This window comes from Mugil cephalus, chromosome 15 (genome assembly GCF_022458985.1).
Source record: "Mugil cephalus isolate CIBA_MC_2020 chromosome 15, CIBA_Mcephalus_1.1, whole genome shotgun sequence".
NCBI lineage: Eukaryota > Metazoa > Chordata > Actinopteri > Mugiliformes > Mugilidae > Mugil > Mugil cephalus.
Window position 1 is genome coordinate 7,266,219 of NC_061784.1, and position 576,716 is coordinate 7,842,934.

General features: G+C 44.2%; 13 protein-coding genes across 35 annotated transcripts in view; 5 read left to right on the forward strand and 8 right to left on the reverse strand.

Moving 5' to 3' along the window:
• Nucleotides 1–102,350: 102,350 nt before the first annotated feature.
• auts2a (activator of transcription and developmental regulator AUTS2 a) lies at nt 102,351–399,578 on the forward strand. 16 transcript variants are annotated; one of them, XM_047606279.1, is made up of 20 exons: nt 102,351–102,570; nt 103,216–103,413; nt 104,636–105,332; nt 173,877–174,089; nt 234,309–234,410; nt 300,561–300,590; nt 368,434–368,482; nt 386,305–386,884; nt 388,172–388,467; nt 390,071–390,309; nt 391,300–391,344; nt 392,640–392,735; nt 392,837–392,908; nt 393,245–393,274; nt 394,328–394,399; nt 394,936–395,074; nt 396,063–396,143; nt 396,241–396,324; nt 396,513–396,753; nt 396,901–399,578. In XM_047606279.1, the coding sequence occupies exons 3-20, from the start codon at nt 105,045–105,047 to the stop codon at nt 398,144–398,146; spliced, it is 3,903 nt and encodes a 1,300-aa protein (XP_047462235.1). In that variant the 5' UTR covers nt 102,351–102,570; nt 103,216–103,413; nt 104,636–105,044; the 3' UTR covers nt 398,147–399,578. The 16 variants fall into 16 exon arrangements, with proteins under 16 accessions (XP_047462235.1, XP_047462237.1, XP_047462233.1 ...); XM_047606281.1 differs by having other exon boundaries at nt 386,308–386,884; nt 388,175–388,467; XM_047606277.1 differs by having other exon boundaries at nt 102,352–102,570; nt 394,933–395,074.
• Nucleotides 399,579–409,615: 10,037 nt separating this feature from the next.
• Nucleotides 409,616–443,837, reverse strand: cxadr (CXADR Ig-like cell adhesion molecule). The gene is made up of 7 exons (XM_047607325.1): nt 443,667–443,837; nt 422,307–422,473; nt 418,467–418,671; nt 414,714–414,869; nt 414,463–414,585; nt 413,240–413,378; nt 409,616–412,325 (listed from the first exon to the last, which is right to left on the reverse strand). Exons 1-7 carry the CDS (start codon nt 443,716–443,718, stop codon nt 412,043–412,045), a joined length of 1,125 nt encoding a protein of 374 aa, XP_047463281.1. The 5' UTR covers nt 443,719–443,837; the 3' UTR covers nt 409,616–412,042.
• A 2,293-nt stretch (nt 443,838–446,130) lies between these two features.
• Nucleotides 446,131–449,439, reverse strand: btg3 (B-cell translocation gene 3). Its single transcript, XM_047607066.1, has 5 exons — nt 449,286–449,439; nt 448,334–448,540; nt 448,077–448,214; nt 446,857–447,049; nt 446,131–446,707 (listed from the first exon to the last, which is right to left on the reverse strand). Exons 2-5 carry the CDS (start codon nt 448,504–448,506, stop codon nt 446,504–446,506), a joined length of 708 nt encoding a protein of 235 aa, XP_047463022.1. The 5' UTR covers nt 448,507–448,540; nt 449,286–449,439; the 3' UTR covers nt 446,131–446,503.
• Nucleotides 449,440–450,320: 881 nt separating this feature from the next.
• c15h21orf91 (chromosome 15 C21orf91 homolog) lies at nt 450,321–463,870 on the reverse strand. Of its 2 annotated transcripts, none has more exons than XM_047607065.1 (5): nt 463,519–463,870; nt 461,937–462,067; nt 454,895–455,398; nt 454,210–454,272; nt 450,321–452,777 (listed from the first exon to the last, which is right to left on the reverse strand). In XM_047607065.1, exons 2-5 carry the CDS (start codon nt 462,061–462,063, stop codon nt 452,605–452,607), a joined length of 867 nt encoding a protein of 288 aa, XP_047463021.1. In that variant the 5' UTR covers nt 462,064–462,067; nt 463,519–463,870; the 3' UTR covers nt 450,321–452,604. The 2 variants fall into 2 exon arrangements, with proteins under 2 accessions (XP_047463021.1, XP_047463020.1); XM_047607064.1 differs by having other exon boundaries at nt 461,937–462,070; nt 463,519–463,863.
• Nucleotides 463,871–468,649: 4,779 nt separating this feature from the next.
• Nucleotides 468,650–477,449, reverse strand: ripk4 (receptor-interacting serine-threonine kinase 4). Its single transcript, XM_047607973.1, has 8 exons — nt 477,120–477,449; nt 474,742–475,033; nt 473,913–474,061; nt 473,560–473,609; nt 471,755–471,913; nt 471,411–471,523; nt 470,513–470,753; nt 468,650–470,385 (listed from the first exon to the last, which is right to left on the reverse strand). The coding sequence occupies exons 1-8, from the start codon at nt 477,305–477,307 to the stop codon at nt 469,172–469,174; spliced, it is 2,406 nt and encodes an 801-aa protein (XP_047463929.1). The 5' UTR covers nt 477,308–477,449; the 3' UTR covers nt 468,650–469,171.
• Nucleotides 477,450–481,849: 4,400 nt separating this feature from the next.
• On the reverse strand, nt 481,850–494,313 carry prdm15 (PR domain containing 15). 3 transcript variants are annotated; one of them, XM_047608063.1, is made up of 24 exons: nt 494,189–494,278; nt 493,585–493,624; nt 493,401–493,494; nt 492,998–493,151; nt 492,739–492,891; nt 492,550–492,658; nt 492,365–492,448; nt 491,960–492,193; nt 490,521–490,733; nt 490,347–490,441; nt 490,175–490,262; nt 489,911–490,078; nt 489,139–489,233; nt 488,861–488,992; nt 487,864–488,004; nt 487,507–487,670; nt 487,268–487,347; nt 486,420–486,539; nt 486,194–486,325; nt 485,985–486,068; nt 484,457–484,632; nt 483,822–483,902; nt 483,273–483,494; nt 481,850–482,971 (listed from the first exon to the last, which is right to left on the reverse strand). In XM_047608063.1, exons 2-24 carry the CDS (start codon nt 493,613–493,615, stop codon nt 482,432–482,434), a joined length of 3,390 nt encoding a protein of 1,129 aa, XP_047464019.1. In that variant the 5' UTR covers nt 493,616–493,624; nt 494,189–494,278; the 3' UTR covers nt 481,850–482,431. The 3 variants fall into 3 exon arrangements, with proteins under 3 accessions (XP_047464019.1, XP_047464018.1, XP_047464017.1); XM_047608062.1 differs by having other exon boundaries at nt 489,911–490,262; nt 493,888–494,313; XM_047608061.1 differs by having other exon boundaries at nt 489,911–490,262; nt 494,189–494,279.
• Nucleotides 494,314–495,213: 900 nt separating this feature from the next.
• On the reverse strand, nt 495,214–510,298 carry LOC125021076 (C2 domain-containing protein 2). 2 transcript variants are annotated; one of them, XM_047606909.1, is made up of 14 exons: nt 509,452–510,298; nt 508,959–509,054; nt 507,500–507,619; nt 505,298–505,396; nt 505,074–505,190; nt 503,790–503,898; nt 500,983–501,091; nt 500,762–500,826; nt 500,518–500,633; nt 500,269–500,431; nt 498,897–499,138; nt 498,376–498,643; nt 498,118–498,154; nt 497,088–497,321 (listed from the first exon to the last, which is right to left on the reverse strand). In XM_047606909.1, the coding sequence occupies exons 1-14, from the start codon at nt 509,731–509,733 to the stop codon at nt 497,237–497,239; spliced, it is 1,908 nt and encodes a 635-aa protein (XP_047462865.1). In that variant the 5' UTR covers nt 509,734–510,298; the 3' UTR covers nt 497,088–497,236. The 2 variants fall into 2 exon arrangements, with proteins under 2 accessions (XP_047462864.1, XP_047462865.1); XM_047606908.1 differs by lacking the exon at nt 498,118–498,154 and having other exon boundaries at nt 495,214–497,321; nt 509,452–510,295.
• A 298-nt stretch (nt 510,299–510,596) lies between these two features.
• On the forward strand, nt 510,597–512,015 carry atg101 (autophagy related 101). The gene is made up of 2 exons (XM_047606910.1): nt 510,597–511,123; nt 511,218–512,015. Exons 1-2 carry the CDS (start codon nt 510,872–510,874, stop codon nt 511,620–511,622), a joined length of 657 nt encoding a protein of 218 aa, XP_047462866.1. The 5' UTR covers nt 510,597–510,871; the 3' UTR covers nt 511,623–512,015.
• Nucleotides 512,016–512,672: 657 nt separating this feature from the next.
• Nucleotides 512,673–521,291, reverse strand: zbtb21 (zinc finger and BTB domain containing 21). 2 transcript variants are annotated; one of them, XM_047607393.1, is made up of 2 exons: nt 521,163–521,291; nt 512,673–518,829 (listed from the first exon to the last, which is right to left on the reverse strand). In XM_047607393.1, exon 2 carries the CDS (start codon nt 518,825–518,827, stop codon nt 515,762–515,764), a length of 3,066 nt encoding a protein of 1,021 aa, XP_047463349.1. In that variant the 5' UTR covers nt 518,828–518,829; nt 521,163–521,291; the 3' UTR covers nt 512,673–515,761. The 2 variants fall into 2 exon arrangements, with proteins under 2 accessions (XP_047463349.1, XP_047463350.1); XM_047607394.1 differs by having other exon boundaries at nt 520,726–521,291.
• Nucleotides 521,292–523,094: 1,803 nt separating this feature from the next.
• On the forward strand, nt 523,095–535,793 carry umodl1 (uromodulin-like 1). The gene is made up of 17 exons (XM_047606295.1): nt 523,095–523,377; nt 523,735–523,977; nt 524,234–524,392; nt 525,003–525,127; nt 525,481–525,664; nt 526,443–526,583; nt 527,570–527,815; nt 529,055–529,312; nt 529,734–529,846; nt 529,951–530,170; nt 531,538–531,675; nt 531,773–532,803; nt 532,960–533,114; nt 533,681–533,917; nt 534,192–534,348; nt 534,461–534,545; nt 534,951–535,793. Exons 1-17 carry the CDS (start codon nt 523,302–523,304, stop codon nt 535,136–535,138), a joined length of 3,756 nt encoding a protein of 1,251 aa, XP_047462251.1. The 5' UTR covers nt 523,095–523,301; the 3' UTR covers nt 535,139–535,793.
• A 3,797-nt stretch (nt 535,794–539,590) lies between these two features.
• map6a (microtubule-associated protein 6a) lies at nt 539,591–557,319 on the reverse strand. 3 transcript variants are annotated; one of them, XM_047606874.1, is made up of 5 exons: nt 556,280–557,319; nt 545,185–545,398; nt 544,561–544,775; nt 541,707–541,817; nt 539,591–540,102 (listed from the first exon to the last, which is right to left on the reverse strand). In XM_047606874.1, the coding sequence occupies exons 1-5, from the start codon at nt 556,963–556,965 to the stop codon at nt 539,955–539,957; spliced, it is 1,374 nt and encodes a 457-aa protein (XP_047462830.1). In that variant the 5' UTR covers nt 556,966–557,319; the 3' UTR covers nt 539,591–539,954. The 3 variants fall into 3 exon arrangements, with proteins under 3 accessions (XP_047462830.1, XP_047462831.1, XP_047462832.1); XM_047606875.1 differs by lacking the exon at nt 541,707–541,817 and having other exon boundaries at nt 556,280–557,318; XM_047606876.1 differs by lacking the exons at nt 539,591–540,102; nt 541,707–541,817 and adding an exon at nt 541,972–544,360 and having other exon boundaries at nt 556,280–557,317.
• Nucleotides 557,320–558,707: 1,388 nt separating this feature from the next.
• On the forward strand, nt 558,708–567,379 carry mogat2 (monoacylglycerol O-acyltransferase 2). Its single transcript, XM_047606878.1, has 6 exons — nt 558,708–559,136; nt 560,134–560,312; nt 565,277–565,481; nt 565,604–565,778; nt 566,090–566,289; nt 566,614–567,379. Exons 1-6 carry the CDS (start codon nt 559,043–559,045, stop codon nt 566,766–566,768), a joined length of 1,008 nt encoding a protein of 335 aa, XP_047462834.1. The 5' UTR covers nt 558,708–559,042; the 3' UTR covers nt 566,769–567,379.
• Nucleotides 567,380–571,670: 4,291 nt separating this feature from the next.
• Nucleotides 571,671–576,716, forward strand: part of dgat2 (diacylglycerol O-acyltransferase 2) — a 10,492-nt gene continuing 5,446 nt past the window's right edge. The window contains exons 1-4 of the mRNA XM_047607476.1: nt 571,671–572,053; nt 573,601–573,729; nt 573,926–574,033; nt 575,105–575,175. Coding sequence (XP_047463432.1) covers nt 572,014–572,053; nt 573,601–573,729; nt 573,926–574,033; nt 575,105–575,175 — 348 coding nt within the window. The 5' untranslated portion in view covers nt 571,671–572,013. The remainder of the gene's footprint in view (nt 572,054–573,600; nt 573,730–573,925; nt 574,034–575,104; nt 575,176–576,716) is intronic.

Below are 576,716 nucleotides of genomic sequence, written 5' to 3' on the forward strand. Positions count from 1 at the left end.
CCGCAGCACACCCAGAGCTCGAGCCTGACGGATGTCATGTCTAATTAGAGTCACTCTGCTCAAATAAACGCCATAAATTAAACTTCTTTACCTCATTACACAGTGATTTGCAAAAGTATTACATCTTTCCACACTGATTTTTATCTTTCAGTATCAACGGGTTGATTTACTTTCATTACGTTGATGTATGATGAGCAAACACATGGTGGCGGCCAGAAAAATGAATGTTTCCACAGTGTCGGGGAAAAAATCCAATTAGATTATATGTAGGTCCCGGTGATAGACGTATTCGGACGTGTTAATAATCTCCAGGTCATCATCTGTATTTAATTGCCACGTTCTGTTTAGCGTTGCTGGATGTAGCAGATCCACAAGTCAAATGACCAGATGCTCCATTTAGTAAAAAGAGAATAATAAAATGGACAGTCGTGGCACAGGAGTATTGAGATTTTCTGTCGTGCGATCAGTTTCATTTCTGTTACATTTCTAACAAGAGCTCAAAGCCTTTCTAGGCTAGATGCTAATGACTAGCACAACAAGCCTTCTTTCGATTGTACAAGTTGTTTCAGGGCATTTTACAATCCTATAAGACTACAAGCATTTCCATTAACCTCACACTCTCAGTGTGTTTGCAAAGTGTTGCAGGTGAATAATCTGCAAAATAGCTCCATCAGCAACAACTATCAAACTTAAGTCATACCTAACACTATCTATGCTAATTAATGACACAATATAGTAAACAACATCTTTAGTAATTAAGGCTATTGTGCATAAAACCTTTGTAATGAATAGTGTGTTTAGGTAAACGTTAAAGATTGAAATGGTTCCTTAGTGTTCCCATAGATTTCCATTCAAAATAGCTCTTTAGACGTTTAATAGAAGTTTTGCTTATTTAGTGGTAAGCTCAGCAAACGTTTAATTCACAACTTGAAGTAATTAGTAGATGTCTTTGAAACTAATTTCACTAATTATTAATTGAATAATCAATAGGTTGAATAACTAGGGAGAAAATAAACAATATTATCCTAATCCTTTTTAATCAAAGATTAGTCTGTTTAACATGTGATGAATATATGAATACATTCCCTTTTTTGTACTTTCACAGTTTTACAAAGTGCTAAGAAGTGTCATCATGCACAGCATTTGCACTTAAAAACGTAGTCTTACTTGCCCCATGCAGACGCATGCGCACACGCTCACAGCTTGCTTCTGTGAATCAGCCTCGGGCGTGAATCTGGGTGAGCAGGTCACACCAGCACTTGATCCCGCTGTTAACGTTTCAGCAGCACAAATGATCACGGCAACCTAGTGTTTACCGCTCTTCACACGGTGGTGTAAAAACCAAAACCAAATAACGCAATTACAGAGTACAGCTGACACAATTTAGCTGATTATTTTACAGTCAACACATATTTATTTACACAAATTATACAAAATGCAAGCAAAAACGTGGAAAATGGGTAATTATGCAGATGATGTTTTCCTTCTCGTCTGACAATAAAGTAAACAGATTAGAAATATTAATGGGTGTTTCCTATAAAGTTTCCTTTACTTTGTGACTTTGTTGTCGTATAGCTATTTAAATCATTGAAATATAATCAGATTAACATGAACTACAGGGTTATCCAGAGAACAATATACAGTATTCAAAGGAATCTTTTCTTTTTATATCAAAGGAATGTCTGACAACGTATTTTCCACTTTCATGGCAGTAAATTTATTCAGTGAATATAGCTCTTTCTGATTTTAGTCTAGTCCTCTTCTCCAAATATGCGTTACACAGTGCAGGTTTAATTAGCCCCTTACTGAATTCATGTTGAGCGTGTGTGCTGGATTTCTCAGACTGTGTTTCCGGGAGAGAGGACGCCGCTGACAATCGGCGCCCTTCATTTGCACCCCTTCACTCGCTCGCTGCTTGGGGTCAAAGGTCAAACGACTTATATATCGAGATGATGAGCGCCACCATCTGCCCGTTCATTAGCGCCGACCTTTCGCCGGTTCTGCGGGGTCGCCGCGGAGCAGCGAAAGAGCAGTGTCTGTTCCTAGGATGTAAACACGCGACGACACGGCGGCTTGCGATGAAGAGCTAATCTGTTAACATTCTCTCGCGTCGCCGGTTCCGTCCAGTTGCGGACGCCTGAAGTCCCGTTCTGTGATTAAAACGGCATTGGAGCCATCCTGGTGGCCTGTGTTTCAAACAGCAGGAGTAAACATTTCCAATCTCTCCACCTTAATCTCGTCCAGAGGCGGCCGGATAAGGAATCTTAATGATCATTTGTTGTTTCATCTTTGATAACTCCGTCTGCAACAACAACACACTTGCTTTCATGCTTCCACCCAGCCTGCCTGGTGCAGCACGGCTCCAGATGTCTGTGCGACTGTATGGGCTTACGGTATGTTCAGTCCTTCATATGCACCCACATGCAGACGGGGAAACCACAGCTCTCCTTCAATTCTAGTGCATTCAGTTCATAGCGCTGCCTGTCTACTGTCAATCCTCCAATGCCCACAATGTTGCAACACACACACGTATACACACTATCAGTAGCAGCGCACAGAAAAGCTGGAAACCTAGGGAGAGGTGAGGATTTGGCTGACAACAGTTTACCGCTGCTGATACAGAAACGGGAGGGAGAGGGGGCAGTTTGAGAAGTTGGCCGGGTGTAATGGCCTTCACCCAACCACCTGGCCTGATTTTACAGAGTCACGCGGAGGTGAGAGAGCCCGCTCGCTCGAGAGAAAGTGATATTTCCCCCGGCCGGCCAGACATGAGTGATAGGAGATGAAGATAGCGCTGATAGAGGGTAATGATTGTGATCTCTCTTTCTCTCTGTCTCAGTGCGTTTGTGTCTGGGTTAATGGAAGTTGGGTCAGGGAGGTCTGGGGCTCCGGCGTGATGGTCATCTGGTTATCTAGTCTGACTCATCGCGGAACGGATGGATTCTGATAGTCTGGTCACCGGCGTCGGTCTCTGAGGTGCGCGTGTCTGGCGAGGTGAATGGTGGGGGATGCAGAAAAAGCACACAGCGGGCGTAAGGTGGGGAGAGGTGTTGCAATGGCATTAAAAAGCGATACGATCCAGTCATCGGTAATAGAGTGAAGATACAGGAAACAAGACTAATGCTGTGCTCACGCTAGAGGAGGAGTTTTTGGCCGATTCACCTGGAGAAATCCCTTAACCTTCTGGTTTGTCACAGACTCATTGGGGTTGTCCAAATTTAGGATTTAGGTCATTTCACTACAACCAGTTAGATTAAAAAAATCATCTGACTGCGTTGTCAAACAGTAAACATCCTAGCCCTCGAGACTCGAGTAAGCTAGCTTACTATTGCTGATTAGTTCTAGCTTTCAGTTACCTCCCCTCTAGTTCTGACTGAAGAATCTGCATACTGGGTATTACAAAATGTCACATGAATTGTTGTTGTTCTTTTGGATTCATTTGCCAGCCAGCTTGCAGGTGCGTTGCTAGCACCTGTCACACTGAAGTGTGGATCGGTGCTCTGTGGGATCTCTGTGAGATCATGTGAGGTGGTGCATTCAGTGCTCCCTGATCTGTCACAGTCATCTACACTGTATACACCATGTAAACTGTATTGGTTGTGTAGTGTGTGCAGGTTTGAGGTTAGATAAAATAATCTGAGACGTTCCTCCTTAAGTGTGTATGATGCAGCAGATATTTCAAGACGGGTTAGGATTTCGAAGCTCCTCTAAAGCTCGTCTGTGTCCAGCTCTTGGTGTCCACCTCATGATTAGCTGGTGGTCACGCTCGTAGTTTAGATCTGTTGTGTTCGCATGCAAAAAAAGTTCTTCTTTCCATTCCGCACAAAGTACGATTTCAGCGATCGTGTATATAAATAATTCCTTGAACAAACTGAAACTCTGACCAGATGAAAGAGTTTTAGGAAAAGTTGAGGGATTACTAAAGCTACTGCAGTGTTGCTGCTCTGGGTGCCGTTGATGTCCTGCCAAGTTTCATACATGTCTATCCAGCAGAGACACTTTACTTAAAACTAAAACCTTATCGTGGCACCAGAGGAAAAGTCAGAGGATTAGCAAAGTCACAAGGCTTCAATGGAATATTTTAGTTTTTACCAAAGAAAAGTTGGACTTTCTTTCCTAAACCCGTGCAAAACATCAACTTGTGTTATTTGTGTACAGTATGTTGAAAAAAATCATGAACAGCCAGTGAATTGAAAGTGCGTAGTCTAAGAAAATCTTTTAAATTGTGAGATAGATGAGCTTTATATTTACCAACTAACCCCCCGATATAAACTGTCTCAGCAGTCCTGTCAAATCACCGCAGTTCAGAGGGATCTCTTCATCATTTGTGGATCTTGTGGTGAATCAGGTACCACGGATGCCAATATCCCCCTGAGACCGAGTCATTAAAAGATAACATTTTCCCCAACGTCACCTAAGCCTCTAAAACGCAAGTCTTCAACAGGGGGTCCGCGACCCCTAGCGGGTCCACAGAGGTACTGCAGAGGGGTCGCAAAATCTTTGGTTGATTAGACATTTTCTATATACATTTTTTTTTTTTATTATTTATTTCCCCCCACAAATTTAAATGTCTTTAAGTACACATTAATACACATATTTAAGGAAAGGGATAAGGGACACCTTATTACTGAATGCAAAATGATAATAATCATGTATTTTTATAATTTGTACTAGGCCAAGTTTTATATAAAACACATATAGTAGGTTGGGGGTCCCTACTTAATCTCTAAATCAGTTTGTCCTGAAAAACGTTGAACACTCCTGCTCTAAAAGATGATATTATATTGATGAAAGATGAAGATGGATGCGTGACCGTGTTGCTCCTGGTTATTTGATCTGCAGGGTTCAGCGAGGAGGCAAGGAGAATGAATCAACCTAGCTTTCATCCACTTTACGTAAAGATTTAGTTGCCTACAATTGAATTTAATACAATAACACAAAGTACAGTTTCCACATCCTCTGCAGCAGACTGGTGAATATTTCTCTTTAATTGCATTGTCAGAAAGTGTCTCCATAGGCTGAGGTAACAAAGGTGGAAATGTCGTTTGCTCCTGGTTACACTGGTGCCCAACCAGAAAATCAGCTCTTATTCTCACTGTACTGTACAACTCCCACGCACACAGGCTATGTGCCACTTCTACATTTTCTCCACAGTAACATATTGAGGATGCTTCCCCTGTCTTTTGCCATTAAGAAAACAATTACTCTGCTTCCCATCCTTCATCTGGGCCCACTGGCAGCAGCCATAGCAACCATATGGCACCACTGAATCCCGTATATCAGCAGCACGTTAGCTTTCAGGAATGTTATTGTGCACATTCTTCCTAGTTATGTTCTCTCATTGTAGAACAAGATATGTGTCCCTGTATGAACTAGGGATGGCTTTGTGCATTTCTTGTCATGCCATGACACTGAAATCATAAGAAAACCCTGTATCATATAATAGCTGTACACAGAATGTTTCTTGACCTAATTAACTACATAGTTAAACCCTGATATAAATATTTTGCTGTTTGCTCTTCTAGGTTTTCAAATGATAAGCAGCCAAATAATAATAATAAAAAAAGCAGTGCTGTGTCACGTTAATTCACCAAAACTATGGGCAGTTTTATGGAAATTTAAAACATTACTACAAATACCTGAAGTTTTTATTTTATAAAATTTTCCAGCTGTGAAAACTAAATGAATGTCTCAATCAAAACCATCCTCTATCCTCACCTTCTCAAAAACTTCTTTCAGTGTGACAATCACAAACAAAACTCTTTATTTTAAGTTTCATTTGAAGGATCGACCCCTCCAGTCCCACAGGAAAATGCGCACGAATCATTTCGCGTTTCCGTTTTGTAAATCCCATTAAATGCCTTTAGCCTTCAGCCTAGCCTAGCTTGCAACTTTATCTTAAATAGTGAGTTAAGGGCTGTTGACTCTCAAAGGCGTGTCGCGTCAAACTGAATCAGATCAGCCGCTGCAGAGATGGAGAACGCTACCGACTGCCAGTGGCATCAAGAATCTCGCTCCCATTACTGTCACTAAAATCTCCATCCGTGGTGAAAAACTAAATGGATTATGAGGACACCAAGTTTTACTTGTGTCATGTTACTGAGCTCTGGATATTTATTCAGTTGATTTTTTGTTCCGTTAGTTCCGCTCTTATTAGTTTCATCCGGGTGACTCCTGTCCTGATTTGTTCTTTGTGTGTGTTTTGTATTTCAGCATTTACCAGTTCATCTGTTTTTCTGTTTTTTTTTCCACCGATGCTTGACTCCTGTTTCGCTTAAATCCTCGTGTTTTTGATCCTTTTCATTTGTGGAATTTTGGATTTCTTTTCTTGGCCTTGTACGTCTGAAGCACTTGCCCTTGGATAAGTATGTCTAGTTGCCGATGGGCATCTTGAATACATCAGACATTTTTTTTTTTTTTCTGGCCACATTCACAGCACATTCTGGAAAAGGGGTCACAAAGCCACTGTGTTTAATATCACAAAGAGCAATAACCTCCTCCTTCAGCTCCGTGGATGCCATGGAAAAATGCAGAAAATGTCTTTCGCCTCTTCCTGACTCGGAAAGGTCTCATCTTATTAAAACCTGCCGCTCACACATTCAGATCCTATCCTGTGTAGTTGTCTGCACTTTATGAGGCAGAATCTAATGTGTGACTTTGATTTCTGCCTTCGCATCTCACTGTTAGACCTGATTTGTGCCCTGCTGCGCTTTCATGCCGGCAGTTTAGTTTAGTTTTTAGATCCGAGCAATATCTGTCAAATTGTGGGACCCCGACCATTCTTCCAGCTTATTTTTGGTTTGTTGCCACACTTGTTTGACAATGGTGACATTTGAAAGACTGACTGCATCTCTTCAGCTTGCCGCCTCTCTGCCAAGCCTCTTGATCAGCTGCTCTTCATTGAAGTGAAGTTTCTTTGCCTTGGCAGCTCTGCAGACTCACTCAGTGGAATGCCTTCAGGCAGCTCCAATTCTTTTTGAACACAATGGGAGAAACACACTCACAACAGTTTCAGGACAATTGTGTTTACGCATTTTTATTTTTTCTTCACGAAATATATTCAGCATGTGCCATCCACTTGGGTTTCGTACTGATGAAACAGACAAGGAAGTCCATTTAATTGTGCATAGCTGTCTTTTAAGGCAAAGCGAAAGAAGTAATTACTCCAGGTTTGAAACACATTTTTTTTCCTTCTTTTAAATAGTGTATTAGTAGTGAATGGATTCAATTCAGCCCACAACATTTGCCCTTGAGCTTTCTAGCTTAGCTTATTAGTTTGCAGCCACGAGTGACCCCATGTAAGTCCCTCAAAGCACCACCCAACATTAACCCGAGCCGAGGTCAGATGTGATTGATGGTGTGGTAGCAAGAGGCAAATGAGCGGTGAAAACGAGTACGACATAGGTGGAGTCAAACCAGGGATGTCGTAGCATTATTGTATCATGTCATTGCAACAATTACCTGCAGCTTTCTCTCTGAGACTGGTTGCTGCTGACAGTACATGTTCATGTCCAAGTCTTTGTGGAGGAGTAACCATTGTCATGTTGATGTGTCATGCTGTTGAGCAAACCTCAGCTCTCCTGTCTCTCTGTGCTGTCACTTCACCACCGTAGGGTAGGCAGTTTGTCCTCGCACGCGCCCGCTTCTCGCTTCTGTTCAGTCGTGCCTGTTTATCTAGCTATATAGTCGTCTGGCCGGTGACAGGTCGAGCTGCCTTCTTGCGGTCGCAGTTATTGCATCGGCAGCCCCCACACCGTGTACGATCTGCAGGGGTCCCTGTTGTGAATTAATACCATGCTGTAGGTTACTGCCAGCACCAGCGGCGATGGGGCATATTTTGTTACCGGTGATGAGCCTCTTTGGCAGGCTGCTTTTTCTGCCCTGCTGTTAAAGCCCTGGGTGTTAGGTGGCAGGCTGCACGCAAGTGTTTAATCTTTAATGTCACCTTTCCCTTTTAGTGTAGTTTACAGTAAACAGTGTTCGCCCGTCACCCAAAAGACTGATGTGCTGACTGGAACCCCACAGTCTTTCTGTTCAGCTCGGGGTGATAGAGGGTGGGCTTTCTACTCTGGGGTTTGACTCCAGCTAACGGAACCAATTTTGCGGCACACGTCTGAACCTCTGGACTGACAGGAAGAAATGTCAGGCGGCACTTTCTCCCTACATAACCTCTGCTGAAATCCTATTGAGCAGGACATCTGAACCTACACCGCTCTCTGAGTTTTGCATGGATCTGTCGCTCACTAAATGGAGAAGTCAAATTATGTGTAAACATGTGAGAATTCTATGAATTCCTGTGCTGCGTTGGTTGTACTCTTTTTTTGCTTTGGGAATGTGGCACAAGCTTGTGTGGTTTTTATCATACTTGGTGGTGAAATATGAACACTCATGTTTGAGTAATTAGAATTTGAAAGTGTACTCATTCTTTGGTTTATACTCAAGTGAATAATATGTAATGTAGCATATGTAGTATACAGTAGAATATAGCCTCTACAAATGCTGGGGGTGATTTGTTTGGGAGTGATCGATGGCTTACTCGTGTAAGTATCTGTGTTGGAGCTTGGTGCTTGGTGGAGCTTCTGTTTTCACAATTTCACACAAAGTCTGTTCTGTTGGCTGACACAGCAGGATGAACGGTTTAGGTCTCCAGGATCTTCTGCACCTTACGTCAGCATGGAGCAGGTCTGTATAGGTGCTGTTGGACGACCTCCATGTCCCGGAGCTCATACTAGAGTCAGATTAAAGCTATAAACTGACACTGTCAACGTGATTTACTTGAGTATCAGCTGTAAAGCATCTCCACCATACTCTTAATGTAATACTGATAGCATCACACAGTTGCGTCACATATGTTGTAAAGACACTGCTGTCTTTTTTTTCTTCAGTTTGACAGAAAATGATCACATGGTCTGTGATCCCACCAGAGCATAGTTATAGAGATCATGTGACCAGCAATCATTTAATTATTGACAGTGTTTTACGCGACGGATCTGACCTAATCTGTTATTGAGTACCATGATGCTTGTGTCTCTCATGAATAATTAGTGATGTTGATTAATGACATTACAAATCACAAATAACAAAAGGTAACCACAAAGAGAAAGTACATGAATCACCAAATCACATTAATTTAATTTAGGCACTGTATTTAGTGTACATGCACAGGACCACGAATCATCATCATAATAGATATTTCAGTGAAGGACAATTTAACTGGATGTGGATTCTGTGTCTGATGTCCGTGCAAAACTAAATGACTGAATAAATCATTTCACAAGGGTTTGTTCACATGGACACAGGTACCAAATTAAGTATTTTATTAATTATATCTGTTGTCTTTGCCCCCAGAGTTGCAGAGTTTAGCGATATAGAGATTTCCACCTTCCCTCAAGATTGATCCTCTGTACTTTCTGGACAGCAATACAGCTGGAGGGGGGTGTTGGGTAAGGTAGACATAAAACAACCCCTACATGAAAGCGCACTCAGCGAAGTATGTGGATTTTCTTGAGCAACTGAATCATGATTTCTGGAATGAGGCATTGCTGTTAGAGTGTTGCGAGCCTTATGACACACTGTTGAACGCTTAAATGCTTCACTTTTCTTGTGTGAAAAAAGGCACATTGCTGTTGAGTTTAAAAATGTTCTATTTATCCCCACATCAAGCTGAGCTCTGTCGAGTTTCATTTTATTAGAGAGAAGGAAGAAATCAGTAGAGCCAGCGTGGTGAACATTCCCCGCTAAACGTCAGCATGTTAGCGTTGTCGTTGTGATGTTAGAATATGCTGAATCAGCTGATAACATGGCTATACCCTCTTAAACCGCTTCATCTCTGGTTTAATCATAGCCAGAAATTTGTAGCTGGAGACACACACACACACACACACACACACACACACACACACACACACACAGACACACACAGACATCGACTTTTTCCATGTTTTTGTTGGATATGATAAAAATCAGTTACCGACCTTTCTGGTGGAAATAATCTTGTAATCAGTTCATCCGGTCTGAGGCATTATCTATGCCCTCATGATAGTTTGCTTTATTGTATTGATTCTTTGCTGCATCCCTGGTTATACGGCAGAGACTATGAATTGAATGGAACAGGCACAATAACAGACCTAAGACTGTTTAGACTGGGGCTGGGTGGTATGACTTAAAATGTAGCTATATCTCGGTATTTTTCAATATTCTGACGGTATCACAGTATATCAGGGGTTGAGGGAGGAATTACTGAAGTAGATTAATGAACTACTTTATTGTCACGATGAGTAAATATTGTAGAATAGTTTACAGGTTTGCAAAACGATGCTGTTTTATAGAAGAACCACTCGTGATTCGATTCAAGTTAGGAGCCAAAATGCAAAGACAACTGCAGGCAAAATATGGAACTTTTACTGTGCAAATTTCACAAAGATCTTTTAGACTTAGACTTAGACAGATTTTAATGGTCCTCAAGGGAAATTGCTGAAACGGAGCTGAATCATTCTGCTGGAGAATGAGCTCCTCTGTCCCTCTAATGTTTGGTGGAGTGGATGGTATGGATCGTCCATAATGGAGAGCAGTTTATCCAGTGTCCTCCTGTCCCTCTCCGAGACAAACGACCCCAACTACCAGTCACGTGTCCAGTGCAGGGCTCTCAAGCTTTGAACTTAGCTTGGAGTTAGAATGATGTGTGCGCATTTGCAGCTTTTGTGCTCATTTCTGCTGTCATCGGTGCGCTTTTGTGGAAGGAGTGGTTACCGTGCGGCCACTTCGCCTGGCAACGAGAAATACTAAGCAGACCGCCGTCGCCTCTTCTGTTACTGATCTCTTTTATATACAGTTTATGTTACGAATGCGCGGTGACTTTTATCACTTCAAAGTGTGAGAAATGTCGCGTGGCGTGTGAACTTATTGAAATGCATGTGTCTCATAACTTGTGAGTGTGGAGGTGTATTAAAAATTCATATCATAAGGAAAATATTCTCCAGTGTTCGGTATGAACCTGTAGGAGCTTTGAGCCCTATTTGGCAGACAATTGTTCTCGTATTAGTATGCAATCAAACATTAATTCATTCAGTTATTGGCTGAATCATAATTCCTTCTCTGACAGATTCTTTAAATATACCCAACACAAATCATTGAATAAATACCAGCTACGATGTTTGTTCTCCTTTTATTAATACCAAAATTAAGCACTCCTTGGATACTGGGGGATAGCACCTTTAAGTTTTATTCCTTGACTAGATCATTGGTAGGGATCCATCTATCAGTAGCTGGGGGATCAGACGCAGCCCACCAGTTCCCCCTGTGATGGGAGGCTTAACAGCAAAACCAGTTATCTTTGTTCCCTGGTTGGATCCTCTAGTCCCACTGGGTTTTCTCTCAAAGGGAGAGAATGAGGGCAAGACCGAATGTGGGCAAGGGAATGAAGAATAAGCAGAAGATCTTTCAGAGCCACTGTAGACTAGACCTCCTCTCATCTTGGGTTCTGGAGAAATGTTTCTGATTAGCAGAGCAGCTCTCTCTCTCTCTGGGTTGCGGCGTGCGCTCGGTATTCAGGGGAGGCTGTCAGCCCATTGAACATGTGCTTACAGATGGTTGGCCCTGAGCTCACTGGAGCCCTCTTTAACCGTGGTAGTTAATGAGCGGCCCTGTTGCCTCTGGTAATTCTCTGACCCAAGAACAAAGTTGATGGTAATTGGGTGACTCAAGTGCTTGTGTGCTCAACAGGATTTGATTCATAAATTATCCTTTTGAAATCAATTTGACATTAAGTTTGTTTACGGAATTGCACAAATTAAGCCTAATGAGCGTTCTCTTGCCCCTGAATTAAACTTATTTGCAACATAGGTCCAGGTGCAGACGGGTCATCATTAGCTGTAATAAAAGTATCCCATTGCCACTTAGCTTTTGCAGAGCTCTTAAGAAACCAATTCCCACAGCACAAATTAAATATTCAGTAATGCTTTCAACTCAATTATGGGCAGCATGCAACTGTATCCCACACGGCTCTGGTAGCGTGATACCTCGCAAACTTTAAGCCCTGCCATCAGCTCTAGTGAAGAGTGCCATCCCACCCCGTCCATGCCTCATTTTGACAGTAATGCTGTCAGCGCCCCGACCGCCTGTCATACGGGGTCAACTCCGACCACCGAGCCGAGGGGAAGGCTCTCTGTGCCAGGCTTCATGGAGAGAGAGCTTCACTCTTATCCTCCAAAGGCTCATCAGATAAGAAGTGGGTAAAGGCACCAGAGAGTCTCTCCCCAGAGGGAAAGGATTTCAGTTTCTTTGTGCACTTTCTACTCTGCTTCTCTCTCCCGTTCACATTTTTTCTCTATACATGTCTCACTCTGGCTGGCTGAGGGAGAATCCTATCCTCCCAGGGGTGTAAGATGGAAGGAAATCTCAGTAGTTCAGAGTATAAACAGTCACTGTTAACATTTGAGACTGAGGCATTTTGTGGGCTAAGGCGTTCAGTATGTACTGTATGTAAAGCAAATACTTTGACCTTAACGCGGCTGTCAGTGTTTACTGATCGAGGTTGTAATAACGTGATCCAAAATAGCTGTGAGGTGCCTCGCTGAAGGCGTCGTCGTTTTTGTGTGTGCAGAGTCCCGGCTATGAGCTGCTTTCCGTCACTGAATGCCCGGGGGATTTGCAGAGCATGTGTTAGTGTTTGTGCGTTTTGTTGCAGAAATGACAGAATTACACTGATACATCCTCTGCAAGCTTTTACAAAGTGTGAACACCAGCATTTGGTGCGTTGACAGTCCTGCTGATTGCACAGCGTTACCAAGCTAGCGAACCATGTTGAATTTTTTTTTTCCTTTTTTACGCAATAAAAAAGAGAGAGTTGCATCAGATCCGAGGAATACCGATAAATATCTTATCCTCATTTGTCCGGGGATATTTTAAAGGATGGCTGACAGCTAAGGGCGAGACCACCTGACAGTTTGGAAAGCAAGCAGGGAGTAAACGGTCATATGGGACGCCGTGGACCGACAACATCTAAGCAGATTTGACGCACCCATACAAACAGAGAGGAAGAATAGCCCTTGAGTCTGCTGTGGAAGTGCTGAAGGATGATTCACAGTGAGAACATGCTGAACCAGACATCAGCGTGGTCATGATAACAAATGGGATGAGAACAGACCAGGATAGCAGCAGAAAGATGCTCCAGGCCCTCTCATCGGGGACGGACATGTCAGCTGTAAAGGGTCTAAAAATACACCTGTTTAAATCTGCTTTTACAGAGAAATGATGAATAATAGTGGCGATTAAGCAAAGATATCAGCTGTGGTGACCGACATATATCAACAAATTAAGAAGATCAACATTGTATCAGTTTCAGCAAAGGATAAACTACACAAAAGGTAGATGAAAAGGTAGATGAAGCACATGTATTTGTAAGAATGCAGGAAATGTGAGACTGCAAACGAGTATGAAACATGTATGAAAGAAAGCAGAGCAAAGCTTTGCCAAGAACAGGAGAGGAGACAATTCAATGAAGAGTCAAGTCTTCAGACAGCAACAAAGATTAGTCTGGCATCTATAGCATGACAGAGAGCAGGGAGGATTGTATTCAACAACAGCAACACTGTTGACAGCTTGTCTCCTAGAAGATAAAAGAAAAGATCTTACTGAGTGTGGATACTGTTGCTGTCATGTCTTTGCTAGAGGCAGGTATACTGAATTGCTGGCTGCTTAGATTATAGACATATGAAACCAAATCTACTTTGTCACTCCTCAGTTCCTTTAAAAGCTTGGCTCAGACATTGCAAATGTAGTCAGTGATTAAAAAAATCAAATCAAATAAAAAATCTCTGTAGTTAACAAGACTTGAGCTTATATTTTATATTTTACACCATTTTCTGTAAACCTTTGGCTGGTCATAAAAATGCTGCAGGTTTGGCTTCGTACAAAATGATAGTAATAGCAGGGGGAAACTAAAAACAGCCGCAACAAAACAACTGCAAGGACATAACAGGAAATGAACGATAATAAATTATGCACATTATGCAAAAATTATGCATGCAAATGTTTTGTTGTTAAATAAATGAGCAAAGTTTGCTGGAAGACCGTATATATATCCACAAGGAAAAACACACACCAGGCGTAACATTATGACCACCTGCCTAATGTTATGTGTAGGAATATTTTTTCTGCTGAGGGTGTCCTGTGGTGTCTGGCAACAAGATGTTGTTAGTGGGGGCCTCTGGATCCTACGGGTTGAGGGGAGGGGCCTCTGTGGATCATCCCACAGATACTTGATCAGTTTGTGATCTAGTGAATTTGGAGGCCAGGTCAACATCTTGTGCCTGCTCCTCCACACATGTTTCTGTGTGTGCGCCTGTGCCAGGCAGCATCCTGCTGGGGTCATTACTATGGGGTGGGGGTGTCTGGTCTGGTCTAGGTGGGTGGTACATGTATAAGTAACATTCATGAATGCCAGGTCCAAAGGAATTCCAGCAGAACATGGTATTGTCACAAGATGGTTATTTACTTCTCCTGTCAGTGGTCATAATGTTGTGGCTGTTGTGTACATGCACATGCAATAAACATTGGTAAAAGGTTGATGTAAGGAGTACAGCAGGGCTTTTCAGTTACAAAATCAGTTGGACAAAATTTTAAGATCAAGACATGTTGCTGTACCAGACATTTTAGGTGCCCACCAAGCATCAGCATTTCTTCATTTTAGTTTAGTTCAGTTCAGTTCAGTTCAGTTCAATTCAGGTGGGTTAGACAACAGGTTTGGCTACTCAGGGGTTGGTCCTGGGCTGCATGTGTCCCGTGGGCCACTATTTGAAGTACAGTCTATATTTAAGGCAGAAACTGCACATAAGTAGTCGAAATTTTTTTATAAATTATGGAACAATTATATAGATTAATAAACTCACTATAGCAGAACATCAGGAGTGCTGACTTTATTGTCCGCACAGACACTAAATGTGTAAAAAGCTTCATGTTGGAGGTCCACACTGGAGCGAGTCAAGACAGATGAGTGGCCAACTAAAGCAGGCTGGGTGACTTGGTGTCAGAGCAACCTGGGAGTCTCTCCTCATCTGTTCAGATCAGTCTCATTAAGTCGAACATGCGGCCCAGTGCTCCTCCACTCAGCGCGCTCTCTCTATTTCTCATAGCCTACTGCTGTCCTGGGGCAATGATTACATGAAGTCTAACCTTGTAGAAAATCACATTAGAGAATGCAAAACTATGGTAATGGCACGGCCACACGCTCCACCGACTGTCAGTTAAGGCTGGCCCATAAGAACACAAATGCCAACGTAGGCATATAATAGGATGACTCGACAGTTTTTCACACGTAGTTTATCATTGACTGATTGTGTGTGGATGATCAGATTTTTTGAGTGTGAATCGTTGCCTACTAAGGAAAATAAACAATGTTTTTTTTCTGATTAATAAAGTCCATACTGATTTGGTCAAGGCTGCTGATGGGCTAAGAGCGCTTGAACTTAACACTAAAGTCTGGGGTTTATGTCTGTTGGTGACTAAACACAGGCAGTAAAACCCTGTTGCATATGGTGGGTTCATTAAAATATCCGTTTATTTCTTTAGGCAAACAAAGTGGAAAATTGTACTAAAATCCATACACTTGAATATTATGCTTTGAAAACAGCAACTTCTCTCATTGTCATTGCTGCAACTCACTGCATTCGGTTTTAATACTCTCCAAACACCAAGCTCTGCAAGAGCTGCTGCAATACAGAGACATGCTAAGAGAGAGGGTTCCTATCTTTTCTCATTATGATGATTTGAAAAATAAACAGCTCCACACAAAATGCAATTACAAATCAGTAATGTAATTTCTGGGAGGCATGGTTGGATGTGGTTATGAACCAGTTGAAAGATGAAGGAGAAAGGGTGAACATCTGAGCGTTGGAACAGATGTTTGATTAAAGGAAAAGTCTGGCGTCACATCGGGCTATCTGATGAGGTCAGCTGTTTTGTACTTCTTGCATACCCCCACCTCAAGGACACCACAGCAGGGTGGATGCTTGCTGAGATAAGGGACTTTCTCTCTCAGCATGTCTCCACCCCACTGCACTTTTTGTTTTGCTGGGCTTAGTGTTTGGAGAGCATTAAAACTCAATGCAGTGTGTTGCAGGAATGACAATAAGACAAGTTGCCTTTATTCACAGCAGAGGACAGGGTTGAAGGAACCGTTCTGAGCTGAGGTGTCTCCTTCATTCAGCATCTTGATGGGGGGTGAAAACGAAAGGGTGGACTGTTTCAGAATACTCAAACATAAGAAATAGGCTTGTACATCAGGGCTGAGTGCAGCTCCTCAGGGTGTGGTACAGTCAGGGATTTTTACTGGGTCTATTTTATAATATACAGTTTTACGACCACTGATGTTGTACTGTTTTATATTAGCCTCTTTATTTTTTCATCATTCCTGTTATATTTCGGTATACATTTTTGTGTTATGGTTCCATTGTGAGAGAATAACAGATGATGCAGCTACCTGTTTTTAGATTTATATAACTATATGTACTGTACTATATGTAATGTATTGACAGCATGGAATTAATATAACAGGCCGGGCGGAGACTGACTGAGCCAGTTTGGGCTTTGTACATCCTTTCAAAGACAACATCATGGGAAATTGTCACATCACATTATGGTTACCACTACCCAGAGAGAAATGGTTGGTTGAAGCATTTACAGGGTTATTAGGTCCTAATATTTGCCTGTTAAACAGTTATTATTAATAATAGTATTAATACATTTTATTTATAGGCGCCAGCAGATAAAAATGAAACTATGGGACTGAGTCAGCCCGTCTGAATAAATAAGTTTTAAGTTGGGATTTGAAGGAGGTGACAGAGTCTGAATTATTTTATGTGTTTCTGGGACAGCAGTCCTGAGGCAGGGGGCTCAGCGGCTGAAGGCTCTGGACCCCAGGGAGGTCAAGTGAGCAGGTTGGAGGATGAGTTGAAGGGATGAAGATGATCTGAGAGTATGGTTGGGAATGTTTATGTGGAGGAGGTTGGTGAGGCACTGAAGGGCGAGGTTGTTTACGCCTTGAAGGTGAGACGTAAGATTTTATTTATTTAATGTGTATTTGGTGCCCATGAGAAGAATTTCGGTTTTGTTACTGTTAAGTTTGAGGAAGTTAGTGGAGAATCAGGTTCTGATTTCCTGTAAACAGTCAGGGAGTTATGTGGGTGGATAGGTGGAATTGGGTTTGGTGGACAGGTAGAACTGGGTGTCATCCGCATAAGAGAGGAAATTAATATTGCACCTATGAAATATCTGGCCAAGGGGTAAGAGGTACTTTACTCTGCAAAAGTTTTTGGCAGGGAATCCAAAAGATTTTGAAGTCCAGTGTTACAATGGGAAAGCAGTTCATCAGAAGTGGATAAGCAGTTGATGAAGAGGAGATTGGCGAGGCCAGTGTTCAGAGCAGTTAAGTCAATGTCCTTAATGATATGGAATGATATGTATGGAAGTTTAGATTTGACGTTAAATGGTGTAAACTTACGGTCAGAGATGGGGAGATTAATTGCAGAACAGTTAAAAAGAGGAGTACCAGAACAGCAGATCAGGTCCAGAGTATGTCCTTTAGAATGGGTGGGAATAAACAATAAATAAACTACTGTAATCCAAAACTATACAGGCAGGTGAATCTTTTTGTGAGAGAATTATTCAAATTGTCAAGATGTATGTTGAAACCCCCAAGCAGAATTATGTCTGTGTGAGGATAAGTGAGTGAAGAAGGTGATAAAATCACTGATAAAACCACCCCTTTCAAACTGTTCTTTCTGATCAGTTCAGATTTCAGCGGTTGCATGAAGCACTGTCGTCATTGTTGTTGTTTCTTTTTATATACACATCTTTTATTCTAACAATAAAGGGCTTGACCTGATTCTTGATATATATATAAGAGTCATGTGTGTTTGCACAAAAGATTTACATCTGCAACATGGCAACTGAAAAACAAACAGACAAAAAAAACCCAACAACCATTACAGCCTTTCTTAAGAATTTTTCAGAATGTTTTGGCTGACTGCAAAGTAATGAAGTGCATCTGAGCTACCATAAAGGAAACCAGCCCACTCCAGCTCAACTATAGCCACATTTCTGTCCCCGGTCTGACACTATGTTCTGTGTCAAGTCTGCGGTAGAGCAATTTTCTAATCAAGGTTTAATTAGAGAGGGGAAGCTCCACATCTCCCCTCTTAATGATCGACAAAGCGGCTAAACTGTCAACCCTTTGGAGTTTCCAAAGGGAAAAGTTAGGGGAACCCTGGGTGGCATTGCAGCCAATGAACCAGCAGCATTAAATGAAGGATCATGAATCTTTACTCTGAAGCAATTAAAAACGCTGCAGAAAGGACTTTCTCTAGTCACTCGTCCTCATAAAAGCAGTGCGAACCACCTAATTGTTATTTAATTTGACTTAGTGGTACACTGTTTTGATAGGCGACTAAATCTCACTGAGGTGTGAAGTGGGATATCCAGAGAAGACAGGTTATAAATTGAGGGAAAGGACTCAGGGAATGATCTTCTTTTTTGCTCATAAAGCCACATGAAACAATTTGACAGATGTGGCTGGAGTGGGGCTAATACCCACTGAATGCCATCGCACTTTGGGTAATGCAAAGTAGCTTGACATTTAAGGAGCAGTGTGTAATGGGAACTGTGGCCTTTTGGTGCCTACTCCCCTCCCACTCTGTCAGGACAAAGCCAACAGGGCATCCCTTTGTGGAAAATACTGAGCTCGCTAAAAGAAAAACTGAGAGGCAAGGCTGAGCAAATTGGTTACATCCCCTATCTTTTCTTTTTAATGAAAACCAGAGCACAGAACAATTTACACTGACAGTTCTATTTTAAGTAAGGTAACGCAATTTAAACATCTTCTTCGTGTTAGTGGAGAATCACAGAGGTTTCGAGAGTTATAGCCAGGGCAAGAATTATAGCCAGGGCAGGCCCAGGGCAACAACTCACTCCTGAAGGTTAACCTGCTGAAGACCTCCGCCTCAAAACTTGACTTTGCTCTGTCCACTTTTACATATCGCCCCCACCCGAAACTGTAAAACATGCAATTCCAACGGCATCATAAAAAGGCAATAAACTGACATTAAATGGCAAACTCATATGTGATTGCGCTCGTAAAATTATGTAGATTAATTGACCCTCTCTCTCTGAGGAAAGGTCACGGGCCAAGAGGGGATTTACTGCCTTAATGAACAAAGTGACATGACATTGTTTGTCTGCACGCTATCATCACCCATATATCATCTCAGAAAGGATGCACCGTAGCCAAGTGACCAAATTAAGGGCAAACATTATGAACATAGTGATTATACACATTGCATTAGCCTCGGTGCTCAGGTTGGACTGTGGACTGGCAAACAATTTTTGTAGTTTTTCAATCTCATTTTTACTTATATTGTTTCCCACAAATAACCAAGTTTCAAACTTTTAATCAAACATTTTCTCATGACGTATTTTATCTAACTCTTGAATAAACATGCATAATGTTGATTTATATGACATGTGCTGAACCACAAAAACAAAATGTTGATCACAGAGCGTAACATTAATGGAAATCTTCGTCATTTAGATTTTTACATCTGTATGTGCAGCTGCTTATACCTGCAAATATGCCACAAAGCAGCGTCGCCAGGCTCGCCATTAGTATCAGCTCTTCATCACAGCCATTACAGTCAGGGTCTGATGAAATAAACCAGTTTGTATATGCCTTTTTTTTTTTTTATACTGCATTGTGGTGTTGTTTTCTGCAGGATCTCGTTTTCATTGCTCAACATCTACAGAGAACACGGTTGGGGCCTTGTACAGTATAAATAATTGAAAGTGTAAATTCAGAGCTTGCGTGGCTGTATATCAGACTCTCCTTTGAATGCACAGGAGCTGCTCTGCTTAGGGACGTTGTGTAAAGTACACAGTCGTTTCCTCCAAGTGCGCAGGGTGAGGGTTGTTAGAGTTCACGACCCTGTAACTCCCCCTCTCGCTCTCGGATCAGCTTACGCCATTACATTTTTACAAACTGCTCCAGACTCACCTTCTTCAGTTCTTCTCTATTCCCCCCTGTCTGTCAATATAAATAGAGATCTTCTGCAGTCGACCCCATTGTGGCAGTCAAAATGATATATTTGATGTATTATATCCAACGAGTGTCATATCAAGTTACCTGCAAGGAAACCGCACATACAGCATGCCAATAAAACTCTAACAGCACACTGCAACGGCTCCAAAGGGAAACTGGTAGGAGGACAGAGGAACTCTGAGGACCATAATGAGATCTTCTTTGTGTAGGCCGCTCTGTGTAGACCTCAAATTGCTACACCTCCTCACTATCAAATCAAATTGCTGGTAGCTAATAAATTAAAACAACATGGGGTCGCCCCACCGCCGCCACCAAATCAATACCACCCCCCCTTGGCTAACAGTTTAATCACCTGTCCTGGCTGACCTAACAAAATAAAGCCCCGATGTGCTGGGCAAGCACTTTTCCTCCTCTCATTCCCACTCTGACCTTCCTAAAGCCAATAAAGTCCTCCACCTCTCTCTACCACGGTGGTGTCTCATTCAGAGGACACAGACCAGAAAAAAGAAAAAAAAAGCACATGTAATTAGCATGTCTATCCTTTCTCTTGATAGGAGCGCCAAACCAAAACAGGTTTTAATAAAGAAAGGCTGCTCGACTCAGGCAGAGTAGTGATTTTGCCTGATCTAGGTATCGATACGAAATTCCGTAGAGGCTGTGTTGTCAGTTAACAACCGGGCATTCATTGTCTGCCTCTGGTATGCTGTGGCTGATAGCAAGACAGAAGTCACCCTGGTGCAAAATCAATGCAGCTGCTGTATTCTGAGAGTGAGGCTGTTTTTTTTTTTTGTTTTTTTTTTCACTTGGCTGCCTTTTTGGAAAACGCCATTCAGTCAGACTTTACTGGCTTCACAGTAAGCGTTAAGCTGATTGCTCCGTTTGTTAATGGAGCACGAGCCTCAGTATTGAAGCTGAAACCTGTAATGTTCCATCTGTAAACATGACAGAGCATAAAGGCGTCACGTCACTGTTTTCACTTTGTTGCGTCTCGTTATCAGGTAAAATGAACATAATTTAGCATATGCTATGTAGTTCACACACACACACACAACAATGCTTAAAATGTCAACCAGGGAACAGCTATATTGTGACTTGCCAGACCCTGGACCTGTTGCACGGAGCCAGATTTTTCCCACATTCTCATTCCACTCACGTTTAATCAAAAAAACATCCAGCCTCTGGTTGTTCCCATAAAACATATTGATTTATTGATTTATGATTTATTGCAAACTGGAGGATCACTGTGCAGATTTTGACAGTATACTTTGTTTTGGTGTCTCATCAGATCCTCAGTTTTTACATTTTGGTTAGAGAAATATAGAGACAGGATTCACAATACAAGCAATTTTGAATTGCTACAAAAAAAATAATCTTAAACTGAACTGCTGTAAATGGACAACCAGTCAAAAGTTTGTTAGATGGATTAAATTCACAAACCAAGGCACCATGGTTCCACCTGCAGGTCTAAGCTATAGTTAATCATGCGTGTCCAGTCCTTGTTGTAAAATGTGGTTGGAGGCTGTTACAGAGGAGAAACAGGCTTTCGTCGTGGAAGTGAATACACATTTCTTTTCATGTGGGGTTCTTCGCTGATTTAAGTGACCTCTGGATGAAAAGAGCACGTTGAGAGAAAAAAAAAAGGTTTTGTGGTGATTTATTGAATGAATGAAGTAATAAATAGAAGCAGAAGTGCTAAAAATAAAAAAAGAATGCCAAGACGCAGAGAACTGCGAGAGCAAACGTCAAGAGTGAAAAGTGGCTGTCGGCTGCGGGGTCAGCTTTTATCTCTGGAGAGGAAAGTGAGTGTGCACTCAAGGATTCTGTCGCCGTTAGTGCCGATTTTAATCCAGGGAAGTTGCACTTTGACCTTAAGGTTTAGTGGCTGGTCATGTTTTATTACTCATGCAAAAATAATAAACTTCCCTCTTCAACACAACCAAGAAAAAAAAAAAGTAAAAGAAATATGACAAGTGCAACACTGTACACACATATTATAGTGTTAATGATGAGTGAAGAAAGCTGAAGAGTCAACTAATGAGCTATAATAACTTGACTTCGTACCCAATTATAAAAGAAAAGGCACTTAGCAATTGATGAACAGATGCAGGAAATATTGCTAAAGTAGTTCTTATCTCTTTAGAGGCTGTAATAACAATTTTATCTGACACACAGTAGATTAGAAAAGATACATGCAAAGTAGTCATTAACCAAGAAAATGTATTTACTCTGTAACCCTGTAAACCATTTAAACAAGATATGATAGTAACTTAAAGGAATGTTTCTGAAGGAATATGTACCTGGTTTATAACTGGATTATTTATGGCTTCCAGTTAAAGTGAGGAAATAACGTCATCGCAGTGAAGACATTTTGTTGCCTGCTACCACGGCCTTTTAAAGAGGTCTTTTTGTTTGCCATCTCCTTCCCAGCTCTGGTCATTAAAACGCAGTCTGCCGCTCATAACTTCCCCTTGTCCTGTGGGCCCTGCGCAATCTTTACGTTAAAAAAAATCAATGACGGTCTTTAAGTGGCCCTCTCCAAATCCTCTTGTAAATTCAAGTGTCAGTTACATGGCAGTCCCAGCCAGAGGAAGACATCTCCCTGCATCTGTTTAACGTCCAGGTTGACGTTATTATATTCAAAGTGACTTTATTTCACATGATCACAAGAAATACTTTGATCAAACTGTCAGCTACACGTGTATATGACAGTCGTGCGAATGTGGATTTTAAATCTGAGCTGTGGTGTATTAGAAAACACATAGTACCAGTACATGCTAGCTAACATTTAGCTGTGTTGCTAGTGGCTCGATGCAATGATGGCTAATTTATATAACCCTGCAGTTTCTGGGAGCTGCACATGAGGCTCCCACCATCTGGATGGTGGACTATAAGTGTGAAACATCCATACGTTGTAGCATATCATGTTCATTTGCCTGTTTTTGCAAACAACTAAATGTTTTTGGAGTCAGTGTTTCATGAATATTACTCTTATTATCAGAATGCTAATGAGTGCAAATGAGAGCTCCACTGGGAGGACGGAGAATGCTTTGCAAGTGTATTAAGGAATATGTCTGTGGGTGCCCGACTGTATCATGTATCATTATGCATGATACATGATACATTATACTAGCTCTGCATACCAAGATAAATCTTCATTAAAATGATACACATTACTTATTGCACATCATTTCAGAATCTTTGAGGGATGAGGCTGAGGTTTTTCGTTTTAAATCTGTTCTCTGGACTCGCAGACGAGGGAGTCATAAGCGACTTGACGACAAAAGGACAAAGGATACGCATGTCTCCCAGTGTCTGGCCACATTTAGAGGATCTCTCGGCGTAAGCTAGTTTTCTGACCCATCGTGACATGTTCATTATCGGTATGCACGCGCACACGACCGCGTCCTTTGAAATCAGACGGTGCCGGTTGTCCCACGAGGGACTTTGAAGTGTGATGGATTAACAGGCTCGGTGAATGCAGTTGGCGCTTCCGCAGATAAAAGTGCAGCCTGATAAAAGATGTTTACTCTCCCGCGTGTGCCTCGCATTCTTTCTGCTTGTTCTGCTCCAATTAATACCCCGCTAATTCTATAAATATAACAACAGCTTTAATTAGGCCCGCCTGTAATCTCAGCACCGTGAAGCAGATTGCCACAGGTAAAGAAACACTCCAGTACAAATGGCACTACATCCTGCTAGGGGGGAGGGGTGGTGGTGGTGGGGGGGTTGGAAGTAGGAAATGAAATGGAGCGATAAAATTGAAACGTGATCCCAGCGGAAATTAGCATGCTAAAATGGGCCTGAAAATATTTATGATCCCATCACAGCTGTTTGCTTGTTTGTTTGTTTGTTTTTTTTTTTTGCTTTTTAATTACATTACTATCACTGTGTACAATATCAAATGTTGGTTAACTATATATTTACTATTGGCAAGAATCAGTTCCATTTAAATGCCAGACGGTAAAACAATTTAGATATTGTTTACAAGCCTTTTTCACAGCACATATGTTGACTAGTCATAGTAGGAGGAATATTATTTATAACATTAATAAAAGCTCTATTCCACTGTATTTGTCTAGATGTAGTACTACTGATAGAAAACATGTCAAGATGTATTCAAGGATTTTGTGCCACTGTCCATCTGCATTCTGAAGCGCTGTCCAATTATCTGCGCCTCATGTCGTTGAATGAGCGCCGCCAATGTATCTCGAAACGCCGAATTCACTTGTGCTCTCGTTCTTCCACGCCGCATTTGTCGAGCAAATGTCAGGGCACATTATCTGTGTGCTTGCATACTTGGCCAGTAAAACTGATCCCAAGTCTGATTACCGTTCAAGTCCAGTTGAGCTGGAGAATGTTAATTTTTGCTATGACTCAAATGTTTGTTGTTGGAACATTTCAGGATGTTTGTCTTCAGGGCAAAGGGCGAAATCACGGCTTTTGATTTGTCATTATTTGCTTTCTTTGTTTTGATGAAGGAATATTTATTATAATAATTAGTAGTAGTGCATCTTATAAATGGACTAACGTACCTGCGTTTATTCTGGCCTCAATGCATTTATAAGAGAAAAGACTGGTTCAATATATTGGATGGTCACATTGATAAAAGGGCGCGTAAGACTTTAGGCTTAGCGTGGAGTAGCTAGTAGTGAAATGGAGTTATGTCACAAAGTATTTGCTGATGAATTGTAGGTAAACATGGAAACATCAGCGCTTTGTCTACTGAACTACAGTACATTAAAACAGAACAAATGCAAATATTACAAAGCAAGTTTAGATCTTTTCAAGTGGACACCTCTTGCACTGGTTACGGGTTCTTTCTCTCAGTCAAGAAAACTTCCAACAGCCCGTGTTGGCTGCTTGTCCTTCAGTCTTTTGTCTAACATGTGGACCACATTGAGCTGATTATCTCAACAGGATATAGGTCATCTGATTGTGGGGCCCAGGGCATCTGATGTAGCACTCCATCACTCTGCTTATTGGTCACACAGAACAATAACCCTTCCAGAGCCCAGAGGTCTGCTTTGGCTCATTGTCCTGTTGAAGAACAGATGACGCTGCCACCAGCCTGTCACTGCAGAGTCTCAAGGTAGCTTGCGTTTCCCTGAAATATGAATAAATCTCCAACAGCATGACCTGCAAAACCCTCACACACCAGCTTTTTCTCCATGTTAGAAAGTGGGAATTATTATAATTATCACTATCTGATCAGACAAAGGCAGTCTGGGACCAACAATCTCACATTCAGACTCATCCGACCAAACTAGTTGTGTTTTTTTTTTTTTTTTGCTCACGAACCTCTCGTCTTCTTATTGGTCTTCCTCAGCAGTGGTTTCTTTGCAGCATTTCATCACAAAGTCCTGATTCACAGTCTTTTCCCAACAGTGATGTGAATGTCTGCCATCGATGTGGAACATGATGTGCTCTGACTAGTCTGTTCATGTTATTCTGTGCTGGTGACGCTATAACTTTCTCCGTACAAGCGCTTGTTCATAAGGCAGTTTTCATGAGAACCTCAACAGAAGAGTGTTTCTGCTGGTGTGGTGTCGTCTCGGACAAAAATGTCCATCTCAGTGTTTATGCTGTAAAGCAATTCTCTTTGTTAATTGTGTGGTTCCTGTAAAACACAAATCACAATATGACACAAAATACACAGATACCTCGCAATCAAAAATGTAGAAAACCCTACAGGCCGGTGAGGCAAGATAAAGTGAGCAGTACTGTGGTTGGAGAGTTTTCCACCTTTTAGATTAAACTGTGATGCAGCAAATACCCCACTGACTTTCAGACTTTTGCCTTTCAGAGTCAACTTAATTGACTCTTGTTTGGCAACTATTCAGTTGTACAAAATGCAAGCCATGTAGTCTGTAGTAGATTCCCACTGCCCAAAGATCTTCCCTTAAAGCACCAGTTGAATATTCATCAGCTGGAACTTGCCTTCATCTCGCAGGAATGTCCTCTGAACATATATATATATATATATATAAACTGCTTAATCTTGCTTTGGCTGAAAACACTAAAAGTATCATGTATGTAGCATGGTGCCCTCCCCGCTCTCTGCATCCTAATTCAGCAAGGTCACATGAAGTCTCCAGCGTGTGGTGTGTTGATCTGACAGGCCTCCAACTAGAACGGCCGTCATTATTAGGGAAAGCACAGCTCTGGCAATCAGGAACCAGGAAATTAATATTCATGAGCAGAGAGGCAAAGGAGAGCCTCCGACTGTCTACCAGCTACTGATCCTAGTTGGGTTTTATGTAAATGCCTCTGCAGATCTGTCTACATTATTGAGATCAACTGGAGAACTTAAAGGACATGTGTTTACTCGCACATGTTGCGAGGACTTAATGCAGGTGCTGCTTAAGGTCTTTGCTGTCACATTAGTTTTATCTGTATAATAAGCTCTTTAAGTCCCGTATTCTACAGCCCAGTTATATTTGTGATTTTGATTTGTCTTGACTGCCTACATAACTTTCTCTTCATCACTGTCTCTATGTTGGAGTGCGCACTGAATGATGTGTTGGGGTTAAGGTCAGACTGTTGTAATGTTCAAGTATTGTTATAAAAAAAATGCAAGTGAGATGCTGTCAGACGTGTCCCTGTCAAAAAACAAAAGAAGAAACTCGTAACAAAAGAAAAAAACAAACAGTCTCAAGGTTTCTGGATGTTTACTGCCAGTCATCAGGAGTGTGTGTGTGTGGGCACAGGCCTATTCAGATATTAACACTCCATCTGAATGGTAATCTTAATTGCATGAATTGTCTCCCAGTTTCTCTTAATAAGACACTCGTATCTGAAATGCATGCTAATGGCCTCAGGCTTGATGCTAAGACCCAGTTACCTGTTCATCTGTGATGTTTACGTGCTCTTGAATGATTCGCAGCCTCGAGCGTTTGCGTGGGGCCTTGATGGTGCTGGATATTACATCTCAGTTTACAACTGCTTAAGGTGCATATATCCACTTGTGTTTGAACCATATTGCCAGCACATTAAACTCTGGAATCATCTACTCTCTGAGCTGTTTCTTGTCTGTAAACATTCCCCAGATGGCAGAACACACAATGATGGGATCAGAGCCTGAAGCAACAATTCTGTACCTTCTGCCTCTCTCTCTCTCTGCACACTGACAAGAAGCTCATTAAGATAAGTATTGGTGTAGTGGCACCCCCGCATCAATGCATCATCCCCAGTATGAATTCACCGGGGGCCGTTTGTTGCAGGCCATCACTCACTGTCAGCTGGTCTTTAATAGGATCTGCTTTTCAGGCTCCAAACAGTCAAAAAGCAGTTTGTCACTTACACCCGCAAAATACGAGAGACTGCCGAAAACGACAGGTTCGTTCTCAGGCAATATGTATTTCCCTTTTGTTCAGATGTGCAGTTCATATTTCTGTGGCTGGAACGGAACGCACGTCCATCGTCGACTGCTGCAGATGAAAAAGTTGTGGCCAAAATGTTTTATTTACGCACGTGGCAGGAGAGAGACTAAAGGCGAGTCAAAACAAAGAAGAAACATAAATTACCTGAGTCATTACAGAATTACTTCACCAGAGCTATGCCAGAGAGTTTCTTTTACACATCTTTCTGCTTTTTGTCAGTTACCTCCTGCTCATTTCCCTGACATTGAATGGCCTGTAACAGGAGTGGATTCTGTACCATTTACATATACAGTATATAACAGCATATAATAGTATATATTAAAAGTTCAGTGGTTTGACCAGATATAGTTATATTTTTCATGAGGTGCCTATTTTTGCCTATTTAACTTACTCAGAGTGGCCAAATCTCTCAAGGAGGGCAACAGTCTCAGGTGAGCTGCTCACTGGGTAAATTAACAACACGCTAACTTCACATTCAGTGCGAGTTCCCATTATCCGATTGAGTCACTCAATCGCGTGGCTCCGGAAAAAAAACGCCCAAGAAAGCCGAACGCAGAAGAAGAAGAAGAAGAGAAACGGATCCGTCTGAGGGATAGCGCGGATCTTACCTGCATCAGAAGTAGTGCGAACATTATGTACAAGATTTAAAATGTAGTATTATCAGTCTGGTTGTTGTTTGAAATGCCGGTCCACAGCATGAACGACTCTTGTTTACGTAATAGGTCACCCAGAAATCAGGCCATATTAACGTGGTATTAACCCGCTGAAAAGACACGTATCGCCACCTAGTGTGGAAGAGGAGAACAGTTATTCGATTTTGTTGCGCTGCATGTAAACTGGGACAAGGACTGTAGTCAGAAAGTCGAATTTTGAGCATAGCTCGATTAAGCTCAGCATGTAAACGCATCGAGTGTCACATTACGTTGAACAATTGAGCTCCGGGAGCTGACGTCACCCTGCGCCCTTAATCACGACGGCGCCATAATGGCAGGAAAGCGCGCTCCTCTAATGACTTTTTGGTTGACAACTGCGAGCAACTAACTAATTAATCTGGGGCTTTCGGGCCCCGGGATGCCAGAATAGTCGGGGACAAGCGAAGTGGAAATCATTTTATGGGATCCCCAAAGATCCCTCAAGACGGCAGATTACTGCAATAAAACACCCGTTACATTATGCTGCCGTTATGACAGCGCGGCAGTGACGAAGAGACGCTGCTTTTAGCCGTCAAACTCCAGAACTGGATGTGCATCAGGAAGCCTGACTGCGTCCATTTGGACCCCCTCCGGGGTCTTGTATGCTTTCAGTGACTGCAGAGTAGAAGGAAAGATAATGAGGTAGTTCTATATATTTGGACTCTGCAGATCAGGAGCATAGTTCCTGCTGGCTGTTTTAATGCTCAAAAAAAAAACGCATCTGTGTCTGTGATATGTAATCTGCTGAGTTTGAAATCAGTGCTGGTGCCATATGGTGGCATCAGGAAAAGAAAGTCACGTGACGCCCGGAGCTCTTTGTATGCATCCTCATTGGAAGCCACACCACCAACAAGAACGGCTCCTACCCTTTAGTCGTCCCAGTTTCCTTTGTTGAAAACCTGAAGACTTAGTCAGCACTAAAACTAGTTTTCATGAACGTGAAACACATACAATCAGCGAGCGTGGGTATGGCAGAGAAAATAACCTTAAGACGTAGTTTCATAGTGAAAAGACCAGAAATATTGTGTGCCAGCCTTGGCGCAGGTTGCACTGAATATAGCAAAATTACCCTCTCATTAAAATCAGACTTGTTTCTTCTCCAAGGAAAGCATGGCCAGTGCTCCGGCCTTTTAGATGAATGCCTTGGAAGAAAACTGGTTTATATATTATAGAGTGGTTAGGGCCAGCCTTCCCAGAGGTCATTCAGATTTCATTGCAGCATCTCCCAAAGAAATAGAGGACCTTATTATACCAGTCTGTGTGTACTGTCTGAGCGATATGCAGCCATACTGAAAACCCCCTAAGGGGTGGGCCTGCAGCACCCCATGGAACATGGCTTGATGTTGATTGGGGTATATTCAGAGACATGTGGACAGACTACAACAGTGAAAGTCACTGATAGCTAGCCAAACACTGTGGTTGAATGCGGTGGAAAATAAAAATAATAACAAACCTTTCCCCCTACTTTTGCCATCATGCCACTCGGTTGCCCAACACTGCCACTGCCTCCTCACCGATCTAAATTCGTAAAATGAATTCACTGTTCTATAGGTGTCAACCATTACTCCGTGTTCAGCTGCACAAAATGCATCTTTTAAAGCTCACATTTCTGTTTCATGTAGGTTCAAGCTTTGCAGCAGCACTTTATTAATAATTGACAGCACCCTGACCCCGCTGCATTTTACTGTTACATACACTGTGTATTTTGTCCTGCATTATGTTCACAGAGTTAAAAACATGCCGCTGTCTGCTGCAGTTAAAGGTTTGACCAGGCACCGCTCACAGCACACTGTTTAGATCAGAGTCGCCCAGCCCCCTTATTAAAATGCAGGCCACAGGAACATGTCTTTGCTTGGAGCTTTAAATTCCTCATATCCCATGTATCATCTCTTTTGTCATACTCCTTTGGGTTATAAGAAACAAAATACAAAAGGATAGCGTTTGGCCTCCTCTCACAGTAACAGCCGTCCCTATTTATAAGAATTGTTTTCTTAAAGGGTTGATTTATTGTTGGTGTGTGGTTGCGTGATACACACAATAAATGCCATTTATTTATTTGCAATTGCAGTCATTCTCATCCAGGATTCAGTTTCTGATTGTTGATGCTCTGGGCAAGAGCTTATTGGTTTTCAGAGTTTCTAACAAAAACTCTTTTGTAAGAGGAAGAAACCTTTTTTTTATTATTATTATTTGACCGTCTATGTTCAACAGTACACAGAGAAGATTTCACAGTAGTTTTGGAGAATCTTATTCTCTTGCTGGCTTTGTGATATAATGACATAAGATAAGATGGGGAAATTCACAATTACAAGGCTTTTTTATAGTGTAATATATGTCATATGTTATGTATCTTTAGTTGTTTTTTGGACAGTTGTTGAATGAAAAACAGATTACCGGTATATGTGTTAAATAGAAATCCACATTCACTGTCTTTTTCTCTTCTCTCCCAACACCATCTACCACATGCAATAATTCTCTCTTCAATGTAATGAGATAGCTTTGAAGTCAAACACTGGCTCCCAGGCTGCCACAGATGAGCAGTCAGCCTGACATGTTTGGTCCATTTCAGGAATCGTCTAGCAAGGCCTTTTCACTGTGCATCGATGGTGCCAAAGTCACAGCTCATTAGTTCGGATTATGGAGCTCTGCAAGGGAACAAGTCTCCTTCTCTGATGTAATATCTCTGCAAATACAATCCTGAGAGAAATGCCACTTATTGTGAAGAATCCCCAGTCAATATGTCTTTTTTTTATCACTCAGTTATATATACATTAAATCTGTGAACATGTTAATCCATCTGATTTATGTCTTTCCCGGCGTAAACTGTATTAATACGGCCCGCGTTTAATAACACATGTTTGCTGAAATGTGCCCAGATGTTAAATTAAAAACAGGAGGACAGCCAAGAAAAAAAAAGGGCATATTGGTTATGAATTATAGAAATGAGTGTATATTTTAAGTATTACAAGCTACATTAGCCAGAACAGATGTCTCACACAAAAGCTCTGGCATTATAAAGGTTTCAATTTCAGAGTTGAGTGAACAGTTATGAGCACCAAGTAAATCCATATGCCAAGAAAATCACCCTGTGTTCTTACAGTTAAGAGGCTTCGCTGTGTGGGTTCAGTCTGTAAGAAAAACAGCGCAGTGAAAGGATAAACCTACTGTGTAATTGGGTTTCTAATTCAGAAATTGCGCACAGAGGTATAGCCTGGGTAAGGGCAAGCAGTGGAAGTATATTTAATAAAAGATGTACAGGTGCTTTTCTTGTGAGTGTAATAATACTGGGGTGCTGCAAACCATGATTTATCTATTTTTTCAACTCATTTTTGGTGGGATGGGTCTGTTGTGGACCACACCTACCCGACCTTCCATGCACCTACATGGGAAGCCTGATGGTGCCTCCCATACATGCAGTCACACAGAAGTTAGAGGCTCCTGTGTTAATGCAGACCCTGTGCAGACCTCGCTGTGTAGCTACACCCTGCAGCGAAGCATCCCCACAGTGACTGGTCCGCTTGGTTGCTGCGTATTTCCGGCTGCTTCTCCGTCTCTGCGGTTTTCAAATTGATTGTTTTGGAGCGATATAGAATCGGACGGGTTAACTGAGGAGGTCTGAAGATACAGACATTTGTATGACTAGGTGAAAATTTGGCAGAATTTTGATGACCGTTTCAGACGTCGTTATTGGAAAGTGGAGGAGGAAGTGGAAGTTGGCGGTCAATGACGTCACCAAACACTCGACAACTCTAGTAGTATCAATGCACCATGAGACAGTGAGAGCAGCAGCAGCAAAGATACCAATACTGAACAGATCAAGCATCTATGGCCAACTTCGGACCTTGCGTTATACGACCTAGGCAAGGGGTCAGATAGTGAGTTGTCAGATTGTAGTACACAACTGGCTTTAAGATGCGTCTCGAGCCAGCTCTTCAAAGATGCAATCTCAGTTCGACACCCTGCACCTGAATAACACTGACGTACAGTATTATTGCAGCGTCTCTAATGGATCTACGGCTGTTTCAGAACCATGAACAGTGCTGTTTTATTTGTGTGCGTCATGACTTGGGAACACATGTTGTTATCTCTCTATCTCCACACTGACGCCAGCTAGACCTGCACAAAACTCAAGTTAGAACTCGAACTCTGGCGGCGTCCATATTTGTAATCTGTAATCTCCGGTAATAAAGGTAAACAAATACACCGGTGATTGAGGAAATACAACACTTAACTCCACACGGCTCCTTACACATCAACATCATGATGGTGAGTGTTTGTCCGGGCAGATCTGGAGCATATCCAGTTCCAGAGAGGTTCCAGACCAACTTCCTGCCGCAAATATTTTGTGGGTAGGGAATTTGTTCTGGTTTCCTGGCTAGATTGTAATTGGAAATACAGCTGTATTATTTATCTGCAAAAGGTTTCTTCTACCCACTGAGAGCACAAATACCCTTTAATGGAAATCTATGTTTAAACAAGCCGCTTGCGATGGCCATTAGCATCTGCTCTGGGGACTCTGTTGAGTTCCTGTCTAAAACACACAACTGATGAGGACACGACGACGAGTCCCAAGAATTGCATAATGAAACAAGACCAAATACTGATACTGCTGTCTCATTGTTTCGAGGTCTGAAACCTGGCAGAGGAGCTTGTAGGTACCCTTAAAAAACAAACAAACAAAAAAAACAGGTCTCATGTGGAGTTTCCCTAAGGGTGTATCCACTGGCAGTTTCATTTTTACAAAGTATCTGCTGGCCTGTGTTTAATGTCACTCTTCTGATAAGATCAGACTTTTTCTTACAAACTGCCCATAACTGGACATTGTGCGGACAACTGGACATGCTTATATTGCGACGCATCACATCCCGTTTCCCACAAATCGACATATTCATGATGTTGTCGATAAAGGTCAAAGCATTGCTGCAGCCCTAGTTTAAAACTCTTAACATATTCACGATTGTTCCTTGTGAAAATTATTTAAAATCCATTCCCTCTCTTTTCCAAGTCAAACCTCTTTAACAAATTTCACAGTCCTCTAGCAAGTTAATTGTTTCCTTAAGTATCCATTGGCAATTATGTTTGGCTTCTTCCTTGCAGGCTGCGCTACATTCCAAAAACCAAAGACACAGTTACAACAGCACGGGAAGCAGATAGGATGTGTTTTCACGACTCATTCCCTGACACGGAGCGCTTCAACAAGTTAATGGGTGGGAACGTACTGTGAGATACAGATTGGCAGAACAGCTGGCGTGGCCCCCTTGGGTGCTGCAGCTCCACCTGGACTCTCTTTGGGCTTTCACCTGCTGTTCCCATGGAGACGCCGGAGTGTTTACACGTATCGCCTCTGTCACCGCGGCGCAAAATACCAAATTTCAGCTGCGATCTCAGAGGGCCCGACACTTAATCGCGTTCATTAGCTGTGAGACACCTGAGAGCAAATGATGTGGGAGGCTCGTCTGCTTCAACTGAAGGCGACACCGGAATATAAAGATCTTTTTAAAAGGCACGCTTCACTTCACCTCAAATTTCCCGTTGACATTTCTGTTTAAGTGTTCTGCAATAATCCAAGCCATGTTACACTTCTGAAGGCGGACCGCTGAATCACTTAGACCGTGCAGTGATACAATACGGGGGAGCGGTTGCAGTGGCACCTCAGCACCGACTTCATCATTAACGCCATGTCTCAAAATGACGGTATACAACATAGACATGCTGTTTGGCAATTTGCGCAGCGCTGGCACCGTGAGAACGGGCTTCAGAGACGCTTTAGCCAGTTTGCTCTTGTTCATTTACTGCCTAAACAGCCGTGGCAGTGAATTTCAATATTGTTACCGAGTGGTTCATTCCCTTGCTTGTGCAGACTACATAGCTCCGTGCACACCTGTAGACAGGCGCAGCAAAACCCGAGACGGGGGAGCAAAATTGAACCAATTCAGATTTTATGGAGCGGCTTTTGTTTTGTATTGTATTCCATTATCGGGGGGCTTGCTTTAGTGGCTCAGTGACCACTGATTTTCTGCCAGGGCCCATCTCTTTCAATAGGCTCCTGCTCACCCCTCCTCCCAGATAACGACACAAAGCATTTCTCGGGGCTTTTAAACACTTCTTGGAGACTTATCTATAGCCCTGATGGCCTGTCCACACTAATCCATTTCAGCCGCGCACCTCCCTTACCTTCTTATTGATAAAGTGGTACTATTTTATTAGACTTGAAGCTGGCAGAACAGCTCTTAGGGGAAATATCTTTTTTTAATGGGTTTAGAGTGTACAGAGAAGCCATTTGAATTATACGAGCTTTTATTTCATAAACTCAGCGTCCTCCCGCCTCATTTCCAAATATCAGTCAAGGCGTATAGCGTTTTAAGAGTTGCTGATAAAATTCCTGTTTAAGTTAATGCATCATTAAATTGAAATAGAACGGTTTATTCAGTGTAATTTTCTCTGTTGTGCTGAAGGAGCTCGAGCTGCTATCAGATCCTGGTTGTTTGTGTCAGGCTGGCTTTATTGACACTTAGCCAGAAAAAGAGTAATTGGAGCTCTGGAGAAAAATGAGAGAGAGGGAGACAGTTGGTGAAGGCAGGAAAGAGCGAGAGAGAGGGTCTAATCTATGGGGTGTCAGCCCAATGCCAGATGAAATCCACCACTGCTTTGATGAGGAAAGGCCTTGAGGTGCAGACCTAATAGGAGGGAATGGGAGGGGGATGGCTCCAATCTACAGGTCAATCCTGTTCTGGCTTCTCCACAACTGAAAGGACAGAACAATTATTAGAGCTAGAGGCACAGCAAAACATTTTTGGCCAGATTTTTGCCAATATCACGTAAGCGATCCACACCTACTGCATCCGAGTGAATGGATGAATGAATATAATTTTTTAAATGCGTAACACTGCAGCACTTCATTAAAAATCTGCCCTTGTTGCGAGAATTGGGCCACAGCGAGTGGAGTGATGTAAGATGAATGGAGATGGAGAACATGTCAGGGCCAGCAGTTTGGTATGTCTTTAAGGAGCTAATGCTGTTATCTCAGAGAGTGTACCTGTCACTAATCTGATTGTGGTCCTTTCATTCTCTCCATGGAAGATTGATGTTGAATAATGAAAGGTGGCGCTGCCCAGACAAAGCACAAGGCCACAGGGATTAGTTCCCATCCAGAAGACATTGATTTGGTTTTAATGCCCACATCTATTGATGGACTGCAGAGTGGAAGAGCCCAAACCTCAGAGCTGTACGTCTGTATTATCCCCTCTGGAATCTGTGGTGTCAAAAGAAGAAGGCTCACCAGCCTTTGTAGTCTCTCATAGCCAGCGCATGTCGACATTATATCTAGGCTAAAATAACAGTACATTTTTATTTTATTTGAGAATGCAGAATTCAGATTTAAACTCTGTCAGCTAGGGGTGGGAAAAAATATTGACATGGCAATCTCGTCTCATCTTCTACTACCGCTTATCCCCACTAGGGTCGCGGGGGGTTGCTGGAGCCTGTCCCAGCTGTCATTGGGCGTGAGGCGGGGTACACCCTGGACAGGTCGCCAGCCTATCGCAGGGCTGACACAGAGACAACCACTCACACTCACACACACCTAGAGTCAATTTAGAGTCACCAATCAGCCTAACGAGCATGTCTTTGGAGGTGGGAGGAAACTCACACAGACACAGGGAGAACAAGCAAACTCCACCCAGAAAGGCCCGAGCTGGGATGCATTGGTACTAATCACTAAGCTGCTGCGATATGCCAGTATATCGCAATATTTTTTCTTCTGATATAGTATTGATGTTGAATGTCTTAATATCATTTCTAAAAGAAAAAGTCATGTTTTGGGCCGATCAAGTGCAATAAATTCAAAATGGATCATTTGGATTGATAATGTTTTTTGACTCAATTTGTCCAAGGAATGATTATTGTCATCTGATGCACATATATACAATGTGTATTTTATGCTGCGTTTAAAATTCAGAGGCTCAGTGAACTATGTAGAATAGTGTCCGGCCATGTCTTTCTGACAACTCTTAGTGTGTATACTGGTGTGAGTGTGGAAGTGTGTGTGCGCCTGTGTATGCATGTGTGCGTGTGAGTGAGTGTTTTTCTTTTAATGTTTTAGTATGAAAAGTGCTGTATAAATAAAGTTTCAAGTTTGAATATTTCAATATATCGCAATATCATAATATCTTAATAATGTATCGTATCGTGACTCAAGTATCGCGATACGTATTGTATCATGAAGTCCTTGCCAATACCCACCTCTAGTGTCAGCATACAAATATAAAATTCTTATTGATGAGCTTTTCATGTGACACTGAACGTTGTCATTAACAGGCTATTTCCCTGAAGAGTAAGACACTGCTCCGTGTGGTTTCACCTGATACTCCAAAATCTGCTGTCAACATGGCGAATTTAAAGGTAGGAACCAATGTAGTGTACAGTGTAAAAAGTTAACGGATGCATCGTGTGTCAGCCAAGAATTGGTATACGACCACTTTGTGCTTTGAGATTCTCTGATCTCTTTTCACTTCCTGTGTGCATGTCCCTGTAGATCTTTACAGTCATTCTCCAAAAGGACCCAGCAGGCCTGCCTTATTACACAATCCAAGTCATCTTCAAAATCTGCCATTTTAATCATGCAGACTGCTAGATCAGAAGGTTACTTCCCGTAGCGAAGGGGATGTTGAAAACGATAACACGCAGATGGCACAGGCTTTATCTCTACATCTTTCATCTAGTGAGTCAGACTACTAGACCTGTGAATAAAAAGGGGTGTGATACAGTTCCACCCAGACAAACATCTACTGTGTGTCTAATGCTTGCTGATTGTGGGTGGCCCTGCCTGGCTCCAGAAGAGTTGGTGTGCTGCCATGTTTGCACTGTGACTGGCAGCAGAACAGGAACAGAGGGGCTCAATATCTTTGATGATCAGTGGAGTAAAAAAAAAGAGAGTGAAAAGAGAAAGGGCTGTGAAGGAATGGCTTTCATCCTTCTCCCTGTATCACTCTATCGCTATCAATCTCTCTTGTTATGATGATGCACAGCAACTAGCAACACCGAGTACACCGAATCATAGCGGAGAGCTCTGAACTCGACTCCATGCCACACAAAAGAGGTTTTGTATTCATTGAGTATGAGCGCGCTACACATCAATAGTACTCAGTCAGATCATTCATTCGCACAATCTGCCCTCAGGCCATGCCTCATTGTACTTGTTTATGCACTACCTGTGTGTGGTTCTGAGTGCGAACGAGTGTTTGTGTTTGTGTGCGATGCTGTATCTCGGCTGTGAAAATAACAGTGTGTCAGGGGAGGCCGGGCAGAATCAAATATGGGAGCAGGGCAGGTCACTCCCTGGAAAAATCTGAGGCAGCTATGTCCTTGAAACCTGGCATTCCTCTCACATCCTCCCACTCTTCCCCAGAGTCAGTTCAGCCCAGTTATCACATAATACATCCAGCCAAATCCCGTGAACAATAGGACACTGAGCAAAGAGCCATTAAACCTGTGAGGAAATTGCTCATTACCATGGACTTACCTTCCTTTCTGTCCAAACCGGTTTAATGCCCTGCTGCCCATCTATCTCCTGTGGCGTCGTCGCTCAGCCCCAGTGATGAGCTGATTGAGTTGCAGCCGTAATGTCAGACGCCTGTCAGTCTCACTGAATCTGATGGATGGGGATTAGATCCTCGTTTGACACTTGATGAATTATAAAAGTACCCCCATTTTATCAGCTAAACAAAGGAATCGGTATAACTGAAAGCGATTGCTGAGAAAGATGCCACTGCCTTGCTCAGAGCATTAATCGGAGAGTGGAAATATTCGTTTTCCTTTTCATGAACAGGGCATTTGGGTGACTTTTAGGTTGTTAATCTTTCAAAGACTGAGATTAGGCGCACCAATAAATTAAAGTGATGTTAACGTATTTTCCCCCTATTCACCCCTAGTGTTGATTGTTGGGTTGTTCCGTCACTTCTAGACTTCCGACACTTTAATTGATTCTGACAATTTGACAGAAGGCATTGGGTGAACTGGGCGGTGAATGCGACTGACTTTGGTGAACTGGTGCCATTTACAACTGTTCTACAAGTCTTTGGGGTTTTTAGATGGACTGTTGTCTACCTGCTGTTGGATATAAATGTTCATGTTCTCTCTGTCTATGAATCCTCCTTTAACGGAGCCTTTGGTCAACATTTCAGTTTTTATGCCATTTAATGGAAAAATATCTGCATTCCCCATCTGACATTCCCATCGTTCTCAGCTATACTTGGTTTAGTGTTACTTGACAAATTTTAGCATACTAGTACTAAACTAAGATTGTAAGCGTAGCAAACATCATACATGCTAAATATCAGCATGCTGCTATTGTTAGTCTAGTCATGTTAGCATGACTCTTTATTTCCGGTGTTTATTGAGCTCAAGTGTTCTATGTTTAGCCTGTATTAAAGAAGTGGACTTAGACCTAGATTCTGAGTGAAGTACCTTAAACCTGCCTTCTTTCTAATACTCAGCAGGAAGTCACTCTAGTTGGTAAAGAACGTCTGAGAGTCGACGTGATATTAATACCCTTCCTCTTATTTGGTTTGTTTTCTTCATGTGTTTATGGTCTCGGCTGCTAGAGTGTTGGTAAAAGTATGTTTCAGTGTGTGGCTACCTCGTGAAGTCATTACCATAACGTATGTGTGTGTGCAGTGTCTTGTCGAGCTTCACAAATTATTGGGCACTACTGGCTTAAAAAAAACAAACATGGTTTTGGCCAAAATGTTGAATACTGAAATCTAGGCTTCAGTATTAAAGTCCACTAACCAGTTTGTCATGCTGGCTTCATGCACTTCTTTCATACAGTCTATGGTTATATGGAGCTGGGGAACATAGAACTCTGGGACAGCACATACAATATGAATGACGGGGGAATACAAGGCCCTGGAAACATAGGAATGACTTTGTTATGGATAAATAGCAGAGCCTCTAATGGGACCCTGTGACAGTAATATTTGACTTATCCGGCTGGTCTCTCGACATCGCTGTGCTAAGGATGTCCTGAAATAATGAAAGCTTTATCTGAAATCAAGGAGAAGAAAAAGCTGTGGCGGCGCTGATGCCAAGTTTGTTTGAAGATAAAGTTTCCCCGTGGACCCGGGAACTGTAGGAACAGAAACATCCTTTCATTGTGGTTCAAAATGCTCTATGTCTTCTCCCTCTTCTGTGGCAGCCTTGTTCATTTTGTTCCTCGCAGATAAGAGGGCATTCATCCTTTGTCTTTGTAGAGTAATAAAATGATTAAGTCAATTAAAAGCCAGCCAAGTTTCTCGGTGTGGAAAAGCTTCTGTCGCATTAAATTATGAAGCCGCAGTGCTCTCTCTTGCTCTCTCTCCGGCTCCTACCAAGTAGACACTTTGTTCATTCTGCTGTGTTCATTCGTCAAGGTACAAGAGGACACCATGTCTAACACTGACTGACTGACTGATATACATGGAAACAGTTTATCAGCAGTCTGCTGTATTACTGCTGCTGATCTTGTACCAAAAGCTGCAACACAGAACTACACACGTACCCCCATTTTATTTAAAACTAAATAAGTTGTTTGAAAAAAAAAAAAAAAAAAAAAAAACTCCAGCATGCAGCACTAGGGATACAAATTGGTATGTTCCAAAAACACTGTGTCATTTTGCAAAGGTCATCATCAGCCTACAGCAACGTAAAGGTCTGCAATCCTGCTTGTGTCTGTCTGTCTGTCTGTCAGCCCCGGTTCAATGACAGAGACAGGGCTGGGAGCCATCACTCCAGATGACAACAAAAACCATCTGTCCCCCTGCTCATCATTAACCCTGCTGGCAGTGTCCCGGCCGCTGTGCTGACGCTGTTAGAGAGGAGGATCGGATGAGGCGTCCCGCTGAAATAACTGGCTAAAAAAAAAAAAACTTGACACATCCCGGCGCAGACGGACAATTCCATCATATCCTGGCACATTTTGTTAGAAGCAGCCGCAGAATGATTCTAAAAAGTTCTTCAGTGCTGCTGCATGTAGAGAATATCTGCGCTGGTGCTGATGTGAATATTTCTGTCAGGGAGGATGCCGTTTTGTCTCTCCAGCATTTGCTGCAATGCCAACTGTACGAAAGGAACTATAGGTTAATTGCTACATGCTGTGGTTGCACATTTGCCAATTGCACAGTTGTGCTTTGTCATTATCCACAATCTCCCTTCGGTCCGCTGTAAATGGATCTAAACCCTGCAGCAATTCATCGGTATGTCTTGATTAATCGTAACCTAACCACAAGTTAGCAGTTTTTGAGCCAGACACTCGGCCTGGAGTTGCTCTGTTATGAACTGATTATGTTGTGGAAAGGATCTAGTTGTTAAGGCTTTTAGGCTTTATGCAGGGATGGACAGAGGAGTAACTGTAATAGAGGTCATCTGACTAAATGACTGTGATTGGTCATGGTGGTTAAGGTGCTCAGAGCAAGAATGTGATTCTTTTTGTTTGTCAGTGAATCTTAGAGCGCTGATACTAGATATACGTGCATCGCTGGCTGTGGAAAGTCAGGAAAAAGTCATCAAAGAAATGCGAAGTGAAGCAGATATTAATTATTCACGTGCGTATTGGTATCGGGCCGGTTTAGAGATGAAGCTGCATCTCTTTTATCTGGCTCTAAAATGCTGATACATAAATATTTATGACTTTTTATTTTATTTTATTTGAGGCAGTAATGTGATATTAATGACGAAAATGTTCCCACAGAAATTTGCCTTCATCCGTCATCAGAGGACATGGTGCACAAGGCTTGTAAAAAGCTTTTAATTGACCATTTCGACTCTGTGAATATATGCTCTGATCATTCCCATTACAAATTTAACATGTAATAAGGAACCTCAGCACAGTTTTCTTTTTGTGGGAATCACGGAGTGCTTATTGTTTTTAAAGATAATGTGTCTGAAGCTAACGGAGGCACAGTATGCCCATGTCAGTCCCATGTATACTACATGAGTTCCTAGTTTTAAAGATTCCCCATCTACATGTTTGAAGTAGAGACCGACTGATGTGGATTTTTTAGGGCCGATACCTTTTTTTTTTTTTTACATCAGGATTTAGCCGATGCCCGATATGTGCTACCCATTTGTCTGAGCCGATATTTGGAGTTGATTCTGCTTTTTCTCCCTTCATTTACATGACAAAAATGACAAAAGGATAACAAATGTTACAAGTCTCAATTTAACCAAAAACATAAAGATGTATTCTGTTAGTGGGGGAGGGGCAATGTATGGGCTGCACAGGTCCGCACCCACGTATCAGCCGATACCAGTAAAAAATAAAAAAATAAAAATGCAAGTATTGCTCGATCTAGTTTGAAGAACCTATACATAAAAGACTCTTGGTTTTTCATTCTAATTTTTTTGAGATCCCTGCATCACAAATATGCGGACAAATCAAACACAACATTTCACATTCAATTTGGAACCCAAGGTTAGCTTATAGGGGCGGGAAGACAAACCATTTTTACCTCCATGAATTTAATATGAGCAACTGTGGCTTAATGACCGTAGCAGAGACATTTACAGCCCGACTATATATTGCATAGGTAGGGTCCTGAACGTGAATCTGTGTCTTACTTGGTTGTCAGAGCACAGTGATTTGCTGGCTAGCGTAATATTAGTAGAGCAGGGCTGCACAGTTCTGTGTTTCACAGTAATCTGATTGCCTGGAGACTGCATAAGGTAAAAATAGACGTCTGAGTTGGACCCCTCTGAACACTGAGTTATAATATTGCTCCAGCTTGATGCTGAGAAAATTGAAGCGACATGACTGAAGATGGATGAAATTAAGCTTTCTCGGTGTGTCTTGCTCAGGCAGAGTGAATATCCTCTGTGTTTACTTCACAAACTGTTGTTGAATCATTTGTTTATTTTATAAACTCTGATTTAATTCTTAAGGATTTCCTTCGGTTTTGGTTTGTGCTTTTTTTAACATTAAGAAACATGGAAAGTCTCATTTGTTTTCCCCCTGAAATGGAACTGGAACGTGTCACAACCTAAACTCGTTGGATGAGACGATCTGATGCACAAGACTCAGAGTCAATTATGTCAAAGTGGTTCAGATTAACTCACAGACGGCTTACAATAACCTGAAACTGATATCTGGATGTAAGTCATAATACTGAGAAAATGATAGCGACGTATATAGGACTACTGAGTGTCTGGATACTGCAGTTCTTTCCGCTGAACATATTTTATGACAAAATCTTTGGCTGAAGGTTAATAATGTATGATGGGAAAGAAATCCAACATGTTGCCACTCTCACAGATGCACGTTATGTTTAGTCTGGTGCTACAGGCAGGGTTCCTTCACCCAGTATGGGAAATAATCATCAATCATATAGTCAGCTGTCATATAGTCACATGCAGGGCATTGAAAGGTGTCTCCTCAAGTTCAGAAACTGCAGGTTGAAAGTAAGGAAAGGTGTGATGCTGAGCATAAGCAGTGTAGGGCTGTTTATATATACATATATGAACAATATAATGTTATGTATTCAATATGTGAAGGTGGATTAATTACAGTTACAATAAAATGTGCATGGATTTGGGTTTGGTGTTAATTGAATTATATGAGCTAATCATTAATTGGCAACAACCACCTTCCTTTGGAGTTGTGAGTCATCAGAGAAAGGACTTTCTGAGGGTGCTGTGGTTAGTGGGGGCCTTTGGGTCCTATGCCTTGAGGGGAGGGGCTTCTGTGGATCATCCCACAGATACTTGATCAGTTTGTGATCTAGGGAATTCAGAGGCCAGGTCAACACCTTGTCTTCATGCTTTTTGAGTTGTTCCTAAACCGTTTTTGTGTGTGTGTGTCATGATTCCGTACAGATACAATTCAATCGTGGAGCTTTGTTAGGTTGCTAAGAGCCATGCTGTTTCCATTTTACCTTTATTCATGTCTTTACGTTAAGTCAATTAAACTTAAAGTAAGCATTATGTTGCTGTAAGAGAGTCTGCCAATAATCTTCTTAGCCATCAAAAGATGAGCCGGGGAAAGTGCGTTCATTCTGTTCACCTGTTTCCTTTCACGTGTGTCTCACTGCTGCTTCTTTCCCTCTCTCTCTCTCTCTCTCTCGCCCCCACAGTCACATTTCAAGTAGGAAAACTTTACCTTGAATGATGAGTTATTGACGTGGCCCGCTCTGTCTGATCTGTACGAACGAGCAGTATCAACCGGCGCTGCCTGTCACGAGGAGTGCCCTCCACTGGCCTCCGGTGCTGTGAACAGCCAGTCAAGCATTCTCATCATGTTTGCCTCTGGACCGTATCGACAGCGGGTGGCAGGAGGTCAGGAGAAATTGACTTGGCATTAAGTGGAGTGAGGTGAAGTGTTTTTGAGTGTGTGGAAATGTGGCTAAATGGTAGGAGTCGCAAAAACTTGTTGAATTTGGTGTAATGGACACGAAAGCTTTATTTCTCCGGCTCGGAGCTTCTTTTCATCCGTGGCCCAGAGCCCACCAACCTAATTAGTATTATAAGTTATCAGTTCAATGTATACCTTTTTCTGATCGCATACAGTACTTTTAGTAAATAAACATAATTTAGGACGTGGTAGAATATTATAACAGCTTTTTCAGAACGATGAACAGCGCTGTTTTATGTGTATGTGTATTTTATGTGGTTATAACTTGGGCACATACTTTCAGTTTTTATGTATTAATCTCTGCACTAAGGTTTTAGAGACCTGCACAAAACCAAGACTACAGTTAGGTCCACAGGTATAGGTTAGGTATTTGGACACTGACACAAAGATATTAAAGATACACACACACATATATATATACTTAGAGGGTATTTCCATCCAAATTGGAGGAAGGGTAAGGAATTAATTGATATGTAGCTCTTCCATTGTGAAGAAAAACCCTTCACAACATCCACCCAAGTGAAGAACCCCCTCCAGGAAGTAGTTGTATCAGTACTAGTACTACAATAAACAGAAGACTTTGTGAGAGCAAATACAGAGGGTTCACCACAAGGTGACCTATCATGACGTTAAAAACATCACAAGACACCAGCCCAGTTGTAGGACATAGCATCGCATTCTTTGGACAGATGGAAAACAGGCAGAAAGACCCACAAACAAGCAACAACTGAAGACAGCTGCAGTAACGGCCTGGCAAAGCATCACAAAGGAGGAAGCTCTTTGGTGAAAGTCTGCTCTTCCACCGCATCTCACCACTCCGATGTGGTGGCATGCAGAGCCCAAATCAAGACGATTGATTCACTGTCCGTATATTTCTGGGCCCAACTGTATCACTCAAAACCTGGAAGTTTCAATATGCACTCAAATTATACATAAGGATGATCTCATCAATACTTAATCACATACGTTTTTTTAATGACACCTGTGTATTAATGTTAAATTCTTATTTATTATTCTTCTTTTCAGGTGATTGTTTATAAAATCCGGTCCTGTGTTTTATTTCTGTGGATGAATGAGGCAACGCTGATGCAAGAGCAACCCGCAGTAGGAGGTCTTCAATAATGTGACGTAGGACACATTGTGTGTTCACACTTCTTAAGGAATGCAGACAAATGTGACCCCGGCTGCCTCCGAATGTGGTCTGAAAACAGATCTATATCAAATGTGACCTTAGAGGGTGTGTTCACACCTGCACTACATGCCGGTCACTCGTGATCAGGTTCCCCAGGATGGATGCTAATGCGAGGACACAAGGTCTGAACAGGAACAAAGCCTCCTCCTGTTTCGGTTTCCATTGTCGCCTTAGCGCTCGCTCTGGAGGTTCCAGAGGAGGTTTCCTGCGCTACATAAATAAAATTCAATTGAAATGTTGCTTAGAAAACATTCCTCCGAGTGTAGCGTAACTGTTTAATTAGCTCAATATAAATAGAAATGCAAAACAAAAAGTTTTAATTAATACCCTGATAATTACCATCTCATTCAGTAGGAGGTGTCAAGGCTTTTACTACAAAGAAACAAAGTGTGCTAGTGTACAATGCCACGCATCCGTTTATCGTATTTAAACCATTGTCTTTAATTAGATGTTAATTATAGCATGTGCTCCAACGCCGTGGCAAAGAGGGGGAAAAAAAGGAAAGAGAGAAAAAAAATGAAAAAAAGGCAAAAATCCAGCCCGCTAGAATCATCTCCGCTCACACCATGAACGGATTTAATAACACCCACAGCAAGTTGTTAATGAATGAATGCAGCCTCTAATAGAAACAGAATGAAACGTGTGAACTTACTCAGTTTTCTCTTTTTCGGAGAGACGGATCTCTGGTCGGATGATATGGGCGCTTTCAATCACTGCTCTCGCTCTGAAAGGTGCAGTCGAGCAGTTTAAACCTGCGAGGCGCTGCGAGCGGGTGTTTGTTGGGGTTGTATAGGGCAGTAAAAGTCAGCAGAGATTGTAACCGTTGTCGGAACCTTTGAGGCAACACTTCCCTGCCCTCTGCGAGTCTCTCTGCGTGAGTCACTTGGCGCGGACCTCAACATCGAGACAGGAGAGATCAATTTGACCCAGGGGTGCATGCTGGGAGGATGGGCTCAGGCCTCTAATTCAAAAATGATGCTCATAATTCTTATAATCATTGTAATAATCATCAAGTTGTAAATCGCTCCACTGTTGGTATGAGGTTCTGTTTTAAAAGCCGTCTTAATGCAGTTGTCATGGACACTTTCAATTTAGACCGAACACTTGCATTTTTTTATTTTTTTTTTACAACAATGGCCATCATTTTGCACTGCTTTCTCATGGAACAGAAAACAAACACTCAAAATTGGCAAATATCCCTGACAAACATGAATGAGGTGAAAAGGCCACCAGAGCGTGGGCCGGGGGGGCAACAATGCAGTCTTTTATTCCACGAGCTCAGAAACTCTCAATAGAGAGATCTCCGTTGGTCAGTCTTCTTCGGCCCTTTGCTCACTGGCCCCCCCTCCGGTCCCGGCCCCCTCCCCTGGTGGAGAATATATAGACATAAACACCATGTTGTGGGAAAACACACTTTATTGCAATTTACTATTCATTTTATGACACCGTGTCACGTCGTGCGTGTGAATCGGACGTAGCCTCGGCCGCACAGAGGTGACATCATCTGCAGGCGAATCCTGCAGCTGCTCCATTGACAGTAAATAATGGGAATTTCACAAGTCGCTGTGATAGCACTGTGGAGATTTTACTGAAATACATCCACGTCTCCATGTGCGCAGCTGTGAGCCTCTCCGTGAAAGTAAAACTCATTTGGATTCGACGGGAACTCACACGAAGCCTCCGCTGTTACTCACAGATTCGCTCCAAATGAACCACCTCCACAGAGTGTCACCGTGTTACGTCTTTCCTCCGAGAGAGCTAACAGTTGTTTGTGTGTTGTGTGGATGATATTTCTAGGAGAATAAAAAAAATCGTGCAAATGGAACTATATTAACTTGTTTTTTTTTTTTTTTCTATTTTTGGCCAAACGTTTCCTTTAAGCTGCCAAGCTACCAAGAGGGAAGAGTGATTAATGGAGGCAAGAGCTGGAACACCACCATATTACATCCTGTAGTGCTCGGGGAATGTAGACCCACCGTGTGTGTCTGCGCGTTAGTTATTGGGTGGTGGGGATGTCAGAGATTTCATTCTCCATCAGTCCCACCTCAAAGTTCACGTCTGCCTCGTTCGGCTCTGTGATCGCTCAAGTAGAAATGCTCCGCACGGTGAATTCATTGCCGCGGATACAGAGTGCCGCTACGTGCACCTTAGCTTTAGTCGGTCGAAACATATAACATGTGGTGTTGGACTGGACTAATCTAAGCTATCGTCTGTGGAGGGTTTTCAATCAGATTGCTGCTATCTTTGAAAATTGATAATAATTCAATGTTATTGTAAAATTTCACCATAATAACTATCATGTATTTCATTTTAGGGGATACATAGAATTAAGACGTGTGATGTGTGTGATGACATCGCTGTTCATCACCACCGCCACAAAGCCCACACCAGATGATTTGATTGGCCCAGCAGATCTTTCTGGAGCAACTTTTCCCACGAGAATTGTGAGTGGGTAAGTATATCTGGCTTCCAGGCTACCTTAAAAATAGAACACTGTCCTTTATCTTACAATATCAATATCAGAAATGTCTTATGATCGATACATAGTGTTTATAGATACACATGCCTGGATTATCTCTCCATTATTTTACCTACAAGACACTGAATGGTTGAAACAGCACATAAAAAGCTGCAGTACCATCAAAGACGAGCAGAACAGTTCAAATAATATTCCATATTATTGGCTTAACTGGTTGTTTGTTCAGCTCATCGGGTTAATTAAAGGAACGCCGTATGCAGCCAACTTCTTGGAAGTGTTTAGTCCTTTCATTCACAGCAGAAATTTACTTTCTTTGTATAGCAATTGAGTTTGATTTGTGTGATATAGAGTCATCATTACTGTAGAGAGACAAACTCCGCTGCAGCACCGGCTCCCCGTTCTAACGCGATGATTGATGCAAATAACGCTTGTCCTCCGTCTGAACTTTCCCATGTTCACACTGGAGGGTGTCAGTCTTTCTCAGACTCTACAAATTATGAAGTGCCACAGCGTTGTTAGATAACAACTCCCAGAGAAAGAAAGAAATAAAGAAAGAAAGAAAGAAAGAAAAAGGACAAAATGCATGACTGGAACGCCTCCATAAAAGGATTGCATTATAAACACGCTCGTTTCCCTCAGCAAGAAAAATCTTATGCGGAGCCAGAATTGCATAATAAGGCAAACAGACTGCGGGCTACATATTTACACAAACAGGGGTCATAAAACCAACCCTCCTGAGTCAGTTGTGCTCAGGGCAAAGTGCTCTCAAGGAAAGATTTATTTGGCTTCATTATGTTTGCATGGAGAGGCTGCTGCAGCCATCATTTCTATTAGACACTTTTCCGGCCCATTAAACCTCATTACATATTGATCCTGCACCTCTAGATGATAATGTTCCATTTATTTCCACTGATTCCACTTTTACCTCTTTATACTGTCATTGTTCATATAGTGTCATTGGGTGCCAGTAGAGATGATGTGTTTTTTTTTTTTTTTTGTTCGATTTCAGAACAGTTCTTCCTGCCAGGTCTTGCCCTCGCTATAGAAAATGAATTACGGGATACATTTTGACCCTTTATTTATTCATGACGCATGTCATCTTCTACCACGTGAACTTACCTTGCAGCCGTTAAAAGACAGACTGCTTCTATAAAGCTGTACTAATGCTCACAGTTAGTCCTGGACTTCATCAGGTCAAGCAAACATGTGGCTACTATTTTCTGTTTTTGTTCCACACCGTCACTGATTTACTGGCATGTCTGAAGCAGAGCTGGTGCTCACATCTCCGGGACTCAAAGCAAACATCTACTAATGGGTCGTCCCTCTTTTTCCTGTGAGGTATTCAAAGCATTAGCCAGGGTCATGAACAACAATTAGCTCAATACAGAAATTAATATTAACATAACCTTTAATAGTTTTATCAGCTAAATCAGATCTATTCAACATCTTTTATTTTATGTCTTCTCAAAATGAGATAACAGTGTTTTTATGCAAGAGATGTCCCGAGATGTCTCCTCTCAACAAGAAGGTCCCAGTTCGAGTCCATCTCGGGCCTTTCTGGGTGAAGTTTGCAAGTGTCTGTGTGGGCTTTCTCCGGGCACTCTGGCTTCCTTCCACCTCCAAAGACATGCTCGTTAGGCTGATTGGTGATTCTAGATTGACCCTAGGTGTGAGTGTGTCTGTGAATGGTTGTTTGTCTCAGTGTTAGCCCTGTGATAGGCTGGTGACCTGTGCAGGGTGTACCCCGCCTCTCGCCCGATGCCAGCTGAGATAGGCTTCAGAAACCCCCGTGAACCTAGTGAGGATAAGCGGTAGTAGAAGTTGAGATGAGATGAGATGTCCCGATCAATTGTTTTCACCCCCCGATCTGATACCAATCTTTTAATATTCAGTATCGACCGCGATCCGAGTCCTGATCGGGTTATAAATGATCAAAATGACCTCCCCTGAAGATCATCCCCCAGGTGTGTTGTCTTAAATCATGTACGCACTGTACGACTGGAATAGCGCTGTCAAATCTGATGTAGCGAGGAGAGCGTAACTCCTCTTGACCTCTTTTTTTTTTTTTGTCTTTTTCAATTTTCGGCAGCTTTGCCTTGAGTAAACCGAAATGGTCGTCATCTTTTTCGTTTATTTTTGGCAGTTTTGCCGGCCAGCTTGGCTGATGCCTGATAGCGATCCGATCGTTCTTACAAATGCTTAGATTGGACAGGATACCACACTGATTGAAAACATTTATACCATGGCTTGGCTGAATTCTTGATGGTTATTATTGCAAGGTATGCCTGACTAATCAGCACTTTAAATCCCATCGAAACAGAGGTTGAAAAAACACATGGTCGCATGGTGTAGTGATAATAATCATATTGTACTGCTGTATTGATCCCAAAGGGGAGGCACCAGGGGACCAAACTGGGGGTTGGGTGCTTGTTCAAGGCACCACAGTCATGGGCATGGAGAAGAACCAGGGACCCTTTAGCCCCAAATTCTACTCCACAGATTCCTACACACGTGGCTACTGTTTGCACTGCTTCTAAAAAGTGTAATAGAGTTATAAACACAGCGTTTCAAGCTGTATTTCACAGTTGGGACCAAAGCTGTAGAACTGACCAAGAAATGTGCTTAAAGACCAAGACCAAGAAAAGCTCTGCTCAGCTTGGTTAACAGCATAGATTAGGAAAGGATGAACTGCAAGCTACCGCACCAGTTTTTTTTTCTTTCTTTTTTCTTTTTTTTTTTTCTTTTAAAGCAGTTTAACTGCTTACTGATGTACTGGCATGAGACTCGGGGCCTTTGATTGTTTCACTTGGCTTTACATTATCTGCATTACATTGCTAATGTTAGAATGCATTGAATTGTCCAGTTCTTCTCCCAACTTGTATTTAACTGAGATTAATGCAGGAATATTTATTTTATTTTTTTTTTTTTTATTGTTAACATGTCTAATTCATGTGCCTGACTAATCTTTAAACTGCATATTTTAGACCACTGAATGGCTGCTCCTTGTGAGGATTTGGATGTTTGTAAGATTTCACCGTGAGCGTAATTAGCACCTGCTAATTGCTACGTGTGGTCTCAGTAAAAAGAAGAGACCAGAAAAAAACCAAAAACAAACGAAAGCGGTGCAAGAACAAATACTGATGATAAACCTGGAATCAGCTTGATCATCGATATTCGTTCTTGCACTGTTTTATGAAACACATCTCTGCTGTCAAAGAAATAAAAGAATATTGGTCTGACATGAAGTCAGATGACAGGGGTTTTAGTAAAGGTGAGTGGCTGGATGTGAAAAGATGATAAATGCACCAAAAACAGAGAAATCAGTATTATTATTATTATATTAGCAGATATTTCCCCTAACAGCGACCTGCTTAACAACCATGTGACAGCTACGACATTTAATAAAAGAAGAACCTTTTAAAGAGTGAAAGGTAAATCATTCTATCATCCTTCTGTCTGTGCATGACTTATATCACAGCCCCGGAGCAAAGCTTCCCCGCTGCGTATATCACAAACCCTCTTAAATCACTGTGCTTCTCAAGACTGGATCTGCTCATATGAGCAGTTTTGCCACGAGGCTGTTTATCACATATTTATCGGGGGATATCCACATATTTCCTCACATATGCTGTATTGAATCTACATCTGCTGCACAGGCCCGTTACCCTGATTGTACATTGTGTCTCATTTCCATGTAAACGGTTGCTGTACATATTGTCACATTCTGTTCAGCTGGAAATGTAGATCGCACCTGATTCACATTTGCATATTTACATCTCGCACTCCGTGTACCAGTAGAACTCTCGGTGTCGGAACAGTTTTATTTATTGCGTTTGCTATTTGTGTCCCACTCTCAACTTTCGCCATCTATACCACAGTCCTTGATTTATTTATTTATTTATTTATTTTTCATTACCCTGCACTGTTGCTGCAATGGTGCAGTTGCCCTGCAGGGATCATTAAAGTTTCATCTCGTCCCATCTTACATAAACCTGTTTCGCTCCCTCCGCCCTTTTTTAACTGGCCTCGCATTGTTGTGTATCGCCAGAGATGTCACAAGTTGGGGACGGACCACCTGAAGGGTCTCAGCGTGAAGCGTATCAAACCTAATTATGCTGAAGTTCTCGACAGTTTCAACTATAAAAAGGCAGGAAAGAGCAGACGCAGGCAGACGCTGAACAGTGTAATATCCATGAATTTTCACGGTATTTGTTAAAGTGCTTTAGTGGGATGAGCCAGAGACGTTCACATTACGCCACTGTGGCTTGAGATTGAAATGATTTGAGTGTAGCCTTGCACATGCACTGATAGAAATCTAACATGTTGGGGGACTGACTCCTTTTTAATCGTTTTGGTGTCTAGCTTTCCTTTGATTTGTTGCATTTGCAACACTGATCTTATAGTTATGGCATTTGCGTAGCAGACTAGGTCGTGTTTCCCCAAAAGGTGCTTTACAAATATATATATATATTTAATAAAATAAATTCACCATAATGAATGGACACCATGTGCAGCATTTTCAGTGGCTCTGAATTTTAAATTTGCAAAATAACACGTGTACCGCATGTAAAAAGAGAAGCTGGATTTCACCACCGTTCAGTCAACGATGTCTCGTGGCTTCCCTCTAAATTTTTAAACCTCGAGCCTCTTACGGTAAAAGGGTTGCAACACGATTTTGTCAACTCTTCTCTGCCTCATTTCTGAGCAGTTCCGTTCGAGGCTGTCGGCTCCGCTTCACCCTCGACCTGGGCGAGGCCGCGTGATCGGCTGGCCCGGGAAGAAGAACGCGGTGATTCTCGTGAGCGTGGCGGGGGACGCGGACCCGGTGACAAGCTCTCTGTGGACGCTCTTGCTGTCACAGGGGTGAGGTCTCTGTCTGAGGCCACCTGGCTTCCCTCGGGGGACGTAATTTATGATGCTAATGAAATGTGAGCATGCATCGGGAGGCGAATGATGGATCTCCTGCGCTGAGCTCGCCATCCATCACCGAGGCTCCCTCCCCTGGCTTGCAGAAGCCTACAGGAAGCCCCGGCCTGTTCTTGTCTGATTAATGTTTAGAGCGATGCACCTCCAAGATTATTTCTTTTGATCGTGTCATCTCTGTGTTATTGCTGCTGCAGGCTCTCTCTGATTAGATCATGGACTCGGTGCTCTGTTTTAATACAAAGTCATGGTGAGAAATATTTGACTTTGCCTTAAGAAGAATTAAATCATCAAGCAGAATAACACATCTATAGCTGCACTGCGGGGCTGTTCTGCAAACCATATTCTGCTGCTGCCGTTCCCTTATTTAACCTCGCCTCGTTTCCGTCGCGGAAAGTTTAGTCACATGTCAATTGTGCCAGATAAGTTCTATTGTTTACATGCAGATTGGTTCCATTTATCTCCCCTCAAAGACAGAACATTTGAACAGACAGTGGGGGTTTTTGCAATTACATTTATCTGAGAATGTCTTTCTCTTTGTACACGGAAAAGTAATTTTAGTCTGCAGAGATTTGCAACAACTGCTTTAGCTGCATGTTTATTAAAGCTCAGCAGTGTTTATCTGCGCGAAAGAAGTTTTACCCTTCAGAATGGCTGCTTCTATGAAAAGGTGCTTCAAATATATGCAAATGTATACCCCTCCCCTCGTCTTTGTCCTTGTCTATCAGTCTTTGGACAAATTTAATTTTTCATGCGAGAAAGGATGTAAGCACAGATTCCAGATAGCTCAGTGATGCAAGGTTAGTTTACGCCTGCCACTGCACCCGTATTATTTACATATATATATATTTTATGACTGCAGCTAATCATTATTAGGATATGACTTTCACAGTTTTCTGCAAATGGCTTCAGCTGTGAGGCTCTAGATGCAGCAGTACGCCTCTGTTTGTTGGTCCAGCCTCATGGTCGAGACAGAGAGATTTCAACAGCTTTCGCATGGATTGATTGAATGACATTTTGTGCGTGCATTCACAATCTCCTGACATGATTAACTGATTGTCCTTAAGCACCATTGGATGATTGGATGACGTGGGGTACAGATATTGATGAGGTAATCTTCTGAGTGCACCTCCCATCACCATGTTAATTTTTCATTATGGTCTGTGACTAAATACGAGATCTTTCAATGTGAAGTTGCAGTAAAAGGTTTTCATGAGCGTAATCCACAGACCTCATCCTCTGACATCTCATAATGAAGGAAATATTTACAGTATATGCAGTTATGCAGTGATTTCATCATTGAGCAGTAGACTTGATCACTGTTGTGTTCACTCATGACCCAAACAGTCATTACTTAAGTTCAACTCTTAAAGCAACTACCAGCAGGGTTACCCCCACAATGAATTATCAAAAAAGTCTTGCTTGACTTCTATTGCACTTCTAAGTAAAAGATTCCTCTTTTCAAATCAGTAAATCGTTTTTTGTTCTTTTATGTTTTTTTTTTTTTGTTGTTTTTTGTTCAGTGGCTGGAGGGATCTCTGTGTTTTTGAACCTCACTTCCCAGAGATCCACACTGTTGCCTGTATGACATCATCATCATCATCAATCAAACACCAGTCTGCCTCCTGTCTCTCTCCTGGGTGACAGATTCCTATAAGTACCTGTGTCTTGTGATTCTCACGGATAATGATAACACGATAAATTAGGCAGATTAAAATATTTAATCGCGATAAATCGCATATTTCCCATAGTTGATCTGCATTAACACAAATCGTTCACACTTTTTCATGTATCTGTTTGTAATGTATTTGGAAGGAATAATTTATCCAGATAATCTGGATTTCTCTAATTGATATCTCTGCTCAGAAAGCTCATTGCTCAGTACACATGGGTGACTTTAAAGCTAATCTTACCATTTAAAAGACTTATTTCTTCGTCTTTCTTCTTTTTTTCTGCAAGCCGAAAATAGAGAGCTGGGATAGTCTCCAGCAACCCCCTCGACCATAGTGAGGATAAGCATTAGTATTAAAGGAAATGAATTAAGAAGAGACTTTGATCAGCCCTACTATAAATATGAGGACTTGAATGGCTGAAGTTGCAGTCATTATATCTCACTTTCAGTGTTCGTATTGTCTTAGTGAAGTGTTACTGGTAGTCGAAAGCAGTGAGGTTGTGACAGTCACCCATTATACACAGACATCACACAGAATAGTTCAGCTTGGTGACAAGAAGTGTGTTGTATCTCTTTTTTTCTCAGAAAGCCTCCTCCAAACCAATTAGAGAAGTAACATATGTACACGTGTACACGTACACGGGCGTTTCTCTCATGTCGAGACAATGTTCACGTCGAGCTCCATCCGTAATTGTTTCTCATCACAGTCGTATTCGGCTCGTTTAACAGTTTCTAATGCAGACTTTGCTGTGTACACTGACGCGAGCTGATACTGCTGCACTGCTACTGCTGAGCCACCAGTGTGACCCCTGGGTGCGTAGGATGAATTAAGATCAGTGTTTGCATAATGAGATGGGAGCGCTGAGCTGGTCGGACTAGTGTCGGAACATCCTTCCCCTCGCATCGGCGGTTACGGTCATCTGAGCAGCTCCGTTCCACTTCCCTGCAGCACACAGTGGTCTCTGTGGCGAGCCTGCATGAAGCAACCCTGCCAAGACGCACTCCTCCACCTCCACCTCCACCTCCACCTCCGCCTCTCCCCTCCCCTCCCCTCTCCGCCGCTGTCATCTCCAATAGCTTTCCACCTTGCCGTGATGGAGTGCCGGGCTCTGCCCCCGTTGCCCTCCCCCCCGTGCACGCAGACTGGTGAGCCAGCCGAGTAGAGAAAACAAGCACAGCTGGTGTGAGACACGAGGCAACACTTTCTGCACCCACTGTGGATGATGTGTTACTGGGCTTCACGGCATAAAAAGTAAACCACTTCTAAATTAATTAGCTGCAGTCAGAATGGTAATTAGTTTGAAAGTGCCAGGGATTTTCTTTGTGTGAGATAAATAGCGGCGGAAAGGAAGCGGGAGGAAAATTTCAATCAGTGGGGGGAACGTGGGGAGTTTGAAAAAGGAGAGGAGCTGACAAGTACCTCTGCTAATTCTCTCAGGAGACGCTAAAATCAGCCATCTTTTATCTCGCCCTCCCGCCTGTCCCGTGCGGATCTGCGCCACTTAGCACGTTTTTCCGGCGTTTTGAAAACCCACAAATTCTTTGTATTAGCTAACCTATGCTAATATTGGTTCTGAGGATAACACGACCTTGAGGCTGACACTAATTAAACAGAGTGAGAAGAAAATAAAACACCCTTTCTCCTGTAAACAACTTTTAATGAATTCCTGCTCAAATGAGACGTGAAGGGGGGGAAGAAAAAAAAAAACCTCATCATTAACCACTCCAGGTTTTCTTGTTCTCAGAGTATCGAGTTTGTTGATAATAAAAGCATTCATGGTGTAAATGAACAACTCTGATGCAGAGAGAGAGAGAGAATATCAGAACATGTGGTATTTGGAGATATGATGCTGCTGAAGGTGTCAAAGAGAAGATCAAGACGTGGAGCTGCTGCAACGGTTGGAGTTTTTGTTTAAACCCAGTCCTCCCTAGGATGCGCACAGCTGAATAAAAACACTAGTTCCTTGAGCTGTGTTTGACATAAGAGGGGGCCTGCACACAATATGTGTGAACTAACGAGCCATGTTGACTGGGAGACACTTCTTGGATGTGTTGTTTCTCGCTGCTGCTGCTGCCGTGGCAGCCCCGCGTTTGTCAGACAAGGCTGCCTCCCACCCTTCCACTCTAACCCCCGCTGGAAGGGCTCACGCTGTCTGTCACCGTGGCTCGCTGTTCGCGAGCGCGCATTTCTGCTGCGTGGGTGCTTACATGGAGATTTTACACACAATGGCTTGTGGCGTGACTCAATTTTACAGCAGTCAACCTCAGTCTGTCGCCTTGTAAAGGAGGGGAATTGTAAATGTGAAAGCGTGCTCCTTGCTGACACATTCATAACCACTCCAGATTTGAACAGACGTGATTTAACAGCTACTATAGAGCTTATGCAACCGGTTTTAGTCTCACCCCTGCCTTACTTGCAGTCATTACGTTCTTATGTGTAAAATGCATTTTTAGTTTGCCGCTCTGCGTAAACAATGTAGGCAAATGTGATACAAAAACAATTAACTGCAGCTCGACTGAAGTTTCATGTAGTCACAAGAGATCCATTCTTAATAACTCACTGTTTTCATCATTAGTTGAGCAGAGCTGCGTTAAATTTGCCTGATGTTGCTCTTGCGTGATTTTTAACCTTCTAACCAGAGGTCTCCAACAGGGGGTCCGCGACCCCTAAGGGGTCCATGTACGCAGGGCGGTCGGAAAATGTTTGATTGATTAGACATTTTGATAGATTTTTTCTTAATTTCCCCCCACAGATTTAAACTTCTTTAAATACACATTAAGATGAATCCAGCATTTTAGTAAAAGGACTGCAAAGTGACAATAATAACGTATATTTATAAATAGCACTATGCCAAGTTTAATATAGAAAACATATAGTATGTAGGGTCTATCATTTTTTTTTCTTCATTAAATTATTTGAACTTTTATCGTTATATTGACATTAAATCCGTGAATTATTCAATGTTAAGCCTCCATCTCCCATGTTGCCGGTGTGAAACCAGCCAGAAAACTGCCTCCATGAAGGCCACCTCAGACCTCACAGTAGCGAGGGAACACAGCAGTTAATGACATTACAACAGGACATGAATAACGTTCAGCATGTCCAAATATTATTTTTCACAGCTCATTTGAGCCCACTGCTTCTTGTCACGGTTTGTGTCCCGTGGCGTCGGGGTCAGAAAGGTCAGGGGTAATGCGAGCGGCGTAACGGAAGCAGATTTTTGTTGAGGCTTACCCCGCAAAGCTTAGGGACTGTCATCCCACATTGAGAGCACCTGTGTCTTGAAATCCACTCAAAGCAGCCAGCCCTCATGTGGTCTCTGTGATTACACTAATACGATTAGCTCCTGCTCCTCTATTCTGTCTGGATTAGCCTGATGGATAGCTAAGTAGAAAAAACATATTTCAGATCTTACTGATATAAAAGTACTAATTTCACTCTGACCAAACCCTCCTCCACACCCACACACACACAGCGACACGCATCGCTGCACAATGCATGCAGAGCAATGCACAATATAACCCCTGACGAGTGACAGGATAGAAACGTTATATCAAAGACCCTTAAAGCCTTGCTATGCTGGCTTAATTAGAGATAATCTGCACATTTGTTATAGTTTGGGAAATTGCAATTTTAGTCTACAGATGTTTCGATGCATATTATTCTTTCATGCGCTTCATAGGTGTCATAAGTCATGGAAACAAATGAGGCTGATAAGACTTATTTTTATTGATGGCCATTCTTATTTTAATTCTAACTCTACAAAAATAAAAATATCTAAAAATTACTATATATTTTCCAATACCCCAAAGTGACACCTTCAAATCAATCACATTTGGAACCATCAAATGTTTTGCGTTCTTCTTTTAAATGTGTCCGTATTTACCAAATTATCTTTTTCAGTTCACTTCTAACCAGCTAACTGTACTTGGTCTATGAGAAAATGATTCATGTCATCACAGTTTTAGAGTAGAAAAATGTATTTCTATCACAAAAACAATAATTGTACACAAAAACAGTGTTTTTTACGAGATGCTTGCCTCAGTAAACCTCATCAATCATTGCATTTGTCTATTCATTACACATTCTCCATTATACCAGTTTGTATGTTGCCTTTAGACGTGCTTTACCGTCTGACTTACCACCTGATCCTGCCTCTGGTCTTCAGCAGCGAAGTGCACTCCCTTTGCATCCCCTCTGCCTTCAACCACCTGAGCACAAACCTGTTGATTATCGACGCGGGTTGTGTTTAAGAGGACGTGACAGTGCGATGAATTCCAGACAACACGCTGAATTGTGGGGTAATGCCTATATTTGTAGCCCAGCGGGTCGAGCCATAACACTTACCATTTAATAAGCAACAGCCTGCAGGGAGCCTTGGGCTTATTCATCCTCCAGTAGCTTCCTGCTGAAAACACGGCGCTCTGCTGGGAGCGCAAGCGGACCAGTCAGCTGTGAGCTTCCCCTGGCCGAGGACACAATAACAGCGTCGGACTTGTCTGGCTAGGGCATCAGTTGTGTGGTTAAGAAAGTGTCTGTGTGTTCAGTCAAGTGTGCTGCGTGTCTACATTTGACACCTGACACAGATTCATGTTTACTACTTACTACTTCCATAAATGCACCAGTGGTTACATTTACACACACGGACTGTTGGTCAGGCTCCAGTTTGGGATATATACACGGGGTTAAAGTGTTTATTTGAATGCCTTCTGACCTCTGACCTATTGTTTGCATCAGTTAGACAACATAACAAAAAACAGACCAGCAACAGGAAAAGACAGAAAGAAATATAGAAAAAAAAATAAAAGTCTGAATTTGGCTATTGTGTTACCTGTTATATTTTAAATACAGGTGTAGGGAAAAAACAACAACAATATTACATATGTGGTCATTAAAGCTGGGCCTTAATACACTACATTCTAGGGATATTTTAGGGATATTCTTGTGTAGCTTTGGCTTAATGCTTGACTTTTTCGCTCTAGAGAAAATCTTTCAGCCCATGTGGCATGTTTCTTACAGACTGCTTCACACTGTCCTCAGATTTTTCTTGTACAGTATGTAGTTGGAAGGATTTATCTTCCTCCTTCACAAATCTTTCAGCCCGAGCTGCAGAAATTCATCCCTGCAGCATGTTGCTACCGCTGCCATGCTTCACACAGGCAATGGTGTTCCTCACCGCTTGAATTACAACAAACATGGCATTTGTATTTGTCTGAGGGCCAAAAACAGAAAATATTTGTTTTCAGACTATAACACCATCTTCGAGTTAGATCTCCCCATGTGTCCTCTGGAGCCAGAGTGGCTGTGATACATGAACCGCATGCCAAAGAGTGCTTGACACTGAACCCCCAGTCGCTCCCAGTGCTTGGCACTGGTGTGTGAATATGTCTGTGATTGTGTGAACAAACAGGTAGAAGTGTCATTGTGACTCTGATGTGATTGAATCTGTCTTGAATCTAGTAGGTGAATATCTTGAATTACTTTTGTAGAGCTTACAATAAGGTAAATAAGGCAAAAAGAGCAGGAGTCAGGAATGTTAACAGATAACACTAAAAGGTCAAACGAGTTGTCTTTTGAGTTAGCAAAATAATTCTGTGGTTTGTCTATTTGTTTACGAAGGAGCAGTTAAAAAATAACTGCTCAACCGTGGGTATGCTGAAGTACCTCAAGTAATTAGGAGGGATGATTGTGTGAGGTTGTTATAAGAACCCCCCACCCACCCTAACTATCACTGTATCGTAAAATCGGTATTTGTCACAGTTATCGATACAAAGTGTAGCAGCTGCACTCTATTTCCAACCCTACCATCACAAGATTAGATGCGTGCAACACACAGCTGGAGGAAATATAAATGACACCAAATGAAAACATTTATTTAATCTTATGTATATTTAATCACATAACATGAATGATGAGTGTTCAGTTTCATTTCTGTTTATTGAAGCACATTCTAATACTCATGAACATCAAATGTTCATATTAGAGTATGCCAAAATCAAGCTTGTGAAGTCATCAGGACTGGATGACTTAGGGCTTGAAGCTGGAGCAGGATGGTCATCCCTGGACAGTTTCTTTTCTTTCTGTCTTTGGAGGACAGAGACATTGTTGATGTTGCTGATGTTGACATCAGGGATGGTGAGGACGTCGTCTCCAGCGTGGACCATGGAATCTGCCCCTGTGTTGTGTCTGTGACCTCGGTGTTTGTTGGTAGGTGGAACTGTTGTACCGCTGGGGCTGCTTCACATGACTTTGGCAGTGACAACAGATGTGTTCTCTTGGCCACTGCTGTACAACCTCTGCACATGAAAAGCGTGGGTAATAGTAGGCTGCCTGTGGTCGTCTGTGGTGAAGGGAAGCTCTGTCATGTCTTGCATGGATCGGCCTTTGATACCTTTGATGATGCTGTAGGGCCCCACCATGAGAGTAATGTTACCCCAGTTTCTCTGACGGTGGGGACTGATTGTGTCATCCCAGTGTTGGCTTTTGTCTTGTATGCATCTGCCAATCCCCTGACAATCCCCTGCATAAGAGAATCTGCGGTAGACGGCACCTAGTTGACCAAGTTGTCCGGTTTTGATGACATCATGGAGCGGAATGCCATGGTGTCATGGCAACAACACAGCCGTGAAAACAGGAAACGTCATGTGACTTGAAATTCTGGATTAGCATTTCATTCAAAATGACAAAAATAAATGAAAAAAAAAATAAAATAACAACTGAAAAATATGCACCAATCAGGTATAACATTATGACCACTGACAGGTTAAGTGAATAACATTGAGCATCTTGTGACAATTCAGTGTTGTGCTGGGAAACCTTTGGACCTGGTATTTGCGTGGATGTCACTTAAAAATATACCACCTCAAGAAGATGTCAGTTTTAGTTAACATATGTTTTAGTTAACATATTTTTAGACCACAATTCCAGTTCAGCCAGGCCTAGTCTGTCACAGGGCACATAAGGATTATTGACATCAGTGACAAAGTGATCACAACCCAACTCTCAAAGTGCTGATTGACTGGCACTGGGGCTGTACCTAAGTCACTTCCACTGTCATTTTGCTTGTTTTATTTCATGATTCCCCACTATACTCGTATCCAACATTACCTTACATCACAACACTAACTTCATTATTCATGATAGTTGCAGAATTTCCAAGCACTTCAGTGTAGCAAAACAATAAAACCTAATAATTTCTAGTGTTTTTTTTAGCACCTGCTAAATTATCACACCTTTCTTTATGTGGAAATTACATAAGTCTTGGTATGCCACATAAAAAAAAAAAAAAAAAAATCTACAGCATTGCACTCCTTACCATATCAGCTGAACCAAATGTTAAAGTGTCCTTCTTAAATCTACTCGGAAACTGTACAAAAACCATGTTAGTAAGGAAACTCCTTTAGATTCAACACACTAACCCATGCTACAAATGTTGCTGCTACTTTTTCTTGCTGTTGAAGTCAGCATGCCTAGCTGTTCTGGGAAACACATTTCCTCATTCAAGCACTGGTTCGTTTCTTTGGTTAGTTCTCCAGGTTATTCTCAGTATTCTTCGTAGAGAGTCAACCTCAGACTCTCGTCTTTCTTCTGCAGTGATGTCTCATTCTTCTTGCTGTGGTTGCTTGATGCTCTCTGTCTCTTTCCTCCTATCGTCTGTTCTTTAGCCCCAGGCAAGGCTGAGATGTGATGGCTAGTCCTTGTGCGGAGAAGAGTGATGGAGCTCTTGTGACACAGCAGATATAGAGCAAAAGCAGCTTGTCACACTAGGTACTTTTTCCATCTCTAACAGGCGGCAGATTTACTATCATAAGCCTTTGTCTTCATAGCTGAAGGAGAGATGACTCTTGTCAAACGCCCTGGAAAGGTTACAGCATGCTATTGTCTCTTTTCTCAGATTTCATGTAATGATCTGCAACAAAATGAATGAATTGTACTGCATGCTGACAGCAGGGTTTATCATCGCTTTATCCTGTCATTTATCCTCCTACTTTCCTATTTAACGACACAGGAGGATAAATGACTCTCACTTCCATCTAAGCTAAAACTTGATGTATAAAAGCTGTTCTTTTTCACTCTCCCTAGGGCCTATATCCTCCTCTTTCCGAGGCTATTAGCAAGGATAAAAAATGACGAGGAGGGATCTTGCACCACCCTGACTTATGGGCCATAATCCTCCACTTATGCATTGACAAGGCCTCCCAAATACACAGAGCACATCCTTCTCTCTCCACACACCATCTAAAAGGGTGGAGAAAATGGGAATGAATTTCCTAATGGCTTTTACCCTCCCTCCTCTATTGGGTTCTTTTTCCCTCCACAGGCTCTGGCATGCCGTCCTGTTACATTTGTAGCTGGAATTAGATTAGCTTCTTATCAGATGAAGCGCAAGGCCCTCCGAGTTTCACCTTCCATGTAGGTGATGTCAGGGTTGAGGCAGCAAATCTTGCAGCTACCGAAACGAGCCAGAGAAACGGTCGGTCTCCATCCACAATTGGAGGTGTAGGTTAAGCCTGGGAAGTATTGATTACAGGCTTTCACCAGCTACTTTTACCTATAAGCCTGGTCTTCCTTTCATAGGTATGGCTGAGCCGTGCTCCAAATGAAACCATGTCACATAAACACTTCACTCAAGTTCGATTAAATGAGGCTGAAATATCATTCTTATGTGTTCTAACCTCAGAGGATCAGAGAGATTCTTCGTCCTTAAAGGTCTTGATGCCGTCTTTTCTAATGCACCCATGGATCAGAGCCAAAATCTGCCTGAGTTGAGAGCTGAAAGCAGATATTGTCTGGGCTGACTCTTGGTGGGGAGACACAGTGGTTGTCTGTTAGGTTCAAAGACACACTACAAATGTGAAATTCCCAGCTCTTATTATTCCGTACGGCCACATTTTGACATTGACACGGTGCTTTCCACTTCACAGCACTGTCCTCTTGACAGTAGTTACTCCTACTGTCACTGCACTTCACCAAAGGTCCGTGCTTATGCCGTACAGCCGGCTGAAATCCTATCATAGAGACACTGGCTGACATCCATAGGAAGCTTTGCTTGGATTAGATAACCACAGACCCTAACATAACCCTAGTGACATCATTGGGTTCGTTTTCACCAGCATGGTTTACTCTCAGTCCACTGGCTTAGAGACTGTCAGCATTCAGTGGCAAAAAAGATGACAACTAGATAATAGTAAAACATACTGACATACACTAAAAAAGGTCTTTTAGGTTGTTGTAAGGGTTAAACTCCTGAAACACTGGATTCTATGTCCCACAATGGCACTCAACGGCATCTACAATTAGGCCCTCCTTTATTCCAAAATGCCAACTTCTTTCTCCCCAAACTTCCTATTTCTTGACACAAGCTTAATGCACAAGCTAAGAAGAAACCTAAATACATAATTTGCTTTTTTTTTTTTATTCAAATGAAAGCTCCCCCAGAGCACCAGAATACATAAACAGTACTTGCTTTACTAGTAAGCGTCCCTGAAGAAGTAGATCTGAATAAACCTTCATTTAATACGCTGTGTTAACGCTTGCATTTTGTGCGTCTCCTGTGCAGATGCATTAATGCATCTGTTAGGATAACTGTATCAGTGGAAGCAGAGCGAGATCGTTGGGAGATGGAGCAAGGAATTTAAATCAGTAGTTATTGATATTGGCTAAGCTGAGGACCGAGGAGAGCTCATCTGTTCAGGAAATATTTCTCAGTCGTACGGTATGCATTAGCAGCAACACGCCCTTCACTAGCCTTGTTTTTCATGCAGCCGTTTTACTGCAACATTATCTGTCTGTTGGAGTCATATTTCTTGCCACCTAGTCCAACATTCACTATCTTTTTGTTCAGCTGCTGTCTCTGTTAGTCTCCACTAACCAGTGGAATATTTTATGAAAAGCCTGTCTTTTACAGGATTTTGTCTGTAACACCTGGAGTTGTTTACCTTTCTGAAGAAGGTCTGATTGATTCATTTTACCCCTTAAGCCCAACCTCTTATGTTTTCCACATATCCGTCCATACAAGGTCAGATTTGCTAATCCGCAGACACTTTTGAGCCGTCATATCTAATTTAACTCTTGTATTCAAACTGATCCGGTAATACACCACCTGAAGATGCTGTCGCTTCCATTTCACTGTTAAATTAAATCTTTAGCCAAATGATGGCAGTAATATGGCAACCCAAATGCACTCCTTCGCTAAAAAAAAAACAGCTCATGTGTTTTCGTGTCGGTGGGATCATCCTTTCTTTACTTCTAGGCTCTGAAAAGGTTTAGGGCAAAAAATATTTTTTCGATCATGCGCGACAGTAAACGATTGAGTGCCTTACAAACAGTATCAAGCTGCGCTTTGCTGGGATAGAGTGGAAAGCTTGTTTCTCAACAGCTGAGTCTGAGACGGATACACCAAAGTGTGACTGAAACGCACTGATAAAGACAGGTGAGGAACAGCCTCGCGGTAGTATTTTTTGGTGTAAAACCTTGACGGAGTGCAGGTTCAGTTTTTCTCTTTCGATACTCAGTCGTTACTTCATTCAGATAACACATCCAGACACGTACATGGAGATCATCCACTGACTGTACAGAAAAGAGATATTAAGCTGAGCTACACCCGTCGTCTGTCCCTTCCTAGCAGACAATATTCAGCTTGCAGACACACACACACACACACACACACACGCACGCCTTCAGAGGCTGATTAATAAGAGCACAGCCCAAGGCATTTACCACCACTCCATTATTCAGTTTGATTATCTGGAGGAAATGATAGAGTATTAGAGCTTTTAATGACTTTGGCATCCCCTAGTGAATTACTTGCTGATGAGGACGGTTTTAATCATTGTGCTGCTAACTTGGTCCAGAATCACAGCAGCATATTAATGCAATGTGTTACGAACTGTACGCAAACACAGGTTAACAGGCCTCATAAGCAGAAAAAGAGCATCATGGGGACACCCGCAAATTAAAATACGTGATTAATACGCCAATACTTCAGCGGAGCCGGGAATTTATTCTATTGGACCTCTGACACTGTCGGCGGTCGAACGTTACCCCGCCCGCAAAGGTAAATACGCTCACAGATGCTGACGCACAGATGCAAAGATTATTCATAGTTCCCAAGGTCTGGCAATTTGTATTATACACGCACACGAGCGTGAAAACACGACACAGCAGTTCTCGAGATGAGTCACTGAAACGGGCTGAAAGTGTTTGAGAAATGCCACAGCGTGCGTAACATACTGGCAGAGAATTCATCGCGGGAGTTCGACTCCATCCCAGGCCTCCGCTTTCACACGAGCTCCAGGCTGCTAATTCTGGAGACTAACTGTACTTGTGGATGTAACAGGTTAGCGGACGAGTCACAGCTGTGGCGACTGGTTTCATCTAAGACACATTTATAAAAACAAGGGCGACCGGCTAACATGTAGCCTGTCTGAGTATGCTATGGCTATGGCTGCTCCCTCCGACACTCATAAGATTTACAGCAGTGATAGCACATGATAATCTATAAGGTCAGCCACAAAAGACTTAAGGAAGAATGAGATAAGTTAGAAAAGTCATATTCATATTAAAAGATAAGCAAGAATTATGTACGAAAATATAACTTATCAAGAAAAAAATACACTACTTTACATATAATTGTGTATTCAATAGCCATATTTTCTATTCTACTACTACTGTCTTTATGTTCTTTGAATTTCTGCTCATATTGACTTCAATTTAGATTATGTGTTTTCCTTTTACTACTGTTTTATCTGTGATACTGATTTTGCTGTTTATACTGAGCGCAGAGCTGAAAACAAAATCTTGTTGCACTGTATGTATGTATCTAGAACCAAAAATTACAATGTTCACACACGAGTCCACAAAGCAAACAGCACAGAAATAAACATATTAACGGTCATTGGCTACAATGCTGCAAGTGTTTGACTGACACAGTCCTTTACTGGTGAACATGTTCCCTTTCTCTTTTTGACTATTTCATCTTTTCTTTCCTTCTGATTCAGATTACATACGGAAGCTTCCAGAGTTTATAAACTGAGTTTTGTGCAGTTGTCTAAAACCTGTCGAATGGGATATAAATTAATGGTAAATTATGTAAGAGACTAGAGAGAGACTTTACAGCTTGTTCCAAAATGTATGTCCTACTCCCACTCTCCATTTCATGCTGCACATGCAACACGCGACACTGTTCATGGTTCTGTCCTGCTGCTCTCCAAATGATGTGTCCACTTGTGTACAAGGTGCAAAACTGAGGCTGGGGTCACATTATGAAGAAGCACGGACGCTTGTGATCAGAATACTCAGCTAAAACCAGGTCTGAACAAGGCAAATTTCAACGTTCGCATCATGATGATGAACAGCCTGAGCTGTTAGTCAATATATTACAGTGAGACCATCTGGTGTACTTAGGGTATTATATTATTTTTCTGCGAAAGGTCAAATTAAATACTATAGTCCCATCTTTTCATTTTATGACCCACGTAGTTTTAAATGCCAAACTATCTTAATATATTGGATACAGAAGTGAATTACCCTTTTATTGCAGGACATTCAAATAGCCCAGTGTGTAATGTAAGTTATATATTATATCGGTTGGACCCTAAAAGCTATTAAAAGCTCTTCTATTTGCAGCTTCCTGTAAAACCCTGGTCAAAGGCCGGATCTGTAGCAAGAGAGTTGTCGCCAGGAGAATTACCACTAATGGGAGCAGGGTTACGAGGCCTGGTGTAAAATGAGTTGGAGGACATGTAGAATCTCCATTTAGCCCTCTGTCCTCCGGAATTAAATCCTACCATCACAATAATTTGGCTTTGGTGTGATTTAGCGTCTATTTGTTGAGTAGTTTGAAGAAGTTAGAGTATCTGCTACAGTATACAGCGTGTGAGGTCTTCATAACCACTGGCATGTGCTAAGTCTGCTTACTTTACTATTTTAAAAAAAGGGCGTGGATATATGTGCGCTAAATTTAGACCAAACAACTTGTTTTGCTCAATTACATCTTCTTTCCGCTCAGTTCTCACACAGTCACTAAAATACACATCGCTTGATATTTTATTTTCTCTAGAAACAGCTCATGGACGCGATAAAACCTTTAACCGCTCACTGGCTCCGTGGAAGAATATGACTCCGGCTCTCTTGTGGTTTTCCAGTACATAAAATGCACTCACTACCAAGGTGGCATCACCTCAGGCATGTCTGCCATCATCATAAATATATCTGAGCCGTAGCAGAATAATAATGACATCTTGTACTGTAAGCGTACACTGCGTATCGCTCAGGCTGCCTCAGGCTGTAAAAAATAAAAAACACCACCAGTATGATCTCAGACTATAACAGCGATGGAAACCTCATATCATTGACTGAAGGATTATTTGATTGCCTGAATGTGACATTCATTTACACAGCCAAAGTGATATAGAAGGTCATTTTCACTGTTCAGTCAGGTGGACGTGTTAGCGCCCTGTGAGCAGGACCATGCCAGGTTAATCCCAGGGTCTCTCACCAGGAATAATATGACGCGTAAATGACAGTGGTTTTTCCTAAAAAGCGGTGAGAATCAATTTTCAATCTGCGGTAGCCTCGTCTGACCCACACTGAGAGGCAATACCCCCCCCCCCCCCCCCCCCCCTCCCGCTCCCGGCAGAGCGTGTTAAATCCAGTCCATGCACAGGGCTTGAATAAATCTGCATTCAATTAACGGATTAGCCACTGTTTAAACATGGCTTCCTCTATTTGCCACTAATCCGCCAAGTGGGCTGTGAACGACACAACGCAGCATTTCAATAAGTTTGTATTTGAAATGGTTGAAAGGGGATTTGGGGCGAAGCATCCCGTGTGTGTGAGGGAGGGAAATGAAGACCTTCTTCTGTAAATCGATAAAAAAAAAAAAAAAAAGATGTAACGTTTCAGATATTCTGACAGGGAGGGAACGAAACCGATATGTGTGAAATTTGCAGGGTAGTAAATCATTTTGGACAGCTCGGGTGTTGTAATGCGCAAGAGCCGACAGAGAAACGGCAGCGTTTAGTGTGAATGTCAGGTTATAAATAGGGATGTCGGGGTAATTTGGGATTATTTCACATGCGTTCTCTCATTATTTCTTCACGCTGACACATTTTCTCCGTGTGTGTTTTTTTTTTTTTTTTTTTTTCTCTCTCTCTTCGCATGCACTCAAGCGATTTTTGGCTGCGCATCCACTGATCCTCTTTCGCCCTCCTGGTGTTCCTCGGGACATTAGTTCACTGTCATTAATATGTGTTCAGGGCTCATCTGTCCCATCTCGCCATCCTCACCCCTGACCTCATCTTTTCATGGTCGCACCGGTGACGAGGCCTTTCTTTCGGCTACACCTTCATCCATCACACACCCGCTTCTAATTAACTGGAAATGACACTGAGCTACGCCATCATTGATCCTATGAACAAAAAAAAAAGGTGATATTATGACACTCTGTTGGTATTTGAATTATATAAGGGCTGGGTATCACTACAGATTTCCTTGAATCTGTTCAATTCAGTTCAGTTCAATTGAAGATTCACATTAATTTCCATTTCCAAACGTTTTCACAAAACTAGTTCTGTCATTGGTTTGTGCCAGGGAAACAATGGTTTGTGGCATTTCTGCAACATTTACCTCCAGCTGACTTATCTTTCTTAGGATTTTGCTTTTGTCCCGCTCTTCTCTGTCATTACACCTTTTTTTTTCTTTAAATCCAATCAGCTTTCAGGCCCTGATGGTGGTGTCAAAGTCGGAGCTTTTGTCACGTTTCGCATCTCACTCACACTTGAACTAATCTGCGGGGTTTTTGCGAGATTTGTCACACAAAAGCAGTCTTGCGAATCCTCAGCTTGATATGTAACGAGAGAATGGAGGAAACACCTGAGCATTTTATGAATCGATGTCATTTCTCTCAAAAGATCCATTTGAGTTGGATGATCTTTTTTTGTTTGTTTGTTTAATCCAGCCCTAGCCTCTTAAACACTTACACACACTTTCTACGCAGCCACTGAAGTTTACCATGAAACGTCTCTAACGATGAGTCCTAATCACCTTGGCGACTTTTCTTACAGAGCCACAAGCAGTTAATAGTTTTAACAGTTTAGCACAGAATAAACTGTTGTGCCAACTGAGGATCAGATGAGCTGACTGAAGAGACTGTTGCACGACTCTTCAAAGGGTTATTGAAAGTCAAAATCTGCTCCCCAGAGCGCATTTACAGAAGATGTTTGTGATGGAGTGGCATGTTTGCGTGCGCTGATGATGATGATGATGATCCCTGTTAATTAGCACAAGCGACTCTTCTCCTTAATTTAAAGCGGCGCACTTAGGCTGCCCCGTTCCATCTGCCAATCCTGACAAGTAGGGCTGCGCAGTCTGACGAAGCCCTGCGTCTGCTTTGCTGTACAGCAGCGGCAGTACCAGTCTGATGTGTGGAGTAGGTTTTGGCTGACTTGTGAAAGTTCACTTTTATGGACTGGAGGCGCCTCCGGAGCGAAGATCTGACTTTCCAGTGTTGTCATCAGCTCAATATTTTAAGGTATAATATTTTAAAGTGGGAATAAATCACAAAGCTTGATTAGTGGTTCAAACTGTGGTAAATAAACCCGCCCAGGCACCACAGGTGGCTGCCCACTGCTTACTACTAATGGTGTGTACATGATCACTAGCATGGTTAGTTAGGAATTAATATGGAAATATAGAAAAGTGCAAACTATACCGATAAACCAAGTTTGAAAAAAGAAATAGTGCTCACATCGTTCCTTTGACAATCTGAACAAAATGTACACAGGCTTGAGAAAGCAGAGGGAAGAAAAAGTGAGGTCTGGAGTTTCTGGCAACAAGTGACATATGCTGACACAATCAGTGTCCCATTACCGACTCACAGCTAACAGCTGTACTTTTGTTATATAGGGTGTCAGGGAAACATAAACACAAATCAGTGATCAGTCTGCTCCACTGGCAAAAACTAGCCTGGCTTTCAGTGAACACACCTTCGGTCTTGATGCTGACCAGCTGCTGCATCTGTTGTGACACCTGTATGAGGAATGTATCACAAAGGATTGGCATCTTTTTGCACAAATGTGATCATGGATACTGTAGCCTAGATACAATGCTGTGATGTGTGTGTGTGTGTGTGTGTGTGTGTGTGTGTGTGTTTGTAAGGAAGACCGGAAAGTTAGAATCCTTTAATCGCCAAGCCATTATTAATGTAGGCCGCTGCTTCAGCCTCCTCGCTGCACTCCAGTTTTTCCAATAGCAGCTAATCATCCCAGGAAGGAGGAAAGTCTGTTGCGCTCAATTTATTTCTTCAATACGACATCTTATAGTAACGAGGGAGGAGGCGCAGAGCCTGCACGCTTAAAGCACACGGATTTGCAAGGTCAAATGTTTGCACATTTCATTTTGACAGCCTCCCTCAACCCCTGAGACATGCAGTGCAACACAGAGGCGCATGCCCGCGCACAGACCCGCACTCAGGGACCTGGGCCCGTCCTCGCGGAGGAGGCAGATCTCCTGAGCTGTAGCCGACATCATGTACTTAGCGTGTCATACAGATGTCACAGCGATGCTGCTCAGGCTGTCAGAGAGGGCAGCCAAGTATGAATGGCAGATCCTGCAATGAATTCCTCCGTCTACCACAGTCGGTGGACCGTCTCACGCCCACACAACCCCCTCCCAAAGCATTACTGAGATAAGTGGCTCTCACGGCCCTTGAATGCCTCTTTGTGTGTGTTTTGTGCGCGAGCAACTCCTCGATCTGATAAGAGGCTATATCACATAATGTGCCGATAAAAGATGTTACATCCCCCCATTGTGCACAAACATAAACAAAGACAAGGAATGCCACAAACACCACGTCCTGGTGGGGTAACCTGCTGCATGCGCCTTACACCAATCAGGCACAACATTATGACCACTGATGGGAGAATGACATTGACAGTTTTAGGTTATATTTTAATGGGAAAACCTCTGACCTGGTGGCATTTACCACCCACCTAGACCAGAGCAGGCCCCTAACCCCATTGCAATGACACTCCTCGATGGCAGCAAACATCCCCAGGCGAACACACACAAAGGCAGTTTAGGAACAACTCAAAAAACAGCACAAGGTGTTGACCTGGCCTCCAAATTCACTAGATCCCAAACTAATCAAGTATCTATGAGGACCCTCCCCTAACCTTTTAGATGCACAATGGAGACCAATACAATATAAGTTAGGTGGTCATAATGTTATGCCTGATCAGTGCATTCATTCTTGTGTGACAGAAATAATAACTGACAGAGAAAGGAAAAATGGGAAGCAGTTCACTGCTCATGAATGGCTTGAAGATCTCTTGAGTGCTTGGATTCAGCACTATAACTCCTGTGTATTCAGATGAACTCCTGGAGCCTATTCATTTATTCATGCCATAGAGCTTTCACAAGATTTACTCTCACTTCCCTGGCATTTGCAGGTGTCCTTCTTAAAGAAAAAAAGAAAAAAAAAAAGAAACAACAACACTTTTTCAGATTCTGATGAATGGCTGCCATAAGAAACAAATTCCACAATGACTCAGTGCGAAAGCGAAATAACAGCACAAATAACAAGGAGTAACGCAAATATTTCTTGGAGATAAGTGGCAGGCTGAAGGCAGGGGCGCCGCTTCTGTCCCTGCCATAGTTCTTGGCATGCAGACAAGTGCGGTGCAATGACACTGTAATAGGAGCTAATGAACCATTCATCAAGGGAGATGATGTGCTGCCTGGATGTGGTGGTAATATTGATGACAGAGGCGAAGGTAGTCACAACAACACATCCGACCACCCATCACATCCGCTGCCCCCAGAGGGAGGAAGAGACCAATTAATTACCGACTGTTAGTTCAATGGCAATTAGACTGCCTGTAATCTTGTATCCACTCCACACTCTGAGCCACTCGCTTCTGCTTCTCAGGGCCTCCATCCAAACTTCCTTCAAGGAAAATGAGCCGCACTGACTGGAAAAGTAACGCAAGCGTGTGCTGAAATTCCAGAGGTGGAAACAGAGAAACTGCATGCACTGAGAAATAGATGACACCGAGGGGGAAGAGAATGAATCTGAAATGGCCAAATAAAAGAAAGCTATTTAGTCATCCCTTGGCAGAGGAGAACAGTGCAAAGTGTTCTGTAACATTTAGATGCATCACAAAGCAATGTCTGTGGCATAAAATAATTTGACCCAACTGCTGCTGTCTTTTCTGTTTGCAATAAAAGCCGTCCCGCCTCTGTGTGAGTGCTTGTGGACTCGTTCAGGACCGGCTCCCAGAAGATTAGCCCAAGAAGAAACTCAAGCGGACGGTTTATTCTGTCTGCAGGAAGCCATGCTTGGCCCACCCGGACACATCCAGCTTCAAAATGTCAAAGAGCGCTCTGTGATGTTCAAACAGAAATATATGACTTACAGCTGGATATCCAAAGCCGTAGGTACAATCCCTGGGTGAGGGGTCTTCAACGTATTTCAGTCCATCAAAAAATGTCTAATCAACCAAGGATTTTGCGAACTCCCTAAGGGTCACGGACCCCCCTGTGGAAGACCTAAGCCCTAATGTATATCAGATCATTCATGTCAGATAGGAAAGTCAGAGATTGTATCGGTTTTACCCTACTTCCTCGCGGCTGAATGCTTCAATCAATCATTCGTTTATTTTGCGTAACCTCTTTTTTGTAGAGATTCACAGGGAGGCCGGAGCCTATCCCAGCTGTCACTGGGCGAGAGGTGGGGTACACCAGGTAACCAGTCCATCACAGGACTGCTAAATGCTTGTAGTTATTTAAAAGACATGTCAACTGGAATACAGACCGACAGAACGGCCCTCGACTAAACAGTGACTTTAAATGAAAACCTTACTGTGGATGGACATTTTCCCTAAGACACACCAAAACAATATTTTTTTGCTAAAGCTGCACAACTGGTGTCTGAGTGGATTCAGTGTGTACCCAGAGCTGTCTGACAAGATCAGCATTCAATCTGACAAAGTCCTGCCAGCTCGGAGACCAAGTCAAGATCAAGTAGCAGTAAGACGGGAAGAGTTAGAGGGAGACGTAACCAGTCCCTGTCGAATATTTCTGTATTCATTTATTCAGCATGACAATGTAGATCATGCAAGTTTAGATTTTCTCCAAATCGAATCCATAATTTTGTCACATATATATACTCTCGGGCGGGACGAGGGGAGGATAAATATTATAGGTGTTCTCAGTTTGCCCTGAAGCATGCTGCTTCGATAAAACAAAACAAGACTCCCCTCCAAACAACGTCTGAACATGTTCTAGATGAGGTGCTTTATAGGGGCAAAGGTGAAAATGTCAGGAACAGGAAATGTACAGCAGTTATGGTGTCTCCGCATACAATAGTAACACACTGAACACAATTCAGAGTGAATGTTGTTTTTCACCTCCAGGATGGATTGCGACTTTGTATTTCTGCAGATGGTGTGTAATCTGCTTCTCCTGTCATCAGAGACAGGACAGCCACGCCACAGACTCCTGTTTGAATTCTCTCCCACGGATGCTGTTTTCACTTTGAGGTTCCAGCAGCCACTTATCATCTGGTTGAGTCAGAGCATGAAGGACTTCATTAATCCTCCACAGAGAGCTCCCGTGTGTTGGTTTCTACAGGAGGAGGTGAAACGCGGGCTGTTCCTGGCACAGAGGGGCAATCTCTCGAGTCTCACAGGTGTGCAGAGAGCACAGCGCCGGAATGTAGAGTAATGATAAAAAAGAACTCCGGCATAAAGGAAACAATATTAGATTTGTTTTCGGTCAAACATCTGCTACAGAACTGCAGATAGCGCAACACAAGCCGCACATTTTCTTGAGCTCCTTTTTGAGCGAACACATAAGGAAGCTTTGAGGTAATCTTTACTAGATTCTTAGTGGCTCTTCCCAAAACAGCCAAATAACATCTGTGTATAACAAATGGACATCACAATATCAGACTCATGAAAATAAAGCTTTATTAATCACTAAATGGCATTTGTTCCAGGAGTGTGACTGCGGGTGTGTGAAGAATAAAAGGAAGTCATTATTGGTAAGCTAAGATACGACTCTGTTTCATTTCCACATACTGAACCGGAAAGAATGAGTAGTTTTTTTTTATAACGCAGAAGAACAATGACTGATAGACACTGAGAAAGAGGAAGAAAGACTATAAGAGATTCAACAAAAAGTTATCGATTGCCTGTTCGTGAACTCAGCTTTGGTTCTTTCATGTGGAATAAATGCTCAAAAAGGAAACTAACTCAAGAGAAACCGTTCCGTTGCCATCACATTCCTACATGTGGAGTTGGTTATGCAGACTTTTGGTTACCCGCTTCTATATTAAAAACAGCAGGGTGTTATTGTAGTATTCCTCTAATAATCTGATAAAAAAAAAAAGTCTCATGTAACCACCTCAATCAAAACTGATAGTCACGATCCAACCAAATTTTCTACTGAACGGTGTCAGCTGAAAACCATTTAATAGGACAATATAAGCACTTAAGAACCATGTAAATATTCCATTTGGCCCTTTTTTTTCTGTTGGGGAGGAAAGAAATAACACTGAATAAAAATAGTTTTATCCGACTACCTCTGATGCTAACAGATGCTAGTGGGCAGCACTCACAGGTGGTCCCTTTTAAACCGAAACTCCCCACCACTCAATTAAAAATGAAGAGGCTGCGTGGATGAAGAAGAATCTTCAAGAATCTTTAACAGTCCAGTTTCCCTTGTTTCATCTTGTCTTTTTGGGGTATTTGAGTTGAGCATATCTCTCTGCATATAATAAATTTATTCTTTCTGCACATATTTGCCCCGCATGTCAGGTAAAAGAAACGTGGATGTAGCAAAACGGATTGTTCAAACACGTGTTTAAAACACTGAACTAATGCCAGAATCAAAGTGGTCATCGTCTATTGAATAGATTCAAATTAAGGGGGAAACAATATTTTTATCATATTTTTTCGTCAAGATTCGAGGCACCACAGTGGGCAGAATCAAGTTGTGACTGAGGTTTTGGAGCATGTGAACAATTAAATTAGGAATGATTGTAGTCTGGTTAAAGAAATAAGTGAACGTATGTGACTCCATGTTTGCGTTCATAGTTTGTATGTGTTTTTAAAAGGTTTCAAGCTATGAGCGTGTGTGCTTTCTATGATGCGTTTGAATGACAACAGGATGTATCTGGGCTGGCCACATGTCTGAGCGGCTGAACGGGGCGTTTTCTAATCTGACAGATAATCTGTCCGGCAGACACGCTGACAAACGACCCCACCACACCCTCACCCGATTCCTTCCAAGACCGTCCCGCTCAGCCCTCAGCTTTGTGAAACTAAGGAAGAACACGTAAACTGCGCGGTCCGTGTAGACCTACTTAAACCTCCCTCCTAATAACAGCTTGATTAATGGAAGCGATGGTGGATCCGGCGCGTATGTTTGAGTTCTATTGGTCTGGTCTTTAAAAGAGAGGGAGCGTAGCCAGAGAGAGAGGAAATAATCTCTTGGGGCATTTGATGTAATCTTTAATTGGATATTTACAGGCAATACAGCTGTGATATAAAAATGAACGGCTCAACAGCAGCCCGTTTCACTTGGGGGTTTATCGGCATGTTCTCTTTCAATCCATCTTAATGAGGTCAGCTAGCAGCACAGGCTTTACTTCTGCCTTTCAACGTTTATTGAGTAACAATGATCTACCGTTGCCGGATGACTGATGATCAGGGGCCTTAAGAGAGCAAACAGCATATCCTTGCAGCACAAAGCTGATTACTGGTGAACTGTTTTGGTGGGACTCCTCGGGGAGAAAGGGAAGCTATCTCTTGTAAAGGAAATTGAACAGGGGAGCTAGTGTTTCTAAATTTACACTGCAAAGGTAAATTGCCCATGGGGCAAGCAGCACCACCACAAGTTCATTCTCCCAATTAAAAAGTGGCTCGGTTACTTTTAAGAAACTGCTAAATATTGTGCTTTTCCTGCATTGCTTGAGGGTCTTCATCACTGCTGCTAAAAAATACTGTGCTTTTCAGATTAATGACTAATGCTGGGGTGGCTGTCACAGTAATCTCTATTATGTGGACGCCCACAAATGTAATGTTGTTCAAGTCCTGTTCTCAATAATGTTGTCTTTTGCTAAATTTTACAAATCTAAGGTCTGTATGCTTATTCCACAGTTCACCTTGAAACAAAACAACACCACAAATACTGTACGGTGGCCAAGTGAGTTTTGTGGTAAGATTCATATTCATGACATAGTTTGGGGAAAGGTTATTGTTGAATTCAATTTAACACTGATAATGCCAAAGGCAGCTGCTTCAGTGATGATTTTCAAAGAACAAAAGTTAAGTTTTTGGAACCCAGAAAATCTTTCCAGGGTCAACTTCCAGAAAGTTGATGTGGAACCTCCCCGTTGGGAACTGATTATTTAAATGTGTTGGCAAAGATGTGCTGCACCAGTCGAATCGGTTGGTTTCCTGCTGTTATGGACGGAAGCGTAAGAGCGATGTAGTCATACAAGCCATCTGAGCTCCATGGACATGAAGTGTTATGTCCGTCATGTCAGTTGTAGAAGGTATAGGCAAAGAAATAATGTTGGAGGACATTACGTGGCTTAAAGTCACATACTTTGTTGCCCTGACTTGTTGTAGGTTAGACTTGTGTCCTGATTAACTGAAGCATCGCTGATCTTGAACAGCGCTGACAGAGAAACACCAAGCTTGCCAAGATGATGGCTTTTAATCTGGTATCAGTGGTGAATGTGCTGTTGTCACACCATGCTGCATGACCTCCGACGTGTAAATGTGTTTATCAACTTTGAGGAATGCAACAGGGTGTACGATTAGGACCTTTTGACTTGTGTTTACTACAGCTGGCAATGGCAGCTGGATGTTAAGAGACATAACTGGGGATGGAACAAATGAGAAAAGGTCAGGCTGCACTTAGTGACTAGCTGACATGTGTTTGGCACAGAATTGTGAAACAACAACAAAAGAAGCCGATGAAAATATAATTTAATGGGACAGAGCTGAATGTATACATGTATTATTATGAAGTCCAGAAAACACAATCTTACTGGTGACAACATCCAAGCAGAAACGGGAGGCATGCTAATGAGCTATTTCTATGCTCCAGAATAAATCAGAGCTCTTGAGCAGCAGGTGGAATGGCAGTCTGCAGTCTCTATTGTCATTTTTCTTTCTCTTGCTGCTGTGTGCGTTTTGCAGCAAAGCAGCCGCAGAGACAGCCAGGTTTAATCCGTCAGTCCGTCGGCGAAGAAGCCAAATGTGAGCCTGGTGCAGCAGCTCGGCCTCCCTCTCCCCTCATTCCTTCAGCGTTGCCCTGTAAAGGCTTCTCATTTCGGAGTGCACCTTCCACTTCTACTCTGAGTCAACACAAGAATTCGCACGAGTGAAAAATGTGACGAGTGGCTAATTTCCAACGCAGCGTTGCTGCTGGTCTGAATTAGAAGACCCCGTTATAACTAAGAGCATTCCCCACTGTTATAACCACCTCCACTCTATTGGCTCTGTAAGATTGGTTATTTTCATTTACATATATGGCGAGAATATGCAGGCAAATGAGGCAGGGAAATTGGAAGAAAGGGAAGCTAAAGTGGTTCCAGGTGGTGCTCTGTGATTTTAACAGGGGTGGAATAACTGGATGTATTATGAAGTCATAAAAGATTCATTATAGCCGCTATGCAGGAAATGGGATGAGAGTGCGGCTGTTTGTTCTGTGCGGTGAAGATGTGCAAATCAGGTGGGACAGACGGAAAGACGGGGAGCTCGGATGGAGGAGTGCCGAGTCGCTGTGCGAGGAGAGCTACGAAATTAAGGTTTCTCCCGGCCTCATCGTAACCCTGTCATTGCCGCTGTGCTTTTACCAATGCTTAACCCGATCCGACAGCATTCTTTTTACTGATGTGCAGCCAGTCATGTATTTGATGAAGCACACGAGAAAGAAATCAAAAACGATGTTTCCAGATCCGAAGAGAGTCAAAATGTCGGGAACTCCTTGTGCCAGTAGTAAGTGTTCAAAAGAGCAAGCGAGTGGAGGGAGGTGCGTGTTTGTCAGATTCATGCAGGCCTGCAGTATTTGTCTGCGTGGGGTCAGCGCTGGGGTCGACTGTATTGGGTATCTGCCTGACTCTCTTGTCAAAATCACTCAGATGGATACACAGTGGATGCCAGGTTCCTGTCTTTACTGATATACAGTATTTTGAGGAACAGGGTAAGCAGACGCTCCTCATCATCAGCGCTGGGAAATACTGTACTTTCCTGTGAAACCGAAAAAAAAAAAGGAAAAATCTGAAAAGGCCGCAGGTAACCTGTACCTCTGTGTACTGTGTGGTGTGTCAGAAAGCTCCTATGTCGTGGTTTGTTTTCTTCTAATGTTTGGTTGGGTGCCTCCCTTTAGTTTTCCACTCGGTTCACACATACGCTGAACGAGACGTGGATAATATATAAATATCTGCAGATTGTGAAGAATTTATGAAACCTAATTAAATCTTGTCGGTTTAATAGGCATGGGGTATGTTCATCATTAGGAGACTCATCACATATTAATTATCGACCTAATTGTGTGTCTTCCTTCCAGCCTTCGTCCAAAAAAAGCTTTTTATAATAAAATACTAATTTTGCGGCTTTCATCTTTACAGTTGGTCATGAAGTGTCTTTAGGTTGTTGAAACGACTGTTTAATGGCACAACCGTATCTCCAGGCACCGCGGCGCCGCAACACGCGTTTCTCGGCGGTTTAAGTGGTACACAAAGATTTTCTGTAAAATGGGAACTAGAAATTGACTAGAAGCAGCATTTCACCGTGAACTGAAACAAAGAAATGGTAATGAATAAAACCGCTGATCCCTGAAGAGGTGGGGGAGGATGCGGCATATTGTTCATGTAAAACAACTTTTAAAGTCTTGCCTCTAAGGCCAGTAAAAGCTGTACACAAAAGAGAACCACGGTCCCCCGTGGCCCATTGATTTCCCACGTTCCCTTGAGCTAGGCTGCTTTTGAAGCTGAAACATGGAGCCACAGAAAACAGCAAGAATTTTCATGTATGCATGGTTATAGGTTAAAGTCACTATGTTTAAAGTGTTTTTGAAATATACCATGTATACCACACTTAAAACTAATTTCTGCAGTGGTGATACTGAAAGTAACCACTGAGAATAGAATAGAAAAGATAGTTAATATTTTTTGTTAAGTCCTTTTCCAGGCGTTTCTTGAATTGGTTAAATCTTCTTTACGGATACAGAATGTCTTGTTTAAGCTTCAGGCTTCACCTTAATGTAGAAGTGGATTTTTGGCTTTGCTGTTATCTATTCTGACTCTAAGTATGAACTGATAAAACCAGGTTCTCATTTTCTCGGCCTTGGTGTTTGATTTAGATTTTTTTCCAGAAGGATCCTAAGACTGTATCATTTTCATTTTTCACAAAACCAAGTGGGACATTTTTTCAAACGTGAAAGCGTTTGTCTACCACGAGGAACACTCCGAGGATGTGCACCATTAACTTCAAAGAATATTACGTTGTTCTCCAGCACAATGGACAATAAATCATATGCAATATAAATACTTACAATGCACTCATGTTGCATTTGAATTTGTTGAACCTCCTCTGTCTGCAGTAATTGTGACTTGCTATGTCCTAATTGTGACAAACAGGGCAACGGAACAACTTGATTTAACGTTATAATTATGAGCTTGAGTGTCAATACGAGTTAGTTTTTCTCGAAAAAGTCGCACCAAAGGGCTTCGCTTGTGCAGACATTAGTGTAAAGTTTAACGAGAAAGAAGAAGTAAAACGTTTCCATGGATACTGCCAGTTGCACCGTAGCCAAGTTCTGAAGCGTCTCCATTTCTGCTCCATTAGTCACATCACATTATCTTATAATTGAGAACAGCAGTTTAAGTGCTTAGAGGAGTGGAACTGAGACTGAGACTGTGGGGTCACTGGTTCAAATGCCCTCTCCATCCGTGACTGAGGAGCCCTTGAGCAAAACACCTGAACCCTAAACTGCTCCCTGACTGACAAGAGACAAATTATCATCATTCCTTCTTTTTTGAATGCAACGCACTTCTGTAATTACCTGTGTCCTGAGCGCACGGCATCAGCCGGAGCGCAGATTTTGATCTGAATCGGTCTCAGTAGTTAAACAGCGTGACTGAAGAAGCTGTGAAGAGTTTTAGATGTGATTAGATTGCCACCATTATCCCACGGCGCACACATTTCAGTATTAAGAGACTACTTACCGAACACTGACGGGCATTTAATATGTGTCAGAAACAGCTGCCGTTTCCACAGATACGCGCATAAATCCTGTTCATTTAGTGGCTGTTGTCATGCTCTTGTGTATCAAAGGCAAATCCCTCCAGCACACAAACCATATAGAATTGTCGCCGTCGCACAGTGAGGGCTTTCAGTGTGTTCATTGTCTTCCCCTTCCGTGCGCCATTATCGCATGTGCCCATAGAGCAACGCATGAACCTTTAGCTTCAGCTTGACGGCGCGCTGCGTGATTTTTACCGCCCGACGTAAACAATAACTCTGATGCGGCTGGTGCCGGTATAAATAATGCATTTCATGAATGAATGCGCGGGGGATTGCGAAAGGTCAGGGAAAGTTTACACAGCAATATGTGGCAGATGGAGGGCAAAAACCAAGAGTGAATAATTTAAAAGGGAAACTGACAACGCAGTGACAGAAGGGCAATTCAGAATTAATCTAGTTTACCAGCCTCGTCTGCCAACGTATCTCACATGTCTCTTACGGACCCCAGAGCTTAACTTGATTTGATTTAACCTTCTGTCGGCTTTGCTAAACTCAGCGTAGTTCTATATATGTCAGACACACATCTGCTGATTTAGTGAACGGCTCTCCTAATGGCTGCTGCGCAAGACACAAGGCTATAAAAGCAAATGTGACATCAATAGCGGCAAATGTAATAATTGAGCCGGCCTGTCACTGGGCTGGGAAAAAAAAATAAAAAAAGTTATCAGACGAGCGCATGTTCGCAACTTGAATTCCCCATTGATTTTCCCTGACCAGCCATACATACTGTAGCGCTGAAAGGAGCCTGCTCTTAAATCTATGGCGGCTCATCGATTGTCCTCGCTCGCAGAGGGTCTGCACAAGAATATCCGACTTCCTTTCTCCTGTCACGTAAGGAAAAAAAAAATTATAAAAAAAAATCAGGGCACTACATTCAACATGCCAGTCTCCTAATGCGCTCATTTTGTCTGGCCTCGTGCCCTGTAACCCGGGGGAACAGCTTGCCTTTGTGTTCGTTACGTGTCCGCATGAGGTTGTACCCGTGTGTGTCCGCGTCTGCTTAAAGCTGTCACCGTGCGCCTGTAACTCGCTGAAGAATTCTGGACACATGTCAAGTCCTTTCATGTTTTATGAGGGTGCCAGCCGAGGGCTTGTTCACAGTGTGAGCTAAAGGCACAACAAGGGCACCTGTCACTTGATAGCACACCTATTGTGCTTTCCTTTTCTCACAGCCATGTTTCAAAGAGAAGCCCTTAAGAGATGGAAGGGTGGAGGAGAGGAGGAGGAGGGAGGGAGGCAGGCGGGGGGAGGAGGGCGAAGAAAAGACCTACAGCCTTTAATTTCTTAGCCCAGCTCACCGCTGCTTCAATAATGACCGCGGCTAATATCTGACAGTAATAGTTCTGCAAAGTAAAGGGTGCTATGATTCACATCTACATTGTCTCAATCTGCTGGAAGGGTTTTGATGGTAAATGTTAAGTTTCCATAATGAATGCCCTCTGGCGAATAATTTATAAAGTGCATAAAGAGACTCGTGGTGTAACTGCTCATTTTAAACAGAGGATAATCATTCCAAAGGTCTGAATGTTATTTTGTGGAAGAACCCCATTATCTAGGCAATGAGGAAAAAACTTCCTTACAATAATAGTCACTGATTATCTGCTCTTAATGAGCTCATTTTTATATTAGGATATCTGGCACGAATGCCAGTTTGTACCAAATTGGTGTAAAACATAATATGCGGCCACTGTTTTAAAGGTTAACGTTTCTAGCATTAGAGGATCGGCGGCGACAATAAGGAAAGCGCAGTCCCCTGCTGACGGGCGGACACGGGCGGGGGATTCACAACCGGCTTCACCTGCGAGCTGTTTGGAAGTCCTTTGGTTCATTTAGAGCGAGCGCCTATTAACTTCACACAGACGGAGCACAGGTTGCCAACACCAATAACCAAGCAGCTTGTGCGGTTGTAAAGGCTGCCTGTTTGATAAAGAGTCCGGGGTAGACACTAAATTAACCACATTTTCTGCTGTTTGAGTCTTGGGAAAACAAGACTAAACACCCTTTTAGAGGAGATTAAAGAGGGAGGTGAAGGATAAAACATTTTCTGTTTCCATCCTGCCAAACCAGCAAAAGGGAAATACCAGTGTATACCTGCCATTCCAAGATCAATGACTGTACTATTTTCTCTCTTTGTATTGGCAATCAAAAGTAGAGCCATATTATTTACATATATCTCCACATATCTAACATGTCTCCATATATCTACATAAGTCAGTTTTATGGATGGGTTAGGGTTAGACTTGGCATTCAGTAAGATTCACAAGTTTCCTTGAAGAAACATTAGTAACTGGAAGCTATTGTAGTTTGTATTCGCCCAGAAACATGCTCCAGATAGAAATAAAATCACTGTCTAGCTCAGACAAACCATGAAGACAGCAATGCTTTGAACTGATGCTAACGGCAATGTGGTTTATGCTCATTACATCAATGCCAATATGCTAATTCTATGCAGTATTTGATATTTTCACCGTCTTAGCATGTTAGCTCAGAAATACTAGCTAACTGGCATTAACATAATATAATATTGGTGAGACTGAAAAGAATTTGTTTTATGACATTGGTCATTGCCAATACATGTGAACGTGTCAGTCTGTTGGTGGGAGGTTGATCACCAAACTGTAGGCTCCATCTTCAGGGCTTCATTGATGGTTGAGTCAAACTTTATGGCAGCACCTCCAATGACTGAAGAATTTCAGTCACGGCCAAAGCAGTGGGGAAACCGACTGATCACCCGGCCGACGTCTCCATCTCTTCGGCTGTAAAGCTGGATCATGATCTAAATATTTTATCACAGCAGTGACCGAAGTTTAATTTGCAGCTGTCTGCTCCTGATAACGTCCGTCTGTGTTTCGGTCGGCCTCGGCATCCTTCACCAGACTGATAGAGCCTGTCTCGACTGTAGCGGCTTGTGTCAGTTCTTTATTGTTCATCCAAGTTGAAGAGTAATTCTGTCCAAATTCAATGAAAACTCATCCAGGCAATACCAGAAAAAAACCCCAGCTCAGTCACACCAGAAGTACAAACAGGACCCACTCACAGGCCCCGGGGCTGACCTCAGGGCGGACAAATGACATGGCGTACATCCCTTTCTGAACATCCTCGCGATGCCCGTGTAAATGAACTCCTCCGTTTCTGAAGGACAGCGAAAAGCTCCTTAGGCAAAGACAGAACACTTATTAGGAAAATAAGTAGATGACATTGATAAGACATTTTTAAAGTAGCACTCCGAGGGATGTTTAAAATCCCTTGACATGTGTTCTTGTTAGTGCATTAAACACTGAGAGGCACCGTGTTATCTGCTAGCCGGGAGAGCAACTGTGATGGTGGAGGCTCATTTCCACGCTCTCCCGACCTCACAGTATATTACAGGGCCTGAAATATAATACGTGAGTGGTGCCGCCGCCTCTTGTTTCTCTTGTGAATGCAGATCCCCTTCCAACTGTAATTTAATCCAGAGTGCTTTAAAAGCCTTTATTGCAAATCATCTGCTTACTGCTGCTATTAGGCCGTGTGGTAACTCTGGCATTTATGGTTCATAAACAGTGTTTTGCTTTCATACACTAATGATTATTATACACTGTTAAAAACCAAGTGATGGAGCAAGTCCTGGCACTGCAACGGTCTACGTTCTGATTCTTAGCTGTTAATAGGCTTGATTTCAAGGTAATGTGATTACGTTGAAGGTTTTTTTGTCTTTGATTAAAGTGCATTAGACATGAAAGTGTGCTTACATTTTAAAGATGTTTCCCTCTAAGTCTGTTTAGAATGATAATAGCGTTACCAGAGGGGTTTTCGGTGGTTGATCTGATCTGTTTTGATGTACCTTAGCGTACGGTGAGAGCGCTCTTGTCTTCATGTAGAGTTAAAGGAATCCGTTAAACACACTTCACTGGCTTAAATACCATCACTCACCCACTTCAATCTGTGCTTTTAAATCATCCTTAGCCCAGCTGTCTGTCAGTCTGGCAGGAGCGGAGTTCTAACTCAGACATGTGACAACCGTGATACTGACTCACTTTGACTCATCACGTAACGCCGAGAGTGAAATACAGCAGAGCGCATTGTTCATGGATTATTTCTCCGCACGTTCCCGACAACACACAAGCACATGGCTTTAAACTTTAATACGTAAGTTATAGAAGGCAAATAGGCTCTTGACTTTCTCTTTCAACCAGTCAAGAGGTTTTACTTTTGTCTCTCGGTCTCTCATCTTCTCTCTGCTGTTCTTGGAGGCTTGGTGCCCTGTCAGCTCGCTACTGTATTGTGGGGGAAAGCCTGGCGGCACCGGGATCCGTGCAAAGCTTCACAGGCCTCGACAGGGAGCCCTGAGTGATCTCCTCGAAGAGGATTTAAACTCTGAGCTCTTTAATGTGTTTCTGGGGAGGCAGACAGGTGGGTACACGGGCCTCATCATCTCCCCCTGGAGAAGGCGTAGATGGTGCCTGAAATGCGAATATATTAGGAGTCAGGCGCTGCGTTGCTCCAGGAGATAACCCGAGAAGGTGGTGAGAGATTCTTCTGCAAATAGTTCCCTAAGGTGGAAGCCATGTGAGCAATAACAAACTATACTGTACATCTTTGCACTTCCACGCGAGGGTTTCTGCAGTCTGAGGAGCCCGAGGAGGTGCACTGATGATTTATTTTCGTCTTCCTCGCTTTGGGCCGTTTCTCCAATCCCTTTTTTTGTCCTCCAGGTACATTACATCCATGTAGAGGAAGCCCGCCATTTAATATGCCAATACAGGGGTAGTGGAGTTAATCAAATTAAACAAAAATGCAAAGATGTTGTGAGAAAATCCTGACATATCATCCATCTACCAGAATAAAAGCCTAAATGTTTCATTAAGCGACATCCAAAATGCAAATAAACACGAGGCACTAGACCTTATCTATAATTCATGAATTGTTCCCATAAGCAATAACAAATCAATATTATCCCCCAGCCACAATCTGATCTCAGCATGCTTTTCTACAGCATGGTTAAACAACAATCTAAATTCCATTGAGCAGCTAGAATAACTGAGGGAAGCTCCCTTGCCGATGTAGCCGAACGTATCATATCTGAAAGGAAACATTACTTCAAAAAATGGACGTTTTATTGGAGCAGTGCAGGAATAAAATTGATGAATTATTTTGTAGTATAATTAGTTAAGCTCCCCAGCAGCATGTACGTAGTTAAACATTGACCCGACTTTACCAGCTGCAACATTAAAGTGTTGAAATAATGCTTTGCCAGTTGTAATACAATAACATAGCCCATATGATATGATTCAGCATAATGACTACTTTTACTTTTCTAGGATGTTTTATGTTTAGCTGTTGTTCTTCTTTCAGCATGGATTTTGGGCTACCAGATTTGAACATTGTAATTTACCAGTAGTGATATGGCGTCCAAAACACAGTAGCACATTCGTTAATCTGTAATGCAACAAGCTGGAGACACGCTCAGCTGTCATCCAGGCTTCTTCCAAGCCCCAAGCATGAAGAGCTTCCTTCTGCCCACGTCCGGCGGTTTTGTCAGATGATTAATGGCCCAACCAGTTCCAAATCATGGAGGTGCACTTCTTTTTGGTTCCAATTTTCCACCTCAGTCTCTCCACCTGGTTCAGACCTTTCTATTGGACGTTTCATGTTGTTCACGTTGGCGGCCGCGCACGTTATGAACTGTGTTACCGGCTTCACCTGCGCGGTGCCCTCGTGGGCATCGTGGCCTATACTTAACCTGTGCTTGTGAGTTCATTAGGCGCTGTAGGAAAGCAGTGCATGTTCATCACGTTAATGACGCCATTACAAAATTGTTGTCACCTTGACACCAGCAGACTACCGAGGACACTAGGTGGTGGGCTGGAAGATAATATAATACTCTCTCCCGCTGCACATCCAGGTGTATTCATCTTCCCCTGCCCTGTCACCGTACTGTAGTTATTCAGCGTCGTCATGGACATCATCACCACCGGCGTCCTCTCCTCAAAGTCAGCGGCATTGTGATGTAGATCAGGTTGCCCGGCAGTTACACGGCAGCCTAATATTAACAGGGCGATGCTGTCAGAGCCATATGCTTCAGATGCCTCACCTAGAGCCGGGCAGATGTTTTAGTATGCATGAGCTCACGGTGCAAGACTGATAGACGTCAGCTTCAGGCCTTTTAGCTTTTACTGCCGCCTCCTCCTCCTCCTCCCCTGCGTGTCCCTATCATCCCTAATGATTCACTCAGGACCTGATCTGAAAATCAAATCCCGATGGATGGTTTAGAATATGCCATTAAACAAGCAACAACACATTGTGCCCAGGGTCAGTCGAAGCCATTAGCGGAATTGCATCAGTTTTTAGGTTCATTACCTCTGTGTGGATTGGATGGCCTCATTGGAACATTTTGCTCTCCGAGCTGGTTCTGTCGAGGCCAGGCCGCACAAGTTCTCCGCAAAGTACACACTACACTACACAAATTATTTACTCAAAGCATTATAATTAATTGGATAGTGGTCTCCTGAGAGTGAGAAGCCTCGGAGGGCTTTTTCAACCACTGAGCACTTGGTAATAAATTTAGATTAATTACACAACATCATTAAAAATCTGTACATCAAGTCCGAAAGCTTAGACGGGGATAAAAGACTTTATTCATCCCGAAGGAAATTCTCGTGCTAGAGGATACTTACAGAGCAAATTTCAGAAACACAGACACAGAAACAAATCAGTAAAACAAACAGTAAAAAGTAAGAACCAGTCCCTGTTGTACATGGTTTTAGCAGTTTTGACAAGTACTAAGGTAGGTACTGCAATTATTATGAGCAAATTACAGTGGTGTTGCAGACTGGCATCGCACGTGAGATTTAAAATATATCGTTATTGTGGGGAAATAATTTCTCAACCCCAAAGGTTTGCGGTTAGTGCAGCTAACAGCAGCATCACCTGAATCCCCTGCCAAATGCCAAACCAGCATCCTTCAACTACCCAAAAAATTCACTCCGAGAATAGACGAGTAACGTATCCGTCTGCCTCTGCCATGGCCTTGCGTTTTTTTTTTTTACCACTATGACAGCCTCGGCAGTGCTTGAATGGCTGTGTTTTGGGTACGCCTCGGGCCTAGGTAGTAGTTACATCTCCATTGTTGCGGTTACTAACATTGCCACGCATCACATATAAACTGAAATTTATTCACTGTGCCGTAAAAGAAATCGATCATATAGCAGAAGTCAGCCCACGGCCGCTCACAGTGCACTACAAAACACATTTAATGATGATAAGATGGAACGGTTGTAGCTGTACCTATAAAAAAAAACAAAAAAAAAACTGTGACACTGCAAACCACACATGGGCATATTCATGCACACTCTTGCTCCCTCTGCTTGTTTCAGTCATCTTGCATCATACGTGTTATTTCGTGTACGCAATCATCTGTGCCGTGGATCTGTGCACATTTCTGCTGGGAGAAGAAGAAACTATTGAAGAACTTGTAAAGTCCTCCAAAAGTAGGAATGATTGGTCCCCAGCCCGAACAACAAAATTACATTTCAGCGCTTTGCGCCCAACACAAAATCCTGTTGTGATCCACGCTGGCTGCGTCCCAGCGCAGGTTGGATTGTGTTTTGGAAGTCATCCCAAATGACTTGTTCGTTTTCTGAAGTTTTTCTTCTAAAGCCTGAGAGCAGGAAAGATACGAGGGTGTGGCTGCGCAGGATTGTGCTCGGCTGTCACGGCAAATGTATGCAAATGCTATTCATGTGCTGCAGCTCCACTGATCCACAGAGATGCAAAGGCACTCGCAGACGCATCAGTCTGGAAATACCAGATCGACACGCTTACATGAGATGTGTATTGATTGCGCTCAAGGGTAGGATGATTACTTTCCAAAGCGTTAATTCTGTTGGACACGCCATCGGGGCTGTTCCGATGCATTCCAGGCTTATTTGGCGCTTCGACTGTGTCAGGGGATTTTCCAGCGCTCAAGTGGAAAAATACGATAATTCAGATGTATTAAAAATGAACAAAAGGAATCTCAGCCAGATTGCGACCACAGCCGAAGATTTCACAGGCAGGTTAGATTCTACAATTTAGTTCTGTTCAGTTTTTTTTTTTTTGTATCTATATGTCTTTGTGACTCAACTCATTTATAAATGACCATGCCACTTATACACAAAATCACACGTCCCGGAAAATAAATCCAACAAATGTCTAACGCTTGACCCGTCACTCTTGACATTTGGGATTTTAAGTAAAATATCTGCAGCCACTGAAGGATTTCCATGAGTTCAGACTTTTAAAATCCCAGAAGGACCCGTGTATTGCCACCCAGGTAAGCACTGGCTTCACACTTCTAAATATCAGACTGATCTCCTGAGGACGTTCTGCAGACATGATTTACATACATGGGATGACTCAGACTGTGTTTGTTATGCTCAGGAGAATACATTCATTTTCCTACAGCCATTTCGTGGTCATGATCGTGAATGGGGGGAAAATATATTTTCGCAACTCAGGCCGGGCTCAATAAAAGCAAACCGACACGCAGATCATCTGTTGCAGACAGCTTGGTTCTTAAGTCAAATACGACGCAGTCCGGGCTCATCTGTGGGAGATCACCAGAAAATGATGTCAACAACATTTTCCGCACACTTCATTTACTCCGTAAACACATTAAACTTCATTTAGGAAAGAAACCGCTTAATATTCTCAGACAGCGATGGCTTCATGAACACTGACATATTGGAATCCGGGTATTTAGTTTCAGACAAATAAATTATGAAGTAAATCGTGGCCCGCTTAAAACGCTTTGGAGCTCATTTGATGGCGGAGTAGTTTTCGCTCTTTCACTCAACACTCCTTCCATCTCTTAGCCGCTTTGTGTGGAAGAGTGATGTTACGGAGTGACATTTCCCGGTGCTCTAGCAGGAGGCTAGATCGAACAAATCAAGATAAAACTGCATAATGAGCGGTTACCGAGGGGGTGTGTGTGCCGCTGTGTGGCTTATCTTTCTGAGGACCACTTTGAGTGTTACACTACCTGAGTGAGGACATTTGTGAAAAATGTTTCACTTCTTTACAAGGCTGCTTGAGGGCTGGGACTCGACTTAAGGCTGACGGTTACTATTAGGTGAGGGTTAGGATTCGAGTAAGGGTTGGGCTCTTAGCTGAGATGGTTAGGGTTAAGGTAAGTAGCTAGGGAAGGTGTGTGTACAGATGTGTGTGTTCTTGTATAGCTATCTTAACACTTGTGTTTTTTTTGTTTAGTTTTTTTTTTTTTTTTAAATCTAGCTCACATGTTTTTAGATCTAGCTCACACGTTTGCCGGCATGCATCTGCGGTTCATCTTCGGCTGCCGCGTCCAGGGGCAACATCTTCCTCGCCTTTCCCTCGGACGCGGGCTAACACAGTTGTCAGGGTTGTCAACTCGTCAAAATAGAGGTCGCTGCACGAACCAGACAGGGGCCGCAGTCACCTTTTCATTTAGTTCCCTGCAGGTTGATGACACGGATCAGAGCGGGGTTCGGCAGCAAACAGGGACTGGCAGCACCAGACGCACGGTTGGCGTGACGCTGTCCATTTCTATTACCGCCCGGGTCTGTTTTTAAAGGTGTTTGTGAAACTTCTGACATCGGGGCTGGGTGGGCCAACACGGAACTGGACGAATGCATGGTTCTCTGTGTTAAAATATATCTTATATATATCTAATATATCTAAACGTTCTGTTCTTTTTATTCTGTGATGCAACATCTAGCGGCAATATGCATGAGTTAGTAATGCGGAGGAACCTGGCCTCCTTCCTGCCGCTCCTTTGCTTCCTCCTCTGTCACCCCTCCTACCTCCCTCTATGCTGCTGTCTTTCTCTGACATAGCTCATTACATTAGCACGGCTGCGTTGCTAACAAGCACACGCAGCGTACACACACAGACACACACACACACCTGGCTCATTGGACTATAGCTGCGGTGCTCTCACACGCGTGGGGGTGGGCGGAGGTTTGACAGGAGACAGCGGGCTGTTGCTTAACAGACAAGTGGTGGAATGCATGGCGGTGTAATTGCAATGAGGGGATAATTTGACAGCCGCCTGGTTATGATAGCTTGCAATTCTCTCATTCTCCCAGAATCCTTACCCCGACACACACACACACACACATCCACGCGGGGAGATACCCTCAGCGCATACAAACAAGGCGCACAAACTAAACCCTCAGCGGCATGTAGTTTCAGGCAAAGCCCCGGCTTGTTGTCTGTGTTACGCCGTGTCACCGTTTCTCCCTCTATTAAACTAATCTGTGTTTGTAATAAACACCGGGACACGTCAGCGAAGGCCGACTTAAGGCTTCTCCAGCGTGTTATTTCTCAGAGAAAGTCTTCAGTTCTTTTCATAGCGACTGACAGAGCAATTCATCACTTGCGGGTCTAAGCGAATGCCTTCTTTAAACAATGCCGGTGCATCATTGCTCAAGGACTAAAACGAATGAGCGCGGCGCGCCGGGCAAACATTTCATCTCGCCCTTCCCCTCTCGCTCCTCCGCGGGCAAAAATGAAGCCGTCTCCGCTGGGCCGCCGGCCGCTCGGACTCCTGCACGGCTCAAGGACGTGGGTGAGACTGAATAAAACATGACAGACGTCTTGTCATCAAAGAGGTCGGGGGCTGAGAATGGGGAGGGAAACGGGAAATCTCTCCTTTGCTTGTTTGCCAATGTGGACATGGCGGTGGGGGGTATACGTGCTCATGGAGCAGGTCTGACCCTTTATTTCAGACTATTTCATGCGGAAGCTGCAAAGCAAAAAGAGCTCACCAGCTCCTACCCTGCTATCATCAGTGGTTTCTTAAGCCTTTACATTAAAACCGCGTCTGTTGATTGCCCTTCTTCGTCAGGGATCTGTTAATAGTAATGCTCAGTTACATCGCCGTAATCTTCTTCTGATCTTAATCCAACACCGATCTTATCCCTTGCTGATCGTTCCCTTCCCTCCACTCTCAGCCCCTCTGGCTCTCTTGTCTCTTTGTTCACTCACTGTTTTTCTTCCAGGTGCATCAGACAGAAAGGCTTTCAAGTGCGCGCCGTCCTCCCGCCCTCCCCCCTCGGCTGAAGTGGCGTGATGTATGGTTTTACACCTGGCCTCGTGGCCCCCGCCGCCATCGCCGCAATCGCACGGAGCTAAAGTCATAACCTGGGGGGGGGGATGCACTTGGCGGCATTGGGAGCGTACACGTGCGGTGATGGGGTGAGTGGGTACGTGCTGGGAAAACGTTTCAGGGGTATCGTGTGATTTATATCAAAATGCATTTGGCTGAAAAGTCATCTATCCATCCATCCATCCATTATGGTTTGTTTCTTCTACGCTATTGATCACACAACTCTGTGCGCTTCTCCTTTTGACTGATGGTGACTCCTCTGTAATGTTTGGTCTGTACATTTGCAATATGAATGCAATGCTGCAAAAAAAGCATCATGCAGTTGAAATACAGATACCTAAAAATGTGTCTCCGTCAATGTACTTACGCTCGGCCGCATCCCATCCCTGCACGCCCAAACCCTTGTCCGTAGCCCACCTTGAAATTTGAAGCCTTGCAAAGAAACCAACACCTAAATCTGCCTCTTCCACAAGCTACCCTCTTTCCCCGGAAAACAGATCATCAAACACTTACCGGCGGCTCTGCTCACACTCATTAACCTGAGACATTGTTGTACAAACATTCATTGTGAGCCCAGGGGTGAATACATTACACGTTCCGGTAAGAACGACGGTGGCTTGTTATTAGTGCCAGCATGGATGCGGTGGCTGCTGACTCCGATGTTCTTCCACCTGCTGCTCCGTGTTCGTCGAAGCCGCGGAGAGTAAAGCCTTTCTCCGTAAATATTTCTTTCTTTCCGTTGCTTTTAATACCACGGACGCCGATGTAAATGATCAAATCATCCACCGTCCTGGCCGCTCGCCTCTAAAGTGTGATTTCCCGGACTCGCTCAAATCCTCCTCCAACAGCTGCGCCGCTGACCTTACGAGTGAGTTGGAGAGATCTCTTCGGCTGCAGCAATTAAAAGAACAGCGGGATATAGATTTCCGTTGGCTCCGATAAATGTGGTCGGGAGAATTATAATGTGTGTGACTAATGGTATGCTCACAGTATTTAAGCATGGTTCTCATTAATATGCTAAGCAAGCGGCGCCAGCTTTGTCTTCTGCACTCGCTCTTAGATCCATTGTTCAACGCTGGGCTCAGACAGTACACCCTCCTCTCCATTGTACATCTGGGCGGACGTACCCTTTGAGATTTCACACGGTTCAAATGACTTTTACGTTGTGTTACAGGATATCAAATGGACATAGACCGGTCTTTGAGGCTGCAGGGTATTACACAATTCCCCAGGATGATTTTCAGTCCGGTCGCAAAGGTGAGCGAGCCGGATTTGGAACTGTAGGTAAGACATTAGATGGAATCCAATCATCCCCAACATCGTTCCTCGGAGTATGAAACAGGCCATGGTTAATGACGGATGGCTTATTGGTCATATACGCGTTTTTTCTTCCACGTCGGGGCTGAGATTTGCGCTGCTCAAGACCTGAAGTGCACCTTGAGCCTGGCAGGCAAAAAACAACCAGCAGTATTTCTAGTCGTGTTGCCAGATTGGACCACTTTGCTCCCCATCTGTCACGAGCAGTCTATCAATTTGTTTTATAGCTTGCCATTCAGAGCGCGGTGCTGTTTCCAGCACTCCTGTCAAACAGTGTTCGAACGTAAGTGTCAAGACATAGTGGGCCTAGAATCAATGCTCTCGCCTTCCCCAATGTATTTATTACGCCATATGGGCACATCAAAGCCTTCAGAAGTATCCCATTACCTCTGGGGCTGTAAGGGGGATGTAATTACAAGCTGTGATCACAACCTGCATGCTCGGAGATAAAGAGCAAAAACACGTACTGTACACTTTGCATAAGATCCGAGGTAGATTGCCATGGCAACGCCTACGCGTTTTAAGGAGCCAGAAGTATTTAATAGACCTTAATTTGCCTTGGTAACCTAATATTGTAATTTGCCAGGTGCAAACTCAAGAAACCACACCGAACTCATTAGAATCATTTGTTTTTAGAGCAGGTTTTTATGGGTTTGTATGCTACACCAAGTCAGAATACGTTATTATTATTCTGGAAGAAGTAACCCAACTACATTGGCAAGCACAGAACCTGACATCATTATTTTTTAAATCAAATACAGAATCCGTTATTTTCTTAGATGTCGATTAATCCTTTGGTTAACCTACCACTTAATGGTAGTTAATGGTTTACCACTTCAGCTACAACCTCATCATGTAAACCTACCTTAACATAAATCTATAATTGAATCTTTTAGCAAAGGACAGAGTAATTAATGTAATTGTGAAGATGCTTTTGCTGTCATTGCACATTATTTGACGTTAGGAAAGTTATTGGTAGACAAGAAAGTGAGGGAAATGGATGGTCTGATGGTCTTCAGATGCACTCTGATAGACTAGGAAGACAGGTTCACTCATTGATTCATCACATCTATGTAGGTTAAGTGTGGTAAATAGACGGCATGTGGAGTGGTCTCGTTCCTTAAGTGAGTTATAATACCTTCATTCCTAGCATGCCTGACAATGAGATCCACCATCATTGGGAATTAATGTATACAATGCTAGGCATCAATTTCAATCCATGCAGATCCATCGTATTGACATAAGTGATTACATCGACGGCGTCAGTAAGTTGCCGCATCCCTTCTGTCACCACAGGAAAAGCCTTTGTATTTATTATGTTTTGCTTTAGAACCAAATTCATTAGCACATTACCCAGAGATCTCGAACACATTGCTTAAGAGGTTCACAGTGAATTATCATCTGAACACAGAACGTGTCTCCTTACACTTACAAAGTATCTTGTTTCCCTGTCGGTGTCTTAGAGAGAGAGAGCGAGCCCTCCTTAGCTGAGCTTATTAGACTGAAACAAGTGGTGGCAGACAATGTCAGACAAAGGAGAGTCTATTGATGATGAATTTTGTGCTTTCTTCAAGGTCGGTGGCAGACGGGAGCTGCGCCGTGCCTTTCTGTCACATTCCTGCTGTACTTGTACTGAATGCCTCTGCAGTTTGTTGTCTCGAGTAAAAAAAAAAAAAAAAAGAAAGAAATCTCATCGTCTCAAGGAAACAAGAATACACAAGTCGTCATCTCATAGTCTTGGAGTTAGTCATGCAGACATCGGCACTCCTTATGAGAAGAGCTGAAAGGTTTCTACCTCTGATTGAAGTCGAGGAGGAAACCACTGGAAACTGGATGCTAAATAATGAATTTCATGTTCCGCAAGTGTCTGATCTTTAGCCAGGGGCAGTCAACATGGAAACAGATCAGCATTCACATCTTGGAGATCCAACATTTACATCTACAATCGTCAATAATGTATTATTAAAGCAAATATTGATTAAAAAATAATAGCTGTTCATGTTTCCAGTTGCACCGGCAGAGTCATGCTTCGCTGTCTGTTACTCTGCGTGAGTGGGTGTCACCGACATTTTTCTCAGGCCGAGGCCATTACTATGAGAGAAGCACTTACTGTAAAGTGGGGGGTGGGGGCGTAAAGCTGGTCAAGAGTCTCGAGGAGGAGGCTGCAGCTGCAGCGTCGGCCGTTTTCAGTCCACGCGGCGCATTTCAGGAGATGACGCCGCTGTTATGAGAGTAATTTTTCATCTGATTTGAGAATTCCACGCTCGGTTCAGCGCGTTGAGGCTTTTGAAGCGTTACTGTGTCCACCTAGCCAGCAGAAACAAAACCTGTGAAGCGTGTACCAGTTTACTCAGACAGACAGCGAGGTCAAAAGAACTTGACTCCCTTACAGCACGACTTCAAGGTGCCTCGCCTCCACAATGAACTACTGCTTTCTGCCGCACAAAGGCAGGCGTATTCTTTCCACAAGCGCTCACGTAGCTTGATTCGATGCAACTTTAAACCTACAAGTATTAAATAACGTGATTGCTCTTCATCTGGTTATTAAGAATGGACTCATTGATCCGTAATTACATGCTTTCACTACTACTCTCCACACTTTGGGTGTAACAGTTTTTCTCTTGCTCAGAGACGGTTTCACTTCTCGTGAAAGATTTACGAGGATTTATGTTTCATGATGTCTTTAGCAAATTTCCAGTAATCACTTGGCAACGCATCAGTCTCGAATAGTTTGAACAAATGTTCAGGAAGTTAGAGTGGGAGAGAAGATCTGCGTGCGCGTATGTTTGAGTTTTTATAAATATCCACCATTCATCCACTGTCTGGAGAGTGTACGCTCTGCACAGACATGTCATTTTAAAATCTTTGTATTTTTTTTTTTTCCTTCGCATTTTCAGATGGTGATTAATAATTTTGTGTGGACTCACTCATAACTGTGGGCTTGAACATTTAAGCCTCAACTGACCTGCATCCCACACAACCCAAATGTAATTTGTGTTGAAAGGAGGTCGGCCAAACGACACTTTAAATTTTAAATTCCAATTAATTTGCTCTGCAGACGGCCGCAAAATCCCACAATCCCTCTCTGCCGGCCTCGCCGGGTTCGCTGCCCGGTGGCGTCCGTCCGGCACCCGGGCGGGGCTGAGGCCGTAAACGCGTCACGGAGGTTGTCATTTATCTCGATGATAAAGAAAGCGTGCCTCGAGAGCGGCCCGTCTAAACGGAGAGACGCATTCGGCAGCTGGCATATGGGCGAGATCTGGGCCGAGACGGGGCCGAGCCAGTGCAGACGGAGCTTCTCGTTGCTCACCAGCAGCTCGCGCAATCTGCGCGCGGTCTCGTGGGGACGTGAGCGGAGAGAGGCAGCATTGGCGTGCGGTAAAAGTTAGCGGAAGCAAGCAAATGTCACCCTGCGTAATCCGCTTTTAATTGCAGGGATTTGAGTTACGGTGATGGGAATGTGCGCGAGTACAACTGCGAAGATTTGGGATTTTAAATCTCTTGCTTTTAGCTTTGTTTCCTAATGACTTAAAACGAGATAGTCACTAAATCGCTCTGAAATTATACAGTGTTTAAACATTGAGAGGTGCTGTGGAACAAAAGGGGCTACACGTTTTTTTCTATGCCCATTTGCATTATCTCAACACCCCTGTTGAAGTGAGTAGATACGACTGATGCCTCACCCTCCTGGATTGGATAATATCCCTCAGATTCCATACATGATTTCTTTGTCTAACATTTGGTGTCCTTTTAATAGCGCACCATATCGTTCTGGCACCACATAAAATCCTCAGAAGATGAGTATACTGGAAAGAGATCATCCTCCTGATCCCCACATAATCTGCCCAAATCCTTGGGAACAATGCCTCTCCATTATGGAAATAGAAAACATGCACTTTACAAGTTTTATCCCCCGGGCTCCCGGCTAGTCTTCCCCACTCCTCAGTCCGCCTCCGAATCCACACGGACCGCAGTTTTCTTTGTTTGTCCGCTCTCCTGTATTGTGCGTTCGTGGGCGCCTAATGAAACGCGCGCAGTGAAAAGCACAGCGACCCCTTGAGGTTCCTTTTTTCTGGCGACGCCAGCTTCCTCCGTAATGGGCCGCTCCACCGGGCCGGGTCAGTGAATGAGCGAGTGCAAAAACGAGCCGTCTCCGGTAATGCAAGCCAGCGGCCCGTTGCAGCGGGGAGAGGGACAGGGATCTTCTCTTCCCCTCATTCTCATTTTCCCGTCATTTTACCACCTCCTCTCATCCACCGCTCCCCGTAGGAAACCTCCCGCAAAACCACCACTTCCCAGAAGGAGAAAAAAAGAAAAAAAAAAAGATGCATTTCTCGTGTCATTTTGTCTTTTACAATCAACTTCATTTGGATGCCCACAGATTGTGTCGGGCTGATCCTGTGTGCGTTGAATAGCTGCAGCAGGGAGCTGTGGAGGTACAGAGCAAGCACCTAATAATAACAAACGAGATCGACTTTACCTCCCCTGCTCTGTGAATTGGGCAGGAGAAGGGGGTTAGAGTAATTGGAAAATATACCCCTACCTCCCATTTCAGATCTCCCCTCTATATACTCTATATACACACCACCTCCTCCTCCTCCTCCTCCTCCCCGTGGTTTAACCCAACACACTCTCTCTCGCCTTTTTTTTTTTTTTTTTTGGAAACGCAAAACAACAAGATCAGTCTGATGTATTAAATGTGCCTCTGTATGTGTGTTGAGGTGGCGGGGGCGGAGGTGGGTCCTCCAAGGTTAACAAAAGGACAGGCCGGCCCGCGTCATCCAATCTTCAAAGTGGGATCGGGGGAAGAGGGAGTAAAGGGTTCAGCTGATGCTCGTAGGGAACCTACGAAAGATCAAGGGGAGCTATCGAAATAAAAAAAAACAATAAAAATAATAAAAAAAAAATGGTGAATTATTAGCTTCTCGCTGTCGGTGACGGTAATGGAAAAAATGAACACGCTCTCCATGTTTACCGAAGCAGGCCGAAACGAAGTAAAAACAGACGGCAGAGCTAGCGGCCGGCGCGCGAGGAATAATTTACGCGCCAGCCTGCACCAGAGCGAGATTCCAGCTTTTAATTCGAGGCCTTCGTTATTTATAAATTTGGCGTTATAATGGCAGAAACGCCGCAACGCATTCCCAAACTCGCGGCCCCTCTGAAGACTCTCCATGACTTCATTATGCTGGAATTGAAAACACATGCTTCTGCCGGGGTCTCAGTTACTCGAGTGAAGCGGGCCCGAAACCGTTCCCTTTTATCACGAGTGGCCGAACTCGACGTGGGCCGCGTCGTGAATTAGCGCTTGCCGTTTCTGTGACTGAGCTGTAGCTGTCGCTCGCGGGAAGAGATTATCGGGCTCTGTTTGCGGTTTGCGCACGTCCGACGACATCTGATATAGTCTGATATGTTGTTTTAGTGGGTCAGCTATTGTTTTTAATGTGCCTAGTTGTCATTCAAAGTCCTTAACGGCAGCTTTTTTTTTTTTTTTTTTAATATCGGCTCCATAGCAGCATATTGGCTTTGTGTTATTTTCTCTTTTTATATCCTTCCATGAGGTTATATTTGGAAGTGATTTTGTTTTTGTTTTTTTTTTGCACAGGTGACAGATACAGAAAATAACAGATTACAGGAGTGGGGAGGAAAAAAAAAAGAAAAGAAAAACAGCTTAAGTGGATCGACACATCCGCCGAAATAAAGAATACACGAGTAAATAATCTCTTCCGAGGAGCGAAACACACAGCGAAAGGTCACCCTCGGCATTTCAAATGAGGGGGAGTTCATAGAGAGGCCTTCGGAGCGGCGTGCACATCAAACCCTCGCTCTTATTTAATGCCGAACAATTCGGCTGGTGAGAGGGAATGCGCTCAGGGCTCCGTCGCAGTCCAACAGTCGGAACGCCGTGAGCCAGAGCTGGCACGGCACGGCGGGCTGTTTGTTTGCTCACTTCTTCAGTAGACCTTTCGCTTCCACTTGTTATATTTCATTAGCATTTTATAATTGGTCATTTAATAATAAATGAAGCGCGGTAAAGCGCACGCTTACCTCTAGAATGTTGAAAGTAGCAGAAAATGACTGTGAGGGTTACAATTCGCTCTGATGTGTCCTTGTGTAAAGCGATCTTAAAGGTTTTAGCTTTTGAAACGTTTTGGGAAGCTTTTACCACACCTGAAGTCAGTGCTCTTACATATGCACGGCGCTGGCTCACACTGTTATCCTCACCATTAATAATCCATAAATGACGTGAGATGAATGTCCCTTTCCTCCCGTTTCTCTGATGGTAAATGTGAGTCTTATCCAATGCCCAAACAGTCGACGGTGATTGATCGCGTGAGCCAGCTGAGGAACTGTGAGCTGCGCACGCTCTGACAGGCCTCATACGTTAAGACCGGAGAGGCTTTTCAGTCCGCGTCGTCATTATTACAGGTACGGGTCTCACTCACACTCATCTCGCGCGATCAATCATCCCGATTCTGCATCGGAGACGTCCACCCCGTGGCGCTTTCTTTAAGCCGACGGCGGCGGGAAAAAAAAACACGCCGGCGGCGTTCGGAATTCAGGTCGCCGCTTCGGCTGCGGGTCACGCGCCGCAATTTGGCTGCGAATGTGTCATGTGCTCGTCATGTAGAACGCGCACTTTAAGGGCGTCAGCCACTTGTAAGGCCTTCGGGGACAAGTCATTAGTGATGAATATTAAACCTCCCCCCTCACCCACACACACTGAAGCCCTCACCATAGCTTTGATGAACAGCGTCAACAAATCACAGAGCATAACAGGAGAGCAGAAAATTAAAAGGATACGTTGCACTCTATCTATCAGCCGAATATCTTAAGTAAGGCCCATTGTTCTGCACTCGCGGTGCAAGTAATAAAGGCTATTAAAGGCCTTGTAGGCACCCCTGTAATGGGAGGGAAACGAGAACACAGAGAATCTCTTTGTTGCCTTAAGTACCCGGCAATTCACCACGCATTATGCCCATAGTGTCATTACATCCCACTCGAGCCCCGTCCCTGACAGGCAGAGATAATAAGGACGAAGATACACAAATAAGATAGAAGTTAGAAGCGGGCACATGTGTATGATTCTGTTTTGCGAACCAGACTCTCTAATTGCCTCCATCTGCTGCCTGAAGAGGAGGAGGAGAGGGAACGTAAGCGTTGCATTCTGACTTGGCAATTCAATATAAAGGAGGAGAGGTGCATTTTGTAGGTAACGCGAGCGCAGGGCCGAACGGCTGCCCGTGTCCGACCGACTCCTGCCGGGGCTTTCGGTCCCGCTGCAAACTCTTTCCAGGCTCGCGTGAAACGAAAATGCCCGCGCAACTCATGTGATCTCTCAAAAAAGCCGCATTTGGGAGGCTGTCGTCTCTTTCAAGAAACGTCCCCCTTTTGTCCTTTTGTTCATTCGCCTCCAGTCGTTTCTGTTTTCCATCATTAAAAGTCCAGAGCTTGAGTTTAAGCTGATTCCAAAAAGGGGGTCAGTTATTAATAGCTGGCTGGAAACACTACATTTGGAAATGATTAGTTTTATTGACTGAGTTTCTTCTTTTTTGTTTTTTTTCCTTTCGGACTCCTTGATCAGCGATACGGTTAACGTACTCACGTATGCAGACGATCCGACAGCTGTGTCTCCATCGTCAGTGCTTAATTCAAAGGACGGTTTTAACAAATTGTGTCAGACTTTCTCCGTCATTTCCGTTTTTATTAATCTTCCCACCTCCAGCGTCGGATTCCTGCGTGTCAAGTGAACGAACCTGCGCGGGGCCCGTGGAAGTTTGCAGCGAAGGTGTAATTAAAGCTGATTATGGCGAGGCAGAGGGGAGGATAGGGGGAGCACATTGGTCTCCCCCCGCCTAATGAGCGGAGGCCGCGAGAGCTGAATTAGCTGCCTCGCTGCCACCTTCTCCTCCTCCTCCTCCTCCTCCTCCTCCTCCGCCGCCACCGCGCCACTTTGTAACGAGGACACTCCTCGTGGAAGATGAGGCGGGGGGTCAAGTGCACGTGTATCCCCTTAGCGTTATTCTCACGGGCCGGCGGGGCACGGCGGATTGAGGCGGATTGAGGCGCTGCTCAGCCTCTGCATCATTAAACCGGGCTAAAAATACACAGCCCACCCATGGCCCTCCGTTCACTCAGGACCAGTCCACTGTGAAACAATCCAACGGCTCCTGTTCGCGGGAGCAGCGGCGCCCGTCATTCGCCAGTGTTTTATTTTGATCCGCGTCGTGAGGCTGCGCCAATAGAACATATCCGGTGCGATTGCTATTAAGTGTCCTGCTATGTCACCCTCTAATTCGGATGATTATTATTGACGCCACCGCATTCACACTTGTGTTCACGCTGCTATTAATGCTCATCCCATGGGAATTAATGGGCCGAGGAATCAATATGAAACGCTGGAGTGACATGTGCTACGAGGCATTTGCTCACCGCTCATGACACGCCCCACAACATCATGAGACCTAGTCGATACTTCTATCATCAGTTAGTCTGCAAATGCCTTCCTCACTTTTTGCTTATGGCTTTCATCTATTAAAATAAAAATAAAGGAATGGCGTGAAATAGCCCCTCATCTTTGAGAAGCAAATAACATGAGTCCTACACACAGGTTTAAAGCCAGTAAAAAGTTTATTGACGTTTTTTTTTTCTTTGTCTCGATCACTTGACTTTCCTAATTAAAGCTTTCAAAAGGACGTGAGTTACCCAGGCTAGCTAAATGTTAACAACCCGAGGTTTTCAGGGTGCACAGCCTCTTTTAAGGTATGAACAGACTTATTCCCGGCAAAACAATGCGTTGGACGGATTCTGAATAACTCGCAACGTAATCACGTTTCCCTCTCAAGGGCGTCGCAGCCCCGCCACAATGCATCACAGTGAAATAATGAATCGCAGCCTTCACTTGGAGGCACTCGCTGTCTGGCAGAAGTGGCGTTCCACGTAAACATGTTGCCCAACGCAATGGGCACCGGAGGCGAGGGCGCGCTTAGCGCCACGGCCCCCACGGGCAGATGTAGGTAATTGATTGCCGGGGCTGGAATAATGACTAACGAAGCACAGAGCCAGCTGTCCAAGGTAAATGTTTTCTCCAAATGTCGAGCGAATTACGCTGAAAAACGTACCGCGCTTATTTAATGTTTTATTATCCTCCGCCGCGTTAGTCTAAGGTCACACTTCTCTGTTGCTGTTTTTTTTTTCTCTTATTCTTTTTTTTTTTATTTGGATGATGAGTTTTGTTGGCCTCGGGTGTCCCTGAAGCAGAAGCTTATAGTGGCTTTCATGAGCCAAATGATAATCTGACACCTGAGCGGAGGCTTATGTGCTGCAGATTTCAGGCCTACGCCGAACTTCGTGAATCACAGTATAGTACGGGGATAAGGTTGAAGGAGTTTCTTGCATTTAAATGTTTTTTAAAAAGTCCTTTTAGTGCATTGCAGGTCGTTCGGCAGCTTTCTAGGCGTTAAAAGCTGCTGTTCAGTTTAGTATTTATTAGTATGCTAATGAAGGTATGAACATCTTTTCCTGATAGAGATGAGGCTCAGAGTATAAGCTAACTTCATACTTACTTGTAGTTCACTTGCCACATTCATGAGACAAGAACAACAAAAAAGAAACGGCTGCTGCATTTCATTCCGACGCTTGACAAAGGGGACTCGGATGAACTGCCTCGGCGCGGTGCGAGATTCAGACGCGCCGCCGCGTTCGTCGCAGCCCCCTTTTCCCTGCTAACTCGCAGACCGGGCGTCCACAGAGACAGCACTATTTGCGCCGAGGAGGAAGCGCGCAGCCTGTAAAGCGGCACTGCGGCATCGCCGTATCACTGCGCCCCGGTCTCCCTTCTCCGGGATCCTGAAGCTCGGATCGGGGGAGAAGAGGAGGAGGAGGAGATACCCTATGGTTTCCCGTTTGCGGCATTTATTCCGCCAGCTCCGGACCTTGTCGCGCTTCATCTTTTTCTTTTATTTTCTTTGAGTGACCGAAGGCCTTCAACTTGTCCGGACGCTCCCGCTCCACTCGCAAGGGTTTGCATTTCTTGGTTTTGCATGACGTGTCTTGGAGAGAGAGAGAGAGAGGAAAAGAGAGAGAGGGAGAGAGAGGAGAGAGAGAGGCTTGCTTTTGTTGTGTGTCTTATAGTGGAAAATGAAGCTTGGAGAGCCGGAGCAGGAGGCAGTGCCAGTCCGCTGCTGCTGCTGCTGCTGCTGTGGGCTGGACTGGACTGGATTACAGAGCCTGAGATCTGTACTGACAGCACAGGCAGACAAAAAGGGACTGAGAGCGAAGACAAGGGAAAGAGTCTTTACTGAGCTAGAATCCAGGGCGAGTGCTAGGATACAGTTTTTTAAATTTTTTTTTTATTGAAATAAGCGAGCTATTTGTGCACTGTGTGTGTGTGTGTGTGTGTGTCATTAGATGAGTGTTTGCATGGGGCATCAGGTTAAAGGCATGAATAAATAAAGGTTATTTCAGTAAAGGTTGCCTTTTTTTGTTTTTAGAATATAATACATGTGCATGGAAGGATTACTGTGGCTTGAATATTGGCATGCCGGCTTGTTAGATGCGCCTTTGTTAAGTATCCTTAAGGATCATGAGCCATTCTCTCTCTCTCTCTCTCTTTTTTTTTTTTCTTGCTGTAATTGTGCATGTTCAAAACATTTGTCACTTTGCAGGGGTGTAGCAGAGCCTTTGAGGAGCACATGCGTGCTGCAGAATCCAGATGAGCCACATTGCATGACAGCTTGTGTCCAAGGAGACAATGTAAAGTTGAAGATGGTGGGTTGGCTGTGACAGATCGGTTTTGGTTTGTGCGCTGATGCGGAGACGCCGCGATTCCTCCTGTGTTTGAAATGCCCAGCAGCGTTTTGAAGGTATGATTGTGGAGAGGAAGCCTGCAGTTTGTTGATTCAGTTTTCTTCCACACACACGCAGAATGCCATTTCTGTGATGTAACGGTCCGGAATTGTTATTCTGGACACACCGAGGAGCCATATGTGTTCTGTACTACAACGCCGGAGTGACTTTCAGTGGCTTTAGGCCTAGACTGTAGGCTGTTCCTTGGGAATGATCCAGAATAAGGCTGCAAGCTGTTGAATGTTGCATCCTAATATCATAAAGCAGCCAGATGCCTTCAGTGTCAGACAGTGAAGGCATGCCCCGCCGAGCTCTGTTGTTCAGTGCAGGATTGCATTATTAAAGGATTGTGCCATTGGTCTTGATTCTCTATCAGTGTGTGGAAGTCCTCAAGGACGCCTCCCCGTTCAATTAGACTCACTCTCATTCACGGGAGCCGTGAATGCGGTAAGGTTTTTGTGCGAGGAGCGAGAGTGAGATGATTTTGAGAGAGGTAAATGGTGAACTTGGGCAGGTTGTCGTGAGGAATTTATTTCGGTCTCAATGATTTTGATGGATGTTTTCAGGCTAGGTTGGTTTTATTCAAGGAGAGCTTTCAAATGGTTGACAGGTGACCTGCTATAGAAGTCTGTTAAATGATTACACGGCAGCTTTGATGATTGGGAGACTTCTAAAATCAGAAACATTTAATATAAACTGATAAAATTAGTCAGTTGTCAGTTTTGTTCTTGTCGTCAGGTGTTGTGTTTGCATTAACGCTCGTGTGCACGTTACTTTAGCCGAAGATTAAAACAAAACAACGGCAGTAAATTATATGAAAATACTTAAGGCGCAAAGTAGCGGAGCAGTGATTCCGGTGCATAATTTATTCAAGGAATGTAATCATTAAAAAGCACAGTTTGGATTACAAGCTTGGCAAAAGCTTCGGAGACACTAGTAAAAGAGCACTTCCACGATATAATCATCTCAACTCAGGCCTTAATAACCTGACAGTGTAAGAAAACAGGGTAGTCTCTACAGATTGTACCCCCCTCCCCCCAATAAAAAAAAATAAATTCATCCTGCATTATGTAAAGTGGCAAGAAACGTCTCTATTGCATGTGGCACCTTTTGGAAAATGGCCCATTGACTAAATGCACTGTTGAACTTGCTGAGTGAACATGTTGCAAATGCATGCCCTCTCTCTCTCTCTCTCTCTTTCTCCCCCCCTCCCCCCGTCTGTCTGTCTTTATTTTACAGGAGGGTGAGTTTGCCGACCTTGGGTGAGAGAAGTCAGCTCCCGGAGAAGAAAGATGTGGCGTCACCTGGCCGACTCACCGTGGTGGGACGTGTTCACTGAGCAGACATTTGCTTTAACTTGAAAAGCCCTTCCTCTGGCGGAATTGACAGCTCGGCGATAACGTGTTTAATAGATCGTTTTACACCTCTGCCGTGGGATTTGATGGACTGCCTTTGGGGATTTTTTGGGTGAAACCTGACTTGGCTCAGTGACTCCATGCGGTTTCGCGTTTCCCGTAAAAGGCTTCACCTGTTGGATGTTACGTGATTACCCTGGATCTAACGCCTTGGTAGCACTCGCTTGGATATTGCACGGGTCCTCCTCGCTCCTGACGAGTTTGAGTCCCTGCGAGAGGGGGGGTTTATCTGGATGTTTCCCATGAAGGACATGGATGGCCCTCGATCTAGTGGCCTGCGGAAGAAGAGGAAGTCGAGGTCGGAGAGGGATCGGGAGAGGAGGCCGAACGGGTTGAGGGGCAACCACGTTAAGGGCCCCGTGTTTCGCTTCTCCTCTGACTCGGAGCGGGAGGGCGACAGGGGACCCTCCTCGTCCCGGCCCCGGCCCCCGCGGAGGAAGCGAAAGGAGTCTACTTCTGCCGAGGAGGACATCATTGATGGCTTCTCCATCACAGGCTTCGTGTCCCTGGAGGCTCTGGAGGTAAGTGCTCAACGTCAAGGGGGGTTCCTCTAACCGTCTTCGCTTGGTAACTGGGGGAGGTGCCAGCGTTTCGACTCACGCCTGCATATTTGGCCTTGGTGAGCGTTCAACAGGTGTAGCATCAACTGCAGCGCTGCAGCCAGAGCTTACTGTACTTATATGTGTCACCAAGGGACGGTTCTTGTTGTTGTTGTTGTTGTTGTGTACGCGCTGCTCTGGAGCCTCGAACCAGATGAAGGATGTTTAGCTACGGTTGTAGTGGCTGTTGTTCCTTTTGTACACTTTGGAGTGAAAAAGCAATTTGATCCATGCTACAACAGTTTATCCAGAGTGGGAGTAATTTATTATGTGCTGGCTGTCCGTGTTTCTTGGAATGCAAACCGAGCGCGGGCTCCCTTCCAGTGATATAGTTCTGAATTATGGCTTGCACAAACAAGCGTTTATATGTGCAGCACAACCCGCTACATTTTTCTTTAATGACAACTTACAGATGTGTGGCGAATTAAAGGAATCGCTTTTGGTTGAGTTGTTGTTGGGCCGCCGTAAGCCTCCAGCACAGCTTCACCGCTCCTTGCTGTAGGTTCTCAGTGTTTTTTTTGTTTTTTTTTTCGTTTTTGGAAACGTTCCCCCGCATCCATTTGGTGTTTTGATGGATTTTGGAGCGGAGGCAGCACAAACGGTCCAAAAAGAGTTGTTCATCCGGCGACGGAGGCTTTACCAGATGATTTTCAGAGCTCGTCAAAACGTTGAGTTCCACCTGCAGCTTCCTCTAAACCCGTGTTGAGAATAAAAGTCAAACGATTGACAAGACAATAAGGAGACATACAGCCATAGTCGGGTATTTGACGGGACTGAGTTTGATAAGTTAATGTAGCTTTTCTGAAAAAAAAAAAGCATTCCACGTCATTTCATTTCACATCACATTTCTCAGTAACAATACAAACAGTTCAGTTCCCTCCTGATCTTGTCTGAGGAGCACGTGGAAACAGGGTTCTCTTCACAAGGTCAGACTTCAAGTGTCTCCCACACAGTCTGCCATGCCCTTTCTAATAAATTCACTGTGATACCGATCTCATGTTCTCTGCTTTGACCCTTATCAAGGATATAGTGGCACTTGTCCTCATTGCATCCCTCTAGTTAGTCAGATCCACCGCTCCACTTACTGCCATGTTGTTGTTTCATTTTTTTTTCTCTCTCTTTATTCAGAACGAGCCTGTTGAGCAGTCATTGGCTCTTGAGCCTCTGCGCCCTCTCTCTTTCATCCCGTTCTGCTTGACCTTCTTTCCGTCGGTGTTTTTATGCATCGCTGTGTTCAAGTGTTGCCGTTAACAGCTTGACTGCCTTGTTCGATGACAACTCGCTGTGTGTGTAATGCGCATAAAGGGCAAAGCTTGAACCTTGAACTTTAATCAGCCGTGTTTCCATTGGCCTTTCAACATTTTTTTTACTTTGTTATGTATAATCTCTCTCAGGTTTACATCAGACTGCAAGATGCGTCACTTTAACTCGATTCATATAGTCTAATGCAGGATTCAGTGATTTTCAGGGCAAGGACCCTAAACTGATGGAGAGATTAAGCAGGGACCCCCTACCTACTATATTATTAGCATTTAGCATTTTGTTAAGCTATCCCTTATCCCTTTACTAAAATATGTTGGATTCATGTTATTGTGTATTTAACAAGATTTAAATGTGTGGAGGAAATGAAAAAAAAAATATACAAAAAATGGCTATTCAACCAAAGATTTTGCGACCCCGCCCCCTGCACTACCAACCCCGCCCCCTGCAGTACCGACCCCCTGTTGTAGACATATTGTCTAATGTTATCTGGACCATGTTATCACTCCTGTTACCACAACCATTCCCAGAAAACGTGTTAACGGCTGCTCACAAATTCCAACAAGTCGAAAAAAAGGTATGCAATTCCTTAACTGCGAATGGAAAAGACGCTGCTTTAGAGAGGTTACAACAGATTTATGAGTTCGTGTACATTAGCAGAGAGTATTTCAGCGTTTGATTACGCCCGCACGATATAGCTCCAACTTTTCACTGCAGTCAGCTAAGTGAAAAGCACAACAATAAATCAAAACAAATTTCTGTATCAGATTGAATTAATATCAAATGACAGTGAAAGGGAAAGCACTTTTACAAAAGCAGACTTGTCACTGGGTGGTTTACTGAGCAATAAAAACACCGAGTTCAAGTAAGAGCGAGAGAGAAAAAAAGCAATTATCCTCGTGTCCGTTTGTCTGTTTTCCAACTCATGAATTTGTGGGAATGTGACAGAACTCATTAATGCGCTATTGTCTCGCGAGGAATTGAGACGGCACGACCGAAGTGCAACACTTGTTAGGGAGTTTTGCATGCGGCGCTTGGTTGCGTTCGGGGCCCCGCGTGTGGTGACAGCGAGAACGGAAGCTGTTGGTTTCCTTCACGCGCAGCCGCTGACGGAAGGATCTGGACCGCGCCGCTCGCCCGCTCGCAGTGTGGCGCCCATCGCGCCGTCTCTTCCTCCGGTCCGAGGTGACATCTCGTACGGCGTGTGCGGCGCGGCCGTGACATTGCATCAGAAAAGCTCTCAGACAAAAAAAAAAAAAAAGGATGCGCCCGTCAGAACGGCTGGGCGAGGAATTTTAATTGACCGTTTGTGTCAGCCGTAGAGGGAGAGAGCGACTCGGATCCACTTGACTGGAAGCCCAGCTGCCGAGATGTCTGCATCAGTCTCGAGAATGTGGGCTTTGAATGAGGACCTCGGCTTTTGCTTCTGAAGTGCCACTTGACTTTCCACTTACTTTCATTATGGCTGATCACAGGCCGGTGACAGAGGACGCGTCTCGCTTGGCAGCTGGGTTTAAATTATAAGTGAGAGTGGAATCGGGGAGTTTCTGATAGAAGTGCGCCGGCTCCGCCAGGTAGCACAAAAACGGGAAGAAGGAATCATAAAAAAAGGGGCTGTCTCGTTGTTTGTCCCTTCGATGGCTCAAAGCTGTGCGTTTATTAACCGTTTACCCATCGAGCATCACTCACTTTGACGGCAGCTGTAGCACAGTCTTCAGTGGCGCGTGATGTTTAAGCGATATCTTGCTGAGTCGGTCCCATTTTGTGTCTGTCTGTTATTTTTGCTCTGCTGTTTTATCCTTATTTGCACTCCGAGCCGAGTCCCCTCCTTTTGTTTGGACCACACAGCGTTCAGAGGCTCGGCGGTGTATAAATGGAACCGGCGCACAGGCGTATTACGGCACCAGCGGCGGCTCTCTTTCTGTCTTGGTGAAGTTAAATTCTGATGAGGTCAGACCCCTGGAGGTGCACGCTAGTGCTTTTCCATCTGTCACCGCGGCGCCCGGAGCCACACTGCTCCCGGGCCCGCTCTCCGTGCGCATGCTGATATCTGAGCTTTGCATTTTTCTCGCGCGGTCTCGGGACCGAAGCCTCTCTGATGAGGCTCCGGAGACGCTCAAAGCAGCTTCTGGTGGATGTTGTGCAGCATATTGCCGTCCTGCGCCGCTTGTTGTCGTGGCGGTCGGGGCTGAACTCGCTCGCGGTGGTACTGCTGTTGACAGTTGAGAAGGCGGCCGCTGAGACCGTTTCTATTGCTTTGTCTTTGTTGTATACGTTAGGTCTAAATCAGGCTGCTCCTATTAAAAATGAATTGAAGTGGAAATATGAACGCGAGGCTTTGTTCCAGATTTACCGTCCGGCAGTTCTAAAGCTTTTGGAGTCAAGGAGCTCTGAGGCATTCCTTCATTGAGTGAGTAACACTGCACTTTCATGCCCTTGGATTTTTCTGCAAGTGCACTTGTAATTCATGTAAAGTAGATTTGTGCAATAATATGGCTGTGATGCACTTACACTTTTACAAAGTGACCAGCGCGGTGCAGTGACATCCAGAGGGTCCAGTTTTGGTTGCGCTGAGGTCACAGTATGTAGCACCAGAAGTCCTTTTAAAGGAGTTGCTTTGAAAACTGTTTTTTTTTTTTTTTTTACCAAGAGAGCAACCTATTACCGCACTTGAAGAAATGACTAAATCACTGAGCGGCTGCCCCTCTTTTCAAACCTTCGCTGTGTTCCGCCCATTTGGTTTGAAAGAGGTCCCTAACCTCGACATGCCCCGTGCTAACCAGAATTGATTTAAAGCTGTTGCCTCAGTTAACCCACTGCTCCATTATTTCCCCATAATTAGCGGTGGGTGACGTCTGCGCGCTTGCAACATGCACAGAAATTCCCCTAATCCTTCATAGCTGCGCGTATCGGAGACCGAACCGGGCTCCACGGCCCTTTTATTTCACCACTCAACATTGCACCTAAAGGCCAGGTTGTTTTTTTTTTGTTGTTGTTGTTTGTTTTTTTATCTCCGATAACAGCTCCTCATCTCCTTACTGAGAGGTTAACAGCAGTCTATTACATGTCTGGCTGCCCATGATAATATAATGAATCCCAAAATAAGCGACGCCGCGCAAATGAATCCATTTGCAGCGCCCGCTCTACTCCGCTTTTGCATTTTGAGTCCTGGAAAGACTTCTTAACTCGCGGCCCCCCGCGGAGCTCCTGCCGGCTTTGTTGTTCCTCTAAATAATCTGCCTCTCCGGCTTAATTTGCCGCACGCCATAAAAACGTTAGGACAACAGATCCACTTAATGCACGAACAGTGTACAGAGTGACGCCGGGGCACGAACACTAAGTGCACAAACACCACGTTTTTGGGCGAGACTGGGAGAGGAGCCCGGGGCTGAGATGGATGCGCGGAGATGACACAGGCGGGTTTGGCACCTGCAGTGGAGGACGATTCCTTCTATTACTTACTGAGGTTTAAAACATTCAAAGAAACTGGAGGCATTTGGCACTTGGTTTACTACTTATCTCAGGAAACCATGAAGTGAATCATTTATTTATTTTTTTCATATTTTACAAATGAAATCTTTGCGGCTTTCGACCAACACAGAGCAAGACATTTTTTTTTAAGATGGCCTTCATGAAAACCTAGATTCCTGATGATTTTGTTGGCCCCGTTCAAAATGTGGCTTTTATTTTTGGCGGTTTATTTTAACACTGTAAAACATCTTGCACCGGCATGCGCCCGAGTCTGGACTTTACGGTGATTTATTTCTGCCCGTTAGTTCTTTGTGATCCATTAGCTTCATTAGCAAGACGTAAACTCGCAGTTTCCGGAGAAGCACAGTTACCTGTAAAATTCTCTCCTTCTGCAGCCGAGACAGGGTAAAAATTATAAATCCAGGTCTGCGCTCCCCCAGTGCGTATTGCATCAGATTGCACACAAGCACTGGATTTGTCATGTCATCCCTAACTGGACCAAACAGCGGACAACTAGCGGCTCACTGGCGGAGAGCGCGGGGATAGTCAATCGATTACAAACAGCTTCAGTGCCTTTCACTGCAGGCCTCACACCACTCTGACAAAAAGTCCTGAAAGAGGGCTATGTGTAAACCACGCGCCTGCTCGAGGAGAAGCGCTTTCGCGAGAGCCGAGGAAATCTCCTGCCTCTCCTTTTCGCGGCGTTTGCCGCTTGTTCCGCCCGCCACCACCGATGTGCCACCGAGAGCTCGCTGGTTTCAATTAAATGCCAAATGTTTCCGTGGGATGCCTGCTACGCCCATCGGTTATTTAATTTTAGGCACCGGCTTCACACCCATCTGTCACACCCACACCGGCCTTGGAGATATGACACATTCAAGACGAGGCACGGCGGAGCGAGGAGGGGCGGCGGAGTTCACGGATTAAGTTGAGTCATCGCTGTGTGTGCGTGTGTGTGTGTGTGTGTGTGGGAGGAGGTGGCGTGGAGCGAGGGGTTCAACAAAATGATAATAGGTTCATCGATAAGTTGTCAGAGCTTCAGATTGCAAATAATGGCAAGCTAATTAATGGCTCTTGACATTTTAGGTAGAGCAAGAGTCAAAAGCCTCGGCGGAGAGGATCAGCCGCAATTATCGTCAACAGAGGATATTCCCCCCGTACGGCCGAATCAAGATGATGAATTTCAGCTTAACAGTCCGACATTTTCTTTCCTCGTGCGCTGTTTGTTGGATAATGCTGTCTCTGCCTGCCAGCGTTTCAAAAACAATTGATTTTCTCTGGCACAGCCCCCAGAAGTCTGCCTGGAAGAGCACTTGTAAGAGCAGGCGGAGAGGAACGCATTGATTGGTTCTTCGTCGTCAGAATGAGGCTAATGTGAAATCAAATGTATTGACAGGTTGTTTCAGAGGAGGACGTAAAAAAAAAAGAATAAAAAACACATTTTAAACAGTTAAGACGCACGAGCGTCAAACCGTGATTTCTTTGTTTGTGAGAGAATGCAGGCTGATGAACGAGAACACCTTCGGAGGAAGCCTCTCCTGTGCCAAACTGCACTGACGGATGTTTCTGCGTGGTGACTGATGCCACCTTACCAGGCCTTTAATTAATTCCCACCCTCGTTCCAGTCTCCTGGCTGGAACGCAAGATACTCGTTTAGCAGCTTTTTTGGAGCCAGAGTGATGTGTGCGGTAATGTGCTTTGACAGCCCGGTGACTGACACATTAATGAAAAAAGCTGTCATATGCGGACTGTTAAAATAAAAGAAGCGTCCAGATTGGATGATCGCTCCCTTATTTGGGTCCGCTCAACAGTTTTAACGTATTGTTGAATCCTGCGCTTTGTTTTTTTTTTTTGTTTTAAGAGGTTGAGGATGTCTTTCATTTGGACTGTGAACTGAGCCGGCGCCCTGTTTTAAAGACTCATTGATCTCTCAGCAGAGTACATTCACCGTCTAATGGACCTCTCCAGCCTGCGCCGCCTGGCCACCGCTGATCACACACATTTCTGCGCGCAGATGCAGATTTATTTGTTGAACTTAAATTATTTACCGCTTTTATCTTTGCCCGCAGATTTGTTATTTCCCCCGTCCTCGTTTGGTGCTTCGACACTAAACGCACGTGCCCATCTGTCCCCAGCACGTGCGGAGAGCGATTGGACTATAACTTGCAACAGGCCGTAAAGTCCAGGTGCGAACGTGAAGAGACTGACGTCGCGGCTCAGTCGCGTGCCCGGCGCCGACGTGCTCGTCCCGCTCTCTCCGACGGAGAAGCACGCGCGGGCGCATTCGTGTGAATTCAGGCAAAACAAATAGCTCAGCGGCAGGGGAAATGTGCGACAACAAGCGGCATCGGCGTCTGACGTACAGGCAGAGGGAATGGAGCTGTGGGATGTAGGAGCAAGGTGGAGGGATGATCAGTCTCCACACGCTGCGCTCATTTCGCTGTAGCATTCTCTACATTTGAAGTTCACAGAGGACCGTGTCAGCTGTGTCACACGTGGTGAATGTGCTGAATCGGGATTTTATTTATTTTTAGTTTTTTGCCATGTTTCACATTTGGTGTGCTTCATCGAAAGCTGGAACAAACAGGTGGCCAGGAGTGTACTGATAGTAGCGTTAGCTAAGACTAAATGTTGTTGCGGAGATTTGTGAATGCCATCGCGTACCGAGTCTTCCCTCGGCTTAGGTCTACGTAGAGAGCTAATCTTTGGTTAGCGTCACACCCAGACTGCTCGAAAAACGTTGGATTAATGGTTCCACCGCTTTAAAACCTAACTCTCCCCGACACTTAATGTAGCACACGGCTCAGAAACAAAATCACATTGTGTCCTCATCCGAGTATTATAACTATAATTGAGTTGCCCGAGTTGAGAAACATACATTTTTTTCATTTATTTATTTTTTTCCCCGTGGTCTGTGTGCCACTGGCTCGCTGAGCGCGGCCCATTTTCTCTTCACTTTCATCTCTGCTTTTATTCTGGCAGGTTCCAGGGACAGATGTGAAGGGAAAGAAGATAAATGTTTGCAGGGCCTGATTACAAAATGCCATCTCTGAAGTAGAACTGTGGCCAGAGTCACTCTTCCTTTTTGTGTGTAATGGCCCCCATCATGATGCATTGGGATAGATATTTTTCCTTATTGAGAGAGGACCTTCTCATGCTCAACTGCGCAGTGCATACTAATAGTGGTGTGGTTAGGAATGTGTTATCGTGCGTGTGTGTGTGTGTGTGTGTGTGTCCTTGCACCGCGGCGCCTGTGGACTTACGGACAGAGCCCTGTCGAGATCTCTACCTGCAGCTTTGAACCTTTGATCCCCCCCCTCTCTTCTCTGATCCTTCTTTAAAACGGAGCCAACCTACCACTGTTTCCATTTCCATCTGCTTCCATTCCTGCACACTCAGATAAGCTTTTGCTCAATAACCGCGCCGCTTCAGTTCCTTTTTTTAAAGAATTGTTTACACTAGCCTGAGTGCCAGACTCTAATCCGCAGTCACATGCTTTTTTTTTTGCAGTATTTAGAAAATTGGCATATATCTTTGAAGCCGATACCCAACAGTTTACTCCGCTCGCAGCACCTTTGTTACCCCTAGGCTCGGCTCCGCGGCTCAGGACTCCGTTCCCGTCTTTTCCAGGTCATATGATATTGAAATACTAATTAAAGGCTCCGTGGCTGTGTCTCAGTAGGACGCCGCCACCCCCCTCCTGCCTTCGCCTGTGGAACAAACTGCTCTAGATGCTCAGTATCAGGGTTTCTGTGGACTGCAGCTCCTCTCCAGGAGATTCAGATTTCCACTCTGCCATGTTATTTACTCCAGCTCAGCATCCACTGTGAAATGGTTCTGGGTCATCCACTCTGTGTTTGATCAGGCCCGCAGCAGATGGAAACGTTTGGTTTTTGGAAGTAGTCCCTGATATTTTATCCATCGCGTCCTGAAGCGTATAAGTCCAGCTAGGGGCTGTTTTACATATCCTTGTGATCGAAGCTGTCAAATAAGCGTCTCCCGACCCGACGAGGCTGTTAACTGGCAATGATCACCCAAAGCACTCGCCATTAAAGATACGCGGTACGTGCAAGAATTAGGAGGAGACTGCGTCATGGTTGATTACTCCAATAATTCACTGATATGCTACAATTTTACATTTGCATTGTAGGTTCTCTTGCAGATCCTTCATCATTGCCAGTCAATGCACGTTATTTTAAACATTATTTAACATATGTTATAAAAAGCAGCCCAACTCATCTTACAATCCAGCGCATATGATGCAAAACATTCAAAAAAATAAAGTATTGCTATCAAGGTCTGAGTGTGGGTTGTCTACCCACTATCCAAGACTGTTGGTCTTTTTTAAGAGTCTGTTCATCATCACAAACCCAACTAGTCGTTTTAGCTTTAGCCATTTTAACAATTTTGCTGATACAACATTTAGCTGCGATTTTGAACCATCTCCCATCTAAACACTGGTCAGCTGTCGCACATCTCCTTTAGCAACTCAGCACATCTCCTGGGTTGCAAATGGCCCTGGTTGAGAAGCCCGGTTCTGAACAACTTCAGGGCTCGTGGTTGAAATGGATTTCTTTTTTTTTTTTTAGTTTTTTTTAAAGTAGGTTATTTATTAAACTCAACCAGAATATTGATTAAGATGGATACGTGGAAAAGGACTATTTATGAGTCAAGGATGAGGTTAAAGGTCCCCGCCAGGAACCGGCGCGTAATGAGATGATGTAGCAGATCTGATTTGTAGTGATATCCAATGCTCCGGTGGAGACATGAATGTAAGATTTTTCTGTGGACGCTTCACTGACTTCCCGTAAAATACATTTTCTATCGCGGAGCTCGGAGGTGCAGGCTGTATCTAGTTTCAGCGTTTACATGGCTGGAATAATAAGCTTGAAAGCCTCAGCTTTAGGAGGAAGGAGTAAGGATGACGGTAATGCTGTATTTGAAAGGCGTGAATCCTGTGACAAATGCTCTTCCTGGGCATTCTTGACAAGGTTTGGTGGGATGGTGAAGGGAGGGCTGCAAGTGCATGCCTGCCTGTGGCTGTGTGCTGCTGCTCATGCTCTATGCATGAGTGTGGAATGTTTCTATCTAATGGTTTAGGCCTGTCATTTATCACCTTGTTGTTCTGCGTACAGGGTTGTTGCTATTTATGTAATCACTGAGCATGAATCCTTAAAGACTGTCAGGGTGAATAATCCATTCATGTTTTTTTCTGTTGTTGCCATGGCTATTCTTTAATTGATGCTTGGAGCTGAAATGTATCCCACACACTGCACTACATACTCGATATACTCTACCTTAGCCGTGAATAAGCTGCACTGTGTATCTTTTTGGATGCGCTACTCGTGGTGTAACTCTCACTGGCTGCGTGGAGACCATTGGTGTCGTCACCTATGGGATTCCTAAAGAGCAGTTCTGAAATTTCCCATAACTTGCCATCTAGTCCTAAATTTCCAAGCAGGTGGAACTGAGGTGGATGGTGACAGCTCGTAACCAGTGACAGCACTCATCTTTCACTCAAAATTAATTTTGTATATTTTCAATATTTTTTTAGAATCAGTATTATAACTGTAGCTTGTAATAATACCTTCTTTGCACTTTTTACTATATAATTGTGTTTTTTTGCACTGAAAATGAGAAGGTCTCCACTGTATAATGACAATTATACATCTTTTCTTATCTGTGTAGAAGTCATGAGCAGGGAAGTTAGCTACAGAGAGGGAGATGTCTACAGGGATAGACCTTTGCCTCTGCCTTTGGACTCAGCCTCAAGTGGCCGTTTGGGGAACTGCATTTTTTTTTTTTTGGCAATTTCATAACTATGTTAGTTGGCCAGTGGGAGGCTTGTAACTGTGGTAGCCCACCAACCTCATCTCTACCTCATGTCATTGTGCGATTTAAATGGTGCGTATATTGTGTATATATTGTGTTGTGTCCAGTACTTGCATGAAGTACTATCTCCACTATATTGATGGAAATCACAACTGTTGATATTTATCATCATGTTAACATATATATTATCAAAGTCCTGTAAAAATCCCCTATGGTTATGGGCAAGGTTTGACAAACTGTGGGACTCTCAGTGGTTGCTGTTGATATTTAATTAATATCACTGTGAGATCCTACGGAGTTGTCCTTGGCTTTCTTGTTCAGGTAGCTACACATAAGCTCATTCTAACATCATTAACAAAAACTACAATATCCAAATACACGGATGGATGTCGATGATTTGATGTATAATATATGCTGAAATAACTAAGCTAAAAAGAAATATGATGAAAAAAAACATGCACTATGTGTTGCATCATCCTTTCACAGCAGCAGACTATAGTTTTGTTAGTATGTTCAGCCAATAAAATAAAGTTCCTTTAAATTTACCGCACTAGCATAGCTTGGCCGTGGAGTTTTGGTTGTTAGAATACCAAATAAATAACTGTGGCACCATCCAGGCTTATGTTTGTGTGCCCAGTATACACACATGTTTATGTACAAATGTGTGGCACCATCGGTTTGTGCAAGATTATGAGAAAGAGTCTGTGGTTGACAGATGGAATGTATATATCAGAGTGTCTGTGTGTGTGTGTGTGTGTGTGTGTGTGTGTGTGTGTGTGACGGCTGGGGAGGAGGAGGGTGGGGGGGAACAAGACAGTTGTGTGAGTGTGTGTTTGTGTGGAGCGGGGACAGCTACGCTCCAGAAAGCCAGATGGATTTGCAGCTCCCTACCCCAAATGAAAACATTGGCTTGCATTGTTTTCAGTAAGTGCTAGTCGACTCATGTGCCTTCTGCTGTAGGGGAACGAGGAAAGAAATCCAGATCCCCAAGTATCGCACCCACAAGCGGCACCCGAGAACAAAGCCACTGTGGATAAGTGTTTGCCTAAGGAGGACTTTTATGATTTCATTACAACATCCACAGAATTACTTAGTGGTGTAATCTCCCACAAACAAAGACATTAACAAATTTGCATTCTGTACATTAGCCCCTTTACAATTCACCATCTGACAGCAGTGTTGTACCCGCTGCATTGCCAGCTCTCATCTTTACAGACAGTATGAGGCCCTTTCTTACTTTGACAGCACATTTTGCGGCACTGATGTTTATGCCAAGCAAATCATGGCTGCTGCGTCTCGATCTGTACTGTAAAAAGAATCACTCCCGCTGTCATGTGGGATTTTTTTGAGTAATTATTTACACACTGAAGCTGCTGTATAAACTTGAACTTGCTGTGGCTTGAATGTCTACCGAGAGCCAAAAAGCAGACAGTTTTGGATCGCAAGACATGTATTGCCTAAGATCTACCAGGCTTGTTGCATTGACATCACCTGGCACTTACTGTCTATTAACTCTCATTAACAGGTTACGAAACTGTTTCTTCAGCTCACAATTACTGTGTTTTCTCATGATCATGGAATGATTACTTTGTGCTCATGTGTAGATTATGCAACATCAGACCACATGTGTGGAGAGTGAGTAGCAAAGTGTACAGTACATTTAAAAAAAAAAAAGGAAAAAAAAGAACAGAACACACTGGGAAGTTTCTACATACAAAAATAAAAAACAGAAGTCATGGGCAAATTACGTTATAGCCTCATCAGGAAGTAGTGTGATCGTTATAATGGTAATGATGGAAATGTTCATGCTCAACTAAGGCGTAACTAGAATACAATCCAGTGAGTGTGAAAATATTTTATGAGAGCGATCATTTTCACTGTGTTTCGCAGGGACTCCTCCTGGTTATCCTGCTTTGCACGCGCTGTTAATTCCAACTAGATCCTCCTGACATTTCTCATTACAGCAGGAGCAGGTCAGGGTAGCAGCGCCATTGAGGGACTGCCTCCGTGACCCCTCAGGGCTTTGGCTCATTGCTCACCTCAACCTGCATTCACTTCTATGGCCACCTCTAGACCTCGCATTAACATCCCTCCTGGGCACCAGGACCACAAGTGACCAGTTTTAAATACAGGTGTGAACACACATAGTACCCATTGAGGACACATTTGAGTGATCTGACCTGGTGGAGGTGGTCTGGGACGCATTTCCTTCGGTAGTGTGAGCACACAGTCAGGTCGTTTACATGCACAACATAATAAAGCCATATTCGAAATTCGACTTTCTGAATTCGGTCCTTGTCCCAGTTTACATGCAACAGAGAAAATCAAACAACTGACAAGAACATGTCCTCCTCCACACTAGGTGGCAGTATGTGTCTTGTCAGTGGGTTAATATGGCCCCCTTTCCAGTTGACCTATTATGTCAAATATTAAACAACTGGAGTCGTCATGTGGCAGATCGCCATTTCAAACAACAGCGAGTTGGATAATAGTCCAGCTTTTTAATCTTGGTTCTTTGACCAACTCTGTTTACCTTCTTCCTCTGCGACCGGCTTTCTTTGATGTTTTTGTTATGGCGTCACACGCTAGCGCAATAGTTGTGGAGCATGCACTCACGTGTTGTCTAGCTATGCGATTTCCAATCGCATTAACTGGATGTCTTAGTCGGATAAGGAGAACTAATATATTTTTCGGAGTACTGTGTGTACATGCGCTTAAGTTGTCCAGTTAAAGTCGGATTAAGGCAGTAATTGTTGTTTTTTTTTACATGCATGTGAGTCCACTGAGCGAGTCCTGGGTCACAGTAAAGACAGCCTATTTATTATAGACGTGCTCTTGTGTGAGAGGAGGTTTGGACAGTTCATTCAGAAAGAAACACGACTCTGCTGTCTTGAGTGGTCACCAGAAAAGGAAAAGGCTCAGAAAAAGATACAGTGCGTGTGGAAGCTTCCACAGTTCAGTCATAAGCTCAGCTTTGCGAAGGTTTTTAAAATAGCTAGCATCGGGGCAGAGATACATAAATAAAGAGTAACTGATAGTAACGTGTGTGCCTTCAATGAAAGAGACATCAGTGTTTGTTCCAAAATAGGTATCATCTGCCCAAGTCATGACACACACACAACAACAAACAGGTGTTCTTGGTTCTGATACACTGACTGTGATCCTTAGAGACAGCAGTTTATATATAGTATTGTGCTACCCCACAAATGATGTTGATGTGGCTGGGTGCGCATGTGTAGACACATTTTAATACCAGGTGTTAAGTTAGGTACTTAAAGCTGGCCACTTGCAATCAGATTGCACAGGTAGGATGTCAACGAAAAGGTCTGCAGAGGGCCTATAGGGCCTCAGTCTACTGGTGGCGGCGGTGTTTTCATTAAGCGTGTGCCTGAGTCTTGTAAATGGGAGGCTTTCACTGAAACAAAAGGTGCTCTTATGTAAATGCCAGCAGGGTCTTTGTTGATTTAACACTTCCCAGGGTGTGCGTGAAGCATATACACACAGTCTGGCTCGCATTAACGCTCACTCTTTCCAGCAAGGCAGGGTTTTAGGATGGATTTAGTGTGGCCAGCTAATAGCAGGGTATCAGCTGTATGGTACGAGCAGTGAGTGGAAGCAGCCCGTAGGCTATCCACACGGGCCTTATCACTCAGCAAGCAGACCCCATGATAAGGTATTATGTTTTTCACAATAGTCTGCTCTGTTTTCTCCTGTTTGTGCAGTTTCCCAGTAGTGCGCGCTATAATAACCCAAGGCTGCCAATTACACAGACTGACTGTGTTAGCGATGTGTAAGCCTCTGTCATATCTGTCGGGTTTGAATGCAGGCTGGTGATTCAGTATTCTGAGTGGCAGAGAGTCACTTCCACCAGCCTGGAAGTCTAAGCCCGCACTATTTCATTTACAATATCTCCCCCCTCTGTGAATTTAAGAGCACTCTCATGCTGAACCCTCTTCACTTATCTGCTCTGCAGGATCAGACCTGCTTCAACTTCTGTCAGATGGCAGATGTCTTGGCAGCCTTATCGATTTCTCCCCGTCAGAGGTGTAAGGAGGGTTTTCGCGGGGGTTCCGAGAGAAATCTGATTATCGGAAAAAAAATGTTGACAACTTTAATTCCCGTCTTTTGTTTTCGCTTCCGTCTTATGAGTCATGCTTTGTATACAGGCTTGACAGGGAGGTCAAAATGATCCCTGCCGAGGGAAAGCGATCGTTGTGCTTGCGGTTTTAACAGAACCACGAGTACAAAGCTCTGGTGTCGGAGTCTTCTCCACGGTCAAATGTCAACATTTTGCTGGCCCGTTGTTGTTTTTTCTTTCTGTTTCAGTTTGTGCAACTGTATAATGTTGCCCTGCTTAGGTTCCGTTTTCGGCCCCTGAGATGAAACAATCAGCCGCCTGCTACTGAATATTGGCTTACAGAAATGTGCCGTTGCTGCTCTTACGCGAGGCGGGAAAACAATCAGCGGTGAAGAGACTGTCGCAAATCAGTCTGTCACAGGGGTCTTTTACATACCGTAGCCGCCTGCCTGCCTGCGTCGTGCAAATATATTCCCCAGACTTGTCACATGTGGTTGACTAATGGCATTTCTAGCATCTTTTTTTGTGCGGTTATACTGACAGAAAATTACAATATGATAATGACATTTAGGATTAACTGATGCAGTTGAGAATTTTGAAGTCATATCTCTGGGCTGGTGCTTCGCAGTCAGAGGGTGCTGCCCATTCTATTGTGGTGTAACTGTGTTTTGTGGCATCACGCACGAGAACCTTTAACATCAGATATCAGGCATGTTTAGAAAGAAAGAAAGAGAGAACCCTGCAGGAGGTCAAGTGCACCACTGTCATGCATCATCATAATGATTATTACTAATTAAGGAGTCGTTTAACATGCGCTCCCTGGCACAAGTTGCGCTTCCAATTGTAGCCAAACATCATTAGAAATGACATTAAGTTGCGGAGTGAATAATTTTATCATTACTTTTTTTTTACTTTAAGAACACTGAACAACTCCTCTCACCCAGTGTATGAGACTGTTCTGTAGCCACAGTGCATGAAGGAGCTCTTCTGGAGGTCCTTTGTCCCTAAAGTAGTCAGACACTTCAACATAAACATTTCTTAGCCATGTTGCCGTGCTGCTGCCTCCACAAATAAAAGGACACAGACGCCCTGGGCAACATATATTTATATTTCTCAGGAAATTCCCTTTTGCATCATTTCATTCTGTGCAAAAAATACATATATATATATATATATTGTTTCTTTGAAGGGCAAGACATGTCTTATATATTTTTCTTACTCATTTATTCATATTTGTTTTTTTCAAGAGCAATACATTTAATAGTAATCTTAAATAATTTCATGATTTTCGCTTAACGTACTAACTGTACTTAACTTTGGTCGGTTGTAACTGTAGTTATATCTATATATATTTTTCCACTGCTTTGCTCCTGTAACTACATGTGTTATCTCTCATCAGTATAGTTTTCTCTCATCTAATCTCACCTTAAACGATTGATGCAATGAGGAGTTTTTACAGTGTGTTTCTGGAACAGAAGTCCTTCTGTTCAGTGAATTAATATGTGGATGTGGATGTACAGAAAAGTTGACAGACGCTCACATTTGTTGTCTCTCTCAGCAGGAGTCAAAGCATCAGTCAAATGGATCAATCAGCTGTTGTGTAGTTATGAGCTGTTAATCCGGGCCCGTCTTTATCTCAGCTGTATTACCAGACAGCCGAGCGTAACATTATTTCAGTTCTTCGTCGTTTTCAAAATCTCGTGTCGAGTGGAAACTAGAAGTCTCTGGTTTGCTGCTGTTTCCAAACATCGGTTCATGTATGTCCATGATATTTTCTATTTTATTCTATTCTATTTTCTATTAATCTTTCCAGTTTTCCTGTGCATTAATGGTAGGTTTGACTTGTATTAAATATTTGACACCTTCAAACAAAATAAGAAAAATAAAACATCTGCTTGACAAGTGTCCATGTCACCTCACGTCCCCCTTCTGAGTGGAAAGTGTTTTTTTTTCTGTGCCCTACAGGCACTTGACATTAGATAAGGCAGCTGGCACAGCTCCACGTGCAGTGAAAGTGGTTTACCGCTGCCTCTGCAGCCTGTAAAAAATTCACCGTAGAGCACATATAGAGTTCAGTGTCGGCTTAAATGCGCCGTCTCTCATCATCATGTCTCCCGTGGCGTGTACGTAGAATGGCATGCAAGTTTTTTTCGCTGGAGTGCGTCTCTCTGCGGTGGCCCTTGTTCTCTGCGCTGCGTTGATGGCCTTGTAATTGCACTAGTGAAAAAAAAAAAAAAAAAACAGGGTTGGGGTTGGCTGGTGATAAGCTGGTCCTCCGTGCCTGCGGGACCGTCGTCGTCGTCCTGACTCCCCCGACAGGGCTCCAGCTTCGACTCCGGCTCCACACCGTGGACTCGCGGCGTCCGTCTGCGAGGCTGTCGATCTTGCTGCCACTCGGCCATCTCCCCGCCTCCTCCTCTGAGAGGCCTCTCGCCCAGAAGGACTCCTGTGAAATGAAGCATTGATTGCCCCTGAGCAGACGGGAGAATAATACATAATGATATTGCCCTGCTCCTCCTCTCTCTCTCTTCCAAAGGTTAGACAAACCTATATGGGCAATTTGGCTGATATTAAGCTTTTAGATTACTTTTGAAAATAACATTTAGTTTCCTTGATTAAATAGGATATTTGGTCTGTGCTTGTGCTCGAAGTTTTTCCCAGCTGGATACCAGACACTGGGTTTGATTGTGAATTGTCAAAGTAAAACAGTGGCCCTGTGATTCGCCGGTTTCACCTGCAGCGCCCCAGTTAACTAGCATGCATGAAGCTCTGGCAGAACGATATGATAATGGCGACGCTAATATCAGGTCCTGCTTGGGAGCGGCTCAGACGCTGGGTGGACTGGTCACTCCTCCTCCAAGAGCGACTGGCTCTATTGAGTCAGGTTAGCTCTGCTCTATTAGTCCCATTACTGATTAGAAATCTCCTGCTGCTGCTAATAAATTATTGAACGTCTCTGCTTCCACCCGAGGCAAGCATTGACAGATACTCAACCTGTTGGACCTTTGTGAAATGGAAACGGCCTGTCCAACAGTAACGCAGGAGACGCTGCGCGGAACGGGCTGATCAAACCGAATTTAAAGGAACTCCGTGCTGCGCTCGCGCGAGCAGCCATTATCGAGATTAATTGGACGCTCGCTGCTACTCTTTCAGTATGTAACGATCAGCGAACAGTTGTCATTTGTGTTGTTGCCACAGATCAGGGTAAGACCGGTGGATGGTGTCATCCAACAAGATAATGATCTTAATTATCGCATTCTCAACAAATTGTTATTAACAGGTTCCATTTGCTGTTCCATTCATTAGCGGTGATGAACAGTTTGCCGCGGCGCTCCGCTGAACGCCAGCCAGCAGCTCGGTTAAATGGCTCGCCTCGGAGAGGTCCGGTGAGAGGGAGCACAGCTACCCGGGACATGTTTTGAAATTTGTTAATGATATGCGCAGAGGGGAGAAACACACTTACACCTACACTTATTGCACCGACTGCAACTGCTCCGGCATGGTGCGCTGCACGGCAAGTAAACAATTTAAATATTAAAATTTAATTATAACGGAAGAAACGATGCTCCGTTTCATGTTTGCCATCCACAGCGCAGCAGGATGCAGAGAGTGTTTTGACAGTAACCCATATCGTTGTCATTTCATTTTACGCCTGCACACACGAGTTTTATTTAACACCAGCCTCTTTTTAAGAATGATAAATCATAAATCTGTTGTCTACATCTTAAATGTTTTTTTTTTTTCTTCTTTTTCCGGAGCTGGAAGCCCCAGAATAGTTTTGTCATTGTCCTACTCCGTCGGACGTCGTTGCGCACTTTCACAAAGGGAGGCCCTAAAGTGGTAATTGTTGCAACTTGGGCTGTGCTTGTGTTTAACGGCTTGAGTCATGTTCCGTGGGCGCCTTTTAAAGCTTATGGGCCTGAAAGACGAGGGCAATTTTGGGGACAATTAAACCGACCGCAAGGAGGCCGCAGACGCGACCCCTTTCCAATATTTGTCTTTTCTCCAAACGCTGGCATCGGGGAACCTTGAGCGAATGTGCGTGGCTGTAAAAAGAGGAGTGCGCCGTGTGCTTTGGGAGCTCAAGAACCGTGTAATGGCGACGGAACATTGTGGGCTTTCCAGGAGCGCTTAATTAAAACTTTCGCTGCTGTCATTATCGAGGCTGTGGGGGCGTTGCCTCCTCAGAAACACAGGCTGAAGCCGTTCCTCAGCTTCTCCATCACTCCCTTTGCTAATTACATCAATCAAAACTATATTTTGTCCTCTGCATGTAGTCATGCGTAACGGACTGTCTGGCTGCTTTTAATAGGCATGTAAAAACAGTGGATGATATATATATATATCAACACACTCCTCTTCGCGGTGGACGACAGACAATAAACAAGAAGACTTTTTTAGTGCGGGGTGCTGCGAGTGGAAACCTGGCTTTAGTCACCGCATCGACCTCATTTTCAGCAGATGGGACGAGAGGAGGAGCGGGTTCAGAGCTGTGGCGTCGGCCGTCGGGGTACAGCGGCAATGAAAGTCAGCCGCGTGTGTCCAGAGGCCGCGTAGCAGGAGGGCCCGCGATGATTTGCGGCGTCATATCGGAGCTTTATTGCTCCGACCCGCAGAAGCCGGCGCTTGACGGAGCGGCTGTTGAGCAACGTTTCCTTTCCCTCTCGAGCGCTCCGCCGCGCCCACATCACACTTTTGGTTTGTGAGTACACGAAAGTGCCGGTGGTGCGGTGTTAAAGTGTTAAGAAAACAATCTGGCGAGGCCTTGAATGTGTACACCCGTAATTGCTTTCTCGCGTCAGCCTGTTTCGCTGCCATGCGAGCGATATGTAATGATCTTTTTCGGAGGTGATGTGACGACTGAAATCCTCCCGGGGGGGGGGGAAGCGCTCGGCGGGGTTCCTTTCATCGCGAGGGACGCCCAGTATAGAAAAGGTGTCAAGATGTGTAGATTTATTCACGGCTAACTGCTGCTGCCACAAAGAAGCGCTTCAAGCCTGCGCTGATTTTGGATCGTCCCAGTGGCTCGGCGAGCGAGAGTATTTAGCTCAAATCTGCCCGTGTTTGTGTAGTTATGTGTCTGTGCTACGTTCTGACCGGCGAAGCACAAATTCCTGTGAAACACAATTTAACAAAATAACATTCTGACACCATCTGTCGTCTCCTACTCACTTTATCTCGGAGCTAAAAGGTAGACGTTATTTTGAACTGAATACCGAATTTGTGCGTCTGGCAAGTTCCATAACTATCACACTACGAGAACTTAAGCCTCTCGTCCTGCTGTTGGACTGCCGTCTACATTTGCATGCTGATGAGGACTGGGAGTGACAGAGATTGAGAGTGGTGCACAAATGTGTGTGTGTGTGTGTGTGTGTGTGTGTGTGTGTGTGTGTGTCAGTGTGCGTCAGGGGATTGCAATTGGGTGAGCGTGCTGACCAGATTGAAAGCCCCACTGAACAATTAGTTCATCTCCGAGCGGAACTGTTGGACAATCTTCATTAGCTGTCGAGGAATTCAGCCAATGAATGCGATCAAAAAGGTCGTTTTTATTTAAAGCGACAGCCGATCACGGATCAAAGCATCCGCCGTCCGGCTGGAAACACCGGCGTCGTCGACGGCAGTTTGCGAAGCCGGAAACGTCAGGGTGGGTTGTGTTGATCCGGTGCAGTCGACACGTCGGTGGCGCTGTCAAGAACGTGAAACGAGAGGTCCCGCAGCCAGCGAACGCAGTTGCGGTGCGCGTCTGTTTGAACATCTCAGTCAAAACAACGATTTCTCCAAACGTCTCCGCCCGCCGGGAGTGTGTCGGTGCCTTGGTTTGAAAGTTATTGTGTCCTAGTTTGAAGTGCATTCCATTTGAGCCACTTTGGTCAGAGGAGGCTGTTATTACTGTGATGTGGTCAACCCTAGGAAAATGTTCCACAATTACCCGTGGGTGCCTGGCTTCCCAAGCGCCCACCAAATCTGCATCCATCACAGGCTGGCGTACACACACAAAGGGAACTACAGCAGTGAAGCTGGACTCTCTCTACTCTCTGCTACAGGGGTCTTCAACGTTCTTTCAGGCCAAAGACCCCAAACTGATGGAGAGATTAAGTAGGGACCCCCTACCTACTATATCTGTTCTATATTAAACTCGACCTAGTGCTATTTATAAATAAACATTATTATTATCATTTTGCATTCAGTATTAAGCTATTCAAATATTCATTTTTTTTTAATTTTTTATTTCAAACATGTGCTACAGGGTCCATGCAACCTATGTTTATCCCGTCACTAAAACCCCTAGGGGGTTGAAGACCTGCGCTCTACTAGGTTTTGAGTCATCCTACGTCACAAATAAAAGCCAAGTGGACGGAATTTAGTGCCTGCATGTATCGGTTAAGATTTCAACAGAAAAGCAAATGAATATTTCCCAGGTTTGTAAAACAAAAAATATTCAAATGTATCAAATGTTTTTACAGAACAGAGCAAAGCGGTGATGAGTGACATGAGAAGAGTCTTTTTAATGAGTCTTATTAAGTCAGACCTCTGGAATGCCTTTTACTCTTTAGCCTAGAGACTAGTCACATCTTGTAACGTGCCAAACCAACCTGGGTGCCACTGACGGGACACGTCTCCAGATGCTGACGCCGACTAAAAAGCCTCCTCGCAGGCTGCTCGTCTAGTCGAGTCTCCTCGGCTACTCCACAGATTTCCCTGCATGTTCTACAACCCTATATGTACGCGCGCGCTTTCAGATGGCGCTGTCAAACCCCGGCGACGCCGCAGCCTGAAAGCCTGAGTTTGTTGAATGTGCTTCTTGTCATTTCGCAGTCTTTCATCTCTGCGTGTTGAGAAAGAGGTGCTTTGCAAGGGAAATGGGGTTTTTGGCAGACAGATCTGTAAAGTATAATCAGAGACAACGTGGTTGGAACTAGTTTGCTTGCCTACAGTCTGCCAGCCCACATTCTGTACGCTGTCACCGCCATAAATATTTTGTTCACCTCTCACAATATTGAAGAAGGCAATAGAAATACAGCAGCGGGGGCCGGTTGTCGTTTGTAGCGCTAAGTGCATTATTACAGTAGGGACAAATTACAGCACGTGTTTACATTTGTAGCATACTAAATAAGGAGAATGGACAGAGGTTCGCGTGAGGAACTGAATCGGTGTGAAGCAATGAACTGGGAACTGGATCCTCGAAGACTGAAAGATTCTGAGCTATTACATCTGTTAAAATCATTCCTGAAAGGATCTCAGATCTGGTTTCCTCAGTTCATCTTTAAACAATCTGCCTCAGAGAGCTAGGGTCATGATTTAGCCCGTGCTGCTGCTTCTGAGGAAGGCTAACCCAAGTTCATGCGGGTTAATGCCTTCATACCCCAAACCTCTCGAGACATCCATCCGTGTAATGATGTACCAGAGGAGTGTGGAGCCTGTGTATTAGATTAGCCTGATGGTCTCTCCAAAAGTGAAAATCCGACCATGTCTGCCTTTTATTAGTAAACCGTCTCGCGTAATTAGACGCGGGTTGAGGTTTGGTGTTATACATTTGCTGTAATCTCAGCCGGATTTAAACATAAGACTGCCAGGACAATGGCAGAAACTGAATAAATGACAAACACTAATGCCCTTGGGGACCTCGGGGACATGGCTGCCATGTGCAACAACTGGTGCACTGAAGACAATGGACTTTCACACCACGCTGGTGTTTGTGTGTCTGGCCGGATGGGAATAGTCATTTTGGCTCGGCTCAATGACAAATGATTGAGTGTTCCACATTTTCCCAGTCACAGTTGAGTGAATGTTATAGAATCAGTGCAATCTACGGTTTCTTACCATGGACACATAATGAAAGGCTGGTGCATTTTCTACAGTCCATGGCTTTAATAACCGTTTCCCCTTGAAATTGAATCATGGTTCTAAATGTTAACAAAAAGAACCCGAAAATATATGAAATTCTGGTTTTAATTCCTCTTGCTGCGACAGTATTTTGTCAAATTACTGTAACCCTGCACCGTGAAATGTGTTTTCACTTAAGTGGCATAACCTGGATGATTGTATTCACTTAGAATAATGTATATAAAATGCTGTAGTTTGATGTAGATAATTCAGAAACCTTTATTGAGGCTCCTTAGCACATTAAACACAGCCATGTGGAAGCTGTGGCCAGAGACATTATCTTTTCAAGCCTGGTGTGTCCGACTCAGAGATGATCACAAACTGATCACAATTTGGGTGTCAAAGGTCCAAGTGAGCTCATAAAAGAAAATGAAATGAAATAAAATGAAATTATAGTTTAAAAAAACTAAACCCTTTTTATTAACATCTTCACCACAAACACATATGATTTTGCTGCAACTTGAGGTGCTAACTCCAGCTGAACACTTGTGTTGAGAGGCTAATAGGATCATTTCAGCTGGTATTTGCACAGTTGAAACTATATTCCCAGTGTGTTAATTGCCACAATGTTGACAGTCGCTACATGCTAACGGTTATTTGGCTTGAATCTCACCCTTCCTCCTCGTCTCCCGGCAACACGGCCACGCAGTTCTGAAGATTACCAGATTACAAAGCCGCAACCTCATTTTGCCTCGTATGAAAACTAGCTTTGTGTTTTAGTTGGGGATGAAAGTATTTGCATTAGTGATCCCACAAAAATTTTCGGATTTTGAAGAGGATGTGATGTTTTTCAGGACTTAATCTGGAGTCACGCTTAGTAGCAGTTGAAAAGTGAAAATCTCTTTCTTTCAATATCCATTTTGGCTCGTGTCTATCCTTTGATCAGCGAGGCCGCTGGGCAGCATGTTGTTGCTTGTCTGGCTTCTCTTTTCTCACCGAAGGCACCCATTGAGGACTGTTAGTGTAATTAGATTGCTTAGACACTGAGGTTGTAAACTAAATGAATGCCTGGCAGATCTTTTCCTCCCTTTCCTAAATACATCTTTTAGCAACAGTAATTGATATTGATGCCTGCCGCAGGAAGTGCTGCTAAATCACAGCCAGACCTGGGGTATGGGTTTAGCGGTTCCAAAATAGTGTGAGTTATGTGTGAATAAGTGCCCGCCGTCTTTAATGATGTGTTGTTGCCGCGCGCTCCTGCTGGGGAGCTCTGACAGGCCTGATGGATGAAGTGGTCTCGATGTGCCCTCCTGCAATCACCTATGTGTGGTTTCAATCAATAGTCCATTAGAAATTCTGATCACCCCAGCAGTGGAGGAATTTTATTTTATTTGCCGGAGTTTGTCTTTTATGTGAATGCATTTTCGGTCGGCCACATGGACGCGTGTGTTTTATAGTTAATTGCGCCTTTTAAGTTGGCTCAAAGAGATTTATTTGGAGGACTGTCTTTTTCGGGGAGAAAAATAATCGTGTAATAAACCTCGCCGGTGTCGCAGCGTATGCTGCTTTCACTCCAAACTAGCTCATAAAGTTAATGGGTGCTTTATATTACTCACTGTGAGGCTCTTGTTGTTGAGCTGCTCCTCCACACTGTCTCCTGTAGCATGTCAGGTATGTGTTAATCAGTCCGCTCGGGGCCCGCCTCGAGCCGCACACCTCCCCCTGCCAGTCTGCCCTTCAAGTGAACGGACTGACAAATTTATGTGTGCACAAGGAATCGACTTGTTCGCTGTTTGCCTCCGTCATTAGCGGCTGCTAATTTGAGCGTCGGTTGATTGAGGAACCAGGGGTCGGGCTACTCCCACAGATCAACCTGCCAGTCAACCACTTTGGTATTGACTGAAATATGTCAAACTCTATTGGACGGACGTGGCATGCGTGTGAAGATGATGCCTTTGGTGGAACTGGGGAGATCCTCTTCTTATACAGCCCCACTATCAGGTGAAGAATTCAGTTTATCAAAGGCCTAGGTTGGATTAGCTTGAATTGGGAGGTCATGACAAATTACCTCCAAATCTAACCATTTCTGTAGTCAACAAAGGCTAGTTGGATTGCTAAGCTAACTGACTCCAGATCAACAAAATCATCTAAATTATGTTGCTCCAAAACCAGAAGTTTAAGCCAGTTAGTTTAAGATGTATCAAGCTTTATATTCAGGGCTTGACATTAACTGTTTTCCAAAGTTACTAGCCACTCAGCATTTTCACTAGCTGCAGTTGTATTTGAGAAACGATGTTCTCCACTGCAGCTCCTGCCTTTCTTCTGTTGTACCTATATGATACAGGTGCAAATGCCCCCCAAATACCTTGAAAAAATAATAATAAAAAAAAGATTTACAAACTTTTTAAATGTAAATGACCTTTGTACACACATCAACAAATGTTTAACTATGCAGGTCATTATCAAGTATTCAGCTCTATGATAAAAAGTGTGGTTTCTTGTCGCATATTAAAAGCCCGCTTAGAACACGACTCAACTAAATTATTCAATAATGTGACTCAAATTAATGATTCAAGGAGATTTCATTCATGTAAAAGTAGCTTCCTAGTTATTTTTGCCTCTCTTACCCGTCCTGCGTTCTTGTCATCTTCTTTTCTGGGGACATGTTCCTCTTCAGCCATGTACCCAGTGTTTTGTCCTCTCCAAATAAATTAAATTATTATATTCAGAAAATTCTTCCATTTTTCCTAGTTATTAAGTGAGCTAACATCGGGTGGTGTTGGTTGCCAGGGGTAACGTTGTCTGTCTTGTTGCCAGGTGCAGTGGAGGTCCGTCGAGAAATAATCACCGCGTGACGGCAAACACCGTGCACACGCAGTGCTCATGGGAACTGTAGTGTCGTGGTCTCACTTTGCATTACCTTTATTATTTCAGATGCCAGTTGAGAAAACTCCAATTAAAAAAATGTATACAAAGTTCAGCCCGCCAAAGTGGCTAGTGGGAGTGGCTGTGTTACCTGCCACTGCTGAAATTCACCTGCATTTGGCAGTTGGGAAGGTCTTAATGTCAAAATACTGCAGACTTTCAGTTTCTTGAAGAACTGACTGATTTGGGATTCCCAAACATTCATTGTTGGGACATATTTTATTATATATAACATTAACTTACATTAAGTACAATGGGAAAAATGTCATCACTTTATAGCCAGTTGCACAACAATGTCATTTATAGTTTTGTTCAATTTGATGAATTACATTAGGTCGGGATGATGGTGTTTTGCTCAGCCTTACTCACCTGTAAGTGCATCATCGGTCATGTGAGACACTACACGTATGTTTATTGTGTCTGGTTGAGTTACTGTGAAACAAAGCCAGTGTTTTCACACTAATGGGCTTAGGTTAATTAAATCACCTCTTTGTCAGCCCTCAGGTGCTAATCTGCTCTTAATTGAACGGATTGTGGTAAATCAGGGGAAACGTCCCCCTTGAGCTCCGCATTACACAATCCTCCCTAATTGTGACTTGGTTTCGGCGCAGTACTTTAACTCTCTGCTACTTGCCAGGCGCCAGCGAGTGGAGAGGGAACATCTAAGTAGGATGCGATATCCGCGGAAGCAGTGGTTTACCGTTCGCTTGTCGTCATACTTGTTTCAGTGCACTGTGGTTAAAGGAGTCTGTAGTGGTTTGTTTGACAGGATGCAGAGGGAAGGCAGGAGGTAGGCAGGAGGAGAAGGAGGAGAAGGAGGAAGGGGGGGTTGCTGTGGTATTTGCTTTGTAGAAGGAGGCTCCTGGGGACACTCAGAGAAAAGAAGAGGGAGAGACTGATGTTTGTTTTCCTAAGAGGCTCGGCACTGTGTGTGGCAGGGAAGGCCCAGCCGGCAGAGGGAAGCAGTCGGCGGCGTGGCACGCAGACAGACAGAGAGAGAGAGGTGAGCAGACAAGATAGGAAGGAAACGGAGGCAGACTGACAAGCATGCATTCAGAGAAACAAAGGCAGACAAACTAACCGACACTCCTGACAGCCAGCGGAGCCGCGCGCCCGTCTCAGCGTGCTCGGGCCCTGTTGGCGAAGACGGACAGCTCCTTCTCAGCGCTGTCCACACCGTGACAAAGCACATAAACAGCGGGGCAGAGGAGAAACACGGGCGGCTACTTCTTCATCTCATCTGTAGACAAATCAAACAAGAATTTCAGCTCAGAGTAAAATGGCAAATCAACAATATGCAGCCTGGCGCAGCAGCTACAAAAACAAAGGTCAGATGCTCTATACATCCAAGAACCAGGCTCGCTACGCTGCTCCGAGCCAGGCATGTTCCAGCTGAATGAGAAACAGCTGCTAACCACTTAAGGCTGTAGCTTTTTTTAAAAAGGGAACATTTTTGAGTTTGAGAGCACAGTCTCAGATCAAATTTAAATATCACAGATGTGAGACAAGAAGCAGCCACAGTGAGCTGTTAAATGAAGAGCTGCACACCTCTAATTTCTCAGCTAGGCATCTAATTCCCTTGTGTTTGCAGACTCACGCATGGTGTGCAACATTATATCAGACTGCTGCTTATTGCCTAAGTGCTCTTTGCCCTGCCAATCTGACAGGAAAAAAACACATTTATGCTTATATGAGTCTATTATTAAATTCATGCCCAACTAAAATAGAATATCCTTCCTCAGAATTTCACTAAACTTGATACTAATCAGAAAAAAAAATCATCTTTTCAACGTTTTAATGTGAAAACATCTCATGGTTGGAGATTGCATACTTCATAGCATACTTCTGCTAAAAAGAAAATAAAAAAAAAGTTATTGAATTAATTTCTATCTTAAGGGTGTATTGTTAATAAGAAAAAAGCAAACCTAATGTCACCTCAGCGAAGCACCAGTGTGGTTAGAGATTTGCCAGAAGGTTTTGTGTGGTCAGCAGCCATTTTTTGTATTTTTTATTTATTTTCTTCTCCTTTGCCTTTGAGCATCTGTACATGGGTTTTCTGTTTTCCACCTCCAGTGATTACATTTCTCTTCCCATTTTCATTTACCTTGTTATCAGTCTGTCATTTCGGTTTCCAATTTTCGTCTTTCAAAAACATTCAAACGGGGCCCAATTACCCCGCATGCTAAAATAAAGTAGGAGCTGATTGGGTATGATTAACTTTCGGTTTTAGCTTTTAAATTGAATTGTGGATACTCCTGGCTGAACTGTTAATTGTTAAAGCTATTACTTGCTGAAGTGCGCCGCATTGGTGTGCTCTAAATTATAAAGTGGCAGACCAGTCCGAGTCCCCAGCGAGGAGGCATGCCCGCATGATTGCACTCGCATTCACGTTACATTTGCTTTTCCAAAGACAGAGGCAGGCGCTCTGCGGTGGAGTCTTCCGTGTCATCCAAGTAATTGCGGTATTTGTTTCAGCCGAAAGGGTAGTGATTTCTGAGAGGCGCGCGTGCCCGTGTGTGCGCGTGCAGGTTGACGGCAACCCAAGCGGCGCGGCTCGCGTTACCGCCCCGGCCCCGCCGAGCGCTCTGATTAGAATTTCAGATGTGCGATTTGCCGCTTCCATCACCTGGTGTCCCAGCAGCCGTCGGAGCGAGGGCCGCTCCTCGCCCACCTCCGGCCCCCGCGACACAGCTTCTGTCATCGCGCTGAGAGGAGGAACGGAGTAAAAGGAATTGCCCTGCAAGTTGTTGGTGATAAACACTTATAATAAGCTGCACATTCTGTTGTGATTACTCAAGAATTAGTCCGCATATGGTTTTGCTGTAATGATGCCTCATAGAGTAACAGATGGTTTATAACATGCTTAATGCCAGCATATGTGTGTAGTCAGTCAGGGCCCTCCCATTTTCACTGGACAGCTTCTAGTTTTTTTTTTTTTTTTTCCCAGACCTCCACAGGGAATAAGGAAAGAATTAGCCACACATATTCCTCTGTGTAATTCTTTTTTTTTTTTTTTTTTGTATGAAAAATGGGTCAGAGAAGCTTTAGGGCCTGTTCAGACCCTGCATTAAGATCAGATCTGGGAAATCTAATCACAAGTGGCCTGTGTAAAAGCCAAGCTGTTGCACTGAGGTCGCATTTGAGAGATCCAATCTCTGACCACATTTGGAAGTGGTCTGGGTCACATGTGTCCACATTTGTCCCCTCTCGTTTCGTAGCATGTTCGTAGTGTTCATATTAAAGATAAGTCTGCACTCGACAAGGATGCTCCTGCATCAGCGGAGTTATGCCTCATTGGTAAAATATCATAGTATGTGTATTTGCATACAGACCGCAAAACTGAACTAGGATCTGGAAACACATTTAGAGTCCCATGTTTGTGCGAGGTCTGAACATGCGAACCTAAAGATGGTCTCTTGCGACCGGATTTCCTAGATGAGAAACAAGTGATCCATAGCAAGTACGTACCGGTATCTGCAGTGAGGGAGGGAGTCCTTTGAGGGAAAGATCTTAAGCTCATTCATATATGATCGCGAAGACAGTCCTTGCTTTTTTTGGCTCGTTTTACCCGTTCAGAATGATGAATCTCGCTCGACCTGCTAAAGCACTCGGCTGAGCCTTGGCAGCTAATGTCTTGCTTGAACATGCATCCATGATCTTATTTGCTTCCTCTGCTGATTCCACTAGATGGATATTTTCACTCATTTGCTAGATGATAAATGATGCCCTGACAAAACTAATAAGAGTCACCCACTTTAGATGGAGCTTTGGCAGCAGGGACTTTACTTGATTTACATAATCTGGGGTTTGGCTGGGAGAAAGCCACAGCACAGCTAACAAAACAGCACTGTCAGTCGAGCTCGAGCGCGAGTGGTTGGAAATAAGGCAGCCGAACTGTTTCGCTCTGGCATGTTTTACCTCTCATGAGTAATGGGATTAAATAGAAGAAAACCGTTTTGGGGAGATTTAGTATACAGCTGTGCTGGTCTTCTTTCTGTGAAGTGTTATTATTTCTGTGATAGTCAGCTTTTTACAGAAACTGTGTATGTTGAAAGATCAATAGAGATCTGTGTGTTCTTTTCTGCACTTGCTTTTTGGGCCTACCTTTTTTCCATGGAGCAATGGCTGAAGAAAGTGCAGAATAGCATTCCACTGTCTTATATCTTATGCTAAGGGCCATGATACGTCAATTGGATGGTGGGCCATTTGCCAGCTTCAGGCCGTTGGTGAGTGTTTGTGGCTGTCTCACATTTTTGGCAGCGAACTGATCCCCGTTGCCAGACGATTCAGCATGTTGAATCAGCGGCAGAACGAGTGGGAGAGAAGGATCTCTCTGATTGCCTGTTGACCTTAGTGAATGAGTGTACGGAAGTTACCAAACAGCAAAAAATACAACATTTTACAGCTTTTTCTAATCTGAATGCTTGGATGTTTTTACAACAACAGAGAATAAAGCGTAGACCAACAGATCATAACATGATGCTCTTCTAGCTTCCCAGCTAATAGTAGCTCTTCAGTCTTCTTCCATGCAGGTGCAGATGAATGGACTAGCTGTCCGTTGGTGCAAATGCAACTTTTGGGCCCAGACTTGTCTCCAAAGAGCATGGGGATATTTAATGCAACAAATTATCCTATGTTGCTTCCCTGTCCAGAGACTGCTTCCATTCCTCGACTTGGGTTATTTTCAGGGAAAGCTGTTGGTCAGCTGTCAAGCTGTCAGTATTATTGATAACTGACTGATTTATTGATTGAGTTTATTATTGTTTCATGGACAAATTGTGCCCCTGAACTAAACAAGACGCTTATTTTAAAAGAAGAAAGCAGTTACAGAGCAGCAAAATAGATTACAAATAAACCATCCAGGCAACAGTGATTAACATTTTTGCCAGGTCAAAAAGGCTGTTGATTCTTCAAAACCTGTTGGTTTGGCTGACAGTAATTCATTCTTATACAAGGAGTTTGATTGGCGCATTGATAACGACTGCATTTCAAGAGGAGAGGATATTGATCGACTGTCATCATTTAGTATAATACTGACTTATTTTTAGAGAGGCACCACTTGAGTCGGTGGGGAATAATCAAGTCTATTCTCTATCTGTTCTATTCTTTTGTTGTTTTGCCATACATCTCTGTACAGGCCAGTGTCAGTGTTTCTTTAAGCTTCAGAAAAAACGAATAACAAGAAAAATGTAATAAGTACATGAAAAATATACAGACAAAACTAATGTTCCTGCAGAACAGTCCATGAGGTCTTCATACTTAAGCTGTTGAGTTCAAGTTAAAGGTATAATTAATATAATTCAAATGTGGAAGTCATACTCTCATGGTCACTCAGACATTTGTACTGGAGAGTTTCTGCAAGCAGCTAGCTTTATATTCTGCAGCCATGCACAAAGTGTTGTACGTTGTGCCATAGATACAGACAGTGTAACTAGCACTGTGTTTGATTGTTGTGCTTGTAAGTCAGATAAATTAGTTTTGTCATTTAATTCAGACTGCAAAATTACCACACTCCCAGCTGGTTTAAAGCAGACACTCCCAGTCTGTAAGAGGAGCTAGTAGTAGCCCTGAGTTCATAAAGTTTATGGTGGGTGGGATGTCCCTTTTTATTCCTGATGACATTCAGTGGGATCACTGCTACCAAGGCCCTCCGCTATTTAATATAATATTCGAGCTGTTGTAGAAGTTGTCAGTAATTCACGCTGACTATTAACATGAAGTGTTTTATCCGTCAAGTGTTCTGAAGTTTCAGCTGCTTGTTTACATCTCTTGTCTGTCTAACTGGTGATAGAAATCAAGGCCTTCAGTTTGTTAATTACAGTGATTTGTCAAACCAGCTTGTAGTGCTGTAACTAGATGCTTTTTCTCTGTGATTTTATGTTGAATCTGCCGTGTAATGTTGAATATCAGGTCATATCTAAAGCCAATGGTTGTAATCAGACGTATTTAGCAACAATCAATAAGTTAAAGGTCCACTGAGTACTATTTAGTGCCACCTGGTGGTGAGACTCCAGATGACAACACTCCTTTTACAAGTGTTAAGGAGAACCAAGAAGGCTACTAAAATTCTAAAGTCCTCCCCTTTCAGCAATAGAAACTATTTATTCACTGTCCTCCATTAAATCCTCTGTAATCCTACGTGGTGGACCTTTAACGATTCTGTGCGTGGACTCTTACCCTGCACACGACATCTCACTTGGGTGTGAATTGCAGTCACACAGTTGGAGACACGCCGTCAATTAAACTGGATCGAGACGAGTGAATTTTGCAATGCCAGGTCTAATGTTATACTGTCTCTCAGCACTAATTACCGCTTGCTTCTCAAAGCTGCGGTCGCACCAGCAACAGTACACAGGTACTCAAGTCAGTGTTGCAGACATAAAACTGTCTTGTATAATCACGGCGACCTGGAGCGTTAGCACATCTGTAATTGCAGTGTGACTGTAAATGATTTTACGCCTGGATTAACAGGTCATTTCCTTTATTTTGACACCGATAATTACATACGATACGATTACACGGCTGTCAAGCAACGCGCGGGAATCTCGTCGCTCTGCAGACAAGAGCCTCCAATTGGATTATTTATGTCAGAATCAACAGTTTTTGTTTTAGCAGGATGAAGCGTATCTCTGTAGATGTAATTCGAACTGCCGCGCACATATGCTCCACAGTAATTTTGGAGAAACTTGGCCGTTACAAGCCCATTCGGATGGAAAAAAAAGGCTGACTTCTCCTCTGTTTTGGGCTGCTGTGCTCAGCCACAGGCGCACTTTTACTGCCAGCCAGCCAGCAGCTTACCATACTGCCCTTCCTCAGCAATCAGTTCACTTGCTCTCAAGGACACTGCTGCTGCCTTGCCACCAGTATTGAGCCGTCTTTCCCTTTTTCTACTTTTTCCCAATTTTTCTGCCTCTCGTCGTCTCCTTCTGTTTCTCTGCTTCCATCAGGTAATGCGGTTGCAGTGCAAACAACCCACTAAGATTATATTGCATTAACTGGCTGCGCTGTGATCATTAAGAGCTCATAATCCCTGAGTAACTGTTGCCTTTTATGACAAGCATTTGGTTTGCCTCATTACACCGCCTCTGTGTGTTCTCGGCATACTGCACGGATATGAAAGTGTGCGTAGTTGTCCAGTGGTGATTGTCAGTGGTTAATTAGTCCTGCAAGGAATGGATCACTCCATAGTGCCATTCTTAAAAGAGTTACTTGTACTGTTGCCCATTTTAATCTATCAAGATATATATATATATATCCACTGCTTCAGCTGTGCTATCATCTGTCTCCTTCACTAATGAAAAAATAATCAAGGGAATAAACGTGTGTAAATTGTTGTAGATAAAGAGAAATGTGAGATTTCTGAGGCTACAGACTTAAATTCATGTCAATAAACTGATCAGCAACAAAACCAAAACCACTGGCAGGAGAAGTATTCCTTTACTAAAATATGTTGGATTCGTTTTAATAAAAAATGTCTAATCAACCAAATATTTTGTGACCCCCTAGGGTGTCACGGACCCCCTGATGAAGACCTATGCTTTGTCGTTATATCATGAATAACTGGGTTGCCAGTGACAGCCAGGATGTGTTTGTCCTCGTCTATCTTTTAAAGTCAAATCCCTATTTTGATTACAGACCAGCAACACTCACCATCTCTTTTCCAAAAGTTTAGCCGGTTTCAGCTGAAGGTCCCAGGAGAGCAGTGAGAGTAACAGAGGGCGTTTTTGTGCTGAGTGCATTGAGTGTTGTCAGCGCTGACTTTAAAAGCCTTGGACAGAAAGTAGACGCTGCCAGCGCCGCGCACCGTCCCTCTAGCCACTGTTGCTACTCGGTTAATGTCAAGGTTTCACTGGGAAATCTGACCTTTCGTGAGGGTGACGCGGTATAGGTTTTGTAAGGGAAATGTTGCAAATCAAATCAAGGTTTTTCGCAGCTAATTCTAGTATAAATCCTTTTACACCACCCTGGAACTAGAAAACTGTTCGACTGGCAGTTGTATATTAGTGTTGCAGAGTTTTTTTTTCACGTAATGTGACAAAAACCCGTCTGTAGAGTTGCTCAATGTGCGCCTTGATATTTGCCCGTAACTCCTGAATGCTAATCAGCTGACGTGACCTTCCACCAGCAGCATCCTTAAAGCAGTGAGGTTTAATGCACCTACGGGCACTGTTTCTACACTTCCATCTGCATAGGAAGTCCTTGAACCTGTGCATTCTGTGATAAACGCTTGTGACTGTTTTTTAATAAAGCTGGCTTTAGTAGTTCACGGCAAACGTTGGAAAAACCTTGTTTCGTCCCCCCAGACCGAATCAGCCCGCGTTCTCTGTTTTTAATGACTGTTTTCGGATGGGGGCCTGCCAGCTGAAGTAGCCATCAAGCTCCCGTACCTTCCTCTTTCCTTCATGCGCCGAGTGTATTTCATACGGCAGCTGTGTTCCCTCTCAGCGGTGACAGAGGGTCATCCTGTTATGATGAAAACAGCTCAGCAGCATGACTCTCCTGTTTCTGCCTCACCCCGGGCTCTGTAACTCTTCTAAAGACACGAACAGCTCTTTTGCCTCATGGGGACATTTTAATGGCTGCAAACCACACATCCATCTCCTCCTACATGTCACCTTCAAATGGGCCAGGAGATGGCGAGGGATGGGGATGGAGGTGGGGGTGGTGGGGGTGCATGAAGTGGGGAGCTCGCTTGCTTTTTGTGCTCATGTGCGCGTGAGGGGAAAACGGGGGCAGGCTGGGTAGATTTTTCATTCCTGAGCCCTTCACCCCTGGCAGTCACAACAGAGCGTTTCATCTTCCCCTTCATTCATCTTGGATACACAGAGCCGTAAAGAGCAGGGAAGCATAAATAATGCACTTTATACCACTGGGTCCCTAGACAGTCTAACAATGCACACGGGCTATACAATTCATGCAGCTGATGATACATTGGTGCCGTTTACGGCTGACCAGTACACATACAGTAGCTGTATCATGAGGACACGAGATAAAGACCCACCGAGAGCAGTGATAACCGTGTTTTAGGAGTCCTGCTGTGTAAAAGCAGTAATGTAATGGTGCACTGCAGTGCTCTGTAAGCAAAGCAAAGGGCTATTATTTTAACGCCGGGCTTTACTGGCTGACCTGAGATCAGATTTCATCCCTTAGTATCTTTGAACGGTCTATACGCCGCGTTAACATCAAATAAAAACCCGTTTGAAATATGACATTTTTGAACGCAGCATAGCCGGAATGAATTCGACGGTGTAGGAGGAACCGCCAGATGACGACTTTTACAGAGCGTGAATCAATCAAGGTGCCAGCTGCTCAGCTGACGTCTTTATTGTGGGGAGAGAACGGCGCTTCAGATCTGCTCTGGCAGCAACGATGGAGGCGGACAGGAGCCCTTTGCCAACTCATTGTGTTTGCTTGTGGCTGCATTGTGCCTCCATGATGCAACGAGATGTTTTTTTTTTTTTTTTTTTTTTTTTTTTAATTAGCCCGCGTGTAGGCAATTGACATGAGCATGTGCACCATGTGATCACATCACGCTCTTGTTCACGTACATTCGGCAGCTTCGTCACACGGCACAGCTAATTGGTTTAATAAGAGAATTGAATATTAATCAGTGCCCTGCTAGCATCAGCTAGCTCCATTATTTAGATAACACATTTCTCACCAAGCTGTTGACGTGTTGACATTAGAAGTCACTTGATGTAGTGTGTCTGGCTTCACCGCTGCTGAATTGAGTTCCAAAGTGAAAGCTGCTGTGACATCTGTGCTCATCCATCACCGCAAACTTCATTATTTGGTCGAGCTGGGAAACATTTCTAGCTCTGATATTAGTTTCTAACAGTTTCTAAAGTGTGAAGGTTTCATGTTTTCACATAAACCTGATGGCAAATTCACATTGCAATCTGGTTATTATTATTATTATTGATAATAATTGGTCGTTCATTTCTTATGGCACTTTTCCAGGTTTCTCTTATGTCTTGTGATGCGTATTGATTAAGTTTTGTCAGTGTCTGTGTTTTAGTCAGTTCTGCTTATCGATCCAATTCCTTATTGACTTTCTCATCAATTCCTGATCAGTTTTCTGCGAGGGGTAAAAAAAAAAAAGTAGTCCTACACAGTTTTTAGCACCAAACCAGCTGTTCTATCATCTGTTGCATCTCCCACCACCTCCCTACCACATGACTTGTCCGTGCTGAACAGTAATTACTTACGCGAAACGCTGCACACTTGGAGTTTTCCACCAGGATGTGTGCAGACAGGTGTCTCGGCGTGTTGCGTGTATTGGCAGCCCTGCGGCGTGCCATGCTTGATGCGATGGAGACATACTGGATCTGGTAGCAGCGCTGGTGCCACACGCTCTCCCAGCCACGTCTAAGCCATTAGCTCACGCAAACACACGCCAGTGCCAGGCAGCGGGAGCAACTCAGGGCTCGGTGTCTTCCTCAAGGACACTTCTGCATGTCAGCACTTATCAGGGATCACAGCGCTAACCCTTTGGCTCGTGGACGACCCGCTCTACCTGCTGCTGAGACACAACTAATAAACCCCGGGAATAGTTTCACTTTCATTTTAACACTGCCACACTTATTATTTAGCATTTATAGGAATTGTAAACGTCAAAGGCACACAATGCATGTGCATCGTGGAACCGGTTCTAGATTGTAGACGCTGTCTTTAGGACCGAGAGCCCGAGGTGTTTAAATGTGAGAAGATGAGGTACAAATATAACATAGGAAGCCGAGGATTAACCCAACCCGCAGCATCTAAACGGGTTACATACAGTAAATCTACGTATTTGTGTGTTTTCTGTCTGATTGTGTGTTTTCCCAAATGCAGAGAGCGAGCACAGCCCCGCCGGCTGACACGCATTGTTCCGCGGTGGTGAGTGTTTGTGTTTACCCTGGCAGACAGCTCCATGCTGCAGGCTGACGGGACCTCACTGTCTGGATTTGCGTGGGGGGCTTCCATTTGTCTCCATCGGGGACTGAAGCCAGATAATGGGAAGGGATGCTGCAGCAGAAGTGATTAGTTGAATTGAAAGAGCAATGTTGCCTAATTGGAGAATTCACATCTGGTAATCTCGTGCCTCTGGATCGTCCAATATTTGTTTGTGAACGACGCGGCGAAACGTCCTCCGAGCTATTCAAAGCTGGGACGCGAGTGCTCTGAATATTTGGCGTGTTCTACTAATACGCTGCTTATGTTGTGGCAGAAGTTGTAGCACAAGTTTTAGCAAAAGTTCAGCAATAATTTTAACATACGTTAGACATTAAAATACAACTTCCTGGTTATCTAGAGCAGTGTGAGCGCCATCGTACTAACTGCTGCGTTTTCAGTGAGTTCACGTATCCCCACTCAGCCTTTTTGCTTTTTTAAAAAATTTAATTTAATTATTCATTCAGTCGACAAAATGATGGAACGAGAAACGCGCTGAACTCTCCCAGATCCCAGAGTGACGTCCTGAATTTTCGTTTTTACCAAACGGAAAAGTTGTGTTCTTACTAATGGATACAAAGCAGCAAATCCTCATATTTGAGCTTTAACTAACAAATGCACTCTAATTAAACAACCCATTATCAAATCTATGTCTTTTTTAAGTTGCTTGTTACTGCTTGTTTCAGCACTGTTGAAGTAAAAAATATTTAAGGAACAAAATTGACAAAGAGACGGAGGAGTCATCTCTGTGGTTTTAAAATGACCATTAACACACTTTAGATGCTTATGCGCTTCACAAACAACAACAACACTGTCAGAATCCAGGTGATTTCATCGTGGCAAGAGAAGTAAATAACACTAACCATTGTGTCCTGGCCTTCAAATTTACCAGGTCCCAAACAGATCAAGTGTCTGTGGAAAGGCCCATGTTCATACTCTGAGTGTTTTGAGGGCACAAGAGAAACCCACATAATAATGTTATGCCTGATCGGTATATAGCCAGGCTTCAGTTCGGCTGCTTGTGACTAAATCTCCTGGAAGAGTGCACACCTTCATAGGAATGCAGTTGTGTTTTCTTGAGAGCCCATCACCATAGCAGGTGTCATCATCCCTCCTCTCGGGGTCGCGGCCCCGTGTGCTGCGTGGAGCCGATAAAGAAACACCAGGCTTCCGAAAGCGGGTCCTGCTGGTCCTTCCCTCCGAGAGCCGTTCCTGCGCGAGCCGCTCCCGTTAAAATATCCTGTTTGTTTTTGGTCGGCTCTGGCGGCCGAACCCTACGCTGTTCAGATTCAAGTCATTTTACAGGCCTGGCTGGATGTAAATTGGACTCTGTCCCAAGACAAACACGGGTAATGAGCTAGATCCAACCGAAAGCAAAGACATGGTCTGTGTCACCGTTTCCACCCTCTCCCTTCGTGACTGCTCTCAGTGGCTGCCACGGTGTTCAGCTGATGGCGGGGGGAGAGTGGGGGGGGGGGGGGGGGTTCTTCCAGTTAATCCATCCTTAAGACATCGATCAGTCCATCGCAGTGAAGAGAGGGGATTCTAACAAATGGAAATGGCTTCTAGCTACACCTTTCTCTCTTTCCATTTCTTAGTAAAATCAGTGATGCATTGTTGAGCCTGCACATTCGCTGATTGATTTCTCCTCCCGCCTTCAATCTGTCTTTCAGCCAAGCTTAGCGTCGCTGCTCCCCGATCCATATACTTGCTAAATTCCCACCCTTCGCCAGCTTATAAGCCCATTTAGTGCCGATGCAGAACATACACTTTTGGCAGCGGGATATTATTTAAATGCACAGATGCTTAAGCTCTTCGGAAAGAACGGGAGCCTTTGTAAGAGTGAGCAGCGTTCACCTTCCAGGTTTCTTTTCTTTTCTCACCCTTTTCATGTAACAACTCAACATCAGTAATGCAGAAAAGGTTGAAAATCAAATGATGAAAGCCTGATTTGGACTGTAAACCCTTTTGCGGTTTCAGGTGGTTGTTTGTTTTGTACACCTCGAGGGCAGTTGTGATCCTGCAGAATAACCAGCAGCTCACAGAAGCATCTATTCTGAGCCGCCGCTTAGTTCTCACCACAAAAGGACGACCATGAACAACCTGTGTGGAGTTTACTTGTCATCGCTGCTCCCGCATTGTCTTCCTCCTGCACAGTGCGCGCAAAACCTCCTATGTATTACCCTCCATGTATTTGTGTCTAAACAATGAGCCTTGTTATCTCTCGGATGCTCATATCATCTCTGCTTTTTTTTTTTTTTTTTCCCTCCTTTACAGGAAGCCCTTTACTTCCATGAAATAAATATTGCCGTATTGAATTAAAATAACACTCGGCGCATTGTGCTTTCGTCTCCAGCTGAACTCTCGGGCTAATAGAGGAGTCTGGCTTTTGAACTGGAGCTGTTGAAATGGTAATGACCCTGCAGAGGGCTTGTCTTTGACCGGAGGGACCCTTCAGAGGAGCCAGGGAGAAAGTGAGCACCTGTACGTAAATGTAGTAACAAAGGCCTGGTAATTTGAGGCTCTATTCAGACCTAACCTCTTGGATTCTCATCCACCCACTAAAATAGCATATTTTTTGTCTTTTTTTCATAAGCGATTTGAGCACAGGGCACTGTTTAATACTTAATACTGCAGTACCTGTTAGACATTAACTTCACTGTGAGCAGTGAAGTAAAATAATTACAATAATAAATTTAGTGATTACAAATATATCGAATTATTATAGACATATTCCATGACATCAAACCTAATTTGCGATGCCATTCTGTAATAATCACTCTGTCACTATGCCTTGATGTTGTAGCCTTTTATAGGTGATTCATCACAGGACAGAGGGGAACTGCAGTTTAATTTCATTAATGTCGGCTCTGCTGTTAATTGTTTGCTCTCCTGCAGCCATGGCAGACCTGACTTAACTTACAACTCGTGAGAACTGAACATATTAACTGTAGCTGACTGAAAACGCGAGACGTGAAGATGTGACACAGCATCTTCCAGAGTCATGTCATTTGGCATGTGAAATGCGGGGCGCAAAACCTAAAGTTCTATAAACCTAGAAGAAGGTGATGTTTTTCCAGTTCCTGCTCAAAGTGAGATATTAATGCACCGGGATATGTAGCTGAATAGAGCAACTATTACTTTTCTCACACTCCGTCCAGCTACATGAATGTGAATATATCCATACCACAAGTTAGACGTTGAGTTTAGGTGTGTCTGCGCCATAGGCTCCACTGTTAGAGCTTTGAGGGCAACACTTGCAAGCGACCAACTTGACTTTTTGCCCCTTGAATTAATTCTCCAGTCCAACTAGAAATCCTGTCCTTTGTTATCTTTGCACTCTTTCCGGATCACTCTGAATTTATCATGAAGTGCGTTAACTGCATTAAGTGTTACACATGATGCAGTTTCCCATTTAAGAGCTTGCTTCGAATCGCTGCTTCATCACAGTAGATGTCCAGCAATTAGAGCACATTATGAGGCACTCAGTGAGTATGTCAAGTTGTGCACTGTTTGAATTCTCTGCTATGGGAATCCACAGAAAGTCAGGCGCTCGGCGTGTTCTGCACTCTGTGGGTCCAGTGATGTGTTGACATGTTGCTCCCCGTCTGTGGTAACACATGCATTGACTGAAAAATTGAGTATCCAGAATATTTAGCAGCCCATTCTTTACCCTGCGTCACTGTGCGGTGAACCGTCTGATAATAACTCTGGTCAAGCTGATGCCTAAAACTGCCGCAGCTATGAGGAGCAGCGATGCTGTAAAAAAAAAGAACACAACGATTTCCCAGCCTAGATCTTCATGAATCTGGGAGGTTTTGCACAACAGTTGCAATTTGATGTGTCCCCTGCAGCCTCCCACTACTAAGATGTACTGTCTTCATTAAAAAGTGAGGCTGATATTCCCTGAAACAGATGCGGCGGTTGCTGTTTTGTTGTATTTCTAGCAAAATCGCTGCTGACTGAGTGCTCCGGGACTGAAAAAGTACGAGTTCAAATAAAGCAAACTGTGATAAATAACAACCACCACCGGGCCTGTTCACTCCAAAACTCGAGATAAGAAGATGAAAACACGTAAGTAACCAGGTCATCCAGAGATAGCAGGTTTCTGCTCTGTGGTAGGACGGTTACAGTAAACACCCACACGCACCAATCAATGGCCTCGATGTTAATTTGAAAGAGTGAAGAAGTGATGTGAACCTGACAAATGACACAGTCAATGTCCAGTGGTAGAATCACACCTATTAAGGCTTCTGGAGGGAATGAATGGTGCAGTTTTTTACTTTCCAGTAACTGGACCAGTTACTGACCTCTATTGTTATGCACATGAAACCTGGTTACTGATGTACCGGGCAGGGAAAGTGCAGTTTTCCAGGAGAAGTGTACATGGGAGAATAACGTTTGCACGACGATGAGGAAATTGACTAACAAGCAAATTGTGGACTGTAATCTGGTTACTTACTAGCCTGGAATCCAGACCAGTGGAACTGAGCTGCTGGGCCAATCAGATTGTTTGGACGGGGTTCATGTGATGATGGACAGGAAAGTGACAGTGTCTGACATCATCTGAGCACCGAATATGAAGTGAGCTGTTTAGCGCCGTAAAAGATTCTGACAGTTTAACAGCGATTAAGACAGTTATGGGCAATGCAGCAATCTCTTCATGTCACTTTCTCCGTTGCTCTGATTGGTTTTATGATTGTCCAGTTGCACATAACACACTCAGGCTAGTTACTTACTGTAACTGTATGTGACACACATGCGTTGTTCGGGGCTCCCACCAGACCATGTGCAGCGCAGGAGAGACGGAATGGAAACTGGCTGCTAGGAGGGATTCATTTTTGAGGTTTCGACAAAAATGCATCAGCCTGCCGAGCCGCAGTTGGCTCAAGGACACGTTCGTGCCCGTCGTACTGTACGTTACACACCGGTCATGTGTCCTTGACCACCTGTGAGTGTGATTTGAGCAGTTGGACTGGACATTTTCTCTCTCTCTCTCTGTGTGTGTCTCCTCTGTAACTTTGGATCGCTCCCAGGCCTCCGTGGCGCTTTAGAGGAATTCACACGGCTCTGGTTTAGTGTTTGTGTGTGTGTGTGTGTGTGTGTGTGTGTGTGTGTGTGTGTGGGCGTGGGCATAGCAGACGCCTGTTTTTTGTCAGACCCATTGTTCCAGTCACCCTTGCAGCGCAGTACAGCTGCGTGCTCCCAAACATGCACAAGCGGATGGAGAACTCAATGTGGCAGGCACTGCAAAAATGCAGAGCTTTGCCTGGGACCGAGATGACAGGGTGTGTGTGTGTGTGTGTGTGTGTGCGTGTGTGTTTGTTTCCACCTACCAGCGTGCATCCTGTTATGTCTGACATACTGGGACAGTGTTTCATCTTTCTTTTTACTTTATGAAACACTTTGAGCGACTCGGCTTTCAAGTGTTTTGTGTTCCAAAAACCTCCTACAACACATTTGTCTCCTTTCCAGTGTTCTCTGCCTTCACAGCTCTTTCGCTTGCTTTGATCTTCACACGTCAGCATTATGCTGTGCTGTTTGTGCGCGCGCCGCCTGAAAGGCTCCATCATTCACTCGTCTATAGCGCGGCAGAGAATGCCTGGCTGTATGCATAGCAGTTATTGGATATTGGGCTCTCTCTCTCCGCGCTTTGTGACAAATGAGTTGTGTCATTTAAAAATTGTGTTGACAAATGCTCGCTGTCTCGTTTTCGGGTTTTCTTTCTCTCGAAAGCCCGCGCGGCTAATGGAAATGAAAATAGTTGGTCAATTAATCAGTTAGTTAATTAAGAGGAGAGAATTTATCTCGGAGGGCAATTCAACAATATCCGACGTTCACTGGCTTCACCCTCCTAATTGTGAGGATTTGCTCTTTGTCTACATGATAGTAAATCAATCAATTTTCCAATTTGGGACTGTTGAGTGGACACAACAGCCTATTTGAAGACTTCGAGTCATGTATGGTTGGGGAAATTGCTTTCACTGTTTTGACATTTTTAAGAAGCGGTTGACATAATGGGCAGTTGCAGCGTGTCGTCTCATTCAATTTACTTTCAATAATCGTGAAATACTTTTGTAATAGTTGTTATATATGTTTCTTAGTACACATTGAGGCCTTGTGAAAATTCTGGTAACTGTTGTATTGGCCGATTAAATTTTAACATTTTTCAATTGATAAATAATGTTCAGAATTCTTGTTTCAGAGACGTAACTTAAAGGGAGAACATTTTACTATTTTCAAATACTTTCATTATCAGAACTTGTGAAGAACAAGCAGCATGTGAACATTTCAAACACAAAATAAATCAAAAACATGATAAATGTTAACTCCGACCAGTGAAAAATAACACAGTCCATGCGCAGTGGAAAATAAATACAGCCCACAGCGGTTTGCACGTCGGCGGCACTTTATGCTAATTTGTTATGTATCTAGTCAGTTAGCATGAAGCTGCCTGAATGAGTGTAATATTACTTTGAAGTTACTGAGTCAGTAGCATCACACTGAACGTAACTGACTCGGTTAAAGTCTTTAGCTAGGTAATATTTAAGCTAGTTATCCTGGCGTTATCCTAACTTCTGCGATTACTGCCTCGGTTAAAGTGATTAGCTAAGTAATATTTAAGCTAGGTTACCCTAACTTTAGTTTGCTAACATATCAATCACGCATTACAGACACAAAGCATGTCATAGGAAATAGGAAACTTGTTGAGTTTAAATGGGCCGGGTGATTTGTAGGTCAGACCCGTTAGCCACACTCCACAGCAGAGACTGTCTACCAGTTACACTTTCAGATAAGGATGCCCTGAGCAAGTTATTTTTTTTTTCCCTAGGTCTTATCTTAATATTCAGTATTAGCCAGAATCGTGAACCGATCTTAAATAACCAGAAATGTCCTATGGAGATTCAAAAGGCTTTTTTTCATCCTACATGTATTCCATATATTCTATACAGCTCTGTCTAGTATAGCGCTGTCGTGCTGGTTCTCTAACATCGTAAACTCTGTAATATCTTCCACCTTGACGCTGTCTCTAGGAAACTTTTTTATTTATTTTTTTTTAACGTAGCATTCAGTGTTTGTTGATTGTTATTTTAACAATTTTGTCAAGCGATACAATAGCCTATTACTACCAGCACTCAGGTCATCTTCCACGTCTGTTGCAATAAGCATGAAAGATCACCGTGAAAGATGTTTCCAGGTTCAAAAAGCATATTTGGCAGACATTACCTTTGTCTCTGTGTTGCTTATTATCAAAATGTTCCCACACAGCTGAGGTCTTGGGCATGCGGTCGTCCTTTTAGCCACTAAGGTAAACTGATGCTGGTTGTGAGTGTGAGTGTGTGAGTGAATGTCCGAATTGCAAAACTGAAAAACAAAAACAAACAAACAGTTACAGTTAAGCTCTAAAGTAAATCATTCTTCTTAGCGGAGCCTGATTCACTTTCACTAACCAAAAATGAATAAAAAATGTTGCAGTTGAAGTAGGCCAGGCCACGTTAAGCCTCGTGTTAGAGGTTTAGCCGTAACTCAAATGGATCGGTTTCAGACGTATTTGCTGTTCCTCGCCAAGCACCGGGAAAGCGGCATATCAGCCGTATCTTGTTTTTATCTCCGCTTGTAAAGATGTCATTCACCGCGTGCTCGTTCCTCTCCCCCCGAGACCATAAGCTCGTCTCTGTCAGTGCTGCGAGCGAAGTGAGGGTTCATGTCATGCTTTCCTCCGCCATTTACTCACAAGAAAAACCTTTTCCCTCAACCTTCCCCGCTCCCCTGACCCGTTCTTTTGTTGGCGCTGACTGACTGACTGACTGACAGGAAAATATGCCACGGGAAAACTAAAAACACCAGTTTGGGTGGGAAGAAAACAGACGGGCCCGCTTGTCTGGCTGTCATGGTAACGGAGAGACGCCGTGCGCTTCCTCTGTTGCTGATCTCGTTAGTTCCTTTTGCGCAAAGAAATGTCAAGTGCCTGGATGCTGCTCAGACATATTGCCTGTCTATCTGTGGCCATTTTTGCTTCTGCCCCCTCCCCCCTCCCCGTCTACGTCCTCACTCGCCTGTTTCTTAGCATTTTCCTTCCTGCAAGGATCACTCATGCTTTGTGGAAGGACTCGAAGTGGAAAGTAACATCCGTGGTCTCCTGTGTTTCCCGCTAATGTCCTTCACTTGAGGATTTTCTCGCTCTTATCTATCCCTTTTAAAGGCCTGCTCGCCGAAACAAAAAGAGACTGCCCTTGCTTGGAACTAAGCCCTGGGTACCTTCTGTGTAATTGCGGCAGTGCAGCGATAATCACTTCCTTCTGCTTCTCGTCCTCTCCATCTTCCACTCACGCAACCTCCCAGACCTGTCTTTTAGTAATCATTATTCTCTCCTTCGTCTCGCCGCATCCTCTCCTCTCACTCGCTTCCAGGCTCATTCGGCGCGCAGTCTATCTGTGACTTCTTCTGCGTGCGATGACAGGTGACAGGTGGCACAGATTTCACCGAGACGGGGTGTCACCTGCTACGAAGCGCCGCCTCTCCCGCCCCGACGTGTCAGGGGAGCGAGCGGCCCCGGAAATCCGTTAGTTACGCTCGCGCAGGGCGCTGACATCACCGGCCGCACGCCGTTGTTTTGATAATTCGACGACCCCGGACTGTGGCGGAGGCGGGTTCATCGCCGCGTGACACATCGCAGATAGCTCTTCCAGAGGCTTCAGCCGGCGCTGAAAGCTGTCATCCGTGTTTAGCGGCAACCCGAGGGAAGCTTGACAGACAGGTGAAAGGTGGGGCAGGACGGACTGTCACCGAGGTCGCTGCCACATTTTGGTCGCGCGGGCCTTTCTTCCCGGGAGACCCCGCCAGCCACAAAGAGAGAGCGGCGCTGCGGGGCCAGCCGCCAGCGCGCGAGCGCAACAGAGTGACAGCTCCTTAAAGCGTCTCACGTTCCACTCTCCTGCAGGCGCAGAGGCATAACCCACAGGATATTGGTCGTAAAAAAGCGGCATAACCCATATTTCCTGCCAGTGTGCCGTGCGTCAGGGCTGTAGTGCATTTTTCCAGCGGTTCCTTACAAGCTGTAAAAGCTGTCATTTCCTTGGAGCCGCTCAGGCCGCTCTATCCTGCGAGCGCGCTCCCATGCACGTTAGCGTTTTGAGCTAAATCAGGCAGCCAGGCATGCATGGTAGAGCCAGGGGGAGGGTTATGGTGAGTGCATTGCAACACGAGTGTGTTTTTGGGTAGTGCCCCCAAGATAAAGAGCCGACCAATAAGAGACCGCTGGAGATAAGTGACTACACTGTGGTTTTAAAAATGTATTTGTGTTGTGTTGGATGCAGCCGTTCGGGAAGTGGATGTTTTTTTTTGTTTTTTTTTCCCCTCAGAAGCTGCTGACAGTTTGGGGCAGTTTACACACTAAGTATGATTTCCTCCACAGGATGAACTCATTGCCCTCCTGTAATGCTCTGATGGAGATGAAGTGGATTTTTTTTTGTTTAGCAGAAATATACAGAATCATTTGTTAAAATGTAGTGGAAACCTCTAGTTTTTTTTATACTGCTGATCTTATATGCCGTATAAAGCTTTACACTATATATAAATGATGACTTTCTTCTTGGATCTTTCTTCCCGGCAGGGTGCCTCTCTTTGTTCCTCTCTGTGTGTATTTCTGGATCTTCTCCCAGGCCGTGTTCACTCCGCGCAGATATAAATATATGAAACGCTCCTGACTCCGCAGAGCCTGTCAAAATAACTGATGTGGCTGATAAACGACAGTCACCGCGTAGCATCTGATAACGGACCAGGGGAGTGACGTGGAGCTATTTTCCTAATCTGCGATATTTTAGCAGCAGGCTTATTAAAAAAGAGTTCATACCTGTTGTGAATATTAATCCCCAGGCTTAAGAGCCATTCGTTTTGAACAGTTGCTCTGACTCCTGGGAGCACTGTTAGTTTAGGTTTTGTTTGAATAAATGCTGAACTGCTTGGATCAGTGGTTGAAGCAGCAATTGTTGCATATGTTGCTTGTCTCTTAAGAAAGACATGGGACGTGTCAATCTGTTCGTCAATATTCACTAGGCTCCATCTTATGTTATGATAATTGCATTCTGCTGGATTGTGATGATGAAGGGATGTGTTAAGGCTCAGCCTTAATGCAGCCCCAGAGGTCAGAAACACAATCGTTTATATGAGATAACATAATTATACAGGGTGTTAACTAATGTTCACATCTGCTGACCTTAGCAGTGCTGTTCTGATGTTCTTTTTTATTTTTATTTTTTCCTCTCACTGTCTCCTGTCAGAAGAGGTGGTCTGATAAGACATCATGATGTCGTTATGTGTGAATTTCAAAGGACTCAACGTGTGTGTTTTTTTTCTTTTAACGTTCTGAAAGGATAAAAGATTCAGTTCATCTTCTAAAGGGTCCTGTAATATTAAAGTTCAACGCATTCAGGATGTCTCGTTGCAGCAGTGTTACTGGCGGAGCTGCCATTTGAGTATGTGCTCTTTGTTTGGCCTCTAGCTGTTCGTAACAAAAGCCCCCACGGCCTGCATCATGCTCGTGTTATGTATCGTTTGTTGGGTAAGCTTCTTATCTTGCTTTTAGGCTCAGGTCGTCGTCACACGTATGCTTTCCCTAAATGAGCTGGAAAGAGGACGACCCGTCTAGTTCTGGAGCAGCACACTTAAAAGAACCTCATGTTCTGCTCCTTTTGCTCACGATGAGCTGAATTATGAAAAAAAAAAAGAGCATTTAAAATTCTCACTAATCTTTTAACTGAATCTTTTATCCACAGCGGATGTGGCCCCCGGGTCCATCTCCTGCAGAGAAAACAGAAAATGTAAATGTATTTTTTATATTGTTATTTTGGATTGATCTCGTGAACATTGGTAAATTGAGGCGTGCATATGTCAGCTTGAGTTTGGAACCTTTAAACGGCTTTTTGAGCAGTTAGGCAGTTCGTTTCGGGACAAGCTGCAGATTAAAGGATTTTGCACAGAAAGTCGTCTATGAATAAATATTTTTATCCTTCGTGGTTGTCCGTTAAAAGCCCTTTTGACCACCAACAGCCACTGAACATGCAAACATCATCATCCACGATGAGTTCAGATGAATCGTGTATCTCTGTCTCAGACGTGCAGCCAGGTGCCGTTTAGTCGGACTGTGAAAAATTTCCTGTCTGCTTTTTAATGTGTGGTTGCCAGCAGTGTATGAAACTGGACCACTGACATCCTGACAAAGGGCTGGAAACGATCCAGGGAATGAGGCAGCTCCTTTATCAGCAGGTACAACTCTCCCCGCTCTTCACGTCTATTCCTAGGATTTCGCTTTTTTATGCTTTCAAGAAATGAAGGAACCACAAAATCATCCTCACTGCCTGGTAACTCCATTGTGAACAGTGTGTCAGACTCGGTGTGAAGGTTTCTTTTGTGTGAGTTATTAACGGACTGGTCACTCTGAGCACATTAACGGCCTATAAAAGCTCAGTGTTTTGGTTTTACACAAATGTAACTAATGATGTATAACGTATGAGCCTTAGGGGTACTGGAAGATCCCAACACGGCCACAGGAGACATTAGATACTATCATCGCTTTACTGGACTGTATGTAAAATTAGTGTCAAACTAAAATAATAATTAAAAAAATAAATCAAAATGAGATAAATTAGATGAACTGTAGTATATAAGAACAGCCTGCTGCTAACAGGACAGAGTGAGTCATATGTTTCAGCAGTAATAGATGGAGGCACAGTCCCTCTGGATGCATCCTGAAGTGACTTTTATCATCATATACTGTACATGAGATTTCCACTTTCTCTTTGACGGACACTACTACAGAAAAACAATGAATCAGGGACTTAACAAACAAGAGGAAGCTATTAAGCTATTAAGTTATTAGTATTGAATGATAAAGGTTTTCACTGTAATTGTAAAGCGATGAAAAAAAAAAATCAGATTTGCATGAACAGCCTCCAATTGCCTGTAATTTCCTCTTTTTATTTTTTTACAGCACGTTTTTTGGAACTGATTTGAGGGGAGTGGGAGGAGGAGGGGAAATTGTAGGTGGTGCATCGTGAGAAGCTGGAGTGGATCAACAACAGTGTCGTTTGAGTCTCGTTCAACAAGCCGCTGAGAACAGGGGAAATTCTGTTGAACTACGACAATAAACTCGGATTAATTTAAAATTTGTGTGTAAGTGCTGAGGGCCAGGCCAGTGTTTGTAATGTTTTAAGAGGGCTGCAGTTGTGGTGACTGAGATATATCTTCTTTTCACTGTGGCATCTTTCTAGTAATGAAGAGTCGTTTCAGACCCTTTACAGAAATTTCTCCACAATGGTATTGCTTTATTATTATTATTTATCCCCTTCTTCTTCTTTTTCTAATGTGATTGAAAATTAGCCAAATGTAGTTTAATATAGCAATTAGGCCTGTCACCATAATCATTTAATCGTGCCGTAAATGGAAAGGAACTCGATAATTTTGCCGACCTCGATGTGTCGCCATGTGCATGTGTGTTTGTTGTCCTCGTTTCTCTCTACCAAAGAGGCTGGATGACAGGAGGGTTCACTTTCTGCATCGGTCTCAAGACCTGAGTGCATTGCTTCCATAGGAATGAATAGAGTGAACCCTCCTGTCGGTCATCACTCTCTTTGACTCAGTGGGGTGGGGGCGGGGCCTCTAACAGCAGGTGATCCTCGTGAGGAGTCGAGAGCAAGGTAACACTAGTAGAAATGTGTAGGAATAAAAGGGATGTTTTAAAAGCCGAATGCCACGGCCCCAGTGTGAGAACATTTCAGATTTAAACCGAATGAGCAGGTGAGCTCATTAACACAGATGAGCCAGTATGTCGTACTGGTTTGAAAGTAGAGCCAATTCAACCAACTTGCACACGAACCTGAAACACAACCACCAGATGCAGAGGAGCCTTCCTCCTAACAGTCCACAGTCACTGAGACGTTTGGTCGACAAAGTAAATGTACAAAATGCAACGCTTTACTGACAGTCCACTATATTTTTATTAGTTTTTTGGTTTGTTTGTTTTATTTAGGATATTTAAAAGTTCTTGACATTCCAATTACAACGTCATATACTGTTGAGAAAAACATTTATTTTTATCAGTTTATTGCTTTTGAAAAGGTGTACTTAGATTATTATACCATATTATCATTACATTAGAGAAAAAAGGGGTCTCAAAATAATATTATCGTCGATAATTTCTGGGACAATATATCGTCCAGCAAAATTTCTTATTGTCACAGAACTAATAGTGATAATAGCTTTAGTACATCAGTGCTTATTTTTTTATTGAATAGTCATCTCACAACTGCTAGGGATACAGAATGTCTCGTCTACTGCTTTTTTCAAATACAGCTGAAATGCTTGGATATTTTAAGACGCCTTCTCTGTTGCACTCACAAAGGTATTCTCAGAAGTATTTAACTGAAGCAAAAGTGGGCACACCAGTGAGATAACTTGCACGTTGTCATGTTTGTCCTATTTGCTGTCACACCAAAGATACACGAAAAGCCCTGACACATACAAACCTGCTGAAACAGCCTTTGTCGTTTACTGTGATGAGTGACCTCAGCTGTTAAAATCTGTGAAATTAGAAGAGGAAAGGCCCAAGTACTTTCCTTAGTACTTAGTGCTTCACATGAACAATTCATTAACTGTTTTAAGTTTAAATTTCAGCCTAACATTAGAGGTCCGTGTATTTTTTGGTGTTTCGAAGTTGGTTTTAGAATAAATGAGATTTGGGGAGTTTATCTTGTGGTAGTTTTACACTTCATGACACAACGTATATCATCTGAATGTATTTCTGAATATGGGGAAGCACCAGGTTTTTCCACAAGAAACATCTGAGAATGATGTGCTAAACATGCCCCTGGCTGCTGTGATGATACGCGCCTGTGAGAGCAGCGTACGACGCACGTGTTGATTGATACAAATTCCAGATGTAGACTGCTTCTGGGTTCACTGAAGGAGAATATGGTTATTCTCTGTGTTTTTCACTTGTTTCACATGCTACTATTAGGAATTATAGGTGCAGAGCTTGTTTTTTTTTTGTTTTTTTCCTGAGCAGGATTTCAGCTTTAGGACTTTCCAGACTTAAACGAATCAAACAGACGAGCTTTCTCAACATAACAATAATAATACATTCCGTCTGGCCTTTCTGCTCTTCTGCTGTACCTGCTTTGGGAGTGGCTGATCAGCGGATAGCCTTCCTCGTCTTTCAGACGTCTCGGGCTGTGTGAAGAAGGTGTGAGAGCAGACAGATGGTCTGTGTGAGTGCTGTAAACTTCAGTCAGATCTATCATACGGAGAGGGAGACAGTCGAAGGTTGAAAGTGATGCTGTTAGCCCACAGAAGAGCCTCCCTCCATTTCCGTTCCTCTGCTGCTATCTAATTAGTTCTCAGTGGCCTGAAATGGATTTTCACGCTATTCACTTTGACTGGCACACACAGCCCTGCTGTTTATTTATTCCTCGCTGCCGCAGCTTGAAGACGCACTGGCAGAGAAGTCACAGTCCAGACCACTTCAGTGTGGCCTTCAGCTATCATTGAGAAGAATATCAGACGGCAGATGCAACCTCGGTCTGCAGAGGTGAGCGGCAGACATGCTGATGTCTCTTTGCGGTCCATGTTCGTGGCCTTGCAGTACTTTAAAACCAGATAGTTTTACTCTTTCCATTACTTCTGTACACACGTGTCTAGCAGTGCACCGATAAATAGAGGATTATTATATTTTGTCTTATCTTAAACATGGATGCACTCAATAGATGAAATGATGAGAAATCCATTCGGCCTGCACCATTCTCCACTTTACACCCCAGGCTTATTCAGAAACGGGCAGCCAGGTGAAGTTTAAGTGGAGCTATTCCCGATGATTCTAACAGCCAGCCGCATTAAACTGACACTGTTTGTACACAGGGAAACTTTCATCTGCCAAAAAGTGGCGGCACGATTTTTGATGTTGTTGTTGAGCATCTCACCGAAGGCACTTTGCTAATCTGCTGGTTTGCGGAGGAAAAATAAAATACCTGGCTCACGGGTAAGTCGGACAGTGTTGCTGTCATTGTGGAGCTTTGTCTTGAAACTTAGTCATAAGTTTAAGCAAAGAGCAAAAGTACAAGAGACAAACATCCACAGTCGATGTTAATGGATTTTACCTATTGGCTATTTATTGTCCGTTGACTGCCACGTGATCGCATGGAGAGCCGGACCGGTTGATATTTGAGATTAAGAAAAGTTGGCATTGTGTAACTAACCATTCTGTTAAAAGGAGACAAAACAGTGGGTTTACACCGGGCGCGTCCCTTCACCGTAGCTCTCAGCGTGGAGCGTTCAGGGGTGAGGCAGCAACAGCGGCTTACATACATTTTTTGCAGGCCGGGCTCCTCTTCACAGATGCCTGTGCTGCTCCCAGGAGTGGGATCTATTAGAACATACCGTCACTAGCCAATAAACCCAGCTTTTCCTGCGTTACTGTTGGACAAACACTCCGTTATGCGCTCATAAATTCAGGAGCTTGTCAGTTAAAGTAGGAAATGGAGGCACTTCAGCCCGGCTACAAACTGACTCATGCGCGCTCTTAATGACTTGGGAGCACCATCAACACAAAGGATGAAGCGTATTATTATCAGCCTTGGATCGGCAGATGCCGGCAATAAATGTTTTAATTGCCTGTTTGTATATCCCTCAGTAGCTTCACAGCTTCAGCTGCTCCTGCTACATCTGGCTCGCAGTCAGCCAGGTGCTAAAATAAACCATTACTTTCATTACACCTTTGGTGCAAAAAATATGTCAGTGTATTATATTTTCATAGTTGGTTTAATTGATTGGATCTGGATTTTAATTAGATTGCTGTTTCTTAACTGTGCATCGTTTACGCGGTCTCCAGTGGGGGATTTGTTTGTGATTTGTTGTGGTATATAGTTAATAGAGTTGATAAAGAAATCATGAGGCGTAATGAGGCGTAGCAGACTGGGAAAAAAAAAAAAAAAAAATCCCAAACACTTGAATGCAGCTACTTCAGAGTAGCATCTAATCAAAGCTAGTGTGTACGGTTAACTGAAGGAATCTGTTTGAAAGCCGCACTTCTCTCTGCATGTGTGTTTAAAGTGTAGCGGCTGATTGCTGGACACTTCGCACGTAGTGTTAACAAGTAAATGCTATGATCAATGTTTAATCTCACCGCCTGACGTTGGAGGACTGTCACACGTAATCAACGAAACGGTGCAACCGGGCAAACGTAAACTAATGAGAGGAGATGTGCAGGTTTTCACTCTGCCTCTAGGCAGCAAATCAGCGCGTTTATTTTACTGCTGGCATAAAAATTCTGTGCAATCAACTGACCTCCTGCTCACTGTGCGCTGCTTTCAAGCCAGCATCGTGCATCTTAACCGAATTCATCCGAGAAACTAGTTTTCTCATTACTAGGAACATTCTTGAACGCTTCATACTGGATTGTTAGTTATGTGCTTATGTTGTTTCTTTTATTATTTTTTTTGTCTATCTAATAGAAAAAATAATTAACAATTTCTGAATTTCCACATAGCCACAGATTACTAAAGGAATGGATCCATCTACGCTGCTTTTAAAAAACGCATCTTGTCTTAATTTGCATCGCGCCATCCACTGCAACCTCACAGCCTTAATTCTGCTCCGCTGTGAGCTGTGGAAAACGGTAGAGTTTATTATAAATGGCTCACATGTGGCTTACTGTAAGTGCAACAATGGGCCGCATTAGACAGTCGAATCGCTGCACAGAAACAGTAATCGTTACATGAGCTCGGCAGCGGCATGGCAACGGCTCTAAATCCAAAGAAAGTGCCTGGATTCCACTTCACTAATCCTGGTACGGCCGAGGGGGAAGATCTGCAGAGGGAAACTAGCTGAAGAGGTCTGGAAGTGCATCTGGGCTCATCCCCGCTCCGTGTTTCCTGGCGCTGCCCGGCTCTCCATTGTGGAGATGGTGAGCCTTTGCCGGGTTTCTAATTACCAGTGGAGGGCCAAGTGTGCAGTCTCTTGTTAGACTGTTAGCTTTAATGTCCGCGGGCTATAAATAGTGCAGGTGTCGGCTCTCTGGGTGAGCCGCAGCCTCTCCTCAGTCTTCTTAGAGGCAGGAAATGGAGCTGTGCATTCTCAGCCTCCGTGTGCCTCGTTGGTTTAGCTTAATCATAGCTGGGGTGAGGTGGGCTCTTTGTGCGGTGCCGTTTCTTTATAAAAAAAGAGCTAGACGGCACAGTGAAGAGAGAGTTTCTCCTGAAATTACCTCAAGACTGAGGTGTATAGTAGAGTGTATTTATTTTGTATCCTGACAGTCTGACAGCCTCATGTATCATTTGGGGATTATCAGGTTTATTGATTAATTGACTGAGTTGTCATACTTTCTTCCTGAGGTCTGAGTAGTATGAGAACAACAATGACTAGTCAAATAAACACATGAAAATGACTCTTTCTGGGCAAGAGTGGTCAGTCCATACCCACGCCCTCTCGTAGCGCCTCGTCTCCTCAGCCGGTCATTTACTCGCACGTGAAATAACCGCCTCATAACGCGCCTCGTTTCGAGGCGTCTCGGTTCATCCGAGGAGAGATTCCTGTTTCGCCGTGGGTTGGGGCAACAAGTTCTCTCCTCGGATACACACAACGGAGGACTGAGTGAGCATCAGTGCAATTTAATGATCTCCTTTCTGTGCCCAGTTGCTAAGCAACGTGCACCGTTCTGTCTGAAGCCACGGCGTCCCGAAAGGAACGTCGCGTCGTCGGTCTGGAGAGCTGAGGAATGATCGGGGTGTTATGTAGTTTGTCCGCGCGTCGACTCGAGGCGTCCAAAGGCCACGTCCTCGGTGCGCGTGAGCGGCTGGATGTAAGCAGAGGTGGAGGGAAGGAAGTGTGAAGAGGGTTAAGGGTGGCCTTAGCACGGAAACTGAACCTACTGCGTAATCCTGAGGGGCTAATCGCATATACAACCGGTGGCTGGAGAGTTTACGCGAGGGGTTTTCTTCAGTTGTGATGCCATTAACCGAACCTCGGCGTGGTTTCGGGATGAGAACCAATCAATCACCGTGAGCTCCTCTGTCTGAAATGTGCCGTTTTCGGCGGCTGGCAGCGGTCTTGGTTGGCAATGAGTAGGAGAGAAGCGCACTCAGGACAGGAAGGCTTCAACATCACCCACTATTGACTCCCTCCCCGAGTCAATTTTCTGCTGTGAATCACAGAGGTGGTGGGTGGGAGAGGTGGGGGGGAGAGAAACAGAAATTAGAGGGAGTGAGAGCTGTTGCCACAAAGACACAGCTTGAGTGAAATCAAGCATTTCTGTTTCCCTTCTCCCCAAATCCCGGGAGACGGCTGTTTCTCCTTCTGCGGTTGTTGTTCTGGCTCCAGCACGCACAAAAACACGATTTGAGACAACAATGCCCAGCAAATGGGCTTGGTAAACGTCTGAGAGGACACTAGTAAGAAGAGTGCTTTTTAGCCACTCCACAAGAGGAAGCTGATACTGTTTGTCAATGCGTGTTTGAGTATTAGATTATTTATTAAACCATTGTTAATGTGGTTCTGATTCTACATTCTGTCCCATTTTGTGTGACCCTACATTGACTCAGAACTCTGAATTTAACCTGACAATTAATTAAACCCCACACACGTCCTTACATCATGTCTCTACATGCTGCGATAAGCCCAACATGAACTCTGAGCATGTTCATCTCGCTGAATTTCTGAATTTCTCCTCGTCTGAAAACGAACGCTTAAGACAAGCGATCAGAAATGCTCTGTTAAACCGCGCAATTAATGCATTAACTCTCTCTCTCCCACATGTGCAAAATAATGGCGAGGTGCCTATTTCAGCAAGAGTGCATCCGCAACATCCGCGAACCTCCGGTGTGGATGAAGTGCAGGCAGTGTGTGGCTTGACAGGAAAAATCCAGACCAAAAAAAATAAATAAATAAATAAATAAATGTGTGTGAAGCACTTGTTTCCACCTCTAGATTGCTCCAAACTCAAAACAAAAATAGGATTTTGTAAAGTGAGGTTAACACTTCCTGTCTCTCATCCCACTGGTGATACAAACCTTTTTCCTTTTTTTTTTTTTTTAAACCAAACCATTAAATAAAGAAAACATGTCTTTCATTTAAAAATGTAGCTATTTAAAGCGTGCTGCAGTCCAGGTAATAATCCTCTCATCATGCCACGATACAGATGACATTATATTCTCCTATTGCTCAAGAATAACACCAGGGCTTGACATTAACACCTGCCAACCCGCCAAATGTGGGTGAATTTCAGCAGTGGCGGGTCCCACTAGCCACTTTGTCGGCCTGAATTTCACATACATTTTTTAATTGTAGTTTTCTCACACCGCATCTGAAATAATAAACAAAATGCAAAGTGAGACCACGACACTACCACTCCCACGAGCACTGTGTGCAGTGTTTGCTCATTGGTCCATTCGTGACCGACGTCACTGTACTAAGGCGTTCTCTTCACAACCGCGGCCAAGTGGTAACGCGGAGGCCATATTTATATTGATGGTGGGAGGGGACAAAGAAAAGAAAAGCTGAAGATGGAACGCAGGACGGGGAGACAAAGAAATAAAAAGCTGTTTGACGAAAATAAGAACACAGCTCTCTTGAACGCTCGATTCTGAGTGGCAAATCGCCATTATTCAACGTTGATAATTTCTCGATGGCGCAGCCGTTGCCCCCGGCAACCAACAACACCCAACTTTAACTCACTTAATAAATAGTATTTTCCGAATATAACATTTCATTTATTTGGAGAGGACAAAACACTGGATACGTGGCTGAAGAGGAACATGTCCCCGGAAAGAAAAGAAAAGAAAAGAAAAGAAAAAAAGAGCTCAGAACGGGTCACAGAGGCGAAAATTAAGTTCATTTTATACAAATAAAATCTCCTTGAATCATTAATTTAATTTGGGCTTTTAGTATGTGAAAATAAACCACACTTTTTATTACTATAGACTGCATATTTTCATATAAAAGGAGATGTAGGCCTACGCAGGACGTTATGGGAGCAGGATACTTGATAATGACCTGCAGTGTCAAGCATTTCTCCATATGTGTGTACAAACGTCATTTACATTTAAAAAGATTGTCATTTTTTCCGCACCTGTATTAGATAGGGACAACTGAAGAAAGACAGGAATCAAAGCCACGCTGCAATGAGGACTACAATTTCCCCACAAGTAGCTATTAACATGAGTGGCTAGTAACTTTGGAAAACAAGCAGCCACAGCGGCTCGTGAACAAAAAAAAGTTAATGTCAAGCCCTGAATACCACCCATTTCCTGCGAGCACCGCTCCATCATGTTCCTTCCAACACACTCAATCCCCCTGGCTTTCCTTTCAAAAGCTTCAACTGGAGTTTTCAAGCGCTTCCTCAGCCTCACTACTCCCAAGTTGTGTTTTTTTTGTTATTTTTCTTTTTTTTTGCGCAGATTCTCTGTCTCCATGGGGCAAGCTTGTCAGTTTATATTTATATAGGCACTGCCTGCGTCTTCTTCATGCGTGCGCCGATGCCAGTGCTCCTGACTGTGCGCTAAATCTGGTTGCAAACTTGGCACAGCACGCGTGTTTCTCGAACACGTTCGAGTGCAGTTGGAATTTTTTTTCCCGCGTTGGATTTATTACGCTCTTACGCACGCTTGTGTTTTGCGGAGACATTTGCTTTCATGCCGTTGCCAGCAGATCTACGTGTGTCTGAGTGAATTAGTGAAAGAGAAATCACTACAGGTGGCTGATGAAGCTTCCAAATCATTTGATGTTATTTCGGTTAAACTGATTCCTGTTCTGGTGGAACGACGCTAGCGGGTTGTCAGCTGTCGCCTCACGGACGAGAACGACGCTCGTTGAGTAGGTGATGAAATGTAACGCAGGTGACGTATGTTAGTGATCCAGACTAGTTTCCCCCTGTGATACGCAGCAGAGTTTTCGCACAGGTTCATTCAGGACTCGGTGTGTTTTCGAAGCCTAGTCCTCAAATAAAAAATGGCTTTTCAAGCATTCAAAGAGAGCTGTAGCTTTAGGCACATTTAGCAGTGCAGAGCTTTTTCCTGGTATCAAGATACTCCAGAGGTATCAATGGCTTCTCTTCCTGCCTTCAGCTTCAAGGCACAGTGACATGAACTCCACAGTCTTCACCGTGTAGCTTCATTTGATCAGTTTTTACTGAGATATTTTGAATATTTCATAATGGACTGAGAGCTAAATAAATTGAACCAAATCAAATTCATTTGATTCAATGTAGTGTCAATAACTATTGTAATTGCCAAGAACCAAGAGCTTTAAAACACCTTAAATGTGGCATAATAAGTACAAATGCTACCACACAGTAGGATGTGTTATAATCACAAACCGCCGTGTGATTATTGTAACATGATTATTACCCACTAAACGCCACAGCTGCCTTAAGAACTGTTCTTAAACATGTTTGATTTGCATCACCTCTTCAGAAATCTCGCCGCAGAGACCAGAGGCGCAAGAATCCAAAGCATGCTAGTGGCTCCAGCTCTGAGAACGCTGACCTGAAGGCTGATGTGTGACAGCCTTGTGGGTTCAAAAAATAAAAATACGATGAGGTGGAGAGATGTGAGAGCAGAGGTGTGGAAATACCACAGATCTCTGGAACCGACGAAAGTACTAGTTTTGTAAAAAGCAAAGTAAAGTAAAATAGTCTAGTTAGAGGATCGTCCTATTATTTATTTATTGTTTCTTTTGCGGATGATTGCAGATTCACAGATTGATTACACATACGTTTGTCTTGGCAGTTTTTCTTTTTCAGACACACCCGTCAATTCCGATGTCCCCTCAGCATTTGAGTTGATTAAATGCTCTTATGTTTATATAGATTGCACATAGTGTTTCATTACCTACTGGTGCTCACAGTCACAGCTACACATTTAGCCATTCATTCTAACGAGCTCAACACACTGGTGCCATGAACCAGGAGCAACTTGGGGTTCAGTGTCGTGCTGAAGAACACGATCTCCAACTTGATCTCCACCTCCTGATCTTCGAGGGTGTGTTCTTCTGTGATCTTTCCAAGTTCGGAATTGGCCTGAAAAGCTGAAGCAAAAGGAAATCTGACGTGTTATGTGTCATTATGCAAATTTGGACTCACATATTTGCTTTTGCTTTTTGTCCAATTGCTGCTCTCAGCTCAACTAAACCCGTAAACTAAAGTAAACCATCTGCAACCCCACACATATCGCCCCCTAGGTAGGAAGAGGAGGACGTGTTCCCGTCGGTTATTAGATTGTCTCCGTTGCCATGTAAACTGGGACAAGGGCCGCATTCAGAAAGTCGAATTTTGAACATAGCTCGATTAAGCTCTGCATGTAAATGCACTGAGTGAAGCAAAACTAGATGTTAAAAAATATGTAATTTCACCCACTATACTGTTAAAGAAAAATCTTACACAGCTTAGGAAGGTGGAAGTAGCATATGTGAGTTGTTGATGGGGGTGGCTGGGATACCAGGAGGACAGTGCTTTACAAAAAGCAAAAGAATAGGAATTAACTGATACATTCAGTACATTATCTATTAGCTTGAATCATTACCATGTCATTATATAGCTTACGTTTTAAATGTTCCTAACAATGAAGACGTTTCTTTTTACTTCAGGTTCCATTTCCCTGTGTGAGCGCTGTTTCTGTTTGAGATCGTGGCTGTTTCTCGGCATGCCCAGCCATGAGAGGATTTAATTTAACAATGAGTGACAGCGAAACCAACTGGCTCATTTTTTGGAAAACGTGAGTTTTAGTTCCTAATAGTGACTGGCAGAATTCAATAAAAGCTGTGACCCGGTGCCGTTGCTGCGAGCAGTCCCCGTGCCTGTTTAAGTGAATGCTTCATTTGCTTTTACATCTGTCAGCAATTAGGTGTAATTATTTAAGCCAACGAGGGCAGCTTCAAAGGGTGAAATCCATCCCACGGTGCCGCTCAGCCTGGGATTGTTTTCAGCACAACACTATTTTCTTCCTGGTTGTTTGTTCTCATTTGATCTCGTTTCACAGTGTGCTTTGCTTATTCAGGTTGTCAGTGCATGGCTCGCTTTTTTTTTTTTGTTCCCTTTACACTATAATCATTTTATTCACATTCATCTAAACACAATATAAGCCCCGTCAGCCAAAGTCAATGTCTGGAATATTCGTCTGTAGGATTTCACACAGACACACACACACACACACACACACACAAAAAAAACTCTGCAATGCAAACACTGTTGGTTTCCATCTTCCTGCAGCCATTAAAGGGCCACTCTGCCTGCTCTGCTTACTCAGTGATTAACATGAAAAAAGCTGGGCTGCCAGGCTGTATCTGCTCCTCATGTTTATTTAATCAGGGTAAATGTTGTGGGTTCTTATGGCTCGTACTGAATATGTTTGTTTTTCATTAAGTCCCGCGCTCTACTGGCGTCCCCGCAAAAGGCCTGTTAAAATTCATACTGGAAACACATGTATGCACACGAGTACGCCGACATATGCCGCGCCATAAACACACATGGATCCGTATCTGTTGACTTTGGTGCTTAGCGAGACCTCCTGTTGCCAATGCCGTCCAACCTCATCTCGATCGGGCCGCTGCTACGCTCACGTCTCGTTTTTGGGGCCTGATTATTAGCCCACGCCCGCGATCTCCTCTCGCCCTCGCGCCCTTAGAAAGAAAGGCGATCTGTATTTGTTCAACAGCCAGACACAACCGGGAAATCAGATCTCTGTTCTCAGTATATCTCCCTGTCTTTTTTTAATTTATTTATTTATTTTTCGCACACCCCTCTGACTCAAATGGAAATAAAACCTCTGCCGTGATGAGATTAGTGCCAGGAAATTGGCTAGGTGTCTTTGTGTGTATGTGGGAGATGAGTGCATTTTTTTTTGCCCTTTTTTCTTTTTTGTTAGAGTGCTATCAGGAGAAAGACAACAATATAGTCTTTTAGATGGTTATATCCGTCAGAGGAATCATTTACTGCTTACCTGAAGAGCTCTGCAATTCGCGATCCTCACTTTATTGTTTCCCAGAGACGGAGCAGTGGCCTAGTGAGAACTCTTTTCTATCTGTTATTATTATGGTATACGATAAATTAGTGGGTGTGGAGAGACGTGCGAGGTGCGTAAGGAATGCTGGAGTATGAAGTGGTCGGACATGGATGTTCTGTAAGTGTTTTTCTTCGTGTTTGTGCAGAACAGGTGAAGATGCTATTCTTTTGAGATTAATATGAATTACACCTAGTTTCAGTGACGCTTTGTGTTTGGAAAATTGTTCCAGCTAGCCCAGCCGAAGAATAAATACGACTAACCTGTCACACTCCAGAATTTCCATATTTACAATAGCATCAATCAAGCTGATTTCCATGCACAGATATTCTGCTTCAAGCTTTTTCCAAAGGACCACACACCCTTTTGTAACTAAATAATAAATAGCTATTGATTGTCCTCAGAGGATTTTAAAGTGTATATGGCTATATAAACCTATCTGTCTACCTAAATAACAAAATAAAGAAGCTTCTTTTTTTTTAATTTTTTTTCTGTATTCAGGCCAGCTTGCTAGATGGAGGACCTTGCTCCTTCACTGCAACTCTTGCCACTCTTTTCTCATTCTTGTAACAGTTCTGCTTGAACAGCTCAGAGTTTCTCAGCTTGCTCAACTGTTCAAGAAGCGAAAAGTTTGCTGTAGACATGTTTGGCAGTCTGTAGACGTCGCCCTGTGATCAGAATCTCCAGCTGCAGGTCCGTGGCTCTGAAGGCCATTGCTGCTTGGCCATCTCCAATTCAAAGAGACTTTTTTAGGTTATCCTTCCAGTTTGCCACAACAACTGACTTGGAGGTTTAAAGCACTGATCCACCTATAGACCCCTTCGCAGTTTGTAAATGGTGTGATGTTTTTTGAGGGCTGGAGGCAAAAGATCTTAAACACTAAAATTCAATGGATTATTTTGTCGAGAATGGACGAGGAAAACACATATTTTAGAGAATATACTAGTATGTTGACTGACTGAAGGGACTATATTCACCGACCCCTACACTCTCACTTATTGGATGGACAATTTGACCAAAAGAGAGGGCCTGTCTTTATCAAGTGAAGCCTTTCCCACAAAGACGATTACAAATAGTAAGTGGAACCACTGTTGAGGGTAACGTTGTAAATGAAATATCAGCTTGGACACCACTGAAACATACCATTAACATTGCTCAACACAATTGCGTAACCTAGCGATTAGCATTAGCATTAATGTGACAAGAATCCCCCTAATAATGATTAATGTAATATCAGTCACGATTTAGTCTAACCCATAATGTTAACTAATCTGAAACTGATGATGTGTTACATATTTATCTGACCTGATATGAGTGTGCTTCTTGTAAATAGTCTCACTCCAGTTCTATCTTTTAATCGCCAATGACAAACCAAAGTTAGTGTTTTTGATTTATTGGTTTTGGCTCCAAAAATACAGCAAGATGATGTTTTTCACGGTTGCCTCAAGCTTCCCTCTGTTTTGCCTCCAGCTAATGCCGGGACGTAACAGTGGCTCAGGCCATGAAGGGGTTTATTAAATCTATCTACCTAAATAACAAACCACCTTTGCAAATGATCATTAATTCTAAGTCCATTAACTCGCTGACTTAGTTACCTCTGAGTTAAGGTTTAGTCAGTGTCGACCTCATAGATCCATATGGCCTATGTCACAGTGGTTAGCTGGAGGCAAAAACCACAGAGGCTAGTCCTGAAAGGAAACTTTCTTACATACCTGCTGCCACTCAGAGTCAAAAAGACAGAAGAAACATCCCTAAACATGACAATAAATTAAGTATTATCTGAGATCTCCTAACACATCTGAGGCCAAATGTGCAGGTTGTTGCATAACTCCAGTCAGTCAAGTAGCCTTCGAATTTATATCGACTAAAGGAGTCGGACCAAGTAAGAAACCATAAATGTACTAAATTGTGTTGTGTCATAAGGGTTCATCCAGCTGTAAAAGTAGTTCATAAGCTGTGTGGCCACCCCTGCTGTGGAGAGTTGTGTTGGACTGGAGCCTGTCACAGCTGGCACTGAGCACGAAGCAGGGCACACCCAAGGTCATCAGTCTGTCACAGGGCACACACACACATTCACATTGGCCACTTATCCTCTAACACGCATGTCTTTGAACTTATGAGAGGAGGCAAGAGGACCTGGATTCAAACCCATGTAGGCACCGGGAGAGAACGCAAACTGGACACACAAAGGCCTTCAACAGAACACTACACCACCATGTTTCTGGGCTTACAACAAATAGGAAAAAAAAGGACCTGAATAAATTAGGCTATGGTTTCCTATCTCTGACCTCAGCTCTAACTTCACGTGTTTAATCTAAGAAAAAAAGAAAAAACAAAATAGTAGAGTCATCTGGCACATGAAGCTGATTTTTGAAACTGTATTTTTGTTGTTGTTGGTTTGTTCCATCATAACAAAAGAATTAGATTAACCAAGCCCCACTTTCCATTCGTTCCTGGCACATCACTGTGAGACTAACTTGTGCATAGTTAATTGGAGCCACAACCTCCACAAGGGAAAGAAAAAGCAATTAACAATGAAATATTGATTTTTGTTGCACAGCTCTAGTTAAACTTGTCCTCTCAGTGACATTTAGAGAAATGTTTCATTGTAAATTGCCTCACTGAACTAACAAACCTAACTGTATTTTTTTTTATTCCAAATGAGTGTATATTAAAAAAAGAGAGAGAAAAAAAGATGTTTTTCTTAGAACTTTCAACAGAAGTAGTACTACATATACAGGAGGGAGGACAAGGCACACAGGGTGAGGTGGATGTAAAGGGAATTCAAACCAGACAGCCTAAGGCCTCGACTCCACTTCCCTAATCGCTAGAGCCTCCCATTGTAATGTAAAATAATGTATCTGTGCTTCCGTATTTTCTGTGCGTCCTCATACGGCCTCTTCGATTAGAGGCTGGCTCATTTTTGCAGGCTTGCCGTCAGATGCTGAGCCTGTGATACTGTGTATCCTGCTCCTGGAGTTAGAACCATTAAATCACCAGTGAAGTAGTTCAGCTGCTCTAATCACACCTGTAATTGGTAACGTCACCGGAAACGGCAGCAGCGAATGATCCAGCAATTTGTTACACTCTGCACCTCTCGCTTAATGCTGTTTCACACCCACTTTAAATGTGATCAGGTCAAGGGCTCCCTAAAGATTGAGAGACAGTCCACTGCTCATCTTAACTAGGTAACTCAAGTTAATATGCACTGCCGTCCCAGACCACCCCACAAGGAGCGATTGTACTTATCAGTCTTTATTAGCATTCATTAGATCTCAATTATTGTTTACTTTGTTGCTGTGTGGAGATCAGGAAGTGTGTTTCTGCGTGTGTGTGTGTGTGTGCAGATGTGCTTGAATGCAGCACGATAACGGGAAGTCAGATTCATTAAGCCGCCTGTGTGTTTTTTTTTCTTCCTCTCTTACCATCTCTGTCTGTTCCCCGTCCTGCCCCGTCTCTCTTTTCCTGTGCGCTTGGAGCCCAGCTTTGGTAAACTAATTAAACCGTCTCCGTGAGACAGGTTGATCAGACACTTTGATCAAGCTCTCGCGGGCCGGTCGATTCGGTGGCTAAAGTGCTGACGGACGGACTGAGAGAGGCCAGAGAGGGTTTGTTTTGTTAAATTTACTGCAGTGAACGTTGCGTTCACAGTGAGGCCTCACGTAGATGGAGAGTAAAGAGTAAAATGAAACCCTTTCCATTGTGTAAAAAGGAGATAAATTAGTGAATGGGTCTTTTAATGACTTCTAACGTAGGATCAAATAGAACCAAGTGGCAAATGTGAAGTATATTGTATAGTGCAATGGACGCATGGTAATTATAGTAACAATTTACCTTCTGGAAGATAGCAGCTGTTTGAACAGCTTGATGAACACGGACGGCGTTTTAATTAATCTGTATGCAAGCGCTGGAGTGAAATCTTTGGATAAGGCAGAGACGTACCTTTACTGATTCTCATAGGGGGCATTTGAGTTGATGAGGCAGCAGCAGCAGCAGCAGCAGCACAGGGTAATAACATCAAGCAAGGATTCATGCGACAGTATCTGTTTAAGTTCCAGGCACACCGTGCCTTCGATTCATCATCTTTATACGCGGACTCATTTGCGTTTATTATTTCAAACCACATTTATCCTTGTGACAAGTGGAGCTTTCATTGTTTGATTTAATCACTCTAGGAAAGTGAAGCATACAGTTGTTATAAATTTATTCCAGACAAATCAGAGTGGATGCTCTGGAGGAGCCTCTTCATCGTCGCGCTGTATAAGATGAGACCCTGGAATATTCATGAGGAAGCTGCATGGAAGACGTTATATTTATCTAACGCAGGCAGCCTCTGATCTTACATTCTTTACGGCGTTGAGAGCAGTCAGCATATCTGATGACATATTAATGAGATGTCTAATGACATATAAATACGCGCTGCCTTGAATATTTAACGCCGACATGAAACATTTGACGACTCCCTTCATGTTTAACTATGCTGCAGCTCGATGTCAAACGTTTAACTACTATAAATGAAACGTCAGTGAACATGAGAAGAGATTTCAAGTCCTCACGCTGCACCTAGTGGTCTGTATCCTGACATCCAGACCAACATCCCGCTTACAAATCAGCGTAATTATGGCGGAAAGCTGGTCTGAAACAGATCTGAAGGCCCAATCAAAATCATCACACTAGTCTTCTGAGATAGTGGATTTAAGTAATGATGGAGAAATGGGTTGTTTGAAAGGATTTTTCCTCCCCCCTCTGTACCAGTTTCATCATGCCAAAGGTAGACTCGTATTCTGATATAAATTGAGTGTGGCTGCACCACTCTGACTGGACTGTACTTCTTAACCTCCTCTCACATCATGAATGCACAAAATCCTCCTCGGTGATCACAGAGAATCTTTCCTCAGCAGAGTTCCAACATGTGTTTATCTACTCTGTCTAAATATATAATATTAATAACACTTCTCTGGTGGAGTGCGTGAGATAAACTGTGCAGAGTTTCAAACAAACTCGAAAGTTAATTCAAACATAGGTCTGTAAACTGTCGCGAGGATACCTGCAGACGGGGATTGTGAAGAAATGCCACATTTTAATTACTTTGTACACTGATGGACAGTCGGGGTAATGGAAGCCGGTGCGGAGTGAGCCGCATTGAGAAATTACTTTCCCTTTCAGCGTCATCATAAGGCCGGGAAATAAGGAATTTGTCTCGCTATTGTTCGGCGAACAGACAAGACATATTGTGCGTGATTTAGTCCAGGCAATCAGTTAGTTTGGAAGCATGCAGAAGACTGGCACAATGGAAGCTCTCTCAGCCCCTTCGCAACTTTGTCACTTATTCTGCGCGCTGACAATGCTTGTCATGTTGCATTATTTGCCTCGGATGAGTGTGGGCGGAAAAGGCAAACGCGATTAGTTGATGCATGCGCTTGTTTCTCGGCGAGTGAATCGAGGCCTTTAGAAATGGTTTTGGTGACTCGGCGCCAGCAGCGGCACCCGTCAAACTCATCTTTCTGACAGCAGTGCGTATCTGTAACGCTGGTGTAAGTAATTCTCCACAGGCACGCTACGCCTGCTTCGAGGTGGTCCATCCATTGAGGAAGTGCAGCTGCTTTAGATGTGGTGGATTGCTTTTCTTCTCACGAGAGCTTCGCGGAGAATCTGCCTCCATGTCATTTCTCAGATGTAGTGTACAACAAGTCATTGTGGTTTCTGCGGCCGGCGGGATAAATCTTAGACTGACGCAGCCTTTTGGTTCAGCGTTGCGTCGTCCAGTTTTAGTCGAGAGATGTTTACGGACGGAGAGGTTTCTTGTGCTTCAAATAAAGCGAGTGGAGAGATGTGCATGTAAGCAATGCAATACGATATTTGGATTTGCAATGGATTGGATGTTTAATTGAGTTAAAGTGAAATGGAACTAGTCAAGTGAAGTGTCAAAATAACGTAGTTGAACTTTCATTTATGTGCGTGTGGTCCTGCAGGAGTAAACCAAATACATCTTTTGTTGTGATTAAGAACTGTTTACGTGGGTCGTGTTTCTTGACTTTTTCATGTCCTCATAAATCAGTGGCGTAAATACATTCCTGTTAATGTTGCCGAGGTCTGACGTGTCATTAGCACAGCTGTGGTAGCTTTGCGCTTCCCTACCGATGGTCCGCGAAGGGTCAGGACAGGTCACCCATCCAAATAACAGAGCCGATTCGTCCAGTAACTTTTGCGCCGGGCAGCTATGATGCATTACACAGCTCTGTACAGCAGGCGCGTGGTTGGATTGATCGGCCCTGTCAAACTGTATAACCGCATCTGTTTGGATGTACCCTGCTCTGTCTGAGCTGTAGCTTATTGTATCGGTCCGTTTGGACTGCAACTAAAGATATGGTTTTTATTTAACTTATACACGCACACACTGGTGTTATTTGGCCTCGGCCTGATGTAATTTTGGATATCAAGAAGTGGTCAAAGCAGCAGTAACAGGATGGAAAGCAAGCAAAAAAAAGAAGAAAATGAGCAGAAATGGATTTAGAAATAGATTTTTTGAGTGGAATTTTTTGAAGATTTTAAAATGACAGCTCTAATTCAGACAGATCCACATAGTAACATTTTTTTTTACTCAATTAAATTTTTGCGAATTTGAGCACATAATATGTATACTCATCTACAAAAGGCTGCTTACACCAATGTTAATGGCAATCAACATGGTTTATAGATCTTTATGTGCATCAATAACTTGTAACTTGCAAATGCACTGGAATGTGTCTTTGCAATATAAGCAATTAGCTTGTGTCTGCTGTATTTATTAAGTTCTCGGCTGAAACACAGATTAAGTCACTACTTAACCCTGAGGCAATGGCCACCATCCAACAATCAGACGACAAGATCACACGTCTGAATGCCTACGCTGCTGTCTCGTCGTTTTAAATCCTTTTGAGTTGCGCTGCTGGACGAGGCGATTTCACCTTCACAAAGTGCGCAGGGCACCATTTCATTAGGTCTCTGTGTTGAGAATTTCCGCACATTCGATGATCAGGTATTGGCTTTTGGGGAGAAAGTCTCATTTTCAGCATGCCTGGCAGCAGAAGCCGCTGTTATTGGGGATGATTGTAAAAAGCGCAACTGGCGCGTTTAGCGGTCGACCTAATGGATCTCATGGTCGTGATCTGCAGACACAACACAGGGAGCAACAGGAATAAATCAAATCCATATTGGATACAGTAGAACATAAAATACATGCACACATTTTCCAACAATATTCATTTTGAGAATCACAGTTACTTTGCCTTAGTGTCTTAATATTTGATATATCTGATCACTTTTGGTGTTTTAGAGCTCTATCTTACATCTGACAACACACAGTGCGAGGGCGATGGGGCATTAGCTCCTAAGGTATTTCATGTCAAAGTGCTGACAGAGAATTCGAGCTGATGGCAGCTGCACAGCTACAGTTAAAAGATCCCTGAAGTCATTACAGTCCATCCTGTAAGGACCATACATATTATACACCACATTTCATTATAGGCTTTTTAAAAAGTGCTGAGATTTCGCTCTAAGGTGAAAAGTCTTTTCACCAAAGCCATTACAGTTCCTCCACTGGATGTCAGAATTGGAGAGTTTATGGCCATTGGATGAGTTCGGCTAAAACAAGAATCATACATCAGTGCTTAACCCACATCACCAAGCTGGAGCGTCGCCTGTTTGAGTCCCGCTGACATGTCTTTCTTCATTATACCTGTTGGCTTTCATGGTCAGAGGGAGGGAGAATGAATGACATTTTATTCTGCTGTTCTTTGTGGAAGAAAATATTGTGATACTGCACTATATCTGAAGCTTTTCTGCACAGTCTCCCTTCAATGGAGGGACAATCTCTGCCACCACTTACTGTAGAGTGGAGATTTACTATCTGTCAAAATGTTATTTTACGAGTGGGTTTTCCTTCAAGCTCTCAAGTGTGCTAATGAGCGGCTTTTTTCTGCGGCGTCAAAGTCTAACGAAAGATTGATTTGACCGCTGATGGGCCGTATGATTGCCGAGTCGTACGGCCGACGCGAAACACGCGAGAGGGCGAAATGCTCGAATCGGTCCTAATGTCGGCTTCCGCTTGTGCTGTTTTCTCTGCAGAAGAACATGACGCTGAAGCCTCAGGAAAGCAGAGACAACCAGGCGGGGCCCCTGTACAAGAAGAAGCCCACCAGAGTCCCCAACGGCCTGAGCCTGGAGCCCTGCAGGAACAGTTACCACCACCACCAGCCGTCGGACCAGGAGAACAACCCCCGCCTGGCGCACGCGCACGGCAAGAAGAAGAAGAAGCACCCGAACAAGAGGCACGCCACGGTGAGTTGGAGCTGCTTTCTTTACTCTGGCACAGCATCGGGACTGTGATCGCGGCACATGTGGAATAAATCGTTTCGAGCTGTGATGGACGGCTCTATGACATCCTGTCATAACAGAGTAGTCGGGTAGATGTTATACCTCGTCCCAGAAGTGCGGTTTGAGTTTGGTTACCACTTACTTTCCCATGATGCTGAAATAACTTATTTGAAAAAGAGACTTCAGGTATTTTTATGCTAATGCTGGAAGCTGTCAAATCTATAGTCAGGGCGAATATGTAGTTTAAGTCAAGCCTCAGCAGGAGGGTTTGTTCAGTTGATTGTTTAGTCGACAGGCTCTGGATGTGAGATGGCAGGATTTGTTTTGTCATAAAATCGCAGTTCCTACTTTTTTTGTTGAATTTGCACGCTGGTATTGAAGGTTTTTCGTTTGCCTTATGATGTTTTTGTCAAAGATAGTTCAGAGCCTGGCTTAGACTCTGTTTAATAGTGAGTTAATACTGTGCTGAAGCTATAGTTGGTCTGTTTTTACACAGCATCGATCAACTGGATTTAAAAAATGTCTGGATCATTTTTTTTTTTTTTAACTCCCTGCGTCCTGTCATTAGAAATCTCACTGCAGACTCCTGGTTTTGCATGGTTAATCCTATGAGACGTACAAGGAATTTACACCACAATGCGATTGATGTCCCAACCGTGACTGAAACCCAGAGTCTGAGAGCAGTGTCACATGTGAAAGCTGATTGGAATTAGCGCGACCACAGACAAGAGCTGAAAGCAAAGCCATGTGCAAGACGTGTCAACAATACCTTTGTGAAAACCTCTTTCATAACTACGCACAACTGATTTGTAACTGAAATGCAGTTGAATTGGTGCTGAACGTCCGTAAAGAGGACACAGACTTGCTTAGAGCTTTTCCAGCCGTCAGAAGAGAAGAGTGACGTTGCTGCGATCTCCCAGCGCAGGTGCGAGTGATCATGTCACTGGTGTTGACAGCTGTGGTTTAGTATCAGCTGCTGCGCGCGCTGTCGGCATTTGAAAGTGAGTCAGAGAAACGACTCTGAGATATTCTCTCAAGGTCTGCTGCATAGTCACAGTCCTCGTAGATCACAAAGAGGCCAGTGTAAAAATCAAAGAGACCATCGTCTCAGTTTGTGTTTTGTCATTCAAGTATGTGACTGCGCAAGAAACGCTCGGTGGTGCATTCTTTTAATGTGCTGCCTGAATGGATGAAGTCAAAGCAGTCTGCTGGCGTGAGCGTACATCAGCGCGCGTCTCAGCGTAGCTCTGGGTGCAGCAAAGTTGACAAGGTCGCTAATGAATATTTATGGCCCGATGCGGTGGCGCTTCTCTGCCAGCGTCCTTTAGCGGCGCTACCTGCTGTTGCAAAGCGCCCGCTCGGTCGCAGCAGAGACTCGGAGGTCACGCTCTGCCGTTCCCGTGGATGAGGGTCAGATCGTCTTGAGCTGCTTATTCAAGGACGTGTTTGCGTGGGTCACTGCAAGACGAGCAGACCCACGGGACAACGGAGATGCTTAAAAAAAGATGCGTGGCTGACTGCGCGCTGGTGTTATGTTCCACGTGCGCTGGCGTTTCTCGTTTCACCTTTGACCCTACGGTCACAGATTTGTAGCTTGTGTTGGGTGCAGAAAGCGCCGTGATCAGACAACTTTGTTGTGGTCTGCTGCGAGAATTCATTTGCATGATTTCCGATGACCCAAATACCTGCTTGAGGATTCTGATTAGAATGTTTTTTTTTTTTTATTATTATTATTATTTTTAGATTTGTTCCCTTCAAGTTCCCATCTCTTCCGCCTCATGTCTCCTCTGTTTTTCTGTCTCTACCTGCCTGTCATCAAGCAGATGGGTCCTTCCATATGAGCTGGCTTCGGCTCAACGTTTCTCCCTGTTAAAGGAAGGTTTTTATTGCCGCTGCCTCTTTAGCGCTGAGCGTTTCGAGCTCCGAAAGGAATCCTGGGACAATTTGTATTGTTACTGGCTCCATGTAAATAAACTGAATTCAATTCAGTTCAAATTTTAGCAAACACTAAAACCACCTTCCAGCGGCCGGGGGATACATTATCCAGCGCTGTGTAAAAAGCAGACTTTTTGCGGTGAGGGGATTACGGTGACCGTGCGTCGTGCCGGCGAATGGACAGATGGTGCCGTTTCCAAGGTTATCTTCTACCGGAGTGACGGCTGCAGCGCAGAAGTGACCACATGGGCCCATGTCTGTGGGCCGTGGATAAACAAACCATTTACCTGAAACTTATTTCAATTGTGAGCTGGAGCACACGCGTGTTTCTGCTACACACAAACACACGGAAGCATTCACACTCACACAGGCCGGCCACGCGCAAATGCACCCACCGCTTTCTCACCCACACTTTCTCACCTCCCTCACCTGCTCAGCCCCATATGCGCTGACACACGAGCGAGCATTAACTCGGCATGTGTCACCGTAGCCCTCGACGCGCTCCCCAGGTGGTCCTGATCTCGATCGCAACAACACCGCCGGGTTAAATTCCCTTTAATCTTGATAAATACTTCAAAACACTTCATTAGTAATGTGTTCCAGGTGGTCTTGACAACGTACAGCTGAACAACGCGCTGTCAGACGGTTGTTTGACTGATGTATTTTTTTATTTTTTTTCCCGTCGTCGTCAAGATGCAGATGGGCCCATCAACCTTGATGCTCACCAACAAAGTAATCTGTCACACTTTATGACACACGCGTAATTGAAGGGAGCGTCGCCTGCGCCTCACACCACCCCCTTTTGTCCTCTCGACGAGACGAGCCGCAGACACAGATAGAGCCCAACTATTATCTTTCCCTTCGGCTCCGCTAGAAATAAATGTTAAGGCATTGTCCTCGCACAAGGTTACATTTGAAATGTCAGAGGTCCGCCTCAAGGTTTAATTCTCCATTTAGACATGCCGGAGTCTGGAGAGAGCGTGCCCATTTTCAGCGTTTTTTTTTTTTTTGTCAGCTCTGACTTTAAGCAGAGTAATGAAGGAGGAGAATATGAGAGAGACACGGAGTAAAGCGAGAGGTGCCTTCTCTCTCCCTCTCCCTCTCTCTCTCTCTCTTCCTTTTTGTTCTTTTTCCTGCCGAGTTCGCAGATCGCGGCAAATGTTTTCGATCCCTGGCTATGAGATAGTGTGCGCTCAAGGGGAGAAATAGAGAAATGTTTATAAGCGCCTCTGACATATCGCTTCCCGACAAGAAAAAAAAAAAAAAAAGAGAAAAAGAAAAAAAGAAAAGAGCCCAGATAGAGGAATTTTCAGTGGAGACAGATGAGAGTGCGGCGGCGAACCACAAATTACGCGGCTCTCAGAGTCTTCTGTTCTTTAAAATTTATTGGAGGGACCTCTGTTCCCACTGGAGTGTTTTTGTTTAATTGCCACTTGCACCATGTCGGTGACTCAGATCACGGCAGTAGGTCTGAGGTACATGTCCGAGTGGAGGCTGAGGCTGTTTACAAGCACACAAGCAAACATGAAAACAGGACTTTCTCATGGAAGCTGATGTTTGCCGTCGGTGATGTGGAGTAGGGGCTTTCCTGCACTGGTGTATGTATGTATGTATGAGTGGTGGTGGTGGTGATGGAGGTGTTTTCTCCCGATAAAGGCTCTGCTCTGCTTACTGATGTTGGACTGGTGGCCTGTGGCGCGTGCTGCTTTGTACAGTAGCTCTGCTGAACAGAGGGGCGTGCTGTGAGGCCCATCTGCTCCGTGGTGACGGGGGAGGGCGGGGACAAGGAGGGCTCAGGTTGGACTCTCCCCTCTGATCCCCACATCTCAGTCGAAACCACCTGCCCGTCTGTCTGCTGCTCCGTCCGTCTGTCCGTCTGTCTGTGTTTGTTTACAGTAGTTTCCGCTCCAAGGTCCGCACGCGTTTTATCTGATTATGTGGTTTTTTAAAGAAAGTTTAATCCATACACTGTCTTTTAGAGCAGAATTGTGAGTCACATTAAGATTCTAATCTCACTTTATGTCTTTCATCAATCTCATTGGCCGTGTTTGTTTTTACACAAAACCATGAAAGGTAAAGTGTGGTGAAAAATATGAAATGTCTGAACAATGAACTCCATACTGTGAGTAGGAACAGATAAATAATATCACATATGCAGAGCATACTCTCTTACCATAGGTACATGTGTAGCACATGATAGATCACAATTAATTGTTTCTCGTTCCTGCATGGCAACAGTAGCAGGGAGATCCGCTGCATTAAACCAAGCGCTCCTTTTTTTTTTTCGTTTGAGCCGTTTCCAGGCACAAAGAGACGGGAGAGATTTGGAAATAAATTGAACGTGGATGTGTCGCTCTAATACAAACAGCTAATTGAGTCCGACAGATACACTGTACGCAACTAATAAACACTTTGTCACTCATGCGTTTTTTTATTTTTTTGTTCATACGTCAGTGAGCGCCACGCTAAGTGTAGCCTGGGGATAGATAGATATCCCTTCATTCCTCAAAACGTCCGTGTGTTTGACAGCTAACTACTGAAGTTTCCTGAGCTGGAAAGGTTTTGCTCAACAGTCATGAGAGAATGGAAAGAAAAAGTCATGACATAATCGCGCAGCCCTAGTGACGTGTTGTGTTGCTAAAAATAAAAGTCATACGTGCAGTTGTACATGGGGTGTGTGGTCATTACACCTTCCCCTAATCAAAGGCGTCTCTCGCTGGCATCACTTAGCTGTGTTCTAATAACAGAAGTACATGGAACAAGGAGCAGATCGAGACGCGAAACTTATTCTATTTCTTTGTGTAATTTTAATTATTCACATTTTTAAAAAGGTCCACACAGCAATACAGCAATTAGAACTGTGTAATCTTAATATTGGTGTGTATATTCAATCAAATGTGTTCCACTATCAGTTGTTTGCTGTGTTATTCTGAGGCTCATAAGGACGTGAAGTGTAAATGACTGCGGACTCTTCCTGTCATTGGACGGCCCCAGTTTTCCCTAAAGTGGACAGTTTGTGTGATCCGTAGGACCTGACATGACAGTAGTTTTTTTACATTCGTTCATTCTATTAAAAAAGTGTAAGTCTGCCACCACACCACAGACGTCTGCAGTTGTCAGTAACACCTAAAATCTGTGGAGAAAGAATTCAGCTCTTCTCTTGTCTTAGTGCTTAGCAGTTGCAGCGGAGGTCGTAGACTGGTGTCCGGACGCTCTATCCAGGCCAACCGGGCAACCATGGAGCTCTGGTGTCTGGACTCATCTCTCTCTCTGTCTGGCTGCTCTGATGGAAAAGCCCTGCCTCAGGCCTGCCAGGGGCTGTGTTATCATTCAGCATCAACCTCTTACCTAGACTCAAGTCTTATTTCGACCTCCTGGTGGCTACTTGTAATGAGATCAAGCTAAAAGCATTAATGGCACATCTCCCAGACTGGTTGTATTAGTGTGTGCGTGCGTGTGTGTGTGTGCCTGTAAGTGTGTGTGTGTGTGTAAATATTTGGACTGAAGCCCTGATTGTGTCAAGAAGGGAGCAGGCTTGCATGCTTTCAATCTGCAGTGAAAATGTAATATAATGTTCAGCTCTTTCGGCTTTGCGGGTCACCCTTAATAAGCTTATCTGCTAAGCCAATAAGAGATTTGAAGGAAAGCAGTGTCCTGATTGTCAGATAAGATGCTACATCCATTCCAGCGGGGGCCTCTGTTGTAGGGATGATAATTGTCTCTGTCACTGTGGCGGTTCATAGCACCGGATCGAATCAAATCCAATCGCGACGACTCTCTTTGTGGTCTGTGCGACGCACGTAGCCAGTGCTAAACGCTTTGCGGTAACCGAGAGCTTGACAGCACGCCGTGTGATATTTTCACTTTAATTCTGCATCGCGAGGCGACATGCGTGTTGTGGTTTACCTGCAGGCCTCTTTGTGACTCTCATAACATGTATGTGTAATGGAAAGAGCTCCAGAAACCAAGTTCCCAGATGTTATCCCGAGACATATAACCCAGCCTGCATCTCCTACTGATAACTCGTGTACTGACCGTTGACCTCTCCTCCTCTACCCCATCTGCACCAAGGGTCCCTGATGCTTTAAAAACAGTTAAACATTTCTTCACCCTCTCCCTGCCTGCCCTGCGTTGAGAAACCTATTCTTCTGAAGTGTCTCTGAGCGATGAAAGGCAGCGGTAGGATGAGTGGGCTGACTAACCGCTTGTGTGATCGTTAAACTGCTTCATTTCATTGCACTCGTACAGTAAAAACCGCGTCTCTGCCGTCGAGAGACAGGTAACATCTGCTCTCGCTAGCCAACATCCAGCCCGACGCTGGATCTCGCTCTTGACAGCCCCTCACAATCAATTTGTGAAAAAATAAGTGGCTACGCTCCTAAGTGTGTGAAACTTAAAGCCCGGACCCGTCTGAGCTGTCAGTCAGCGCCGGGCTCTAGGTGTTTGAAGAAGCTTTTATCGTGGCTGTCCAGCCTCTGTCACAGGCTGACCGCTTCAGAGCCGCAGTCAGACTTACACCTAATCCAATCTGCCACTGTTTACAAACCAGGGACTCACAGATGAACGCCCCAGATACAGTTCAACTCCATGTGGATTTGAATTATTTCTCTCCTTCACGTCAGAAGTAGCACTGTATGAATGTGTGGTGCTCGTGAAGTGTTGTATCCCCTCCTTCTGCTCCCTCTCTCCTTTTTTTTTTTTTGTGAAAAGTGTGATATTCTCTGTCGACGGTGTGGAGGCCTGAGATCATCTGTGTATGTGTGCACACACTCAACACCTCTGTCAAACTGCTAGAGCTGTGTATTACTTGGCATGTTCCTGTCGTCTCGCACAGGCGAGTTCGTTAGACGAGCAGCAAGGCTCAGGAGATGACAGTGTTGGACGGGAAGAGATCACCGGCGGAAAGACATTGCTGATGCATCCCCCTGAATTCTGTGCAGACAGCTACGGTGTCTGGACACCGCTTACTTGCCGGCCATCATTTCCTGTTGTCCTAACACTTAGCTTGCTGTCATAGAACAGCACCATTATAAGTCATAGCAACATTTAAAAGGCATTTTCTGAATACAGTCAAAGATACTATAAGATACACTTTCCAGGTCAATCCTACATTAGTTGTGCAAATTTGATTGTGATACTGATTGTTTTTTTTTTTTTTACATTAGCATTGGCCGATAGCCGATGCGTGCTGTCCATTTTTCTTAGCCGATATTTGGAACTGATGCTGCTTTTTCTCCCCCAGTAAAACTGACACAACGATAACCAATGTTACAAGTCTCATTTTAACCAGAAACATAAACATTTATTGTGGTTGATTGACAGCCTGCACTATTAGTTTGCCCGAAGAGAGAAAAACGTCAGCTAGCAAACTCCTACTTAACAAGAGTAAAAGTTAGGACTGTTACTAATGACTGTTACGCGTTGGTGCTGAGTGATAAAGTAAATAGAGCATTTTACACTTTGCAGCTGCATGTACTCTGTTGGTGGGGGAGGGGCAATAGATGGGCTGCACGGTCTGCAGCGTCTCCAGCGGCGCCTGTCTGTAAATCTTTGCTGGGGGAAAAAAAAATATATGTATCGGCCGATACTTTCAGAATCTTCTCAGCAATATGCTGCGTTTGGCTTATCACCTACCAGCCTGATAAATGCTACAGATTACACACATTTCTGAACTCTGGTGTGTGTGGATAAGTGTGTGGATATTAGATGGTTTTACATCACACAGAACATTTGATTTGAAGTGTGGGGCTCTGTCTGTGCTGGACTATGGATTAACTGCACATTTTGTGGGTGAAATATGTTAAACCATATTGCAAAAAAAAAGTTTAATATCCACACGTTGTAGTTTGTGCAAGGAGGTTGTTGAAGGAGAATTGTTTACCATAGATGTTTTTGTACTGTGAAGTGCTGTGAAGCGCTTAAAATATTCTGGATCTGTCTTGTGTACTCGCTGCTCCAGTTTTCTGTTTAGTTATCATTATTGCAGACTGTTACCTTGTTATATTTCAGGACTCACTAGTTAATAAGTCCTAATGTGAGCACGTTACATGTACATGCGCAACATAATGAAGCCCATGAGATGCGTGCGCCCGCTGAATACACACATACCGAGCCCGTCGGTGCACTAATGTGCTTTAATAAGGTGTATAATTACCTGAAACCACTTCTCCCGCTGCTCTTTGATGCGGGCTGTGTACTGCGAGGACAGTCGCTCTGTAAATTTCAATTAGGCATTTCCTGGATTTCCGGCTGAGCGCGGAAACCTGCCCTGTACGTAGTTTATCATTCGCGTATCTGTGGGGATGGTGGGTGCCCGGGAGACATCCCGTGCTCCTCCCTCATGTCTCGACTTCTCTACTCTTTGTTGCCCCCTGTAAACGAGGAGGTCAGGGAGCAGGTGCTAGCTGGGAGAGTGGAGTATTTACGAAGCACCGCAAGCTAAGTGGAGAGAAATATTCCCATGTGCGGGTACTGTGAAAGTAGCTGTAGTTTGAGAAAAGGACGTGGTGGTGGATGGTATTTACCCAGCGTGTGCCCCACAAAGCCACTTTGTTCCAGTTCAGCTTCATCCACGACCCCCTGTCGACCTGTCTCAGAGGTACACACCTACTATTTTTCAACTTTTTCTTTTTCAAATGTGCTCTCAGGGGATTTTATCTTCTTGGGAGCAGCCTATTGCAGCCTCTCTATTCAGCTTCTGATTTCATCACGATGCTTCGCAGTTTTATTTAGTTGCGTTTGTTGATTGTAGACATGTAAAGATGCTCAGCCGTCGGAACAGTCGAAATGAAAGTAAACGTCGCACCAGAGCCTCGAACTCACTCAAATCCCTGTTTAATTTGTTACCAGCGTGTAAATCTTGGATAAATCTTTAAAACGCTGTGTTCAGTTCCGTTATTTTCCTTCCCTTTCCTGCAGCCTTATTGGAATTCAGCCCATCGCACCCTGTCCCAGTTTAGTTAACCACACCTAGCTAGTGCATTTAATGACTACCTTTAAGGACACAAATTTAGCTTTTGTCTTGTGTCCATAGCTCTGGTATATTTTTTGTCCCACTACCTGGATTAGGCATTAGACTGCATAGTATGAATTGATTTGTAGTAGCCGTGGGCCAGGAAGGAGAAAAAAAAAGAACGCGCGATAGCGAAGGTAGGACAGCATGATGGGTCGATATCAGATTTTAAGAGGTGTACGCTAGAGTTTCGGCAAACAGATCTCTCCTGTGCTAATCTCCAGACTATCGCTACATGCTTCCTGCAAGGCAAGGGAAAGAATGAGGTCAGGTGTTAGGCTGATAAGTGGGATGGCAGTGTTGATGACACAGCAGTGGTGCAAACATCCCTCAGCAGGAGGAAAAAAAAAAAAAACCCACAACCTCTCATTTAGACTTTTTTTTAGAGTCCATATGATGCACACGATGCCATATGGTGCAAATTACACTGAAAAGTAACCACAAGGCACTCTTTAGTGCTGGGGTTCATCTAAATTAGGATGATGTGTACTGAACATTTACTTAGTGCTAAAAATGCTATTTGACCTCCACATTGCTGAGGTGTAATATTAAAGGAAGAGGAAGCGTTGCAACTCTATGAGTAGCTGTAATTGAATGTACAGTAATTAAGTCATGAAAGTTATAGACTCTGCATAATGTTAACCTTTCCGTCCAGGAAAGCAGTAACTTTTTTATCCTTATTAGAATGATGATAGAAGCTGATGCGCGTTCTCGTCCTCGCTCTGCTGCAGCTCCACAAAGGATCACTTCAAAATACATTTTTTTTTTCCCACCCCATTTCTTTCACCACCAACCAAAACCTCTTAAATGTCTGACAAGTCCAATTTTTGACTTGGAACGCGAGCTCATGATGAGCACTTGAAGTCAGCATAAGAAGTCCTTCATCACGCAGGAAATGAGAGCAAGGCGTTAATGACTCTGGCGAGGGATGGCTGCAGGGAGGAGGAGGAGGAGGAGGAGGAATATGTGAAAGCGCATATTGAGTATGTGTTGAGTCATTGCTGAAAAGTCCTTATCTCTTTTTTTCGCATTTCATCAGATCCACATTCCCTGACGGGGGTAAAAAGAAAATCAATTTCCCTCCATTTCCTTCTGCCTCATTTCCTTCCTTTTGATAACATGTTAGACCATATCCTCTTAGTAATTTGTCCATATTGGAGTTTCGTTATTCCCTGTGAATTGTCTCTGATTTTTTGATAATTCTCTCTCCGGTGGTGGTGTAACTCAGTGAAGCGCCATGAAATTGCGTGTGATGGTAACAGAGGACAATATTGACGGGATCTGTGGCATGCTGGGTCTGATAAGGTCAATCTTGTGACTATCGTATAATTAGCCCATGTCATCTCACAGCTAATTGTCTGTAATGTCGTCCTTAGTTACTGTACCATGTGACATGAGATCACGCACTGATGAAAAACCATAAACCAAGTACTGAGCCACAGGAAGAAGCCTGTCACTGACAAACATGCCCAGATAACCATCATACCAGTCCAAATGAATGGTTTATCCCATTGCTTCCCTGCATAAACTGGCACATTGTCTCCATAGGACACGATCTTTAGGTTGTAGGATCAAAACCTTCTGTGTGCTCTCAAGATTTAGTATCGGGTTGAGTTTCACCGGGTAGTTTGAAATGCACACACATGCACACACACCTTAAATCATAGCTTTTCAGCAGGGGGTCCGTGTCCCCTAGGATGTCCGTGGAGATATTGCAGGGCAGTCGCAAAATCTTTGGTGGATTAGACATTTTATATATATTTTTTAGTTTACCTCTACAAATTTAAATGTCTTTAAATACATATTAATGTGAACCCATCATTTTCTAGTAAAGGGATAAGAAATAGCTTAATATTGAATGCAAAATGATGATACTAATAATATATATTTATAAACAGAACTAGGCTGAGTTTGATATAGACACATATAGTAGGTAGGGGGTCCCTATTTAATCTCTCCATCAGTTTGGGGTCCTTGACCTGAAACATGTTGAAGACCCCTGACCTACTTTAAATTGACTTATAAACTGGAGTGATAGCTGGGAACAGCAAGGAGGCAGGAGGCGCTTTTGCATCAACTTTTACATAGGAAAACTGACGGCTCGTGTCAGATATGCACACATTACGCACTCAGCATTTATCCAAGTCATCCAGAATAGTTACGTACCTACGTATTTAAATTTACATTAAGAGACATAGTAACATTTACTTTCTGACTTTTAACATTATACATTTTAAATCAGCATAAAAAAATGTAGATGTAGAAAAATACAATGCACCGCAGAGAGAAGTATGCCGGAGCGACGGACACTGCTGGACTCACCTAAGATGCGTGATTTCCTCTAATGGAGTAATGGAGGACATTATTGATGATTGGGCTGGATGACCCAAGCGTTTGTCTGGCTGAAAATGTGCTGCTACTATTCTGCCACAATCAAGTCCAGATGTGAGTCAGCCCACAGAGAAAAAAATGATCAACTGTTCGCTTGGGAACACTGGAGAAGTGACTTTCACAGCTTTCACTGGGTAATAACAATTAATGACTTTTTGAATTTTGATGAAGACATAAACCCCAACCCAAGTCAAGTTTAAGTTAACATCAGTAAATGTTCAGGGTTGTGTCTACAGAAATGGAAATGTACTACCAAGCCACCTTGATTTAGTTAGATTATACTAGAGCCACCCGGCTGTAGTAATACCACATGTTCTATCTCTTCCCTGCAGATTAGATGTATTGATCCAGCCCAGATATTCAACAGAATTATTTTAGGGGCAGGACTCTGATAAAAGGTGGCTCTTTATCTGTAATCAGATGAATGTTGTATGAGTAAAATCAGTTGTTCGTTACCGTAGGTAAAGTAACAGGCGCTGCCACGTTGTAGATTTTAGATTCAAAGGTGCAAAATAGAGCATAAACATGACTTTGATAACTGTTTACGCATCTACCGTTCAAAGGAATCCCAACGTTTCGAACGGCTGCCCTGAATTTTTCCCTCTCGAGCAACGGCCATAGCACCATGGCAACAGCAGCTTAGTAAAAAGACAGACTAAAGGACCTTAACCTGCTATTTTTCTCTCCGTCTACTGTTCCAATTTCACGGTGGGACTGAACAAGCTGTTGCGGTGTGCAGAGTTAAGCCAGACATGAGAGCCCGACATCTGTCAGATAGCATCAGAACACATCCTCTCTGTTTCACCGCGTTACTTGCCCTCAAAATGCAAACATCCTGCAGCAAATTGAGATTTTGGCTTTTTCACAGTTCATCACACCTTCACCACTTGAATCCGGCCTGATCTCGAGTGGGAAGGGGAAAGGAGTGATTGCCCCCTTGACCTTTAGCTCAACCTTCAGCGCCCCCGCTGCTCTGCCGTCGCAAAATGCATCCGTCTTAAGCACATTTGGAGATTTGGAAAGCTCTCTCAACCTGCCGCATGGGAGGGGCCGAGGGAAAAAGTAGTGATATGGACATATACAGTCATAAAACATCTCACACTGTCACAAAACAGGATGCATTAGAATAAAAAAAATAAAATAAACACTGCCAATTGCAATCAATACCCGGTGAAGTTGAAGCACCTGTACCACTGGTCCATACTCCCGTACACTAGAGCATTATAGACAAGTATAAAGTATAAAAGTAAATAGTGAAATCTGTTTACTGTCAGATTGGCCCAGATGAGCAGATGGAGACGGTTTCTCGGAGGAACCCGCAGGGAAGGCCAGACTCCATCCTCTTCTTTCCTCTCCCTGTCCTCTTGACAGTGCCAGCTCTCTGCCACCGCGGGCTGAGGAGGTGGCAGTCTGAGCCTGGTTTCCTTGTCACCCCGGGGCAGGGAGAGAGAAGTAGCCATCTGTGATTCACCCAGACTCAGGGGCTCATCTGCCACAGGCAGAAGGACCTAAGATAAACGCTGAAGCTGGCCTGAACCCCGTGTGGAACAAAGCTGCGACAAATGCGTGCGACAGCCTCTGTATCGCATCATAAAAAAACTTTCACATGACTCATCCATTGAAGACACTCTTTGTTTACAAGGGGGTTTTATTGTGTTTTAGATGATGTCTCAGTATTTCTACATTTTATATCATTTTTCTTTTTTATATACTTTTGTAATTTTCTATGTGTCCTCTTTTTAACCTTTTTTAATTTAACTATTTTATCGTGTCTATATATCTTATTTCCATTACCATTCCTCTCTTCTGGGCATCGCTCTCTTTTGGCTGCCTGCTTCAATAATAAAACCACATGATAATATACCTGCTCCACACTTTTAGTGGTTCCCTGGCTGATATGAATGTGGAGGCATGTGATTATTTGATGTAATGCCACATGACCAAAAGCCCTTGCCGCTGCCCCCTTGGCTAACATACAGTATATACACGCGCTTGTACACGATTGGTTATTTCCATTTAAAATTCCATTTTTTTCCCTTCAAACATTATTTAAATCAAATTTTCTTGTTGATGAAGCCACGAGCTGAAACGCGTCCGTCTGACACAGTTGTTCCATTTATTACAAGTGCTGCTGGAGTCGTGACCTTTCACAATCACATAGAGTTCCTTCCAAATGAGAACCTCCTTGACAGTGCGTTTATATTCAGTCTCCATGTGAAACATCATTATATGGTTTCCTGGAATACACCCGGCATGTCTAGACCGTGTCGCCTCTTAGACCGGGCCTTCCGCAGCTGGCAGGGACGATGAAATAATTGAATCCTGAGCGGTTAAAGAAAAGTGAAGCTCAGTCAAGACAGTACATCAACAATAGGCTCATGCTCTCTCTCTCTCTCTCTCTTTGTCTGGTATTTTCAACTGAGTGAAGTGGACTTGAATTGTGGAATGGATGCCGGCGTGTTTTTGTGATGTGCTGGCACCCTCTGCTGCTAGCTGAGGAGAATGCTTTGAACTCCCTGAACGGAGGAATCCCATTAAAAAAAAGCGGTAGTTTCACCCCTGGAGCTGTCCTTTTTCCATCTGATGCACAGAATGTCATTGTAATTTAACACACTGTAACTGAGCAGGCTTGATTCGTGTCGTTTTCTAGTTCCACACAGCAAACACAGTGTGAAAAATTAGTCAGTCAGTCGTCATCAAAACGTAAATGGTGTATTATTAAAAGCCACATTTTCATTAGAATTAACACCTAAGTTTTACCCCACAAAATTATATGAGTTGTCCGTGTACTTCTTTTAGTCTTGGCCCAGTCGCACACACTCCGGTCTGCGATCTCTCACACATTCTTTGTCTCTCTTACTTTTTTTTTTTTTATTACAGTCTATCTCACAGCCAATGTGCTGTGATGACGCGTGATCGTGGAACCAGCTGGCAATAACGAAGCTAAAATAAGTAGAGCTTATTATACAGTGGGACATTTGAGCTACGCACGGCTCGTTCCACACAACAGTCATTTCTCAAGCGAAAATATGCCACTCTGCAGGGATTGACTTGCAGCGACACAGCCTTGTTAGTGCAGAAGGCTTAAGCGCCATGCGTGTGTGTGTGTGTGTGTGTGTGCTGCAGACGCTGTCTCTTCTGCATAAAGCAGATATCTCATGCGCCTGAATGTCACACTTCTGAGTTAACTGGGTATAATGAGCAAAAATGCTGCGACGGAAAAAAAAAATAAAAAAAATTCGTTTGATTGTCATCAGCTGCTGAAATCTTCCTGTTGCCGCATGGTGTGGTATCAACAGGTATGTACGGAGCCTTTCAGAACGTATTTATTTATTTATTTATTTATAACGTTCGGGGGGGAAAAAAAGCGATTACATTGGTTGAATTGTTTGTACTTTTGACATAATATAGTTTTGTCTGTACGCTTTGCTTGTAAAGCAGCTTTCATGTGAAATATGCAGATACTTCACTGCTTCACCAGGCTCCAGGCTTCTTTCGGTTGCTTACATCAGATAGATGTAACTGCAGGAGCTCTCAGCTAACGTTCCAGTCAGCTCTTGAGTTTGTGCGACTGGCTGACATAAGACCAGCTAGTTAGTGCAGAATATATACTAAATATAGCAGGCATTATATAGCGCTAATCAGTAAATTACTGTTTCTGTAAAATGCGACCGATAGCCCAGCAGTCTAAAACAAAAACACAGGTGGCTTTAAGATGCCACTTGTACGTACATACTATAGTACTTTAAAGTCCTTAAAAGACAAATCATATTTTTGAAAATACACACATTCATGTCATTATTTAAAACACTATTTGGAAATAAAATTGACCCCAACTTCAATATAGACCCCTTCACAGTTAGTAAACAATGTGACATTTTCTTGAGGGGCGTGGCTTAACTGGATGCAACACATCTCAAACATTGTAGCCTGTAAACAGCGGTTAGCATGTTTCAATGGACTGTTTTGGCACTAATGGATGAGGAAAACACATATTTTAGAGAATACACTAATACACTCACTCCCTGAGACTGTGAGTGTCGCCGTTAGCATTAGCATTAACACGTAACAAGAATTCCCCAAATAATGATTGACTTAACGTAGTTTCCTATCAGATTGTCCATCACTCACTGGATAGATGATTTGACAGGACTGCCCACCATGCAATGGGCAGATATTTACATGTACCTAAATGAAAATCCCAGCATCTACACGAAAGAAAAATTAAAGGCATACAAATCCTTAGACGCCTATAATGATGTCTCGAATGGATATTTGCAAGACTTGGGTCGCGGGCGTTTCTGGAGCCTATCCCAGCTGTGGGCGAGGAGCGGGGTACACCCTGGACAGGTCGTCAGCCTATCGCAGGGCTAACACATAGACAAACAACCATTCACACTCACACTCACACCTAGGGTCAATTTCGAGTCACCAATCAGCCTAACGAGCATGTCTTTGGAGGCGGGAGGAAACTGGAATACCCTGAAAAAACCCACGCAGACACAGGGAGAACATGCAAACTCCACCCAGAAATGCCCAAAGTTGTCTACGACTGGCAGTGGCTGGTATGTGATAAAACTTAAAGTTAGTGTTTTTGATTTTTTGCTTTTAGCTGCCAAAAATACAACAACATAACAGTTCCATGGTTGACAGTGACAGTGTTAGCCCCAAGCTTCCCTCCGTTCTGCCTCCAGCTAACATTGTGACGTCACAGTGACATAGGCCATGAGGGGGTCTGTAAAAAACAACTTTAATGTCTCCATTGTCATGAAATACCATTAAAATTGTTCTACCTACCTATCATTCCTTGTACATACACAGCGTTAGACTTCCTGCTCCACTTGGTGCTGGAATGCGCTACCGTGTGATGCGAGGAAATTACACATCACCCGCACACTTAAAGGGTTAAGAGCTACCGTCATTATTCTTAAAATACAGTTTTATCTTTGCGCAAAAGGTTAGGATCACACTGATCAATAATAGCACTTCTAATAGGATCTACCTTTATTCCTTTTAACTGAGCTTTAGATCACTTTGATAGCCCTCTCCCCCGAGCTGCCTTTAACCTTGTTTCAAGTGTCTTTGGCTCTGTGCTATCTCTTTGAGTTGACCCGCTAAGAGCCGGGGTGGAGATGGCTGCTTTGATGCTTTTATGCTGCATCTGCTGCTTCTCCAGCTCGCCTCCAGCTATACAGTACACGTACGCACAAGAGTGTCAGAAGAAATAGTGGAGAGAAACAAGCCGAGTGCGGGAGGGGCGCGTTTGTGTGTGTTCGTTTTGTTCTTGAAGTGAGCGATGTAAGAGCGTTCTGAGTCAGAGGCCGCGCGCGGCGTATCTCTCTCCTCCTCTCCCTGCACATCCCCATCCCCCACCTCCCATGATGCATTTCCCTTGTCGATGTTACACATGTAGTTCACAGGTTACAATCAATAATGTGCGCTCTCCACCCTTCTCAAAGAGATGTGCCCTAACCTCAACCAGTCTACAGTTACTCCTGTTGCTAAGGATCGCGGGTAATGGAATGCAGTCTATTTTTCAGGCATGTTTCAAAGTTTTTAATGGGGCCTCTCCCACATAAGAGCCCCTGTGTGGATTGTGGTAATGGGCAATGGAATGAGCAGGCATCCTCTCTGCGCTCTAAAGTCATGACGGTTATATCTCGGAGGTCGTTATCCTCTGGTCCCACGCCGACTTATGCTTCGCCATGTGGGGAAGAAAAGAAAAGAAAAGAAAGGCACAGTGGGATCCACAAAATAGTTTCACTGCCTCTACTTTCATGGCAAGTCAGCCAAAATTGGTGAGGACCAAAGAGACATTAACACTAACATTAATTTATGTTGCAGTGACATGGTTAAAGCACAGCGTGACCTTTAAAGGTTACAGATCGGTAAATGTATTCATTACACCGTTGTTAAATGTGCTTTCTGTGCTTTAATTAAGGAAGGAGAAGGTTAACCTACATGGGCGAGAAAAATTTTAATACTCAATCACACAGCTATTATAATGTTAATCATTATGTGACAAAGACAATATTTCGCCCTCGCCCCCTCTGTCTCCCTGCAATCACTCCCCTGCACAGTTTCTCTTTAAGGGCCCCTTGGTGGTCGGTGGAGGTACTGCAGGGAGGGGGTCGCAAAATCTTTGGATGATTAGACATTTTCTATGTATTTATTTTCCCCCACGAATCTAAATTTCTTTAAATACACAGTAACATAAATCCAACATATTTTTAGTAAAGGGATAAATGGAAGCAGAAATCGTTATCTATCAGTCAGCACTTCACACATTCAGCGCTACAGGTGCTGTCTCAACAGCGCGCCGTTTCACACAGAGCGCCGCACTAGCTGAGACCTGTCAGGTTCCCCGCAATTGGCCAAGAGTCTGTTCAGCCCCAGATGAAATCCACACTGCAATATTAGCACAAGAGAAGCTAACAGTGCATGGCATGTATAGGTTGTTTATGTTTATGGCAGTTGCACGGCCACCCTACTGTCGCACATATTTGAAACAAAAAAAAATAATATTTGAACGTGTGTTATTTGAATAGCTTAATATTGAATGCAAAGTGATAACAATGTATATTTATAAGCACTATGCCGAGTTTAATACAGAACACACATAGGTAGGGGGTTCCTACTTAATCTCTGCATCAGTTTGGGGGTTCTTGCTATGTTACTGGTCAGTTGGTCAGTACGTCATCTCGGACTAGAAACGCTTTGATGTATTGCCATGCAGTGGTGGTGCAAACTTCCACCTACCCACCGAGGAATGAGCCGTAAAATCCACTAGTTCTTTTTTAATGCTTTTACTATAGTGCCTGCAAAACAAAATGCTGTTCCGATTATCCGTAGATTTGCTTTGTGTTTAGTAAATAAATAAAAAGAAATTGCATGCAGACACATATTTGAACGATAAGCACAGCGTGCACAGCCACAGAGAGCATGAAGATGTTAGCATTTAAGCTAGTTCAGAGCTCTGCAGTGCTGCCTTTATAAGACATTATGGTGTCTTATGTTTATTTTATTTATTTATTGATTTATTTTTTCACTTCTTGCCTGTAACTAGTCAAAGATCACGTGACAATATCATCGCGGACGTCTCCTAGAAGACAGGTGAGGAGCCCAGTGGATCATTGCATCAAACTGGCTGCGGTTCATCAAGTGTATGGAAATACTTCACTGAACATGTAAAATAAGTCAGTACCGAAATACAACAAATGTACTACTGCAATGCACACTCATCTATAAAAGGCATCCGAAACACTGGCTGAGAAACAGTTCAAATCCCCTCAACGACAGTCAGTTCATTAAAAACTTTACCTGCAGTAACAGAGAGAAGGAGGCTGCACATCATCGATTTGTTGGTGAATTCCGTTGTCTAAAGTTATCAGACCTTTAGCTGCTATACACGGACAAGTATTCCAAATATATGGTGTTTTTATAGTTTTTTTGTAATCCCGCTACCTCATCCCATATTCAAGCTTCAATTAACTTGCGGAAAAGCCTATAGCTTCTTTTGTCTGAACCTCTACAATATATATTCAAGTCAAAGGTATAGCCAGTGTCTGTATTTTGTTGGTAAATACAGAGGCCACAGAACTCAGTGATACATAATGTAGAGCTTGTGCATATAATGTATAATATGTAACGATTTAGTGCCATGTTACTCATTACAACAATAACAACCCAATGTACAAACATCACCGTCCTGCAGAACAGAGATGGTGGTTCAATGTGAGTCCACTATAATTATGTTTCCTTTACTAATTACTTCCCTTATAGATGAAATACGCATCATTTGCAACCGGCCATTAATTCAGCAGGGCCAGCTAGAAAGGAAGATATGCACTGAGCTTATTAATAACGGTATATGAGCATGAATCCACAGTCAGCGGACCACGTTTACCATTATCTTCATTAGTGAATTAAGTAATTACAAGTTAAAAGACCTTTACGCCGTGGATATCTCAACCATAAGGACCGGTTGGACAGCAAAGTGCCGCGGGTCACAGGGAGTACAGAGAAATCTCTCCCTGGGATTGTTTGCAAGTTCATTACGTCTCCCACCCACTCATGCTTCTAATTATGTTGCCGCATTTTTATTTTCTGCTCTTTGCTCCGGTAGATTTGTTCAACAGCTCGTGCCTCGTCCTTTCGACCCGGTTTTCTGCCTCTAATTGATACAGGCGTGCACGCGAGGATTTGCAGAGGTGGCTGGTTCAAGTTAAGCGTTTCGTCGGCCGCTGAGCCGCCCGTGGCCACCGTGATATCACATTGCATCATGAGATTAAACCGCAGTTGTTGCCTCACAGCCTTCGTCTGACACACTATTTATTTTTTGACAAACTGGTCGGCTTTTTCTTAACCGGCGTTAATTAGCGTGCTGGATCGTGCGGGTATGTCTGGTAGTTAAACAATAGCTGACCCACACCGCCACACTTTCCATTTGTCCTCTCTGTTCAGCACAACAGAGCAGGCTTAACACACCATGTGGCTTTCACTGTTCCCTTTCCAGAGATTATTGTAGAAGTATCGACTTAGGAAAGAGTGTCTGTTGTTGAACGCACAATGCTGAAGGAATATCTTCGACGAGTGTGTGGAAGCTTCCACAGTTATCACATCCAGACAATAAGAGGTGCAGCCACACTTTCACAGATATTCTTTTTGTCTTTTTGATATTCGGAGGGTTCAGTCCGTACCTGCTCACCCAGAGCGTCCTTGTTCATGTCCTGGATTTTCTTGACTGTGAAAGAGCTCTACTTTACTTTTTGATTATGATTGTGTATGTAAAAGCTTTGCCAGTGGCTCATTTTTTCTCTAAATTGGGTGGAACTTTGTACGTGAATAAACAGCCTTCTGCTCTCCTGCGGCCAGCAGGTCTTTTATTCTGATTACTTGGAAAGCGCTGTTCTCTAGGCCGCACATGCAAGAAGTTGCGTGTCGTCCAGCTTTGACCCCACTTACAGGCATCTTGTTTCTGAACATTTCACCCCCTCCCCACACCCCCCACCCCGTCCCGTGTCTCCCTTGTCTGCGAACAATTAGTCTGTGTTTATCTCTGTTTCCTGCCTTCATCTGATCCGTCCGTTGACCGACGCTGGGACAGCTGGGTCTGCAGGCCGCTCGCCCCTGTGGAGGAGAGCAGGGAGTGGATGCGTGCAAAGGCGGCGAGGAGAGGAGGAGGTGAAGTGAAACATCATGGACCTGGCATTGGCTCATGCATCTGAAAGTCATTGGAACATGGAATCATTTCCCCTCCCTTTTCTCTTTACTGTTTCTCTCTGGAGCCTCGTTTTCCCCTCAGACAGACCCTCGTCCAAATCGCCTGCTGACTTGTTTGGAAATGAGTTCCAAATGAACGCAGACAGGCATTGTGTGTGTGTGTGCGCGTGTGGTTTTTGCATGCTAGTATCCACCTGTAGTTGTCTCTGCAGGCGTTTCAAGGTCGTGGTTACATGTAAACACACTACGTCATGACGCTCTTAAAGGCATTTAGTTCATGCAAAACAGCTCCTTACACCACTTTGCATCATAAAGTGAGCCTATCTGGACGTATTTACTTTTAGACATTTTTTGCAGATATCTAGACTTGTCACATGGGCGGTCAGGGGCCAATAAATAATGAGAGGGTGCAGGGCTGCAACAAACGATTGTTTTTCCAATCTAGCATTTTTTGACTAGTGGATTAATCTTTTGGTTAACCACTAAACTAAACCAAATATATTTTACTCAAACGTAGTGATCACATATTTGAACACAATATATATGAAGGAAAACCCCAGTTTGCATGCATTTATTGACATGCACTGAGTATGATTTAAAATACTGTGTAAGTCAGTGTTAGTCTTCTGCCCATCACCACATTCACCATGAAGCTCGGCCAGACTGATTTATCCAGAGAGGTTCCAGACCAACTTTCCATCATAAAAAGTATGTGGACAGGGAATTTGTTCACTGATATGACTACCTCAACATCTAGTAGATCATTGTGGCAGTAGGCCGATATTCTATTAACATATGATGATTCACTTTGTTAACTTCATTGTGATTGTAAATGAACATTTACTCCTTCGCTTTTTATCTAATTTAATGGTAATAAGTAAATTTCTCAAAATATTGTGTATAATGCAACCAGTGGCTGGGAAATAAAATTGTTCTTTCCTTGTGTTCACATTTTATTAGTGTTCATCTGGTTTCATTTCATTTTAAAGGCTTCCATCCAGTATTTTCCTTGTTAAATCTCCTCATCATAAGTCGGTTCTTTCATACAAATTCATATTAAATCATACATTTTTTATTAATTTATTTTTTAAATAATCAACATGCTGTGTTTAATCTCCTGACAGTGAGCGTGCAGCCCCCTCGGGGAAGGATATTCAAGTTATTACTACACCTCGTGGACTTTAATACAAGTTGCCTCACTGCATTACAGCAAAAGTCATTTGTGCCAAGGCAGCCTGGTGCTGTAATCCCCAGTATTAGCAGGCATAGGGGGCAGGCTAACGTGATTTCCTGCCTGTGGCTTAGATGGGACTCAGGCCCGTATTATCTGGCCATCAGGGAGACTTAGCTTCCACTCTAATATCTGTATGTGGAGAGGAGGAAAGGGCCTTTGTGTTTCTGGCCAATAGAGCCTGCGGAGAGGAAGAGAGGAAACATGCGCTGTGCCGTGCCATGCCGGGCCACTGCCTCTCGGTGCGTGCAACGCTGTTTCAGGGGGAGAGAAGAAGGGGGGTGCGCGACTAGCAGGCTGTCAGTTCCTGTAACTTCCTCTCCCCTCACTAGCTGTTCTTAGAGGTGAAGCTGGGGGATACAATGGGAATAAAGCTCTCTCTGCTCTCAGCTGCTCCTTCTCTTACCTTGCTTTTGATTATGTAAGTGTCCCACGTTGCATTTAATAGAGCAGAGCTGCTGTAACCCCCGAAGAGTTTAAAAGATTAAAGCAACAACTGAGGAAGTGTTTTGCAGGAGGGCTCTGCGTTTTCGGTTTTATACTTTTTTTTTTTTTTTTTGTGCGGCAGCAGGTTTAATGGAAAATTGGAGCAGGGCTGACACGTTGTAGCTCACGGGGGTTGAACATCTGGGCTGCCGTCGCTGCAAGAGTACTTGGGAGCGAGAGCAAATGCGCAAACACAAATTTACTGGGTTTCACGTGCCCTCCAGTGTCATGCACGAGGACACGCTTGGATGAGCATTTCTGCGCGCAGAACCGCGCCAGGTCCGCACTGAAAAAGCGCACGCTCACACTTAGGTCTGTCTCAACCCCAAGGAAAAGCCTCGCCTCCAGCGGGAAAGCGTCTGTGCAGCGAGGCAGCTCCAGGGCCTCTGCAGGCTCACCGCTAAAGCTACTGTGTTCTGTGCTCAGCAGCGTGGGAAGGAGGTGTACGACGAGGGAGAAATCTAAAGGAGACATATCATCGAGGCACAGGGGCCCTCGAGACACATCGCCGTGTTTGATACTTGTCCAAAAAAACTGGGCCATTAAAACCTATTTCTTCTTCTTCACCCTCCCCTGCCTGCTGATAAAGCCATGCGGAAACAATGCTCCTTAACCTCCCCTTATTCCACTCAGCTGCTCATGATATAAACTGTTTTGATACGATCTGTTTGCATGCTACGTCTAATTGCTTAACTAAACATCCAAAAGGATAGCGAGATAACCCCATAAGCACCTTCGATTGAGCCCCTAACATATTATCACCAGCACACAGACTTCATCTTTTCAGCTTTGTTCGAGCCTCTCTGTGTTGTGTCTAAATACACACCAGGCGGTGGAATGATACCCTGAACTACTTTCTTGTGTTCTGTTGGATTTCGTCCCTCCGAGCTCTTGGAGCTCTGTTATCCGGGCACAGCGATGGCCATGGGGGCCGTGGCCAAGCGTAGGCAATGTGTGTGTGGGAAGTGAGCAGGCAGGCAGGCTGTCACTTAGCATTACAGCACTACAGGCTCCCCGTGGGTGACATGAGGAGAGTGGAAAGTGATAAGACGAGAGGGAAAGAAGAGCAAGGAGGAGAAAAAAAAAAAAAACAGGAGTGAAGCAAACAATATACAACAGCCCACACACTAAAACACAAACACACACACACACACACACACCAGGCCCCTAGCAACCCGAGTCTGGGGAACCTGCTGTTTGTTTTTCTTTTGATTAGACCAACTGCTGAAGATAAGTCCACCTGACAAGACTTCACTGCGGGAACCGTGGTGAAACCATGCTAAGAGGTGGAGGGAAGGGTTAAAGACTCGCGGGTAGAGAAGATAAAAATAGTTAGTTTTCATCCAATGCACTAAAGATCAGTGAATAAGTATTTTCTCTCTTCTCTTTACTTTACAATGGTCGCTGTGGCCGTTCCAAAAATCTGTTACTAATTTGCTGAAGCAGTAGTTGTCCTTAATCTTTTGGTTTGTAATACATGAAGGCTATAAAGTCAGAACGCGCAGTACCTTGACAACAACTGCGGGGATATTTTGCCACGTTCATTATGAGCCACAACCACATGTGACATGATTTACTTGTCGTCCATCGCTTTGTCGCTGGCACTTGGTGGCCAGTGGACTTTCCAGGTTGTGGTTGTCTTGGCAACCCACTTGTATCCCTACCCCAACAATATGAGAGTATAAATATTGCTACTGTGGATGGAGCTTGCTCTTCTTGCCACGGCAAAAAAAAAGAAGAAGAAGAAGAAGAAATAACCACAGCTGCTCCATCTGGGTTCACCCAATGCTCGAAGATGACAATTAGAAAAGTTGTGGACAGTGATTCCCTGCAAAAAAAAATAAAATAAAAATGTTTGGCCAACTTTATTTTTTTCCCCCATCATTGCTATAAATTGATAAATTTCTCTCAGAGTCTACTGTCTCTTGCCTTCACATCGCTGCGAGACTCTTCTGTGTGTACTACTCAACTAAAACAACTTGCTGACCATTCTACATTCGGATTCACAAAACTAAATAAAAAATATTTTTTTTTACCCCTGGGGGTAATTTAAAGCCAAAGTGAGCACCATGACGTGGTAAACAAAACACTTTTAAAGACACAAAAAACTAGAACAATACACAGTATATACAAAAAATATGCTATGAATATTTGCAATGTGTCAAACTGTCCATTGAGGATTTAAACATGACTGTAGGAATAAAGTGGAGAAGTAAATAAAGTGGATAAAGTGCAGACAGGATAAGTGTAAACAGGAGTTACATGGATTACATATTTACATGTTATTACAAAGGGAGTATGGATAATAAGTTACAACAATTTAATGAAAGAACCTTGCCTTGCTCTGCAAAAGTAGACACAGTCAGATATGCATATCTGACTGTGTCTACTAAAATGAATGCGTGTAAATGCTCAACCTCCTAGTGTACATACAGAAATATCTGCCAGTCATCAACACTAATGAACAGAAACAAATATCACAACATTTACTTTTGAGACAACTCAAAACATGTTAATTATTTCACGGCACAGAACCAGTTTTCTCCAATTAACTGCAATAATTTGCAAAAACTAAATCAAAACAGCTTTCAGGTGTAGCTAACGCCACGCTATGAATGCTAAGGAAGTGCAGCACATGCCAACACCCACAAACAGCTTCTACACAGCAAGTGCAGCAGCCAAACAGCTAATATTAACATTAACAGGTTTGTTAATCTATAGCAGAAGGTATAGAAAGAAATCACCGCGGACTAGTAGGCACCATGGCCGCTAACACGCCAGCACCATGTTACAGCACACATGCAGGAGAACGTGAGCGTTATCTTGATTATTTAGACTATCCACAGCAATACCCTGAGGTAATTTAACCAACTGTTAGTTTATCCTATCATATCAGATATGTACGTTCACTATTAAATGTGCTGTGTGTGTAAAATATCCACTTTATTCATGCTAAATGATGAGGTTAAAGAACCTTTTTTCTTCACCTTGGGCGCCACGTTGAGAAGAGATGGCTGGACAGGGTTTCCTCAAACATAATGCTTGACCAGCCGTCTCCGTCCACCAAGAATTGTCAAGAATTCAAGAATTCCTTGTCTTTCTATTTTTTTCTGTATTCTTAAGTCTCCTCAGTATGTAGTGCCTCAAACTCAGTATGAACCAATGAATGGAACTCTGTCTTCTCCAAGACAGAGCCATGTTTGAAAAAAAAAAAAACACTATTTGTAACGTTATTTGGTCAGGGTTCCCTGGTCAGAATGTGTTATTCCCAGTGTGGACAGCTCCTTTCATCACCATGTGCTTTCTCACCTAGTGATTTGCATTTTAACCAGCCACAGGCATTTTATATTCAGTTGTGACATCAGTTGCTCCTTTACTGTTTATATGCATACTAATATTTTACTGTTATTCTGAGTAACTGAAAAAGGCCCTTTTCCTCTTTCCTTCATCCAATTCTTTTTTGAATTACATAACACATGAGATATGCTTATAGAAGTTGTATTTTAGTCCTACATGCATGAAGTGCGTTGTAAATGGCCTGTGCCTTGTAAACAAACCAACCAGTCAACGGCGTCCAAAGCTGAGATGGAGATGCAAGTCCTGAAGAAAAGCCCTCATTTCACATTGGCTGTCGACAGCTTTGGGATTTGGGCAAATATTGCAAAGCTGACTTTTGTGGACGCTTGGTGATGGATTGAAAGAGGGAGGCCGTCTTCACGCCGCTTCAAGAAAAACATGTTGTTGCTTGTACCTAGTCAAATATTCATTTTCATTAGCCATGTTAATAGGTTTGTAGTAATATTGAACATATTGGCCAACTTTCAGGCGCCTGTGATTCTGGGACAACCATGTTCTACGCTTTTGCATCGGGCTTTAATTTAGGGTTACACATAATATTTTTAGTAGCCTATTACTGCGTCTTTACTACAACCTTATTATGCATTCAGGGAAAGTCTGGCGTGTAACAAAAAATTGTGGGTGGGCGAAGTCGGGCTGGCTTCCAGGCTACAAAGTAGGACGATAAATCTCTTATATTTTCAATAATAATTCCTTATGTCACGGATAGCCTTACATGGATGTTTTTGTTAAGTCCTTTTAAAGTACTTGTCTTATGTAGTAGGTACTGTAGTGGCTTAGCAGCAAAGCACTTTCCCCACACCTCTTTTATTAGCATAAATTGTGTAAGAGAGGTGCATTCAAATAAAAAAGTCAGCCTTGTTGTTCCCCTGTGACACTGCCTCCTGCCAGACTTCTCTTCCTGCTCTGGCACAAGTTTTGGGCAAAGGTCTGGCCAAGTGAAATTATGTTTCCATGGATGCTAACACTGTGGCGCTACTGGTTCGTCTGATTGCTTTTGTTTATAACCCGCTGCTGTCCTACGATAGAAGGGTTGCCTCGGTTTAACTCAGGAGCTGCCAAATTTGGCGAAATCCTGTGGGATACAGAAGCCCATTCTAGTTGGCAGACAACTCAAGGCATCGTCAAAGGTGACATGATTATATACACAGCAGTGTGGTGTGTGTGGGGGGGTATGTGGGCCCTGTACGCTGAGGGGAGTGGCAGAATGTAAACATTGGCTGGGTGGCCCAGTCTCCGTCTCAGCTGTGGCCTTTTTAGTCCTTAATCCTTCACAGCAGGCAAATGTCCAGTTCATAATGTCAGTGTGTTTCCCCCTTGCTGATCCCCTGCATTTGTATTGCTGGCTGTTTACATACCGATTTATTGGATAAGATATTTTAGTCCAACTAACCTCACATTATCTCATATACAGAATATTTCATGACAAATTTAGCTTTTTGTCTTAGTGTTTATCCGTGTTCCAGTCACAATTTGGCAGCATTTGAAACCAAATACGATGGCAGCTGTGTGGTTGTTTGCTCTTTTTGCCGTGCAACAGTAAATTAACTCTGATCCAAATGTGCTGTTTTAGTTTAACTGTATTTAAATAAAGAGGGGTGATGCTTATTTTAAACTTACTTACTTAGACACGGGCCACGGAGGTTATCGAGAAAGACATATGATTTCACAGATATTAGGCCAAATAACAATGTGTAATATATAGGGGATTTCACAGAGAGACAAACACGACAATTAAATGAACATCATCATTGGTGGTGTTTACATTTGAAATGCGGGCTCTGCTGCATATCTAATCAAGCACTTTTTCAACCAGTAGTCAGCCAACCAGCAGGGGGCGGACACATGCCTAAGGCTTCATTAAGCTGCCTAAATAACAAGCGAGCGCACCTTGCAGCGGCAAACTTGTTGAACTCAAGCGGCAGCCTCCAGGTCAAAAAAAAATGTGCTAGTGCAAAAACTTGCAGTTCATTGAGTGGCCACATGAGGCTGGGGGCAAATCCCCATAGACCCCCATGTTAAAAAGCCCAACTTTACAGCATTATTAAACAAGTTTACAGCCTGGTCCCAAAAACAATGTTGGTCTAAATAGTTTATTTCACAATTCATGACAACTGTTCTGCATAATTAAGGGTGTTCACGCTTTGAGTGACAGGCCGTACCTTGAGCTTATAGGTAGCAGAGAGTTGGGTGGGCGGGTCCGATACGACCCCCCATGTCCAAATGTGGACTATCCGAGTGTGGGCGGAGTAAAGCTCATCCAACATGGCGACCGCAGGCTCCGCCCACTTCGGGCTTCATTTTTGAGGTTCAGAATCTAATGGGTGACGTCACGATGGGTTTGTCCATAGTATGAACAGTGAATGGGTGAAATGATGAGAGCAAGTTCTAATGTTGTGAGAAGAAGCTACGGCAGCAGTTGGAGATGAGGAGCACCGTGGTGAACAAGCATGCGACTGTAGGCCCACAGTCTGTTATTACCTTCTCTGTATAAGCCGTGATTGTTTCCAGTGAGTTGCACTTTGTGATGGCGCTCTGTAATAGCATGTTTATTATTTTAGCCCTCTTCTGTGTTCATTTTCATGGGCAGTTATTCATATTTAAAGTTTCACTTTTGCACTGAAGAGCGTTCACATATTATTTGTTTACAAGTAGCACAATAAAAATACAGACGTTTCCCCAACATGATGAATAAAAGTGATTCCAATATTGATCAGAATTATCGTGATTATCATTCTGGCCATAATCGTGCAGCCCTATTGGCATGTGACATCATTCTTCTGGTTCAGTCTTTTTACCCGTTGGTGAACTTTCGCTTGTCACATAACAGTGAACGAGCCAGGTAATTCCCTCAGCAGTTCAAATGCAATTACTCCACAAAGTTGAATTGTGGCGAGGTTACCCGGTTGTCATTTTATGAAACAAGAGCACCGGATAGCACGCTAACAGTAAATGTTACTAGGAGGACAAGGAGCCATCATGCAGGCTGTGCCCATTATTAGCTCATCATAACTGCATTTGACGTAATGTTTTGGAGGCACAATTATTTATCCATCGCAGCGTATTTGGCTCGTGGGAATGCTTCTCTTCTGGGGTCAGGCCCGACATCAGGGGCTGCTTTCTGTGGAAATAATAAAGCAGACAGTGTTACTTTACAGAGCAGCGAGACGCTAGATTGAAACAGATACAGGGGCGGGTTAAACGAGGTCAGGCTGAAAGAGTTTACCGGTGCATAAACGAGAGCAATAGGAAGCACTGGGGGGAGACATTGAGTGAGCAAAGGGGTTGGAAAGAGGGGGGGAAGCAAGAGAGGCCGATAAGGGAAGTGTGTAGGATAGAGAGAAAGAAGAAGGAGAGAGGGAGTGGGCAGTGTGGGAGGATGGTGCTTGAGTTTGTGGAGTTTGCCCACTCTGACTGGAAACATCCCCCTGCTGCTCCTCTGCTGGCATCTGCCACCACCACTGAACACAGCTGAAGCCCATCTGAGGAGCTCTTCTGTCAGCCCTCCAACCCTGCCACGACACACACACACACACATGCACACACACACACACACGCACACACACACAGCACTCAACACACTACACAGTGAAGACGAGGGAGTGAAACGGTAGCAGGCTCAGAGGCTTGGAGTCAAAGCCGGAGCGGGGAAAGAGTCGGCACAAAGACCAGCGGGATAAAAGTAGCTGAAACATTTCAGAGTCGACGTACCGCACGTTCAGCATCAGTCACTGGAGCAGGCTCGGTCGTTCCGCCGCACGCTGAATCCGTCAGGAGCAGAAGACAGAAGGATGATCAAGTCCAGCTGGTTTTATGTCAAGTTCAAATACAACGAGAAGGTAAGCTCCATGTGTAGATTATTTTTATTTTCCTGGCCCGACTCCTCCGCTCAGAGTGTCATGGCAAATATCTAGGCATCTGATATTGATTGCTCGTGAAAATGTTGAATTATTTAGTCGTGCATGGATACTCTTTCCAGGCATTATTTTCCCTTCCCTCAGTGGCCGTTTTAAATTCATAGGCGAATTTATGGCTGTGGGCCTGTGGTAAAGTGGAGGTTAAATACTTATGTTCCCTGTGTAATTTCGCCCGTGGGAATATTGACTCCTGGCTGCTGACAGTGCTTTTCCCGTAAATACAGTATTTCATTGAAAGGGAGCCTAATGCACTGCAAACGGGCGATGTCTGTTACAATTTCTTCGGTAGTATTGTGTGTTATGGGAGCGTTGTGCTCGCTCAAGTGAGAACACTCACATTTATTTATTTTTTTATTATTTTTTTTGCTTATTCTTAGACTCCTCGCTGCAGTAAGTGCATTTCATTACAAGTGTAGCTTGAGCCATTAAGCTGCAAAAAGCGCGTGCACTGTTTTAGCTTTGTGCTGATTTTTGCATCTGCTTTATTTATTGCCTTTGTGTAAATGAGATTCTGCGCTCTCAGAACATACCAGGATACATTTATTTAGCTTCTTATTTACGATGTGGGTGTGTTCTTATCTACTTTTAAAGGTCATTGCTTCTTTATACTTCAACGGTAAAAAGTGCAATCATGCAAATGAAGCTGCATTCACTTTGAATTACCTGTAGTAATTCATGCACAGTGTGAACGTATAGCGCGGGCCTGACCCAGTCTTGTGATGAAGCACAGTGATGAAGTTTTAATGCGGTTAGTGATGTCACGGCCTGGACATCAGATCCCGTAGCCGGCGTGGTGCTACTGAGTCTGATGGGACACGCGCCCTCAGCGTCACTCCTCTGTGGCTGGATGGCATTTCACTGTGAAAGCCAAGCTCTGAGCCAGCTGCTAGCACTTTTCCCAAATGCTCGACTCTGTGCTAATGAAAACAGCTACAGCTACAATTACCCTCAGTCAGTCAGTTGTTCATCAGCCGGACACCATCCACCAGTGAACATCTAGCCAGTCCTCTAGTCATGAGGTCTGTCTTTGTGTCGGGGCGTTTTTTTTTTTTTGTTTTTTTTCTTAGCCGTGACCCCTTCTGCTGATCGAGTTCTCCACTTAGCATCAGGTGTCTCCCCCCGTAGGATCAATAAAGCTATCCGGTTACATAAAACGCGGCGGCGGCACCGCTCTGCTTACTGCCGGGTGCGCCTTCTCCAAGGCTCGGTTTCAGTCGAAACGTTTCGATGCTGTGAAAATATGAAATGATGGCGTGCGTGTGTCGGACTGTCTCCGCCGTGACCGGGCTTATTGTAGTGGATAAGTAAGAGAGCGCCAAGTGGCCTCATGGGAGCATCTGCTGGTGCCCGAGGTGCTTCGTTTCCATCTGCTCTGCCATTTTGTACTTGAGCAGTCTTGAGGTGAGAAGATGGCCGCTCTTTTTATCTTAACGGTTTCTCTGTGCGGCCCATTAAATGATATTTTACGACCTCGTCTAACAAAAGTGTCGGCTTCCTAATTATTACTGCATATTCTGTTAGAAATTCAAGTTTCTTTGAATACACGTTAACATCAATGCAACATATTTTAGTAAAAGGTTAAATGGAGGCAGGGAATCGAAATAAAAAAATATTTGAAGCTCTGTGTTATCTGAATAGCTTAATATTGAATGCAGAATGATGTATATATATAATTTTCACTAGTCCGAGTTTAATATAGAACACATATAGTAGGTAGGGGGTCCCGACTTAATCTCTCCATCAGTTTGGTTTCCTTGGCCTGAAAGACACTGAAGACTCCTGCTGTAGATAATTAGAAACATTACTGCAGTCTGAAAGGAGGCCTTTCCGAAATGTTCATCAAAAATATCAGGACACATAGAAATGTGTGTGTGTGTGTGACACCTTAGAAGAAACAGCAGTGGAGACAAGTTAGAGCAACCATGGCAACGGCACGGGTGTCCGCTCAAAGTGTCTGGTTTAAAAGTGGGAGACGGGAGTTCTGTGTCATGCTCCTTCTCTTTACCGCTCGCTCCTCGTCCTGTTACGGCCACATTTCACATTTAATCCAGCAGAAGTAAGAGCAGAGACGATAAGATGGAGAGGAATCCGGAGCGGTGGGGCCGGCTCTTTAAAAAGCCTTGTTGGGTCAGAAGTGTCTCTCATTTGCACGTCTTGGACCAGTTGCAGGAGCTCCGGAACGGTATCTTTACTGCAAAATTACAGAATAGTCGATCTGGCTGCGCCGATCTCCTGCTCCTAGGTGGCCTGACTTTTGTGTATTTTACAATTTCCCTGCAGGTCTTTGTTCCAGCAAAGAAAGTATACAGAGGAACAGGGTGTATGTGTCAGTTCTTCGGGGAGGGAAAGCTGACGGGAGTGTGTTGGTGGAGAAGAAGGGCTTATGCGGTCGTCTGCTTTTTCTTTTTTCTTTTTTTTTTTTCTTTTTTCCCCTGCTCCCAGCTGTCTTGCCTCCGGAGCAGCCAGCCTCTGTGTGATTACGCGTGATTGACAGGCACGCTTTCAGCAGCGGGCTAAAAAGGATGTGACCTTAAACAAGCACTGCCATTTTTGACTGAGTGCCTGTCCCCACACCTCCTCCCCGCCTCCTTCGCTCTCTGAAGAGAAAAGGGTGACGGGGGCGCAAGGCGTTGTAGCTTCTGGGTCAAGAACACAGGGTCATCCGAGTTTAGGGAAAGGGTAATTGCTACCCCCTGTGTGTGGGCTGCGAGAGGGAGGGAGGCTGAGGCTGGTGGGAGGCTGGAGGTTGGTTGCATTCCTCCGAGTGGAAAGGGAACACAACACTGAAGCCCTGATCTGTTTGTCTGCTCGCAGCTCTTTGTCCTCCACATGTAAGCCGGTGCCAGGACCCCCTGTGGGCCAGCAGCCCCACAGAGGGCAAACGGTGACCTGACGCACGCTGGACTAATTCAATTTAACACACACTGAGTTCACTCGTGGCTACGACGAATGCACTCAGACGGATTTCAATGCTATTTGACTGAGGCCTTTATGAGAATACAAGGAAACAGTACAAAGTAGGTAAAGAATTAATCGGTAATTAATTTTCTAATTAATTATCTCAGTCGAAGCATGGTAAGCTCCCAACAGCTGATGTGTTTTTCAGGCTACCATTTATCAGTACCAGTGGGAGAAGCACCGCTCAGATCCTCGACGCGGTAAATCAAAGTGTGTTCAACAACGCAAAAACACTCCCAAGTAAAAAGCCTAGCGCAAGAGAATCAAAGGAAGATGGATAATCAGGCTTCCTCAAAATGGTGCTTGAGTAGAACGCTTTAGTAAATGCAGTTAATCGCCGCCGGTCACAAACAGATGAGTTACTGGTAAACAGGTGAGCCCCTTCATCAAATTAACAGCCCGAGATATGTGTTCGCGAGGCTTTCGAGGAGATTTGTAGCTGAGCCGACACGTGGCAGCTGGTGGACTGTTTTTTTTATGCCTGACTTCTGTTTGTTTAACATGTGGAGCGTTGACACTGTAGACATACAGTACATTTATGTGTTGGTTAAATTCCTGGCTTTTATACATACAGCGTCCTGCACATGTCACAATATTTATCTGCAAACTACATTCGCTCTGGCTTAAGTATTCTCATTCAGGCCGTGTTTTCTGCGAAATAACACACTCAAGGGTCCTGTAATGACGCTCAGACTTTCAAACAAACCGTGCCTTCCATAACTCCGGGTGATTTCTTTGCCCACTAACTGTTAGTCGGTTTTGCCTGCAGTGCTTCGCATTGTGGAACCTTCTCCACTGCTAAACAGCAGACACTTTTTAGAAAGGCTCTTTTAAAGTACTGTGGGACGTAGACCCCGTCGCCTACTTGTGTAGCCCACGCTGGTGCGAGCCGTTTATATTTGTGTGCTCGTCAGTCTGTAAAATCACCACTGAAACACTGGGTAGCGCTGTTTTTTTGTTTGTTTGTTTGTTTTTGCCAATCGTGGAAAATGTTTGTTTCTACATTCTTCTTAGCTTTCTACAACAGCGAAAGAAACTGTCGCCGAAATTTCGACCAAGACGAGTCACACAAATGTTTGTATGTCCGAACCCCCTCAACGAACCTTTCCTTCATGTGGTCTAAACCACCTCTTACAACAGAATGCTGAAAAAGAAACTTCTCAAATATTACGCACATTAAGTTGGTACATCTATGAGTACCTATAGTTGAAATCATGAGTGCTGACTGATCAGTATTTCCTCTTCTGCTGACACAGTAGCTCAGTAATCAGAGAGTGGGATGTGGGTTATCATTGTGGAGTGTTATGAGTTATGAGAGCTACAGTCCATGGTTAGTGTCTTGGTTAGTATCACCTATTCAAACCTAAATATAATCACCGGCATACATTCCTGTGGACCTCCTGCTCAGGGAAATCGTCTGAGACTGTCATTGTCCTTTTTACAGGTCTGCTGGGAGACTGTTGTTATCTGGTTTGCTTCTGGTTTGCATCTAATTGTGTTCAGTGCCTACGAACATTCCTCTAGTGTAACCAGCCCAAAGGGAAGAAAAAAAGGAGTTCCTTCTTTTTGGCAAACAGCGAAGGAGGTGATCTGCATGAAAGTTTTACCCCTGTGCACACCCAGCCACGCCGAGAGGACTCTAACGAGAGCTTATCCGAGCCGCTTCAGCCGAGCCGGTTTCATTCACTCCCGCTTAAAAGCGGGAGCCGTAAGAAGCTCGTGGAACTTTTGACCCCGGCGCTGGTTGTCGCAGTTCTTTTTATTTGTTTGTTAACTGTTGCGTGTTTATTTATTTATTTATTTATTTATTTTCTCTCCACAAAAGCTTTCTCACTTTGCACAGACGCATTGGAATTCCAAGTGAGTGCTCCACAGCTTGCCAAAGGGATTACCGCTAAATCCCTGCAAACTCCAGATGTTTTCCCAGGCTGCACGTAGGGAGGAAACATCGCCCATCCCCTGTAAACATCTGTCAGACAAAAGCTTCCACCACAGAGGAGACAACAGAAGCTTAGGGGGGAGGAAAGTAGCTTGACTAGGCAGATTTTCACTCCGCTAGATCTGTTTGTTCACCAAGAGCTAAGTGTTTTTTTTTTTTTTTTCGGTTTTGTTTTTTTTTTTGCGAGGTGTCTTGCGCGCCTGCTTATGCTAAGCCTCAAAGTGGACGAGTGCGCACTGGAACTGACATATTCGGTGGTTGCGCGGCCGTGGAGAGCGCGGCGATCATTCTGCCCATCTGTATCGCTAAGCTTCTCCTGGCGGACCACCGAGAGAGGCGTAATCTGACTTTTTGTGAAAAAGACTTTCAGATTTATTTTATTTTGCTTCAAATGGAAGGAGCCATTAAAAGTGACACCCAGAAACACCCAGACCGAACTGAACTGATCTGGGCCTGTCTTTTGTAAAAAGAATAATCAAAGGCTCCTCTGAGTCCCCGCTGCATGCCACTCAAATGAAGTCACAGGAGCTGCTTGCTTCCCTCTCTCTCTCTCTCTCTCTCTCTGTATCAGTGTGCATGTAAGTGGCAGTTGCTGCTGGGTTCAGGCCCCGGGCAGGATCTCATATCCCCCTGCCATGTTTGTGTTAATTTGGTGGATGTAAACACGGCGAGTGGGCTGTAACAAGGCAGCGCCTGCCTCTGTCTCTCTGGTCTCCAGCCTCCTCAGCGGAGAGCAGAGAGGAGAGAGGGAGCGGCTGACCAGTGTCTGGATCACTGAACAATTGTGGGCCGGAGAGAAGGGGAGAGCGGGAGAGAGCGGGAGAGAGCGGGAGAGAGCGCGAGCCCTCAGTGTAGCCACTAGGGACGCGACTGACAGATGGAGAGAGCGAATGGCTGGATGCCTAGCCAACTGGAAAGACAACTTTCACCCACACAGGCTGGATGCTTTTGCCTGTCGACTTTTATCTCCATCCCGTTCCACGCATCCTATAGGAAAGAAAGCGGGGTCTGTGTATTCGTAACCCCCCGACGCTCTACACGCTGTATATATATATACACACTGTAGGTGGTACAGGGTTTTATGACAGCCTGCTTAATGGGTTCCAGACTTGAGGTTACCAGGATTATTTGACTGGAAATTACGCCACTTAGGGGATTTTATAAATTCAGCTCCTCTAATTGCCAGTTTCATGCTCGCAAGTTTATTTCTTCTAGGATACAGACAAATTAGGAAAAGATCTTTTTTTTTTTTTCTTTATTCTATTTAAGATTAAAATCAGTAACATTTCCATAATATTCTGCTCCTTTCATGCGCTTAATGATTTTATTTCTTTGCTTTCCTTGGCCAGTCGCTGTGTTTGGACAGCACAAGGATGTCTTTATAAATGGGTAGAGTGGTTCATTGCCCCTGTAAGGAAAACACATGTCTTATATGTTGTATGTTATGTAGTAGAAATCATCTGGGGCTAGCTTAGAAGCCACATACTTTACCGTTGTGGTCAGAGAGTTGCTTGGGAGTCGCTCTGTTAGTTACTGGTCTGTCAAATCGTTTAGGCTATATTTGTTGTCACTGGAGCCGCAGTAGACAACGAGATGGCTCTGATTGTTTTGAGGATCATCCAATTGAGTTATATATTTCCTTTATCATCATTTAAAATGCGCCACCACATAATGAAATCCTAATGGAGAGTTGTCAGACTCTGGCTTCACCGGGCACAGAGTTAGATCAGAGTCTAAGACTTTTTTTTTTTTTTTAAACATCCTAATATTTCTTTGACTTTTCCTAAATTGCATGTTTGTATATTTGGATTATATGTGGCTTAACAATTTTTAGAGACTCTTTATTTAACGGTAGAAGTGTGTCTGGGCTCGTGTTATTGAGTGCAGGTGTGCGTCGGTCTATACGGTGAACGTGCGCCTCGTTTTCTTCTCAGAGGAGTCCTCCCAGAGCTCATTAGCCCCCGTTAAATTCCCACTGGAATGCCGGGTCCTGCCCGCCGTCTGCTGCCCGTTCCTCAGCGGCTCTGGTTTCAGCCTGCTGGATCACTGGGCACAGACATGGTTCCCATAGCTGAGCTGCCTGAGCTACATGGGCAGGCCCTGGTACCCTGGCTCAAAGAGCCCTCTGTTGTCCTCGCGCACGCGCTCCCTTCGCAGTGTAGGGTTGCTTTTCGCGCAGACGCGCGCATTCGCAGGGAAAGCAGTCTGGCAATGTGAGCTCCGAGAATGTCACAGATTTATGGAAGGATGGATCACATGCTGCAGACTGCTGGAGAGCAAAGCCCAACAATTGCTTTTTGTCTGAATGTTAACTTGTGTAACTGTCTGGCAATACCAGTCTACGCTGGCATAGTCCAAAGAAACAATCCTATGCTTTTTTTTCAGCCCCTCCCACCTCCCACCAGCGAGTCTTGGCTTGAAACCTGCACAAGCTTGGCCGGCGCTGTGGAACATAGACGCACGTGGACGCGTTCCCAAATTCAAATGCATAATGTCTAGATCATTATTTTCTGCTGGGGGACTGGGGGGAAGTCTGTTTATTATACGCCACTGTGTTCTGCAAGTGGCCATCAGCTTCTCACTGTGACCAATTACCTTCCTCTGCTTTCAGCAAAGCCTACTGCGGCCCGTACCCCCGGCTGGTTATTTATATTTTATTTATTTATTTCCTCCAAAAAAACTTTTACCCAGTGAGGTGGAGGGGTTTATGAGGGAGAGTCGGCCAGAGGAGAGTGCATATCAAAGAGAAGCGGCCATCTGTCAGCGCAGGCAGCAAACAGCTGGTGGAGGAGATGCAAGATGTCTGAACAAAGACTGACAAGATGGAAGATGACAGGAAACAGATTTCCCTCCCTTTTTACCCCTCCTGCAAGAGAAGAGGTTGACCGACAGAGTGCTGTGATGTCTAGCAGCCTCCAGATGCTGGCTCTCCTCTCTCCTAATCTACCTGCCTTCTTCTCTTCTCTTCTCTTCTCTTCTCTTCTCTTCTCTTCTCTTCTCTTCTCTTCTCTTCTCTTCTCTTCTCTTCTCTTCTCTTCTCTTCTCTTCTCTTTTCTTCTCTTCTCTTCTCTTCTCTTCCCATGCGTTGCTGAAGCGATTCTCTGGTCTGCTGCCTTGCTGCTTAATCTGTTAATTTGCATCCCTGTTGCTCTCGACGAGGGCGCCGGATGCGTTATGTATAACGTGTGGGCAAGCGCAGAATTAATATTTCCACAGAAATTATCATGCGATAATTAATGCATGCGCCTCAATTGCGCTAATAACAATTTCCCTTCGTCAATATAGAAGTTTCGATATTAGAAAGGGAGCTCCGTCGAGCCCGTATCTTACGCTGGGTGAATTATTTAGCTTTAGTAATTGACCTGCCGCAGCTTAAGTAGATACGCATCTCTCCGCTCGTTTGCTCAGATAAATGAAGCGGTGTGAGTCGCGTTAAGTAAATTTTTAGGAAATGAGCGCGGGGCCTCGTGTTAATTAGCGCCGAAGCATAAGCCTCGTTACATCAGGTCTTCTTCCCTCACTACTTAGCGCCGGCGTATTCCCCTTTGTGCCTTTATCCCGCCGCACTGTTAATTTGAACAGAAAATGCGCTCTTGTTTCTAAATAGAGCGCTGGTGCACACACTAGCTGCAATCATTAAGCCCATTTTCTGCCAGCTCGGAGCTGTTGAAACGCCTGTAATGGAGGGGAGAGCGAGGCTGTTTTCGCCGGCTCCCTCTGTCCGCGGTGCGATGTGCGACACCGGCCAGTGTAATACAGTAATGGCCCTAATTGTCTAATCACTTTAATATGTGGCTGTTGCTCTTGGACATGACAGGGGCAAAGTGAGCTAATAAACAGTGATTACTGTCGCTTGAAATTGACACATGGGGGAAGGGGGCCGCATTTCGGCTCCGGGAGGAAGACTTCTATTTCCTCGTTCCCCCCTCCTCTCCCTCGTTGCGGTGCTTGACAGACGGGGGAGGCATGGTGGCGGTGAAAGGTCAGCTGGTGGTTGCATACAAGTGATGGAATGACAGAGGAAGAGAGAGAGAGAGAGAGAGAGAGCACGATGGGGGGAAAAAAAGGAGAGAGAAAGAGCTGTCATCTCCACATCTTGTCCCTCCGGTCGGTTAGACTGACAAGCTGCCAGCCTGGCCGGCTCGTACTCGGCGGAACAAAGAACAGACAAGGCAGAGATTTCACTTTCCCCAACCATCTGCCTCTTCCTGCTTCTCTTCTGTATACTCGGTTTGAAATCAGATTTGACAGATACGCAGAGGCTGTGGAAAACTGTGTTACAGTGCGAGGGTATACTGTATACTCACTGCAGCTTGAGGTGCATCCACGCGTTGCCCTGAGGACAGCGGCTTAGAGTCACAGTAGAGGGAGATGAAGTGATAAGTTTAGAAGCAAGTATATTACATATTGTGAGCCCAACAGCACAATTGGCCAAGTCATATATGGATAAAAAAAATATATATATAATGGGCAAAAAATTGCTTTTTCTTCTTTTCTGAAAACATTCAAATATGACTTAGGCAATTATCCTATTAGGCCGTGTTTCACACAATGGAGGAAATGATTTACATTTGACGCCTTTTTTTTCTTTCTTTTGAATAATATAAAAAGACTCAACGGAAAACAAGGTCTTTTGTTCATGAAGGAAAGATGAATAGTAACGGAAAATATTTTGTCCCGAGATAAGAAAGAACACATATGAACCAGGCGTAGACATAAGAATAAGAATAAAAATAAAATAAAACAATCTAAAATAATATAAGAATAACAGTAAAAAAAATAATAAAACAATCTAAAATAAAACAAGAATAAGAATAAAAAAGAATTAAAATAAAATAAAAAAAAATCTAAAATAAAATAAGAATAACAAAAAAAGAATAAAAAAAACAAAAAAAACAATCTAAAATAAGAATGAGGTAGTGTAAGGTTAGAGGTTAGAGAAAGTGTCCATGGGTTATACTGTAGACTAAACAAAATTGTTGCTTTACTAATATAGAATAGAATAGAATAGAATAGAATAGAATAGAATAGAATAGAATAGAATAGAATAGAATAGAATACATTTTCCATTTGCACAGGTATATCACAGTGCAGGTACTTTGGAGTACTTCTGTGTTTCATTCAAGTCAAGTTTTACTAAAATTTTAAAGAATGTAAAAAAGCAGACATTGAAAAAAAATACCACGGCTAAAAAGTGCACTTATAGACACAGAAAGAAATAGATATAGACAAAAAGTGCCTAATACAAACACAGTCATTATCAGAAATGGTTTGAGATCAACTCACTGAGGTTGTGCAGTGTAAACAGCTCAGAATTACCCACATTGCACAAAAAACTACAGTGGTCCACATTGGTCATTGCAGCTTATCTTCTAGCTGTTTTGTAGGCGGGCTGTGTCACGTGCTACCTCCTTCCCTCCTCAGTATCACGTCATATGTGTCTAAGTTGCTAAGACCGTACAGGTCTGGGTGTCTGCTCCGACCTTTTAATGAGTCGCTGCATGTAGAGAGAGTTGCAGCCATTATAAATCAGGCCTTGTGTAAGACAACTGCCTCTCCTCCATTACGATGCAGCGCAGGTACAGTGTTACTTAAAAGATAATTATCTGAGTCAGTCTCCATGTACAGAAAAAATGCAGCTGCCGCCTTGCTCTGTGTTTTATGGAACGCTGTATATATTGGGACTGATAAAGGTCGAACTCTGTCCGTTTGCATGGAATACGACGCGATGGAACACAAACCTAACGAGCATGTCTGTGGAGGGTGGGAGGAACCCGGAGTACCTGGTGAGAACCCACACAGACGTATTCAACAAGTCATATTCAACACTACTTATCTCAGTTTGTTGCAAAATAAAGGCGAAATCACACAATTAATCTGAACCGTTTTTATTAAGTTGCAGACATTATGACAAATAGATTCTTCCAATTTCTTTTTCTTACACACATACATGCAAATGTATCCAAGCTCGCATTCATCCATCCATAACACAAAAATTGTAATTCAAGATGTACTTTACAGAAAGTATAAAATATATGCTAGATAGTCAGCCTCCCCGATGGGAAGTCTAGAAAACATATCTCTGGATCCTTGCAAAGTGTATTTAATCTTTTCCAATTTGCTGAAATGAAGAACATCTCTGATCCGAGCCTCATAGGATGGAGGGGAAGGAGACTTCCTGTGAAGTAGTATGAGCTGCCTGGCTAATAGAGACAGGAAAGCTCTGAGTTCTGCTTCAGTTTTTGGCAGAGTTACCATGACTCTGATGTTGTTGGTCAAATTGGTTCTTCCTTCGTAGAGATCATGTTCAAATAATGCTGCGTTTATTATTTTATGGTAAACCAAAGGATGGATCCACTACACAGGAAACAGTTGATAAATTAATCAACTGAAGGAAAGTATCATTTATCGCAGCCTCGGATTGAGTCACAAGCACATTTTTTCTTTTCAATATCTCAGCAAGTTCAGCTCATCACACTCAGGACCCATTAAACAAAACTCGCGGCAGAAACGTTAATCCGCGCCAAAACACGTCGAGACGCGGAGAGCTGTGAAACTGCGCAGTTCACGCGCAGTTGCGTACTGGTGCTCTGCTGAGGAGGTGCCAGTTTTAATTTTCACACAAGCTGCTGTCTTCTTTTTTCCACCGCGGCAGAGCTGGAGGACTGAGGCAGCCAGCAGCGTTCAATGAAACGTTTCTATTTGCTCTGTTCGTGCCTTTGCGAGATGAATGTGCTCGTGCGTTTTTTTATTTATTTTTTTGTTGATGCTTCATGCCCCATCGCCAGGCTGTGAAGCCCTCGCTCCACGGCTCCCCGAAGACCAGTTAACCCCTCGTTTCCTCCCCAGGGCCTCCGCTAAGGACCACAGCAGTTGTGCGCATATGTCTGTGAATCCTTTCGGTGTCTTCTGCGGAGCAGACTTTGTCTACAGAAGTCGGGCACTCTGATAGCCCCCATTCATTATTCAGCTCCAGTCCAGCTGCACCACCACCACCACCACCACCACCACCACCACCACCACCCTCGCCTCCCCCCGAGCAGCGCAGAAATAAAACAAGGTTAAGAACTGGCATGAAATGTGTCTCAGTGGATCAAGTGGTGGTGGGGGGGGCGAGTGGGCTGGAGGTTTCGGAGACGGCGGAGGTATGGGCCTTTATCTGTGCGCCATCTTTTATTAATTGCCCTGGTGCTCAGACTGTGAGTTTCTCCGCGATCATTAATGCATGCGCGGAATAACGTATTTACATGTCCTCATGCATTATGCATGGGCGGGGAGGGGGCTACAGTGTTGTGGAGGACCCTCTGCCCACAGGTCCTATGTTTTCGTTCTGTGTGTACGCCTGTGTGTGCGAGCTGATTTGCATTCGACCGCACTCTGAAACCCTCTCGCTGCCAGGGCCCTCTGCTGCTGCTGCAGGAAAGTGATGGAGCATTGGACAACAAACAACATTCCCTGCGTTTTCACACGGGCCGCTGAGGGTTCTGACAGAGGCCGACAGGTCACACTGCTACACGGAGACTGCTGCCAGATGGGTTCGCTGGGAAAAAAAAAGGGTGGCTCACGGGTGCAGTGAAACATTTTTTGCTGCTGTGTTTATTTATCTTCTCACCCGTGCTGTAAAAGCACGGCAGTCACGTATCGTTGCTCTCTGCTCCACTCTGTGGTGATGGACAGTTCAAAATCCTAGACCAGGGGTCTTCAACGTTTTTCAGGCCCAGGACCCCAAACTGATGGAGAGATTAAATAGCGACCCCCTGTTAAACTCAGCTTAATGCTATTTATAAATACACATTTATTTTGCTTTTTTTTTTTTTTTTTTGCATTCAATATTAAGCTATTCAAATAATTCATATCCAAATATTCTTTTTTTTTTAATTATTATTATTATTTATTTCAGGTATTTTAAGGTCTGTTTATGTCACCCTATGTTGGACATGTTTGAAATAAAAAATAAATTAATATTTGAACCTGTATTATTCAAATAGCTTAATATTGAATGCAAAATGATGATAATAATGCATATTTATAAATGGCACTAGGCTGAGTTTATATAGTAGGTAGTGGGTCCCTACTTAAATCTCCATCAGTTTGGGGTCCTTGTCCTGGAAAATGTCCTGGACGGTGTGTGAAAAGAAGACACCTGTGACAGGACAGCGACAGAACGCTGGTGGAGAGACGCTCTGAAAGGCTGGGTAAACCTCGTGTCAGACTTGCTTTAAAACGCAGACACTTTCTGGCCGTCTTGCCAGCAGGGGTGTCCATTGATCATGTGGAAGCGCAGCTCCCCATTGGCCTAATCACCTCCATGATCGATTGACCACTGACTGAGTCACACCCGTAGCTCTCGTATTTCCACAAACTGCATCTCATGAATTTGCTCTCTCTCTCTTTCTCTCTGCGCCCGAGCTGCCCTTTTATTTATGTTGTGTGCTGCAGCCTCTATTATCATAAGTCCAAACTCAGCAGATAGGCCCACTATCGATCACCGGCTGGCTCCGGTCGCTCTCCTTTAACTTGTTGGAAGTGAGCAACGTGTGTCTCATTATTTTTTTTTAATTTTTTATTTTTTTCGCTCCGCCTGATCCGCGTGTTGCGATTGTATCAGACAGCTGCTGGTGGGGTTGACCTTTGTGCTGCCCGCTCCCTCGCATCAGAACCGACCCCGCTGGATAATTAGAATTGATTTAGTTACAGTTTAATTAATCACACTGTTAAATCTCCAGTACTTACTGCGGCCTCACACTGTTAGCTTAGGTGCGCGTGCGTGTGTGTGTGTTCGCCCAAGTCTTCGGGGGTTATTAGTCGGCAGAAAAAGAGAACACGGCTGCACGGAAACACAACTCGGTTTATTTCTCAATCAGCTTTTACGGTGGTTACTTTAAATACGTTGCCCTGTTGATGAAATATCAGAAACCGATATTAGTTAGGTTTGATTGCTCAAGTTTTTCGTGAGATGGAAGTTTCCTTTAGCGTGTTGAAAACGCTGTGCTCAGAACAATTTTTGAAATTCCGTGTGTATTCCTCAGTGCCTCCACTATCAGGACACCTGTTAGCTTGACCTTTGCACTTTCACACTGCGTTGCTGCCAGCGTTTTTCGGTACTGGAATAAAAACTTCTTCTTTCGTATTTAATGAAGCCTCTTGACATTCAGTAGATGCCTTAAATATAAGTAAAGCAAAGTGTGTCCGCGCGCTGTTGCTACAGCCCATGACGTCTCGTGCATTGTGATCGCAGCTGCTCGGTTGCGGGAGACACAGACGAGGTGAGAGCAGCCGCCGTTGTTGTCGTTCCCTTCATGTTTACTCATCCTGAAGAGCGTTCTCTCGGAGAGCTCTGGTGAGCCATTGTGCATCTTTTCGCCTCCTTCACGGCGACGGAGAAAACAAAGGGGTCCTCGTTCTGGCGAGGCCTGATTGCCGTCATTAGGATGCACGGGAGCTCCCGGTGCGGCGGGGGCCTCCACTCGAGGGGGCTCGGCTGGTAAAGCACCGCCGCTCGCCTGTTTTTAATAACAATCATCTAAAATCGCTGCAATTAGCCCGAAGCTGTAAGGAGACGGAGAGCGGGAGACGTGGAGAGGGAGGGAATAAGGAGGAGGGGGGGGGGGGGGCTACATGCTCAGAATCAGTGAACCTTTCGAATGTCAGCTCCTCTTTCACATGGAAAATTCAAGAGGGCCTTTGTGTTCATCAATTATTAGCCATGAAAGTTAAAAAGATCCATTGTGTATATTTAATCAGAGTTATATGGGGAATCTTTGAACTGATTCCCAGTCTGGCCTGGGGCACAGGCAGAGGTAGCCTCCACCCCCCTCCTCACCCCTCCTCACCCTCCTCTTCCTCCGACCGACCACTTCTCCTCAGCTCTCAAGTCTGCAGTATTCCTGCTAAGCCTAGGTAAACGCGGCCCTGTCAGAAACTGGCGCAGCAGCGTGGAAACCACACAGGAATAGACACTTGTCCACTTTAAGACCGGAGAGAGGAGACCTGACTGCTGTGTCGAGCTTTTTGCAGTTTCTCAATATTATATGCTGAGGTTCAGTGGATGGATTTCTCTGCAGACAGGATGTGGAGTACTTAACATTTGATGTGAGGCGTGCGCGCCCCGTGCTGCCCTCGCTGCACTGTGTCTTCAGCCCAGAGCTGAACTGGCAGCGCCGCGTGGCAGAGGTTAAATCGCTGCATCAACCAAAGCCGGCCCCGCTCAGATTTAGGAGGCCATTTACTGTTTCCTTTCAGTTTTTATCTTCCTTATTTTTTTTTATGTCTGTCAGTGGGATGTTTATGCTTGAATATTTTTCTTGTCTCTTTGTCACTAGGCAAGTGGTTCATCCTTAGAATGTCTTGCTATGAAAACTGACGTGAGTTTGGCTTTACGGTTTTATCACTGCAGTAAAGCCAGAGATTTTATATTAATACTCCACATTCTTATATGATCTTCCTTACTCCACTCAACCAGATTTTGACTTTTTATTTATTTATTTTTTAATTTTTTTTAACCCTCTGCTCTTCAGATGCTGATAATCAAGTAACATTCCTCGGGTGAATTTATTAGAACTGACACATGGGCTGAAGCTTCATGCAGTTCAGTTTATACACGCATCACACATGCAGTCGTTTTAACAACAAGAATTAGTCGACAAACTTTATTTCTTCTCTTATTTCAGACTTTCTAGAAATGTTGACCCGTCACATGATCTTTCAAATCCCCTTCAAAACAGGCAGGGATTTGTCTCGCTTGTAATATTATTGTTCATGAAGTGTCTAAATTAGAACTTTAGACGCAGGCGTACGTCTGTAGTGGCCAGCTGCAGGTTTTTGGGACGTCAGCACCACACTGGGCTGCGGATAAACGGGAGTAAAAAATGGCTCTACAGCTTTACGTCCTGGGTGAAATGTTCAAATTGTAACGCGATGCGTGTGTTTTTTTTGTTTGTTCTTTTAAAACCATCACTTGAACGTCGTACACTCAGTTGTTACTTTGTATTTTTAGTCCAGTTTGTGTTCATTTCCAGTCGTTCCTTCTGCCCTTCTCCTTCTACGCCTCCACCTCTTGATGCGTTGTCATGTAGCACCACCCACAGGTCAACAGGAGGGTGACAGGCTGCAGCTCCGTCAGGGAAGAAAGAGTCTGACTGACTGACGCAGCAGCAGCAGAAGAAGCAGAAGCAGCAGAGAGTCTGGAGAGTCTGACTGAAAATCACCTCTGAAAGCTCAAAAATAAAGCGGAAGAAAAAAATCACAATCAGAGGGAGCCGTGGCCGACTCACTGTTCCTTCTTGTGGGACGGAGAAAGAAAGTGCAGCATACACGAGAGAGAGAGAGCGCCCGCCACTCTCTTTCTCCCCCTCGGTTTGGGTCTTTGTTCAGGCCGCGCTGAATTATTTACCCGCGTGTTTAAAAGTCGGCTCAGGGGAATTTCGACATTAGCTCTATAGCAGCTCGTTCTGGCCTACAAAAACTTTGCTTCCTTTCATGAGACGTAGTTGGTACTCAGCTGTAAATGAAGAGTTATCAGGTGAAAAAAAAAAAAAGAGAGGGAAAAGTTTAGATAAAAAGCGTAGATGAAAGAGTGCTTTTAAATGCAGCGGAGGCTCGTTTGAACCTCGTTCTTTGGCGTACATCGTGCGCTCCGGTGAGAAGTGAGAGAATTTCTCCCCCAAACCCCCAAAGCTTCCTGTTACTTTTAAGATTACTGCTGGCTTCGCATGTTTCTCCACTACACTACTTTTTTATTTTTTTTTAGTGCGTTCGGGTTGAAAATACTGTAACTCTCGAAAAAGGCCTCATTCATATTCTGCGTTCAATAATTCATACAAAAATCTATGTCAATACCTTTACTCTGTTTGAGATGTTAACGCTGTCTGAGAGCGTAGACGCGAGTTTTGTCAACTCCGGTTAAAATAGCGGCCTCGCTGGCAGGCTTTTCGTAGTGTTTTGAGAACGTCATGCAGAGAGGTGCGCAGCGCAAGGAAGAATTCACAACAGCGCCTCCCAGCCTTGGCCGCCTCGATGACGCGGGGGAGCTCACTGGCGCTCCCACTCTCAGGGGTTCCGCAAGGATTTGTTTTGGGTCTGGTTTAGTCTTTAGTCAGGGCGCGATAGAAGCGATTATCTGTGTAAACGTGGATTAGCTTTTGAGGTTACGTGGCTGTTACCGTGGAGGCGGGTCAGACTACAATAAAACTCAGCCTTAAAAAAAAACTAAGTAGACCCGAATTAAATTCTCTACTGTTATCAGTTAAAATGCCAACACCGCTCCTGCTCGCATCCATATCCAAAAGGCAAGCGACTTTGCTCTGAAGTTCCACTTAATCTTAGCGCGCATGATGGATAAGGTTATCACTTTTTGTATTGCTCATTAGCTACAATTATCTGAGAGCTGCCTGTTTGGCCTCATTTTTTTTTTAAATTTTATTTTATTTTTTGCCTCTTTTTTTTTTTCTTCGTCTTTGACAGAATAATTGATTGTGGCTCTGGAATATGTATGCCACAGCCAGCGCCAGGAAATCTGCAGTGATGAGTCTGTGATCCCTTTTCCTGGGTTGTTTATGCAGCGCTCCTGCCTTCGACAGCCTATGTAGTTCAAAGCCATTTGACACAAAAGCTGTCACAGTGGAAAGCCGCAGAAATGGAAAGTATAACTCCCACATTACTTCCTTCAGCATTTCTTTGATTACACCTCAGTGGATCCTTGTGCTGCTTATATAAAGCCATCTCATGCCGCCCTATTTGAAATGATTACACCAGTTTTGTTCCAGTAAATGCCTGAAGTTTCAAGTGATAAACCTCAGGCTGAGAACCCAATTTTCCCCAGCAAACTGAGAAAGCCACAGGCAGACTCCCACTCCTGCCGAGCCTGCCTTTTAAATTGTGTTTTATTCAATTTTTTGTGTGCTGTTCACTAAAAATTCCACGCTGAGGGGTTACAGAAATAATTTTCATTGTTTCCTCAGGGGGCTGAAAAAAAAAAAGCTGTATTCCCATTTTTTTTTCCTTTTTTCTTCCCCTTCTTTTTCGCCACGGCGCGACTCGGGGTGAGCACAAAAGGGGACAAACCGCTCAGTATCAGCCGTGATTTCCTGAATAGCCCAGTGGGAGCGCGGGAAGTCGGGGTGCATGCGGCAGATCGGCGTTGCCCTGAAACTGCAGCCGTGCTGTGAGGGAGATGGCTTTTCTCTGAGACAGTCCGACTGTGAGCCACGGGTCTGCAAATGAAACAGGGGGGAGGGGGGTGTGGGGAAGGGTGTATGTGTGTGTGGGGGGGGGGGGTTCAGCCTTTACAGATACAAGGCCCCCGATGCCTTGCTGGGAATGTCTGCTGCTGTGGCGAGGCGGAGGGGAGGAAAAAAAAAGGCGGCAGTGGATAAACAGACAAAGAGCTGCAGATAATTCCGCCGAAAACGCGGTGACGCTATTTCCTGCTGTTTGTGAATTCATCAGGCCCCATGCTGGGCCACAAGTGATTTCTAAATATATGCAGCTCATCTGATGTAGATGTGTAAACTCTGTGCCGGGTTATGGATGGCTGTGCAGACAGATTGTTTGCTCTGTGTTCTCTGTGGTCCTCGTGGGTGGGCTCTGCCGGCACCATCTTACTTTGTTTTCCACATGAGCTTTATTGAGTTCCCAATTACGATGCCGGTCCTCTTGTCTTGGGCTCATCGCCGCTGCTGAATTGACCTTGCAGTTTTGCAACGGAGGGCTGTTGTGTATTCAGGCCGGCAGGCCCGTTAGGCGGGCTGACTCCTTCTCCCAGGCCCTGCTCCTGCAAGACCCTGCTTAACAGGCATCAGGCTTACACGCTTAATACTTGGGAGGGGAGAGCGGGCTTAGCTCTTAGCTCTCATTGCCGCTGACATTGTATCAGGCAGCGAGACAAGGCCAGACTACTGCAGCCTTATTAGGCCTGTCTGGATTGGCTTTCCCTCAGTCTGACAGTAATGTTCAATGAGAAAGGGCTGCTTTGGAATTTAATGGAATGTGTAGAAATAACCTGCGCGCCGTACAAGAGGAGCCGTCTCCCGCTGGTGTGTTCCCAGCGCTCGCCTGGCTGCCTGAGCAGCAGAGGAAGGGGCACAGAGGAGGCACTTGCAGTAGGTGGAGCTCTTGTGTCGAATTTTGATGGTGGGAGCTTTATTCACCTGCTTGTGAAGGACACTACAGCCGCTGTTGCAGTGTGTGTGCGCGCACGTGCGTGCGTGCGTGCACGTCTCTTTCCGACATCGCTTATGCAAAATGCAAAGATGGCCTATAACAAGAGATTTACAAAGTAGACGCACACACACACTCACGCACTCATACAAGCACTTAAAGCACATTTGCAATGTAGGGGTAATTGACAGCTCGTGAAGGGTGGTACAACACTGCCAACTGCTCATGTTTACATCAGACCTTATTAAAAATTGTAATGTGATCGTGTGCTTCCAGCTGATAGTAGTTTGTGTGTGCGTGTACGCGCGCCTTTTTTGCCTAGTGACGACGACCCCGCGCGCCTTTCCCCTCACCACTCCCCGACACCTCCATGCAGCGGAACAAACGTAAACGTCTCCCCCCACAATTCCTCCCCTTCTCTGCCTGCTTTCCCTCCCCCCCGCTCTCCCTCCTCCCTCTCTCCGTCTCTCTCCCTTGCGCCACCGCAATCTACCGCAGGCCCTCCATCTCTCCGGCCTGTCAGCGTGCTTTTTCATTTGGCTTGTTGCTACAGGGGGCTCGACGCTGGCAGATTACAACTCGGCAGCCAGTCATTTTCGATTTATCAGAGGCCCCCACCCCCCGCCCTCCCTCTCTTTCCCTCTCCCTCACCTCCTCCTGCCACACTCACTCCTCTCACCAGCATCGGTCCAGACACACAGCGATTCCTCATCACACCGCCACCTAGCATACCTCCAGCAACCACAGCCCCCTCCCCCCTTCCATATCTTCCTCTTTCGATCGGCGCAGAAAATTTAGCTCACAAGCCCCAAGACAAAAAAAAAAAAAGAAAGAAAGAAATATTGTGGCAGTGGAAGCGTTTAAGTTAGAGAGGCAGCTAGAGCTGTATTATTACTTAGGCCTCTGTCACTGGTGATGACCCGGGAGAGTGGAGAATATCGATCGTGTGTCACTCAAGGCATTCAGCAGATTGCATTGACAAAGCTTGTCGGGGCCTTTAATAGCAAGGTTAGCAGCCCTGGCTGGGACCCAGGAGAAAACTCTAACTGTGCCCTATTTCATGGTGGCTTTTAACCATTCGCTGGATCCAGAGAGTGGATTGATAACAGTAAAGAAGTAATTTTACTCTCATAATAGCCTTCCTGTGGTTGACATTTGTGGCCCTTAGTCCCTGTAAAAGCACCTTTCCAAACGCAGGAGAAAGAAGGCCGGCATTGTCTGGCTGCTTTTTTGTGACAGAAAATAGCTTTACACGAACAAAGATGTGGAAATCTAAACAAAGCGCGGCGCAGGCAAAAGAGAACAAAAAAAAAGGGGCAAAGAAAAAAGAAGAAGAAGAAGAAGAAAAATCAAAAGCAGCGTACAAGTGTGATTTATGAGTTGAAGGAAGTCCATTACTCGCAAGAGGAAGCCCAGACCAAAACACAAACAGAGTAAGGGCATGGCTTGCAAAGAGGGTCACGGAGTAATTCTTTTACTCTGCCAAGATCGCTGCTAGCTGCTGAAAACACTACTTGTCAGAGGAAAGGGGGAAAAAAATGGCAGGATTTTGATCTCACTGTAATTCTCAACATAAATAAGAGCACTAAACCACCTAAATAGTCTCTCTTTAAGCCAAGTGATGTGGAACTAGGCTGAAATGTAACAGGTCCCCTGTGTGGTGTAATTTGCCTCACACACACGAGGGGAAGCTATTACAGGCAGCGTAGTCACTGCTGGATGCTGTCATGTTGTTCGTGGCAGGTAGGTATTCTGAGAGCTCTGTAGTCCTTAATCATAACACTGGAACAGATTTGACTTCTTTTATTTGAACAGTCAAGCTGTAACAGTGGATGGAGACATGGTTGGATTTATGAGACGGAGCCAAACCAGGGCTAGAAGTTTCATTAACTTCAAAAGAGAAAAAAAAAAAAAAAACTCAAACTTTGATCGTGAACTTTGAAAAGTAGGACATTTTACTCAAAATAACAGTAAGTATAGTATATTTCACTTTAGACATAATTTTGAATTAGTTCTGAAATTCTTTTGAATAAATTACTTCTTTTCATTTTTTACATTCATTTCCATTTTTATATTTCAGTTCTTATTTTTTTTTTCAGTTGCAGATTTTGTGTTTTCAGATACATGTCTGTTTTGTTTTTGTTGTTGTTTTTTCTTCCTTTCAGACTGTATTTTCTTTTTCCATTTCACTCTTTTGGTCTTGGTTTGGTGTGGGGGTGTGGCCTAAACTGAGAGGGGCGTGGACTCATGGTAGCTGCCAGGTTTTGTGGTTCAGGAGCTGCATTTTAAAATCTGACATTTCCCATTTCCACGTGCCACTGTGACCGCAGCGTAATGTTGGCTAGCAGTTGCATCCACTCGGTCAGGACAACCTGCTGACGCTAGTGCACAGATAAGAAATGTCAAAAAATGGCACAGATTTGGCTCCGTAAAACCCTCATTCAGGATCCTACTACAGTTGAAAACACGGCACAAACATCATCATTTTTACAGTTAAGGCACAGAAATGTGGTATATTAGAAATTTAAATAAAAAGGTTTAAAAAAAAGTGCTTACTTTGAAAACTTGACTTAAGTGGACACATGCAACCCAGGGATTGACGTTTTATTCAATGTGACCACCACACGTTGGCCCATTCATTGGGCACGAGCAGAACAGTAGTCAAACTCATCAAGAACATGGCTAAGATGTTTTCTTTGCTCCAAGCAACTTGCCAAGCTTGTGGTTGTTGGTGTTTCCACTTGGAAAACAAAGCAAAGCAATCTAACATAGCATTAACTCTCCATTCAACAACTGAAAAATGTCATAAATTGGATACTTTATATAACTAGAAACCATGTAGATGGTTGAAGGTTTCTCAGAAAACTGCCTGTTCATTGTTGCTGTGTGGCGCCATCTTAGAATGTAGCTATTCATTTGTTGGATTAAAAATCAGTCTCGATTTGAAAGATATTGATTATAAAGTCCTTTATTTATTTTCCAATACACGCCATTGGAGAACTCAGTCCGGTCTCGCTTTTCCCGTGACAAATCATGTAAGACCGCACAACGAGATCAGTTCACATGTGAGGGAGATCCAAAACATGACAGCAGCTACTACTTTGAGAGCACCGCCTGGCCTGACAGCTGAGAAGTTGCGAGCTGCAAAAAATCGAAGCCATATGCATGATGTCAACATTAGTTTTAGTTTGAAGTGAAATAGTTTCAAAAGTATGTAGAAATAAATTAATATTGATAATGAATATCGAACTGGGTCCCTGTGAATCAGAATTCAAATCGATTCTGGAAATCAGTCCCAGCCCTAGTGGCCAAACACAACATTACAAGATAAAAAAATAACTTCCTAACTTCCTTCTCGGTCCTGTTGGTTTTAGTTCTCTAATTTATCTTTGAGGTCTTGAAGAATGTCTACAATACACCGCTGTCCAAGTGCGGATAAAACGTTTGTGCATTATAAGGCAGAAAAGCTCCCCCAAGGCTTGTTTCAGTGAGAAGCATCCAACAAACAGCCCACGCTGAAATACATTGTAACAGAATGATTCCATTTCTGCTGACATCAGAGAGCAATACGAGCCAGTGCACCGCCAGTTGCTGTCTGCTCTCGGCAGCTTCGTTTCCAGACAGTCTCGTCTTGCCTTGTCCTACAGCACGGCTGATGCAGCTGCAGCCTCTGGCTCTCCCTGCGCTGTTGCTTCTTCCTCTCTGACTGTTGTGTTTTCTGGACCAATAACAGATATTGAAACAGGCTATACCCCTCATTCAGTAACTTATTAACAACGCGCTGTGTTTGTTTTACAGTTGAAGTCGAATGTCGTCCTGTCTGGGTGCTCTACACATACTATAAAATGGTGTTTCCAACAACCCATGAGCATTGGCACATCATATATCGGTTTCTATAAGACAAGTCTTCCTCCTAGTAGCCCATTATGGGAACATTTCAGCTGCTTTTTTATTACCTATCTAATGGAAGGGTCGATGTTCTTCCACTGTAATGTGAAGGTTTATGTACCATCATGCATCAGAGAAGTACAGCATGCTGTTGGAATACACCTGAGTCCTTTCTTGTCTTTGCAATCCTGATCATTTTCATTGCAATCATGTTTTTTGGCAGTATTTTAGTTGCTCTTGGCTTTTTGCTGTCTGCCTCCTATTACCGGTCTATTGAAGCACTTTGAGCAGATGTTTACTAGCAGACTCTCGTTCAAGCCGGGCAAACTGAGGTTGCTAATAATACGGCGGGACCGCAGCACTGTCTAGTTTTATGACTTGATAACAACAGATGTGAATTTCAGGGAGGTGGCTAAATGAGGACGTTTACAGCAGGGATTTGTGATAAGAGCGCTGGCCTCGGGCGGGCACCTGGGTCAGCCAAATGGGAAACGTGTATCCTGCCATCAGATTTTACAGCCCTCTCTAATCCTTTGAATAGCAGCGCAGATGGAGCCAAATGCAGGTAAGGTGAGACGCTATCACTCTTGTTGGTTTACACCAGCCTGGAAGCCGCAGTATGTTGCTTGATAGGCACAGCTGGCTGTTTTCTAAACTAGTAACACTGGCCTGCTCACCAGAGATGAGCGTGCGGCCCGCTGACCTTCATTTTAACATCCACTGGGTTCTTAGATGTTGTAATTAGATGGAAATCACAGCAGATAGGCAGACAGTTGGTCACAGATGTGTTAGGTGATTACGGAGCTTTAATATGAGTGCGTGATGTGATGTTTTCCTATCATAAAATGAACAGACTTCAACGTATGCAACCTTTAAATGTCCATGTTTGTACATAAGTCAGTTAGTGCAACCTGAAACTCATTTAGCATCCAGTCATTCTTCCATGTTGCTTCAGAATTCATGAATTTAAATGCATGTTTATTGAGTAACCTGAGAGGATTTGAGTGGAATGTCTTTTAATTATATATGTATTCCGGCTTTAATTGCTGAATTACTTTCCAGTCACTAGTTCTTCCACGCCTCGGGGTTTCGCATAATGACACAGCTATGACCTATATAGGTTGCCAGTTTTTATTCACAATGAGGGTGCGCCGCCATTTTTACAAATATTTGTAAATTCTCGCTCCGTGTAAAACGCTCCGGTTATGCCTTTTGTAGCAGGGTGTCATGACGAGGTCTCTGCAGCTATTCCTGTAACATGAAAAGGAAAAAAAAAAAAAAAAAAAGTCGCCCTCTTTCCCTTCTAAACCAGAAGCATTTGTCTATCATATTACCACCACACATGAGCCTCACACAAGGCTTGACCCAGTGTTAAGTGTCTGCGCTAAATTTCATTGCCTCCATCTACTGGAAGGCCTGCCAATATACTGGCAGTGAATTCCTGGAGGAAAATAAATGGCAATAAAAAAGAGAAATGATAGCCCCTGCAAGCCGATAGGAGAGGGCTTTTTCTCTGCTGTCTTTTTTCCATACCGTTCTTTATTGAGGCTGCCCAGCTCAGGGAGCTGTGATTTGGCACGCTGGCTCTGACTTTAGTTGGATGGGTGTCTGAAAGCCAATATTTAAGTAACGAGACCGCAGCACATATTCAAGACCTGAGGAAATGTGCAATTAATTACATGCAGATTTCTTTGATGAGGGGTTTGCGTGCGTGCGGATGAGTCGGGCTCTTTTGGTCTTTTTCTTGTGCGATTGGGAGAAGGAATCTGGTAACGCCGTCCTCTCGGCCTGTCTTCTCTCTGCTGTGCACGCTGCACAATGCGTGGGGAATGTTAGAGCTCTGGGAGCTGGAGGTGTGTAAAGTGGGCAGGAAGGTTATTTTACTGCCACGCTGGGCTACTATAACAAGATGTTCAGATATGATCTGAGAGAGCACGGGTCTCCCACTGCTCTTATATTCTCTCCCCCCTCCTTCGCCCCGCCCCATCAACACACACTTTTTCTCCACCTGCTCAGTTCATTATTAAATCTGGGAATTGTCCCCATAACTCAATCCACCAGACTACAGCATTATATGACCATTTGTGAGATGGGTGATTGCGACGCGGGGCAGAGGATGGATGTTAAAAGCATATTGATTTGTCCGTAATGTCGTCATAGATCAGAGATTTATGGCAATATATAAATGCAGCCGCAAGCTCTAGTAGCCTCCAGCCTGCGGCGGAGGAAATGGAGTCCTTAGTATGACTGATGAGATCAAGACAGTGCTCTCAACCACATTCCCTCCCCAACCCCCTCCCCCCCCACCTCCGTGTGGGCTTCCATTTCCCACTCCTGCTCCTCTCAGGATGCGCTCACCCTGCGGCTGCTGTGACTAGCCCACAGTGTCTCCTCCGTGTCTTTGCTTGCTTTGCTTCGCATTCCAGCACAGAAGCTGAAGCATGCCCCCCCCCCGCCCTCCCCTCTGTAGCCTGAGATCGGTCGGCGTGGGTGCGTTTGCCGTCATCGATCCCGCCCGCTGCAAGAGAAATTATGTCGGACAGGGTCGCCAGAAATCAGTGCGATACATTGATGTGAGAGGATTGAAAGGTAATGGAGCTTCTCCTTGGTTACACAAGTGGATGCTAACATTAACTACTCCATCGACTGCCTGCAAGTGCCAGCTTCGCCGCGGCCAAAGTGTAGGCTTCAGGATAAACATGGCAAGAGTTCTTAATGTCACTTGCGCACGGTGATGAAAGCACATGTGACGTCCGTGCTGCAACTGCGGAGATAAAAAGAGGTATTAGGGGTTTATTATCGCGATGTACGCCGGTGACCTCTGTGCCACACACGGAACCAACAGTAAATAAATCTAGGGCGCTGAAAGCCGAGCGCTGATGCTCACCGACAGGCTGTGCGCGAGGGTGGCAAAAGGGGTTATGGGTGACGAGAGGGCCAGGCGGCGCTCCTGTCTGCGGCGGTTAAAACAGCTGGGCCTCAGAGCGAAGCGCGGGGTCAGAGCCGGGTCACGCTGGTGGGCTCGCCCACTCAGCCACCGCCCGGAAAGATGACGCAGGCCCCGATGTCAGACTTCTCTCGCGGGCGCCTCGTGAACCCTCGCCGCTGTTTTCACATAGCAGTCGAGTCGGATAAACCCAGCTGTGAGTTAAACAGGTCCAACAGTTTCCAACTGCTGTTGTCGACCAGCCCAAGGTGATGTTGCGAGATGGGCTCACTGTGAGGCTGATGTGATGTAGAGGCTTGTGGGGTACATAATTAACAATGCTTAATGTGGTCTAATGTTTGGCGATAGTGCATCCTGAGGCTGTCGGGGAGCATCAGTCGACAGGAATGCTTTAAGCCACGAAGCTCCATGGCACTTTAATGGCTCTGTTATATAGACTTCCGAATGTAACAGAAAGGAGATGTTCAAAGCAGCGCCGGTGAAAACTGAGGGTTCTGACAGTGCTGCAGGAAATAGACAATTTATTATCAGCAACGGAGCCCCGGTAGTGGATTATCTATAAAACTTTCATGGTTCTCCCTCAGTGGCAAGCAGCCATAAAACTTCCCAAATGAGGGACTTGTTAATTTACTTGTTAAAGCAAATTAAAAATTTATAAGCGCTTTTAGGTAAATGAGATCCTCTTTCATTGCTGCCCTAGTGGGATTCTCTCTGCCAGATCCTGAGAGGACAGGTTAGCTGTTGTGAAAGCCGCAGAAGAACAATAAAAGCCGTTAAATTGTTCCAGGTTTTATTACCGCCAAGCTCCGCAGCTGCTGTTGTGCGTAACTAAGGGAAACTAGGAGCTGATGGCTACAGAATCCCACTGAGGCCAGTAGAAACTGAGCCCGGTTTTCCCTCTGCCTTTTTTTTTTTTTTTTTTTTTTCCTTTTTGTAGGATGCGAGATGAAAGAGGGGGGGAGTGGAGTTGCTGGGGCAGGTCGGCTGTGTATGGCTCTGTTTAAAAAGGCCTTTGTGGTTAGAAATGTTAGCAGGCCTACTTTTGTGCTTGATTGCATTGAGTCTGTAGTGCGGCCCTTGAGAATAGGTCAATACACTTGTAAAATTCCACTATGGCTATGGTGAGCACTTTTCAGTAAGCGAGAAAATAATTGACTCCACATGTTCGAGACAATGTTGCAGCAGCTGTTGCAGCTTATTTTTCAGGGAAACGCTGTTAAATTAGACATTTGATCATCTTCTCTTGGATCTTGGCGTGTACCTCGTTCCGCTGCTCTGAATCTGTGTTTTATCCAACTTGCATATTTAATTTGTGCTGTGGATAATAGGTGATATACTAATACATTAATTAAAGGCTTTTCGAAACTGAAAAGTCTAGTGAAAATGTGACAGTAACAGTTTTTTGCTTGTTACTTACAGGTTGTTGTTCCAAAATTCAGAGCATTCCTCCCTCAGGTCAGTTTGTTGCTGTGAACACAGCAATCCAACTCACCAACAAATGAACCAAGCTGAGTGCAGTTAGAGAGGGTGTTCCAATCTTTTGTTTGCAGTGTGAACACATGTTAAGACTACCTTATAATTATATAACCAAGCGGTTTATCTAATGCATCTTTGGGAGGGTTTGCACCCGACAGAGGTGCACGGCCCGTGAATGAACGTCGTTGTCTGCCTGGTGCTGACGCTCTGTGTGTTGTTCCTGTGCAGAACACACGACCGCAGACCAGCTGCAAATGCCAGTGCACACGCAGTGCTGGCGACGCTCTGCTGTGCCCCGAAAATCCATTTTCTGACCGGCATCGTGGCTGTGCGCGAGCGCGGAGCCGAGGGCGCACCGGAGCTTTGTCTCGACTGGCGCTAAATGCGACATCGTCTCAATTACTCCTCGAATCGGAATGAAATGTAGCTGTGAAAACACCCTTTAATGCGAGTGTCAAATGTGAAATAATTTCTCGTGCTTGATGGCTGAACCACGCTGAGATTTTGCTGCTCTCTTTGGAAGCGCCACACTGGCTGCTGATTGAAAACAGTTGCTGATTCTCTACTTCAGTAATTTCAGACTGGTAAGAGAGTCGAGAAAAAGAAAAAACAAAAAAAACAAAAAAAAAACAAGAACAACTTGGTCTCCTAAAACAGAGCAGACTTTAGGAAAACAAGTCCTCGCAGTGTGGAAATTAATGGCAGATGCACTTACTAGTAGTTTAAATGTTTCATTAGATTGTAATGTCTTGCTGTGTCTTTAATTGTTGTGAAATTAGCCGCTGGAATATTAAAACCATCTGTTGTTATCTTCCTGCAGGGCCAGTTCTTTCCCAGGCTGATCAGATACAGTAAGGTCATTAAATAAAAGCATCCATATGCCCCAACCTGTGTCTCAATTAATCTTTTTATATTATTGCTTCGGTCGAGAACAGGGGTACGGGTATCCGCACATGCTCATTCCGCTGGCTTAGGTCTCTGCTGAATGCGACCAAGTGCACCGGTGTCCATTAAAAAAAGGTTTAAAGTCGAAGCCAAGTTTAAAAGCCTATAAACCATACAGAAAATGATTTGCATGCCGTAACAAGTGGGAGTGATCGGATCAGGTCGCGGAGACGGCCCCGGCACCCACACGTACGGGCTTCGCATTTAGATTTATCATCTAACAGCAGGTCATTAAATCTCAGCTGCACTGTTTGATGGCACTGACCACCGCCGTTCCCTCCATTTGCTTAAGACATCCATTAATCACGCCATAAAAAGAAATGAATCCATCATCTGAACCTCAGAAAGGGGAGAGCGGATGAAAGAAAAAAAACACAATTCTCTGAAGTAATTTAAGAGAGCTCAGGGGGAAATTAAAGGGAACAAGCTGAGGGATACGTTTTCAAATAGCTGTGTAATCAGGTCCCGAGCTATGTAATATCCCTGAAAGATGAGCCGCTCTTTATTGGAATGTCTTTATTAGACATGTTCTTCAGACATTACACACAGTTAAATTTGTGCAAGATTCCTGATTTCATGGAGTACTTTCTCCCTGATAAGCCGGGATACAGATGACGTGATTATAGGGTTTCTCTGCTGCAGAGTCAGTTTGATAGCGCATTGATTAATAAAAGACAAATCTCTCCATCTCCCCCACTCTTGCCTGACTATATCCTTTATAAGCCCACCATATATGAGTTTGGTTTTAGGCAGAGAATATTTGATGGAAGAACCAGCAGCAGCTTTCAGTAAGTTCTGCCATTTTTTTTTTTTTCGTGTGTGTGTGTGTGTGTGTGTGAGCACATTCATAAATGCATGAGTGTACTGGCATGCGCTGCCAGCAGGGACACTGGCTGCTTAATAAATATTATAGGTCAACATGTTTTGATGAAGGAGCATCAGACTGGGGTATAAACAGCATCCCTTGCCCTTCTTCTTCTTTTTTTTTTTTTTTTTCAAGGATCAGTTCACAGGCCAGGGTGGAGGAGATATTATTCCCTTTTTCTCTCTCTCTCTAAAAAAAAAAAAAAAGTAAAATCCCCCCAGACAAACTGGCATTTAGAAGAAAAGGAGTGAAAATGTGCCCTGGTTTTTGTGGGAATATAATGTGTTGGAGGTAATTAGTGCTATCACAGCACGGGGCATTGCTTCGCTTGAGCCTGTGCACGGGCCACTCTGCCCCCCCTCCCAGCCTTGTCTCAGTGCTCTGTGACCATATAGACACACACGCAGAGTCAAACAGGCCCATCAGGCATTCCCAGTGCTGAGACTCTCTTATCGCGTTCAGCACTCTGGCGAATCCACCCGCCTTCCACCCATCATGCAATTCTCCCAAGGAATATGATTCCTTTCACACCGCTAATGGCTACAGAAAAGGGAACATTTTCATTTTAATTATCTGCTCAACTCGAGGGTTCTTTTCGTATTCCCCCACCTTGCGCCCTTTCATCACACTAAATGGCGGCCGATGCCTGAAAAGAGAATACTGAGGGGGGAAAAAAAATAATATAAAAAAAAAATACACTGTAGCTTTGTCGCTTTCCTCCTGTGCAGGAGGAGGAGGAGGAGGGGAAAGGAAAGTGCAGAGCGTGCCGTCAACTTCTAGTCCAATTCATGCCTCTGCTATTTAGCGGCAGAGCAGTTGTTTACTGCGCTGCGTGTCCATTAAGCTAGCTTTTTATGGTATGTGCTTTGAAATGAAACCTGCGGCATTCGTCTGGTCTCGAAGAAGCCGCCCGGACATCAATTGCAGGCTTGGACGGGGAGTACACACCCCACCTCCTTCCCCTGAGCTTTGTGCTCCCAAAAGTCTTTTATTGTTCTCCAGATTGTGAAGGGCCTCAGACGCTCGCAGATTGGCGCATCCTTCTCTTTACTCTTGTCATTTTGCTGCATCTCGAACAGAGCGTCTGGAGGATGACACTCGCAGGGCTCCTGCTGCCTCAGCATGTGGTGTCTGCTTGGAAAGGATAGTGGCTCCATTTGAAGGTTCTGGAGGGGTCTTTGTCCCTGTTCTCTATTTCATGGGCTGAGAGGAGTTTCATACTGCGAGATCAGATGGCGCCTATCATTGGCAAGCGACGCGATGGCCACTGAATAGGCTCAGAAACATGACAGATTTACAGAGACACCGCCGCAGCCCCTGCCAATTCTCACATATTCATGAACCGATTTCTGTGGGATAACTCTCCAAGCCAGCACTGTCCATGCAGAGCTCCACGCTGCAGTGCGAACAGCTTTTGCTCCATGATATTAACCGTTAATCTCTTTGTGTCTTTGCAGCTGAAACCAGGGCAGAACAACTGTAAGGACAGTGACAGCGAGAGTGTCAGCGGAGAGTCCAAGCCTTCCATCAGGAGCAGCTCCAGAGACAGACTGACAGACGTGAGTGCATTAACTAACAGCATGTCAGCATTTATTTCTGCATCTGTTCATTGGATGCCCTGTTCTAAAAATGTATTTTCTGTATTTAGCGTGTTCAGCTTTCAGCATGACTCATTATAGCCTCAACTAATTAAAGGACCAGTGTGTAGGATTTGTGCCATCTAGTGGAAGGGTTACAGATTGCAGCCAGTTTAACACCTCTTATCTCACCTTCCCCTTATGTCCTACACACTGGTCATTTAACTAATGGACATCAGTGGTATATGAATATTAAAAATATATATATATTAATAATACACTTCCCATTAACGCTGGAGCTTCTTACAAATGTTGCATTACAAATGTCATCCCAAATTTCTATTCTTTAATCATCTTTGCAAGAATATCATTTAATCAGAAAATATAAGGAAATAACAAAGTTGCCTTACTTCAGAACCTGCCATTGCAAGAAATATTGTAAGTTTACATTTAATGGAAGAAACCACAGAACCACTGAAGTAAAATTTCCTTGAATTTTTTGTCAGGATTTTTTGGGCCTGAAAGTATTAAAATTGTGCCGCGGTTGACTACTTTCTTTAATTCTCAAATGTCCTAAGTACACTTGAATTTCTCCAGGTGAAGAGCACTATTTACATCCTGTAGACACACACACACTCTCTCTTCCTCTCCCAGAGGTTCTCGACTGACTGAAACAGAAAAAGGCAAGTAGGTCTGTCTTCCTTGTGGAGGAGCTGAAGGCCAGTATTAACTGACAAAAGAAAGCGCGTCCATGTCTCCCTTCACCCCGTGACATATTCCAAGATGTAAAGCGAGCGGGCTCGAGGGACCTTGCTGCCAGACACCCACCCCTGCTCTTTGATTTGTGTGGAGAATCTACAGCGAAGCGATCAGATATCTGGCCATAATTAAAGCTGCCACTTGGGAGGCGAGCTAGTCTTTGAGAAAGACATGGCCGAACAACTGAAGCACAGCGGATTCTGCATGTAGCTTTACAATGCTTGACCGGGCATGAAATGAAATAAGTAATTTGATGTTGACAACAGAAATTGAAATGATACTTAGTGATTCATATCAGACTGTGCTGTGGTGACTATCCAGCAGTTCACTAAGGGAAAATATCTGACCTGTGGTGGTTATGTCGAGCAGACGTCTACAAATTGTTGTTCTCGTGTTGCCTGTTGAGAAGCTAGACACAACTACCAGATTTTGATGGTCTTGTTTTTTATTTCAAAGAGACCATTCTATAGCTATTCTAACGTAATGACGAAACTTTCATTGGTTTTCCATTGTTCTTTCAATTTTCCTAATTCTACTGCAGAGTATAATCTGACCTTCCCTCATTAACCAAGCATTCAGACAACATCACTGTGATGGAGTGAACTATGTCCTTTTGCACAATAATAACATGTTTCGGTCAGTGTTGTACTCGGTAAGATATATAATGCCTCACAGATATATAATCAGCCTCTGAACTAAATCGAACTTACCGCACCAGTCAGTGTTTATTCTTTTATAGCAATTTTCTTGAAATATTGTTCCAAATTCCAATTTATGTCCCCAGTTCGTTCTGAAAATGTCAAGTTTTCTCACGCAGAAACAATGTACTTTAACCGCTCCCAACCGGTTCTCGAAAGCCTCTGTCCCCCGCCCTCTGCGATCGCTTCCACCAACGTTGGCATTTCGGCCACTCAGTGCACTCAGGAGAGTAGAAGAGCAGCAGCCCTGGTCCTCCCTGCTTCATCTGGTCAAGGCGCCCCACAGGAGACTGAGCATGCATTCAGAGGAGCTGCTGAAGGCTGGGCGGCATGAAGGCAGGCATTTAGACCCCCGTGTCACTTAAGACGGTCACACAGTGTGGGGATGCATCTCCGGTCCCCACAGGTTTCTGAACAAGTCCCCCTCAGCCACGCTGCAAAAACCCACTTCACACGTCGCAAGAAGTGAAAGCCAGTGCTTTTGTAACAGCGCTCAGCTCGCTCCACTGAGCAGACACAGAAATGGACACTACAGAAGATCAAAACTGAGATTCTTTGAGTTTAATTTATTTTCTAATTATTTAAGGTGGTTAGGTTAAGCTAATTCCTAATAATTACTAATGGAGCCAGACTGTTTTTTATGTCGTCGCTGATACACCAGTGCTTGTTCTGCTGAAATATTAAAACAGTTTTGGTCCTAACACCACACAGTTCATCTTGCGCTTCATCTGCTCCGAGATGCTTCCAAACAGTGGGAAAACAAAGACAAAGCATCTAAGTCACTTGTTAGTACCAGAGAGCAGTGTGAGACAGGAGCTAGCTTTGACCCAAACGGTCATTAGACCAACAGTTCGCTAATGGTATTTGCAGAAGCACTCCCTTCCCCTCAAGGAGAGACTATGCTCTGATGAAGCGGATGAACTGAGTCCGCCGACCTGGCGATGGCTGGCAGGGAGATAGAGGCCAGAGGAGGTCAGGCCTGGCAGCCTCCTCTGTCCCGCTCTCCTTCCCTCCTCGCACCATCCTGCCAGCTCATTAAGGCCTACAAATGGCACATCAGCTTGACTGTGTTTGCCTCAACCCCAAACCCCAGCTAAATTGGCAGGCTTAGCCGCATTTGCTCTGAAGCTCAGGGTTCCCTTTTGGATTCGTTTGAAGCCGACATGGCAGCCCCCCCACCGCCACCACCACCACCACCACCACCACCACTCCCCACCCCTTCAGTCTGGGTGGCAGGCATTCAGGCAGGCAGCAGTCCTGAGCTGAGGGAGTCTGCTGGATCAGGGAGGGCATGGAGCTTGGGATGAATCACTCCCGTTTAGTCTCTGCGGTAAGGGGTGAAATGCCATCATTACCCGGCTGCCTATCAAATAAATTGGCAATTACGGGCCTGGGATTGCGAGTAAACAGCATGTTACTCCTTTTTTTCCACCCAAGGCTCTTGATGAGAGGCGGGTGCAGTAGAGAGAAGCTCGGCAGTACTGGGTCAGAGCCCGCCAGTCAACGTTAGCCAGCCTGATGAGAGGCAGAAGAGGCAGACTATAATGAATACAACCCCTATGGACCAGTGTCCGTTTTATTATAAGCCAGAGCTTCCTGTTGTATTGCGCTCTAGCTGTTCTTCAAATTTAAACAGAGGCAATGATGTCCACCTTCACACGCTATACGGCGCGGAATATGCTGCTGTAACACAGACTAATGATTTACACGTTGGCCTCGTTGGATGGCTTATACGCTTAAATTGATACAAGCACTTTGTTGGTGTTACTCCAGATGACTTTGCATGCTGCTTTTTCAAACAGAAATGAAAATGTGAAAATTGCGGGTTCCTGAAATCTACACTCTTAAGTACTGGCTCCTCTCAGACAAGAAGGTTTTCTTGCGGTGAAGTCTTTGAAAGTTGTTTTGTAATGAAACATCTGGAAGTGATATTGTTAAAAGTCAAGCACATAGTCTTCCCGTCCTTTTGAAGCGGTTTCAGCCCAAACATAGCTGAAGTCTCTCTTACGGCTAGTAAAACTGAACTCAGTTATTACTGGCTTTCCGATAAAAACATGACGGTCTGCTCAAAATCCTCTGTGCATGTGGTGAAACCATTTCAAATGCTCAAATTGCAGGTTTTGGAAACTGATTAATGTCATAAAGTATACTTGTTGTTGTAGAGATCACTATTTTTGATTGAATTTGCTGGAGCGGATCAAGACGGCACATAATGTTTTGTCCCTGACCTCGGAGTGCAGTCTTTTCCACAAGCTTCCAGTCCGAACTGAAACTCAGTGTCCAAGTCAACCGCTTATGTAATGTCGCCAGAACTGGTCTGCTTTACACAATGTCCATCCCACCTCCTCAGTACATTCTCCAATTATTTCCTGACACTCTGATGTAAATGAGGTCACAGTCCCCCTACATGTCCAGATATGCCGGCCAATTTGCTCCAACACAGAACTTGTAATTGCTTGCATCAATTATCTGTCCCTTTCTCTCTCTGGCTCTCAATAATTTGAAATGTTTCCTATTAGAGAGAAGCATTTAGATATGGAAGTAGGAATGTTGTACCTATAATTAGCTCATTATCATGGGATCGTACTCTGTTGAGGCCCCCGGTGTGTGCATTTTGACGCCGCGAAATGAACAGCAGATGCAGTGTGGGGATTACTCGGCAGCCTTTCGCCTCTGTATTGGCTTTTCACGAGACTAAAGGCAATATAGGTATAGGTATATACGGTAGGTGTGTAAATAACAGCGACAGAGTGGCTCCCACTGAGGATTCCTGAAACTAGAAGAACATACCGGACAATAATGGTAGCCCAATCGGTGAAGGCAGTTTAACCATCTTCTCAGTTAATACTTTGATGTACTAGGAGATCAAATCGACTGATATCTGTGTTTTACCTCTGAAACCTTATGATCATACGTTTCTGTGATCAAACCTGAAATCATTCTAAGCAAAAGGTTGCAGCAGGAACTCGCTCACTGATTCATGCCATCTGGGTTCCCTATTAATTCACGAGGAGCACCTGGGACCGATTGTAGCACGTTTTTCACTGCCTTCATAGCTATCTCTCAGATCCTGTGAGTTAGAGTAGAGTTCATGTCCAGACACAGAGCTTTCCGCCTTATTTTTTTTTTTTTCTTATTCATTATGCCAAGTTCGTTTCCTGCACAGCCAGTTTGCCAGAGGATCCAGACACAAGATCACTTGACTTGCCTACACCTACATCAACCTGATGAATTCACTGTCTCCCAGGAAGTGGCCAGACATGCTTATTACCACCTCTGGCACTCCAAAACAAGCCCCTTTCGTCTCTTCTCTTCTTTCTCCTATATTGTTCTTCCCCATTTTCGTCTCACTGGCTGCAGTCGAGTTGTCAGGAACAGATTATTACACTTTGTGACATGCCAGTCGGGCAAAATTATGCTGCGCCTCCATCGCCCTGCCAGTAACCAACAGCCGAATGTCCATCAGGGACTTATGAGAGGTCCCACTGGATGGCTTGTCTCTGCAAGTGCTTGGGGCACACTAGCCTCTCTGCCTACACTCACTGGACTTTAACTCAGACTCAGCTACATCTACAGAGATATAATTAGCACTGTGTGATTGTCTGTAGTGACCTCTGAGCGATACCTCAGGTTGAGAATACACGGCGCTAGCTCATCCCTGATGATTCTTTACCGCACCTTCAGGCCTCGAACGAAAAGCTAAACAGCAGGAACCCGGTTTAACATCGCGACCTTTGCTGTGGTTGTGTTATTGTATACCCAGCGAAATAAGGGTCATCAATTGTTGAAATGAAATTGATACAAAGGGATGGTGATGTGTTAAAAATTGTCGGCTTATCCCGGCTCAGTGCAGTTCTTCAGTGCTGCGGATGATAAATCTATGCTCATGGAAGATTAATGGACTGGAGAAGTGGTGTTGAATGTCATTGTTGAAGGTTGAAAGTATTGAGCGCCTGAATCCTATCCATATGTTTTCAGGAATGACATAAATAGGCTCAGCCGGAATCCATTTTGACTTATCAAGCTTAAACCAGTGCCAGAGCCGCGCGTTACTTGCCAAGTATTCAGGCTCCGAGGCTTCCAATAACAAATCCTATTCCACATAATTTCCAGTGAAATTGGCTATGGCTATGTGCTGCCACCCTGTTTTTGCTTTTGTGGTGCGTCCCACTGCTCTTGGCTACATATTACTTCCGCATTCCCGGTAACCCGACCCTGTAGCCCCAATTTTTGATGTCATACCAAGCTGTGGTGAGGGAGTCTCTTCTCTCTTTGTTCCAGCCTTTTCAGCGTGGAGGCTGTTCCGGTGGGGTAAGTTGAATAAGTGGAGCCCGGAGGAATCTCTACAAAGGTCTCTCTCTGATTGGATGCACGCAGAGCCCAAGGAGAGAGCGCCGGTTGCCATAGCAATGTGAGCAATGTGGGAACTGGCTGCATGAAGGAGAAAGGGGAAGTGGTGCTTTCTTTTGTGATGGGAGGTCTTCATCGACTGACATTCCTCTTTATAAAAACACACTAGCCAAACGCGCTTGTAAACACAAATACGCCAAGGCGCACAAACAGTACCGCGCGCACCTTTCTACCCCCCAAAGAGAAGCCGCGTAAGAGCACATACTTAAATCACAATGGCCTGGTAGGGGTGTGCTCACGCCTAAGCTGGGAACCAGAGAAAACATAATCAGACACACCAGGAGTCCAGGACCATCTCTCCCTCATAAACATGATGGCTGGCCATTCACAGCTAGATATCGCTTACTTCCCTTGAGCCAGCTATTCATCCTTACCCTTTCTTCTTGCCCATCATTACAGCTACAAGCAAAGAAATGACACCTTTTATTGTGTAGCGTTCATCCTTGCCTGACTTGAAGCAAATTGTTTAATTCTTTAAGCCATATTATCCATGCCACATGTCTACACATCTATCCACGGGGTGAGTTAAACCTCTCTAAGGAGCACAAGCTTGTTCATGTGTGTGTTATATATATAGATATATATAGTGTATGTGTGAATCCCTGGTGTGTGTATGTTTGTATCAGAGTTCAGCTGCGGGGCGTAGGAGCTGTGTGGGAGGATTGAGGGTTTTGTATGTTCGTGCGTGTGTGTGTACGTGTTGTTGCCAAGTTTTGTTGAGTTTGTTTGAGACATACAAGGTGCTGAGAACGCTGTACGGGGATCAGAGCAGGACATCCCGCTGGTTCTTGAACCTGGTGCAGGCTGTCGTGCAGGCTGAACTGAATGGAATCATAAGGTACCTAAAAAAAAAAATCCCCACCCTGCTGCTCCCCAGCACACAACATCCATTTCTGAAATGTACAGAGAGCCGGGCAATTTGACCAGAAAATTAAATCTCAATATTTTTTTTTTCTTTCCTCTGGACAATTCACAGTTTTAATCCTTTTTTTCCCCCTTTACATACTAACTTCAAAACAAAAGACACAGTATGACTCAATAGTAGTCTTCTTTCCAGATAACTAGGGCAATCTTGGCAAGAACGACCAATGAAAGGCGCCACTTGCAACGCTATTATGCTTTTATGTACTGTGAAGGAAAACTCCAGGTGCAGTTTTCAACAATAAGTAACATACAAATGGGGCAATGCCAACCCTGCAAATGGATTCGTGCTTGTTGGCTCATATTGGATTGATTATTTTCAGTCAAGTCAAGGCTCTTTAACTGCCTCAATTGGTACCATGGTACACCGTCTCCAACAGCAGAACTAATATTAAAGATATCTGTACTTACTAAAAGTCCTTGTTCCAAACGATTTGCAGTCAAAAGCATATAATCTTTAAAATACAAACACCAGACACCAGAAAATACAATGATTAGTCAAATCGCTGCGGCGTGATTGCTGGCTTTACCGACACCTTTGTTAAATTTCCTTGATTGTCCTGCACTGGATTCAACCTATCCCAATTTTGATGATGGCGGTAAATACAGGTTGGTAAAGCTGCTTTCTGTACGGCGATATTGGCAACAATGCCACGGCTGCTGTTGTGCCCAATGTGGAATGTGTTATTTTAAAATGGTCCCGCGTGCTCAGATTTTTAAAATGACTGCTTTCACTTGTGAGGTGGTCAAGGTAAAAAACGGGAGGCAAGACAAACAGACGAACGATGACGATCGAGCTGAGAGCGGTTTGCTCCTACTATGTCTGCATGTGCATTGAGTCCGTGTTTGGTTATCGACAGGCTATACTTAACAATGTGTGCATCCAAGCCATTCTTTTTATTGGAAGGCCTTTCAAGGCCCGGGTGAATGACGGATTACTGGGAGGCATTGGATGTCACAACATTTCTATTTCTGAAGCCAGACCAATTTCCCCTAAACCACAAAACAACAGTGCCAACAACAAATAAAGAGATGCTGCGGGTAGATGGACGGACAGACGCATGGATATACCAAGAAAGGCAGAGAGGTAGTGCCCCTGGATTTACAGTTGGAGAAGATTATTCCAGAGACATTATTTCCCTCAAGTCGTGGGCTTAAGTCAAATTTGGAAGAGAAATGAAATTGCCAGCAGTGAAAAACCAGACTAGGTAGGAGTTCATGAGTAGAGAAATAACATTTTCATTTGTTTCTGCCCCAGTGGGAGACTAGCAGCCTTTCAGTAAATAGAGACAGCTATGAGAAATGATTTTTTTGGTCGGTGGGATATTGTTTTAACGTGCACTTATCCATCTGCAATCTAGATGTCAGGCCCCAGGAATCCACAGGATGGCCATTCTGCTGTTGTCTTTATGGCACGCAAGTGTCGGCCTCGTCTCGCCTCCAATTGTCTCCGTTAGTGTCCCATTTCAACCGGAGATTCAGTCCTTTCCCGTGGTCTTTTTTTTTTTTTTTTTTTAAACTCCCTTTGTTAAGACCAGCTGATGCTTCTCTTTGGTTCAGGTTTTTATATTGAGCTCTGCTGTGAGTCAAATGAAAAAAAATTGTCCTGGCTTCTGAGTCTTCATGTCTCCGTACTCAACCTAAATGCTATGAAGAGAGAAGCATTGTCCTGTATAATTTGTTCCTCTGCAATAGTAATAGATAAAGTATTTTAGGAGAGAATGCCAGAAGGGATCGGTATTAGTAGATTTTTTTGCACTGTTTTTCTTTGTGCCTTGTGTTTCTATAGCTTCGTTCCCATGTTTCCAAGTTTTTCGCACAATGAAAGCCATATTTCTGAAATTTCGAGTTTTGTGAATAAGCCGTAAGTCTCGTAAAGTCTCGGCACGCAAGACTTCACTTTGAGGACGATGGACTTGAAATGAACTGGTCACATGACCCCCTGCGTCATCTACAGTGAAGTTGGTGATGGGAAAATGTGAAAAAAAAAGTGTTTCCAATGCGCGTTTGCGATCAACTGTTATATTGACGCGTCTGAAAAGCCACCTCATGAGAGTGTAAAGGTGCCTCAGTGATATTTGAGAGGTTTTTCGAAATGTAGGTGTTTCCATTACCAGAGTTTTATTGGGATATTTGGGTTTTGCGCATTTGTAGCAGTGATGGAAACGCAGCAACTGTTGAGTCCAATTGACTTTAAGTAAGAATTTGTTACAGTGCATTTCCTTTGTCGTTTTGTCTTACCTTGTCACATGAATTGCTCACCTTGTCTTTAGTTTGGCTAAAATCTGCTGTCTTTGTGCTTTTGCGCTAGCAGTGGCGTGTTTTTGTGCAATCCGTCGTAGTGTGCACTTGAATAAATGGCCACGCTGTGTCATCTTGGTGTTATCCTGAGTGTTATCTGGTTTCAAAGAGATGCTGAGGGGATTATTAGGAGATTACTTCCACTTTCATAAACGGCAGCTGTCTGCTCCTGTTAAACGTCTGATCGATGCATGTGTTTCCGTGTGCTCTGACTCTCTATCGAAGTTATTTACGGCGCATTACAATTCATGATTAATTTTCAGCAGCGACGCTTTGATCCTGAGCTGTCAGCAGTAATGTACTCCCAGGTGATTACGTCTACTTCCTGTCATCCACTATCAGCCAACACATAAAGCTCTTGTCACAGGGCCCGTTCTGATTATGGTTGATATTGACACTGGAATTGAATAAATGTACGCAATAAGAAGATTAGTGTTTCCCAAGAGGCGTGCGTCCCCCTGCTGCAGTCACTCCTGATGGCGTACGTCAATCCTTTTGAGAGACTTTTTTTTTTTTTTTTTTTGCTCTGACTGCATAATGTGTAAATATAGAAGAAAGTCGAAGATTAATCTGCTGGCCATTTTAAATGGAACAGCAGTGGTCGCACAGTGATGCAGAAATTGCACTTGAGCTTTTTGTTCACAAAAAAAAAAAAAAAAATGTTTTGCATAATGGCGCATTCTCTCCACTTAGCGTCGCATACGAATATCAGCGGATCCTGCGTTGGCATATTGCGGCTCCGTGCCCTCAAGAGCAGGATTTCTGCTCCAATAATGTGGCATGTCGCATCAGAAATTTGTCTCCATCTTTGCTTCCATATCAACTACCGTGATTAGTCCTCAAAATAATTTCACGCCAGGAGACGTGGCCTGATTTTGTAATATATTGAGTTATTACAAAGCTTACACTTTATTGTAAATAACATCCATTATTCATGCTTTGTGTGTATTCGGCATTGCATTTTCAGTGAAAATGTACACGGTGTAGAAACAGCGTGCGCACACGCCTCCCCCTTTGTCCTCGAATGCACACCTATCTGACAGTGTAGCTGGTTGTAGTGTACGAGTGTAAAATCTCTGGTAAACTAATTAGATGATTTGGCTCGCGCTTGTTCAATAGGCGTCACATCAGCTGTGTTTGGATAGCAGCGCAGGTCAGAGGACAGTGCAGGGGCACATAGTACAGGGGATTGGATGGGATTAACCTTGGCCTGCCCTTTTGGCCCCGGGCCCAGGCGGCCCAGGAAGAGCAGAATTAGCCAAGCCAGGCAAGACCATCTGATTCCAAGCCCTCATCCAATTACTGCCTTATCTCCTGGCCAAATGAGATCAATGCATGGAGGGCAGGGAGACCTGGCAGCCTGGCCAAGGTGTGATAATCAGCAATGGGGAGCACGGGCACTTAACTCCCATGTGTCCCTGAAAGAGCCAGAGCATGTGTTAGGAGCACCACTCACTGCCATTAGCTCTTGGTGCCTGCCGGAGCCTGACCTGCACTTTGCATGAGGACAACCTGGTGTAGTGCATTTAGGCATCTTAGCTTTTTGTGTTCAAGTGCTGCACTTAGGAAGGTGAATAATGTGCATAATTACAGTTTTGCCTCTTATCCTTGGTGAATCTACTTACACCGGCTAAAAGGTAGTAGCATAATTGCTTTTTATACGTATTGCATACGAAAGAGACTTTTAAGCATTTTGGAGTGGTTCAGAGCGGGTCTGTATAGCTAATAAAGTCCACTGTTAATTCTCTTGTCAATTACAGGGGAAAACAAATGTTTGACGTTTGGAGGTGTAATTGGAAAAATAATTAACCTTTGCGTGGGCCATAGAAGCAGACAGTTTTGCTCTCCTCGTGCACTTCTTGATATGGAGTTGCATTTGGCCTGAACTAAATACCAGTGTTAGACCTCTGATTTTCCTTTATGGAAAATGTCTTGTTCTTCATTATTTCCCCTAATTTACAGTAGTGGCTTTAATAAAATGTGCCCAGTCAAATCAAAATGAAACCAATGGAAAAGGCTGAATTCTAATGTGTATAATGCTCTTTTCACTCCAGCTAATTAATTACATACGTAACGTTGCAATGAGAAGCACTCATCACGTGTCTGTGTGGAAAGGGCAGGTACATTTTAAAAGCGGCCATCAAAATTGAATTTTTGTTTTAGTTTTATATGATCTAAAGCTCTTTATATTTATTCCTGATACTTCTGCCATAGTAGTGATTGTATTGCACCACTGGTGTGTCCCATAGCCATCTGGAGGACCGTTCTGTGCCCACAATATGGCCGGAGAGGGAGCCATTCTGGTGAATTTATGTTTGACTATTTCTCCTCATGCTTGTGTTCTGGGCATGAGTACGCATTGGAGAGCAATAGGTAGCTCTGAAAAAGTGCCCATCCTCAGCTGCGGTCCTGCGATTGTACATCCATGACTACTGCCCAGGCCTCCTCCTCCTCCCACCTGTCCCTGTCCGCTCCTCCTCTCCTCAGCCCAGTTAGATTAAAGTCCTCTTAAATTGACCTCAGCAGGCCGGCCGCACAGGGGAAGCCAGCATCACAGGGGCCCTCTGACAATCAGCGCCCGGCTAGAAAGCACTAATGAGCGCTGGGAGGGGAGGAGAGGGTGTTGGCGGCCTGCATAAAGACAGCAGCAGCCGTGGGACCGGGGAGAGGGGGTGAGGGGGTTGTTAGGAAGGGAGGCAGAGGGCTGGCATGTTGCTAGGATGGGTCCGGCACAGCACTGACTAGATTAGCTTCCAGGGGGCAGAGCTGCAGTCAGTTTGGGAAAATATCACAGCCCATTAGTTAGGAGCAATGAAATGGAGTCAACTTCTGGGACTCCATTAGGCACGCTGCGCTTAGGCAGACAGCGTCCCTTGGTGTGATGTTGCTATTCTGGAAGGATTGAGCACAGAGATATAATTGGACTGGGGAAATCAAGCAAGTTTCAGTGGTCCTGGTGGGGCTCTCAGACAGAAAATGAGAACACGGGCCTTTGTATTTTCTCTCCCTCTCCTTGTTAGCTTTACACTGTTTTGAAAAACAGTAGTGAAAAGGCAGCCAGCGTTCTCGTTTTTTTTTTTTTCTCTTTTCATTTTTATTTCTCCATCTCTCTATCTGCCCCCGCCTTCTGGTTTTCTTATTGGATTTTACCATCTGCTTTAAATTCTTCTTTTTTTTCCCCCCTCCTTTTTTTATTTGCGGCTCTGGCTCTGTCTAACTCTAAGCTAAACAATATGCATTTATTCATCCGCGCCGTTCTCTAAACATTGATGAGACTGAGGATTGTGCTTGATAATAAACAGGGCTTAGTCTAACACAGGCTGCTTGCTAAGCCTCACAAGGCTGTTTACTGCAGATCAGCGCCAACTAACTCTGCTCGTCTGGAATATACAATTACGTCCATGAAAGCAACGCCCGAGCGCAGTATACCATATTCCCCCCCCCCAACCTTCCGTGAAATGCCCTCTCTCCAGCAACGATGTCTGAATAGCTCGCTGACATTTTGGTTCCTTATATGCAGGACTCAGATGTAGATAGAGCGGACAGGCCTCAGTGCTCCAGGTAATTGATGTGCAGTTTTTAGCACCATCGTGGGACATCTCCATCCCTCCAATTTCTACCGGGCATGCCTCACTTGGTTCGCCCAAAACGCTTGATATACTCTGTCCTAAATAAAGGACGTTTTGCCAATTCTCCAAGTTAATATACTTCACAGTCGCAGTCCATCATTTCCTGCTCGTGCTGTCAGTTTAGTGGCGAGTGTGTAATTAGATTGAGTCTCTGATGTGTCTTCTATATGCATCACGCTCGCTGCCTTTAAAGCTGTGAGTCAGTGGCATGTTAGCCAATGTAATATTGCCGAAAGGATAAAGAAAGTCAGTGTTGTATAAATATAGATTATCGCTGTCAGGTAAGCTACTTATAAGATAGTTTCTTACCCAATTTTGTAATGGGATTGGAAGGGATCAGTCAGGTTCTGTTCATTTAGTCTAAGTGGTTTTGTGCCTGGATTGCACAAGTATAATTAGATTAGAAGGCTAATCTGTACAGTATATTCATTACAACAAAGGGCAGCCTAAATTCCTGTGTTTTTCTTCTTAACAGATCGAAGTGAAGATGTGGCCTTCAGTATCGAGGAGCTAAAACTTGATAATGTGACTGCGATACTGTTTGACAAAAGGGGTGCGTTGAATCCCTCTTGCTTTTTCGCGCTTTGTCCTTTCTATTCGTGGAATTATGTGCCCGTAGCAGGCAAGTGTTGACATTTGTGCACCTCTTGGGAACACATCGCCGTGAATGTTATCAGCACCTTAAAGACAGCCCTCGGCCCGCGTATGTCCCCGGTAGGTGCTTTCAGCCCCTGCCTCAAAGGGCACACCCCACCCCTCAACCTTACACCCCTGACCTGTCTACCAGATTGAAGAAAGAGCCCCTGACAGCTCCTTTGATGGCAGGGGGAGGAGTGTCTTGTAGAGAATAGGTGAAATGGAGGGTGAAAAGGGGGCCAGCTATTTCAAATGTCTGCACTGAGATCTAATCAGGTTGCAGTGGCGGTGCCCCTTTTTAAAGGAGCGCCGCGACATTACAGCTAGCCGCCTCTCCTGGGCCCAGGCCTCACAGGGCGTCTTATGTCAGCCCCCTTCTCTCTCACTGAGTAACCCTCTGGAACACATCATCCACCTTCAGTCCAAGCTTCGGATTTACCCCACCAACCCCCACCCCCACACCTCTAAAGCCGCCTTGACAGGTTTGTTATCTGTTCACCCGGTCGGCAAGCCCTGGAGAGGCGCAGCACTGCCAGTTAGGAAGGGGAATGCTACAGGAGAAGCAGGGCAAGTAAATGTCAAGTGAAACGCCAAGGATGGATATTATAGCTTCTGGGGACCACAGACAGAGAGAGATGGCCTGTCTCTGCTGTCCCCCGCTCTCATAATTTACCAGAGTACCTAGACTGTTTTTTACTGTACTGTGTTTTAATTGAATGGCTTCCAAAAGCAACTGTTATCCACACTGCTTGAATAAACAAGTTTACACACCATGCCGACTGTGAACTGAAGTAAAGAAGCTACTTGGATGAGTGTCCAAATGTTTTCAAGTCCAGTCTAGATGCCCTTTGTTTCAGCTTGTTTTTTTTGGTTAGGAAACTTTATTCACATTTTTGACAACAACAAAATGTGGTGGTGGCAGGTTACAAACAGCTTAGTAGTCTACAAGGATGCAGTGTCTTCAGCAAGCTAAGTAAAATCATACAAGCAACGTGCTGTAGCCATGCAATAATGTATATAAAGGTTTACAAAGCCACCATGGAGTCACAGATAGTTTTCCTGAACTGTACTTTTGAAGCTCATTAACTACAGTGGCCACCATCTTGACAGTTTATGGCTCCACCTAAATCCTGACTAATTTTAAAAAACCATGGTCACACCTCTGTGACCATAAATAAGGTGGTGACTGGTAATGACAAGGAATAAAGAGTGCAGATGTGTTCTGCTATCCCACCATAGATAGAGACGTAGTCTAAAAACCTGCATACAGCAACAAAAGTGAAATCATACTAGCAACCTTATACGCAAGCCAAAGAATGTATATTTGGTTTCCTGAAGAGTAATTTTGAAGCTCATTTTGGTGACCGTCTTGACAGTTTCTGACTTCGCTTACTCGTGACTAATTCAAAAATTACATGGCTTCTATGAACCATGATCACATTTCCATGACCACAAAAAAGATGGTGACAGTGCACAGTGATAGGAAATTCAGGGATATAGAGATTCACTGTTGCTTTAGTAATCTCATCCAAACAGTCAAGTAGTATGAAACCATGCACCATGTACTGTATGCCACAAAAGTGAAATCATACCTAACCTCATGTATCAGCTGTAGTTGTGAAGGTGGACGAAGGATCCATGGCATCACTTGATGGTTTCCTGAAGTTGGGGCGCCATCTTAGCAGTGCCTTATTCCTCACTTATTCAACAATTGATAACATGTGGGTGAAACTGAGGCAGGAAGGCGGGCATCTCCTGAACTGTAAAAAACACCCACCTGTCACTCAAAATGGCCACAATCATGTATCATTTTAGGCCTAAATACAATTTACACAGTTATACACTGCCTGGCCAAAAAAAAGAAAAAGTCACCACCAGAAGAAAAAAGGTCACATGCACTAATATTTTGTCGGACCACCTTTATCTTCAGAGTCCAAACTTTATGCTCCCTAGCAAACTAAAGCCTTTTTTTTTCCAGTTAGCCTCACTGGTTAGTGGTTTTCTTAAGGCTGCACAGCTGTTCAGTCCCAATCCTTCGAGTTCCCTTCACAATGTGGAAATGCTCTTACTGTCATTTTTAAAAATAGCCCTGACTTCTACTGTTGTTTTTCTTCAATTTGATCCCTGATCACCACCAATCAAGATTTTATATCATGACAAAAATTTGACCCTTCTCAAACACACTTTCAAAATCCATGGGGTTTGTCTTTGCACATGGTTGTTTAAGAAATGCAAAGCTACTCGTTGCTTCAGTTGGGGTTAAATAACTAGTTGGCAACTGAAAGACAATCACCCATGTAGTAATTATCCAATAGGATAATTTTTTGCTTTAAGGCCAGGCAGTGTATCAAGATTTAGCCCCAACCAATCAAACCAATCAAATAACCAATTGGTGCCAGCTCCAGAAATTAGTCAGTTGACACAGACCCCCATGTTTAAGTGCTCTTCACTAAACAATGTATTTACAGCCCTGTAGAGAAAAAAAAATATATTTTTTCCCCCTTATAACTAATTTCACCAATACTCATTGTATTCTCTGTTTAGACAGCATAGCAGAGACTGAGGGCAAACCTGGAGTATTGTTAATAATTTAATTTACGTTATTTTGTAATAGTAATAGACAATTATGCAAAGACACTACTTTTATTTTAACAAGACTTTTATTATAACAAGGCATCAAATAAAATATAGACATTTACTTGTGTTGTTCCTGGGAAGTGAATTGAATTTGTAATTTATGAACAAGTGTGTGCTCCACATGTTGGATTTCCTGCTTGGCCCCTCAACTTGGAATATACATGGCATATCCCCCAGCTATAATATGAAACATACCTGTAACAGCACAATATCTTCATAAACATTAACACAGACACAGTCAATGTTTTGCTGGAGGTTTCTTCACATTCTGTTGTTATTAAAACAAAAAACTTTTTTGGGGATGACTCACATCCTGTTCAAATATCCAGAATTGATTTCATAATGGGAAACAGAGCTCATTCCTTAAAGCAGATTTAGAAATAGTCTCGTTCTTCCAAACTACATTCATAATCAGTTTAACTGCAAACATCTGATACGCAGACAGCATTCTTATCTCATTAGCTTGGGATCGGAAGGTTCTAGTTGGGTGGCACGGCATCCTACGCATCAGAGACTTTATCAGTCATTCAAAAGTTTGGACGCACCTTTTTATTCAATTCAATGAGAAGGTGTGTCCAAACCTTTGACTGGTACCGTCTATGAAAAATAGCGTCTTATTGCAGCCCAATGGTCAATAGCTCATTCTGTTATTACAAAAGATCAGTTACGGCCACTTATTTAAACTTATGTGCAGTTTGCTAGTGTGCTCTACTGACATGAAAATATGGATAATCCTAACTTTACTCTCTGGAACTAAGTTGTAGTCATTCAGGGATTTAGAGTCTCCCAACACATATTAGGCACAGGCTGTGGGTGTCCCATGTGGCTGATTTCTATATTTATTTTCAGTCTGATTCAGAAGCCAACTTCTACAATGCAATGTGCATTGCAGTAAAATGCAGACAGTGGGCATTTGGCATCCCCGGCAGAGCCATCCTTCAGTTGTGTGGGTGGCTGGAAACAAAGGGGCTTGCTTATGCTGCACTTTCGAAAGATAATGAAATATTAGTAGAAAATAGTTAGGTAGCTTATGGCGCCTGTCCTCCTTCGATCAAGTTTGATTCTTGAATTCTTCACCTGTAAAGCGGAACTTTGTGTTCTTGATGCTAAGCTACTAGCCAAATTTAACTAAATATGCACTCTCATGCCTTTGTCATCACATTTATAGTTCTCTGTCTGCCTGATTCTCTCACATGCTCATTTTGACCACATAATCTTGTAGAGAACAATCCTCAGCTGTATTTTAGGAATGAGTTTTCAGTGCAGCGGGGACCTGATTTTTTATTTATTTATTTATTTATTTATTTCCTTCTGATTAACTGACTGGCTAATAAGACTTGTCACAACAGTTTTCACCCACTGGAATTCCAGCAGGATCTATTCTTGTCCTAGTTTACCTGAGCTGATTTAAAGCCTCAACCTTGCGTAGTCGCTGCTTGCGAAAACTTCCATCAATTCCCACATTAAATCTTTAACCTGTTAGTTCTCTGATCCTCCCATGCTCAGAGGAGAATAGGATCTAAATTCTGTGATAATTTCTCTGGCCTTAATTGCATGGCTCCAGTGAAAGCTTTGCGGCTCTCTCCAATCCTTTTAAAACTACTTAAACGTTCCGCTTGGGTGTGGATTAGTGGATAATGGGCCCAGCAGCAGGCCAGGTACAAGCTATTGAAGTGTTCCTGAGATAGCCTTGGCGGGCCCTAGGGGTAGAGGGGGAGGGCTCATTGTTGGTGTGACAGTTTGGCTGAGTGGATTACATGCAGTTTAGGGGACTGGATTGGATTGGGGCTGTGCCCAATTATCCTCTTGGATTGGATTGCAAGTGAGTAACCTCCTATCCCAATTTCCAGTGCACCAGGTGAAGCCTATAGGATCCTGCTGCTACACATTCCCCGAAACCATTAAGCCACTGAGCCCAAAGATAAAAGAGTCATGTTCACAACATGTGACAGCAGAAATCCTCGTCACCACTATACTTGGTCTCCCCACTGCAAACACCAACATAAACTAATTGAGTGTGAAACTGGTTTTCCTACCTATCAGTATAGGTTACGCATCGAGTGTTTTGACTGCTATATGTACTGTACTGTATATTAACAGGCCATCAAGCCAAAATAGCTTTGTAATTCATATGTTAAGTAGTTTAAAGGAGAAGATCTGCTCATCAAAATTAAATTACAATTCACAGTTAGTGCCACTGCCTGGGAAAGCTGTTTTTCTTTGGTTCTGGGTTTAGCATTTTAAAGTTTGGGGAACACAACCCCAGGTGATGTTGTCTGTTGTCTTCCAAACCTTTATTTGGCTTGAAACTTGTTTTGTTCTTTTAAAAAAAAATAAAAAAATAAAAATCTTTAATTGCATACTGAGAGTTGGGGTTTGCATAAGGGAGCGTTCATGTCACGTCAGCTTTATGTTTCCAACAATTACAAATGGTGTAATATCTGATATATCCTAACTTGGCTCATGAATACCTCACAACATTCAGTGTAAATAACCCACACACACACACACAGATTTAAATGTCTTTAAACACTACACATTGAAATAATTCCAACATATTTTATTAAAGGGATAAATAGAGGCAGAAGACATTACCTTTCAGTCAGAACTTCACCCATTCGGCGAAACAGGAGCTGTCTCAACAGCCACCGTTTCACACGGAGCGCCACACTAGACCTGTCAATCTAAGCCGCCTTCACAGTAAGCCCCGCCCCCACCTATTATCTTTACAGCTTAATATTGAATGCAGAATGATAGTAATGATGTATATTCATAATTTGCACTAGTTTAATGTAGAACAGATATAGTAGGTAGGGGGCTCCTTACTTAATCCCCATCGTCTTAAAACCACCTCTGTGACATAAATGCTCTTGAGTCCTAAAGGTGGACTCTTTCCCATTTCTACCATCCGTCCTATAGTTGTGACTGGAAGACAGGACATAGCTACATGTGCTGCACTGACTTCAACCACCTGTTCTTCTCGTAGCCTTTATGAAGGTGTAATACTGAAAAGCTGAAGTGAAGGTGACTGGATGGATTTGTTAGAATCAGTAAAGTTGTTGTGGAACTCTGTCATGTGTGCAGAGGCTTAATACAAACACATCACATCTGAGCGGCCCATAATCAAGCTGTCTGGGAAGTCGGCAGCGAAAATGTCTGCATTAACCAAAACACTGTTGTTTTTCGAATGTTTACTTCACCTCCTGTTTGAGGCACTTAGGCTATTGTCACAGTGTATTTAATTCAAGTCGCATGGTAGAGTGAACCAAGCTTTTGGCTGCGTGCTTCTTCAAAACATCCAGATTCTTTTGACGCACACTCAGCCCCACAATAAAATCACGGGCGCTTATTTTCTTTGCCTTCCTTCACGTCACAACGTCGCAAATGCATTAGTCAAATGAAATCCCTCCTCTCCAGACTATTTGTTTGTGTAACACCGCTGCGAGTTCATCCGGTTAACATACATGAAAATCTCAAATGCGGTCGCTGGAAAAGTATGCTCCCTCCCCCCCTTCCGCAGAAATCTGTGCTTCGATAATGGATCTCTCATCTTTTACAATCAAATCATGAGTTATGCGGTAATTTGAGCCACTCAGAGTGTCGCCGCTGCGGTGCATGAATGCATTAAAGAATATCTGCCATCCATTTATTATAAGATGGAAAATTGAGTTGCGTCCGTCCTTCTCTGCAACAGAGGCTCACTAGGACTTGCTCGCCGTTGTTTTTGTCGGTCTCCACATTTGGGCTGGAATCTGCGAAATGGTTGCTTGACACTGCTGAGACGCACGTATCCGAAAGATATGAGCTTGATTTCCTGAAGGAGTTTGTCTCCTTTTCGTGCATGTCATCGCTATTTTTGGTCATTAAATCCACGTCAACCTAAAATAAATAATAACGAGGAGACGTTACCTCAATACAACTGGCCTTAGTGAACTGTATACAAAGCTATATTTTACTACTTATGTGATTTTAATTGATAAAACAGATTATTTTTACCAGCAAAAGAAGCATGTCCAAGTTTAGCCCCCTCTGTCAGCATCCACCTGACATTGATTCTCATATGCTGAGCTGTCAGAGCCGCCTGTCGCATTTTTCTTTTTTACTTTTTCCTGGAGACATGCAAGTGGATAACAATGAGTCCCCTGGCTGTGCTCATCTGATTCCATCAGGAAAGAGGAGAAAAGCACCACGGTGCCCTGGGAATATTGTGCCTGAAAATGGTAATTTGCCAGCTCGAGCAAATCCTGGGAGAGCGGCGAAGATGAAGAGTAGACAGATTTCACTCGCTTTATTTATTAAATTTGATAACCGGTACAGGCCTCCAGAGAGGCAGAAACATTCTGCTGCTTGTCATTTGGAAGGAGGGAGAGAATACGGTGGAGATCCGTCACAGACCAGCCAATCATTCAGTCAGTCAGGCGGATGTTAGGTCATCCATCGGTCTGCACCTGCATTCATGTGATGCTACTTTCATGTGTCTCTCTCTGAGTGAAAAGACCTTATCAAAGGGCTTAACATTTGACTCACATATATACTTGGTATTTATTTCTGCTTCTCTGTAAATAGGATGCTACTCCTGAACTTGGAGATCTTTAACTAAGGGATTTGAGTTGAATCCAGTTTAATATGATTTGTTTTGGGGTTGTTTTTCAACTAGCGATTTAAATGGATATTCTTGATAGATCAGAAGTGTCTGTCTCATGCTTGTCGTCTATGAGATAGAGAACATGGCTATTGAGCCTCCCCAGGGCGGGCCTTATGGTAAAAAGGAAGTAAGCTAATTGATTGGCTGACAGGCACTGTTTGGTGTCAGGCAAGCAAAGAGACTGCCTCTAAGTTTCCACTCCCCCAGGCTATTATTTAATACAACTGTGTTGTTCTCAGCTTCCTCCCTTTGTCCAGGAAAAGCTCACTGCCCTCTCAGTCCTCAGAAGGCTCCTCAGGGACACTTCACACAACTCAGAAAGGAGGAGGAAGAGACGAACATAGCCACAAAGCCATACTTGAGAGGTATCACTTTGCAATCTGCCCGTCTCCCAGCTCTGGCGTCTCATTTGTTCTGTGTGCCGATGTGCATCAGGGCTTCGGGGCAAGGTGATAGTCTCCAGGGACAAGTTGCAAAGGAAAGTTACCTGAGGAGATAAGACAGTAAAAGGGGAGAGAGGGTGGGGGGGTGGGGGGGGATCCCTTTCTGCACTGTGGATCTTTGTGTTTCTGCAAAGACCAGTAGCCACAGTTTAGCAGTACCCCTGCAGAAACTTGACTGCAGATCCAGAGGGCCTTGAATGGTTCGCCTTTGAATGGCTCGGGTCTTTTGAATGTACTCCGCTTGAATAAAGAGGTCTTTGACAAGTGGAGGCTTTGTGAGTCTCCTCCGCCGTTATCAGCGCGACTGGTTCTATGTGCTGGAGGAGTATCAGCTCTGGTTGCCAGTATTCTCTGATGGCGCTTGTTTATGTTCGCCCATTAGGTTGCATCGCGCCCAAACGCCGCTCCATGCGCCAGGCACTACATTTGGAATACCTCACCATTTTTTTGAAAAATGACAGCCTCCCATTTTACACACATAAAGGCCAAGAACGCCACAGTCGTCAGAATAGTAAGTTATCAGCCTCACCTACGAGCAGCTGTAAGATTGAGTCCCTCCTGCCAAATCCCTGAGCCTCTTAATTCTTCAAATTATAGAAGCTCATATAGTTTTTGTAATTAACAAATCACAATTTAATCCACAGTGCATGACAATTCAATTTGTTGATTGCTCCCCCCTCCTCCTCCCACCCTCCTCTCCTCGTCTATTTGGGAGCGAAAAGGGAAGAAAAATAATCTAGTTGAATGTATTAATTCAACATGATGAATCCTGTATTCAAGTCAGTGGAGTGAATAATTAAAATTAGCTGATAAAACTTTCAGCAGAATTACTTTGCCGAAATTGCTGAACAGATGTGTCATTTTAATGAAAATCCACAGCCAAGCTCCTTTCCTCTTCCCCTCTGTCGGATAAAAATATTATTCCCGCGGCACTTTCTTAATTTGGTGGTAAATACACTCACAGCCGTCTCCGGAAGGGTGGGTGGGTGGGTGGGTGGGAGCGGGTAGAGGGAGAGGAAGAGCAACTTGTCACACTTAGTAACTTGATTTCTCCCCCTGCATGCAGTAACAGCTATCTACAGTAATTCACAGCACTCCATTGTTGCAGCAAGTCCCAAGGAGGACTTATTAAAATGCAATAATCTCCCTATTTAAACAGAAACAATAACCATTAGAATTCCCGCGGATCTAAAACAGAGCGTAAGCCCCCATCTGCTGTGAATGATTAGAGTCTTGACGAGGGAATTTAATTTGCAACATTCAAAGATGGGAATCTGAGCAGATCTCTCCTGCGAGGCCCTCACCCTCATACTCATTTGCCTCTCGCTTTATTTGTCTTTTTAATTATTTATTTAGCTGCCACTAAAGTCACTCCAGAGAGGGGCCAGTGGATGTATCCGTGCTAGACAACAACATGCTTTACAGAGCCGGTGCTCTTTGTAAAGCCTCTGTGTTTTAACATGGCGTTCTCTGAAAGAGGGTGTGCATTATTATACGCTCTGATAAACACGCGCAGTCAAATGACAGAAAGACTCAAGTGTTGCCAGATATAGCAGATGCTTTCCAGCTCAAGAGCAGTTCACGAATCAACAAAACGCACACAAAACCGCCCGAAATATTAGACTGATATCCTGTTGCACCTTAACCACCCAGATTGCTTACATTGCACTACGCTTACACTAGTCTGTCTTAAAAAAAAAAAAAAAATAATACAGAAATCATCCAGAAACATACTGCACCTACACAACCATATGGTGACGTCATGTAGTCCACTCATAGGACTATGGCATGCTAAATGTAATCTTTTTTTTTTCTTTTCTTGTAGGTAACTGTAGGTAGGTGCTGTAGTTTAAGTACCATTTAGCGTGCGCGCACACAAACGCACCCAAAACCTGTTCATTTTGTGTTTTTAAATCAAAATCATGTGTAAGGTGATGATTATCTTTCACCACATTTTTATCTATATACAGCTACAATGACATGAACATAATAAACAAGCCACCCCCAAACTGCCTGGATACTTCTGTCAGCGTAGATGTTTCCATTAGTCCTACTTGCAAACACATTAGTAAATACACTCACCGGCCACTTGCTAGTAAAAGGTTGGACCCTCTTTTGCCTTCACAACTGCCTTAATTCGTGGTGACATACTGTCAAGAAGGTGTTGGAAACATTCTTCAGAGATTTTGGTCCATATTGGCATGATAGCATCACACAGTTGCTACAGATTTGTCGACTCCACATCTATGATGAGAATCTCCCGTTCCACCACATCCCAAAGGTGCTCTACTGGATTGAGATTTGGTGACTGTGGAGGCCATTGCAGGACAGTGAACTCATTGTCATGTTCCAGAAACCAGTTTGAGATGATATGAACTTTGTGATATCGTGCATTAACCTGCCGGAAGTAGCCATCAGAAGATGGTACACTGTGGTCATAAAGGGATGGACATGGTCAGCAACAATACTCAGGTAGACTGGGGCATTTAAACCATGCTCAACCAGGCCCAAAGTGTGCCATGAAAATATCCCCCACACCATCACACCACCACCACCAGCCTGAACCGTTGATACAAGGCAGGATGGATCCATGCTTTCATGTTGGTTACGCCAAATTCTGACCCTGCCATCAAATGTCGCAGCTGAAATCGAGACTCGTCAGACCAGGCAACGTTTTTCTAATCTTCTATTGTCCAGTTTTGGTGAGCCTGTGTGAACTGTAGTCTCAGTTTCCTGTTGTGCGTTCAGAGATGGTATTCTGCATTCCTTGGTTGTAACAAGTGGTTATTTGAGTAACTGTTGCCTTTCTGCCCATTCTCCTCTGACCTCTCACATCAACAAGGCGTCCACACAATTGCCGCTCACTGGATATTTACTCTTTTTTGGACCATTCTCTGTAAACCCTAGAGATGGTTGTGAGTGGAAATCCCAGTAGATCAGCAGTTTCTGAAATACTCAGACCAGCCCGTCTGGTAACCAACAACCATACCACGTTCAATGTCACTTAAATCCCCCTTTTTTCCCCATTTTGATGCTCGGTTTGAACTCCAGCAATGCATTGCTTGAACGGATTGGCTGAACGGATGTACCTAATAAAGTGGCCAGTGAGTATAGTCAAGAAAGACGAATATAAAAAAATACTTCAAATTACCAGAATATTGTTTCGATCAAACACGTGTGTGCAGGCTGTATTGAAGATGATGGAGTCTAGGGCTAGAGAGCTTTCAACCTTCAACTTTGATTAAAAGAGGTCAAGAGGCTCTTTGTTTTTTCATTTGAAGCATCTGCATAGGCTAGCTACATAAAAACAAGGGACTAAGTCACATTTTTCAACTGTGATTCTTTTTCTTAATTTTTTCAAATATGAATAATGAATGAATTTGGTAGTTGCGTTAGCGGCTTCTGAGACTGCAGACAATGAGGATGAGGAACTAATGTCTGTGAACTATCAAAGAGAAGGTCCATCTAGAGGAAATGTCATATTCACTTTTGTCATATTCACAAAATTGTCTTAAAGGAAAATAACTGTAGCAACAAGGGAGGATGAGTTTGACCCCAGTTTGAGTAGATCAAGGATGAAGAACTACTCATGTTTGTATGGTCACAGTTTAAGTCTTTTTAAAGGTTTCCTTTAGAAATGAAATCGAATGTTAGCTTTGCCTACTGAGACAATGTAGGGTAAAGTTCTGTAAACTTGTTTCGCTTTCATTACCATCTATTTCCGTACTCTAATATCACTATTTGTTCAGCTCTACCAAGACAGCAAAAAGCTGGAAAGAAGAACTTGTCATTTCGAGATGAATAAAATGTCTTATGTTGTGCTGACGGCAAAATTGGCTTAATGAGCCCCGCTGGTAGCGGAGCAGAGTTGGCTCCCTGGATTGTAACCCAGTTTGTGGTGTTTCCCACTAATTTGCTGTGACAGTAGAGCTTCATGATATGAATGTAGGGGTCAAGCTCTGGCTGTAAGACATAAAACATCATTCCTCTCAGTGACCCCAAAATCACAGCTGTGCCAAAGAAGTAAAGTTCTTGACTGTTAATGGAAGGAGAAACCAAGAGAGACTCCTCTGTGACTCTAGAAAAATTAATTATAGAGCTCTGTGTTTCACCTGCAGTCACTTGAGACCTTCGCGTCTGACCCTCCCAGGGAACGGTCACCTTCCTTTCTTGCTTGATAAACAGTTCATTTGAAGTTATTCAGAAACTACAACCATTAATTATTTGCAGGCTAATGTTCAACTCATATAATGATCGTCTATCTGTTTCTGAAAGTCAGGCAGATTGCCACAGGAGTCACGACAATCTCGGTGAAGCGCAGATAGCACTAATTCAAAAGCCGGCGGCTTGTCTCCAACCGCGTCCCGATGATGATGGATCTTCTGGATGTTTTTGTGAATCCCGGAGTCTGCATAAATCTCTATAATCAGCAACTGTGCAGTCTCTAAGCACCTATTCTGATTGCGCGACTTCAAAGCTCTGATTCTTGCACAGGTGCACGGCTTACTGGAGGTATGTTGCTCTACCATTCATTTCTGGATGGCGACGGCATCAGTTGAAAGAGGCGCAGGGGTCCTTCATCATGTCAAATGACTACCAGAAAGGAGTGCTGCACCCTCCATACAGCACCTATACGGGCTAAAACGTAGCAGGTGCATTCCTAAATATATATTAAAAAGTGCTTTACTCTGCAAGTTGCTGTATTCCCGTGGGCTCCTTGCACTACTGATCTCTCTGCCTGGTATCATCCATTTCTGGTTGCGAGTGTTCCGAGCGAATCCTAATTCCTGTCTATGGTTAGCAGCGCGCCCCAGAGACTTCTGATAATGAGCTTGGAGGTTAAAAAAAGTGGAGTGCCAGTCCCAGAAGGTGTTGTAGAGTTATGGATTGGGGGTTGAGGGGGTGTTGGATGTTCCATGGAGCCTCCAGAGACCCAGTTAGGGCCAGACCTTTAGCAGAAGGCATATTATTTCCCAATTTGAAACGAAAAGCTGTGCCATTTTGAACTGCCGCTAATTGGCACTCAGTGGTGGAACTTAGGAGCGAGTCATTTCCAGAGATTAATGCTACCAAAATGGTCTTTTTAATGTAATAAAAGCATCATAGCATTTCAAAGTTATTGAAAAAAAAAATGGATTTCACTTGACTAAAACACAAGCAGAGTCATTTGGGTTTTAGTTTTGGTGTTAGTTTTAGTCGACTAAACTGCATTTTATTATTGTTTTGAAAAGTTTCGGTCTACATGTCACAGCTTACTCCTTCACACCACAGAGGCAGGCTGCCCGTGACCCTCTGCTCTGCAGCGATAGAACAGAAGGACTCTCCTCACTCACCGTCTGCTATGTTAAATCTGTTTCAAGTGCATCAAACCAGGCCCCCTTTTCATGTTTGGGCTGAACCGTGCAGCGATGGAAATATCACACACTAAGATTTCATCTTTGTCTAATCAGTATCAAACTGGGAATTTCCTTCCTGATGAATTCTTATACTTAGAGCATGGGCAGTATAATTCATCTTATAGACATTGTCACAGTTTATTTAGTTCCGCTTCTTACTCGAGGTTACCATCAGCCTTCATTATTACACAGGATGAGATGTTACAAGGGCTTTGTGCCAACATCCGAGGCAAAACGCATTTAGAAGCCCAGTCCAACTGAAAAACCGACCAGCAGACTAGCAGTTAGCTACCAGCTAGCAACCAATAAGAAGACACCAGCTAACTAGCCTAGCCAACAGCAGTAGTTATGAAGTGATGGGATACGCGACTACATGTCAACCAACACCTCTCCCTTGTGCCAAGATTTGGGGCAAGACACATTTGGAAACCCAGTCCAGCTGAAAAAAACAAAACAAACAAACAAAAAAAAGATCCGGCCTGCATGCTAGCCGTCAGCTACCCACTAGCAACCAACAAAAAGTGAGTAAAGTAAGTTGAAATGATAAATGGACAGTTCACATTTTTTTAAGATGAAATTAATATTCACCAATCAAACATAACATTATGACTTATATTGTGTGGGTCTTTTCCTCCAAAACATTTGTGACTCAGTGAATGGACATCAGGATGTTGGTAATGTTTTCATGTTTAACCAGGTATAAGAATAGAATGAGCTCAGTACTCTGCATCAAACTGAATGGATCCCTGATGAGAAAGGAAACTGAGTGTTGAGTGATGATAGTGAAATATGCTGAAAACATGTTCAAATATACGATATGCTATTATGGCAGTAATGACTCCCTAACATCTTGTTAGCTTATTTACCAAATTTCCTTTCGAGCTGCAGACAGTGATTTGATTTGGCGGAACTGATGTCCTCTGTCAACATTGGTTTTCTCTCTAGGAATAAATCCCCTGTGTTATATTCAGACACTCATTCTGATTCCCAGCGCAAGTCAGAATCATAGAAATTAGCAGGAGGTGTGATTGAGGGGTGAACTAAAACAACGTGTAATGTTAGTGCGGTGGAGAATGAACAGTAAATGGGGGTTTGCTCGCACAGTTTTTGTCAACATAGTCAGGTCCGGGATGGTTTAACCCGTAACATTTAACAGACACTGACATATCAGCCAATATCAGTTAAATGAAAATGTGATCTAGTATTTGACCACTTATTTGATCTGTTCAGGGAAACTGGGATTAGCATTTAGGCTGATTACTTTAGCATTATTTATTATTTTTATATTTTGGACACAGCACAAGTTCCTTAGACGTCCATGTATAGAGCACAGCTGTGCTTTCTCTTGGATGAATCATTATTTGTGGTTACTGATGTGCATATTGATTCCTCATTGTATTACAAATCTCTGGAAACCACCGCTCTTCCAATAGCTGATTTATAATAGTATTTATCAGAGTGAACAGATTTAATGGTAATCCTGTACTGTCGTTATATTAACTGAATCCACTTGCTGTATTTATGATGATAACCATTAAAGTGTTGGGCTATTTTGAGTGTTTTCTTGATAGAATTAGTTAGTTTTGAACAGTCGGGTTTCACTTCAAGAAAAGCTAAATGTTTTACATTTGGATGTGTTTCTTTATTCTGCTGCAGCTTTCAGAGCGCTGTCCGTGTGATTTTTTTATAAAGAATATGGTTACCTAAATATTACACGAATTCCTTTGATGAATAATTCCTCTTGAATACCATCTTCACCTTTAATGTTGCCTTTTCATATTCTGCTCATCCTTTCCCTTTCAACATGAACAAGAACAACAGCATCCAAATCCAAGCATTGCCATAGTGGATAAATTGACTGGCGCCTCGGCATTCTCCACCTGAGCTCCTAAACCGCTCACTTTGTTGTCTCCCTTTTGTTTTTTTGATGTGGTTAACTGATGAAGGATGAAAACTGGGAGCGCTCTCTATAAAGGTACGGTGGCGAAGCTCTGGTGGCTCTGCGTAATGAGGCTAATCGTCCATTGTGAATGTCCAATCCTGTTGGGCCTCTCTTTTGATTGCTTTGATTAATTGCAACACACTGAGTGCTGCTCTTAAAGCCTATTAGAATGTCTGGAAATGAAAGGCACTGCAGCTAACTGGTAAAGTAGCACAAGGACTTATAGCCAGGAGAATACTCAAGGACTACACAATCATCTAGTTTTGCTCCTTGGATTCAGCTGAAGTGCCAAGGCTATCGCATTGTTTCATGACATTAGTTAGCAAGGTAAACCCTTATCGAAACCTCATTTCTTCACGTGGGTTGAGGTTCACCCGCATAGATTGCACATTTACACATGGCTGGCTGAATGCCTTTCCATTTGCACATTTTCACTGACAGTTCATCTGTAAATATGATAATGTTGTAACACCTTTCTCTTAGTGAAACATCACCTGTTTGATTGTGAGTTGATTGGCTGCTGTGACGACTCTTGAGTGGAATGAGGAGGTGTAACGCGCCTCTGTTTCTTTCAGGGCGAGGTTTTTCCACCACACCAAGACGGTGGTGTTAGATTCCTCGGCCATTAGCCGCATTGGTGTTATTGCAGGCTCTCGTCGCTTCGCCTGGCTGCGCCCAGCGGCACGTGGCACGTTACAGCGGGCACGTCACTCTCAACTGCATAAAGCCGAACATTGAGAGGTGTGAGCAATGTGACTGTTGTTTGGCCACATTTCAGGCTTTCAGGAAAGCTGTTTTGAGCGTCACTTGTGAGCATTTAGCTGAACACCTTAGTACGATGGTCAGGGTTCGGTATGTCATCTCATTGTGATAATGATGATGTGCACTTGGTACAGTGTGGCCACATTATAAAGATCCTCAAAGGAAATCGACTTCCACTAGATGTGAATGCTATTCATACAAATGGCTGGGGACAGTGTTATTGCAAATCACAGAACGCACAGTGTTATCAGTCCTCCTTCTGAGGATAGCTGCTTGAATGGTTTTACAGTGACTCATGCATGCATTTAACATCAATGTAGCAGAAAGTAGCAGAAAATCTGCACAGATTTATGCTCTTAAGGAATAGACTGTCTCCACAGCCATTTGGCTCCGGCGCAGTGTGGAAAATCGTAATGAAGAGAGGCAAGTGAGGTGGGGAGAAAAGATCTTGACCTGAATTTTGTTGGTTTGGTGACAATGAGAAAGATAAGTGCTTGTGACAGTTGTGAATGATGTTCTGCCATGGGCCTGTGAGCTGCGCTGTGGCTAAATTGACACCGTTGTCAAACACACTTTTCACGATGCCCGAGCCTCCTGTGAACCATCTAATGTGGCAAATGGGAACCTTAATTCTTCATTAACTCGCAGGAAAAGGGGAGATTTGGTCATGTAATTTTCTCCTCACTGACTGTTTTAAAGATTCCAATAACCGAGCATTTACAGTTGACTGAGCCGGAATTGCTCCTCCCCTCCGCCCCGCGCCAACCCCTCCCGCCCCATGCCCCCTCTTCTCCTCCGCTTTTTACAACATCGACAGGCCGCCTGTGAAACCTAGTGATGCTTATAGCCAGACTTATTGCCATGGTTATCTTTAATGACTTTGAAATGTATTGGCCTCGTTAATAAGCGGCGAGGTTATCAATTCCTCTAATTAGGCTGCATGCTCCCCGAAGAAATTTCACATTAAAGAGCCAAAAGATGAGTCGGGCAAAGGACGCTCTCTGGCGAGGGTGGGGGTGGAGGGTTACGGAGTGGGCTGGGAGGTTGTGATGTTTGCAGCTAAAATTCAAAGTCTCTTACGCCGTCTGGGAGGATTAGCATTAAATCATTATGCGCTCCCACTTTCCCCGCCGCCACCCGGCTCCCATTCTGATACAACCCCCCCCCACCACCACAAAGCTCACTAACACTAACACCTTCTTCCTCTCCCCTTGAAAATGACTGTTTCACTTACACATTATAGCTATCAGTGGATGTGTGTGTGTGGGTGGGGGGTGTGTGGGCGATGGGGTGGAGTAATCACAGCCGAGCAGGGCTGGGTGGCGGTAATGGGACATGAGCACTGCTGAGGTGTGTAATACGATCAGGAGTTACTGTCACAGAGCACTGATGTGCATATCTCAGGCTGACATGTTGAGGCCGCAGCGAGGCCATTTGGGTAAGCTTTATGTGGCGTTCCAGGGGATCTTCAGTCAGCTGCCTGTAAGGAATATTGGCCTTTTAGATGAAATGGATGCCTGCCTTCTGTCTTTGTCAGTGCTCTGAGTCTGTGTGCTTGGCGGCTTCTGAGCAGCGTGGCTCAGAGCTCGTTTTTTATGACAGGACGAGGGCACAAGAAAATATTAGTAAGATTTATATGAACATAATTGCAATTTAAATTGTATACATTATTATCTATGTAATGTAGACCTTTTCAAGGCCTATATCACTGACATCACAATGTTAACTGGAGGCAAAACAGGGAACAGAGGGATTGCCAGCTTTGGTTTGGCTTTGGCGATTAAAAGAAAGGATTGAAGTGAGACAGTCAACAATGGACACATTTCATATCAGGTTTGATTAATATGTAATGCATCATCAGTTTCAGCCTGGATAATGTAATGGGTTCGAATAAATTGTGAAAGAAATTATGTTAAGTTAATCATTATTTAGGAGATTCTCGTTACATGTTTATGCTAATGCTAACCGCGAGCTAACGCAGCATTACTTTGTTTCAGGGAAGTCCAAGCAGAAGTTGCATTTACCACATTACCCTCCACAGTGGTTCCACTTTCTTCTTGTAATTTCTTTGTGGGAGAGGCTTCACTTGATAAATGTCAGACTTCGTCCCCTCTGTGTCCTCCTTCGGTCAAATTGTCCATCCAGTGCGTGCGAGTGTAGGGGTCCGTGAATGTAGTCCCATCGGTCTCACTCACGGTTTCTGGGAGTGAGTGTTATTAGTATATTCTCTAAAATATGTGTTTTCCTCGTCCATTCATGCCAAAACAGTCCATTGAAATATGCTAACCGCCATTTGCAGGCTATAGCGTTTGAAATGTTTTGCCTCCAGTTAAGCCCCACCCCTCAAAAAAACGTTACATTGTTTACAAACCGTGAAGGGGTTTACATGTAGCTTTCCTAGCAATGTTTAATATCCATTCTACACAGCTGAAGTTGTCTACTGCATAAGAGTATCCACCGATGATCCAAGTTCACAGGCACAAGGCGTGTGAAATTCTCATCATGAAATAACAAAATAAAATATATCTCAAGTGATGCATTTCTAAATTCTAGTGTTGGATTTTTGGAAAGCGTTATTATTTTCGTTTAGATTTACTGTCTATATTATGCATTTATGTGTGTGCGTGTGCATCCGAAGTGTGTCCACCTTTTACCACACAAATGTGAAAATAGAGATTAGCTATAAATGGCTGTGATTTATTTGTGCCGCAGCCCGAGCAGCCAGACTAAGCTTCCTGCAAATTTATAGCCAAACGTCACTTCTACATGATGGGTTTGTAACAAATATCTGCTGCATATTGTTAAATTAATCTCCCATTTAAAATTAATGGAGTTAGACTCCCCTGGTTCAATGTAATTTGGTGTTCACGGGCAGCAAGCAGCGCACTGTGAATACAGAATGAGCTGAGGCCAAACGGCCTAATCTTCCATCACCTTGAACCTGTGCGGAGAGGACGCCTCATCCTGCAGTGGCTAATGAGATTGTGCTCACCTCCCGGGAGAAAGAGAGCCGGGGAGGGAGGCAGGGTTTGGCGGGAGGAGGGAGGGCAAGTTGGAAAGTTAGAGGAAACGAGGATGGATGCATCAAAGTGTGCCACAGCAAAAAAAAAAAAGAAAGGAAAAAAGAGGAACAGGATATGAAGGGAGAAAATTATGGTCCAGTGCTGAAAGAGGGACGTAAAGAAGGAGGGTCGGAGATAGATAGATAGAGCGGGTCCGCCTGATAGCAACTTGTAGTTTTTCACCGTGCCTCGCCACTTGTCTTATTTTCCTCCGCTCTAAGTCCCGCTGTACGATGTGGCTGATGTATGTATGAGAGAGCCGGGGCATGTTCAGATGAAATGAATTCTATATCATTATTTCACAGTCCTCACCCCGCTATGACAAAGACAGAGGACATATTTCACGGTTAAGGATGCAGTACTCAGCGGGGGTGTCTGTCTCTCCATAATTCATAAAATGAGAAAAGGTTCCCATGTGCAAGCCAGGCCATATTATTGTCAAAGAAACCACAGGGAATTGCTTTCTGCTACCACACGCAGTGTTCTCTACATGTCTGCTGTTTCCTTCAGGTTTCAGGTTCCTGCTACAGTGGAATCAGCCACCTTTCATGTCAGCGCTAGTGGTAGTTAAGGAAATGTGAATTTGACGACAAATTCTATTCCGCAGAATGAAATGAGAAACATGCGCACAAAGCGAAGTCGTCCCCGCTCCCGTTTCTGCCACGGATACTGTGTTACATTGACTGCCTTTGAATGCATTGCCCTCCAGCAGGCTGTGGCAGCAGTGGAAGCCAGCCCTGGCCTGAGCTCTGCCAGCATTTAGGGCTCATATGGTTGGTTTTGGAAGGGGATTTAGATATCCTGGCCAACTACGTGGATTAGCAGCTCTGTCCTGTACAGTGCAGCACTCCATCCCAAGATTGTCCCTCTGTAAACACCATGACAAGCATAACAGAGACATCAATTCCATCTGCACTACTTAGGTAGAGAGTGAAATCTCAGTGTTAATCCTGGATAGTCATGCATGTATGGCTTCAACAAATTAGATTAGGAAGGTGAGCGCATGCCAAGGTGGAACACATGAATTATTTCCTTTTCCTATAAATATTTAGTCACGCAAATACAGGAGCTGGGGGTCGTGAAGGTAAATACTGGGATGTATGTACCACAGCAGAAATGTAAACGACAGTTTATGTACTGGAAAATAACATGAAACTAGTTAATGATTAAAGTTGTGGTTTCTTCTCAGATTTTATTACCAATTTATTTTTTTCCAATTCTGCCAGCTGGGCTCCAATCTCATCCATAAACAACCCACTTCCTCCAGTCCGTGGCGAAGTGTGATGCCAGAAAGTTGCATGAATACGTTCCTAGAACATCTCATCTGCTAATGGAACGTAATTACTAGAAGAGATGAAAGTAAAAACAAAATAATGCAGAACAAAACCAAGTGCAAACATGTTGCGGTACATTGCCACTTTGGTGTAATCGTTAACGTAAGCTCAGTATTTCTTCCCGTTTCAGTCCTATTGAAACCATCGGCGTGGTTTCCAGGTAGTAATTGTTTATAATATCCATGACTTTACATACACTGATAGGCATGAGATACTGTAAATTTAATTAGTGCTGGACCAGTGCCCGTGCAGTTTCCAGTCGCTTGGCTAATGATGTACTAATAATATTATTAATCTCTGCCCAGGTCTACATGCCTCCCCTCACTCATCATTAATACATTTTCATGAGTTCATTGATTAACTCTTTCTCTTAATCACCTGCTCATTTCATCACACCCTCAGCACTTTGTCCTCTCACTCCCCGCGCTCCTTTCTAATTTTTCTTGGCTGCTACGTAGTAATTTACACACCTACACACTCATTTGTTTGTCCATTCGTTCATCGACTTCATCGATCGCCTCCATTGATCCTGCGCTCTCCTTCTCCTCGTGCCCACGTGTAATCGATGCGCCTCCGTGTTTGCCGGTGTTGTCTCGGCGCTAAGCAGCGCGCCGAAGCCCGAAGATGCTGAGCGTTACCCACAGTCAGCCCGTGCTCCCGGGCTCTCCCTCGTTATGAGACGTCGCCCCGGTTCACGCCGAGCGATGAAATGCATCCGCGTTTCTTTTTAATGTCACGGCAGCTAATGAAAGACAAGGTGGCTGTTGCTGTTCGCCGTCTCCCCCCGTCACAACGATCTTTCACGCCTGCGAGGCGCCGCTTGGCTCGCCGTCGTACCTGTCCCGTGTGAGCGATGGAGAGCCTCGGTGAATCTCTCCTCGGGGGGTTTACATACGAGTGGCTCGGGCACTCTGTGCGGCGGGCAAGGATTGATCAGCAAATAAGTTTCTGTTGACCAGCTCTAAAAATGATTAAAGATTTTGCACTTGTCCGTAAAGATTGATCGGCGTGTTTCGCACTGATAATGGCGGCCCCTCCTTGACCGCCTCTGCTCCTCCTCCCTGAGCCAAAACGTATTGAGTGGGCTGTGGGCTTATAAAGTTCCAGCTGGCAACATTTGTTTAATTACTTAAATCCATTCGATCAAAGCTTTTCGAGCAATTATGTCAGTGCTTTCAAGCCCCTAACACGGCGCTAAATGGATTAATTCAGCCGGACTTGCGCGCAGCAAACATTCCCCTTTACAGGGTCAAATCGGGGTTAGCAACAAGCGAGCTCAGTGCGTGGGTGTTGTATTGAATTTACCAGTAAATGTGCATTCTGAGCATAGGCTGCGCAGCAGTCCCAGGCATTAAGGGAGAAGAGCAACCTTGAGGTTATCCTTGCAATTGAGGTTGCTTCGGGGTCAACACTGAGAATGGAGATAAGTAACATTTACCTAAAAGCTTTTTAAGCCATATCCTGCCATCTCTCATATCAAATGACAGCTCGGGGAGACAAACACCAGTGGGAAACTGCAGAGTGTTGCAGGAAGTAGTCTCTGTCAGGAAACAAAGACTCCATTCCACGTCAGTCAAGTTCCATTAGGTTGTATCTGCGATTAATTGAGCAGGTCAGAACGCTGCAGCGGCTTTGCCGTTCTGCGAGGATGTTCGACGGTGGACTGGGAAGCGTTCAGGGTGTGCAGGTGGAGGGTAGCGTCACTGAGTTTGTGTCTCTGATACGTGTTGTTTTCTTGTAGTTTTGTGTCACACTGTCTATTGGAATTTCAATCATTATTTGATAAAGTCCATCTACAGCCATTGTGGCTAAAGTCATCAATTATTCACTAACTTCACGCAAGATGTTCCATTTATATAAAGATAAAATAGAATTTTGTCCTCATCGTCTTGTTAGTTTACATCTCTCACCTTCTATACTGAAAAAAGAAAATTGTTGGATCTATTAAAAAAAAAAAACTTCAATGGGTAACACAGAATTGCTTTGAAATGAAGTTTACGTTCATACAACTTAAATTTAAGACACATCCACTTAGAGTTACTTAACTTTTCAACTCAGTTATTTATAAAATGCTGTTGCTTAATATTATGGTTTCAGGAAAGGTATTTTAGTTTAGGCTTTTAAAATCATCAGGCGTGAGGTGGGGTTCATCCTGGACAGGTTGTGAGTCTGTCACAGGGCTAACACCATTCAAGCTACGGTCAGTGTAGAATCAGCCAAACAAACATGTCCTTGGAGGTCCTCAGACACAGGGAGAACATGTCAACAAGGCAAAGGACAAAAAAGACATTTGGCCAAAAGGCGCCAAAATTGTTTCTGAAAAAATCCGAAAAACATCACAACATCAGACACACAAAAACGAAACCTAAAGAAACTTAACTCGTACACTTTGACTTGAATAAGAATAGTAGGTTAATCGAGCGAAGTGTAATTTTGAATTGATGTAATCCACAAAACTTAGTGAGACTCATGCAAAACATTCTTCAACTACTACACAACTGCTACACTGCTTTCCTGGAGGAAACGTCTCCAGTTCCAGTTCAGCCGCGGTTGTGACGGAGGTCTCAGGACGCGAATGAACCTCCGCTGCGGGCAACGCACAACACGACAAATTGTCCACATTTCTCACCTCGTCGCTGTAATTACCCACCACCGCTGCGCACTAAAACCTTTTCAGCGCCAGCGTATTTATTTGAAGAGTAAATTTTTATCACAACGCTTCACGAGGCAGCTGTTAACGCGGCCTTGCAATAAACATAAACAACGTTACATGAGCATGACAATACAACATAAAGAATGAATTATCCATTGTTGTTTTCCCGGCGACAGATGTTTGTTATAACTTTTACAGTTGAGACCATCTGACTTGAGGGGAAAACAAAAGCAAAGTTATGGTGTGATTCTTTTTAACAACATCTGGTCCCCATCCTGACTGCTCACAACCGTTCAGTCGATAGGTGAGGTTGTGTGGCCTGCAACGCAGCCCTGTGTTACAATGGGCTGGGATGTGCATTATTGTACACAGCAGGTCAAGTTCTAATGAGATGAAACAGTGGCAAACAGACTTCCAGTCGCCATTGACTTTAAAATGATTATTACAGCATGTCGTGATGGTTTACTTCATAGACGTCTTCAGAAAGTCTGATCACCAGCTATTATTTCTGCTCCACACTGTCACTACCTTATGACTCTGTATTTGTAAATTAAGATCCTATTTAATTCAGTGGGACTGTGACATGGTCCTGCTGTTGGAGTTGGAGTCGCTCTTACCATAAACCTCTATATCCTAATAATGTGTCATGAACACAGCTTGTGTCAGCGCTGATAAACTGCAAACATACAGAGCCTCGTAGCTCTACCATGAGTGGGAGTCCAAATCGAAAGCAGTCTTCCTTTAATACAATGCAAGTGTCCGTGTTGGTGTGACTGCGCTGTGAAACCAATGAAACCCGGGCTTTCCTGTTTTAGTAACAGGTCCACGGTGGCTTATCAGAGAGCACAACACTGCACAGAGTTTTGGAGGACAAATACCGCAGATCATTCAGATGGAAAAATAGCGAACCTGTATCTGTGAACAGATTTGTATTCATTTGGCCGGCATAGCGGCTCGCTTGAATGCATCAGCGGTGGAAAGGTACATTGATGTTTTTTTTCCCTTCTATTATTTTACACAATGGATAGTGTAACAGGCTCAAAATAAAACACAATGTTGAAGATTAAACTAGTGGTTTTCAACGTTTGTTGGCCTGTTGCCTCTTAGCTAACAGCTACCCTGAATTGTGATCGTGTTTCCCTCCTAAACACCTCACGTGGTTTCATTTAAATCAGTGTTATGTTCATGCGATCCAATACCTCTTCAAATATCAAGACTGGAGAAGAAATAGATTTTGCTTCCCCTGTACGTAAAACAGTACACAAGATTGCGCATTGCTGTTTATGAAAGTCTCATACTTGTGAATGCAACGTATCACACACAGGGACAAAACCCATTGTTTTGTACTTGAATACTTGATTTCTTTTTGCTGCTAATGCCGACATTGTGCATGCTGGTCTTGTTGTACATGCCATTAAGCATTTTTAGTTGCAATGGCACTCAAGTATAGGATCTGAATAAAAACCTTGCATCGTATCCAGGATGAGTGGAGCGATAATGTCCACTTATGAGCCATGTTATGTCCACTGAAAAGTCCCATTGAAATCAGACACAAAGCTAATGTCAGTCTGAATGCAGACCACAGTATATCTCACAAAATGCCCCAGTAGATGGAATATAGGGTCTGCTGCTCTACAGTGAAGGTGCTACTTGTTTGACTGACAAAGCTTTGAAAGTCGAGTATGTCGGGCTTCTCTTTGAATTGCTTTTGAAGCTCCTTTTAAAATATTCAAAGATAGCCTCAGAGTTCAAGCTCAAAGCTGCTAACTAGCTTACAGAAAATTTAGTTCACCCAGCACCCTTAATTCAACCGAATGTTAAGTCAACTTTAGGGATTGTTTCTCATGAATATTGTGTATTTTGGAGGATTCTTGCTGGAGGCTTGTAAAGTTTAAAAGCCAGACGTTGAAGCATTGCTTTGTTGTGTGTTTTTTTCCTTCTCTCTCTCTCTCTCTCTCTCTCTCTTTTGTTTGTGCTGGAATCTTCCATGAAGACATAACGTCTGCCTCTTTTTAAATGCTATTTGAAGCTTACTGTTGATGTGATCAGACTCAGCCCACCAACATCCAACTCACCACTTTCACCTTCTTTCCCAAAACATCACCTTTGACTCTGGTTTCTGTCTTACATCTCTACAGCCCTAGGCTCTACCCAAGGCTGTTCTCAAACACTGTGTGAGCGTAGCCCAGTTTACGTCTAACAGCTAAAACACTGCCAGGGCTGTCGAAGACGTTGAGGAAAATAGTGTTGGCTTTTGTTTGTATCTTGTAACAGGGGCTTTTTTTTAGCATTCTACTCTTTTTTTAAATTGTCCCCTGGTTATGTTTGTGTGATCTCATTTCATAATCTGGTAGGGGGCATTCGTGGCCGCTGGTGTGTTAGAATGCATTGACAGACATCACACAGAATATTGGGAACACTTAATGAGATTCAGCTTTTACAAAAAAAAAAAACTTTGATCGCCGCTCAATCAGCTCATTGGATGATGCATTCATTAAACAATATTGAGTTCAAAAATCTGCACCCCAGCCACAACAAGCGGTGTGTGTGTTATTCAGGAGATGAAGTTGTCAACTCCTCAATATCCTCGTTGGAAACATATTACCTCTCAGATGCCTCGGTGGTTGGTGCACATGGGGCCAGATGAATAATTGTGTCTCCTCGCCCGGCGAACACGCGATAGCATCGGCTCCCATCAAATTTAACTTCATTCATTTTTTCTCATTCACTCACTTAATCTCTTTTTCTCTTTCTTTCCCAAGCCTCACAACTTTTGATTTAATGACCTGCTTAATGATCAGCTCTTGGGGGAGTTTCCAAAGACTAAGTGCAGATTCACATTTTAAAATGCAGGCTTAGCAGTGGCAATCTCTGCTGCCAAGAATGGATTTTCCCTGGTGCCCTGATGGTGATGTAGTTAAGCTCCTTGTTGTAGCCCCTCCAAGTCTTTATTCTCTGCACTGCATTTCTCTTCCACTGTGTAATAAAACACAGAGAGGGCTCCCTCAGTTTGTATCTTGTCCTCCGGTCATTTTTTCGTTACTTTTATTCCATTTATTATTAATTATTATTAATATGCACTGAACTGGTGGCATGCGATGGGTGATCAGGGTGTTGGACGGAAAGTACTGCAAACCCCCAGTGGAGGAGCCAGGCATTGTGTGTTGTGGAGAAAATCTCCTCGGCCTTCAGCTGGATCAAAAGAAACAGGAGGAAGAGGCCTTGAAACATTTATGAGTTGTGACGGATCTGACCTGAGGGAAAACATCCTTGATCTGATTGTAGAACTTGGAGTGGATCATCTGTGTCCTGAGATGCTTGGAAAGGCTCAGATTAGACCGGGAGCCTCTGTGGTTTTCTTAATTTATACCCCTTGTTGCTGACGCATACTCCTGTCCAGTGGAAAATACTGCAGCCTCCCCGAGTGAATAGCTTGCGGGTGACAAATAGCTCCTGCTTTACACTCCATTTGGTCTGAGGCAGCTCACACCCTCCTCCCTGTCTTTCCCACTTCCATCCTTGAGCCTCCATCCCAGCCAGCCCCTCCTGTTTCCTCTCCAGGCGCTGACCTTTCAGATGATGCCTTTCCCGGCCTCCCTGGCCAGTAGCTCCCCTGGGAGCTATAATGGACTCAGTGTTAATTGCCTGCTGAAGGACAGAGGCAGTTCTGCACAGGCTGATTGCAGACTCCCCCGGGAGTACAGCTGTCTGTTTGTGTGATTGTTGCACTAATGCAGCGCGGCTGGAAAATCCACCCGGCATGTGCCTACACATACGTCCACAGACACTGTGCAAATAATAATGGCTCGACATATGGAGTTTTTTTTTTTTTTTCGGTTTACGTGCAACACGGTGCGAGCTTGCGGTGTCTTACTCCTTTTCATTTCTGTCCATCTGCGCGGATACCGAGGCAACGGCTTCTGCCTCATCCTTTTGCCAGCACTTGCCCTCCGCAATGTGACACTGGCTGCGGTTCACATCAACACGGCCTCCCCTCGTGGCCTGGGTGTCAACCTAATTCATAGCCACAGACAAGAGGCAGAGAGAGATTTATCGCCCACTTCATAGATTATTTTGTCCATCTTTTATTCGGGGGAATTGAGCTGGGTGTAAGGTTAAAGCCTTTAGCCCTCACATTCTTGAGGGTCACTAACTAATATTTCTCTATCGTGCTTCCATTTCCATGGATACGTCCCCTCGGTGTAATGCAGCCCTCAGAAATAGCTGAACAGATGAAGGATGTTGTAGAGAAATGAGCTGAAGTCAAACCACTTCCAATACAGCTGGCCAGTGAAAGGCGTCATTCTGTTTGTTTATTAGCATATGGGCAAAGCAAGAGGTGATGAGATTAGAAGGAAACCAGGTGAAAACTCACCTCTCCTCTCCACCCAAACCTGAAGAACAGCCTCTGTGCTCATGGCCCATGGCTGGACCTTGATCTCCGCGGTTTGAAGTTGAAAGTAGGTCCCACAGCCCTGGCGGCCAGAGAACGATTCCTGCTAGATAAGGACCACCTTTCATCCCCCCGTTCGTCTCTGAGCTGTGCTGTCACGGTGAGGCTGATTTGCATGAACAGCCTGCCTCCTGGGCAGAACGGGCCAGGAGATGGCCACGCTGGGGATTTATTTTGACATGCTGCTGAATTCCTCCCAGCCCGTCAATGTGAAATTTCTAAAGAAGTCTTGAGAAGTCAATATTGACCGTGACAGCGGTAAATGTTTTGCCACGGCCATGAAGTAAATGATGCATGGGCTGGCTTTGAGACTGTGAGGATTATCGGTATAATATAATAAATAAAAACTAATATCTACAAATGGAGTTAACGGATACCTCAAGCCCACGATTTATATCAAATTATTAGTGATTGGCTAACTTATGTTTGCGTGTCCATTTATTTCTCTCAGTGGACCATACATTTCTCTTCTCATTTGTTCTGTAGCTCCAGCTCGTTTCATCCGTGCAGAATTCATTACAGCCTCCACCAACGCCATCATTTTCAGTGTGCATATACTTTCAAGGGAGAGCACTAGTAAGTGCCTAAAAACAAGCTCGAGTCAACTGGAGATGCTTAATGTTTTCAAAATCCGTTTTGGTTAAGTGGACATGATAAATCATTTCCATTACACACATGACTAATTTTTTTTAATTTAGCCGGGGATTCAATTAGCTGGTGTCTGATGGGAGGACTGTGGGAGGAAGGAAGGTCCACCATGCTACATACAGCAGCATAATCACATTAAAAAGCCATGAAGGGGCCCTTGTTAGGACCAAGAAATCACCTTGAGTTAGGGAAAGAATAATTTGAGACTTCATAGACCTCATGGGTAAACTCAGCCACAAGCCGGTTTTGACTTAAAGCTTAATGGCTCATAATATTTTATTGTGGGTGAACTAGTTACATGTGGACACGGAAAATATTGTCATTTGCCTGAGGATGTGGCTCATTTTCAACAATCTGCACAGCCGTGAGAAGTTTGTTTCATTGTAGTACAGCTCTCATCCTACGTGCTGGAGGATGAAACCAGAGTTTTACTTAAATAGAGTAAGATAATCAAAGTTTACATTTAAAGGGCACATTAACCTAAAGTAGCACTCACATTAATAAATACCAGTGTAGCCGATTATTCTTATACTTTCATTGCTGGCAGTAGACTGTGGTGCTACAATATTTAAGTGGAGCATTCCTTCAATGCTCTACTTATATGTGCATATATAAATGGCAATGAGTTGGTCTTTGAACTTGTTCTGTAATAATTTGTCATCACTTTCATAGAGTGGGAGGAAGTGACATCACATCCTTTACCTGTATAGACAGTTGAGGTCTTCCGACATCAGAAGGATTTGTCATTAGGACTGGCCGATACTGGGAATTTTGGTATCGATCGGATACCAAGTGAACACAAGGCCAGTATCGCCGATACCTTTTTCTTAAACTGTCATGGTCATTCAGTAACTAAAAGTAATTTTCCCTTAGTTAGTTGATTATGATTATGATAAAATATAGGACAAATATTTAAGCAAATAAACATGTTTATCTTACTAATTACAATAAAAAAATAAAACAATTTAAATAATTCCCCTTTCTGTACACATAGTTGTTTGTTGGGAAAAAAAGTCATTAGTGCAAAATAAGAATAAGGAACAATGTTAATAAAATATAAATATAACAATGTAAACAACACAACAACAATGTGAAATAAAGTCAGTAACAGTAGTCAGTTGAGCAAAATAAGTTAACAAAAGCAACAATGTAATAATAAATATAAAAATTGCTCAGTAATTTACTGGACGTATAGAAGGGAAACCATAACAAAACTATCGATCTCATCAAGCTAGTATCGGTCCGATGCTGATACCGGCCTCTGTATTGATACTATCGATATTTGGATCGGTACGCCCAGCCCTAGTTGTCATGGATATACATACTTGCATGAAAATCCATCCAGTAGTTTTGAATGAAGTCAGTTTGGACCAAAATGACTCTTTCCTTAATGCTAGGCTCAGAGAGTTTACCCATCGTCTCTTCCCAGACTGTTCACAGTATAATCCAGGTCACCCAGATTAATATTAAACAGTTGATATCTAGGGATTAAACTCTGGAAGCATATCGTTCTTTGACCACGTCTTCGTTCACACTCGTTCAGCCTTATGCTTTGTTTTTGCTACAGCTCGGTCAGCATGTCCAAGCTACATGTTGCCGAAACGCCTGTTGCCTTTTTAATGGTCATATAATTCGATTAGAAGTTTACCATGGAAATAAACACATATGATTGATTCATTTACGCCACAGTCTCTGATTTGTTTATAGGCTTTCCCCCGTTGAGACCACATACGGCGGTGCATTCAGTGTTCCCCGGTCTTATACCATGATCTCAATAACATCCTGTAGTTTGTGCTGTTATTTCTTAAACTTGTAGTGTATGCAAGTCTTACATTAGTGAAGGTCTGTGAGGATTCTCCTTAAGTGTGCGATTATACCTGATTGCTGGAGCAGGACGTTGATTATACCTGATTGCAGAAGCAGGACCTTAGTCTGAGTCCAACTTAAACCACAAACCTTGTTCACTCACAAGTGTCTTTCTGATTTCTCATGTATCAATATTAAAGTCAAGCAGTGAAGAGGGTATATTTCAAAAAGTAGAAGTAGCTACAAAATGTCATTATCAACAATACATTGAAAGAAAATCAGCCTGAGAGCTATGCTGCTGAAATTATGGACTTTATTCAACACGCTTCTGCGGTGTTAAGGGTTATTTAGAAGCTGCAGTTCTTACAGCATATCATCAGTGTGAGTACACTGTGCACCACTCAATTTACTACACTTTTGCTCTCTGTGACCCCCGTAATAAAAGCCACGTTTATAGGAGCAGTGTCATTTAGCTGCAGCGCAGAGTAAGAAATAGACTTGCTTTAAATATCCCAAACAAATCTGTTCAGTGGCCCTCAATCACTCAATCACTTTAAAATGGCACAGGTGAATTTTTGGTTTTCTGTTGGAATTTAACAGCTGTGGGCTGAAATGTCAACACAAAGATGCTCTCTGCGTTAAGTGGGCTCATGTCATAAAAAATATTCCTGTACTGGTAGTTTAATTGCTGGAATATTATTAGGTGGTATATTTGTCAGTATATGTCCCTTACATGTCACACAGACGGCCCTTCCTTCTTTCTCGTGGTGACTACCTTGGAATCAGCGCTGTGTTGGGAGCTGAAGACATTTCTGAAAGGAACGTTTGATTTGTTTCCAGTGATGGCATTCCTCGCTCCCATTCCTCTCTGCCGCTTGCTCACAAAGCAAATTGCAGTAACGGTTGTCGATCAGGGGAAAGCGGAGCAGAGGTTGAGGAGTTTGACGGCTTTTTGTCTTTAATCAGCATTACCACGCCTGTTTAGTTTTTTTGTGAAAGCTGTGGAATCCATCAGCAGCCTCCCATAAGAACTATAAGAAAGCTAATAGCAGGTGGCAGTAGGTGTGAAATGGGCCTTTGGACCGGGCAGCCACGGAGAGGATAATGCAGCCATTCAGGCTCTCTCTAGCAGGGGCCCCCTTTATGCCCTGATCTGACATGCTACTTCACTGTGGAGCCTGAAAGGTTCCATTTTGTTCAATTTGTCTAAAAGCCGCTGACTTATGTGACAATTTAAAGACTATGGATGTTAAAGTTTTCTTAACCCGCCGACTACTGAAAGGCTTTTTTGTCCCGCTCTGTGATCTGTCCGTCATTGCTCTCGCATGGTCATACTGGAAGGGAGAGGACGGAGAAAAAGAGCTGAAAGCTGCAGAGAGGACACCCTGGTGGGAGCTCCTCTTAGATGACCAGGGCACACTGAAGAGGCCCAGATGACTTTAATTCCGCGGAAAGCGTGAGAACTGGAAGGTTGGATTAGGTTCCCAGTCGGTGCTGGCAAATGTATCCGTTTGCACATGAGGTATGCATTATTCAGCAGCAATGATCACTGGACTGACTCCGCAAGAAAGTCAAATGTGACTCTTGATTTCTCCTGAGTTTTCATAGTTTACAGGAAAGGGTGGTTGGATCGCTTACAAGGCTCACACATGCCCCGGGGCCCTAGATTTCGTACATGCGCTCAACGCTACGCAATGGAAGATGGTCTTGACTTTTGAATTTGACTTTTCAGTTTTTGCGTGCGTGTGACTTTACACATTCCAAATAACTAAATGGGAACAGTGCCGGTTCTCATCCAACGCTTAGATATCAGTTGAAACTTCTATGCCGGGAGGTGGAACTGATATTAGTCTCCTACAGCACAGGTCAGCGACGACACGGTCAGTAAGTCATTGAGAATGGTTCCCGCCGCACCGAAGCATCTTGACATAGATACAGCAGCCACACTCACAGGAAATGTAGATCATTTCCACGGAGCCATGTCCTTCTATCTGGCTTTTGATTAATTATTACTGGCTAACCATAGAACTGTCCCTAATGCGCATGCAGAACAAGAGGCCCACAATGGAGGTGCAGTGAACCGTTGAAAGCTATTATGTCTTTGAAAGGAAATGAACACGGAGTCAAGGTAAGGCGCTATCCTGAGAAACAACGTAGGGGTTCAGGGTTTAAATAGTGCGGTGCACTCTGGGGTGATTCCTGGCACTCAGGAAAGGGCAACTAAAGAACAAAGTGTTCTGTCTCGGGACAATGTGATAAATGACTAAAGAGGCATCTTCCAGAGGATAATTTTTCTTAAATATTCAATGACATTTAATATAAGAAGCATTGCTTTAACTCGGATATTGTTAAAGGTGAATAGCGGCATCCCATAAGCCTCTCGCCGGTGATTAATTTTACTATTTGACAGAAGTACATTTTATTCAGTTATGTTTATGCACTGCTGCGGTAAAAACTTAATTACGAAACGCCGTGTGCTTTGAGAGTCGCACGCGGTCAGAGTGATGTTCCTGCTGGGAATTCAGTGCTAAAACACATAAAAAAATAAAAATAAATCCGTCTTTGTCTGGTCGTATGGTCCAGTGAGGAGATGGCTTCATGTCTCCTTCCATGCGTCGCTTTAATGCCATCAGAAGAACACACCAGCGCAGCCGGGTGGAAAAAGTAAAACTGCCCCCATTAGAAATGTAATAATTCACAGCGAGGTGATGTCATATTAGGAGGAATTACCGTAGTCGTCTTGTTTTAAATGATGGATTACATTCTTCTGCGCGGTGGTGTGCGTCTCTGAGCTCTTTCAGAAGGATTCTTGGAAATGGTGGGAGCATCTATTGCCAGGAAAAAAAAAAATCCAAAAAGTTTAACATCTAGCAGAAACTTTAATTATATTAAAGAAATCCATGCGAAAAGCATATGTCATGTCAGCAACTTATATTCTCTATGTTTAGCTTTATTTGCGTGAAATGATTTCTGGACAAACGGAAAGAAAAGAAGAGCTTACTTTTGCATTATTTAAAAAAAAAAATGTATTCTATAGCATTAATCTTACAGTCTGCTGTGTTACACATGATTTAATTCAAAATCTGAATTTTCCTTTAAGGCAAAGTTACATTAGAGACAGCAGATACAGTGGAGTACTAACTGGTTAAACTTATAGCATTCAGAGCTTAAGGCTCTTGTGGATGCTTTAGAAGGACCTCGTGTGTGTTTCCACGTGTGCGCCCAAACGTTAAGTTGACCCTGGAAGGATTGACTGGCAGAGGCAGACCCTGGTTGCTCTCTGGATGCCGCGACTCATCTCGGCGGCTGAATATTTCATGCGGTAATTAAAATTTGTAGGTCAAGTCTCCTATGACACCTATTCCTACTGATATAGGGAGAGAGCGGCCCTGCCCCTCTTTAATGCACCTCCTTCACCCAGCTGAGACTTAAAGGATGAAGGGTGACATTTTCTCCCATTTTGTAAATTAATGCAATTGATCTGCCTAACAAGAACAAAGTTGGGTTTCCAAATACTGCATGATAAAGAGATTAAGCCTTTAAATGGCTATCCAAAGGCAATCTTTACTGCATGCCCTAACGTAAGGGCATTGAACTTTCAATTAGAATTTCTAATAGGCTATTGACTGGAATGTATTAAATGTTGCTGCACAGCTATATAGATCCTGAGAGGGGATTTTTCTCGATCCAGGGTACATGACCCCAAAATCCCACGGAGTGAGCTGCACAAACACGCACCACGGTCACCTGACATGCGCGGCGATGAGGCCGAGCATGTGTTTTTCCTCCGTAAGCTTACATGGCTCTTATTGTAACTGTTGAAGCAAAGGTGTTTATTTTAAACAGGGTTACGCGGCCCACCTTTTGTAATCTACGGCAATTTCAGCGAAGCCGTTTGATCCTCATATCCTTTTATTTGTGGTCGGTATTTTTCTGTCCATGTCAGCTTAGTTCATTCTTTTTCTTGGCTCAGCTTTGATGTTGCTCCAAGACCCTTTGTTAGTCGGCATTTCCAAGGTCCTTTCGGATCCAAGCACATGAGCTGTTTCTAATTTTCCATGATTGATCTCCGGGTCTAAATCCGATTTAATTGCCTCTAATTCCATATTAACTGTTGTCAAAATATTTTTACATGTCATTCTAATTCAGCTCGCTACTCCTAGAACAGCGTGGTCAAGGAATGTTACATCTGTTTTGCATTGTCTCCGTGCCTCTCACTTTTTCCGTCTCCCAGCCATAATTTTCTCTCTTTTGTTTTTGCCAGCCTCTCTTTTTTCTCTGCTGCACACACGTCGTAGCTGCAGGTGATTATAAGCTTCGAGAACGCTGCATCAGGATACAATTTGTCAGGGCCTAACAGCCCATTCTGTTCGGAGGGGTTAACATTCTGTTTGTGTTACAGTGCATTCAAACTCTAATTAAAACAACATTACATTCCCCATCTGCCAATCTCCCATAATCTTCTTTAATTGCTGTAATTAAAGTATATTTACATGTGCAAAATACTTGTAATTTAGCAAATTGCACTCTACACTCGGCACATTTAATCAGCGGCGCTGCAGTGGAATGGATTGATTTCAATGTTTTGATTTCAGCGGTGGGCTGGTTCTGACGGGGTAAGTGGACCTCTGCCTGAGGTCTCGCAGAGGTTAGGAAAACAAGCCATTGGAGAAGTATTGTCATTGGGCTCTGATTGCAGCTCGCGTGGCTAATTATAAGCCCCGGCTCCCTCGCGGAGCCAGGCAGAGCTGAGGTACGTGTGTGTGTGTGTGTTTCCATGCACGGTGTGTGAGCATTCAAACAAGCCGCTGCAGCCCGCCGCTTTGGAAGCTCGCTGCTTGCTTTCCCCGTGATTGACATCCGCCATCCCCTTTCATTTATTCGAAATGCAAAGTGAACTCGCCGAGGTGTGTTTGCCGCCCAAACACAGAGAACCCCAAGATGAGGCGGTAAATACCTGGGAATTAAACCTGCATCTGGCCGAGCAAGTGCCGCGGTAATGAAAACGTCAAGGACTGGCTCTGGCTGGAGAGGAACAGCATGCTTGCTTTCAGATTAATGGCATTAGATGGGGATTAATCCAGAAGAGGGAATTTGTCGAGCTGTAGCTTTACATTAGCATCGCTAATAAGCTAGCTTTATGATACCCCAGATGATGACGCCAACTTTCAAAGATGTCCCCTGCACTCGTGGTTTAGTCTGTCATTTCCGCCAAGCACAAGGGGCCGCAGACCGTCACGTGGACGAGCTGGTGTTCATCCTCCGTGTTTGTAGCCGGTCTAACAGTAAGTCGTTAAACAAGCCTCAGTGAAGGTTTTCGGTTTTGTTTGTGAGGTCAGTGCAACAGTAATTCATGGAAAATGCTCCTGGCTTTTTTTTTTTTTTTTTTTTTTGTCTTGACTGTTGCTGAGCAAATAGCGTTGCCTGGGTTCTCTTGGCCTAATTACGTTTCCGTCTTCTTGGATGAGAAAAGCGCCACTCAGGCCAGATGGAACCAGATATAACAGCTCAGCAGTTTGGAGTCGGGGGTCCTGCCCCGGACGACCTCCCCTCCGTCCTGCAGGCGTTGTCAGGTGGAGGCAGGTGGTGGGAGACCAAGCAGAAATAAAAAAAAACGCCACCACCTCCACCACCACCACCACCTAGGTAATTGGCATTTTCCCAAGAGTTTCCTCGTCCTGCTAGTGCTGCTTATTAGCTTCACGCCAGCAGCATGCACATCATTAGGACTGCAGAGGAAAGTGAGGAAACTGAAGGAAGATTTTGCAGAAGGGAACTGTCTGTACCCACACGCAGCGCTCGGATTCCATGCTTCCTCATAATGAAAACTCTTCTCGGGGTATTCATCGTAACAGGCGTTTCTCCCGTTCCTCTGACTGAGGTTTTAATTGCTCTTCCCGTCAGTTTTTGCGACTGACGCAGAAATGAAGGTTTCATGTGCCGGGTTTGAAATTAAATTCAAATTTAAAGACGTCCGCGGCTCTCTGGCTAAAAGAGGACGTTTTAAAGGAGAGTAGAAGTAGCTGCCGGCTGGCGCGGCGAAAATGATGTTATAAGATGGACACAGCCCCAAATCCTCATTAACTGACACGTAGTTCCTCTTAATTAGTTTCCATTCACTGTAATTAGCATGGATGAAGCTAATCATCTGATGTGAAAGCAATCTAACGCTTGGGATACAACGTCCTTGGCCTCACTTTCATGTCAGGTTCACAGACACTTTCAGGTGGTTTTGCTGCAAGCGTTTTATTTATTTATTTATTTATTTTTTCATTTAAAAAAAAAAAGACACATTAGTCGCATTTTTTGTTTCACTGCTTAGAGGTGAGGCTTTGCCTCCAACCATAAAGCACCGTATATTTAGCTCTAAGTACACACATTAGACTCTAATTAAAGGAAGAGACACGCCAAAGAGGAAAAAAGGCAATGGTTTCCTGCCATCCTGAATTAATTCAGCAGCCAGTGAGTCCCTTTTTCAACAAGAAAGTTTGAAGGAATTGTCAATTTATTTTTGATACACCTCGTATTTTGCCAGTGACAGTTCCAGGACCTCGCATGACTAAGTGAAGGAAAGGGGGACGTTGTGTTGACAGTGTTGTGGCGTTTGAGGCTGCTGTCCTGGATCAAAACAAATGTGTGTTGTGCAACGCAATGGAGCAGGACCACACATAGAACAAAGGCAAATGATTGAAGATTGCATTGTTGGAAGCACCTTCTGTAGCGGAATGATTGATACCGTCTTTCTGCCTGTCAAGCCCTTGAGAGAGATCTTCCTCCCACTAATGTTGCATCTGCTGCCAATCATCCTTTGTCTTCGGCTGGTTACAATGCACCGAGCTCTCAGTTCGCCCATTTTCCTCGCCGCGCCTTTGTTTTAAAACTGCATGTCAGCATCAGTGTACCATTCAGTTGTCTAACTGTTGTATCGGGCGGGGCCGCACAGGATATGAGCTTTTGATTTGATTTTCTGCTTTGTGGGGGGTTTCGCCTCGCTTTATGGCAAGCGCCCCCTCAGACGTGTATCCACTCAACACAGAATGTCATCACACCTAATCTTTTTGGCGGTGGACAAAAGGATTCGAGTCGGGCCTGTCCAAAAAGTCTGATTTTTCCCAGAGCGCTGAGGGCACATTCTGCCTCGCTCGAGCCACTGAAGCTGCAGCTTCCACCCTGATCTAAAGCAGAACCCTGTTTATCCCTTCCACTCAGAGTTATTATGACAGTGATTATTTAAGACGGAGAAGAGCTGGATGGGCCCACACTAAATTAAATGTGTATATACCAAAGGGTATCATATTTCTGACATTTCAAGTTAACTGTCATTCGCTCGGTTCTGTCTTTTATTATATCTTATATGCTTTTGCTTTCCCACAGGCTGAATCTTTCTCTCTCTCTCTTTTTTTCATGAAATGGAGTGTTTGGCATGAACTTTTGCCATATGCCTGTAGATTTGCCAAAAAATATTCAGAGCAGCTCTTTTCCCGCGCCAAGTATTTGGCCATCTGCTTAAGTCTTTAACCAGCAGCATCCAGGGACTTCATCAAGCTTGAACTGTGAAGTCAAATGGTTTTCTTCAGCTCCCAAATCAAGCCAGGCACTGCTGTGCAGATTTACTGCTCTGGCGATTCCAAGCAATCCCACATATATTTTATTATGCACTACATAGTCACATTTATGGGATTTGCGCTTAATGACAGCAAGGTTTTCCCAGAGCTGTTCTGCGTGTCATTAAAATTAAAATATAGTTAAATTTGTCAAAGTAGTCTCTTTTGAATCCTTTTAAATCACATGGAAAGGAAAAAAAAAAAAAAAAAAAAAACATTTCGCAGAAAGGAAATCTATTTGTGTTAGTCAGATGGTAAGTGTTAAGTATCTGCAAATGAGGGTGCAGACAAGTAGCTGAAACAGCTGCAATAGTAATCTCTCAAAGACGTCTTCACTTGCCACGACTCTACATCTTGAGTTGATGCGGGCCGCGCCGCCACTTGCAGACCGGGGGCTTTAACGCTGAAGAATGTGCCGCTCGTCAAGCTGGCAGAGGAGAGGAGATAGCTTTTCCACGGGGGTGGGGTTCATTATGCAGCACGCAGGACACCATTATTAGCCCCATTACACACACTGACAGGCGCACATTCATTCTCCTATACCTGCTTTTTAAAACCTCCCATAAATAATGAGGGCTGCGGCTCGCCTCGTCTTGGAGGAAGGGGAGGAGAAAAAAAAAAGGTCATTATAGACCAGTCCTCCATTTGTCAAAATTATTTCATAATCTCAGGTCACAGGGAGGGTTTTTGCTTCAGTTAATTGTAGATCAGAGCACTGAACATAAATTTCCATTAGCAATCAATGCGTTGCTCTCTGCAGACTGTGACTTCCCCAACCCTGTCTGCAGTTTGTTTTGACTGTCAATGACACGTCCACTTAGGTAGTGACTCTGAAATGTAAAGACTGCTTGTTGCATTTGCTGGACTATGGGAATTTAAGCCCATAGTCACTAATTTTCTTAACAGAGAAGGATGCTGCGCCTTGTTGGAATCACATAATCAATCGGCCCCTGTAGATCTTTACATCGGGGTCCTCGGAGTGAAGCTCTGTCAGTGCGGGTTCGCCGCCACTCCATTGTGAGGTAGAGGTCACGGTGCCGTCCTGGTTAAATGTGCTCTGACTGGTAATCTGTGGTGCTGTGCGGTATAATTACCCCTGCTTTTATCAGAATGACCTCTCTGACAAACTTCCCTAGTGGAAGGAGACACCTGAGAGCTTCCACACTTCCTATCTGCCCTTGTTTTATCGAAAAGGCCCCGCCTGAATGGATAATAGAGCCCCTGTTCTCCCAACAGACGGATAATGGAGGGTGGAGTGGTCCTCTTTGGCAGACTGCTGCCTCTTCTCTGCACTAGAGAAACCAATACCAGGCCTATCGGCTGATATATGACACTAATACACAGGCTGACTGGGGCCCTAAACAGAAAAGAGGGATTGTTCCGACTTTCGACTGGCTGTAGGATCCATGACTCACAGGTACCGCACTGTCTGGCCCCTGAGACCGCTCTAATTGCTTTACATCTGTACAAAGGTTTCTTGTAATCGGGCCTTCTGCCTCCATTTGTCTTCCTTTCAGTCTGCTAGTGAAGGCCTTAATTGGTCTTAGTGGGGCTTTTCTTCCAGTTAGCTCCTGGGCCTGGGCTAGTAGAAGACGTTACCTTGGGGGGCAGTGGGGTTTGCTGGCTGCTATTGGCTGGGGAGGTAGCAGAAGAGAGGAAGTCAATACTTCTTTTACCTTTAACACTTTAATTAATGTTCTCCTGACAAGCAGTTTTTCCCACAGCTTCACATGGGGGGGGGGGGGGGGGGTTGAGCTTCTGGGATCCACACAAGAATCAAGACTTGTACAGCTTTATTAAAAAAAAAAATAAAAAAAAAACTCCCATGCAGTCTCCTGTGGCCAATCGACATTTGCTGAGAATCCAGTTCTTTCTCTGTTGATTGTTGGTGCACTTTTTTTTTTCTTTTGCCTGCCTGCGTCTCTGTGACTGAGAGCTTGTTTCTGTTGTGCCTGCACGTTTCTCAAGATGCTTTCAAGGAACCACACGTTCAGGCATCATGGAATCATTTCTTCACTTCTGTCACTTGAGTTTGGTTCTGAGCTTTGGATTTTGAAACGAGTTGTCTCACGGTATCTGCATGCACTTTGCATTTTGAAGAAGTAAGAAATAGAAGAAACAGTGTTATTTGTTTTTTTTCTCTCCACCTCTATCGCTGCCAGCGTTCATATTTTAACACCACTTTGCCCGTGCACTTTTGTTATGTGAAATCTATGCCAAATAAAATAGACTATGTTATAAAAATGTAAAACAATAAAAGAATTTAATTGTTTTAAACAAGTATTACAGTGGCTGTAAATAATCACTCATTAACTTGTTTTCTTGCATTAAACTACTCCAGAGTGTTTACTTGTAATGAAGGGCTGCTGTAAACCAAGACGGATCCCCACAGCGTAATGTGACCTCCCTCTCTTTATCTGACTAGACCCTGTTCACACTTGTCTTTCCTCAGAGATAACATCTCATTTACATTGCTCCACAAACCACATTTCCCATCATTAATTTAAGATAGCATGACGGGCTCCTGGCGCTGCACATGCATTCTTTGCGAGTTTACATTTAGTACACCCATTATGATATCTGATCTCTGTAATACAACACACAATATATTACTCTCATGTCAAACTACCTACTTTTGTCATTTGTGATGCAGATCTGTGGATGAGAGTTTTTGCTGTACACTTTAATTTTATGCATGCTGTCAGAAATATTAATAAGATCTGCCAGGACAAGAAGTTTTGGCTGAAATGAATTACAGATATTATTGCTGTCAACTTTCAGCTCTTATGTTGTCACTACTTTTTTTTCTGCTTTTCAAACTTCTGGTGTTTAGTGTATGAAGGACAGAACAATCTCGTGTCAGGAGTGTAGAGCAGGAGCTCTCTGTTCTGAGCTCTCCTCTGCTAGGTCTGCTCTGCCGTGCTCCCTGCATTTCCTGCTGACTGACTGATATGGAGCTCTGTTGCCAAAGCTTAAATAGCAGCTGTAAGCGTCCAGCTGCTCCCTGCCACGCTCCACTTCTCCCCAGATGGCTCTGAGACATTCCAGCAGCCCTCCGGAGGAGCGCTCATGAGGAAAGTGTTATGGAGTGGCTCTCTGAAACACTAGGGAGCATCCCTCGCCGCACCACAGCCACCCTCCTCCTCCTTCAAGCCCCGGGCTGAACGCCCAAATCAGGGGAGGGCTGCTTGTGCAGCCTCGTTTGCCAACTTACCAACGGGAGGCAGCACAGATGGTGGTGTCCGCGGCGTAGGCCAGCATGCAGCACATCCTGGGTGGGATGGAGGGTCTTGGAGAGAGCACATACCGTGCCTGGCCTGGGATGCCACTGATATCCCCCAGGAGGAGCTCACGCTGGCCCTTAGCAGATGACCAGCAGAAGCCTGGCAGCTCTGCTCAGCTCAGAGATGCTGCAGTGAAATGTTTTTCTTTAGCCACATGGGCATCTCTGATAAGTGGGGGTGTTTTTCAGAGCACCACTGAGCCATCGGGGAATGTGTTGGGTGAAAACGAGCCCATCCAAAGTCATTGTAATTTTCCTTGAACACTCACTGTTAATATATGAGGCGGGCTGTAGTGCTCCGGGGCAGCAGTCTCTGACCTTGGCTGTGTGTTTAAGTGATGAATGGTCCATCAACTTCACACCACTGAAGCAAACCGCGGGGTTCACTTCAACCACGACTTTGCCCAAAGAGATAATATCAAGTTGAACACATTCTGCACTCAGATGCTGATGCCTTCACAGGTTTAAGGGGTTGTGCGGTTGTCATTGTAAAATATGCCAAAGGTAACTATCTAGGGGCCACCTTTTGCTTTTTGCTTTTTCAGACAGTTGCTTGGTTAATCTGTCACAACAGAGCACCCGTGACTGCACTCATAGTATAAAATAATGAAAGTGTTCTTAAAAGGCAACCAGTAGAGATTTAATTAATATAATCTCACGCTTTGGTGGCAACAATGCAGATTTCTAAATGTCAAAAATCCTCCTAAATACTTTTAGTGTATTTTACAGCATAAAGGTTAGGGTTTGTTTACGAGTAAAACTTGGATCCTATTGTTTTTCATATTTGAAAAAGAAGTAGCTACTTTTAGCCTGGAAGCCAGTCCAAACTTTTCCCCATCCACAAATGTTGGCCTAGAGTCTCTCGATTGGGAGCTGCTCCACCAAAGATCTTTGCTGGGCCAATCAAATCGTATCAGCAGGGTAGTCGTACATGTCATCTTAGCGTCGCGGAGTTGAATTTGTGACTGACTGGTTGGAGGACTGTTCATGTGCATGCAATTTTTTATTTTTTTTCCATTGGTTTAAACACGCATCACAATGAAATCCAAATGGAGCATTACCGGACCTGATAAGAACTGAGTCTGGCTACTCAAACTATAAACTAGTTTTACTATTTTCAGCCTTACATAAAACTGTGAATTTATGATAGACAATACTGCTTCTTCACTCTAAATGTGGTTAGGGTTAGGGTTGGGGTTAGGGTTAGGGTTAGGGTTTTACAGAAGGTGGGTGATAATTGTGAAAGCTGTGACGGCAGGGTTTACACCTGTTGTAGGGTCCATGTCCTGATCTGAGTTATAGACCGAGTTTAAGTCACTGTTCATCCTTTTTCCTTGTTTCTTCATTGCTCACTATCCCTTTTGCTCCCACTGGCCAGAGAGAAGGGGAGTAGGACTGTTGAAGCTCCCTGGGGGAGAGAGAGGAGGGGGTTCCTTGCTCCACTGACCTCACTGTTATCCTTGTCGTGACAGGAAACATACATCATAGTGGGGCCTCTAATGTGAAACACATTCTGCCACAACTTGATCAAAGCCAAGCTGCCTGGACAACAAAGTGCCCTGTAATGCCATATTTTGACCATATAATTGGGGAGCAATTGCAGCTGACAAAATACTCCAGTGATTTTCTGTCTCTCTCTCTCTCTCCCCCGTTGCTCGTGTCTTTGGATCGTAAGATAGCCCAGAGAAGGGTTGTCATAAACCATGTTGGATGTTGTGCACTGACTTGGCTTGAAAGCTTTTGAGTGGAGCTGAGTATAGGTCCGCATTTGTTGGAACACGGCTGCTTATTCAGACACTAATTACAACACGGCAAGGACAGCAGCAAGCAGTGGTCTAGAAAAACACTGGTGCACCGCATGACGGCTAACCCTCAGCCAGTGACAGGCCGTCAGTCTGGGTGCTCTACTGCTCCGACTTTAGATGATTAGCCGGGTTCTCTTTTAGGCAACATCCACTGCGGCCTAGCCAGTAATTCACGAAGGATGGATGTTTGAGGACACTCCTGAAATCTTAGCTACAGAAAAAGAGAAACTTGGCAAAGAATACTGTGTGGCAAGATGTTTTTTGAAAATGTTGGCAGCGTGCTACACAGGCAAGAAACAATTTCAGATAAAATACAGAACCTCTGACAACACTCAGTGATGATGCAGGGAATTTGATGCAGATGTTGGCATTTTGTTGTGTTCGCATTGTACTGATTGCTGGGCAGATATTTTGGGTTGTCTTTCATTGTGGAGCCCACCCCACCCCCCTGCTGGGGCAGTCAATAGAACAGCGCGGTGGGGCCAGAGCGCTGCGGTATTCTGCTGTACAGCAATCAAACCAAAAACACATGAAACGACTGACAAAAGCCTGGAAACTCTGTTGGAGCATGGCTCCAAAACCAAAGCTCTCCTCGCCAGTCGGTTTGACCTCGTGTTTTCACACTGCTAATGGTTTTTGAGGAGCAAAACAAGCCCTCACGTGTTAGAAACCAGAAAACAGCGGGTCCTTTTTATTGTTCTAGTCTTTGCTCTGTTGTCCGGCACGAGATTAGTGCGGCAGCTGAGAGATTCCGTTCACTGCAACTTAAGAATGCACCGGCAAACTAGGAAAATGCGCAAAGCAAACAGCTCGCGCCACAACGGAGATATTTCCAGGAGACCCCAAAAAGTGATGAAAAGGCTCAGTATGGATGATGTGTTGAAACGAAAGACAAAAGTGAACAAAAGAAGGCTTATTTCCAACACCACTGCTGAGTGACAAACCCCTCCCACCAGGTTCATCACTAGTTGGGGCCCCCTGGAAACACTTCTATTTTGTTTTCGCTGATTTTTTTTTTGTATTTGCGTGTGTTCACTGTCAGACTGATGAAGATGTTTTCTTAATTTCCTCGCGTTTTGTCTTGTTTTTCCTTGACGTGATTACCCGCGGCCCCAGCTGTCGTCCTGTGATGATGCGCTGCGATCCAGCCTCCTGACAGGCTTGCTCACCACTCGAAAAGCAACAGCCAAAATCCACAACGGCTTTTAAAAGGTAGAATTGAAGAGCTTCCCAAAGCAAAAGCAAGACTTTTCAAAGTTGAGGCGTTTTTGGAGTCATTTTTCCAAACAAAGGCGCGCTTAAGTGGAATGTGTTATCAACTGGGCGCTGTACGGCAAACAGCCCTGTTTACTTCGCGTGTTTGTTTTGCGTTGCCTTTGTCGGGTAATGAAATCAGGCAGACGTGGCCGGACTGTTTAGAACAATAACTGGCGCTCTGCTGTTTGTCAGGTGACCGGTCTGCGGCTTTCAGCCCGCTATCGTGCTCTGCCACTTAGCATGCTAATTAATCCCAGCCAAAGTGCCATGTCAGTCACCCCACGCCCCACCAGAGATGCTCCCACTGGGCTCATCCCGCTTTAATTGAGCACGTTTTTCAGGAGCCCGCTGTCCCTGGGATTACATTAGATCCCTCTAATTCACCCAGCCTGCACCCCGCATGGGCAGAGCGAACGAGAGCGGGAGGGAGCGAGATGAGACACCGAGCTGAGAAATGTATAAATAAACCAAACAAACAAACAAGGAGGGAAAAAAAGAGAAAAAAAACCCAGACTGAGTGTTTATTAACACCCCTGGGATGAAAAAGGAGGTGAGTGCAGGAAATCATTAGCGCAGGAGAGTCAAACTAGGCTCGTTTGATCTCGCTGATGGAGGAGCAAATGTAATTTAGCGTGCTGTGAGTAATTTGTTTTAGCAGTTAGCATGGGTTCCTTTTAATTTCATTTTGCCTAGCATCAGTCTCTCAAATTAAATATTTTTATTTTGAACAAAGCGCATCTCTGTGAGCCTCGCAGCTCAAAGACCAGCCCTCGACAACAACTAATGTTTATTCATCTTTGCTTATTTGTACGTGCGCTAGACAGAATGTTGACAGGAGTGTGCAGTGTCTGCTTTTATTTGAGTACTTTCTGTATAATGAGGCAACTCAGATGTACACTGTGACAGCTAGCAAATCATAGCGGGAGAATAACAAAGTGTTTTTGTCACCGCGGCTCTAATTATTTGGAAGGCTGTACTGAAGCAGCCGCATCTGTTTCGGTGTCTCACCTTATGTCCTCTTCTAGTGCAAGTTGTCAACTGCGCAATCTGTCTGCGATATCAAAACGCCATTTTCTAGCTCAGGTATTAAAACACTTCCCCATTAATAACCGCCAGCGTTCACGAAAAATATATGCAAACGAAGTAACCTGTCAGTAAGGTTGGGTGTGGCTCAAACAACCCATCACGGGTCTCGTTTCAGAGGTTTTTTTTTTGTGAGGAACACTCGGGGGGGTTGGGCCGCATTTGTTGGACATGGTGTAGTCTAGTGTAAGAGCAAAAAGTGAAGGTTTATCTCAGCCTCTCAGGGCGTTACCACTTAATTGCCGCCGCCATCCATGACCCAGAGGAGGCCTTCCCTAGCGCGAGCCCAGCCCAGTCTCAGCGCGGGGAAGAGAGAGGAGCCTTATCAGCGGGTGATGCCTGGGACATTGTTGCTGTGAGGCGCCTTATCGGGCCTGTGCTCGCACCGCGTGGAGCCCAAGCACCTGCTCGAAATGTGCGATACCTGCCTCGTGAACGGGAGCGGGAGGGAGGGGAGTCATTTGAATCTGCGGCAACGCGGGCCGCCATTTTGGATTCGCTCAAGATTCACTCCTGGTGCTCTGTTTTCATTTGAAAGGCGTCGGTGTAGATGTTTCTTAGACACAATATTCGGAGGGCGGTCAAAACGTTGTGCCCGGTCTACCACGTGGATCAGTGTTATTGGAAGGTGAAGTAAACGAAACCCTCCCGTGATCTTCACATGTGTCCGAGCGTCGCAAGAGAGCGATTTCAAGCCTTTCTAGAGGAGCGCGTTCCTAGCTGCCATTACAGTGTGATAAACAGTGTGTGCTCTAATGCGAGAGCACAGGGAACGCGGCGAATTTCAGCTGTGTACCTGGCAGAGCCTGAAGGGGTTGTTAGCATTGACAGCGGCGGTATATGCATGAGACTTCCAGGCAGGTTGTTGGCAGAGCTCGCCGGCTTCTCTCAGACGGGTGTCAGCTGGCTGTAAGCCTCACAGACTTCTCCTCCTCCTCCTCCTCCTCCTCCTTAGCCACCTCCACCACCTTGCTCTCTTACCCACCATGGCAGAACTAAAAAAAAAATAAATAAAAAAAAATAGGGCTTTATGGAGCCCCATAATGATACGTGGCAAATGTGCAGCACTGGGGTGATTGTTAACGGCGGCAGCTGTGCAGATAGCCTGGATGATGGAAAATCAGTGGGACCTCATTTTGGTTTGCCAGTATGAATATTAATGGCTCGTTTCCAGGCCATGGCTAATGATGAGGAAAATTCCCTAATAAAAACTTGATGTGATGGGCAACGACCCGCGGGGTCACTGGAGACAGTCAAAGTTAATAGTGTGCCATCAGGTGTGAGGAGTTAAGTGATTAGAGGCACAGAACCTAATCCTGATGTTTTTCTCCCCCCTCGGCTATGAGTCAGTGTGGGAGGAGGGAGGGCTGGGGGGATGGGAGGTTGGGGCGGGGGGGAGCAGATGAGGTTTATATCTCTTGACAACAGACATTTGCAGCCCTGATAAAGCACACCAAATACATGCAGGCCATGCGTGCTAGAGGTGGCAGAAAGAGATGTGCCCCTATAGAATTTCTCAAATAAATACATTTTTTTACTTTACGCCAACAAACGTAAACTTGATTAAAAAATTTAAAAAAAATGAAAAAAAAGAATCTTGCTCATAGTATTGATTAAATTAGTGTGACTTTTATTATCTGACCCTTTCAGACGTATGTGAGTCCGTGGCAGAATGTAGTGTTCTCTACCCAGGGCTTCGCTGGTGCCACCCCCCCGGTGGAGGGGGGGGGGGGGCAGTCAGACGTCCTCGAAAATCCGCTGTCACAACATTTGCTCGCGTCTTCACCGACATCCTGCCTGTGTGTGACCAGATTGCTCTAATGAAGATGCCAAATCACATCACTGGTAATGTCTAGCGCGCGGGGGTAATTGAGATACACTCCAAGTGGACTCATCTCACGGGAGTCACTATAACCACACAAACAATGCAATTTGATGTATGTAATTATCCCCGAATCCTTCTATTAATCTTTGATTAATTCAGCATCTGCTTTGAGCCTCGGGCCCCTGTTGGCTTACGGGAACGGAGCGCGGAGTCGGGGCGAGTGTGTGTCTTCGCACATGCGTCCAAGCTAGTGTGGTGCGACTGCGTTGTGTTGCGTTTTTTTTTTTTTTTTTCTATCAGACAGCCAGTAAACGTTTCCCACCTCTGGGTGCCCTGGAGCCTCGCCTGTAGCTAGGAGAAACGTGTAAAGACGATGCTAGGAGCAGAGATGCTGAACCAGGTGCTTGTGTGAAGAAATGGATTTTTAAGACGGCAAAGAGCCGTGCCTCTCTTCCCTCTACCAACCGTGGTCCTTGTCATGTGTGTGTGTGTGTGTGTGTGTTTGGTGGGCGGGTAGGACTGATCAACAGGCTGGTTCACCCTGCGGCGGCATCTGCTTCTGCCAGGCAGGAGCGCGCTCAAAACATCTCTGCTTCCACCACACCGAAAACACGCTGTTCTTAGACAGACCTTCGGAGGAAATCTCTTCCTCCAAGTCATCCAGATATTTTTGAATGTGTCTGTGCGTCTTCATTTCTTTGCACACACGCCGACGTGTCGCTGGTCGTTCTGATGTAAAGCGATGGTAGATTCAGCCACACGGATTTATTAAGACTTTTTAACAGAGACGGCCTCCAAATGTAAACTTTCACTAAGTTTGGGCACAGTCCATGAAAAGAATAATAACATAAAAAGAGCGCACCACAAGCCAAACACTATAAAATTGTTATTATTTCATGGAAGGTTTCTCCCTCTGCCCTTCTTACTCTATCGTCCTGCCTTCAGCTCTACTGTCCCAGTGACAATGAATCCAGAGGTTTGCGGTCAAATTGAATGTCTTCTGGATAAAGTTTTACATTCGACGGGAAATTGCATTCAGATGTTGGCTCGCCGCGTTTGGCCGCTGCTGCGCATGAGGACCAGAACCCATTATATTAGCCCAGACAGAAGTCTGGTCCTTCCTGACGAAACATTCTTGGCTGCTGAAAGGAGCGTTTTGCTATAATTGACTATATAGACTGTCTGAAACCCTCAAGCTGTGTGCTGTGTTCCTGTCAAGACCTCTCTTTCCCTCCATACATTCGCGTGACGCGTGGCCGTCCAGCGTATGCTGTGGAAATTAGATGTTCGGTGTCATCGCCGCAGAGCCGTGCTTATTTTAACGGCCCGCTCCCAGTCAGACGTGTCACCGTCAGAATATCCCGCCCCTCCCTGAACTTTTAGGTGTATTTACAAAGATGTCTTTTGTGTGAAGTTTACTTGTGATTCGGTGTGGTGTCACTTGAGCAGGGTGTGTTTTTGGCACAGTTTTTAAATGAATCATCGCCGCGAATCAGAAGAAAAGTAGCAACCAGCGACCAAAGCGTTCTTGTCGCCGATCCTAAAATGTTTTGAGTTGTTTCACGAAAACATGCAAATTTGGTGTAACTCCCCTTTTCCTCATCCCCGCGATATGAGAATCTTATTTGCGAGCGCATTGTTGTGACGGGCCCTGCTGCTCCAGCTTCATGTGCCAGAGCAGGTGCTGTGTAGCAAACCCTGAGCTCATCAGTCTCCCCCTGCCCTCCTCTATTTGTTGTTCCTCAATTCACAGTGGCAGGACTGGCAGACTGAGTAATGTGTGGGTGAGAAGGAGAGAGGGGGTGAGAGGAAGAGGGATGGATGCGGGAGGTGTGAGCGGGGGATTCGAGAATACGCTGGCAGCGGTTCCCATTTCGCGAACGTGGTCTTCCTCTATTCCCCATGAATAATGCGGCACAGCCCCGACCCAGTGGCAGGCCAGGCATGCCGCCATATCAAGCTGTGGTGGAGGATGAGTTGTCCAGCTTGGCGAGTCTGGGCTCGACGCGCCGGAGCCCCCGAGCCATCCCACCCTCATCCCCAACCTGCGGAGAAGAGCGCTGGGCTCCAAGATGGCAATCAAGGCTTGATTTGCCAACACATTTCCAATGATTAAAATGTAATTAGCACAAGCGAGCACCTCCTCCCTAGCTAATTTCCACGCACGCTGTGACAGGCAGGCGGTCGGCGGCACCCAGGCCCCAGCAGCAGATGGAGGAGGATGCACCGGGAAGGGGAGAAAACCATTTTGCCATGTGACTGTTTGCATCAGAAAACCATCAGGACGCGCAGCTATATCAGGAAGGAGCTGTTAGGAGGAGGGAATGAGGAGCCCTTGACGATAGCACATCAAATTGGCACTGTCAGAGCTGACCCTGGCAATGGCTGCCATCCTTCATGCTGTCTTCCCCGCTCCCAGGCAGGCAGGCAGACAGGCAGGCAGGCGGCTTGGCTGCCTTCTCCAGGCTTTAACCCCTTCAGCCACCCTGCAGGACAACCTGGCTCCGGTTGATAAACAGACACCGTCCTCTGTGCGCTAGGGGGCTTTAATGAAGCCCATATCAACTATAATTAATTCTAAGGCCATGAACAGAAACCAAAATAACCTGAGGCTAATGTCACTCATGGGGGTGACAAAATGCGCCCCCAGCAGACACGGCCTCCAAAGCGCGTAACCTAAAGAATATAGACGACATGCAATGGCCGCCGAGTTATAATGGGCATTCTGAATTATTGTCGTCATGTAATTTTGTTCTTGATTGACTTAACATCTGTAAGTATTTGTGGATTTCCAGTAGATTATGTTGGAAAAAGGGGAACATGGTATACTCGCCTTGCACGCACCCCTGTGTGATGTGGTTACCTCTTTAGTGCAGACATTTCTCTGTGGGCAGCTCTGGCAGGAGACTCTGGTGAGTCCCGCTGCTGGAGAGACCATAGCATGGCGGCATCATTCAGCGTTCGGCCCATGGCTCCTTATGTTCCTCTTCGACTGGGCCAGTATTACTCTCAGCTGGAGAGGATTTAGGACAAGAATAATTTACTCCTACTTTCAGACCAATATCAACAAAAGGCCCAACGCTTGGACCCGGCGTAGGGAAATTTGTAAGAGCACTCAGCCAAAAGAGAGGCCTGGGTGAGAGCAGAGGGGCAATCAGAAGTGCTCCGGATACAGGCCAACATCAACAGCTCTTAGAGCTGAAGCTAATGTTTGACATTCCTGTGTTACTTAAACTAAACACTAGGGTCTAGCTGTACAGTATAATGCCGGCCCTGTGTAAATAGCACTGGGCCTGGATAGAATATCACTTTTCTTTGTCAGCCCCCCTCCCAGGACTAATGGTTTCCTTACTGTACGTTGCTGTTGTTTTAAATAAGACCCATTTCCTCGCCCTGCCTGTCACACAGCTGACTCCCCTGATCTCAATAGCACCATTCTTGTTTTCCTCTCTTCCGTATAATACGTTCATTTTGTATTCATTTTAAACTCCTGCCACATGTCTTTTCATTACGCCCGGTCTCCCAGGATCGGTGCGAAGTGTTTCTGACATTGCAGTTAACCATAGCTCCGCAGGTTTGTTCATACTCACCTGTCAGTAGCTATTCATAATACACAGAGCTGTAACAATAACTGAGTTGCTGAGCCCGTGCTTACCTCCAAAAACAATAGCATACCTCAGTTATTAATAATGAGGTGCGGCAATCTTTCGTGATGTTTCCAGGTGCTAAGTGCAAAGCTGAGACTTCTGCTGGCTCTCCGTCTCTCGTTTCTGATGAAAGAGTCAGCAAGCAGAAATGTAAGGGGTAAAATAATATCCAGATACGCAGGGATTCTTTTCCCCCCCGCCTCAGGTTGCGTTATGCATGAGGCGACGCATTAGTTCACTATGATCACTTATCAGTGAGTGACAGCCCCGGCTTGTTTGCGTGTGCCTGAAATGTGTTTTTATCTTTTTTAGAGATATTATTATTAGTTACTTCTTGCCCTGCGCTTGAGCAAGCGAGTTGGAGGGAGCTTTGCTGTATGCACTGTAAGGACGATCAAATTGCCTGCCCTTGCCTGTCAGGTCTGATCTCGGGATTTTTTACTTTGCTCATTATAAAGGTATTTCCATTTTATTAAGTTTTCCCTTTTTTCCACCCTTTGTCGCTCTGGGAAATTTGCATACCTCTATTCCTAGGGAAAAAAGTAATGACAGCAATTTCTTTTCTTTTCTCTCCCCCACTAGCCCTGTGAGTGCTTCGTTTAGTGGCACCTGCGAAAGCGACAGGCGCAGGGATGAGAAGTGAAAGAGAGCAGTTGATTAAATCATCATCAAGTCGCAGCACAGAAAGTCAATTCTGCTTGCCGTCTACAATGATATCCTTTTATCTTAAAGTAATGAGCTATGGCACTTTTGCATCGGGTAATACGATGAGTTCCATTAGCATGTTCCATTTGCTTCACAAGCAAGGGCAAGTCATTCCAGGCGGCTTCTATCTTGGCAATCAAAGCAATTGGCTGCACAGTCAGGGAACACGGGAGAGGAGGGAGGGCAAAAAAAACAGAGGGAGCGCAAGAAAGAAAAGGCAGACATGTTTTGTTTTTTTCTCTCTCTCCCTCTCTCTCTCTTTCTTCGCACGGATCACGACACAAGTGGAAAAAAAAAAAAAATGAAATGATGTCCATTATTTGAAGCCCGAGCCTCGTGCTCATTGGCGTTTAGCGCGTTCGGAGGGCGAGGCAGTTAATCAGCGCTCGGCCGCGCTGCCGTTGTCACGTTGCGAGGGGCCCCGAGTTGTAGTTGATCTAGTCTGCAGCTGCATTAGTCAGCCCCGTGTAGGAGGCCACAAGAGAGCGATGCACGGCAGACACGCCTATTTATTCACGGGCCGGAATGGATGCGTAAAAAAGGCGCGCGCGCGGCGCGGAGCTTTTAACGTCGCGCGGACACTCGCATGTAATCATAATCTGCGCTCGGCTATTATTACCCCGGCTTATTCTTCCAGCTCTGACAGTCTATATGGCTGCTGGCTTTCGGCGCACTGTATTAAAATAGGGGTGGAATGTTGTGGGTGGCGGAGAAGGAGAGCGGGAGAGAAATGGAGCAGGGGAACGTCTGAGGAGTGTTTGCCCAGTGCGTTTATTGCCTCTGCATAATTTATAAGCTGCTGGAGCTGACCATCATGGCAGCGTGCCGCGGGCAGCCCCTGGGGCCGTGTGGGACAGGCCTGTAAATTGGATGCTGTGCTCCTGCTGAGCTCGCAAGGCCCCCTTTTTTTTTTTTTTTTTTTTTTTTTAAACCATCCACCCCGAGAAACAGATCAGCCGCAAACCCGAGCCAGCCACCTTTGTGCACTGCGAGGCCCCAGATCAGCAAAAAAAAAAAAAACAAGAGATGGAAGGAAGAAAGAAACAAGGGGGAAGGGGGAAGAAAAAAAATGGCTAGGCCTTCTGTCGCTCACTCCCTGGGCTGTCAGTCATTTCAACCCCCTCCTTCCCTCCTGCAACACTCTAATCGACACCCACCAACCCCTCCCTGCCCTCCTACCCACACACTGTACCAACCCCTGCCCGTATTCCCCCCCAGTGCCTTCTTCATTACCGACTCCAATGCTTCTCTGCACCTCAGCCATATGCACAACGTTGAGGGCCGCCAGTCACCCAGCATCACACTAATTAGTTGATAAAGAATTAAGTGGACCTTGAAATTGAAATTGGAGCGAAAAAATGAAATCTAGCCACTTTTCCTCTGCCTCCGTTACAAAGTTCCCTTCCTCCCCTTGTCATTTCGCCGCCGCTAGCCTCGAGCGGAAACGCACATCGCTGACTTATGAAGCTGCTGGCGATTACCGTTTTGAGGTTCCAGCTCCATCTGAGTCTTGCATAGGTTCCACCGTTAACGAGGGGCGCAGCCGCCGCCCGTGAGAAAATGTGCCGTGTTTTACATTCCGCCGCTTGTATCGGCTAATGAACTGATCTGACCATATTCAGACGCTGGATGTGAGTGTGTGATAAGTTTGTCATTAAAAGGCCGGCGAGATGCAGCGTCTTCAAAGGCAAATTGAGCTGAGTGCAGTGACCGTTTATGAACCAAAGTCTCACTGTCGACATGCTATAACTAATCTCAGCTTTGCTTTGTGTTTTTTTTTTCTTTCAGTGTGACACGGAGAGTGACCAAGACGACAAGGTAAGCCTTCCCTTCTCTGCGGTTTTCAGGAGTCTTTATCGGGTTCCAATAAAATTCAATTAATAGACTTTTTTTAAGACTGAGAATTTAATGTAATTAGAATTAAACATCCTGTTAATAAGTATGAGAAAGCCTTAATTACTTGCACATTAATTATAAATGACTTAATGATGTGCAAAATCTAAATCGAACTGTTCTGGGTTTTTAGGATTTTGACGACATTAAAATGAGACTGCTGTGACAGCCAGGGCTGTGGGTGCAGGCTTTCTTTGAAAGTGTAGCACTGACTGGCACATCAGCAGTGTTTATATTTTTTCACCCTGTGCCATATCTATTCATCTACCCTTCTGAGAAACGCTCATATGCTGATTAGAGCAAACGCACTCCCAACATTTAGACTGCTCATTACTGGTCCTGTGTAGTGTAATGCCCCTTTATATATATATATCTATATATATATATATATATATACATACTGTATAGGGGCATTACACATTTTTTACAGTGTTACAGTAAGGAAAAAATATTAAAAAAGAAATTCCACACACATGAATACCAACTGACTGCAGGCTTGCGGGTAAATATGCACAAAGGTTTATGGAATCCCTCGATTCTGAGAGCTCTGGTTCTGTGTGGAGCAGAAAATATGTAACGGAAGTCTCACCTGCACTTAAAACAAGCCAGGAAACACAGAGTGTACTGATTTGAAAGCTGACACTTTCAGCACTTGAGAAAAAATGGTACAGGGTCTCCAATATGGCCAGGTCTTGTCACCTGAGCTGGCAAAGGCACGTATGCCATGACACTGGTGTAATTTGTGTAGCATTACAGGATCGATTCTTTTTTAAAGGCAACAAAAGAGTTCACTATCTAGGCTGATATATATACACACAAACACACACACACACACACACACACAGACATACATATATATATATATATACATATATTTTTTTTTTCAATACTCAATACTGAATGCAAAATAATATTGTATATTTATACATAGCACTAGGCCGAGTTTAATATAGAACACATATAGTAGGTAGAGGGCCTCTACTTAATCTCCATCACTCTGGGGCCCTTGGCCTGAAAAACACTGAAGACCCCTGATTTACATCTCTCCTTTGAAAATGTCAGTGATTCACCCCAATTATTTTTGGGCCAGCCTTACAGTTCCACCGAACCTTCCCGACCTTTACCTTCGCAAGATCAAATATTCAAACCAGATGTCACAGGGAAAATCAATAGATACATTTATCATGGCATTTTATCTTTATTTCATGACGTTTGGCTCAAACCACATGTATCGCCTGCAACGTTCGAGTGCTGCTCAGCATCTGCAAGTTGGTTTCCAGCCCTTTCTTCTTATAGCGTCTGATGCATCTTCGAAAACTTTCATAATATCCGGGTGCTCGCGGTCGGAGCGTAACTTATAGGTTCTAAAAGCAGCCATATATTATCCGCTGACTTCCGACCAAAGATCTCAATGCGCCCTAATGATTTAGTAATGCCATTTGCTTGTGTTGTTTAGACTGTGCAGCAAATTGAGTCATTACTCAGTGTTGTCGATTTAAATTGCTCCTGTCTCGGTGGCAATTCCTTTTTGTTTCAGGAAGAGAGAGAGAGCATGGTAAGCTGTAATCCCCCCAGTGACTGTATTAATTCACCCTGGCTCACGTTACGCTTCTGATGAACAGCGCCGACTACACCTTCCTGTCATTGATTAATTGTGTGTTAAAGTAACAGAGGAGTGAATTAGTAAATAGGGGACCCCTATGACAGGGGCTGACTCATGTGTTCTTCCTCCATTTAAAGGGAGTAATCGGAGCCCCCCGCTAAATACTTTTACCCCGTCCTCAGTCCACGTCACCTCCGCCACTATCTGCTCCGTCCAGGCGCCTCGCGCGCTACGCCCACTCCCGCCGTCGTCATTTGCATTCCGCGAGCAACGCGGTCTACTTTACAGCGCCGCAGCAGAGGGGGACGCGAGAGAGCGCAGCCATTTTAATGGGTCAAATGTATTCAGATGAGGACAAACGTGGCTTATTTAGTTTCCCTTCAAAAGCAGGAAATGGAAAAAGTGTTCCCAGGAGAAATCATGTTCTGCCTGGTGTAGAAGGCCTCCGCCGTGTCGGCGGGAGCTGCCAGGCTCTGATAAGAGACAGCTATTCGCATCCCAGAATACGTGCGCACACACGCAGCCCCGCGCGCACGTGTTTGTGTGCGATGTGTGTGTCTGCACGCGTCGGAAAACTGTCAGAGCGTTTGCTCATTACAAAGTGACCTGTAGGATGGGCCCTTTCCAACATGACATGCTAATGGCATGCTGGGAGACAGGTAGGAGGAAGGCTCGCCGCAGTCACTGGTATTATTAGCTCCATACGCGTTATCATTAGCATCTCTGTTAAAATGTCCCCAGCCACCAGTCCTCCACTCACTTCAGACAGTCAGAAGTGGAAGATTCAGCCGTAGGTATGTGTGCAGAATGTGAGGAAAACACTTCTGCGTGCATACTGCATATGTAATAATCTTGTTGATTGTGTGCCCCGGCCTTGATTTATATCTGCCGTGTGTCTCATCCTCTGCTGCTGAAACGCACTCACCAGTACACGCCGCACTCATTCACTCAGCGCCGGTCCACTCGGAAGGATCCAGACACGATGAGGAAGTAATTTTATTAGGTCAAGGCAGGACTGGTCTGTTTCATTGGAGCACCTTAGCAGTTTAATGGTTTGCTTCTCACCATACTGACAACTGAGGCTCTTTAGAAGTGCTGTGAAATAGCACCTTTGTCTCGACATGATCCAGAGCTTTAAATCCTCCTTGGGATATCAGTACATGGACAGTAAATATGGGTGTCTGAATTTTTTTTTTGCCACTGTATTAAGTACAATAAACTTCAGTCAATCCAATGCACACCTATATAATTGACACTTGATTAGCTTTGCCGTGCATTAAGAAAAAAATACCTAACTCTAAGCTATATACATCGATCAGGCAAAACATTATGACCTAATGACCTTATGTCCTAATATTGTCTCTGTCTCCCTTGCGTCTCCAAAACTGATCATTTTCATTTTCAGCCGATACAGATTGACGCGTCCCTCATGAAAATCAACCCTCACTGCTTTACTTTATGATGCATTCACTGAAACATTCACTCAGCATTGACCATTTTTAATTTGAATCTGACAGTGGTACATCTCTTTTCCTTTTTTCCCCCCCATTCTTTGTAATGTTGTCAAGAGTGCTCAGGAACTGTCTCTGTCTGGACTTGCTAATGCTTAAGTGATTTTTTCCTGCTAAGTGGCACCTTGAAACCGCCAGTCAGACGTTTCAGCGTGAATGCGTTCTCGTCCTCGAGTGTTCCCAGTGCAACCGTGCGGCATTCACATTTGCGTCGGCCTTTAGCGAAGACAACGGCTGCACTGTAATCTCCGGGCCTTTATCACCGTGAAGCTTTTTATTTCTTGCCTCCGGGCTTCTTCTGTTTTATAGGCCACACCTTTCTTAAGTGTTATTTACTCGCTCTATCAGTAGCCACACGCTGTAAATGCCTTTTTGAAAATGCGTCGCGTCTTATTAACGGCCATGCAACGGAGTGCTGTAATTTGCTGCGCTCTGCTATTATTGGAGGCGAGGGATCAGAGGAGGCGCTTTGGAGTAGCTGAGAGAACCTGTTTGTCCTTGACATAAAATAAAGATCTGAACTGGTAATATATTTGCTGTTTCTCTTCCTTTATTGTTTTGCTGCGTTTGCCCTCAGGCAATTACAGCAGAAGAGTCGTGTTTCTCAATCACTCAGCACCACTGTACATAAAACCATTTTATACCCCCCCACCCCACCAACCCTCCCTCCTTCCACCGCAGTGGAAGGATGAGTAATAAAAAGGAGAGAGCAACTTGTCAGCGTTAAAAGATTATGTGTTTTGCCCCCTCCAAAGGAAGAGAGTAGTGTTTACAGGCTTGAGTGGGTGCTCGCTAGGCCGAGGCTGAGGCTGATTGCACTAGAGTACCCTGTCAGCCAGTGATTTGTCATGTACTTTATCATCCTTGTCACTCTGCAGAGCGTTGTCATAGGTAACGTTCCCGCCTGCCCCCACCCCTCTCTGTGCTTTGTACCCAGTCAGTGTAGGAAATTTGTATTTACTTTGGGGGAGTGTAATTTGTTCCTCATGGATAATATGACCCTTAGCGGAGCCGGATCACGGGTTAGTTGAAGTGATATTTTCCGGTAATGGTAGTCGTACATCATGGCTGTCAGGCCGGGTTAGGAGGCGAGCACATTACAGCTCCATTTTAGCACTGCAGGCATCTGGGATTATTTTCCATAACCAAGTATGACATGACCGCTCTGCGGAGTGCATTAAATTTTTACTAGCTTTTTTCCCTCCCCCGGCAACTTCTGTGGCTTTTCCCCCGGTCTAGGTCTCGGGGCTGCCACGGTGATGGATACCCCCAGAGTCCCAGTAGTCCTGGCCAAGGTTAGCGGGTGTCACAGACCTACACCGATCCCCTCCATCCAATAACCGACAAATCCCTGTTCCCTCTGAGGCACGTGCACCACCCACGCTCATGATTGTAACCAAGCCAGAGCCTCTGCTAGCTTCGGCACACACAAAGATACCGAACAAAGTGGACATGCATTCCTCTCGGAGGCTTCGGATTACAAGTTACTCTGAATGTAAGAAGAAAACAAAGACTACACTTTGAGGTTTGTTGCAATCGAGCAAACACGGACAGACAGACAGACAAGACGTCTCTTGTGTAAAATCACCGCACAATTTCCATAAACAGAGACCATGTTTACTTAGGGCTACGCGGAGCTGGTGACTGTAGGCAGATTTGCACTCCGGAGCTTTTGATTGCGTTCTCCCCCTTTTCTCGTCTTTCCTTCTCTCCTCCTTCCCCTCCTTCCATTTTGATTCTTGTCTCCTTGGCAGCAAGGTCAGCAGTGTAAATGCCACCTCTTGCCATTGACAAATGGTCGCCCCCCTGTCTGATAATCAGTAAGGTCTCAGAGGTGGACGAGCAGGCGGAGCTCATTAGGGCGCCACAGATGAGAAATTAATGTCGAGCTTCCAGGGCTGGCAGAGGGCCGCGCTGATGTGCCGTGGGAGGAGGGGGGGGGGGGCGGCGGTGGTGGAGGTGGGGGGGTGTGTGTGTATGGGTCTGGATGGATGGACCCTGTCTGATGGATGACCTGGTCAGCAGGCGGCAACTCTCCCAAGACGGTCCCACACATACACAAACACACGCGGCCTCGCGCCTGTCCTCCCACTGTAGCCCCCCTCCCCCGCCCTCCCAGCACGGCTCATCTCACCCGTCCACCCAGCAGTACAGTAATGACGCTGCACAGCGGAGGCCCAGTGGAGCGAAGGTCAGAGGAGACCCATGACTGACACACTGGTAATTAAATAGAAGCAGCCTAATTGACACAGATGTTCGCATCCCCTTTTATAACTCCGAGCAGAGACGGCGACGCGAGGTGCGTGTGTCCGCCCACGCTCCGCGAGTTATTTATACGGCCTGTTTGTGATATTCCCGTTTTGCACTTGTTACTCGGTTCCCGGGAATGTGGGCTTGCCAGTGTTAAATTAAAGGAGACCTGAGGCGGTGTGATGGTAAACTTAGAGTCAGCAGGATGGCTCGCCTCTGGGGCTCTGACCTTCGCTATATTCGCGTTGACCCATTTACTACCAGTAGCCAGCGCCAGAGCCTGCACCCCCTCATTATCCCAGCAGGTAAATCCTCATTCTGTCACAGCACATTTCCTCTTTCTAACATGTACAGCCACAGGAGTGGGAGACAGTGACCGTATAGTGTTGAGATGCCATATATCTCCTCTCGACTCTTCATAAGTCCAAATTTTCACTGACAAACTGTCGCTGGCTATGGTAAGAAATTAAGATTTAAATTAACATTTAAGGTAAGATAAGAGATCTTAATGCCTTTTGCGATTGGCCTTGTCCCAATACCAGCCATTTCCCAAGTAAATGTGGGAGCTATTTAACATTAAACCCATTGCTCCATATAGTCATATTGTCAGCAGCTCATCTTACGTAGAAGAGAGAGCATTCATGCGCTCACACCGTCAGCACAGCCATGCGGCATGTTCTTTTACTTAAGATTCTTCAGTCTGAAGAGGTCTGCTGCAGCTCATAAACATCATATGCACACATACGTCCACACGATGACAGTTCATATAATTCCAGTCTCACCGTTGCCATGAAAAACAAAATTCTGCTCTTTATGTAACTGCTTCTTTTGGCTTTCAGCGTGCGTTCAGCAAAAAAAGAGTCTGATAAGGTCTCCGCAGTGTAAAAAGGTATCCTGTTGCTCTGTATTTATCAGGCAAGTCGGAGTTTATATAAAAGCCGTTCCCAGGCACTTCAGGAAGCTCTCACCTTGGTATGTTAGTGCTGGATATTTGTTTAATGGGCAAAAGAAGTTGGGGTTATTACATTTGCGGTTGAAGTATTTGGACCATGCTGATTGCATTGACACCAAAGCGCTGTTGTAAACACTCAAACGCACCGTTATTCAAAAGCGAGTGACTTATTTGAATCCATAAAAGCCGCCCCTATTGCCTTTCAGAATGCCTCCTGATGTTTTTTGATAGCTTTCAGCGCGACTGTTTCGGTGTTGAAACAGAGGATTGTGGAAGGTTTGACTCTTACCTTGAGACGTGATATTATACAAGCCCTGATGTGTTACACTTCCCTCTAGAGTGCTCAACCTCACCATTCATTTATGGCCAACAATAAAATGTAATAATGCACACGTTTGAATAGGACAAGGTTGCCAAGTCCTTGGAACTGAATGTGTGTGTGTGTGTGTTGGGGGGGGGTTGCTGCAGTTTCTAAGGCAATGATTCAATTCCCAGCGCAGGCTGAGAACACAGGGAATGGAAAATAATTCAATCAGCAACAAAAACCATAAATATGCTCTTTGACTGAGATGTTCACTCCTGTGGAAAGAAAGAAGAAAAAACATTTCCATCTTTTCTGACCTGGAATAGAAAAAAAAAAATGTCTCAGGCAGATTGTGTACATATATCAAAGACTTTATGAGATTGGACACATGCAGGGAGTCCAGCTGGAGAAATATTAAGTCCCAGTAAGAAAGGTAAATGTATGAGGACGGGGACGTTTTTCAGCGCTTAAGTTTTGCACACACAGAGGTAGCTGTCTTCTTATAGTCAGATTTCAATATCAATATTAGTTCTATATTTGTAATAACACCACCAGTTAAACAGCGTTATTAAAATTGAAAGCATGCACGATGAGTCAAACTAAACTGCACACATTTTTAATACCGCTGACCTGCCCAGTTACGAACCGGCTCCGTGTGGTGCCATTTGTCGGGTGCGGCGACAGTTACAAAATAGAGGGCCGCCGGATGGAAGAGTGCGCCCTGGCCTGCTGTTTAAGTAGAACCTTTTGGGTCATGTTAGGCCGTGGGTTTTATGGCCGATCAAGAGTAAGCAGTGCCCTGGCTCCTCAGGTGTCTGTCCTCATCTCTATTTATGAGGCAGTGTTGCAAGTTACCAGTTTTTAATAATGCATGGAGTAAGACCTTGGGTTCAAACCAGTGTCTCTGGAAACAGGCCGCTTATGAAAAAAAAAAAAAAATTGGTTGTTGTTATGCAGGAAGCCCTTCACAGAACCTCTCTTTTCCTCTCGCACACTCTCTCTTCATCCCTCACTGTCTCTCTATCTGCCCTCTCTCCCTGCTGAGACTGAGTTCTCCGACATGCCAAGGTTAAACTTTCTCACTGCACTCAGCGGATGTCTGTCAAGGCCCGGCTCACCTGCCTGTAAGCTCCCCCACCAACTGGGCCAGTGACTCTCACACAAACCCTCTGCCCCTCCATTGCCCTTTTGTCAAGCCAATGATTTCTGCAGGCAACTTGCTTCAGAACTGACTGGCTCTCTGTTCGGATTTTTCCACTCTCCACAGCAATCTCAGCTCCCAGAAAATGGCTTTATCTCTGCAGCTGAGGCAGGGTTTCTGTGTCTGCTGTTTGTCAGATGGCAAGAGTAAACCCAGCGCAATTTAAGTGAAACATGACAAGTGCTCTTGATACAAAATTACCATGTTTGAATATCGCGGTGAAGTCTATGGCAAGATAATTTAGTGAAAATATGATATATTATCATTATTTGATATTTGAGCTTTTTCATCTCTAGTTCCTCCTCAGTAAGCTAGTTATTAGATTTGGGTTTTATTGGTTGTTCGTCGTCCAAAATCAGCTTCTGGATCTGCTAGTAGTTACAGTATTGTCATTTGGCTAGCCATGTTTGTAGCTATGAACATAGGATTACTGTATACCACAGAAGTGCACTGCGAATCCCACAAGCAAATAACTGCTGTGGGGGTCAGTAACTCTAATATCGTGCTGTGTAATTCACCAGAGACGGTGAGTCACTACGCAAGATCCTAAATGAGGGAAATAGAGCGCTGGCCTGTCAGAATGACAACGATGTCCCAGCATGCATGGCGGCAGCCGCAAACAATCCTAATGACATCAGGGCCTCTGAAGAGGGGCTGTATGCTGCCGGCTCCTGGGCTCAGACCGGTCCCCTAACCCCTCCTCCCACATCCTTTCCTTGCAACCGCCTCTACCACACTGCTTGTTAGAGGCAGTGTAATTAGGTGGCTGAGCTTGTTGCAAGTAGCCCAGGTCACAGAGGCATGTCCAACCCTTGTCCTGATTGCTCCTCGGGGAATTATTGACAAAACACAAGGAGCGTTGCATGTTGGGCTCTAATTATGTGTACAAGACATAGATGGCCCCGGGGAAATTAAATGAAATTCCCCAGCTTGATGGGTCCTCCACACTCATGGGATCCATTCTGTTTCTTATTAAGCTCAGCCATTGTCTGCCTTTATGAGGCTGCTGTGTGGAGCTCGGCACCAGCTAAATGCTTTTAAGTGTCTCTCTGTTCACAGTGGCAATACATCAATGACTCATGGTGGAAAATTGCCTGTCGATTGCGATCTGCACTGAAAAGAGTGTAAGCAATAAAGCAGCAAATATATTTAGCTAATGCTCGCTAATATTGTAAATATAGGCTGTGAAATGGAACACCTGCATGGCGTTTCATCGCGTAATCAGTTTCTTTTCACTGCAGCTTGCTCCGGACACATCCAAACACCTCTGCTCTAATTCCCCTGGCGCAGATACTGGACAGGAATTGATAGTCTCCTGCCTGTGCAAATGAAGTGATAAGGGGTCTCACCCAGATTACACAAGCCCTAAGTGGCACTGAGAAAGCTTATGGAGATGAATGAATTCATGAGGCTGCCTGACAGATTCTTAAGAAGCTATGTAATAAGGGATAAATCAAACAGCTACCATTTTGCCTCTGAATGAGTCAAATTAAAGCTAAGGGAGATGGTAGACCTCCCAGTAGTGGGTGGACTGGAAATATATATATATTTATTCATATATATATATATGCACTAATGTAAAAATGGCTGCATAAGCAGTAAATACTCCATTCCTTTTGATTCCGCACAGTGGGATGTTAGTGGTCTTTGAAATGCCAGACTGTGGGGGCCGTGCCAATCCCAGAGGTCTGCCCACTGATCATTCTTACCCGCATTAATAATTGAGTATATTATGTTGTAAGACGGTGGACCATGCAGGGGTATTTTGGAAAATCTTTTGGTTTGGTTCTTGCTCCTTATGTAGAGAATTGAGTCATGGCTGCTTCGGGTATGCAGTGTAAGCTGGTGTGAAAATCACACTAAGAAGAACAAAGTGAATGCTTAATGCGGGCATAGGCTCATGTTAAGGCTACCAATAACATTCTTCGAACATCATGACGGAGATCTATACATGGAGCACACACTTAGGCCAGATCTTCCTCTACAGCCCTCTGGAGACCACTGTTGTCCAATGTGATCATCCTCCATCGATTGCCCATATGAACATTTGTTCTAGCAGACGCCAAAGCCTCAGACAAACACTAGCCTTTATGAAAGCAGAATCATATATGAACATGTCAGTTCACCCTCATTGATATGACCCACCTCGCAACGTTACATTGCTCTCGGGTCAATTAAGCATGGGCGAGCGCCGCATCAGCCTATTGCACCCAGTTCCACATGCCCCTTGGCTATGCAGACAGGCAGCTCACTCGTACAGTGAGCTGACTCTGAAAATGTTACCAGGACCGGCATTCAGAGAATAATTGGCAAGAAGATGCAGATCTGCTGGCTGCCGCAATCCGAGGCCAGAGAAAAGAATGTTATGTGTTTCGAATGGCAAGTGGAGGTGAGTCATACTGACACTGCTGGCCCTAATGATATTTCTGCTTGGCGAAGCTACACGACCAGGGGAAGGAGACGGAATGTCAACGTGCAACCGCACACTGGTGCGCGGATGGCATTTGGTGTAAGCTGTCATGTGTTGGCTCGAGTCGTGTGATTTAGCATCTGCAGTTGCCGCCCAGATGCCAATTTCACGATGTTAATCAGTGCCATCCACCCTGCGTCTACCCTCGCGTTCCTGAATCCACCCCCGCATGTTCGCAGGAGCACTGTCACGACAGTCCAGTAAACACATGCTCGCCGGCGAGGGTGTATGTCGGCTCATGGAGTCGTAGGCATGCAGTTCTAAATAACAAAGCAAAAGACGTGCCCTTTGGGTGGTGAGATAGCTCATTACCTATGAGCGACCTTCCATCTGCACTCATGGCTGCTCTGGGAGCCATTATGATTATGATGGAAATCTCACAAGCCATTACTGGGAGACAGCGCAGGGCTCACTGCAGACACACTAATGGACTCATTTGTAATTGGGAGAGAGGGAAATGACTCTGTGAGCTAGCAGTGGCTTTGTTTGATGGAGTATGGGGGAGCACATACTAGATTTGACAAATGAAACGGGTTAGTTGTCTTTGTGAACCAAACTCCTGCGTGCTAGCTGGATCACTGCATCCAAACACCAGCCTCCCCTTCTTGTGACCAGCAGCGACTTGACTCCCTGGAGTCTGTTCATATAATCGTTTGATGGAGAAGGGGGGGGGCTTTACACTTTGAAGATGAATCTTAAGGGACCCACGGGACGTGTAGGAAGAGTTATTAAAGAATACATTTCTTAGAGGTGATAATAGTGTGGAAATTGACTGGCTGGGTGGCGGTTGTGTCACCTCCTAAATCTTGAGATTTAATGGTGAAAGTCATCCTGATCCCTCAGCAGGCTATTGAGTCATGGCTAAGGGGCAAGAGCACGAGCGGAGGCCTCAGGAAGATTTACGCGCACGGCTTTGCATTTTGTTGGTTTTACTTGTCTATATTGATCCCCTCTCACTGTTTACAGGGAAACGGCACCGCGTCCCTCAGCCCATAGCGCCTGCCTTTTCCTCACAGTCGATTTCGTCAGTCTGGGAAGTTGCTGCAGGGAACCTCTGCTGAGGTTTATTTGCTATTTCTCTTTATTTTTAATTAGCTGAGATTCCTCGTTCCTCCTCGCATTGTCCCCACAGCGTTACTCCACATATTAGTTATGATTTGCTCGTAATGCCCCATTTCCAGGAGGATTAGAACAACCATAAGTGCCATTGTGGCAAAACATTAGCTCGCATGTGTTTACAACAATAACAGTAAGTGCTCTAAAAACTGAGAGAAAATGTCCGTCTTTTAACTTCGGTGCTGGGCTGGAAGCCAGAGAATTTTTTTATTATTATTATATTTTTTTTTAATTTAAGAAATTGCCACAACAGCACAGTGCATAGACAGGGAAAATAGACAAAGTAATATAGAGATGCATATAGAATGATTCCTCCTTTACCTCCTTTAATGCGACTATTTGATTTGACATTAAGTTGCTCAGGTTGTTTATGGTCCTCTCACTTTGCACCTGTGATCCAATATGTTGCACGGATTTAACAAGAGGTAAAAGGCTGACTCGCTATATTTAGACATGCCTTACAGTGGCACCCACTGATTGTTTACCGGCGTCGTGTTTTGCGTTGAACGCCTCAGCGTGAAAACAGGTGAGCCACTGCACAGTCCTTTCAGTTCGTCCCCGTTGTTCGTCCGCACGCCTATTAAACCAATCAGACATTTAACTACGTGTTTATACAAGGAAGCTCCCTCGACTGGAGTCTGACAGGGATGAATCAGGTGGAGGTTTTGTGTGTGTATGTTGGATGGGGGGGGGGGGTAATAAGATTGCCCTGACCTGGGTGATTTATAGATTCATTTGTGTGCTTGTTTAGAAACCTGATCTGCATTATTCATGTCCACAGAGGAGCAGTGCTGAGGACATTAGCTGGTTAACCCCTGCCCAGGTTAGGCCACATTATTTTAATGGCCATTGCGAGGGCAGGCCTCTCAGCCCCATTGTCAGAGCGAGACAGGAGGGAGGGAGGACGAGGGAGAGCACAGCTCATTTATTCCAACCAAAGTGCTATCTCCCCTACACAGAAAACAGGTGGGACCGGGGCATTATTATTCAATTACATCTGTTAACGGTAAACAATGCACAACGCTTTACTGCTCACGAGAGAAGGATAATTGGTAACTGAATGCCAGGCGACTTTTGACTGCCACGCGTTCCATTATTTATACGTCGCGCGCCACCTGTCATGCATGTGATGCCACCAAAGCATTCCATGTTTCCTGCGCGTGTAATTACTTTTCACCTCCGTAACGACCGTGCCTCATGGCCGTAAAATGGACCGCCTCGGCTTTGACGCGGGGCCGCGTTTGTCTCACCGCCCCGTGCGTGGACGTGACAGGTATTAGCGTGTGCCGGCCTACGTACACGGAGCTCACGTCATCGGTTTAATGAAGTGGTCCTCGGTGTCGTTCTGTTTTGCTTGGCACAAATATCCTTCATCCTCTATCCATTTGTAAGGGAGACTTATCTTGTAGTATTAATTGTTAGCGTCACATTATTTTTTTTTCCTCTCTGCAACTTGATCGTCGTAATATTTCAGCAACACTGGCATAAAGGATGTATTGGCGCCTGCGCTGTGGTATACATCACAGAAGGAAAATATCCTTCAACTGTGTATCATATAATCACCGCACTATAATAACTGACACGCACAACACAGCCTAATTTAAGTGAGGACGAGATGTGATCATTTTCCCTCCATCTTCCCGGTAAGGATGATCCACCCCTTTCTGTGCTTTTGCTTTTTTTTTCTTTTTTTCCTTCCTCTCCCCTCTCTCTGGGGAGAATACCATCATGCATAAAGAAAGACACGGAGAGCGGCAGCAGCATATGTCTGCAGCAGAGGATGCGGCGCTGACAGGCCGGGCTTATCGTCTCCGCGGCTCCTCACTACAAGCGTGATTACCGCTGACAGCTCCGACTGCTGATAAAAGCGGGAACATTAAAGAAAACAGAAGAGCCGCGCAGTCGACGCACCACTGTTTCTTCTCATCAAGCCCCTCCCCTCCCCTCCCTTCCCCTCCCCCGAGCGCCACCTCCACCAGCAGCTCCCTCTATTCCTTGTCTTCCCAGTACCCCCGCGCCGGGGTGTCAGAGCTGTCGAGAGCGGGAAGTGACATCACAAGAATTTGCCAGCAGTCTCGAGGCTCATCATGTCAGCGGCAGCCTGTCTTGTGTCAGGCTTCCCCCAGGCAAGCTGTGATCCAGCCCTCGTCTCGGCACATCAAGACTCCTCGCCGAGGAGGGGAGGGAATGAGGGAGAGAAAAAATTAACAGAATGTTTTTCCATCTTGTTAACTGACAGCATCGTTTGTTAGAGCGCTGTCTCAGCAAGCGGAGTGTATGGAAGGGTTTCCAGATTGGCAGCGGGAAGAATTGGCAAGTGAAAGCATGGTAAATTATTGAGTTTGGATGAGGTGTCAGAGCTACCGCGCTTGCCTTGCGTGGGCTTCCAGAAAGCATCTGAGGTGTGATAGGAGAACAAGCGTGGAGGAGTGCTTGATTAAAAAGCTGTGAAGAATGCGGGGCACCGTTTTCTTGGGCTGGTCAGAGTATTTGTGTTGGTATGTCTGTATATGTGTGCATACTGTATATAATTACTTCAAACATCCAAAGGAAATTGGTACAAAAGCTGTCCCTCGTTTCTTCCAGAACTACTTTCTAGTTTGCCAGAGTGAGACACTGCTTCACGAGTCATGGAAAATGTGCTCTATCTCCTGGGTAAATCTCCATCCCGCAGATCTGGCCCTCTGTCAGCTCATTTGGACCGAGAGAGGGGCTGCCTCGGCAAAGAATGCTTTTGATTCTCTTTTCATTTATTTGAACTGATCTGCTGTGATTAAGAGCTCCGTGTCTCATTATTCTCTTTTGGAGAGGAGCAGGGCATTGGCTTTTGCCAAAATATTTGAATGATTAGGGCCCAGGCACGGGCCATGCCAAAGCGACGGGAAGCATTCACTCTGCTTATTAGATTCACTTAAATGCTGTTGTAAATCATCGCTGCCAGTGCCTGCTGCCAGGCCCAGGCTCTACTTCGAGAAGCTTCCACCGCCGATGCCAGAGCACAGTGTAGAGCCGCTAGAGGCAGCTGAGGCTGTCGGCCTGTGCTGCTGTTTGTTTTAGCTTGGCCTGTTAATGCAGCGAAAGCGGTTGTTTGACCACTCTTGGAATCACTTCCCAAATGAAAATGCAATTAATCAAGCAGCTGCGCGTTGTAGTTGAGTTTCAGAAAGCTGATCCTGTTTGAACCCCCCACTCCCCCCCACACTCCCCGCTCCACAAAAAAAAAAAAAAAAAAAAAAAAAAAAAGCAGCTGGAGAGGATTTCTGTCTCCAAGCTGTAATTTTTTTTTAAAGAAATGAATAATGATGATTTCAACTTTAAGGCACAGAAACATTCATTAATACCAGGATCCCTTTTGTTTAGCCAATGCAGATGTATCATTTAAGAAACAATGGGAGTGTGTTCTGCGTGAATGTCACAGATCACTGACTGCGTGATTGTGGCCCCGAGACTTGAACGAGTGTGATTAGCTCTAGAGTTAAACCTGAGTGTTATTCTATTGTTCTGTCAATTTTAAGATTGCAGAGTGAGAGAAAAGAGGGGGAAAAAATGGCAGCATGCTGAGCACTCAAGGAAAAATAGTAGCTTTGGTCTTTCAAAATACCCTTGGAAGCTCAATCATGCCTTCCATTCTGGCACATTGTCAAGAAGCAAATGCAACAAATCAGAACATATTGTTCCTCGGGGGGCATAATAAGAGCCTTTGAACCACGAGCTCCACAGCTCTGCTCAGGCCCTCACGGTGACAAACTGACTCCATCCGTTTTTTTTTTTGTTTTTTTTTTATTCATACCGCCCCAGTCAGCATTTGTCATGGAAACCCATCTGCGACGAAACGTCTTCCTTGTTTGTCGTTCGGTCCCAAATAAAATGAAGGATGTGTCATCTGTCTGTCTCCGGCCCGTAAAGGTCAGTGCGTTAGGGTGGAAGGAACGCGGGAGGGATTTCCTCGGTCCTGAGTGGCCTGTAAACACTCACCGCCGGCTTTGGCTCCGGCGCAGCTTGCTTTTCAATAAATGCCGTGGTGCAAAGGAGGACAGATGAGGATCGTGAGGGGCAACTGGGGCCGTGGAGGTGGGGGGCGGGCGAGGAGGAAGAGGAGAGACGGGGACAGGCAATTTAACAGCAACTGTGACTCAGGAGGAGGGAGGGGAGAGATGTATGGCACCCAGCCAGCAGAGCAGTGGAAAACAGTGGTCCAGACTAATGATCCACAGCGTGATCGTTATGGCCCCCACAGAAAGGATGGGTACAGGGCATGGTTCCCTAGAAATCAATTCCCAGGAATCACTTGAGTACTAGTTGTAAATCATAGTGGTATGGAAGGATGGATGGATGGAAAGCACTAGGGATGAAAGGAGAAGGTGGTTGTGGAAGAGGAGACCGGGGGAGAGGGGGAAGCTTTCCAGGTTGGATAGATAGAGCATGAAGGGAGAGCTCTTTCGATCATAAACCCCGAAGGCAAAATTACTTGTGCTCCCCTCCCAGCGAAAGCAAACCAATGATGTGACTGTTCCAGCCTCTTGCCCCTCGGCCAACCCTCCGCTTGATGGCTCCATCGCAGGTTGAGGCTGGGGGTTTCGGAAAAGGGTTCTCAAATTGATTTATGCCCCACAGAAGAGCTCCATCAATCCTAATACGAAACTAATGAAATCACTGAGGTGTTGAGGGGAGGGGTATAGGTGCACGAGCAGGCGTTTGTGCATATGTGTGTGTTTTCTGTGTGGGGGCGGGTGGAACTCACTTCAGAATCATATCATGATAAAGAAGGCATTGATCAAGGAGACTCCAATGATGACAAATGCCACAGCTCTTGAGATAAACAGCCTAAAGCAACAGTGTGTCCTCAAGGCTGCCTTGGAGGAGAGTGGCTATCTCATGTGATTCTCCTTGGTGCATGGATTTCAGTATAATAGAAACGATCTTTGTTTTTTACACCTTGTTAGCATATTGTTAACGCATGTTTTCACTGAAATAGAAATATGTGTTAAGGATTTATGTTTATGTTTATCGTCCTTTCATCGGGCTTGATGTCACTACCGACTTCTTAATGTTGTCTTTGGTTCCAGAGATTTGTTGTACTTCTACAAAACTTCATCCTGGTGCTCTGACAGTTGTACCTTCTGTCGTGTTTCGGAGCTCCGTCACACGTGGACTAATGTCATCGGACGCTCTTGTAAGATTCGTCAAGCAAAATCATGTTTTTACGGCACGTATTTAAAAATCAATCCGAAGAGTTCATGAATCGATCAGATCTTTCAGAGCAATGATTTTTTTATTTTTATTTTTTGAAACACAACCACAGTAATAACAACTTGTTGTACATCACCAAGCTATTTGTGTAGTAATGAAACAGTATATAACCCTCCTATTGTCTTTAAATTTACTAAACCTTTTTTTTTTTCCATTGGGGTCAAGTTGACTCCAGCAATTTAAATGTCCAGAAAATAATTAGCATTAAAAGCTCATGTGTCAGGTGCCCCACTTCACCGCACTTTGGAGAAATATGCAGATTGCCATAAAATCTCACTGATTGACCTTAATTGATCCCAAAGATAAGGAGAATGGGGGGATTAAAGACTTCCCATAGTTAGCACAAGGCCAATGCCATCCTGAAACAGTCAGTATGTGAACAACCATCACAGTGAAGACAAAACAGAGAACAGGACGAGATCGTGCAAATCCCATTTGTCTTCCAAGATCATCAGATCACACAGACTAAACATGATGAACCAACCAGCAATTCAAGTGATTATTTTGTAGCTTGAAAACACGGCACAACTTGAAATGTCATCAATCCTAGTAATGAAAAAAAGTTAAAATGAAGGTGTTTTTCTCCCTTCTGTGATGTCATAGCTACACACATTACACTTGCTCTAGAGATGTCCGCTCGATCCGGTAGAAACCAAAATCCATATGCACGCGTAGCAGGAGGAATAAAAGTGGCAATCACATAATTAATCAGGCCGCAACTTCACGTCTCATCTCCCCCTGCCTATAAGCTGGGACTCCCGCTGCTCCTGAGACTGCTGTGGAGCCGCATCAGTTTCAGCTATAACAAATGAAACCAACCCCCATTTCTTTTTCTTTCTTTTTTTCTCCCCACTTTTTTTTATTTGTCTCCCACTGTCGTTCTCTTCACTTCATTATGCAGGCAGCCTTGCGCTATTTGACAGAATGTGCTATCTGTAGCCCCCAGCTGCAGCCCCCCCCTCCTCACTATCGTTGCATCGCTGGCAGCTTAACCCCACTGCTGCCTGCCACAGTAAAGCATGGTGGAAGCGATGATGCTGCCATCCGAGGAGAGCCACAGAAGAAAGAGACATGGATGCTGAAATGCTGTGCAGCTGCTTTTGAGGTGCCTCGCAGTCTGTAGAGTTGACCCTACTTTATCGCGTTAGTGATGTTTCTTCTCGTTGTCCACACTTTAAGTAAGTGACTTCAGTTCACTACAGTTAAATCATGAAGGAGGAGTGTGTATCTGAACACCGAAAACACAGTATAAAGGATAAATAAAGGATAAACAAACATTGTCGCTTTAGCCTAAAGGGAGCACAAGAAAAGAAGATTCCTTGCATCAAAATTCAATGCCACACAGCCGTACTTTATGCCGTACGTTTAGCCACAGTACATCAGCTTAGTAAGACTTCCTGCATCGGTATTGGGTTTAAAAGTCAAACCCTACAGTTGCAGACCTAATTCCAGGTGGCACTGCGCTGTCGTTCAGTCACTGGACTCACGCATCAGCATAATGTACGCAGACTAGGTTCATCAGCGTCTCGTGTTCCTCACCAAACACTTTCGACAAGGCAGCATCTAGATCAATCTCCAGGGAACTCCAAATAAGCTTAATGAAGAAACAAACAAATAGCTTTAAGAACGAACCCTCGGAAAGCTGCGGCTCTGGAAAGCGTAGCATATCTAATTTGTAGGTTAATGTCGGCGCAGGCTTATTTATCTAGGTTACCCTCCGCGTCGGATAATTAGATGAGCGCGTGCAGCACCGGGGACAGTGTCCACCGAGGCCTTGCTTGCGTCTGGCTTCTGTGGCTTTTATTGTTTCTGTCCTTGTATGTCATTAGAGCGCGGTGCAGGAGTGCCAACAGTGCTCTCGCATTAGACCCGCACTGGATGGAGATTGCTGTGGTCGGGTTTCATTATTATTTCATTTTCTCGCGTTGCCTTTGAAGTCGGTACGTGAAAAGTTGAGGCTCTAATGAAAGATGTGATGTTGCGCAGCAAATTCCTGATCAGACAGTCACTTTGGCCGTAAAACGTATTTGACTGGTGTATGTGTGTGGCTAGCGCTAATGATGCATGATGTTGAATTATAAACGCCGGCTGGTGCATTGTGGGTAGTGGGATAATGAGTTTGGTCTGAGATTTGCCAGTGACGGGTCCTCGTTCCCTGGACTTGGCTCTGGTCTGTCTCTCCCAATGTGTGTTAACTGTCAGGTGTTGAGAGCCAGACTGCCGCTGATTTTTTTTTTTTTTTTTTTTTTTTCTCCTTCCATGCTGTCTGCTTTTGATTTCTTTTCCCAGAGGTGTTTAAAAAAGCAGCTCGATTGTTAGTGACAATCAGCCACTCTGGCCCTTTTGAACAGAAGGTTTGATTTAATCGTGAGGCTGTCATTTATTATTCTGGAGCAGCAGCCGCCCCTGTGAGGCCTGGGCCTGATCAAGCGCCTCTGAGCTGTCCCCAAGATCTCACTCTTCTCCCTTTTCCCCCCGTTATGTCGAAATCCTCAATACAAATCGCAGTGTTTCGGCTCTCCCAGTGGGGCCTATTACTGCCTGTGGGGCATTAAAGATCATTAATAGTGCTGTCAGAGAAAGAGAGGGAGAAAAAAGAAGCGAAGAGGGGTGGGGAGCGGGGAGCAGCAGTGAGTTGCTTAGCTGCTCATAAATGGGAAATTAATACATCTGCTTCATTAATGCTGCCTCGTGTTTGATGTTTGTTAGCTGGCAACTTTAATGATGTAGGTTTGAGCCGACGGGGCGCTTGACTAAATTTGATTCCTCCAATTAAGTAGTCAGGCTTCTTTTCTTTTGGGAAAATGGTTAGAAAGGAAAAAACTGCTGCCTAATTATGGACTCCAAACCTTCAGTTTTGTGGCTCCTGCTCTTTTTTTTTTTTTTCCTACCACCCCCCTTCCCTCTGTTTTTCTCACTCTTCATCTGTCAGGGACTGATTGAAACGACACATTCATCAGCGCCGGCCCGCACTAATGTTGCTTACCGTTCACTAATCAAGGTGAAATTTTTTAATCAGTGCTTGCAACTTTCTTAATCATCGCCATCGCCAGACGGTGTGCAGTAAATGCCGTATACTGCGAGGTGGTGATAGCCAGCCTTTAGTGCAGATGATGAAATTACTGCTATCAAGGCTCTAGACGAGAACAACTGCATCTTAATCGCAGCCTTGGAAATGGAGCACGCAGGAAACATAAAAGCCTTTGCAAACTTTTTTCTTATGCATGAATTCCACCCCTCCATACTGTTTAAAGCCAAAAATATGGCGCTGCAGAAAACCACATTCATCCTGCTGACGGAGGCTCAGAATGAGATCACTCTTTCATGTATTATCACTTGAAGTGAAGTTCAGAGAAAGGAAGCCACGCTATTATTTAGACATGAAAAAAGGAATAATATCCATGTGTTGTTTGCAATTTGTGTGTAGCAAAGTGCTCTATATGGAGGTGGTTGCCAATGAACAATTAAATAGCGTGAGCAATCCGTGATTCAGATTGTCCAGGACTTGTTGTCTGTTATCTGGGGCGAAGAGTTACACAACGAATCAACGCAGTCATCTCCATCTCAGCTGATTCAACTGCTGCATTTACTCTTGGTGGCGCCATCTGTTTTATGTCTGTTCAGTACTGTAAAAGATAATTGCGGAATTAATTAGTCTTCATTTTCGATGCCAAGCGTGGAGACATAAACGTATTCGTCAACGTTGCTCACACAACAAGCAGAACCCTTATTAGTCCTCAGAAAGCGGGTTTTAAAGGATCTTTTTATGTGTGTGCTTGAACTTAACATTAAGTTCAGAGTTCTGCAGAAACATCCTTTGAGGCGAGTTTAGCCTTACAGATGACTGAATTAATAATCACAATCGTTATTACATGAGACAATATCTGCTTCAAGATGATATAGCTTATTAAATTTATATACTGTAAAGGTTCATACAGAATCACTCAGTAGACGTAGTTATTTTGATTTTCTTTTTCAAACATTTTTTTTTCTAAATATAGTTCCAGTCAGTTACATAAGAATTGACTTCAATATAACTCAAAAGAATATTACAGTTTGTTAAAGGAGCGCCCGCTCAACCTGGTGAGTTATCAGAATATCACTGATGATAAACAGATGGTCTGTGGTCTAAATGCATACTGTATATGCACACAGGCATGGATACACCTATACGAATGTACAGGTGCAGTTTGTTCTTTATTAGATTCCTTTCTGTCACCCACTGACTGATCACCTGAATTGCCTGCTAGCAGATGTGAATGTATGTTCGTAATTGGTCACTGACAAAATATAATGCAGTAGATATCAAATAGCCTCTGAAGGAAAAAGAACTATAACTGCAATTGCAGACAAAAATGTAGTAGTATTTGAAAGTATCATATAAAAAGCTTATACTTCTAAGTTATTTAACATGTCAAGGAGAAGAGTCTCTGAAATCCTGAAAACACGTGCCAAATTACAGAACCTAGCCATAGAATGACATGGTGGAAACAAACTGAAACACAGTAACAGTAGCATCAGTCACGGAATTGTTTATACTAGAATTTATCACCTGATGTGAAAACCGATAACCTAAATGATTTGCTTTGTTCGAGTGTGCGGAGATATTTAGTTTTTTTTTTTTTTTACACAGCCAGGAGGAATACTTCCTCTTTGACAGTCAAGTTGGGTCGAACCCTGTCACCCTGTGGCGCACATGTCAAACTCAAGGTCAATTGTATTGTATTATCTATCAGAATTGGCCCACAGGTATTGTACCCGGCATCAGGTGCGTACGTCAATCAACTTTATTGACAAACTCATCAGTTTCATGGTCGGGAGCAGTAGAGCAGCTTCTGAAGTTCCATCGCTCCATATGGTTAACCGATAAAAGCTCAAACCACGGGCGTTACAGCACTAAATACTGAAATATGTTAACGATAGATTCTTACACAAACACGTAGTAACGCTGTATCAGTTAGCAGACAACAGGCTAATCGGTTAGCCTACTGTTTCACAGCAGCACCCATGGCAAACAGAAAACTAACTACAATATAAATGACAACAGCACTACGGCTAAATACATAAACACTAACTTACAGACAAACTGGAAGAGTCCGTCAGCCAAATTACAGTAGCACATTTAACACGGCCTCGGCATGCTAACTTCGACCCGTGTTAGCTCCTCTCTCCGCCGTATAATAACCACCACGTTAGCCCCGCTAGTCTCCCTTTATTCTGACATTCCAGCTGTAGGTGTGTGTTCACCTGTTTGTTTATGTGTACGTTGGTGCGGAGCTCCATCCACCATTAAACAGAGAGTGGAGGGGAAGCGCAGATACACGACAAATCACTTAAATTGGATCAGTAACCGCATTACTTATTATTTACTACGCGGTCCAGATGTGTTCTGCATTCAGCTGCTGTCCTACCCTATGTTAATTGAATTCCAAGTTTAATCAATTTCATCATGTAAGCCTTCTCTGTTGCATTGACAATTACGTTTCTGTTCAGCCATACCCAGTGGTACCAAAGTCACTACACAAATATGGGCACTCTTATGTCCTGCAGTCCATTTCTTCTCCGTGATGTGATGGCATCAGAGGCAGACAATGGCACCTTTAACTCACTAAAACCACTCCTGTTAAGATAGGAGCTAGTCCAGCTAACCATCTTCTTTAAATTCCTTAGCTCATCAGCACTGACAGTTAGTCCTCTAAGATCATGATGGCTTTGGTGAGCCGGGAAGACTGGGCCTTGGGGTCTGCTAACCCAGGAGTAATGATAATAGTCTTATTTGAACAACTGGCCAAATAGCACTTGATCCCCCTTTGTACAATTTCCCTCTGATCCATCTGTGTTCTTTGGCTATCGTCTGCATTGAGGTGGAATGTAGTTGAATCATGATATATGCAGACAAAGTCATGCTCTGCGTTTTAAATATTATTGCAGTAATTTAATGTGCTGTACTGTAGTAGAGTCGATGAAACTGTGAGATGTCTGATGTTCCCAATTTACTGGTATGAACTGATCTTAGTAAATGTTTTAGCGAGCAGCAGACATGAGGTAGTCGGAAACAGTGATGGCTTTTTGTTTGTGCAGACTCAAAAGGATGTGGAGCTGTTCAGAGCAGATTTGGTATTTATTCTTCTATGAAGGTTAAAACGGTTTAAGATGTCATGAAAATTAACCATATATTTGTATGTCATGGATACCTTTAATCTATTTCTTAGTTTCACTTTTCCTTCATTTGTAGTTTTGTTAGGTTGCTGTACATGTGGTACAGAACTAAAAGGTACAAAAGCGTTTAAACTGGGATTTCTTGCTGATGCATAACCAACATCTATTATCAATGTAAATGAGCCACCAACTTTGCTATTTAAATGGGAACAAAGTGGAAAGTGTGCTTGCAGGCATGCTGAGGGAAAACGAAAGGAGCAGTGAGGGAAAAGAGAGCTGCACACAAACACGCCATTATTAAAGACATTTCTTCTTTAAGCTGCTTTCTGAAGAGCGTCGAGCCTGGAGCACTTTAACTTGCCAAAAACAAGCTCCTTTTTGTGCTTTGAAATCAGGAGGTAAGATCAACGTGGGATAAAAAGCTCGGCACACAGGAAAGCAGAAGGATGCTGTATTTGTTTACCATGCGGCAGGCCGAGGGCGATAGTCAGGCTTCTCTTCATCCACAGGAGAGCTCCTGCTTGGCGGCAGTGCCGATGCAGCACACTGCCTCCCACCAGCATCGCACACAGCGCCATCTGCTAGGACCTGTTGGCTTGTTTGTTTTCCAGAGCAAACAGCAAATCACTTCTTTCCTGTTCCTGCTTTTTACCATATGCCGCTGCCTGTGTATCAGAGCGAGGCATGTATATTAATGAAGTTAATCAAAGACGCGCACACGAGCACATCTGCCGGGGGAATTTTCGAATGATCACACCCGCCGTTTTATTCATCACGCCACCGCTGTAACCACCTTGCTATATAGGTGGGAGTGTTAAAAATGGCGGCGATGTCATTCATATAAGTGTTTGGTGAGTTGGAACCAATTAAAAAATATAAAACAACAGGCTAAAATCATCAACCACACATTTAAAAGCCAGTATGTCTACTTAGCAGCTTGTGTAAACACACTGTTAAAGCTAATCCAGCTAGAATAATGTGTTTATTACTTCAGGTTAGGGTGAGGTGTTTGGGTTAAGCAGATGGATTTTGAACACATGCTTCAGATAACATAGATAACATCTGAATAGTGTCACACGTCTTCTTCCTGGTGTAGAGCAGCGCCTGAAGAGACCCTGAGATCCCAGTGTCACTGCAATTAGTGGCTACGTTAAACAGCAGGAGCCACAGAGCTAAGTAATGCATCTCTGTGCAGATGGCGAATTATCCTGCTGACTAGTCTCTGAAACCCTCTGAGCCTGTCAGGTACACATGGTCTGCTGCTGTTTCAAAAGCACTGACCTGCGCATTATGTATAACGATGGATTACCTCCCTCGCTTCATGAGGTTGGTATTTATCGACATGTAACCAGTTACTGCCACGATTAAGTGATTTTCTTCGTATCCTGCTCTGTTTCATACTGATTGCTATGATAGATGTGGATTTGATAAATGCTAATGGCTTTTTCCATTGTTCTGTATCTGGACAGAACACTGGAAATAACATTAGAAATGCTTCGCAAGAAAATGATCAAATCTCTATAACCCAAGATTTCTTCTGCAGACACAAGGTTAGTCCATTGTTTTCTTGTAACGTTGGGAATTTTTTTGTCAATCACAAATGCTTTTTGAATGGCCAAATAGCTTTGGAAATCCCCTTCGCCTCCACTTTACTGATGTCAGATTGTGTCCAACCATTTCTGCAAATGTCTGAATCTACCCACCTGACATCCACGCTGCCTTCACGGCAATATGGGCCAGCTGTGCAGAGGAGAGAGTCTCTCTTGCTTTGACTTTTACTTATTTGAAAGTAATTCTAGATCCAAGCCTAACCTTATTATCATATACTGAAGCTATCCAACATGGAAAGGCGACAGTAAGTTTTTGGGTCAGTACTTTAGTCACTACACAATTTATTAACATCTAATGTTTCTTCATTGAATTAAAAATAAAACCCCTCCTTTCTAATCCCAGACTCTTTGTTTGTGCATGTAAAGAACCCACGAGTGTGAACTCTAGTATGTGTGAATAATTGTGAAAAATCTTTTGGCGGCAGATGTATGGACATGCACAACTTTTGGGTTTTATATGTATGTAATATATTTATTCCTGTCTTAGTGTCTCAGTTGTTGGTAACAGAAATGGCTCCAGAAAGGGCTCCTGAGAATTGCCTAAGTCCTTTGGCTAGAGTGAATAACACCATCTGGGTCTTCACTCTCCCTACGTTGCCTTCTATATATTCAAGTATATTCAGCACATAGTCACATCACTCCATTGTACCACACCAGCTTGGGTTTGAGTTATGATCAACTGTTTCCAATAAACACGTGTTATGACTTTAGAGCTCCAGCATTTGAATCATAACTGTCTCTGTCAGGATCTCAGTTCCTGCCATCATCACTATGGTTTGCGTGCAATTTTTTCCTTTCCTTTTCCTCTTTCTTAGCGCTGTGCTATAAATTATACATGCCAGGACACAATAGATAGCAAACCTGTGTTCTTTTCATATTAGAGAAGCTTTTAATTAGCGTTTTTCATGAAAGGAAGCTTGGTCCCTTAAATTGCTAATTGAAACGACAACTGCTCCTTTCAGTCTGTTAAGTTCTATTCTCTTTAGCTTCAGAAAGTACTGTGTGTCCATATTACTATACCACTGCGCTGTGTGTTGATTTGTTCCTACTTAGTGCATAATTACACTTGTGGGTTTTCTGAGAGGAGCTTAATTTGATTGTTCTGCCTGTCACTCGGTATGAAAAAAGTCAAATATGAAATGACGTGTTTGAGGTTGCTCGATTATTGGCTTCACTTGGACATAATTGACGACACATTTCTTGAGCCTCAGTTTGTGGCTTTTGGTCCCTACCTTGCCAGGTTTTCAACAGTTGTGTAACTGTGAATCACCCTTAATACGGCTCCATGCAAGTGGTTATTTTTTGTTGTCAGTTCGTTTTTTGTTGTTTTTTTTTTTTTTTGGAGCTATCCGAAGAGGTTCTCCTGTCCTGTCTCGTCCAATAAAATCTGCCCAAATACAGACATGGATTCCATGGGCTTAAGGGCTGGACTCATATGTCTGTGCCTCAGGCTGTGTCATGCGTGATTGCTTACATGATGCCTACAGGATCTGCAGAAAAGACAAGGCATCAAAATACTGTACGCCAACCTATCAAGGGTTAACCGCATACCTACGTAGTTCTGAGGCATGTAAGGATGAATGTTCTGTCTGTCTCCAGATCTCCTCCTGGGTCCTTGCTGATGAGTCAGTGGAAGAGTTGGCAAGTTTCCAGGAGACAATTTTACCACCCCTGAAGCCCCCCAAAAACATAAACTGATCTCCTCCCACCACTAAGGCTGGCTCTGGGCAGCAGACTAGCTGAAGGCAATGCCCTGATCAAGCATCGTAGTGGGCTAACATCCTCCGCTCACACAGGGATATACTGTGGGCTGCAGTCTGGGAACTACTGACCTTTTGTTAACTTGACTGATGGGTTTATACTTTCTCAACACATCATTCTTGCAAACAACTCCATCGGATATACATGCTAGACAAGAGTTTTTCCTCTAGCTCAAGGTTTTGCCCCATACTCCAGTGTGACAGGTGTAGGTGTGAAGGATTTTGTCCGATTGGGTTAAGCTGGGGATTGATTTGAAACCTGCCTTGTTGTCTGATCCCTTGTCATAACCTCGTCCACAGACTGTAAAGCGTTGTGTTCCTTCAGAAATGCTTTGGAACAGTCAGGGCAGGGTAAGTTGATCCACAGTTTTCACAGATGCACACGGCGTGAGTGCAGCCCTGGTAAAGTCCCGTTCCCTTGCAGTTTGACCCACATGAGCCGACTCACTTGATAGCAAGGCTGCAGGCTGTCAATGGGAGATAGATAACGTCAACCCCACACTCTTGCCCTCACACCACTCCAGTGCTGACCTCCACCTCCATGGTCTGCATCTCAGCCTGCTTGTCTGCTGTTGCTCTGAACTGCTGCAGGCAAGGCCACATGGTGATCTAGCCAGCATTGCAAAAACCCAAGGCCAAGGGTCACTGTGAGCCACTCCAGTATACATTCGCAGCATCCCCAATGGGTTTGGTTTGCACCACATTACCAACTCTGGCTGCTGGTTAAGGACTCATGCTGGGACCAAAGAAGGCCATGTATAATTAAGATGGTGAGTATTCTAGTCGTAGCATCAAGTTAGAGTTTACCATTTTCAAACTTCTCTTTGTTTCTGTGTCTAGAGGAAAGTAGTCTTTGTCCATACAGGTACTGCGTTATACTATCCTTAGCATACCATGAGCTAGTCATTTTGAAATTAACAAATACACCACCAAGCAGTGGCGGGTGATTGATTTTTAGTTTTTCCTGTTTACATTCTGTCTTTCTCGCATAAAGCACTTCTGTTACATTTGCTTTGGTGACCTTAGATTTCCTAAACCCAAAATTGTGTGTTTCTATTAGAATTCACTAAATTATTTTTGCAGAAGTCTGTAGCCTGGAAGCCAGTTCAACTTTCCCCACTCATAAATTTTAAGTGTTGGAAAGGTGGTCTGGAGTCTCTCTGTTGGAAACTGACCATGCTCCAGCAATGAGCTGCCAGACCAGTCTAAAAAACTTGCGTGGGCTTTATACGATGCAGTGATGAACAGAGGAGCAACAGCGACTTAGTCACGTAAATCTCCTGAGCATTATTACACAGGATGAGATGTTACAATCCCTTGTGCCAAGATCTGAGGCAAAACGCATTTAGAAGCGCAGTCCAACTGAAAAACAGCAGGCTAGCAGACAGCCACCACTAGATTACCAGCTAACTAGCCTAGCCAACAGCAGTAAGTAAGCAGTGATGGGATATGCGACTACATTTTCAGCCAACACATCTCCCCTCTGCAAAACACGAGGCAGAGGGGTAGAATTAGTTTGCAACATAACGGCCCTGAGTGGTTGTACTCCGACCATACCCTTCTGCGAACATGGCCTTCACTCTGATCTCAAGTGCACACCTGTAAAGTCTAATATCTGCACTTTACACAGTTGTGACACCATTGTTTTCACAAAATCTGTCCACCAACCGATAAAATAAAAACTCATAAGGTGAATAAAATAACAGCCACACTATCGCGGCTGGTAATGAAATTTGCACAGCACTGAGATTGCCCATTAATGTACATGAAAGCTATGGGTTGCTACACTTTGAGTTGTAGAAATGGTCTTTGTGTTTTGTTAACGCTCAGAGCATTTGGTTTACAACCTGCTAGGGTCCATTTATAAGCATATTGTTTCAGGAAATTAACTTGAGGCTCTTTTTAACGCTGCGGTAAAGGCTCATTAAACAACCCAGATGGTGCTCTCTAGCGTCGTACTAATAATAGCACATTGTTTTAGTTATGATCACCCCGAAGGCCCCTTGTGCCTCTTCTCCACATCTTCCCTCTGTCACAAACCCTCTGCTCACACCCTCTGCCCCTGCTTTGACAGGATGAGCGGAACAATAACCACGCGCCAGCTGATGCATGATCCATGGGTTTGACCTGCTGACCTCAAGACACATTGTTACAGCCTGTTTACATTGTGCAAATTGACAAATGTTTTCATGAAGCCTTGTAAGCGGCTCCCAGAGTGTTTCTGACAAGCCCGCTTCATCTGCCTCTTCTCCCTTTCTCGCTTCCCCCTGTAACTTGTTCATCCTTTCTACCTTGTTAGCTGAAAATTGCACGGAAGGGCCGCAGATGAGGACGAGGAAGAAATGTATGCAGCGGAAAGAGCACATTTGTATTCCTCCCGTGTTCTTGGACATTAGGAGGGCATCAAGGAGCAAATATGAGTCAGACAGCTCTCACAATGAAAGAATCGGAACACATTATGAAATAAGTGGAAGTGACCAATGAAGAGAGACGCTGCACTAGCTGCTTTGAATTCCAATTATGGGTGACTGATAAAGGTGCCTTTTAATGTTTCGTGAGTTGTTATGGAGCTCGGCTGTGAAGACCGGGGCCCTCGCATAAAGGTCAGTATGGCAAAGGTTGGCTGGTCACAGAAAATGGATTCAAGCCTCTCAACTGCATCAAAATGCACAAGAGGAACCTGACACTCCCAAATGGATGGACACATACCGACTATTTAGCTGTTCCCTTTTTCCCTTTAGCCCCAAGATAGCTGCACTATCTCCACAGAGGGGTGGCAGGGGTGAAAGGGAGTGGTGGGGACCACTATTGAGGAGAGTGGATTATCTCATGAAGGGAAATCAATTAGAACGTTACGGTGGACTGTGAACATTTATCCATTTAGCTTGACCACTATTGAATTTCCATGATGGGCTTTGACTGTTCAGAGAGAGAGATCAGAGTTAATGGCGATTGTTCTGCACTCCTCCAAATGTATTATCTGCGTTATTCAATGAGAGACACTTCATCAAACCAGAGAGAACCCTGCGGCCTATTGATAGATGGGCTTTGTGTGGGGTTTGAAGAAAAAAAAAGATGAGGCTTGGGGGTTTAAGGCTGAGGGGAGAAATGGGAGGGAGTGTGGGGTGTAGGGTGGGGGGGTGTCACAGATGTCCAGCCCTTTGAAAGAAAATTAAACAAGTACCTCATTAGCCAACGCTTCAGTGCTCCCTGGAGGTGGCCACTGAGCCAGGCTTTTTAATGAGCTGGGAACTTAAATGCTGCCAAAGTTTACCCCGGCCTTGCCTTTCTCTGTTAGGCCACTGGGAAGAGCCATGCCCTCCCCCTTCGCCCCCTGGTCTCCTCCACCCCCCACCTCACTCCGGTCCTCCTCTTCCATTGAGGGCTGCTCATGCAGAGGAGAGAGAGAGAGGCACCACGCTGATTCCCTGCCTTTCAGCTCCGGAGAGGGGGATAATGCTGTTTTTGTACCACGCATCCAGAGGAATTATGTGCGCTAATTTGATTAGGGGAAGATTTGATTAACTGGAAAATGAGGGCTTTGCTTAGACTTTCACACGCTTAATTTATCCCTTGCAAAGCAGACGCAACATTGTGTCATGAAACTCAGAAGGCATATGAGAAGCCCATTCACCAGCTAGATGGCCCTTTCAGACTCAACAATATCTAGGACTGCCACGGTTCAAATTGGGATAATCAGTTTAGAGCTTTTTGCCTGGCCTCAGAATACAAATTGCATTTGGCATTAACAGTGAAAAGGTTCAAAGGATAATGAGATTAATGTAGCAGGGAATTGAGCTAAGGCAGAAAATTTGCAGAAGAAAATGCAAAACTAGCGGCATTGTTGCACAAGGTGGATGTGAAGTGTGTTTTTTTTTTTGTTTTTTTTATACCCCCTCTATGATTTATGTTTGTGTGATTCCTTCTTTGGTTGCTAGGAGATTATAATAATGTTTTAGTAGAAAATGTCAATCAAAGATACGGTGTGTCAAACCCTGGTGTAAAAATACTAGAAACTGTAGCAACATTTAACATGTAAGCACTGTATGCACATTTCCATTTCTTTGTAACGCGACAGGGCTATTATTCTGTGATGCTTTGAATTCTTTTATAGTGGTTTTCACTTGTGTCTATGATGCCTTTGTATACTCTGAAATGGCCACAGGGACCGAAGGAGCTGAATGCTTTGCTTTCGCTCCTTTTAACATGCAGCCATGAAGGTCATATTACTGCGCGGTGATGATTACATTTGAATGAAAAGTGACTTCTGGGAGAGAGGAGAAAAAAAGAGCCACGGGCAGGCTTGATCTTTTTTCTGATCTAAAACCCTACACTGAGTGACCTTCCCCTCTGTCTGGTTAGATTTCTGGTTGGCTGTTCTCTATTTTAAACAAATAGCTCTTTTATTTTACATGGGGATTGCCTGGATTACCTTTTAATAAGGGCTTAGCCGCTCTGCAGCAGAACATCCCAGGCCCGGTGCTCGGCTGGCCGGCACTAGCCAAGCCCATAATTATCCACAGAAAACTAAAGGCCTATGTTCCTTCAAGAGCCCACGTGAGCGGAGTGTCAATTTTTTTTCTTGCTTTTATTGTCTGTCACATCGCCAGTGTGAAAGCTTTGAATTGGGACACTCCGAATGCCAAGAATTCATCTAAAAAAATAAAAAAAATAGCAGGGATGAGAGAATGAGGCGAATGGGGAGAGATGCAGAGAGAAATGCGGAAAACCCAAACAGATGAGCTGTCTCCTGTTGGACTTCACTCCATCTTCCCCATCTGTTCACCCCAGTTTTAATTAAATCTACAGAGATAAGGATTTCTCCCTCTCGTGCCACCTATCTTGGGCTCGTTCTCTCGCCGTTCCCCTTCCCCTGCCTCGCTCCCATGCTGTACTTGAGTGAAGGCGGGTGGATGCCAACGTCCACTCATCTCCCCACCTTGCTGCCAGCTGCTAATGAGAGTGAGCCAAGGTGGCAGGAGGATGTTGCCAGCCATTATGAGCTGTTAATGAGGAGCATTCGAGAGCGGCCCTGGCCTAGGCCTCCTGCCATCAGCCACTACAGCCTTTATCTTCTGCACGCAGAGGCACATACTGTACATATACAGGCATGCAGGCGCACTTTGTTAGAAATGCATACATATACAAGTTAAATCTGGCTGTTCTGACACCTCCAGGAGCCGTGTATTCACACTCCTCCAGGTATAACACAAAGCAGCATAATTTAATGAGCTAGTTCCCAGGTGATGTTCTCATGTTTGATTGGCCAACCCCATCCAACCTCTTGCAAGAATCCTCTCTTCTTTGCTATTGACACGTTCCTGGCAGGCCGCTCCTCTATTGTCATGATGGCCTTCACATCGAGTCCATTGTTCTGGGCCAACCCCCATAAGCCTTAGCTGTGAGCCTCACCTGCTCCTGGCCAGGAAACGGGTGACCGGTGAACCTGTTGACTGTGTGATGGAGCAGGTTGTGGCAACGCCGAATGCACATTCTCCCTTTCCAGGTTGGCACAGGCACCTGAACCCTCAGTCTGCACTACCAGACAACTGTAACTGCCAGCAGCCTCTGCTGATCAACACACAAATACATGTGCTGAGTGCGTGTGTGTGACTGAGGGATTTAATGTGTGTGACTGGTCTTCTTTTTCTTCTTCTTTAACATCACAAAGCTCCTTTTAATATTGCAAGTGGTCCACTGGTTTATGGATTTCATCGTACATAAATGGAAGGTTTAGTTTAAGGATGTTTTGTATTTGCCCCACTCTTTTGTGTCTCATAATGTCAAATTACGTTACTTTGATTCAATAGTATGCCCACTTCATCCTGCTCCCAAGTGCAAACAAACATCCCCTGGCCTTGTGCATCCCAATTCAATTCACTTCGCTGACTCGTTCTCCATTTGATACTATTTCCCCTTTTTGTCCGCTGCCTTACCTTTTACCGTGTGCTCCTCATCCTCTCCGCCTCTGAAATGCAATCACCGCCTTTTCCCTTTGTCTCGCCATCCTACGCCGAGCAGCCCCAGTGCTATAGAGAGGCTGACGCTCACTTAGCGCTGGAGTTCCTATCACTTCATTTGCATGGTGGCAAAGTGTGGCAGCACTTAAAGCCGTGTAAATGCTTTAACAGCTTGCCGTTTTCAGTGTGGAAGGGCTGGAGTTTTAGCAGCACCTCGGGTTAAGAACAATCACATTACACCTCTCCAGCTGAGGCCACTTTTTTTTTATACTTTGGCAGAAAAAGCTGTTACATTATGTTGAGTTTGATAACCACAATTATCTTTTTCTCTCTGTCTTTTTTTATTATTATTATTTTTTAACGTAGTGCCTATAGTTGCCACTAACCAGATCTCTGACGATAGAATATATTTACCATATAGTCTGTTCAAGTGAAACATTTTAGTCCAAACATGGGCAGGGTCTCAGTTTCAGTCAGCCTTTGTTACCGTACATCTCTGATGGTTGGTTGTTGTGTCCAGGTCTATAACACACTAAAATGTAGTGACTATGGATAAGTACATCCAACCCCACTTCAATTTATGGTCAAAATGTCCGCGGTTACATCTGAGTGTGTGCATTTGATTTGTGTCTATCCATATATCGCATTTCCTGCTTTACTTTGCTCCAACAACAAATCAGTTCTAGAGTTTCTAAAACATATTATACTATACTATACTATACTATACTATACTATACTATACTATACTATACTGACTAGAACATACTATACTATACTATACTATACTATACTATACTATACTATACTATACTATACTGACTAGAACATACTACACTATACTATACTATACTGACTAGAACATACTATACTATACTATACTGTATTGACTTGAACATACTGTACTACATCACACTATACTATACTATACTATCCTATACTATACTATACTATACTATACTATACTATACTATATTGACTTGAACATACTGTACTACATCACACTATACTATACTATACTATACTGACTAGAACGTACTATACTATACTATACTATACTATACTATACTATACTATACTGACTAGAACGTACTATACTACACTACACTATACTATACTATACTATACTATACTATATATGTGAGAATCAATTATTTTCTGTAACCACTTGTCCTCTGAAGGGTTACAGGGGGCCTGGAGCCTTTCCCTTTTGTCACTGGGCGAGAGGTGGTGTACACCCTGGACAGGTCACCAGTTTATTGCAACCGCACTCACACCTACGGCCAATTTAGAATCACATCTAACCTATCGAACACAGAAAGAACAAGCAAACTCAAATGAGTCACTGAAATGGTATATTTTGACACTTGATATTCTTTCCTACAGATTTTGGATTGTATCCAGTAGGTTTTAAACAATATTTAAATTATAATAAAATTTTATTTTCTGCACAAAAACTCGAACATGGATCTAAAACTATTTTTTTCAGTTTTTTTAGCAAGTAAGCATTCAAATTACATGTCTATCTGCTGAAACAGGAAACTAAGTGGTTAAAACCCACACGCTATTTCCCAGTGGTGGAAGAAGTATTCCTCTTCTTGCTTCAGTAAACATGGCAAGTAAAAACCCTGCATTGAATAACTGTATGTCAGTATTTTCAGCAAAATGTATCTGAGTGGTTTAATAAGCCCTGCAGTAAGGTCGCCATGTGTTTGAAACCTCACTGTCATGTGTGTGTATACGCCTACAAAATCAACTTTTTCATGAGCTATGACGCACAGCCCTATTTTCAGCTTTGTGGCAATGCAATTTTCAGCCAGTCCAAGACCAAAAAAAAAACAATGCCTCCAGCCACAACTGTCACTAGCATAGATGCACTATGTTTTGTGGTTGTCTGTATTTGATGTACGTATGTTTGTCCAGCCTATTCTTGTTCATTTGATTACACTATATTGCCAAACGTATTCATCCACCTGCCTTTATACGCATGTGAACTTAAGTGACATCCCCTTCTTAATCCGTGGGGTTTAATTTGACGTCAGCCCACACTTTGCAACGGCTTCAACTCTTCTTTGAAGGCTTTCCACAAGGCTTAGGAGTGTGTTTATGGGAATTTTTGACCATGCTTTTAGAAGCGCATTTGTGAGGTCAGACACTGATGTTGGATGAGAAGGCCTGGCTCACAGTCTTCGTCTAATTCATCACAAAGGTATTCTATCAGGTTGAGGTTAGCCAAGCTCTTCCACACCAAACTCACTCATCCATATCTTTATGGACCTTGCTTTGTGCGCTGTTGCACAGTCATGTTGGAACAGGAAGGGGTTCATCCCCAAACTGCTCCCACAAAGTTGGGAATATGGAATTGTCCAAAATCTCTTGGTATGCTGAAGCATTCAGCGTCCCTTTCCCTGGAACTAAGGGGTCAAGCCACATTAAGTTTGGAGGTCTGTAGTGATTGACTCTGCAGAAAGTTGGCGACCTCCGCGCACCACGCGCCTCAGCATCCGCTGACCCCGCTCTGTCATTTTACGTGGCCTGCCATTTCGTGGTCGAGCTGCTGTCGTTCCCAATCACTTCCACTTTGTTATAACACCACTGACAGTTGACTGTGGAATATTTTGTAGCAACGAAATTGCACATTCATTCAACATTTCAGAAATGTTTGCAGAAGCGGTCTGCAGCCTAGGCGCTTGATTTTATACACCTGTGGCCATGGAATGATTGGAACACCTGAATTCAGTTATTTGGATGGGTTAGTGAATACTTTTTGCAGTATACTGTATCTTGTGAACACCATGAGATAATTTCTTAAATTTAACCCAAATCGAATGGTTGTCAGAGGTCAAGGTGTAACCCTCTAAACCACATTTCCCAAACCTTTACATTAATGTCATTTTAAATCCAAATAATCAAATGTCATTGTTTACATTACATTGTTTTCCAAACGTACTACTTAATTGAATTCCTTCAAAGTCTTTATTACTTCTACTTTGTATATGAGTACATGGGCTGTGTGTAATCTACAACTTGACTGGCTGGTGGAGAATCGGCTGCAAGTCGGTGGTTGTAGTTTGTCAATGTCCCCATCAAGGAAAACTTAATCTATATAAAAAAAAAAAAAAATGTAATTCATTTACTGGACATGGAATCTGAAAAGCATTAGGTAACTAAAACTTTCCTATAAATGTAGTGGAGTAAATATCTTTGTTGTGAGGTGTAATGATGTAACAGCTCACAACAAGTATACTTAGGTTTACTTAGATTAGCTCACTTAAGTAGATATACTTAGTTGCATTCCTCCGCCGCCTATCTCATACAGGCCCCATGAAGCGTTCTCTTCACAACTACTGTGTCAGTTTGTGATAAAGCCCATTTTTCCGCAATGGTGATTAGCATCAAGTCCGACGCGAGATATTTCGCTGTGACAAAACAAGTGTTGTCATCATCCCACAGCCGTGCGTGACGGGGGCAAACAGCTTGCGCATCACATGATCACAACAGCCAGATTATTGGCCGTGAGTGCCACAGTTCTCTCAGTGAATCCAACACTCGAGCAAAGTGTTGGTCTTGTAGCATATGATTAAGATGTTGACAGTCTGAAAGTCTTGTTAGTTCCAGACGTGCGCTGACAAGAAATGCAACAATTTACTTGCAGAGTGCTGCAACTAGACAGTTGTTAAAACGATGGCAAGAAAATGGCCTTGATACAACGTTGAGCTTTCTTCGCAAATAAAAGACAAGAGCGGTGGCGTGGCTGTGCTCCCGCTGCACACCTACCACTGGCTTTTTGATCTACCCGCAGGGCAGGATCTGCCGAGGATGTTTTCGCACTCTGAGCTGCACGGCCACTTTGCTTTGACTGAGCAGGAAGTTAAAGCCAACACTTCTTTCACACCGAGGGAAACATTCTATGTTTATAGGCCGCGGTTTGTCAAGGCTGTCTACTTTTCTTTCTCCGTGTCACTCGTAGACCTTCTTTTGTGGAAGTGAAGGTTGCCTCACTCTTGAATATCGACAAATTAAATAAATCATTTCAGTGAGATTGCCTTATTTATCACTGTTTTTTTGTGGAAAGGAGGAAGCAGTGTGCAGTTACTGGTGCTGTAATAGTTATTTATACGAGTGTGGAAATTAAAATAATTTAACAGTGTCTGTGAATGTGGAAACACCAGGCTGCCCCTTTGTGCTTCGACGCGTTACATGCGTTTGATCCAGCACATGTAGTTTTATGGGTTTAGTTTCAGATCTGCAAAAGCTAAGTTCATGCAGTACACACTGCTGTTTTTTCCCCGGTGTCTTGTCTAAAGTGGATAATTGACAACAACAGCGGCATGAAATCCAAACCAACTTCAAAGCCTGCTCACATCCCAAGGAGCTCAGACTTAAAGCCCCTGCGCTGTGTCTAAGCAGCTTCAATTCCTTTCACACACATTGGGAATCATTGATTCTTTGGTCGATTGTTCTAGTCTAGTCATCAGGAAAAGCCTCACCAGTCAGTGCTGTGTGCAGCTGTGTGTGCGTGTGTCCGTGTGTTCCTCTGTGTAAATGAGTTCCAGCTAGATTTAGTGGAGGGTTTAAGTTCTAGGCGAGGCTGAGCCCATGGCACAGCCAGAACAGGTTGAGTTTCAAAGGGGCTTATCGGGGGAATTAGGCAAGCCTTTGGAGTTTGAGCATAGCCTAATTCCTGGTGACCTTTCCCTGGCTCTGGTTTGACTTTTTGTGGTGATCAGCAAGTGCTCTAACAAGCTTTTCCGTCTGTGTGGCTGGGGATTACTGTGGAACTGCCTTGCCCTCCCCTGCACTCACAAGAAGCCATCTGTGGTAAAGAGAGATTAGGTGAGGGAGAGAGTGAGAGGAAGAGAGAGGGAGAGAGAGGGAGAGAGAGAGAGAGCGCAGAAGTCGGCAATAGCCTGAAGGGGCATTGTCATGCCTGTCTGTGTGTTGGTGAGGATTCTGCGCTTGTCAGAGTCGTCTTTTGTGATAAATTGGTATGTTTTGTTCTGCCGTTTCAAAGTGCCAGGGACTGGCAACCCTTTCAGCCTATTATTCAAGCATTCATGGACATTTGATTTTTTATTTCATTTTTTTTTTTAATTTTTTCCCCAAACAGGAGTTTCTTACTTAGTTCTCTTTTCTTACGAATATTGTCGTGATATTCATTTTACCTTCTCCTCGACACAGAAGCAAGGATTATCATTACTCACACAAGGTGCTTAATGGTGTCTGGGGTAAGGATCCGCTTTCCTTCATCGCTGTTTTCAGTCATTTGTCACAGGACTTGATGGAAGTACTTTGGCTGCACGAGGCGAGCATCAGGTGCACAAACTTTTCCCTGATGGCTCTGTGAACACAGTGTGTATCATTAAGCACATTAATTACCATTTTGATGTCTATTTTTTGGATGCAGGCGACAAGATGTACACAATAAGCATATGGTTTAATCACACCATATATATGTGTGTGTGTATATACATATATATATATATATTTCTGTTTCACTACAACAATATGCAAATGAGATGTTATGTCATCTGATTGCATTCATTATACTTCCACAGATGATCTTTGTTCGGAGACCCCCGCTGTGTTAACAATTGAATTGATTGCATTTAATCAGAGCACTTTTGAATTAATTATTCAAACAGAGAATGTCACATCACTTGTAATTAAACAGTAGATGGCTTGTTGACTAAATGGAAGCGATAGCGATGCTTATTTTCCTCATTATAATAGTATGTGGAAATTCTCAAGTATGGTGGCGCTTCTCTGGAGGTTGTGCAGAGTTGTGATTGTAGAGTGAGTTAATTGTCAGTCTGCTTTTTCTGCTCTTAAGTGAACCCATCCAGAGAGCTGCCAGCTGTTGTCTTCTTAAAGAAACAGAAGTCCCACATTCATTCATTAATTATACCCATTGTTCTCTCTTCGTAACATAAATAATGTGCCCAATGAAAAAGCTGCCATCCCCTAATTGTAGTTCATTATTTGAACATTTTGTCAAACTCGCTGGGTGTCTTAATTATTAAACTGTCTGACGTATTGCATTTGAGAATGTGGAAACGGTGTCCGAATTCTGTTAGTTAAAATGTGGACATCGTTTTTTTTACGTCGTACTGAGATGAATTTCAAGTATTTTAGCGTAATCTACCCTAAATAACTGGAAGAGACACTCCTGGCCTCAGCTTCCTGCAAACAGCACGATGATGGAGTACAACCATATTAATGGTTATTTTTAAAAGGAAATCTGAATTGGACAGTAATCACCACCATCTTTTGGAGGATTAACAGCTGAGTAGAATGTGCTGCGCTCTATGCCCAGTGCTTTAAGTAAGGCTTCCCTGATTTTAGTGCCAGGGCACACGGTAGGGGAAGTCATTACCTGCTGGTGTGTGCCTTTAAGAATGGGTACAAGGGTGGGGAGAGAAGAGCCTCATCATCATCATGCAGGAGTCATCTGGCTTGCCTCTCCTCCCTCTCTACTGCATTATCATAAAAAGTGATTTAGGACTGATTGATGCAAATGGCCCTCTGTTCTTTTCTATCATTAACGGGCCCTTCGCCTTGGCCACAGGCGGTGATTAAAGCTGTCATTTCCAGCTACTCATTAAAGGAGAGCGCCAGGCCGTGGGAGGGATATTCGAAGAGGGCTGGAGAGAAAGAGAGGGAGGGAGACGAAAGACCGAAAGAGGAGGAGGAGGAGGAGGAAAGGGGCCATTTTATTCCTGAAGAAGTGCTGTCTAGCCCATGCTATGTTTTCATAATTGTTGTATTCCTCGCAGTCTGGCTTGTAGAGAGGAAAAAAAAAATGTGTGGTCAGAATCCATTATAATAGCATCTTTTATGATTCCCCAAATGCCTTTTAGTTTAGGCTGCCAGTGGGGTTGCTTATGAAAAAAGCAAGCAATAATAAGCGACAGTAGGGTTCAAATCGAAGTCACTTTACAGTTTGTATTAATTTTCACATTTTGTGTGGGGCTCGGAAAAAGTTATGACGCACGCGGACTGTAAAAAAAAAAAATCAATATGACTTTGTTTTATATTTGGGGTTTGCTGCTGGCTATAAATCACAAACAATAGTCTCAAAGAAAGTGAAACTGTTGACAAGCAGCCCCACATACTGAAGTGTGTCTGCAGCCGCCTCATGACTCCTGGCGACTGCATTACTCTCTGTGGCTCGCACTTCTACTTGAACATGAATGCGAGCGTGTTTGTGCGCCACGCGGAGATGGGAACCGTATCTGCTCTAATGGGGGGTTCTTAGCTGTGAGGCAGTGAGATGTGAAGCTCCAGCTGAGCTCTCCTCCGTAGGAGCCCACAATACCACCATGTCTCGGGGACCTGCGCTAATGGCCTGGGGTGCCCTTACTGCTATTGTGCCCAGCAGGCCTTCCTCTCAATGCACACACACAACCGCAAGCCTCCATCTGCCCCCCTACATCTCCTTAATCTTTGAGCACAATTCAGTCTCCCTCAGATAACATGCTGGGATTCTGTTCAGGGGTGCTCGTGGCTTATAGCAATGGGACTGAGGGGGTTCGGGGGATTGGAGAAGACAATGAGGGAGAGAAGATGTGTTTTCTTTGTGGCGCGGCACTGGGGCACTAAGCTCCAATCAGAGAGGTGCATCGATCAGCGTAATTCCATAGGAAAGGTTCGCTGCTTCCTAAGATGTGATCCACTTTGCAGAGTCCTCCATAGAAAACTACTGAGAGTTTACCTACCTCTTTTAGTCCAGTGGTCCTGCTGCATAGCATGAGCCTTGGCACACGGGAAAATGTGGGAAAACATGGGAAAACATGATTGCTGGCATGTCCCCTACATAAGGGAAAAACAATCAGGGCATAAATGGCATTGCGGGACTACTTGCCTCTGACCACTCCCATTTCTTTCTCTCAGGACACAGTGGATGAATGAGTCAATGTTATGCAGAATGCCTTTCAGAATAGCAGTGCCGGTTTCATGTAGATCTCTTGTGAGATACATTAGTAGCAATTAGTCGCCAGATGAAAGCCCATTAATTACTCGCCAGAGGCAAACAAGTGCAATTATTTAAGTGGAAATTACAGGCGCCGCAACTGCTTTCGCAAGCCAATAAGCTCACTTCCTCCTCGTGCACATGTTGGATTCCTTTTAACATGTTTCTCAGTGTCATTTGGCTTCAACGTACATAATACCCCTTTGTTGCGTTAGTTTTTTTTTTAACGATGTTTCTTACCAAGGTTACATGGGTGTACTGTACCTTGTAATTAATCAATTTCTACCACCCAGCGAAATCAGCGAAGCTCAATTGTGAAAACATTCCAATCGTTTGAAGCAACGCAATCTACCTGTGTTTATTATCCGTTAAATCAAACTCTTTTATGGAGACTGATTTACTCTCTAAGGGCAATATGCAGGCACATATGCATCTACATTGGAAACCCACAGCAGGATTGCGTGTTGCGGGCTTAATGGTGCAATTAATTTTATTCAGTCTGCTCTTGACTTTGAAGTAGAATTATGTTTTTTGTTCCCTCCCCACTTGCTCCCTTAACTGGTTTTAATGAAGAAGGTGAAGTAGTTCCTTGGGTGTCTGACGGGCTCCCAGCAGTCAGTTCATTTGACATTATTTTAGTGTGGCTAAGTGGAGCTGGTAGCCTGCCTCCACCTTGGACCCATGTTGACAGGCCAGGAGCTCCCTCATAGGGCTGCTGTAATGAGGAACTATCTTCCTCCCAGGATTAAGGCCTAGGACAGGGTAGGGGCCATTACACAGTTGGCATCGTTAAAGGAAGGAATGGAGGGACAGTGCTAGTCATCCATCCTCCATTCGCAACCTCCACCCCACCTTAACATGGATTATGTCATATGTCACGACACACCACACCGCTGCTCCAAACTTATCTGCAGTTGGCTTAAGCCCTCAAGGTGCCCAGACAGCTGACAGTAGCATTATTACTCTCTAGAATATGCCTGGGGGCCCACCTCTCCGGGGAGGTGCTGCCTGCAGACTGCAGTGCCCATGGAGGGGAGGGGCTGACAGGGTCTTTATGACTAGACACTCTCCCTAAGGACCACTCAGGAATAAATTAGCATGGCCACAACCCTTCTGGCATAATGTGATTGGACATGAGGGAGGCGGCCCCACCCCTCATCATCCCAGAGGACAAATACACTCGGTGGGCAACCTTATCTTTGTTGAGCATTAAAATACATGATTGCACCTCCGGGGCATGCACAAAATCTGTCCTTTGTGTGCGTTCATCTCATCGTCCACCCAGTAATCACAGATCATAAACTCTGTAGCTGAACCATTTGCATATCCAAAACAAGATATATTTTGTGAGCTAATAAATACCCGCTGATCTGGTAAAAAAAAAAAAAAAAAAAAAAATGTTGTTTTGTGTTTTTTGTGTTGTTGTTTTTTAGTGTCACTTGAGCTTTTTCCCTCCTGTTTGTTTGGTGGCTGAATGTGATCCGAGGGAGCAAGGGGGGGTGAGTGGGACGGAGGTGCAAGGAGGAGAAGTGGCTTAGTGTAAGACGTTAAATCCCAAGCTAAAATACATAGCCCTCAGGAGGTGCAGCTTCTTAACCTCAGCCTGCTTGGTCTGATAAGAATGTTTCTTTGTTGTTGGCCGGAGAGTAATGCAGACTAGCTAAAGGCTATTACAACAAGCTTTCCCCGGGTGTGGTTTATCTGGAGATTTCATCACCACGTTGTGTACTAAGAACAGAAACAAAATCTCCTGCGAGTACACAAGCCAAATAGTGATCTGCAGGCAAATCAACCTGGAAACTGATATTTTTGATTGTGAATTCCTCTCGTCAACATCCTGTAGTGGCTACTTAAAGGTATGTTACACAGCGTCAGTACACATCCCCTACCAGGATGACACTGTCTGTGACCTCCACGCAATATTACAGAAACTGTTTCACAGGAATTTGCCATGGTCTGTTCCAGCTGTTTTTACGTAGTCAGACTCCCAGCTGCCAATGATTACTGCTGTGGACTGAGCCCGGAGCTTCGCCGACAGTCCCCTTTTGATTAGCAATTATCCAGGAAAAAAAAGGCGAGGGGAAACTCAGACGCTCAGGAGAACATGGTTCCAACCTGTTTTTCCATTGAGTAAAATTGTGTCAGGGCAGGCAAAGGTTGCTGTGGTTCACCGGGGTCCGCTGCACCACTTGGCTTTGATTCTCCCATGCTGCCCAGATGTTGGGATTTGGCTCTGCGTTGGCCCATATGGTTCCACTTACTCTCCGGGGGAGGAAAATAAATGGTTTGTTTTTCTATTGTGGTCTCACTCATTACGTACTTATAAAACTGGCTTTTGAAGATTAGAAACTTGTGCCTGCACTGAGCCAGATATAAGCTGGCATGTTAGCGTGGAATGTGTGGCTTTTCTTTTTAAGCTCATATTTTCCCGAGTTCAGTTTTACACTAACAGGACCAGAGATTAGTACCAGTGTAGTACATCATCCATTCATTTAGGTTGTAGTTTTAGCTGTGTCCGGTTTGCCTTTTGTCTACCCAACCGTTGCACACTGAGCTTAAGTATATTTCAAAGCCCGCAGCTTGGCTACAAAGGCTCCTAAACCCGCTCATATAAAGAGACATGTTATTACCTAGCCTAGGTTTACAAGCTCTTTGAGCTTCATCTTTTTTATAATATATCTATATTACATGCTCAATTTCTAGGTTTGGAAATATTTAAGCCTCCTGTGTTTACCTTCCGATTATAAAAAGGTTGAGCACACCAACCCTTGGCTTGGTCAGTTGACCCCCTTGACCCCATCCAGTTTTATCTGGGACTAAAGGAATGCTCATCTCTTGTGTTCTCCTTCCAAACTGTGACTTGCATGTGTTTTGAGTGACTGGGTTTTGCTCTTAGGTGTTCCTGTCTGTCCACAGTAACTCGATCCATTCTCCCACAGCTCTCCTTAGCACTTAGAGAAGTGTTAGCACTGTTGGTTAGCAGGTGTTCTCCGCCTTCCCTGCCCTGCCCTGAACTTTCAAGGGTTAGTCGTCTATCAGTGGGTGTCATGTCTATAAGTAAGACTAAGGTCGCCCCTACTTACTGCGAGGTCACACCATGAAAGGATAAGAGGGGCTAAGAAATATGAGAGACAGACATCGCCCCCACAGGGAACTTCTTGAGTTGAGTTTTTTTTTTTTTTTTCTTTTTAAGCTTGGGCTTTTTTGGGGTTCTTGCACAGTGATCACATCTGGTTGTTTCTCTTCAGTTTTGTCACAGTTGTCCTACGCTCTTAAAAGACCTCCGAGAAAAACAGCAGCGAGGCAGCCAGCAGAATTCTTCTTCACTCCCTGCTGCTCTCAAGAAAAAAAAAAGAAAAAAAAAGATTCTTTGGAATGTGGGTGTTTTCCTGCAGTACAGCTGGAGGCGATGTTGTGTAGATCAATATGGCATTACATCGGCACAAGCGCTGGGGTGTTTAAAGTGCCATTTAATGGTATCTGGACAGTGTCATCTAAGTTTCTGATAACTGGCAATAGACACAAATGACAGGACAACAGCGGGGTGTCAAGAACATCTTTTATGCTGCACACAAAATCTATTATTTCAGAGCCTAGTTCTATGATAGACTCCTTACAGTGGAATTGACAAGTCCTCTTTCAAATTAGAGCACCTTGTCAAAAGCACGGAGAGGCAGCTAGATGTAGCCTATCTTCATTAAACGTTCTCTAATTGGCTTTGTAAGAAATAATCTCTCCATCTCTCTGAGCTCCCCGCTTGGCAGACGGGCTGCATAGCGGGCGCCACTCATCTGTCAAAACGTCAGCAGGATCTCAAAAATGAAAGCGACACATGCCAGCAAGTTGTTCAACACTGTGTACAAATACTCAAGATCACACTTCAGTAGAAAGGCCTGTCTTAATCCTGTTCGAGGGAAATTAGAGTTTAGGTAAACACAACTGTCATGTGCAGTGTTCCTCTGAAAAGTTCTTTTTTTCCTCCCTTCCTCAGCTCGTAATCTTTAAAGGACCCTGAGCTCTGAATATAGGCACGTTTCCGTTCGTCACATGGCTTATCTGCTGTTGTCGATGAAACGCTGACAGCATCCACAGATTTTTTGAAGGCCCCGGAGCGCTGTGGTGTTGTCAAATTGAAACGTGGGAAGCAGAATTGCTGCCCACCTGCGTAGCTCATAAAGCGCTCCAGGGTCTTGCCTTGATGTGTGATAGAAGGGAGCTGCCACAGCACCAAACAAAACATACACTGTGCCCTTTCCTGATTAGCAGACACCAGTATGATCTTCTGTGTCCTTCACCGAAGCTTAATGCAGTCGCAAGTGCACACTGGGGCCCCAGTAAAATAACAATAAGCGACTTGCCAGCTTGTCAGTCTATTTGCTCCATTTCCTGCCTCAAAGCATTCGCCGTCTCTCTAGGCCGCACTGTATCCTAGAGCTTAATAGACTGTAGAGGTCTCAATTGAAAATGTGAATGTGCCCATCAGAATGGGTAACCTTGTATGCCCTAGGTATTTAACACAGGACATCTAAAGGCGATGGCTTGACCGAGGCATGTCAGGGACAAATGAAAAGCTATTACTGAAGACATGCCTTTGTGTGCATGCGTGCATATATGTGTGTGTGTTTGTGCCTCCCAGCCAGCCTTCCAACTCCCTCAGTTTCCAGCCCGTGCCATCAGTCCAAGCAAGAGTGACATGCGATGTTATTCTTTGTTTATCTACTTCAGGGCCACGCTCTTCATGTCTCTTTGTGTCGCTGTCACCGATGCAGCAAGCACTGGAGGAGGAATGGGAACACGGTAATAACAGTGAGGATGTGTTTGTTAAGACAGCTCGGGCGCTCTAGGCGAGGGCAGTGCTGGATTCATGAAACATGACAGCTGTTTAGATAGCGAAGGAAAAAGGGACGAGAATCAGCCGTCACCAACGCTACCAAAGACTTTGACACATAATAGACCAGAGACTTTGTAACAGTGATTTAATGTTAACTCGTTTTGTCGTTACACTGTACATGTGCACGGTAAGATACCTATTCAAAAGCAAAGCATATACAAAAGGTTTTCATAATGGTTGCCTATGTGGATCCTTTGTAATCCTTTGAGAACTAGTATCCAGAGCCCCTTAGGACCCCTAAACCCGACCCTATTTAAATGTAACCCTTCTGTCGTTGACGGTAGCATGCTGGAAACAGTAATATCTTTTTTCAGGCTTCTGACATGACTTCAGGATTAGGGTTATCTAGCTGTCTTTTGCATGCCTTTGGTTGTCTTTTTGGCATTTTCATGTGGACCGACCAAAAAGGTCTGTTCACAATTGAACTAGATATTAAAAGCGGGTCTTTGATCAAAAAAATTATTTGCTATTTTATGGTTCAACTCCACTTACGTAACCCCAAAGGCGTACATGTTAAAATCAGTTGATAAGAGTCTTTAAATACAAACAAACAGTGAATTATATTATAGACCCCTTCATGGCCTACAACACTGTGATGTTAGCTGGAGGCAAAACAGAGGGAAGCTTGAGGCGAACACTGTCCCTTTCAACCATGAAAATGTTGTTTTGCTGTATTTTTGACTGCTAAAACCGTAAAAATAAAAAAACACTAACTTGAAGTCTTATCAAAGTCTTATATAGACAACTTTGGTTTGGCATTGGCGATTAAAAGAAAGTTATTGGAGTGAGACAATCAACAATGCGCACACATCAGGAATGCATCATCAGTTTCTGTCTGATTAACATTATGGGTTAGACTTTTCTGTGACTGAAATTACTTAAGTTAAGCCTTATTTAGGGAATTCTTGTTACATGTTAATGCTAATGCTAACTGCTAGTCAGTTGCGTGTTTCAGGGGTGCCCAAGCAGAAGTTGCTTTTACTGCGTTACCCTCCACAGTGGTTCCAGTTACTTCTTGTAATATCTTTGTTGGAGAGGCTTCACTTGCTAAAGACAGACGAGACTTCGTCCCCTCTGAGTCCACCTTTGGTTAAATCGTCCATCAAGTGAGTGAGTGTAGGGGTCGGTGAATGTAGTCCCATCAGTCAGTCAACTTTTTAAAATAACACTCGGGGAGTGAGTGTATTAGTATATTCTCTAAAATATACGTTTTCCTTGTCCATTCTTACCAAAACAGTCAGTTAAAATATGCTAACAGCTGTTTACAGACTATAGTGTTTGAGGTGTGTTGCATCCAGTTAAGCCCCGCCCCTCAAAAAACATCACAATTTTTACAAACTGTGAAGGGCTCTATAGTGAATAGAATTTATTTATATATTGTTTTGTTACAGACATTATCAGTGATTCGTGGGCACGTCGAATCAGCTAATAGAAGTGTTTTAATGCAGAGACACAAGAATGGTACATCAAGCAGTCAAGCTCATGTACCCCCTGTATGATTAGTCATTAATCACTCTTGATTAATAATCGCTATATGGCCTTGGTTTCAGAATAACATTACTCAGGGCTGAGCATGTTAGTGCTGTTTCCTGTGGTTGATGTCTCCAAAGCACTCCACATGCGCACACACAAACACACACACACACCCACACACACACAACGGAGGAGACAGGCCACACTAGGCACTTTGCTTTTAATGAGGATAGCACTGAACACATGCGTTCCCCTGTCATTGCTCTAAAGAGCTTGATTGCAGATGCCGACGCTTCCGATGACAAAAACGACATCTGTGAACATCTGCTTTGGAAATTGAAGCTGGCCTTGGAACGGAACATTGACTTTGTTTTCCGTCTTCGTGGACCAATTAGGGCTAACAGATTTACACAGCCAGATCAATCTGAAAACAATAATGGCATCGCTGCTATTTCTCTCATTTGATAGCTGTGTGGCTCCATTGTGCCCATTAGCATTACAGAACAGCGAGCGCCCTGACCTCCAACTCCTTCGCTCCATCTCGTATACATCCCGGGAGACACTTTTTCCTTTAATCTGGAGAACACACAAGGCCATGTATGTGTGTGTGTGAAAGAGTGTGTGTTTTCCCTCCCTTGCTTCCTCCTCTCCGGCATCCTTGCTACAGTTAATTAACAGTTATTAGTGTTAGCGCAGAGCACCGGATAAGATGTCACAAATCATCAAGTCTCTAGGTGCAGTTCCAGCAATTAAGAGCTCTGTCGCACCTTCCCTCTCCACAGTCATTTGGTACGCATCCAGGTTCCTGTTTAGACCTGAAAGCACTAATCAAATAATTTCTGCTCAGAGATTTTGTCGTCATTATTTCGAGCCCTGACGACGTGAGACTCCCAACTCAGCACCTCTCTCAGTCTTAACTTCTGTTTGCAAAACAATGCAAAATTACACTTTCTCCAATGCTGTTAGCTGGCAATAATAACTTTCAATTCCATGCATTTCCCTTCCTGAAAGCAAAGGTTGTATTTATAGGCCCACAGATATTGAAAGATCTAGATACAGCTAGAATTTAATGCCTGGCCAATTGCCTTTGTGTAAGCATTGCGAAAGGATGTGTGAAAGTTGGCAAGAGATGGAGCATGAGATTAGCAGCGTTTAGTTGTTGATTTTAATGCAGCCTGTGACTTCTCTGCTCCGATCAATTTGTCATCCCTCTAAATGGAAACTTAATTGCATCCGCTTGAAGTAAAGGGACCTTGAGCTGTGCATCTTGTTGTTTTCAACCCCCACTTCTTTCCTTGGCTTTTATTTATTTGCTCTTTCTTTTGTGGCTGATACAAGCTGTGGCCTCTTAATGCTCTTGTCCCAGAAGTGTAGTGCAGTGGAGTGGTACTCAGGGGTGGAAAAGGGGAGCTCTGTTGAATGAGCAGCAGTTGCTTGACAACTAAGATGCATTAGAATTAACACCGCCCCTCTTTAGGACTTACGAGGATATTGCAGCTATTAAAACAAATGTGTTACTAAATGAATTCAGTTTTATGTGATGTAGCGGCACAGTTTCACAGCCTTTAAACCCTATTAAGCCTTGCTGTTGCTTTAAGTCTTAATTAAGAGGATTTGGGAGCAGACTGTCCAAGGTCTGCACAGTGTGTTGTATTAGCTAAGTAGGTCTCTGCAATAAATCAGATCTTAAGCAGTAAAGTTTGTTAAAGCTCAGTTTGAACTAAGAGTGGCAGCGTGACCATACTGTTTCAGCCCCTGAGACAGGGGTAGGTTGGACAGTATCTTTGGGGTTCAGATGCTAGCTAGCTCCAGTCCAAAACCACAGCTAAATGCATCTTTCATTTAATAAAAACAAGGCTATTCTAAATCATCTTTAGTGTTCACCTAGCCATACACCTAACTCCAAAGAAGAAGAGTTGTATTTCCACTCAACACACCTGGAACTTCTACTTTGTTGTGTTTTTTAAAAAAGGTTCTGTCAGACCATTATTTTTCACAACACTGTAAGAGAGGGAGCATTAATAATAAACCATGAACTATATGCTCCACCCCAAAAGTCCCTATACTTCCAAGTACAAAAAACACCAGGAAGTACCACTTAATTCCCCCAAATTCAATTTACAACCCTGCCACCTGGAACTAAGTACCTGCAGTGGTTCTTAGTTCCCTGGAAAAGTGCTGCTATTAATGTAAGGTATACGAGACCAATGGTTTGGTACGAAGCTATAATGATCATCAAAATATAAAATAAACACCACATAGAGAGTTATTGCTCTTAACAATTGTAAAAATAATTATTCATTCAAACCCATTCATACTAAAGCCATTCCACTTTATAAGGTGCACTTTTAATGCTTTCTACGTGCCTTTTTCATACATAGTGAAGATTTCTGAACACTAATTTGGGTTGTCTATTTGCAGAGTGATAATTCAGGAAATCAATGTGTTAAAAGAAAAAGGTGCAATGAAACAAATACAGTGAGGAAAAAACAAAAGAAGTAGTGCAACATGTTAATTTGTGCAGATGAGTGAAACCCACCGGGAACGGAAGAACATTTGATCCCAAAACAAAGCACAATGTAGCAAAGAAACAAACACAGAAACATAAAAATCAAGATGACAAGGTAAAAGAAAAACAGATTTACATAAGTGAATTAAAAAAAAAAACATCAGAAAATATAGTGGAGAGCTCCAGAAATATATGAGCCCATGTAATCGTTTAGTATATACCATCACTAAACATTCAGTGCGTTTAAAAAACGAAGAAAACGAAAAACGATTTGAAAAAATAAAACGAATTATTGTCTTAATCGGACTATAACAGGAGAACTTAAGTGCATGTAAAGACGTTACTCCGATTAAAATCGGAGTTCTCATTATCTGTTTGAGACCCCCAGATAATGCGATCGAATCGGAGTTTTCAATCGGATAATGCGTGTGCGCATGCTCCACGACCCGCTGCGCTGGCATGTGACCCCGGAACAAAAACGGCCAAGAAAGCCGGTCACAGAAGAAGAAGAAGAAGAGAAACGGAGCCGTCTGAGGGATAGCGCGAATCTTACCTGCACCAGAGGTAGCGCGAACATTACGTACAAGATTAAAAAATGTACTATTATCCGTCTGGTTGTTGTTTGAAATGCCGGTCTGCCTCATGAACGACTCTAGTTTATTATATCGCGTCATACGTCAACCCGGAAACCAGACCGTATTAACGTGGTATTAACCCGAAAAGACACGTATCGCCACCTAGTGTGGAGGAGGAGAACAGTCATTCGATTTTCTTCCACTGCATGTGAACTGGGACAAGGACTGTAGTGAGAAAGTCGAATTTTGAGCATAGCTCGATTAAGCTCTGCATGTAAACGCACTGAATGTAATCTTTAGAGCCGTTTAGCATGATGACTTAGACTACACAGCTTTATTATGACCCAAAAGCACGAGACACTTTTTTCCACATTAGACATTTTCGACATGTTACAAGTGGAAACACACTAGGGTGTATCTGAAACAACAGAGCTTGAACCCACGTCATTATGAATCATGTTAGTCACATCCTGTCCTGGTTTCTGATCATTAATTTCATCAAAACCGCAATAACTGCCAATGGTGATCTAAGCATTTATACCTGTGCACTGGTGTGTCGACACCGCTGTGTAATTACGCCGCTGAGGGACTGTGTGCGTCAAACGCCGCAGCTCATCTTGGACTAATCGAGCATCAGATACTTTTGCTGAAATGACAACAATCCAGCAGAAAAGGTATCTGAGCAGATGGTTTGTAGGAGGCTGTTTGTGGCCTTTTCTGTGCTTGTCTGGCCACTGAGACGTGATCGAGGGTGTGCACATGTGTCACTGCAGTAAAAAGTGCTAAGCTAACATTTAAACATCACAAGATAGTTTACCAGGTCAAAATATAATGATTACGATGACTAAGTACACCTTGAATGAATATGTTAATACAGGGCATCGTATGTATGATCTTATTTGTACGCATATACCATTTTGTAGTTTTATACAATACACGTTAGAGCAGGCATGTCAAACTCAGTTTGGCTCTGGGGCCAGATCCAGACTTTCTGTTCTCAGGTGGGCCGGATCAGTAAAAGAATGTCAACTCCAAATATTTAGCTTTGTTTTTCAGTACTATGCTTTATCATTCAGCCTACATTTGTAGCCTACCCTACATATTATAATCACGGATGACAAGGGATCTTTTCTAAGCACAACACATTTATTCAAAAACAATGGGAAAAAAATTATTTTTCATGTTTGGCCGTGAATGTGTTCACAACTGGTTTATTTTAACAGTTGAGTGAATGCCGTTTTACACCTGAACCAACTCACCACACTAAACAAACTCAAGTGAGAGCTATAAAAAAAATATTTTCGCCTTAATTGTCATACTGCTTTGAAATAAATAAAAAAGAAATACAAAATAAAATAAAATAAATAAAAAAGTTATAGCAGTGCATGGGCAATAGGATTAGACTACATCAGATCAAACTACTAGGCTGGGCCTACTGAAGTTGAGAATATACTGCATAATTTTAATTGTCTTTAATATGACATACTTGTCTTTATGATGAGTGGCGCCGAATATTAAACTCTTTGAACACTGCAACTTGCTGATTACATACCAAGCACACTGGTTTTGCATTCACTTCTGTGAATAAATACTTCTCGGTCCATTTCTCCTGGAAAACTCTGCACTCCGTGTCCACTCTTCTTTTTTTTTTGACAGTACCATTTTGGGAAGGGTGTGTTGACCGATAACTTGTTTAGAGGGTGAATGGTGAAGCAAGATTGCCGGTTTATTTTTACTTGGACACATCATGTTGCGAATGTTTATTTCCTGTGACTAACTCGTGTCAGTGCCGCATGCTTAACGTGAGCGCTTTTACACATTTACTGCCCTCTAGCGGCCGGAGGGAGCATTTGTTTTGTATTTATTTTAAAAAATCACAACTTTTAATAGAAATTAGCTAGAGACTCGCTTCTTTTTTTGACATACTCAGAAATTTATGCTGGGCCGGATTAAATGACCCAACAGGCCGGGTCCGGCCCGCGGGCCGTTTGTTTGACATGCCTGCGTTAGAGCCTTTATGTTCTCCTGTCCTTAGTTTTCATTTGTTGGTTGGGTTTCTTTTGCATTGAGACCTGGGTAATGTCGGTTTTGTTCTGACAGATATAGAGCGGTTTGCTTTCATTGGAAATTTGAGATCAAATATTTGCATTTTGTCCAAGGCACGGTGCCAGCTTTGTTCTCGGCTTTTTGTGTAGCAGGCAGCTAGCATCCTCCTTGCTCTTCGCTGCACAAATTCCTCTTCCCTGAGGTCGCCTCCTGTCAGCTGTCAGCAAAATTATCACAAGTTAGCAATTGTTGGAAATGACACAGGAGCTGCCGTCGACCGGCGGCCATAAATCTTTGACTGAGAAAGAAAGAAAGAAATAGACAGGCAGCGTGTTTCAGGAAGAAGAGAGGGGAACAGGGGGTCGTGGCTCAGTGCAGATAGGCTGCTGATGTGACTGGACCAGGCTCTTGTATCTACCTGGTTTTCATTAAAGCAGAAGATGAGATCAGGGAAGTGCAGGCGAATTCGTGTTCGGCGTAGCTGTGTGTACTGTATGTTTGTGTGGTTGAATGAGGTATCACACCGTGTGGCTGCATTAGCAGCAGTGATAGCTATCTCAGCTGAGTGGGGGGGGGGGGTATCAGGCCACGTGGCGTTTTTATCCTGCAGGGATCTGGACTAAGAGGTCGGAGTCGAGCACAACACAACCTGCAATATAGCAATGAAAACAAAATGAGGCAATACTAGATGCATCCATACAGTATAAGACATTACAATGTGGATTTGCAAGGAATATAAACAACAGCACAATGTTTAGGAGGTGATGCACGAGGCTGGGTGTGTAAGAGCTGGTTCTGTGGTGAATGTGTTCTAAAGAATAAATGACCTCACCAGCTGCCAGTTGGCATCGCGTCCCATCGTGTTGAGAGCAGCACCCGAAATTTTTGTTTCTATTTAAAATTTGCATGCAGCCTTCGCAGATAGCACACTAACAGACAGAGATGATACCGCATTAATATGATAAGCCACAAAACATGTCTGTGATGACAACATTTGAATTCATACTACAGACATGCTACTTCTGCGCCGTGTTCATTGCTTATGGTTGACAACACCACTGCTTACCACCTTTTCTCCGTTAGCATGCAGGAGAAGAAGACACCTGTAGGCCTCACACAGCCTGTCTTTCTCACATTTATTTCAACTTTATAACATTTGACTTTGAGCGGCCTGACGCAGCCCACGTCACCTCTTGCCCCGATCCCCGACCATCAGCCAAAAGGACGTTGTTCATGCATACAGAGGCTCTCTGAGACTCGCCTCAACGTGTCCTATAATCCAGCTGCAGCCCATTTCTTTCAAACATCAGAACTCCATGTGAAGTGCCCACCTCCGCGCTTATTGCGCAGGAGATACGTCTGCAGTCCCAGAGTGGTTCAAATAACAGGCAAAGGCAGTTTGAAAGTGGTGGCTTCCACTTGGTTCATGTAATAAAGAGAGTCTTGTTTGGATAGGCAGAGTTTTGTACGCGACTGATTGTGTTGCATTAAGGAGGAGAATGGGAGAGTTGTGTAAAAACCAGATGGTGGGAGTTACACCAGTTCATCAAGACGATGTGTAATCTCTCTCTCAGCAGCACATTGAATATGTTACAAATGTACAAACATCTTCCTACCCATGCAATGTGTTAAACTGCGTTAATGGATTAGTTTCTGTGGTTTCTGTGACTCCCTTCTGGGTTATTTGTAATGTGTGTAGAATACAATAACAGTAGCTAACTGGTTGGTTACTTGCTAACCGCGGCTATAGTAGAAAAACAGATCCAAGCATTATATATTTCTGCTGCCTTTAAATAATATTAAGTAGGATTTTGCTCTTTAATCGCCATTTTATTAGCGTGGAGATATTTAGCTGCATTTATGAGCAAGACTCTGTGTTGCTGCAGTCCACTTTACATAAATCTCAGTAATGACAAAGAAGTTAACACATTTGCATAATCTCCTACCTGGATTAATTCAGCGTGCCTAATGTGCTTGCAAACACTTGTGCACAAACACCCATAGGTGGTGCCATGAGTCCAAAAGTGCTGTTCTGCCCCTTCAGCGTGTTGGGCTCGTGCCTGAAGATGGATGAGTTCATTTTAAATGTGCTATCCATGTCCGTCTGTCTGTTTCCGATGAAGGTCTCATCAGAAGGTTAGTCAGACGCTGAGGGAATGGTTTCATTTTCCCCTCATTACAGCAGGCACTGGAGAATCGCAGAGCTTCAAAGCTGCTTGATTGCATTATAAGGCATTTGGTGTAATACGGGCGTAATCTATGCCATGTGACGGGGGAGTCAGGCCAACATTACAGCGCTGAATGGAGGGAGGGCGGACCGGGATGTCAAGCCTGCAACTGATTCACTTTCTGCACAGATTTCCAGTGTTATTGACCGGATGCATATACCCTTTAATTACCATTAAAATATTACTATCCTTAAAATAGTATTATGTACATATTATATTATATACTATCTACTTAATAGTGGCTCACTATATTTGCTGTCCACCATTTTATTTGAGTGTCCAGACTTGCGTATGTAAATATGTCCACTATGTAGTGCCGTCAAAAATTACGCAATGAGACATATATTAAAGGTTTTTGTCTGTGCCATGTTCTGTACACTACTAACAATCTTAAAATGCAATACACTGCATTTTATATACCCGAATATTATAGTTGAGTATTTCAGCGGCTGTCGTTTATGTTTCGAAATGAGGACGATTACTAATGGTCCAAAATCTCAATTTACTGACTAGTGAACGGCACCAATCAGCTATGACATTAAAACTTAGGGTTAGGGTTAGGGTTTGAGTTAGAGTTAACCCTAACCCTAACCTGCCAAGTATTGTTCAAGCCCACCAAACATCTCTGACCACTCAGAACATAAGACCTCTGGGTCTGTCCTGTGGTAAATCTTTTGGGTCCTGTGGGTGTGCAGGGTGGGGCCTCTATGAGTTTAGTTAGCTCTGGCAAATCCCAGCGGATGCTTGATTGGATTGGCATATAAGGGTTTGGAGGCAGGAAGTCCTTGCTGTTTTTGACTTCCTCTCACCACACCTCGTGGTGTTGATTCCATTCGCACCAAGCAGCTGTTTACTGTTAAAAAACAAAACAAATCCCAGCTCCCCTGAGGTGGCAGGGACCAAAACAGAGCTAAAAGGGCAGGAAATGTTGGTCACGAGCTGTTGGAGGAAACATGAATCCTTTATCTGCTGGACTTGTAGATAAGCTACTGTTTTGTAACAGTGGCTCGTCTACCTAAAACACACAGTTGCTCTTTTGAGTGATCACCGGACAAGCCAAAAGTCCTGGAGATGTGTTTGTTGTTTGGGAGCGCCTACTGATAGACATTTGTCCACATGGCCATGCAAATGAGTTTGTTATGTGTGATTCCTGTACAAAAGAAATTTTAAAAAATGAATCGGCATGTGGTAAATTAGCAACGTGATTGCAATGTGGTATCCAAAGGAGCCACGTGGAGCTTAGTTTCCTCAAAAATAACCCGAGTTTTTACTTTATTACCAGAGATTTTCCCTTAACTGGTGCAAACAGGGCAGCAGTGGCATTAGTTTGCGTATAGCAGCTTCAAGGGTTCGATTTATAATCTGGAAATCACAAAATACAGTCTCTAAAATAACAGCAAACTGTGATCCTGATATAGGCAGTGATCCATTACAGACGGCAGCTGTTACAATTTTCTGGTGCGTCCCAAATTACGTTGATTTTTATTTGCATACAGAGCCCAAATTTGAGATCGGGTAGTGAATGCTGGCTGGGGACACACGTGGAGATGTATTTTAATGGCAGGTGTCAACGCGCTAACTCATACCGGACGCTTGTGACTGGATCACTCATGTTAACATAAGGCCTGTAAAGCGCTTGGGTGTCTAATGAGGATGTCCTGTAATTGCGATTGCTTCATATAATGACGTTATGTACAGTATAACGATCAGTAAACCACTTTTTCTGCGGTGAGAATAATGGTTACAAGCTATCCAAAGTACGAGACTTGTGCTTCATTTGTTATTTTGGTGCTTTCAAAGGTCAAACACTGACAATCACTGTTTATCACTCCAACAATCATTACCAAGATCGTCTGCGGATAAAGAGCTATAAAAGAATTGTAATTATCGCCATTTTAGAAATTAATGTAATTATAGGCACCATTAGCATCCATCATCATGTTTAAGTAGATCCATGGTCCACCAAATGAGTGATCATCCTGCTCTTTATGTCTGCCCTCCTCCGTTGCTTTCTTACTGTGGCGAGAGGAAACCTTTCGAGGATGTTGTGGAATCCGTGCCAACTTAAACAGGGGTGTCTGGTCTGCCTTTTCCCACAGGCCCATAGATCCTTTATTCATATTTTAACCAAGTCTTGCAAAAGTCTTCACCCAGCTCCGCTTCAAACGAGTTTAGAAAGGGATCTGTGATGTCTATTTCGGAACAGCTGCGGTCTTCCGCTGGCTGGCGTGAACGTGTGGACAGTGTGTGGATTTTTTAAATAAAGGTTCGCGAGGACAGTTCACAGCTCGTGGCGGCGTGCGCAGGAGGCGCAGGATTAAATGAAACGAAAACGACAAAAAGTGGGTTGCGTTTAACAATCCCTGCTGACGGATATCCACCTGGTATCCATTTTTCACAAGACACCGCACAGCCTCAGCCGCGTGTTTGTATTCAACTGTGGAGCCATGCACAACATCTCAACCGCAGCTTCCCCCGTGGATGAATTAGTAATGCTAAAAGATTCCATTTCGTCTAACTAAACGCTGTGTGCTGCGCTCAACCTGGTTAATATAAGGAGCCACTCAATTTTTCATGCCCACACCAAGTGTAGCCTTCAATTTAACATGCGCTTTTAATCCTGGGAGTGCTAAATTGCTTTTTAATGTCGAGGAACATGGTGTTTTCGGAGTAACTCGTGAAAAATGCATCAGCAGTATGCAGAGTAAATCAGGTCTGATGTTTTTTTTTTGAGGGCAAAGGAACAAAGCAACACTACGGGAAAAAGGAGCGAAACCAATATGTTGTTTTGACACATCTGTCACCTCTCGAGAGGGCACCTCCCGCAGGCTGACAGTGTGCGCGAGTGTTTGTGTGTGATTAATTGTGCGCCTGTTTTCACACACGTCGTGGATATTTTAAATGCGCGCATTTCCCCAGCAAATTTTTTTTTGAAAACATGCCTTATATGTACTGTATATGTGCCCCCCTCCGCACCCCCTCGTGGGTGAACGCCTGATCGGTGTCAGGTGTTATTGTTGCCTGGAGCGTCGGTGGGTGACAGGTGTTCGCGGGCCTCCGTGGCCCTGTTAGGCTCCCCTGCACACCAGAAGCTTCGGAGGAGTCGGCGCCTGGACTCGATCAAGCATGACTAAAAGACACTCGTCTAATATCCCCGGTCAGGGAGTCGGTGAACTCACTCGGAATGACTTCCTCGGGGCCAGCCAGCCGACCTCCCTCTGTTATCACGTAACAATGTGGCCATCGGAGCAGACTAATCAGTAGACAGCAGGAGAAAACACAGCCAGCGCTGCCTCTGTTAACAATTGTATTCGGGACCTTATTTTCTCGGCTTCAGAAGGAAAACACAATAAAAACACATCACAAAAAAAAAATGCAATGAAAAGACATTTCAAGCCCTGATTTCATATGCCCTCCAGACAGTCATGAATATAGAAGACCAGGCAGCAACTAAATAGTTTGACCTAATATTGCGAAGCCTGTTATTGGTGCAAAGTTTATGTGCATTACTAATACTAAACCGTGCACACTAAGCAGTGTAATCCATGCAGCAGTAAATCTATGCTGTTTTGTTGTAGGGTGCAGCGATGTCCGTTCAGCCCGTCCCGACTCTGAAACTTCATTATGCAACAAACTGTTTACCCCCGTGTCAGTGGGCCAAACCGCAGCTTCCTCCAGGCGCATGTGTGCGCTTGTATATGTTTACCTGTGCATCCAGGCATGCGAGGCGGGGTCAAGCTGTGTGTGTGCGGCGCTTTGGACAAGAGGCACGCCCTCCCTCTGCCTTTTCGCCAGCGCAAATCCTCTTATGGTCCACGCACGTTTGTGTCAACGCAAAAGAGAGAACGGGCCAGACGGCGAGCTGTCCCAGATCATCTCGTTGAAGCCCCGTGTTGGTAAACACGGCGCACGGTAAGCCCGGCTGAGACAGGCGCTGATGATTTGGCTTAGCGCGAGCTGTTTCCTGGGTGGCCCTAGGTGGCTCTGACCGACACACACACATATAGAAGGATTACCGAGTCCACGCCCGTGTGCTGATCACTTTATTACCTCGCCTGGCGTCGCTCAAATATCAAAAGCAAACTCTACGGTGGATCGCTCAACACAATTAAATAAACACAAATAAGACACCCATTTACGAAGTATCGCACACACTTTCAGAGAGAGAGAGCGGCGTCTGTCTCTGCCCTGGGAGCCTGCGTCCACTCAAATAACCCCATGGTGCTGCTGTCAGGCGGCCAGCGGGACGGCCTCACAATGTGCACATTTAGGACCCGGAGCCCGACGGCTGCACAGAGTTTGTGGAGGAAAGCGTGGAATGTTTCCCGCGGGCAGACGCTGGCCGCTCTCAAAGGCATCTCTATTACAAACAGACAAGCGGGGCCTTATGTCATGGTCACCAGTCTTGGAGATACATTTCTAGGCTGGTGCCGCGCGCCGGGGCCAGCACACGCCCCCGTGGAAATCTACTGGCCCACACCGCGCTGCGCTCCTCTCCGCCGCTGCAAAAGCACATCGCTCACATTCGGTGGATGTCACAATCAGGATGGGCCGCGGCAAAAGCAGAGCCCGGGCGCTTCAGAAAGATCCCGAAAGTGTTTCATGTGCTGACAGAGAGGGTGTGGAAAGTTTTGATGTGCTCTTATTTGATGTCATTATACCGTTAATGTGACATCTTGTAAAGTCTTCTGTCAACCGCTGGAGTACTTTGGGTACCGGAGTCGTAAGCTTGAGCCGAACATGACAGCTCCGCTCAGCTCTGTCTGCAGCCGGTGGCCTTTTATCATTAGTGACAGATAAAGAGCCCTGTGATCTTGTGAAGCACCAGGCAGTAGCCTTGATTACCATCCCTGCTGATAACGCCGCATGCTAATCATTGTAAACATCATGTTGTGGCTTTGACACACTTAGGCTTATCTGTAATTGGTGTAATTGTTACTAGCATTTAACGAGATCGTCTTCCAGATATGGCGCGTGCCAAGGGCCCGGGCGCGGGAGAGGCTTCCTCAGATCTGCCTCGACGATGGGGGCACCGGATCGACACTAACTCCTCGCGCTGCGGTATTAATGAAAGGCAGCCACGAGCCGGAGCGCAAATCCGATAAAAGGGGCTGGAGATGAGGGGGTCATGAAATATTTAAATATACAGGGCTTCAAAGTGGAAGAGGCCTCCAGTTCTTGTCAACAGACAGGCCCCCTGCAGCCCAGGCACGGCCTCAGTCCCTGGCCCGCAACCAGCCTCACATGTAGGTCACAAACCGTCAGCTCACTTTTCTGCTTTCGGGACGCCACCAGGGGATAGGAGGGGATTCACTGATGAAATTGCTCCTGTCTACAAGCACACACACACACACACACACACACACAGACACACACACACACAGTCGCCCCCTTGTTCAGCCCGGTCTCCCGTATTCTAGTGTTACACAGGGGGGGAGATGAAGGGTGCAGCAGGAGGGCGACGAGGTGAAAACACCCTGTCACATGATAGAGGCTTTCTGGCGATAGAGGCATTATGTGGAGAAAATGCTTTCGGATCTCTTGCGGGGACGCGGCACAGATCAACCGCAGAGCGGAGGCACGCTAAAATAAAAACTATTCAATTCAGCGTGATGGGTCATGATACCTAACCTCTCCTGTGACGTGCCCCACGGACAATTATTTGGTCTCGAATGACTCTAAACTTCCCGTTTCTCTGCCTCCGGTCGCTCAGCCTCCCAGCACGGAGGCGACTGTAGGCAGAACAACGAGCTTATTTATTTCGAGCCCCGCGCCGCGCAATTAGAATCCGTCAGTGGCTGGCGGGCCGGTGGCCTGAAATAAGATAGAGAGGGAGGAGGACAGCGGCAGAAAGAGAAGGTGGGGGGGAGGGGGAGGGCAGAGACCTCCCTGCTGCCTGTCACCCCGCTGGCTTTTGATGTGCACGGCCCATCTCGTATCCCCCTAGAGAGGCTATCATCGGGCCCCCCACTCCATAGCTGTTGAGCACAGAGAGAGCTTTGGAGAGTTCGGGGGTGTGTGTGTGGTGGGGGGGCCGGGGGGGGGGGTTGTCTCCGTTGGTGCCTGACAGAATGATCTTGACGGAGCATTTCACAAGGCCTAATCCTTCTGGCCGCACTCCTCCAGCCGGGCAAATCGCGAGGGGGGTCCGCGCAGGGTCAGGCAGGTTTTTATACGACGCCTCAGCGGTGATTTCCTCAGCGCTCTCCTGTAGCCTTTCCCTTTTAAAAGACGCAGCGGGCCCATTTTTTCTTGCCTCCTTTTCCCAGCCCTCCACCACGGCGTTCGTCTCGGCGCTCGTCCCCGTCTCTCCCTCCCCATCTTGTCTGTCTCCTCCTGTTTTGTTTTCTTCTCCGCTCTCTTCCCCTCCAGTTCCTCCTCCTTTATCTCCCCGGCTCCCCTCGTCTCCTCGCTCCCACCGCGCCACAGAGAAGAAAGAAACAAAAAGGGAAAATATTATCCCTGCCAGCGCAGTAGCGCTTGTTTAGTATTAAGTCGAGGCCTCGTGGGGGGGGGGGGGGGTTCCAGCACCGCAGTTCTTTGGTTGTAGATGTCTGCTGGGTCTCGGCAAATATAAAGACATGCAGATTAGGGAGAAAAATTAAAGCTGGGGTTTTGTCATGGGTTATCTGGTAGGAATGTTTCTGTCTGGGATATGGCTCCACGTAAAGCTTCACTTAGAAAATTGGGGTCATATTAAAGGAAGCTTAGAATCCTGCTTTTTTGGTAATTGAGATCAAATGTCAGCACAGCTCCATGAAGTTATGCCGAATAAGATTATAAATGAATTTGTGTGGCGAGCATTGTTCACGCTGTTTTTTTTTTTTTTCCAACTCTTGTAACAAGCAGAAGGCAGAAATACATTCAAGAACAGTGACACGATGTAGAGATGAGAGTAAATATTGCAAACAAATACAGCACAGTTCCAATTAAAATTACCACTTCCCTGTCAATTCTTTTTCTAAATCCATTAAATCTCCATGTAAACACCGAGTGGCGGCGCTATAAATAAGCGCACAGAATTGGCATTTCGAATAATTTCGCTTTGAGTTTGGGGATGGGTAATTACCCTGACGTTAAATGAAAACGCTGAAGGTGAGCCGGTGCCGGCGCACGCGACGTCGATTGTCGGGCGTCTTGAGGCGGGCGGCGCATGTGCCCCTCTCCGTCAGGACGGGAGGGAGTGATTGACCGGTCTGAAATTATCCACGGCATGGCAGCCCGCAGCCCACATTCCACAGCAACGTCTGTAATTTAGGCAAAAAAGGTCTCCCTTTTTTTTTTGTTTTTTCTTTTCTTCCTGCGACCGGGCAGGGCGCCGTTGGAGGGGGGGGTGTGGGCGCGTTCGGGATGTAACCAAAGCGTTTGAGGCAGGAAAGGTTAAACCAATTTTCTCGTCTGCAGTGTTTTCCGAAGCGAGTCCCACGGCAGCGGCATTAGACTGATGGCCGGTGCAGCGGGTTTGTTCCCGCTGACAGGCCAGTTTCTTTCTGCGGCCGCAATGTCAACTGGATCTGATTATTGCCTACCAGATCCAGATAATGTCTGCCATTGATCAGGCCATTTATCTTGAACTCCTTCGGCCTGGCCCGCTTTCACGGGCCGCGGGGGAGATAAGCAGATACAGATAAGCAGATAACATAGTCTCTACAGGCTTTTAACAACCGGAAGAAATACTTTTCCGCTGCTTAACTGGCTGACGTGATGCGAGTTTCGTATCTCTTGGCTCGGGAAGCTTTATTATGACACAAAGGATCTGCTTTTAGAGGTCTCGTCGACCAAAACCAGATAGGCGCTTTCATCCCCGCGTCCGTCGGTCTTCCCTAATGCTCCCAGAATTCCACTCGCGTCCTGGGCCGATAATCGCCGGTTGAAATAAGAGTCGGGGGAAGATGCGAGGTTGAGATTCACTGCGAACTTAATAAAGCAGGTCTGCGAAAACGCAGGCGGAAGTTCAAATGTGCTCAAATCCCTCGATCTCTCTGTCGGGATATTTGATTGATGCGGTTGAAAAGAAAAGGCTATCAGCTTTTTCCAAAGCTCTTTTTTTTTTCTTCTTCCACGTTTGGCATGTTGTAGTGTCCCGGTTTGTGTATCGGCTTTTAATGCTGTCTGCGCGTGTCTGTGTGAGAGAGACTGTGTATTTGCATGCACAGCCTTGTGTCATCCCTACATTAACACTGGCAATGAGTGACACATTAATTTATGTCTGGCTATGTGTCTGAGGAATTGGGAAGAAAGGGCTTGTCAGTGCTGCTTGTCAGGAGGGGGTAGAGATTAGAGCCAGTTGTCATTGACGAACCAGTGCAGGCTCTGGGAGATAAGGTCGGCTGTAAAAAACAAAACAAAACTGAAAACATAAATATACGGTGCATGCATATATAGTAATTTATCAAATACATTTGAAAAAAAAAAAAAAGAGGCACCCTTACCCTCGAGATGTTGGCCCGTCGGAGGGAGTGGATTTCCGTGTGTGAACTGAGAAATATTTCACAGATCCATTTGGACGTTTCTGATGTTAAGCAACGAGCAACAGGGCGTGACCTAATCCCAAAGTCCTTCCCCTGAGAAGACGAGGATTTATTTGAAAAAAAAAAAAAATCCTTGTAAAACAGGTTTTATTTCCTCGGATCCGCACACGGTAGCTGCATGTTTCAGTCAGGCAGTGGATTGGTCACTCCAACTGTAACACTGTTGTGTGTAAACAGCCACGGGAACGCGATGAACGGCGGCCTCCTCTGTTCGCTTGCCAGTGATTGCGTTTACGGTGTACTGGCGTGATGCGGTTTCCGCAAGGAACTTTTAAAACATCTTCTGCAAACAGGCCGTTAAACTTGCCTGCTTTTATTGTTTGCGTCAGTTGTTAATGTGAACCTGCTGATGTTGGCATTTGTTCAAATCACGCCAGTGTCTTAGTTGAAGGGCTTGAAGAGGGCTGCTATTTACAGTACAGTTTAACACTTAACATAACATTATGACCACCTTCATAATATCGTGTAGGTCTCCTTTGTGCCTCCAAAACAGTTGTGACTCATCAGGGAATGGACATGAGTCTTCTGAGGGACAATGATATTAGAAGAGGATGTGGATCATCTCACAGATACTTGATCAGTTTGGGATCTAGTGACTTTAAAGGTCAAGTCAACACCTCGTGCTGAACTCTCCTTCCAGTGGTTCCAACTTTGTGGCTGATCAGTGTAGAGCTGCCAGTGTTGTTGTAAATATCTCAGAATCACACACAGAGCTTCTGAAGTGACTCCTGTTCACCACTGACCGTGTGACTCTGTTCAACGTCACTTTGAGTACACCTGTTTTTTTTTGTTTTTGTTTTTTGTTTTTTTTTAGATCCCATAAAGCAAAGACAGAGTTCAGCGGGCAAACGCGATAAGAGCTTTTAACATATTACGTTGCCAGCACTCATGTTACACTTATCAGTAATATTTTAAAGGAGGGTAGATGTGGCGTAATGGCAGGAAGGCTCATAAAGACAAACCGTTCCCCTGTGATTGTAATCTAGGAGAGTTCCTGTAAAATTAAACCCTGGTCATGGGTGGTGGTGTTGGGGGATTGGGGTGGTGGGGAGGGGGTTCCAGTTTCTTTGAAGTGGAGAATGAGCGTCCAGAAAACGGAATAAAAGATGACAAAATGTCAGTGTGAAGCTGATGGTCTACAGATAGAACTTGCATGCCCAGACAGCAATTACTGAGATACACAGCACACATCTAGACATTGTGTTTGATCTCGGCGCTTCATTCTCTTGCGCAGACGTTTTTTTTTTTCTCTCTCTCCCTCTCTCTTCCATGTTTAACCGTGCGGGGTTTTCATTTTAATGCGCGTGTTCATGTCTGTCAGCATTTCATTTGAATTAAAAATAATGTGCAGTGTGAGATCTGGCTGCCGATTGTTTGGTGGGGTGACTGTAATCACAGACTTGTGGTCGCTCTCAAATCTGATAATGACCATTTAAAATGGAGAACAGCAGCTCGCTCATAGCTGCCGCTGCTGCTGCTGCCGCCGCCGAGGCTGCTGCACAGGCCCCTGGAAAGGACCGGTAGCCATTTTCTGTCATTGGCAGACGTGTACATACATATCTTGAAGACAGCCATGTCATGCTTTTGAAGCCAAACCACGACGCGCTCTGGATGCCTCATCACAGCCACCGCTTCAAACACGAGGACGCATGTGATCTAATTGCATGCAACCACAGTTTAGTACGTTAGCAGCTAATTTTAGACGTGATTTATTGCGTTTGTGTTCTACTGGTGCATGAATCAGGCAGCGTAGAGCCGAGAATTTTCGCTGTAGTAATCAAAGATGCTTTCCCGGGCTATGAGCGACAGCGAGCTAGAGGTCAACCGTTTCATTAGTTGAAGCTGTTCAGTGCATAATGCGCACGTCTAGTGAAACACACAAGTGTGCTGAGCAGGAGCTTCTCGCTCGACGAACACGTGGTCTGCTCTTTCTCCCAGGCCCTTCGTGACCAAACCTTTATCCTCCGTATCTGGTGGGTGGACTTCACCCGGCCACCTGAGGCCGTTCCAATTATCAGTTCAATGGCACTTCACATTCTTCGTTTTGTACGTCCACGGCTGGCCTCGCAGAGAATATGGATGAATTATTTTCCGCTAAAGGTGAAATGTTTCATTTTAGCCTGAACTGGGAGCCAGAATGCAGTTTGGAGTAAAGCCCCATTGTGTCGACTCTAACGGCGGATTTGTTGAGCCATTGTGAGTCTCGGGCAAGTCTATATCCCATTTCCCATGACTTCATGTTTGTATATGGCTGATTCCAGCCAGCGGACGCTCGTCGTCGCGTTACCGAGGGACGGATTAGCATCTCAGCTATGAGCTAAGTCTGTTTTCTGCTCTGTGGTTGCTTGGGCTGAGCTGGCAGGGAAAGACTTTGGCAATGTGACTCCATTGTATATCCGCTGACCTCCCAGCCAGTGCGTCAATGCTCATTACACAAGCCATACATTTGCGCGGGTGTGCACCATTAAGAGGATTTTCTCGGTAATGTCCAGCAGTAGATCGGCAGTCACTCGGGTGTCGGGGATTGCAGCAACGAAGGGCGCTTCTCAGGTAAACATTATTTCCAGACCTGCAGTGTGAATCTTTCCAGATTCCTCTTCACATCTGCAGGATAGACATCAACACTGGGAAACAGCTTGAAGACTCGCTGGAAGAGCCCGAGTATGGGCCGTTCAGTTGTTACCCCGGGCAGGCGAGCGGAGAAAAACTCTTTCCAGGGTTTGGTAAAGTTATCATATAATTATAAGCTTGCTGGCGATGATTTATGCCTGCAGTGTCATGGGTGGAAGCCAGTTTAGGTTTTAAGGTCTGTCAGGGTGGCCGCAGAGAGCTCAAAGCTGGAGGCTGAATGACCCAAAGTGCTTTTAATTTTACCAGCTGACCTCCCTTCGGGCCAGTGGAGTGGGAGTTGATTCAACAGGAAGACGGTGCCTGTGGGCTGCAAGGAGGTGCATGCTGCTCATAAAGGAGCGTTTTGTTTTTCCTCCCCTCACGGTAGCAGCACCCTACTGGGGAATTCATTAGCGACTGACATCATCTCACTCTGTACCGAGTGAAAGAAAGAATATCTTTCTGCCCCAGCACTCCCCTCCCTCTCTCCCTTCTCTTCTTCCCTCCTGTTCTCTCTCTCCGCGCTCTCTCGCTGCCTCCTTATCTGCCCGTGGTGCGCTGCTCCGCTCCGCTCTGCTCGGCTCTGCTCTCTCTCCTTTTGCGCGCCATTTACGCAAAAGGTAAACGCGTCGATGTGCGCCTCTGCAATCCAGCTGCAAGCTTTTCGGAAGCCCAGAAACGCGAGTGTGTTTATCTTCTGAAGGAGCGCTGCCGAGATTCAATCCAAGTCCGTCTGGAAATCAGGAAGTGGGAGGACCCGACCGTGAAGGCAGCAGCGGCAGCACACAAGCAGCCAGTCGCTGGATGAATGGGAGTTTGTCTGGTGCTTGGGAGCGGATGGGGAGAGGCTCTCGTGTGCCCACGATCGGGATCCGTCAGAGAGAGCACGACAGACAGGCTTTGCAGCTGAGCACGCAGCGACGCCGGGCTTATACTTTGTGAATTTTCGCTCATTGCTTTGCGAGATTTGCCTCCGTCTGCGTCCACAGAGGAAACTGGCCGTGCGCTTTGTTGGATTGGTTTGCTCCATCGGACGCAGCCCCTCTCTGCGCACCGACACACAAACCCTCCCGGATCCTGTTTGTTTCCTCTCACGGATATTTCCGACAGGAGAATATACGTGAAAAAAAAACACACACACACACTACACTACATCCCGAGCAAGGAAAGGAAGGTGGATCAAGGGATTTTTTTTTTCCTCTCGAGTCGCACCCGTGCTGTTACAGAAGCTCTTCGTAGCGAGACACATGGTTCCCTTTGTCCAAAAGGCGCAGTAGCTTTGTGAACGGCTTTGGATTTTTTTTTTTTTTTTCTTGGAAAGGCTTCTTCCCTCGCTTCGCGCATGGCTGTCCTCAATTTAAACGGAGTAGACTTCGCCGCCTCTTATGTGGATTATATTATTTGAAAAGCAGAATGTGAAACGAGGCCACATTTACCAGACCGAGAAAGTAATATCCTGACTTATTTGCCTTCTCAGTAACCCTGCCACATCAAAGGTATGCGCGCTGGCTCTGAGCCTCCAATAAAATTATTTGACACACAATGAGATAGTGTGCAGAACGCGCACAGTAAATTCTGCTGTAGCAACTATTTTCCTGCTGCCTTTTATGCTGTCATTTATTCTTCCGCTTTCATTGTTTACATTGAGCCCGTATTGTATTGTTGAATGAATACCAGGTTCATGACATGGTTTTGTGCTGAATTATATAACAATGCAAGTTTAGTTGTCTGCTATCATTGTTTGATATTTTTAATTACAATTTATGAGGACATTCTGCTCCTGCTGCAAAACGAATATGAGCCGTGCGTCGAGATGAGGCACACGAGTGCGCATCCAACTAAGCTGTCACTAGATGCAGATTTTAAATATTCCCGTCATTAAGGTCAGTAGATCAGAAGGAAATATGACCCTGCTGTCGGTGTGTCAGGGTTTAAGAAAAAAAACTTGTGGTTCGGAATTTAGCATTGAATTAATCCAAGGCGCGAATCCACAAAGCCAGTTGTTAGAAATTCATTTTATTCCGAGAAAGCTGTCAGTCAGTCAGTCAGCTCATACCAGGCTCAACGGCTGCTGTTCCGTCTCCTCTAGTCTCCTCCACATGTAGTTACCTGCTAATATAATAATATAGCACCTCCATGTCCTGGATAAAATACGGTTTATCCACGACTTATTTTTTTTCTTTAAATATATTAGGCTTTTGTTATATAATTCAGGTTTAAATCCCTTCACTTTTTTATTCCAACACGCTGATGCTGCCGGAGTCGTGCCGCCGAGGCTTGGAGAAACCATGGGGCCGTTTTTGTGGCGGAGCAACAGTGCCATCAAGTGGCGTGAATGTGAAGAGCCGCTTGTTTTGTTTCAGTCTGACGTCCAGTTTTTTTAGTCATGATGCTCAAGTTATGCAGATAATTATAGACTGAATTTCGGCATTATGAGGTCGATATATGGTAAATATGTCTTGCCACAAATATGGTCACATTTGGTCAAATGTGTGTCAATAAAAGCGACAGCACAGCTTAATGACAAGGTGCCTGAAATGGAAATTGCAACAGCGTTTTATTACACTTGGAGAGTGAATACAGAACCACGGTTTGCTTTATTAGTTTTTGTGACTGTTGTAAAAAATATTGTAATGTAAGCAGAATTATTCCTGTGAATTATTACCTGATGTTGCTACAATGGGTTTGGACAGAAAGAAAACAAAATACTGATACAGATTCTGTGTTCTTAATGTGATGTTTTTTGTCATATATATATATATTTTTTAATTCCATTCTCCTCTTTTCTAGGTTTCCGATGCCAACTCAGAGAAATTTTTCAGCACAGTTGCAGTTAAAGGTACAGATTTTTATTTATTCATTTTTTTTTTGTGTACCATAATGTGTTGTGATGCCGCCGCTGTATCCAGTAATCATCATCGTGCGTCACGTGGGCCTCCGCGTCCGTATTCGTGTGACGCGCAGCGGCGCGCGGTTTTGGTGACCCTCTGTGGGGTGACGTCCTGAAATGCACCGCGACTCACCGCGCTGCAGCCGGAGCGGGAGGAGGAGGAGGAGGGAGAGGATGTGCTGATGCTGCGGGGAATGGAGCGAGAGCAGTAGGAAAGGCATCTGTTTATGGCCTCGGTGTGCCAACGCCACATGTGACCTCATTATCAAGTCACTAATTTGCTGTTAAAAGCAGGCCCATTTTCTGTGGCTCGGGGATAATGGAGGTGCCCCCGCGTGAATGGACATTCCTCTGTAATGGATGGGAGGTACCATGCGGGGCAGGAGGGCAGCTCAGAGACGGGGGTTATGACCCCTTTAGGGCTATGGTAGAAATGGGGCAGATTGCTGATGATAGGTCCTTGTACCACCGCCCCCACCCCTATCCCTATCCCTATCCCTATCCCTTGTGTTTCCTTGCACTTTCCTCCATGCAGACCTCCATACACATTTCCCACATTCTGGCCTTTGATACCAGGGCTTGATTTGTGGCGTCCATTGGGGCGCTCAATGGCCATGCTTGACAGGGAGGTTTCCTTTTGAACGTTCTCCTCCGCGGACTATTTGGTTCCCTTGAAAAGATTAAGGCCTCCTTTGTGCGGCCTAAATCAACAGAGGGCCACCCTCCATCCCCCACCATGAAAGGACCTGACTGGGGAAACAGTACACAAAATATGCTTTCTCTCTGCAGCATGATAGTCCACTCTCTTGGCCCCTATTTCCATTTAAATATCCCCCCTTTTCTTCTCTCCTGCCACCCTCGTCCCCTCCTCCCCTCCTGCCATATGCTAATGCCGGCCGCTATTGCAGAGGCCGAGTAAAAGAATCCAGGTGCAGGGGGAGCAGAGAGGGCCGCTGGTATTTTTATGGAGGGTGGTGTTGAGATTAAAAGAGTCGGGTTGGTTTTTGTTGGAGGGATTACCGGCACTCAAATGCAACCAAACCTTGGGACAGGCAACGGCTCCAAAAAAAATAGAAAGAGAGGGCTCGTTTGCGGGATGATGAGAGTCAATATTTGCCCAAAGGCAGGTGCAAAAAGTCTCCATTTGTATGAGGGTTTGTGGACGTTCTTCTTAATATTCTTATTGGATTTTAGGCTTCAGTATATATATACATATGAGACAAGCATCACAGACCATGAAGGGGCTAGTTATCACATGTAGTTATAATATAAAGTAGTATTCGGTGAATATATTGGGCTCTGGCATAAAATAATACCAGCAAATACCACATGTGTGACAGAATGAAATTGAGATATATTTTAACAATATATTGTTCTTGGCGTCTCACACACAGTATAATCATCGTTCATTATTCTGTGATTAATCACAACAAAGGTATTATCCCTCAAAACAACCAGGTGTTGAGAAGGCCATTGTAATTCAGCTGCTGATGTGCAGCTTTGGTAATGACTGACTTTTGGCTTTTCATCCTCTGCAGCAAGATTGAAAACGAGCCCAGGGCAACCTCGGGTCTCTTTGAAGACTCAGCGCTGGTCCCTCATCTTTTAATCTTCCAGCCTTCTCACCTACTGGATAATTACAGTGTATTTTTCCATGTTCCTTCCAAAGCCGCAGTGTTTTTTCCCCCTCCCGCCCGAGGCCTACGCCGCATTCTGAAAAGAAAATCCAACTGATGAGAATGTGGCTTTTTGTGTTTTCAGACGCTGATTTGTTTTCCTTCCCTTTTGTGTCGGCTTCGCCCCGGAGCCATCTGTGTCAACGGTGCATAGCGTCTAATGTAGGAGCTTAAAGTCGCCGGCAGTCTTCGCTTGCCTCTTTTGTTTTCCTCGCTCCGTCCCGCTCACTCTGGGTTCAATTTCCCAGGAATGGATTTCATTAACTAAGAGTCATTAAATGTTATCTCTAATTACCTCGGTTGTCAATGCACCTGCAGGTGCCAGCTAGCTTACCTGATTCATTTCCTCTGCAGGAGAGTAAGCACCAGTCAGAAAAGCTGGGGCGGCAGTCTAATGGCCGCTAGTGATATAAACAACTTTTCTGAAGTCTAAGCTGCTTCCGCGGTGCCGGGGGTGGAAATCGGTAACCGAGCCTTATTAAGGCTGTGACTGCTGTCCGGGGATTGGATTGAAGTGCTGGCTTGTACAGATACTGATGATGACAAACCAGCACAGCGTGTCACCACAAAGGTCTGCAGACAGATCTATCAAATGATTAAAGCTGTGTCCCGGGGCAGTGATATCTTGTCATCGGGTTATATTCCCATCCTTTATGAAATTGTCAATCCGCGAGCCGTCATAGAGACGCGGCTTAGCCTGTCATTCTGGAGGCTCAGCGTGCATTGCTTGCTGAGTGTAGCCCAGCAGCAAGATTAAGATAATGCTGGGTGACATTTATAAGGGTCTGCGGGAGCTGGTCTGAAAATGAGAGAGCGTACACCGGTAGATGCGACCTCGCTCTAGAATAATGCGCACAGTTTTGATTTGGAGAGGACGCCACAATAAACATATTTGCTATCAAATATTCACCTTTTCGCCTGTGCAGGTCGCGTTTAAACCGCGGAACGTCTTCGGCGCGTAGCTGAGGAGCACTTTATTTCATAAGGAAGAAAATTCATCTGGTGCATATATTGGAGAATCTAGTCCCTCGTGAGACGTCTCCCGCAGCTGCGTCTGCGATGTGAGGGCGAGTTCAGAGCGGGGGTGAATTGAAATGCACAGTGTAGTGATTCTCAGTACCCCCTCCTCCCGCCCCCCCTCAGCATAACGCTGATTTCACCATGCTTTACTGGAGTTAATGTGAAAATGAAGCGGTGCTACAGCGAGACCCGGGGCTGACGCCAGCGTGAAGAGCGCCGCCAGTGAAGTGTGTCAGGCTTGAGTACGTCTGTCACCGGGGGAGAGAATAATGTGCAATGTGGAAGGTGTAATTTGCGGCGCTGATGGCATTGTTTAAAAAAATAGTGGAAAGAGAGAAGCGGAGGTGAACTTTTGTGGCAGATATCAGAGCTGAAGAGCTCCCTGGATTGTCATAGAGAGCTCTGCTCGCAGCAAAATTGCCTGTGAGCGTATTACTGCTGTGTGGGAGGGAGCTGAGGGCTTGTTTTTTTTCTCCCTTTGCCTCATTCTCTCTCTATTTCCTGAGAGGAGGACTGGTGATATAGCTGTGTGTACTTCCAGGCAGCGGGCCGCCACCTGCTGTAATCTCAAGTGATATAGAGAGCAACAATCACGCCACAAATCACCCAGGCAGCTCCCTAACTCATTCAGTCGACTGGAAAGAGAAGGTTGGCCTTTCACAGCGCCAGTGTTGGTTTACTGCCCCGGGCTCCCTGCACTGCCCTCGCGCTGACCTCTGCCGTCTGTGTGGGTTTATGTGTCAAGAAATCAGGGCTGCCTATGGAACTTGACCTGATGCGCAGTGGAAAGATGACCTGACTACCATTGGCCTTTTGTGCGTTCTGAGAAGCGGCTGCAGTCAAGGACGGCCTTTCTTTTCCCGCAAGGGACCGGGGAGGTCACGGAGAGGTCCCCGCGCCGTCCGTCCGTCCCGACGCAGCGGCCGGAGTGGAGCGTTGTTGTTGTTTTGGCTCGACCGCAAGATAAATTCTCTTTTGATATTTAATAACCACGTATGTTTGGAGAAGAGAGACGAGGGCTCTGAAGGATTTAGCTCTGAATGGCGTGTGATGGAAAGTGATTCCAGGCTTTTTTTTTCTCCCCCCAGTGGTCTTTGCATCTGTTGGTTACCAGTCCCCCCGCAAGGAGCATTTAATGCATCTCTAAGGGGTAAAGGAAGCTCAATATCCTATGGTACACAGGGGGGAAGCCGCCGCCGCCGTCCCCCCCGAAAAAATCCCTCCTCCCCACGGCTGCAACTGCAGACACAGAGGCTGTATTTCATGACCATGAAAGGGGCCGCTCCGGCCATGCCTCATCTGCTGACACGGCCAAACAAAGGTTAACAAATCAAGGGAAGCACTTGGCTGATTTAGTGCATTGCAGTCGCAAACAATTGCCCCGGCCCCCTGTGGTAAATGAATAACGGCAGCGTTTCCAACAGTGCGTATTTCAGAATCACATGTAAGTGTTTATATTGATCTCATTAGTCCAGCTCTTTGCAGTCTTCATAGTTTTTAATGGATAAAATATTTTTCTGTTAAACTCTTGAGGAAAATATTTCGCTCGCAGAATATTCCTACAAAGACGGTGTAAAGTTTGCAGACCTTTAACAGTCATATCAATCGTGATCAGATCTAATTATGGAGGGGGTTTGTTTTGGCAAAACTGAGTCAGGTAAACAGTGAATGTCGGACCACGGGTCTAGTTGGTGCCCACTTGGTAGGAGTTTGTTGACTGAGAACCAGTTTTAAAGAGATGCTATGAATGGGTCTTGGTTGGTGCTGAAGCAACACACACACACACACACACACACACACACTCAGCAGTTCAGGCCAGTCTAGCTCTGTCCTGTCCTACAACACAAAGAGGTCATTCAGAGTTTGTTCCCCGAGTCCCTGAGGTTAGAGACTAAGTAAATCCATCCATCTTAATGCACTTATTTCAGCACCGGGAGAGCTGGAGGGAGACTGTGTAAACACTCCTGTATCCGACATGCCATGCTAAACCCAAAGAGCCTGGAACCCATCAGGCCGAAATTAAAGGTCTACATCTCAAACACAAACATTTAAATGGGCTGAACTCCAGAGATCAAAGTGAAAGGCCTTAGTTTTTCTGCTGCCCCCCTCCATCCCCCTCTCCCCCCCAGCCCCATGTGCCTGCCACACTGAGATACAGTATGTGGTGGTTTAGCAGCCATTCAGGGTTGAATGGTGAGCAGCTTTATACTGGACATGTCTGCTTCTCCCGAGTGTCTACAGTAACACTGGGGCACATTTTGAAATGGTCCAGAGTGAAGGCTGCATGTAAGCACGCTCAGTTCATCCAGGGATGTGATTTCATAGGCAATACATCAGATCACGAGGATAAAAAGCTCATTTTCTTGTTTTTCTAAGAACGTTTGGGAGAGGTTTTGGCTGCGCGGTGTCCGTATTCTTAGTTATTATTGCCAGCGTCTTGTGTTTTCACATGTTTCATTGTTGTTGTCGCCACCATTGCCGTCGATGCCACAGGCTAGCGAAAGCGGATGGCAGGCTGGAGGTGTCGAAAGCACCAGTCTCCTCTTCCCAGGAGAGCTCCTCCCTCCATCACCATCACCAGCATCCACTGATCCAACGTGACATCAGCCACTCTCCTGCCAACTGTGCTGCATTAACAGGGTCAAAGCACCACACACATGCACACACACACACACACACACACACACACATACACACATACGCACACCACTTACCAAGACACAGCCATTCCCAGAGCACTGTTGGTGTGTTCAGGCCAATTATGCCTGTGTCAGTCTTTGGTCCCTGCGGCAGAGGTGACATTGCCAAAGAGGGAGAGGGAGCCGGCCTCCTTAATGAGGCCTCATGGTGCCTTCTCGTGCCGCGCGTGCATACGGGCGCATTTGTACATTCGCGGGAGCCGGAGCGCCGTCTGGGAGGGATCCACCTTTCTATCGCGACCTGCCATGTGCGTCTGACAGCCCTCTCCCAGCTCAAGGTCTCTACCCTGCAGCCATTTCCATCACACCGCCTCTCCGAATCTTTTGTGTGTGTTTTTTTTTTTTTTTTTTTTTTTTTTTTTTTAAGCAGTCGACGTGGCCCCCATGATGTCATTCTAGCAAACAGATTTTGGCTGCGGCGAACGACTCGAGGCGTCGGTTCCAGAATTGCAGCATGGCGGCTTTGGAGACGCGCGCACTAAATAGGAGATGGGATTAACATAGCGGATAAGATTTTACTGTTCGCTGTGAAATGATGAGCCCCTGCGGTGTTGTGTTGCTTTGAGCAGCATGAAGCAGGATTTAGTTGGTTGAAAAAAAAAGAAAAAGAAAAAACACACTCAAAGTCTCAAAGTTTGCAGAACCGCCCGCTTTTGTTCGGTTGTCAGTGGGCCACACATGCTAAAATAAAATAAGATGTTTAAAGTGGTAAGGACTCAAGCATTTGCTGGACACTTCAGACACTAAGGCTTTGTTTGGATGCTTCAAATAAGTGACCACTGCTGTAATCTGTGTAATCCTCAACTGTGACTGTAGGAACCAGGGATATCAAAGCTTAGTGTCGGACTTTGTGGTCTGCTGCAGTCTTACAGCTGTGGTGTTTCTACAGGGGGGAAGAAAATGCCAGGTGAAAGAGCCTTTTTGTTTCCCCATCCACTCATTCATAGCCAGAGGAGAAAAGTGAAAGTGTAAACACAGCCTGTCAAGGCAGAGAAAGCTAAGAGAGGGCGAGCGCATGGAGACTCTGATCAGGATTGATGAAAGCAAGGCTTTAATTGCTCCCACAAGAAAAGAAGTTAGCTTTTCGCCTCTTCTCACCCTCTCTGATTCTCATAAATATGCAGGGCAGAAATAAAGCCCCGATGAGCCTCGGGGCAGATTAGAGAGGACTACAGAGCAGGATCCTGGTTTGTTAGCAGCACTCCATAGATCCCTTGCATGTGTTTCTGCTCCGCACACACAACGTGTGGCTCCCATATCTCTCACCCCACATTTCATTACACTGCCACGGACTAGCCGCTAGGTGTGTGCTGGGAAGTTGTAGATTTCAGATCTTTAGTTAAACATCACACCCTTGCGTCGGGCGTCCTCTCAAGAAACATCCCGACTGAGCGGAGTGGGTGGAGGGGAGTTCATTTGCAGTGGACGCTGTGCGTGTGTTTTACGTTTAAGTTATATTGGCATCCCGGAAAGGATTTTTTTTTGCATTTGATATAAACAATGTATAATGAACTGCACAGTGTTACATTTTATCACCGTCTTCTGGTTCATCGTCTCTGGCTTTTGGCCACTGTTCTTAGAAGCCTGCCCAAACCCATCAACATCCGTCGGACTGTCACCATCTGTTACAGATTAAGCTGCTTCTGGAGGGAGCTATTTGATTTCAGGGCTCTAGCAGCCCTCCTTATTCCACGTGTCAGGTTTTAGTGTAAACACTGTCGTACAAAAACCAAAATCCCAGAAGGGGAGGAGGCCTTTCAAGCCAAGAGCAAACGGGCCGTTGCGTCGGCATGGGCTGCACGTCTGGTTTAGCTCTTAGTGTGCTGAGACGAGGGGGCTCTGTCGGGCCGTTTAGAGGCCGAGCCGGGAAGCCATGTTTGGAAGCTTTCTCTCTAAACCCTGCTCTCGCAGTGCGGTGTGGTGATGTATGAATCCCGTGGCCATGCCTGACACTGGCGAGCCTGTCTGAGCCCATGTCTTCGCTGAGTAGGAGGCCACGGACAGAGGCCGCATTGTTCCCCTAAAGTAACCCAAGCTAAGGGCAGCCGCTGCCCAAAGGGGGATATCAAGTTGTTCTCTCTCCACCAACACTACAATCCTAGCTTAAGCTCTGGGGCTTGACGAGGGAGCAGAAAGGCAGCTGACTGTTTGGACGACGGCGCAGTTCAAATAAACAGCTCAAATCCCAGCCAGCCTCCCCTACACTTACCCTGCATCGCCAAGTATCACAGTCCCACAGCCATAGCTCATCACCACGGTGCTTGCCAGCAACCCTCGGCTAATTTGTGGTGTTATTTTGAAAAGCATGTTGATGTGGCCGTGCTGAGGTTTCCTGAGAAAGAGGGCGGCGAGCGGAGGGAAGAGGGTGAGAACTCGGGGCCGGTTTAATCATCCCGCTTCCCTCTTTGTGAGCAACGGGCTCGGTCTACCGCGACATCAGCAGACCACACGGCCTCTCCGAGCTAGGAGGGATGAAGGTACCGGTGGATGGGAGTGGAGAGGCGGCGATTAACAGCTTGGTTTCTGCCCCGGGTGTCCCGCTAATCTGACTGCAGTGAAACCTGAGCAAGGGGGTAATGAGACGGCACTTGACATGCTCACACACACACACACACACACACACACACACACAGGCGCACAGACGCGTCGGCTGCTTCTGTAATGCCGGTAAAGATTTAAGAGAAAAAGCTACATGCAAATTGATACCTCAACAGATTTTCAGACACTTGATCCATGCATTCAAGCTGTTACCCCGCCGGAATGAGTTTTTCTTGTATATCGTTTTAACGCTCCGCGCCGGCTGCATCGAATCCGATCCCTGCGAGCCGCCTGAATGTGCCGTATAGATGTGTGTTAAACCAGTTGGCCTCATTTGAAAAGGAGTGAAAGAGGCCCAGACTGATGACTCTCTGGGGACCGATTTCTCTTTCCAGCCCTCCGTGCCTTTCTCCCCGGTGAAATCATGGCGGTGTCAGCGTGTCAGCTCGAGCTGTCACTCTCCTTACCGCTGCGGGCCAGTTGCTCTCACACTCAGCCTCGTGGTTGAGGAGGCAGAGGGGGAGAGGAACGGGCAGGAGTGAGAAGCCGAGAAGCCGGCGCTTTTTCTTCACTTGACACGGAGGATGAGCGGGGCGTCAAGACCCCTTAGTGCAGCTGGAGAGTCTTGAAAATAGGGCCGAGTAAGCGAAGGGTGGCCATCACCTAAGGAGGAGTCAGCTGCACAATTAGGAGTCACCCCTCCCCCACGGACTGGTGTGGTACAGTCTCAAGCTATGCTTGGCTGACAAGCTGACAGGGTGTCATGGAGGACAGGCCGACACCGAACACATCCAGGCAGCAGATGTAGGGCTGCAGTACATGCAACTCAACCAGGGTGGCATTGGACCCGTTGACTGGTAGAGTTTTCTGTGTGTGTGTGTGTGTGTGTGTGTGTGTGTGTGTGAGGGAGAGACATCAGAGGGTCTTTATGAGCGGGTATGGATTTTTTTTTTTTTTTTTTATGAGCATGTGACTGTAATTGAGATTTCAGCATGCCTGTGTTTGAAGTTTGTTGGCTCTGCACACTATTGTCTATTGTTTCCCAAAGCTGCCACACTGACTGACAAGAAACACATGTTGTTGTGCCACTCGGTGTGTTGGGAAATGCTTAAGTTGTGCTGACGTACACCCTGAAATGTGTGTAATCTGAAAGTCCAATAGTTGCTTTTAGACATATTTAATTTAACTCAAACTATTTCAGCTTCTGCAGCAGTATTACGACACTCAATCCACATTTGTCTTCAGATATAAAAGTGTGCCTATGCATTGTATACCATTGAGTGTGACATTGCAGTGCTTGTGCTGTTGTTATACAGTGGGCATGTGGATCACGGGGTAGGGCCAGGAATACATGAGATCATAGTAGGACATCAGCATTCAGCCCACCACCTCGTGTGGTTCAGCATACATTCCAAAAAAGAGTCTGTTTTCTTGACGAATATGCAGAATTGTAGAAAAGACACACAGCGTTGTATTTTCCAGCCATAGGCGGCAATGCAGCTGCATGCTAAGCCCTGTTATTTTCAGATCAGAGTTGCGGCACTTCTTTTTACTTGTGGTTTTCAGTTAAAATCTTTTAGAATGAAGACTTGAACAGAAAATGTTGTGGCTGTGTCTACATTATTGTTTTGGCCTGGTTAACTGGACTACCTTTAGCAGAGCGTCGTGGAGCCAGGCTTTCACGGTTTGGCCCTCGTTGCTCATATACATAGACACTTTCCTGCCAGTTTCATGCTTAAATTCAGAGGCAGTAACGAGCCAAGAAATATAGCAATGCACCTGTGAAGGCAGGACACGAAGCCCCTTGCAAGTTTGCAACAGTGGCGCCCAGTGGAACGTTCACCCACTTGTTTTTGAATATTGAACTCAAACGATCTGAATACGGACGTGGATATCTTTTGTTCCCGCGCAGCCAAACTCTGTGAGCGCCCCCAGATATTAATGCAGCCTGACATTTTTCAACAATTGACAGTAAAATATGCTTTCAACTGTGCCGTTAAACTGGCAAAGGAATGACAGATGTTTCATGGCTGGCTGCAGAACAGAGATTTCCATGTAAGAGGCTGTGGGCCTCTCGGCAGACTTTGCACTTCATGTATCTTCGGGGAACAACATTCACAGCAAAGAAAAAAAAAAAAAAAAGAAGGCCACCCGACATTTTTCACTCTTCGCTAGCAGAGATGTCTGTCCCTCTGAGAGGTCCCATCAGTTGGCTTGTGTACATGTGACATGTTTGAGGTCAAATGGTCTGGTTCCTTCCACAGCTGCCTCGTCTCCCAGTGTAGTTTTACACCGCTGCGGCAGTGTGTGCTCTGACCAATTGCTGCGGACTAGATGGATCTTCCGCATTACACGCTACTGTTGTTTCAAAGCCTCAGTGAGCCCGGGCATGACAGCCAAACCTGCAGAGAATCTGTCAGCCGCCAGCAACAAGTGTCCCCCAGAGAGCTGCCCCGCACAGACCTCTGGCAGGAGAAGTCTAGCCCTTTGGCCAGCTTTCCACGCGCCCCTCCTGCCGGTCACCTGTGCCAGCATGCCCGTCATCAAGTCCCTGACCCGGCTCTTCTCCCGTTACGTTCCGTGCAGCCTGACCTCACACCCTCAGGGATATATAAAGATTTGCGCTCCGAAGGAGAGCTAGAAATGGGACACTCCGCTGCCACCGATCCCGCTGCTACATCCCCATGTGCACGTAAAGACTTTGGGAGAGGGTGACCAAACATGCAGGCCCCGAGAGTTTGTCTGAGGCAGCGAGATTTTCGCCACATGTTGTGGAGGTGAGACGTGAGCATCGGTGAGAGCGAGACGCAGTTAAGAGCCATTACAGGAACAGCTGTAATCAGAGCTACTGTGGGCGGAAGAATATTTTCGCAGCAGTTCTGTGTGAGTAAATGGCTTCATTATGACTTGAGAGAGAGAGAGGAGACAGAGCCCGCCCCCCCCACCCCCTGCCAGACAGAATATGAAGGGAGCACGGATGGATACTAGAAAAGGTAGGAGACGGGACATAGAGCATAGTTTCTTTGCCTTTCCTCTCTTTCTGTCACTTTTCCTTTTCCGTTCGCCACTTGCGCTCTGTCATGCTGTAAACATGTGTAAGCGCTTGTTCTCTGTGGTCTGGCAGCTGCTCTTCCATGGCTTTGCATCTGTCAGAGGAGCTCAGAACATTCAGTGGCTTACTAAGCCCAATTACCCCAGATTGCTACCATTTCACTGCGGATCACAGGCACAGACAGTCTAAGACGCGGAGTCAGGGGTTTACGTCTCGGTTAACTCCACACGCAGCAACATGACATCACTGCGTATGCACATACTATCTATATTTACACACGCGCTTGCTTTGGCTTTCGCAACTTGCGATACAAAATTCATAAACCAAACGAGACAGGCATGAAATATAGATGTTCGGAGAGGCTGCTTAACAACTCTCCCCCGCCTCCGCTTTTGGCCTTTTGCTCAATCACAGCTTGTTAAAGCAGCAGTTTGCGTTACTGTGAGGTGATATCAGTGCGCTGTGGTATTCTCACTGAAAGACTACACATGTCACGCTCTCACAGCCAGAATAGTTGCTCAACTCACTACCCAACCCCCACCCCCCTCTCACCGACACCACCAACTGTATTTCTGTTTAACTTCCCTGTCCCCTTCCCCAGCCACCCCTGGGAGTCTAGCACTAATAAAACAGCTCCAGTCCAGGACCCTCCACATGGCGGGATGTCCAGGCTGCGTAACCCGACACCTCTCTTGGCTCGAGCTTTAGAGAGCTGCTGACATGACGAAGAGTCTGGGAGGGCCAGCAGGGGAGCGTCCGTCATTGTCAGGCCCCAGCACCTAAGCTCCCCATCTGGGGGATGTCCAACACCTACGCCTGTGCCCCGTGGACTCTTAGCCGAGAGGTTGCCCCGTCACTCTGGAGACGCTCCGGAGGTACCACCGCGTGGTGTTAATGCTCTAGGAGCGGCTAATGCTGTTAAAGTCTTCAGCACCGAAGAAGGGAGAGATAAGGAGCTAATAGACTGGAGATTCTCCGGAGGCCTTGGCTTTGAGGTCAGGGAGAAAGCTTCCCCAGCTAATGTTACCGACACCAAGGTTTCAGCTTCTCTGTGGACGGATATAACGAGGCCAGGCTTAACTCATCTACTCAACTTAATTATATTTATAAATATTTGGTAGCCGGTTGTTTTTAGCGTAGCAAAATGTGAATTAATTACGTCCTCAGCAATTCTCCAAACCGACATGCGGCGTCGTAGTGGTGGCAGCTGATGGACAGGTGATGATCCTGTGCACCGCTGTATGTTCATCCATCTACCGAGGTGTTGAGCAGGGTTCATATGTAAGACCAATCATCGGTGGCACAAAATAGTACAGTACAAATTGTTGTCTTGGTCATGTTTATTTATTCCCGTCTGCACACAGCTGAAAATCTGTATGTTTGCTCTTCCGAGCCCATCACATGACTTGCACCAGGTGTGCGCTTTCAAGGAATCTCATGACACCTCGGTGGAGCTGCGCTGAGCGGCGGTCTCCGTTGGCTCATCCTCAGCTGACACGGCGACTGCTTTGGGCACTGGAGAGGAGTGCTAAAACATCAGGGATTTAAAAAATAAATAAATAAATCTTCCAGTCCCGCAGAGAGCGAGATGAACTCAAATGTCCTCCACTAATATAGACTACAGGGTGTTGCGCTGAAAACGACAGACTCTATAGAGTATGTTTTCACAGGCTGTAGCCGTAGAAGGGCCACTGCCTGCGTTGCAGTCAATAAACTAGCAAGTTTCCTTAAAGACAAACACATGGCAAGAAAGACACGGAGTTGTGTTTGGGCTGGCTGTGTCTCAAAGCCGAGAGCGTGGCCACTCCGGGCACGCGAGAGCGAGGAGGCGAGTGAGAGCGGCCTCTGACAGAAACCGGTGGCCCGCTGTTTATTGTTCTTTTCCGTGTGGGAGGGAGATCTGTTAAAGATGTCTGCCATTAATGCAACTGCAGGCTTCATTAAGAACAAATAAACAGATTCTGGTCCCTCACCAGGAACTCTTTGGGGAACATGTGCTGTCTAAACCACTCCGGAGGTCAGACCACTGTCAACAGTCGCCGCTCAATTACAACTCTAATTTTGTTGTCAAACAAAATATAGAGAAAGAGGAGCGAGTCTTGCAGGGACTAAATGGTTTCCATACTAAAGCCTGAGGCAAAATAGTCTCTTAAAACATTCTGCGTAACTGAGGGCTGTGACTATTTTCAAGGGAGATTTTATTCCACTCGCCCAGCACAGAGGGAGATCCAGATTGTAATTAATGTTTACTGAGACATACCAGTGTAAGATTGAATTTTTAATGAGGGTCATGAATACTTATTCAGTGCAGTGTGTGCTTTAATTGATTCAACTTGAGCAAACATTGGGTCTCGCTCTGTTTATTTATCTGTTTTCTGAGATGGAGCAGGATAATGAATGCGGGGGGAAACAAAGTGAAGGGCGGCAGAGACTCCTCCCAACAACGTCGGCGTCGTTTGCAATTGACTGACACGACGGTGCAGTTTTTGGAGCAAATGTGTTGCCGGAGAGTGGCAAATATCTTGGTTGCGGAAAAGCGATTTGATCTGTGAGTTGTTCCGGGGTGATTTTGCTTACCGGCGCATAAACACGAAGGGAGATGGAGGACGCCAAACAGAGATGGAGAAAAAGAGCTGAAGGGTTGACAGTGACTGACGAGAACTTGGAACGTCAGCCTCGACAGACAGCTCCTGGGCTGTGGAGTTGTCAGCACTTTGCCTTTCGATCGCTTTTTCTTTTGTTGTTTAACAGTTCCAGGCCACAGATATAGTACCGAGGCTATATTTCCCCACCGTCAACACGATGGTAAATGCATCCGTGCTACAGCTTCTAGCTCACAACATCCACAATCTGTATGTTTGATAAATAGAAATGTAATACCACAGAATATATTTCTGTAACATTTCGCTGCGCTGGCGGCATTGTTGGCTGGTTGGTACATGAACTCGATCCGGACTGTTGTCATAAAATTAGCTACAGACATTCATGGTTAGAGAATGAATCTATTTTAAAGACTTTTAAGGTTCTGACCTTTCGTCCGTACCATCAATGGAGCCAACTCCACAACCCACAAAGTTTTTGGACAGAAATTCGATTCCAGGGTCGTTCCATTGGGAACTGATAAAGCTCCAGCAAAGATCCTCTGAGCCAATCAAATCATCTGGTTCGTGTGGTGATAGACATAAATGTAGTCATACATCATCATCTGAGGGCCCCAGAGTTAAATTTGTTTATGACAAAATGGCTCTGATCGGTCGTGTGGTTTTGGTGTATATTTTCTCTGTATCAGTTAAAACACGCCCTGTAATGAAATCCAAATGGAGTTTTACTAGACTCATGGTCTTTTATATTCAAACTGAGCCTGGCTACACCAGCCTACCACCATTGGGTTAAATGTTTATATCACCACATTTCCCCCACCAGATGACAGCAGTAATAAGAAGTGTTACAGCATGACACCGTTACAGAACAGACCTTTAGTCAGCACCCACAGGTTGCCGGCTGTTGCATCACCTGGTGTCCCTCAATCTGTAAAGCAGAGCAGGATGTCCCTCCAGATTCCCAGTGAGCCAAACAGTGGCTTCTTTATTGATACACTGGCATCAGCGCAGCGGGATCAGACTTCAGCGCCTTCGCCTCCTCTCGCTACATGGCTGTAAAACGCCGCGGCTCAGCTGCCAGTCGCGTGGTTCCTCGCTGTGTGTTGGGTTGTTGGTTTTGTGTGATTGGAGCCATGCGACCTCTGCCCGCTTGAAATCCCACAAATGAGTGCGAGGGTTCGGAATGCAGAAGGGGGCTATTTTGAGGGACGGTCAAGACGGGAAGGGGGTGACGGCAAGGAGCGGAGGCTCAGCATGTCACAGAGGTCTCTGCGGCCATCAATTTGTCAGGATGTCCCCGCGGGCTCGGGTGTAGGCTGTCATATCCACTCACGCTCACAGCAGAGAGACGGAGATTGCCGGAGCAGCTTTGGCTCGGCTCGGACGCTAATGTATTTTTTAAAAGGACAGGTGCTGGCTCGCCATTTGCGCCTTTAAAAGATGATGTCGTTAGATAATGTTGTTGGCACTAGTTTGTTAATCATTTATATGGGCCAGGTTGTATCTGGTGGTGACATTGAAATATAATAGGCTAAATTAATCTCCTTATGCTCTGCAGTAATGACCTAACACTATATTAACCTACCTAATGTTCTGCGTCTCACTCTGCCAGGCCTCCTGTCACTCCCTCTCTGCATCATGTGCGCTGCAGCGATTGGTGTAAAGAAACAGAGCCGTTTGTCTCCAACGTGGCTCCGCCAATCCAAAAAAACACGCTGATGAAGGACCATTACCCGGCCAACACACAGAACTATTAGCCCTGAAGGATGAAGTGATATTAGCGGCTTATTAAAAACTGCTAACTTCAATACAGCTGCGCGGCGCTAATGAGCTGTGGTCCACTGCAGGACAGCAACAATAAAGATGAGATGAGAAGTACGCCGGGAGAGAGGTCCCGCATACCAGTTACTCTGAACTCCTAATAATAATATTTTAAGGGGTGGTTCTGATCCACGTTTTATTCAGTTCAGCCAGATCAGAGCCGTAGCCTTTTTCTGATCGTTACAAGCAGCCGCGTAGCTTTCATCGTGTAGGGAGATAGAAATCAGATGTGGTGGTGTGTGCAGCTAATGAACTGTGAACGCTGGGAGATGGCTCACACTAGGATAATGAGTTATCCCCCTAAGTCCCTCGCTGGGTCCCATGACATCCCGCCTTAATGAAGGGCTTTCCTGCGCGCACACACCCAGCTGACCCTCACAAAGCCCTCCAGCCCTCTTAAACACAGCCTCAGCTTTTCCTTCACAGGCTAACCCGAACACCCCCAGGTCTCGTCCTCCACTCCACCGCTCCGCCAGGCAGTGCCTGCTAGTTAGGAAACCGCAGCGCCGCTCAAACGCTGGGAAGCGGCAGGGCTTTGCATTTCGAGAAACCCAAGTGGGAATTGCACTTATTTGTTTCCGGGGGATGAAGAAGACTGACAAATGAACCCTCGCGGGAGGGAAGCTGGTGCGTGCTCCTCTCCTCTCTTCCCTCGCTCCGCCTGGCCCTGGAGTGTTCATTATGACCAGAATAGACACCTACTTTTTAGCGCGTTCGCACATTCTCAAAACAAGCCACGGACCTCGGGGACCGAGAGGTGCGGCGGGAGACTCGAGAACTGGGAATTTCTTGCCTCCCTGTCTGTCGTGGTGTAGTTGTTTGCCAGCAACAGTCTCTCTTGACCAGTAATAGCATTTGTAAGAGGAGAAGATTGACGTGGATTAGGAAGATGGATGCACGGGCTGCTGGGCTTTCTTGTTCGCTGAGTAGAGACTGCATGTTGAGGATATACAGTACATTCTTTGTAAAGGGTTTAGTCAGCTTTGAAGACATCTCCGTGAACTCTTTATTTTTTTCCAGCCCAAAGACAGCTAGCAGACTTTTTCAAAGACACTTCACTCTGGTAAAGTGTACCTCTCGCCTCCTGACAGGCTGGCAGATGTCCACAGCTAAGAGTCAATAGCTGTTATTGTAGATATTGATTGTGATCTTGCACCAGGAATTACCTCCGCTGACCCCTAAACTATGATGTCACACCCACCCGGGGCTGCTAATGCCCGGCTTAGCATTTTAACGCTAATGGTAGACGGTCTCACAGAGTTGGGTGAGCTCAGCCCGCTCCCGGTGGAGCCGGTCCAGGGGGAGCAGTGTGTCAGGGTGATGGAGGCCCCCTGTGACAGGCGGACGCTTTGCAGCGCAGGCTGCTGTCTCGGCCCAGGGGGACTGTGTTCCATTGACACCTCTTGGCAGGTAAAGGATTTAGCCGGCTTCACTAAGGAGGAGGAGGAGCAGCACTTGCTCCTGCCTCTAACCCCCCCGAGGCCCGGGGAGAGTTAATTACAGTTTATGTATGCACTGTCATCCCCCATGAGCCTCTCTGTCTCTGGAGCAGCCAAGCTGACTGTTGATGTCTGAGCACTTTGTTCTGTAGGAGGAGGTCCCCGCAGAGGAATACCCTGGATGAAGCTTATTATCCATTGTTCTGTGTGACTTCAGCGTTGCACTGCGATTATTATTCCTTCTTTGGATTAATTCATACTTTGGACTAATGGATAATGAGTCTAAACCGGGCTTTTAATAGCAGATAATTGCTGTTTTGTGGCCATTATTGAAAGTCCATAAAATGAATGTGCTCCTTCGTAGATGGGCACACTACATGCAAAAAAAATCCTACTAATTAATACCTTATTATGATATTTGACATGCATACATTTAATTTATTCTGCAAGTGAATGTTGTGCTGTTTGAGGAAAAAATAAAAACGCTGAAATTAAGGGGCTGTTGTGTTTGGTGCAAGGAGATTTTACCTGTAGAAGCAGAACATGTTTCAGTTGTGTAGTTTGTCCTCTGGGACAGCATTAAATGCTGTGAAGGGCTCAGGGATTGGTGCTCGCGCTAGCACAGCTGCAAACCCCAGCAGGGCGTGTCATTACAAGGGAGAAGGGTGGGAACAGCAGGCAGTGTGTGGGACTGCTCACACACTCCCACATTTACCCCAGTAGAGAAGGTCATGGGTCGTCCACGCACGCGCTTTAGCAGCTCTACGACACATTTCCTGCACTGATTGGGGTGTTCTGAGGCACATGTACTAGTCTATATATAACTGCATCTTCATTGCATCTACCAACACGGTGGTGGAAGTATATGTCTCAGCATTTACTGACAATGAATTTATAACACTTCTGCCTTCTTTCTGTTTTTCTAGCAGTACCAGATTTTGGCATCGATGTGCTCCCCACCAATGGCAGCCAGGAGCCTCACGGCCAGGCCCTCCTCCAGGTGTCAGGCCTAGAGCGCAGTCAGGAGAGGAGCCAGGAGAGCTGCAGAGACCCCCACCCCCCGGCATCCAGCTCCCCCAATCCACCTTTGCCCGCCCAAAGCCTCCCTCTGCCTCCGCCGCCGCCGGAGCCGCCCACCCCACAGGCCCCGCCCCCGCGTCGGACCCAAGCCAGCGGCCCCAGCCCCACCCAGGCTCCGGCCTCGACCCTGCCGCCCCAACATCCGGAGGCTCTGCCCAGGCCTCAGACGCCCGCAGCCCTGCCTCTTGCCCAGGGCCAAGAGCCCTCGCCGCCCCCCCCTCCCCGGCCCCAGCACCAACCAGAGCTGGTGACCAAGCCCAGGCCCGCGCCCACACCCGGCCTTCACGCGCACCCACCGTCTCCCGCCCTCCCGACCCACCACCCTTATCAGCAGCACGCCAGCCAGGCAGGGCCCAACCGGCCCCCGTCGCGCTGCCACCCGCGTCCGCTTTCTGCCTACAACGGCCTGAACCTCAACGGTCACAGGTGAGTCTGACATCAGGCCAACTCAAAGCGTGTTTTAAAGCAGCTCCACCCGCCCTCACGTCCCCATCCGCTCCGAGGCAGAAAAATCAGGCGGGGCTGTTCAGGCAAAACCTCCACATCCACACACACTTGAAAATACTAGAATATCTCTTGAGCTGGAAGTACGCATAATGCCCGATCAGTATGTAAATTGCCATCAGGGAGAGCTTGAAGTTCCAGAGCCGCACAGCAGCGCTGATTATTAACTGCGAAATAAAAAGGCCACGCTGAGTGCCTGTGATTTATTAGCCACCCACACCGTCATCCGAGCTCTCTATAGACTCCGGCTTGTTTTTAGTATAACCTTAAATCAGTGCCATATTGTTCTTATTTCATGGACGAAGGGCTACTTGTGAATGAAGAAATTAACATTTTTCCTGGAAAAGAGCGCTGTTCAAGACTGTTCAGCAGAAGGATGTATGTTTAAATACAAACAAACTCACAAGGTATTGACATATTATTAAAAACAACAGAGCCGGTGCAGTTTTATTCATTCATTGTGTCCCGTATCGTTTGACGAGCACCGAGGCCCATGAAGCTCTCCATTAATGTAAGACTTGAAGATAGCTCCTTCAGAACCCACTCAGTCCCAACAACAGCTCTGCCTTGCAGGCTCTCAGGACTTGGCACCGCCCGCCCGCCTGCGTGCCAGCCCTGCCAGTCTGCCAGCGCGCCGACAGGGCCTGGCACCCACTGCGAATAATCACGGCCGGGGCCCACGGCGAAAAGCGAGCGCCGCAAATGAGCTTTTAGGCTTAGTGCGTGGAGCGGCAGCGACACAGGCTCTGCGACTGCCCCCGGGGAAAACCCACACACACCACTAAAGACTGTTTGGTTACACATGCACACACACACGCACACACCCTCGCTCCCTCTCATCCCATTTCCGATGCACATGTTCACTACCTGGCTCTGGAGGAAGTGCCTTAACAGAAGCTGCTCAAAGACAGATGCTCGCTCTGTTATGTTTGTCAGCGGTGGTTTATTTGCATCCGAGGGTGTTGTAAATGTGGTGTTTTTTTCGCGGATCCTGTTTGCCCTGGATTCCGTGAAGCAGCACAAGAGAGAGGCGGGGAGGCGTTTGTAAATGGGAGGCAGTTGAGGTGTGAAAACATTGTGCTGGGAATTGAGAGCCAGAGCAGATGGAGGCGAGGGGATGTGGAGGAACAAGTGTTAATTTTGACTGATCGCGCCCGGCTTAACCTGGCCGCTTTCTCCATCTTGATCTTTTTATCTCTCTCTTTGCAGCAGCAGCAGGAGCAGCACCCCGGGCGCCAAGCCCCACGGGCCCCCAGCTCCCTCCCTGCACCTCCCCCACCACCCGCCTCCTCCTCCTCCAGCGGCCGCAGCAGCCTCCACCTTCCCACTGCCCTTGGCCGCCAACCAGAACACCCCCCACGGCTTCCCCTCTGCCTTGCAGTCCTCGCCGCACCCCCATCACCCCAATATGTTCGCTCCTCCAGCGGCCTTGCCTCCACCACCACCATTGACGTCTAGCACCCTGCCAGTACCCGGACATCCTGCTGCTGGGAGTGCCTACTCAGGTAAACATCACAAGCTGTTTGCAAATGTCTCCACATTGCCCCCATGTGGCGTCACGCTGAAATGTATATCAGGCCGACATGAACAGAAGGCAGAGTCCTATTTTAGCCAGTTGTTGCGACAGGGCGCCAGGAAATCTGAGGCACACGAATATAAATTGGGATCAGCGTTTCATTTCATAGGCAGAGACAGATGCATAGGCGGTGTGTTGCCCTTGTAATTATTTAAAGAAACAAGCGACCCGGTCCAAGATGGTCCAGATGCAGTCCATGCCTGGGGTTTTGTGTGTTTATAGCCGTGTGGACAGTTCAAGTTCACACGCTGTCTGTCACAGCGTGATTGATCAACTCCCCGCGTCCAGCAGCAAGTCGTTAGGCCGCATAGCAAAAGCGATTACAGACCCCGCGCGCATTTCCGCGCGTTGCTGTCGAGCTAAATGTCAGGGTCAGTGTGGTGGGAAGAGGGGGAGGGGGAGGGGCTCGCCTCGAGCCACGTTCCCAGAACTTCCATTTTCACCTGGAACAGTGTTCGTGTGCGAGAAATCAATGTGGTCAATACGGAACGGAGTGGGGCTGGATTTCGTTCAAAAGATACTAATGAAATTTTTATGAAGAGAAAATTCCACTCCCAGCCCAATAAAGCTTGAAATGAATGCAGAAAATATTGTAGTGAGTCGCTGTGGAATAGGAAGGATAAGGTTACTCTGGAGGAGATATGATCTCTCAAGGCAGGTTTTGTTGAATTTAGAAGAAAAGCCAATGATTACTTGAAATCCATTCTTTCTGCGCAGCCTGCGCAAAGGTTATTAGAATAACAGATGCTGTTGTCTCGGAGGGACTGTAGTGTATCAAATCACCACGTTTGACAGTTCCAGCAGTCAGACAGCTCTAATCGCCCGGAGCCTCGCTTAAATATAAAATGACATGTTGGTAATAACAGTCATTTCCTGGTTGTTTCCTTTTTTGATATAGTTTTGACATGGCCTCCCGTTTGATGATATGCGTAGCATTCACATTGTAGATCACTGTCCTTCAGGGGATCTGTGAAAGCACTTTAATTTCAACCAGCCACAACATTAAAACCACTGACTAAGCTAAGTAAATAACCTTTACGGTCTTTTGATAACGCAGTGTTCTGCTGGGAAGCTTTTGGGTCTGGCATTCATTCACGTGGATGTTACTTACACCACTTGTGCACCACCCACCTGGACCAGACCAGACACTCCCACCCCATAGCAACTACGCTGGATCCCAAACTGATTAAGTATCCGTGGGATGATCCACAAAAGCCCCTCCCCTCAACCCATAAGACCCAAATACCCCCATTAATAACATCCAGATACCATAGGACACCCCCAGAAGGTCCATGTCCATTCTCTGATCAATCAGAGCTGTTGTGGAGGCACAAAGCAGGTCAAATAAGTAACAAGAAAAAGTTTATTGGTACCGACTAGACAAAGTGTTACGACAAAAAAATCCCTCCACCGCAGAATTATTTGGAACATAGCAAGAAGAGCCCATAAACCAGAGCCTGCTGTTACCGAGTTACAGTCACCCCATTAGCGAACCCGCTCCTAATCCACCCTTGTCTCCACCTCTCCTCCAGAGCAAGACCTTCTGCGCCAGGAGCTCAACACCCGTTTCCTGGCCTCCCAGAGCGCCGACCGTGGCGCCTCGCTGGGCCCCCCGCCCTACCTGCGCACCGAGTTCCACCAGCACCAGCACCAGCACCAGCATCAGCACCAACACACCCACCAGCACACGCACCAGCACACCTTCACGCCCTTTCCCCACGCCATCATGCCCACCCCAGCACCGCCCATGGTGCGTACCCCTGCCAGAAATGTGAGGATAAGTAGAACACACCTGTATTGGTTGGTTTTTTGGGCGGGTGGAAGGGTGGAGGGGGATCTGCGAAGGAAGAGCGGAGCGTTTTCATATGTCTTTGTTCTAATAATGACTTTTACATGTGCGGAGGAGTGGGTGGGCATGGCACCGAAAGTGTTTTCACTCTGCGGCCGCGAGAGCAGAGATTTTACACCATCTGACATGTGTGCGAGCAGCGCACTGCAGGGACCTGTGGGTTTGTGGCGGCTTTTCAATGATGACCATGTGTGTCCGTCCACGCCACAGCCATGCCTTTATTCTCCCAGACAGCCTTTCTAGTGTTTTCTCTGGCGCACGCTAAGACTCCAGAGTTGAACGCTGTTATTTTCTAAATTGGCAATAACTTGCCCGAAGCATGTTAACTTCAGAGCCAGCTTTTTTCGGAGCATAATACACTTAATTCATCATGATTTTAATGACTTCATGTGGTCCCGTTTGGGGGTTTTCATTACTGGCAAATGCGCTGCATTAAGAGCACCGCTGTTTGTCGGGAGAGACCACGGGCAATGGGTGCGTGGACTTAAAGCTCACACAAACACATGCACATTTGTAACTGCCTGGCCCGTAGAGAGTTCGTTTGGCTCTGATGATACCTCAAAGGCAGCATGGTGAGGCCTCTGACAGCTAATGAGGCCATAAAAAGCCCCTTTATGGCAGCAGTGTTTAGTCTTGACTGTGGAAACGTTCGCAGCGCTGCGCCACTAAAAGGCATCCAAATGAGACGCAGCCCACACCACTTTACAAGGTCTTCAGATGATCGCGAGAAAGGGAGGATGAAAACAGTCTGGCCCGGAAGGCGGCCGAACTGGAATCTCGGGTTGACATCATGGATTTTTTAATCTAAACTGCGCGGCGAAAGCGGCCCGGCCTCAGCCGCGCGGCGACGGTGTTGTGTGAACGCCTCTCCTCTGCATCTTTGTACTTAGCTCTGTTTCATTTCTCCTACAGTTTGACAAATACCCAACAAAAGTTGACCCCTTCTACAGACACAGTGTGAGTTTTCCCTACCCGCGTGCCGTCCAGCTCCGCAGCGGCCTCTTGCTTGCCCATTTTGCCATTTCTGCCCATTTTGAGTTGGTGTTTCAACTCAGCGTGTGTGTGTGTGTGTGTGTGTGTGTGTGGTAGACGTCATGCAATCACTCATCTGCTTCTTGGTGGCTACTGTAAACGTCCTAGCTGTGCCATTTCACTCTTCAGCCCCGGCAACTGTTCAGTGATTAATGAACCAGTGCTGTATTCTGAGCTGCTGAATCAGAAAGGGGTACCATGTGTGCATGTACTGGTGTAAATATACTCGCTCATTATTTGTTTTTGCTAACAGTGCCTTGCTCATTACTACTGCTCACTAATAGGTGCTTATGTTGAGCACTGGCCCCAGTATCTTGCTGTGTTTGTTTAAGCCCCAGCCTGTCTCCAGCAGATGGCCCGGGTTTCTTCCTGTTAATATGGAGTTTTACCTTAGCGCTATTTTTTATTTTAGTCTCTGGGCTCTGTAAAGCATCTTGAGACAAATTGCATTATTATATAAATATATACACTCTATAAATCTAGTTATACCCTAGAAATGAAGTTAAATTGCAGCTTCCAGTTACCTGCTGTGTGCACAGTGTAAAACCGCAGAGCCTCCGCAGAGAAACATCTAATATCATAACTCCGTATTCAGATCAACCCTGGGTCTGAGAGATGTTGCTGGGTTTTCGCATGCTTTCATTAAGAGAACAGCAAATAGCCCCAAAAGCATCTCCGCTGGATAAAACGCAGTCTTAAAAACACGGCGCGCGAGGAAACGCTTGAAACCTCACAGCACATCCTGGAGCCCGAGCTCAAATAAATTGAGGCGTGATTAAAGCGATGCCAGCGCCACGTCGAGAGCACGCGAAGCATTGTGAGCTTAGGCTAATGTGATTGACGAGGAGGAAGTTGATTATATATGTGTGCCTCTCTGTGGGATACATTTGTGGAAGCCTTGAGCACTTGTTTGGTTTACTTGTGTTTTGCTTGTATTACAACATTCTGCTTTTCATATCAAAGGAGCGTTTTCCCCCTTATTTAAATCCAACGGGAATGAGCAGAGAATATTTAATAAACAAGCAGTTTGCGAAACATGTAGGCAATCATTTTCTAACTTCGCATTCAAGCAGCCTTGGAATATTCTGACTGAATGTTGACTCTCATCCGCCGCTACAGCCTGCTCGTTTCATCTCCCCGTAAAGCTCCCGCACCCCTAACGGTTCTGGAAAAAAACAGAACCGACCTCACACCTCCTCTCATTTTATCTCCTCCTTCAGCTCTTCCACTCCTACCCTCCAGCCATGTCTGGCCTCCCTCCTGTCATCCCCCCGACAGGACCCTTCAGCTCGCTGCAGGGCGCCTTTCAGCCCAAGGTAGTACACCAGCACGGCCACACACCCACTGACAGACAAAACCGAGGCGAGGAGTTTATTTACAGAGAATGTTATTTCAATCCATGTCTGATGCCCTCTAGACCTCTAATCCACTGGATGTGTCCACGAGACCCGGAGCCGTCCCACACACATTCTTACAGAAGGACCCCAGGGTAAGAGCATCTGTGTTGCATACGCCTTTCAGTCATCAGATGGGGGTTTACCACACTGAAGCCCGTCATTGTAAAGATATATGTATATTGTTTGCAGACAACAAATGTGTTCCGGCCTCCCTCTCAGCCGCCATATGCGCTCACCGGCCACCCAGGAGAGCCCTGTTTAACGCCCACGCGTTAATTACTCCTGAAATGCTTAATTTTTGAGTGAACATTTTAATTTGGTTCATAATGAATTCCTCACACAAAGACTAATTAGAAGCGATTTGACTGACAGCTAAATAATCCCCCCCTCTCCTACCCTTCCCCCCTCTCCCCTTCTCCTTCCCACAGCTAACGGATCCATTTCGGCCCATTCTCAGGGTGAGTACGCGCTCCCTGCGGTGTTTCAGTCACCGGCACCCTCACACACCGTGATAACCACGGGGTTTTTGCTAATGGAGTTGATAGTGTCTTTAATTAAATGAGGGGTGCGCGCGCAGGCTTTTCATTTTGGAGAAGCAGTGCAGCCTCTGCTTTTTGGAATCGCCGCTTTCAGGCAGCGTGCACCGTGGGCAAAGCACTGTATTAGTGGATAAACCGCTAATTTGCATACACCTTTCAATGGGGATGTAACGATGCATGGCCAGAGAGTTAAATCGATGCAAACGTGCGACGCTTTCAATCAGCCGAGATGAAAAATGAAACGCGATGCCCTTTTTAAACAGCAGAGGGTGTAATAGTTTTGAGTTCACTTGCTCAACATCACTGTCACTGTTAGGTGTTCAGACAAGATGAGATATGCTGATCTTCCTTAAAAAAAAATAAAAAATTACGAAAAAACATGTAAATTCCAAACTAGGAGCACATGCAAGCCTTAGTTTGTTCCTTTGAAGAGATTAGTTTAGATTTAGTTTGTGTTATTCATTTAGTTATTTTGATGTGGAATTTCTTTTAAATGATGTGGAATTTCCTTTAAAAATCGATTTTTTTATTTATTTTTTGTTGTTAAGATAAAATACAATTCCAGTCGCACTTTTAAGCACAGTTTGCGCTACCTCAAAGAAATAAAAGGGATTCTCTTCAAGTTGTTAAAGAGAAAATGTAATTTGTAGTTTTTATGTAACTAAATACACACAGTTTGTGTTTTGAAGTGACCTCCTACCTCAGAAATGTGTTTTTTGTCTGATAAATAAATAAAGGAATATTTTTCAGTCATAATTTGTCTGCTAGCTCATTCTGTTAAAAAAAAAAAAAAAATGAGAAAATCGTATCGTTAACCAAGTATCGGAAATCGTATCGAATCATGAGTGTATCGTTACATCCTTATCTTTCAATATATTAAATTAGATAAAAGCATTGAAATTTGCCCCTTATGAAGCATTGACTGTTACCATTAATGACCGTACGAGTGAAGCTGTGAATCTGTTGTTACAGAAACCAGGGAAGTGGTGCGCCATGCACGTCCACATCGCCTGGCAGATATACCACCACCAACAGAAAGTAAAGGTGAGGACTCATCTGACTCCTCTCTTCCTTCAGCCAAAGCCAGATTTATCACTTTGTACATTTTGCCATTTAGCCAGTCCCAAACTTAATCTATATACTAATCTTTTCTTACACTTTTTGCTTTACAGAACCAGAAAATGGTTTAATACAGACACACTGTGATGTTCTAAGATTAGAAAACAGACATTTAGTGGTTTATTTTGTCATTTTGCCTGTCTTGCAGCTCCTTAGTAATATTGATTTGGAGTTGCCTCTAATTCCTCTTCTGGAAAATTGAATTATTAGTTAGATAGTTGAATCTGTTCGCACTTCTCTCTTTAATCAATAATGCTGGGAACACTTTATAAAGACTGCCAACATAATTAAGATTTCTATTAAGTTTCTATTAGGAAAAAGAGGCTGTTTTATAAGTGGGTGTAACCTGGTCGTCTTCCTCCTTGATGACAGTTCTGCCCTTGTTAAGCCACACATACACAGCGCTTGTATAAAGAAGTTTTACATGTGTTTCTCTTTTCCGGTCTGGCGTCTTCCAGCAGCAGATGCAGGTCGACCCTCACAAGCTAGACTTCGGCCTCAAGCCAGAGTTCCTGAGTCGACCCCCGGGCCCCAGCCTCTTTGGTGCCATCCATCACCCCAGCGACTTAGCTCGGCCCGCCACGCTCTTCTCCGCTGCAGGTAAGACCGACAGATGCAACTGTATTTCAATGTGGGTCCAGACAGACAGATAAACACAGCAACTCCCCCTTAAACAAGAACTTGATATCCATCCATCATTGCAGATATCTGTAGCCTTTCAATGAACAAGTTATTCTGAGGAAATAAACCTTGTTAGCTACTTTCAAATCCCACAATGTGGATCAGCCTGCATCAATAATTCACTCTATCTAGATTTCATAAGGACACAACAGCAGCTACCCACAATGATATAACAGTGATGCTGACAGAAGACTTAAATGTTTCCCAACCCCACTAATACACCAAAACTACATGAGTCGCCACGGCAACCTGCGGCACCGACCTCTATGCCAGGGCCACACCTGTCACTTGTCATGTGTTATACAGCACATTTCTACCCATTGCTAACGCTAACCTCCTGGTTCGTGTACCACCCACACAGCTGCTGCTCCCTGTTCTGTTTTCTTCTTCTTCTAAACGCTGGACCTGCGTTGTCAGATGGGTGAAGATGTTTTCTTAATTCGCAGTGCGTGCTTGTAGCTCTCAGGGGCCACTGCAGCAAACAAACTGGGCAAAATTATTAACTCTGATGACATAATTTGAATCTGAGATCTACTGAAGGGGCTTTCAACTGCACCCTGAGGATCTCCTCAAAGGAGGTGGCGTCTCTCATTCGTCTGTGTTGAGCAGTTTTACTGTATCAGAGGGCTTAACATTCAGTGGTTGGATTGAAATGCAAAGTAGAGCTGAGGGTGTTTAAGTTCTTTGGTCATAAACCATAGAATTAAAACGTTTGCATGTGGTGAACTTGTTGATGTCATCTATCAAACATTATTTATCACATTATCAGCTCTAGCTCAGCACTTCAGAAAAACCTAGAGGGCTTTGAGTTCATATTTTCTATAACCCAGGTTCTGCAGTGGAGAATAAAACCAGTTAGCAGTATCTTTACTGTTATCACAGTCTGTGGTTGTCTCTCCATCTTCAGGTCCTACGCACCCATCAGCAGCTCCCTTCGGTCATCCACCGCACCATCCTGGAAACTTCCTCACCCCAGCATCTCACTTAGGTAAGACACCTCCTCAGTTGTCCTCAGTCTAGAAATAAAAGATTAGGAAGCTGGCTGGATGTGTGTTAACGTGTTGTCTGGTTGTCTGTTCCTCCAGAACCGTTCAGTAGGCCTCCTTCATTTGGAGGGCTGGGAGCCCTCAGTTCATCGGCCTTCGGAGGACTGGGAAATCCAGCACTAAGTGAGTTTTAGCCTCACGTTACTACACAGCATCAACTACAGGCGTTTTGTTGGAATAAGCTATTCGTAGTCGCTCTTTGTAATGTGAAGTTGAACAGACGTTAAATGCAAGCTGACCGGGGAAAATGTCGAGATACGCATTTAACTTGCGTCCTGCCGTGTTTTTTCCACGTGTTGAATCCCTAACAGCGGCCAACTCGGTGTTCGGCCATAAAGATGGCCCCAACGCACAGCAGCACTTCAACAGCAGCGGTAACAGCGGCCACCAGGAGCCGTGGAACCGCCTGCACCGCACACCGCCCTCTTTCCCCACGCCGCCGCCCTGGCTGAAACCCGGAGACTCTGAGAGGAGCACCTCGGTCAGCTCGCACGAGAGGGACAGAGACTCTGACAAACGGGACGCGTTGGTCAGTAAAGACGACAAGGAGAGGTGGGTTTCTCTCCAAGGAAGTTGGATTTGGTGTTATGCTGTTTTTTTTAAACTGCAGAATTTTGCTATGAGTGTTTGAACAATCTCTACCTTAGGAAAAAGCTGCATTACTGTTATTGATGTGGAGGACTTCCTCTGTACTTCTAGGGATTCTGTAGAAAAGCGCCATCAGAGCCATCCGTCCCCTGTCCCTGTCAACCCCATCAACCTCCTGGGTCACAACCGGCCGCCCGAGCACCACAGGAACCACCTGCCTCCTGCTTCTGGAGACACTCAGAGGGACAAGGAGAACAAGGCCAAAGACCGGGAGAGGGAGCACTCCGACTCCTGGAAGGACAACGGCACGGACGACCACAAGCTCAAAGACAACCAGCACAGTGACAAGGACACGCCCGTCATCCACGACGGCCGAGTGTCGGAGGACAAGGTGCCCAGCAGGGGAACCACGTCCCCCTACGTCCGGCAGACGAGCCTGGAGCGTCCGAACGGAGGCTTGGGCAGAGAGGTCCTGGAGAAGAAGGTGGAGCTGCCGTACGAGCACCAGAAGAAGAACAGCGAGGTGAAGGTGAAGGAGGAGAGGAAGGAGGAGCAGGATGGAGCCCCGGAAAGGGCGAGCGAGCACCCGCCGCAGGCGTCCTCCACGCCGAACCTGCACCCTCCGTCCTCAATGCCCGTGCCCATGGGCATGGCCGGCGTCCACCCCATCAACAGCATCAGCAGCCTGGAGAGAACTCGAGTTGTGGCCCCCTTTATGGGAATTAGCCCCATTCCAGGAGCTGACAGGTTCCCCTACCCCGCTTTCCACTGGGACCCAATGAGGGACCCCTACAGGGGCCTGGACATTCACAGGCGAGACCCTTTGGCCAGGGACCTGCTGCTAAGGAACGATCCCCTGCACCGGCTGGCAGCGCCGCGTCTGTACGAGGCCGAGCGGTCCTACAGGGACCGCGAGCCTCACGACTTTAACCGAGACCACCCCCACCCTCTGGCCCTGGAGCAGAGGAGGGAACACGAGCGCGCTCAGCTGGAGGAGCGCGACCGCCTCAACATGCTCAGAGAGGACTACGAGCACGGCCGCCTCCACCCCGCCATGCACCACCCGGCCCTCGACGGGCACCTCCCTCACCCCGCCCAAGGCCTCATGGCCCCCGGCCTCCCCGGCATGCACTACTCCAGGGTCAGCCCCTCGGCCGCAGCGGCCGCCGCGGCAGCCGCCGCCGCCGCCGCTCATCAGAACGGCATCCTGAACAAAACGCCACCCACTGCATCTTTGAGCGCCCCGCCCCCACTCATCCCCACACTGGGCGCACGGCCCGGCTCACCCAGACGGACTACCCCTCTGGCCACAGACATCAGAGACAGACCGGCTCACAAAGATATCGAGGCGCGGTGAGCCGAGGCTCGGGCCCCCCGTACCTCGCCGACACTGAACTCACACCGAGCACTTAGCTTTGGGCAAAGCAAGACTGTAAGATAGCTGTGAATAATTTATGTGGGCGGAGACATGCCCGCACAATGAATTGTTTTTGTATAAAAAAAAAATACAAAGATACAAGAATCGTGGAACAACAACAAAAAAAAAAATACTTTTTCAAAGATTTTTCCCCAGTTTGCTCCAGCTTTTGTGTGCTTTCTTTCTCTTGTATAGCAAAGTGACACGCGGAGGGAGAGTGAACTATTTGGAATGTACAGGTACTTCGGCACTGACAGACAAGTGTGTAGATAATGTGTACAGTCGCTGTGCTCACGCTGTATGGATTAAAAATCATGGTACAAATATGCAAAAGAGTGTTTTGAAAGCTTTACTTTGAACAAATGTAAATACGGGAGTATTAAGGCGGTGATTTAGAATGTGCTTTTTGCAAATTCCTTTTTCCTTTTGTTTTTGTTTGTTTCTTTGTTTCTTTCTTTCTTTTTTGTTTTTGGTTGACGCAGGTGATTAGCATTGTACCAGAGACCCCCATATTCAACTATGCAACAAATGTCTGGGCTCCCTTTCTGAAAGCTGGCCTTCTCAACACTACTGTGTACCAATAAAGGACAAACAGCTGTATTCTCTCCACAACAACGACTTTTAACGTCCACACGAGCTTTAACTGATCCACACAGGGTTTGCAAAAAAAAAAAAAAAAAAAAACGATTTACAAAAAGTTACTGCGTCGAAAATTACTTTATCAAATATATGATTCATTGTGGTGACAATCCCAGATGCAATTAATTTGTAATTGAATTTTAAAATGATTTGTGAAAAGACAGCAGCACAAATGTTGTTTTGTTATCAGTGTCCGTCCCTCTCCCAGTTATCAGCAGTCTTGTTCTGGGGAGAATGCAGTACTTTAAAAACCATGACAGCACATCAGCCCTACCGAAGGAGTGTAAAGTACATGTTTTGGAAATAACTGTTGTTCAAACAGTGTATTAAAGTGCTTTCCTAAGTTGTTGTACCTACAAAAATCAAAAGACAAAAAAAGCGAGTCTCAAATATGGACAGTTTGTTTCTAACGAGCAGAGATCTATTTTAGTAGTCCACTGAAGGTTTAGTTGTGCGCTTCAAACTCTGTGATATCATGTCGTGCAGTGTTTTTTAATCCAACATAAAAATTGTCCTCCGGAGCCATAGTGGTTAGTCGATGCGTATTGCAAAAAGATTGTTAAACAAGAAAACCTTTTTTTGCTGTTTACCATGTACAGGGGAAACAACTAAGTCTTTCTAGATCATGTACAAAAATGAGAAAAAAAAATGAAGCGACTGAATCTTCAGCATGCTCCTCATTTAAACTTGTGTTATGTAAATTGTGCCATGTTATTAAAAAATGTGTACTAACCCCTGTCTCTGGGCCACGTTTCTCCACATCACACTGAGCAGGTAAACAGGCGACATGGAACATAAAGTAGTTTCAAGTGTCTATAAAGGAGATTGTTGCTGGAAAGTGACAAACAACTGACAAAGAGACACAAAACTCCTCTGGTCTGAACCCGTTGGTTCATTCATGACAAGCGGGGGCTTGTGCTCGGTGAATTAACTGCGCCTCAGACATCAGCAGCTTTTGCTGTTGAATCATGGAACAGTAATTGCGTATTCATCAGAGGGCGCGAGACTTATTGACATTCCCATTACATTCAATAACCACAGCATTTATGCGCCCTTCCCTGACTGATGTTTAGCACTCGGGCGCCCTGTTCATCCATCAATCAAACGCTGGCTCGGCCCGTTGCTGGTGGGAAGTGTGAGTTGTGTTATTTCCTCAGAGTAAATGCCTCCTACTCCGGGGACTAACACTAAATTTCCTCTCACTTTTAACTTCTCCCGCTTTAGCGCGGTAGTTCTGGTAGTTCGGCCTTCGACCCAGGAGGGGGCGCCAAACTGCAAGAAATGTAAATGTGCACCAGAGCTGTTCAAAACCACCAGCAGGATGAAATTTATTCTTTCATCAACAGTTCAACAGCTAGATGGTAAATCAATTAGCAAATACAACTGTCAATTGTTGCTTTTGGAAAGTGACATTCTTAAATGATTTAAAGCAAAGATAATCCAATCAGGGCGGCTGACTGGACAAAAGCACTAAGGGTTCTGGAGACTGAGAATGAGAATTTTCCACAATGGTCTGACTGTGGTCTAATATTTTGGCAATTACTGAAAAACACTGACAATATTAACCTCACATTTCATAAGTTGGAAGCAGACGGAGAATATTCACTATTTTTACGTGACACTTATGACAGCTCTTGGAGATTATGAAAGTATAAATTAGCTGATCTTTTCAGCTCTCCCACGGCTCCTTTCGGGCATGGTTAGCAGTTTAAGAGACAATTTAAAAGCAGGTGTGTGTGTGTTGTGTGTCTTCACAGCTATTGTGTTCTCCCCTCAGTGTGATTCAGTGGCTGCTTCTGTCAGCTGCACGACACTGACTTACATTTGATTTTACAAATAATGGAATACAACACCTGAATGTCTGATGTAACCTGGGTGAAGTCGTTGAAATAATGGTGAGTCAGATTCATTTCATTTTATACAAAGCATCGTAAAACGTGTTACAATATACAGGATGCATTGAAGTGAAGAAGCCGCTAAATGTAGTCCTCATCAAAAAAAACAAAAAAAAACAGAGGCGTCTCAAAGGTCTGCAGAGACAGGCGTACCCAGTGTGTGCTAATAGACGCACGCAGTCTGATTAATGAGCTCAGACCGCGGGGGGGTCTGTTGGGGTTTTCAGCGCAAACAGGATTCTGTGAATGTAACTTCTTTGTCAAACGGCACCTCAGAGGCTTCATGAAGTGGCATCCTGACACAAATTCAACAGCCGGCACCGATCAAACAAAACATCTCAGAACCATCTGCAGTTGTGCCTTTTATTTTTTTGTAATGTTGATGTTTACAGGGATTTATAAATCCACATAATGCCATTTCTAACTGATTATGTTGCTGCTCAGGACACACACTGAGAGCTTTTAAAAGCTTCCTGGTTAAGTCAACGACAAATTGGTGTCCAGGGCTCAACCTACCGGCACCAAATGAGCAGTTTTGTCCAATTAAAACTGTGAAAGGATTCTATTTTTGATCAAAGAAGAGAATCTAAAAAAAAAATGTAAGTGAAAGAACTGCTGCAGCACTGATTTTCTCTCATTTTACACGCACAGCTGAAGCAGCGCGGTGGCCTGGTGGTTAGAGGCACAGACGCCTCGCAGCAAGAAGAGGCCCTGAGTTTGAACCCACCGGCTGGCTGCGCGGAGTCTGCATGCGCCTGTGTGGGTTTCCTCCATGTGCTCCGTCCTCCTCCCACACAAACAGTCTTTGGACTGGTGTTAATTGGCCGCGTGTGTGAGCGTGAGTGTCTCTGTGATAGACGGGGGACCTGTCCAGGGTGTAGCCTGCCTCCTAACCGATAATAGAGCAGCAGTGTCACATTAATTGTAGTCCAAAGGCCACACACGGCCCAGTTATGTGAGCAATTATGTCTCAAAGTGGTGGGATCAGTTACATAATAGTGCAATAATCTACAAATAATGTTTTAGTGCAAAGTACATCATGAAAATGTTTAATCAGTTATTACTTTACAGAACATTTCGTGAATGACCTGAAGTTTCTCAACAAAGATAAGTATAATGTGAACTGTGTAGATCTCAGTGTTGTGTCCTGACCACAACAAATTTTAGTGCAACAAATCAGGAACAGGTGCCAGTTTTATTGAAAAAGTGCAGTTAATGTCTTATCTCTGAGGTCATAGCTAACGTCTTCTGAATAATTATCAAACTTCATCTCAGGGCCAGACTGGGCCCTATGGTGGGCCAGTTTTGACCTGTGAGCTGTATGTTTTACACCCCTGCCCTATATATATATTGTTGCAGCATCTCAGTGCAGTTGTTGAGAGTGAATTTCCAGCCCACATGTGTTCAATACGATGTACTAAAAAAAACATGCAAGTGAGTGTTTTAAAACACAACTCAACTCATCATTATGTACTGGGGGAACCTTATGTCAATGGGTTAATGTTACCTGTGCTATAAAATGTACCGCAGTGCATGAAGCTCACTGAGGGAATCCTTGACTATGAATTGGGACGTATTCGTGTTCACGTTCACAATCTGAACACAAGGTGGCGTCAGTGCACACATTTTGGAAAATGCAATAAAAGAAGCAACAATGGGAGTTTCAGTGGAGGGACGCTCATCAGCTGGGAGCACACAGTGGCCCTGTCATCTCCTCTGACCTGAGAGAGGAGAACCGGTTTGTCAGGTCGGCTTCCTCTGACCAGCAGCGTGTGCTTGGTATTTGCCGTCAGCACACATGCTGTCAAACAGGCAGAGCCGCATGGCGTGCCAGACACTCCTTGGGGTGTCTGTTTTTTTTTGTTTTTGTGTGTGTGTGTGTGTGTGTGTGTGTGTGTTTGAGCTCGGCTAAGAAGGAAATGAAGCCGCGGCGCTCGCTCGTCAGCTGGAGCCCGGAACTCAGTCACCTGTCTGTCCCTCTGAGCTCATGTGATTTGAGCAAACACCAAGATGTGCTGCCTCAGTGCTACTGTAAACAAAGCCAGCCTCTGGGAAAGGACCGGTTTCCTGCTTATGAGGAAGAGGATCATATTCCATGAGATAAACACAGCTACCTGTGAAGCCTCAGTAATGTGCTCTCCATCACTTTAACGATATGCAGCACAACACACTGGCTCCGGCTAACACACCACCCTCCTATTCCCCTACAAAAAAAAAAAGCAATTACATGGGAATACTGGTAGTCTTTCACCCTGCTGACAATAATTTTAATCACCTCCAAACAAACGCGCTTGGGTGCTCCTAAAAATACTTTCCAGTTTATAAATGGGAAGACTTCCCATTCTCAGTGGGAGCGTTCCCCTGGCATTTCCACCCTCCTGAGAGAGCGCCTATAAACACCAGCCCGCCAGCGCGGCTGTCGGTTCAGGATTACGTTGACGCTCAGCCCTTTTCAAGCCGAGTTCATTCGTTCATCATTAGTCGAATCATTTAAGTGGGGGTAAAACGCGCGCGCAGCAGGGGAGGGGGTTGGCTAATGTCGCATTTCTGGAGAGGATGAGATCAGAAGAGGCGAGAGCTCAAATATAAACGGCGTATCAGAGCGCAGTGGGCCCCGGCCCCGCGCTGAACCACGGGAAGTGAATGGGGTTTTTAGATATTTACCCATGTAGGGCTTTCGCGCTGACAGCTGGCGGTGGGCGGAACCGGTCCAGCAGGTCTGGCTGCTCTGTCGGACCTGGACATTTTTCTGAGGAGATGAGGCATTAAATGTGGCGTTAGGATAAACCGCTGGGTGAACACGCATTGACACAAGCGGGTTCAAGCCAGCTGTAGCCGCACCGCCTTGCCAATTGTTTCCTCGGCTTTAATAGATTCTTTTTGATCCTCTCCACGTGATTGTTCATTCGGCGCACGTGAAGTTTGCTGCACCTGAGGGATGAATGAAGCTTTAGACCCTCTGAATGATAAGTTGATGGAGGCGAACTGCATCATATGGAGATGTCAGGGGACGTACTGGAAATACTGCGCGTCCACAGAGTGGACGGAGGAAAGAGGCTGCTGCAGGAGGGAATGAGAACAGGAGCGTTCCCTCGCAGCCATGACCTTCAGAAAGCAAACGCGCGGTTGTGATGTGGCAGAAGGAAGCAGAGGAAAACTATTCATCACAGCTGATTACAGAAAATAGTCCGTCTGCTTAACAACACTCCTGAGTCCTTCAGACGTGCTGCATTTTTCCACTCCTGCTCGATGTGTGTTCTTTCTTCTTCTTCTCCACACTCACCCAGATATGATATGAAGGTGAAAACAACGCGGCCTAACCCTGCCGCCCTTTACATTTCCACCAGGATGGTCTTGGACGACCTTCACACACCCGATGCAGCGTGGGCCTCATTAGCGGCGAGGCTCCAGATCCACCAGCGCCGACGGATGAACTTTAATTATTGCAGGAGGCGCTCCTCCTTCCTGCGCCGCATGATTATGTGAATGAGTACGTACAGAGCTGATATTTGGTGTCTGGGCTGCGAGCTCCGAAGAAGATGACAGACTGCTGGGAACCTTAGAGCAGAGGCCTTCGATTCTTACTATTTGCATTTGCCAGGCAGTGAGGAGTGGAAAGGAGCTCATCTGACATGTTTCCAAGATCAGGTGGGACTCTGGGACAAACCCAGGTTAGAAGTTTTTTTTTTTGTTTTTTTTTTTACTGGATTGTTGATAAAGATAGACCCAGACTGACACCACCCATAGTTTTCCAGAAGAGTTGTTTTGATGCACTATGTGGGTGGAGTCAACTGTCATCCTGCCAGCCTCAATAACTACAGACTTTGGCACTCAGTGTTGGCTCCATGTTTTAGTCACAAAAGTTTGCAACTTGGTCAAATGTGCGCAGAAAGTCAACTCCTCGAATCCAGCGTCCTGGATCCACCAATTCAGGGCTGCAGCATCTGTAAAATACCATGTCCCGAATCAGGGAATCAGCTCAGTGAGGCAGCATGAAAACCTGGAGGTAGTTCTCACTTCTGGGATGCTACCAGACTAAATGCTGCCATTAACACCTGAGCTGTTCCTGGAGTCACACAGGAACACATGCACAGGAGAGATCCATAAAACAAATACATGATACATTACATTATTACATACAGTAAATAATGTAATACACACAAAACCCTGAGGAAATGGTGACTTTAGATCACAACTGGTACATTGTCACATGTCTATGGATAAAGAGGAGGCATACAGGACACGAGACGTTATAAAATATTTGTAGTTTCAAAGTAAAAGGCCACATTTCACAATTAAACAGTGAAAGCATGGATTTCATATTACCGCCTCCTATTGAGATGAAGTAATTGTTGTTATATGGTTACACTGTGCAGCAGAGGGTTAACCACAACTAGAAGAACTTGGAGAACTACAGTGGGAGTTATAGCATTTATGGCCACCAGTTTACCAGACACCAGTGAAAGAAGAAATTACTTTCTTTTCTTTTCTTTTCTTTTCTTTTCTTTTCTTTTCTTTTCTTTTCTTTTCATGGCGATGAGCAAATGAGTCGAGCCTCCCTAAATCTCAGAATAACAGAACAGTGTGTTTTGTTAGTCACACCCACCTCTGAAACGTTGTATTATCTGCAGCTGGATTTACCACCTTAAGGCCAGCAGTGCTCTGGAAGCTAATGTTAATGTGATGCTAGTGGACGGCCTACTTTACAGTGACATGCACATGGCATGAATAAGGCTTGAGAATGCAAAGGTGTGTCAGGTGCGGGGGGGTCCTTGGACACTTTTCACATTGCCACTGCCGTAGTTTAAAGCTTGTCAGTCCTCAGGAGACCCCTACTGGTCTAGGGCCCCGAGTAGTTGCCAGCTGTGCCTCTAAATATATGCATGTTTCATGGATGCATGCAAGGAAACCAAGACTTGCAGAAACTGACATGGATTTTATATCAATATATTTTTCTAATAGTTTCACCATTTTTGTTTGTGGCCAGAGAATGCTTTCACATATAGTTTATTACTGTCATAGGGATATAGATGTTCTTGGTAGTATCCATGAGTTTGCAAAATGATCCAATTTAAACAATTCTATTAATTCACTAAGGTAAAAAAAAAAAAAAAATTAAAATAAAAACAGCATCACAAATCCATAAGTCATAAAAATCCAGACTGGTTGTTACTGGAGGAATAATAATAATATTCATAAAAAAAAAAGAGGCTCAGTCTCATTTGTACCTGCGCTGGCTGCCGTGCTGCATGGAGGGGAGGTTACAGTGTGTGAAGGTGGCCGGGGGTACGTGTCCAGCATGGAGAAAAGACACTGTCTAATTGCTTCGCTAGAAATAGCCTGAGGTGGAGCAAGAGGCTGCTGTGCTGGTGCGGAAGGAGAAGGGATTGCCCCATCTTGTTAAATCACCACCCTGACCTTTGGCCCGACTGTGGCCACTCAGGGTGCCGCAGCTACACACGGATACACACACACACTCACATACACCGTTTATACGTAAGAAGAGCACACGCGTGATGGGACGCTGAGAGGCACACACATACGATATATCACTAACATCGCTCTGGTAATAACAGAGATGACCCCAATCATCAGAAAAAGGGAAACTGGAGCCCGTTCCCCTGCCAAGGCTACATTTTATTGCTGGCCTCCATTGTGCCCTCCTGATGACATGGCATTGGAGGTTGATCACCTATAATAGAGTCCAGCCGAGGCGCAGATTAAAAATTACAAATCACATTGTGAGCGACTGAGATGAGCTGAACTGTGTAACCTCCATCTTGGTCAGCGGGGGGGTAGTTCTCCCCCCGGTTCCAGTCTCTCAGCTTGACTCAGGGAAGGCAAGAGATAACAACTCAGAGGATCAAAGGAAGTGGGCGAGTGAAGGTCCAGCACACTACTGAGAGGGGATATTAAACCAGGTGTCCAGCCTTTGAGCACATGCGGCTGGATCTGATCCTCCTTCCACTCACGATGTTCTTTTCTCCTCCGGCGCCATATGGAAGGAGATTGAGGGGAAACTTATGATGTTAATTTCCCTGCACACACCAGGAGGCACCTGCTACAGTTAAGCCCTCCACTCCTTTCTGCTCGCGCCACAAGCTGTGTCACTCCTGCCAGAGAATGAAATGTCACATCTGCAGATAAGCGTCACCTCACTGATCCATGAAGCCCAGCAGACAAAGTCCCCCCAGATAGAGGGGAGGGGGTGGGGGGGATCTTGAAAAAAAAAAAAACATGATGTTATTGGACTGGTAATCACGGCATAAATCTGCCGCCGCTCCTCATTTCTCCCCAAAGCACGGAGGGGAAGGTCATTAATCAAAAGTCTCGTATTAGTCATCGAAGATGTGGGCCGCGCGGGGCCCAAGTAGCGACCCGAGATGATGCTAAGATGCAGCGGGCATAGAGGTCAGCCCTTAACAGATGACTCCGCATCGACCAAATGGGGAGACAGGAGAGGAGAGGAGGGGAGGGGAGGGGCGGTGCGTGGACGGTGTGCCAGGGCTCTCCTCCTCCTCCTCCTCCTCCTGGTCTGGGGAGATGTGGAAGACTGACAAATGAGTGCATACCAGCTGGGCGAGACTCATGAGAAATCTGGGCTGTCTGCGGGCGCAGCAGACAGAGTGGGACGGTTGGCTCGGCTCTGGACTCGGCTCTCCGCGGAGCGCCCCGCGCCGTCTCCAGCCACGACGCGCAGGTTGTTCAAGGCGACATACGGTTGAGTGCCGTGAGTGTTTTTCATGGTGACACATCGATGCCGTGCCTCCGTTCCCCATTCCCTCTCATTTGACATGGCACAGTGACTGTGCATTTAAAGTTCAGACTGTCAGCTCTAATTTGAGTGTTTTCTCAGACAGACTGTTGCGTCGTGGAAACAGCTACAGTTGTCAATTTACGTAACGCACCTTTACACGCGTGTTGCGTTAAAACGCATGAAAGGATGCCTCGGCTTAAAACATGATGCAAAATGTTTAGAGAGAGTACAGCAGCATTCAGTGTATGACTTTAGGCTTCTTGTTTTGACTTCTGGGAGTTCACGCTGCAGGGCGGAATCTCAAGGTAGGACACTTAAAAGGACTCTGTGTCCATCAAAAACACTACAGAGACCAAAAACAAGAGGGACCGTGTCCAAAAGTGGTTGTAGCTCCTCAGTCATTCACCCGACGCGGCTGTAAAAGCTCACATTCGCATCATAATCTGTGTCATTTTCCATCCAAAGCGCGAAGAGGGCCGAGCCAAAAATGTTAATGCACTGCTGCGCCGATGGAACCGATGGAAGCTTACTCTTCATGCATATGCATATTCCACCATCCTACCCAGAATTCCCCCTGCAGCAGCAGCAGCAGCAGCAGCCTGCTCCCAACCTGACTGGGGCTTCTAAAAACGGCAGAAAGCTCTGTGACAGTGGAGTGACTTTGATGAGACCCATGCTTTTAGAGGCCTCTTTTGTTAGGAGAGAGCGAATCACGCTTTACAAGATAAATCATGCCGCTAGCAGCCGGCTTAGACTGTGTACAACCAGATACGGTTGCCAAGGAAACCCTCCAGTAGAACCAATGAGATTTTTTTTTTTGCCTTACCAACCTCCTTGATCTGTGCAAACAATTAATACCTCAGCCAGGCAGACCGGAGGGAGTCGGGGAAGTGGGAGGCAGGCACAAATCCCCAGGTGCTTAGCGCACCACCACTCTCTCCCTTCAGCTATGTGAATGAGGGCGGATGGAAAAAAAAAAAGAAAAGACAAATGGATATTGGGCTGGAGGACACAGACGGATGATGTATGACTCATTGTACATTAATTCAATGAGAAAACAGTGTTTAGTACATAAATCTAATCTGCACACGTGCAGTAGCACACTTCACTAATGTCCTTTTAATGAATGTTTTGAACGCGCAGCCATAAACGTGCCATTACATCCTGCCCCATGCATCTGCATTCGTAAGGTGGTCGCGTCTGCGCTGGTGATCACTGCAGCTGAATGAACCCGGTGTCCGATAGAGCCCCCGATGCGCAAAGCTGCTGGGGAGCCATTATGTTCCATGAGAGACTTCGACGAGCCACCGATCAATGCTCCGGGGCCCTATCTATTACTGACACCCAATTATAGCGATGGACGTCCGCTTAGCACGGCTACTAAGTGCTTTAGTCTTTTTTATTGAATACCTGTCAACAGCCTGCACACAGCGGAGCTATCGGCTAATAATCAGCTATCGATCTGCGCACATGTCAAAATCTTCAGCGTGTTGCTGAGTGTATGAAGAGGGTGAGGAGGGCAGTGGTCGCGGCAGAAACACGTTAATATGTGAGGCTCAGCTGCTAACCGGGCATTTCACGTCATTCAGCATACTTAATTAGGGAGCTAATTTTGTACAACTTTGATTAGTGCTGGCTTGCAATGCAAGTAATTACCCACCGCATTCACTAAAGAGGGGAACTGGCAGTAATTGCAAAAAAAAAAAAAAAAAAAAAAAAAAAAACTAAGGAAATGTTGAATTAAATGACCAAGACACGAGGGACAATGCAGCTCAGTGGGGGAATGACAATGAGTCAATAAGTGAGCTTTATGAGCGGAGATCCTCTGTCTGTTTACTCCAGAGCCGAACAAGCCTCAGAGATGACAGGCGGTGACAGCGCCTCCCCGCTTCATTGATTAATTACAGTCATTAGGTGGTTAGAAAGTCACCTCACCTGGTGTAAGGGGTGGAATTCACCAGCTGATTACAATGAATCACGGTCAAAACGCTGCAGGAGGCGGAGTCCTTAGAGAGCGCGCACCGCTGGAGAGGGGAGGAATTAAGTTTTTTATTCATGCTCAAGCCAAGACTTGATCTCCTGTAAACAAACAAATAAAACAGCCAGGGATGATTTTTCTTTTTTTTTCTCCAAATTTCAAGACTTTTATTATTCAAAAATACAGCACAAAAAATACACACAAAAAAAGAAAGAAATTCACACAGGTGTGCTAACCTCAAAGGAGATCTTCATACAGTATTAGTACGCTGATTTCAAAGCTACAGTTAATATTAGTTAGTTAGTAGTTATCATTAAAGTTCTGAGCACATAGAGGGACAGCAACAGGACTATCTCCCTACGAGCTCCGTACACTTTTTCCAGCAGGTGAAGAGTTTAACTAGAATTCTACCAGGGCCCATCCGGAGCACGAACTCCCCTCATTGACAATAACACTCGCTCACTCACAGACACACACACACACTCACACTGACAGGTGTCGTTTCTTTGTCTAGCGAGGCTTAGATCTCAGTTTTTGTGGTGTTAAATCCAATCTGAAGCAAAGGGGTCATACCAGCTGTAATCACCCCTTAAATACTCCAATCCACGCGCACAAACTTGACACACACACTCACACAACACACACGCTAGCCCCTCCTCTTGTGTTTTAGATATAGATTTGCCAAGCACAGCAGAGCAGAGCATCACAAATACATCCAGAAAAACATCATCTTTATATCATTCCATGTGTTGTGATTAGATAGGGTTACTTTGACAGGATATTAATACATACACCCAGAACCAGTTAGATTATTGATTTTTGTTTTTTTATAAAAAAAAAAGTTTTAAACTGAAGTTTTTAAAAAACAATGTTTTGGATTAAAAAAAATAAAACGTAAGATGATGAAGGTGAGTGGGTGTGGGAAATGTAGACTGCAGCTAATCGAGGCAACAGGGAACAATCACCAGGATCACTGTGTACAGATTGTTATTGGTGTATTGTTCTTGTGGCAGTGATGGCGATGCAGGGCGATGCGGCTGCACATCGCACTACGACACGACTCAACCAGGGCAACAAGGCACAATAGAAGTCATTAGAATCCAGCTGTTAACAGGTGAACTGAAGGGAGGCGTGTAAGGCTAAAGGAAGGAAGAGATAAGGCGTCGGAGCAAAAAGAAACAGTTTGCCCCCAAGTGTTCGTACGGTTTTGTTAAGTAGCAGACAAGATGAGATGTTGGGTTTCTAACAGAGGGATGGACACGGGCCAAGACTGCAACGACGGGGTAAATGCGACGTTAACCGACCACTGAGAGACCACAAGACAAACTCAAACCAACGCAGTGATGGAAGTGGAGAGAAACAATTCAGAAATCCATTCAGGGGAATCAAATGAGATCCTCTCTGTGGCAATTAATGCTACAAACACCATGAGAGGTTTCATATTGACACAGAGAGAAGGTTAATCAAGGTATTAGCTCCTCGTAGTGCGACTCGGCGCTCTGGTCGTCCTAATAAGGTGGGGGAGTCTTCACGTTCTGGTGGTCATCGAGGTTTAGGAGCCTGTTGACAGTCAAACTCAATCAAAGCTGATTGCTCAGTGAACCTTGTTGTCCAGCTGCCTCTTTTATAGCACTTCTTCTAAGATCTTTGGAGCAGGGTTGGGGGATGGACACTGGTCCTTTGTAAGATCGGTCAAGAAGCAATAATCCACCCAATCACAAGATTCTGCGGCTTGAACCTCCCCCGCTGATCCAGCCAATCCGGCCTCCTTCAGGCCCCTCACCCAAACCCTGAGTGGACAATTCAAACTCTGGAGCAACGGCTGACCTACATAGACAGTCCTTAGTTTGGTTCGTGGATTAAATCAGAATCTTTGAATTTTCTTCTAGGGGCCACTTTTTTCCACACCATTTCTGTAATTTAAAAGAAAAATCCCAAGACACTTGTAAAGACTGGAAGGACAAACAAATGTCCACAAGGTTAGAAAACAAATCACCTATACATTTCCCAAACTCACATTCACAAACATACATTTATATTCACACATACACACAGCTGCAAGTTTATACATATGCATGCATACGGCTGTACAGGGGCCAATTAAGGCCCTGGATCTGTTCAGAACATACAGTATGTTTACAGCGAGGGCCGTCTACATAAAAAAATAATAAAACATGCATTCACGTATGTACAATATCATTTGTATATTGACCATTCTGCTCACTATCCACACCAATTCATTTCTGCGAGGAGGTCCAAGACATAAAATTCATAGATTCATTTTTTTTTTTTTTTGTATTTGTATTTGATAAAAAGTTAATGTCCTCTGTTGTGATTTCAGTACAACATATTTTCTCTTCTCAGCATCACAGCAGAGCCAGGTCTTCATAAGTGGAGGATACTTCCATTTGTAAATAGAGAAGAGCTAAAAATGGACAAGTAAGCTCATCCCAGCTCTTGCTCCAGCTTCATTGTCTTGTGTCCTGCTCCTTTTCCTCCGCCCCCACCCCCCTCTCACCCACCCACCCACCCCAACTTGCACAGTCCTCTCCCAAGAAGGACGCATGCTAGACGATTGAGCCGTCCCTGTTCTGGGCAGGGATCATGACGGGGATGGCCCCCATGCGGCTGAGGTTGGGGGCGGCCATCCTGGCGGCGTTGGGCGGGGGCAGGGGCACCTGGCTGGGAGGCCTGTCGTACTCCTCCGACGAGGGAATCTTGTCGTACTGGGGCTTCAGGGCGTACTCGTGCAGGTTGGAGGGCGACATGGAGCCCAGGGAGGAGCGCTGGCTACCGACGGTGAAGCTGCGCGCCGTTGAAACGCGACTCTTAGGCGGAGGCACGTCCTCTCTGAGGGGGAGACAGAACCGCATTTAGAAAACAAGACCAACATAGAAACCACAAGCTCACCTGGAAGTCAGGGTAAAGAAACTGAACATGGAAAGGATTTTTTTTCATGTGCTATAAACTGAACATCACACCAGGACTATGCACCAGTAATAAAACGAGAACAAAACATGCACTGTGTCTGCACGGCTCAGTCACGCTGTCTATGTAACAGCCTATGGAGACGAAGCCGAGGATCCAAATACAGCTATGCCCTCTACTCCCTCTGCCACCACATTAACAACTAATAAGCAGTAATAATCCAGTTAAATGCTCAATCCAACTGAGCCTGAGGGGCCAGGGCTTGTTTTGTCCATAGTTTCATGCTGTGGTGTTTCAGTAAATGCGTGTCTGCGTGTACGAGACACAACCAGTGGTCTAATCCTCGTTGTCCTACAGCAGTAGCGGTGTCACATTGTGGTCTTAGACAGATTCAGAGCAGAGCGCGGTGATGGTAAGCTCAGCGGTTGTACCGAGCCCAGGGGCCGGATGGAGAGCTGGATGGAGAGTGGGTCGGGAGGGGGGTGGGGGTTGGGGTAGGTGGCTCTGGTGTGGGGGGCAGCCAGCCACAGACATGACACTGGATCCACAGAGCAAACAAAGCTTTCAAACTGATTACCACAGCTGTTTATTTGAGGGGGGGGGGGGGGGGAAGAAAAACGCTGATGGAGAAAAACCATTTCATGGTCGTTAGTGACGTTACACGTGTGTGGCAATGTGTGTGTGTGTGTGTGTGTATCTACATGGCCACTAGTCATACTGCACAGGGAGTGAGAGCAATAATCACACATAGCCTACGGCATTTGGATGTAATCCTGTGTTACAAATTACGAAAAAAAAAAAAAAAAAAAAGACTTGTAGTGTTTTAGAGAGCGTACCTTATCTCGTTGCAGATTTCCTTCTCATACTTCTTCTTGTTACGGGCTCGGAAACAGCAGAAGAGGATGATGGCGATGATGATGAGGATCAAGAGCACAGTGATTATGGACGCTGCGATGATGCCTGCGGTGTTACGGGCTGGACAAAGCAAGAGAGAAAACGTGTTCAAGTGTTTGCTAAATGTTTGCTGCGCTGCTCGGACATGAATGTAACAAAGGCCTGGCGTCGAACAAAGGCCTTGAAATGTAGCATCAGATTTTGCAGCCTCACATTTTCACAGAGTCAGGGTTCAAATGCTGTTATCAAAGGGAAGATGTTGTACTGCAACAATCACTGCAACTCACGCAACACATCAATTACACCTTCCCGATTAATCAGTTAATGAAATGAAAAGTGAGAAGCGGAATAATTGGGCCGTACACATGTATTTAAGACTATTTATTTAATGGAGTATGTAACAGTGGGTGTTAAATTATTTATTTCTGTGTCACATACATAAAGTTTACATACCTTCGTTCTTTGCTCAGCAAGAAGCCGGCAATTTCTGTCTATTTTTCCTAGGTGTCAATGACGTGGGTTAAAAAAGTGGGTTTATCTTTTAACTTGTGCACAAGTCAACTTCGGTAGTCCTGACACTGACGTGTAATTTGAGAACTTAATGTTTGCTATGGTGACATTAACTTACAGTGTTGTCTTTAAAATGAAACGTATTTAAGCTTCCCTTCAGTTGCTTTCGTCATCCCGGCAAATAGAAATGTCCCTTTATTGATCTAGTCAAAGTTAAGTTGACACCGACCCTGTTCAATAGCTGTCACATGGTCTGTAACAAGCAAGGTGCATAAAGCAAAACTTCCAACTCATCGGGTTGAAAAAGGTTTCACATTTCTCAAGCACAATCAAAAATGTCAGTGAGTAAACTACACAATGTACTGTTGTTTTGAAACATGTATGACCCTTAAATAAGAGGATGAATCAGAGGTGGGATCAAATAAATGCCAAGGAGGCAGATAGTGCCGATGGCACCTTCTGAAATGCCACAGCTTCCAAACACAAAACAGTGACCTTGAAATCACAAAGACTTAAAGACTCTAAACGACCGACATGCTTAAATAGCCGCATCCTGCTCTTGTGTACATTTGCCTACAGTGCAGCAACAGGTGTAAATATGAAACAGGCTGAATATGGGGCAGTGCTTCAACGAGGGGGTCGGTTGGATACTCACGAGGTGTCACGTTGAGATATAGTATACAGTCATCTGTGCCAATCTTGTTGGTGGCGACACAGCGATAGGAGCCAGATGCGCTGGCAGATGCATTCCTCACGTTAATAGTGCCTCCCACGGGATCTGTAGTGAGGGCAAAAAAATAAAAAATAAAACACACATAAATGAAAAGATGACAGCATCAAACCGATACTCGATCCGTGGGTAGGACAGTGATCTATTTCTGTGGGAGTGATGAAGAGGTCCATTACCCGCCACTGCAGAGGCGGGCAGCAGCTTGCTGTCACTGGTCTTCTCCCAGCTGTACTGTAGAGGTTTGGTTCCCTCGTTAGATTCGCACCGCAGCACAATGTCTTTGCCTTCCTCTGTGGGGCCTTCGGTGAAGCACCTGGGCTTGGATGGTCTTACTGTCGAGAGAAAAGAATCAGAGAGGGAGAGAATCAGACACATTCAGGAGGTCACAGTAGCTCAGAACGACACAGTCCTCCTGCCTTCAACTTTGTTATTTTTCAATCTTGCATGTGGTGGGTGAGTCGTGTGTGTGTGTGTGTGTATCTATTGTGGAGCCTCAAAGTCGGTTTCCTCCCTTGGTTAAAGCAGCAGTCACCAGCGAAATGAGAGCAGTAATCGGAGTAACTGATACAGCTGCTGTCATTACAGGGGCTGTCAATCAGGATAATCACGGGGAAGAAAGGAGACGTGTGTCGCCGGACGCACGAACACACACGCGCACGTGGCATTCGGCGTTAAGATCGAGAACAGGCTTTCTATTTTAACAGCCGTGCAAAATATGTGCGCAAACACTCGGTCGGTCCGAGCGTTGGCAGGAGATGAGATGAGGTGGGGGGCGAGGGGGGGGCAGAGCTCCAAATTAAAAGCAGACCTGCTCCAGTGAAGCCCCAGACACACAGTGAGGCAGGGCGAGGGAGAGGAAAAGAAAGAAAAAGAGAAAAGGACCGGGCCGGGCAGTGTTTGGAGAAAATCTGAGGCCAAAGTCCGTGCTCTGTGTTCACTGACAGAAGGCTGACATCACGGTGCGGTAATGGGTTCTGTGACAACAAAACCCTGGAGTGGAGCTCTCCAGATCTGAACCAGGTGCCGTGCGGGAGGGGGGTGGGGGGGGGAGCTTAGCAAGCATAACCGTAAGGATTAACAGTACACCCACAGATACGGAGAGCTCTTACTAATCTAATAAACACGCGCGGGGCGAGGACAGAGGGGGCGAAACAGAAAGACAGCGGGAGAGCAAAAATGAAGCGGGCGTTGATGGACAGATGGTAGGGTGATGGAGGCCTAACTCGCTGGTCCGCTCTGCGCTGATGTTGTGCTGCACCTGCGCACACATCGACACGACACACAGTAAATGTCAGAGAGCTATGACATTTTCAATGCTTTTTTTTAAAGGTGAAAGTCAACCCGACACGTCCGAGCGCCATAACACAGCGCTCCTCTTATTGAGACTGCTGTCTGATGAGCGGATTTATTTATTTGCAAGATGGGGTCAAAGAGGAAGGTGACTGGAGGAGCGAGGACACAAAAGGGCAGAGCGATACGGTGAACCCGGCTCTGTTAAGTGAACAACCAACTGAGATTTATGAGTCGCACGCGGCTATATTGTGGAAGAGATAAGTATAAATTGCTAGACTGTGGCACGCGTTGCTATCACGACATGCATACCTTCACACAGTGACGACTGTCGAATGGTGAAAGTGAAATAAAAGCGACTAGTGGCCACTAAAGCCAGGCAGGCAGAATTAATGAGATTTGCTGTTGAGCTACACTCTGATCCTGGATATGATGAGGACTGCCTGAACTCGGGAAGGGTTGAGTGATCGGTTGCTGAAGTTGCTCACCTTGTAGGTAGGTTCTAGTCAGAAACAGTTGTTGAGTTTCCAACGTGCAGCGCTGAACTGCAGCTGGCTACTCTTCTCCTATTTACTTCAATGTCCTACCGCAACCAGAGGAGAATACATAACAGCGTACGCGTCCTCCCTCTGTAGTACCTGGACGCTGTTTACGCTGCAGGTGTCAGCGTGCGTCTGTATACCTGCACATGGCAGGGTTTGCGACAAGCAGCAGCAACACCCGGCGAATATACGGAAGCGAACTTGCATTCGTGCGCAAATATGCACGCGCGTCTCCCCTGCACCGTCCACCTTGTGACAAGATCAAACTCAAGGTAAAATGCAGAGCAGGCAAGATGTCCCCACCTCTCCTTGTCAATGTTTCTTTGCTTCGAACACCCCTGCCCCTGGGGTCAACAGCTAGCAGCCTGTCAGCTTCTGTAGCCTCGAGCCATCTAGTTCTCATGCACACATACTCGCGCTCAAGCTAAACACACCTGCATTTACATTTCGGTCTCTCGATGCTCTTATACACAGCAGCTTAAAATCCACAGTATAGCTACCACTAGAACTAATGCCTACTTACATCTACTGTCAGGAACTATAAAGTAATTAAACTCATTTTAACCCTGAAAAGATAATAAATTTTATTTTATTAAATATTTCCTATTGAGAAAGGTTCCCGAGGAGAATAATACACTTAGGCCTAACTGGTGTTATAAAACCTGTGACCTTGTTGGTTTCTACTTTACAACTTCAACCATGACACTAAAAATGTGGAACTGTGCCAGACGGAAGAGTCCATCACAGCAGACGTATTACTAGGAACTAAAGAAGTGGTTCTTTTTAAATGTATCTTGTGTTTGCATCAGTATTTATGCGAGAGCTGTAGCCAAATTTTATGGCAAGATTATCGGCGTACATTAATTGCTTCCATTACAGAACTGTCAAATTACTGAGGAACCTGTTTGTTTTCCAGCAGCATGTGTCTATCAGGTTGAACTAGTTGGTGCAGTCACTTTTGCACACATGAAACTATGTTATCTGGAAAGCCAACAATGTTCTGGAGTTTGACCTATTATAAGCACGGAGAGAAACTATTCTAATAACAGGGCTTCTGTAAGAGCACGACACCCAGCACAGACGTGCAGCCTGTTTTTCCCATATGCAAATAGCTGGCTGGTTTCGGGAGGTGATTCACTTTCGACATCATTTAGCTGACCGACCAGGGAGGTCAATGTGTGTGTTTGCCTAGAGAGTGAATCATCTGACTTATGAAACTCTGATGTGTCAGCCGTCACACTATGTGCAATTATCTAAACAAATTTCCATTCCATCTGTTTCCTGTTAGTTTGGACGAAGGACGAAAGGAGGAACAAAAATATACATGTGCTTTAAAAGAAATTTAAAAAATTATCTGCCAAGTTCAAATATAACTAACTTCATCTGCCTAAGCCATGATATTAACATAGTTTTAAGCTTATTTTTCCAGTTATTCAGAGATACAGAACGCAATCTTTTGCAAGCAGATACCAGTGGGTTATAAAATCACATACTCGGGTTATTTCCCCCCAGAAATAAAAGGGATTCACCCTCTAGAGGACAAACGGTTGAGAATGACAAATATTTAATAGAAATATTGAAGGCAGCAGAGAAAGGGCACTTACTAAAAATTAATACAGACAAGTGATAACATACTTAGGTTTTTGCACTAGCTTTACATGTGAATATGTAGATTTGCATAAATATTTGTGCGAGGATATGAATATTTAAACATCTGTATACTGTAATGGATATTCACGCATGTGATGCCATGTGCGTTACTTAAACCTTAAGGTTTTCTTGTTCTGTCTTTGAAAATGTAAATAAAAAGAATAATTTAAAAAAATATCTGGATTATCATTTTAGAAAATCATGGAATATCTAGGGAGCAGACAATGTATCACAAAGGGGTCAATGCTTTTAAGCCACTGGGAAGGTTATGCACTTGATTTTAGTAGAGATAACATCAAAACAGGCAAAGAGGACAAAGGCCATATGACATGCTGCATTCCCATTGCGGAGGGAGAGAGAATTTACCCTGCGAGGAAAAAAAGACGTCAAACCTAATGCCGCAGTATATTCAGTGGTTTGTAATGCTCCAGTGGCCACTCCACTCACCCATGACGATGAGCTTCATCTTCTTGCTGCGGATACCGGGAGCCTTCTTCACCTTGCACTGGTAGGTGCCTGAATCCGACGACTTCAGCCCCATCAGGTTGATGGAGGCGTCTCCGTTCTTGGGGTCGGCTGAGTTGAAGTGGACTCGACCTTTCATGGGAGCGTAGTAGTCCTCGTAGGCCCTGTCGCCCGAGTAAAGAATCACCTGGTTGTGGAGAAGGAGTACGGGAAAGTTGAAAAACTCAAACCTGTCTAGAATGATGTAGGGTGTATCAGGCTTATCTGTTTATGAGAAAAACAGTTGTTGTAGGAAACCAATAAATAAAGGCCCCGAAATGACAGTTATGTGTTATCTGAAAGCAAAGACCTTGCTCAGTGAACCAACTAAAATATACGGAAGAGAGAGCGAGTGCCCTCCTCTTTTATCTCTCCGGTGCCCTTCAGCCTGGCAATCTGCAGTTTGCCCTTTCTGTGCCTAAGAAGAATGAAGGTGGAACAAACAAAGCCACCACTGTGGAGCTAAATCAACACCTGCTGTGTCAACAAAGCTCCCAATTTCATCCGAGCACTTCAGCGCCGCACACACACGCAAGTCTGAGTCTTGAAAGCAGCTCGGAAATGCCTAGAAATAAAGGCCAGGTGGAGCCATCATGAAGCCTTGTAGCTAGTAGTGGGGTGATAGCGGGAGGGGGGAAACAAAAACACGAGGGAAAAAAAAAGCAAGAAGGGGGGAAACAAAAAGAGACGTGAGCAACAATGAAAAGAGTTCTCATTCTCTTTCATAGGCACTGGCATATTCCTCCACATTTCCATGGAGACGGTGATCATCGGGCTTTTTTGTGCCACCATCAACACCATGCACACACACACACACAGCAATACCTCTGGGTGGAGAGGAGGAGAGAGGAAAAGCTAGACATGGCAGGAGGAGAAGAAAAATAACGAACCCATCAGAGAAGGCAGAGCATTCAAAGGAAGCACAGGAGCAGCAAAACAAAAGGAGATGGAGTGGGCGAGGGTTTAGCGCGTCTATACCAAGTTGCCTTACTTTTCCAAGTAGAAAACTAGATTCTGAAGCTGTAAGTGTGGCATGCTCACAATGGCTGCTGTGTTTTACGCGTGTATATTAACCGAGTAAAGAGGTAATTCAGTTAAAATTCCACTTGTCTCTCGGGGTAGAGAAACCTATCCTTCAAACCTCACGGGGGATCAGGACATCGGCAGTAATAACAGAGATATGCAAGAAGAGGCCATGGAAGAAAGGAAATTAAATTGCCCCCAGCTCAGCCAGACAAGAACTCTCACTCGGGCTCAACTGCTTCACAAGTACACATATGGGAGCACTTACACACATACACACCTCCATCTAAAAAAAAAAAATCTGAACGCACAATAACCTTGAGAATCATGATCCAATGAAAAAAAAAAAAAAAAAATCCCATAAAGAGCCCGGGGAACGAAAATGAAAAGGGCAAATGACTAGACAAGCTGGCGGGGGCTGGAAAGGACTCGACTGTCTGTGAGCTGCGTTTCATAACAGGTAGGACGCTCAATGATACAATCGCCACCTGGCATGGCCATTCTCTGTGGATGGATCATGCCGCTGCGGTAAAAAGGGCTCCAATGGCCGGGCGCCGTTTCATCACACACATGTTAGGATGAGATCATTGTCATGTGATGCGATTACTCAGCGAGCAACAAGGAAGGGGCTCATTTGAGAGGCAAAGCAGGAAGCCGCCATACCTGTGTTCTCTAAACAGCAAGCAGAGCCCAGAGAGAGACGAGCATTGCGTCTCTGCACTCCCACTCCTGACTTGAACGACTTAAAAGTGCTGCTACGACGAGCGTTCACAGGAGCAGCTACGTTCCAAACCGCCTCACAAGGTTATCACAGAATTACAAGCCCACATAAATAATACCAACAATGTCCTTCGGTCCTGAGGCTAGAGACGACGCAACGAAACACGAGCCACGTCCATGAGCGTGTGCAAACAAATAACACAGTTTTCACTCAACCTCGTTTTAGCTTCAAGTCCAAATCCTACAGCACTTTGTCAATACACACAAATTCCTGTTGGAATAACTTCCATCAACAAAAGGTTCTGCTGCTGCGCTCAAGGACAAAAGACAGTTTGCGTGACATGAGATAGAGTTATGCATTTTCTCAGTAAATTCATCTCTTATTCACACCATTCCAATTTGTTTTTTTGTAATTGTTTTTCTCGTTCTCACGGCGGTGGCGAATGCACAGGGCACACCTTCCTTTCCGCTAATCTGTAGTCAGGCATTGAGGGCCAAATGCAAATGACTTGTTACTGTAGGCATGCCTGGCATCTCTCATTCAGGCACAACAAAGCAACATGCATTAGCTATGCTTCGCCACCCTGAAAAAGACTCTGATGCCCTGATGATATGTGGGATATGTCGGAGAAAGGGTGCCACTGCTGCCTGGTATATATCGGAATGAATAGATAACGTTGTGGTAATTCTGAATGCATAAACGCAGAGCAAAGTCATTCAGAATATATGCCACATTAATATGAAATTAATTAATCATCTGTAAAATCAGGGCTTCAATTCCCAGATCTAAGACATTTTTTTTTTTAAAAGAAAGTGGCTGTTCCTCTGAATCTAAGTGTGAGCGAGGGTTCACCGTGACTTCTGAGCATCTGGGAGCCTCCGGCTATGAAGTTAAGCTTTCACTGTCATTTCATTGCCTGGCCTGGCTGCTTTGGTCCTATCAAACTGGCCTAATTCTATTGAACAATGTCACATATATCAAAAGAGCCTCTTGGAATTAATATGTCGCTAATTGCAAAGAATTTACTCCGTGCTTGACTTCATTTTGGTTCAGGGCTATACGAACGGGAGCTTGTGCATGTAACGAGCGAAGTCTGATAGGTCAAGGAGAATAAATGCGTTCAGAGAGAGATGTCTGGCCTGTTTAAATTCCTGCTAGGGTTTGGCAACACTACACTGTGTGCACATTAGGTCCAGCATTACATGTGGTAAAGGCAAGAAACAGTGAAGGCACATGCAATTTGAGAACATGTGATGTATTTCTACAGCTGCATTCATGAAAATGAAGAGGCCCTCATCCAGGAAAATGCCCACATCCTGCACTCACTATTAGCAACGCTTAAACTGAATGGACATTCACATTTCAGAAGATATGCTAAAAATACTGACACGTTTTTTTTCCAGCATATGATTTCTAATGAAAACAAATAAAGGAAGCAAAGGCCCAGGTCTAGACACAAAGACAGTCAGAGGAAGAGAAATGAAGAATGGAAGAGAAGACCTTGTGACAGGTGGGAGGTGGGGTGCAAAGAGCCTCAAGAGAGGACTGTACCACTGGAGAGATCTGTAACAAGAATCTGTCTCTATAGCTGTTAAAGCCCTGAGGGCATGTGGAGTTCCTGCAGAGCTGTATAGTCTTCCCTTTCCATGGCCGAGGGCCACGGAAAGAAAAGGAAAGACCGCCTAGGTTTACTGTGAGAGCGGCGCAGAGAACAAATGCTCAACAAAGGGATAAGTGGCTCAAATTACATTTGCCTTGCACTGTACGTTCCCTGCACTATGTGAAACACCTCGAAAGAAAAACTTGCGCCTGTATAGAAGTTATATTCCATTTCACCTCTTGCAAAACATATGAAATAAGACAACCACCACCTCAGAAGAGCGTGTTCAGGAAAAATAAATGAAGCACCGTTTTTGACACATGATGGATAAGTGTGGGAAAGAAGATGACGCTCAAAACATCAGGTGGGAACAAAAAAAATCTAAAATTCTGAACAAAAGGCAAGAACAAAGCTCAAATAAAAGGACATCAACACGTACCACTTTGTCCTCATTCTGGTTGTCGGAGGACAGCAAGCTCCATTCAATATCCAGCGGTCCGGAGTCCTCTGGGGCCAGAGTGAACTGGCAATCCAGCTTCACGCTCTCACCACTGGCCTTCTCCATGGTCGGAGACGTAGATGTGATCTCGACTCCTGAGGCCAAGCCTGGACAGACAGGTACAAAGTAAATTTATTTCAAGACTGTATAATAATAAAGACAAGCATGGCAGTGTCCAAGCATGCGGACACCATTTCTACAGACTTGTTAAATAACACATTTAATGTCATTTAACACCTGTTTCACGCTCATATTAGTAAAACAACGATACTGTCTCCTTACAGTTCCTGGTGACATTCATAAATATTTTAAACTAGCATTATCACCTAGAGCAAGGAAAGAGAAAACATTTAACACCTACAAAAAATAAATTTAAAACTGAGAAGACTGAAAGGGCTTCAGAATAGTTCTTTACACAGGTGCTCTATCTGTGACGGGTGAAGGGAGGGATCAAAAGAGAAAAGATTGCCAATACGGCCGCAACATGTGCTTTTAGTCATTTATTTGTCACACTTAAATAAAGGCTTCTTACACTTTTTCAAAACAGAGTGCCTTTGAAATCTTCTTTTTTGATCTAAATGTAAAACTTTGCCTTGAATTCAGGGTTAAATGCCAATCACTCCCAGGCAACTGGGAAACCACAGCTGAAATATAGTATATAACATAGCTGAAATGCATTGAACAGGGCTTTTTTTGGGTTATCAACCAAGCCATTTTTCGTCTTATTCAGAAGCATGAAAGGACATTTAAGCTGAAGTTCTTCCACCCCAACACCTTATTTCTGTGACTTTGCAGGGTTTTACCTGGGGACCTCTGGTAATTTCTAATAATCGTGGAGGACATCTGTGATATTAATCCCATGCAAATTGTCCATGTCCGTGATTTGTAAAGTAAAAATGACAAATTATGGTAATAATACACAGAGGTACTCTGCTAATACTAATCCAGTGCGAATCGACATCTCTGATTTAGGGTTGAGTTTCTACTTTTTCACGACTTTTGGTTGATTTGCATCTTTTTTTTCTGCCTCTTTTCACTAAAGAATTATGAAGGATGTGCTATAATTCTAAGTTTGGACAGATGTTAGAGCGCAAAGTCAAGATGTCGCTGAACTATTCACCCATTTAGATGAACTCATTCTATCAATCATTAACGTGTTCATCGGAAAGGTGGAGCTCATTTAAATACCACCCGACTGTAGGTAATAGTGTCACAAACAAATTTTTATCACCCGTTATAATTTTCTAAGTGATTCAAACTGTCTCTGACACACGGCGGAGTGAGATGGAAAGCAGCAGAGCCATAACAACGGAACGTGAATTTGAGTAAAACACAGAGTTTGTTTATCTCGTACGAATATGCCACATGAAACGCAGGAAGGGGTGATATTTAGGGCTAATATTTGAATCACAGGACGTTCTCCGGTTTCTAGCTTCCTTTCACACAATATGATCTCTTGTTCCTCCAGCTTTGGCAACAGTAGCAGCCACTCGTTTCACTTTAGATCAAATGAGGTCAACTTCTGTAGTAATGGCTGCAGCGGCAACTTCCAGTAAAACAAAACAAAAACAAACTGCAGTGTTTCCTCTGGGTTTACGGTCTTGGTATTATAGTCTTTAATTTGTTTCCTTATTTATTTTGTTATTTTACATACCTACTGATATCAGCTTTACAGCCAGGAGGAATACTTCCCTGTCACCCTGTGGCACATATGTCAAACTCAAGGCCGATTGCATTGCATTATTTATCACAATTGGCCCGCAGGTATTTTGCGTGCGCACCATTGAAACAGCGATGTTTAAGACGGCCTCAGCATGCTAACTTAGCCCTGTGGTTAGCTCCTCTCCCCACCACATTAGCCCAGCTAGTCTCTCTTTATTCTGGCTGTGTGTTTTACATGTTTGTTTTTGTGTGGTTTGTTTGGGCGCGGATACAATGGGAAACACTGAAACTACAAACCATTCTAGGGCCCTCACGGTTACACCTTTGAAATTCTGGCTGAAACAACATCATAATCATAACTTAATAGAATATCTGAGTACTTGATTTGTGGTGAATGAAATGTGTGCAAAATTAGACTTAAACCAATGGCAAATGGAAATAATTTAAATAGATGCAGCAGCATCCTTTTCATGTCAACTTGATGAAAATCATCTCCCCTGGCTTGATTTACAGAAACATTTTAAGTCAGCTGTCAAGCATTTTCATTTGTGTGATGTGTCAGTCATGAAATAAATATGGCTACATCTTGTATGAGAAGCAAAGTATGAAATATGCATAATGTAAGTCACACGGTTAAAGAGAAAAAGGGCTAATAGAGTAGAACACAGCTGAGCTGAAGGAGAAGTAGCGATGATAATTTAGAGGAACCGTAACCTCATCACCAAACTGAAGCAGACTGTTAAGCATTTATTCTTAGAACGAATAAACATAATTTCCTGGTGACATCAGCTGGGTTAAGATTTTCCATTCAATAAGAGATTTAAGCCGAGGCAGGAACATAGTCCATAGAGAATGGAGCTGTCACATGCTGCCTCAACATATTAAAATCCTTCTGACAGCCTGCCACCTTCCAACCAACGAGTGGAGGGAGAACATCTTTAAAAAAAAAAAAAAAAAAAAAAAGAAAAAAAAGAAAGAAACCGTCGCAATATGTTGCTGCTAAAAAGCGCTTAAAATGTGTTACAAACACTTACTGCGTTGGACAAATGGCACCCAACACACGTAACTGAAATTATCTCTTGGTTTGTGTAAACAACCGTTTTTATTCCATCTAAAACACAAAAGCCGTGGCTACATCTGCATCTCATTTACTTTTACACTAACTGACAGATGGAGCTGACTCTAATGTGCAAAGATAATTGAAACAGGTGAAACAGAAGCCAACACTGGCAACTGTAAACACTGTTAACAAGAAAATTAACCTCTCTTCTCTTTGTGGAAAGGTTTCCATAAACAACAAACAAATGAGGGTACAGATATCATACAAAGTCTAACCAGGCATTTAAGTGCATTATGTGGTGTAGGGACACTCTCAGCTAAGGCTGGACAACAAATTCATCTAATAGATAAATTAGATTTTTTGATTTAGAGTGACTGTGAAGACACTGTTCCTAAAAAAAAAAAATGGCAACCACGTCAGTAGTTTGGTTCTTGGTTCGGTTTCGCAGCACCAGACCTCAAACATACCACAAAGTTTGTTTAAGAGTCGTTGCGAAAAAGCATAAGCAATTTACACCAGCATCTCAAACAGAGGCGTGGAGCCGAGTGGGAGAAACGCTGTTCATTACTAGATGATGAACAAGACTGCGGCAGCACACAAACACCCGCTAAAAAGAAGCCAGCATTATCAGACTGGAACCCGTTTGAAAAGGAACGGGGCCCAGTGGAACGTGATTACAGATCGTAGCCAGGGACGTGTCTGGCTCTTCATCCTCGGGATACGGAGGGTGCGAGCTACAGGTTGCGGTCCCCGTCCATCGGCTCCGTTTCAGTCCCAAACATGGCGCCAGACAACTGAATGAAAATACACCACAGGAACTTATACGCATACACAAAGTGACAGTCTCAGTCACACCCATTATTGTTGAAGCTCGGAGCCTGTGAGCTCCTGATAGGGTCTCAGAGCGCAAGCATAGTTTCATTCCTCGGCCGCCGGTCCTGCAGCTGGTCGTTTCGGCCCACAGATTTTGACAGACGTCCTCGATGGCAGCGATCCATCGCCTTCAGCGGGAGAAACGGGAAGCAAAATAGACAAAAGCGAAATACGTGTCTATCACTGTCAAAGAGGATACTCGGTTTGGCGTCTGCATGACGGAAAGCTGTGTCAATTCATCAAGCACTTAAAGAAGCCGGGGCATTTTTCAAAGTTGCTTAGAAAGGGGAGAAAATTGCACTCTGAGAGAAAAAGAGAAAGTATTGAGCTGGAACAGTTTATCAGAGTGACTGCTTTCTCTGACGGGTAATAAAGGACGCCGTCTGATGTACCTGTTAAATCTATGACAGACCTCCGCAGCGCTTCTTTCAATTACAGCGCAGCCACAGGCCTTTTCCATTCAGCAGAGCACAAATGGAAAAAAAAAACACCATTCCAGGATATGTGTCGTCGGCTGGCAAACAGATTTGTTTGTTTATACACCTGAGCGGCTAAAAGAACAGGTGACGGAAGATTCACAGATTCCAGGGAAGAGGAACATGAACACCAGGAGGGAGATATAACGCTGGCTCCTTATCAAAGCTAACATAAGCCATTTTTACCCCAAGGATTGTATAAGGGCGTTTAATCCTGTAACTGTAAGTACAGAAACTGCAATGCAAATAAGATCATTTGAGTAGTCACAGTAAATCTCCATCTTCAGGAGGCAGGCATGCAATGATAAATTCCCCCTCAACATCCCCTCCCCCCGTCCCTCTTCCCGCTGGACTGTTTCAGTTCTCTCACACGAGACACTGGTTTCCAAACTCATCCCAAGTGGGTGGAGCTCAGAGTTTAGCAACATCTGAAGAAGAACGTGATGACTTTTTCCATATTCCATATTGTGAATAAACCATGATGGCCCCAATGAAGCAGATTAGTTGACTTGTGAAGTGTTTAAACTTTTGCACTCTGCATAATTTCTTCCAAACTTTCAACTCAGATCGTTGCTCATTCCGTCATAAATATTAAATGTTGACACGTTTTCAGGGCTTTAAGAGCACCTTTTCATGCTTCGTGTGCAAGCCGAGCGTGCAGATGGGAATCCTTTCCATGACATACAAATCACTTTAATGGAGAGACGAGCTCAGTGAAAAACAATCCATTTAATCATTTTTATAGTAACTCAACTGAATGGGCCACGAAAAAAAGGGCAAGAAGGAAGGAAACGAGTCCCGGTGAAGATTACGTGGCCAAGTAAGCCCGGTCAAGTCAGCAGCTGCCATCTTAACAGCGATTTTTGATTAGGAATAAACACAAAGGAAATACACATCTGTGTCCTGTCCCTTCTCTTAACAGTCGGAAGTATAGAAAAGACCTAGAAAAATATGACCTTAATCGCATATAAAGTAATATATTCATGTACCCCTCAGTAGTTGTGTTTCCATGACACTTTTTTGCAAAATAAAAGGAATATTTCTGAAATTTCAATAAAGTACTTTGTACGTGTTTCCACTGAAAGGTGTTTTCCGAGTGAGCTATAACTCTCATCTCTCGATATCCCACAATTCTCTTAAAAAATTCTTGCCACGCGAGACTTCACTCTGAGGAAGATGGACTTCAAAGAACTGGTCACATGACCCCCAGCGTCATCTCCAGAGAAACGCAAAAAAGTGTTTCCATTGCACTTTTGCGATTAACTGTCACGCTGATACGTCTGGAAAAACCACCTCATGAGCGCGTAAAAATGTTTTAGTGATATCTGAGAGGTCTTTAGATATGCAGGCGTTTCCATTACCATTTTTTTATTGCAATATTTAGGTTTTGCACATTTCTAGGGGTAATGGAAACGCAGCATGTGACTTAAATTTAAAAAAAAAAAAGAAGAGAGAAATATGGTTCAATAAACATCTTGAGACAATCTATATAACTGATATTTAAATAAAAACTCTAAATTACAAATTTATACAACAGATAAAAAAAAAAAAAAAAAACTTGTGATCTCTGGATGATTTAGAGCAGAAGAAAAATCATCTCTCACCACTCGCAGTGGAATAACACAAACAACACATCTTCAAAAAGGAAGCACATACAGTACAGATTGTGTACACTTGAACTGTGGAGCTCTTTACTCCAAACAGAAATGATCTCACTGAGCTCAAAGTCTGCAGCAGTGAGACGGCGCTGCTTATAATCATTGGCTTAGACAGGGTGAGCCTCGGTCTTTATTTAGAGTAATGGTACCTGTGCAAAAGTAAACTGGCCTTCTTCCATGAAGGTAAGATAATGGCCTGATAAGAGAGGCCATCATCACAGTCCGATGAGAACTATGAAAAATGGACTGTGAGTAAAGGCAGTCAGGCGTGCACACCACACACATCTATTTCCTTGAGTTTAGCGTCTGTCATTATAGTAAGATGTGCGTCCCACTGTGAGTGAGTGTCTACGTGTGCGTCTGCTGAGCAGTGGGGGGAGGGCTAATTAAAAAGTCTGTCTTAATAACTATTCGCGGCTGCCTGTGTCTCTCGCGAGCAGCTCGTTCCCTCCGCTCTCCACCGCGCGGCCTGACACAGCACACCCAGCACAGTTACTGGGAGACCAGGAATGAGCCAGAGGAATTTAGGGTGTCAGCGCGCCCCACCCCATACCCCCACTGCTACTATCTCAGTCAGTCACCCCGACCCCTGCCCCTCCCCGCCCGTCCCCCGTCCTCCTCCGTTCCAACACACCCGTGATTGTGGAGCGCGAGTCCCCCCGGCCTCCAATTCTCCCCGGTCCCGCTGATTGTAACCCCACCGCCCACCCCCCTCCACCTTTGTCGGCATACAATGGGGAGCGAATCCTGTCTCCTGGCAACCAATCCCTCTGAGAAGGTTGCCGTGGTGCTTAAGAGACGGAATGAGGGAGAGAGGGAGAGAGAGAGATGGAGGTAGATCGACAGTGAGGGAGGTGAAGGGAAAGGGAGAAATAGGTTAAGTAGAAGGACACAAAAGAGGGAATTATAATAAGGGAAGTTGCTTCACCATTTAAAAGACCTTTGTGGAAATAAAAAAACTGTATAATTATCTATAGTTTCATTACAAAGGAACGCTGTCAACACTGGCAGAGGCTGAATGAATTTCAGTTATTATTTAGTTGACTTTTCCAATAGCCGACCAAATAAAATTATTTACTCAAATGTTTCCGTCAAATGTTGACTGATCATTTGTTATGTGTAATAGATGAGGACTGACATTAAACCTGCACCACCCACAGTGTTGTAACTACAGTGCATATTCTAAAAATACAGGTTAGTCCACAGAGCTACAGCACACACCAACACCATTCATTAGAGGTGATCCAGCTCACTGTGTTCGGTCTGATGAAAATGGTAAACGACTGTGGAATTTATACAGAGATTTTATCCACCAACAGCTTCACGACTCAGTTTAAATGTGTGGACAGAAAAACTTTGTTATTAGTAAAAATCTACTGCATTGAGCCACAGTCATTTTTGTTATCTAACGCTAGCTGCACAGCAGGTAGAGACAGACTGTATTCACACACACCTAGTGAACTTTCAAGGCCTCACCTTTCCCAACCACACGGCATTCCTCAAACACAACATCAGAAAAGCATGCAGTCTTTTTCCACTCGATTCTGTGATGATCTATCGCTACGTGATAGCGAGGGCTCGCTAGCTGGAGTTATAGCGTTCCCTTCTGAGGCAGCAGTTCATGTTGTGTAATCCCATCACAGTTTATTAAACACAAAAACTCCTTGGGGGGTATATAACAGAAACAACAGGTATAAATTTTTATGGTCCGACACTAAACTTGTCACTTATCTGATGCACTACATTTCACTAAATGTCTTAAAACAGAGTTAGACATTTCTTTACAATTTCTTGTTATCCATTAACGGATATAAAAAGCTAAGCTAACCAGAGTCTACTATGAGCCACAGAAGTGTTTTCGTCAGAGGTCTAGGGTCTCCTCGACAGACATGAGGCCAAGCACTGTGGTGTCAGGAGAAGCAGCAGCAGACAGCAATAAACCCTGAGACCAGGAGACAGTTTGACAAGTTAACCTCTCCGCACCCAAGCTTAAGACCCTCAGAGTCTTGGCTAGAACCTCAGTGGATCATAAGCTACTTCTGAAGTCTGAAAAGCCAAGCCTACCGTGGGGAGATAAAGGCTGCAGCTATTTCAGGCTCATAAGGCAACAACAGCGACAAAAAAAGCTTGGCTGGGTGAAAGGGGTGAATTACGCCGCACTGGGATTTAGTCGTGTTTACCTTCTTTAAGGTTCTTAATGCAGCAAAGCTTGCATTTAGTCTGATGCAAGCATTAGAGGCAGTGACGGCGTTGGTTTCAGTTAAGTTTTAACTGTTTCAGAAACAAATAGTTGTATGAATACATGAAGAAGTGAGTGCGTTCGTCAGGTAAAAAGAATGCAAGAAATTAGAATGAAGGCTTAAAGTATGAATTGACATCTTCTCCCCAGAGCAGCGCCACAAGGGCAATACACTGAGCTTCTTGAAAACCACAGCCACACAATAAAACGATCATGAAAAAAGGATTATTTACAACAGAGTGCAAAGAAAAGTGGCTCATGGGAAAGAACAAACACAAACAATTTACGGGATGGCTAATGATGATGGTGGGATGATTCATTACTGTAAATTTGCAGTCTGTGGGGCTCTGGAATGAGCAAATTAAAGAGGAGAAAAGCTCTCCCGCACATAAACACGCAAGCCGGTCCCCCGTGACCACGCTGAAGAACATCAATTATTACGGGCAAAGCAAAGGATAACTTTATAACCTGGTTGCGGCTCAGAAAGACGGCTCTGCTCGCTCGCCCCGGTGCTCCTGCTGGAACTATTCAATTTGAAGCAATGTGAGAAACGCTTGGCCATTTAGTGTTGCAGAGGGCTGGGGCTGTTGAACCATACTGATTGTGCTGTAATGCAGCCTGAAAGCTCCACCTGCCACACAGAGTGGCCATCAATCCCCAGTGTGGATGACCTAAAGGCTGTTTGACATAATTGAACATTAAATGATGAAGGAGTGACGAAAGACGGGCACTTTACTCGGCTGCCTGAGCACTTGGCAGCTCGCAGACAAATCTTTGAGGGATGCGTTTGATACGAAATCGTTGACTGTCCACAACAACCAATCGTGACCGCAGTGACGCTGATTTAGTTTCTTCTCGTATGAAAGTCCCATGTTGCCAATAATCCCGGTATGTTTTTAATTAAGAAAGAATTAATGCCACAACAACCATTAAAAGGGGACATTTTATATTGAATGTCTTAATTTGAACCCTTATAATTATATTATCTTTGAAGAACTAAAGGGAGTAAATGAGCCGTAGGAAGGACATAACGAGAAACAAGGGGAAGTGAAAACATTCACACTGGTTCAGTTTTTAATGGGTGGTTAAGTATTCATCACAGGGATTCTCGAGTCACGGCTTTGGAATTTGTACTTAACATTTACAGAAATCATTAGTCCTTTACAAGGTGTTGGACAGTGCATTTTAAGAGTGCCTGCTTGTGTTTCCTCTCTGCCACAACGAATTGTTCCAAAGCTGCATGCAAACCACTAAAAGCAAATTTTCGGCCAATTATACATCCCATTCTCCCCCCAACCCTGTGAGAGGGAAGCAAATTTATCTAAGGCCCCCTGAAGAGTCAGATAACAATGCCCAGCACCTCCAGTATCTCCAAGACCAGTAGAGAAACACAGACACGCATATAAATACACACTCACACACACACAAAAGCCCTATGGCCTTTGTGGAGTTGTTGAAGCCTGGAACCTAGAGAGCTGGTGACAGTGTGGAGCCTGGCTGTGTCGTAAAGCTGATAGGCAAGACGCCAGTCCAAGGAGCAGCACACAGATAGCCCACTGATAACATCCTCATGGGAAACAATAACAAATGCGCCAACATCCAATATGGTCATGTGAGGAGGAAATGAAAATAGAAAAGAGGCAAAAGGAGACGGTGCTGAATGTGAGGCGTTTCAGTGGCACGCCGGTGTGCCATGTTTCCACAAAAGCTTGTAGCTATGTAGGTATTTAGGGTGCGAAACAACAGGAGTGTTTACTGCAGTCAAAGATGCCAGAAGGGTAATTACAAAATCATGTCCTCCTCATTTAGGAAGGGAAAAAACTATTCTCTGCAAGCAATTAGTCGACACATGAAAGCGTTTTGCACGTCTTGAGAAATGGTGCAGAACAGAAATATGATTCACAATGACAGATGTGCGTTTTTGTTGCCAATTTATTCTTTTTACTGGGGGAGGAGAAGTGAAGGTTTTAAATCAATCATGAACCAGCGGTTCATGAAGTAAGCGTATGTGAAAGCAAATACTGTAGATATGTCAGGTATGCGCTGATCAACATGTATCCTAAGCACATGACAACTTTACCTTGAGTTTTTACTTACATATTAAACTTACTTTCAGTCTAGCTGAAGAATATGTGTTGAAACCAAAACTATTTTTTGATGAAATCATAACAAATGAGGATTAGTACAGGTATTTGTCTTCTAGGCTCGGCAGCAGCTTCCTACGAACCTACAAAAATGAAAACCACATGTCTCAGCGGGGTATAGTCACGGGGCGTCTCTCTCTCTCTCCTGACACAGGAGTTTCTGCGAGGAAGGGGGAGGCAGCCATGCTGTTGCCCGTCCTATCCCTGCAACCCCCAAAACAAATAAAGTGTCTGATACAGACCAGGCCCCTGTCGGTGCCCCAGCCTTTGTCCGGGCCCCAGGGCACAATGCCAACTGTGATCAGGAGGGAGCGTTGCTGATCAAACACTGAGACACAAGTGCAGCAGAGTGCAACTACTTCATTCAGACTGTTGATAGACTCCCACAGAGGTTTGAGCCGTGCCGGATGGGATGTGTTCCAGATTATACGGGTTTGAGAGATCATACAAACCCACGTGTGCATTTGGAATGTACGTAAAGGTTTCTCAAAACTGCGATTAATTAGGTCAGAGAGGTGAACACTCAACGAAGGGAGCTCAAAGCAGCCGAGCGTGGATGTTATCCTGGAACATTTCTCTTGAAACACTGGGCCAAATAAGGGATTAGAAACCCTTACCATGGCTCCTGACAGGCCTGTTTTTTATCGTTGCTGTAGGATTTAAAAAACAACAACAACAACTGAGAATTCTCAGGAGAGAAAATAATTTCACAATTGTGGAATTTCCGAAGCTCAGCAGTTTTGTCGGCTCCATCTGAGAAAGGCTGGATGATGAGTGGGAACAGCGAGTGAGAGCTGTGAGAGTTTAGGCTGCCTGACCGTTCACCGGGATAACGAAGTACTTCCTCATACCGCAGGAAACAAATCACCGAAACTAACAACTCAAGCATGTTGGCTAAATCGACTGAGGTCTCGGTTTAACCCGACTTTCAAGGTGCGGAAATAAATCTAACCACGTATACACAAAACGTATGTTAAGTAAACATCTATGGCGGTAAGATGCCTCTTGTGGCTGCCAAACCACTAAAAGGATTAAGGTGTCAGACCAGACTGCAGCCTACACAGAGACAACTATAACATATGAAGAATTCAAACACGAACGCCTCCAAATGAATTCCTCAGTTCCTCCCTTTTCCTTCAAGTGGAGTGCTGCATATTTCAACAGTTCCCCCACTACTGAAAAAGAACTACTACACATTACTTTGGAAAAGTGAAAAAATAGACAATGACAATATATTATTTCAGCAGTCTTTAGAATATAGACGGCCAGCTTGCTCAGATTAAGACTTTTCCTCTGTCCTATTTTTTCATGTAGTTTATAAGAATGTATAGCGGTCAGTTGGACTGGCTGGGAGACACTCTAGGAGTGTTCATGCCTTGTCTCCTGCGTTCCCGTCTATAATTAGGTCTCCTGCCTGAAGGACATTGCATGATGGTGGTGCTGTGGACATTGGTAAAAAGTCCTGGGTGTGTATTATGCCTAGAGTGTGCCGTCAAAGGGATGCAGAACCGACACAGCATATCTGATTGAAAATATATCTGATTGCTGCAGAAAGCTGCCTGAGGACTACAGCAAAAGTGGAGTGTCATCAGAGTACTTTGTGATAACTGCTAAAACGTCGATTCCCTTTCAAATGCATTTATAACATCCCTTCTCTCTAAACCCTCTCATCCTGTCTAAAGCACTCCAGAGCAGGCAGAATGAGGTCTTTGTGGAAGTGTAACAACACAGACAGTCCCTTCCTGTCCTCTGTGCGGGGGAGACACTACAGCAGGACATCAAGATAAGGCTGCCGTTAAGAGATGAAAAGATGGATAATCTGTTTTCTTTTCTCTTTTTTCCTCGGCGCAGGCAGCGAAACAGGCCTTACATTTCAGAGCTGGAGTCTCTTCTTCACTCAGAGCTTCTTGAAAGCAGGTGTAGTAAATGCACCTGAGTGGTGAGCCCTGTGGAAAGCTGCAGGCGAAGACTGTCAGTTGTTGTTACAGCTTAACCAGGACCGCTGGGTTTATTCATGCCTCCAGCTCGCACTCTCAGCCTCGACATGAGGAGGGAGCTCAACACGCCATACAACGTTAAATGACAAGACAGGATCGGGAACGGTTAAAAATAACTCACTGCACTAGCTTAACTATCATGCACAAACATACAGTCCTACATTTTTGGTTGTGACGAAGTATGACGGTATTTATGCTCCATGTTGTGTTCTTTAACTGTGCACGGGATGAGGCTTGCCAAACTCTGAAGAAAAATGAAGAGCCTGGACAGTAGAGATAAATGCAGTAACCGCGTTGAAGGCGCGAAGCTCAGATTTGAGTGCATTCAAGAATCTATGAGTTCAGCTGCAGCGAGTGAATTCTGTTATTTTGACCGTGGTTGGCTAATGAGATCCATTCCAACAACCCAAGAAAAAAATCCATAGAGAGCTGATCACCAGGCACACACTCCTTTAGAAAACATTAAGCAGAGTTCAACAACATATACGTTATGTCCACATTAAATTGGACGCTGGAGCATGAAATTGCTTCGGAATCAAAGAGCAGCAGCTGTACTATTTTGTAATTCCCTGTGGTGTGAAGCTGATACAGGGATGCAATGAGGAGCACAACCATTTAGGTTAAAGGCAACTGTGCTAACATGATTAATTGCCTCTTCAATTTCAAATGAAGATGGCAATAAGAAACAAATTAGCATGAACTTTTAGTCAATGAACGTTGTATGATAATGTCTGTAATGTGGTGTAATATTTCCCTCTCAGTGCCTGAGAGCACAACCAACTCACACTCACAGTATTAAAGATTTCCCCACGATGGATTTGGGTACACCCGTGGTTACCGTGGTAACAACAAGGTTGATACAAAAGCGAACAATCAATGAACATTTACCTTGTCTAAAATGCAACAGAAGGTCAGCTGATACATATGTTTACAGCGCAGGAGAACAACCTCTATTTTAATAAAGAAGCCAGTGATGACAAAAAGTGAACATGACCTTGTATTTTTTTTTTTTTTGTCCTCACAAATTTTCACTAACCATTTGCAGTGTGCGCTGGCCAGGGTGACGAATACGTTATGTGTAAACAAACATCGATTGCTGTTCAGTGTTTATAATAGAAACAGACGCAGCTGAAATGTTGGGCTGGCATCATGAGTAACTTGGACGGCTCGGAGAGAACAAACAAACCAAGACTGTGACATTAATGAGACGCAATTGCACCCGGTTACGTCCTATATTGTTTCCCTATGAACCACTAACAGCAAAAAGGAGCATAGTGAGGGTATTGCAGAAAGAATTCTGACAATGAAGAGTAGCAGAAAATGCATCAATTTCATCAATGTTCTTTAACATTATCTTTTTGAATGGCTCCCATGTTGCTTGGAGAAGGAAACATATGTGTAATATAACATATGTGGTGAAAAGAGAAAAATGTCATGTACAAGCAACCTGACACCTACAGACGATTCTGCAAGGTCATCTGTTGTGCAGTGTGTACTGGGTGTAGTAAAGTGTTTTTGCTCGAAACCTGCCATACACGGCAACTCCCCGACGGCTCTAATGACATCTAAAAAGGGTCTAGACTGAGTAGTCTAGACAGGCGGCCAAACACCGCTCATAGGGCATCCTGGATCAGCCCGACAAGCAGATAATCCCAGGGAAAGTGACTGAGGCGCTGCGTAACAACTGTTCACCTACTGCGGCGTGGTGTGTAAACGGAAACATGAACAGCAACACATGTTAATTAGAAGCACAACGACGGCGACAGTAAAGTAGCAAGTTTCAGAGGTACGGGAGCTTCTGGCGACGTGTACCTGCCATGTTCATTCCTCAGAGTACAAACAACATCAACCCTTACTGACAACCCACCGCTAGACGCAGCAAGGCCACCGACGGTGGTGTGTGAAAATGCTTTCGTGGATCCGGGATGGAGCCGCAACTTAGGTGAAAGGAAACAATGCAGATTTGGCCATTGTTCCTAACGATTAATGGCCCAACACGAGTTCAAAATCACTAAATTCGCATCGTACATAAATGCTGGGTGACATTGTAGGCAGTCGGGAGGATCTTTTTATGGCTCCACAGGTCATTAATCTACAATCTAGCAGCTGAGTTGTGTTATAGCTCTTGCTGTCACTGATACATCATTTACGCTTGTCAAATAGGTGTCCTGTCTCAGAGGTATTAAACGCATGCAGTCCATAGTCTCTTACAACTTGTGAAAGCATTTGAATGTGCTAGGTGCCAGCGTGGTGGATTCACTTTACGCTTTCCAATTATCGGCCACTCAGTGAACGCCAGCCAGCAACACTGGGCCCCGCGTGTGCCCATGAATTATATATGGGCTCCATTAAGACACTTAACAGCTGGTTCCTCAGGAACTTACCAGCAACAACTCTAGCCCTGCTACCCCAGTGAGCCTGCTTATTAAAACAGCAGCACTTGTGATTAAGGTTGAGCAGTAATGCATGTTCTTCTGACTATCATAAACCAGCCAGTCACAGAGCTGTTCTCGGTTCAATCACATCTCTCTGGAGGGCAACTGGGCCAGCTGCTGATTTCCTCACATGACGGTGAAATGCACTATAGTAATTAAATGTGTGTTGTGGCTTGCTGACCTTGCTGCGATCTGGGCGCTGAGCCCTTTTCTATACCCAACTGTAGCAGATGTCCCGGTCAGCCTACGTATAGCTCTAACAAAGACCCAGGAGAAATAACTTCAGAGGCAGGGGGACGGGGAAAGGTCTTTTAATGAATATTAATGCAAGAAAGGGGACACGGCAGACTCATTTTTACACACCAGGTTATAAAACTACAGTTAGCAAATGAAAGTCCTCTGAAAGCAGAGTGAAGGCCTGTTAAAATTTAAATTGACCACTTCACTCCTGGACTTTCAAATTGCTTTAGGATTAGAGAATCTGAGTTTTTGGATTGTTAGATTTTGAAAATGAGAACACAGCAACCACCTCTTCATATTTATTAAAGGAAATTCAAGCAGATATTCACATTCAAATGTTACCTCAAGATATAAGGGGTGTATTTTCCTATCCTGTTAATTCAGTGAATGGATTTTCACATAGGGAAATGTTCCATTTAGTCCAATCTCATCTAATGCTCTTTCTTGAAACAAAGTCTTTCCTTACATTTGAATTTCTATGCCCCTTTCCTTTCTTCATATCTTCCTATACCAGTAAACATACACACGCCTCTCTACAATATCCAAAATTAACATTAACTCACTGGAATGGCAACATGAAAAAAAAAACAACATTCAATATTTGGCCTCTTTACAAATTCAGAGGATTTTATTGCAGTCCTTGGCTTCAGTTTAGCATCAGCTTGATTATGAGGCAACAAATGTCACAAGAAATGAGATTTTCTGGGTATAATCCTGTGTCGCTTTGTACCAATACTCTCTTAACAAGATTCGGTCTGCATCATAAAATTTCGCCACACAACAGCTTCAATATCATTCTAAAATGCAAGCAATCATACCTTTGTAAAAAAACAGTTTGGAGAATTTGGAGGATGGCAACATTCATTTCTTAAGACAAATCTTTCTCTCTCTCTAAAGGCAGGAGTTATTAGAGCAGCTATATAATTGGAGACAAGACAATTAAACATCAGAGTATGGCAGACAATGACTGGCTTAATGACAGCACTGCAGGGAGACTGATTCAGTTAGACTGAATTAGACAGAGGCTTTCTACGGGCAACACCTATTCGCCTTTTACGCCATATTTTCACCACCAGACGACAATGCGTAATGTTTTTCAATGAGATCAGGTGCTAAAAATGGCTCCTCCAACAGCTGCTTTAACTCCCCCACCCACCCACCCCCTCATCGCCCCTCCCAAAATTCACTCCACCTTCTGCTTATGCGGCTTCTTTTTCCGAGCCGTAATATTTTTTCAGGATTACACACACAATTAACTTAACGTTCTTAGTAGAGGGACTGGTGGCTTACAGCAGGAGAACAAAATACAATCATCTTCCCACAATTTCACTCTGTGTAAGACAATGCCCTTGACATCATCTAACAATAACGCAACATCCAGAGTACAACACGCAATCCTAATCTCCAGAACGATACATCCATTGGAATTCTGAACTGGGGCGACTAAAAATTAATTCTCGCAGTTCTCACGGGTCTGTTTTACACGATAAAGGTGCGCAGCCAAGTCCGATTCTTTAATGCTGCCTAACAGATATCGTATCGGAGGTTCAAGCTCATGTAGAGCTGAACTGACACATAGCTAGCAGGTAAGTAGGAGCAGGCTACACACCAACAACTGTAGATGCGTCTCCCTGGGGGCCAGCCTGACACACAGTGCACCGTCGCACTGAGATGTCTTGTTCAGAGTCTTGTGCATAAACAAGAACACAACAGCCATAAAGTGTCCTACAAACAGTGTCGTAGGCAATTCTTTCCTTTGTATATAAAAAGATCTACAGTCAGCTAACAAACTCAAAGACAATTCAAAATTTCTTTTATCATAGTCCTGTCATATTTAACACCTTGAAGTACGGGTATAAACTTTTTTGCTTAACATTTAAAAAACCTTTCCCAAAGACAAAACGGAAATCCTCTAAATCCCCTTCACTGCCTAGCGCGCTGCATCTCCTCTGCTCATTATCCGCAGAAAAATGATATTCTGGCAATGTTCACCTGAGGTATGACGTACGTGAAAACTCTTATTATCGTCGCGGCGAACAGCTTATTTGTCACCGAGCCCGTTATTCCTCATTAGAAGCAGAGGGCGTCGTGGGTGCTGCAGAGCCGGCCATCGAGTGGCTAAGTGATGAATGTGTTCGGGGGGTGTTTATCGCCCTAACAGTGCAACACGGTGATGATGACCGATGGACTCAAGAGAGCGAGGAAAATCAGTGCCGCTGTGACCTTGTTTTAACTGATAGGTTACATGGATAGCAGAGGCACCGTCCCTCCCTCAGGACAAACCCTGTTCAATTTCTGTTTTTCAAACTCCTGCAGGTCTGCTAAACCTAAAGAGATGTAGTGTCTACTCTGTACTTTACGTCTAGATTGTATTAGCCTAATAAATAAAATCTTTGTCGGCAGTAAAACCAAACACTACACGTCCAAATTACAAGATCTTTGGATTTTGTTATGTTACAACACACAATATTTGCAACCTCTTCTCATAATTGTCAACTGAATATCTTTAAGGCAGCTAATTGAATAAAATGACCAAGCACACCAGCTGGTAAATATATTGTTGCACATAAGTAGCCTAAATACGAGAGCGTGACATCAATTAAATGATCAGGAACTAATTTGTGTCACTTAGGCAAACTCTTGAGAACTTAAGTTTATTGTCCAATGAAGCAGATAATGAAACTGAGGATCCTGATAGTGTCGGTAAATCAATACTGTGGCGAAGCTCTTCTAAAAATTTCACCTGATGTAACACAAATTTGAAGTATCTGTCAATGTAACATTGACTTCATGACCAAGGGGTCAAGTAGCAGCTTGCCAATATATCCTCCGACAAGAATGGGTTGGCAGCAGCCCCAGAATGCAGTTTTACTCGCTACCTGCGAAAAAAGAAATGAGGTTCGAATACAGAATGGCCGCACGGCCGTTATTAGGACTCGGGAACAAGCGCCGCTATTAATCATGCTCGCTGATTCTCCAGCAGGCAGTAATTTGTTCATTCAGTAATTCAGACATGAAATGGAAGGTGGAGTAAAGGGGAGAGAGGCAGGGTAATGTGGCGAGGTAAAGGTGGGATCAGATATCGCGCATCCCCTATAGGTGAGCAGGAGCTGCCACGGGGCTCGCACGGGGACGGCATGCTAAAATATTAACGTCCGGGGCTGTGAATATTCATGCGCCTTGTCCCCATCATCAGATTGTGGAGGACAGAGCCGTATCCGTGGAGTGTAATCCGATTCTACGCGTCCCTGCTTTATTTCCAAGGACAGGGGGGAATCTGGGTAGAGAGGGTGGCTGTCTGGAGGAGAAGCTGCGGCTGCAACATGTTTCAGACAACAGGAGGCAAGTAGTGGCAGCAGACCGCTGGGTCATGACAAGTAAATGTGACCTCCAATCATTACTGACTGCGTGAGCCCAATGACAATGGCTCAGGTTCTGCTGTTTGTGTCTCCACCAAGTAACGCTTCTCCTAAATATTTATCACCACACCAAACCGCAAAAGTGACAACAGTTTTCCCTGAATAACAGTCACTTCCCAAATCTCTATTGTTTTAGGATATTCAGTATATCCGCAATAGCTATTGTGCCAAATAACACATAAACGCCGCTGTAAAAGAGGACCTAATACATGCAAACAAGGGGGAGGGTAGCTTTCTGGAGCAAGTGGAGCACAGACACACTCCCTGTATCTGCGTGTCTGTTTTCAAAAGGTAACTAAGCAACCAGTTTCTGGTCAGGGCCTTTGGTTGGCTTATCAGGTAACTGCCTTCTGCGCCTGCTCCCATTTTCACCAGGTTGCTGTTTGTCCTAGATCAGTGCCTTCACTCTTGACCCAAACAAGCAGAAGTGAAGGGGGTGGAGAGTACCGGGGCACATCCTGCAGCACTGCACGTGTGGGAAAACAAAACCTATCAGGTCCCGTGCAATAAGCAGCGAGGACAGACTGACAAATCTACGTCAAGTATTATCTATTTTGAAAAGGAGGACAGGGCTAACCACTGTGCCGTGCGACTGACACACACAAATTAAGTTTTTCCTCGGAAAGCTCTTTAACGACAGGTTAAAGCACAACATTAGTTGACTCTGTTCCAGAAGAATTTACACTATGATCCTTGTATCTAAATATTTAACTTTGTCTAAGAACACTTTAACATAACGCTACGCGGCAGAACGGAAACTTTGTAAACATACGTTATATTTACGTGTTTAAATGTTGCTTGCGTGACGTGAATATATCAATAACACTTCTCGTTATGAAAGTAATACTAATAAGATGCAAAAAACACAACACTGACAGTGGCCATGTTTTTGCACTGTGAACACTTCAAGTAATTTTTGCTGATTACACTTTCATAATTTTACTAAAGCAAAATATGTCAAATGTATGAATTATTTGTAAGTGAAGATAGTTAACTTTGGCGTGTAGCTGCTTTTACTGAAGCAAATGTTCCGAGTATTTCTTCCCTCACTGAAAGCCAAATATTTTCTAATCAGACCCAACCGCACATTTCAATTTCATTTAATAAAGTTAAGGTTTAAATGGATATTTTATACTTACTATAACTGTAGACCTATTGCAGTTTTAACTCTCTGGTCAGCCTTTCGTCTTTCAAACTATGCCTCATAAAACAGGACAAAGAAAATGGAGCAGAGGCCCTACTTCTTAATTTGTCATTAAAGAGAAGTTAGCACATTACTATGTATTTCTAAGCCATGTTAAAAGAATGCTGCCAGTCTGCCAGATACTGTTTTTGTCTGCTGAAGTGGAACTAGGCCCAAATAACTAGACCATGGTGCCATTAAAATGGTAATGAGCCCAAACTAGTGTACACAACAATGTGAATCATGACACAAAAGGAGGGTAAACAACACACTATGTAAACCTTATATTCCACTCAACAACCGTAGCTTTTAGATGGAAAGATGTGAGGGGGAGATCCTGAACAAAGCACTTCTTCTTCTTCTTCTTTACATTCAGTCTCTGACTAATCAGCACACTGGAACGCTCTGTGGTTTCCTTTCAATATCTCTGAAAAAGTTTTCAATAACTAACCAGGCACGTCATTGACGGACACTGACACACAACAAGGTTTCACAGTATTGTTCAGAGTGGGAGGAGCGATCCGTTAGTTTCAGTGTAAATTCCAGCCACACCCTAGGGCATGAAATTAAAGCATGACCCGAGTAAACGACCAAAACAAAACAACAGGGATAAGTTCATTTTGATATATATTTACAAGAAAATGTCACCAACACTAGTGTGACATACAACCGATTAATAAATATTTCTACTTTTAGTGACCAGACACAGTTTTGACAAATAAAAAAACTATTTATGTCATCACAAATAATGCTAGGAATTAAAACGGCAACAAAAAAGTAAATAAGTGAAGTTCAGAGAGTTCCCGGCAAACAGAGAAGCACTCTATTGTAATTTAGAATAAGCAGAAAAAAAGTTATTTGAATTAACTTCTCCAATCAAAGGTTACACAGCCCACGGTGCAGACAAAAAAAAAAAAAAAAAAAAAAAAACAGAACCCATAGTCTTGGATCTCACACATCAATTGAGGGTCTTGGCAGTGAGGCGTTTAAATAAGTAAATGATACCAACATTAACCTGTCAACACAAGCAAACATGTGGTTAAGTTGATGTGACTGCCTGGGATTTTTGAACTGGGGAAGCGGGGTTATCGGGGCTGCTGGCAGATGGCAGACAAAAAAAAAAAAAAAAGCTAGCACTTTGAAGTCCTGCAGCCACAGGTTTAAATGCGGATCAAGCCATCGTGTTAAGCACCGAACGATAAACCAAAAGGACACCACACGGAAACAAGCACATTTCTGCCTCCGGCGAACGACCATAATGTCACCCACCGTCTATTAATCTGAATGAACATATTTAAAAAGGCAAACATTTACACCCGATATGAACATTAGCCTCGAGGAAGCCGCCTGGGAAGCCTGATGATGATGAACCTGAATCAAGCCGCTGTCGCTGCGTCGGCCTCACTGAGTTCATATAAAATTAAATTAGCCAACTTTGATTTATTAACTAGTGACCTTTCGTCTCTGCGTTTCTATTTCTGACCTTACTGGTAACACGGAAACCCAGCCTTAGGAAAACACATTTCTAAATAGGAATTATAAATGTTCAACTTTTATTATAGTTTTAGCATTTACATTTAAACAGCCCCATCGCTTGCTGTGGTGTGCTAGCCAGTAACTAAACTGACCTTGGGTCGGAGTTCCTCCCTGTTGTACACTATATCTAAAGTGCCTTTAGATACGGATACTTCGGCCAACTATTCACGTTAAATGATAATAGTTACCTTGGAACAAAGAAATAATATCTTAAAGTTGTTTTTAACTAATCGAAAAGGGCAGGTTTCCACACGAACGTCGGTGGCTAACGTAATTGTATGCGACTGTCTGACCACTCAGTGACTGACTGCTCGCCGCCGTTTTAGTGAAAAATTCATCAAAGTCGCTCAGCGTCTGGCTTTTAGTCGGAAAACTTACCTGCGAGGAGGCTCAGCAGCACGCAGCACAAGCGGGGTGTCGACAGCTCCATTCCTGCTCCTGTTATTCCACGACTTATTCAGCGAAACTTGCTCGGAGAACTTATGGTGAATTCAAGCGACACACACACACACGGCTGCTCAGCTCCACCGAAGCATCCAAACTCTCCTCCTCCTCCTCCTCCTCCTCCTCTTACTCCCAGCCTCTCCGTGCAGGTGCAGAGCGTCACGTGACACGCAGTGGGGGCTCTCCATTAACCGTGCAGTGTTGCCCCCTGGTGGCAGGAACACGGACATAGCTCAGTACTCATTCATGGATGAGGTACCATCCAGTGGGTCCCATACAGAAAAAAAAAAAAAAAAAAAACAGAGGTAAACACGGCCACCTTCCACTACCCGACGCCACGACACGAGCCTTCATCTAACACAACGCGAGAGTGGGCGTTCATGAATATGAGTGCGTGTCTGTTCTTGTGAAACGTCACCAGTTGCTGTGAAGTACTGTTCCAGTTCAAAGTACAAGATAAAACCCGATTTTATCGAGGATACTTCTCTAAGCAACTTCGGTGGATTTGAGACCACCAGGTATCCCAAGATGCATTTCGCGGGAGTCATGGAGCACGCGACTGTAGCCAGAATAACTGCGCCACCGTATTGAATGGAATACATTTGGCTTATATATGTATATATATATATAGTGTCTTCAACAAAGTTAGGCAAGTTTCTTTTAAAATATTCCACCTACTTTATCTTGTCAACAAACTGATATCAAAATATATAACTACTGACACAAATTGTGTAGTGTGCAAATTGCAGGAGGAAACGGAAATTTTATGAATTCTATTTTATGAATGTGCCTGTGTTGGGTATGGTTGGATGTGGATTGAAAAGATGTGATGTTTTATTCATACAGTAGCACAATTGATCCAAAAAAAAAAGTTTATCTGAAACCTCATCATTTTGTCTGGTACATTCTTCAGGTACAAGTCCAGACGGACCTATATGACACCCAAGATACATCATTCCAAGACTGAACTTCTATATTATATAGGTTCTTTAGAGGGACTGAAAAATAAAATAAAGCAGCCAAAATGGTTAGAATCTGCAAGGACTTGAACATTTTTCAGAAATAGCTTTTTGTGAATATTTGCCGTTATATCTCCATGTTTTAATTTAATTTAATTTAATTTAATTTAATTTGTGTTCAAGTTAGTTAGCAATATTTCTATCATTGCGCAATTCATTCTTGTATGATTGTTGTAAAGGATTATTGTTAATAAATAATGGGGAAAAAAGAAAGAATGATATTAAAAAACTAAAAAGAAATAAAATATATAAATAAGCGCTGCCGTCCTCTGAAGTCTGTACAGCAGAGTCAAGCTTGTCAGGTCTGAACTAAGTATGGAAGACTGAAGTTTGTAACATAGCTACAGTAAAAACAGGAATAATTTCACACAGAACACAAGGTAAAAAAATAAATAAATAATAAAGTATAGATGTATAACTGAGAAACTTAAACGGCTGTAGCTCATACATACATTATGAATAAAGGGTAGTAATGCAGTGGTCCAGTAAAGGCTCAGAGTTGAGCAGGTGACGTGGCGATAGAAACTCTTCTTCAGCCTCTCAGTCTTTGTTGGAAACACTGGCCTGGTGGCAGCAGGGAGAACAGCTGGGCTGTTCCAGGATCTTCTGGAAGCCCAAAACCTAAAACATACAGCATAAGCTACACAGACCTTGCTTAGATACTGCAATTTAAATCATGTTTGTGTAGCTTTAGCTCTATGCTTCAGACAGTGTTTCACATTAGTATATGTGGTGAATGCTACGGAGTGGGTGAGTCAAAGCCCAGATCTCAATCCACTGACAAATTTGTGGCTTCAGCAGTGCTGCAAAGAATGGATTAAAATTGAAGTGTTCAGATGTGCAAGCCTGATCGACACTTATCCAGAGTGTTAGAATGAATATTTTAAATTAATTTCACTTTGACAATAAATGTTTTATTAAAAATCATTTGCAGTCAGAAAAGCCAAATTTAAGGCGTCATGATTCCGTTTAGTAAAAAGTAAAAACTATCCAAGGGGATAAATCATATTCAGGAGAAGTGTATGTAGTTAAAGTGGACTCCTTTAGATACTTTTTATTTCATCTATTGGAAAATAATGGCAGAATGACAGCAAGATATGCTCACACATTCAGGGGTGACTGTGCGACATTTAGATGTGTCAGTATTGCTAATTTTATCCAAGACAGTTCAGAGGCTTTAGGTCAGACTAACAGGAATTGTTGGTTCATTGGTCTGCAGTCAAAATTAGCTTTAAGCGATCACACAGGTAAGACTACAAAGATTTACTGCCCTCCAGTGCCAATAATGAAAGGATGTGTTCATGGTGTGGTAATGAATTAACACAAAAGGCAGCTGCTGCTAACACTCCAAAGGAAGAAAACGTCAAAAGAACAAAGTATCGTGATGCTTGGAAATGTTTAATAAAACTCCATAGATTTAAGTCTATACATGTGACAATTCTTCACTATGAATAAATAAAACATTTTATCACAAAGGACAGTAGGTGGCATATATGAACGTCTCCCATAGTAAAAATACAGTACTTCAAGACTACACGTGTAGTATTCAAATTCCAACATCTAATTTAATACAAGTGATTTATTCAAACTACCACAAATAATCTAAAGTGCAAAAAAGACTCTGTCCAAAACCACCAATATTTAATCTATAAAAATTCATTTTTTAAAAAAAAAGAACAAAAAACATTGGTCTGTCATCTTAAAGTTTTCTTTAGGTTTAATGTCCAGTGTGAACAATAAGCACCATGATTCTTAACTGTAACAATGTGCCAAATTTTGGTTGGTGTCCCAGTATCCAGGCCCGGCCCTATAGAGAGGAGGGACCCACAAATTCTGCCTCAAAGTGTGGGGGGCTCTGCTGCGAGGCCTGTAGCCGTAGTGAGGGCGTGGAAGGACGTGATCTTTCCCTGGCACCATCTTTTTGGGATGCCACGAAGGAGCAGCTGGATTCATCGCCTTAGAAGAGAAAATAATGAAGTAAATAAAAGAAATACATATAAGCGTCCTCCCTAGACCCTTGATCCCACCTAATCATCATTAAAAGCCACAACATTACATCCAGTAGGCATTAAATCCTGATCAACAAAGGAACTGTCATACAATACCTGGTAAGTGTAGCCGCCATTGGGGATGGTGAGGGGGGAAGTACGCGTGCTCTCCTCATCAGAAGAAGAACCCGAGTGGTAGTCTGACGTCACCCTTTCCAGAGCGCTGGTCACCTTCTTTGCAACGTCTTTGTCGTTCTCATCGTCATTAGAGAAAGTGGCAACTGAGAAGCACGGATTCTGCTCTCCATACCTAACAATTACAAGAGATTACCGTCTTTAAGGAGACCACATACACCTAGACGACACATTCATCGTCTTCATCTATAAGCATGGATTAGTACAATGACAAATGATAAACGATCTAAATTATAGATCTTCAACAGGGGGTCTGATTGATGAGACATTTTATATACATTTTTTAAAATTTAAATTTGAATCCAACACATTTTTAGTAAAGGGATAAGGCACAGCTTAATATTGTATGCACAATGATAATAATAATGTTTATAGGTCAAGTTTAACGTTCTACTTAATCTCTCCATCAGTTTGAGGGTCCTTGGCCTGAAAAACATTGGAAGATTCCTGATCTAAATGAAGGAGGCTGACAACCTGGCTCAAACTATAACTTGGATATGTGTATCTATTTGATATCTAGTGCCACACAACAGTGACCAATACAAGCAAGAAAATGTCAGAATCGGGAGCTGGGAAATGTTAAAACGTGACTAGTCCAAGGAGCCACTCAAACATCTTCAAGAAATGTCCTGTTAACTGTGTTTTAAACTTGTTTTTCGGATATACCATGATCTGTATAAAGATATTCACAGACCAGAATAGTTTTATTATACTGAAATCACTGCAGTACAGACTAGAGGGAACCGGATTTTTTTTTTGGAGGGGGGGTCAATCCTAAATTTAGAGGCCGTGTATGGAAATCCAGCTTACAGCAGAAACAGAGAGTTTTCTGTCTAATCGCTGACTGACATGGATGAGCAATCACAGCTGTTGCAGTGTCTCTATGACGTGTAGTTACATTTCTGGGAAGGTGCATATCAGACTACAGCGTATGGTAAACTGATACACTTCAAGAGACAGCCCATTTTTCAATTTCAGTCTTTAAGCCTCAACCACAAGCCACAACCTCAAAAAATATGGTGACATATATACCTAAAAATACTAATTTACTCGTATGCAGCTATTGGCAAAATGTAAATTCTTCCGCAATTAAAGCATGACAATTTGTTTGGATTCAACGATGTGTCAAAACTTCGCCTCACCTGCAACAAACCTCCCCGGGGTCCACCCACAGTGTGAATTCACGAGGCAGTCCCAGGTCACCGTACTGGACCCCGCTCTCCCGACAGGCCCGAAGGAGCTCTGGATCCTGCCTGTGTACCCTGTTCACGCGGATACACCTGTAAAGTACACAAAACTCCTTTCAGCTTATGGCGCACTAAATTGAAAGTCGCCGGGTCCAACTCATTGATGTCCTTACTGACATCAGTTAAGTCAACAAGAAGGAAGAGAGTGTCACCTGTATGCCTGTCCTTTGCTGGGCTTCTCGGGGTACCAGTGCCCCTTGAATTTCTCCTGCAAAGCAACCGCCAGCCTCTCGACAAACAGCTCGATCTTGTGCGAGTCCAACTTCTCCCCCTTTTTCACGAGCCTCTTCAGGAAGAACACCACTGCTGCGATCTCTCTCCTCATATTTTACGTGCGTTTCATTACGTTTAGAGGGCCTCTGTAAGGAAGTTCACTTTGGTCAGACAAGTGGTTCAGTCACAATAGCAACAAAGTTTGGCATTAGAAAACGGGACAGATCTTCTACTAAATATTTAAAAGCTGGCATACAAATAACAGGGCCAGAATTAATAATATACATTGAAGGACCACCGAATACCCCATGGCAATACAATATTCTGAGAATAATGTCCCACTCATTGTGGTGTCCGTGCACACGTGGCAACATCTCCTGTTACAGAGCGTATTTTTATTTTAAAAATGATAACTGGATACGGTAGAGATTCGACTTTACAACCCTATCTGTTGACTTCGGTTAACGGTCCGCTGTTTCCATCTCAGAAAGGCGGGCTGTGACGCACGGTCCGGTTGTCCACGCTCCACAACACGGACTACAGTCCTCAGTGGGTTAGCTCGCTAGGCTAACGAGTGGGACGGCATAATGACGGAACAAAGGCGAAATGTATTTGGAACTGTAGCAGGTACAATTTTAGGTATAGCTTTGTGTATAATCCCGACCGCTTGGCGAATAAATAATATAGAGCTATTAGCAGCGGCTACATAGCTAACGGGCTAAGTTAACGCTAACCGCCCCATGTTGTCTAACGTTGTTACTAACAAAGGAACTGATCGATAGACATCGTAGCAAATTTTGCAAGTTGTGCCAGTAGATAGTCGTATATAGCAAAAGCCTTCACGTGTTTGCTTAACAAGGTGAGACACGAGGATGTAAACAATTTCCTTACCTTTCCTTGTGGTTTGCCTCAAGCGTGTGGGCTAAAAAAAAATGAATGGCGACAAGAAGTTGGCAACAGAAGAACCCTGGAGTTGACTCCGCCCACACGACTACGTCCCACCCATGCTTCATTGTCATTGGCTCTGAACAGGCGGAAGCAGCTCATTCATTGGTGGAGCGAATGCCAGTCAACGAGTGACTCATGTTAGTGTGACTCATGTTGACAAGTATGTGGTTTTTGTTTGTTACAATGGTTGCATGCGGTGATGTAATGAAATAGTAGAACATGAAATGGTAAAAGAGTTCCAATTTCATCGTTAAGTAATAATGTAACAAATATAACAGACTACATCGTATTTTGATGTGAGCGTTACCACGGCCCATCATCAAAGCTAGGTGTAATTGTTATTGTGCGAACTCTATCTAGCAATGGCTTATGGCATTACATTTAAACAAAGAAAAATTATACGATTTCCATCAATTACTAAATTAAGATTACATAATGATAATAATATTTTTTAATCACAAAATTGAACTTCCTGTCCTCAAGGATATTTGATTGTTGTAATGTTTGACCATGTGGTTGACGCATAACACTGAGTACACAATTCCAGGAAATAACGCTCTTTACGACAATGAGGATTATTTTTATTTCAAACTGTAAGAATCCCTTTGTCCACCAGGTGGCGCCAAACCTCTATTTAACACAAGTCATCTGTCTCCCAGTGAACATGCAGGTCATGCTGGCACCTTTAGTTCCTATATAACCAGTCAATGAGTGGAAAGATTAGTAATTTTGTCTGGTCTCTGTTGCTAGCAGTATTAATTTCAGCAGTACTTTCCTTATATTACCTTCACTTGGAGGAATAGAAAAAGCACACACGTGCTTTCCTAGCGTGAATTATAATTTCTTTATATTTATGTATTTAAAAGAAAGTGCCTGGACTTGCTTGGAGATATTTCAGACAGATGGCTTGGACAACTGAAAATCTTGACAAACTACAATCTCCCATGCCATACCACCAATAACTATAAAGTCAGAATATCTAGGAAAAATAATTTCTTTTTATTTTACAAAAGAAAAAAACAATTACAGCCTGTCACGTTAGCACAAATCACACAGCCAGTGGGTCCATAAACACACAATAAATAGAATGTAAAACATCAAACAACACAAATGACCGCCTTGCTCAGAATTAGAAAACAAATGAATGAAGAGTCGAGCCTTAAGAATGGAGGTGAAAGTGTAACAGGTACGCTCACATCTCCGGTAAAAGATAATGAGATCGCCAAAACAAACAAAAAGAGGCAGCCTGAATTTCTTGCTAAGCGCAGGCACAGGCTCAGGCATGTTTCCACAGGATACAAAAATACGCAGCATTCATAAGTAAAAGTAAAAACCACACAGCTGAAGATTTAGTGACTGGAGATTTGCATTATGGACCGATAATCTAACACTCAAGCACACTTAATACACTTTTCCAAATGAAACCATGACAAAAGTTTAAAATGGAGCTAAAACTTTCTTTAAACCCTAAAAGGGTCAAATACATCTAATCTCTTACAAAGAGAGCAAAAGAGATACACTGACAATGCTGAGATTTTCTAAACATCACTTGTATTATAAACTCGCGTTTCCCAAGCGTAGTATGCTCAAGCAGTTGTGTAATATTCTGAGAAAAACTCAGATAACCAATTTTCTTTAATATAGTTTCTACTTAGTAAGGCTTCTGATTTATTTGTGTCTTTCTTGCATAGGGCTTCTGAATAATTCACTAACCAAAACAACTTTTAATATCACCCCTAGCATTTTTTTTTTTTTTTTCAAAGTTCAGGGACCTCCAGAGGCACAGTAGGCCAGACTATCCTGTTTGTATTGCTATGACTGCTCTCACACGTCTGTACAGGAGAGGGCAATGAAAGCCAACACTGAACATGAAAGATAATTGAAACTAATCGAAAGACATACAATGCGTATGCTCTAGAAAAAATAACGTCCACTCTTTCAGAGTACAAATCTATGGTTCAGTTCGAGTCGTGGACATTTTAACGTCCGTTTGGTATTGCATCTACATCTGCTAATAGAAACGTAGCTCAAATGCTTGTAGTTCACATGTGAAGCAGAACAAATGCAGACTTTGGTTTGGCAGCTTTGATTCCTTTTTCGATAGTTCCAACTTTTCCTCTACTGATAGTGCTCACTCAGTGTATAGCCGTTCATATGACTTGTGCTTGACAGCTACATACCAGGCAACAAACAGCTTAGTACTGAATATCAAGTAAATCTCACCAGCAATAATAGATAATTCTCTAAACCCAGAATTTCAAACAAAATCTCTAACACATTAAGCCACAGAGAAGGTCTGTGTGCTGCTGCCGACCAGCTGTTACAGACGATACGGTCTTGGACACACCCAAAACCGCCAATAACCCCTATAAACAAAAAACCCGCACAGCTTCTACTCTCTAAGGACCTCATACGGGGGTTGTCTTGCATTTTCTTGTGTTCGTTTCCTTTCCAGATACCGATCTGTAACTCTGTGTGGCAAAAATGTGATGAAATAAAGAATCCTTTGCTATGTTCCCAGAAGAAGTAACCACCACTTTAAAACTATGTGATTTACAAACTATTAAGTGAAATTAGAGCACTCTGAACTCGCTGGAGACATACATTACAACAGCAACTAAATACTGCGACTGGCAGTAGGATTATGAGATACTGTTGGTTTTACACCATTATAAATATAAAACCGCTTTCTCCAGAAAACCCTCAAATGACATGTAGAACAGTGGGGAAAAAAAGAAAGAAAACATATTTGACATGATACAAAAAATGAAAATATATTTACAAAAAATGTAATGGAACAATTAAAGCTGAAAGGCTGGAGAGCAAATTGAAAAAAAAAAACAAAAAAACAACCACCATATAACCAACTCCAAATGTTTAAGAGAAATTCTGCATGTTTGTCAGTTAACATCGTGATAAAAACGTAAAAAAAGGATCTTCTTCTGTAAGACCACGTCCTTATCGAGTCCCAGAACCAGGAATCCAGCTGTGTCCCGTGCCACCTGGCATTAACAACTGTCCTGCGGTCAAACGTCAGACCAGCAGTTTATTTTGCAACCGCCATTAATCCTTGCATCAGCAACACAACCATGAAAATGGAGACACAGCCCTTAATGCTGCTCTAATGCAAAGCTGACAGCCCAGTGTAACTAGTGTTTCAAAAGTCACTCAGTATACATTAAGGAGTTTTTTTTTTAAGCCATCCTGCAGGCTGAAGTGTTCGTCTACTTGCTCCCAGCAGCGGAGACGGTCTGCCGCTGCCTCACTCCACGGGGCCGCTGTTGCTGTTGGCCTTGACCCCGGCCCTGCTAATGTGGAGCCAAGGCAGCTTGGCGCAGTTCTTAAAGAGCTGCTCGATAGCGATGTGACGCACGTGCAGCTCTGACGCCAACGAGTCCTTCTCCTGCACAGCAACCGTCAGCTCCTCGAACACCTCTGCGAAGAAAGAGAGGCGGATGAAGGAATTTGCACTTCATTCACACACACAAGGTCGATGTATACACAGACAAACAACTGGGAGCAACAAAGGAGACGAGGAAAATCTATGATGCTGATTCTGAAAAGAGCAGAGAGCAAAGCAAACAAGATGGCTTAAGATGCTTCAGCTTAAGATACCCCTATAGGAAGAGATATATTATGAGTAGATTTATCTGACACTAAAGATGCAACCTTTCAGCACCAGAACTACCTTCCAACTGTTATTTGGCTCTGCTAGTCTCATTATAATGTAATAAAGATTTTTAGAGTTAAAAATATGAAGCATTTTTGTATCACTATATTGACATGTTTAATTATGGTGAATAATTTCAAGTGGGAAAGGTGCCACCTTTATTTGGAGGCTTTTTTTTTTTAACAGAGGAGTGACAGAGAACTTCATCACATAGTGCATCATCAATCACCTGAACTTAGCAAAACCGATATGCTCTGTGAATTAACAGATGAAGCAAAGCTGGACTCCTAACATGTTGTTTTAACCAGCATATGTATTCTTAAGTTATGTCCAAACGTATGTTTAACGAGGCAAAACCACCACTATCTATATACCGCGTTCACGAGAACAAGGCGGATGAGCCGACAACCCACAAACATGACGCCTTGCAGAGACATAAAAAACGTATTAAACATTATGGGAAACGATATAGCGCGAGCAGCTACTTCACCATCTATTCTGAGAAAAGTAATGAAAATATGTGGAAGTTACTGCTCCTAAAGGACAGATAACCATCCCACCAGATAACACTTGTGGATCATATCTCAGATTACCTCACATACTCAGCCTCTAGACTGTGATGAGAACGGTAAAGTGACTCAGCTTATCATTCTCAGTAAAAGACCCATAGATGAAAATATCAAGAATGTTTAAATATAACTGAGGTGTCAGATAGGCGAGTCGTCCAAACCCTCACAGTGATGCCCGTGCTATGTCGGTCATTCCCTGGTGCAGTGGGAGATGAGATGCTTGTAGTTTAGCCGTTGCAGTGTGCGATACAAAGAATAGATGTAAAAGATGACCAACAGTGTGAACAGACACTCTGAGTGCTTCACAGTTCAACACAGCTGGTCACACCGATGCCATGGTGTGTTGTCGAGGAGCCTTCCAGGCCACAGTGACCCCTGCTTTTTGAGCTTTATGTTCTGAAGCCGCAAGCTCAAACCGGCTTTCAGCTAAAAGTCTTTTCTACTAATTCAGCTTTTTCACGAGAGCACAAAAAACCCCACGTGGGATTTATTAGGGATGAGCACTACACGTTGAAGCTGACAAAAATGTTCCGTTTAAATAATAGATGATTGAGAGCGCTCAACCTTCTATGAACAGATTTTTTCAGTCAGAACCAGGAAAAAAAAAAAACAGAAAAAAACCACTTACTTTGAATCTGCATCAGTAGCTGGTTATTCAGCTGGTGGAGTTCATCCAAACTCATTTTAGTCACTAAAAGAAAAGAACAGAATGTATTCGTGTGTCACTGAACTACAGATTAGAAAATATTAAAAATACAAGGTCAACTTGTAATTGCAGTAGAAGCTATAAAACAATACATTTTTAATGGATGTTTGTTTTATTTTATTTACTGAACATATAAACAGTTATCCTGAGCAATATATTGGGGGTTGGTAATAAACTAATGTCGACCAGATATATGCACAAAGCAAATGGTGCAGCTCTGAGTTGCCCGTCATAGATCATTTCTAAGCACAGGATTTTAAAATGAGCCTTTAGAAGGTTCTCTCACACTCCTGCAGGATCCTAAGCAGCTTTAGCAGACATGTCCTTATCTTGAGGTTATAGGAAAATTAACTTCTCCGCTGAGATCAAAGCAAAGAGGAAGATGAAGGTTTGAGAAAAACGGATCTTCTGGTTTTGTGTGTGATGAGGGTTTGAAATCTTAGAAATCACACTGGAGGTTAAGAGAGAGAATAGGCAGCCTACACCATTCTACAACATTCACTCCATTCAAAAGAAGAAGAAAGGTTTGAACTAGGTTTCTATTACACACTGATTAAACAGCACAAAGTTGTAAGCGAAAGAGAAAATTCAGGATAAACATGCTCACATTCATCTCTGTTGTGGGCCCGATGTCTGTGCCCTGACTGCCCTCCCGATGGCTGGCTCTGGCTGTGTCGACCTTTCCTGCTGTCCCTGGACCAAACGTCAGATTGCGACTCCGGCACCAGCCCCAGCTCCTCCGCAGTGTGACACTCCAGCATCCCCATCGTGTAATCGGGCAGGCCCGTTGCTTTGCCCATGTCCCAGCGGGGCGCGTAGCGGGGTACCTGGGCGTCCGACTGGGGCAGCAGCTTGCAGTCGCTCTGCTGGCTGTAACAAAGAACCTTGGCCCCTCGCCTGGCGGGGAGGCTGGAGGAGACCGCGTCTTTGTTCTGGGCGTACTGGATGATGCGGTTCAGTTTCTGGCTGAGGGCCAGCTTCATGCCCTCGTAGGCACTTCGGGAGACCTTGGAACGTGACAGTTTCTGGTTGGCGATGAGGTGACATTTCTCAAAGCAGTCTCTGTGGCCCCGCAGGGACTTTGAGTGCAACAGGGTGGCAGAGGAAACACCTGCATTCACGCAAAAACAAAGAAGCGAGACAATAAGACAAATGCAACTGAAGGCTAACGCCATAAGAGAACAAGTGTTAAACATTACGTGAACTCTGAGAGCCAGGGTTTTGAAATACTGTACTAACCTACTGAACGTGCTACATCAAACAAAAATAAACCAGTAAGACAAAGCGGACCCTGGCAGACTGACCTATCGTGATCTCTCCGTGCAAGCTGCTTAGCGTGCAGTGGATTAGCCACAAGAGCATTGCAATAGAAGGGATAACAGATTAACCCAATGCAAATATTAAACATACTTGGAAAATGTTACCGAGCAACAGATGCAAGAAACGTGGTCTTCAAGCAGCATTTGCCACCCTAACCCCCTATACTCAGACCTGTCAAACAACAACAAAGGTGCCACTTCTGCAAAGTTTGTGGTCGTTCATCTTTTTCATTTTCAGTACAAAATGACATCCCCTTGGAAGTGTACAATCAGTAATGCTTCCTGGATCCCGTCAAAACAGGTCACACGCTGTAACCAATGTTGCGCACACAGAGGACATTAACACCTAGTAAGTAGAACAGAGTTAAAATAGGCTCCAATTGAAAATGGGCCAGAGCTTCATAAACAAAGGCTTTGATGTGAAGAGGAGTCTAAAGAGAGCGTGTGCTGCACAGAGGTTTGTGTGGTGGCCTTCCCCTCGCGGCTGACATTTCTCGGCAGACAGGCGTATGTGTTGGAGCCTGAGGTGAGGAGATTAGTCACTTGTGTTCACATACAATTAACAACGGACTCACGCAGTTTAACTAACAGGCGTCTCTCTGTACTTTACCAGCAGACAGTACAAAGTACAATAAGAAGTGACAAACACCAGGTTCCTCCTTTTCATGGTTAAAACTAAGAACTACACATGGTTTGGGTGCAAGACTTTTCTAGAGCTACACAAGTACACACAAACACATGGAATAGAATAAAATAACAACAGAAGGTATGTTCAAATATTAAATTAATTTCTACGGCCGTTTAAAGTAATATACTGAGAAAGGTAAACGTCTTGTGCCGTTTATAGACCACAACAAAATACCTCATTAATGTACTGTACATGTACTTTAAGTATCGAGTGAAGAACATTCATTTCAAAAACAGTCTAGGGACATTAATGCCTCAGGACACACAAAGGTTTTAGACCATTACACAACTGTGTATGCAGAAATCTATACTTAGCTTCTGCATATTTGCAGTTGGACCCAGAGTGCCTTGAAAGTCTGATCTTTACAGTGGATTAGTCTTTCGAGGGAGCCACGTTATAGAAAATCTGTGAGTAGTGCGTTTCTGAATACTGCTTGATGAACGGTCAGTGAATCTCAAATAATTCACTAATAGCTGCAGGACCTTTTTTTGCCAGCCAGTCAGCCGTGGTATAATCCAATCAATTTTAGGACTACCACAAAAACAAACTGACCACCATTGCCTTGCAGAAAATCCTTGGCCTACAACCAGGGCAGTGCACCACCAGCCAAAGACCTCACTCCAGCTAAGCAGCTTAGCACTACTGTCTTTCATGGCTGCACACATAAGCACAGGCACACACGGACCATTCACTGGAGGTGAATCCACATTGTTCAGCTGTGACGGCAAGAGACACTGGGCACAACAACACTGGTACGCAACGAGCTTGTTTTTTCCTGCTCTCATCTGGGGAAGGAGTCAAGCTTAAGTAACAAAGTTAAGTTAAGTTGCAGCTATATGTGTTCCACTGAATGTGTCCAGAGCATATGAGTGAACAGACACAGTTCTGTTTGAAATTCAAACAAATTCATTTAAGTTTATCTTGTCTGGAACAACCATGTATGGACTTGTTTTGCTGAGAACACTAAACGGCATGTGCTGGACAACGCCACCCAACCCAAGACACACTTTAGGGGAGCTGCTGGTTCTCAAGTGGGACAGAGGTCAGTGGTGGCAGGGTGTCAAAAAGAGCCGCATGGCACAGCTCAGGGGAATGTGTTGTCAGCAGCTGCAAAGAGAGCTCAGCTCTCACGGACTACGGCGAACTCAGCGGCACGTGAACTCAAACCACCTGTTAACCACTGCAAACCTTGAACACCAGTTCCCTCAGACGAGCTGAAAGGAACCCACTTCACTGAAATGTAACGACATCTAAACCATCTGCAATCTATAGCCTAGAAGACACTCGAAGCTTACAGAAACTTTAACAAACACCCTTATCCACATCTCAATCAATTTCCACCGTAGTGGCAGACGACAAAATGAACGGCTATTAGTAACCAAAACAGAAACAGGGATTCGTCAATTAAACTTCTGCAATCGGTGGTAATGAACAATTCTGACAGAAAATGTAAATTAACAGATCATTTGATCTATTATGTTTGAATTAGGTCAAATGTTTGCACCACGCTGTGCGTCTAACTTCCTCCCAATTCAGGTCAGATACCACAATTACCTAATCTTATAATGTCAGAGAGCATAATGAAATCTTAATATGTATACATTTAAATAACTTATTTCTTAAGTGTTATTCATGAATAATCAATCTTGATTACTTAGTTCAGTAAAATAAGAATAATTAAACTCACCAGCAGTCTTTGTACTGTTTTATATACTGTGATTATATTTATATACTGTGATTACATGACCCTGCATGTACATCAACCACGGTGGTTATAAAGGGAGCTGTGGACACTGAGCGGATAAAACGTAGGAATATATAAACTAGTTTTTAGATTTGTTTTTGGGCGAACCTCTGAATCCCAACTGTATTCAATCACACAGCTACCACATGCAGCAACATAATAAGGCCTCTCTATACACCCCAGGGTGAAGAGTTCACTCACAATAACTGAGCTGTTTATAGGAGGACACTACAATAGCCTCTGCAGAGCAGCAACCAAGAGTCAGCTCCATTGAATCACTCCAGCCTTTCGCTACAGGAATTTTCTGTTTATTCATTCCAAAACCAACTAGTCGTATTACCAGATCTCAGCAAAAACCCTGCCTCCATTATGTAAGCAGATAAAGAGATGGTGCTGGGCTTTAGTTAAAGATGGCAGCTCAGCAGACGTCTTGTCTGACGAGGACTAGAGGCGGCCAAAAGACTGGCAAGAGGAAACCGTCAGTGTGGGAGGCGAGAGGTTTCAATATTCACTTGTGTTAAATATCTGACTCACATGTTTACAAAGCACAGACTGGGAAAACTGAGGCCAATTCATCAAAAGTAACTAGACTTCATTTAGATTTTACTGCACCCAGTTAATGGATGTAAAAAGTAAAGTTTGAAGAGGACCCAAAGGCCCAGCACTAACACCATTCTGTTTCCAGACACCACAGGACACCCTCAGAAGACCCATGCACATTATCTGATGAGTCACAACTGTTTTGGAGTCACAAGGGAGACTGGAGGGAACACTGTCATAATGTTATGGCTGATCAGTGCATGTGACATGTCATCAAATGTGGATATGTATTTAGACTGGCTGGACTGATTCTTAGTGTGGGTCTTCAGCAGTTCCCATATTTCCTGCTACGCGGTGTTGACGCTCAAGGCTGTGTATCCATGTGTATGCCACTTAGACAGTGCAGTAAGAAAACAGAAAATAAAACTCTGCAAGTGAGATAAAGTTGAGCAGAACATATATATATATATATATATGCACAACAATTCTTATTTTATCATTTCTGAGGAGACCAGCACACACAGGCCAGAGCAGTTTCCTCAGGAAACAACCACTTGGAGTTACAACAAAGCCTACGCTTCCTCAATCTTACATCGAACTATGCACAAAGCCATTGCCACAGAAAGTCTTCACATTTACATCTGCCTTAGTGATAAACAATGCTGCATCCTGTCAAAGGCCTCTTGCTCAAAAACACTGTGGAGACGACAACGAGGTCGAATTATTTGTGGACTTTATCAGCGCGTACCGTCTAACGTCAGGTATGATTACTGAGTGTGTCAGCAGCCGACGTTTTTACAGACAAGTCTGAACATTCCCATTTCATGCAATCTTCAAAGCAGTGCAGAGAAGTTGAGGGTGGAAACGAATCCTTTTGTAAAGCCTAACTTACAATGGGCCGGCTCTCTGCCATGATTAGCTTAGCTTTACTGGCCAGTGAGCATCAAAGTTCAAGTACCAAATTATTTTAATAGTAACATTTAAGAGTTTAAACGGTCACTCTACTGATTTTACACAGAAAGGTTCAGTCTTTATGAGGAGCATTACTCAGACTAAGTAAATGACTGTATGAGGTTTTTCTGTGACTCTGGAGCAAAGCTTGAAAAACCAACAACGATGGTTGGGCTTGATGTTTAAAATGTATAAAAGAAAGTGTAATTTATAGCCTGGATGTGCTGACTTTGACAAAAGCATTTAAGAAAGGGGTTTAATAAAATATGTTATAGTAATATAGCAATTTAAATATTGGAATATTTAAAAGGCAGGACTCATAAACAAGACATTATAGTCTTCTCTGCTCCAATTCTCAACACTCGCCTGTACCTAGAGTCCTCCAACTTTACAGGAGTACTATCATAGATCAGTGAAGTTTTCCTTAATTTAAAGCAATTCAGTGCCATCCGTGTGCATTCACAATGAGGGAAAGCAGTTATACTTTGTCAAATCAAGTAAGATGTTATAATATACAAACCACTTTTATCACTTTAAATGCAAACTTGTATTAGAAAGAAAAGTTTATTTTCCAGTTGTGGTGGCTCACTCAAGACAACAGCATGTTGTGTACACACCATAGAAAATGAGCGCCCAATATTCTTTGCATTTCCCTAAACAATTTTTAATAAATTCAATCAATAGTCAGGGAATTCTTTAAACTCACTTCATATTAGTGCATGTCATAACAGTGATCTGTAAACCGCAATAGAAGAGGCAATTCTGCATCTAATAAATATTCAAGAGCAGCGGCGAGCACAGAGGCTATGAATATTCAGAAAAAGCAATTCACTCTAGAGATAGCATGATGTGGCGGTAGGAGGGCATAAATGAGTGTGTAACAAAATGTTAAGACCACTCCCGCCCATTCACATCGTTACACAGTCTGTCTGCTTGTACGCTGATTAGTCCTCTTCTCCTTTAACAAACCGATGGCACGGGATGAATGAGTGCTGTGGCTGTTAAGTCTACATGAGCAGTCAGCGGGCACACGGCTTTGCCTTAGTTTCCAATCAGCCGTGCCTAAAGTGGCCCCGTGAAGCTTGGCAATCTCTCCTCCCATCAATGAAACGCTCGGCTGCATCAAAAACACGTGCTCGTCTGCGAAACCCACCTTCTTCTTCTCCCCCCAGACCCAACAGTTGCATAACAGCCACTTCATTGCCACATATGCTCCATCATAAACTGCACCCGAAGGACGGTGTTGATGCCGTCGAAGAGGGGTGAGAGCTGTTCTAGCAGTATAATATGTTCCAACCTGAATGCAAAATACCGGCTGAAATATTAAATGGAGCATGCAAGGACACCCCATCTGTCCCAAACAAGTGACCCTTATCTTTGTGGAATGCAGACCGAAGGACCAAAAAACAAATATTTGTTGAAAGATGCTTCCTCCTTTTAAGACATTTATCCAACAGAGGATAAATACAGAGATGACCCTGAAATCTTTCATCAGTTCTTTGACAGAACCTCATGCACTGCAGATAATTAGGGAATTGTGTTAGTAAGTGAAATGAAGTAGCACTTCTTTCTGCATTTTATATTAAAAAGTGCACGTACATGACACAAAAGCCAGACTGCCTAGAACATGGAGATTTTTTTCCTGATTGATTAATGAGCTTGGAAGCACTTCCTTTAAAGACACATAAAAAACATGGCCATTAATCAATACCCAGACAATCTGTTCCCTTGTTCCATGATATATTGGTCCTATAAATCCTTTGTGCATATGCGTTTCTCCCTGCAAACAACAAAATAATAAAACATACTAGGCGCTCTTAGTTCGCTCCTAGATTGGTATATAGCCGTCATGCACAACCATAGATAAACACACACACTTCACCACTGCAGAAAAGAGCCTTTGTGCATCTGTGAGACGGTTGCCAAATGAGAGGCATATCCCCAAATAGGCCACTCATTAATTAACAGATGAAAAAACTTCAAACACATGCTCTTGAGTTAGAGTGGCACATCAAACGGTGAAATAACAGTAGCCTGCCACAGCGAGGCCCATTACCCTGCACGTATAGTTTATACGCCTTTCCTGGAGATGATAAAAGAAATGATCATGGAAGGTAATGCTATGAGACATCAAACTAATGATGTAACTCAAAGGCTCTGCAGCTGCATTAAAGGTCCTGGCACAAGCATAAAATAGAATCTGGATATCTTGGCAGCTATGACCAGGACTAGTGTATTCATATCAAACCTGACATATGTGAAGGTAGCCACAGAAACTGGTTGAGATTAAGATAAACTTCAATTCAGATAGTGGCCAGTGTTCAGGACACTTATCGAGTAATATACAAATACAGCAAAGACTTAGTTTACTCTTCACAAGCAAATCAAAAGTCACCCTGTTTCTTACCTTCAATGCTCAGTTCAAAGCAGACGTGGCAGAAAGATAAGGTCCCTGTATCCGTCTCCAGCTTGCAAACACTGCAGATATTGTCATCATTCAGATCAATGTTTACAAACTGCTCCTCTTCATCCATAGTGCTTCTGGGGGAAAAACAAGCAGTGAATGAGAGCATAAAATCGACAATTAGGTCACACGTTTTGATAAACTTATTAAAAATTCCTTTTCAGCAGTGTTATTGGGGGGAACACTTCTTTAGCTCATGTTGTGTCAGTACAGTGACATTGACAAAGTCATCTTTAATATTAGCCAGTGATATTGTACTTACAATGTCACCCGAATTGACAGAATAAAAGTTACGACACGGAACATCACCATGGAGCGGACTCAATATTACAAACACGGTGACTACAGTTTATAGAAGGCAACATGCAGAAAGAAGCCATTACTTTTCTAACATTCAGATGAATGAATGAATCCCGTGTGCATCTCTGTCCAGAGTTTAGAGCATGTAAGCTCAATGTACCCAATTCCTCATGATTTCTACACATTATTTGCAGTGGAAGTCATTCCGAGCACAAACATTTGGACTAATATTTATAGAAGTTGCTGTGGGAAACACAAACAGCTACACCCATACTCTGATTTAGAAAAAAAGAAGAAGAAGAAGAAGAAAAGCCTTGACGGTCAGAAGCAGAGCTTTTCAAAGGGAAACTAAAAACCTTCACTGATACAGCCTTTCTCACAAATTATTTGGTAATATCGGTGTGTGGCAAATCATGTCGCAAGAGATGATACTGTGGCCTCAGCAAGACTCTTTTGCCCAACAACTGAGTATGAAACAGTGAAATATGTATCCTGTAAGTTGAATATGAAAACTCTTCCCACCCTCATTAAGAGAGAGCGTTCAAAGTTGCTCTGGGGAATTTAATATCAACTTGCCAACTAGGGAAAGTCCAGGCTCTGATAAGAAATGAAAAACGAGAGAAAAACCTAATCAATTCCTTTAAAGAGAATCAAATGTCTTTGTTGTTTTTTTTTTTCTGCTGAGTCGTATCGAAAGCTCTGCTTCACTGTGGTTTTTGACAATATGAAAGCCTTGAAGTTGAGGGGGCACCAGTGAAACCATAACAGCTGAGAGAGTTACCTAACAATAACAAAGGTCATCATCGTCGAGCTATTATGTCTAATCTAAGAGACAGTATTAAAGACGTTATAATACAAGCTAGGTCCAGCTTCACAAGGAGACATTAGAAGGTAATTTATACACAATGGTGTACACAACCATGACGGGTTCCCCGTTTGAACTTTTCCCTCCGTTGAAAGCACATACACGTTTAACCTAGTTACTATTTTCGGTTCTTGTCGCCGAATTAAATGCCTTAAATGTTAACTCGCCTGTAAAGAGTTTACCGTGGCCCGAGTGCGTTGAACAAATGTCTGCTAAGAAGAAGTTAAGCTAGCAGCACGGACGCATCCTCCGAGTCTACGAGCTGCTTCGAGACCGTTATCCGACGCCGTTAAACACCGAGGTGTTTCCCAAAAGGAGGGTTACATCGGTATTTTAGGACACTACTTTTGTGGAACTCACCTTTATCCCGAACTGTATCTTCGGAGCTATTCCTTTTGTGTGGACACCTCGGTTCTCCTTCACCCCACTGAGCACACAAACATCAGTCAAGTCTCCGCGTCACGGCAAATCCACAGACACACACAGCAGTAGCCACAGGAGCTCCTCTCCCTCTCAGCGGATTGGCGCACTACTTTATCCGAGGGGTGGTCACACAAGCCTGTACTTTAAGCGTATGTTATTTTGTACTCAGTATAAGACAAAAAAGCACTAATATTATTTCAGAAGCGAGAGGCAAATAAACCACCATCAGAAATGGGCCCGTATCACGGCGCAAACTGCCCACGATAACAACCGTCGCGAATACGCACCCCTACGATTAAAACGGGACGCGTCTTCCGAACGTCATCAAAACATTTCCAGCATATCAAACGAGCAGCTGGAGTTAAATGGAACAAAATTACAAAATGATTACAATACGTGGTAAAACATTCCCCCCTTGGTGAATACGTTGTGTGATTGCGCAGATTATAATTTTTTTATTATTGCTACAGACTTACATAATTAGCGCTTTCAGTTTTTATTCCGCTTCACGTGAAGTCACATGTGGGGAATTCCCGCGAAAGATCGAGAGGAACGGCCATTAACACCTGGACTCGCTCTTTGGCATAATATGGGGTCAGCGAATGCATCGTCGTCTAACATATTACATTTTCATTGCACTGTTATTTCACACCACTCCTCGTGTCCCCAAAATAACTGATATTAAATAGATTTATTATCAAATGAAAATATCAAAAGTGATTTAAGGCATGATTAAGACTACTACATTGAAACAGGCACACACACATTTTCTAAATTGCTGATTGTGTAGTTTGCTATTCAATGTTTGTAATCTTTTTTTTTCCTTCAAATGACACAATCCCTTCAACTGCAGTTATAGTGATCCTGTAAACTGAAGTAAAGTAGGCCTGTATATCCCATGACGTTATGTCCAGTGTTGGTCATTAGTATTTTATGCTAAAACATGTAAATCTAAGTTAGACTACAGAACCAGATTATACCTAGCTTTGTCAGAGGTTGTCATCGAGCCACCTTATACTGAGACTCAGTTAGGCTTGTTCTTTTCAGTGGACTGATTTCCATATCACAAACTGACCATTTCTATTACCAAAAAAAAAAGAGGGCAGTTTAATAAGGTCATGAATATCAGATGGAAAGAAAACCTGTCTGATCACGGTCTGCACTGATATCACACATTCTCCATTCAGGCTACCAGTGATTTTTATTTTTACTTTTCCCAGCATGTAGTGCATCCCCCTGGGGAACTGTCATTACAGCTGTGTAAGTGTAGACACCGTAATGGCAGGCGGCTATAGGCTGTGTTATCAACGTTATTTTAGCACGGTGCCTGTCATGTGTGTTTGTGATGTACTGTTGTATTTCAGGGTATTCTAGGGACACCACACAAAAGCAAGCTTCTTCTGACTGGTGTGATCTCATTAAATTGTTAGGGTTCATTTACAAAAAACAAAAACACTTGACTAAAGACTATTTTTACTGTAAAAGAACGTCAGTAGAAAGTTGTCATCAGATTGTTACAGACTGTACTAGAATGTGACTCCCAAACCTGCAAGCATGGCGCAGCTCTTACAAATGGTTTGCGCCATCTTCTGGCCAAAGAACAATAGTGCAACTGCCACAGTAAACTTTCCTCTGTATTTGATGTTCATTTGTTTGCATCACACTAAATCTAGCTATGTTTTTGTTTTAAGTATAAACACACACACACACACACACACACACACACACACACACACACACACACACACACACATACACACACACACACATACATTCCATATACACATTATCTCGCTACTATATAAGACGAAGAAGAAGAAATCTACAAGAAGTATTACATTACAATGTGCTTAACGTGGACAATCACGGATCACAGACACAGATTATCTAAAATAGATTAAAAAAAATTCAGAGACAGCTGACCTTATTTCCTCTGATGGATCATTCCACAGCTGAGGGGCCCTGATGATGGTGCTAAAAGTTCAGGGACATAGCTATGATCCATTTTTCTGGTTCTGGCTAAATGCCTGGAAGCTGAACTTTACACTGTTGTGAGACTGATTTATTGTTCAGACACCTAAAGAGGTTATTCGAATAATCCTGGTGCAAAACAATCAAGGCTTATAAAATGGTCTCTGTGTCTTTAAAAGATAAAATGAGCCAGATTTGGGGAAAATGTGCCAATAAGCAGGCTCCATATTCACATTGTCTTACATCTGTTCAGATCCTACCCTTCACTGTCGCTGTGTACCAAAATCACAGTTACTTACACGTATTGTATATACAGGTGCACGTGACTTAAAATTTGAGGATTATAATTGTGTTCAGAATTACTACCACACCTAATACAATAACAGCACCTCTGCACATTAGACTCCGTTGTATCCGTGAATGTGTCACTGTGCTGCATGGCTGGAATCAAGGGTGCCAGGGCTGATATCATCAGGAAACAAATCCTGACATGTCCCCAAGCTGCTCCATTAACAAACAGACGGGTCACGTGTTGACACAGTGGCAGTATATTGCTTACTCTGGGGCGATATGGAAACGCATTCCGCTTCGCATCTGCCCCTCGCTGTGGACTTCAACTTCACAACATTCTGTGTTTATTTTGTCGGACACATACTTTCCAGGAAGCGACTTTTTTCTCATAACAGCACTAAGAAACAATTAAACTCTAACTAAACTAAATAAGGCCCAACATGCACTTTAACTATGTGCCTTTATTGTCTATCAGCAATTTCCTCTGTACGACATTTCAGTGGTGCATTCAACCTTGGCTTAGTTAGCCATGAATCTTACCATTCATCAGTGCAGAGTGCGCCCACATCCACGTTTGCACCCTGAGGCTACATCCACATGTAGCAGCTTGCCTCGCTTCTCAGGAGACACGATCTCAGATCTCGTTCAGCGAGTTCCGTGAGGTTAAAGTAAGGGGAGAGGGTAGAAAAAGTGGGGAGAAAAACAGCCCACAGCGCGCCGCATGAGTTTCAATTCTTGCAGCAACCAGCCACAGAGCTCAGAACAGATGTTAATGTTTGGCTGATAGTTTTGTTTTCATGTAATCCTCCACTGACCGTGGTATGAGGATGTGCAGTGTGAATATTCATTGATTTGGTTTCCTTTACAGGGCCCCGCGGTCATTAACCCATTTTATTTATTGTCTTATCCCGATAAAGAGCTTTACATCACTTCAGCAAATGTTTATTAAGCTTTTATAGTCTGGCAGTCTGATAGAGCGGTGAGAAGTGACTCAGCCAAACTGAAAAGTCTCCGTCAGTGACAAACAAAGGAGCAACCAGACACCTCTGACAAGAGTTTTGCAGACATTCACTGATTATAAATGCAAGTCTCTCCAGAAGGCTGGTCACAGACAGATCTAGATAGATAGATAGAGATCAACTTCCACTGTTGAAGTATTTTAGGTGTACAGTAGATAACTTCACATTCCTCCATATTGACACAGACCCGTTGGATGCTGCTCCCCTGGGAGGCCCAAGGTGGTTTCCTTCACCCAAGGCAATATGAGTAATGTGAGGGTTGGGACTGACTTCATCCACCATTCATCCAGCTGTGAGGTGACAGAACAGACTGAACCGAAGACAAACGAGCAAACCAGTGGCAACGAAAAGGAAATGACTCACGTATGTATATGGATAAGCTTAAACAGCAGTTTACATCAAGAATCAAGAAAGACACAGAAAATCTAGCTGGCACTCATTAATGTAGATCATCTTGTGACAAAACATTGTATTGTCACAAGATGATCAGTGTTGGTCACGTCTCCTGTCAGTGGTTTTAATGTCGTGGCTTTTCACATCTTGTGAAATGTCCATTTTTGCGGTGACTCAGCGTGTGTTAAATTACACAGCAGGACTGTAGCCCTGAACTGTCAGTTATTCTACCAGACGCAACCGCCCGCCTTGACAGGAGATGGAAGCTGAGATTGGGAAACAAGAGAGCATTATCTTCCCCATAGCTGGAGCTGAGACAGATCGCCAGGTAACTGGGAGGATAGAGTGCTATGTACACAAAACAGAGGCCTCAGATTACACACATTTTACACAGTCATTTTCTGGGTCTCCGCAAACACAAGCTATAAAAACAGGACAATTACAACCATCAGCCACCCGCACAGAGTTTCTCAGGTTACGAAAAGCCGAGCCCTTGAGGCGTCAGGGATGGCATGTTGGTTTTAGCGAGTGATGAAAAGTTAAAGTGGTCTGAAGTATTAGCCAACAGGCTGGAATTGTAGGTAGTACACCAGAGCCCCTTCTCACTCATCCATCATCTTACAGCCTGTGATCCCCCTCAGGGGCAGTTCCCATGGTCTGTGCCAGCCTGAACATAGTAGTAGAAGCATAAAAATAATAACACTCCAGGTGAGGCTGCAGATGCAGACATGCCAGCACTACTCGACACCGAGGCTAATCACTCATGCACACGTGCAGGCGGAAAAGTGGCCAACTCTCCCGGAGACGCACTGGCTAGGGACAAGATTTCTGTCTCCAGCAAACCCGCAGTAACGCGAGGCGTCGAAAACCCTAAAGAAAAAAGAAAAACCCTTTTGAAATACTCATGTAACTTTAAAAGCAGAAGAGTGCATAGATTCTGTCGTGTTATGCAATGTTTTGCGGTGAGGAGAGTGAGTTGATACTATCAAAGTGTTTGTTCCATTCCAGTGACCACATTAGACTGAATTAAAACAAGAACTTAAGACCTTATTAACCTGTCAGTGTTGCTGCATTTGTAGAAAATATATTGTAGGCATGGAAGAGATTGTGATTTTTTTTAAACATTGCTTTGGATTTCTGTACATTAAAATTGTTATGTTTACCTTAAAGGGGGTTTAACTGCATGTATGAGGCTTTTCTTCTCACCCTCTTTCTCACTTATGCGTGCATATACTACAAAATGTTCATCTACTTTGCAATCAAGGTTATAAAAATGAGACACGCTTGCGCAGTCGAAATAGGAAATTAATTTCCGTTAGTTAAGTATTCAATACGGCCAAAAATGGAATTTTAATTTAAAAACACGTGAAAGGCAACAACGTCAAACAAATCCAGAGGTTTAAATGTTTTAATTGATGATGCAGCATTTATATGTAACAAGTACAGAACACTGAAAGTTTCTTGAATGCTATGGCTCTGATGATCTACAGCATTTATCTAATGAGGCTTGTGAGCAAAGTTCACGTTCTACTCAGGATAACTCACAGGCATACCAGCTGCAGTGTGGTATAGTAAAAGGTTCCTCGAGGACATGGGTTTTCTAATTACAATTTCAGTACACATCATGTGCTTGTTAAGTAAAAAAAAAATGCTTGTTAAGTAAAAAAAAAAAAGTAAAAAGTTCAATGTCAAATGAAAGACAGTATTTATATTCTATTTACAGTTTACATATTTACATCATAGCTATTATGACCATTAGGTAATACTTCCAGTGCTCAACGGGTTTCAAAGTCCAAAACAATGTCCCCTCCCCAACTCTGAGGCAGCAGAAAAGTAGAATACAAAAATACAGAAGGTAGTTCATTACACTTTTGCTATTGTTAGCATGGAGCTGAGGCACAAAATGAGCCTGTGGGTTATGGGCAGTCTTGGTCGGTGTGCTCTGCCAGCTTGAGAATGAGAACCCTTCTCCTGAGTGTTGTAGGCTCTGGTGGTGTGGGCTCTTCAGCTGCCGATGGCACTGAGCTCTCTGTAACTAAGTCCTTGCAGTCCTGCGGCAGCAGCATAGTAATAACGTTTGTGTATCCACCCTGCACAGCCAGGTGTAATGGGCTGAGGCCCTGCTCGTCCAACAGGGTGCCACCATCTGGACAATGAAGGAGCAGCTCCTTGAGGACCTCACAGTGTCCGCTCTCTGCTGCCAGGTGGCAGGGGGTGCGTAGGGACTGGTTGGTTCTATAGGGGTCTGCGCCCTCTTCCATCAGCATCTTGACTGTGGCGAGGTGGCCTCGCTGGGAGGCTAAGTGGAGAGGAGTGAGCAAATGCTCGTTCTGAGCGTGGATATCGGCGTGGTGTTTGATCAAAAAGCGAGAGGTGCTGGTGTGACCCGTTTCCGCCGCCACATGCAGGGCTGTGTTTAATACAGCCGACACCTTGTGGACATCTGCTCCGAGCTCAATCAGGATCCGTGCCACTCGGTACTGCCCCCTCTGGGATGCCAGATGCAGCGGTGTGCGGCCATCTGTCGTTTGGCCGTCCACATTAGCCCCGGCCTGCTTGACCAGCAGCTTGACGATACCCAGGTGGCCTTGCCAGGAAGCGAAGTGGAGAGCCGTCCAGTTGTCCTTGCCCTTGATTCGAACATCAGCTCCACGGCTCAGCAGCACCCGGATTACGTTCTCCTGGCCATGCTGGCAGGCCACGTGAGCCGGCGTGCGTCCCTGGCCGTCTATCTCATTGATCGCCGCCCCTCGGTCCAGCAGCAGGCGCGTGATGGCCTCGTCCCCGTTCTGGGCGGCCCAGTGCAAGGCCGTGTATTGATCCTCATCTTTGGCGTTCACGTTGGTGCTGCGGCGGCCCAGCAGAAGCTCTGCCAGTGGCTTCAGGTGCTTCTCCGTGGCCAGGTGGAGAGGTGTGGTGCCACGGGCGTTTGCAAAGTTTGGATTGGCGTTGTTCAGGAGGAGGAACTTGACAGCTTCCTCATTACCCATGGTGATGGCGTGGTGGAGCAAACTGCCTCCTCCGTCGAGGAGAAGGTCAACATCTTGAGGTTGGAGGATCTTCATCAGCTTGGCAGTGTCTTTGGTCCTGATGGCCTCACACAGCTTCCGCTTCTGGACCTCAGCAGAATCTAAACAGTGGGGAAGAAAAATAAAAGTTTTTAAGCAAAGATCCCAATCTGAAATGTCACCCTAAAATGTTAAACTGTTCGTGCATTTACGACCATAAGGCACTTTTGGGTTCGCCATGCTACTTACCATATGTATTTTCTTTCTCAAAAGACAGTGTGATGGAGTCTTGTGAGGAGAAGGCTGAATCTGCAGAGGAGATGCCAGACAGTCGCTTGCAAGTGTTCTCTTTGCTGTGGCAGCTATCCTCCTTCACTCGATCAAAGCTCCTAGAAATCCCAGAGTCCACCTGGCTCAGCAGCTCTGACAGGCTGTAATCTTTTTCTGGCAACATGGCCGACTTTGGACGCACAGGCTTGTTTTCATTAACCTGGGCAGGAAACAGTCAAGTAAGCGAGTGTTTGAACAAATTGTTCCTCGACATTCTGTACATTCCATTATATTTACACTCGGATGTGTAGCTGGGGCTCTTATCCAAACCCACTTTCAATACAATGGCTACTGGTTACTTTATGTTGATAGTGAGATCGTTGGTTAAAAATCACTTGAACGCATTTGGAAAACAGCTTATCTCCCGCCCCTACAGACAGATATCAATGAGCAACAGCTGTCACTTCCCATGAGCAAGACCTATCTAGTCACGTACACAACAGCGAACACCACGGAAGTGACAATGTAGCATTCGGGTTAAACAAACCCATCAGTCAACATTCCTCTTTAGTGATGTAATGGTTGTTTGGGATTAAACCCATGAAGACATAATCACGTCTGCAGCACTTTAAAGATAAGTCCGTCTGAGTGTGTAGTTATACATTAATGAAAAAAGCTTGTCAGTCACACTTTAAGGACGAGATGAAGCGAAGAGTGATATCGTGTAAAAAAAAAATATATGTGTTGTTTAGAAAATCACTTTAATGCCTCTATTCAAATTTGAAACAAAAACTCAAAAGATTCTCTACTGTCAAAAAGTTGGCTGCATCTTTCAGAGAAGACAAAAGCTTCTTAACAGCAATAAATGTGTCCATACCTGATTACTGAGTCCTTTGGGGGACATGGGCTCCGGGTCTGACGTTGATAAGGTTGGTGTCTTGGGCTCCTCTTGAGGTTTAGAGCAGAGCTCCTCAGCTTCAGATGTGATGTCTGCAAGGGAAAAAGCTCTGGGTCAGGTTTCAGTAATAGCAGGGACACAATGAAGGAGCACAAAGGAGAAGACGACTAGCGCGGCAGTGTGTTTAACTCGGTGAAATGAAAGGGAAAAAAGGGGGAGGTGGGGCGTATAATTATGAAATACCTTTTGTTCCACATTCATTTTCATGGATCAGGATAGGAGTTTGACATTTTTTCGTTACAAAGCAGAGAGGCACAGCTTACCCTGGAAGCTGGGTCTGGCTGCAGGGTTCGTGGCCCAGCAACGCTGCATGAGGCTCAGGAAACCCGTGCAGGCTGAAGGTCGACACCGTGGCACTGCTCCCATGTCTGGACGCACGCCTTTCACCACCTTCACCATGATCTGCAATATATTGTTCTCTCCTGAGGGACGGAAAACAACAGAGTACTTCAGTAAAAAAAAAAAAATATATATATATATATATATATATTGTTACATATTCGTGAGGCACATGAATCAGCTCTGATGTGGACATGACGCAGTTCGAAGACAAATTGCTTAACTCGCCACGTGTTGCAAAATATTGTATGGCAACATAACCTAGTGTAAGGTGCCAGGTGCCCATATAGACAGTCAGTTGTGCATAGCTTTATCAGCATCTTCCTGTGTGCTTAGATAGGTGAGTGTGTGCTGTTGTTTCCCATGGGAGCAAAGAGGGACAGCCTCTAGGAGTTCCTGGTCTGGCCTCTTTATATCAGAGTGTGGGATCAGCCAAGTCAATGATTCAGAACAAACAGGTAGAGGCGCTAATCGCAGCTACTTCAACTCCTATTGTAGCCATAATACCCTTCGTGGGTGAAGGCGGAATATGGAAAGGGATGGTAACCAGTTCATTTCTCCCTTTTTAATTATGTCTGGATCAACATGGGCAGTGCCAGTGGCAACCCTATTACCCTCTCTGTACACCGTTGTCAAAAGTGAGCTGTTACATGATACGCCTGGGAAAACAAAACACTATGCACGCCAGTCTGGCCCTGTCCACCTGTATGCTTTGGAATTCGTCAAGTAAACACTTACACAACAGCTCCTGTACACATACAGACTCACTCGTACACACACCTTGAAAGGTGTAACCCGTGTAATGAACTTGTATTTAACGACAATAAAGAAAGCTTATTTCTGCAAACAAACTTTTACAATACATGCTAAGTAAAGGGCGATTCAGAAATTGTTAAGTAAATTTTCAGAAATATAAAGCCCAAAGGTTTGAGCCATTAGGATCATAATACTTTATTAATCCTTCAAGGGCTTTCAAATTAAATTAAATTGAATTAAATTAGCCATCAAACTGTTGTTATTTGTTAACTCCAGCTCCTGCAGGATTTGAGTTATTGTGACACATTTGTCAGTTATTAAATTTACCATTTGATCCGTCAGTTTGGGTCAGACTAAAACGCATGGATTAGGTGGGTTGCCACTGAATCCCACTGACTCAGGTCGTCCCCTGACCTTTCCTCGAGCATCACCACCAGGTCGACGTCGACAAATTTAGTGAAATACCACAGCAAAACACCCAATACAGCTATAGGCCAGATTGCCGCGAAATTTGGTGACGAACTCTACTGACTTTGGTGCATCCTTGACTTTCCATCATACTCAAGTCAGTGTTTGACTTTGTCCAGTATCTTTGTTCAAAACCACATAGCTGCTAAGCTACGGTCATTCCCGATTAGCCTCAGCTTGACTTCACATTTATGCTAATTAGCAAATGTTAGCATACTAAAATGCTAAAATTGCAACTGTGTTCACCTGCTAAACACCACGCAATGTTAAAATGACTGTGGTGGAGTTTTTACGGTCACAGCAGCACTGTACATCTTCTCCGAGGAGCTAAATTAAATAGTAAAACTGGATATGACTAAACATTCAAAGCTTATTGCTGACCTTTAGTCTAGACATACAACAACCATGACCAGCAGTATTTTTATTTTGACCCTCCCTAACCTTTTTCCTTCATAAAAAGGGAGGCTCCACTGCCATTATGTTCTGATCCTACATTGATCCTTACCTTGGTATGGTTTCTTCTGTGTGAGAATCCCCCAGATCACGATGGAGAAGCTGGAAAGAAAGCAACATTAAATTGAAAGGTACCAGTTCATGGACAACACTCAACACCATCCTTCTGCCACAAAAGCAGCACTCCAGTGTCAAACATGACCTTCACACTATACACCTGTGCTCAAATTTAGTGGCATTAGTGGTACTGCTGCATTCAATTCCCATTCTATCATAACAAATCCATCTCCTAGCTATATTAATCACAGTGTGACTCAGAGCTTAACTGAACATACAAAAGTCATTCAGTGCCAAACAAAAACCTACATTTGCACAAAACGCTTGCATGCAAAGTGCCAAACCTACCTGTAAACATCGTGCTTGGTGTCCGACACCCTGTCCTTTTCTATGATGCTCTCTGGTGGCAGGTAAGCAATAGTGCCGCAGAAGCCATCTCTGCTAATGTCGTCAGCCCGTGACAGGCCGTTCCACCGGGCCAAACCAAAATCAGATATCTGAAACACAAAGAGATCAGATAAGTCCCTCAAACAGGGCAGGCCGACGTCTTTCTCATGAAGCGCCATTGCACGATGACTAACTCTGCCCGCTGAGTGTGACAAGCAGCTAAGCTCTTATTATGTGCACTCAGTGGTATGCTGAGGGCAACCCAGCCATGCCCCGGCCTGTAGGAGAGGAGGAGCGCACACCTACCCACACACATACAAACACACACACACACATACTCACAGAGGAAGATTTAATAGCTAAATCAGTCCTGTCGGGACAAGCCCGGGTGAGCTGTTTACATCCACGTATTAAACTCTAGAAGAGACGGTTCCCACCCATTGCCTTCAGTACGGTTGAGCTATTTAGAGATTGGACTGAGGCTGAGAGACACCTGTCTGCCCAGAGCGACTACGGGGAAATAGGAAAGCACATCACGGCTGAGCGGCCTTTCAGAAAAAAACCCTATAACTATGATTTTTAACATACTTGAAACACGCAGAGCAGTGGTTTGACTTAATCTTTCTACCAGCAACAAAACATTAAATCTTCACATTTCAAGCCCACTGTATGTTTCCCCATTATCAATTCAGATCCATATTTTGACTGCCAAACAGAACAAAGTTCACAAGCCATTCAAGCCAAACATAATAACAGATCCACTGCGCTAAGCCTTTGTCATGAACTCTACCTTCACATGGTAGTGGGCGTCCAGCAGGATGTTGGCCGGCTTCAGGTCCAGGTGGAGCAGCGGCGGATTCATGCAGTGCAGGAAGTTCATTCCTACCGCAGTCTCGTGGATGATGCGGAAGCGCAGCTCCCAGGGCAGCGGCTCCGTGGCCAGCAGCGTCTCCAGGGAACCGGTCTCCATGTACTCCATGACCAGGCCCTGGGGGTCGTCGCAGATCCCGTACACAGGCAGGACGTACCGGAACTTGGCCGCCTCCATCTTCTTAGCCTCCTCGAGCAGCTCTGAACGATCCCTGTGTTGCAAAAAGGGGTCATTACATACACATTGCATTTTGCTATTTTCAGGGAGCCACATCCATGTTTCTATAGGTCTTTGCTCATAGTTATTTATCAAACCTCTCATAAAACATGAATGATTCTGAGGTCATGCATTGCAATGTATTTGGAGTAACTTGTATCCTAACCCACATACCAGCATGTTGCACATCATCCTTTCTGAGCTCTTAGCTATGCAAAAGCAGCGGCCTTGGCATTTATAGGTGTGACCTTCCGCAGACATCTGCAATTATTTTTACACGCGTTCACCGTGAGTAGGTGGAGGACGCTCTCAAGTGCCCAGCGGTTCGGTTAAAGCCTTGAGGACATTCCAGCCCACCTCGGAACGCAGGAAGAGAGCGCAGGAGGATTAAACGCAGGCTCTTGTCCTCTGTTGCTCAACCGCCGAACAACATTTTATCAGTCGGCTGGCCGTGCTGACATACCTCAAACACAACTGTGCAGGTCACTCATGACCTCAGTGCGCATATCGCAAGACAAGGTTGCTTTCAAAACGTAGCCTCTTAATGGGGGTAGATGGGGGAGATAAACCAGCACTCATGACTGTGTGCGCAGGAATGCACTTCAAAGGCGGAATGAAGTGGGGATTCTGTTTTTCTACCATGAATGAAATGAAATCAGATGAACATAAGAGACTCCCATGATTCCTGAAGCTATTAGAGGCAAGGTGTATCTGATTACAAAAGGACTCAACAGGAGGAAGCCTGGGTCTTTTATAGTGAGTACAAGTCCCCATATCTACCAGGCAGGAATAATCGAACATGACACCGGAGAATGGGCAAGCACTTGTTTGCTAAGTCCTCCATCTAATCCAAAGTGCTCCTCGGCAGCTCCTCGGAACCAAACAATGTCCCTGCTTTAACAGAGAGGCCTGGCAGGACCGGTTTTACAGCCTCTTATATTGTGTGTGCCACACAGCGTCAGCCCCGCGACACAGGAAGACAAAGGTGCCTTTGAGTCCCAGTCGCTGGATGTTATGCATGGGTCAGTGAAGCCTGCAGCCAAATGACTGTTTATGTACCTTGCAGATGTTTGCAGGTGATAACATCTTTGGTTCAGGTTCAGCGGATACGTTAAGTTGCAACGCAAGTTTAGGGACGTCAGTCCTCAGAGATAATGCTGAAAGTATTTTGGTGACAAGAGTTCAGATTTCTATATGCCTGGGACTTCATTTTTAAGTGACGGATAATAACTTATGTCACCGCTTTTAGGATTAAAAATGATTTTACGAGATAAGATGCACAAAGTGTCTAGCGAGGCCAGTTGAGTCAGCTCCTCGTCTGCTTGACGAGACAGCTTTCTGTCATGACTTGTAGAACTTTACGCCAGGCACTTCCACAGAAGCATAGCGCAAGCACACGCACACCTCCCTGAAAAAATACACTAACTGTGCTATCTTGAGAACCACGCGGAGCCAAATTAGGTTTCCAAATTACGGACAACGAGGCCGGGTGGAAAGCTCGCAGCTCTTTACTGAAATTTACTTTCGTTTAAAGGAGCCCCTCCCCGGGGTCACCACATGATAGCATCAGTGTACATTGAGGACATCAGCTGTGATCCGTCCATGTTTGGGTCTATTTGGAATAAGCAAACAGCTGTGACCCTGAGCAATGTGGACTTGCTCCGGGGGATGAATCAGCATGTCTGCACTTCCTGCAACACAACGACAGTGTTGAAATATCTAAATGCGGTCTCTAGTTTTGCGGCATAGTCGCCTTCACAACTGCTGTGTGCCCAGACTGGCAAGGGGTGAGTCACTCATTACTTAGTGTTCACTTTCTCATAATCCAAACCAGTCTGTCTGTGATTTACCCCACAAACTCATAGAAATGGTTAAAAAAAAAAAAAAAAAACACATAAGAAGAGAGAGACAGAGAGAGACACATGAACCCCGTAAAGACATATTTGTACTTTAAAGGATCAACTACTTCAGTAAAGAAATGTCTGAAATGTGCCACATAGGAGCATGTGGAACGACTTTTACAGCCCTTTACATCAACACCAGTGTCAAGATAACACACGTTACGAACAGCTGGAACTTACTTGTCATCCACATGAAGGCAGGGAGGGCACTTGATAGCCAGCCATGTTTTCCACTGTACGTGCCGGACCTTGTATACTTGTCCGAATCCACCTGAGCCTATTTTCTCCCAGCTGCCAAACTCAGTGGATTCAAAGGTCCTCAAGAGCCCCATATTCCCATGTGGAGAATCCGGGACGTCCATATCCATGTTTAGAAACCCACCAGTAGGGTTAACTCCTTTTTTACTCGTCTCCCAGGCACAATCTGGTGAAGTGAACACACACACACACACACACACACTGACTGACCTGCTCGCTTGTGAGCTCTTCCTTGTTTTTCCCCTCTTGTCTAGCTCCGTGTGCGGCTCCTCCCTCTCTTCAGGTGAAAAGAGGGAGGGGCTGGGCCTGCCGCTGCTGCTGCTGCTGCTGCTGTGACATCACGTCCTGGTTTTGAAACACACAGAAAAGAAAATGGAAAAGTTCACGGAGGACGCGGCAGCCAGCAAGGCACCATGCGTTCAGACAATGCTTTTCCAGGTGCCCCGGAGTACCAAACACTCTCAAATGACTGCCAAGGAAAGAAAAGAATATCTTCTAGTGATGAAGCAGAGTTCGTGGACTCGGGAATGTGCCGTTTCATAAACACACACCTTTGTCCCACTGTAGTGCATTTTTCAGCTGAAGCCACCCTGAGGTCAGAGAGGGAACATGTGCAAACAATAGGAGGGTTATGTGATATGTGGCTTGAGAATGTGTGGACTCATCTTCTCATTTTAACTGTGTGTGAATGCCTTTAGCGTTGTGATCTTTTCATGTTTCACTCTTGAACGAGTGCAAGTACACAAGTAGAAAACTTGGTACTGGCCCAAAGAAGCTTTTATAGTATAATCTACACTCATTAAAAACCGGGCTTATGTAACACTGAAGGAGTACATACGCGGACCAGCCACAACATTATGATGACTGACAGAAGAAAACCTTTGGACCTGGCTTTTTTGTAAAGACATGAACCACCCACACAGACCAGACCAGGCACCCTGACCCCATAATGACACTCCTTGTTGGCAGCAGTCAACCCCAGCAGGATGCAGCTTGACACACACACACACACACACACACACACACACACACACACACACACACACACACACACACACACACACACACACAAAACAGTTCAGGAACAACTAAAAAAAAAAAAAACAGGAAAAACAGCACACAGTGTTGACATGACCTTCAAATTCACTAGATCCCAAACTGATCATGTATTTGTGTGGCAACCCGTAGGAAAGCAAATTGTGTCAGGGCAGGCAAAGGTTGCTGTGGTTCATCGGGGTCCACTGCACCACTTGCTGCCCTTGCTGCCAAAGACCCCCGCTAGCTAACGTGTCCCGAAGGCCCACGTCCATTCTCTGATGAGTCACAACCGTTTTGGATGCACAAAGGAGACCTAGACAATATCGGGAAGGTGGTCATAATGCTACGCCTGATCCGTGTCGTGCTCTTATTTCCTTCGACCCTTGTCCTGCGTGTTACGTATTAAGCGTTCACGGTCAAGGTCTGAATTTTACAGTTGTGGTTCAAAGTCAGACATGAACCCGGGTCAAGCGCGTTACTGTAGCTGCTGCAGTCTGGTGGGTGAATGATTGACTCTTCTTCTATCGTCATAAAATGACAATGTACTGAAGATTAAACCCGAATCATCTGTAGCTGCTCACGTCTATCTGGTGACTCAAGCTCCTTGAATTCACGAAACATAATGTGCCTCAGACTGATGCGTATTTCGTGAACAGGTGCATGGCTGCCTGAGGGAAAACTTTTTTTTTTCTCCTTTTTTCACCCGTAAATGCCACAAGTGTGATTGAAATGTCACTCAAGTTAAGCTGGAAAATTTCACTTTCATCTGCCACTTATTATTTTAAGTAGTGTCTCAGAATAGGAGCTTGTTAGAAAAGAAAGCCTGGTAGCCCTAGGGGGGGAAAAAAATGCTAGGATGGGGAGGACGGTGGAATCTTAAAGTGAGCCCAGTATTTCACAATAGCTTTCAGCAAAATAAAGGGTTAATCAAAATGTAACTAAGTGATGAAGAGCAAAGGTGATTTAGAGACAAGGCATGCCAATCTGACTGCATCTGGGTCAAAGTGTCGCACTTGAACATGTCGCGTAGGCTACGGCTATCGAGCAGGTACCAGCAAGCAACACATGAGAGGAAATAACTTCACACCAGCAGATAGCAGTGGTCCTTGGTCGCCCTTCCAAAGAAGGAAAGCGGAAGAACAAAGGGCGTTGGCCCGTTTTGGGTCGATGGACCTCAGCCCCTGAAATTCTTCTGGAAAACACCTGGATTCTCATTGTTAAATATGAAACCGATCAGAACATACCACATGCCAATATGTTTGCGATTACAGGTCTGATTGTGTCAAAAAAGAATTCTGTGATCCGTGAGTCAAGTGCAAGTGCTGCGTACTGAAAACGAAAACGACGTCTTACATATACTAACTAGAAAAAAAAAATCCCACTAAAACTCCCTGAGCCGCCTGTCCTTTTAGTCTCATAGGAGTCTCATTTTTCCCGGGTTACGTGACAGATCGCTTGTATTTCATCTGTTTCTGAGCCTGAAAAGTGTATTAACGCGATGTCCTTTAGCTCCGGCTCATTTACTCCACGCACCCAAAGGCTGGCACATGTGAGGATAAAATGTTCCGTCTCCGCAGACACGACTATTTGTTCCGCATCTGCGTTTGCTTCCTTTAGCCGTGACAAACCTTTCTTTGTGTTTACCTCTACCTCTAAAGCCTCACTCCACCCAGCTCCTTAGAATTAATTAGGAAACTGGAAAGACTAGGTATAAATATATCATTGGGAAAGCTGTTGAGACAACAACCTGATCTTACTGGTGCCTCATTTCAGGCTGCATACCAGCTTTGACCGCCACTGTGTTTTGTCTCCCGAGGCTGCAGCTCCTGCAGACAGACGCCTTGTTGACACAAACGGCAGATAAAAGGAGAAAGTTGCGGGCAGTGCAAATGAAGGCCCTTAGAGGCGTTAGTCCAGCCCCGGCGTAAAGTGTAAATGCGTTCTCTGAGGCGGCGTCGCACCTCTTTTGAGCATTACAATCAAAGAGGAGCTTTTTATTGGAGTGTTAATGAATTCAGCTCTTTTTCCCCCCCTCCTTATGATTAAAAGCAGGACCATCCACTTTTCCCCATTATGGGGAATAAAAGGCCTCTTTCGTTTTAAATTAAAATAAGCTTTTCTGGTCTGTGCTACAGACTGTGCTTCAAAGGGAGGCTTTACACTGCAACTTCATTGCCCAACATCCAACAGGAAGTCTTAAGCCATGGTGACAGCTCAGGTATGCCCTGACACTTTATGTCCAGCTGACGTTTCCTACATGCTTCAGTTTTATTCTGTTCTCGGTTTCCTCGTTAGATTCCCCGCAGCAAGTCAATTGTTGCAAGAACGCGGCCGCTGACGTCCATTAGGTGTGTATACCCGCACAAGGAAACGCACTGTTGCCGCAAAGTAATGAATTCTCGGTTAATTTCTGCACCAATAATCTTCTTTTTCTTAAGTTAAAAAACAAAATACTAAATTACTAGTCAACTGCTCATCAATGTCGTGCTTTATCGCCATCTACTGGGCACACATTACAGCACTGGTTGACATCAGGAAAAACGGATGAGCTCAATCTAATTTGATGTTTTAGAGACGGGGGAAAAAAACATGGTGGCAGAACTGTTTCAGCGGGTCAGTGCTGGGTTACGTCGCTCTCTAATCTTGAGCATCAACAGCTGTGTTTGAACATATGCAGCGTTAAACAATAGCTGTAGATATGACGTTCACGCTGGACAACCTCAGTTGACCCCAAGGCCATGTCTGACACTGACTCTGTGCTTATATTTGGCACATTGTCTCCATATGTTACATATTGTATATATATTATTCTAAGTGCACTTTTTTATATTTATATTTTTTAGCGTTATATTGACCCGAACGATAATTCTAATGTACCTGCACCTGTGCAAATGGCAAATAAACTCTTATCTAGTCTATATGAAGGGCATTTGACATCCATGTGACTTTTTCATATAAACAGTACATGTGCAAACATGTGCCCTGCAGCCTACCTTTATTTGATCTCGCTGCACTGGCCTGCTTGTATTGTATTGTATTGTAGAACAGTTGTATCGGCCGGATTAATGTGTAGTCCATGGGCACATTGTTGGGGATGAAACGGAGTAAAAAGTTAAGTCCTTCCCAGGGTTTTCTGATCAGTTCTGATCCTGAGAAGCAGGTGATCCAGATATGATTTGAGGTCTTAGAATATTCATTTACTGTGGAGGACATTTCATAGTCATATATAAGAAAAGTCTAGTTAATAAAACTAGATTTGTCCACGCTGATTTTCATGAGTCATAATTAACAGTGAACAAAATTGTGTTTTAACATCAGCTGCAGAATCTAAATGTGTGTTGATTGACTGGAACAGTGTGCTTGTACACACTTAAAAAAAAAAAAAAAAGCAGTGTGTTACATTCATTACACTCTCTGAAATGTACTTAAAGGACAGAGAGTCCAAACAATGTGAGCAATGCAAACACCTGTCACAGGGCTGATGCCAGCAGCTTCTGAGTGACAGGACAGGGCCACACGGCCACAAAGGGAAGCAGGCGCCGTCCTTTTTCGCTGCCATTTAGAAAAAAGAAAAACCCACCCGCTGCCCACACACAAAAGAGGGAGAAAGGAGGTAGAAGGAGGTATTTTGTTTAAAAAGGACAGTACAAAAAGGTTCCAGTACTCTTTCCAGGCAGCTCCACAGTGACAGTTTACAGCATTCAAAAATAACATTTCATCAGTGAGCTGCTTTTACCAGTACGCCGACCGCCCGCGCTTTTCATAACCGGGCGGAATCACTTTACCTGTCACAAAGAAAAGTCTTTCAGGTCCGTACATTTTCGGCTATCGAGCAGCAGATTTGTCGTGAAAACATGCACGTTTGTAAAAGGCTGGTAAGGCATTTGAATATTCAGCATGTTGCTTTGGTTTCAAATGTAATCTTTAAGAGGAGTGTCAGTTTGGCTAAATGTACAATTTCTTTTTTTTATCTATTAACAGCCACTTTCTGTCAGGATAAGAAATGGAGAGGGGGGGGGGTCATTACAGTTTTGCTTCTGTGGTGTTGGAGAGGCATCTGGGTGACAGTGATCAAAGCTTTGTACAGGTCTGATAAAAATCTACTCTACTATGTATGAATGTCTGTGAACGTGAGGTGACCTGCACCCCCTCCCCCTCCTCCCGCAACCCCCGCCCCCCCGACCCCAAGTGTGCACTCAGTAGCTGAACATCTGCTGCGCGGAGCTGCTCGGCTGCTGTTGGGCGGGCGGCTGGCCCTGGCTGGGCCGGCCTGGATCCGCGGCCTGGGCCTGGCCCTCCTGACCCTCCCCCCCCTGAGCGCCGTCCACCACCGGGGTGACCTGCCCGCCCTCGGCGGCCGGCACGGGCCTCCAGGCCAGAGTGGACGCCTCCAGCTGGTGTCCCATGGGGTTGACCAGGGTGGTGAGGTTGATGAAGTGGGCGACAGACTGCGGCGCCGCGCCCCCGCCGGGGCCGACCGTCTCCGGGACGAGCTCCGCGGGCCGGTTGTGGAGCATGGCGGAGCCGCTCACGGTGTCGAAGGTGACGGTGAGGATGGAGTTGTCCAGCGTGAGGGGCCGGTCGCTGGCTGTCAGGTGGCCCACGGCGACGGGCTGCAGGCTAGTGAACTGGGCCGGGGCGTGGCTGGTGATGGGCGTGACGGTGATGTTGGTCAGCCCCACTGAGCTGTTGGGGGAGGAGGCCGACGGGGCGCTGGGGTCGGTCAGGACCACCACCTGAAACGGCAGCAGTTCAATCAATCGCAGCAACTCAGACAATGACTCAAAATTACATGTCACATCACTTCAGCTGTCAATCATGACTCAGCGCCTACTTAGATAATAGATAATAATCCAACAGTTTGAATGAACAGCTCACGGTGATGACACCATTTTATTATTCGGTAAATCATCATTTTGTTTTTGGATTTCTCTTCATTCAGCTCTATTGCAACAATCCTGTTTTAATCAGGTCACTGCCCCGACCAAGTGGCTGGAACATGTCACCGCCGTCTTCTGTGAATTTCAGCACATCTACCTGCTGGATGCTCTGCACAGCGGAGCTGGTCTCGGTCTCGTCGCCGACGATGACGGCGTTGAATTCCGTCATGGTCTCGTGTCTGGGCTCAGTGAAATCGACGTACTCGTCGGACTCGGAGAGCTCTGGCTCAGCTTGAACCCTCAGCTTCCTCTTGGGGTGCCTGGAGGGTCGGCTGGGCCTCTCTTGGGACATGCCGTCTTTTTCCAGAGTCAGAGTGGGCTGATGGAGAAGCATGCAGATGGCGATGGGGAAAACTTTATTGCATGTGATAGCCAGAGCAAAGGGAAGTAGTAACAATGCTACAAAGATGGCACATGCCCCGAATTAATAGAAACTCGTGATATTTACACCTTAAGAGTTCTACATTTAAATATAGCAAGAGTTTGAGGAACTGAAATGCAGTAGTGGCTGGTATCAATGTCACTTTTACAGAAAGCTTTTGGCTCATCAAACACAAACTGGCTCTCTTGTTGTCTTATGTGACAGTAAGCAGCTGTCTTGTCTTGCTGTCATGCACGGCATGACCGGAGAAATTGTGAAACTAACCTGAACAATGCTGATAGACGAATCGTTTATTGTCGAATTTTCCTGAAGGTCATCAAACTCATCGATTCTCACAGACACCACCTGCAGGCAGAGAGGAGAAGGGTGACAGTTTAGTCGGCCTGTGACTCAAGAACAGCTCCGGATCATGTCCGTGACAACAGAAACAGCAACGTCCACAATTTAGTAACTAAGTAACAGTTTAATCAGTTATCTGTGTAAAAACTGAAAACCCCCCTGTGAACTTAGACAACACCCATCGGCCTTAACATCTGTCCACCGACAAGTTTCGACCCCATTTACACCTTGAATCTGCAGTTTCTGTCCATTAATGGGTTGGTAGAGTACTGCTAATTAAGAAGAAAACAAAAAGAACCCTACCCAGGTTAATTACAATTCAGTATCTGGTTGTTTACAGACCCTAGTCCCTTGAATTTCAGGTGCACACCACCAACAGATCCTGCAAATAAAAACTGAAAACTTCCAACAGGCATTGAAAACAGAAGAAGTCGCTTGGACGTCTCTTGAAAGGGGGAGTTTATACCTAAGTGGGCACACTAGGGACAGTGGGCAGGTTCTGGGTATGTGCTCAAGTCACCATAGTGGACCCACTCCTGACAGCCCTGTCTCCATCTCACCTCTGGGTGTTTGCGTCGCAGGTGCCGGTTCATGGAGGCGCGGGTGGACACCTTGGTCCCGCAGAGGTGACACGCCTGGGCCTCCACCTTTTCGTGGGTCAGGTGGACGTGCTTCTGCAGCATGTACTCCGTCAGGTACTTCTTATCGCATGTCGCGCACGTCCACGTCTTGCCCACTGCAGCAAAAGAGAGAAGAAATCATTATTTGAAGGTAGACACCTGGTTCTGTTACAGCTGTTGTGGTCTGGACTGGGTGGCTTCTCTTCCTTTAGTTATTGTTGTGTCAGGTACCCCACCTCACAACACAGATTACCTGTTACACCAGAAGTCTTTAATGTTTTTTGGGCCAAGGACCCCATTAAACTCGGCCTAGTGCTATTTATAAATATATATTATTATTATTATTATCATGTTGCATTCAATATTAAACTATCCCTTCACTATCCCATCACTATAACAGAGAATAATAACACGTATTAAGTTGGGGCCAGTGTCTGTGTCAGTGTCCCTATTAAAGCGTAATTAAATATGAAGGGGAACAAAAATAATGTAAATCATATATTTAGAGACTCTAAACATTGAATGAGGTCAAATTGACCCCAAACACAATACCAGGGTTAACCAAACATTAACAGAATTCACTGCCCTGTTTTTGTAAAGCATCCTTCCCTGCTTTCGTCAACACATTTTCACATGTTTTCCCTCTGCTTACAGGGGAATGTGACAGACCAGACCCTGTACAGCATATTCCCGGGGCAGGGAACAGTCAAAGGTGTGAGTGTCGAAGAGAAGAATGTGGTTACTCAGCTTCTCTGGAAACGCAATCTATGTTAGTCACCAAGGTGCTGCTAACGTTAGCCTAACAACTAGCCAACGCAGATTTTAATATTACTAAGAGGCATAATGTATTATTTTTAATTTAATTGATGATTTAGACAGTACATTCAAGACCGATGCTTACTTTAATTGGTGTACCTGGGCATCAACCATTAGCATTAACAAGCTAACTTTGGCTGAGTGTTGGCTGAAGTATGTTTGAGTGGCTATAGCTACGCTCAGGTGAATTATTTAACATTCTGCATTATTTATTTATTTATTAATTTATACCTATTTGTGACTAAAATGATTACATCTTACCAGACTTCTGCAAGCAACTGTTCTCCATAATCACATAAAGCACAAAGCTCTCCCTAATGGCAATCTTTGCTAGTGCATTATCGGTTCCTACCAGAGAGATTCCATTTCAGGCCTCAAAGCTGAGTAATTTACCAAAATCCTCTTTTCCCACAAGACTCATCTCCCACCCATGGCATTTAGAGTTTTACAGTAAACATGCCCTTTAATAGCTCAGTGGTCCTTCTTTCAAATGTGCTCTGGCTCCATAAATCAAAGCTGCAAAGCCACTTTTCACTTCACTGAACTCACTGAGGAGGGAAAAAAAGCCAAATTACAGGCTACCACGCTCAGCTCGTAACAGTCACAAAGTGTTTTTTTTTTCTTTTTCAACGCCCCGACACGAGACACTTGCCTGTGTGGATGAGCTTGTGCGTCTCTAGAGTCGTCCTCTCGCTGAACGTCTTTCCACACAGCTCGCACATGAAGTCTTTTATGCCTGCAGGCGAACACACGGCGAGACAAAATGTGACATGATGCACCGTCTGCTTAGGGTGCAGGCGCAGACAACAAACCGACAGACTGTTTATGACTGATGCTCGGCATTCATGAAATGCGACCCACCTGTGTGACGCTTGTAGTGTTTCAACATATTGACTTTTTGGGCAAACTTGCGGTTGCACTGTTTGCACTCGTACTCTTTGATGCCCTTGTGAAGCTTCATGTGGTGCCTCAGAGCGTGCTTGGTCTTCATGCCTGCAGAAAAAAAATATATATTTAAATGAATAAATAAATCATCCAAAGATCTACTATCCAACCCACTGTGAAGGTTACGCAGTGAGAACCTGACCTTTCCCACACTCTGCACACAGGTAGTCTCGGTTGTCGTCGTGAACCCTGAGGTGCTCCTTCAGCATGTCTTTCCTTGCGAATGATTTGCCGCACATATCACAGCCGTGGCTCTTCACCCCTGGAGGATTATTCAAACACACGCCCACGCAAGGCACGCAATTAAAATCAGAGAGAGGTCACAGTTTCAAATTATGGCTTTTGGAATACATACCGGGGCAGTGTTAAAGAGCACATTTACTCTCACACAGCTTTGAATCAAATCTTACCTACCTCCCACTACATTTTAGAGATTTTAGTATAGTTATTTTTACTACCTTGACCTTGATCTGTCAAGCATCAGACACACATTATATGTATTTGTTACTCGGCTAATAAAGTTGTGCATCAATGCATGGGTCTTCAACAGGAGGTCCGCGGCCCCTAGGGGGTCCGAGGAGCGGTTGCAAAATCTTTGGTTGATTAGACATTTTACATGTATATATATATACATATACATGCAAATTGCAATAATAGCATATGGGAAGCTAACTGTGCAGCTCGCTCACATCAGCCAACTACTGAGACCCAAATGGCTTGGCGATTCATTGCCCCTGCTACTTTTAGCCATGTAAAGTTAAAACTTGAATCTGACAATTGTTTTCTTTATCCGTCAATACGTCAGTTAGGTATGTGTATGTCAGTACAGAAAACTCTATAAGCAAATTCTTAATATCATCTTATTAGAAATTGACTCTCAGGGTATGACATGGAGACATAGTGTACAGGGACTAGCATTCTAGTCTCACAAAGCTTGATGGCTACGACACACAATGAGAGATCAACACTTTATCTTAGGTCGCTGCCCACCTGTGTGGATGATCTTGTGTCTCTCCAGGTTACCAATGCTATTGAAGATTCGGCCACAAATTTCACACGGATGGATGTACCTTGGGGACAGAGCAGGAGGTTTGAAATTGTAACGATAATACACTCCACAATCACTATGCAAAAGACATCTCTCTCTGTATCAGTTTTGATTGGACAATAAAAAAAAAAAAAAAAAAAAACATGGTGCAGCGTGTGCCTTTTGCCTCATGCAGTCTTACTTCTGCACCGAAGGGTCGCGCAGCTGCTCCCTGTGGATGACCAGGTGAGCGTTGTACGTGGCCTTTAGGGCGAAGCGTCGGTTACAGATCTCGCAGTTGTAGCCGCCCTCTTTGTGCTGCTCCATGATGTGCTTCAGGTACTCTTTGCCCTTTGCAAATGACAGCTAGACACACACAAACGCAGGAGTTAATCTCCGCTTAGCTAGACACATCAGACGGACTTCCATATCTGTCTGCCGCAGACGGTACAGAATGGCCTTCGTCGTGTTTGTGAAGACTCTGCACAGGATAAATTGGCGACCAAACAGTTTGTAATCTAAGATGCGGTTCCCCCGTGCCCGTCAGGGCGGCGCTTACTTGACATTTCTTGCAGTTGTACTTGTGGTGCTCAGGATCGTCCTCGTCCTCGTCCTCGTCTGTTTCGTCGCTGTCGTCCGCGGAGATTCCGATCTTCTTGATGAAGCCCTCTCTCTCCTGCTCGTTCATCAACGCTATGTCCTGAAACAAAAAACAGTTCTTGAATGTTATTAAAAACCAGTGACTGCCAGGCCCCCCGTCAAACACATGTGCTGGGATGGGAAGGTGCAATGTGATGATGATTTACCCCCCAAAATGTATGTATTCAAGAAAGTCTACGAGTCCAGTTGCCCTGGTTTCAGCTTGTTTTTTGGATATACCGTGAACTAGATGACTGAGAACGTCCACGGAGATACACTGATCAGGCATAACATTATGACCACCTTCCTAATACTGTGTAGGTCTACCTTTTGGCTCCTAAACAGTTGTCACTCACCCTCACTCCTGAGGGTGTCCTGTTGTTAGTGGGGGTCTTTGGGTCCTTTGGTTTGAAGGGAGGGACCTCTGTGGATCAGTTGCTGAGTTTGGAATCTAGTGAATTTGGAGGCCAGGTCAACACCTTGTCCTGGTTTTCATGTTTTTTGAGTTGTGCCTAAACTGTCCGGCTGCATCCTGCTTGGGATGGCTGCTTCCGTCAAGGAGTGTCATTGCTATGGGGTGGGGGTGCCTAGTCAGGTTTGGTCTAGGTGGGTGGTAGACGTCTAGTAACTTCCACATGAATGTCAGGTCCAAAAGTTTGGAAGTAGAACATTGGATTGTCTCAACATGCTCAATGGCATTTAGTTCTCCTGTAAGTGGTCATAATGTTGTGGCTGATCGGGGTATGTCGTCAGTGGTTATCATTCAGTGTGTAATTTGAGTGTAGAGGAGGTGCTGATGAAGCTGCAGCCACTCCTAGTACTGGAGGGGAAACGTGCAGCATTCCACTGTGACAGCTCTATGCGGGACACGCGATGAAGTTGTGGACTAACAAAAACTGTCGCAGGTTCACTGTCACCTTGAAGTGCACATGAATGTGATCCCGGAGGACGTCCACGCGGAAAAACTTGCGGCCGCAGATCTCACAGGTGTACTTCTTTTCCCCGTGTGTCAACAGATGCTTGTTCATGTTGCTCCTGCAGGAGAACACCTGCGCACATAAAATACACACCGAGCAGTATTTAAGTGGCTGATAAACCAGTCCTGGACACCAACGCTACATTTTTTCCCTCCCTCCTGGATTTATGTGGAGGTATTTGACCTGCTGCCATAGGGGCCATTAATCAGAGTGCTCACCTTTCCACAGATGGGACAGGGTGACGGCTCCTTCCTGTACTTGGTCCCTTCCTCTCCATTGGCCTCCAACTCCTCTCTCTTCATGTGCTTCGGTCCTGTCCACGTGCATAATTGGTTTAGTTCAGCAAAGTCTCAACAGAGGAAATACTGTGACATGGAGCAAACGTGTAGCTGGAGCTGCTACAAAATAAACACAGGCACCGGACTGACCAGATATAACTATAAAATTTTACTGTGTTGTGACAATTATGACATGAAGCAACCTTGTGCAAAGTCTGACACGGTAAAATTAAAAAAGTGTTTTTAACATTAGACTTAAAACGTTTGTAGTTTGAGATCATGAAAAAAAGGATTCTTTACTTTCATGAGTCAAAAACAAACTCCAAGCTCTAAATCTGTGTCTTGTGGTCTGATACCATCGCTATGAGGAAGCATGGTGGCAGCAGCATCATGCTCAGTGCTTAAAATGCTCAAATGCAGGTATGCAGGCTTCTCCCCATTTGTTAAGTTGTTGTCATGCCATACTGGGATTGGCTCAGTTGCTTCAGAGCAATGAGACAAATGATGTGACCGGGTCAGCTTGAATTTAGTGATCTACTGTACAGCAAAGATCTTCAACACTGGCCTCCGTGACCCCTAGGGGGTGACTGATACTACTAAATGTCAAATTATCGGATCACAGAAAGAGATATTTTGCTTCCTGAAAACGCCACTTTGAAAATAAAACAAGCATCCCAACACAACCTTGCCCTGGGGACCTCGTAGGACTCACCCACGCCGTGCCTCCTGCGGTGCTCCTGCATCACGTCTTTGCGATAGAACATCTTGCTGCAGATTTCACAGGAATAGAGCTTCTCCCCGTGCTTCTTCTTGTGCTTGGAGAGGTTGCTGTTGGTGGAGAAGAATCGCAAGCAGATGTCACACTGGAACGTCTTGTCGTCTGGAGATGGGATGAACAGAACATAAAACAGGGTCAGGCATGACGTTACCGTGACTAGAAAACATGTCAGTGTAAAAAAAAAAAAGACTACAGTACCTGTCCTGCAGTTGTGAAATTTTAAGGCATTTTCCAGGCGGAAGGATTTCTCACACGTGTTGCATTTATATTTGTATTCTTGGTCAGGCTTTTGAGAGCACATAAAAACAAAAGATATTAACCAGCGGAGCGATTAAAAATCCTTAGAGCAACAGTTCGGGGTGTCACGTACCATGTTCTTGCTGTGCTTGTACGAGATGTGCTGCTTCAGACTCTCCTTGCGGCTAAACAACTTGCCACAGTCGTCACATTTGAACAGCTTATCACCTGTAAGGACACACGAAGGGACTCCGTCCTATCACACATCCACGGGGGACTTCAAGGGCGTTCGCAAACTTGCACGTACCGTGAGATCGGATGTGTCTGTTGAGGTTGCTGCTGTTCTTGAAGACCTTGTTGCAGAGGGAGCAGTGGTACACCCTCTTGTGCTCTCTGGCTTTGTGCCTCTTCAGGACAGGCCCGCTGTCTGGAGGGCTCAGGAGGCCGCCGCTCTCGGCTGCCGATGCCGACGTCTCGGAGGTCACCGGCGCTGCTGAGCTGTCCACTGGCGGCTTCACATCTGCACACCGGGAATCCAGTGGAAAGAAAGTCTGTAACCTGAATTTTTACTGTAATGTTTATTGTCAAGTATCTGTGGCATGCACTGATCCACAGAGGCCCCTCCCCTCAATCTATAGGAGCCAAAGGCCCCACTGTAATAGTTGTATGTATTAATAAGAGCGTACATCCTCGGTTAAATTTGCACTTGCAGATTTCACTTGTACATCCTCTGTTTATTCAATCTTTTGTGTTGTAATACACTGTAGCGGAAGCAGTGTGAAAGTAGCAGAAGTAGCTATCGCATGTGTCTTGTCAGCACGTGTGTAGCACAGCAAGACGTGACAGAGTTTCACACCTCATTATGGTTTTCAATAAGATATCGCGGAGGTGACAGTAAACACTGAATGTGAAACTGCTGATGACTAATAGGTTCTACTGTTCTCGTTTGCTCTTGAAGTGTGTGGTGTCCTCGCACGCTCACACGCGCACACACACACACGTGTGTATTTCAGTGAGAACACTCACATGACGCGTTCCGCAGTGCCTTACTCTAATGTTAACCATCTCAACTAGGTGCCCAAGCCTAACCCTAACCCTAACCCTAACCCTAACCCCAAACCCAACCCTAACCTTAATCTCAACCCCAACCCTAACCCTAAACAAAACCTAATTATAACCTCCACAACAAAACAGAGTCTTAACCCTCAAACAGGTTAGTAAAGAAGTGAGGAACGGCTAAAACGTCCCCGCTTCCCAGAAAACACTTCACTCACACCAGTACCACGCACACACGCAAGCCCTTCAGTGAAAATGTTCTGGACGAGGTTTAAAAAGATCTCCAATGATCGCTAATTTGTGTGACCGCCCCGACAAATTGAGCCCAGCAGCAGACTGTTTGATGCATAAAGAAGTCTCCGAGAAACCCGAAACTTGATCACAGCATAGGACCTGGCAGCCACTCAGTGTGCAGTTTGTCTACAGCGAGAAAGAGGTTGCACGGATTTGGCCTGCACCGGAGGCGTACCGGGGAAAAAACCTTTGCTGTCGAAAAAGAACAATTGAACAAAACAACAGCTGAATGAATTTAAGATGAATCAGTACGACCGGTAAATGCCTGGGCAAAGAGAGTCGCCAAGGAGCTTCATGAAAAACATAGACCTGTCCAACTTTTCCCACATCTCCATTTCTGCTGCTTGGCAAGGATTTGTTTTTTGTTTTTTTTGGGGGTTCTCTTTTCTTTCTCACCTTTGTTTTTGCTTGTGGCGCTCGTAGCTCCGGGCCTGCGTCCCTTAGCTCTCCTGCCTCGGCTGTGTCTTCTCTTGGGGGCTGGCTGAGCTGCGGCGGGGCCACCATCCTCCTCCTCCTCATCCTCCGCCGCCGCCTCATAAGTGCCCACCAGGCTCTCCTCCTGGGGCAGTAGTGGGTCCACGGGAAGCACTGCTACCGTCTTCACCTCGCTGAGGTGACTCAGCATGTTGCCTTGTGATCAACAGAAAGCAAGTAGAGGAATCAGAGTGAGCAACCATGACAACATGAGATCTTTTGAGTGGGTAAACAGTCAGCGCCGCACTCCTACTACGATAAATAACGCAATTAAAAGCTTAAAAAAAAAAAAAATCAGACCAATCAGAATCCTTTGAGGAATCTCACCTGGACTGTTGTCTTCAGCCACCGGAGGCAAGTGGGCTCCGGTTTTCTGTGAGGTGTCCGCTTTAGCAGATGAAGACGTCACATCTGATTAAAGGAGGACAGAAAAAAACAAGAGGAGACAAGTCACGCTGTTGCCATGACACCCTTCCACACGATCGGCTCCGCAAACGTCCGAGCGGATCTACCTGTTTCGGGCAACGGTGGCTGAAGCGGAGGCTTCAACACTGGCTTCTCCATCTTCTTGGCGTAGAAGGCGCCGTACCAGACCCGCAGCTCAGTTCCCGGCAGCACATCCTGGAGAGCGCACAGGTGAACAGGGAGAAGAAGAAGAAGAGTGCGTCTTCATTCTGCAGCCCATTACGGGCGCAGGTTACCTGCGAGGTGTTGAAGTACACGTCATCGTCCTGCTGGTAGGCCGTCAGATTCTGGTGTTTGTGGTCGGTGGCGGGTCGCACCAGCATCATCCAGTTACAGTCCTCCTCGCTGCTGGAGTCGAAACACACCACCACGCCGTCCTTCTGGAAGATCTGAACATGAGGACGATTGAGAAGGAAGGCAGATGACAATCCCGTTCATCCGTGTAGAATAAATAAGAGCAGCATCTCTACATGGTCAGGGTGCACAAAGCTGTACCTTCAGAGGAAAAGCTCCTTCCCTCTCCAGATAGGACACCCTCTTAGCCTCGAAAGGCCCAAACCGCGTTCTCTTGACCAGCCGCCGCAGGACAAACACGCCCTCCTCGCCGTTAGCCACCCGCCTGATCTCCAGGCTGTTTGGCAGGGAAGACCTGGTGCAGGACCACAGCAACATGGTAAATATGTTATAAACTGACAATAAAAAAAACAAGCACACACAGTACATTCTTATTCACACACAGAGCTAAGTGAATATTTTTATCACATTTTAAGGGCGAAAAAAAAAAAGTTACACATTCAGCATGTGTGGGATGGAACTTCACGTGCGGAAACTTCAAGCATCCACACCAAGTTACCTACTCACGCAATCCCACACATTATATTAACACGATGACACCCACCGAGCTCGGCTGAGGACGAAGGAGTCCTGGACGGTCACCAGAGGTCCCAGTTCTGGACACTCAGAGTCATGGTACTGACCACAGTCCTCGCACCCTGTCACAGACATCACACCAGTCAGCACAGTTCGGTCTGACACCCACAAAGTCACACATAGTAGTGCAGCCAGGGTGCATTCATACTCACAGATGAACTCATCTGGCGTCTGTTCAGCCATTATGCCAACCTACCAAGAGAGGAAATGAGTTTATAATAGGCCTTAGACAGGAAACAATGAGGGACATGTCCAGCAGTCAAGGCACAGTGAATTTAAATATGAACTTCTTGAAACTGTGTTTATGGATGTGGCTGAACTTCCAAGCCTGCACGCACACTTAATGTGGGACGCTTCAGCTGTACCTGAATGCATCAGCCCTCCCAGCTACACTGTAGTGTATTATAACAACAGGATCTGCTTTTTGGTATTCAGGGTACAGTCGGAGCGCGCACATTAAACACCCGGTAAGAGATGGGATCCAGGATCTGAGCGGTTCCCAGACTCTAGCCGGGTTTTAACTCCGATCTGAGCGGCTCCTCTTGCCTAGATGTAACAAAGAACAGTCGGCATGGCGGATGGACCGGAGACGCAAACCCTCAAACCGGAGTGGAGGCTTTTCAGCGGCAGGCAGAGAGCAGAGGAGGCGGCTCAGGGGAACGCGGAGCGAACCGGACAAATCAGCTGCACCTTCACGACGGAACTGCGTCTTCACTTTGGACAAAACGCGAGTAGATTAGCGGGGAAACACGTTACCTTTCCTGCAAAAGACCCTTCATTTATCGAATCCTGACTCCGGGTTCCAATCCGCTCCAGAAACGGCGCAGGACCGGAAACGACGCGCCGAGTGCATTGTGGGGATTGTAGTCATTAACGTGCAGCAACACCAACGAGCCTAAAATTAGACCGCGTTGTATATTATTCCGGAATAAAAGGTGGTAAATGTGTTTTATGTATATATTATTTAGTTTAATTATTATTTACACCGTATTGTACATGACACTGGATGGTTTTACTGCACTACACGTCAAAGTTGTGGTATTAAAATCCTTTACTTCAATCAAATTAATAATACAATTACAAAAACCTTAACTAGTGCTAAACGCCCCGCATTCACTATTAAATAAAGACAATGTCAACAAAATATATTTAATTTATATATTCTGGGAAGAGTCTGTCAAAACATAGTTGCTTTATTCCAGTGAGTTTGTTTAGATACATAGAACCTTTGAGTTCGTCTACATTTCTGCATAAAAACTGATTCAAAACTTTAGTGGATTTTCAGAGTCTTGAAATGTGCTTGTGTATTTGTTTACTGAGGAAAATGAGCCAATATTACATATCACACAGATGAAAAGTAAGGATTGTAAGCTAATTTAAAGGCCAAATTAGAGTCCATCCGTGTTTCCAGTCAAAATGGTTTGAGAAACTACATGAAACATGTTGTTTTCTGTTGAAATATTCCAGTGCAAGGAAATCTTCGTTGTAACGTTTAATAATTTCATTTAATTTAATCTTTGTTGTAACGTTTAATAATAATAATAATAATAATTTAATAAGTACTAAGGGAAATTACTTCCGGGAAAAACATGTCACGATTTATAAACGGATTATATATTTTCTTTATTTAATATAATAAGAATAAGAAAATAACTAGTAGCTGTAATCAAGATAAGTCTTGTGGGAGAAAAACACTGTGTTTGTGTGTAAAGAAACAGCTTCACTGATTTTGTAAGTTAAGCAGCACTGGGGTGAATTCACAACAAAGTGTCATCACAACCTCAGTTATTCAATCAATATTTATTGCTGAAATGAAATAACTCAATTCATATAATAGTTACAATCCCTGCAGGGAGGTGACTGACATTCTGCGACAACAGTTAAGTCAGCTAGTTTCTGTGCACAGAGCCTTTAAAAAAGCACCAGGAAGCAGTTTATTAAACACACAGCCCTACTCAATTCACAGCTGACGCTTGCAGGTTGTCCCACGTGAAGCATAACTGAGACGACCCCTTTTCCCCCCTCCACTCCTCAAAGTTTGCAAGTATTCCTGTCTGAACGAGTGCGGCCTGAATCTGCAGCCGGCGATGGAGGATTAAAGAGAAGATCACAGCCCTGCTACGTAAAAAGACACAAACACACCCAGGCTGCATCTGCAGAGGAGCATCGTCATCAACAGCGAGTGTTTTTAATTCTCAGGTAGCTAACAATGTAAACACTCTGTTAACAGATATGTGCATAGGCTTGATTATAGACATTGCCGATGGCGCGGGAACACAGTGGGTCTCTCCGAGCCGTTCGCTACAGTCCCCGGGTCCGACGCAGCCCAAGAGTCGCACCAAGTCTGGAGCAGCCGCGACATCATCCTCGGGATAACTGGAAGGCAGTCAGCTAGCTCTGCAGCGCTCCTCCGAGCAGAATAACTTATCGACAAACAGTAGTTAACATGATGCACAGAAACAAGCTGCTCACCAAAGAAATATACAATCATTAGCTGGATAACAAAAAAAAAAAAAAAAAAAAAAGCGGCCACACAAACTGGTTGCTCCCAAAGGTATTCACACGTTCTTTTGTTCAAAGCTACATGTTTAAAAAGGACAAAACATTAAAAGACAGAGTCGATTCCATTTCGATGTGATGCAAGATTGAAATGAGAGAACCGGGTTCATTAAAGTATGGCTGAGTGTAACATCACAGTCCCTGGATCAAGATATGCTCAGTTCCCTTTTGACACATTAACAACCCTGCTGATAACAGTAGTGTGCAGGAGGAATCTTTTAGGAAGACCAAGGAAAAAGTTGCATATCATTTGAAAACACAGCAAAAAGCACAACCTGCCCTGCTTCTTGTTTAGGAGGTTCACTTGTTTTAATAGCCGGTGGCGCACGATAACGCGAATTCCGAACATGCCCACGTCTCGCAAGGTAATGTTAGACAAGAGGCTGGCGGAGTTAAACGTTACAGCTTTTCTACGCACCGCACATACTTACTGACATAGTTTCGTTTGGGGATAAATTTAGGACGAACAGATAAATTCACAACTTTAGTGTCAAAAAGTAGTCGTATCATTCTCCCGCCTGCACCAGTCGTGCCGCGACGAGATCATCTCCCTTTGCGAAGGCTTTTCGACGCGAAGAACTACAGAAGAGTTTCTGTCACGAGAGCAGCTCCTGTCATTGCACTTTAAATAAAAGATACTAAAACTGTGCAAATCATACAAACACCACTCCGCTCTTCATCTTTGGTCCTGTTGGTCCGCCGTAGCAAAACGTACGGTTTGCAGCAGGGAGAGTTTTCTCTTCGCCCACAGCAGAGTAAAGAGAGCCGGGCCACGTCGGCAGTCCCTTTTGTCCGTAGCGTGGCCGTAAAAGCACTTTAAGATTTCATAATGCCGCGTAAAATCAAATAAAAGAAACATGCAAAATAAAACGCCGTCAACCCAGGACAGGATACCTTTATGCACACGCTTGTCGGAAAAGTCTACTTCTCATATGAAGACACAGGGACACGGCCAAACAAGAAGATATTCGTCCATCTGCAACAACTTCCCATTCACAACGCAGGAGCCCCAGTATGCAGGATGTTTGCCAGTGCAACTTGAAGTGGAGGTGATTATGGTAGTTGGTGGTGGGAGGGGTTAGGGGGTAAAGTCGGTCGGTGGAAGGGGGTCACACGTGTGGCTCCCCCATGGAGGTAGAGCCGTTGGCCTTGCTCTTACTCTTGCTCTTGCGGTTGAGCATGCGGCTGAGCGTGGCCGTCCGGCTGGCCCGCTCCACCGCGGCCGGGGACTCCAGGTACACCAGGTCATTGTGTGACTGGCTCATCCCCGGGTCCTTGCGCTGGTGGCGCCGCCGGAAGAAGAGCTTGGCGCTCTTCCGAAGGAAACTGCCTGTAGCGGGAGGGAGAAAGGAAGCAGACTTTTACGTCACGGGAGACGATAATAAGGTCGAGATGACATCGCTCCAGACAAAGTAATGATAAAAACAATTAAAAAAAAGAGGCATACACATTATTCCTTTGAGCAGCGATTTGAAAACAGCTGAAGCAGAAGTGGCACAGACTTTGTGTTAGATGGAAATCGTTGCTACTGAAAAACCCTCTGGCACTGGTGATGATGTTGAGGAATTTACTATAGAGCGCAAGTGCTTCCCCTTCCGCTGCTAGACTTTCGTCTGCACCGTAGCTTTGTAAAGCTTCTGAACCTGTGTTTATTCACCAGCTAACACATACTGACTGTACCAACAGAGAGCTGCTGCTGCTGCACAGTCAAAAAACAGCTGCAAGCGTCCGTCGTCTCATTCACCACGACAGAAGCGCATCGGCTGTGGGTTAGTCAACATGTAATGACCTAAACACTACGAACACAAGTGAATGACAAATGAAGAGAGAGACACTAGAAACCCCTATACCGGAAGTAGCACATTCTTAGAAAGGCTGAACAATATACAACACTGAAAATAGATTTCTTGGAAGATGTCAGATCTTACTTCGCGTGTCGAATTGAAAGTCAGTATAAAAGTAGCAGTGCTTTTTCTGTATATATTGTGCAGCCCAACTTCACACTAACACACTAGTATAGTCTAACCCATTTTACATGAACTAAAAACTAAGCTACTGCTAGGAGAACCTACACACTGTACACTAGAGCACCAAGGAAACTACAAGCAACTCATGAAGTAACTTACTCATCGGGACTTAACGCGTGCTTAGCACTGCTTTCCTCTAAGACGGCAATGACGACAGTTCAAAAAGGAAAGGTTCAAAAGGAGAGGAAAGAAAAAACACAAAGAACAGACTGCATCACTGAGCGGCAACAGAAGGCAGTGAAAACAGAGAAAACTGTTAGTTCTTCCTTTAAGGCAGTAAAGTGAGATTTATAGTGTATTACTGAGACCAGTCTCTCCCCCTCGTCCATCCTCAGTCGCTACCCTCGGAGCTCTCACCTCTCGTCTTCTTGCAGTTTGCCTCGGACACACACATGGAGAGCGAGCTATGGTCTAGCTCCTCGCCGGTCTGGCTCTCCCAGTCCTCCGGGGGGCGGCCCACTCCGCTGGGTCCTTCCTGGGGCTCAGACGCCTCCGGAGGGCTGTTGGTGCCTGACGCGATGGCTGCGGTCACATCCTGAGTGGAGCTGCTCTCTGACATGGAGGCATCCATCGCCGCCGCGTAGCCCGCCATCAGAGCCAGCTCATCGTCCTGAGACAACGGCGTCTGGGAAAGAGAGAATCATTGTTAATTAAAAATCATTTCTGCGACAGTTATATTTCCTCATACAGGGTGTTTATCCAAAAAGAGCTACTGTTTTTATTACAGGCACATGACGGGTACAACGTGAGCACGAGGAGAGTTTGTTTCCTAATCCTCACAAGATATTCACTCTCATTTAAGATACTCATATTTTTTTTGTGAAGTGAAACCGTTCCACTGATGTGAGGCAGTCAAAGTGAAACACCGCGTGTCTTACTTTAGCAATGCCTGAGATGATGATGGTGCTCTTCTTCACCGGGGACTTCAGCTTCTGCTTGGCGGACTGGTGCAGTTGCCTGATGGCTGCCTCGGCCACCGGGTCCGTTCCGTTGAGCATCAGCAGCTCGGTGTCCGAGGAGGACAAGGCCTTACTGACAGCGCCCCCCAGCATGGACACCTGCTCTGAAACGCGCCGCTCCCCGAGCTTCGGCTTGCTGACCACCACCTTCTGGGCGGGATCTGCGGAAGAATAGATACGTGTCATCGGAGCACTTCAAGGGCATGTCAACAGTCATTATTTACAAGCCATGGATACATGACTTTGGTCCATTGTGACCTACCAACTGAAATCCAGAACCTCCATCAGCCATTACTGACGATATGTTTGCATTACATCATATTTATTTATAATATAAACAAGTAGAGTTATATTTCATATGAAATGTGTGTTACCATCACATTCAAGTCTCAGAGTCAGTTAACAAGAATTCCAAGCCACTCAAATACTACTCTGACCTCTGGATGAAGAAAAAAAAACAAAAACAAAAGACTATTTGATTTGTTGTAGCCCAGCTTACAAGCAGCTTAGAAAATTAGCTTTGCTCCGAGACCTAAATGTAATTTAACACAAGAGGAGCTGATCTTATGTTCGGCTTCAGAGATAATAAACACATATTTGCACTGTTAATGCTCCCATTTAATTACAAATGTCATGTTTTCAGCTGTTGACTTGATAATGAAACTGGTCTCAGTGTATTGTTACCGCTGAAATCTAGATACATGATAAAACTTAACTGTAACTGATACCATGTGCTTCAATGTTGCACCTAACCTTTACTCGGTCCCTGTTCACAGGCATCAAAGAAAAGCAACAAACAAACAAAGCAACGCTAGAGTCTTGCAAAACGTTTTGTGACTGGTCACAAATCTGGAGGAAATTTTGGATTTGTGGCTCTGGGATTTATTACTGATCAGCGGTTCATGTACCGATGTTCTGCGTGTGAACAACGTGTCCAGTTCGATCGAGAATCGTACTACTGCACAATACCACTGCTGCTAGACAACTGAGGAGGATAGGTGCACTGATCTATTCAACAGCAGGTAGGCTGCTTGGTTATATAATTATAAGCTTAGAAATAGTAGCCCTATCCGTCTGTGGGTAACGTGTGTTCTCAGGTAAACGAATCCAGACAGTGATGCCACGTGGGCTGAGAGCACCCTCTCTAACCGGGCTCCATGTGGTCGATTTGTTCTCTCCGTGTTTCTCTGTAGGTCTGTGTTGAATGATATTTTAATCAGCTGAGGGACAAACTAGTTCTCAGAGTAAGATCAGCAGTCATCACGTGGTGTTACAGTTTCTGCTGCTGTACCTATGTTGATTGGGAGTGGTCTACCGGGTTTGCTCTTCACTGCAGTGATGGTCGTGACCACGGTGCCACAGGGCATAACTGTACGATCCATCTCCACCCTCTTATTGGAGGCAGGCGTCGGAGGGTGCCAGGACCTCACCTCACTGGGGTCCAGGTAGGTAAACTGACAAATACAATTTATATTAATGCAAAGATATAAAAATAATAATAACAAGAAGAAGAATGATGTCACAGGGTTGATGGTCTTACGTCAGTAGTAAGTGATCCAATCGCTGTGTCTTTGGTAATGAGTGCAAATGTCTGCTGTCCCTTGGGCTGCTTCTTTACAAGATCAAAAGGCACTGACACCTGGCCTAGTAAGGAATCTGAGGAATTAAAAACAAAAAAACTCAATTTAGCCTGATTGTCCAAAAATAAGTGACAGTTTTGGAACAGTGACCCTTTGCTATGGTGAACACAACAAGAATATATGTCAGAACAGAGTCGTCCTTACTCTCTTGAGGCTGTCCATCATTCATCAGCTGAATATTGAGCTCTTTTGATCGGCCGTTCAATTCACTGTTGAGAAAGAAAATTTTAAATTTGTGCTTGGTACGCATTTCATCCGCTGTGTGGTGCGTGGTTTCTGCAACGGCCGTGACAAAGTGTGTGTGTGTGTGTGTGTGTGTGTGTGTGTGTGTGTGTGTGTGTGTGTGTGTGTGTGGTCAGACTTACAAGATAAATGGCTGGTCCCAGGCAGGACTGGGTGTGTTCTTCATGACGGAGGTGTTAAACCTCTGTGGAGGATCATCCAACTGCAGCACACACAGAGGATTCACGCTGCCTGTAAACACAGTGGAACTCAGTCAGCATCGAAGGTAAATAAATAAATCTCCGCGTGTGATCCAAGAGTTGTTCATACGCAAAAACATTTAAACAGTCGATCAAACAGAAGGTGCTGCTGGAAGACAAAAAAAAAATCTGCTTTAGTCACTTCCGCTGTTTCACTGTAATGGACCAAAGAGAGGTCAGAGTACAATGTATATATGATGAATTATGCATAGGTTAGAGGACACTCAGTAAGTAATGGTTCAGAGCACTTCCTGTGTACAAAACAAGCATTTTTTCCCCTGTTGAGCTCTTAAGCAGCCACAAGTCAGGCACTGGGTGTTAATGAATAAAGTACTGGCAAGAACCATAGAGGTAGAACATCCACTGCAGCAGCTCTGGATCTGATTCACACCACGTCTCAAAGCAAAGACTGTTCTTAGCTCGCAAGGAAGCAGGAGACTACTCGGTGCAGAACGCCGTGTCGCGTCTCTTCTGTACGTACAGTATCAAGAGTTGAGCAGAGGACGTCTGGAGCCCTGACAACCGCTGACAGCTACACAGTGACTCACCACAGGAAACACAAGTCATGCAGTGATGCTAAGCGTCATCACCGGACCAGCACTGCAGCAACCTCTCATCAGCTTTAAATATCCGCTGTCCCCCGCGCTCACGGCTGGCTCACGGTTTTCACTCTCATCGTGAGGGAATCCTAGTTATGCGCACGTGTGGAGCGCTGCGTTAGGTGTGGCGAGACTTGTGCGGCCATTATTAATTCGCTGCCAACATTGTTTAGATTTGGCCAGCGTGTTACCAAGAACTCTCCCGCCTGTTCCCTGGAGAGGGGGCCCAGCCTGAGATGGAAATGTAAACAACAACCAGGAGGACGACAAGAACAGTCCCACTGCTACCAAGCCCATTTACCAAAGTCAGCCTCTTGGGAAATATCCTTACTAGCTCAGTATTGATGAGAAGATCAATATCAAATGTATAAAAGCAGCTGAAGACATAGGATCATGGCTTGGATCGTCTATTCGAAGAGGCCGCAGAGACTCCGAGTTAAGTCTAGTCTGAGCTTTTGTAAATATCATTTATCATTAATTTGTTTTAGGAACAGCGCGTACACATCTCATCACGTAACCCTTCTTACATCATAATAACTCAAATAACCCAAATAATGCTGATCAAACGTTCCCATCCCCTCCAATGTTTGGCCTGATATAACACAAGCTGACAGTCTTCCACTGATAAAAAGAATCCAGGCCAAATCACAACACAAATGCCTCATGGAAACACCTCAATAGGAAAATTTTAGCCAACCACTTTTGATCTGACCGTTTCTCTCTGGTGGGGGGAAAAAAAACACATCACGTCATGTGACGAGTTTCCAGGAGGGACAGAAAAAATTATCGAGAGCTAGATTTGATTTTCCACACCGGGCAGATGCAACTTGTGAATATCTAAAGAGCTCTGTTGTGACAGATGTTTCGGCCGCGTAAACACGAACCGAACGGCTTATCGGACCGTTTGAGTTTCTCTGACGGAAAAAACAGAAGTGCTGAAAAAGAAGACTGCAAGGTCAGCTGGTCAAAACCAATAAAACAAACAAAAAAAAGGGAAATAAAAAGATATTTTACAATGCGAAGATGCCAAATGCTGATAAGGAAGTGGCTACCCGTCTCCTGACCTCAAAATCTCTCGGGCCACGTCGCGGGGGCCCAGGATGTGGATTTCATGCAAGAATTTACGAGGCCTGGAAGCGTTTTGCCAAGAAGAATAGGCAGCTCTACCAACTAAGAAAATAAAGAGCCCCATCGAACGATCAGAAAACACTGCAAGCTGTTACTGATGCTAAAGGGGGAAAAACAAAGAAATAACAACTAAGGGAAAGCATTGATACTGCATTTATATGAGGTTTGCTGTTTTCTTTTATAAATAACACACATCTCAAATACTACCAGGGTATTTAAGCTTAGGAGCATAACTATATTTAATTTTAGACTTTGTGTTACCATCCGACCTGGACAATCCCATTCTAAGTACCCGTGTTCACATCTGGCATTAAAATATATCTCCACAAGTGCACTCAGCCACCACTAATGATCCAATCTCCCCCAATCATTTAAAGCACAAATTGCAAAATTGCAACTGCTGCTGTCTCTAATGGCTCCCTACCTACTCCCCATCAGAGCTACAAACAGCTATTTGTTGTGTGTGTGTGTGTCACTATTTGGAACAAGCCGTCTCTCTCATTGAAAGCAGCTGGGTGTATGCGCTTTAAAATGCTAATTTAACAATGTTGTTGGAGGTTTACTGGGGCTTGAGTTTCTCCTCAAATTACCGCGCAGGAGCTCACATGGCCGCTTAACTGTGCAGCTCATCTTTCCATCGGTCCCGCCTCGTCAGCCAATTAATAGCTGCTTTGCGGACACCGCTGCTGCTGTTGACCGTCTAATCAAAGGCTGCTGTGCTTTTGCGTTTGACTTTAACTGTGGCAGAAAGCTTCTAAAAGACGACAAACTTTTATATATTCCATCCTTTACCAAGCTGTGAAATGAGTGAATTTCTTTGAACGGATTACAGGAAGCTAAACGTCTCTGTGCAGTAGTGCTTCAAGGGTTTGGATTGTGAAGGCAGGAGTGGTTAGAATAAAGACATATCTACAGCAGTGTCATCAGACTCTGGATACTGAAGTGACTCAGGAGACAACGTACCTGCAGCTTCTTCCTCCTGATTGAGTGTGACCCGGATGTTTTTCACTAGCAGCTTCCAGTCATGGGCTCGGGGGGGTTTTGGGGGTGATGCCACTTTGTTGTGCGCTTCCTATTGGCAAATCCATACAGAGCATTAGCTAATGATTCAACAATACAGACCTGCTGCAAAATTAAGAGTAAGCAAAGTGATCTACTCGGTTAAAAAGGCATAATCCTGTAACAACCACATCATGGGGATGATCAAAGGCCCCTGAATTTTTTTTTTTTTTCTCCCCGGTATATTCGTAATGTGTGGAGAAACTCTAACGTGATGACTCTATGCAAAACAAGCCTGTTGACAAAGGGTTTTCTTGTCCATAATTTGAATTGGACATTTTACGCCACTGGAGAAATTTGCATCGCAACTATGAAAGATCAAAGAGTGAGTTCTAAAAAACCAAAGAGAGACATTAAAGTATTGTATCTGATTAGTTTAGAGCATAAATCACTGTTAACTTTATCACAGGCTGATTTTACCACGTACGCCAGCCCATCAAAGTTCAAGGCTTTGTTAGAAGTGATTTCAATTTTAGATCTAGTCATTTTCTTATCATTTAAAACCTTAATAAAGTAGGAGAACCACAGCTGATGCTGCAAAAATGTGTTAATAAGTAAATGGATGATAAATTAATCAACACTCCCAGGTTAGTGCTTCTCTAATGGATGATTTTCTCCATTTCTCCAATTTGAATAATTAAAAAAAAAAAAGATTAAGAACCTTGGATATTGTAAAACTACAAAAGGATTTTGTCAATACTTGAAACTGAAACAGGCAAGCACTTACTGCAACCTAAGACTCAGTAATAACTTCGAGAGCATACACTTCATTATGTGTTTCTACTCTAATTCTAATTCACCACAAATGCGAACACATGATCTAATCAGAAGCAGATGGCATGAAGTCATGTGATCACTGGGCAAAGAGCGAGTTGGTAAAAAAAACGTTTTAGTGACGCACGTGAGCACAATAAACTTTGGTGAATTCACTCTTCCGGGCCAGGTTTTACGTGAGCATTTTTACAGTGCAGCTATGAACCTTCCACTCTGCTGAGCTACCGTTCGCCACAAATTTGCATTAATCACAGTCAGAGGTAAAACCTGCCATCAACACCTACATACAGCATGTGTGGAATGCGTTGTGCTAGCGTAGCTCGGAAAAGAATGTACAGATGAAAAGTCTGATCTGTCAAACTGCAGCTTGCTGGAAACAATGCCCTGGAATGACAGGCATCACGTCCAACTGACCTGGACCTCGGAGGCCTGAGCAGGCCTGCAGCTCAGCAGCACAGAGGGACGCGTCGCACACAACAGCTGTGTCAACTGCTCCTTTACGGCTGCTACGGTGAAAGCGTGGGCATTGTTCTGACAGAGAGAGAGGGAGAGAGAGAGAGGATGATGATGAAAATGACTTAATGTGTCAAACTGAAAACATGACCTCCTTTGTGGAGTGATCTGCAGCCTTAAATTACCTGTACAGCAGGGATCACTCGCAGCTTCCCCGTCTCCAGGTGAGACACTCCCCAGCTCACCTTGACCTGGTCCTCAGCCTCCTGCATGTGTAGATGAATCTGGGGGTGAGAAAATGAAAGATGTTTCATGATGCCGTTAAAAATAAAGAAGCCCAGCATGCGGGGAGGGGCGTGGACACGGAAACGTTAAGTATCGCGATGTGTTTTGGTTCCTCACCTGAAACGACAGTGTGTGCTTTCGATTATTTAAAGCGTTATTGCGTGTAGAGCTGTCACCGCCGCGCCAGCTTTCATAACACCACGCATAATTCATCCCAGAGCGTCAGTTAATTTGTTGACTAACTTAGAAAAGCAAGAAGCAAAGTGAAAACGCTTACTTAATCGCTTTATCGCATCTTGAACACATTATTGTGGCGGTCTGTTCCAATCTGCGGATGGCACTGGAAGTTTCAGCGGGACTCGTGCGTACAGCCTGATGTGAGATCATTTGCAAGGAAAGTACACGGCTTTGGAATTGCTGCTGCTATTAGATTTATTTATGGCACTCTTTCCCATAAATGACCATATCTCTCTTTTCAATCTCAAAAATAGCACAGATGTCACGGGAAGTTCTACAAAAAAAAAAAAAAAAATTCCACAATTCCTCTTTGGTCGGCATGACATTACGTAGGTAGAGTCAGCGGGGTAAACAACACCTACATCATGTGAAATAGGAACTACAAGAAGACGAGAGTGGAGGGACACAAACAGACTGGTCCATCCTGCCCCAGCATGTCTGGATTCCATTGTAAGACTGAACAGTCGCCTCTGTGATGCCAAACAAAGGCCTCATCAGATAGTAACGGGAATGTTTTGATGGATCCAAAAGAACTTCGCAGCCTCCGTTCATGAGGCCTGGACCCGTTTTTATAAACAACTTAAACTGGAAGGCTAAGTTATGATAATAAAACTGCGCTCCATTAATAAAGAAGAACAGAACTTGTTTATCGAGCAGCGAGGGGCTTTGCGCGTTCTTTGTCTTGTCTTAGAAATGGTTAATCGTTCACGTCACCTGACGCAGAGGGAAGAGGCTGTTGTGAAGTCACGCCATATGTAAATGTTGTATTTGCATCTCAAAGAGAAAAACACTGCCTTAGGACGGCGTGTGTCACATGGATGTCCCTCGTCGCATGCGAGAGGTCATGTGGAAAAGACAAAGTACACTGAGCAGCACACCTTAGTGTACAGAGTGTATTGTGTATATACGCTGTAAATGCCTGGGGCTTCTGGTCCACGTAGCCAGCCAGAGTATTCTAGCTTGTATCTAAGTTCAGCACAAACAAATGTTCCAGTGGACGGACAGAAGCATCTGAAAGGGCTTTCTGACTTTTCCAGACTAAGGTAAAACAGAGAGAGTGAAACAGAGAAAAGCGCTTTCAGCTATATCCGTTTAACAACCAGGGATCCACAACCAAAACAAAAACGATGCGACTCTAATCCTGACTTTAGCTTCCTGGCCTCTAACTCGGGTTGTATTTATGGCACAGTGAGCTCAGGGAGGGGGGGTTACAAGCACCTTATTGGTTTAAAAATGGCCTTAATACAATCAGGTTATCCCGTATAGCCAATTTTATATATACATGGACAAAGATTTTGACACAGAGCTTTAGCACTAGTTAAAGTCTTACCACAGCCTAACGTACACTGTCCATTACATAACCTAATGTATCACATGTGGCTTCACTTCATTCAACACTACAGCTACGTCAAAGAGGGAAAAGCTATAGGTGAGTCCTGGGAATATTTCATTGTAGAGCTCACTTATGCCAGCGGGATAAATCAATTACATGACTGTAACTTCTAGATAAGAACACTGGGTCTTTAGTGATATGTGTCATATCTTTACCATTTCATTTCATCAGTCGTGTTCAGAACCCTGACAAATGTGAATGCAGACAAAGTGGGCCTGGCTTACTGGAAATGGGCCTGACAGGGACGTTAATGAGATCTTTGGGACGTTTGCCAAGCACAAAAAGATATCCCAACCACTTAATCGAATGTTGCTGCCAGCAGGAAGCCCACACTGGGCAGCGCATCTTATTCAATAAAAATTTCCCGTTAAAACAAACCGCTGTGACTTCCAAAGGATGCGCAGTAACTCTGTTTCATGAGGCCTGAGTGTTAAATGGATATTTCACCAAGACACAAATACAAAACATTTACCTGGAGCTCAAGAGGAGCTATACAGACTGTGTATTTACAAGGATCCGCTGTAGCCATGGCTCTCGACGCTGCGCCGAGAGAGAACTCGAGCTTCTCCCAAACCACGCTGCAGCGAGCAGTCTGTTGGGAAGACAAAGCGAAGCGTTAGGATAATGTAAACCTCCTAAGAATGTAAGAGCTAAGGCGGTGACAGTATTTGCATGCAACTTCTGGGTGGTTAAAACAAGTCATGAAACAAAGTCAAATAGGGAGAAAGATTATAGCTTGTGCTAAACTGCCGGGTTCTCTGTAAAAGGAATTATAAACTATACGTATATATATAGGCACCATGCCTCAATGATATGACATGACAGCATGGGTTGTGTTTGCGCAGTGACTTTAAAAAGATCCAAAGGTAAACCCAAAGATTTGCCTCAGGAGAACTTCACTCTGAACTCAGAAAAAGGAAAAACATCTGTACCTGCTTCCAAAGTCCTTATCGGTGGTATTTCACATTCACTACAATGTAATGCAACTTCCATTTTTACTGGGTAAATATTGTGAAGTGTCATTTTACTAGAAACCTATTTACTCAGAGCATTCGTTTTGACTTGAGGGTAAGGGTCTTTGAGAGCAGTTTGGTATGAGATCACTGTTTAAGGGGGAAACATAAACATAGATGCTGGTGCATTCCTGTCTGCCCGGTCCTCCTTAGTGCTGAGCCTGACAGCTATATAAGCTTCTTAAACACTCGCGCACACACACAGTGTGCATACACACACAGCATGCGGTGGGAAATAAGCCTCTGTTCATTAAACTCCACACATTCAACAACAGAGCACCTGGTATTTTGGTGCATATCACGATGATCACAAAGAAAGGGCTGAGTTAGCGTTGGGAGCACTGCAAAGTCAACCAGGCCAGCAGCACATCAAGAATGTGTCCCTATCTGAACTCTGTGAAAAATAGAAGGCCTCCAGTGGCAGTTTACACAAAGTCTGCAGGTTGACGTGTAATCTGCGTGACCGATAAAGAAGGAGGAAGTTTTTCACAGACTATTTGTAATAACAAATATTAATGCAAAATGTCCTCTGATTATCACAATGAGCATGAGGAGTTCTGAAAATAAATCTCAACAGATTCATTTGCAAAATGAGGACGGGAGTTCTGTACAAGGTGAGCGAATTGATGAGATAATGCTCGTCTTCTCCAGGTTGAAATGCTTCACATGTTATTGAGTAGCTCCCTCTCCACTGAATTAGATAAGGGGAGACTGAATTTAGGGACAACCTTCTATAAATACCACCTGCTATAATCCAGATGAATGCTTGCACAGCTGATCTAGAGACCTCCCACGATCAATATATTTATTGAACATTGGGAACAGACAAAAGCCATAAACGTATAATTCATAAGATTTTTTTTTTTTTTTTTACACATTTACCTAATAATAATACAGATTTTACTGTGAGTGCTGTACCTTGCTCCTGGCCGACTTCTGAAAGCTGGACACTTGGCTGACCCGGAGTTCTGATGCCTCAAGACCATCCTCTTCAAATGTCAACAGAACAGCACCCTGAGGAGGAAGAAGACTAAATATTAAAATCATCAAACCTGTATTTCACAACTAGCAGATAACGGAAGAGGATGCCAAAAAATGAGCAATGATCTGAGCTGCACTGTATTACGCTGGCATATGCTCTGACTTGATCATTCCAAGAATAGGGAGAAAAAATGCAGATGGTTCAGTGGTGGTGCAAGAGACGGAGCCAATTCCACACACCCAGTTGTGTGGAAATCTCTCAGTGTTAAATATATATAAAAATGAGCCTTGGAATTTCACGGAAAGTGAGTCTTCGGGAGCTTTAACTGTTATCTTTATAGGATCGGCGACATTATATGACAAGCTGAACTTGCTTATTAAAGTCACCTGTCACTCAGCACAGTGGTGGCCTGGTGGTCATGAGACTTACCCCTCGTTTCCTTGACTCGTCATTCAAAGCCCTGCACCAGGCTCCTCTCCACTGACTCGTCCAGCTTTTCAGTGACAGCGCCCATCCCAGCAGAGCGGCGGCTTCCTCCTTCGCCGCATTGTCTTCTCCTGGTCTCTGCCTGCTTCCAACAACCCTATGTTGGTAATACTGTACGAAATACAGTACCAGGGTGATCAGGGATGCGACAAACAGTGTGACCATGCATAGCCACTGCGGATCCTCGAAACCGAAATATGAACTCGAACTTTCCAAGTCGGACATCCTTTGCGAATGGAAACGACGATCACAGCTTAACACACCTCCTCTGATAAGTTTTCTGCCAACTTCATAGTATCTTTTTACTTAAAGGGCGGCGTAATCAGTGGAGGTGATTCCCTTCAACAGCTGACATCACCGATATCAAACACCCAATGTAAATTCTGCTTATTGTTATCCATGGTGCAGCGCACGGCGGCGTTTAAAAACCAAATAGAAGTCCAAACGTAGACAAGCTGGTTATCGAGAACTAAACCATTGTCAAATAGCTGTAAATGTCCTGGGTTCTAATAAACCTGCAGAACAACAACACGCTCCTGTCCTCAGAGAATATGGATGTTAGCTTAGTTGGCTAATCTTCGCCACGGTTCGTTCTTAGGAGCTACACAGCCGCCAAAGTTTCCCCGGAGGAATTTATGTCCACGGTCCGTGGCTACGCTTCGCCAGACGATATCCAGATACAGAATGCGAGTCCAGGGAATAACATGGTGGGAGCGAAGAGCGCAGTCCTTCCCTCTGGACTCGGTTTGCAGCTCAGACCGACTCTATCTGTCTCTTCAAAGTTGCCGTTTCCAAACGGATATGTGGCACAGACTGTAACTCCCACAATGCACTGCGGCGATACGCGAGCGTTTGTTTTCGTCCGGTGGTCGAGCGAAGCGAAGTGTATTTCCCAAGTAAGGGAACTTAAGCTGAAATAGGGCTCATATACCATTTCGGTTAGACGTTAGGGAATACGATTTGTTCAACTTTAGACGCCTTAACTCAAAATTAATCAAAGTACAGCGGAATAAATGGCCCAGAATAGGTATTTTGAACTACGCGACTCGCCGTAGTTTGTTGCTGCCGCTGTCACCATTATTACCACTTCCTCCTGTCTTGTTTGTAGCAAACATTTAACTAGCTAAGGTTTGTCACAATGCTGGTGAGCTCAGAATACCCAACTGCCACGAGGAGATAGGGTATTTTATGCCATATTCTGCTCTACGACACGCGGTTAAATACAGTATTAGATAGTGAACTCATTACGTATTAGATAGAGGTAAACAAAACACTTCGTCGTCGTCCAACGTCATCGAGCTGGTAAACAGCACCTAGCGTCACCTCACCCGAACCGTCACTTGGAAATAACTACGAATCCGCAATGAACTGTCGATCGGAGGTTCTGGAGGTAACAGTGGAGGCGAGGCAGGTGGAGGAATCTATGCTGGCGTTACTTCACACAATCTTACTGCACCGCAGCACTGGGAAATTTCACTACAAAAAGGAGGGCACATACTCCATTGGCACCGTGGGCACACTAGACTTTGACTGCGACTTCATCGACTTCACTTTCGTCAGGGTATCCTCAGAAGAGCTGGACAGGGTGATCAGGAAAGCCGTGTCTGAGTTCAAGGTACAGTAATTGGCAGTTTTAATATGTACGTCCTGTCCGTCATGTACCTGCATCCCTAGTACTGACTAGGTTGAATTATCTGCTCTGGTTACAGGATGCTTTGAGCAACTCTGGCAGTGATGGCATGGGACAGATCTCCCTGGAGTTCTACCAGAAGAAGAAGTCTCGTTGGCCCTTTTCCGACGAGTGCATTCCCTGGGAGGTGTGGAGTATTAAGGTCAACGTTGTCAACCTGGCCAATGAGCAGGAGAGACAGATCTGCAGGGAGAAAGTGGGTGAGAAACTGGGTGAGAAGGTGATCAATGTCGTTGAGGTCATCAACCGCCACGAGTACCTGCCAAAGATGCCCACCCAGTCTGAAGTGGACAATGTTTTTGACACCAGTCTCAAAGATGTCCAGCCATACCTGTACAAGATCACATACCAGATCACTGACTCGCTGGGCACCTCTGTAAGCACCACCATGAGAAGGCTGATTAAGGACACGCTCGCACTGTGAGGATGCTCCGAGACCGAAAACATGGATCATCCATATCCATCTATAGTCATGTTTCACAGCTTTTAATATCCCAAAACATTGTTTGTCAACTCCTACGAGTATCAGTGTAACCATTCTGAGATTCTCTATTGTGTTTCCTGTATTGCTAGTATCTCAATTATGTAATCTTAATTTCAAAGATGCTTTTGCAAGCTTTCCAAGCGATTTTCATCAACCTCCATCTAAAAATACAACTGAACAGAAAGAAATGACACAGTATATCAGTTAAATTCGAAGAATGATTGTGTTGCCAATAATGTAACCCGTGAACCTTTGTAAATACTGACAATAAACATTGTTCGGTGTAGAGACAGGACCACAGAATAAACGGGCAATTCTTTTGTTTGTGCCTGAGTTTTGGAGCAAGTTTCCTCATCTGTGTGCATGAAGTTTTCAAGAGGAGTGTGACCTTACGCACGAGGTAGAACAGGATTTCCAGTTTGCCATTTTTCCAAATTAAAGCAAACACTTCCTAAGTTCACTCCCTCGTTTCCAGCCAGAAACAACTGTCATGTTGGCTCGCAGCTTGAAAAACATCCCCCTCCAACTCGGGGGTTGTCTGTCTGCCAACAGGAAATGGATACAGAAGAATAGTTCATTCAACACACATCGACATTATCAACACATTCTGTGTGCTTCATCAGATACACTGATGGCAATTCATCATAGGTGCTTGAGTGTGTAAAGTGTGGAATGTGTTAATTCATTAACAAATTAGCCCATTGGTTGGAAAGTTGTTATTTTGATGTATTTAGAAGTAGAAACACCAAAGACTTACTGATTTGAGCCGTCAGATGGCAAATTGTCCTTGATGGACATTAAAGTTAAGTGAATGGATTCTGACAAAGGTAAAAACATTTAAAGGAGACGGCGTCTGGTGGCAATAGATGAAGTAGGAAAAGTCATTGTTACACAATGAAACATTTGATCAAACTTTAAGTTAGATGATAAGCAAGAACCTGGGACAACGATCAATCCTAAACCTAAATAATAAATAAATACCACACCTGATTGTATATATGTATATATATATGTATATATATATACACTCCACCGTTACTCTTTATTACAGAAATGAAGCACAAAAACTGTAGAAAAACTTAAACACAAAGCAGCTGCAAGTCTCCAAAAGCAACAATAACGCAAATACAAATATTCATTATTGCAGTGAGAGCACAGGAATACTAAAAAGATAAAACTTTTCTTTACTAACAAAATTGGTACAAAATTTAGAATACAAACACTTCCATGTACACAAGTCTAATCATCTCGTCGAGAAGGTTTTTCTCATAAGAAAAAATAAGAGCACTATTATCGATACAGAATTTCTGCAAAGAATTTAACATCACGGTGCAGATCTCTTTGACTTCTCCCAAACAGTAATAATCATAATAACTGACAACAAAGTTCTATTCCATCAAGCCGAAGCAAAGTATTTACTTGTACAAGAATGCAATTGTAAAACAGCTGGAATACAATCAAAACACAATCTTTTATAATAAATCTTTAGGAAGCAGGAACACTCCGTCGCCGTTTGTAGAATAAAACATTCCCGTGCCTCCCTCCTCTTTGCGTCACCTCCTCAAAATGCCTGAGTCAAAGTTTTCTGAAACTATTGTGCTTTTATGTAAAGTAATATCCACAAAATGTTTTTTTTTTTTTAAAGTTGCATAAGGCCATCAAAGCACTGTAAAGCTCTGTTAATTATCATGTGGGTTCAACTGCAAAAAAAAAAAAGAAAAAAGAAAAATCAGTGTTTAAGTATTTACATAACACTGGTCCTGCACAGATTTAGTGACTCAGAAATTGTGACTATGTCCGATAGACATGAAGGACTGTTTCTGTATTTCTTGTTTGAGTGTAACCATACATTGCATTGCGATACTGCAGCACAAAAATCTCCTGAAAGCTTCCGTGCAGTAAATATTGATTGACTTCCTGTAGCTGGTGTCATGAGCCAAATACTTGAATGATGTTAGCTTGAATTTAGGATGCTATCCAATCAACCTGGCCAGATCATATTTTCCGACAGCCCCCACACTTCTCACTACACCGGCCAGAGCACCTTTTATAAAGTTTACTTGCAACCATTTGCCTGCAGAAAAGTGTCAGATGACTGGACTGTCTCGTTCGTGTGTGTAGGTTGACAAGGTTCAGCAGGCTAACGATTAGGAAGATACATTGTTTGTAAATGCTGGATGAAGTCGGTAAGCGATTCAACAAGGCTGCATAGTGAAATTCTATGCTTAAAACAACAGATATCTGAAGTGTGTTTGATATATGATATACTGTCAGTTCAGATTTGATTTATTATACTGAAGTTCTTATTCACCATTAAACCAAATGATGCAAAGGCAATCTGAGGCTCAACTAGAGGAGAACAAATGAACGATAAGTAGGAGGAAACAAAACAAAAAACGTTGGGACCTATTTATCATTTTTACTCCTGCAGCCGAAAATCTCAATTATGTAAATTAAAAGATCCAGGCAGACTCTCGTTCTCTCTCTATATATATACACACATATACATACATATATATATATCTTTCCACAAATCAAGTGTCAAACAAAGTGCATATTGAATACATTGTTGAGGCCACCAATTTCCTCTTGAGGGATGCCACTTACACCAAAAGATGTATATTTAGGTTTGACCAACAAAATCGAAAGCACAACTCTGAACCGCAACTTCCAAACTCTTAAAGAACCTTACCCACACTCTGAGAGACCAATGTATATACCACAGGTGTCAAACATGCAGCCCACAAGAGGGTCTAATCTGGCCCTTGGCATGAACTTGCATGAAAGTGTGAAAATGACATCAAAGATGGCGATTTTTCAATGAACAGTAACTGCTTTTCCAAATTTTTCCACTGTTTTAGTGAGAGAAGTGGACAAAGCACTGAGCCCAAATTGCACTTATTTTTCCTCTTTTTTTTTTTTTTTTTAAAGGAAAGTTTATTAAATGTAAACATTTGCCTAATTTACTTCTTCTTTGCACTAAAACACATGGAAAAAGTCTGGAGTTGTCTCAACTTAAAGGTTATTATTAGGTTGATAGGTTATGATACTTGTCTGGCGTGCTTCAGAACAAACTGGGCTGTGTGTGGCGCCAAACCAAAATGAGTTTGACACCCCTGGTATATACAGTAGCTGTCCCTTCTATTACTGCAACTTTAAGGGCCATGACACACCGAGCCGAAGGTCAGCTGCCGACCGATGTTGGGATGTCGGTGGGCACCCGTGGCCCCAGTTTTTGTGGAGCATCCTGCACCGTTGGCAAGAGTCAGACACCCGACGGTGGCTTTAAAGCCGACTGAACGTGGTGAATTAGTGAAACAATGCTGGAGAAATTTACGTGCTAAAAATAAGCCGTAATGACAAATCGGACAGAGGGCTCTTATTGTTATACATCCTCATCTCATTCATATTTGTGTATCTTTTCACAATACAACAAATGTCTGCACTAAAGAAACTGTAGATCAAATGATCAGCATGAGGCCAGCTCTGGACAACACTTTTTCTTCCAGTTTCACTTTTTTTTAATGAGGAACACAAACTACCTCCATCAGCTGGAGTCATTTCCACTAATGCAGCAGCATCAGCTGGCTGGCTGTTGGCTTTGGACCGTGTGATTAGTTTAAGTGCAACTTTCTGGCCCAGACGGAGGCGACGTGAAACAATACCAGAGTCGGTGCTACTCCTTTGATGTCGGTTTGGTGTGACTGGCCCTTCAGCCAAAAACGGTACAGCTGAAGTAATGAGGGGTACAACCGTACACCTTTGCTGTCTCGAAACACCTACATAGGTAAATACAAGTAGACAACTAAATAGATTTCAACCAGATAAAATATTAATAGATCCTTTAGAAAGAAAAGCAAGAACAATTTATAATCAATCTCATCTCACAGAGGAATCTAGCACTTGATTGCACATTCACGTTTACACCTCTAATGAACATGGCCACTTTAATATATGACACTGGAGGCAAGCAAATAAGCTATACATTCAAAATCTTCCTTTTGTAGGCTGAGGTGTGTTTATTCTAATATTAAGTATTGTCTCTCGAGAGAAGTGCACTGCTGTCGTTTGTCTGATGCTTACATGTGGCTGTGACTCTGCTCGTGGCTCCACAGACTAAAGGCCGTCTTGAAGGTCCTGTGGCAGAGCTTGCACATGTACTGTCTCTTAAACGTCAGGGCCGAGAGAGACGGCGCGTGGTAAAAGAGTGTGTCTGATTCCTGAGAGCCGCCTGGATTCTCCACGCTGTCGGACCTCGACAGAGGGCTGTGGCTGCTGGGTTGCCGCTCCAGTTCGGGCTTGCTTGTCTTGCTCACCGACGAGCTACAGGGCTCTGGGCTGCTGGATTCCTCGGCCATCACCGCGGCGACTGGCACCGCCTGGGTGGACTTGAGCACGGAGGCCTGCGGGGCGGGACGCTCTGAGGTTTGTGGGGTCAGGGGAGGGGAGGGAGACAGAGATGACGGGTGCATGTTGATCTCTTTGGCTCCGGGTTCGCTCGAAGTTGACATGTGGGACTGGAAGTGGCTCCAGAGGCGGAAGTTGGTCCTGAAGGCCTTGTTGCAGATGTGACAGATGAACGGCTTGATGTGGCATAGCAGCTCCTGGTGTCGTTCCAGGTCTTTGCGAGAGCTGAAGAGATTTCCGCATTTCTCGCACGGCCACACGCCGGGTTCCTCTGGCCCGGCTTTGGCGGCCTCTGCGTTGTCCATGTCGCTCACGGCCTCCTCCAACGGCTCCTCCTTCACCACCAGCTTGCCGTGGTGGCCCATGCTCAGGTCCTCAGGCACATAGGAGGAGGAGTCTTCTGAATCGTACATGGGTGGACCTGAAGAGTCGCTGTAACTGATGTTCTCTCTAGAGCTCCCGGTTCCGAGAGGCTCGTCGCTGTAATGCTCCTCTTTGAGTAGATCAGCCGTCTCCTCGCTGTTCTCTTGCTGTTTCAGGTGGATTTGGTCTTTAACAGTCATCATGTTGTGGTTGTGGACCTCCACCTGGTGGCGCCATATGCTGAAGGAGGATTTGAAAGTCCGCATGCATTCGAGGCATGTCAGCTTCTTGTACTTACAGTGAGCCTCGTGGTCCTTCTTGACGACGGGACTGGAGAACCGGAGGCCGCAGTAAGGGCACACGGTTGCGTGCCGGCAGCCCCTCTCGTGGTCGCCCTGTTCCAAGAGCGATGACAGTTTCATGTTACAAAGCCTACAGGAGTAAACACCAGCGTCACTGTTCTTCTGTTGAATGATCTCATCCTGTTCCTGATAGAGGATGCTCTCGCTCTCCGTGTCCTGATCGGCCTTCTCGGCAGGATGTGTCCTTAAATGCTGCCTGTACTGAGACTGGAATACAAAGACCTTCCCACAATACGGGCATATTAAGCTGGGCCTTGATCTCTTTTTGGTAAGTGCAGAAGATTGCAAGCCCTGCTTATTCCTCTTTAGCTTCCAGAGCAGCACTTTTTTGATTTCCCTCTCGCGCACAATGTCTATCAACTTCTTTTGAAATTTCTCGTCCAGCACGGAGGAGCTGGAGGAGGATGCTGGGTTTTGTACCACGCCATGCTGAGTTTGGCAGTGTGTCCACACTTTGAAGTTGGTATGGAAGCGCTTGTGGCAGATGTCGCAGGCATACGGCTTTTCCGGGTTGTGATACATATTTACATGGCGGTGCAGTCCGGCACTGGACCGGAAAACCTTTAAACAGTTCCAGCATTTGAAAATCTTGTTTTGAGGCGGCTCCCCACTGTTCTCACTGGGGTCGCCGCCGGCATGCTGAGGTACTGTTTCTGACACGTTCGCGTCAAGCGAGAGGGCGTGTTCCTTAAATATTCTGCTTTTCTTGAACGGGTACCGTCTGTTGTCTTGCCTGTCTCTTCTTTTCCCCAGAGGATTGCAGTCCGGCCTGGAACCTTGGTCATAATTTGTCTGCAAGTCTTTGAGGCTGACTGGCAGAGCATCTCCGACCGTGATTCGAATAATGTCCATGGGGTCAGCTAGTGGACTGCTAGGCTCAGCTTTCACGCTGGCCTCTCTTTCTACCTGAGATTCTTCATCATACCTGCTGGGGTATTTTGACCTGAGAACCAGGGGGGATGTTCTTGTCGAACTGCCGTTGTGGGCCGATGTTTCTGGCCCGGATGCCGTTGACGCCATTTTGACAACTGACTGCTCTCGATTGTGCAACTCCTTGAGTTCCAGCGTGGGTGAGAAGACTGGAACGGGGCTGTCCATGGATAAAGATCTTCGGAGGAGGCTTTTTATGAGCGGCCCGCTCCTGTCGATGGTCTGGCTCGGCTCGCTGGCCTGAGCCTGAAAGGGCACTTTGGTATGATAGTGGGGCTCCTGCTCCTCGTTCTCCTCCTTAGTGTCCTGGTCGGCTCCCGAGTGCAGCCTGATGTGCTGCACTTCAGCGTCGCTGAAAGACACCGACGACGTCAGCTGGGGCCGAACAGAAGAGACGTGCGATTCATTCCCTTTTAAAATGGAGGTGTATGGATAGGTGGGCTTCCTCTCAGAGGCTTCACTCTGTTCAGATGATTTCCTGTTGGATTCAGATCTCCGGCCTGATTCATAGGAGTTGTATTCTGACGCAGGCTGAGCTGACTCTCGGGCAGGATGGGGAGACGTGGATCTCTCTGATGTTTTCTTCTGATAATTTGAGCGAGAGGGATGAACTGTGTCGTTCCGGACCCGACACACAATGACGCTCCTTGTCTGGACATCATTGTCGTCGCCCTCCGAGTACGAAAGCCTTTTTCTCGACACGCAGTAGGATGCATGTGGCCTTGTTGACACAATGTTGGTGAGGAAAGGGATTCCAAGGCTGTAACCCAGCTCTTGAATGGCTGCCAGGCTCCCTTTGTCCACGAAGAGTGAGGAGGAGTAAATGTAATTCAAAACTATCTCGAAGGCGTCAGGCTCGCAGAAGTCCAGGTTCACAATTTTCAGCGACTCTGCGTTCGTCCGTGTGAAGAGGGACTGGAAATACTCGCTGTTGGCCGCCAGAACACTCTTGTGGGCCTGGTACGTCTGGTCCGCCACCACCAGAACCACATCACACATTTGGCCACGCAGACGCTGCTCATTGAGCAGCCCCAACACTGAGAGGGCATGGGAGGGGTTACTGTAATGCACCAGGCTCTCCATGGCTGAAAGACAAGGAAAGAAGATATTATTTGACTGCACCGACGTAAATGAAGAAGTGGTACATAAATGTGGACAAAATACATCTGCAAAAATCTGGTCACCTTACGAATTTATTTTTATGTCTAACAGAAAGGACACATTTATTTTACTTTCAAGCAGCTGTATCCCTGTTTATTACAAACTGACCATTTACAAGAAATCAGCTGCCTCCTCATGGTAAATAGAGGCAAGTAAAAGCCCTGAAATACACCAGCAGTATTATCTCTGATCTGTATCAATGTAAAATGAACACACACGCACACAGACGTGCACACACAAGCGCACGCACACACACCGTTAGTGCGATAAATTTACTATTAATCTGATAAAAACTGGTTACATGAACACATTGTCCTAAATGCAGTGGCAGATACTTTTTACCAATTTCTGACATGTTACAGACCAAATAATTGGTCAAGAAAATAGCCAGTGTCAGCAAAGATACTGTTTCAGGATTATCAATATTTATTCAGATTAAGTACACTCTAGTAGTAATCATTAACTGATTAAATAATATCTAGGAAAGTACAACTTCTTGTGGCATTGGCATTTTTTCTTTATTTGTACTGGTTGTTGTTCCTGACTAGAGACCAAAGTTGAACCTTTTTATTGATCATGAAATGGTGTCCATTGACAGGAGACGTGCACACCAAAATGTATAGGAATTACATCACGTTATTAGAGGCATGAACAAGTAGTAGTGTCAAGTCGCCCTCAGCAACGCAGGTAAACGCAGGAAGTTTAAACTGTTTCAATTTAAAGCCAAAGCTTTCTGACTCGGAACGTGTACCCGGTGCCCCCCTCTACTTGCATAATGAAAATGTTCATTTGATTCTATTAGACAAAAAGCTAACCTTCAAAGCATGGAAGAAAATTCACAAATGAAAGTAGGAATGTGTGGCTGTCCTTTGCGTTGCATTCATAGTGATTAACTATGAATGCGCAACATAGTTTATATATAGTTTATGAAAGACAGTTGGCCCTGCACTAGTGCAGCAAATGCTACATATTTGATGGGTTTGGCAACTGTTAAGACCATCTTCAACTTGTTCAATTCATTTTAAAGACGAGATCTGACGCCTCCCCCTCTGTATGTTGTTAAACTTTGCCTCACACTGTAATTTACATTGAATGACATTTTATAAGGGAATGCCTTAACCATGACCCTGCATTAATCCTACTTTCATGAGAAAAACAATGTCCAGTTAATAGTGACAGCGTGTAGCTGGATGTTCACTCCACCTTTGTGCCAAATTAAAGGTCTTCAGGGATTTTTTTTATTTTATCATTTAACAGACTAGCTTCTGTTTCCACATGTCCATCACTGTCTTGACATCCAGAGTTTGTTACGCCTCAGCATGATCGAAAACACGGAAGGCGTAAGCGAAACGAGGCACACTCTTTAAATAGATGAACAGCTGGTCGCCTAATGAAGATGATCTCCAAATGTATATTTTTCATTTGATCTTGGGTGGCGTTTATTTTGAAATCTGCAACCGGAAAGATCGATACATTTGTTGACCACATTGATAGCGGCTACATATACATATGTACATATATACATACATACATATATATGTTTATGGGCTGACCCTTCATTCATCAAAAATCACACATCCCTCTGTTGACTGGTGATCAAAACCTGTAGCTCAAGAAAGAGAATAACAGGAAACGCTGAGTCGGGTTTCCTCGTGAAGCTGACTGGGGCTATCTGCGTTACATCGTCCGTGAGACGTGGCTCAATTTCTCACCGCTTACAACTTCCACTCCGAGCCAAATCTCGCTTTCAGTTCAGGACGCTCGCACACATTTATTTATTAATTTATTTGTTTAGTTCGTTTTTTTTTTTTTTTTTTTACCTGCACGCGTGTGCCGTTAAACAGCCCCGGAGCCGAGGCTACAGCCCCATCCGCTTTAACAGTTAACAGCTCTATCAAATTAACGGGGGTGGAAAAGTTGAGCGCGTTTCAATGGACTCCGCCGCGGTAATCCCGGAATGAAAACACGGAGACGCTGCTAGAGTGTGCGGGGAGTGAATTATGACCGCTCCCCTCAGTGGAAGTGCTCCTCTGATTTGTTTTTGATTTTTTATTTTTTTTCTTAAATACGCTTCAACCCGGCCTGGCCGCAAAACAGGTTGTAGCTGGTCCGGTTTTTACAGCAGCACAATCCCCCTTTCGAGTTACGTCAGGGAGGAAAAGGAAAAAGGTTCTCGTTGACAGCACTCCACCAACTATGTTTCCCCCTCCCCGCTCGTTTTATTGAACGTGAAGTTTTCTGGCCAGGCCACACTTACCCTGCCCGTCGTGAGAGTGGGTCTTTCCTCCACGCAGCGCGACTTTAGTCAGTGTTGTGTGGATTTCTGCGCGCTGGTCGTGATTCCATCCATCTTGAATTTGACGTCATCCCACACCAGGGATGAGGTCATCGCAAGGAACGCTCGTCACGTGCACCGCGCGCTAATAGGCTGGTTGGGGAGAAGGAGGCGGGTCAACGGAAGACATGACACCGAGGCTAATTTAAAGGGATAGGTCATATTTTTTTCGTTTTATTAGATGTTTACACGTTTTACTGTATAATTGAACTATTATACTTTTATGGCGTCGATTGAAAGCTAACTGAAACTATAACCCCGTGTAGTGACTGACAGTGCAGCTGAGGTATGTGCAGTTTAAACTGCAGTATGTCTACAGCTACATTTTGCGTGATGTTGAGTCACAGGCGCCACAGTAAACTTATTCATTGTTTTTAAAGACACCCGTTCATTTTTTAATCTTCGTTATTAAAAATGACATGCATAATTCGCAAAATATATGCGTCCACCTACAGAGAATATTGTCTTTAGTACTTTAACAGGTTTAAAGATAAAATATTTTCAATTCTTTAATCTTTAATTGACTGTAAAAATACTTTTTGTTCTTCTACTTTTAGTCAATAAAGTTACAATGCATAAAATCTGCAGCTTTAGTATTTGTATTATTATTTTGTTCTATTCTATTCTATTTTTTGTCAGAGGATTTTAAAGATGCATTTCCATCTTTTAATTTTAGTAAATAAAACTGCCATGCACAGTTGTTAAATATTATGCATCCAGGTACAGAACAGTACAGAACAGAACAGAACAGAACAGAACAGACTGTCTTTAGTAGATTTAAATAGTGCAAAAATCGTTCAGATAATATACATGTAACTACACGCCCCTTAGCCCCAGTGAAACTAATTAGGTCCGTGACTGAAAAAAGTCACTATAGCACAGCAGTCAATTTGTGTCATTACTGGCATCCAGTGGGGACTTGTCGCTATGTGCATTTGGCCTACAGGCCTCTTCCTGGAAAACCATGTCACCACAGTACCTGGCAACAATCTCATTACCCAGTCAGGTGTGGCACTGGTGAAAAAGCCTGACTGCGCCACTCCTGATGATCACGAAAAAGCATTTCATTCTGAAATCTCATTTTTTGATATCGGTGCATTCATGTTTAGCAGCCTTAATTGACCCTGCGCCTCCTTGCATGCACACACCCGAGTGCGCCTGCAAGTTTCCAATTGTTATCGCCTGATGACTGGAGGACGTCTAATCGTGCCCATTTTCACACCTCATTAATATAAAATGAGCACCATTACACGGATCACTACGTTTACTATGAATTAGAGCACATGCATGTAAACCAATGCAGAGGCCTGTCTAATTCCCTTTCATCAAACATGAATGCATTCTTAATGTCAAAGTTATCACAGCGTCTCGATCTCGCCTTTTTATAGAACGTATTTTGACAGCCAAAGCGTCCCACTGTTCCTTCATATAACAAGAATGAGGACATGTGGGAAAATGGCAGGGAAGTTTTGCACTCCTCCTTATTTGACATTAATGGCTGACACAGTTGGCTGTTAATGCCGGCAGCATAGCAAGCACTGCCATGGTTACCTGTGTGGAAACCAAGTCATTAGGGACTCTGACTCCTCCCATCCCACATCTTTCCCCCGGCATCATAAACATGTTTACTGCCACTGACACTGCCAAATGAGTGAAACTTATTTAGTTTACATAAATGAAAGCATGCTCTGCCCTGCCATTGTGAAAATAATATGAGCCAAAGACTAGTCTCTTATAGTGCTTTACTCTGTTGTCACTCTGCTGCCATTTGTCAAAGCAATATAGGATAAATAGCTGTCTAATTACTGCAGTTCAAAAATAAATGTCATTCAAGTACATTCATAAATCTTACTCCAGATATTAAGATCTATCGAATACTCACCTGCAAACCGCCCTGATTTTGTGGTCCATTGGGGACTGATGGTGCAACTGGGGGGCGGAGAGAAACAGAGCCACAGAGGATTCGGTCTTTGACTACACCCTGTTCGCTTTATCTCAGAGTGAAACATGCAGGTACGATGTGCTGGTTAATTATTTGGTTGATACTGTGAACTGTGAAAAATGAGTTGGATGCTCTCTGTCTGGATGTCTGCGGCCCTGCTGGCTCTCTGTGGAGGACAAAACAGTGAACAGCAAGGTAGGTGTACACGCCGATGAAACATTAATCCGATGAACAAAAACAAAACCATACTTAAATTTTGATTTACACCTCTTTCTTGACTGCGAGATAATGTAGCATGTTAGCAGTTGAATTTCACTGCCTTGGTCTTTTTTTTTTTTAACTTCATACAAATGCACAGATTCTTGTCATTGTAGATGCTAATTGCACACATACTTTATCTTGTATATATCCTTGTAATCCTGTTTAACATGAGTCATATTCCTTGTATGTCCCTGCATGCATGGTCTGATAAAGCTGATCTGATTATCACCCAGTGGCTTCCTACGAATTAACCATAACCAACAGCAATTCACAAGAAATATTTCATTCCAGAGGTGCACCTTGCTCCGTCCGGTTACCATCTGTGTATCCGCAATGAGACCCGGACTGTGAGTTTCCTGGTGGTGCAAATGGTCCCCTACACGGTGTCAAAGCCTTGCGGCGGCTGGCTCTTCTGGAAGACGTGCACGGTCACGCTTCACAAGCTGGTCCATCAGACCGAGCACAAGACAGTGAACGAGCAGGTGGCCCGGTGCTGCGATGGCTTCGTGCAAGTCGGCCGTTACTGTGCCCTGCGTGAGTGTGACGCACGTCGCTTATCCATCCGTGGGTTTGAGGGTGATAGAGTGGCGCAGATTTGCTTGAGGATCCTTTGTGTTTGTACTATCTGTTGGTGAAGCATAACGCACCGTAGACGGCTGGGCATTCTGTGTGACCTTTCAGCTTGTGATGTTTGTGTGCAAGACACCAGATGGGAGAGCAGAGACTGAACTGCTACAAATATCTTGCCGCTAATATATAGTCCGTAACATGTTATTTCCTCTGAATGAAGCTGTAAACAGGAGTGGCGAGTTTGTTGCCAAGCCAGGATCCTGTCCAACTGCGGATGGATTTTCTTCTAGCTCTGAGGCCTGCGTGTTGGATATAGACTGTCCAGGCTGGCAAAAATGCTGCCAGAGATCCGGCCACTGCCTCTGCACGGATCCTGCAAGTTAGTACACACTCAGATTGTTTTCCTTCGCCGTTAAACTTTAAAGCTAGCATGGTTTATCTTAATATGAAGATCTTCCAACATTACACATAAACTGAGCCCGTGTCACTTTACTGTGGTCACAAATGACGTGAGACTCAGCTCAGTAATGTCCGCTGCACAACAACATCAATCTTAAGTGTGATGACAGCAACGTGTTTTATTGCTTGTAGTTTCCATTTTTATTGAAAAAGGAGGAACGATTTATTTCTTAAGCGGCTTTAAAAGAAAAAAAGAAGAAGAAGAGGAAAAAAAACAGAGCAACTCTCTTTTGAAAAATGTTCCAGCTACTTGTGGAAATCCACAGACCTCACTGCGAGCCATTTCCCTTGGAACCACTTTCTGCCGAAGAAATAATGAAAGCAAAAACTCACATGCGCGAGTCTGTAGCTCGAAAATAGATGTACTGTGATGTGAAATTCAGTGGTTTTAAGTAATGCAGGCAGGTTTCTGTGTTGCAATTAGTCGCGCTGCTGGTTTATAAAGGGGAGAGTCAAGTGAGAAGGTTCTCTCTTTAACAAGGCTCCTAGTGACTAAATGTGGAACTGAATCGTTTTAACTTAATTTTCAGGCTCAAACGACTTTGAAAGCGGTGGAAACATTTTGAATGCAACGGTGATGGTGAAGGAAGATTACAAGCAGCTGATGACCAAGGATGACGGCCTCCTTGATCACGCTAGATTGCTGCAAGCAATGGTAACAGTCATATCACTACTGCAATGCTAATGAACCGCCGGTGCTGGAAATAATACTAATAACTCAAAGCCTTTCACAGTGACACATCTACCCATCCGTTCACACAGGCGCACACGCATTTACACACTAGTGCACTAAGGAAGCAAATAAGGGTTTATGTCTTACTCAGGGACCAAATTGCTAACCCACTGGTTGGTGAACACCATGGTCCACAATATAGACATTTGTTGATACATCTGCTATATATAGCAAGACAGTGTTGCCATGGCCACAAACCGGCTAACATCGCAATTAGTGTTAAAGCACTTGGTTTTTGCCGTGTGTCATTCAGTGTGTGTCTCTGTCCCTAAAAGGTGACTGGAGCTCTGCAGTCCGAGGTTTCCATCCGTTACCTCGACTCATGGCCTGTGCATCCCTACAGAACGGCCACCTCCCTGCTAATCGACTGCAACTTCACCCTTTCACTGCACAACGTCACGTCGAGGCTGAGCCTTCTCCTCACACACATAGACGAGGTGACTTCTGTGACAGTGGAAGGTGAGTAGACAGCGGCGTTCTGTTTCTGTCCGTGTGAAGCTACTTGGGGCTTTTTTTATTTATTTATTCAATTTTCTCCCCCCCCCCTTTAGTGCAATGACATTCTTGCAGAGTTTTGAGAATGATTCATGTAGCAGAGAACACAGTGTTCAGGAAAAAATGACTCAGTCGCGCAACAGTTTCCTTCTCCCACCACTTCTGTTTGAGTGACAGTCATCTGTGGGATGTTTCCTGCAATAGCGGAAAATAACACCGCAGCGAGCACGCATACACACGTGTATGAACACGCGAACCCACGAGTGCGCACGCACACACACACACACAGTATTAATCATGAATCAGTCGTGGTCGTTACATTTGCACAAAAGACAGTAACAAGCTCGCCACAACACACACGCACGCACACACACACACACATACACATCAAGCCCAAAAAGGTTCTCTCAAATAGGAGATAATTAAATTCCTTCTCCATTCTACAGGCATTCATCACTGAATCCAAGGATAATAATGATCTTATTTTTAGACACATCTGAAGTGCCTAGCCTTTAAATTAAAGGTACAGCTCTGACTCGCACATTGTAGTGAGTTTTAAGCAACAGTTTTCCGTCTTTACAGATGCCTTTATTTGTAATTCATATTGTAGAATGTCAAAACCCTTCTGGTTTTTAATTCTTTTGAACAAAGTCTTAGCTATTTTCAGTAAGTGCAATAAACACGACCCTAATTCAAAAGCATATGCATGTAACGTGTTTGTGTTTTATTTATTTTCTTCCAGATTTGGACGAGTGCGCACACTCTGCTCTTCATCAGTGCTCCCCTCTGGCCCACTGTGTCAACACAGTCGGCTCCTACCACTGCGTCTGCCGCGGGGGATACACTGACGCTGACCCCGGCAATCCTGGAGCCAACTGCACAGGTTAGGCTCTGTGTGTATGTGTCGTAAACAGATGTTGCTTATCATTCAGTCTTTGGTTCATTGCAGTAAGTCCAACCGCATTTGCACTTTTAAAACGTAGAGAAAACACACGACATGACACGCAAGGTGGATAGAGTGAGAATGCCTCTGAAAAGCCAGATGAACGGTAAAAATCTGAACATCGGGCGTCCTTGCGATTAAACTGCTTGTATTAAAACCTGAAGTGGTGCAGGGACGCGTGAAGAAACCCATTCATGATGAATAGATTGGAGAGGCTGTGATCTCTTTCATTTCGTAAAGGATGACACTCCGTTCATACAAGGATTCGTATATTACATTTAAAGCTCTTCTGCAAGTCGTTATACACTAATGATAAGAATTCTGATTCAGGAAACATTTGCTCAAAAGAGACATTTGAAACTGAGTGTAGGGGCCACCTTTAGCAGAGATAACTTCCTGTGTAGGTGTTCGTCTCCACAAGATTTAATAATATGAAAAGGTCTTTGCCTCTATGCTCATTGGTAAACAGTACTTTCGCTCTAATGTCCGTTTTCCTGGTTCACCTCTAGTGCAGGACTGTAGACCAGCGTGCGTTGAGACCAACAGCTGCAACTTTTTTTAGAGGCCCTAAAAAGGTATTTAGATTTGGACATAAATTAGTGAAGCAGATATCAGTGGTATATCAGAGGTATTTCTGCATTATGCTGGAAAGTCCCAAACTGAAGAGAAATATTCTAGTACGGCATGAACTGTAGCGTTATGGAAATCTTGTCTTTGGCACCAACAAAGCTGTTAGGAACAAACCACAGATAAACGTCCTAAGGCCAGTCAAAGCAGCCTGAACCGAGATCCTGTGGTGAGACTTAAAGAAACGTCTCGACAAACCTTAATGGTAGAGTCAGGCGCGTTTTGTATTTAATTAGCCACCTGCAAAACAGTCGGGCTGGATGCACCCAACTCTCAGCACCCCACACTTTGCATCAAAGGTTTCAACATCAGCGTCACCACAGAGGCCCCGCTGACCCACCTGCCACTGACGATGAACACGACCTGTGCCCCAGAGTCCAACACCACGCGGGACCTTCCAGGCAACAGCACCACGGGTCTTTTCAACTCCTCTGAGAGCAACACGGCCACATCTCTGACATCACCTCCCTCGTCCTGGACAAGACCTGTGACTCAGACCAACGCGAGCTCAACTGAAGAGGCACCTCTGCCAGCAACCACATGTCGTAAGAAATGCGTTATTTTTATCTCGAGGCTGTTTCGAATCCTGGCTTACAAGCGAGGGTAGCTGGTGACGTGGGCCAATAGAAAATGTCACTGATTGAGGTATTTCCTTTGAACAACACAGATCAGGCATCTTCAAAGGAATATGCCTACATGTAAAAATTTTCATAACTGTAAGTCTGTTGTGTAGGTGGGGATGTTAATTATAATAAGCCTAATTATTATTCCTTTACTGATCCTTCATGGGGAAATCCCCTCTCTGCATTTGACCCATCCATTTGTTTACACAGTGGAGGAGTGAACTGCAGCCCCAGGTTGGCTGTGCCCGGGGAGCAAATTGGGGGTTAGGTGCTTGCTCAGGGCTCCACAGCCCTTCAGACCCCAAGTGGCACCTCTAGGCCCTACCCCACAGCTCCCCTGTAACAAAAAACATCTACCAGATCAACCACTTACTCTTCACATTTCAAGTCTTTTCTTTGATAAAACAGAAAAGGACATTTTGAAAACGTAACAACAAAGTCCATCTTTGTACGGCTCATTCCATATTTAAAACAAACTACCTCAAGCAACGCAAAGATGAGCGTTAACGCTCTAACTGTAGTTTCAAGTGTGTGGGCTTGTGAGGGAAACTTAAAAGTGATTTGTGAATTATGTTTTGTTCAGTTTGTACCTCAAACTAAAAGATGTTGTCCTTTAACGTACGCCCATTGAGCACTTTATGTTTGTATAGAGAGCATATCCTCTTCTAAAAATGTTGTACCGCCATGTTTCTGCTGTAGCCCAGAGAGAACTAGACAGTCATACATGAATTTTTTAGCAGCCACTGAAAAAATGATGGGGTCTAAAGCGTTTTAAGTTGGAGGCTATCTACAGTCTCACTGCTTGACACCACGGAATCCGATTTTCCTTAAAGGATGAAGGCTGATTTGGCAAGCACACGTAATTAACTCCCCCACCTCCACTATAGAGAAGAGCACTTTCAATGATTGTCTTCCACTTAGACAACAGGAGAGTCACAAGTTAATTAATCAACTTCGAAGGTATTCTTGGCTAGGCTAGGCTAGGCTAGGCTAACTTGTTTCCAGTCACTGTACCACTAAGCTGGCTACTAGCAGATTTGGAAGTGGTATCAACCTTTTCACAGAGCAAACCCAGTATGCATATTAGTATTTACAGTGTTTAAACACTATTGATAAACAGTAAACCATGTCTGTTACCTCCCACCCACCAACACCTTCCAGCACCTCCCAGCATCAACATGTTACAGCCTGCTAACGTCACTGGAACGTCCTTCTGTGTTTACTGGTCCGGCCAGTTTCACCCAAACCAGACTTACCTGGTTGAAATACGCAAGGGGTCAGAGGTCGTGTTGTCCTTGGAAACCAATCAGACCAGGATAGAGAAGAAGAACCTGCAGCCTGGGATGCTCTACAATGTTACTGTCACACCTTGTGCATGTGGAAGCCAAGGAGTCGCCCTTCACATATCCATCAGAACGGGTAAGAAATGATAATTACAGTTGCTTTGATATTTATTTCTTTTTTGGCAGAAGGTGAGTTCAGAGCTGATTATACTCACAGATTTGCCGGATCAATCAGATTTTTGTGGCTAACTGTGCGCTGATGGGCAGAAGAGTAATGGCAATGTACACATTATACATATCATCAGAATGCTGTGCAATTGAATTCGTTTACAACAAAATGGCTTTGATTAGTTGAAGGACTATCCAATTACCGGCACAAGAAAAGAGAATGACTAAACCCAATTTTTGAAAATAAGATTAAATGTAGCCCATTATTACCACCCCCACAGCCATAAGAAATGAGATAGAATTGCCTTTAATAACTAATCTGTGATGAAGAAAAGGCTCATCGCATTTAATTGTAGAAAATGTGTATCAAATAAGGCTTTTCTTTGTAGACGCCCAGACTGTGGACGGCACAGCACGACTTACCAACATCCAGTTCACTGAGGACCTCCAGAACACCAGCAGCCAGGCCTACAGAAACCTCACTGAGAGTTTTATTCACGAGGTGGGTATGTCACGAGGAGCATCCATTGCAAAATATGATCTTTGAATTCAGATGTTTTTAATAAATTCCCCACGCTTCTCTCCTGTGTCCTGTGTATCCAACAGATCTACCGCTCTCTGTCTCCAGAAATGAGGGCACTGGTAGATTCAGGCCAGGTGACGATCGAGATCAAAAGCATTTCCATGGGCAGTGTGGTGGTCAACTTTATCATAATCCTCTCGTCCGGTCAAAGCCAGGACATAAGGAATGTATCCACAGCACTGCTGCACTCCCTGATGAACAGCCCCGTGTACACTGTGGATGCAAACAGCACAAGCATAAATGGTGTGTTTCATATAATGGCAGTGTGTTTTTGAAGAGTTGGTTAGGACGAACCCCTAAAAACAGCTCCAAATAATAACATTTAAAGTACCTTTCGGTTACAAGTCTGAAATAAGGAACCCACATGCCAGAATGGGCAGGAAGAATTTAAATTCTGGGCAGACCTTTGTACTGGAGTGGGAGTAATTATCAGTTTTTCAGTAGCCTCCACGTCAGCATCCAAATTGAAATTACTTCTGGGGAAGTTGTGATAAACTTTGGTAATTCAACTAGAAATAAAAAAGCAGACATGGTGGTTCGTGTCAGTCAGTCAAATACCATTAAAGTATGATCACTGATAATGAGACTCCGAAACTCACTGATCAGACACTCAGATCAGATGAGATCTCCACAGACAACCTGTTCACACAATGTTCGAATTACGCAACTGCAAAAGGCCATTTATAACAATTGCAGCAATTCGTTTGTTCTTTAGGTAATGTTTGGCTGTGTTTTGTTTGGTTACTCTGTATTAATTTAGAATCTCCAGGAAAAGAGCAAGGAGTAGATTTAGCACAGCTCAGCTAGTCTGATGACAAGAGGGGAGTCAGCTTGTTTTGGAATCATTGGAATACTGTAACACATTAAAAAAAAACAAAACAAAAAACAACAACTTTAAAGTAAAAACATAATAGGTTGTATCACATGTTGTGCTTTACCTCCTGAGACCTGAGCTTAAGCTTGGTGTACATTTTTAATTTCTCCAAGGTATTTGGGATTAGTAGGGCCTAAGACGTATAAAAACTAAGGATCATCTTTGATCAGGAAGTAGTTTTGGAAAAATAAAAAAGCATATCCTCATATGTAGACACAGATTATTTTACTGTATATTATAATAAAGTCACCAATATGTAACAAAATACAAAACTGAACATGGCTATGACAAACTGCAAAGACAGAATCGCAAATAATGAATCCCCAACTTCCTCAAATGAGTATTTGCTAATTAGTGAAGTTACTATTCAGTGCATTTGTTACGTTTGCATGCCATTTTAAACTAGAAACATAAATAAACAAGCTTCAACTGTGAAATTTGACAAGGTTGTGGACATTTTTGCGCTTTTACACTAACTAGTATCTGGTTATGAGGATAAATGTTTAAATGAAGCAGAATAAGCTGCTACAAAGCTAAGTTAATGTCCCCATATGAGGATGAAAAAAAATTTGTGTTCAAAGCAATGACCTTTTTTTGTGTCCAATGACAACATTTTCAAAAGTGTGGGGTGAAGTAAAATGTATAGAGGGTTGTACGTGTCTGAAGTAGAATCTATAGAACAGTAACCAACAACAAAAACCTGACTTACTCACCAAAAACATTTTATCCTTTGTAGATGTTAATGAGTGTGCTTCAGGGGACAATGACTGTCACCCGTGGGCAAGATGCACAAACACCTTCGGATCGTACACGTGTGATTGTTTGGATGGATACATGGACAACAATCCAGAAAGGCCTGGACGAGTCTGTCAAGGTAGAGTCCAGCTGTGCAGTAGTATGAAAGATTTGATTTACAATTGCATTAAAGACATAATATCATTACATTTTGTAAACTGTTTTGTCTCCTGCAGCAATTGCTGCCTTGGAGACAACAACAACGGCAGTGGCAACAGCGATATTTCCTACAGTTAGCTCCTCTACCGTCTCTCAGATGACCTCCACCAGTGAGCCGTCAACAAGTCAGTCAATCGTTACTCAGTCCACCCCCGGCTTTGCCACAACAGCAGCCACTGTTGCCCTAGCAACCTCCTCTACTACAACAATAACCACTACTATCCCAACAACCACTTCAATTACCCCAACAACAATCACTACAACCCCAACAACCACCACTACTACCTCAACAACTACTACTGCTACTCAAACAACCACTACTACGACCCCAACCACAACCATTACTGCTACCCCAACAATCACTACTACTACCCCAACAACAACCGGTACTACTACTCCAACAATCACTACTACTACTACCCCAACAACAACCGCTACTACTACTCCAACAATCACTACTACTACCCCAACAACAAACGCTACTACTACCCCAACAATCACTACTACCACCCCAACAACAACCACAACCACTACCCCGTCCTCTTTTACTAACCCAGTGATCACTGCTACCTCAACAACCATTTCGACTACCCTAGCAACCACTTCAGCCAACACAACAACCACTGCTACCCCACCTTCTACTAGCCCAATGATCACTAGTACCCCAACAACCACTTCAACCACTGCTACCCCACCTTCTTCTACTAGCCCAATGATCACTAGTACCCCAACAGCCACTTCAACCTCTACTACTCCAACCCCTTCTACTAGCCCAGCAACAACTACTACCCCACTGACCACTTCTACAACAACTACCACTACTGCTTCCCAGCGATCTGCCACCAATACCTCTATACAGTGGGCCCTCTCGGTCCAGTGCAAAGTTGGTGCCATCACCGTGGCTGTTGCCAAAGATTTTCTTACTAGAGCCCACATTCAGGAGAGCGCCCTGTACCTGGGCATGCAGGATTGTGTTGTCAACGGAGGCAATGCTACCCATGTCGAGCTGACTGTGGCCTGGGATGAGTGTAACATTACGCTTGTGCATGTAAGTCCCCTTTCTCTTCTGTAAAAGCAGTTGGCCGCTTTTGTGTCACATATCTCCCAGCATAACATACTTTCTAGCATTTTCTCTACCAAATTGTAAAGTGCGTTAACTAACACTGTAAAGAACCCTCACTGTTTCATGCTCTTGGTATTTTAGAATGAGACCTCCTACACAGCATCCATAATGCTGTTCAACACCGTGGATCCATACACCTCAACAAGTGGATCGGTGCCCAGAACACTGCTGCAAGTCCCCATCATGTGTACCTACATGAAGAACATGCTTATCTCTGCAGACTTCAGTTCCATGGGGTATACTTCACTGCCTGTCATGATTACTCAGCATACTTCAGGCCCACCATTTTCTCAGCAAATTCGTCCAACCAGATACATTGACTACTACCGTGTCACTGTTAAAACTTGCTAAATGCAAAAGTGACTTTCAGAACATAACGCATAGTAACTGGCAGCTGGAATTGTTGCCTAAGCTGAAGAAAACCTTTTTGTGACCCATTTGGATTATTTTATATAACATATGATCTGAATCGTATGGTGGTGAACTGTGCATAATAATGATGTATATCTACATTATTTAAAATTACATTTCACAAAAATAACACATCATACATCAAGTTGAGAAATGTTTATATGTACATATTTCCATATGCATGTATAGCATCAAAAATAAACTAATGCCTACTTTTGTGCCTCTATACTATTTTATTTAGTTAATCACTAGTTTACAGTTTCTAAGAACTTTAAATTGGATTTACAAATTAGACATTTTTAACACTGCAGTTTTTGTAAGTAGTAAACTAAATGCTAAACTAAACTTTTGGTGTAAAATCAAGCTGTATTGTGTTGTCATCCATCTCCAGGTATGATATGATCAAAGATGTCATCATGGGCTCGGGATCATTCCAGGTGGTAGTGCAGCTGATGAACGGTACGGTGCCTCTGCCCTACAACTACACCTTGTCCCCCAAGGAGGCTGTGGTGGTGGAGGTCAGGCTCAACGTCTCCTCAGAACAGATTAAATTAATCATTAGCAAGTGCTGGGCCACCGAATCACCAAACCCTGCAGACACCCCGCCCTACATCTTCCTGGAAAACAGGTCTGGATAATATTTACTTTTACTTTTATTTATTTATTTACTTTCATTACAGGGGCCTGGGTGACAAATGGTCAAATGGCTAATGGGCTAAGGATTTCTCAGTTTCATATATACATATAAACATGACATTTGTTTGCATAGAATCAATGTGGAGCTTTTTCTAAATACAGTATTCATGTAATTAATTCCCAACGACAGTTTGAGGTCTAGATAAAGGCTGTGTTCTAGTCAGACCCTAAGTTCAGCTCTCAGTCCCTGGTGTGTGTCTCCACAGCTGTTCCACGAACTCATACACCACAGTGCTGATGAATGGGAACTCCACCACATCCCGCGTGTCTGTGAAGATATTCTCCTTTGTCGACCTGAATGTGCTCTATCTGCACTGCAAGGTCCAGATCTGCTTGCAGATCGGGTCGGACTCATGTGTGCCCGTGAGTTAATTCCGTTCCAGAGAAAATCGATTCAGTCTGGGGTCTAAAATAAGTAACAGACTGAAGTACCTGCTCCAGTAGTAATTGCTGGAATATTCTCGTTGGCTTGCAGGATTGTCTACAAAGAACGGCTCGGTTTCCAAACACAATTGGGGCAGCTCTTGGTTCTTCCGGGCCTGTGCTCAGGTCAGCTGAAGGTATGCGCTTCATACAGGATAACAGTAATATCTATGAAACCTGTGATTGTAGTGTGGTGTATGTTCTGCATTTCAGTTCTGCTTAAAAATTGGTAATGGCAGTTCTGATCTGTTGCTGCTCTTAAATCTACCATTATAACTTAATTTCAAAGTTTGATTGAGGAATCTAGCTTGCTCTATGTGCTGCTCTCTCTATTATCAGTCTGCTAGACAGTAAATTTAGTAGCTTCATTACAAAGAAACACCTCAAAACCATGAACATGAAATAAATGGTTCCATCATATACTCATACGTAAAAGTCACATGTAGTATTTGTACAATCTTGTCACCATTTTGTCATTTGCTTTATTTCCACTGCATATTTACTGGTCCTAATGCTGTAACGTGATGCATATGTTCTTGCAGAGTCTTTTGAAGAAAAATTTAACACTCTCCACATAGTCGGCCTCTCCTGCCTCGGGGTCGGACTGTCGCTCTTCTTCATCATTGGTTTCGTCTGCCTCTTCTATTACCAAAGGAACCGCATCGGACACTACAACTTCAGCGTCAAACCCAAGCAAGAGAACTTCACCTACTTGGTCTTTAACACCTAAGGGTGCAGCAGACCTGCGCCAAGTCAACAATTAGACAAAATAAAATACTTGCAAGGTTGTTACGGCGAAGCCGCCACTGGGTGTCGCTGTTGCACCATTCACACTTTAGCTTTCGGCTGAGCATGTTTGCACATTACGCTATATATGCAGCACAGATATATATTTGAATTTAAATCTGGCTCCTCCACATGTACCTAAATAATAATAGAGTAGTTGCACAAGAAAGTCAGATGTCAAACCTACACATTTAATGGATATTCTAAAGGTAAGTAGGTAAAGATTTTATGCCTTTAGCTGGAGCTAAAATGCGTATGAGACATGAAAATACTCAGGAGAAAATTATATATATATAAACCTAAATGCAGGAGTCTTCAACTACTCACTTAGGCTGGAAAAGCAAGATTTTTAATGTACCGAGTTTGCACTGGCTTGTTTTGGATGTCTTTGTCTATACAAAGATGTTTTGTATTGTGGATGCTTAAAATATCACATCTAATACTGCACAATTATTGAATTCAATTTAATTTTATTTCACCTGCTATTTTATTTATTTGTTTATTTTTTACAATCAATATTTTAGAATTTGTCCTGATTGTCCTGTGTCGCAGATATATGCTGTCTGTCGTGTTAACTGAATAAATAAGGAAGGCAGACACTTCGGGGCGCTGCTGGCACAGTTCTTCACCTGTAAAAAAAAAAAACAAAAAACAAAAAAAAAAACAATGCAAGCTGGCTTCCTGTATGCACAGAGAGGACATGTTTACAGTGTTTGCGGACAAAAACGACAAAAGAAGCACTATATTTAAAAGAAAATATATCATACAACAGCCAACACATTTCATCTTATTTTAGAGGGAATGGAGGTCGTAGAACGGGGGGGATGGCGGTGTCATGTTCGTCCTTTAATCAGATCAGTGGTTAAGAAAAAGATCTCCCGTAAGCCTTTCTCAGTCCAGCAGAGCTGAAGAGGATCCGGCTTTTCCTCACACTTCCCATAATCCCACGTCGTTGACTACAGGCTTGCAGAAGCAGCTCCCGGGCTGGCGGGTGATGGTGGTGAATACTAAACAAGGAGAACGCTTTCTCATTGTAGAGGAGGTCCCCCGAGACCCGTGGTGAAGGGGGGGCTTACAACCATCTGGAGGGCTGCGAAAGCCCCACCTTCTAATTAACCCTCTCAGCCTCACAGCCTGAGACCTGGCAACCCATTTCTATGGCAACAGCAGGGATGGAGGGAGTAAAGGGTGCAGGGAGGGGGAGAGAGCGAGCAGGAATCAAAGGCGATGGAAAGAGCGGGGAAGCTCTGCAGTTCAAAACCATGAAATTGGCTGAAATGTGCCTTTAGCGTTGATTTAAATGTTGTGGTGCAGTTCTCTCCAACTTACCATTCTCCTCTGCATCTTTTTAGTGAGCAGTTTGGTGTGTGGCGTGCAGTTAATCTGCTCTGGATGGCCCTGGACTCCAAAAGGGAACAGTGCGCAGATGTTCGATAATTCATAACCTTCACATAAGCACAAACACAGCAACATTCCCCATTGTTCAGTGCAGCAAACAAGTACCCAGGGAGTGATTGCTGAGTCCTTGAAAACAAGGACCGTGCGGCGGAGGAGCAATAAGTTGTTCCGTACGTCTATATCTCGGGAAAGGCAGCAGAGCCACATCCTTGGCGATAGCTGCAACATGATCCGTGTCTCCACTGTCCTTCCTGTTTTCCTCCCCCTCTTCTTCACATCTGTCTCCCTCTGCTCATCTAGGTCAGGGCTGGTCAGAAACACAGCAATTCATCATGCTAGGTGCTCTGTGAGATCGTGTGTGCGTGCGCTGGAGGGGTCTCCAAGGGCTTTCTCTCACACAGGTCATTACTGATTAAACATCCAATTTGTGTTTTTACGGCGCGGCCGGGGGGCCTTCGTCCAAGCACCTTGGAACTGTAGTGGACCTGTAGTCTTCAGAGCTGAGAGGTGTAACTGCGCTCTGAAATGTACATGCTAAGTGCATGCAAAACAAAGGGACACCGATCAGGCATAACATTATGACCTGGAGAATCAGGGAACATGTGTTCCACCGCCGTTGGAAGCAAGTCCAATCCGGTTTTTAACCATCTCAGAGAACCTTTCTAAAATGTGTCCCGAAAGACTGTTTTATATGCTTTTTGTTTCACAGCCCTTCTACCTGTCTGAACAATAAATCAGTGTCATCACTTCAGACGGTACAAAATTCAACTGCCAGGCATTGAACCACAACAAAGAAAAGGGTCTACGCTGCAAGTCTACGTTTTCTTCCAGCAGTCTTAAGTCCTGCTCCCAGGCTATCACATTCACCTTGACAGATGTCTCAAAACAAAAAGTGACAGGACATTTGGAGTCAGGGCTCTACGGCTGGGGAACGATCTGCCTGAGGAAATCAGGTCAGCTGCCTCGGTCATGTCCTTATAATGTACGTTTATTGGAGAGTCTTTCCTGCTCCATTTGAGTTTTAATTGAGTTTTTTTTTTGTTCCTGCTTCCAAATCAAATTACTTTCATATCTTTGTTGAGCACTCTGCAAAGTTGATGGCTTCAATTTTTATTTTTTTTAAAGGCGGTTGCATAAGGAAAATCAATTCATAACGTCTCTGTAAAAACAATATACGAAGTCTCTTCCAAATCATGCATCTGGCCAGAAAACAATCAGTGGTGATCGGCCATCTTTGCACGCTCCTCCTTGGGTTTTAAATAATTTGTGAGAGCATCTTCGAGATGACTGACTTCCTAATTAAGACCGACAGATTGAGAGTTACGTCTCCTCCCCCGGCGCTCCTTAGTCTCTCGGTGCACAATTACACTAATCCCAGCAATCTTCAGCACCATTGCCCGGCTGTGACGGGGCGGCGCCTCAGAAACAGGGAGATCAGCTTCAGTGTGCGCGTTGTGTGCGTTTCTGTCTTCCCGTGCGTCGTCACACTGCACATATTGTCATTTCCTGTAAAACGGGCCGCTGTAATGAAAGGGGCCTAATGAGCAGCAGCTTGTATACACCAAAACCTCCAACCAGCTGCTTTATTAAGTCCCTCTCCATCCCTTTACTTGTTTCTTCAGTCTTCATCTCTCTTCTTCTTGCACTGTGCCAAAAGCTATCAGTGAAATATGAGCACTTGCTTAATGAGATGCTCCTTGTGCTTTTTAAGGAAAGTAGGTGATCCACTGCTCTTTAGTTTGTGTCGTAGACTACTGGCAGGAGAGCAGGTTCAGTCCCAGTTTTCATCCAACAGGGACATGCGTGGGATGTTTGACAATGGATCAACTCTATTGGTGCAGGCTAATGAGCAAACTGTACCTCTAAAACCTTTAAAAACTGTGAAGTATTGGAATTTCTGTCTGGTTAATTCAAACATATTACCAATTTTGGGCTGTATTCAGGCAATGCTCTTCTACAAATGCATGTGTATGTTGTGGAAATAACAATAAAAAGTGACAAAATTCATCTTAGATCCTTGCAAATGGGTGGCTACGTTACCTAAGATGTGACTCTACGACCAGCCATTTTCTTTCTTATTCCGTGCCCAAACATGTTTTAGACATAGACAATAACTGCTCCTCAAACATGAAGCCAAAGCAAGAACATGTGCGAACGACGTCCATATTTATACGGTCTGTGTTTTTAGACTTCAGACCTGATTGGTTGGAGTTCCCCTTTTAAATAACAACAAGTCTAATTACCATGTTGCACACCTGGACCATAATTGGTTTCTAGATGGATATGTCCGTACAGTAAGTGAAACTTAGACGGAATAACTCCTGAATAATAAGTCCTGGCTTCTGCTTCTCTGCAGAGTCAAGCTCTAACATCCAACATATTGGAAAACACTTTATAACACAGCCCACAGCACCTCACACTCACTGTAGATATTTAATGTAATGGGTCTTCATAGCAGCTTCTAGCAGACGTTTGTATCTAGAGTTGATGTAGAAGCTGGAGCAGAAACCAAACTTTGTCAGAATTTGCAGATTTCTAAGGCTCCTATTGTCATATAACTGAAGATAAATGTGATAATAATGTAACATACAACACTGATTGTTATTTTAACTGCACATTAGGAAGACTCTTTCTGCTCTGTAATATGTAGTATCAAGATCAATAAGTATTGTACTAGTACCTTTCTCTGTTTTGCATGAAACCGGTACGAGTAAAATGTTTACTGATTAACTGTACGTTCAAAGAAAAATACATTAAAACAGAATAAAATAAAGTCTTAACAGAAAAATAAGCATTTGGGAATAGTTGCTGATAATTAATGTTTCACACTCTAGACGTATTTAAAATTTGTCAACACTCTTAAAATTCCTTTATACACATTATGCGTTCTACTAAGTGCACTAAAGGTGTCGTTTCAACCACAGTTACCTTCCTCTCTTCAGGCCATGCACATCTCTTATCTAAAAATGGCAAGAAATTACAATACAGGACGGATATCTGCAACTTATGCTTATTTATTTACACTAAATCCATATACAGTACTGTTTTGTTTTTGTCGTTGTAACTGTTAAGCACTTCATGGTGTGGTATAGGTACTAATAATAGTGACATGTCCCTTCAAAATAAAAATGCATGAAACCAGAAAATGATGTAGCACCTTTTGCGATAATGCCGTGGGTCAAACAGCCGGGGACCTTGGAGTCAGAAGCTGCTTCAAACATGCGTGTGTTTCAAATATGTGCATTTCCTTTTGGATAGCAGAAAGTGTTTTTTTTTTGTTTTTTTTTTTCCTAATCCACCCTAAACACTAGATATTTACAGTACAGAGCAGCAGTCTCCGTATGAAGGTGTGTCAGGCAGAGCTACTCCGTCTGGTTCACGTCTAGGGCAAAGCGTACGACTCCCCCGCTCCGTCGAGGCTCGTCCCTCTCCAGCAGTGGCTGTGGTTCTCCTCCAGCAGCACCCTGGGAATGATGATGACTGGGTCGGAGAACCTCGTCCTTAGCATCTCTAGGAGGCAGCACATGGTTAAGGTGGCGGAGAAGGAGACAGAAAGAGACACATGATGAGGTATTTCTCTCAGGCGAAGTCATTGGGTTGAGCTGAGCTGAGCACCCTGTGACCTCTCATTTCAGAGGAGGACAGATATATATATATAAACACTAAGTAACAAAGCGGGCTTCTTTGCTTGCCACACATATTACGTAACAATGCCTAAAGGCAGTTTTCGTTCAAACTAGAGAGTACCAAATCAGGAGTTAACGTCTTTGAAAACGTGACAGACTATGAGATGCACTGTGTCGTTGGAACACTAATTTCCAATGATGCATGGCACAGCTTTGCATTTAGATCAATACAAGCCGCTCGTTTCAGTCCATTACTTTAGACCCGTTCATTCAGTCACAGCGCCTTTTACAAACTACACAATACCAATAGTGCAATGAGGGTCTCGGGGTGTTCTTTAAAAAAGAAAAAGAAAAAACAACTACAAGATGCGGTGCTCAAGGGAACTTTCTAAATCATAATTGAATGGAAAAAAAAACATGATGAGGACAAATTAGATCATTAACATGCACTTACAATTTCCTTTGAAATGCCTCTTTCCAAAGCAGCGTCGCTTCCCTCATTCCATTCATACTCACCCCTCAGCTTATAGCGGTGCTAACACTCATCACATGTTCTAGATCAGGGGTCTTCAACGTTTCTCAGGCCAAGGACCCCCAGACTGATGGAGAGATTAAGTAGTGACCCCCTACCTACTATTTGTGTGCTGTATTAAACTCAGCCTAGTGCTATTTATAAATATACATTATTATTATTATTATCATTTTGTATTAATTATTAAGCTAACCTTTATTCCTTTACCAAAAATATGTTGGATTCATGTTAATGTGTATTTGAAGGAATTGAATTTTGTGGGGGGCAATTAAAAAAAACATATATATCTACATAAAAAAATGTCTAATCAACCAAAGATTTTGCCCCCCCGCAGTACCTCTGCAGCCCCCCTAGGGGTCGCGGACCCCCTGTTGAAGACCTATGCTCTAGATGGAGTGCAAAGCCTAGACCAAATTATTGAACATCAACTCAAGATTGCAGGTCCAACAGAAAACAGTGACAGCATGCTTCAGGAAAACTGACCACTGAATGGAAAAACATGTGCATGTAACATGAAACCTCCACCTTTAAGATGCAAGGTGCTGTGTGTTCCACAGTAGCACACGTACGCTAGACTACATTCATAAATGAGAGTGGACAATTTGACGATCCATTCATGCAATCTGCTGTAACCCTTGGTGCGTTACAGCTGTTGGGGTCGAGAATGGTTGGTGGTGACTTCACTAAACCTGAGGCCTCCTTAAGAAAATCCACCTTAAGGAACCTTACATGTAGGATGTGACAGCAGGCAGGCGCCCTCCTACTCTAGTGTCCATATGGAAGAGAAATATAGAGGGGAGTAGACCAGAGATAATGTGGTGGTTCACCAGAAAACAAACAAAACTGTGCCACTGTAATAGAAAACAAACGTAAATCACAACTCTATGAGCATGTATGAATGGGAATGAGTGGCATTTGTGGCTCTATGTCTTTCCCCTGCTCTTGTGGTCGATTACCTGGGATTGGGTAGTGCACAGCCCCACAGGTGTTGCTTTAGAGTCTGCACCCAGCCAATATCTCGGATTGGCTGGCAGAGTTGTATGTAGTGGTACTGTTTTAGCACAACCCTTCAAATGAATCAGAATGTCACTCATTAGCACAGCACAGACTGGACACAGCATCATCCAAATGTGACATCCTCAAATACTCTACATATGACACCAGACTAAAGAGACAATGTGATCTCAGCAAGTGCAACATCACACATACAGCATGTGGCTGAATTCTTTTTTTTTTTTCTTTTTTTTTTTGCATTGTTTGTACATTAACCGGCGGACTAAGAAGCACATGACATCTCATTCTGGAATAAGTTTCCGGACATCCTTTCCGCATGCATGTTGCTCTCTAAAACCGATGAGTCCTTGGAATATATTGAGGCACGATGCAATAATAATATATCCTTCAGTTCTCACGCGAGGGCAACGTGCAGGGTTTTCGGGGAAAAGATGCCAGGGCTCATGCCAGAATGCGGCGCAATCTTGGATAAGCACAGAAAGAAGTTCTCTTCCATGTGGATTGTATTTTTATTTTTTTTTTTCCATAAATGTCACAAAGACAAAGACTGGGACAGGCGAAACGCTGACAGATACCTGCAACCACTAATCTTTCACCGTTCCTCTTAACAAAATGAAGCAAGGAAGACACTGCTTTTTCTGCTTTTCGCATTTATTCGTGATGTTTCATTAAATATGAGCAAGCAGATAGAACACAAGCACATCACAGAATTATTATTATTATTTTTTTTTGCCCCAAACATAACTTTCATAACCATACTTTCTATCCTTATTTGCCTAATAATCACAAAGATAGATAGCACCGGGTGTGTGGTGTTTACATTTACTGCCCCTACAAGCCCCCCCTCCCTCGTGTTACGTGACCAACCAACCAAAGGCTGCAAAATGCTAATGAGCTCAGCTTGGATAGACATGGTGGCGGTGGTGATGGTTGCTGCTGTCTCAGACGTGACAGAAAACAGAGACGGTACAGTCGTCAGATGCTGAGTGGCAGAGCTAATGAGTACAGCGAGGTGTGTGTGTGTGTGTGTGGAGGGGCGGTGGGGGGCTGCACCGGAGCACAATGAGAGATGAACCCCATGACAAGACTGCACAGTGCTCTTCTAAGTTATAACAAAGTGTCTCTCTAAATATACGCTAGAACTTTAAGGAATCAGCCGGATGCTTCGGACTGAAAGTAGAGTCGGCCTCGGCCGACACGTAGCCCTGCTATCATCATATAGACAAATATACGCTATATATACAAAGGAGGTTATAACGGGGGTTTGACAGGTAAACAGTTACAGTACGACTTACTTCCCTTTTCTCCAACACATTCCACTGAGGACAAAAAAAATCAATCCAGAATAAACTCAGCTCCATCAAAATAACATGCTATTTGGCCTTGGAATGCGGGCAAAACAAGTACGAGGATGCAGAAACAGAGAGTGATGACAGTGAGCGTCACATCTCTGTTCCCCTTACAGTTTAAATCACAATAATAATAAAAAAAAAAGATATTAGCATAGAGAAAAAAAGAAACGTGGCAGTAAACGGTTATTTTTCAGTGCTTCGACCATGCAGCTCCGTCTTTAAAGGTGAAGTGCTATCAAGAGGCGATACTGTTGTCGTCCTACGGCAGACTGATCCCATTGGTTACGGTCTGCCTCAACGGAGTGCATAACAAAAAAAGGCTTAAAGGAGCTGCGCGTGTGCGTCTGCCACTGCAACACATGCGGCAACCGCTGCGTCGGCCTTGTTAGCAAAGATGTGGCAGATGGACACAGAGGTTTTCCCAAAAATCTCCGCTAAACTCAGAAACGCTCTCACTCTAATGTTACATGTAGTAATGGCAGGGTAACCTACTTCAGCGGGAATGCTGCGTGACAGGTGTTCAACGCATGGCCGGTTTAGTGTGACCCAGATGGTTTGCTGGCAACAAGCTGGTTGTTACAAAATACCACGGTATGGACGTGCACATAAAGGGAAATGGGAAAACGAGTTTTTTTTTTGTGCCTTAGATAAATTAAGGACAACTTAGTATACAACAGGGTTTAGTTTAAAATGATACATTTGATCACAGAATCACATTTAACAAAGCTTTTTATGGTGACACTGCCCAAAGCAGAGCCTGAGCACCGTGAACAGACAACAGTAGCAAAGATAACAGAGGAGCAACAAAAACAAGCCGTGGGTCTGACATTCAGCGTCTCATTTATCAAAGATTTTCAGATTTGAAAAAAAAAAGAAAAAAAATTTCAAAGATTGAAATATTTCCCAGTGCCAATTTGATGAACTTTTTGTACAAAAAGAGAAAAGAAAAGACACAAAATCCTTGATAAACTCAACAAAGCAATCTGCTCAGTTGATCAAAGCCAACCCTTCAGACTTGCTTGTCACTGGGCCCATGCAACAAGAGCCGTCCATTGGCTAGCCAGGCAGTGGGTGGTAGCCATGGCAACCCGGAGATGGAGGCGAGCAGAGTGGGGGTTGGTGGGTGGCATCAAATGGCTGGGAGAGAGGAGAGGATGCTCCCGCCCACTCGTTACTATGACGATCTAATGTAGCATGAGGCGGGAGGAGCGATGGCATGTCATGTTCAAACCCGATGTCTTATTCTGGTATCATTGTACAAAGAAAGCCAAGAGGTAGAGAGAAAGGACAGGAAAAAAGACGGGAAGGAGAGAGAGACCAAAGAGGGAAGAGGAGAAGGATGAGACAAGAACCTTGAATCAATTTTGCAGCCTCTGTGTTTGTTTTCCCCCAAAAGAAAAACAGAAAAGAAAAGAAAGAAGTAGTGCTATAAATGATTTTTTACTCTTTTGCCTCAGCCAGTTTGTTGTTCATCTCTTTACTTTTCTCCTTGTCCCCCACCGCCGGCCGGTTCTCGCTCTGGTTCTCCGAGGTCGTCTTCTTGGAGCCCCTCAGTGCGGCGCTCTGCTTATCTTTGGCTTTCTTCGCTGGCTTGCCCTGGCCTGCCGCTGCGGCTCCAGGCTTTTTGGGTTTTGAGCGAGTGGCGCTATACCTGTCAACCTACGGATGTCGGATAGCGGAAAAGACATTCCTGAGCTGACGTGCCTTTTCGTTGCTTTTTGGGTATGGCAAAGAAATTCACAACATTACGGTAATATACACCGAACAGGCATAACATTATGACCCAATATTATGTAGGTCTCCCTTGTGCCTCTAAAACAGTTGCGACTCTTCAGAGAATGGACGTGGACATTCTGAGGGTGTCCTGTGGAGTCTGGATGTTAGTGGGTCCTATGGATCATCTACAGATACTTCTAGTGAATTTGGAGCCTGTGTGCTGTTTTTCATGATTTTTTGAGTTGGTCATAATGTTATGGCTGATCGGCGTAAATATGTCCCCCGCTCTCTTTTATCTCCCCTTGATTTTACTGATGTTAACACCATATCACAGAGTGCGGCGCGTCCTCACCTGCTTGCCGGGGTCTATGTAAGGCTCGCTGTACAAGCTGCGTATCCTCCTCCTCTCCAGGGCCTTGTTATCGGTGGCCTGCAGCGGAGCCTGTCCCTTGAACGTGGCACTGTAGCTCGTCTCCAGGCTCGTCTTCTCGTCCGGCGGCAGGTACTGGGACTTGGCCCGGATCATCTTCACCGGCTTCACGTCCCTGTAGGCCTTGAACTCGGTTCTGTGTGGGAACAACGGGACGCCGTTAGAAAGCGCGCTTCGCCGCAGGGCGCCTGATGCGTTCATGAAAGTTAAATGAGAGGGTTGATACCAGTCTCACGTCTGTCTGCTAAAGCAAGGACTCAAGGGTGTCAAGCACACGGTGAAGAAATAACCCAGCACGGTACTTCAGCTCAGCTGGGCTACCGGTTTCAACAAAACAAATCATTGCATTTCACAAAAATGTTCACCTTTAAAATAACCCATTTTATTTTCAGAGGCACTATAGGCGTCAGGAGGCATGGAGCACAGTTTGATGGTGTGATATTGTGTAGTCCTCACGCAGCAGTCCTGAAGAAGGTCACCAGTGTGGCATTCTCACAGAGCGGCTAGCCTGCGGCCTGTGTTTGGTTTCAGTCTCCTTACATTTAAAGCTGTATGAACATATAGTATGCGCTACAGAGGAGAGCTTCAGTTGAACACGGAGGCGCACATCAAGGTCATTTCTTTAATATAGCACCCTGCGCTGCTCCTTCTCGCTCATTTACACTTTATTTCTCTCTGCAGTGTGCCGTATTGCCTCAGCGTTACTCAGCACTGGAGCTACGGTGCACACCACGCGCTACGGATACAGCAGCCGCAACCAGAAACTGCAGAAAGCAGAACCAGAGAACATAATTAGTCACTTTTGATTAATGTCAGTTTTGTCTGATCATGTTGTACTTCATCAATTCATTGTTAGGAGTCAATGTTGAAAAACACTGAGACTGAAACTGGAACCAGGTAGTGCTTTAGAAAATGGCTCTGTTCAGACAAGCATAAATAAAATATGATTAAACTGTTTTCATGCAGCCGTCTTCAATAAAAAGGGTTTTGATCTGAAAACTGTCTTTAATGTTAAACTCCTAGAAAAGAAACGAGACAGGTCTCATTATAAGACTATAAATTACTTACTTACATGCACAGGTGGATTTTATACATATATATATATATTTTCAGATACAAATCAAGGCGTCCTCTCATGGACCAGGCTATTTCCCCCCAGTGTGTAGCTCTACATAAAATAAAGCCTTGATTTCTCTAGTTTCCGGTTAACCAGCACTTCCACTCATCTAGTGACATATATATATATTATCATCAATAAAAGTGTGCACTCATCGGCGCTGCTGAATTCTCACCTGTGTCCTGCAACACGATGCTGAGTTGAGGCAGCTAATTGCAAAGCTCTCTGGTTTATTCCAGTCAAAGGACACATATCAGTTGTCCCCCGTGGCCCCCGGTGCAGTCACAAACACATTAACTCTCCCACACTCAACGCAGCACAGCTCGGGGCAAACAATAAACAACAACACAAGTGCTGTCAAGGCTCGGCGAAACGCGGACAGGCCGGGTCTGCTGTACCGCAGCCTGATTAGAACAATTTATAAGCCCAGGTCATATGGAAAGACATGCAATCGATAACTGGAAGCCATGGAAAACGACACGAGCCAGTGTCTTTACATCTTCTAATGTGCGGAGCTGTGAGATTTGTAGCCAGGCTAGACTTTATATTTAGATTGTGAAAGCTGGGTTCTGACCTCAGATGTTCCTCGTGGTGGGTTGTCATGCGATACCACCAAGCAGGACTGAACTGACAAACAACAACAACAGATTGTACCAAGAGTTAGGCTCAGTCCTGAATTTAATGTTTTTTATTCTTTAGTCTGTAGTGCGTAGTTCTACTGTCTTCAATAGTACTGAAGTGAAGGACTCAAGAGAACCCTAGATTCTTGTATTAGCATGTTAACCCTTGCTAATTAGAACTAAAAGTTAACATACATCACTATACAGACAAATGCTGCAGCCCCATTAGGAAAAAATACAAAATGTGCATTTTAGTATGAATAAAGTTGCTCAAGTATTTTCTCTAACCCTTGAAAAAGATTGCCTTTGACACTTTCTATTATAAATGTTTAGAATTGGTTCCTATTAATCTAAGGTTTCATTAGCTGGCAGGCAATACTTAAGCAGTCCGTGTGTCAAACAAAACCACAACCGCAGTGAAAAAGCAAATTTACATCACAACGGACACGGCCGCTGAATTCAGACGTCCCTTCCTCCGGTGGTGCATAGAAGAGGTGGAAATCACAAAGAGAGCATTACATAACAGGACCGAAGTCCACTTTCAGGGCTTGTACGGGCCAAGAAGCCGCGCCGCAAAGACAGGTTACACAACAATGTCCAAGGCCAAGAGTATAAAGCCCCCCAACTTGACACCACAGGGCGTGCGTATGACAGAACTACGGAGAAAGCGACAGATTGTTAAGTGCAAACAGGATTCACAGTGTGAAACATCGCGGCTATTCATGAACGTATGACTGGGAAACAATACAGCCTGTGTCTCTGAGGTCAGCGTGTGCTAGGTACGTGTTTAAAGATTGCGTGTTTAGAAAAGGTTTCTGAAAAGGGTTCCGGGGCTGTCACGTCACAGAGCCGCATCTAGCTGCTGCACACAGAATAAATGTGAAGCGATAGCAGTGTGAGGTTCATGTGAGGCTGTTCCTCTGAGCTAAGGAGACATGCAGCCTATTAGTTTTACCTGGGGACATCATGAGATTCAGAAAGGACCCCCTACGCCTGTGTTTCATGTGGCGCTTTCACACGGGATAAGCAAACTTCTGTTTGACTCAAATTTAAACGCAAAGTTGCGTCTCTGCTACTGTCCGCTTCGTTCCACTGTGTGTCAGAGGATACTTCACACTTTTTGAGAGCTTTAGTTAATTAGCAATATGTTTTTAAAACTAAAACATGGTGTGATGAGATTACGAAAGCCCTGGCAGTGTTCAAACCAGCCCCACCTTTACCAGTGAACACATTAATTGAAGCAATATTATCCAAGAGGTGACTGCATCACCGCCATGCTTAAATGATGTTAAAGCACACCCTCGAGGGTAATATTGCAATTATACAACAACACAACATAATTAAATATATATTCACATTTTGTAGTGTATTTTTCAGCCGTTTCCTGCTCCAGCTCTGACAGTTACAGTGTTGCCATGGAGATGGATACAATGTTGCCACAGACTTGGTGGAGCAATATTTTTAGTGATAAGTCAGCCGTGCCATAATGCTGATTTGAGCATGTTCTAAGTGTCTTATTGACCAATCCGCTTGCTTGGTCGGAACTACTTGTTGTATAAACTTGACTTAATGATATCGCCCATACACATGAGTGAATGGGTCAAATCAACTTAGCGCTCCAACATCTGTCCAAACTTTGATTTATAGCGTATCCTTCATAATTCTTAAGAGGCAGGAGGCAGAAGTCTTGAAAAGGTAAAAACACCCACCCACAGATAACACAGACATGTTGGTTCCTACTGGGTTAGTACCATCACAGGACCTCTGTGCTAGGTTAGGTAATTGACGGTGTAATTTGTACTTCTTACCTCCGTGATTATTACAAATTACCGGAGGTCTCCAGGTAAAACTAGTCCCACATGACTAGGGATATAAATGTCTATAGAACTACTGTGAGGTACTGCACACTGAAACAAAGCTCTTCGTTTGACTGCAGAGTATGTGTTTTTGGTTTACGTCACGTGAGACATTACATCAAGTTGGACAACCAGAACACAACGTTTTCAACTACCTGGCCTCCACAATGTTGCTAAATGAGTTTGTCTCTGCTTTCCTTCTTGCGAGTGCAGTCTATTTATTAGCCCGTTAATCAAGTGACTTACGTCGCCATGGATACTAAATACACAGAACAACAACAGAAGAAACTGATTTCACAGAACTCCATGTTTAATACTGCAGGATGCAGAACTTTACATGGGTAAGAATAAATGCAAATAGAACTATAATAGAAAATATTATTCAGCAAATACGATCTGTCATGCTAAACCCTCAGTGGGTAGAAAAGCTGAATCGATTTCTCTTTCATTTTTTTTTCAAAAGACGCAGTATGTTCAGAAAATATATGGACATTATGTCAACTTTAACACATCAGGACTATAATCAGTCAGATTAAACATCCACAGTGATGAAGGCAAAGTAGCGAACTAAGCCTTTGCTCTAGCTAGAATGCACTGTGGCAAAAAATACATAAAAGTAAGAAGCTCCTGCTGTCAGCAAATGGCGAAACATGCAGAGGAAGATAAGATGCATTATCTAAACCATATCTACTGTGTATCTATATCTTTGAACCATATCTGTAGAAAAGCTTCATCATTAAGCTGGAACCAGGGGTACAGTATATATATATTTATACTAGAGGTATAAATATATGTAAATAATGAACAGCTGCCACAATACAAAATAAAATTCTGTTTAAAATCACCGACTCAGGCTGTGCTGTCACACCACCTGATATTCCACACTGTGTGACCAGAGCTGCTTCGGATGCTGACCCTGCTGACCCGCTGTGGCGGAGGGGATGCTCGGAGAAAGACCTTATCTCTATGAACGAATGCTGGCACGGATGGGGGTGGAACCGCGCCAGGGTACAGCACTGCTGAGCTCCACACAGCCGCGCTCTTACATGGTACAATCTGGACCACGCACAGTGGGACGGCCACGAGAGCTTTTAAACGAACGCTGTCTTTACACTTAAAGAGCACAATGAGAAGTTATTGGCAGATCAGAGGAAGCCCCCCAGGAGAAGTGGGGAAAAGTCAATCAAATTAGCTCCTGTAAATCCATCCCACTGAGAGAAAAAGTAAAACTGTGTTTTAAAGGTCTTTAATCAATTAATCAAGCCTTTTGTTGCAGGGGAAGCTCTAAAGGATTTACAAGAGCTACAGGAAGAACAGAAATACCACGTAAACTCAGAGAAACGTAACATTAGATAAAAAAGTACATGTTTGCTGTATTCATCATCGTTGAAGTAAAACATACACAGCCATAAATCCTTGCAAAAAAAAAGATAATCCCTTCTTCTGGAAAAGCAACATTTGTGCAAACAGATGGTGGTGCTAGGAGAAGGTATCACCAGAGGTATGAAGAGAGTAAGGACATGGAATCCAGCCCTCATGAAGACATCTGTGCCTTCCCTACCGTGACTAGTCAAAATGTCTGCTCTGCAGATTTTAGCCAACTAAAAGGTGCCGCAATTTATCAAGAGAAAAATAAAATGTAATTGTGCTAGAACAATATTCATGAGAAAGTCATTATCATTCATCCCCAGGAGACCACGAACAACTATAGGTACAAAATATCTCGCCGACCGATCCCGTAGATGTTGAGGTATTATGTTGTGGAACCAAAGCACTGAAGCAGTCACAATATACTGTAGCACATCAAAAGAGACACTGTATACATGATAAAAACTAGTAAATGTACTGGTTACCGATCACTGTGTTCAGACAGATTTCACTGTGATGCTTTTTTCCTGTCTAATTTGCGAAGGATGCCTCACTCTTTCATTAATCAAAGACAAAACTGTCTCCATTGCTCCAGAAGACAGACGCTTATACTGCCACCACTGCTTTCTGAAATAAGGACATAATAATATTTCAACAACACGAAAATAATCTGGATACTCACGTCCATGTAAATACACCACACAGTATTTTTAAGAATCTTATGACATGTTACCGACTAAATTGTGTTAACAGTATACAAAAGAGCAAATGTACGTCCATATGTGGAAGCAGTGACATAAGTTTCTGGGCCGCAAATCTCGCAAATGGTGATTCTGGCTCTAATTCTACACCAGCGCTGCTCAGAGATAAAGGGCTGGCCGGCTTCACTCTGTGTAATCCAAGGAATCGATCTGCCCACGTGCTGGAGCAGAGCTTCATTTCCTCACAGTGTTTGTCGGTTTGTTAGAGCCTGGCTTCTGGTCAATGTTCCTTCTTTATCTGGGATCAGCTGGCATCCTCTCTCTCATGCACCATTTGTGTAGTTTCTCAGAAAGTGGCTCAGCGCAAACAGAAATTTACAGCATTACAACACACCTGGAATCATCCAGTGGAGGAATGTAATAATAATCCAGCAAGTTTTAGTCAGTTCCTAACGTTGCTCTGGACTCAGTATGTTACAGAATCTTACATAATCCATTCATAACCAGGATCAAATCGGAAGATATGTCCCCGTAAATGTACTGAAATACGGTAAAATCAGATTAGGCCGGTTACATAAAACAGTCGGAGCTCTGAACTGATGCAACAGCTGACAGCTGAACATCAGCTGAGATCTTGGCTGACGTTACATTTGGTCAACAATTAAATCAGACTGACTGTATATTCCCAGTCTCCCCTCTGTGTCTGTGTCAGAGAGCTGCAGCAGAAAGTGTTTCTGCATTCGCTTGTCAGTAGAAACACAGACGCTTCACCAACTCCCTGAGAGGATCATCTTTAAATCCTCCAGCATCCACTGGCTCCTTTTCAACACACTGTCTGCTACCAAGAATCTGCAAACATGACATAAAAGGCCGGCCGAGTTCATTGTGTGTCCTCGTTTGAGAGAGTGAGGGCTTTATGATATGAGCTATGATACGTGACATAAACTCAAATTAAAAATTCATGACTTCTCGGTCTCTCTCTGCCTTCGTGAACCCGTTGAACCCATCCTACCTGTCTCGCAGCCAGCGCTGAAGCCCCATTCTTCTTCATCTTCTTGACAGTTCTTTCTGCAGCCCGCTATTCTAACAGCCGACACACGCATCACGTAACGCAACGCACAACGCTGACAAGTCGAAGAATAGCCTTTGTCTTTTACAGAAGGAGCGTGGAGCAGAAGAAACAAACGCCAACAAAGACTGCTGCCTGCGGGAGTTATTGTTATGCAAAAAAAAAATGGCATTTTGGTGGTGAGATGAATGCTGGATGGATGGTTGCTTGGGACTGGGAGGATGTTTGTTGAAAACGCTGCAAGAAAGGGAATAGTTAATGCGGCGGTTTGCGGCAAAGGACTACCGCTGCCTTCAGCGTGTTCTCAGGTGCACTACAGATAGAGAGGCGTTGTGCTCAAATCTCGCACAACAACTCTCCGTGGATAAATAAAAGTTCTTCGAAACAGTGGGTGGAGTGTCCTTGTCAGATAAGAGATCCGAAGGGAACGGGGCTTCGTGGTACAACGCAGTGGTACTGAGTGTTGATATTTAACAGGTTTTACTGAAAGTGTTGCCTGGCTAATACAACAAATCCGAAGCTGTTACCCGTTCTAATATTTGATTTATCTATTACCAAGCCAATATTCACAGTTTTCATAACACCCAACGAACACATCAAAGATGAACTTTCACTATTGTCGCTCTACGGTCATGTGCTGAAACACAGAGCTTGTGTTTGTAGAGATTGTGCAGAGACAAAACTGTGGGCAATGACAAAAGCAGTTAGCGATGTGGCTAACGTTCCAGTGTCTGTGTTTACTTTTGGTTTGACTCAAAGACAGTTGTTTAAAAAGCATTTACCTAACTTCATTTTTTTTTCTTGGAAAGTTTTGGAGAGCCGAGTTTTGTGCGACACCTGGATTCCTTGAAACTGTACAATGGAGGGCAGCAGTGCAAAGCAAGCATAAGAGTTAAAAGGCACCACAATCAGCTCAGTGGAAACATGACAGGTTGAAAATATCTTTCAAAGACCGGTGACCGTGATGCATCCTGACAGTGCAGCTTGCGTACGCCCTCAGAAACTGACGCCACATGTTGGCTGCTAGATGCGATTCAGCACTCGACTGGTGAGGGCACAGCACAGCGGCGGCAGCAAGGTCAGCAGCAGCTTTGAAACACTGCGATAATGATGGAAAGTTTTAGAGAGGAACTGCGGCGCGGCGGCCTCTGACGAGAGAGCTTTTCACTTATTTTATGCAAAGGTTAAGAAATAATCAGTTCATACAGTTCACCCTCAGGGGGGAAAATGAATGTCAGATTTTAAGGCAGTCCATCCACTGTCCTTCGAGAGATTTTCCTGAAAACCAAAAATGTCAACCTCATGGTGGCACTGCTAGAGGATATGTCCGGTGTGTCATCAAAGTCATAAGGGATCTTCTTCTGGGAATGTCAACGTGCTGACAAAATTACATGCCAAGAGGTGTGATGGAGATAAAAACGGAATAAATGAGAGTGATTTAATAATGTATGATTGCCTATTAATAATTCATGAGCATGACTTAGTAATTTCGCCCCCATATCATAAAAACTGTCGGATTTCCTGTGAACCACAACATGAAAACAACTGACAGGCGGACAGGAGAAGTGAATAACATGGGTCATCTTGTGAAATGCAATGTTCTGCTGGGAAACTTTTGGACCTGGGATTCATGAATAAATAGATTCCTGAATATATAGACGTGTACCACCGACCTAGACGACATCAGGCACCTCCACCCCATGGCAGAAACACTGCTTCTTGACTGCAGCCATCCCCAGCCTGATGCACGCGCAACTCAAAAACCAGGAAAAACAGCACATAGTGTTGACCCGGCCTCCAAATTCACTAAATCTAAAACTGATCAAGTATCTGTGGAATGATCCTCAACCCAAAGACCCCCACTAACAACATCCTGTTTTAGAGGCACGAGGGAGACGTACACAGTATTAGGAAGGTGGTCAAAATGTTTCGTCTGACTGGTGTATATACACTGTATATACACAATGTTTACAGCAGCAATCACAGTATTTTGCATTGATTCAATAAACATCTGCAATGTCACAAGATTTATTTCCATCCACTGTTGCATCATTTTATATTGATCATGGGAGAGTCTGACCATTGCTCAAAGCCTTCTCCAGCACATCCCAAAGATTCTCAGTGGGATTAAGGTCCATGTGTTAAAATGATGTCTCATGCTCCCTGAACCACTCTTTCACTATTTGAGCCCCATGAATCCTGGCATTGTCATCTTGGAATATGTCCGTCCATCAGGGAAGAAAAAATCCATTGATGGAATAACCTGATCATTCAATATATTCAGGTAGTCAGCTGACCTCATTCTTTGGGCATAATGTTGCTGAACCTAGACCTGAATGACTGCAGCAACCCCAGATCATAGCACTACCCACACAGGCTGGTACAGCAGCTACTAGACATGATGGATGCATCACCTCATCCAATCTTTATGCTCCCTAACAAACTGAAGCCATTTTTTCCTGGTTAGCCTCACTGGTTAATGGTTTTCTTAAGGCTACACAGCTGTTCAGTCCCAATCCCTTGAGTTCCCTTCCCACTGTACATGTGGAAATGTTCTTACTCTCACTATTAAACATAGCCCTGAGTTTTACTGTTGTTTTTCTTCCATTTAATTTCACCAAACATTAAAGTGATCCCCGATCACCATCAATCAGGATTTCATTCTGACCAAATTTCTTCCTCAAAGACGATGTTTCCCACTATCTTTCCAGTTTTTAATAATGTGTCGGACAGTTCTTAACCCAATTTTAGTAGTTTCCGCTTCAACCTTCTTGTATGTTCTTCTTATACTTGTCTATTTATTTAGTTCACATTTATAAAAGGAAAAGAAGTGAAAGAGTTTACAAATCAGAACGGAGGCGTGGAGATGTTTGAATGTTCAAGAGTCAGGGTAGGGTTTGTCAGAATCACAAATCACTGGAACCAATTTTTATAAAACATGCATTATTGTGAAAAGGTCATCCAATCATACTCTAACGCACACTTCTTCATTTTGTGTGTGCATGTGTGAGTGTGCTGCGTAAGTGTGTGCACACTGTCCTTGGGCGTTAACCCACAGCTGACCTGCTTTGTGCCTCCACTGGCAGAGCGAGGCAGGGAGCTGACTGGGCTCCTTCTTGTCACGGTGCAGCCACTTCATGCCATGTGGGGGGAAATAACCCTGGGCTGCACCCTGCTGACTGCTCAACAACAATGACACGCCAGCCAGGCACCAAACAGCTGTGAGCCTCGCCGATCCCATCAGCCACATTCACCTCAGTCTGCCGAGTCACGCGTCAGCCAGGCTCGATCTAACAACCGCAAACCTGCACTCTCTGAGTCAAAATATGAGGACTATAAAACAGAGAATAAAAACACAGAATGCTCTTAAATATCCACCAAAACAAATGACAGCAGCTCATGAACTCATAACCAGCAGCCTTCACCAAACATAAATGTCATGTACACTAAGGATACAAAGCCTCGAGGAGCATGCGCACAGGACATGCGTGACTTGACATGCATCCATTTACCAGATCCCATCATCCTCTGGAACATTGCATAATCTGACAACATCAACAGTGATTGACAACTACTCCACCATCATTTTGCTGGTTAGTTTAATTATCTCCTGCAGACAAAATACAAAAATTGATTGGCTTCTAATGTTTGCAGATGAGAACAAGTGTGTGAATACAAATAATGTTCGATCAGTCCACACCTTAAGTACTTTAGTTGGAATGCAACTACCTTCCAGACACTTCTTTTAGAGGATTTGCTCTCGGGCACGGCCTCCCATTGATCAGCGGCCTGCATGAGGACCTACATTACACTGCAGGAAAATGGTTCAGCTGGAAACGGGTTTAGTGAAGGGAGAGGAGCGCATTGTTGTTGTTGTTGTTGTTTTTGGAATGTTTCTGACAGTTCTGTATCTTAGCAGACTGCACAGCTACAGTGAAGACAGGTATGTAAAAATCACAGTGCCTAATAAAAAAAAAGCTAAAATACACTATTTAGTTATTTATTTGTTTGTAATTCAGGGATGACTATATAATCTGAAATAATTTATTGCTTTGGATTGACTGAATGTGTGAGGCATCATTTTCACACTGCCCCCAAACTTTTAACATGACAGGGAATGAACTGCTTATGTTTTCATTGACACTTTAGACTTTTATTAACATATAGTCTTTGTTAGAGTCAAGTGAACAAAATAGTCTGGATCGTTTTGACCTCTCTGACCCTTTCATGGTCCTTACACCAGTCATCCCTAACCTAACACCACATACAGCAGTATAGGAACTCACTTGTATGAGCTGCCGGCTGCAATCTCCTGTTTGATCTGTCTGTTCACCGCATCCACCGCTCTCCCTTTGCCCTCTCCCTCCACCTTCGCGACTACTTTCTTCTCCCCCTCCTGCTTACTGGACCGCTTTTTCCTCTCGTGGCCGTGGAGGAGGTCCTTCTCCTGCACCTTGTCTGCGATAGCGCTCTTCTCCACGCCGCTGTCCGCATCCGCCAGCGCCACGTGCTTTTTGGCGCGCCTGGACCTGTCAGGCGCCCGGTCATCGCCGGTCGTGGGGGGTTTGGGTATCCAGGGGTGGTCGTACCTTTTCGGGATGGGCCAGGGCTTGAAGTCCTTCTGGTACTGGGTCTCGCTGTTGAACGGCGTCTCCGGTCCGTGGTACTCATTCTTGGGCTTGCAGCTCGGCTCGGGTCGCACTTTCCAGTGCTTAAAGTCCTCGCGCATCACCGAGCTGCACACGCGCTCCTCGGAGACGCACCTCCGCGGCGGCGTAGCGACGCGAGACGGCTGCGTTTCTATGGCGACCCGGGCCTGGGGAGGGTGGAGTGGCGGCTGCAGCTGGATGTGCTGCATCTCGGAGACGTCCGTGTACTTGGTGAAGACCAAAGGCACCGCAATGTCAGCCTTGTCCAGCTGGTTCCAGAAGCGGGCCATGCAGCACGCCCTGCTGATACAGGGCCACGCCATGGTGAGGTGTGGAGCACGATTTCCACAATAACCGAAACGAGGGATGAACACCCTATCTGTCCACACTCCGGTGTCCTGATATGAGAGAATCAAGATGTCCGTGCGCCAGGCTACACGGATGCTGTCCAACGCTGTTGACGTTCAATTTGATCAGTCAATTGGTAAATCCATTGTGCTTTCGTGAAAGGCTGCAGTGGTGTAAATATGAACGGATTTGTTGAAAGAAAAACGAACGTACAGACGTTTGCTCTGCTTCACTCCGTGTCCGCTCCGTCCCCACGACCTGCTACATCACTCCGCGGCAGGGCACTGCACTGCAAGGAAAACGGCCCCGCCCGCCTCCTCAGCATCACACAAAAACTGTCGAGTCGAAGAGCAAAATAAAAGTCAAGTCAGGTGAGATCATAAATAGACATCCGGATTACCTCGCAGCCTTAAAACTCCTCCGGGGCGCCCGGATATTTACTATAATTTCTGAAAGGAACACACCAAAGAAACCAAACGTGCATAACAGGACGTGGGGCCTCGAGTTCGTGCCACATACACTGAATTCTTAAAATAAACAAGCTTTAATTTTGAAACGTGCGCTTTCGTTTCCTGTTACTGACTAACCACGGCGAACTTTACGCAGACGGTGCGTGTTTACGCACTCGGCGTAGAGGTACGGGAGGAGGTACATCCATCACTTAGCTTGCCCTTGTCACAGCTGTTTTTTTTTTTGTTTTTTTTTTGTTTTTTTTTTGTTACTTACTTAAAAACCAGCCACAAATGAATGGTCAGATAATCAAACCTTGTATAATACAAACAAAAAGAAAAAACAAGTTAGTAATATACATACATCCATAAAGATAAACTTCATCGTTATGATTTGAATTTGTTGTAGTTGTGTTAGATACAGAAGAGAGTCAGATCCCTCTAAAGCCATTACAGCTGCTGTAATGTGGGTCTTTTATTCATGCAACATTTCCTTCATGACAAAGGCCTATCCGTTATTGGCAGACTCTGCCAGCAGATAGTAGAAAACATGAATAATGCCAACTCATTACACAGCCTGGAGGCCTGGTCGTAGTCGCACTCTAGTTTCTGAAATACATGCACATTGTCTCAAAGGTTATTATCACAGTGAATGCAGCCAGGTTATTTCTAGAAGCAGTACTATAGTTCTTAAACTCCCATATATATATATACTGTATTTCCCTTTGTTTGTCAGTGTGTGCCGATAAAACAACAACTGACAGACTGAATGAGTATTGAAGATCAAAGTGTTAATTAGGTAATTAAAGGAGATAAGCCCTGGATGAATTATTAATTCAGGAAGATACAATCAAACCCACTGACCCTGGAAAATGTCAGTCTAACCAGTGCTAATGAGAGAAGGGGCACAGATGACGAGCGCCTGTCTCGGTGTGCTGATTTGTGATGCCATGCATGAGTTGAGTGACTCCTCCACTGTCTCCTCTTATCTGTTTATTTCTTCATCCACTCATTGGATAACTGCCCTTGATGGCGACAGATGCGTGAGTGCACCTGAGCTTTGTCATTGGCCTGTGCAAAACTAAGTGGTTTACCTTTAAACAACATTTCAAAGCATTTAAGGCAGCACTGATAAGGCCACTGATAAGAAAAGTGTAAGTCCTCTCTGAAGACCTTTGTTGCTGCCTATATCACACTGAAATGCAGTTGCGTGATTGCTCAACCAGATGGGGCTGCCTTAACGACTAGAGAACATTGCGATACACGGCCACGCTGACTGATTTCCATATACACCAGGAAGTTAAACCCCGGTAGCAGAATGAAGAGTCCCTTCATTCACTGACTTGTGGTTGTTCTTGTTTGAGACCTCTGCGTTGGATCAGCGCTTCTTGTGGGGTCAAAAGTCTGATGTGGCAGATATGGATTGACAAATCAAGACCTGTATTGAGTTTCTGAGATAAGCCTCTCAAATAGGAAGTGATGGTGGAGAGGTGAGAAGGGCAGACTTTGGACCCACTCCTCGCTCGCTCTTCTTCTTCTTCTTCATTTTCTCCTCCTGTGCAGCAGCAACGTCTCGGTTTGTCTCCCTTCTCTTGTGAAAAACATGAAAATTGATTTTGCCCCCGTGGACGTGCCCCTCCAAAGGAGACTGCAGACGCTCTCGGTGCTGCAGTGGGTCTTCTCCTTCCTTGGTCTGGGTGAGTGCTACTATTTCTGCGTGAACTGAAGGGGAACATGTGTCAATGTACATGACTGAATAGAGTTTGTCAGCAGGTGATGAAACATGTTGGTTGGCTCAACTTCCTCTGGCAAACCATAAGTTACTATGAGTGCTGAAGAATTGTTGTTTCCCATGACTTAACTCCTGTATGGCCAGGAGAGGGAGTCATGGAGGACATAACTTTAGCAGAATACACCTAAACATAGTTAACATCATATTTATGTTTGTTTTTCATATAGTTACTATTTCATGAGTGAATTTATCCATCTTCTGTTCATGTTCCTCCATGAAATATATCTACACCATCATCCTCCCATAGCCACATTGATGTTATCATTAAAGTGGATTTTAGAAACTCCATAAATATAAAAAAAATTTATTAAGTCCAGCAGGTCTGATCTGGTTTTGCATTTAAAGTGGCTGACGTATCCATGCTTTCGTCGATTATTTAACTGTTTCTGCGTTGCCTGATTCACATTGGTGGGAGGTGTGTCCCGTTCAGGTGGCATGTGATGGCTGATTTATTGATTACTATGGCGACACACATATTAAATAACAGCACCACACTTACCCGTCTTCGGATTATTTTCCCTTTTTTATTTTACTGTTTATTTCATGGGGGAATAAAAGAAAAGCGTCACCGCAAAACATCAACAGTGGGAGTGGTGAACGTATGCCACAATGGGATGCAGCCATAAAATGAATGAATGCGTTTCTAATCCAATTTTGATGTGTTTTAACACAGACCCACACCCAGATAATTTCATCACGGCCATTTCCTGATGGGAGAGGACATTTAAAAGTTGCATCTTTTTTAGTGGACAGTTTAGAAACTGAGAGGGAATGATGCTCACACCGCTCGCGGCCTGTTCGATTCCGGCCAAACTCGTGACCTCCTGCTCTATACAGTGGCCGTACAGTGTTCTTTCTGTCACGCAGCAGCCACTCACCACACAAACTCTTTCTGTCCTCAGCACCAACCTGCATCTTCCTCTTCTTCTTCCTGCTCTTCACCCGCTTCTGGCTGATCAGCGTGCTGTACGCCGTCTGGTGGTACTACGACTACGACACCCCTACGCGGGGAGGCCGCAGGGTGCCCTTCTTGTGCGGCCTCAAAGTGTGGGAACACATGCGCGATTACTTCCCGATCAAGGTGAGGTGTTTTGGACACGTTCGCACATGGGTGGGACAAGTCGGAGGACAGGACATCGGAACATCTGTCCGCTCGTTTGATCTAATCTTTGATACCAAGCCTCCTGGGCAAAACCCCCTATCTCTGTCCTTGGAAGCAAATAGACCACTGATGGATGACAGCGCTCTGTTCTCCAGGGTCATTTACTGAATATGTTCCCATTGTGTCAGTAAGCTTTGATTTGATATTATCTGCAGCCAGAAACTGAAATCGTTTCACTATCGAAAACCCTTTCGAATACTAGATGACTCGTGACATAATAACAGTAGAAACATCCTTGTCAATTACAAACAGGTATTTAACAAAAATGTTTCTCACAAGATTGATATCAAATAATAAAAAAGCCCTTAAATATGTGAAGCAACGTGGTCCAGCATAGCTTTGGCTCCAAACAGGTAGCCGCACAGCTAGCTTGGTTCTGATGGTTCTGGCTTTACTGGGGGATACGTCTCCGCTGGTTTCCTGGAAACAGCAGTGTAACGATAGGATACCAGGAAGTCCCTGCTCCTGGGGAAGGACAAATCACATAATCCCCCCCAAGTGCAGTCACATGTGTTAAAAGTGGTGATGTGGTGGTATGGTGTGGGGTGAACTACTTTCCTCAGCCCAACGTCCTACTAGAGATTTCTCACAGATTATCACTGGCCACTCACCAGATGCTGCTGCAAACCAAAAAAAAAAAAACATTCTAGTGGTCAAAGACATTCACTGATGAAAAACTGAAGCAACTGTTAGAGAATAATCAGTTTGCTACAGCCGTGTGTGCAAACTGTGAAGTCACCCCTGCATCGGAAACACCCGTTCCAGCTTCAAAATTAAAAGAAATCCTATAAACGGGGGTTACTGATTTTTACACAAAGGTATTATTCACTGATCTCAGTTGTAGGATTCTTGCACGGAGATACGTTTTGGATGAACATTGGTTTCAGATAAATGAACAGAATAAACTGTCCCTGGCCCCCGACCTTCTGCAGGAGACCATAGCCAGCCTATGGTCTCCTGCAGCCCGTTGTGTCCCTCTTGTGGTTAGGTGTGAGTAGTGTGTCTGCATAACTTCACACAAAAATATTCCTGGGTTTTAATCATAAAGGGTCTAATATTTATTCAAGAAAAGATTTGGATGAGTCGTTTTTTTTCTTTTTCAATTTACTCTCTTCTTCTTTTTTTAAAAAAAAAAAAAAAAATCTGGAAAACACTTTGGAATTCACAGAAAACAGGACCTCTGTTTACAACATCAACCACATTACACAGACACACTTCTTGCCCCTGGGCAACACTTACACTTTGGACTGTGCTGATAAGACTGAGTTCAACAACAATAATATTATTTCACCAGCATTTTCTAAAAACAAGTGTATATAAATTACCTTAAAGATTTACCATGAAACATGTTGTATATTTAAAGTATTGGATGGATTTCATCATGAGTTACGTAAGACAATATTTCAAATGATTATTTAACTGATGTCCAGAAATTCATATACACTATTTTTCTTTTTAAAGAGACAGCAAGAGAAGCAAATTTTGAGCAAATTACATCAGAAAAGCAAAATGTTACCACTTGTGCTACCATTGGTACCCCTGTAAGTGGGTCAAATGATTGTTTTCCGTGATCAGCCTTGGCAGCCATGCACAATAATACAGTAATCCATATGGACTCATAGAAGCCAAGGTAGGGACAAGGTTGCCATAAAAAAAGTTAATAATAATGCTAATACTAATAAATCATATTATAAAATCAATGATTAACAAAAATCAGCAACTATATGTGTTATATTGTGAAAAATATCAACAACAAAAAATGGGAAAATTTCTTGTCAGGCAGCTATTAATATTTCTTAGAGGTCTCATGTGAACCAGTGGGAACTTTTTGGAACTTTTTTTTTTAATTTCTCAGAATTTATTCATTTGTTTGTACGCTTCTAGTTGAAAGTGTATCGTGTTCAGCATCATCTGACTGTATGCTATGTTAAGCCTGAAACAAAGAGTCCATGTTAGGTTCAAGAGACACAGTGTCTTTTGAAGACCTTAATTAGTTTCATGGGTGTGGATTTTACCACCATTACTAATTGCGCCATCATCAGGTCGGCCTGAAAGCTCACCAGCTGATGTGCGCTCAGACTTGTGGTTTTTCAGGGGAAAAAAGTACATTTAGGCAAGACAGTCACGCAACTGCAGACATGTTTAAATACGTTTTCAATACAAAACCTTTTTTTTTTTTCAATCTGGCCTGAGAATCTGACCTAGAGCTAAATACACTCTGACGTACATAATCACGCTGACTGACCAGTGGCAACTCTCGGTCTTTTAACTCAAGAAAGAATTATGCAAACATATGGTGCAAGCATATGAATGAAACATTTCTGTCCCATTACCCTAAAGCTGCTTGAAAATGTGTACATTTGATCTGATTTAGGATACAAGGAATGTAACATAATACTAAGCTCAGACAACTTAGAACTGTAATGTAAGTAAGTAATATTTATTCAACCACAAAGATGTTTGGTTATAGAAGGCTTTTAATGATAATACTAACATTTTAAATGAATGTAAAAATTCTTTTTTTTAGAGACAGAGAGATGTTTGATTAGTGGCAGATTGGCAGTAATCTAAGAATAAATCAAAACATGAATAACTATCTACATCTTAACAGTATCCTACTTAAAAGTGTCAGGACCCGGCTGACATGATCATCACGTTATGACAGACTGGTGAAAGATGATTGCTAAATTTAAGAGGTTACACTGAACACCAGCATTTAATGATCTCATTTACTGCCTGACATTTGGAATTTTTGAGCCACTAACGTCATATTTAAATGCAACTGATTATTATTGGTTTAGAAATGAACTGCAATCTGTCCGAGATTCAGCATATATAAAGAGAATAACGTAGGACCCAGAACAGAACCCTGTGGAACTCCTATGTATATGTTTCAAGGGATCACTGCTGCATACATGTGTGGAGATGTCACGTTGTCCCTCTCTGTCTCTCTCATAAGTCATAACACTGGGGCTCCCTATCTTTACGTCCTTGGTTGAGACAGACAATAAACTGTTGCTTACTTATGTGGAAACACTGTGGAAACACCGCCCAAAAAAGAAATAATTCCTTCACAATCAGTACACAACCCCCAGTAAACTTGTCATTTTTAGACTTTCACTTATCAGTCTAATTGATAGAAACAAAGACAAAAGAAGTAATAGTTAGTTGTAGAGGGGTACAGGTAGATAAGTTGTCTTCCCAGCAACAATGTGCTAGTTCTGTGTGGAGCATGCATCTGAATAATTCTTTGTACCTATGACTGACAGCTTTTTCAGGGTGTATCCTGCCTCTCGCCTAATGTTAAAAAAGGCTGCAACATGTTTTTCTGAATTTCCTGAATGGATCCAAATCAAGTCCAAAAACCAAATAGTAAGTCCTTTTGATCCCCGCAAGTACTTGGCATTGATAATAGCAATACAGATTATGTCGTGATGACAAGCTGCAGGAGGACTCTGTGACTGGTTACTGGTGGACGGTTCTTTTGTTTAGAGACAGCTTCGGACCTCACTAGAGGAACCCGAGCCAATGATTAACTTTGTGACCCGGAGGCCAACAACGGCAAGCACTCACAGTACAAACAGCATGGACACAAAACAACATAGCAGCCTTGTGAATGCCTAATATCATGACACGCCCTATATGTAATTGGCTACAGAAAAATATCTGACAATAGCAATAGATGCAATGCCGCTGTATTCAATAGGAGGAGGGAGAAGGGCTTATGAAAAGAGGGATCTATTCAGAGCAGCTGCCTGTTTTGTTCCTGAGGAGGTAGCACGGCCTGAAAATGAGCGTGAATTTTGTCCTAAGAACATTGTGGCCTTCAGTCTCAATCTCACAGATGTAAACAATGAATGAAGAGAGAGTTTTTTTGAGAGAGAGTGAGTAAAAAAGCAAAACAAACTACACCACGTGACCGGCGACTCTTTACTCTCGACCTTTAGTGTTTCTCAGTATCTGTTCCCCACCGCTGTTTGTGTGACTGAGACACACAAACAGCGCCCCGCAGGTGAGATATCTTATCGGTAGACCAGTGGTTGATCATCTAAAAGACACTGCGGAGAAATAGCTCACAGTTTGCCAAGTAGTAAACATTGATAGTGTCTTTTAGGTTCCTGCCCAGCAACAAACAAATGGAGAATTGTGCTGTTTATAGGGGGTTTGTGGGTCAACATCAGAGTAGATCATTTTGACTTTTAGATAGATTTGAAAAGAGTTCATCTGGAGTGAATGAAGTACTCAGTACTATTATACTATCAATAATTTCTGATTAAAGTGAACATTAATTTCTAATTAAAGGGCTCCCTCCAATCAAAACTTGATACATGTGGTGGAATATATTATGAAGATATTTCGGTTTTATGATCAAAAGAAATTATTTCAGAAATGTTACAAATATTAAGCAGGAATGATACTTATTTGTCAAAGGCTTCACCATAAAGGTAAATATCACTATCGTCTTCTGACAAAAAAAAAACAAAAACCCAAGGAGCACAAATGTGAATTCTCACGCACAAATAAAATCATGTAGCAGTTGAGTAATGAAAACTAAAATACACATGCAGTTCCCTCCAACCACTGTAGGTTTCGTGGGCGTGTGAGCGGCAGTGTGTGTTACTGTAGCCTGGCAGGGCGGCTAAGGGAAGGTTCAGAGGTCCAACAGCAGTGTTGAAACTGCGATATTAAGGCACATATCTGTGCTTCATCCAGCTGCAATAAAACACTGTCACCTCTTCTTAGAAAGAATTGTATGATCGCCAGTAAGTTATTTAACACGTCTCCTTTACTGTGCAGGTTAGTAGGGCAGGCTATGTTTGTGCATATGTTTTCATTCAGATCTGAGCGGTTTCGATGCTTTAATTCCCTTTCTCCTCTCCTAGTTGGTGAAGACAGCTGACCTAGACCCCAGACACAACTACGTCCTGGGCTTCCATCCTCATGGCGTGCTGGTAGCGGGAGCCTTTACCAACTTCTGCTCATATGCGACGGGCTTCAAACAGCTGTTCCCAGGCCTCACTTCCTACCTGCTCATGTTGCCCCTTTGGTTCAGAACTCCGTTTTTTAGAGACTACATCATGTGCGCAGGTACAGACGTTTGAACCACTCAACTCTCTCTTTAATTCCAGATTGAACGCATGCTGTCCTAAATATACTGTATTTTCTCCACGTTTGAGGTACCATTTGAAGTATTTTGTGTACCACTGCAGGTCTGATTCCTTCAGACAAAGAGAGCGCTGCGTATGTGCTCCGTCACAGGCGTGCTGGAAGCGCTGTCGTAATAGCTGTCGGTGGAGCCCCAGAGGCCCTTGATGCCCACCCTGGGAGCTTCAATGTACTATTGGCCAATAAGAAAGGCTTCATCAAAATGGCCATGGAGTGTGGGTAAGAGCAGTCAGCCCTTGGGGTGGGGTGAGGAAAGCTTTCTATTTCAGCTAATTCTCAGAGGTCGTATTGCTTGTTGAAAGGATTGTGTCATTCTGTCCCTTTTGGGTTTCTTGCATGTTGAGTGTGGTCTCTCGAAACAGAACCTCGTTCAAGTCACTTGCATGGGATTTCCTGGGAAAGCACATAGTCAGTGATGAGATCAGTTTAAAAACGAGGAACTTATCTCAAGACACAAAGGTATCAAGTGCTGGAAAATGTTTGTTAATCAGTGAATCACGTAAATGTTATGCCATTAAAATGTATTCCAGAGCTCACCTGGTGCCAGTCTTCTCCTTTGGAGAGAACGAAGTGTTCGACCAGGTGGAGAACCCAAAAGGAACGTGGCTTAGGTGGACACAGGAACGGCTGCAGAGCGTCATGGGGGTCTCTCTGCCTCTCTTCCATGCACGTGGCGTTTTCCAGTACTCCTTTGGTCTCATGCCCTACAGAAAACCCATCAACACAGTAGGTGAGTAAACAACTTCGGTATTTCATCGCTACATCCCCAATGCTTAATCTGTCGGTTCTGTGCTATACCCTCTATTCCATTATAAATCCTCCCAAGGACTGAATGAATGCAAACGCAGTCAGATAAAGAGCAGGATCTACTGCAACTACACACATCAGCTGACACACATGCCCGGTCCTGTGTAGCTCGCTGGCTTGCAGCCCGAGTGCATGGCACCATGTTTTAAATAAACAGACCTCTGACACCATCAAACCTACTGCAAACCACGAAGTACAGAAAGTACTGACTGAGCATACTGTCATGCCCCTTGTCACCTCTCTGCAGTCGGCCGGCCAATCACGGTGGTGAAGAAAGAGAAGCCAACCGCAGAGGAACTAGACGCCCTCCACCAGCTCTACATGGACGAACTCAGCAATCTGTTTGAAGAGCACAAAGCCAACTACGGGGTGGACAAGGACACACACTTGAACTTTGTCTAACCCGGAATGAAGATGGAGGGGAATTGAATTCCTATTTATTTGTGAAACAACGGCGCTTTAGATCCAGATCATTTTACCTTCTGACTTGCTCTGTACACCTGTATTTGCTCTCAACAGACCTGCAAACTATAACGCCTTGTTTCAGCCTAAAAAATGTGAAGACAACGGCTGCTTTAAAATTCCAAGGGGGGAAAAAAAATGCAAAGTCCTCTCTGAACTTACACTTAACCAGGAAAAGGTTTGTTTGGTTAATTTAGAATCATTTTGATTCATTAATGCTTAAATCCATCTTTTAGCAAGAGAGAGCTGTCCTGGTGTGTGTAAATGTAACTGAAGCTGTTCGCTTGTGTAGGAATACCTTGCAGATTACTTCCAGCACATTTTTCTGTCATGTCCATGTATTCTAAACCTATACCATGTCATTTTCAAAATTAGATAATAAAAAAAAGACTGACTCTGATGATGCAGTAATTGCTTTGTAGTTTAGGTGCAGCAACATCCTGTCCTGACATTTTGCCTATGTTTGCAAGCTTATTTGTTCTAAGTGGCCTGCTTCTGGCAATTTGACTTTGTGATTACTCTTCATAATAAAATGTTTGGGGTCGTGCAAATTGTGCGTTTGCTGTTTACACCTGATGTGTTTCAGATTTTGTGTGAGAGCTGGTACTTTCACAAATGAAGTCACAACACCAAAAAATACCAGTATCTCAGGATCTGGTATCATTCCTCATGCCATACAGTCTACTGCTTCAACAGGGACTGGGACCCCTAGGGGGTCCGCGGAGGTACTGCAGAGGGGTTGCAAAATCTTTGATTGATTGGACATTTTATATATATTTCTTTTAATTTTCCCCCACAAATTTCTTTAAAAATGAATGAATCCAACATATTTTAGTAAAGGGATAAATGGAGGCACAATATATAATGTATATTTTATAATTATTTATTATGTTTACAGCAGTTGCATACCCATCCTATTGTTGCACACATTTGAAAAAAGAAAATTAATATTTGAACCAGTGTGTTATCTGAATAGCTTAATATTGAATGCAAAAATGATAATTATAATAAATTTATGAATAGCACTAGGCCAAGTTTAATATAGAACACATACAGTAGGTAGGGGGTCCCATTAGTTTGGGGGCCTTTAACGTGAAAATCATTCACTGATCTAATGTATATATTTGGCAAGAATGTCCATCTTTTGTTTGCTGAGAAATAAAAGCTGCACCGCATTTCATTAGTGGAAAGAAAAATAATACATATGCTCAAGTGCATATTAACAATCATCTGCATATTAACAACCGAGTCCTGAATCATTCACATATTGATACTTGATATTCCACCACAGCCACAGTTTTACTTTTTTTTGTTGAAAGTTAAACAAGAAAATGGCCTAGGTGTAATGTTGCACATTGAACAAACAAAGCTGACGTGTTAATTAATGTACTTAATAGGTGCTTAACCTTTGGACACCAGGCCCCCATTATAAATGATAAAATATCTAACCGTCTCACTTGTCAGGAATCAAAAGTCATTTCTCCCCCTCAAAAAGTACTGCTTTAATATCTGCCTTTAAATTCATCAAAGCTTTCTCGATCACTAACATGACGGAAATGAACTTCAAATGTTCAGATATATTTTAGAACTGACTGAGACGTCTGAGCAATAAACCCGCAAATATGGGTTATTGTTTTATTAGACCTAACTTCAACGTTAAAAGTTCAGTGTCTGGTTTTGCATCAGGTTGACACATGATAAGACTGTCTGTGAACTTTGGCAGATGACTTTTAGATGAGATTGCAAAGTTCTAATATTTCCAAATGAAACAACTGGCAGACTGGACAATGCCCTGATCCTTACAACACAGGCCGGGCAAGATTTGTGTGACTTTGCATGTGTGCGTGCATGCCAGGCTGACGAAAACGCTGATGAAATTTACAGCAAGACTCAGTGCAAAAGAGACTCAGGGAAATACATTAAGGAAATAAGAATTAAAAGAAAAAAAAAAAATCCTGAAAGTTCTGTTTGATAAATCAGCTGACACACCTGTGACTATAGTATTAAAATGGGAGTAGGTTTTGTTATAGATGATTGTTATTTAAGCACTATAATCTAAATTGTGGCTAGACCGATTGGAAATAAATCTGGAGCCCGCTGTTGGATCAAAGCTTTGTACAGCTGATGATTGTTTGGTCCTGGATTACTCAGGTGTGTACGAAGGAGGTCAGGATAACAAGGTTATCGACTTATTTTTGAAGACAGTGGTCAAAGTACAAAAGAATCAAGGGCCTGTGTACAAAGTATTCTGTAGGGTCGTATCTTATCTTGACTTTTTCTTGGAAGAAAACAAAACATAAATACAGTCCTGGTCTCCCAATGTACTGAAAAGATGAAGAACAACACTGGCTCTATAATCATAATATAATCATAATTTTAGTGTGTAGAGACACTGAAAGTTGTCATAACCGGGGCCTTAAGTAGAAAATTTATAGATAGGAATCTGACATGATGATGAACTCACATAGTATCTACTGCATATCTGTTCTACAGATACTGTGTACACTACATGAATTATATAAGAATGTGAAATGCTACAAGTGTAAACAGTTTAGACTGAAGAGCATGTTGTGCAACCCATTGAGAAACCGTCTCAGAACACTTGAACTTCTCACACTTGAACAAAACTCAAAGACCAATAAATACCAAAATATGAATAAAATATAAAAATTATGTAAAACTGCACGATTATTTCATTGATGTACCAAGTTATTTCTCAACAGCAGTGTCAAGGACTGTAGGGCTGATTTGGTCCAAAAGCAGCTATAATTCTTGGCTTGGTCCCACTAGATATGCCGTATCAGTTTTGGGATGAGATACAAAGTGCAAAAGAATGAGACTGGAGGTTGGAAAGATATTTGACAAAGTAAAAGAGGGCACAGAGTATATATTAAAAATCAGGACTTACGCGTATGTGTGTGTACATGTGAGCGTGTATTTATTCAGTTCAAGATTCACTTGTGTATTTCTATAGATGCAATGTCTCCATTCAGAGCATCTGTAGATTTAAACTTGACCTGGTGTCATTCAGATCTGGGACTTTTCTTATGATTTGAGTCGTTACAACAATGAAGTTTAGCTTATTTTCACATATATACAACTATAAATACAGGACTTTATCATTTTAGACCACAGTAACCTTCTCCGCCAGTGATCAGGCATTTTTACCTCGCACTCTCATAACCCATCCAACAGTTCCTGGCTAGGTGAGTGGCTGGCAATGCCAACTGTTGGATGCAGCTGCTGTCAGAGGCCACTCTGAGTCAGATTTACCTGAACGCTCCCTTGAAAAGATGGCAGCCCCTGCAGCATTATTACACAATGCAGCCCACAGCTGCCCACTCTCAGAAGCCGTGCACGCGCGACTGATGCGCTCAGTGCAGCGAGTTCAATTTGGTCTGCTTAAGATAAAAGGAACGACTGTTTAAACCCTCGTTCAAACCAATAAAGAAATGACAACTACACGTCGACTGTTTAATCTGGTCGCACAAATGCACATTTGTCACAACTACGTGAGGCGGCAGGCAGAGCGGTGAACCCCAGCGTAAGGAGGGTGACTGGCATCTTAGAGCACAGTCTGAACTCCATGTGAAGTATTTCTGTTACATCAGACAGGCTGCAGCATCTCTCCGGGGTATTAAGAGGAGCTACAGTTTCGAAAGAAGCGCTTTCAGCAACACTTAAATAATGCTGACTTGAAGCCACTCCAGCACAGGGGACCGTGATATGTGGGATTCGTTGCACATTAGCACTTAATGAGGCTTAATACATTCATCAGAGGGACTGCTGTCGGTTGTGTTGCCTTAGCAGAATGCTACTTATTTGACTGGAAAGTTCTGTCCCTATTCCAGCAGAAATAAAGCGACAGCGAAGGGAAACGCGTGTGATATTAATGCTGAATATAATATGTGAGCGTTGCGCGTTAGCTTTAAGACAAAAATAAAAAAAATACCATGTGTTCTGTGTGAAAAAAGAAACCTCCGTGGTAAACACCCTTGTCTGAAGAGCAACTAAATGACTGTGATAGACGGGGTGATGGGAAGTTCAGTCCAAACAAGCGAAATAGTTTGATAAGTAGAAGGGGGCCACCATGGGGACCGAGGAGCGTTGCTGACGCACTGTAGGGCCTTCGCAGGTTTAAGGTGGTTAATGGTTGTCAATGCAACATGTGGCAAAAAAAGGGGGAGTTATGTGGTGGCCCACGTTTTGATTTCTTGCCCTCACATGGCCCCAAACAATTGCTTGGTTTGCCTCAGCCCATAGCAAGAGAGGCAACTCTTAGCATTAAACATATAAAATAAGAACTATTTCACACAACATGCACGTTGAACGTTAGTTCATGAGCTGTGCGGTGTGAGAACACCCCAAACTTTGCAGCTTTAGGACCAAAAATATTACATTCTGATCAGGCATAACATTATGACCATAATGGTGAGGGCCTTTGGTTCCTAAGGGTTAAGGATAGGCATATACTTGATCACTTTGGGACTTTTTTTTTTTTTTTTGAGTTGTTCCTAAACCATTTCTGGCAAGGAGGTGGATCTGGTACATGTCCAAGAAACATCCACACGAGTGCCAGGTCCTAAAGTTTCCCAGCAGAACACTGAATTGTCGCGAGATGTCATTTCCTGTCAGTGGTTTTAATGTTGTGGCTGTTTGGTGCATGCTGTCTTCTAGGGCCCCGCTGTGCCTGTCATGCATACGCAGCATGTACATTTCGTGTTTGCCACACAGTTCAACCGTCTCACTCAGGCTGCACCTGGTGCAGAGGTGAGGCAGGGACGATCAATACCTGGTGTCCACGGTCACACGTGACTGCTCCCATAAATACAGACAGACGGGCTCCGCGGCCGCACTGTTGCTCCACGTCTCCCACCTGCAGACCTGCGTGTACCCGGACGGAGAGGACAACCCTCACGGATTCCTCCGCACACCTCTTATTTGACATTTGCGCTCAAAGAACTCCCTCCTCCAGGCTCCTCCCCGCGCTGATTAAATGCCCGCTCGGCTCTAGAGTCAGCTGCTGTTGAAGCTGCAGTCATGACCGAGAGGCTGTAGAGTCGGACTCCTGACGGCGAGCGAGCGTCTGCATCTGAGCTTTTTTTTTTTTTCCTTTTTGATTTTTTCTCTCTCCCCCTTCTCAATATTTCGTGCGGCCTCGCCACCCACCCAAGACGCCTCAGCCATGAAGACCATTCTTGCTGCGTACTCCGGCGTCCTGAAAGGTAAGCCGGGCTTAGAGCCGGGAAAGTGTGTCAAGGACTAGATCAGGCAATCGAAGAGAAGTGGTGAAACAGATCAGCAGTCGATCATGGATGAGGTCAGCGGGACATGAAACATCACTCACCGGTTTGGATCTTTGTGTGGGAAAAACTAATATTACTACTGTTATCATTCATATAATAACTGCAGCCAATTTAGGGGGAGGATAATGCAACTTTTTTTGGAAAGTTAAAAAGTTTTTTTGCCCCTCTTTTCCAATAGAAACAATTATTTTTTAATTAAAATTGATAATATTTTATTTTTTGTAATAAGAGAATATAATTTATGAATTTATATATATATTATTTATTTATTATTTACTTTTGACAGTATAAAATCAAACTCTAGCTTCTTCTGGAGACTTGGTCCAACTATGTGGTGCAGTAACCCATTCTTTTAATTTGAAAGCATGAATTGATTCCTGGCGAGGCTCTGAGACTCTGCCACAGTGGGAGTTTGAAGGATAACTTGACTTTCTTTTTTAAAATCTATCTTGATGTTGTGTGTACTTGCTAGTATGTAGAGTGAAAAGGCTGCACAAGGCTTTATTTGTTCCTCCTCCCCGCGCTCTAGGAGATGCTCCTAAAGCAACTTATTGTAAGCTTTTGTAGAAAAGGTAAAGGGGGAAAAATCAAGTCAACTGGCGATTTTGCAGTTTTTCGTTCCCTCTCTGGGTCACGATCTTTAAAACCTTGCCTCACTTCACTATTCAAATGAACTTTAGTTGGACTTTAGATCAAGTTTTGAAGATTTTTGTCTGTTTCTAACATTCTGGTCATTAGGATACATTGCTAAAGACAATGAGTTTATATCATTTTAAGATTAAATAAAACTATGGAAGTAGTGAAGGACCATCACATGGTCCCCTTGTTTGCTCCGTCTGCAGAGCATGATACTGTCTGTGTACCTCTCTCTCTGCCTGGAGACCAGTTTGATCTGGCTCTTGTTGGGAGTGCTAGTGCAAACTACAGGTAGGCAGATCTAGCCATCCCGGCCAGTCCAGTCTCTCTGGCATGCTTTCAAGCAGCGGTAGTCTTAAGGACTCATAGCATCATAGCTGCAGGTATTACCACTGGTCTCCAGGAGCTGGGTTATTTTCAGTTGGCACAGATGGGATTAGACGATGGTGTTTTCTTGGAGGGGAGATCTTCTTCTTACTGGCTCTCACTGTTACGAGCTTGACTGACTGGCTATAGTCGCTCTCAGCGTGGCTTCTGCTTTTCCTCGCGCACAGTCTGTTCACATTCACTTTTATTGGCTGGTGGTGACCGAAAAGTGCTGGTGAGTAGCCAAGACCGTATGAATGTGGACTGGATCAAATGTGTAGTGATGGGCTGGAGGAATGATGGCTAGTTGTAAGAAATCCTTAGCTTTGTTCTGTCGAATGTCCACCAATGTGTTGGTTTAAACCAAATCAGCGCTGTGGGAGAATGCCTGCCAGGAGAGCGTCGACCGCACCGTTTCAGCTCATCTGTGGACATTAAGTTTATCTCGCATGATTTGTCTCCAGGCACCGGCTCCAGCATCCTCTCAGCCCTGCAGGACGTGCCATCGGGGTTCTGGCCCTGCAGGTCCAAGATGGAAAAGCATCTCCAGGTCATCTCGGTGCTGCAGTGGGTCTTCTCCTTCTTAGCCCTGGGTAGGTGTGTGTTTACGTGTGTGAGGGGCGCACCATTTGGCTTGAGACTTAAAGCAAAGAGGCTCATTGGTCTCATAATATGGAGGTCAAATCACTAAGCTGCACACGAACTCGCTGGACTCTGCTGACAGGCTGTTTGAACCTTTTTAAATGAATGTATATATGACTGCATGATCTCTCTCCCGTCTTTGTCCAGGTGCTACCTGCACTGTGCTGCTGATCTACCTGTTCTGGACCGACTGCTGGCTGATCGCAGCCATTTACACAGCCTGGCTCATTGTTGACTGGAACACACCGAAACAAGGCAAGGCGTTTGATATCGGTGCTTTTTATTAAAAAAAGAAAGAAAAAATCAAATATCTGATGGTTTGATTATGGCTCACGAGTGGAGAAACGCCTCCGGTCTGAATATGATGGAATACAGAGCTGAAGCTTGAGAAATGATTTTAACTGAAACCAATTTTGCAGAAAATTGCTGCATCTAAAAATGTTGCACTGAATGGAAAGTGAATGGTTAAAATGTCAAAGTGTGACTGCATAAGCAAGGCCAGCAAAAAGATTTCTCATGCCAACTTCTCCTGCTGGTTTTCAATGATCATAAACAAACAAACAAACAAAAAAAAATAAATCATATGTATATTTCAGGAATTATTGTTGGGTACATTTCACTATATTCTGACATTTTGTCCCCTGATCATTGTGTTATTAAAGAAGATGACCGGCGTATTGACTGATGTAACATGATGTACTTCTATGATGCAAGAATACGACCCCGGCTGCTCCTTTTTGTGAATCAGTAACTTGACACAGAAGGAAAGCAATGAGAGGTACTCTTTCTAGATATCAAAGTGTGAATAAACAAGTCCAAAATAATAAATGAGAGGTTCCGCTTGGTAATCAAACCTTGAACTTGATGCGCACAACTTTCCCTCAAATTCCATAGTTGCCCCCGTCCTAAGAAACATCAACATATAAATTTGAGAGAGAAAAATAACAGAATCATTTTAATAATGTAGATCATTAATAATGGAAAATGTTAGATACATGTGAGCCACAGTAGACTGGTACACCGTATTTCAGTGCAGTTGTGGAACTGTTCTGAAACAGTTGGTGTTGTAAATTGTAATTTCATAGTTGATTTAAAGTTGTTTATTGAGCCAAAATTAGTTCCAGCTCCTCAAATGTGCTGATTATTGTCATATTGTTAATGTTTTCAAGGTAAAACACAGTCTTTGAACATTCTGTTAACTACTTGACAGGCTAATTATAAAAAGGAAAGCGACACATCAATGTCTAACTGATTTAATTGTTCATTTTGATACTTTGTGGGGTACTTTGCAGAGGAGGGGTTTTTAATCGGCAATTTGCTCCTCAGGTGGTAGGAGGTCGTCTTGGGTGAGGAACTGGACAGTGTGGTCGTATTTCCGAGACTACTTCCCAATCAGGGTATGTGAATGTTTCATCTCCTTGGTGTACTTACTTTTGCAAACGCATCCACCCCTTAATGTTAGGAACTCAAGAGTGGCAGATGGAGGTTTGCAAACCGCGAGGAAGCAAACCCTGGATACCTGCTGCTTGTTTATGTCACACAAAAACGCTGGTAGTCTATTACTTAATGATTACCAGATGTGTGCAGGTTTGACATTATAGATAAGCTTATCAGGGATTGATCGGGTATCTGCTGTCCGCGCCATGCTGCTCCTTGTCCCGTGCTGATTATGATTGAGTGCTTGACGTTGGTCGGGAGTTTCAGACTTTGTCCTGTTTGATAGTCTCAGGAGCACACTAAGCCTTTTCTGCGATTAGGTATTCCCCAGCGCGTCTGTATTCGAGATGACGATCCTTGCTCAGGCTAAAGGAGAGAGTGTGTGTGTCATCACGTATTGGCACACACACGCTGTATTACTGCATGTAGGCGGTGGTACAGTAGCCGTGGATGACTAAACAGCCACTGAGGAGGCCAGATGTCAGGGAAGATATCTGCCCTCTGACACGTTCTGCATGGTTAAGCGGGCGTTCACAGGATGGGACTGAATCATCAGTTTTACCAACTAAAATGTTTAGTCAGTTAATCAATTTCATCATCACAAAAGCGGCCGACTGTTGTAATCACTTGGTTATTTCTAACTATTCTCTGAAGTCAAGCGGTGGCGCTGGAACTAGAAAACGATTTGACCTCTTTAACGTATTGTGGCGTTTTCTGGGAGGTGTCAACTGCATAATGTTTGTGATTGAAAAGTATCCTTTATAATTTCACATTTTCTCCAGGTTTTGCTTCAACTTGCCAACTGTCCTTAATCCAGAGATTTAAATAATTAGGAAAACAAAGTGTATTATGCGTCAGTTTATTAATACCTTTAGCTCCAAATGGACAAAAAGATTCATTCGTGAACCAAACATAATGGAGATAATGGAAACAGTCCTTCACGGTTCATAAAAGCTACACAATTTAATCTTATGTGTATCTTTTTCTCTGTTCATGAAACAATTATCTTGTGTTTGGCCTTCACTCTTCTAATGAAACCGAGGGCGTTTGGCATTGCTTTTGTGATTCCATCATTTCTTCACTTTGAGTGTTACTTAGAAGATAATTCCTCAGCAGCTGGGCTTCATGCTGGGTGAGGTGAAGGTGGTTGGAAAAGGTGAACACGTATGAAAAGACAAAAATGTTTTCAAAATGGTGAAACAAAATGAAAGCGATCAGATACAACAGTTAAAAAGAAAAAGAAAAGAAAAACAACAGCGGTGCAGGAAACATCAATGTGTTTTTTCCTCTTTGAAATGTTTTCTGAGTGTGAGGTCCGAGCTGTACTTTGCTCATCTCATTGATCTATGCTGTGTGTGCCATGTCTCCACTTGTCTCGGTTGGTGATGAGATCAATCTTGCATCAGCCAGAAGTTTAATAAGTGTGGCTCTCCTGTTCTCTTGTTGCAAGAGCCAAGAGCTTTTTTTTTCTTTTCTTTTAGTTTTCTGTCTGAATGAACCA

Bases quoted from the DNA above. Each gene is read 5' to 3' on its own strand.
- c15h21orf91 (XM_047607065.1), bottom strand. From the start codon at position 462,063: ATGGATGAAGAGGAGCAGTTTGTAAACATTGATCTGAATGATGACAAT. The intron at 455,399-461,936 runs GTAAGAAACAGG...GCGTGAATGCAG, and splicing joins CTTTGAACTGAGCATTGAAG to GTGTTTCCTCTGCCACCCTG. The intron at 452,778-454,209 runs GTAAGTGGTTTT...CTTTCTTCGCAG, and splicing joins GCTACTGATGCAGATTCAAA to AGGTGTTCGAGGAGCTGACG.
- btg3 (XM_047607066.1), bottom strand. From the start codon at position 448,506: ATGAGGAGAGAGATCGCAGCAGTGGTGTTCTTCCTGAAGAGGCTCGTG. The intron at 448,215-448,333 runs GTGACACTCTCT...TGTACTTTACAG, and splicing joins AGCAAAGGACAGGCATACAG to GTGTATCCGCGTGAACAGGG. The intron at 447,050-448,076 runs GTGAGGCGAAGT...TGTAATTGTTAG, and splicing joins CCCGGGGAGGTTTGTTGCAG to GTATGGAGAGCAGAATCCGT.
- auts2a (XM_047606272.1), top strand. From the start codon at position 105,045: ATGTTTCCCATGAAGGACATGGATGGCCCTCGATCTAGTGGCCTGCGG. The intron at 300,591-368,433 runs GTAAGCCTTCCC...CCTCTTTTCTAG, and splicing joins AGAGTGACCAAGACGACAAG to GTTTCCGATGCCAACTCAGA. The intron at 396,325-396,500 runs GTGAGTTTTAGC...TTCCACGTGTTG, and splicing joins ACTGGGAAATCCAGCACTAA to AATCCCTAACAGCGGCCAAC.
- atg101 (XM_047606910.1), top strand. From the start codon at position 510,872: ATGAACTGTCGATCGGAGGTTCTGGAGGTAACAGTGGAGGCGAGGCAG. The intron at 511,124-511,217 runs GTACAGTAATTG...CTCTGGTTACAG, and splicing joins AAGCCGTGTCTGAGTTCAAG to GATGCTTTGAGCAACTCTGG.
- map6a (XM_047606874.1), bottom strand. From the start codon at position 556,965: ATGGCGTGGCCCTGTATCAGCAGGGCGTGCTGCATGGCCCGCTTCTGG. The intron at 544,776-545,184 runs GTGAGGACGCGC...CGACATCCGTAG, and splicing joins ACATAGACCCCGGCAAGCAG to GTTGACAGGTATAGCGCCAC. The intron at 541,818-544,560 runs GTAAAAAATCAT...ATTCATTTGAAG, and splicing joins AAACTGGCTGAGGCAAAAGA to GGTTGTGCTAAAACAGTACC.
- ripk4 (XM_047607973.1), bottom strand. From the start codon at position 477,307: ATGGATATGGACGTCCCGGATTCTCCACATGGGAATATGGGGCTCTTG. The intron at 473,610-473,912 runs GTAGGTTTGGCA...CTTTCTTTCCAG, and splicing joins ACCAAGCACGATGTTTACAG to CTTCTCCATCGTGATCTGGG. The intron at 470,754-471,410 runs GTATGGACACAT...TTTCCTGCCCAG, and splicing joins CCAAAGGACTCAGTAATCAG to GTTAATGAAAACAAGCCTGT.
- cxadr (XM_047607325.1), bottom strand. From the start codon at position 443,718: ATGGAGCTGTCGACACCCCGCTTGTGCTGCGTGCTGCTGAGCCTCCTC. The intron at 413,379-414,462 runs GTGAGTATCCAA...TGCTTTGTCCAG, and splicing joins ATATCTCAACGTGACACCTC to CCCGTAACACCGCAGGCATC. The intron at 412,326-413,239 runs GTACGCTCTCTA...TCTCCCCCTCAG, and splicing joins GAAATCTGCAACGAGATAAG to AGAGGACGTGCCTCCGCCTA.
- zbtb21 (XM_047607393.1), bottom strand. From the start codon at position 518,827: ATGGAGAGCCTGGTGCATTACAGTAACCCCTCCCATGCCCTCTCAGTG.
- prdm15 (XM_047608062.1), bottom strand. From the start codon at position 493,615: ATGGCTGAACAGACGCCAGATGAGTTCATCT. The intron at 490,734-491,959 runs GTGAGAAAGAAA...CCCGGTGTGCAG, and splicing joins CGCCACAAGCAAAAACAAAG to ATGTGAAGCCGCCAGTGGAC. The intron at 486,326-486,419 runs GTCAGGTTCTCA...TTTTTTCTGCAG, and splicing joins GTGTGCAGAGTGTGGGAAAG to GCATGAAGACCAAGCACGCT.
- umodl1 (XM_047606295.1), top strand. From the start codon at position 523,302: ATGAGTTGGATGCTCTCTGTCTGGATGTCTGCGGCCCTGCTGGCTCTC. The intron at 533,115-533,680 runs GTATACTTCACT...ATCCATCTCCAG, and splicing joins GCAGACTTCAGTTCCATGGG to GTATGATATGATCAAAGATG. The intron at 534,546-534,950 runs GTATGCGCTTCA...ATGTTCTTGCAG, and splicing joins TGTGCTCAGGTCAGCTGAAG to AGTCTTTTGAAGAAAAATTT.
- mogat2 (XM_047606878.1), top strand. From the start codon at position 559,043: ATGAAAATTGATTTTGCCCCCGTGGACGTGCCCCTCCAAAGGAGACTG. The intron at 559,137-560,133 runs GTGAGTGCTACT...TTCTGTCCTCAG, and splicing joins CTTCTCCTTCCTTGGTCTGG to CACCAACCTGCATCTTCCTC. The intron at 565,482-565,603 runs GTACAGACGTTT...GTACCACTGCAG, and splicing joins AGACTACATCATGTGCGCAG to GTCTGATTCCTTCAGACAAA.
- LOC125021076 (XM_047606908.1), bottom strand. From the start codon at position 509,733: ATGTCCGACTTGGAAAGTTCGAGTTCATATTTCGGTTTCGAGGATCCG. The intron at 507,620-508,958 runs GTACAGCACTCA...TCTTCCCAACAG, and splicing joins AGAAGTCGGCCAGGAGCAAG to ACTGCTCGCTGCAGCGTGGT. The intron at 499,139-500,268 runs GTACAGCAGCAG...ATTCTTCCGCAG, and splicing joins ACCACTCCCAATCAACATAG to ATCCCGCCCAGAAGGTGGTG.